Consider the following 533,257-nt stretch of genomic DNA (forward strand, 5'->3'; position numbering starts at 1 on the left):
AATTAGTCTTTGAGAGTTTTATTTCGGAAAAAGTAATACAGGTAAGCGTTTATCTCATTTCTTTGAAATAAAGCTATGAACATTTGCTAGCATAATTGACCATTCATTATCGATCGTTTGTTACAGTGTGAAAGCTTTTTTGATAAAATCATATCTCATGGCCAGCTAGCCACAGTTTCGCTTGTTTGTTAATAAAATGACTTGACTTGCATTGATGTCAAATTCTAAATCTAGGCCGCAAGTTGAAAAGGGTTTATATTACTTTTGGGGAAATGATGTTTTATTTTTCCACATGCTACTAAGGGCATTGTTGTACATTGTACCTGTAATGTAACTGTATGTTTATTTGGGTCGAGGCCGTAAGGCTGAAAATCATAAGGCCGAAATTACATTAGGCCGAATTCAAAAGGCTGAAAAATCAAAAGGCGGACTTTCAAAAGGCAAACTTTCTGGAAGGCGGAATTTCAAAAGGCAAACTTTTCAGAAGGCAGAATTTTGAAAGGCAAACCTTTTTAAAGGACAAAACAAAACAAACAAAGCAATGATAATAATGTGCTATTATCCATTACCTGATATTGATTATATTTCGAGTGAATACATTTTATAATTGATTTTACCTTCTTTTAAATATGAGCAGTTCCTTTTAGTTTCATTTTTGAAATTTTTATGCTTGTTCACTGTTGCAATTATGAATACTTGGCTACGACTTACGTTTTAGTACAGTATAATGTAGAACTGCGATCCACTAGACGTATGTTTTGTTTTGACCATTATTATTATGATCGCCAGTGGGTTTTGGTTTTCTATACAGCGTTTCAATAATTTAAATTATCCTTATTATCTTTCTTTATATTATGAACTGTTCTTTTGAGTTATATACTTCATCATTTGTGAATTTCGCTAAGTTTTTCAAACGATGTTTTATGGAATGAACTTACATATATTCAACCATCGGTTGTTACACTGATCTAGCACTTGGGACGAAGCCAGTGTAATGCGGTTTTGCCGCATAACCGAGACCAAGGATCCGAATCGGCGCAAAGCCGCTGAGGATCTGCCGGGCGAGGTGGCCGCCGACCCGCCGTCGGAAGCGGCGGCCCCTCGCAAGCAAACCTGTGATCCACTCGTTTGCCCGGATTATTCAAACATAGGGGCTATAAATTAATTTAGGTCCGACGGAGCGACAGCGATGTCGGACAGCACGCGACCATGTGGCGTAGCCACATTAGGCGTAAATGTTTTTTATTAATTGGTAAAGAAGAATAATCTAATTTTGGTTCGAGTACAATATTAGTACTATTAGCAAACAAACTCATTTAAAGTTATTTAAATGTTTAGGTAGTTGCCGTTATGCTCAAACATTTGAGCTACATGCCAGCTGCTTACAACTGCAAAACTGTTCGAATTCCCGGTTTACTCGAACATAGGGATCGATTCCTTCTTTCAAATATGAGCAGTTCTTGGAATCTGTATGCCAAATAACTCTTGCACGCACACTTGTGATCACTTCGGCTACCCAGTTTACTCAAACATAGGGGATGATTCCTTCTTTCGAGCATTCTTTGAATCTCAATTAAAATCGCAATGAATGCACAATTTGACAAAGGGTTTGGGGGATTTTTAGAGCATTAATTCTTCTTTTGTATTGGAAAGGTTTCGTACGTAAACGTGCGATCCTCCCGATTTACTCAAACATGAGGCGATTAATCAATCAGGAACAACGCAATGTGAAATAATCGAATAATAAAAAAAGTTTGCCTTATGAGATTCAGCCTTTTGGGTTTTCGGCTTTTTGAGTTTTCGCCTTTTAAGTTTTCGGCCATTTGATTTTTCGACCTTTTTAGCATTAGGCCTTTCGAATTTTCGCCTTTTGAAATTTCGCCTTATGTTTTTCGGCCTTTTGATTTTCAGCCTTTTGATGCTAAATCGTTTATTTCGGAGATAAATTTGTATCAGTATAATAATTGCAATGTAATAAGCCGACATCTATCATATAGCACGACACATAACATGTGACTTTTGTAAGTATTCTGTATAACAAAAGATAAACTCAAGTTTACCGGGTACCATACAAGCGTATTCAAATTGATGGTTCATTGCATGCATGCTTGGCACAATCAATCGAAACAAACGAGGTGTATTGTCATGGAAAATTCGGCCACGTTTGACGAATAAAATTAATATATTCGTTTGATATAGACCGTTATTTTCAACTACTTACGAGGATTACCATTTTTTTCGTTCACCTTACGGACTGTGTGCAGGAGCATGGTGTACGATTACGCCCCTTTGCCATATGTTGTACGCAAAAAATCGTCAAAATGTGTCAATTTAGGCGTCAATAAAAACAAAGTAAATCCATCGTTCCCAAGATTCGACGCAAAACGGAACAACGGATGCAAATGTACTGAATTCATGAATTCTTTTTGAATGGACCTCGGACATTTCATTACTGTTTTGAAAGACCAGTTCTATATCTCTGTACTGCCAGGTCAGGCACGTTTTCAATATCGGTAAAGGGTTACAGCAGCGTATGATCGAGAGCTGGTGGATGAGTAAACAATGCGAGGTCTTGTTTGTTATATTATAAATAACTGAACAATTGTTTTTGTAGCTAGTAACCCTTCTAAGACAAAATTTTGAAACAAATCCACGTAATGGTGTGGTTTATAACATTCAGTCATGGTACTAGTCAAGTGAATAGCATGTTCGGTAAGAAACGACCAAGTACCATGCGAACCTAAGAAACACGGAGCAGAGACAGAGGCTAGTGATATTGTAGTGCTGCCAAAGGACCAAAGCACCCTCAGTGTTTTCGAGTGGAAGGTATTGTGAAACCTTTATGGTGGGCAGCAGATATAACATAAACCATGAAGACAACGTATGGAACACGAATTGCGAGTTGCGACAACTGCTTGAATAACATCCCCGTCGTTCATATAACAACAGCTGATCCAACAGAAGGACAAGAGATGGTCAGCGGGCGAAAAAAATCGACAAGATTGCAGGTGATATGTAGAGTCTTCCTTTCCTAGAACGACGTACGGTCATCGACTATGATGACTAGATACGCAGCAATAGACATCCAATGAGACTTTCGTCGTATGTTTATGAGCCGATCTGCAAATACTTTCAGTGTCGTGGTGTTCATTTCTTGCAATTATCCTATATACTGAATGTCTGCCTCGAAATCTCTTGAAAGGCGCGGATACAATATAGTTTATAAATGGATTGTGTGGTACGCAGCTCACCTGGGTCCGATTCGAAACCATCGCACGGGTTTTCCTAACCCTGAACAAGGAGTTATGGTTGAAAACTTCTACAATAAAAAATCTGTTGAAGCAAAACTAGTTATACCCAAGGACTTATAAACAGTCTTTTTTTTAAATTAGCTATACGCTCCACACACAGGGGTAAACGCTGTATTGTATTGACGTGAAAGTTTCCAGCTGGTATCAGTAATGCTTGGCAGATGATTAATGGAAGAAAAGGCAACTTAGTATCTGGAAAGCGTCGTCACAGTCAATTACATTGCAACTGATTTACATTGAATTCTTCGATTCTCCTATATAATTTTTCTTTAGAAATCAGTTTGATAACCTACTTCATTTATCCGATCGTTTTTTGAAGAAGCTGAGTGGATTCACACAACACCAGTGGTGATAAAAAGGAATCCATGCTGCAATTCATGTAAGAACCCAATTCGGTTTTTTGTTCAATGCTGAAAAAACTTTAGGCACGCATCTGAGATCAGCTTCATGCAAAATCGACATTATTCGCATGTTATTAATTTGTGTAACAACTAAAGGACCTTTTCAGATGTAACGCTCATTTATTTGTAATGCGTGTCTTGCCATAACCCATCAAAGTAATCAACAGTGTTCCTAAAATACTTTCATCGTCGATATAATATTGGATGAGATTCTTCTTTTTGTATTTATAATTTTCACTTTAATGTGGATGTGTTTAATGGAATGGTTTCACTCAAATCCAAATGATTAACTGTCCCTATAGCAGGTGTGCGGCTTATGCATGTTTGTGTTTGTCATAAGTGACGTTTACAGACAAAACGCAGTTTTGATAATGAACACAGAAAGTAATTGAGGTACGCCTATCTGTCGTAGATACAGGTCGAGTAGTAAAATTTAAAGGAGATCTAAACATCATTTTCAGAGCGAGTAAAGGCGCTTTATCCTAGGTTTAACAGCCAGGGCAAGGTGTAAATACCTCTGTCCCATCCCAAAGGACCAAAGGAGTGACATTAACCTTCTTAGCAAAGTCACTCCCAACGATTTATCATATCCCCTTCAAACGGGAACGGTTGGTACGGTTGTCCTCGTTTCTTCCTCCTTTAAGTTTCAAAACGATTCGTCATTCAAATCATTCATTAATTGAATAATGTGATTGCCGTTTAATTTTGAAACATCTTTAAACCAAACTCTGCACAGTAGGCCTGGTCGGTTTAATATTTGCGACATATGAAAATATGCTTCAAATATTAATATTGACAAGAAAAATACTATAGAATAATTGTAGTGTTTTCCAGGATGCTTTTCAATACTGGCTGTGTAAGGGTTAGAAGAGAATAGAATAGAATAGCTGTCATAAACTGGTGCTTAGTAGTCTATGACTGGAATAACAATTTGTTTGTAAGTAGCGAGCTTGTTGTCTATGTTTAATTTTGAGTTCCTGTTTATGAGAGGGTATAGACATTAGGGTGGGACAAAAAATGGAATCCAGCTCCGAGCAACTTTTCAGGTACCATTTGGGTCTTACAACAACTGTGCAAATTCTTAGCTCGATCGTTGAAACTATATTTTTGCGCCCACTGTTTAAAGTTTACATGGGATTTCGTATGGAAAAACTAACTTTCACAAAATAATTCCTCCGGAAGTCGCCCATTGCTTCCTAAAAATAAATCGTTATGTGGCTTTTATGGGAAATTTAACAAAGAAACAAAGTCTCGAAAACCACGAAACGATCTGACGCTTGAGAAAAAAGTTTTTAAACAGAAACCGATTGATGCTCTGACGATTGATAAAATATTCATTTTTTCTAGCACCACTGCTGTTGGCTGTCCAATTATATGCAATTTTGTTCTGATCTTCTCTTAATGTGTTTAAATCATTTATCTATGCTGTTTGGCCACTTCGCAAGGGTTTTGGGGGATAAATTGAGGTTTCTTTTGTACATAATAAGAGAAAGTTAAAATTTTTGTATATTATTCGACCGTCAGCAGCAGTGATGCTATGAAAAGTGAAATTTTCATCAATCTCAGGGCATCAATCGGTTTTTGCTTAATAACTTTTTCCACAAGCATCACATCGTTTCGTGGTCTTCTAGACTTTGTTTCCTTGACAAATTTCCTATAAAAATCAGTCATCTATTTATTTTTAGGAGATAACGGGCGACTCTTGAAAGAATTATTTTGCAAAAGTAGATTTCCCCATACGAAATCCCATGTAAACTTTAAACCATGGGCGCAAAAATATAGTTTCACCGACCGAACTAAAAATTTGCAGAGTTGTTCTGGGAGCTAAATGGGACCCAAAAAGTAACTCGGAGCGAAATTTTATTTTTTTCATATAACCATGTCCCACTCTAATAGACATTTGAGGAGTAGATTGTAGATCTCTCGTTCTATCTACATGATTGCTGAATAAAAGTTTTGAGTCCATCATTAGTCCTAGGTATATGGTTTCAGTTGACCAGTTTATAATATTGCCTTCTATTTTGATACTATCATTGTTGGATGGGGTCAGTTTTGGGGATTTGCTGTGCGGGAACAGTATAACTTGGGTTTTCGCAAAGTTTATTTTAATTTTCCAGTTCGTCAAGTATACACAGAAGGCATCGAGATTTGTTTGTAGTTTAGTTACTAGTGATTTAATAATTCGGCCACGGCACAGGATGGCCGTGTCGCCCGCAAACAACGACAGTCCGCCTTCTTTTGGTAGGGGAGGAATGTCAGATGTGAAAAGATTATATAGGATTGGTCCTAGTATACTGCCCTGAGGGACACCAGCGTTAATCCTAAGGGGATCTGATTTGGCACCATGTACTATGACCTGGAATTGTCGACCGGACAGGTAGTTTTGGATAATTTTACAGATGTAAGTAGGGAAGTTGTATCTAACGAGCTTGTGGGTTAGGCCATCGTGCCACACATTTTTTTTATTCATTTCGTTTATTTGATAGGCACAAATGCGTTAGCTTGGCGGTGCCAAATACTTTTGTTTTTACATTTTGGATATCTTAAAACTAGGAGGTTACAATGTTGAAATATTTTTTTTTTTACAAAGGAAAAGAAAATTTACAGCTATCTTAAGACTAGAAAAAGATTCAATATACAAGAGAGGGCCAAAAGATTTTTTTTATGAAAAAAATTAAAATAAGGGATTCACTTTGATATACAAGAGGGGGAGTAATAGTATTTTACGAAATATTTTACGGTTATCTTAAAACTAACAATATAGTTTAGTACACAAAAGGGGGAACAAATATTTATGAGAAATTTCACAGAAATCTTAAAACTAGGGATTCAATTCTATTTACAAGATGGAGGACAAGAGTTTCAATAAAGAGTAAAAATTATAGCTATCTTAAAACTAGGAATACAGAATACTAATTTGAATTTTTTAACTAAAACTTATGCTTGGTCAAGATATTCAGAGGGTGGCTTATTTCCGCATCAATGTAGCAGCAGTTGTATCAAGGACAGGGGAGAGACAGGGAAAGAAGAGCAAAACTTGCAACTTTCGCTCGAACCGGGGGGGTATCAGCGAAACAAATTTGCGCCTCAGTCTAGTAAGTCGTCGAGTACCGGATTGGCGAATGGTATTCTTCGGACCCGCGGGGAATCCTTCAAAAGTCATCGGACCTCGAGTCGCTCTCGCTTCAGTTTCCTTCTATGCAGGCGTAGTGGTAAGGGCATACGGGGCGGTTACATAGTGGCACTCTGGAGCTGATCGGTTCCACAAGGCAGGAGGAAACTCTAAAAACGAGAAATAAAAGAGAGGGGCTAAATTGGGATATTTATCGTTTTTATGAAGGTATAAATAAGGGACATATAGGGGAAATCACGATTTGCCAGCATATCTCGGACTGGTACATTGGGTGGTCTACCTCGGGCCCGAAGGGATTCCTTTAACTGAGACCTGGCGTCACAATACCCGGCGCATACCCAGACAACGTGTTCGATGTCGTGATAACCCTCGTCACAAGCGCACAGACTACTCTCCGCAAGCCCAATACGCCGCAAATGCGCATCCATGGTGTAGTGATTGGACATAAGTCGGGACATTACGCGAATAAAATCCCGACCCACATCCATCCCCCCGAACCAAGGCTTCGTTGATACCTTTGGGATAATCGAATGTAGCCAGCGTCCAAGTTCCCCGTTGCTCCACGAGGTTTGCCAACTGTTGAGCGTCCTCTGACGACAAATACTAAAAAATTCGTTGAAGCAGATTGGTCTTTCGTATATGTCACCATTTAATGCGCCCACCTTTGCTAATGAGTCGGCCTTTTCATTGCCCGGGATAGAACAATGAGAGGGGACCCAAACAAAGGTAATCTGATAAGATTTTTCAGATAACGTACACAAGGACTCCTGTATCTTCCCCAGAAAATACGGGAATTGCTTTTTAGGCTTCACCGCACGAAGAGCCTCGATAGAGCTGAGGCTGTCCGAAACGATGAAGTAGTGATCTGTGGACAGAGTGTCGATGATCCCAAGGGTGTACTGAATTGCAGCTAACTCTGCGACGTAAACTGAAGCGGGATCATTGAGCTTGAATGAAGCGGTGATAGTATTGTTGAAGATACCGAAGCCAGTGGACCCATCGAGATTTGATCCGTCAGTGTAGAACATTTTGTCACAGTCGACTTCTCGGAATTTATTATAAAATATATTGGGGATCACCTGCGGGCGTATATGGTCCGGGATTCCACGAATCTCTTCCTTCATGGATGTGTCGAAGAATACAGTAGAATCAGAAGTATCTAGGAAACGAACACGGCTGGGAGTATATGAAGAAGGATTAATGCTCTGTGCCATGTAGTCGAAGTACAAGGACATAAATCGGGTTTGAGAATTAAGCTCGACGAGCCTCTCGAAGTTTTCAATCACCAACAGGTTCAGAATGTCGCATCGTATGAGCAATCGATATGAGAGTTCCCAAAATCGATTTTTTTTAGAGGAAGAACGCCCGCCAGCACTTCGAGACTCATCGTATGGGTCGAGCGCATGCAACCCAAGGCAATGCGCAAGCAACGATACTGGATTCGCTCCAGTTTGATGAAGTGTATGTTCGCAGCGGAGCGGAAACAGAAACACCCGTACTCCATCACCGACAATATCGTTGTTTGGTACAACCTGATCAGGTCTCCTGGGTGAGCACCCCACCATGTTCCAGTTATTGTTCGGAGAAAATTGATCCTTTGTTGGCATTTCTGTTTCAGATACCTAATGTGACATCCCCAGGTACCTTTAGAGTCGAACCAGACCCCGAGATATTTAAATGTGAAAACCTGGTTGATCGTTGCACCCATTAATAAAAGCTGGAGTTGCGCCGGCTCACGCTTCCTAGAAAAAACAACCAACTCAGTTTTCTCCGTGGAGAACTCAATACCCAGCTGAAGAGCCCAAGCAGACAAATTGTCCAAGGTATTTTGTAATGGTCCTTGCAAGTCGGCAGCTTTGGGCCCTGTAACAGAGACCACCCCGTCGTCTGCAAGTTGCCTTAGCGTGCATGAATTGGCAAGACAATCGTCAATGTCATTCACGTATAAATTGTAGAGCAGGGGACTTAGACATGAGCCCTGGGGAAGACCCATGTAGCTAAATCGCGATGTTGTTAAATCGCCATGCGAAAAGTGCATGTGCTTTTCAGACAACAGGTTTAGCAAAAAGTTATTTAAAATTGGCGAAAGACCATGCTGGTGCAGCTTCTCTGACAGAATGTTGATAGAAACTGAGTCAAAAGCCCCCTTAATATCCAAGAAGACTGATGCCATCTGCTCTTTGTTAGCATAGGCCATTTGGATTTCTGTAGAAAGCAACGCAAGGCAATCGTTCGTCCCTTTGCCTTTGCGGAAGCCAAATTGTGTATCTGACAGTAAGCCATTTGCTTCAACCCAATTGTCGAGGCGAAACAAGATCATTTTCTCGAATAACTTCCGAATACAGGACAGCATTGCAATCGGTCGATACGAGTTGTGGTCGGAGGCTGGTTTTCCTGGTTTTTGGATGGCGATGACCTTCACTTGCCTCCATTCATAAGGGACAATGTTACCCTCAAGAAACTTGTTAAATAAATTCAACAAGCGCCTTTTTGCAGTGTCAGGCAGATTCTTCAGCAAGTTGAATTTGATTCTGTCTAACCCTGGGGCGTTATTGCTGCACGATAAGAGAGCAAGTGAGAACTTCACCATTGAAAACGGTGTTTCGTTGGCGGTATCGTGAGGAGACGCGGTGCGGCACGTTTTCTGTACCGGGACAGAGTCCTGACAGATCTTCTTGGCGAAAGCGAATATCCAACGGTTTGAATATTCCACGTTCTCGTTGGTACTATTACGGTTACGCATACGTCGAGCCGTACCCCAAAGAGTGCTCATCGCTGTTTCTCTCGTTAACCCGTCGACGAACCGGCGCCAATAACTGCGTTTTTTGGCTTTCATTAAACTCTTCATTCGCCTTTCTAGCGACGCGTACTGTTGATAGCTAGCGGGTAACCCGTCTTCCCGGAAGGCCTTATATGCAGTGGACTTTTCCGCGTACAGCTCTGAGCACTCTTTATCCCACCACAGGGTGGGAGACCGTCCATGGGTATTCGCGCTGGGTACTGGTTTAGTCTGAGTTTGATTCGCACTGTCGAGAATCAAGCCAGCCAAAAACCTGTACTCTTCCTCCGGAGGAAGTTCTTGAGTGGATTCGATTTTAACGGATATCGCGGTCGCGTAACTCTTCCAATCAATGTTCCGTGTGAGGTCATATGAGACATTGATTGTTTCCGATGGTCTTGAACCGTTAGCAATTGAAATCACGATAGGCAAATGATCGCTACCGTGGGGATCAGGGATCACCTTCCACATGCAATCTAACTGTAGCGATGTCGAGCAAAGCGACAAATCCAACGCGCTTGCGCGTGCTGGTGGTGTAGGAATCCGCGTCATTTCTCCCGTGTTTAAGATGGTCATGTTGAAATTATCGCAAAGATCTTGGATTAATGTTGATCTATTATCATCATGAAGACAGCCCCATACCGTACCGTGCGAGTTGAAGTCTCCCAGAACTAGCCGCGGTGCCGGTAAGGATTCCGTGATATTACAAAGCGTTCGGTGCCCTACTGAGGCTCTAGGAGGAATGTTGATGGAAGCAATGCAAAGGTCTTTACCTTTGATTAAAACTTGACAAGCGACAATTTCAATGCCTGGTGTCGAAGGGAGGTTAATTCGGTTGAAAGAATAGCACTTTTTGATCCCCAAAAGTACTCCTCCATAGGGGTTTTCTCGATCCAGACGAATTATATTAAAGTCGTGGAAGTTGAGATTTATATCGGAAGTTAACCAAGTTTCACATAATGCGAAAGCATCACATTTTAAACTATTTAGTAAAAATTTAAAGGAATCGATTTTCGGGAGGATACTTCTGCTGTTCCACTGTAGAACAGTGATCGAATCGGTGACCTCGTTCGATGACTTAGCCATCGAAGGATACGATCGCTGCAAGGAGGGGCCATTTAGTAGTCAACTGCTTCAAAAATGTTTGCACTATAGGGAGAAAACGTATCAGAAGGCTTTTAAGAGGATCAGTAACATTGAAAGCTGTGAAAATTAAGTCCACTATGTCAGAAAATTTCATTAGTCCGCTACTGGACTGAGTATCTGTTTGAAAAAAGGGGACACTTGGGGTTTTTGGTGTCCCTGGAAGTGGTGGGTACTCCTTGTTAGAATTAATATTTCCAAGTCCTGGAGCAAATTGCTTCGGCTTTTGTGCATCACTTCCGTTGGATTTATTGGTTGTAGATGGCGCACTCTGAGTGGACGACACCTTGGCACCCTTACGAGGCAATGTAGGGGAGGCTGGATTTCTCCTCTTCCTGGATTCCCCTGGGTTACCCAAAGATGTTCCCTCTCGTGGGTCGTCAGATTCTTGCTCAACGTTAGCCAAACCAGCATAGGGATTTTCGGACAGGACAGATGGCGAAGCATTCTTTAGCATTTCTGCATAAGAACGCCTTGAGCGTTCCTTAAGGGAGCGCTTAATTTTATCCCCGCGCTGCTTGTACGCAGGACATGATTTAAGAGCATGTGAAGGGCCCCCGCAGCAAATACACTTTTCAGTTTCTTTGTCGCAAGAGTCATCCTCATGCTCTCCTTCGCATTTGCCGCATCGTTTCTTATTTCCACAATATGTGGCTGTGTGGCCCAACTGCTTGCAATTGCTGCAGTTCATGACCCGCGGTACGAACAGCCGAACTGGTAGGCGAACCTTGTCAAGGAGGATGTAGTTGGGAAGAGAGGACCCGGCGAATGTCACCCGAATCGAGCCTGATAGAGAGTAGGTAGTCTTACTTCCCTCGGTGTTTGCGGTATACAATTGTTTGCATTCCAAGATCTTAATCTGTTCAAGAGAGGGGTCCTTAAAGCAGCCAACCCCGTGCTCCAACAGTTCTTCGCATTTCAGGCCCGGTTCGGACACTACCCCATCGATTTCGCAGGCCACACAAGGAACGTACGCTTTAAATTCCCGCGTAAAGCGCTCACAGCAAGCAATCGCGTTTGCCTGGCCGAGATCACTCACTAGAACACGTATCTTGTTTGCCCGAACACGTGTTATCTGAGTTACGGCCGGGTAATTAGCAGTCAGATCTCGAGAAAGTTTTAATATATTAACCGGTTTCTCTCCGGTCCGAAAATATACCACCCATGGCCCAGAGGAACCTTCTGGGTACTGCTTTATACGGGGAGCAATGCGAGTATTAGGGGGATCAGGGACTTCCATGATTACATCAGATGGTATTTCGCCCTCGGCCATTTAAGCACGAGGACAGACCGTTATATAAACGGGAATGTGTCTTATTATTTGATTACAAGGTAGAGTAAAAGTAGGGAAAAGGAAAGAAAGCAAACGAGGAAAAAAAATAAAGCAAAACTTATCTGCAAATAACGTCGATTGTTCCGCACCAGCGAAAACAATGTACTGGATTTACTGCCGGCACCAGCAGAATGGCAGCTAACGAACGAACAAAGGATGACCTTGAATCACTGAAATTTACACACACCGAACACCACTGTGAAATATAACGATCCGTTCCGTTCAAAGGTTGGGAGACGTATGATCGTGCCACACATTGTCGAAGGCCAAGTACCATTACTGTGGAGTATGACAATTCTTTGTTTCGCTTGATCATGTTAACAACCCTAGCTTGCTGATGAACAGTCGAGTGTCCCTTACGAAAGCCGAATTGTTCCTTCATAAGGATATCATTGTTAGTAACATGATCCATCAATCGTTTCAGGATTAGTCTTTCGAACAGCTTGCTGATACTGGATAATAGGGTGATTGGTCTATAGCTTTTACCACTAGTAGGGTCTTTTCCAGGTTTTAGGATTGGAATTACTTTACCTAGTTTCCAACAGCTTGGGAAGTAACTGAGATCGAGACATTTGTTGAAGGTTGTTGCAAGTATGGAGAACAATTTTGTAATGCCATTTTTAAAGATGATGTTAAAAATGCCATCAAATACTGGAGCTTTCATATTTTTGGCGAATTTGATTTCGTTTGCTATTTCATTTGTGGTTATTTTATGGTTTTCAGGGAGATAGCTTCTAGTTTGAGACAATGTATTGATTGTTTCAGATACTATTGGGTCCATTGGGCTATTGATTGATTGTCCAATGTTGTGGGAATTCGAGATGTGTTGAGCAATTTCATTGGCCTTTTCTAGCGGTGTTATTAGGAAACTATTGTCGGTTTTTAGTGAAGGAACCTTTTGAGGTTTGTTTTTCAGTAATTTGGCTATTTTCCAAAAGGGTCTAGAGTGTTTATCTAATTTACCTATTGCATTGCTAAATTTTTCATTTTTGATGTCAGTTAGTCGTTTGGTTATTATTTTTTTCAGTCTATTGATAATTGGTTTGATTCTGTAATTTCTGTAACTCTGAAACTGCCTTTGATACATATTGCGCTTACCAATCAGTATTTTCGTGAAGCGGTCGATTTCAGTGAAGCTGCTCTTCACCGGAACTTCGCGGACGTCGACGTTGACTGCCTCTTGTAGAACACGTTCTACGTTGAATAATACGTTGTCTATATCAGCAAAGTTGTTAATCACTACGTTTTCATTCAGTCGTGCATCCACAAACTGTTGAAACCTTCTCCAGTTGACTCGATGGAAGTCTCTTCTCGTTTGTCTTCTTGTTGCAGTTTCGATTCCAAGTTTCACCAATACCGGATAGTTGTCAGAGCCCAGGTCTATAATGGACTCGGGGTCGCTTAGCCCAGCAGGTAGATTCGAGAGAAATATGTCGAGAGTCGAAGTATGTCCTTTAGGAGATACATAGGTAGGAGTGGGAGAGTGGAACACTGTATAATAACCACACTGAAGCTCATCTTGCAGTAGCTTGCCGTTAGAGTTTACACGCGTGCTACCCCAGTTGGCATGTCTCGCATTTAGATCCGCACCGATCAGGAATTTATCACTACCCTTGGTTAGTTTTTTCAGATCACTTTTAAATTGTTGCGCAGTTCCATCGCTCACTTGCATTTGTTTATTACAGTACGCACTTATCACTCGAATTTTTCCTAGGTTGGTAGTTATTTCTATTCCGATCGCTTCAATTACACTGGTTTGAAAATGTGGGAGAGTTTTGAATGGTATTTCTTTTGCGATAATTCTGGCGACACCACCCCCTCTGCTAATTCGGTCACATCTGATAACACTGTAGTTTGGTATCGAGAATTTCACTTTTGGCTTTAGATGTGTTTCGGTTACGAGAGCTATACTAATGTTGTTATCTCTGAGGAATTGAGATAATTCAAGCACTTTCGGTCCAACTGATCGAGCATTCCAGGTCACAATACGACACCGATTATCGACCATATTTGATGACGAAGAGTCCGAGTCTCGTGTTTGGTTTTACAGCTTCGCAGCTTGTTCGACATTTCCAAGAAAATACGCACTAGCTCCTCTGGGGAGTACAATGTTGAGTCGTCTGAGGTGTTAGGTAAGCCTGAGCCGCTGGCAACACCACAGTAGCTCTGGAATCCTGGTGGAGCTGGTCGCTTCGAGCTGCTTAGAGCAGCATCGTCGGGTGGGACGATTGGTGGGAAGTTCACGCTTCCCAAGTTCACCGGAGGTTTTTGCTTGCGTCCTGGTTGATTGTTAATCGTCGATGCTCGACGAATGTTAATATATTCTGCCCGTTTGGCACACGATTTGTCATTTGCTTGGTGATTTTCTCCACATTTTGCACACTTTGCTGCTTCCTTGACACATCCCTCAAGTCGATGATTTCCACCACATTTAAGGCAGCGGGGCTTCATGCTGCAGTTTCGTGATCCATGTCCAAAATTTTGGCAATTTAGACACTGGGTTACATCTTTTTGCACCCCGCGGTACGGTTCCCACTTGATAATCACTTGGAATAATGATGGTATCACTCGCAATGCTCCCATCGATATGGAGCCTTTCTTAAACTGCACTAGGTAGACTGTCTTTAAACACTCTAGTTTCATCTTCGCGTCGAGACATCTTGAAAACTTTTATTGGAGACAGTTCATACGATCGAAGCTCTTCTTCGATCTCCTCTACTTTCATTGTTGGAAGGCCACGAATGACAGCCTTAAAAGGTTTTTCCGAGGGCATGTCATGCGAAAAATGCTCAGCCTTTGTTGTTTGGAGATATTTTTTCAATCGTTTGTATTGGTTTGGATCTTCAACCAAGATTTTGGTGCCAATTCGCGTGATTTTAAACGACGCCAATACGTCGTTATTGATGAGGTCCGACTTCAAGGTTGCCAACGGAACATCTTTGACTACAATGGGCGGCAACTTGATGCGTTTGTCTACATTACTCTCAGGCGCATCTGCGAGTGAGCTGTAACTGTTCGATTTGAGTAGGTTCGCTTCAGCACCATCCTCGCCTTCCGGTGCAGGGTTTGGCTTCGGCTTTGCGGGTCCTCGTCATCGCAGCTAGAATGGTACGTCCGCACTGTACTGCTTCCAAACGACGAATGGTGGTAAAAGTACAGAATTAATAAGCGCAAACTTAGTACTAGTTAATAAAAGAAACTTTCTAATTAAATTCTTTTTCCATTTTGCCTTCGTCCTAATAAGGACGGTATGTTGATACAAGACGGGAATCTTTTGAAACAATTCAAACCTTGCCGACGATTGTTTTTACTGCGTACATACATACGATCTTTCCCCTTTCGCAGCTCACACCGAATGAGTACGCTTTGCAGCCTTCGATGTTTTGGTGGCATTTTTAGTGGCAGTTACTACCGCCTTTTCAGTGACTGCGTTTCTTAGCCTTTGGCCTTTTGGCCTTCTCACCGCCACCACCGTTTTTCTTCTCTCCGGTGGTAGCCAATTTGATTGGTCGTCCGATGCAGCTTCTCACGACCACGCACATCTGTTATGCACTGCGTCTTACACACGTCTGGCTTTGAGAAAAGCTGCGACACCCCTATTTATAGGTTTTATCATTAATGTTGATTCTCATTTAAAGTAGTTTTTGAACTATTTAAACAAATTTGATATAGCAAACAACGTATCGGTAGCAAGCGTTGAACGTTTTCCTTTCGATTTATGAAACAAGATTGGCAATCCGTTTAGTAGAAGAAAAGTTATTAAGGTTCAAAATGTACGTAACGCTTTCGCTAATATGCACTACTATCGCTTTCTCGCTCGTTCTCATGGCGTGCATGAGCCTTTCCTTTCCGTCCGGCTTCTAATGGCATAACCAAAACTAATATGCCGGCTTTCCCCCACCAACTGCTCTCGTCAAGCAACCCAATACGAATAATCATAGGAACAAACATGTAGTGGACCTATATATAAACTTTTCATTATTTTATTGTTCGGTTGCTGCACCATATTGACGGCTCTGTGCGAGATGGGCTGAAAATTTTCACTTTTCCGAGTCGTTTTCGAAAGATTTTTCAACACACTATTTTTCCGTTGATAATGAATGTCCTACATGTTCCAAAATTTAATACAACATTGGTACAAATATTTTCGACAAAATGCCGAAGAAATTGATTAAATCCATTCAGTACAACAAAAGATATAAGCGTTCAAAATCTTACATCATTATTCTTCCGAAATTTTGAAAAGGGGCCCCTATATTGAAAGGTAAGTCGTTAGTCACGACAAAAAATCCGTTCGAAAATCCATACGAAATTTCGTGTGAAATTCCGTGCGAAATTCCATGCGAAATTCCTCGCTAAATTCCGTGCGAAATTTTGAGCGAAATTTCGAGCGAAATTCCGTATCAAATTTCGAGCGAAATTCCGTGCGAAATTCCGTGCAAAATTTCGTGCGAAATTCCGCGGGAAATTCCGTTAGAAATTCTGTTCGAAATTCCGTGCGAAATTCCGTGTGAAATTTCAAGCGAAATTTTGTGCCAAATTTCGTGCAAAAATCCGCGCGAAAGTCTGTGCGAAATTCCGTGATTTGATTTGATGCAAACTCGAATTTTTTTAACGAAAGTTAACTTTTTTCCACTTTTTTTGTTCAAAGAGGGGAAAATTCAAAATCGAGCTGGTATTTTTGATGCCAAATGACTTCAAAATGCATATAGCGTCAAAATTTGATGTAAACTCGAAAAAAATTTTTTTTAGCGGAAATTGACTTTTTTGACGATTTTTGTAAAGGAAAATTTCAAAATCGAATTTGCATTTTTGATGCCAAATGACTTTAAAATGCATAAAACGTCGAGATTTTATGCAAACTCCAAAAATTTTTTTTAACGAAAGTTAACTTTTTTCGACTTATTTTGTTCAAAGGGGGGGAAAATTCAAAATCGAGCTGGTATTTTCGATGCCAAGTGACTTCAAAATGCATAAAGCGTCAAAATTTGATGTAAACTCGAAAAAATTTTTTAACGAAGATTGACTTTTTTTGACGATTTTTGTTCAAAGGGGGGAGTAAAGGAAAATTTCAAAATCGAATTTGCATTTTTGATGCCAAATGATGCAATCTCGAAAAAAAATTTAACGAAAGTTAACTTTTTTCGACTTTTTTTGTTCAAAGGGGGGAAAATTCAAAATCGAGCTGGTATTTTTGATGTCAAATGACTTCAAAATGCACAAAGCGTCAAAATTTGATGTAAACTCGAAAAAAATTTTTTAACGAAAATTGACTTTTTTGACGATTTTTATTCAAAGGGGGGAGTAAAGGAAATTTTCAAAATCGAATTTGCATTTTTGATGCCAAATGACTTCAAAATGCATAAAACGTCGAGATTTTATGCAAACTCCAAAAAAATTTTTTAACGAAAGTTAACTTTTTTCGACTTTTTTTGTTCAAAGAGGGGAAAAATTCAAAATCGAGCTGGTATTTTCGATGCCAAGTGACTTCAAAATGCACAAAGCGTCAAAATTTTATGTAAACTCGAAAAAAATTTTTTAACGAAGATTGACTTTTTTGACGATTTTTATTCAAAGGGGGGAGTAAAGGAAAATTTCAAAATCGAATTTGCATTTTTGATGCCAAATGACTTTAAAATGCATAAAACGTCGAGATTTTATGCAAACTCCAAAAATTTTTTTTAACGAAAGTTAACTTTTTTCGACTTTTTTTGTTCAAAGAGGGGAAAAATTCAAAATCGAGCTGGTATTTTCGATGCCAAGTGACTTCAAAATGCACAAAGCGTCAAAATTTGATGTAAACTCGAAAAAAATTTTTTAACGAAGATTGACTTTTGACGATTTTTATTCAAAGGGGGGAGTAAAGGAAAATTTCAAAATCGAATTTGCATTTTTGATGCCAAATGACTTCAAAATGCATAAAACGTCGAGATTTGATGCAAACTCAAAAAAAATTAACGAAGGTTGACTTTTTTCGACTTTTCTTGTTCAAAGGGGGGAAAATTTCAAAATCGAGCTGGTATTTTTGATGCCAAATGACTTCAAAATGCATAAAGCGTCAAAATTTGATGTAAACTCGAAAAAAATTTTTTAACGAAAATTGACTTTTTTGACGATTTTTGTTCAAAGGGGGGAGTAAAGGAAAATTTCAAAATCGACTTTGCATTTTTTATGCCAAATGACAGAAAATAGTAAGAAGATCGAAAAAGAAAGAACAAATAGTTGGGCACACTTACACCGACATATAAAAAGAGAAATAGATAGAAAACACAGGAAATTTCGAAGAAACTAACAACAGTAGGAAAATTATTCAAAATATCTTCTTTAAACTTCTATAGTCTACCGAACCCATCTCGGATCGATCGATCGATTTATCATTACATTATTATTGCTTAAATACAAAGGCTAGGAATAGAGTCTGATTCTGCCTACAAAACTAGTTATGCTTTTTTTCTTTCTCTCTATATTCATAGTACTTACAGTCAACTTTACAAACTGGTTTGCAACCTCGATTGCAACCACAATATAAACTAAACATTAGCGACTAAATTAAACATATAACACAGAAAAGAGAAGAAAGTTCAGTATTTTTACAAACCTTCGAAACATTAAACTTAAACAAGAGACTGTGCCAGTTGCTAGGCAACCGCGTTTTTTTTCGCTTGCTGCTGGAAGAAAAATCCTTTTGAGTATTGCTTCTCAAACATTCGATTGTTCATTTCGGTTTTGGAAGCAAAAAATATCACCTAACAATGTATGCGCTTACCAGAAGAGAAAAAAAAGAAACGTTAAACTAAAACAGACTAGTTATTTGATAACTAGTGGTGGCGCGACGAAAAACAACGTGTTATCTCTAACTGCTTTCATAGGGCGAAAATATTCCTCTTGTACTAAAATCACGACTACGGGTTCTACTATGCACAACTTAAACGCGGAACAGAAACAACAGGTGTGTTTAAAATGTACAGGTCTTAACGGGTAAGGAATCTTAGCTTGGATTGGAATGACACACAGTTGAAAATTGTTGCCGATGAACAATAGGAAAAAAACACGTGCACGTACACGCGCTCGCGCACTAATTGGATTAACACAAAGCCGGCGGCGGTGGAACTATTTACCGCCGGAAACGAAAATGGCGCTGTCTTAACCGACAAGAAGACCAGTCGTTTTTTTTTTCGAAGTGGTTAAACTACTTCAATTCCGATACTCTAACCCCTCTGGTAGTTTTTTATACCGTATATATATGTGTGTGTAGGAAAAAATGGCGCTATACTTAAGTGTGAACCTCTATCATTTATGGCAGTTTCGCGTTTACTCCAACTTTAGAACATGGTTTTTTTTATACTTACTTCGTACAGGGCAGGAGAAGATGGAGGAGGAGGAGGTGACGGAGCGGGAGTCCAAAGGCTCCGTCTCCGACGAGACAAGGGGAATTCCGTTGCTTTGTACTGTTAAATTTCGTCTAAATATTTAAATATTCACATTCGTCACAACGTAGCGGAAGCACTTTCTTTCACAAACTGTCAAAAACAATAAAATCAGGCAGCGCCTACTGAGTTTCCACGTCGTCGCTCGCATCAGTCGCTATTGCGGTATGGAAGCGGCAGCTTTCCCCCCTTTGTTCGTCGCTGCTGCTGCTGCTGTTCGGCTTGAGCGTTGTTGTACTGCTTCCGTAGCCGCCTGCTGTGCTGCTGTTCGCCGCCAGCAGGCTGCTGCCGTGGCCGCTGTTAGGAAAAGGGCGGTGTGTCACTCTCCGAGCGAATCTGCCGGATGCGTACGTCATCGTACGCGATGGTAAAAATGCTCTTCTTGTCCGTGATCGGATGCCGTTTGCTTCGGTTGTGCAGCAGCGAGTTCATCGCAATACCGGAGTCGTGATCGTCCTCCAGCGTGGAAGCGTTCAGGGTTTTGGTGTTGGTCGTTGTTGTTCCGGGTGCAGTCGCCGCCGCCGCCGCCGTCGTGGCGGCTAGGTCCGACGGACGAGTGCGAGATTCTTTAACTTCGTGTTCTTTGATCGGAGAAGGTTTACTCGCGGCGGACGAGTCGACAATCTTGATCTGGACTTTGTTGTCGCGGTTCACGATCGGTGGTGTCTCCGGGTACAGGTAGTGCGGTAGTTTGTCGGGCGGGGCATGCACCTGCGAGTGGGGATCGTATTCTGCCTCGAACCGATGTTCGGAGTGCTGCAGCAGAGGATGACTGGTCGGTTCGCCGGAGGACTGCGATTGAACGCGTTTGGCCAGTTGAATGTCTTCCTTCAGGAGACGTGCGTCTTTCGGGGGAGACGTTCGTGGCATCGGTTCCGGTTTGAACTTTGGGTCGTCCTCCCTTGACGAGGACGAGGCTAGTTTCTTTTTAACCAATTTCTTTTCCGGATCGGTTCGTTTACCTTTCTTTTCCAGCGAATCGTCTTTTCCCAGGTTGTAGTACCAATCCATGTACTTGGCTGGGATGTCCCGTCCGTCCTGCGCTTCCAGACCTTCTTTCGAAAGGGATTTAGTTAATCGCGGTGGCTTCGGTGCTGGTCCCTTGTGGGGTCTGGAGGGCGACTCGGAAGTAGCCAACCGTATTCGGGTCGTTGTCGTCGTTTCCGTAGTCTTATTATCCCTCCTGGATATTCTCTGCTGTACCCCGGTTCGAGGTGAAACCGTCACCGATTTTGAACTCTTCGTCACCGAGTAGCTGTAGTCTTCCACGTCCGAATTTATCTCGTCCAAACTATCCGCTGAAAAGTACTTTTGCACCATCACCTCCTTGTCCGATCCGTCGGAATCTTCATAGTATTTCACGTTCTTCTTGTACACTTTCTTGCGCTTCTCCTTCTTTTTGGTGTCCTTATCTTCCAACGAGTCGGAAATCTCCATCAGAACATCCTTCTTCAGCCGCTCCTCGTTTCGCTTCCGCCTCAGTATGCTCGCTCGGGTTTCCGCATGCTTCGGTGGTGACCGTTTCGGTTCCTCTTCCTCCTGAATCGGGGTTCGAATCTTTCGCTTCACCGACTCCACGGTGACGAACCGTCGACCCGTTCGTCCCTCGCCCGAATCCCCGTCCGTTTTGTACTTGGTCTTCTTGCGAGTCCGCTTACGCTTGATCAAGTAAACACCCTCCGGACTGTCCGGCGGGCTGTACTTGATGTATTCGTACTCGTCCTCCGACAGCGAATCGTCGTCGTTTTCGCTCTTGGTTCTCCTTCTCTCGATCTTCACCGGTTCGGTTTGCGTTGCAGTTTCGCAGTCGGTTTGTGTCGTCGCAGCAACCGCCGCCATCGACGGACAGGGTAAACTTTGTGTCTCGAGCGCCTGATCCTGTTGGTTGTACTTCTCCTCTAGTTTCTCCTTCTCCAGCAGGATCTGCCGCAGCAAGGCGTTCTGCTGTTTCAGCGAATGCTCCAACTCTTGCTGTATCAGCGAGTGATTCGAAACGGCATGCGTTATCTGAATGTCATCCTCGTCGATGCCCCGAACAGATCCTTTGTCCGTCTTTTGATCGAGCCCTACTTTTACCTCCGTAACGTGCTCTCCTCTGTAGCCTCCTCCGGGAACCTCGTTCGGGATCGTCTGTATGAAAGTGGTTCCCGGCAGTAGCTGATAGTGTTCTCTAATGATTTGTTTCCCATTCGCTTGCTCCTCAATGTATCGTCTCATCAGGATCTCCTTCCCCCCGTTATCCACCATTATGTACTGCGGTTGAGCCTGTCCTGGACCACCTCCAACTCCACCTCCTCGCTGTGGAACATTAACGTAGATATTCTCCTCATCGTTCCTACCCCTGGTAATCAAGCGGAGAATCTCCGCATTCCCATCCTTAATGTAATACTGATCCCTCGGTTCGATCCCATCCTCCAGTCCACCCCCCATATTGTTTCCCCCTAGTCCTCCCTGTCGCTTAAAGCTACCCCGTCGCTCGTAGTTCAAATCACTCCCCCGGTCCATCTCGTGCCGTCGCATCGAATCGTCATCGATCTGGGTCTGGTGGTGATGATGCAGGTGACTGTGATGATGATGCTGCTGATGAACCCGCCGCAACGATTGATACTCCGGATCATCCTGATCGTCCACATCCTCGAGGTACATGTCCGTTCGCTGTTCGTTGTTCAACAGGTTGCTCCGGGAACGGTGCAGACCATCGCCGATGCTTCCACCTCCACCGCCGCCACCACCACCACCAGCTGCGTGATGTTGTTGATGCTGTTCCTTTGCCGATTTGGATTTGTATTCGTTTCTGTAAGGGGAAAATACGGAGGTTAGTTCGCGTAGAATAAGTTGGCCTAAATTGAATGGGTCTTGTTGGCCGAGCCACGCCTACACGTGAAATGCAAATGCTCGTGCTGGAGTCAGGTCAATTTGTCTTCCGCAGGAAGCTTCTTTATGCTAATGAAAGTTAGTTAGTTATTTTCAATGGCAGCGCCAAACTAGGTCAAGGACATCCGGTAAGTCTGTTCCGGATATGCCATATTTATTAGTCAGTGACCGGACTCTACTGTAGGTTGAAAAGTGCCGTGAAAATTCTTGATTCGACAAATTTAGTGAAGTCACTCCAATAAAATGCGCTTCTATCTCACATTCTTGATATATTTTATTCATTTTGAGGGTCTAACATATTACAAGAATCTTTGATTACATGTCCAGATCAACATAGAATTTTGTGTAGTGCGGAGCATTTGCAAATCACGTGTTCAACTGAGATTGTTAGTAAACAACTACTCGCTACCCTAGGAAACCCAGTCACCATCGCAGCAACTCTCGCCTCAACCAAAAAAAAAACTAGTACCGTACCACCACAACCCGCACCGGCAACGGTCTCACCGGCTGCTCTACTAACCTAATCTTAACAGTCTGCTCTTTCGTTTTACCACCGCCATCGCTTCTCGTCTTCTTGTCGCTGATGGGCATCATTCGGGCTACGCCACCACCGCCACCGATGCCACCACTGCTATCTCCTCCTACGCCACCGCCACCGCCACCATCTTCGTCATCGTCAATTGTGTGCCCCCGGTTGTCGCGACCTGTTGCTACGGTTGTTGTAACTGCAGCCGCCGATGGTGACGACGTCACCGTCGTCGCCGCCGCCGCCGCTGCTGCTGCTAGTGAGGCTTTGTTAGCGTGTCGTCTTCCTCTAAATTCCCAGCGCGTCGGCTTGGTGCGGGAATCGGTCGATCTATCCGCCGACCAGGCTTCTCTTCGTCCCATCCATTCCGCGACCTGTTAGCGTGGAACACGGCATTGTTTAAAACCGATGAACCGACCGATCGGACGAAGGAACAAACGGAAAATCGAAACGGAACGGAAAGAAAAAAAAAAAGAGAAAGAGATAAAAGGGAACTCGTTTAGTACTGGCAAATTTGCCTGAAAAGAGTAAACGGCTGGAAGCGACGCGAATACAAGGTGTTTCACAGAGTACAAGGTGTTAGAAGCAAATGAAACTCAAGCAAAGGTTGCTGTGTTGGGTTAACGGGGGTTTAGTAACAGTGAGAAAAAAAATTGTTAGCTGCTAGATTGTTTCAAGCAAAACCGATAAAAGAAGGATGCATTTTTCATTTCAGAAAAAAGAGGAAAAGGGGCGGGGCATAAAATCTCCAAAAAAACAAAAGAGATAAAGAGAGAAAAAGCAGGAAGAAACATAGAGAAAGTAAACAGTACGGAATCACACATCACTACCTGAACAGATTTTGACTGTTTTCCAATGACTTGCTCTCTATGAACAAGATGAACATCATCTTCGATACTATTGACTCTAATTACTCTTTTTCTACGAGTGTTTTATATATTTTTTTGTTTCGGAGGGAGAAGATTACGTCATAAAAAGAGAAGAAAAAAACAAGAGAACAACAAACGATTATTGTTTTAGTTCCGGGTGCAGGTCACGCTGAATAATGGCGATGGGCAGTGTTGGTAAATTGACTGGTCAATGATGGTTGAATGGGAAGACGATGATGAATGGTGACTGGTGGTGGTGATTGGTTGTGGTGGTGGTGGTAATAGCAATTGCAGTGGCGTTGAAAGTGATGGCATATTTTTATGTGTGTTTGCGTGCGAAGATATAAAGCCGAAGGAAGGTGAATTTTAGTGCAGAATGGATAAAGGCAGCTTTTTATGTTAGTAGAAAAATAGGCTACTGAGCTTTCAGTTTTTTTTCTTATCTTTAAAAGGTCTGGAATCTGTAGGTTGGTATGAACCAATCCTGATTTTGACAATGGCTAAGCATGAGTATCGACAAAAATCGGCGTTTCAGTCTGTTTTTAACAAAGAACTCCTCTATGTTCTCTTCTTCCGACGAATCGGTCCTTATTGGATCTTTCCCAAGGAATCGAAATTTGATTCCTTGATAAAGGTTCAATAAGGACCGAAACGTCGGAAGAACGCCGATTCCTAACCTAAAGAAATAAATCATAAACAGTCGAAAACACAGCAAAATATCGACAAAAAGATATTCTGTGTAAATAAACCAACATAAAATTTGATTTGATTGGTCGATTTAAACTGGTTGCCATGTACCAGATTTTTAAACTAATAGACGTGTCTAATAATATCATATATTGCATGAAATTAATCAGCCTTGGCAGATTGATCCATAGAACTGCGTTTACTAGTCGGCATTCGTTCCCAATTTCTATAGATTATTAGATATATTTTCTATGTTGAAACCACTCCGCTTTGGCATTCTCACATTTATTTCAAATGCTTCCGCTTTTAGAAGCTTAATCGTTGCTCCAGCAGCTCCCAAAAAAGCTTGGAAGAACGTCCGACTACGTTCCACTTTCCCTGTCCACGGATGATTATTGTGATGTCGGCGGCATGGACAATCATAGATTCCGCTTGATCGTTGCGTATTTCGACCAGTTGATCCAATAACGGTTGCAGATACAGAACGAAAAGTAACGTACTCACACGGATCACCTTGACGTACCGATCTTTCTATATGAAATTGTTCAGGATGGCCCAGGAACTCCAATCTCCCCGCGGAGCCGGCTGGGATACGAGTAGCCATAGGAAAGTTCGGGTAGCCAACTCGTTGGGACTATGGTCGTATGCTGACAGGGAAGGAGGGCCGTGTAGTGGCCGGCATACAATAGCGCTACGGATCTCCCGTTCCGGTGATATGGGCCCACCAAACGGGATAACCCCAATTCCAAGGCGTGAAGCGACCCTTGCCGAGGGATGAATGATTGGGGGGGGGGGGGGGGGTGCGAAGGATCCCGCAGGGCGGCGACCCGAGAAAACGACTTCTCAGCCTAAAAAGGCGAAAGTCGCCAATCGGGCGCAAAATGTAGAGCAACCTGGCACCAGTCAGCCGGCGCCATCGGCAGAAGATGGTGAATGACAGGTGGTCAGTAGGAAGCGGAAGTCGAACGCACCTCGACCCGCGAAGAAAAAGAAGGCGAGAGACAGAGGGGAGGCCCTGCTGGTGAAAACCACCGAGGGTAGCTACGCTGAGATCCTAAAATCGATGTGGGCGGCCGAAAGCCTCTCGAATTTAGGACAGGATATGCGAAGCGTCAGACGCGCCAAAGATGGCGAAATGATCTTGGTACTGAAGCGTGGTGCACAATCCAGCGGAGTGACGTATCGGAGGTTGGCCCAAGAGGTCTTGGGAAATGGCGCTCAGATGAGGTCGTTGGAAGCGGAAGTGACTGAACGCAACTGAACGAGATCACAAACGCAGAGGACGTCGTCTCGGCCGTTAAGGAGCAGTGCGGCGTTGAGATCGATCAGACCTCTGTACGTATCAGGGAGCGGATTTCAAGCTACCGGTCGCGGAAGCCAAAAAAGTAACCGATAAAGGGAAGTTGAAGATCGGATGGTCAGTATGCCCAGCTAGCATACCCCAGCCGCCTTCAGTGGACTGGTGTTTTAAATGTCTGGAGCGAGGCCACAAGTCATACGACTGTAAGGGCCCAGACAGGAGCAAGTTGTGTCGTCGCTGCGGTGAGGAGGGACACAAGGCGCTGAAATGTGAGAGGGCACCCAAGTGTCTTATCTGCGCTAGTAAGAAGCAGGGCCGCAGCCATGTTATGGGCGGACCTGCGTGTCCCTTCGGGGAGGCCGCAAAGAGGAAGCAATGGAATACGTCACACAGCTGAATCTTAACCATTGTGCAGCAGCCCAACAGCTACTGTGGCAGTCGGTATCGGAGTCGAGGACAGATGTCGCCCTCCTATCCGACCCGTACAACGTCCCTGCCGATAACGGCAACTGGGTGGCGGACGGGTCTAGGACGGGACGGTTCCCGGTTCAGGAGGTAGTACAGTCCTCTGCGGAGGGTGTCGCGATTGCCAAGATCAAAGGTGTGTTCTATTGTAGCTGCTATGCCCCACCTATGTGGCCAATAGAACAGTTCAACCAGATGATCGACAGGCTTTCGTCTGACATGGTGGGTCGGAAGCCGTTTGTCATAGCGGGTGACTTCAACGCTTGGGCAGTGGAGTGGGGCAGCCGCTGTACAAATAGTAGGCACCAAGCGCTCCTGGAGGCGCTTGCGAAACTCGACGCAGTGCTAGTCAATGATGGTTCCGCTAGCACATTTCGCAGGAATGGGGTCGAGTCGTGGATTGACGAAACGTTTGCCAGTCCGAGTCTCGTTCCATACATGGACTGCAGGGTAGACGAGGGCTACACCCATAGTGATCACTTAGCAATACGCTTCAGGATCAACTATGGTGTGCAGCATCCGAGGGCGGGTAATCCCTGTCAAGTACGCGGATGTTTTCACCGCGGCCCTGGGACTGGAGGCCCTGGCCAACACCGACAGTCTAAGCGGGGATGCGCTGGTAGCTGTTCTATCACGCGCGTACGACGCCACTATGCCGAAGAAAACCCTGCCAAGAAATGGCAGACGTTCGGTATATTGGTGGAGTGCAGAGATCGCAGCCCTACGATCAGCTTGCCTACAAGCTAGACGTAGGATGCAGCGAGCCCGCACTGAGGAAGTTAGAGTGGATCGACGTGAAGTGTTTCGTGCTGCGAAATCGGCCCTCAACAAGGCCATCAAGAGCAGCAAGAGAGCGTGTTTTGACAATTTGTGCGAGGAGGCCAACGTGAATCCGTGGGGCGATGCCTACAGGATCGTGATGGCCAAGACCAAAGGGGGCTCTTCACCCCCAGAACGGTCTCCGGACCGGTTGGCGAAGATTATCGAAGTACTCTTTCCGTCTCGATCCACAAGCCCCTGGCCACCTGCACTACGAGACAGCGCGGGTACGGCCGAAATGACGAATGAAGAACTACTCGCAGTGGCTAATTCCCTAGCAATAAACAAAGCTCCAGGGCCGGATGGAGTTCCAAACTGCGCTCTTAAGGTTGGTTTTCGAAAGGGTAAGTCCACGTTGAACGTGATAAAGACTGCCGAGATAGCGATCCAAGGCGGAAAGGCGAAGCATTCGATACTGTGCGTTAGTGACATTTGACGTGAAGAACGCATTCAATAAAGGACTTCGACAACGATCTTTTTGTGGAAGCACTTCGTGCGGATTGCGTCATTCCAACTCCGAGTGCCGATGAGCTGTCGGAAACAGTAGCGAGGGTATGTGATGTATCAATGCCGAGGAATGTGGACCAGAGGAACTACCGGCGTCCGGCGTACTGGTGGAGCGATAGGCTCAGCATCCTCCGGGCTGTCTGCCTAAAAGCCAGAAGACGCCAGAGAGCAAGATCTGAGGCAGTCAGAGAGGAGTGCAAGATAACATTCCAGGGGCCAGGGTCGCTGTTAAACACGAGATAATGCTAAGCAAGTCCATCTGCTACAAGGAGCTGTGCAGAGAAGTAGACGCCAACCCCTGGGGCAATGCTTACCGCGTCGTTATGGCCAGAATCAAGGGTCCAAAGACGCCAGTCGAAGTGTGCGCCGACAAACTGAAAATTATCGTGGAGGGTCTTTTCCCGAAGCACGATCCAACCGCATGGCCGCCTACACCGTACGTTGATGCAGATGGTGGAAATGCTGGTGACAATCGAGTTTCCAACGACGAGCTCCTTATTGTGGCTAAAGGGCTGAAAGGGAAGAAAGCTCCTGGACTGGATGGTATCCCCAACTTGGCACTGAACACTGCGATCCTGGCGTTTCCGGACATGTTCAGGATAGTCCTACAGAAATGCCAGGACGATGGCTATTTCCCGGATAGATGGAAGATACAGAAACTGGTGTTGCTGCCAAAACCACCAAGAGATCCAGCATCGTATTGGCCTATATGCTAGCCTGATACTCTTGGTAAGATCCCGGAAAGGATCACCTTCAATAGGCTGACGACCTACGCTGAAAGTGAGAACGGACTATCGCAGAGGCAGTTCGGGTTCCGGAAAGGGATACCGACGGTGGACGTCATCCGCACAGTCAACGCGAGCGCGAAGAAAGCATCGAAGAAAATGAGAAGGAGTAATCGCTACTGCGACGTAGTAACGATTGACGTGAAGAACGTGTTAAACAGCGCTAGCTGAGAGGCTGTCGCCGTAGCGCTACACAGAATGTGGGTTCCGGACCATCTGTGCAAGATTCTGAAAAGTTACTTCCAGAACCAAGTACTGGTCTACGAGACGAACCTGGGGCCGAGGTCGATTAGGGTCACGGCGGGAGTACATCCATACTCGGCCCAACGCTCTGGAATATAATATACAACGGAGTTTTAACACTGGAACTGCCCAGGGGAGTTGAGATCGTCGACTTTGCAGATGATGTTGTCCTGACGATAACCGGCGAGACCCTTAAGGAGGTGGAGATGTTGACGGAAGAGACAATAGGCATCGTGGAAACCTGGATGGCTGACGTCAAGTCACCACAAGACCGAGGAAGTGCTGGTCAGCAACTGTAAAAAAATCCAGCGTGTCGAGATCAGCGTCAGGGGACAATCCATCCCATCGATGCGGGCGCTGAAGCAGCTGGGTGTGATGGTCGACGATCGGTTAAATTACAACAACCATGTCGACTATGTATGTGAGAAGGCTGCGAGGACAACTAACGCATTGGTAAGGATCATGCCGAATCACGGAGGAGCAAGAGGCAGCACGAGACGTCTCCTGGTGGGTGTCTCAGACTCAATACTGAGATATGGCGTATTGGCCTGGCCTGCTGCACTGAACTCAAAGCAGAACAGAACGAAGTTGGCAAGCACTTTTCGCCTAATGGCTGTTCGTGTCGCGAGTGCCTACAGAACGATATCGTCGGAGGCGGTATGCGGTATTGCCGGGATGATTCCCATCTGCATCACTCTAGCTGAGGACGTGAAATGCTACCAGCGGAGAAATGCACGTAATGCACCGAGACTGCTCCGAGCGGACTCGTTGGCCAAATGGCAGCAAGAGTGGGATAACGCTGATAAAGGAAGGTGAACCCACCGACTCATTCCAAATGTATCTGATTGGTTACATAGGAAACATGGAGAGGAGAACTTCCATTTGACGCTGTTTTTGTCCGGGCACGGATGATTCCGGAAATACCTGCATCGGTTTGGACATGCTTCGTTACCCCTTTGGCCGGAGTGTGTGGACGTGCAAGAGACACCGGAACACGTGGTATTTGAATGCTTTAGCATATCTGGGACGCTGTCAACAAAATGGTTGCGAGTATACTCCCCGACCTGCAGAGGAAGTGGCGAAGGGACCAACAAAGTTGCACCATTGGCTAGAAACCACAAATTGGGTTTCGGGAGAAATTCCGCTGCCGAGGAACTCTCCGACGGTGTAGACTATGCCAATTGCCGGGGACCAGTTGAGTAGTACGCGACATAGCACCGGGTTTGAGTCGTCGGGGCGCCAGTGAACCGGACGCCGGCCTTCACCGGAATTGCCGGACCAACCTCGACACCCCCTGACGGGTAGCTCGTGAGTAGGCTAGATCCACCGCCGGGGATTAGACCGAGTAGACGGAGCGGGAAGCTAAATGGTTCACAAAAAGGTACATCGGGAGCAATCTACCGCCTGGTAATTCACGGTAGGGTAGATTCCCCGCCGTGGATTACCCGACAGAATCGTGACGAAATAGGGGAGCTAATTGGCTCACGAAACAAACACCGGTACCGAGAGAAATTCCGTTGCCGGGGAACTTTCAGTCAGAGTAGGATAATATCCGAGTTGATCTCGATAATGCTGGTAGCTAAATGGCTCAAGGAAGCGGGTATCGGTGTCGGGGGAAATTTTCACGGGGACGAGAGCTAAACGGCGACGTAATAGATGGAGACAGAAAGTGAGAGAAGAGTCAAGGGTCAAATCAAAGCTCATAGGTCGAGCCACTCTATGAACCACATGAGGCTCCGAGATAGAGCAGAAGAAAGAGGAGCGACGAAAGCACAACGATCCCCCCACGAAGTAATAGCTTGTTGTAGTTCAGAGGGGAAGAAGGGCGTAAAAAGTAAAGATTGTTTGTAGTGGCGAACGTGAGTCGTGAGTCCCACACAGTGCCAATACACTACAGGTCAAAAAAACACCACCATAGCACGTGACAAGTTCTATCGCACTTATAATGTGCTGAGTCCAATGAGAAGCCCATGACTTTCGTACCTTGACGGCGGATGTGGGTTATTGCACGGCAGTCGGTGGAGGGCAAATCGAATAAAACTATGCTGAACTGAGTGAATTCGATGAACATTGCACCTTCCAGAGCAAAATTGACATTGTTGAAGTACAGCAGAAAAATCAGTGGACCGAGATGGCTGCCTTGTGGAACTCTGCATGGGGTTTAGAACTCTTCGGAAACAGTACACATATCTTAACGGAAAGAAGTCGGTTGCTGAGATCTGATTGGGTCCAGTGAATCACATCGGAATCGAAGCCAAGTCTATCCATCTTTGCAGCAGTAATGACGTGGTTATTCTTGTCTAAAGCCGCAGATAACCAAGTGCAGCTAGCGTCGGTCTGAAGACCGCTGAATAATGTGTTTGGTACGTAAGACACAGGCGTCCTGTTTACCTTCATCTTAGTACTTGTGTAGCGGTTTAATAACTTCCAAAAGTTTGTTTCAAAATGTGTGGACTTCCTGTAGACCAACGTCGAACTGGTGTACGCAATATGGTCGTTTTTCATAGCTGCACAGCTGTCGCCAAACGGTTTAGATTTTCGGTTTGAATCCTACCTCGTTGAACGTAGTCTCAACATTGGAACCATTGACATTTCCTCGCGTTTTTCAGTTATTCCTAGAATTGCGCAGGGTACTCACTTGCGCTACTAATGTTCCTACTTCATTTCAACGACAGCTTCCCGAAACTGCAGATAATGTGAAGGGTCTTTTGAAAAATCGAACGGCAGCATTGACGTCTGCTTCAAATGCATCGCAATGGTGTGAGTGGATTCGCATGATGCGCAGTCTTAACAAATGTTCGCCAGAAAGTATAGACCATCACATTTAAGGTATAGCCTTGAGGAAATTCGGACCTCGACTTTGGAGTATTTCTCGACTGCAAGTTCATCTTTCAGCAGCGTTTCCATCGAAACGAAATAATACACAAGATTTCACAGACAGTCGATGCTGGTTCAGAGACTGTTTCAGTGGTGGTTTCAGTCGTAGAACAATCAAAGAAACTGGAGGATTGCGACACCAGGAGAGCAACCCTCTTGACCGGAACACGAATATCTGAAAAAAAAAAGAAAACAAAGGAACACTTTGGTTGCTGGAAAAACGCTACAAATACTGTAATTCTTCAAAACTAGATCATTTTAGATATTTTGATTTATTACTGACTCACCTAAGAAGTGACGCCTACTGCGAAATAATCCATCAACCGAGTCGGAAATGATACCGGATTCATCAGTTCGGCGAGACCCACTGCCCTTTAGACTAGTGGGGATTATATGCTCCATGACGAAATTGTATTGAAAAAGGGGGGAAAACTCGTGCACACCAAAAAAAGTTAAAGGGCTTAGACCATGGAGGCTGAAAAACATTGCCTCAAATTATTTTTAAATAAAAACATTTAAACGATGGATACTTCTAAATACTCTAATCATGCCTATTCAAACCCTATATTATGATTACCATACGTTGAACAATTTTGTTTTTCGATCCCCACACACCTTAACGAACGTATAGTAATCATATATAGCAATTCAATCTACGGCAGGGCGCGGCGTGTGGATACGTGCAATGCTTCTTGGTTAGTGCAGTGGAAGGTGGAAAATTAATAGGAGAATGTTTCAACAGTACTGAAATTAGTGAGGAAGAGATCAAAAATTTCATCCGCACGCGCCTGTTCGGAAACAGGTGACGTTCAGAGCGGAAAAGATTAAAACTTTTACTACTGCCAGTCGGACTTACCTCGTGGCGGCATACAGCGGACACCAGGGACAGATGCAGCACAGCAACAGCGTCAGTATGCCCAGCGCTAGTAGTATGGCTAGGAAGATTAACAACCAGAATAGCACTCGGTTTTCCGCTTTGTAGAGGATCTAAAATGAAAAAAAAATCAATAACTCAGCTTTCACACTAAACTCCATTCAAAACACTCACCGCACTCCGCTCGTCCTGGCTGAGACTACTGGTCACGGTACCGTTCGCGGACAGTCTCTGCTGAATCCGGCCGATATCGACCACGGAATCACCATCGTATAGAATGGTGGCCAAAACCACACTACGATCCTTACTATTCCCACCGATATCGGTGGCACCGGGAACCGTCCCACTGTACGGTCGAATCTCCTGTATGATGACCCGACCACCGGTTACATCGGCCAGCGTTTCCTGAACCCGTGCCCGGTCCGGGTCGTGTCCCGGTACGATGAAAGTCATCGTTCGCGTTCGACTCTCCGGTGGGTACACCCGGATAGTGGTGGTGGAAAATCGAACCGGAACACCCAGATCAAAGGCCCTGGCCGTCAAGACAAACATGTCCGATTCGGTTCCGGATCCGGTTCCAGTTCCGGTGTTGGTGGCCGTGGCAGTGGCGATAGAATGCTGACTAGCTTGACGTTTCTGGCGAGTGTTTTTACTTCTCCGGATCAGAGCTGAGGTGAGCTTGAGCTCACCCGTGATCGGGTGGAGTTCAAATTTGTTTTCGTAGTTACCGTAGATCAGTTCGTAGCGGACTTCGTTGTTGGGTGCCTCGGCATCCCCGTCGATCGCTTTGATATACGCTGGCACGGTAAAGTTTCGCAGACTCGGCGAGAGAATGAACTCGTACAAACTTTTCTCGAAGATCGGCGTTTCATCGTTGACGTCTATCAGACGAATGATGAGCAGAACCTGCGCTCGGTTACCGATCCCATCGTCATCGCGAGCTTCCACGTAGAGGTGGTACTCGGGCATAGCTTCCCGATCGAAACCGTGGTTGTTGGTGGCTACGGTAATGACTCCCGAAATTGGATCCAGATTGAGTGAGGTGTTTTGCGGTCCCAGAATGTGAGTATAGCGGATTTTACCACCCAAACCGGTATCGACGTCGGTGGCATGTACCTGCACCACCCGGGTCCCAGCGGTCATGTTCTCCGGGAGGTCCACGATGTAATCGCTCTGCTCGAACACCGGTGGATTATCGTTGGTGTCCGAGAGATAGACAGTTACGTTCACCGAGGTGGACAGGTTCGTCGCTGGACCTAGCTCCTGGGCGAGGATCTACGGATTCAGACGGGATTAATCAACTGGCTCCTTAGAGATATTTGTGTTTTAAGGGTACTTTACCTGGAAGTGAACATACTCAACGGCTTCATAGTCCAGCAGCGAGTTATCCCGGACGCGTATCACAAAATTGGCGTGTCCTTCGGCCACGTTCGGTGATATTTCGAAGGTTCCGTTGTTGCCAATCAGGGTTAGTGAGAAAACTCCGTTCTTCCCCGCGTCGTCGTCCATCACGCGTGGTGTATAGGGATCGGTGAAGGACAGTGTCATTCCGGGGGCGGCATTCTCCTCCAACCGGGTGACGTAGCTATAGATAAGATAGTCTCATTAGTTAAATGTGAACGCGTTGGGAACTTTTCAAGTTCATCATTACTGTCATTGCGTGTCAAGTATTGCCACAGGCTATTGTACTTACTGGTCATTTTCAAAGTATGGCGGTGAATTGCTTCTTTCGGGCAGGAAAAACGCCAGCTGTACGGTCGTTGCCATGGCCGGAGGTTCATCGCGGGCGACCTTGACCTCTTCGGCAATTACGGTCAGCAGGACCGGGTCGCCGACGTGCGTGAGTGCCAGAATGTCGTCCAGCGGGCGAAGGAGGGAGACTTCGCCTGTTGAGGAAGCGAAAGGTAATTACTGTCACTCTTTGTGTGCGTTGAGGGGGAGGCGATTATTCATTGTCACGCTATCCTACCGTCTATGGGAGAATCTATAATAGAACAAACCACTCACCACTAGTTTCATTGATTTCGAAGAACGACGTGAATGGGTTTCCCTCGGAAACTAGTCCGTAGCGGATCTCCCTCGGTACGCCCTTGTCGCCATCCTCGGCGTGAACTTGGAGGACCTAAAATTGAACGCAGGAAAATAAATTAGAAATAGTTTAACCTCAAGTTTGTCATAATACGAACCTTATCGCCGGGGATTAATCCCGGCGGCAGTCGGGTGACGGGTGGCGCCACCGTGAACACTGGCGGAACATCCTGCACATCCTCCACGATGATGACCACCTCCAGTCCGGCGATGTTGCGCGAGTCCTGACCTGGTTCCGCGTAGGCGTCCTATCGATATACACATGCAGATGGAGATAGACAACAATCAAGAACTCAGTTAATCGATCGATAAATCTTAATTAAAACGCATTAGCGAAACAAGTCCATATGTTAAAACGTGGAACGACTGTCGACGCCGCGAACGTGACCTCGTACCGTAGTAACGAGAATTGGCGCGCGACTGACAGATCATTAATTAAGGTTTCATAACTCTTTTTTTTTCCCTGCTACAGTAATACTATTGTGTTGTGATCTAGAACCAGACCGCGAACGATTATAGCCATAAACGATTCGATCACAGATCGATCACGATTGGCGCGGTCGGCGATTATTCAAAGTGAACGCGATGCAAATTTATGCTGATCGTCGTACTTTATTGATTTTATGGTCTCTCGTATCGGATCGTATCGGTGTTTATAGGAATTGACGACGGTTCCAGATTTTGTTGATTTGCGTAATTGGTGCCGGCTTCGCACCTCCGGGAGGATCAACGACCTGTTGGCGCCAGCCAGTTCAGGTTTGCGAGTTGAGGTGGCACATTTCAAGTTTCTTATATAAATTGCCATACTTACTACTTCGTCATTTAATTAAGAAGAAAATTATTCTTTTATTGTTCTCGTACTTTCTAAATGTGACAGTATACATTTCCAACCTTAAAAACTGCAGACTTGTTTGAATTTATCGGTCTTCCTTGACAATGGTTTCCGCCACATGGGTTAGAAACTTTAACAACTAATTTTCAAAACACTGGAACCTCGGATCACTTTAGAGACGCCTCCAACTGCGTTACTATTGAACCGTTTTTATGGTTTAGTCATTTAAATTTGAAGAAATACCATTCCTTTGTTCATCGATTTTGTCGGCAAAAAAATTGATTTGTAGGTCTGAGTAAATCACCGCAAAAACACGAGGTCTCAGTATGCCTGAAAAAAACGTCATAAATCTCAAAAAGGAACAAAGTAGAACTGCAACAACAGCTTAATTTCGATTGGACCCAAAGTTGACCGTAAGCAGAACGGAACACATTTGGCCCAGTGAAAAAAAAAACAGACAACCAACCCTGTTTCGCGATCGGCCGGGACGACAACCAATCAAATCAACCATGCGCCCATAAGTCATACGCGGCAAAAGGTAAACAAAGTGCCATACATATACCAATTGCAAATTTCAAACGTTTGGCAAATATGCGACTGCGGCGGGTAGGTAATAAAGCACAAATCGGACCCCGAACCGTATGGACCACACAAGGCGCGTGTGCGCTGGGTGGTTAATCCGGTCCCATTCGGCCGTCCTTGCGACCGTCGTCGGTCGCGTCGGGTCAGGCTGATTATTTGGCGTTTGGTCAATCCGCTGATTGCAAGCGGGGATCAGTTCTGACACGGCGCAATAAAATTTAAACGAAAACAACTTTTCTGGCCAGCTTTCGCGAGGCGCTTGCTTTGATCCGCGGCGGGTTGCAGTTTGTGATTGTGATTAATGTAGGGTTGGTCCGAGCGCATATAAACGATAGTTTCTTCTGAGAGCCATAAAATCAAAATGCTTACATTTACATCCGTTTCATAATTGAGCAATTGAGCAATTATTATTTTATTAAAGAATCTATTTTATTCTTTTCAAAGTATCGATTTCTTTGACAAACCGACTTTTTAAGAATCGATATTGTGAAGAATCAATTTCTTTTTAAAAGAATCAATTTATTCATAGAATCGATTTTTTTAAGTATCGACTACTTCTAAAAACGACTTTATTTTATAGATTTTTTGAAGAATCGTTTCCTAAAGAATCGATTCTTTTTAGGGATCCATTTTTTCGAAGTCGATTTCTTCGAGAAGTAATTTTTTTAAGAAGCGATTTTTTTAAAGAATCAAAAAATCGATTTTTTTTAAATCGATGAATCGATATTTTTAAGAATAGATTTTTTTGAAGAATTCGTTTTTTTAAGAATTTATTTTCTTGGAAATCGTTTATTTTGAAGCATAGACTTTCTTTGAAGAATCGACGATTATTTTGGGGAATCGATTTTTTAAAGAAACAATTGCTCTTTGAAGAAACGGTTCCTTGTGGAGAATCGATTTTGTTTAAAAGAAGCGATTTTTTTCAATTGTTTTTTCGATTAATCAATTTCTTTTGAAGAATCGATCTTTTTAGAAGAATTATATCCGTTGAGAATAGATTTATTAAAGAATCGATTTTTTTGGAGAAGCGATTTTTTTTTTGAAGAATCAATCTTATTGGATTTAGTATTTTATTATAAAATCTATTTTTTGGAAAAACCGGCTTTTTTACGAATAGATATTTTGAAGAATCGATTTTTTAAGCATCAATTTTTGAATAATTTTCTTATGAATCAATTATTTTTTGGAATCGAATTCTTCGAAGTCAATTTTTTTCGAGAATTGATTAATTTAAGGAACCGATTTTTGAGGAATAAAAGAATCGATTTGTTTTGAAGAATCGAAAATTCGATATTTTTGAAGAATCAATTTTATTAAAAAAATTAACTATCGTTTTTTATAGATTTCTAGAATAATCTATTTTTTTAAGAATCAATTTTTATACAAATGGATATTTTGAAAAGTCGTTTTCTTTTTCAAGTAACAATTTTTTCATAGAATCGACTTTTTTAAGGATCGATTACTTCCTAAAACGACTTTTTCAAAGATTTTTTGAGTCATTTTTTATGAATCGCTTCTTTTCAGGAATTGATTTTTTCGAGAATTGATTTTTTTTAAGAAATCGATTCTTTTTAAGAATCAAGAAATCCATTTGTTTTGAAGAATCAAAGAATCGATATTTTTGAAGAATCAATTTCATTAAAAAAATTTAACAACCGTTTTAATAGAATCGAAAGATATTTGAAGAAACGTTTTTTATGATTTTTTGAAAAATTGATTTTTTAAGCTAGTCCATTTTCTTGGAGAATCGATTTTTTAAAAGTATTGCTCTGTGATATCGTTTTCCAGAAAAAAAGATCCCATTGAGTTGGAATATAACTTGTCTGGGGCTCTTGTTTCCCGGGTGCGGCCTGTTGATGTGCGCGATAAATAAATAAATAAATTGCTTTTTTCAGAAATCGGCGGCTTGATTTTTGGAGAATCCATTTTTTGAAGCAGATTTTTAAAGAATCGATTACTTTAAAGAATTGATTTTAGTTTCAGACTAGATTTTCTTAAGAATAGAATGTTTGGAAAAGGGGTGGGCATAGCGTAGTTGGTAAATCGAATGCCTTGTACGCAGCGCGCCTGGGTTCGAGTCCCGATCCCGCACATGGGATCAGAAATTTTTCATAAGAGATTTTTCTAATCCGAAGAGGCGAATGACTTTAAGGTTAAAACCTCTTTAATCGAAAAACAAAAATGTTTGGAAAATCGATTTCTTCCAAGAATCGATTTTTTACTTTTTTTTGAAAATCGATTCCTTCGAAGTAGATTTTTTTAAAGAATCGATTACTTTAAAGAATCGATTTTAGTTTCAAAATCGATTTTTTTAAGTTTCAATCTTTTCATAGAATTGACTTTTTTTTAAGAATCGATTACTTCTAAAAACGACTTTTTAACAGATTTTTTTAGCATCATTTTCTTAGGAATCGATTTTTTTCGAGAATTGATTAATTTAATCGATTTTTTGAAGAATCAAGCAATCGGTTTGTTTTTGAAGAACCGATATTTTTGAAGAATCAATTTTATTAAAAAAATTTAGCTATCGTTTTTTATAAATTTTTTTGAAGAATGTATTTTTTTGAAGAATCAATTTTTTTTACGAATAGATATTTTGAAGAATCAATTTTTTTTCAAGCATCAATTTTTTGATAGAATCGACTATTTTAAGGATCGATTGCTTCTAAAAACGAGATTTTTTCTAAATCATTTTCTTAGGAATCGATTCTTTTCAGGAATTGATTTTTTTGAGAATCGATTTTTTTGAAGAATCAAAGAATCAATTTGTTTTGAAGAATCGAAGAATTTTAACAATAATTTTTTTTAGATTTTTGAGAATCGATATTTTTGACGATTCGATTTTTTTCGAGGAATCATTTCTTTAAGGATCGATTTTTTTAAGAATCGATTTTGGCGAGGATTCGATATTTAGATATTTGAAGAAACGTTTTTTATGGATCTACGCTTTAAGATTTTTTGAAAAATTGATTTTTTAGACTAGTCCATTTTTTTGGAGAATCGATTTTTCAAATGTATTGCTTTTTTTTCAGAAATCGGCGGCTTGATTTTTGGAGAATCGATTTTTGAAGCAGATTTTTTAAAGAATCGATTACTTTACGGAATCGATTTTAGTTTCAGACTAGATTTTTTTAAGAATAGAACGTTTGAAAAGGGGTGGGCGTAGTTGGTAAATCGATTGCCTTGTACGCAGCGAACCAGGGTTCGAGTCCCGACCCCGCACATAGGGTTAAAAAATTTTCATAAGATTTTTCTAATCCGAAAAGGCGAATGACTTTAAGGTTTAAACCCTCTATAATCGAAAAACAAAAATGTTTGGAGAATCGATTTTTTTAAAGAATCGATTCTTTTAAGACACAATTTTTTTGAAAATCGATTTCTTAGAAGATTTTTTAAAAGAATCGATTACTTTAAAGAATCGATTTTAGTTCCAGAATCGATCTTTTTAAGAATGGAATGTTCGGAAAATCGATTTTTTCGAAGAATCGATTTGTTTCCTAGGATCAATATTTTGAACAATCGAGTTTTTGAAATATCGAATTTGAAGAATCTATTTTTTTTAAGATTTGATTTTGTTGGTTAATCGATTTTTTTTTTAAATCGGTTATTTTTAAATTCGATTATTTTAATAAAAAAAGATTTTTCTGGAGAATCGATTTTTTTGAAAAGTTGGTTTTTCTGGAAACGATTTTTATAAGAATCGATTATTTCGAAGAATCGATTGCTTGAAAAAAAATGATTTCTTTCAAGAATCGATGGTTTGAAGATTCAATTATTGCGAAGAATCCCTCTTTTTAAGAAATCGATTTTACACAAAAATCCATTTCTTCCGAAGAAACATTCACTTCAAAGAATTGATTTTAGTTAAAGAATCGATTTTTGGAAGAATCGGTTTTTCGATTAATCGATTTTTTAAGGATTTTTTAGGAATCGCTTATATTGTAGAATTGATCCTTTTAATGAAACGATTGTTTAAGAATCGATTTTTTTTATGAATTGAATTTTTGAAGCATCAATTATTTTGAGAAATCGATTTCATGAAGAATCGATTTTTTTTAGAAATCTTTTAAGAATTTATTTTTATTGAAAAATAGATTTTTTTAAATCGACTTCTTTGAAGAATCGGTATTTTTGATGAAACCGTTTTTTTAAGAATCGATCTTTTCGAAGAATTGTTTTTTTTAAGCATCGATATTTTGAAGAATTGATTTTATTTCAGAATCTATTTTTTCGAAGAATCGATTTTGTTGAAGAATCGATTTCATTGCAGAACAGATTTTTTTTAAATAACCGCTTTCTTCTAAGAATCGATTTTTTAAGGAATATTTTTTTAACTATTTTGCAAGATCGATTTTTTAAAGAGTCGATTTTTTTGAAGTTTCAATTCATTAAAAGGATCGACTTTTTTTTCGAAAAATCACTGTTACTTGCGAGAACTGACAATTTTTGTCATTTTCATGATTTTTTTGAAATTTTTTTTTAAAGAATTAATTTTTATTTAAAAATAGATTTTTTTTTAAAAGTCGAGTTCTTTGAAAATCGGTATTTTTGAAGAATCCGTTTTTAAGAATCGATTTTTTCGAAGAATTGTTTTTTAAGCATCGATATTTCGAAAAATCGATTTTGTTGAAGAATCGATTTTATTGCGGAATCGATTTTTTTAAATAACTGCTTGCTTCTAGGAATTAATTTTTTAAGGAATAATTTTTTTTAATTCTTTGCAAGATCGATTTTTTAAAGAGCCGAATTCGATTTCTTTCGAAAAAATCACTGTCACTTGCGGGAAGTGACAATTTTTGTCATTTTCATAACTTTTTCCCATTAAAACATTATTTATTTGTCTGACAAACGAGTTTTTCAGTCGTTTATTAGACCAAAACTCGAACGCATCGAGGTGGATTCACCACCAGGTGGCAGCAAAACCGCTTTAAATAGCGATGAAAATTGCTTTTTTGTGCACAAGTTATTGTGTGCTTGTGATCCGATTATTCCATAGCCGCTTCAAGCGAAATCACGGTGCATATCACCCAACAGGAGTGTCTGAGTCTACAAAGGGCTTCTGATATTGATGAGTGAAAATCGGTTCTTGCTTCCGTGAAAATCTCCAATCTTAAATTGAACGGATCAGATAAAAAAAACTTTGAGATCATACGTGAATGACACTCCTGGAATCTTCAGCATTAAATGCACATCATTGAAGTACAGCAGGATTATCATCGGACTCAAGTGGCTTCCTGGTGTACCAATATATGTGGGCGCCTGGCAATATCCAATGATAACCACTATCTCTGTTTGTAAGGTAGGGTCGTAATCATTGCAGAACACTACCATTGAATACAAATCTACTCGTTTTGCGAGTGGTAAATCGAGACGAAAAGACGCAGACAAGATGTAAATGAATTGGTCCGGGCCTGACGTTTTATACAGTAACAATTTTTTTTCGGAACACTGCTAGTTGAAATGGTAATTGGATGCACAAATCATATACAAAAGGCAAGCTTTGTCCGATAGCTCTAGTTCACCCACAAGAGGTTTCAAGTTTCTATAGTAATGTATATGAAAACTCAGAAATATAAACTTAAAATCCAATAAATTCCACCATAACTCTGCATACCTCAAAACTTATGGTCACGTACCCTATTTTATAACGAACAGCTTAGTTGAAAATTGCATATTGATTGAAGGTTCCCCAACAAAGTTATTTAACTTTGAAGCACAACCTTTTCTTTTGAAATTTCCTATTCTAAGCGTGTGCGAGAAAGAAGGTAACACATAACTTTATGTTACAATATCATTTCGCTGCAAAATCGGATCAATTTGCAGTCTTTGGCAATGTTGATCCTTACACCTTTAGCTATATGTCTGCAGCTTTTGAGATGCACAAGATGATACTGGCATTCTGTACTGAATTTACTGTTTCTATTGCGTATTTTTCATATATTTTCACTTACAAACTTGAAAACTCTTGTGAGTGAACTGGAGTTTTCCGAAAAAGTTCATATTTGACAAATGGTATGTGAAGCCAGGTACCGTTTGATTTACCAGTGTTCCAAAAAAAAAAGTCAAAATTGTTGCCGGTCTATTGTACAGTCTCTATGAAAGACTGCAGAGATTAGACACTATCAGACAGTTGAGAAGCCATGTTGACAGTCACTTTAGATGGGCTTGAGTAGATTCCATAATTACCAGTTTGAGCAGCTTGAAGACAGAGCTTTAATCTAAAGCGAGGGAGATTCTTTATTTAATTGAACTTCTAGGGAATCTGGAAAAGACTTATTACAGCAGCATATTACTCCAAAGCGCTTATTACGGAATCTCAATCCATTGTAATGGGATGTGTCCGAGAGCTTGTGAAAATGTCAAATAACGTTCATGAATGTAAATGTACAGAGCGTGTTTCGACTATTAAGAATATCTTCGTCAGTCACCGGCCATCCTCATCCGAAAAAATCTTCTGAGACTCCCTGAAAGCACAAGCACTTTCCGACTGTTTGCCTTCAGTTTTTTGCGTGGAAGTAGTCGAATGCATCACTTCGATCTAACTAAAAGAAAAAAATTTTGTCGCACAGGTCATTGTCCTTGCCTGTTGACGTGTCTTTTAGGGAATTCATCAATTTCGGTTCAAAAACGCTACCAATGCTGTGAGACTGGTGAGAAGTGCTCTCACCGAATCTCCTGTGGCTCACTCAGTGACGTGAGCGCGTCCAGCTGCTTAATTTCCGATGTATACGAATCTCCAACCGCACCATATTTGCCTTCTTCGCCTGTTTTATGTTCGATTCCCACCACCGGGACACTAACTTTTTGCCCTGCATACATCAATGTTCAATCAGCATGTAGCGTTACTCCGTCAGGTAACATTAGCAGCAGTATATGTCCTGCGGAAGCTTCGACTGGAACTGCTTGTCTCTCAAATAATGACAACTCTCAGGAGTATGGGTTATCTGGCGATCATCTTTGGAATGATGTGCAGGAATTTCAGGAATTGACTCTTGACGCAGACTTGAATGGTGTACTGACGATTTATTACCAGAACGTCCGAGGCCTACGCACAAAAATCGATGAAGTTTTCCTAGCAATCTCTTCTTCTCATTACGACGTAATTGTTCTTACCGAGACTTGACTAGATGATAGGATTTATTCTCGTCAGCTTTTTGGCGATACAGAACAGCCGTACAGTTTTCAGAACAGCCGTAAATCACGTAATTTTGGAAATTCGTGAACTCCAAGCAGAAAGAGAACGGATTACCTACTGATATGTTTTTGAAGGAGCAGAGTGCTAGTCTGGCTTCGGAGAAGTGTGACCTATCCGCCACCCACTTTAAAAGCGCATTCAATGAAACTATTTCATCTGCTGATCAAATTGCGCGTGCTTGTAGACACTCCATTAAATATTTGTCCCTTGAGAAGCTTCACTGTTACAGATCGTCAGGTTACAGCTGCAATCAGCAAACTAAAATATTCAGTCACTCCTGGTCTTGATGGCATACCTTCATGTGTTCTCAAGAAATGCACGGATGCATTAATTTTGCCGTCTATTCAACAATTCCTTTAGGCAGTGTTGTTATCCTTTCAGCTGGAAAAGGTCAGTTATGTTTCAAAAAAGGGAGATCGACGAAATGTTGAAAATTACAGAGAAATTACATCGTTGTGTGCCCGCTCCAGTGTTTGAGATCATAATGAACGATGTGCTCTCTGCATCCAGTCAAAGCTACATTTCTCCTGATCAACATGGATTCATCCCAAAAAGATCAACCTCCACGAATCTCGCTCAGTTTGCTTCATTCTGCTTGCGTAACATGGACGCTGGTGCTCAGATCGACACTGTATACACCGACTTGAAATCAGCATTTGACAGAGTTGATCACGCAATACTTCTGGAGCGGTTGAAATTAATAGGAGTGTCTTTTGATCTGATTCGTTGGCTCGAATCATATCTGAGAGATAGAACACTTGTAGTAAAAATTGGATGTGTGTTCTCTGCCCCATTTTCGAACAACTCGGGTGTTCCTCAAGGAAGTAATTTGGGCCCACTCTTTTTCACACTCTTTATCAATGATCTAGCTACAGTATTACCATCGCGGTTGTCGTATATTCTACGCTGATGATGCTAAATTATACATGATCGTCAAGTGCATCAGGGATTGCTTAGCTTTACAACAGCGCTTGGAGACTTTCAATGACTGGTGCTCCTTAAACTTGCTTACAATTAGCATTCATAAGTGCAGTGTAATATCGTATCATCGCAAGCACAAACCAATTTCATACGACTACTGTATTGGAGAACAGCATCTTGAGCGTGTACTACAAGTGTGTGACCTTGGAGTCACTTTGGATTCTGCACTCACTTTTCGACCTCATTTCGACTATATTATTAAAAAGGCAAACCGTCAGATGGAATTCATGTTTAAAATTTCTAATGAATTTAATGACCCTCTCTGTCTCCGTTCACTTTACTGCACATTGGTACGGTCAATATTGGAATCTAACTCCGTAATATGGTGTCCGTATCAAGCAACATGGATAGCAAAAATTGAAGCAATTCAAAGAAAATTCGTTCGTTATGCACTAAGACGCCTTCCGTGGCAGGACCCTATTAATCTTCCGCCATACGAAGACCGCTGTAGATTATCAAGTCTACACACGCTTGAAGCGAGAAGGAGAGTAGCCCAAGCTGTTTTTGTCGCTAAGATTCTTCTAGGAGAGTTAGATACGCCAGGATTGTTAGGCCAACTCCACATCTATGCACCGGAACGTGTACTCCGTCAACGAAGCTTTTTGCTGTTGGAAAACAGGAACTCCCTGTATGGTAGCCATGATCCAGTTCGCTTCATGTCTGCCACATTCAACGAAGTGTTTGCGGATTTCGATTTCAACGTGTCATCTACTACCTTCAAAAATCGGCTATTAAGTAGTTTCTGACTTACCAGATAATGTCTGCGCCATTAGGTACCCTATTCACGCTTATCACTTTATCATCCTCAGTGTCCGCCCGCCATTATATCTTATTTTAATTTTTCTATAAATTTAATAATGCAATGAAACCTTTTCAGGACTGAAGAATTATCCCAGTTGTTAAACTTTCTTGTCTAAAATTCGTTCGGCGGATGGATATTTATTCGACTGCAACAGTGGATTGCTTAGCATCGTCTTATTCTCATTAAAAGCTACAAAGAAATGTTGAAATACGTTTTCTAAAGCGATGATATGTAATTCACATAGTACATACCTTGAATTAGTTTTACATCTTCTCTTCCAGGATTACTCTATCAAACTCCGTTCTATTCTTTAAATATATTTCGATGAATCATCTCTCATTGCTAAGCATAGCTAGGCGAGAACAGAGATGGTTGTGTTCCATTTCTGTTCCAAAACGCGAACTCGCTAATTCGTTGTCATTGTGATACTATCAATACGGAAATATTTTTTTGGTGAACTCGGACCCTATCCGAATCCATGAGTTGTAAATTTGAAGAACCTGAACCCGTTGTAAGCAAACAGTCCACCAAAACCACAAACATCTCATGTCTTCGTTTCATTGCGTATGGTAATCAGTTACAAATCACGCACGAGATCTTAATCAGTGTAGCACACATTTTCACACCTTCAGGTACTGATTTGTCCGATGTGGGAAGAGGGGTGAAATTCCTCAAAGTTATGCCTACTACACTCGGCTCTAGTCTGCCTAATTCCATGCAAATATTTACTTTTTTTTGTCCCACTGGGGTGTTCAGTTTGTCGGCTAAACTTCCAAGGCGCTAATTGACCAACATTAACACCCGCAGCTAACAAACTAAACATCTAAAGACACACACACAAACAATCGTCATCACCGCAAACACGAACCAACGTGAGTCGCGCATACCTTCGGCGAACGGCTGCCCGCCTGGTGCGACCAAAACAAAAACTTGGTCGAAACTGAAAGTGAGAGTTCGTTGTTGTTGTTGTTGTTTTTTTTTGGTCTTTGGTTCGTTTCGTCTCCCAGTAGTGTAGTAGGTACATACACAGTTCGATTCGGGGTAAAGATTGTTTTTGTGCGCATTTCGCTTTCCGCCGGTCATTCGGCCATTTAAAAGTACGTTCGTTGACCCACATTCGACGCGCGTAGACGACGTTACCGGCGTCCATTCAATCGATGGTGATTATGATGATGATGACGATGATGGTGGTTTGTTTTCGTGTTTCCTTGCGTTTTTTTGTTCTTCTTATTCATCTTCCGATTCGGTAATCGGTTCGGTTCGAGTGTCGAATTAAATAATAAGGTGAACGAACCCAATGCCGGGGTGGCTGTCACGACGGTTAACACGATTTTTTTTGGAAGTAATGCGGCACAAACTTACATTGGCCAGTACGGTGAGGTGATACATCGCCTGACGTTCAAAGTCCAGTGGCCCCAGCAGGAAGATGGTTCCCTCGGTCATCTCCGGGGAGACGATTTTCTGTCGAATGGCGAACAGTGGTGAACCCTGGAAATTAAATGTAGAGTTAATTAAACGTTATCAGCAATAAGAGTAACGGATACTACCCAAAGCTCCAGATAAACTGGCTTCTGCTGCAGAGGATTCCTGTTGGCCAGCACGTAATCCAGTTCCGTTCCCTTTTTGGCATCCTAGCGAAAAGAAAAAAAATGAAAAAAGCGACATTAATATTAGCAATTATTCAGCGTCCGGGGAACGGGGTTTAATTAAGTTACTAATTGCTCTGCTCGGTGTGGTCGGAACTCGTTTCGCGTGATCCGACAAGACCGGGAGAACTTAATAAATTACTAAAAGCTTTGATGCCGCGTCTGGACCCGCTCGAAGTGGACTCGAAGTGTATCGGTGTAACTCATCACCGTCGGATGCAAATTCGAGTCCAACCCAGAGTAAACATGACAGTACCATTAGCATCAAACTGAAAGCCGAGGAGTAGAGTAGGCCATGACGGTGCGGGGCGCTGGCTGTGCTGTGCGGTTTGACAGACGCATAACCGCATGGATGAAAAGCTCATACAAAATATGTCCGTGACTATATATATTCTACAAGCATCACCATTACATTAGCTGTCACCGGCGGAGCGGCTAAACATGGCCGTACTCGTAGAGCCTTGTAAGGAAGTCCAGGAAATTGCCGGTGGTAAATTTATTACGTAAACGACCGCATCATCAATTTGCTGCCACTCTACTACTACTGGCTTTCGCCCCGGGACCGCGACACGATCAAGGTGACACACTTTGTGTTTGGTTACATAGTCGCAGGCCTGCGCCCGTTGATCGCCGCCGCCAGGAGCGGCGGCTTGGTTGATTTTAGGTTAAATGGGGCGAGACAGGAATGTTGTAGCTGTCCAGTCCGGTCCGGTCCGGGGGGTGTTTGGCGGGTCCGCCGCGACTGTATCTCCAAATTGGGGTTCGCATACCGATAGGTGACGTATTTGTCCCGAGAGAATCCGGATCCGTTTCTTTTCGGCGGTGACTCGCAGTTTGACCTACTTAAACCTAGGATGCTGGGCGCGGGTTGACGGCTGAGAACTGCGGAAGGAACATGCACACTTTATGACTATAATTGGAGGACGTCGGTGCAGTTATGGGAGGTGGATGGAACTCACGTTCCAATGGTACCTGACCCGCTTTAAACATATGTTCGACCGAGGTCGCAATAAATTTCTGTCCCTTTTATGTTCTTGAGCAATATTTTAACACAGTTTAACCATCCAAAACCGTGAAACCTTCGACGGTTCTCCCGGCTGAACCCTGTGAGAAGAGCGAACAGGGGGAAAAAAACTCGACAGCACACATCCGACTGGGTAAGCTTCGTCGTGGCACAGTTTTGCTTTCCCGTCTTGCCCCCCAAGCTGGGATCCATTTTTGTCCCCTTGGTTTCGCGAGGCTCATGAATTGTGTGCACCGTCATTTCCGCGTTCTCGCGGATGGTCAGCTCAGGTCGAGTAAATTATCCCCGATAACCCATTTATCATAGACCACTACACACAGCTGTTGCTGCTGCTGCTGCCGTTGGTTGCTTCAGCGCCTACTACTATACACAAATAGGGCAGGGAGGTATCGAGGCCACGCGAGGAAAACATCACCCCGAACCGTAGCTAGATCGCAGCAAGGTTTATGGCGAAGAAACGCCCCAAGGCGATGATGGGCTTTGTTCTATTCATTATGATTATTATTTATTTGCAATTGTCCGTGAGATATGCATGCGGTGAAGGGGGGGGGGCACCCTTTCGGGCCCGCTGGCGGAAAGACGCCAGAGTGCTGTTGCAGAGAATGGCAATTGCATATTGGGAATGACGCGCGCAAACACTCGATCACCCTCGGGGCTCAAGGAGGGGAACCCTAGCTGGACCGCAGAGGGCTATCGGCTATATAGGATCGTGTCGTCGGGTACCGTTAGCTTTGTGGATCGTGATGGCGTGGAAGCTTGGAACTGCAGCACATTAGACGTACAATCGCGATCATGGGATCTTGCGCGCGGGCCGTTTGCGATCTTGTCTCTCTCTCTCTCTCTCTCTCTCTCTCTCTCTCTCTCTCTCTCTCTCTCTCTCTCTCTCTCTCTCTCTCTCTTGTGTAGCTCTAAAGTGCGCATTCGGACTCGCTGGTTGGCGTCGATGACGCTGATGTATGAGTTGGTGGCGGGCTTTGAGTCAGGCGGAAATGGTCGCATAATCGATCATGGTTAATAGGGTCAGGTTGACAAAAATTTTCACTGTCCCGTTAATGAGCGAACCGCGCTATTGACGATCATCTTTGCCGTGTGATCATTTCCATGTACAACAAAGTGTTAACAATCTCTTTTTACTTCGCCTGAATGTCTACCGCACCTTAACGAACTACCCATCTATTGGTAGAAGGAACAATCCTCGTCGGAATGGTAGAATGTAGTACTACTAAATTGTACTACATGCGAGTAATGTGCAAACTACGTCTAAACCGCCGAAGGGTACGCGACGGAAAGGGGCGAAGACCGAAGCGGGGGAGTGTTTAGTTGAGTGGAGATCGGTGCGAAAACTGTGGGCTAACAAATAAGATCACACAGTACTACCGTGCGTGGGAAGGCGTTTGAAATAGCTGTTGGTGAGCGAATCATTTAAATTCAAATCTGGTGCTGGGTTACTTTTACAAAAGAAAGTAACGGAAATTCCTCATATTTATTTTATTACTCAGAAGTCGAGATATTTGTAATAAATCTGAAACGGCTCAAGATGTAATTCATTAAACAAAGATCACCGAAAAACAGAATTAGCCCCATCGAACAGTAACGATTCTGAACAACGCGATACGCCGGTACGAATTGCCCATTGAATTCTTGTTTGTTCCATCGCCACAACAACCGATCGGTCGGGTTTCCTTCGGAGCCAGCAGTGGCAGCAACAGCCACAGCATCTGATCCCAGATAAATAAATTTATGTTTGCTTTAATCTAATTATGGTAGCGATGGGGAAAGGCTGAACCGCAAAGCACAACCGGGTATATGGCGACCGTGCCGATTGGCACGTGATTGTTTGTTGGAAACCGAAGTTCGGCTATCTGTACCTTTTTATCAACGTGCGTTAGCCTACTTCGATCAGGGCAAATTTGGGACCACTTTTTAAAAATTTCTTATATTTGACGCGGCTCAATGCGTGATCTTGACAGAGCCAACGTATAAATAATAAAAAGCGATTGATATGTTACCAATGAGTTCTGCGCACGCGATTTACCATTCCGTGCGAAGATTCTCTCTCTCGTGTTGCCATCTTGAGTTTTGAAATGACGTCAAACATCAGCTTTTGTCTCCTACTCGTCTGGTTGCCGGGGGAAAGGCAGGACAGCAAAGCACAACCAGGTATATGACGACCGTGACGATTGGCTCGTAACTATTCGTTGCAACCCGAAATTTTGTGCCAAATTCCGTGCGAGCTTCCGCCCGAAATTTCGTGCGCAATTCCTTGCGAAGTTCCGTGCGAAATTTCATGCGAAATTTCTCGCGAACTTCCGGACAAAATTCCGTTTGAAATTCCGTGCGAAATTCTGTGCGAAGTTCCGAGCAAAATTTCATGCGAAATTTCGCGCGAAATTCCGTGCGAAATTGTGTGCGAAAATCCGTACGAAATTCCGCGCGAAATACCGCGTGAAATTCCGTGCGAAATATCGCGCGAAATTTCGTGCAAAATTCCGGGCGAAATACTGTACGAAATTCCGCACGAAATTATGCGTGAAATTTCATACGAAATTCCGCACGAAATCCCGCGCGAAGTTTCGTGCGAAATTCCGTGCACAGTTCCGTCCGAAATTCCGCGCGAAATCCCGGGCGCAATTCCGTGCGAAGTTCCGTGCGAAATTCCGTCCGGAATTCCGTGCGAAATTCTGCGGGAAATTTCGTATGAAATTCCGTGTGAAATTCAAGCGTGAAATTTCGGGCGAAATTCCGCGCCAAATTCCGTGAGAAACTATGTTCTAAATGCCGTGCGAAGTTCCGAGCGAAATTCCGCGCGAAATTCCGTGCGAAATCCCGAGCGAAATTTCGCGCAAAATTCCGTGCGAAATTTCACGCGAAATTCCGTGCGAAATTCCTTGAGAAATTTCGTTCGAAATTTCGCGTGAAAGGTCGTGCGAAATATCGCTCATAATTCCATGCGAAATTTCGCCTGCAATTACGAGCGAAATTCCGTGCGATATTACGTTCTAAATTCCGTGCGAAATCCGGGCGAAATTCCAAGCGAAATTCCGTGTGAAATTCCGCTCGAAATTCCGCGAAAGTTTCTGTGCGAAATTCCGTGCGAAATACCGCCCGAAATTCCGCGCAAATTCTCGTTCGAAATTCCGTGTGAAACATTGCGCGAAATTTTGCCTGTAATACCGAGCGAAATCCCTTGCAAAATTATGCGTGAAATTTCGCGCAAAATTTCGCGCGTAATTCTGTACAAAATTCCACGCAAAATTCCGTGCGAAATTCCGCTCTGAATTCCGTGCAAAATTCTGCGCAAAATTCCGCTCTAAATTCCGTGCAAAATTCTGCGCAAAATTCAGGGCGAAATCTCGTTGTGAAATTCCGCGCGCTATTTCGTGTGAAATTCCGTGTGAAATTCCGTGCGAAATTCCGTGCGAAACTCCTTGCGAAATTCCTCGCGCAATTCAGGGCGAAATTCCGCGCGACATTACGTTATAAATTTCGGGAGAAATTCCGTGCGACATTTCACGCTAAATTCCGTGCGAAATTCCTTGAAAAATTTCGTGCGAAATTACGTTCTAAATTCCGTGCGAAATTCCTTGAGAAATTTCGTGCGAAATTACGTTCTAAATTCCGAGCGAAATTCTGTTCTGAATTCAGTTCAGAATTTTGTTCTAAGTTCCGTGAGGAATCCCGCGAGAGATTCCGTGCGAAATTCCGTTCTGAATTCCGTGCAAAATTCCGCGCAAAATTTCGTACGGAATTCCGAGCGAAATTCCGGGCGAAATTCCGCACGATATATCGTGTGAAATTCCGTGCAACATTTGGTGCGAAATTCCGCCCGAAATTCCATGTGAAATTCCGTCCAAATTTTAGCGCGAAATTCTGGGTGAAATTCTGGGCGAAATTCCGTGAGAAATTTTACGCGAAATTCCATGCGCAATTCTTTGAGAAATTTCGTACGAAATTCCGCTCGAAAGTTCGTGCGAAATATCGCGCGAAATTCCGTGCAAAATTTCACCTTCAATTCCGAGCGAAATTCCGCGCGAAATTCTGTGTTAAATTCTGTGCGAAATTTCGAGCGAAATTACGCTCTTAATTCCATGCGAAGTTCCGAGCGAAATTCCGGGCGAAATTCCGTGAAAAATTCCGTACGAATTTGCGGGCGACATCCATGCGAAAATTCGGGCGCAATTCCGTGCGAAGTTCCGTGTGAAATTCCGGCTGAAACTCCGTACGAAATTCGCGCGAAATTCCGTGCGAATTCCATGCGAAATTCTGTGTGAAATTTTATGCGAAATTCCGCGTGAAATTACGCTCTAAATTCCGTGCAAAGTTCCGAACGCAATTCCGTGCAAAATCCCGCGCGAAATTCCGTGCGAATTTCCAGGCGAAATTCCGTGCGAAACTCCGGGCGAAACTACGTACGAAATTCGCGCGAAATTCCGTGCGAAATTTCGTGCAAAATTTGGTGCGAAAATCCGCCCGAAATTCCATGTGAAATTCCGGGTGAAATTTCGTGTGTAACTTCACGCGAAATTCCTTCAGAGATTTCGTACGAAATTCCGTGCGAAAGTTAGTGCGAAATATCGCGCGAAATTCCGTGCAACATTTCGCCTGTAATTCTGAGTGAAATTCCGTACGAAGTTCCGAGCGAAATTTCGGACGAAATTCCGTGCGAAATTCCATGTGAAATTCCGTGCGAAATTCCTCGAGAAATTTCGTTCCAAATATCGAGCGAAATTCCGGACAAGATTTCGTGCAAAATCCCGCACAAAATTCCGTGAAAGATTCCGTGCGAATTTCCGGGCGAAACTCCGTGCGAAATTCGCGCGAAGTTCCGTACGAAATTCTATACGAAATTCCGCTCAAAATTCGTGCGAAATTCCGTGCGAAAATTCGTGCAAAATTTAGCTGGAAATTCCGCCCGAAATTCCATATGAAATTCCGGGCAAAATTCCATGTGTAATTTCACGCGAAATTCCGTGCGAAATTCCTTGAGAAATTTCGTGCGAAATTACGTTCTAAATTCCGTGCGAAATTCCGGGCGAAATTCTGTTCTGAATTCCGCTCTGTGCGAAATTTCGAGCGAAATTCCGTGCGAAATTACGCTCTCAATTCCGTGCGAAGTTCCGAGCGAAATTCCGTGCGAAGTTCCGAGCGAAATTCCGGGCGGAATTCCGTGAAAAATTCCGTGCGAATTTCCAGGCGAAATTCCATGCGAAAATTCGGGCGAAATTCCGTGAAAAATTCCATGCGAAATTCCGTGCGAAATTCTGTGTGAAATTTTGTGCGAAATTACGCTCTAAATTCCGTGAAAACTTCCGAGTGAAATTCCGGACGTAATTCCGTGCAAAATCCCGCGCGAAATTCCGTGAAAATTCCGTGCGACTTGCCGGGCGAAATTCCGTGCGAAATTCCGGGCGAAACTACGTACGAAATTCGCGCGAAATTCCGTGCGAAATTTCGTGCAAAATTTGGCGCGAAATTCCGCCCGAAATTCCATGTGAAATTCCGGGCGAAATTTCGTGCGTAATTTCGCGCCAAATTCCTTGAGAGATTTCGTGCGAAATTCCGTGCGAAAGTTTGTGCGAAATATCGCGCGAAATTCCGTGCAAAATTTTGCCTGCAATTCTGAGTGAAATTCCGTACGAAGTTCCGAGCGAAATTCCGGGCGAAATTTCGTGCGAAATTTCACGTGAAATTCCTTGCGAAATTCCTTGAGAAATTTTGTTCGAAATATCGAGCGAAATTCCGGACGAGATTTCGTGCAAAATCCCGCGCGAAATTCCGGGCGAAACTCCGTACGAAATTCGTGCGAAGTTCCGTACGAAATTCCATGCGAAATTCCGCTCGAAATGCTTGCGAAATTCCATGCGAAATTTAGTTGGAAATTCCGCCCGAAATTCCATGTGGAATTCCGTGCAAAATTCCGTGCGTAATTTCACGCGAAATTTCGTGCGAAATTCCTTGAGAAATTCCGTGCGAAAGTTCGTGGGAAATTCCGTGCAAAATTTGCCTGCTATTCCGAGCGAAATTCCGTGCGAAGTTCTGCGCGAAATTCCGCGCCAAGTTTCCATGCAAAATTATGCTCTAAATCCAGTGCGAAGTTCCGAGCCAAATTCCGGACGAAATTCCGTGCGAAATTTCACGCGAAATTCCTTGCAAAATTCCTTGAGATATTTCGTGCGAAATACCGTGCGAAATTCTGCGCAAAATTCCGTGTAAAATTTCGCCTGCAATTCCGATCGAAATTTGGTGCGATATTCCGTGCGAAATCCTGGGCGAAATTCCGTACGAAATTCCGCGCGAAATTCCGTACGAAATAACATGTGAAACTACGCGTGAAATTCCGTGCGAAATTCCACGCGAAATTTCGTGCAAAATCCCGTGCAAAATTCCGTGCGAAATTCAGTGCGAAATTCCGCGTGAAATTTCGTGCAAAGTCCCATGCGAAATTCGATGATAAATTCTGTGCGAAATTCCGTGCCAAATTCAATGCGAAAATCCGGTCAAAACTCCGTACGAAATTCCGGCCCGAAATTCCGCGCGAAATTCCATGTCAAATTTCATTCAAATTTTAGCGCGAAGTTCCGGGCGAAATTCCGTGCGAAATTTCGAAATTGCGTGAGAAATGTCTCCTGCAATTCAGAGCGAAATTTCGTGCGAAATGCTGTGTGAAATTCTGTGCGAAATTTCATGCGAAATTACGCTCTAAATTCCGTGCGAAGCTCCGAGCGAAAATCCCGCGCGAAATTCTGGGCGAAATTCCGTGCGAATTTCCGGGCGAAACTCACGAAATTCGCGCGAAATGCCGTACGAAATACCATGCGAAATTCCGCTCGAGATTCATGAAAAATTCCGTGCAAAATTCTGCCCGAAATTCCTTGAGAAATTTCGTGCAAAATTCCGCGCGAAAGTTCATGCGAAATTCCGTGCAAAATTTCGCCTGCAATCCCGAGCGAAATTTCGTGCGAAGCTTTGCGCGAAATTCTGCGTGAAATTCCGTGCGAAATTATGCTCTAAATCCCGTGCGAAGTTCCGAGCGAAATTCCGGACGAAATTCCGTTCGAAATTTCACGCGAAATTCCTTGAGAAATTTCGTGCGAAATTCCGTGCAAAATATCGCACAAACTTCCGGATGAAATTTCGCCTGCAATTCCGAGCGAAATTTGGTGCGAAATGACGTTTTGAATTCTGTGCGAAATTTCGCGCGAAATACCGTGCGAAATTTTGCGAGAGATTCCGTGCGAAATTTCGCATAAAATTCCGAGTGAAATACCGTGCGAAACTGCGTGAAAATTTGTGCGAAATTCAGTGGAAAGATTCGTGCGAAATTCCACGTGAAGTTCCATGCAAAATCCCGTGTGAAATGGCGCGCGAAATTCCGTGCCAAATTACGTTCTAAATTGCATGCGAAATTCCAAGCGAAATGTCGTGCGAAATTCCGCGCGATATTCCCAGTGAAATTCCGTAAAAAAATCAGTGTAAAATTCCGCGCGAAATTTCGTGTAAAATTCAATACGAAATTTCGGGCGAAATTCCGTGATGAATTCCGGGCGGAATTCCGTGAGAAATTCAGTGCGAAATTCCGCGATAAATTCCGGGCGAATTCAGTGCGAAAGTTCCGAGCGAAACTCCGTACGAAAATCGTGTGAAATTACGGGCAAAATTCCCCTCGAGATTCGAGCGAAATTCCGCCCGAAATTCCGCGCGAAATTCCATGTAAAATTTCGTCTAAATTTTAGCACGAAATTCCGTGCGAAATTTCACGCGAATTTCCGCGCAAAATTCCGCGAGATTCCGTGCGAAATTTCACCTAAAATTCCGAGCGAAATTGTGTGAAATTTCGTGCAGAATTCCACGTGAAGTTCTATACAAAATTTCGTGTGAAATGGCGCGCGGAATTCCACGTGAAAATCCGGGCGAAATTTCGCGAGACTCCGTGCGAAATCTCGCGCGAAATTCCGTGCGAAATTCCACTTTGAATACCGTGCGAAATTCCGTGTGAAATTTAGTGCGAAATTGGGTTCTAAATTCTACGCGAAATTTCGCAAAACTCCGTGCGAAATACCGCGCGAAATTCCGTGCGAAATTCCAATCTGAATACCGTGCGAAATTTGGTGCGAAATTGCGTTTTAAATTCCACGCGAAACTCCGAGCGAAATTCCGCGCGAAATTCTGTGCGAAATTTCTCATGAAATTTCGCACGGATTTTCGTACGGAATTTCGCACGTAATTTCGTACGGAATTTAGAGCGGAATTTCGCACGGAATGTTGAACGGAATTTCGCACTCGGCGTGAAATTCCGTGCGAAATTTCGCGCGGCATAATTTTATAAAATGCCAGTTTGTATTCCTAATATTTGAAGGTTCCATTTAAGCAATAATTGCCATCGGCTTGAAAATTGCCATTTTTCAAACATAAATCCCACTCTGACCAAACCATGCGTATGGTTCCTGCATATTCAACTCCCTAAATTTCGGTCGCTAACTGGTTATATCATCCCTGAACAAACGTAGCAGGAATATAAATTATTTAGCAGTTTATCAGTACAGTACCGTTAAGGAGAACTTAGTCATGTGCCCATTAGTGTGCTTTTTTTGCCCTAGATGTATATCTATTATGTGATATGATGGCCAGAAGGATAGACAAGTAACTAGACCAAAAATTCAAAAAATGTGAACGCACGTATATTAAAGATATTTAAAAAAATCTGTTTTATAAATTAACATTTTTCTCATATCATAATATTTTCACATACTCTTTTTTTTTCAAAATTTTCAAATTAATTTAAAAACAATTGTCTTACTTACTTAAATTTAACAAATATTTCAAACTCAACAAACTTTCCAACCTTTTTAAAATTTAATATTGTGATCAAAATTTAATTTCTCTTTGAGGTACACTCTCGTGTTCTGTTTAGCAGACTGGGCCTGCTGATTGGGCCCATTGTCGGCGAATTCTAAAGCGAGTTTCGAGCAAAACAATCAACGCCGGATTGCGGACTCATAAGCCGCTTGTGGATTTCAAGTCAGCGTTCGATTCAGTGAATCGAAACGAACTGTGACAGATATTGCTGGAACATGGCGTTACCATAAAATTGATTAAGCTGATTCGTATAATGCTGGATGGGTCAAAATCGAGCGTTAGAATAGCCGGAGAGACATCCCGTTCGTTTTTTGACGTTAGATGAATTGAAGTAGGGTACTTTCCAATTTGTTGCTCAACATGGTGTTGGAATGTTCGATACGAAGATCTAGTGTACAAAGGAACGAAACTATCATCACGAGATCTCACGTGATTCGTGACTCCTCGGACGACATCGACATCATTGGAGTCGATCGCAGAGCAGTGGAAGAGAATCGAACTGACATAAACTCCGACAAGACTAAGTATATGATAGCAAGTAGAAATCGTAACCTCACTCACCTCCGGTACCATGATGATGCCAGTTTTGTGCGGAAATATCACATCATGCGGCGTGCTGAAATTGGTGGCCGTAATGGAACAGCTCTGCACCGACATGCCACCCTTGGTGTCCTTGACGGAAACCTGAAAGTCGTAGTACCGACCCGGTTCCAACCGCCTCGTCAGAATCACGTTAGCCTGACAGATCGAGTTGAACTTTGTGCACGGTAGCGTCTCGATTTGGACCGTTGACGAGGATGCGTCACCTGAAATTACCGCGATTAGAATGGATTTTTTTGTCCATTATCAGGGACCTCCCAACTTACCGACCAACTCGAACTGCAACGGGTACTCGAACTCTTCATCGGTGGCCCGCAACCGGTAGATGATGGATCCGACAGTGGCATCCGCTGGGACCAGAACCAGCCGCATCCGGGTCGACGGATCAAACTTCGGGTCCAGCCCGACCGTCCGATGTACCAGGATACCGAGCAGCACCCAGCAACAGGTCCAGGTCCAGGTCCACCAGATGGCGGCGGCTGCTCCGTTGTGAAACATTCTGAAAAAAAAGAACCGAACGGAACGGAAAAATAATGCTCTGCATTAGAATAAAGTAGCTTTGTTTACGATCTCGCTAATGGGGCGGGTGGGGTCAGCCGCTAATGAAGACATTAGTAGCGTGCGTTGGCAGCCAGGCTGCAACTGCAAGCCTGTCCGCGGCAGTGTCATTCGATTACGTGTACATATTCAAGGGGGTAAAAGTTATCTCCCGAATGTCTCTCTCTCTAATGGGCGATTGTGTATGCGCGGCAGCGGCGGCGGCGGCGTCGTCGTTGTCGGTGACCGTAAACGGTAGGCGCCCTGCACAACGCGTTATGGAAATCGCGCACAAACAAGATGTATAAATATTTATTATTAAAGCTGTAATTTATCGTCAATTAGATGGGATTTATGGTTACGCGGATATCCACGGTGCCTAATGCAGTAAAGCGCAGGAATCGGCTGCTGCTGAGCAGGCCGTTAGGGGCGAAATATTTGATGCTACCAGGCATAATTTCAGGCTAATAGGCGATTATCGGGCGACAGAGATCGAAGGCGGCTGCGTTTGTTTGACACCTTTTTCTGTGCTGTCAGTTTGCTTCAGCAAATCAACAAACTTGCAACTATTTTGGGTTAAGGATACTGAAGCCAGCTGTCAAAATGCACTTTGATGGGAATTTCAGACTAATGTTGCTTTCAAACAAAGTTCGAATACAATTAATCTATGATACTTTTTCGAAAGGTTCTACGTGTAACAGAGAGCCTCTCGTTGTTTACTGTACTTCATTTGCATATAGGACGTTTTGATTAAATATAGTAGAAAGATAAATCCAAAATTAATTTCGATCAGAAATAGGAATAGAGTCACATATTCATTGTTTTAACGACGTACTTTACCAATCCTCTTAGAGAGAAATGTGCAAAGACACCAGCCAGCGACCACTTTGTGTTTTTCCTACGCATATAACACGCGTTCTGTCACTAAGTTAGTGTCGGATTCTGATGAGACGAAGTCGAAACGAAAATTCCAGAACTAATTTATCTTTTTCTATTATTTTATTAACTCGAGTTGATCTTTGACAGTTCGCCAGTACGATTTACAACGAATTAGAATAACTCTCTAACCAAACCAATTGGTCGAACAAGTCCGTATAAATAGTATTAGTGATCTGTCAAAAAGTGAGCCTAACAGTGTCCGCGAAGAACTCTATAATACAGATAGTTTCCAGTATATCTTCATCCAGGGAGAGAATATACGGAGACGCCATATTGAACCAGCGAAACTGTCAAATTTTTGAACCACCCGAGCCAATTTATCGTTTTTGGGAGCACTGCTAGATATTAACAATGGAATTGAGTGTTGCCATTTTGTCCGCATTTCTCTCCGTATATCTCTCCCCAGCGGATAACTAGTTTCCGGTATTTTTCAATCCCTCACAATGATTTTCTAACAACCAACTGCAGCTTGTTAGTTAGGTCCGAACGATCGATCAATCGATTAACTACTGTCAGGTTTGCTAGTGTTGCTGCTGCTGCAGCAGCTCATCAGAGGCGTGTTGGATCAAAGGAAATGTGGCTCTTGGATCGAACCGGTGGGAAGTTCCCGTCCTGTCATTCGAATGATTGGTTAATTACTGTACAGTTCAGGCTATGCGCAAGGTTCGAGTTGCTTATTCTCTTGATCGATCTGACGGCTTTTGAAAACAGCTTTCATTGAACGTAATATTGAAATTGAATTGAGGAAAAAATAACCACACTCAATGGTTACTATTCCATTCCACTATTGCTACTATTCCATTGAAATTTACAAATAGCATCCCATCTGAATTTCCCGGGAACCAGATGAATTCATCCGATTAATTTTCACAGAGTAAATCAAATGCTGAATCCAAAACATCCTAAAACATTTTCGCCTTCTGGTTTTCGAATGAAATGATAAAATTTCTGGTTAGTTTTCCGCGATCGGTTTTTGTCAAATTTGAGTATTTCGGTTGCGGGTCGAATCTTAATTCAAGATACATTTTTTTTTTTCATTTAAAAATATTAAGCTCGAGTCGGAATAGAGCCCTCTAATTTTAAAATAGTCATGCTCAGAGATTCCAATTTTAAAATTCTCTGGGTTGTGTTTAACATTTTCAAGATCATTTTTTTTTTTTGCTTTCTCATTTTATGTTATTTCGAATTCATTTGATTTCCTTTTTTCTGTTTTTGCTTCTTCCTCGTATTTCTTTTTCTTACTTCTATTTCCCTTTAACTTCAAGCTTTTTCAATATTTTTTGGTTCCTTGTTGTTTCATTTTTCTTTCTTCCTTTTACCTTTTTTTGTCCATTTTTTCGAATTTTGTTTTTTTTTTTCTTTTTTCTCAGTTTTGTTTTTTCTCTTTATTTCATTCTGTTTGTCTTTTCCATCATTTTTTCATTTTTTCTTGTTTCTTTTAATACATTCTACGGATTTTCATCTTTCCCTTATTTACCATTTTTTCTTATTTTACGATGTTCATTTCTATATTTTCCTCAATTATTTTTAGTCATTTGAACATTTTTGCCCGTCTTCTGTTTGTTCCTTCGCCTTTCTCGCTTATTTCATGCAACTTATTCTTTTTCTCTTTTATTATTTTATGCTTCTTCCTCATTTCTTTTCTTTTTTTCCTTCTATTTTTTTTTCTTGTTTACATTTTCTCTTGATCCAGTACCTTCTAATTACTTCTTTTCTTTTTTTCTAGTTTACTAGAAAAAAAATTGAATGTTTAAATATTTTCTCGTTTCCGTTTATACTTTTTTATATACTTATCTCTATGATTTTTTATCGTTTAAGAATTTTTCAGGCCTATTTTCCTTACTTTTTTTGGACCGCATACTTTTAACCGCTTCTTTTCTTCTAGTTATCCTTTTTCAGATATATTTTTTTATGATGTTTCATTTTTTCCAATCTGCCATTTTCTCTTTACATTCAACCCTTTTGTTTTTGACTTCTTTTTTCCCTCGTAGTTTGTTCCATGAATTCTTTTCTTGATTTTTCAGTGATTTCATTGATAAATGAAAAAATGCATTGATATGCATTTTTTTCATTTATGCTGTTTTGCTTTCTTTTAATTTCGCTTTTTGCTCTTTTTCTGATTCTTGCTTACCATATTCCACTTTTTTTATTTCTATTTCCACTTTTCTATTTTTTTTTTCTATCGTCATTATTTATTTAGTTGTTTTACATTTTTTTATTCATTGTATCTCTTTTTGCGTGTTTCCTACACTCCATTTGAACCACTTGTGTATCCTTACTTTTTATTTTTGGTTTCATATATTTCTCTTGCTTTTATCCATCCTTTCTGTCAGTGTTTCTTGTTTTTTTATGGCCCCCTTTCTTCATTTTTTCTCTTTTCCTTTCAACCGTCTCTGTTACTTTCCCACCTTTTTCCAAATTTTCTTTTTCTATATGTATGTTTTTTTAACGCTTCAAATTATCATTTTATGGATACATCTCTAAATTTATTCGTTATTCAAAATGTTTAATTTTTTGGTTTGTTCATCAATTCATTTTTGGGCGCATGACCATCTGGTTAAAGCGCCTAATAAACAAAATTACTGAAATATTTCATTTGGCAACTTTCTAATCATTTTTCGCTTTTTCTAAGTTTTATCGTTTTTCATCTCAGTTGTTAAGTATTCGTTTCTATATAAATCAACCAATTAATTCTGAAATCATTATCTGCTTCTCTTTATTTTCCTTTTTCCCGTAATTCAATTTCTTTATTTTTTCGCCGTTTTCTTTGCTATGTTTTGTCCAATTTTACTTATTTTTAACTTTCTAATTACTGTAATTGTTGTTATTGGTAAAATGTTCCTATTTTTATTTATTTTGCTAGTTTTTCCGATTCTGCTTCCTTTTGTACTTTGTATCATTATTTTTTTCATTTTTTGCTTTTTTTATATGTCTATTTTCCATTTCCTTTTTCTTGCTTCATGCAAATTTAACTTTTTACTTTTTTCCTCTTCTACTCGTTATTTTTCTATTCTTTCACATTTTCCTTTGGCTTCGTTTTTTTCCTTGCTCCTCTTTTCTGTTTTACTTCATTTCTTTTTTCTTATTGCTTTTGTTTCCCCAATCCATTTTATGCTTCTTTGTTTCAGTTTTTCTTGCTTGTTTCACTCCCATTTCTCCTTTTTGCTTGTCATTCTTTCAGCTGTATAGGGAATTTCTGTTTTACTACTTTTACACTTTTTCTCTGCATATTATTTTCTAATTTTCCAACGTTTTTCACTATTTTGTTGTTATGTTCGTTTCATATTTTTTTCTGTTCTTCCTTTTTTATTACTGTTTACTTCATTACGTCCATCTCCTTTTTCACTTATTTCATAGCACTTAATTTTTTAATTTTTCTCCCTTTTATTCTCTTAGAGGCTTCCTCACTATTTCTTATCTTGTTTTGTTCCCTTTATTTTATTCCCCTAGACTTGAACCTAAGGGAGGATCATTTGTTTCTCTGTTCCAATTTCCTTCGTTATTTTCATTCTTTTTCTTCCTTTTTTAGTTTTTTTGTTTTGTCTTCTTCGGTTTTTGGAACTACCCTCCCCCATCCTTTCAATTTTGCTATTTCTGTTTGCTGCATTCTTTGCATGTTTTCCATTCTTCTTTTTAATTAATTTACCCTTTTTCCATAGTTATAGTTCCGTTGTAACACTTAGTTTTTTACTTATTTTCCGCATTTTTCGCACTCTTTCAATTTTTTCTTAACGCTTAAACTGTTTTATGAGTATTTCTAGTTCGCTTTTTCATTCGTTTCCTTTTGTTTACTGCTGTTGTCGTCCTTTCTTTGTTGTTTCGAGCATTCCACCTTTTTATTCTTTTTTTGTTTTTCTCTCATTTTTTCCTTTTTTAATTTTTTTAATTCCTTCTCTTTTCTTTTCAACCTTCTTTCTACAGTTTCATTTTTCTTTTGATTCTCAGTCAATTTTTCGTTCTTTCTTTATTCTTTTTTATCATTCCAAGTTTATATTTTATATTTCATTCTGTTGTTTTTTTTCCTCTTCTTTTATTTTGATTAATGAACTATTTTTAAAAAAAGTCTTCTATACTTTATTTTATTTTCACTCTCTTATTTCCTCTCTTTTTATCCTTTTATCTTCATCATTGTTTTTTTTTGCTTTCTTATCATATATACTTTTTTTATATCATTTTGTTTAGTACTATTTAATCATTATTTCTTTTTCTAACGTTTGTTCCTTTCAGTTTTTCGCTTTATACAAGTTTTTGCTAAAACAGGAACATTGACAAAATCGAGACATATATTTTATATATTTTTTTTAAGAAACCGGAGCCCTTAAAATATTTTTTTAGTCCCTAAATATAGCCTTATAACCCTTTCTGATTATTTAGCAAAAATTTCCCTTAAGCGGGTCTGACAGGACAAAGTTGAAAAAAATGGAAAATTTTTATTTTTGCATATTTCGGATCTCTAAGATAAGAAAAATATGCTCAAGAATGAATTTACTCGAATTCAACATGGTTCGTTGGCTAGAGCCCATCAAACTACCAACTATCAATTTTCATATGAAGCTGACAAAATCGGGTCAAAAATTGGGAGTACACAACATCGAGGGCTGATGAATCGGGTCTTCGCTGTATTTGTTTTATATTATTTAATATTTGACTTTGGTAATATTAATCAAAATTTTGGATCTGAATTTTTTAATAATGATTTTCATTTAAATAATTTCTGTTTTAATTTTTCTGGAATAATTCTTTGCTCTGCTTTTTTTTCACCTTTTTCATTTTTCTTTGATTTATTCTATTCTTCCTTTTTCTTGGGGCATATTTTCATCCGTTTTTTCTTATTTTCCCCTATCCCCTTACTTACTCATTATTTACACCATTTTCCTATTTTTATTATTCTTTTGCCTTATCACTTCCTTATTTTTCTTGTCTTGTTTTTTCTTTTGGTTATTTTTCTAACATTTTCATATTTTTTGCTATTTTCGTTACATCATATCTGTTTTTAATTGTCGATCTTCATTTCTTCTGGGCTAAGACAATTTTGCAATAAAATTAAACATAAACAAAGCCGCGAAATAATATTTTTTTTAAATTGGAAACTGAAGAGAAAACAAAATTACCCGAGGTTTGGGGTCTCTGAAAACACATAGAGAAGAAACTTCTGAACAAAAATTGGAACGTGGTTTAACAGCTTAAAACCAAAGCTTGTATGAGCTGTTCAACAGAGAATGAAAAGGGCCGTCTCCTATTATCCCATCGAACTACGTAGAAAATGTTAATTGTTAGAATATTGATTTTTCGATATCTGAAAAATAAATCCAAGAAAAAAAATTTAATGAAAAATGTTTAAAAATAGCGTGATAGTAAAATTTCTTTTTAATGGTACGTACATGTAAAGAAATTTTTGATGACATTTTTGTTAAACAGATTTTTCTTAAGACCTCAAAAAAAATTTGACCATCGATTTTTCTTAAAGAACTGGGCTGGGGAACAGTACCCATCTAAACATTACTAAAGGTTTGGAGTTCCTACTATACCTTTGCGAAAAAATATTAAAGTAATTGAACGGAATTTCACAGTTTGAATCCTATGTCCGTAAGAAGTCGTGATGTGGTGTATGGTGTCGCGCGTCGGTGCTCGTGGGTTGCCTTCCACGGTAGAGATGGGCAATTCGTTCGCGAACGGTTGAAGTGAACTGGTTCTTTGAAGAGAATGAGCGAACGGAAGTTCTTTTTAAAAGAACGGTAGTTCTCAATTCTCTTCAAAGCGAATGAACTGAATATGACCCAAAGCCGTTTAGCGAATTTCTCGGACCGATTTTTAGGCAAACGAATGAAAATGAACTGACTTGCCGTCCCACAAACCGCTCTCTGTGCTCTCCCAGAATAAAACCGGCGAAGAACGACTCATAAGCGAACGACTCATCTCATTCTCTATTTCTCTAGTTTTACATAATGAAGAAATCGCCACCATTGATGAACTTGTTAAGCATACAGATAATAGTTTGGGCAGCATCTGTTTGGTTCCTCTCCAAGAATCGAATGTTTTGAGAGACATTCGCTAGATACAAGTAAAATATCAGCTGAACGGAAGAACGGTTCATCTGAACTAGTTCTTTTTATAGAACTGTTCAGTCGGGAATGGTTCTTCGAAGTGAACTGTTTCGCCCATCTCTATTCCACGGTAGAAACGTACCCAATGTGCCAGGAACCCAACTGGACTGGCATTGTACGAGTACGGGGCAGATGCCGAACGGTGACTTTACCGTAGTATCACCTATATTTTGGAAATGGATCAATCAACAGATTCAGTCTCGTTACACGGACTACGAGGTTTACGTATTACATTTTGCTAGAACTTTTCCAGTTTGGGGAAAACCATAATTCAATCTGTGCAATGCTATTACCAACAGCATCCCTTTCCCTATTCTGATGTAAACAAGCAAAGCGTACACGATCAGGGGAAAATTCTTCCGACAAGGTAACTTGTCTGCGGAGTTGGTAACACATAGATAAATATTAGCATTTAGATTTGTAATTTTGTTTATTGAGAGCTTTTATGCGGGTGGTCATTCACCCGTCATTTAGTTTTGTGTGACTTCCTGAATCGACTTGGTGATGGCGGTCCGCTTCATTCCGCATGTCGCTCGCTATTGCCGCAGAGACGTGGTGTATGGTGTTGCCCGTCGGTGCTTGTTAGTCGCCTCGAGACGAACCAAACATTTGTTAACAAAGGTTTAGTAGGAACTCCGAAACCTCTCCTAATGTTTTGATTTGTTTTACTCCTGATCCCAGTGCGTTAGGAAAATTCGATAATCAAAAAATGTTTATTGCCCATTCCCCAAAAAAGATTTATTTGAAATTTCATGCAAACTTTGGTTTCAAACTGTTAAGCTCCGTTCCAATTTTTTCCTTCCCGATCCAGTGTTGCACAAGGTAATTTAATCACATTTCCATGCCGTTTTATGTTCAAACATAATTAGCATTGCCGACGAATCACCATAAAAATGTAGGATAAGGAATGTGGGGGAAGCAAGTCGTTTTCACAAACCAGTAAAGTGAATTTAAAGTTAATACATAAGTTCAAATAATTGGTCGCTGGTTTAAATTGTCGGTAAGTAGGTAGAACAGCTCATGATAAAAACAAGGAAAAAATAATTTTGTTATCTATCAGCTAGTATACACCAACCCTTTCGGAATCAAAACGTTTAGACGTATCAAAACGCAATTAGCCGAATATATCTCCCTGAAACAACGGCAGTCTTTTCAATACCCAACGCCTAATGAAAAACATTCACACAAGCTTTGAGTACATGTCTCCGTCAGAACAGCTTACCAATCTATATATCTTAAAAGTATAAAACACCACTCAACGGAACGTCCATGTGTTTCAGAACTCGAAAAATGCACTTCGCTCGGCCAAACCTTTCGACTCACGGCTTAGTCTTTCAGCACTTGCATAACTCCTCCCCGTCGCTGCCTCCCTTCTACTGCAAGCGCGAAGCGAGATTCCTGACAAGGCCGTTCGCCACTTTGGGGCAGTTGTCTTCGTCGTTCGGGTATACATGAATAGTTCTTTTTTTCCATTTGAAATAAGTGCGTACAAATTGCAAATTCTAGTTCGCACAGCTCCTTGAGCTTGGGCTTCGGATACGTGTGACCATATGGAAGCGTTGCCTGATCTACCGACATAAATTACGGATCAACGCGTTTTTTGTTTCTTCGATCTGCACTGTTCTTCTAATATTGAACAGTCAAGACAAAAAAGGTGACACTGACACGTCAGTCTCAATCACCGCCCCAACCCCTTTGCGTTGCTGGCGCTGCCGTCGTTGCTTGGTAGTAAGAGATAGATGACTTGAAAAATTCACGCGTAACCAGTTCTATTCGACCAAGTAACCGCCACGAAACCAAAGACACACACACACGCACACTTTTAATTTATAGGCTATTGCTTTTAGTTACTTTGTTACGCGTGCCCGTCCTATGCCAGCCACCCTTCCTCCGCGAAGCGGCATCGGATCGCGTTAAGTGCCACAACGCTCGAGAACAAGATTAGATAAAGAACTGACCATATTCAAGTAAACCAACCGACGGGTTAGTTGGTCGGTTGGTAAACAAAACACCCAGGGTTCGGCACTCGAGCCGGTCGCAAATACGCCACTACATAGGTTTTATTAAAATTGGCGCGTGAAAAGCGATGTTTGCGTTGTCATTCCACGCGAGATTAGCTAGCCTAGCGCTCGAGGAATTTGAAGGCACGGTGTGCCGATGGAAGCTGGCGGTTCGCAAGTAACCTTCAACCGATCCACCCACGTTCCAACATTTGATCCAACGGCGGTCGGTAATTAATTCGATGGATTTATCTCGTCTAATAGTCCCGGTTATTGAATGGCAGTTAAAGTGGTTGATTAAAACTAAACCGATTAAGCGATCGATAATAGTGTTGATAGCGACGGTGATCGCGGGGAATTCCATGGGAGAAAATCTTACGTTGTCGTTCCGGAAGAATTGATTCTGTGATTAGCCCGTGTACCCCGGAAGTAATAAGCCCTCCTGCTGAGAGGATCCCGAACGATAAATCGTCCAACCTGCGGAAACACGGAACGATCACAGCGAGGGCGCCATTTCGCAGGCTAGCCCATCAGCACTAATCGCTATGGCTATCAATCACCTCCGAAGGGGGGCATGTTCAGTACCACACCTTTGAACCGTTCTAAGTATATATGCAGGTGGTTAATATGTTGCACCTGGGTCCAGGTCGTTCCTTGCGCGTGATCTGCGGCGGTGTGCATTGCCAATAGTGCAACCACCAGTCGGTCATTGTTCTTTCGTTGACCTGACCCCTGGGTAAATGCCACAGACAAACGAGCATTGCGCGTTCGCTTTTCTTCTGCGTTGAAACTGGCCTCCTGGAACCCTTGAGATTAATTACCCCCTGAATTCGAATCTCCGGTGACAACGGTTTGTAACCCTTCGAAAAAGGTTCCATTATTTATCACCTATTTGGTGCCGATGAGAGGACAGTAATGACCCAATAAGTTCCCGCCCCAAAGGGCCATTTGTGACTGACGAAAGTGCCGCCACCACAGCTGCTTCGGCGCGCAGTCTCGCCGTCTAAATGAACTACGAGTCCGGTTCGATTTCCCCCGGGACATTACACAGCCGAGCAATCGAAACAAAAAACACTGCAACTTTGTCTAGTTGGCAGCTGCAAGCTGCAAACAAAAAATGGCGATGGCAATTGGAATTAGAGAGGAGAGAAAAAAAATCTATCCTCTTTCTCAATTATCGTAAATCAGAATCGGCAGTTGGTTTGAGGCATGGCGAAACGAAGCTGATAGCTATTATGAATTGCCACTGAAATATGGCGCAATATTTGTCTCATCGAATGGTTTCGTCGTGTGTGGGAGATGGGGACCTCCATAGGGGGCAACAAAGTTGCAAAAAAAACGCACCACGATCATGAATTGCCTTGAAGGCACCGAGAGGAAAAATTATTCTTTTAACGTACACTTCGCTTAATAATTCAATATTGGTTGACCATAATCAACGCCTGCAATTTGTATCGTAGAATTCTCGATTTATTACAACGAGACTGCATAAAAGCCCTGATACGGAGGACTTACTGAACGACGCACTTTTTTCGATCGGTACCGCGCTATGATACTTGATACGGCTAGGTAGGTCATTAATGAATAAGATGAAAATAAGTAGGCCTAGGGAACTTCCTTGCTGGACGCCATGTATCGGAGGGAGAAATTGAGCTAAGATGATTTGACGATAAAACATTTGGCCTTTGTCGGGTAACAGAAACAGACCTAGCCAATGTTTTAGAAAATTGTAAGACAATTTAAAGTAACTTTACTGAAGAAGTAAAATAATATTCATTGCACAGTGGACCAGAATGCGAACGTAGCAGTAATTTTGACTTTTTGCTAAAACTAAATAACTTAGCCGTACAATATGTTTAGGAAATTTGTTGTCCTTTGCAAGGTCCTTCTTTTTGTTTAACTCTTTGCGACGTATACGTCCCACCTACTTTTCCTAAGTTTCTATTGGATTTCTAGTTAGCGTTGACATGTAAATACGATTTTTTTTCTTTTAATCAACTCTTAGGGATGTAAGAAGTACAACTAGCAAAAAATATGAATTTGTTAATTACTTATTAGTTACAAACAATTAAAACTCGAAAAACTCGTTTTACATTTCTTATAAAAGAAATGTATAGAATTCGCTCAAACTTTCAAAAAATTTTCCGAGGCCCGGAGGGCCGAGTCTTATATACCAATCGACTTAGCTCGACGATTTGAAACAATGTCTGTGTGTGTGTGTCTGTGTGTGTGTGTGTGTAACGGACAAATTCTCATTCGTGTTTCTCAGCAATGGCTGAAGCGATCTTATCCAAACCAATTTTAAATGAAAGAACTAAAAAACAGTATGAACGCTATTAATTTGTTTTTGATTCTGATGTTTAGTTTCCAAGGTATGAATGTTTGAATGCGTAAAAATGGCGTTTTTTGCAGTTTTTTTTAAATTATCTGCCGAAATTGACAATATAGATTAACAATTTATATGTTTTTAGACAGCTTTAACGAATACCTTTCGAACAAGCTATAGATTATTGAAATCGGACTATTATCAAAAGAGATATTTAACATTAAATGCGGACGAAAGATTTTTATCATTTCCCATTGCCAGAAATATGACCAAAAACATGTAATCTATTATTAACGCCAAAACGGCTTATTTTAGGTCACTAGTATCTTCGGAGAATTTAATGGAGGAAATATGCCCTTTCTTTTGGTATTGCGCTTTTGCTGATTAATCCCCCTATGAGTGAGATATTTTCACAAATTTTCTTGGAAGTGATTATATCGAAATGATGCCTTCTACAAATTTGTAGCTCTTACTTTTGCGAATAACTTTACTGAAGACTTCAAATAACTATTTTGAATACTTAAAAAGTTATGGCTTGTTGTTTGTTGATTACTCTTTGTCGCCTATTTATTGTTCAATATAGAAATAATCCATTGAAATAAGCCAAACATTATTTCGACAAATCGAATTTTGTATTTCATTTTTCTATCTACAACCGCTAGGAATAATCACCGAACACTTCCAAGTTGTCTGGAAGGAACTTGATAACTTATCAGTGCAAAAATGTTCATTTGTGCGAACCTTCTGACTGCAATTTTTCTAATGAGCATCGGATCCATCTGAAACATATCGGAAAATGAAAAGCGAAATAAATAACTCCAAGCAACGGCGTAGCCCAGAGAAGTTTTTGGGGTTTAACACCATACAGCCCCCCCCCCCCCCCCCACCACACCAAAAAAAAATATTGGATTGGAGTTGAAAATTTATTGATGCTAACTGATTCAATTCAATATTACAATAACAATTATCTGATCCGTAGATTGATAACCTGTTGTTGTAAACATCATGAGGACTTTTGATAAATTGTCGGAATGGGGTCCTGATACGTAACTGATCTATTGGTCTTGATTTCACAGTTGTCTAATAGCATCAATATCAAATTCCTGCCTGACAACATTCCAATAGAAAATTCCAGAGATCTGTAATCAATCATAATCCTCAGATTTCTTTTCAAATTTTCAGCTTTTTTCCTACACAATATTACGAAAGCTTATTAAACAATTTTTCCTAATAGGTTTGTGAAAATTATAAACTATTTGAAATTTTTTAATAGTTTTATTTTTTATTCAACCGTGATTTTTTAATAAATAGTGACCATCGCTTCACAACGTAGTCTATTTTTCATGGCTTGCGGTGAGCACGATCTCTCGAATTGCTGAACTGAAAATTATGGAATAGAAATTAATTTTTAGTATTCTTTACAGACCCGCTGGTGCCCTAAGACGATTTCGCTAGATTTTTAGAGCGCTGTGCACTAGACTGCCCAGAAAAATGATGAATTTTTGAAAACTCAATCGACCCACCCCTGAGTCGATTCCTAGTCCCACCAGGAGTACTTGTACCAAATTTGAAGCAAATCGGACAAGTCTAACTACCGGACCAACGCACAGTGGCTGGAGGCTGGCCAAAACCTCAAAAATTTATATTTGAAATGTTGATATTTCATTTTCCTTAATTTCTCATGTATTGAATGACGTATATTCAAAATTTTATGATCCCTGGATAAGAACACGATTTTTAACATGAGTTTAAAGGTAGCAAAGTCCGGATTTTTTAATGATTTTCATTTCCGAAACCACCATTGATCTGTTCACTTCAAATGCATGTTGCTCTTTTGATTTTGGTCCGATTTTAGCAAAACTTGTTTCATTGTGTAGAGGAACGAAAGAACTTGGATAGTGAATAAAATACATTTGGTAAGTTTGCTTGGAACTATGACTTTTTCGTTTAAATATTTTTGAGGTGGCCAGATCAAAAATACTTTCTTCACTAATATATTCTGTACAAATTTCGGAATCATTTCGGAACGGTCACATAGTATACATTCTATGGGAAATAACCTCTTCTTTTCGAATATCATGGTCTCGTTCTGCGCCTAGGTGCGCAAAAAGGTTTAAGGAGATTTTGAAGCTTTGTTGCTGATATGGAGGCGCATGGTGCTTTGTCTAAAATATTTAGACAATCTACAGTAAACCAACGCGTTATACAATGGATCTAAAGTAATGATCTTCTTTTTTTATGGTATTGCTGACATTGGTGAACAGTAACGGAAAATCTATCATGAAAACGGGATCATAGTTATAAGAAAGGTTCAATGACACTGTATGGAAAAATGCATTTAATATTTTACGACTTTTGACATCAAAAATGAGCTCAGCGCCTCAAAATTAGCTTAAATTGAGATTTTCAGCCAAATTAGGTAACATTCGAGGTTTTGTCCGACTTTTGTTTGAAGACCCGCCACTGTGCAACGTGCCTGAAGTTTATTTTGGATTTTTCAACAATTTACATGAAGAAAACTCACTAGCTCGTATTTTCACCGCTAGGGGGCACTGTATACATCGTATTATCACTGTAAGTGAAAATAAGAAAGATATTTTAATTATCTACAACTTCTTCGAAGACTGCTAGTAAATCCGGCTATGTTAAAAGAAGTTATTAAACTTTTAACGAAGGTTGTGTATCAGTACTCGACTCCCGCGAACTATATATTTTTGTGAAATAATGGTTAGATTTAGCCGAATAGTATGTTTACAAGAATTATAGTAAATAATACGAGTTATGTTTTGGTTAGAAAATTTTAGTTCCACCTTTGACCGCATAGAGGGCGCCACTACTAACTTTTCATAGAAGAGAGATAGAGTATCAAGATGTTCAGAAGAAATACTGAAAAATGCCTGTTCTATAACTTTGTAGAAGACACCAAATTTCTATCTCTCTCCGTTGAAAAGTTAGTGTTGGCGCCCTCTATGCGGTAACAGGTGGAACTAAAATTTTCTAATCAAAGCATGACTCATATTATTTACTATAATTCTTGTAAACATACCATTAAGCTAAACCTAACGATTATTTCACAAAAATTTGTAGTTCGTGTGAATCGAGTACTGATACACAACCCTGCACTATTAGGCCCCATGCAAAACTGACTCAGACATCACTTCGTTAAAAGTTTAATAACATCTTTTCACAAAGTCGGATTTACTTGCAGTCTTCGAAGAAGTTGTAGACAATTCAATTATCCTTCTTATTTTCACTTACAGTGATAATACGATGCATACAGTGCCACCTAGCGGCGAAAATGCGTGCTTGTGGTTTTTCTCCATGTAAATTATTGAAAATTCCCATACAAACTTCAGGCCCGTTGGTCCGGTAGTTAGACTTGTCCGATTTGCTTCAAATTTGGTGCAAGTACTCCTGGTGGGACTAGGAATCGACGCAGAGGTGGGCCGATAGGGGTCATTTTTTTCCTACATTTTTTTACTGTGCACCCAGTGCATTAACGCAAGAGACGGAAGGTTATCGAAAAGTTTCGTGAAAATGAAAATTCCAGTAATGATGATGATTTTCCCACACGGTTCGTTTTCGTGAGGTTTTTATTTGTTCTTTTGCATTAGGATTAGCGATAATAATACAAATCAAGAATACTACTGGGAAGTCACCTTTAGAAAAAGTCGACGTCGAAGTAAAATTTGAAACTATGCACGCATGTACTTCAGAGATAGCGTGATATCAGGAGCTGCGATTTCATTTCAACGCTTTTTTGTGAAAATGCGTTACTTACAAATGGCTTTTTTCATACATGCGAATGAGGGCTTTGAAACGCAACAAATTAACCTTAAAAGTTTTGATTCTACGATATTGCTTTCTTAAACTACAGCAAACAATACAACGGGTGAAACTGTATTTTTGTTTGTTTATTAAAAGTTTCGCCCTCCATGCTCCATGCAAACAAACAGGGCGATACTTTTTTGCTAGCAGTTTAGAGGCGAAACTGTTATTTTCGTATTTTTTTTTAGGATTATCAAGCTGATACCAGCTGTAAATAGTAACAATGATCTCTATTCAAAAAACACGGACGAAATCGGTTGTGTAGAACGGTAGTTATTGTAAAATATTGTGGGACCGAAAAAGTAAACAATCGCCAAAGCGGCGATACTATCATTTTGTCAATTTCAATAGCAAAAACAAATTTTAATTTAATAATTTCATAATTTCAAATACTTTATGAAGTTTCGTTCACTGAATCATGCAATCTAGGATGTAAAAAAACACAATAGTTCTTAAATAAGAAATAAAACCAAGTCTGGAAATATTCACTGTTGATTTTCTTTGAGTGGTATCACTGCTAGTATCGCCCTTTTCAAGAAAAAGCGTTGATTTCTTAGTTCTCAGTCGCGTTGGAAATTTGAGTAAAGTATAAACTTCAAATCGATTCAAAAAAATTTCGATTTTTTTGGCTCAGTACAATATATAACCCCTTTAGGAAAATTCAGTTTTCCCACCACAATTTAGATATTTTATTAACACAGCATTAACAATCATTCAATATTTTATGGGCCATTTTTTCGCTTTCCCATTGATTTGGTTTGAGATTTCTAGCACTGATGTTGTCCTATGCTGATTTGAGCGATTCTCTGAGTCCTGCCACTATCCCATGTAGTATGTGTTATCAAAAACATCGCGTAGCATCAAGTTCTAAATGTTCTCAAACGATATAATATCCGAAGAGAGTGATAAGAGTTATAAGAAATGTCTCATCACACTGTTAGGTGGATTAAAAACGTTTTGCCTTTCTCATATAGAAAGGTTATGCAATCACTCTGAAAAACGTCAACCTAATCCCGGCCCGGAGGGCCGAGTGTCATATCCCATTCGACTCAGTTCGTCGAGATCGGAAAAAGTCTGTATGTGTGTGTATGTGTGTATGTGTGTGTGTATGTGTGTGTATGTATGTGCGTATGTGTCAAATAATGTCACTCATTTTTCTCAGAGATGGCTGGACCGATTTGCCCAAACTTAGTCTCAAATGAAAGGTGTAACCTTCCCATCGGCTGCTATTGAATTTTGAATCGATCGGAATTCTGGTTCCGGAATTACGGGTTTCAGAGTGCGGCCACACAGAAATTTCTCATAAAAACTATAGGAAAAATTAAAAATAGAATTTTTATTTTTGATGTTAAATGTATTCAAGGTGCATAAAACGTCGAGAGAGATTTGATGCAAACACGAAAAAAATTTGACGAAGATTCACTTTTTTGGATTTTGCACATTTTTGCCTTTCTCATATAGAAAGGTTATGCAATCACTCTGAAAAACGTCAACCTAATCCCGGCCAAATTTTTTTTTCGACTCGCATAAGGTTTCTGGATTTTAACAGGGGCGTAGTTGATGGTTTACGGAGAGGGGTTACACCCCCCCTCTACTGTTCACTCCCCTCCTTTAAAAATCTCCTTAAATCACCCCTCAGACCACCACCTCATACCCCTCCCTTTCAACCCTATCATCTTTAAACCACCACTATATTACAAAGCATACCAATTTATGCTGGGGAGTCGTTCGTTCATGGGACTTTCGCCCTTCTCACATACCCATCCCCGCATGACAAAATGAGTTAGCAAGCAGATAACATTGATCTAATGCTGATTAGGCTAATGGAGTATGATATTTTATTGTTTCAAGTGTTTCACCGTCGACACCGTAGGACATTTCCACAATTATGTTGAACATAAAAAGCCTCCGTGCCATAGTTTAGAGAAATGAGAAAGGCACAATTGCACCGCTAGGTAGATTAAAACAGGTTTTTTACAATAAATTCGGTCGTGTCTGAACTAAAAGTCCTAGAGGTCTAAAAATGTTTTTGCTGGTATCTCAAACATTGAACTAGGGGAACATGGGGAGACTTGACCAAGCGCAAAATTCTTTTTTGGTTATGGTGTCTTCTATTCGATTCTTAATTTTTTTTTTAAATATATTTTTATACTTGTTTCGATCCCTTAAGGTAATTTTAAAAGTTTGGAATGAAAAATCCTTTCCTTACAGCAAATATTACGTGATTAATAAATTTGCATTAAATGATGTAATTTTTTATCAAACTTTGTATGGACATATCTACTCGACTACTAATCACTATTAATGTACTAATATACCATCTTAATCCTTGTGAAGCAGTGAAATGATTTTACATAAATTGGAACATTGGAAGAGTTATTACTAGAATTTGCATGACATTGAACGCAATAACTAATGTTGGGGAGACTTGACCAAGATTTTATGGGGAGACTTGACCAAGTGGCAATTAGCTTAAGAAAGATACAAAATTCCTGATATTTATTATACTTTGGTATCTACTGTTAATGTTAATCACGCCATAAAAAAATCCCACCTCAAACATAAGTCTTTATATTTTAGTATTGGTTAACAAAGTTAGCAATAGTAGGACTGATTTCGTGATGTGTGAACATGCAATGCAAGCAGTACAGTTAATCCTTAAAAAGAAATGCATTAAAAAAAATCGAAATTTATCAAATGCAACCCTTTTATATTTTTACTGCTACCTAAAAATCTCGACAATATGGAAAAAAATAATTACAGTATGTTTAATGTCATTATTATTTGTTATGATTTTTCAAAATTCTCTTGGTCAAGTCTCCCCACGCCTTGGTCAAGTCGATCTCAGAAAAACTTTTGTAACTTTTCAAAAATTACATTAAAAATGCCACAAAAAATCATGAAGACGCTCTATAACTATACACATTATATCTCAATGACTTTTGAGGGATTGAAGGCGTTTTTAGAGATTTATGCAGTTTTAACTGAAAACCTGGTCAAGTCTCCCCATGTTCCCCTAAATAATAGATTTTTTGCAGAATTTTCGTAGGTAAGTTTTTTTGAGAAAAATTATCAAAATATGTGAAAATGGAGTTTATTATTGTGTTGGTCTATAAAATATTCTGAGAGACAGGGATAACTTCTCAACTTGCATAAAAATAGATTATGTGGTTTTTAAGGTCGCTGATTACGATTCTGATTCAAAATGGCGCCTACACAATAGCCAAGCAGTCGCCATATTGGAGCCGTCATTTTGAACTCTATATTTTCGACGTCAGAATTAGAATCAGCGACCCCGAAAACCCCCTTGTAAGACGTTTTAGGCCAATATAAAAAACAAGAATTTGAGCCAAGTACAGTCGCAATATTGGATCCGCCATTTTGAATTTTACATTTCCTACGTCAGAGTCAGAATCAGCGACCACAAAAACCAGTATTAACAATGGAAAAAGTAATTCGCGTCATAAAGAGCTAAGCAGAAGCTAGGGTGGTTCTAATTTTGGCAAAATTTAAATTGAACTATTTAACGGTTCGAGATAGAGCTTTACTGTCTGCAAAGAAGTTGTAGAGCAACACGTTTTAGAAAAATTTGCTGAAGACACAACTTTACTTTTGTCCTTTGTATTGAACGGCAAATCCAAAGGTATGCTTTTGGGTGTTCCTTCTAAATGGTTTTATTTCTGTAACTTTTGCAGCTTTTATTTTACACTAATGTACCGTTTGGACAACTTGAAGATTATTTTAGGGCACATAATTTATTTTTATATACTAACTAATAATCTTTTTTCGTTTTAAAGTTATGAGAACTTTGACAAAAAAATCAACTTTTTCAAATTGCATTATCTTTGGTTAGGAAACTTAACATTAAATACCGTTTCTGTCATATAAAATAGCATATTTTGTATTATAGGTCCCCAAAAAGAGCAAATTAATTTTTTTTTGTGTATCTTGCATTATTTTCTCAAAAAATAGTTAATTTTTAGTGAAAAGTATATATAACTTTATAACGAAAGAACCTAGAGGTTCAATATATTAAGACAAACTATTCTCCTTCAAATTATCTGAAAGTATTTCCAAAGTCATCCTATGAAAAATCAAAACTGCAAAGGTTATGTAAATAAAACCATTTGGTAAGAAACATCATTTTTCAGCACATTTCTTGTAAAATGAATAGCACTAGACATATTCTATTCTATTCTAACTCTTACACAGCCAGTATTGAAAAGCATCCTGGAAAACACTGCAGTTATTCTGAAGTGTTTTTCTTGTCAACGTTAATATTTGAAGCATATTTTCATATGTCGCAAATATTAAAACGGCCAGGCCTACTGTGCAGAGTTGGGTTTGAAAATGTTTCCAAATTAGACGGCGATTAAATTATTCATTAATTGAATAATTTATTTAACGACTTGTTTTGAATCTTAAATGCGGAAGAAACGAGGACAACCGCACCGACCGTTTCAGTTTAAAGGGCATATAATAAATCGTTGGAAGTGACTTGGCTAAGAAGGTTAATGTCACTCCTTTGGTCCTTTGTGATGGGACAGAGGTATCTACACCTTGCCCTGGTTAATAAGCCTAGGTTATAGCGCCTCTACTCGCTCATAAAATGAAAAGTACTAGACAGAGTTCTAAAGTCTTCGACAAAGTTTCTTAAAATTAAGTTTTCTTCAATTTTCTAGAAGACTGCAAAACGTTAACTCGAACCATGAAAAAGTTTTTTTTTTGATTTTAATAAATTTAGAACAATCCCACCCATTATTTAAAATAATAGAAAAGTCTTGTAAAGTGCAAAATTTTATCACGAAAGCGAAGCAAAATCTTTTTTATATTCTCCACCTAATTTAAACATACTACCAAGAGTCAATTCATGAGAATCCAAATATTTAATATAACTTCTGGAGTCTTTAGGTGTTTTTCATAGTTTTTGAAGAGGCACATTTTCTTCTGATTCATCAAAACTCTAGATAAGATATAAGAACTTATATATCAAAGCTTGATTTTCTAAAATCAATGTTGTGAAATTTTATTGTTATTGTGTTTATTACTTTTATTTATTTATTTTTTAGAAGTAGGGAAAAGCCCCTTGTAGTGAAATTTCATAAAATCTCTTCTCATAAGACTTCTCAAAAGACATAAAAAACCTACTTATCTTTTCGAAAAAAGTATATATAATAAATTCTTAACCTATTTTATTTTTTTTGATATTTGATTTTAAAAGAAATTCAAATATGATTTTGAGGATAGCTAAAGTCTACATTACTCAATACATCTCTTATAAAGAGAAAAATAGGTCTCCCAGTAGAAGAAGAGAAGAAAGAAAATGGTGTCTTGTTTCAGAATATCGAGGACAATGTAAAATTATGTCATCAATATCTTCATAAGATTCTGAACATTCGCATAGATTTTTTTTCGAGAGTTGTCCTACTGGAGCTCTAGAGCTATGTTCTCGGAAGGGCTCCCCGTCGGAATCAGATACTACAATTTGCAGACGAGACATGCGAATGGCGCCCACGAAAACACTGCTTTAGGCCAATTGTAGCGGGCCGTGATTCGAAATGTGATATTCATTGTACGGTTCAGGTATGTGCGGGCGTAGGGACTCGCGATCGCGTGTATCATCGCGAAGGGTTCGAGCATTTGTACGTTAACATGTTCGATCGCGTGTGCGTTTGTATGTCGTGTGTGCTAACGTGTATGTAACTTCGCGTGAATAAATTCTACTTTATTACCGTGTGCCTTTCGCATATTCGCGTGTGTTCTTGGATAATCGCGCGCGGACTGTGAATCTAATACTTTATTTTTGCTGTACGGCTCAGATGCTAAAAAAAGAGAGTGAGATCTTCCATATCACTAGAGTTCCCGGTGATGTCGCCATGGAACGTGTTGTCCAGTGGATATGAGCTTTATTTTCTTTATTGGTCCTACTGAATGTATGCACCAAAGTTATTAGGACAGAAAATAATGGTTTCCGGACGTGATCGATTCATGAGCGCGCGAAAACAGACATTTGTAGGTTCGCGTTTGAGACAGCGTTTGAAACTTCGTAAGTGCTAAAACCGTTCTCCCTATTACCGGGGTGTTATTAAGTTTGCGTGATCGCGAACGTAGGTGTGCGTTGTTAATCGTGAAGGGCTAAAGCGTTCGTATGTTAACGTGTTTGTCACGCGTTCATGTGACTTCGCGTGTACAAAACTGTATTTCGTAACCGTGTGGCCATTCCTATATTCGCGTGCGTTCTTGGATGGTCACGCGGACCTTCATTCTGATAGTTAGTTTTCGGTGTACAATTCACATTCTGACAGGGAGTAAGTAATCCGATATCGCTAAAGTCCCCGGTCATGTGTCACGTGTATGTGACTTCGCGTGTATAATTTCGATTTTATAATGATGTAACGTGTATTCTTGTTTGATCGCGCGCGAACCGTGAATCTGATGCTTAATTTTTAGTGTACGGTACAGATGGTAGAGGAGAGTCCATTTTCCTAGGTCCAGGTCATGTCACCATGGAACGTGTTGTTTAGTGAATATGAGCGTTTTTTGATTGATTCAACTGAAGGCATTAGTTCAGACTGCTAGAACCGAGGTAAGACTTCCGGACGTGACCGTTTCATGATCGCGCGAATGGTGGGTTAATGTTTGAGATCGCGTTTGGAAGTTTAAAGATGCTATGTTTATTTAACTACCGGGATTTTTTTCATGTAGGCGAAATCGCGGGCGTAAGTATGTGTGGATTATTGCAATTGCATGGTCGCGTTTGTGTTATCGCGAAGGCCACGAGCGTTTGTACCTATATGAGTATAGATAGCGTATAGTATATATACTTATACTTAATTTTCATACAGTTTTGTATCTTAAATTTTTCTAATTTCATTTATTTCTAAAATTCATTGAATTTTTTCAATCATTTTTTCTTAGTTTTTTCTTCTGACTAGTATTTTTAAGGAACGTGTCCAATGGAAACTAGACGGAAAGAGAATAACCGAAACGGTGACAATTAACCTTATATTGGACACACTGCGAAAAGGTATGTCCCCAAGCAGGAATCGAACCTGCGTTCTCCCGGTCTCTCATTGGTCTGCGTTAAATACTTCGCCATCGAGGAACTGTGATGATGTCATCACACAATACTGATCACCGCCACAGCCCCAATACCTACCAATGGACCCATCTACCCCCAATGCGTCTTATAAGCAATTTGTCACCGCCCCTTCTCAGGCAGAACTCACTCGTTATCTATTTTTAGCTCCGGTGGATCGCATTCAGGCTTGAGATATTCGTATCATTGTTTGCTTCCCATTAGCTAGCTCAGACATCGCCAGACCTTGGTGGTGAATAAAGCTATGGGGAAGCACATATTGAAGTCCGCTCTCAAAGCAATTGGCTTTTCACAGCAGATGCTAACGGCAAATCCAGCCGTCCTCTGTCCAACGGAAAATAGACAGAGAGAAAGAATGACGGAAACGGTGACAATTCTCAAGCCTGAACGTGATCCACTGGAGCTAAAAATAGATAACGAGTGAATTCTGTCTGAGAAGGGACGGTGACGATTTGATTATAAGAGGCAATGGGGGATAGCTGGGTCCATTGGTAGGAATTGGGTGATCACGATACTGTTAAGAATCTGTGATGATATCATCACAGTTCCTCGATCGCGGAGTGGTTAACGCACCCAACTAGAGACTGGGAGATCGCAGGTTCGATTCCTGCTTGAGGACATCTTATCTCAGTGTCTCCAATAAGAGGAGAGTTGGACACGTTCCTAAAAACCCTGAAAAATTAAAAAAAAACATTGCTCACGTCAAAATAAGAAATATATGCAAATTTTTTTATTGTTCTAATTTATTTTAATGTTCTCACTTTCATTTTCTTCAAACATTTTTACTTAATTAATAAATTACTTATTATTTATTATTATTATTATTTATTTATCATTTATTGTTTATTATTTATTATTTATTATTTATTATTTATTATTTATTATTTATTATTTATTATTTATTATTTATTATTTATTATTTAATATTTATTATTTATTATTTATTATTCATTACTTATCTTTTAGTGTTAATTCTATTAACTCATCTTTGTAATAATTTCATATTTTCGCATTATCTAGATTTCTTTAATTTTTAATTTATGTTAAATTCTTTTTTACTTTTTCCAATATTACGAACCTCTAAATGCAGTAACAGGAAATCTATCGTTTTTTTTCTTTTAAATTTTGTTAACATATTTTTTTATAATTTTCTTTTTATTTTAAATATTTATTTTTTTAACCTTTTGATTATTCTGATTTTACAGCTTTTCCCCAAAGTTTTCGTTTAACCACCTTTTTTGTTAATTTCGGTGTAGTTTTGCTATTATTAAATTACAAAAAATATTTCAATTTATTTATACTTTTTTCACTATTTTCATTTTTTTATCTACTTCAGTTTCAATTATTCCAGTTTTTTAATTCTCTTCATTTATTCAAATTTTTGTTGCCTATTTTTATTTGTCATTTTCAATTATTTTGTTTGTTTTCACTTAATTCAATTTTTCCAATATTACAATTATGTTTCAATTATTGCATTTTTAAAATTTCCCTCTATTTCTTCAAATATTTCCATCGATAGTTTTAAATGGTGTCGGTTATTTGAAGCTTTGCTTTTACTTCTTGAATTTTGAAATTATTTTTTATTGGGAGTTATCCTACTGGAGCTGTAGAGCTAGGCACCCCGTCAGATTCACTCACTACAACTGCAGACGAGAAGGGACGGGACATGACACCCACTAAAATACTGTCTAAGGACAATTGCAGCGGGCCGTTATTTTGAATGTGATATTCATCGTACGGTTCTGAAATGTGCGGGCGTAGGGAATTAACGATCACGTGTATCATCGCGAAGAGCTCGAGCGTTTGAACATTAACGTGTTCGATCGAGTGGGTGTTTGTATGTCGCGTGTACTAGCGTGAATAAATTCGATTTTATATCCGCGTGCGTCCTTTTGCATATTCGCGTGTGATCTTGGATGATCGAGTGCGGACCGTGAATATGATACTTAATTTTCGGTGTACGGTTCAGATGCTAGAAGAGAGTGAGTTCTATCATATCACTAGAATTCTCACTCATATCGCCATGGAACGTATTGTCTGGTGGATATGAGCGTCATTTTTTGTATTGGTCCAACCGAAGGGATGGACCTAGGCTTCTAGGGACTTCCGGACGTGACCGTTTCATGATCGCGCTAGCACGAGCGTTTGTAGGTTCACTCTTGAGACCACGTTTGTAAGTCCTAAAACGTTCACTTAATCGCCGGGGTGTTATCCTGTTTGTGAGATCTCGAGCGTTCGTGTGCGTGGATGATCGCGAACGGCTCGAGCGCCTGTATGTTAATGTGTTTGTCGCTTGCACTAGCGTGTATGTAACTTCGTGTGAATACATTCGATTTCATAACCGTGTGGCCATTGATTAGCAAATTCGTGTGTGTTCTTGAATTATCGCGTGGACCTAGAATCTCAAGTTTTAATTTTCAGTATACAGTTCAGATACTAGAAGAGTTCAGCTTCATTTTGTTATTGGTCCAAAACGAAAGGTCATAACGTAGGCGGCCATATCAAAAGTAAACAATTTTCACTATTTGTTCCTTCTCTTGGTACAATAAAAGATAATTCTGTACATCAAAAACGATTTCGAAACAAGAAAACATCTCTCCGCACTGCCGTAATCTGTTTCCCTTATAACTTTTTCCGCACAGCCAACAACGGCAAGCATGCGAGATGACGAATCAATGTACCCATTATCTATGCTTTACTGGCTATAAAGTCCCAGATAATCAGAATCCGTTACGGTGTGGTCATCAAAACGGCCGAACGAAAAGATTCTTCAGCGAAGAAACATTTCATTTCCCGCTTACCCCCTCCCAACACAAAAGTCACCGTCGCGTCGTGATGCGCGAACAGATTACTCTCTGCCGTAGGATCCCCAGGATGCCTGTGGAAAGATCAATCACATAGTTTGACTGAGTACGGCCGTGGGGCCGCCGCAGCCGCCAGAGCGAACCGATGGCGAAAAGTGCACCGGAGTGAATTACTTGCCGTTAATTCTGCTCAGAACGGTCATTTCCCCTAGCGCAGCGCGGGCCCCGATGCCGGCCATTGGATCACTGTGGAAGAGATGATAGATAATTACAGAGGAGTCGGCGCTTCAAATTGTGAGGCTCTTCTTCCCGGCAGTGCGCTGTGGCAGTGGAGGAGGACAGGAAAACGATTAAAAGAAAACAAAAAAGGACGCCAAAGGTCAACCGGCCGCGGATCCGCCGGAGCGGGTAGAAGAAGATTGCCAGGGTTCTCAATCGAGGTCCGCCGCCGTTCGTCGTAATTCAATCAGCGCAGGAAGACTGAAAACAATCCTCATCAAAATTCCGCGACTGGCGTGACCCCGGCGTAGCTCTTCGGCACAGCAAAACCGGGTCTGGTGGCCTGATCCGAGAAGGTGATAATTATGCAGCTAGAGTAACCTACCACCACCGCCAGGAGGCATCTCCGCGGTGTGTTGTCGTTCTTAACATTGTAACCGGGACTCTCTCGGTAGTACCGAGAGCACATTGGCTTCGTTGACCCCGAGCACAGTTGGGAAAAGGTCGTTCGTTTGCATCCTCCCGGCTGTAGGTTCTAGAGTGTTGGTCGGTCGTGTTCTTCGGATGAAGATAAGTGACTAAATTCCGACTCCGATCCATTGGCATTGGTTGGGTGGTTACACGTAGGAGGTATACAGAAATAGATGCCACCATCCAGGGGCCGACCCGGGGGCCAACTGCAAAAGACATTAATCTTGCATTGTTCTTAAAAGGGGTCCCGGTCTGTGTTTCACTATCTTGACGGGGCCAGGAGCTTCTGCTTGTTGCCAGCAGCGTATTTATGACTCTCTAATGGTCGCGCCTTTCGAATGGAATCGGGACCGTTCCAGAAGAGTGCGAAAGCTTGTAACCAATGACACATAGGAAAGGTGCAGAAACGGGGAAGAAGAATATGTGCCGTTGACATCTGCTGACACCGAAGTATCGAATAGAAAAAAAAACTGAGTTTTATTTGGACGGCCGTCTGAGATTAGGTGCGATGTTTTGGTATTGATTTTTTGTTTTTGTTTTAAATATAAGAAAGCCAGTTAATTAGATTATGATATACAGGGAACTGGAAAAACTGAACATTAGTTGTCTCTCGTGCGAAAATGTTGGCAGAGAAAGTGAAATGAAATTTTCAGTCGGATTAAATCAGTTTACCACAGTAATCGAGGTTTAGGCAAGGTGGAAACTGGAACCACTTTTCGACACACTGTTCTTCAATGTCATTTAATCATGTTGGACCATTGTGAAGCAGGCATTCCGGAAGCGTTCTGAGGACGTGATTCGCAACCAGAAATGCAACAAAATTTCCACATAAAACAAGTTGAACCTTAAGACCTTGTGAGCAGCGTTAAGTCCTCTTAACGCTGCTCACAAGGTCTATGGCCATGGAATTAAATAAAACGAAGAAATTTCCTCGATCTACCGTTCATCTGCAAATAATTTACCCTGCTATCAACAAGTACAGCAAATGACAAATACAAGTGTTACTTTGATTCTAGTGGTGATATAAAACAGTGCGAATACGCTTCGGTCCAACGCAGTGGCTTTTGATTTTCAATATTGCCGTACCCGTCCCTCTGTTCGCAATACAGAACATCTTTATACAGTTCCATCATGTTCAAAATGATGTATTGGTAATATTCAATAACTATTGTATAGGTATACAATATAGACGCGTAGTTTCGTTAAATTTATTGCAAGACTAATTTCGAACATTGAAGAGAATTATTCCGAAGCTTTTTCCTAGGTTTGCTCGTTCGAAAATCAATTTTTTTGATTTGAAAGAGCCACACAAAATTTAAAAACATCGAAGTAAAAACTTGTTAGTTACCTGGAAAAAGATTTTGGTAGCTGCAGTTAACTTCGAAAAATCAGGCTTCCTATGCGATTTTGCGTTCCAATTCTACTTTATCGACAGAAACGTCTACTCTTTGAAAAATTCAAGAGGTCAGAATAAAATAAAATTTTGGCAAAAAAATATAATAACCCCAAAAAATTAAACACAGAACAAAAAATAAATCACATATTGTATTACTTCAATAAACAGTCTCAAAGAATTGTTATATTTTTTTTTCTTTATTCTAATTTTTTGTTTATATCGAAACTGAAGTAAGAAAAATAAATTGCGCTGAATTGGAATTGAATTCTAACGCGATTTTCCATCCCCGTCTAGCCAAACTGGCGCCGAGATGGTGCTAAATTCGGTGTTGTACCTTCATACACGACTCATTTTTGGTCTGCTTTAGGAAGTAATTTTTTTAATTTAATCTCATTTCTGCAATACCGACAGCATCTATCAATTGGGTATAAAAATACGAAATTAAAGTAACGAAAAATAATTACAGAAACACACAATGAAAAAAACCCATACAAATATATAGTTTGTATTTGGAAATCACTATGCTGAATACATTCAACGTTAAAAGTTGAAAATTTGAGGAAAACGAGAAAAAAAAATTTGTGTGTGGCAGTATAATTTAGTTAAAAAATGTTGATGTTTTTTTTAAATTTTTTAGAGAAAATAAAAACCTTTTTTTTTCGTTGCTAGCTTATAGTATTTCTCTGTAGCTGTGAAATTATGTTGTGAACGATGCGGACATAAAAGTTTTTAGCAATAAAATCTTGACTCGTAAAATGGCCATGTTGGACATTTTTGAGGGTTAAATAAAAAAATTCGTAGCTTTCGTGAGCTGGCAAAATATTTTTCGACTTTCTCATTACAAAAATAATCTACAATAGCTTTTTTAAGCGAAACAAAAATTTGAGCAGAAGAGGGTCGTATTAGGTTGCGACGAGCTACGTACGGAATCGCCACTCCCCGTCCCTCCCTAAACCCGTTACATAATCTATGGGCGATCCCTGTTGGAACACACGGAAAATGTTCGTACCAAAGCAACACTTTTTAAATTCACAGGAACTTTTTTGCATCGCAAAAAATATCTTCAGTGATGTTGCAATGAGGTATCTAATATGTCGACAATATTTTTCTTTTCGTCGATAAAGAAGTCAGAATTGAATTAAAGAGGGGGGGGGGTGTAAGAGTTTCAGCGTGAAAAAACACCTTTTTTGCGAATTTTTTTAGAACTTTGCGTGAAGCGAATTGATTAAAACTTTTGTACATTATAGTATATTATTTCATACTGTCATGCAAAAACTACTTAACCGATTTCTTTCAAATTTTGCATACACAATCTATGTTAAAAATACCTAACCCCTACGTTGAAGTTTTTGGGGATAAATTTTCACACAAAAATCCGCGTTTTTATGAGTAAACACCCCCTTAAATAAAAAACTCAACGTAGGGGTTAGGTATTTTTAACATAGATTGTGTATGCAAAATTTGAAAGAAATCGGTTAAGTAGTTTTTGAATGACAGTGAACACCGCAAATCATGTTTTTTCCACAGACGTCCTACAAAAAGCTTCGTCACCGAGGCGCTTGTCGATATCTTTGCAAAGAAAAATTACAGCGTATTTTTTAATGTACAAAAGTTGTGATAAATTTGTTTCACACAAAGTTTTAAAAAAAATTCGCAAAAGAAGTGTTTTTTTTCACGCTGAAACCTTTACATGCTGAACTGTATCAAATGATGATTGCTGTAACAACCGCTCTTCGCAAAAAATATTGTGTACACCATTTCTACTATACCGACAGCACTATATAGCTTAACACACAAAATAAAAATGAGGAATAATATTTAAAACTTCACAGACTCGAATGAAAAATAGTCTTTCAATACTAATTTAAGTCTTTAATAAACGATGAAAACATACAAATAAAATAGTATTTAAAAAAATACGAGAAACGTGTGAAACAAAAATAACACAATAAAATGTTCAGAATACAATCAATGCAAAATAAAATTTATAATTTTATTTTACATTCAATACTATTTAAGCTCTTCTGAGTATTAGTTCGGCCTATTCTTGATCATTCATTTAAGAACAAAATTTCCTGCATCGACAGCTTTGTTTTTGCTATGTCGATAATTCCAGAAATATAAATACGACAAAACAAATCTCACACCATTAGTCAGAGTCCTATTAATTACTACTAGCAAACCTCAACGAGCTAAATGGACATACTAACGATAAGTTTTACCAGCAAGAGAAATAATTCTAGTCGCGTAAAATTGGTGCTCTTACGCCTTATGCGACCGCCCAGTTCTACGTTACCGACAGTAGATTTTATTTTTATTCATTTAAATAAATGCGAAAAACATTTTCAAAATTAAACAGCGAATGAAATAAACCCGAAAAGACGAATAAAAATTAACGAAAAAAATAATTAAAAATCATCCAAAATCGGTCAACATTAAATCAAACTAATATTTTTATTTCCTGTTCAATTCTATACTACCTACCTGAAGGGCAACATTGATTCTACAGATTCTAGAATCGAAATTTTAAAAGTGAGTTTGTCGACGGGTTTTTTTGATTGTGCTAGAACTTCATTGGTGATCAGAAAACCTATAACTGTTAACCATTCGTAGGGGGAAGCAGTAAAGGCAATTAAAAAAGTAATCAAAACGCTTTTTTAAGCGAAACAAAAATTTGAGCAGAAGAGGGTCGTATTAGGTTGCGACGAGCTACGTACGGAATCGCCACTCCCCGTCCCTCCCTAAACCCGTTACATAATCTATGGGCGATCCCTGTTGGAACACACGGAAAATGTTCGTACCAAAGCAACACTTTTTAAATTCACAGGAACTTTTTTGCATCGCAAAAAATATCTTCAGTGATGTTGCAATGAGGTATCTAATATGTCGACAATATTTTTCTTTTCGTCGATAAAGAAGTCAGAATTGAATTAAAGAGGGGGGGGGGTGTAAGAGTTTCAGCGTGAAAAAACACCTTTTTTGCGAATTTTTTTAGAACTTTGCGTGAAGCGAATTGATTAAAACTTTTGTACATTATAGTATATTATTTCATACTGTCATGCAAAAACTACTTAACCGATTTCTTTCAAATTTTGCATACACAATCTATGTTAAAAATACCTAACCCCTACGTTGAAGTTTTTGGGGATAAATTTTCACACAAAAATCCGCGTTTTTATGAGTAAACACCCCCTTAAATAAAAAACTCAACGTAGGGGTTAGGTATTTTTAACATAGATTGTGTATGCAAAATTTGAAAGAAATCGGTTAAGTAGTTTTTGAATGACAGTGAACACCGCAAATCATGTTTTTTCCACAGACGTCCTACAAAAAGCTTCGTCACCGAGGCGCTTGTCGATATCTTTGCAAAGAAAAATTACAGCGTATTTTTTAATGTACAAAAGTTGTGATAAATTTGTTTCACACAAAGTTTTAAAAAAAATTCGCAAAAGAAGTGTTTTTTTCACGCTGAAACCTTTACATGCTGAACTGTATCAAATGATGATTGCTGTAACAACCGCTCTTCGCAAAAAATATTGTGTACACCATTTCTACTATACCGACAGCACTATATAGCTTAACACACAAAATAAAAATGAGGAATAATATTTAAAACTTCACAGACTCGAATGAAAAATAGTCTTTCAATACTAATTTAAGTCTTTAATAAACGATGAAAACATACAAATAAAATAGTATTTAAAAAAATACGAGAAACGTGTGAAACAAAAATAACACAATAAAATGTTCAGAATACAATCAATGCAAAATAAAATTTATAATTTTATTTTACATTCAATACTATTTAAGCTCTTCTGAGTATTAGTTCGGCCTATTCTTGATCATTCATTTAAGAACAAAATTTCCTGCATCGACAGCTTTGTTTTTGCTATGTCGATAATTCCAGAAATATAAATACGACAAAACAAATCTCACACCATTAGTCAGAGTCCTATTAATTACTACTAGCAAACCTCAACGAGCTAAATGGACATACTAACGATAAGTTTTACCAGCAAGAGAAATAATTCTAGTCGCGTAAAATTGGTGCTCTTACGCCTTATGCGACCGCCCAGTTCTACGTTACCGACAGTAGATTTTATTTTTATTCATTTAAATAAATGCGAAAAACATTTTCAAAATTAAACAGCGAATGAAATAAACCCGAAAAGACGAATAAAAATTAACGAAAAAAATAATTAAAAATCATCCAAAATCGGTCAACATTAAATCAAACTAATATTTTTATTTCCTGTTCAATTCTATACTACCTACCTGAAGGGCAACATTGATTCTACAGATTCTAGAATCGAAATTTTAAAAGTGAGTTTGTCGACGGGTTTTTTTGATTGTGCTAGAACTTCATTGGTGATCAGAAAACCTATAACTGTTAACCATTCGTAGGGGGAAGCAGTAAAGGCAATTAAAAAAGTAATCAAAACGATTCTTTTGAATTTTTAGCAAAATTTTAGCTGAGTTACATCATGTTTGACAAATGAGGCACAGAAAAGTGACCCTATGCGAAACTGTGCTATTGGAGCGAGGGTCTTCTATTTGACGTTATCAAATATCTGCTCGGGGTGCTTTATTTGATTTTGCTTTATGCGAGTTGCATGAGAAAATATCAAGCCGGCGCAAGAGTTCTGTATCAGGACAGTTTCAAATTGATTCAATGATCTATGTTGAGACAAGCTCATTATCTACTATATCGACATCATATGTCTTTTTGTCGATAAACATGTCAAAATTGAATTAAAAAGTATATGCTGAATTGCATCGAATGGTGATTGGACTAACTACAGCGCATTGCAGAAAATATTATGTACCCCACTTCTTCTATACCGACATCAATATATAGTAAAAAAATTAAAATGAGGAAAATTATTTCAAGCTTCACCGACTCCAATGAGAATTATTATTAAAAGGTCTTCAATAAACGATGAAAATATCCATATAGAAAAATAATTGAAATGAAAAAGGAATGAAAACATGTGAAACAAAAATACCGCAATAAAAATCTTCGGAATAGGATGAAAACCAAATCAAATTTATTATTTTACTTTGTATTAAATTCTATTTAGGTTCTTTTGAATATTAGTACTGTTTATTCTTGTTGCTTTATGGAGGAAGAGAATTTCCTCCGTCGACCACTTTTTTTTTCTCCATCACTCGTTCTTGGATTCTGAATGTGTGAAAAGAACCTGAAACTATTGGTCTGAGGTTTAATAATTACTACCGTTGAATCTCGACAAGCTGAATCGACATACGAACGGCATTTTTCAGCCAGAAAGAGAAATGAATCGAGTCGCGGAAAATTGAGGCTAATGTGCGGTTTGCGGCCCCAGTTCTTCGTTACCGACAGTAAATTGTAGTATCAAAGATTTTAAAAAAATGCAACATACATTTTCAAAGTAAAAAGCAAATAAAATAAACCCGAGAAGAAGAATAAATTAGCAAAAAAATACAAAAATAACGAAATAAATCATCGAAATACAATCAACGTTAAATTAAACTTCTGATTTAATCGACATTTGGAAAGTAGATTTCTCCTATTGGCGTTTTTTATTGTGCAAGAAAGTCGTTAGTCCACTGATGTTAACTGTTAGTCTGAGGTCTAACAATTAGTTCAATTAAGTTCTCTTCAGGGACCGTACTAAGCCCATCAGAGTCTTTAATCCAGCAAAAATTTGATTGGACTGTACGGAAAACGATTCGATTTACATCCATTTTTCCCTTAAAGCAGTTTTAATTCAATTAGCTTTTTAGTTGCGACAAGTTTCAGTTCTACTATATCGACATCTCGAATTTTTTTTCTGCTATCATAAAAACATTTTTTACAGTATGGAGAATGTTTAACCATGTGTACTTTAGCTATATTTTATGTTGCAACGAGTTCAAATCTGCCCATAATCTGCGAATCGTGATTTCGTCTGCCCAGAATCAGTGATACTGAAATTTATAAACAAAACACCCCATTTTTGGCAAAAAAGTCAACGATAATAGTTAGAAATGTGTGCCATGAAACAAATTATCCGCCGTAAAAAAATATTAAATTTGTCTGAAATATACTCCAATATTAAAAAAATGCGCTCATCCAAAATTTTCAAAAATTTGATTTGTTCTTTGCATTTTTGAAAGGTTTAAATATCTACTAGTTTTTCGATCCGCGAATCAAAAAATTTTCTACGGGCCATTGCTCGAAGCGGCGTCTTACCGAGCAAAAGGAAAGCCCATAATAACCCCATTATCATGGTCCAATTTCACCCCACTACATGGTGCTTTGATAGTGTTTTAAAAGGGGTCAACCCATGCCGGCACCATCGCCATGGTCCGGTAGATCCCATATAAAAACCATATTTCGGTGTATGTATGGGTTATCGAAACCTTTTGATGGTTGTGAAGATTGGCACGGACCTTATTTATGGTCTTTTTAAGGGGTTGTATGGTGTCTGAACCCATGAGAATTTGCTCGGGTTGGCTGCCATGGGACGCTCTCGGCTCGAGACGCCCGCCTCAGGTAGAAACCTATTCATAGCATTATGCACGTTCCCAGAATGCTTCGCGTTGCACTGTACACGCTCCCGGAGCAGTTCGAGGTGAACAAAGGATTATATTATACGGACCTGGACCATCGCCGACAATCAAAGAAAACGGTGAAAATCGAAAAATTTTGGTAAAAATTGTTAAAGTCACATTCTAGTCCGCCATATTGGAATCACCATTTTGTTATTTTAATACATATTAAGTCAAATTTGTCTCAAAATATTTTTCTATCAATTTTGGCTAAAATACAACTCCGCCATATTGAATCGATCATATTGAATTTCGAAAAACTGACTTCAGATTCGTAATCAGCGATGTCCCAAACCCATAATTTCATGTAATTGTTACAAAATATTGCCATCAGACTACGAATAATTCATCAAAAATGTTCTCGCAACTTTAAACACTTTTATCTCAAAATATTATTTTTCAAAACTGCGTATAATTTAATCTGAAAACGGCTCAGTTTAAAGACCTCTCGAAAGAAAAAAATATTTTTCATTGGAGGCTGGAATAACCTATAAAATCTACGTATTCTTTGTATTCCTGTTGTTAATGAAGCCTGAAAGTGGAAAAAAGGGCTAAAAATCGATCTCAAAGGTTGAGATCGCATCATTGCGTCAAATTTGAAACTTTTACCCGTTCTTAGGTCATTACTCCCATCAATCTTAGTTTACTTTAGAGCCTTATTATTAGATTTGTGTTTCAGATCGATCCTGAGGCAGCAGGCTGTACGCAGTTTTGGAATTTCTACGCGCAACTAGCCTTAGACGGAATGTCACTACGAGCGCTATTTTATTTTTTCGTCTTGCAAAAAAACTTGTAAATGAAGACGAAAACATAAGCCTTTTGCATTATTGAAATTGTTTCCTTTTATGTTTTTTCATTGACCCACAAAAATATTCCAAATTTTTCTTCCTAAAAACCACAAAGAAACACCCTATACCTTGATTTTAAGTTTCTTGTAAAATGAAAAGTATGAGAGATGGAGCTTATATGTCTTCAGCAAACTCGTCTAAAATTTGTCATTTTACAACTTCATTGAAAGTTGTATGACTCCATCTAGAATGATTAAAAAGTTTTTTTTCTTTATTCTTGGTAAAATAAGAACCACCCTAACTGTTGTTTTAATAAAAAGAAGTGGCTCAAAAGCTACAGGAACACTTGCAAAAACATAATAATGCTAAGTTATTTCGTTTTTAGTAAAAACCCAAAATTCTTGCTTGATTCAATATACTTGCATTCCGGACCAAAGTGCGTCCCTAGCACGGACATCAGAAATTACATACCTAGGGCTTGACAGTAAAATTTTCCAATAATTTACAGTGAAGTGTAATGGTGAATGTGTAAATGCAGTAATAAAAAGTGCTCCGATAGTGAACTGGATCAGGCCCAGTGAAGCAACGCCAAAGAAGTATTCAGGTAAGTAATCTGTCAAACTCTGTCAATGTCAATCTGGATCTGCCAAACAAAACAATCCCTAGTGAGTGATGTGTTTTGTTTCAAATCTGATCCATCCAAACGTTTTTTTTTCTGCTGAAAACGTTCAGTTGGACACCCCGATCCGGATCCAATTATCCGCTGAAGCTATTTCCCGAAGAGGTTCCACTCCATGTAAGGGTAAAGCTTGCAGCAAAAACAACAGACGACCTTGCCAATAATTTCGTCCCACATCACCTTATTCGGCCAATTCAAGCGCCACCGCTGCAACCGCACAGCGCTCGTACTTGTACAGAAAGTGTGCTTCAAAGCCTGCTCCTAATTAAAGTGAGCGAGCAAATTCTGCACACGCAGCGTCCACCCGACGTCCCATCCGACACGCACGCCCCGCCCCGGTAATTGCGTCGCTTCGATTGCGCACCTGACGACGACGGTCTACCTCTCGATTGAAATTGATGAAGGACCCGCGCGAGCACCAATGGTTACACGCTCGTGAAGTCGAGATGATGCGATGATGGGACGGCCGACAGGAGTGCCGCTTCTCGACGTCTCGGAAGAACTGTTCAAGGGCATCGGCGGTGGCGTCGGTCGGCGTGCTTGACGCGTTGATTGGCTCTTAAAACCCCGCGATTAGAGGCGATCCATTCGATCGGGTTTTTGCGCAGAAACAGTAGATGTTATCGCGGTAGAAGAATCGACTGCCCAAGTTTTTCACCATCCCCATGAACCTTGACACGTCGTGGAAGGCAGTGACCGACGGATCGGGCGGATTGTGGGAAAAGTCGAGGTGTTCAATGTTTATGCTCGAAAGTGTCTGGTGTGTTCCAAGTAATTACTACGTTGAAACTGATTTACGTTTAATTGTCTCGTTAATCCACTCGAATCCTCTAGAGCGAGTGCCGGTGGGATCTTCCCGAGTAAAAATAGGTTCATTTTAACTACGGTGGAATGTCCTGAGATAATTGTTGCCCGGTTTGAAATTTATCGTCAAAGTAATGAGAACAGCCAAGCGAGACTAACAATTACTAGTGCACTGTCGAAGTATAGACAACTTTTGAAAAAGAGTGCACCATTTTGTATCGGGGTTCCGTCGCACATACCAATCTCCAAGCGCCATGTTTCATTGGATTGATATAATTTACCGGCGATTTGCAGCCGATTATTGCTCGGAGTCAATGGCGGTGTACTGGGTACTGCGCGCTCTGCTGGTACTAACTAATCAACATTCGGACATACTCTCTGCCCCTGGAAGATCTACAGACACGATCGTTCGCGCGTGTATGTGTGTGTGTTTGTTCATAAGCTTTGCGTTATTGTTATTTAAATGGGTCGTAGTTAATAAATTCTAAAGACTCGAATGTGCTGAGCAATAAGTTAATCTGAAATATTATCTTAATTATTCCACGAATGAGGCCGTCGTTGCATTTATTTCACACACGATCAGAATCTGACAGCTGAGCAGCAGTCCGGATTTTAAACCGGCGACGAGAACGGTCATATAGTGTGGTCAAACATTGCATGTTGTCTAGAACTAGAACAATCCGAGCGTACTTTCACTGCTAAATGAACAGAGGAATCCGGAAAGCAAATTTCGCACTACTGCTAGGCTGAAAGTGTGCACTTCGTTAATTACACACATTAGGAGAGGGACGACGGAACCGAACACGCAGCAGCACCGGAGGCCATTAGTGAACGACCGTGAGTGGCACGGTCGGCGCTACCGCTACTGCTGCAGCCGCCGCTGCCGAACCTGTCCCGGCACGCGGCACCACTGGACGGATACTGAAAGGGAAGTTTGTGTGCGGTCATTAAGTGGAAAATTATGTTACCGTTTCACTTTCAATGTTAGCTGAAACGGTAGCTGGCAGGTTGGTTGGCCGTTGGCCGCCATATCTCGAGAGCCCCGCTGGACAATAAAACTAAATCCACTTGCCATACGGGAGAGCTGATTGGTTTGTTTTATGGGTGCCAGTTAGCATACGTGCAGGCTAATAAGCTTGTTAATGGAAAAAATATTAGTTGTTTCTTCCGGGACATCAGAATCGATGAGCTCGTGAAGGATGTTTGCATAAAAAGTGAAAAACAGTGGGCTGTTATCGGTAAGTATTCTTTCAATCTGTCAAACTGTCAATCTGTCAAACACGAACAAATCAATTCAAGGTTGAGTTGACTTATTTGCCACTGGGTAAATTGACCGGTACACCGGACTTGGTCCAGACAAGTAAATTAAAAGTCGCACTCGAATCGCACATGTGCGGAAAAAATAACCGCATCCGACCCATCAAGCCGGTCATCGGACTCCACAAGTAAAAAAAAACCATTTCAGTTCCGGAACGGACAGAAATTACCCATTTGCGGTGACAATCCCCCGCATAGGCGCTTCTATACAAGCAAAACCGCATCTAATGTGGTCGGTCCTCTTGGGCCTACGCCGCCGCCGCCGAACGAGGTTGCCACGTGCCAGCGAATGGACCAGCCGGGAGAATCTGCGCCTATTTCGATGAGGACGGAACGAATTGCGAGTGTCTAACCGCCAATACAGGCAGCAGCAGACCGCGTAGGTTGCGGTTGGTTCCATCGACGGCGGCGACAACGACGACGGGTGCAGGTGATAAATCATAATAACAATACCTCCATTAATAGCCGCGACGAGGGACAGGAGGGTATTACGTCCATCGGAGGATTTTGAAGAAGAAATTGTGGTTGGAAATTTCACAGATATTTTTTTCCGGTAGCAGGTTATTATCACATGAAAGGAACAATCTTTTATAGCTGCTCCACTCGCCACCGGCAGTTGTTCTGCTGTTCAGGATGAACTTCGAGTATCAATTTTTAGAGCTTCGGACACAATATGCTTGTTAAAATATGCCGATATGGGAACTAAAAGGGAACAATAGATTGGCTTAGCCTTTTTAGTGATGTCGATAAAATTAAAAAATCATTCGACGCTGTAGTAGTTTATTTGTAATAAGCCATATTTGCAAATGGAACATACTGTAAATCTAGATCTGCAACTTGCAACTTAAAACTTTTAGTCGAAAACTTCATTTAACTCAAAGAAAATCAATTATCGGTAAAGTAGAATAATTAAACTACTCTATATTAATTAATTTTTTTTTGGGTTTTGACGTAAGTGCAAACACCTTATTTAAGATTCTTCCTGAGACGTCATCACAGCCGAGGAATAGCATAAGGGCTGTGCATTGAGCCCGAATCCCAAGGGTTGTAGGTTCGAATCCTGCCTCTGGGGGATTTTTTCACATAATTGCTTTCATTTAACTCACCATTTCGATCTGTTTTCCCCGTTGGATACCACCAAACAGTTTTACTATAAATCGTCGAAACGATTGGTCGATACAATAAATATTACCTATTTTGACAACAGTTTCATTGCACACCCCTAGGCCGCTCGAAAATCGCTCGAAAATAATTGTTTTAAAAATGTCGATATAGTAGGTAAGTTTACTCCATGTATAGAAACATCTATTTTATGTAAACCGCTGCCGGCCAGTGGGCGTTCGGGTAGTAAATAGTTAGTCTCAACGTCCAATCTTTCTCGAAACGTTTAAGATGCATTGAATAAAAAAAATAAAAATTTGTGCAGGCTTGTCAGTTTCAGAAAAACAAAGTGAAAGAGCCTTGCTCTAAGAGCTGCACAGCCTCGCAAAAAGAGTCACTTTTATGAGTCCTTAGTTTGCGCTGCCACTTCTCATTAAACGGCGCCGGCGGTTGAGTGATAAGCGTGACCGCTGCTCATTCCAGTTGGCCTGGGTTTAATTCCAGCCGAGATCGTTGAGATTTTTCTGACGTGAGAAAATTAGTGGTCACGTCTTCCTTCGGAAGGGAAGTAAAGCGGTTGGTACCCGGTCCATGAGTTGATGGATTGATATCTAGTACAGATAGGGGAGTTACCTCTCTGGCGTCGGTAAAGAAGAAGTAGAATCCAACTTTTATACTTACAAATATCCTCCTCCCGTGATACTTGTGGAGTGCGCAGTAGTATATACGGCCTTTATCAAATGTAAGTATCGTACTAACCATACCATCCCTTTCCTTCGGCGATCTACGATCGGGCCTGGCCGGCACCGTTATTGATCGATAAACACTTTAGGATTACCAGGAGTTTCACATTGAAAGGTATTTCGCTACACCCAAGCATAACTATCTACTTATTCCCTGTGCAACTTCAGCTAGTCCAGATCCAGATAACGGAGTAGCAGCCAGGGGTGGTCGCACAAGCTAAGCTAAAGCTACCACTCCTCATTGGGAAACACTCCTCAATGGGAAAGATGCGCGAAACAAGCTAAAATTCAGATTGAAATTGGAGCAGAAAAACCAAATCAATAACTTTTATAATTTCCTTCAGTGTTTCCCTACTAGTACAACCGGCATTCACAAAAAAGTCCTGCTTACAGAAAATTGAACAAAAAATATCAATTGGAAATACCGTTTATTGGGATTATACGATATATGATTCAGGCTGATATTTCGGGTTATTTATGTTAAAACTTGATTTTGGTTGCATTTTTCAAATTTTAAAGAAGTTTCTGTCGATAAAGCAGAAGTGAAATGCAGAATAGCGTAAGAAACCTGATTTTTGTTGACTAGCACAGTTACAAACATAGTCATTCAAAGAAATTCAGCACAATTAATTTCGCTTGCTTCAGTTTTGATAAAATCGGAAATATCGATATAGTAGATCCTTGGCCTGTCGCAACATAAAACATGCAATAAAGTAATTCAGTTAAAATGTTTTGTTCCAGAAAAAATAGAAACTGACATTCATTTCTGTCTCATTTTTGTGTGATTACTTCATTTATTTTTTAAATTCATTTAATTTTCTTCCCGTATATTATATCAAATTATTTTCTATCTTTTATGTAGTGAAATTCGCACGTGAAAACGAACGCATAACGGATTAAGGAAGCGTAACGTAAAAGAGAAAGAGCGATGGTTTGTATGGGAAGTGCTAAGAGCATTTTCATTCTTCTCTTGATTCGCTATGACGGGCATGCCATCCCTGTTATTGTGAAAGTGTCGGTACAATAGATATAGAATTTAATGCAACATATGAACTGAAGTAAATAGAATTTGCCTCTCTGGCTACAGAAAAATACTTTTTTGAAAAACTTTAAATGTCGGTATAGTAGATATTCATCTAGTCGCATCATAAATCAATAATCGAACTGAAAATGGTTTAGAAGAAAAAAAAATAATGCTGAGCGAAATATTTTGCCGATATTTCGATACGATTCTTTCTGGAAACATTTTTTTATTTTATTTTATAAAACCTTCGACTCTGATAGACGTATTTCGCACGCAGAGAAAGACCAAATCGAACTAATTGTCGGACCGCCGACTAATAGTTGTAGGACATTTTGTATTGATTGCTTACCAGCGGAACTAATGCCTAAAACAACCAGTGTAGAATTGAGTAGAAAATAAAATTTTAAGTTTGCTTTGACGTTGCTCGCATTTATACGATTTTTTTTATTAATGAAAATTAAATTTACTATCGGTAATGTAGAACTGAAGCGAAAAACCACACAAGAGCTCCCATTTTGCGTGACCAGATTCAATTCACTTTCTGCTGAAAAATACCTGCTCGAATGTCAATCGAGATTCAAGAGCAGTACTTATTATACCTCTGAGTAATAAGTTAAGTTTCTTTTCTCACATTTCTTGCTCCAGGATCAGCGATATGGCATATAGAAACTGTCGACGAAGAAGATCCTTTTCCCGAATGAAGGATCACGAATAAACTGAACTAATACTCGAGTGAACTTAAGTAGAATTGAGCGCAAAATAAAAAAAAATAAACTTGATTTGCGTTCATCGTACTTCGACAATTTTTTTTGCGTTTTTTTTCGTTTTATACATTTTTTTATTCCTTCGTTTTTTTATTTTTTTCCATTTGAATCTTTCCATGGTTTATTAAATACTTTTTGAAATTAATTTTGATTAGGGTCTGTGAAGTTTGAAATTATTTTCCTCATTTTTAATTTTTATGTTAATCTATATATTGCTGTCGGTATAGTAGATATGTATTTTGTCGCATCATTAGTCAATAACCGAAGTAAAAATGTTTTAGAAGAAAAATGCATGATGGCCGAGACATTTTCCTAGCATTCCAATGCGATTCCTCCTGGAATAAAACACAAGACGTTTTTTTTATATTGTAAGTAATCTTCTTCCCTGGTCGCTGAAAAACACGAAATTGAACTAATCTGAGTAACAGTTATAAGTTTTTGGATACCATTTAAATGCTAGCATAATAGAAAAAATTGATTGTTATTTCGGTGATTATTTACTTGGTTGTTTTGGTTTTTATTAAACGCAATTTTCTCATGTCATGGGTTTATTTAATTTAATTTTTTAAGTCGAAAATGTGTTACGATTTTTTTTTAATAATTAAAGCAAAATTTACTGTCGGTAAGGTAGAACTGCGACCACAAACCATACCGTGACCAGATCCATTTCTTTCGCTGCTGAAAAATGCCATTCGTATGTCGATTAAGCTAGCGACGGAGAATATCTTCTTCGTGAACTGAATGAAGCTTCAAGCATACGCTAAACTAATAGAAGAACTTAAAAAGAATTCAACAATTGAATTGAATAAAATAACAGATTGATTTGACGTTCATCGTACTCCGACGATTTTTTATTGCGTTGTTTTTGTTTTATACGCTTTTATTTCTTTACTCGTTTCTTTTTTAATTTTTTGCTTCAAATGTTTTCATTGTTTATTAAAGATCTTTTAATATAAATTTACATTCGGGTTTGTAAAGTTTAAAATTATATTCCTCATTTTTATTTGCTGTCGGTATAGTAGAAGTGGGGTACACAATATTTGCTGCAATGAGCTACAGTCAAACCAATCACCATTTGCTACACTCCAGCATGTACTTTTTGCTTCACTTCTAACAGCCTTATCAAGACAAAAAGACAATGTCGACATTGTTCCACGTGACTGCAGAAAAGAAACAGGAATTGCTATGCATGAACCAGAAAACCCGGCCTCCTGCCACAATTTGTATCGGCCGATACTTCATCGTTTACTCCCAATCGTGTCAACCTTCAAGAAACTTTGTCCCCTTTGTTCTTCGATACGTCTGTGCAAGAGAAGACTTATGGAATTTCGGATTACCTTCATTTAAAGAAGATTGTAAAAATATTTACAAATAAATAAATACAAATGCGTAGCAAGCGAGAAAGTCTTGTTCACTGACACATCACGTATCGAAATGTCCAGATCTACAGACTATAATCAATTACTTCTTAAAAGTGCAAGTTTCTTGCATATACCAGCTAACGCGTTTGTTCAGCACAGTCAACAGTGACCGCAGGTCTATTTTTCCTAAGATTAAACTAAACTTCTGAGAGTAATCTCTAATAAAGAATTTGTTTGTTTAATTTGTTAAACAAATATCGAAGTTATTGGCATGATCTCATTGTGCAACGGATTCTCAACCAGTGCACATTGAGCTGCACCTAGTATCCCCACTAGGCTGCACCTAGTATCTCCAAATCAACAGCCAACATCATCAATGGTAAAGCATACGACTAAAAATCGAATCCACAATAATAATACGTAAGCATTACAAGCAAACAAGAACACCCGGTTGTGCTAACGCGATCTTAATATGGACTTACACGTTGAAGAAGAGAATTGAAGACTAAATATTAATAACAAACGCGTTCACTGGATCTAACGAATACATAAACAAATATTCATTTCTTTTTTTTCGTTTTTACAAATAGTTAATATTTTTGCGTTGTTGGAATTTTGTCCAATGCCGGTCAAAAATGAATGAAGATTTAAAAAAAAATTGGCGAAATTTGAGTGAACTTGGACCATATTAAAACTTACCCCAAAGCATCTTTTTCACCCCCTCGATCACTCATCCCTCGGCACGGGTCGCTTCACGCCTTGGATACGGGGTGTTATGACCTTTTTTGCTTTACGTGGTGACCGCGGCCCAGATCATCACAACCATCCTCCTTTAGCAGGGCTTTGGACCTGTCCCGATCAGAAACACATAACAAAAATATTTCAAGACTATATCTCGCGCTGTTACTTGTTATAATTTTCTGTTATTTTAACTACTAACGAGACCAGATTTATAACACAGCTTATTACGAAAATTGCATTCTGTTATAATCTTGTTATTGCATTGTGATCGGGGTAGCTCTGGTTCTCAATAGTTCCAAGTACGTAGGTTATTACAGACATGCTACTATTGAGATCCGTCATTCGCTAGCGGAGTCTCATTTCTTGCTCTAGGATCAGCGATATAGCATACAAACTATCAATGGAGAAGATCCTCTTTCTGAATGAAGGATCAAGAATAAGCTGAACTAATACTCGGAAGAACTTAAATAGAATTGAACGCAAAAAAAAAATTATTTGACGTTCACTGTACTTCGACAATTATTATTTTTATTGCATTTTTTAGTTTTATACCTTTTTGTTTCTTCTCTTGTTTTTAAAATTATTTTTTCCTTTTGAATGTTTCCGTGGTTCACTTTTTAAAATTAATTCTCATTTGGATCTGTGATGTTTGAAATGATATTTCCTCATTTTGATGTTAAACTAAATATTGCTGTCGGTATAGTAGATATGCAGTTCGTCGCATCATAAGTCAATAACTGAAGTAAAAGTGCTTTAGAAGAAAAATGCATGATGACCGCAGACATTTCCCTAGTATTCCAATGCGATTCTTCCTGGAATAAGACATAAGGCGTTTTTAAATATTTTATTTCAGGAAAGTTTCTTCCCTGATAGACCTGTTTCGGTCTTTGAAAAAAACCGTTAGATCTGACTAACAGTTATAGGAATTTTTGTAACCATTGAAATCCTAGCATAATGAAAAAAAAAACAGTCGACAGTGGAAACCCCTTTCTCAAATGTAGATTAAAGTACCAGTAGAACTAACGCCTAGGGGAACTAGTGTAGCAATGAACAGAAAATGACTCGATTTGACGTTGATCGTATTTCGGCAATTTTTCACTTCGTTATTTTGCTTTTAAATTCTCGCATTTTTTCATCTTTTCTTCATTTTATTTTATTCTTTAATTTCAAAATGTTTTTTGCATTTTATTTAAATTTTTAAAAAGAAAATCTACCGTCGGTAACGTAGAACTGCGGGGCACAAACCATACAAGAACCCCAATTCACCGTGACCAGATTCATTTCTCTTGCTGCTGCAAAATGCCATGCCGTATGTCGATTAAACGCTCCGGAAGTCGCGCTTATGGCCCACTGAACGAGCAGCCGCTGGTACACTAAGACGATTTCGCTGTATTTTCAGAGCAGCGTGCACTCAGTGCACTCGCGCGACTGCCTGAAGGCTAAGTTGTCGACGGAGAAAATCCTCTTCCTGAAAGAAGGTTCAAGCAATAGCTGAACTAATACTCGAAAGAACTTAAATAGAATTGAGCGCGAAATAGAATAACAAATTTGATTTGACGTTCATCGTACTCCATTTAATGTGCTATTTTTGTTTTGAACGTTTTCATTTCTTTCTGGAAATTTTTAAATATTTTTTTTCATTTGAATTTTTTCATCGTTAAGTAAAGATCTTTTAACATTAATTTTCATTCGGGTCTGTGAAGCTTGCAATTATTTTTCGCATTGTAATTTTTTTTGTTGAACTATACATTGCTGTCGGTATAGTAGTGGAGGGTTATGCAATATTTTCTGCGATAAGCTGTAGTTAAGCCAATCACCATTTACTAGATTACAGCATGAACAGATTAATTAAATTTTGACTTCTTTATCGACAAAAATATAGCTAATGTCGATATAGTAGATACCGAGCTCGTCGCAAAATCATTGATTTTTTTTTTCGCTATGCGGAAAAATCCCTGTTAAATAAAAATGTTTATTTTTATTTCGGTCCCCGAAGAAGGTCTTACAAAATTGTCAAACTTCTAACAAAGATTCCGTTGGTGAAAATGCAATGAAAGCGCAGTCAGTCGAATAGGACAAATTGTTGATAGAGTGGTTTAGCGCGAGTATATGCGACCGACGACGAAGTCGAAAGTGTAGTAGAGCGAAACGTTGTGGCTATGAAAGGAGAGAAAAATCAACAAACCGAAAATTTGCGGTGCCCACTACATTCTAAAGTTTTAGGGTTTTATTGAAGCTATTAAAATTATAGAACTGTTCTAGTCGAATACTGGATACCTATATGCATCATTCGTTGATTAAAGAACCAACAGAAAGTAGTTAGACCAGAAGGACTTAAAAAAATTGATTGCTCTTTTAAAAATTTTAAGAATTGTTTTTTTGTCGATAAATACAGCTTATCGCAGAAAATATTTTTAATCAACCAATTGATGTCGGTATAGTAGATTTGAGTGCAAAGCAACGCAACGACTTCTACTTTCTGTGAATAACTATTGTTACGAAAAATTATAATTTGAAGTTCATTGGCTTGCACTTAATTCACTTTTTACTTATAGATAAAATGTAGGCATTTAGCTAGTCGAAATATAAAACGATCAATGAGCTAATAAATCGTTAAACAGAAAAAAAACTTCTGAATGAAAAATGTACGTCGGTAATAACATTTTGTGTGCATTACGGTACGGTTTGTTTTTGGGATACACAATTAGGAAACCAACTTTTCTCTATAACGAACGTGAAAACGAACAAGATGTGTAGCTGAAAAAATCTAACGGCAGTAATGGTTGATTAAGAAAGTCGATAAAGAAGAATACGCTTTTTTGTACGATGAATGACTGCAATTTTGTCCACACCCGATTGAGTATAAAAAGTTAATCCGCTTTTGAACCATAAATTATGTAATGCAAAATTTTCTCATGTTACTGTCATAAATTTCTTCAATTCATTTTTATTTTATTTTTTTTTTTTTTGATAGACAGCTCTCTCCAAACCTGTCAATATAATTTTTGAATAGTCCTTAATTCATTCTGGGCTGAAAATGAAAATGGAAAGGATCGCTCTTCACAAACTGTTCTCCATCCCTGTAGTTATTAAAGTCAATATATTGTTTCTTCTTAAGGATTCAAATTGTATACGCCGGTTAAGCATACTTATTTTATTATTAATTCTTGTGTTTGTTTTCCCACGTTATCACATTGATAGATTCTTTTACTTCTACCATTTCCGTATGATCGAGTACAGATTAAATATCGAATAGTTTTCGTCAATCAAATAAGCTTGCAGTCGATACAGTAGAATTCTTTAGTGTGAAAAATGGCCGGTTCTTGGGTAATTTATGCGGAAATGTCGCAGGAATCGAAATCGTAAACGCATTGAACGAAAAAAGTCTACGAAAAAGATTAACTTTCTCAAACAAAATTAATGGTTGTAAAATGTTCTACCGATTCGATGGAGTATAGTAATTTGGTCAAGTTCTTCCAATGACCAAGAAATCGGTTAAGCGGAATAATAATAAAAACACAGGATTTTTGGGTATTTTACCCTGAATAGTTGCTGGAATTGATTTGATTTGGTAGGGAAAAAAATCATTGGCATTAGTCGATAAAGAAGATGTATTTTTGAAATACTACCAACAGATTTTTTAAACTATTCTATTGTTCACTCTCATGTCGTTCTAGTTTAAAAAAATAATTGAATGACTGTACTGCACCGGATGAATTGGTGATGAAGTAAAAAACCAAAATATGTCCCTGAACGCGGCATTGCACGAAGTGAAAAACATTCCATTTCTCAAGGCCAGCCGTGCACTCCGTAGCCTAAAGTTCATCAGAATATTTCAAATTTTTTTTTTGAGGGACGAATTAATGTAATACTTTGCCTAAGGTAGATTATTTTTGTTAGGGACAATGAAACTAAGTTCACGAAATTTCATTGATACAAGTCGGCAAAGAAGATTATCCTTTTAAAACAAACTGTTTCAAACTGGCCGGCTGCATTAATGTTATCCGATCAGCCCTACTTACTTTCGCTGCGCTAACAAGCCCGCGTTCGATAAAGTAGAATTGATTTGAATAACTACGGAATCGATCATTTTGAATTTTTTTATTTCGGTGATTTGTGGGCGTTAAATCTTTTGATAGGATAAAACAACACGAAGTTTATGACAAAAGTCGATTGAAATGATTTTTATTCCATATATGAGTTTTATTATGATGGTTATAAAATTCTTACATTTCGATTCATATTTAGGATGAAATAATCAATATCTTCCGTTGAACAAATATCGGTAAAGTAGAACCGGCTGTTAGAATAATAAAATCTTTGTTGGTGTTTTCAGGGTGTTTCGTCTGAAACAGTCGCTGGAACATGTATCAGAATAAACTTTTTTAATAGGGATGGCACATATCCTGTTTTTCCAAAGCACGTAGTGTAACCCCAAAACAGCCAATGAAAAATTCTCATTTGATTGACCGCGGCGTCGATCGTAGCGAAAAATAGCTCTAATACACGACGGCCTGCAAAATCAACCTCAGCTCTCAATCAATTTCGGCTCGATTCTGTACGTATTTCTCCACAGCTCCGGGCAACTACCAGCAATTCATTAGGATCAACCCCTAATAACCCAACAGCTGGTGGTGGCGTGCGGGATGTTTCGACGCCGCGCTGCCGCACTATCAGATTCAATTTATTTTGTTAGGAGGAAAAACGGCATTCTACCGGTTTCCATCGATCGCCGCCGGGCTGCTGGGACCCGTGTAGCAGGGGAGTGCGAGTTATGATTGGCGAAGCTGTCGGGCTGTTATTCCTTCTATTTGCATACGGGGGGCTGGGTTGGGCGGTACTCTGTGGCCTGCAATTCGGATCGGAACCCAACCTCGGGACTGACAGACGGACAGACAGACACACAGTGAGATTAGGGGCTCTTTGCGCGCTTAGGTTTTTGCGTGGCGTAATCTGCCTCGGGTTCTGAAGACCAATGCTCGTCATTTTTTTTCCTCTTTTCTGACTTCACTGGCGTTTCTGGCAAGTCATGGCATGCTGTTCGCGCGATGATGGATGTAGGTCGCTCTTGTCGATTGACCTACTATCGCAGATGTACACAGGGACGCCTCTGTCAGTGGAAGGATTAGTTTGAACTTTTGCGCCGCAGGCGACATGGAATGCCATTTCCCGGTGTGCGTGACGATAAAATCCTGTCGGCCAATTATTAGAAGTTCGTGAGCCGCAGAGGGCGGAACAAAAAGCGAAAAAAACAAGTAACAAACAAACCACTCACAAAGAACAAATTGCCTCGCGAATGCAAAGTACGTGATCCTAGTAAGAGCTCCTCTTCTCAATCAGATATTTCACTGTCACAGCCTGTAGAAGAGTCGCGAGAAATGGGAAGCGATGACGGGCTTCCGATTAGAACTTATTGGTCCATCGTTGGGGTGCACGCTGCTACAGCAGCAGCGTATAGAACCAGGTTGTGGTGTTGCTTCCTTCCTAACGATGGAACTGCTGCCAACGCTAATGCCACGGCACGGCACAGCAATTTGCTTCGAGACTCGAATCGAATGTTCCCCCGCCGAGCGACGCTGGCAATCCGGTTGCGACGAAAAGCAATCCGCAAATTATTGTACCAGGCTCGGCGCTGAGATATTGTGTTCTGATTGCTTCCTCTCCACACAATCGGTTTCAGCATACCGTCATATGGGTGTGTGTGTGTATGTGCACAAGTAAACAGAGCACCATCGGTGGCAGTTAAAGTCGAAGATTGGGGGGTAGGAATGAAAGAAATATGTTTGATTAATTGAGTTGTATTGCCAATTATGCTGGGCTTTGCAGGGTTGGTGAGACGATTTGCCAGGAACGGAAATTAACTTAGATTGAAGAAATAGCGAAAATAATTGGTTTTTCTGTACGAAAGGACAAGAAGTGGTAATTATTCTAGGTCGTGAAAATAAGATCTGTTACTATTTTAACAGGTTTTTTGCTTAATTTAGTTAAAAATGAAATTATATTTCTGAGCATATCAAAATATATGTTCTACTTTATCGACAGCGATAATTTTACTTGATTGATAAAAAATAAGAAGTTTAGTATACCTTTAATAAATAAAAGAGCATTAAGCTTAACGTTTCGTAACATGCATTTTTGGCTTCTAACAAAAGTTCTACTATATCGACAGGCCAATCATTACTGAATGTAGTTTGGTCAATTCAAACTAAAGAAAATATCGTGCATTTTCAGGCTCCTTTTTATCAACAAAACTTTTACGAAATAGATCATGTATAATATTTCACAGCAACAAATTTCTTTTGGCGGTAAAACAATTGTGAGACATATGGCTAAATTTCAATTTGTTTCGCATTCCGAAAAGGACAGAACAGGCGTACATATTCAAATAAAGAAGAGCCAAGCATAGAACCATTAAACTCAGTCTTGAAAAAGGTCTGGCTGAATGTTGCCCATCCGAAACGCTAGTTTAACTATACTTCAACAATGTCAAATCACCAAATGTATCGGTCACTTTTAGAACAATTTTGATGTTTGTTATGGCACCATTTTTCATATCATCTAATCCGGAACAAAATGGCGAACTTTTGTGAATTAAATATACAAAAAAGCATTAATCTTAATATTAAACTGACACAACGAATAGGCTAGAAATTAGGATCATAGAATTTCGGCACATTAAGCGTGAAGTTGACGGTCCAACATATTTATATCTAACAATTTAACAATATCTTTGAAAAACGATTCCAAAGTTTTTTAAGTAAAATTATGCTTGCCTTTTTTTATTTTATTGTTGATTATAGAGGTTTTAACTCATTCGCCTCTTTTTAAGGCTAGAAAAATCTAACCCTCTCTGCGGGGTTGGAAATCGAACCCTGAAGAGCTGCGTACAAGGCAACCCATTTACCTACTATGCTATGCCCGCTCCTCAGGACGCGTTGTAATTCTTTATTATTTATGATGTAGGTCATCATAAAAGCTAAATTAATGGAAAGTGTTCAAAAATATTTCGCAGATAATAATCTACTATACCGACTGGATTCCAGATCTGCTTTGGCTGAATCAGAACGAAATTAATCTAACCTAACAGTTGATAGGTGTTTAAATCTATCGATTCACAGTTATCGACTTAGATTCTACCTTATTGGCAATTGCCATCGGCCCTACGTAAGAATTCAATATGGATACAATTTTAAATATAACAGGATAATCGTACTGCAATCGTGTCACGTTTATTGGCGCATTAACGTCGATAACGAACCTGTCAAAAATTCCACAGATGTAAATTTCACTGAACATTTCACAGTTATAGTTTTTGTAATGATAAGCGAAACGTAGCTTAGTTCTGAGCAAAGGGCACACCTGAATTGCCGACGTCAGATCGCCAATATCTGGGTGCTTTTTCTGATTAGTGCTCTACCTTACCGACAACTGATATTGTTTCAATGATCTGCTTTGAGTCAAACACAATGACACGAATCCAATCTAAGCCGATTAAAAACACATAACAGAAATATTTCAAAACTATACCTCGCCTTGTTATTTGTTATAAATTTCTGTTATTTTAAATACTAACGAGTCCTAATTTATAACGCAATATGTTACAAAAATTGTGTTCTGTTATAATCTTGTTATTTCATTCTGATCGGAAACAGTTGCTGAATGTTTAAATCTGTCGATTCACAATTATCGACCTGGAATCTGCCTTACCGACAATTTACACCACCCAAATGTAACAACTCAATGCAGACACAATTTCGGATGCAATCGGATAGTTGTAAATTCATTAGCTTTAATGTCGATAACAAACGTGTCAAATATTCTGTCAGTTTTTGTGACGATTAGGCCGACGATTAACAAATATAGCTTCATTCGGAGTAAAGGGCACACCTTCGTTACCGACAGTAGATCGCCAATAGCTGGGTCCTTTTTCTGGATATTTCTCTACTTTACCGACAACTGATATTGTTCCCAAGTTCCACATTGGATTTAGTTCTTGACTCTTGCCAATTTGGTGCTGGTTTCTGATGAGATGAATTCGAAGTACCAAATCTACCTTACCTACCAAATTCTCATGGGTTCTAATATCACACAACCCCACAAAAAACCATATGGTCCACGCCAAATTTCACGACCATTAAAACACCATAAATTGCCCCGGAATATGGTTTTTATATTGTATCTTCCGGACCATTGCGATGGTGTTTTCGTGGGTTAACCCCCTTCATACACTATCAAAACACCATGCGTGAATTTGGACCATAAACATAATAATTTGTGTCTCGCTTATTGACGATTTTACGTGGATAACAAATGTGTCAAAATTCCCAAAGACTCAAATTTCGCCCAACATTTTTCATATGTCCAGCTAGTTTTCGATGCTCAGTTGATGCTTGACAAACATAGCTTCATTCTGAGTAAAGGATTTTTGAATTTTGACCGATGATTGCCGACGTTAGATCGCAGAAAGCTGGGTCTTTTTTCTGGTTATTGCTCTACTTTACCGACAACTGATATTGTTGCAACGGGAAACGTTCCCAAGTTGCAAATTGAATTTACTTTTTGATTGGTGCCAATTAGGTGCTAGTTTCTGATGAGCTGTATTCAAAACGCCAGAATTAACTTATCAAAGTTGGATATTGTGCCATAACGTACAATTTGGTATAATGCATTTTTCCCTGTTTGGGAGTAAATTTTGCATAGTGGCAGGCGTTTGGTTGTCAAGCCACAAACATGAGTACGTTTTCGCTTACTCGTCAACAAACCAGAGCCTCTGTGCTTACGTCCCGAGACATCACTCCGGAATCCGCCAGTGGCTTTGGGCGTTCGCACAAGTTGTGACTGTTTGGATTTAGTGTGTATGTTTAGTGTTAATTAACTTTTTCTTTTATTCATTGGCAAGTTTTACCATTTCCTTGTATTGTCTTTTCACATCGTTTTTATTAAAGCCCTAACACTTCCAGTATCCACAATTATTGTCGCAATTCTTGACATTCCGCAGCTAATTTTTCCCATATGCATTCCGTTATTTCACTTGTTGTCTTGTTCCGCTTTGTCTCTTTCCTTTACTTGAATTTTGTTTTGCGTATTTTCCCAAACATGTAAAGATGCCTTTTCCTAATTTTACCCTTTTTGCCTTCATTACTCTTCTTTCCAATTTCGCTTCATGTTACTTTTGTCTTTCATCAACATTTTTTGTGCACTTCTAAATTTTTAGAAACTCCAGGAAAATCACATTTTTTTTTTTTTTTTTTTTTCGAGAGTTGTCCTACTGGAGCTGTAGAGCTAGGTTCTCGGAAGGGCTCCCCGTCAGAATCACATACTACAATTTGCAGACGAGACAGGCAATGTCGCCCAATAAAACACTGCAATAGGCCAATTGTAGCGGGCCGTGATTCTGAATGTGATATTCATTGTACGGTTCAGGCATGTGCGGGCGTAGGGAATCGCGTGTATCATCGCGAAGGGCTCGAACATTTGTACGTTAATGTGCTCGATCGCGTGTGCGTTTGTATGTCGCGTGTGCTAACGTGTAACTTCGCGTGCATAAATTCTATTTCATAACCGTGTGCCTTTCGCATATTCGCGTGTGTTCTAGAATAATCGCGCGCGGACCGTGAATCTGATACTTAATTTTTTGTGTACGGTTCAGATTCCAGAAGGAAGTGGGTTCTTCCATATCATTAGAGTTCCCAATCATGTCGTCGTAGAACGCGTGGTCTAGTGGATATGAGCTTTATTTTTTTTTTTTTGATTGGTCCAACTGAATGTATAGACCTAAATTGCTAGAATGAAGGTTAAAGATTTCCGGACGTGACCGATTCATGATCGCGCATTTGCGGGTTGGCGTTTGAGATCGCGTTTGTAACTTCGTAAGTACTAAAACGTTCACACAATTGCCGCAGTGTTATCAAGTTTACGCGATCGCGGGCATAGGTGTGCGTAGATGATCGCGAAGGGCTTAAGCGTTCGTATGTTGACGTGTTTGTCGCGTGTATGTGACTTCGCATGTATAAATTCGATTTTGAAACCCTGCGGCGATTCATATTCATATATATATTCGCGGACCGTCATTCTGATCTTTAGTTTTCGGTGTACGGATCACATTCTGACAGGGAGAGAGTTACCCCATATCACTAGAGTTTCCGGTCATGTCGCCATGGAACGTTTTGTCTAGTGGATATGGTAGTTATTTTTCAATTTTATTATTTTTTTAATAATTAACAAGGACCTAGATTGTTTGTACCGAGGATAGATACTTCCGGACGATCCCGATTCATGATGGCGCGAGCGCGGGAGTTTGTAGTTTGACACTTGAGATCGTGTTGGTAAGTTTATGAGTGCTGAGATTTTCACCTTATCACCGGGGTGTAATCATGTTTGCGAGTTCGTATGTTGCTTGGAAAATCGCGAGGGGCTCTAACGTTTGTGCGCTGACGTGATTTTGTAACGTATGTTCTTGAATGGTTGCGCGAACCGTGAGTCTGATATTAAATTTTCAGTGCGCGGTTTGAATTCTGGCAGAGAGTGGGATCGTTTATATCGATAGGGTTCCCGGTCATGTCGCCATGAGACGTGTTGTCTAATAGGTATGGGCGTATTTTCTTAAATGGTCCAGCTGAAGGCATGGACCTAGGCTTCTAGGATCAAGGATAGACTTTCGGACATGACCGATTCGTAATCGCGTGCACGATGGCATTTTTGTAGGTTCCCGCTGAGACCGCGTTTGAGAATGTGTGAGTGTTAAGACGTTCACTATCACCATCTTTGTTGACCCAGCTGAAGGCGGGTGTAGAATGGCAGTATAGGACTCGAAAAGAAGAAATAAAAGACAATATATGAGATACGTAATAGATTAGATAGGTACAAGATACAGCTGAAGTTATGATCATCACATGAGACATACATTAGTACTTCAAACACTACTAATACTTGAATAGCCAATCACCACACATAGCACATCCTTTCTCAATTATCTATTTGTTACTGGTTGATTGTTCGTTATGAGCTGGTGAATAGAGGAAAGGTATAGAACAGACAAAAGGCTCATATCAGCCCTCCCGGCCTCCCCGACACACCACTATCGAGGCGTATTGTAATCAGCATCTTGAAGCGGGCTTCTTATATAAATCAAATCCTCAGTAGTCATAATGTTTGGTGGAATATTAACATGAGAACTAATTAACCTCTAGTAGTAGAACTTGGTGCAAATAAAAACTAAAAAGAGCGAAGGTCCTTATATTTAGATAACTCTATTGAATATATTGTGGCTTGATGATGTTTACAATACCGTCAATCCCATCAACCTGCGAGAGGGTACTCCAGGAAAATCACATTTGGGAACTTTAATATGCAAATATTCGCTTGTGACTTCTTAACGTATGGATTTCCAATGGAACTTTTGCCAGGTCTCCTGATATTAAATTTGTAATTCATTTCGTAGTGTTTTTAGAGAATTGTCAGCGGTTTTTAAATTTCGAAAATTAACTGACTGTCACAATAAAACTTTTGATCGGTTTTGGAAATATCCTTTTGTGTTTCCATTTCACAATAATCCGGTCAAGAAGAGTGTCTAAAATTATCGAAAAATTCTGTACTCTGTGCTGTCTTTAAAAGTTTTGAGTTATTTGTGATGGAGCCGGTGTTCTTTTACTGCTTGCAATAAATTTCAGAAGAGCAACATAAATTCATGCAGTGACCAAATGTTGCAACCAGTAGCATCATTTTAGTCGCTTTACATGATTTGGATTAAATAACCCTAAAAAACCAAGTAGCACTATTGTACATCGGATGAACCAGATTTATTAGGAATTTTCCAGGAAAATTTCAAAATCGAATTTGTATTTTTTATGCCAAATGACTTTAAAATGCATAAAACGTCTAGATTTGATGTAACCTCGAAAACAATTTTTTGACGAGTATTGACATTTTTGGACTTTTTCTGTTCAAAAATCACATTATTTTGTTCAATTTCATCCGTAAGCGTGAGAATTCAATACATTTTTCCATTGTTTGCCTCACTGTGGTGTTGTCTAACAGAACGTTGAAACGGGGTGCTAGTTTTGAAAGATGTTAATGAGCTATTCTGAGAAGTAGAGGGGCTTTCCGTAGAGTACAGTCTGTTCACAACACTGACATGTGGTGATTTGATTTTGATACATACAACGTGTAGTCTGAGCAATGAGAGTATCTTGTACTTGTGTTCGTTGAGTTAGGCTGAAATGCACAATACCAACTCGACTCTGGCACAGTATGAAATTATGAGTTAACATTAGAAACTATTTTTTAGTGAAAAGTACTGATACTCAAGAATAAATTCAATTCTAGATCATTCAATCACGAAGAGATTATGTTCAATCTGCACATATGTTTTAGATCAAAATAAACAAATCATCTTATATTTTTTAATCACAGAAATATCCAGAAACGATTTCATGAACAGTGATCGTTGATGAAGAAACCAAAGATAGGTTGTCTAACGTAACTTCCTTGGGTATATGTTGAATTTCAGGTACCATTCTTAGTGTGGTTGTGAATAATAATATGGATTTATCGAATGATATAAAAATAACCGCATGACATTCTCGTGAATACCCGAAACTATTTTATTTATTCTATTAATTTAATTTTTTTTTAATTTTATCCATATTGTTCCATCAATTTCGTTTATTTTTTCAATTTTTGTTTATATTGATAATAGTATCCATTTTATTCATTTCGTTCATCTAATTTCTTTTATTTACTTTTTATTTGATTCCTTTCATTCCTTTTATTCATTTCAATTATTTTATGTACTTCATTCATGTTGTGCATTTTATTCATTTTATACATTTTATTAATTATGTTAATTTAATTAATTTAATTAACATAAGTAATTAAATTTATTTAATTCGTTTGATTCAATTGATTTATTTTGTTCAAAATGAATCAATATAATTTATTTAATTCATTTTATTCAATTGATTTATTTGTTAAATTTAATTAATCTGATTTATTCAATTAATTTTTAATTTTAATTATTGTAAAAATTACTAATTAATTTGTTAAACAGTTCATGGCATTTTATTCAGCCTATTCATTCTATTCGTTTCATTTATTTTATTCATTAAGTTCATCCAGTTCATCCAACTTCATCTAAGTTTATCCAGTTCATCCAAGCTCATCCAAGTTCATCCAGCTCATTTTTAGAATTTTGAGAACTTCATTAAGTTTGATTTTTGTATTTCGGATTCATCTCGTCAGTAACTAGCACCAACTAGGGGCCAAGTTAGACGGTTTATATAAACTAGTCTCTAGCCTTTGCTGCCCGGGACATCACTCGGGACTAGCCGGTTGCTTTAGGCGTTGAAATATGTCGTGCGACTGTTTGGATTATTGTGACTAACTAGTACTAACTAGTGGGGACTAGTTGAGATACATCGCATCTAACTTGGCCCCAAGTTGGCGCTAACTACTGACGAGATGGACTCGAAGCAATTTTTTGCAAGGATGGCGTGACTAGTCGTCACTTTCCACATGTGAAACGGTGCTGGGAAAGGAGGTAAACGAAATATAGTTTCTAAATCGTGAATAAGGCATCTTTTGTCAGGAAGGCGTAAAAATCAAGTTGTCTTTTTTAAAGAACCAAGGAAACTTCTATCCAATAAAAATTCCATTTGCCGAAAATTAAAAATAACGAATGGAATTTCGTACGAGAACGGTTGATAAAAAATTTCATATTCACACCAACTTATTGCTATAGTCGTGACGCTTGAGATACAGAATCGTGATTTTAATTAAATGTATAAGAAAAAAGTTGAAGAATTGACTCGGTTTGAGAAATATTTGGTTTAAAACCAAAAACCTTTACTAAAACAAAGCGATTTCCAACAACATTCCCCCACCGAAGCCTCAAGTTCAATGCCATCTGACATTTTTCCCCCTTCATTTTGTCCCCAGGCCGCAGACTTGATAAAGTGATAAAAATAATGCAGCTAAAAAGGAGTTGTCCTTCGAGCGCCTAAAGCATCCCACCACCATCGCCGTGGGATTGAAGCGATAAAAAAAACCTCTAGCTTCGCGCTTAGGAACTGGTGCAAAAAAAAATATTTTTGCTGTCCTGGTGGTGGTAATTACCGTCAGGTCCAGATCGTCCCCACATAACCTAGGCCGTCGTCCTTCCTCTCGATTTCGATAGCAGATCGATCATTTAAAAACCCGCAGAAGGCCCCCTCTGGGAAGGCTTGCTCTATAAATTGCTATAATTATGCTGTAATCAATTATCAATAAACTAGTTCAGAGTGCTCGGGGCGCAATTGTCGCCGTGCTGATGCGGCGCGAGAGCTAATAAGGTCAAGGAACGTGAGATGGAATCGTTTTTCGAACAGTTGCGTACACGGGAGGAAAAAATCTGAAAAGTACTGAGTCGTTTAGCAACAATAAGATATTGAAATCGTGGACAATATTCACGGAAAAATATCAAGATCATTTCGATTTTGTGATCTAGTTCATAACCATGACGACCAGATCATGAACCATCTGAAATGAATCAGGAAGCAATTATGTGAAAAAAATTCCCCCAGAGACAGGATTCGAACCTGCAACCCTTGGGACTTTTTCGTGAATTCAGAAACACATTTTTTCCGTGCTGTTTGTTTTCAGAGATTCTCGAGTGTTTAGGACTAATTAATGGCTGGAAATGGAATAATTGTAATTTTTAGTACGACCAAATAGGGATTTAAATTACATGGAAGCGTCCATCTTCCAATTAAAGTCATAAATTGTTTGATTATTAAAAGCTAAAACTAGTTCAGAGCTAAATAAAATAATCATCCCATTTCACTGACTAATTCGACGAATCAGAACGAATGTAATCACCTCCGCCGGCGATGAAGGACCTCCCCGGACAAATCAAATAAAAACTTACTTATCGCTACCAATCATTGAATCATCGACAATGACGACGACGAGAGACCATCGAGAGTTACCACCGGGAGTTTACCTGTAAATAAACAAAAGAAGAGAAAGAAAAAATCCAATTAACACAAATGGCATTGCGAAATCAGCTTCTTAAGATTCTTAACGGATCGATCATACAGCCGACGGTTTAATCGATTCATTACATCTGAATAACTGCAATTGGTAATATCGCTCAGTCACTCACTGACTCACTCAACGGTTATAAATGGCGGTCGGCAGCGATGCAGCAGCGCGTAGTTGAAACCCGAGGAAATGAACGGCGCGATTAAAACAATTGAATTGAATTATTATCGGCGGGTCTCTCGCTCGATTACCATTTTATGGCCCGGTGGTGGTTCAGCAGCACTGGTGAGGTGATATTGAGTGGAAATTCCTCACACCGCGGGTGATCTTGCTTAATTAATGGAATTGGACCCTGGCGATTCGATCGCAATAAGGGACTCCGTTCAATTCAAGTAGAGCTTGAGAAGAAATTCGAATTTCATTCCTTTTCACATATGTTATTTAACGAAATCGTCTGGTACAGCTAATGAAAATCGTTTTAATGGTAAACAGCTTCTAACATTTGAAGATTGAGTCGACGAGCATCTTAAGCGCCACTTTTCAAGGTTACGACGACATGTTTAAGCGCCACGCACAGAAGCTGCATAGCTTGCTGTCAACTTCTGCTATTGTACTGCGGTGCATTCCGAATCTGCAGCGAAATCCTTTTATTACGACTTGCTAAGGGTTAAAAATGTCGTACGAGTCAAGTTTTAAATTGGATTTTGCTTAGCAAACTGCTATTAATTTTCTCCCGAGCGGAATTCTTTCAATTCCAAACACTCCTCAAGGAAGTCACTTGGGACCACTTCCTAACTACATTCTTTTACCACCGTAGTTCTCGAATTAGTTTCATTAGTTTCCACTGAAAAACTATTCTCGAAAAATACTAAGGTTTTGTATGTATTGTAGACAATTCAATTTTTTGACCGTTTGACCCGATTTGGAATCCTGAATGGCTCCAGAAGGGATTTCAGCTCTAATGATACAGCCGATTCCGGCTCAATTAGTTATTGCAAGTGAGCTGGAATCCATTCAGGATTCCGAACCAGCTCCCGAATGGATTTGACAGGGTGATTGGGATAGCCTGGTATGGCGGCGCTAGCGTTTTAATGCTTACACAAATTTTATTAACAAATTAGTTTCGATCATGAGCTTATGTATGATCCCTGGGATCCAGCCGTCCACCGATTGAAATGCCATCATCTTTGCTATTACCTGGTTTTTCAAATATTTTCTTATATCCCTCTTAATTTTTGTCCCTCCGATCGTTTTCTGTACGTTCTTATTTTGTGCCGCGTTTTGGGGGGTGGGGTATTCTCTCGAGACTACCCCATCGGATGGGGAATTGGAACTAGGTTCTTCAACAAAGACTCCGATCCCTTGTTTAAAGCCGTATCCGTTGAATTTACTGAATATTTCGAAAAGCCTGACGAAGCGATAATTTCGATAAGCTCGGGGTTATGGTTTCTGATTTAGAGCAAGCAAATGGCTTTTCTGGGGAAAAAAATCTTACGAAGGAGTACGGTATCTACCTACCCGCCCACAGGGTAGAGATAGATGGTGTCGTTATCGTTTGGAGCTTGACATGCGTGGATCTACTGCAGCATGAGGTTGGATCGAGCCATAACCGATTTTGGATTCAGGATCAGATACACAATACGGGCAAAAACCAATGTCAACGCAGTTTCATGTCGGATGACCTTCGCCGGATCTGGTTGGCCATATTACGCCCTTTTTGGACAATGTTCGTCTGTCTGTTCGCCTATTTGCTCCGCGGATCTTGCATTTTACTAAATGCTATCCACACGTGCAGAATTGAAAAGTGACCCTATTGTGAGGAGATTTTACATAAGCTCTCGGTATGTCCCGCGCATAAACAGCGCGAGGAGAAACTGAAGTGATCTCTTAGAAGGCGCGATAGAAAATGGTATAGAGGACTACGCAACCGATCATGATAAACTGTTTCCCCTCGCTTGGGTCAGGTTCAGGAAGAGTGCAACGTTACGACCCCCAGCAGGGGACAAATTCTATAATTAATGTTTCGATTGGAAGAGCTACGCGACCGTCATATCCAACAAAATCGAGTCCACACAAGAAGGAGGAGTAGTATGGGTTTTTGACTGGCTTGGTTCACAATAGAGCGCGATTCACGCTTAGACGAAACGCGAAAATCCGCAGACGGTCTCGCACCCCGTGGTGGGACTAAAATCGCTCAGGCATGTATGTGGAGGCTTTCGCGTGCGAAAAAATCCCCAAGGTCGAAACGCCCGACAACTTGAGAAAGTACGCGACTTTGGACGCTAAAGCAAGCAAAATGGCATTGCTGGGGAAAAAACTCTTACGAAGGAATACGGTATCTACCTACCCGACCACAGGGTAGAGATAGATGGTGTCGCCATCGATTGGAGTTTGACGTGCGTGGATCTACTGCAGCACGAGGTTGGTTCCAGTCATTAAAGATTTTGGACTCAGGATCAGACACACAAGACGGGAAAAAAACAATGTCAATTCAGACTCATGTCGGATGACCTTCGCCGGATCTGCTTTGTCAAATTACACCCTTTTCGACAATGTTCGTATCACGTACCGGAAGTTTGCGCAATCGAAGGAAAACCAACAAAAGCGTGGCGTAGAATCTTCGATTTCACCAAGAAAGTTCAACCGGATTCCGCTCCGACACAAAAGGCTCACAGTACCGCGGCCTCTCAAGGATACCGCGAACAAGTCGGTCGTTTTCGGTGGTGGAGTTCTCACTGCCTGAATCTGCCTTGACTCTGCCAGAAAAGCGTTCGTTGATTTCATTTAACAAGTTTCCGTGTGTGAATAACTTTGTCTCTCAAGAGTGATCGCCATGCGCAAAACCCGAAAAAAATCTCCCTCCGATCACAATTCGTATCGACCAATTGCAATGCTGTCCTGTCCTGTATTCGGAAGATGTTCGAGAAAATGATCCTGTTACGTCTCGATAATTGGGTCGAAGCAAAGGGCTTTGGATGCCGCTGTCAATTCAGTCGAATTCAGCCATTAAAAGATAGGTCTGATGGGGATATCTCAACTACCTCCGAAAATATCTTCGAATTTTACACAATTTTAACCAAGTGTTTCGATTTCATTAATTCTCGTCAGCTTAAATTGAGCTTCTTTTCTTGCGGGACATCACGCTTGACTAGGGGTTATGGGCTCAGGAACACCAATTATGGCTCCGTTTTTTTGTAGCTAGCGTCAATCCGGCGCTAGCTCAGTCCTGTCACTAAGTTAGCATCGTGTTCTGATGAGACGAAGTCGAAACGTAAATTTCAAAATCATGCATTTTATAATTATGTTCAATTTCCCTTCAGTAACGCCCGCACTACACTAACGCATTACACTGGAACCTCCATTTACAAACCAAACCGGGGGTTCGTAAATTGAATTAGTTCGTAGAACAAAAGTTCGTTATTTGGGATTTAGTTCGTAAAAAAAAGTTAGCTTCACATTCCTATTAAAATTCGTTGGTTGAGCAATATTCTCAGTAACCCAAAAAATATGGATATTTTTAGAACGAACTCGACAAGTAGATGATGAAAATGGACAATTGGAATCTTTTCTAATTCCAAGATGGCGTCTTCCGGTTCAGCAATATTCTCGAAAATTACAACCATAAGAGAATTTATCTAAATCGGAAGCTTAGCTTCATACATCGATTTTCGTCATGTACCTGTCAACCACATTTCGAAAATACCCATATTGCTGCGGTTATAGACAATTTCTCTAAACCGAAAGTCGCCATCTTGGATTCCAAAATGGCTTCAGACATCGATTTCTGTCCTGCACTCGTCGCCCTAATCCCGAAAATACCCAACTTTATTAATAACAGTTAGCTAAGAATATGTTAAATTGTACACAACTTCTTACTGTACCGTACGTACAGTGGCACACCTTAGAACAAAAGGTGGACTAAAGTCCAAACTTTACCGTATCGGTTCAAATAAGACGTTTTTATGTAATTTAGGTACGCTGAATTAGTTTTTGATATTAAAACATTTTAAAAATAAACATTTACCATTCATTAGGGTGTCTCAAAAATATTATTTTTCCAAATCGTTCTTAAAATTTGTGTATATTAATTTTCGTGTGCTAAATCATTTTTTATATTAAAACTTGTAAAAAAATTCATTATAAATTAGGGTGGCTCAAAAATTGTAATTTTGTTGTGATGGTTCAAAATTTTTTTAAATAAATTTTTGTGCGCTATTTTGGCTATAAAAATAAAAATTAACTTTACTACTTATTAAAGTGGCTCAAAAATAAGTATTTTGTCTTTTATAATGTTTTTCAATACTAATTTTGGAATTTATTTTCCATATTGAAATGAATTGATTGAATATTCATTATGGGGTTTCAGAAATGACTATTTTGTTTTTAAGAATCAAATAAGATGTGTTAGAATAAATTTGGAACGTGTAATTCATAATTGGGTTACTTGACATGAAAACTACATTTTCTTTCATTTTTGAAACAAACAGCGTCTTAGTGGAATGTTGATTAAATTCACTAATCAACAAGATTTTTTTTGCACGTGTGTTTTACTTAGATTGCTTATTTCATATCTTAAATAAAAATAAATCCAAAACCCTTTTTTCGCGTATATGGTTCATTTAAAAATGGTCTTATTTTATATGGATAATATCGCATACGTTTAAGCTATATCAGTGCTATGCAAACTCGGATCAAAATAGTCTCACCAAATGATTAGAACTCAACTGTGTTCACTCAATTTCACAGTTATTGCACAAGTTAGCAAAAATAGTTCCAGAAACATTTTATGACATATTTCAGATGGTTGAAAATATTTACTGATTTTTAATCATTCTTTACCACCTACAAAACCATACTTCCCACTCGGGTTCTTATTCTTGATCACTAGTAAAACCCTTGTAGATCATGCTCTCAATGCTATTTGAAAGTTGTGCATATATTAATGTCATTATTCTAACTATAAAGTGATCATTCAAATGCAATACCACGAATAAACATGCGTCTCCATTGACAGTTTTTTAAATTTTGATTGCTTATCGCAAGTTTTCGCAAAACTTGCATAGACTCATTTTAAAGAGAAAATTAAAAGCTTTCGAATGAGTATAGTGTGATCGCGGGCATTCACGGGCGTCGTTGTTGTTATCGCATTAGAAGTTCGAATTCAATAAAAATTAATGACAAACAGTTATCTAAACACTAACTATACCAACTAGTGACTTATTTTTGGCGATTTTACGACGTAATTTTGTCACACGGATAATTTTAGTGAAGTAATGCAATGCATAAAATCAACCGTTTCTTTGAAAAACGAAAATAATCGTATGTAGTTTTTATGGTCAAATAATGCAAAAAACACTTGAGTTATGACATTCAAAAAGCTGTCAAAAATTCATTTTGCGTTCGAATCACCTAAAATCTCGTGAAAATGTCTCTGATGGCTCAGCTGATGCGAGAAAAATACTAGTGAGAATATCGCATAACCTTCACATATGGACTCAAGTCCGGGTTCGTCCCACTGTGGTACGGACTTAAATTTTTTTTTTAACAAACTTGGTTCGTAAAAAAAACTTGGTTCGTAAAAAAAATGTAAAAAAAGTGTTCATAAATGGAGGTTTCAGTATAGTGGAAATATTTGTTTTTGTTTTGTGAACTTCAATCATGGTTTTCGCTATGTCACTAGTAATTCGATTTTCGATACGTGAACTAGTTCACAACTTTATGAACATTATTCATGGATTTAGAAACACTAGTTCACAAAATCAAAACATTCTGGATATTTTCTCGCGAACTATTTTACAAAACTCGGATTTTTTTACATGAATCCATTCAATCCTCTTGAACTAATTCATGATTGTTAATATATTAGTAACGATCCAATATTCGCGCTCGTGAATTAGTTACCTGATTTACGATGTTTTTTGCGCCATAATCAGTTTGAATTTCATGACACATGGTAATGAAATTTTTACGTGAATCATTTCAAAAAAAAATTGGAGTATTATTCATGGAATCATTTTTGCTCTATACACATTTTCATGAAAAGTCCAGCTTCTAACGACCAGTATAGGTACGAGCAGCAGATAAAAGAACGCGACAGAAATCGAAAACCGGACTGAGAAACATAACTCGTGATATAGTTTACCGGACAAGATACCGCGAAACAGTTACACTTTTATGATCCAGTTCATGGTGTTACGATACTCCGAATAGAAAACCTATAGTAACCAAAAAATAACAGATCGCAATAAGGCGAAGAGAATATAGAAATACCATGATAGAACAGCTGATATCATGAACATGAGTAACATTACTCGACGTGTAAAAATCCAAAGTAAGCTCTAGAATAAAATATCACGATAACGTGAGCAGAAATTACGAAAATTGCGACTAAGTTTCAGAAATCATGACCTAAAATATCACGATAACGTGAATAGAAATTACGAAAATCGCGAATGAGATCCGGAAATCATGAACATAAATCCCGATAATCTAACAGAAAAATCCGATGCAAAACTCATGAATAAAATGGCACGGTAACGTGATAAAAAAAATCACAAAATTCGCGAATAAGCTCCTAAAATCACGAACAAGAATCATAACCATTCAGCATTCGGATGTAACACCATGTTTATATTCGGGGCTAACTAGTTTTTTGAAAGCATAAATAGTTTCATGAATGTTTTATTATTCATAATTTCAGGAGCATGTTCACGGTTTTCGTAAATGGCTCAGTTCACGAAATCGTGATCTTTTGTTCATGCATTTATGAACGTATTTCTTCCGTTTGGTCAGATTCAGATTTTGTTCAAATTTGGAGCAGAAAATCGTGCTGAAATTACGAATCAACTCAGTGGTTTATCAATGGGAGCTATTTTTTTGCTTTCACTGCAATCAGGCAATGATTTATCTATCCCCGGTCCATCAATTCGGACTACCACGACGGCGACGTTCGAAATTGATATTCTTATTAAGGAATTCCAGCCGGTCAGGGGCTCTTGACCCCTAACTCACAGCAGCAGCTGCTGATGAAAACCCATAAATCAGCATCACACGTATGAGTTTGGAGGTAGGTAGGTAGGTATGCGTACCACACCGATCTCACATGAATGCCGGGGAATAAAGAACATAATGCCAATGCCCCGTACCAGAGCGATAGAGGGAGAGAGAGTCTGACTGATCGCGGCGGGGTCAATTTCTGCATGCTGTTCCTAGCTGCGGTAAATACCAGATGTCACAGATATTGGTTATAAAAGGTTCTTGTACTAAAAAGTCTGTTTTCTGCGTCGATCATTTCACCAAAGTGGTACGTTTTAAGCCATTTCCCTCAACTCGCCGAACATGGATCCCAACAATCCTAGGAAGGTTGGGGAATAAAAGCGGAAGCCATTGGCTATCCGAACCAATCACCATATTGCATATGTTAAAAAGGAGTACACTTCTATACCATTCTTAGCTCAACGATGACTCAAACAAGAAAATGCGCATTTTATTTGCGTTTACCCTCGCGAGGGGACCCCCCATGACTTAGCTCTTCACGTGTTCTCCACTCGGTAGCAGTAGCAGCAGTAGCAAGAGGAAGGAAATTGTACGATCTTACGACTTGTATGCGCAGAAGGAGACGATCATTAGAATCGAAGAAAGAATGCTATGTGATCTCAAGATCCCTTGAAACAACCCCCCCCCCTCCCTCCTTCTCACAGTTCAGTTCATTAAACCTAACAATAACAAATTTATGAAAATGTATGCGAAAATACTTGAGCACTGAGTTGTAATAAAAGTTCCCTACCCCCATTCGGATCCAGGATTCGATTCGGTTCAGTTCGGTTCGCGGGGAAGGTCGCGTCGGGGGCACTTATTGGTTTGCGTCGCGCGGTGTGTTCCGTGTGTCCCTCACCTCCTACTGGCCCCGTGGGGTTTGCTAAACCAACAATAGAACCATACTCCGCTCGAATCTCCCTCCGTCCCTCACAATGTCTGAATCGACATCTCATTCCGCAGCGCATCTGTATCCCCGCGAGCAAACGTGAATGTGATTGGGAATATAGGTATACAACATTTCAACGACAGCGACGGACCGTGGGGTCAATATTGACCCGATCTGGCTCTGGCTCGTTGTGGCCGTTGCGATCGATGGTGATCGCGGATAGTTCGGATTGCAGCGATTATCGTCCGGGAATCTGCATCTTTCTTTCTCGCTGTGTACTGCCATTTGTGCTGATTATTGACTGTGGCCACTAGAACGATGAGTGAAGGAGCGGACGGGGTCAGGGAACGGATATGTGCGCAGTCTGATATTATGCAAACAACAGAACCGCTGACGGGGGTTATCTATGTGAGTTGCTTCGGAGAATGCTGTTCATTCGTGAAGATGACATTCACATTAGGCATAGACATATAGCGCACGAATGACGTTGTCATTCGAGTTGGGAAGCGTGTTTTTTCTTCTATTATTCTTTCCTCCAATAATGATGATGATGATGATGATGGGTACCACCGCAAGGGAAGGGCCACGAGAGACATCTTTCTTTTGTGCCAAGTCACGACAGAAACTTCGGTTCAGGTCGATGATCTTCAGCTTGTTGACGCGAATTCCATGTATTTATTTCCAATATAAATACTACATTCCGTCCCGATTTCGGATCCTAAAAGCACTTAACCACCATGGATAAGTGCATTTAATATATCATTTTGTCTGTTTTAAAAAAATGCTTGAAGCATGGAAGATTTTTACTAAATGCATTTTGATTTTATATGGTGCTTAGAATTATATTCTGTAATAAAATTACAATTTTATATGTCAATTAGTATAAAATTTAAAAACATGTACGAAGTTATTGTTAGAAAATTTATTTTACCGATTTTTTCTCCATCATGCAATCACATTCAAAATGTTTCTTTTCTCTTTAGGTTTTTGGTAACAAAATATAAAAATTTTAAAAAATGGGTTTTTTCGTAATTTAAATTTTTATCATAACATTTTTTTCAGTGTATATTTTTTTCAGACAGAAGTATTCATTCCCTGTAACTCGTTCTTAGATAGTTTTGCTGTATAAAATATAGTAATCGAACAATTTTTTTTTTTGAAATTCATGCATGTAGAAACGTTTACGCCCTTTTGAAAAGTTGCTCTTGAGTCAAAATAATCTTATTACCTGTGGAAAATATTTAGTCTTCCATGACGGTGAAATGTGCAAAGTTTCATCGGAATCTAAGATGGTCGGTCACGATTTTAATGATTTTCGGACGGATCTTCGTGGAATTCCTCACGTGTCCTCTTTTCCATAATGGCAGTATTATAATCCGCTCAAAATAGCGTGGAATAATCGTATAGCTTCATGAAAGGTAGCAGACGTTTTTTTATGCACTCTCACATAAATTTCCTTATTGACGGGCTCAGTTGCAATGAAAATGTCGCATTTCAAACCACAGGTACAGGAAGCCTGCCGAACCAGATATTTCTGTGTGAACTTCGACAGCTTCATATGATTGAAAACATCGACCACTGCTCCTTCCGGTTGCCATTACATTGGTGACAGTTGATTTGGTCACTTTTAACGGCTTCGCTAACTTGGCGTGCAAGTAATTTGGATTCAGGCTATGCGCGAGCAAAATTTCTCTGTGTTGCTCTTTCTGTTTGGTTGACATTTTTATAACTGAAGAGCAAATGTCAAATAGAAAAAGCATCTTTCTGCACGCAGGCAAATGAGGAATTTTAAATATCTACGAAATTTTTATTGGCGAAGTTCCAACTACTTGACAGACACTTAGAGGTCCCCAGGTTGAGAATCGGTACTCGTTAATCGAAAAAAAACGATTTTTTTTTCGAAAATTTGGTCTTACCCCTTAAAAATATTAAAAAAATTATTGTAATGCAGTGTATTGAAACCTGCTTTAAAGCTTTTTCGCTATTCTTTTCTTCTACCGTTTCGCTCTATTGCTCTTCAGCCCTTTGGCTTTTTAGCTTTTCTACAATAGCTCTTTATACCTTTGACTCATTTGCTCTGTTCTATTATTTTTTTTATTTTTCGATTCTTTTGTTCTTTTGTTCTTCTACCCTTTTAATTTTTCTTGCTTTATTAATCTCTTGTTCTATGACCTTCGCTCTCTTGCTGTTTTGCTCTTTAGTTCTTCTGCTCCTTGGCTTTTCACTCTTTTCCACTTTTGTTCTTTGGTTCGTTTGCTCTGTAGCTCTTTTGCACTCCAGTTGCTTTACTCTCTTGCTCATTTAATCTTTTGCTTATTTGCTCTTTCGGTCTCATTCTCTTTTACATTTTTGTTCTCTTGCCTTTTCATTGTCTGGCTCTTTCGTTGTTTTGTTTTCCAGCTACTTTGTTCCTTTGTTCGTCTATGGTTTCGCTTTTTAGCTCCTTTGCTCTTTAGTTCTTCTGCATTCTTAACCCTTTAGAGCTTTTAACTCTTTAGATTTCGTATTCTTTTGCGCTTTTATTCTGAGTTTTTCGCACTCTAGTTTTTTAGCCCTTTTACTTCCTATCCCTTCGACTCTTGATTTTTAACTACACCCAGGTTTTTTTTTACGCGGGGGATACGTACCCCGTAAAAAAACCGCGTTAATTCGAAAATCCGCGCAAAAAAAAACTCTCAGATTCCTTATGGCCCGCACCCCAACAATATGGGTATTTTCGGAATGGTCTTGAAGAGTAGGTGCCAGAAATTGATTTTTGACGCCATTTTGAAATCAAAAATGGCGACTTCCGGTTTAGCGAAATTCGCTGTAACCCAATCAATATGGGTATTTTCGGAATGGTTTTGACGAGTAGCAGACAAACGTCGATGTTGGCCGGCATTTTAAAATTCTAGATGGCGACTTCCGGTTTACCGAAATTCTCGCATGAAAAATTTGGGCAATCGTCTTAATCACCCTCAAATATAAGATCTAATCATAAACCAGCAAAATGCAAAATATTTTGATGTGTTCATCCAGGAAAGAGCGGTGAGAATGGAAGAGAGAGAGAAGAAAGAGACGTATGTGGTGTGAGTTGGGGGTTTTAATTTATTCAAATTAAACATATTGCTTAAATTTAAGTAAATTCAACTGTTTAATTAAAACTATTTGTACTACAACTTCAACTTCCAAAAATACCAATATTGATTGGGTTATAGCGAATTTCGCGAAATCGGAAATCGCCATCTTGGATTTAAAAATGGCGTCAAAAATCAATTTTTGGGACCTACTCGTTAAGATCATTCCAAAAACACTCATATTGACTGGGTTATAATGAATGTGGCTAAACCGAAAGTCACCATCTTGGAATTCAAAATGGCGTCAAACATCTATCTTTGTGTACTACTCGTCAAGACCATTCTGAAAATACCCATATTGATTGGGTTACAGCGAATTTCGCTAAACCGGAAGTCGCCATTTTTTATTTCAGAATGACGCCAAAAATCAATTTCTAGTACCTACTCTTCAAGACCATTCCGAAAATACCCATATTGATTGGGTTATAGCGAATTTCGCTAAACCGGAAGTCGCCATCTTTGATTTCAAAATGGCGTCAAAAATCAATTTCTAGTACCTACTCTTCAAGATCATTCCAAAAATACCCATATTGATTGGGTTATAGCGAATTTCGCTAAACCGGAAGTCGCCATCTTTGATTCCAAAATGGTGTCAAAAATCAATTTCTGGAACCTACTCTTCAAGACCATTCCAAAAATACCCATATTGTTGGGTTGCGGGCCTTAAGGAATCTTCCAGACCCGTCTCTTTCATCTTTCCGAAAATCTTCTAAGTTTTTTGCATTTAAAAGGACTTAGAATATTTTTGCAAAAACCGCGTTAATTGGAAAATCCGCGTAAAAAAACCCCGTAAAAAAACTGCGCAAAAAAAACCGCGTAAAAAAACCTGGGTGTATTTTGCTTCTTTGCTCTTTTGCTATTTGACCCCTTTGACTTTGAGAACATTCCGTCAAAATCGTCAAATTCTGTAAACTTTGTTAGACTTGTAAAAAAATGGAAATTTTGCAAAGATCCTTTGAAATTTGTGAAAAATTCTGTGGAAATGTTTTCCTTTTAATTCTTAATTTTTTAAATTAGTTTTTTTAGGTTGTACTATTTGTAAATTTGCGCCAAATTTTGAAAATTTGTGAAATTCTGTGAAATCTGCAAAAATTCCTAAAATTTGTAAAAATTTATAAAAATTGGTAAAATTTCGCAAAATACTGTTAAAATTTGTAAGACAATAAAATTTTGTAAAAGTTGAAAATTTTGTAAAATTTGAATAATTCTTTAAAATTGTAGGTGAAAATTTCTAATATATTGTAAAATGCTGACAAATTTTGCAAATTGGTGAAAGGTGCAATATCTGTGAAATTTTGTAATCTTTTGAAATTTGTTTATTAAAATTGCAGATATCTTTTTTTTAATTCGCGGAACTTGTAAAATTCTGTAAATTGTAAATGTAAATTTTAGTAAATTCTCTAAAATTTGCAGAAGTTGTGAAAATTTCAAAAATTTGTAACCTATCTAAAAATCCTGTAAAATTTTCAAAATTCTGAAGAACCTCGTAGGTTTCGGTCCAACTTGTAAAATTCTGTTAGATTTATACAACTTCATTCGTTCAAATTTCTAGTGTTTTCGAAAATTTGTAAAATGTCTAGAATTCAGTACAATTTCTAAACGCACGTAAAATTAAAAATTCTCCGAAATTCGGTAAAATTTTATATTTGTGATTCTGTGAGAAAATTCAGTCAAAATCGGTCGATTCTGTCAAACTCGGGAGACTTGTAAAAACATTGCAAAATTTTGTTCTTTTTTTGAAATTTGAAACCATTTTTTAAATTGTTAAATTCTGTAAATTTTGCAATAGTTTGGAAAGCTCCATAAAATTCGCAACTGTATATATTATGGAATTTTGTAGAATATGCAATTTTTTTTATTGGGTAGAAATTTTTAAAATCTGAGGAATTTTTACCTTGTTTCAAATTTTTGGAATCTTCAAAAATTGTAAAAATCTTTCAAATTTTGAGGATTTTGCAAAATTCGATGAAATTGTTTAAATACTGTAGAATTTAGCATATTCGTTAAATTTTGTAGAATTTTTTTTTTATAATTTTAGTAAAATTTGTCAAATTTATAAGCTTTTGGGAAACTTGCAAAAAATCATAGAATCTGTAAAAAACAAATTATAAGTGTTTAAGGATTTTAAAATTGCTGGAGTACTGAAAAGTTCTTAGAATTCCTCGAGCATGTAACATTTACAGAATTCGTACCATTTGCCGAAATTTTCGTAGCGGGTATTATTTCCGAAAACTTTCTAAAATTGTCTGTATTCTTTTTAATATGTAGAATTATTCAAAATTCGTAAAATTTTGTAAAATTGGTACAATTTTACAGAAATTTTAAAATTGCAGAATTTGTTAATTTTTTTAAAATCTGTAGAATTCTTTCGAATTTTTCATGTTTGTGAAATTTCTAAATTCTGCGGAAATTTCTAGAATTCTGAAAATTTCCTGTAAAAAAGCAGTAAAATTCGTATTTTTAATATTTGTAAAATTTCATAAAATTTGAAAAAATATGAAATTTGAACAATTAGTAACATTTATAAAATGTGTAAAATGTTGCAGCCTGTAAATGTAAATTTAGTAAAATTTGTAACATTTGAAAACGAAAAATTTTGTAAAATTTGCTGAATTCTGCTAATTTGTAATTTTGTATTTTGTATTTGTTTTTGAAAAATTTGAAAAAATATGCTAAGTTCTTTGGAATTTGCAGTTCTTTAAATTTTTATAAAATTCTGCACAAGTGCAATAGAATTCTCTAAAGTTACGTACAAATTCAGCAAAATTTTTGAAATATTTTGAATTCATGTAAATCTGAATGTTTTAAAACTCCGACAAATTCTGTAAATTTTGCAGTTTTCCAGAATTTTTCAAAAGCAAAAATTACATATTTTTTAAAGGTTAGTATTTTTTTTAATATTTGTAAAATTCTGTTAAATTTGTTAAATTCAGGAAAATTTGCTAAATTTCTTTTGAAAACTTTAAAAAATTTCAAAAATTTTGCAGAATGTAGAATTTTGTAAAATTTGTAAAATCCTTGAATAATTACGCGTAATACGAAAGAACTGTAAAATGTGTACCACATGTAGTTAAAATAGTTATGCGCTTTTGCTTTATTGCTTTTTTGATCTCTTACTCTTTTAGACTTGTGTTCATTTGTTCTTTTCTTGTATTACTTTATTTGCCTGTTTCATTCTTTTTATCTATCGCAGTTGTGTTAGTTTGTTTCTGCTCCTTTTCTTTTTTGATCATTTGCTCCACAAGTTTCCATACGCTTGCAATTTTGCTTTTATCTCTTTGGCTCTTTTGCTCTATAGTTCTTTGCTTATATTCTTGCGCTCTTAGGCTCTCTTGTTCTTTCACCCTTTGGTCTTTTGCTCGTTAACTGTTTTGCTCTTTTGCTTTCCGGCTCGGCTGCATTTTTGATTCTATTATATTGCTCCATTTTTCTTTTCTTTTATTACTCTTTCGCTCTGTTGATGTTTTGTTCTTTATCAATTTGACATTTTGCTCTTCTGCTCATTTTATCTTGTGCTCTTGCTGGCTTTCTTTTTGGCTCTTGCTCTTTGTCTCTTTTAGCCTTTTGCTCTTAATCCCTTTGACCATTTGCTGTTTAGTTATTATGCTCTTCAGCTCATTCGCCCTATTGTTCTTTCAGTTATTTTCCGAGTAAATGAAAACACCATAATTCCCCTATGCTCATCGTTCAAATTCACTCCCACTGCTTGGTGTTTTGATGTTTTCAATGGACTCAACTCATCAAAACAACATAACCATGGCCCGCAAGATCCCATATAACGAGCATTCTCAGGTGTATTTATGGATTTTTGAGACCATTTTAGGGCGTTTTGGTGGTTGTGGTTGCGAGGACCATATTCATGGTATTTTTATAAGATCTAATGGTTTTTCAACCCATGAGAATTTGCTCGGGTTACTTTTTTTTCTCATCTCTCAATCGCGCTTCTGTTCTATGTCCTCTTACTCTTTTGTTCTTTTAGTCTTCTGTTTGACTCTTTAGCTCTTCATTTCTTTGGCTTTATTGCTCTCCAGCTCTTTGGCCCTTCTACTTTTCACTTTTTTTACTCGTTTTGCTATTTTACCTCTTTACTCTTTTGTTGGTTTGTTCATTTGCTTCCTTTTTTGTTTCCTATTATGTTATCCTGCTATTTTGCTCTTTTGTTCATTTGCTTTTTTGCTCGATTGCTCATTTGCTTGTTTGTTATTTTGTTCTTAAGCTCTTAAGTCCTTAACCTTTCTTGCTCTTGTACATATTTGCTCATTTTACTTTTGGCTAGATTGTTCTTTTGTTCATTTGTTCTTTCGCTCGTTTGCTCTTTTGCTAATTGGTTGATTGCTCATTTGCTTTTTTGTTCTCTTGATGCGTTGGTCGTTTGCTCCCCTTGTTTTTATGCTCGTTTACTTTTTTGTACTTTTGTTCATTTGCTTTCCTACTCTTTGACACTTTAGCTCTTAAGCTCATTCGCTCTATTGCTTTTTTACATTGCTCGTTTGCTCCCTCGCTCGTTTACTCTCTCGCACGTTTACTCTTTTGATCGATAACTCATTTGAGTGTATGCTTGTTTGCTCTTTTGTTATTTTGCTTTTTGATCTTTAACTGTTTTGCTGTTTTATTACTTAACTCTTTTGCTCCTTTAGCGGTTCTGCTTTTTTCCTTTTTTGGTCTTTCGCTTTTATGCTTTTTTGAGATTTTACTCGTTTGCTGATTTCATTATGACTCTTATGCTCTGTTATTTCGCTCATATGCTTTTTTCTCTTTAACTCTTGCTTTTCTGTTATCTTATTTTTTGTTGTTTTGCTATTTTGCTCTTCTACTCATTTGCTCTTTTGACGTGTTGGTCGTTTGCTGCCCTTGTTTCTTACACCGGTTTGCTTTTTTACCCCTTTTGCTCGTATGCTTTTTGCGCTTTGGCACTGTAGCTCTTATGATTTTCTGCTACTTTACTCGTTGACTTTTTTGCTCGATTGCTCTTTGATTATTTGGCTTTTTTGATCGGTAACTCTTTAGCTTTATTACTTTTACATTACTTTTCTCTTTTCCCAATTTTGTTCTTTGCCTCTTTTGATGTTTTGCTCGTTTGCGCTCTTTGGTCTTTGTCACCCTTATGTTCATTTGCTTTTTTATCTGCTTGTTTTATGCTATTCTGCTCCTGCTCCTAGTTTGCTCACTCACTCGTTTGCTCTTTTGTTCTTTTCCTCTTTTGATTAAAAGAGTAATTCTTTTAATCGATTCCATTTCGTAGTTTGCCCAGTTGCTTTTTTACGCTTTTGTTCTTTTGCTCTTCAACTGTTTTACCTTTTTGTTACTTAGCTAATTTGTTTCGTTGCCAGTTTGCTCCTTTTACTCTTCTGCTGCTTTGCTTTTTTGTTCTTTTAATCTTCTTTTTGCATCTTTAGCTCTTATGCTTCTTTGTTCCTTTACTCGTTTGTTTTATACCGGATTGCTCATTCGGTCGGTTACTCGTTTGGAGGATTGGTCATTTGCTTTTTTGTATGCTCTCCAACTCTTTTGTTTTATTGCTACTTAGCTCTTTTGTTCTTTTACTCGTTTTGCTTATTGGCTCTATTGTTCTATTAATTCGTTGGTCGCTTGCTCCACTTGTTGCCTTTCTCATTTTACTGCTCGTTTGCTTTATGTTGACCTATTGCTCATTTGATTTTTGATATTTGGCACTTTAGATCTTTTGCTCATTCGCTCGTTTGTTCATTTGCTTTAATTTGACGCACGTTTGCTCTTTCGTTATTTTGCTATTTTGATCTTGAACTCTCTTGCTGTTTTGTTATTTAGCTCTTTTGTTCTTTTGCTATTTTTACTATTTTGCTCCTTTTGCTGTTCTGCTCGTTTGCTGGATTGCACTTTTGCTCTTCGGCTCTTTAGCTCTTAAACATTTTTGCACTTTTACTCGTTTGCTCATTTCCCTTTTAGATGGAATGCTCTGTAATTTTTCTCGTTTACTCTTTTAGTCGATTGCTCATTTGATTTTTGCTGTTCAAATCTTGCTTTTCTGTTACCTTCCTCTTTTGTTTTTTGCTATTTCAATCGTTTTGCTCTTCTGCCCATTTGGTTTTTTGCTTTTCGGCACTTTAGCTTTTATGCTTTTTTGCTCTTTTTCTTGTTTGTTCATTTGTTTTTTTTTGCTAGATTGCTGTGTTTGTTATTTTGCTTTTTTGATCTTTAACTATTTTGCTTTTTCGTTACTTTGCTCTTTGGTTGCTTGCGTTTTTCGATATTTTGCTCTTTTGATCGCTTGTGCTCCTTTCTTCTTATGCTCGTTTGCTCTTTTGTTCATTTGCTTTTTTGGTCGATTTCTAATTGGCTTTTTCGCTCTTTTGATGCGTTGGTCGTTTGCTTCCCTTGTTTCTTATACTCGTTTGCTTTTTTGTAGTTTGACTCATTTGCTTTTTTTTCCTTTTTATTCTTTGGTACTTTAGCTCATATGCTTTTCTATTTTACTCCTATGATCTTTTGGTCAATTGCTCATTCGATTTTACGCTAGTTTGCTCATTTGTTATTTTACTATTTTGATTTTGGACTCTCTTGCTGTTTTTGTTACTTAACCTTCCAGTGTTATGCTTTTCTGCTCCTATTGCTCGTTTGCTCATTCATTCTTCTGTTCGTTTGCTCTTCTGTTTTCTTTCCTCTTTTAGCCGGTTGCTTATTTCTTTGTTTGCTTTGCTACTTTTTTACGCTTTTGTTCTTTTGCTCTTTAACTCATTTGTCCTTTCGTTACTTAGTTTTTTTTTTTTATTTTTCACCTTTGTTCTTTTACTATTTTACTCCTTCTGCTCTTTAGCTTATTTGCTTTTTTGCTATTTTGATCTTTTTTGTCTCTTTAGCCCGTATGCTCCTTAACTCGTTTGTTTCTTCGCCGGATTGCTCTTTAGTTGCTTTGCTATTTCGCTCGTTTACTTTTTTGCTCGAATGCTCACTTGCTTTTTTGTTCGTTTGGTGTTTAACTTTTTTGCTGCTTAGCTTTTTTGCTCGTTTTGCTTATTTGCTCTTTTGATCTTTTAGTTCATTGCTCCCCATGATTTTTATGATCGTTTGCTCTTTTCAGCCCTATTACTCATTTGCTTTTTTGCTATTTGACACTTAAGCCTTTTGCTTATTTGCTCTTTTACTCGTTTTTTTTGCTTGATTGCTCTTTTGTTATTTGGCTCTTTCGATCTCTAACTCTGTTTTCTTTCTTTGCTCTTTCGTTCTCTTGCTCTTTTGTTCGGTTGTTTATTTGCTTGTTTGTTCAGCTGTTTTTTATCCTTTTATTTTGCTGTTTAGCTCTTTTGCTTTTTATTACTTAGCTCTTTTATTATTTTGTTCCTTTTTCTCTACAGCTCATTTGCTTTTTTGCTCTTTGGATCATTAGCTCTTATACTTTTTTGCGCTTTTGATCATTTGCTCTTTTGATTGATTGCTCATTTGTTTTTTTGCTCGTTTGCTCCTTTAAATCTTGCTTTGTTCTCCTCTCTTGCTCCTTTGCTTATTTGCCAATTTTATTTTTTAATTCGTTGGTTGTTTGCACCCTTGTTTTTTATTCTCGATTGCTACTTCTTGACTCATTTATTTTTTGCTCTTTGGCACTTTTGCTCCTATAATCGTTTTCTCATTTGTTTTATGCTTCGTTGCTCTTTTGTTATTTGGCTCTTTAACTCTTTGTTTTCTTTCTTTGCTCTTTCGTTCTTTTGCTCGGTTGTTCATTTGCTTGTTTGTTCAGCTGTTTTTTTATCCTTTTGTTCTTTTGCTCTTTAACTCTTTTGCTTTTTGTTACTTAGCTATTTTATTATTTTGTTCCTTTTTCTCTACTGCTCTGCTTTTTTGCTCTTTGGATCATTAGCTCTTATACTTTTTTGCGCTTTTGATCATTTGCTTTTTTGATTGATTGCTCATTTGTTTTTTTTGCTCGTTTGCTCCTTTAAATCTTGCTTTGTTCTCCTCTCTTGCTCCTTTGCTTATTTGCCAATTTTATTTTTTAATTCGTTGGTTGTTTGCACCCTAGTTTTTTATGCTCGATTGCTACTTCTTGACTCATTTATTTTTTGCTCTTTGGCACTTTTGCTCCTATACTCGTTTTCTCATTTGTTTTATGCTTCGTTGCTCTTTTGTTATTTGGCTCTTTAACTCTTTGTTTTCTTTCTTTGCTCTTTCGTTCTCTTGCTCTTTTGCTCGGTTGTTTATTTGCTTGTTTGTTCAGCTGTTTTTTTTAATCCTTTTGTTCTTTTGCTCTTTAACTCTTTTGCTTTTTGTTACTTAGCTCTTTTATTATTTTGCTCCTTTTTCTCTACTGCTCTGCTTTTTCGCTCTTTGGGTTATTAGCTCTTATGCTTTTTTGTGCTTTTCATCATTTGCTCTTTTGATTGACTGCTCATTTGTTTTGGTGCTCGTTTGCTCCTTTGTATCTTGCTTTTTTGTTACTTTGCTATTTTGTTCTCTTGCTCCTTTGCTTATTTGCACTTTTGATGTTTTAATTCGTCGGTCGTTTCCTCCCCTTGTTTTTTATGCTCGATTGCTACTTTTGCCATTTGGCTCAATTATTTTTTGCTCTTTAGCACTTTTGCTCATATACTCGTTTTCTCATTTGTTTTTTGCCCCATTGCTCTTTTGTTATTTTGCCCTTTCGATCTTTGCATTCTCCTTTGCTCTTTTGTTCTTTGGCTCTCTTGATATTTGCTCTTTTGTTTCATTCGTCGTTTCCTCTACTTTTTTACCCTTTTGCTCACTGTGTTTTTTTGCTTCTTTTGCCGTTTTTGCTCCTTTTGGTCGTTTGCTCCTGTTCTTTTGCTCCTGTTCTTTTCCTTTCTTGGTTTATTGCTCTTATGCTTTTTTGCGCTTTTGATTGATTGCTCATTTGTTTTGGTGCTCGTTTGCTCCTTTAAATCTTGCTTTTTTGTTATTTTGCTCTTTTGTTCTCTTGCTCCTTTGATTTTTTAATTCGTCGGTCGTTTCCTCCCCTTGTTTTTTATGCTCGATTGCTACTTTTTACCATTTGGCTCATTTATTTTGTGCGCTTTGGCACTTTTCTCAATAGTTTTTTGCTCCATTGATCTTTTGTTATTTGCTCTTTTGATCTCTTTAACTCTTTAGTATTTTCCTTTGCTCTTTTGTTCTTTATCTCTCTTGATATTTTCTCTTTTGCTCCGTTTATCGTTTCCTCTACTTTTTTTCGTTTTATCCTTTTTCTCACATTGTTTTTTTCGCTTCTTTTGCTACTTTTGGTTGTTTGCTCCTATTCTTTTCCTTTTCTTGCATATTGCTCTTTAGCCTATTTGCTCATTTGCTTTTTCGCTTGTTCTTTTGCTCAATCATTTTTTTTTTCTCATTTGATCATTTCCTCTTTCGGTCCGTTGGTCATTTGCTCTACTTGTATGTTGTGCTCATTTGCTTTTTTTTTGCCATTTTGCACATTCACTGTTCTGCTCTTTTGCTTTGTTTTGCAATTTTACTCTCTCTCTCTCTCTCTTCAGCCTTTATGCTTGATTTCTTTTGCTCGTTTATTTTTGTTTTTGTTATTTAACTCTTTTGCTTGTTTGATCTTTTGGTCGATTACTCATATGCTTGTTTGCTTTTTTGCTCGCTTGATGTTTTGTTACTATGCTTATTTAGGCATTAACTCCTTTACTTATTTGCTTTTTAACTAGTTTGCTCAGATGCATTCTTGCTCATTTGATTTTTTGCTCTTCTTTCACTATTGCTATTTTGCTTTTTGGAGCATTTGTTCTTTTTCTCGTTTGCTATTTAGCACATTGCTTCATTTTTCTCTTCACTATTTTACTCATTGGCTCGTTTGTTCTTTTGTTCTTTTGTGTCGTTTGCTTTCTTGTTATTTGGTTTTCCCTTCTGCCCATTTGCTTTTTGGCTCTATGGCTCTTTTGTTTACTTGCTATTTTACTCTTTAGCTCCATAACCTTTTGGCTCTTTTACTTTGTTGTTTTTTGCTCATTCGCTCTATTTCTGTTAGGCTCTTTGATTTATTTGCTTTATTACGTTTTATCTATTTCGCTCCTTCGTTTTTTTACTCCTTTGTTTTTTACTCCTTTTTTCATAGCTACTTTTGTTCTGTGACTCTTATGTTCTCTTGCTTTTTGACTTTTTTACGATTTTGCTTTTTTGTACTTCAACTGATCATCCCAACTTGACTAGTAACAACTTAGTACTTCATCTTTTGTCGTCTTTGAAGCATATTCAAATTGGGAAATACTCCAAAAATTATTCGTGAAACTAGGAATAGCCAACAGAAATATTTTTTTTTTATTCTAGACAAGAATTTCTCTTTAAAAAATCCTATAAGTTTCTGATTTTTTTCAAGAAATTCAGAAATTTTTTAACAATTTCTACAAAACTCACAAATTTAAGGGAAGCTCTACGAACTTCAAAAAATTCTTAAGAAATTCAGAGAATTACTAACATCGATGGTTGAGTCTGGGGATATCAGTTACAATGTGTGTCGAAACACAGATCAGAACTCTACAAAGATTTTATTTACACACACGAACAAATTGCTTGCCAAACCAAACATTTTTGTCAAATTTAAGCACATGTCCGGTTTCAAGGTTCACGATCTGTCTAACGTCATGTCTTAAATTCTACAGAACTGAAACACTAAAACTCTCACCAAGCTGAAATCAACGCCTTGAAACACATTTCTTTCAAACATCAACAAACTTTAAAAAATGGTAACATGTCAGCACAAAAAAAGCTTTTTACATTGAACAGGCCAGTACTTCTGTTGCCACTAGTCAGCTTCCAATAAAAACCTGTCCATTGCCATAAACGGCAATGCCGTTTGGGTCCAGTTTCGGTGCACTCGAAAAACAAAAAAAACAAAATCACCACAAAGTTTGACGTAAGACCATGTTCTCTGTCATTATTATTATCATCTTCATCACCATGTTCATCAGAGCGACAACTGTTTTTTTTTCAATCAATTCAAATATTGACGATTTAATCTTCCCCGCCAACTTTGTGGTGATGCTCTTGTTGGGCTCGAAAAATTGCTTCACTTTCAATCCTGTTATTGGCCGATCGACCGATATAGGTGTGTGTGATTTTTGCAACTTGGGACTCGATTAAGTCCGGTGAAGGTTATCCGACAACAACGAGGACGACGGATACGATGGAAGTTAAAAATCATCACTTGCACAGTCTCCCGTCATCGCGACACCAGATGGTCAAGGGTCAACCGGATGAGCGTTTCGAGCTTTGAAACTCTCAACTTTTGCTGGGGCCCCCTTCCTTACATGCAAATTCGTCCAGCAAAAGAAGAAGGTGTTGTGATGGGTCCAAGTTCGCAAATCAACGCGCACCATATGGTCAAAGACGACTACGACGCTGTCGAAGAATGACCGACCATCGTGAAGAAGAGAACAAACCCGTTTGGAACCAGAGTGCCCGCCTGGTGAGCGGGACCGCCGAGTGAGTGAGTGAGTGGGAGGGATCCGGCGGGGGGGCGTATCGATTGCGAAAAAGGCAAAAAAGCGAACAACTTTAGGACGGTGGTTTCAATTTCGGTTTCGGTTTGGGATTTGGATGCGAAATATGACCGACCGGAGTGAACTGACTGACGACGTCGACGCTGCGCTGGTGATGAAAAAAGATGAGTTGTGCAATTCGGCAACGCGACGCGACGCATGATGCTCGTTAAGGCGCACCAAATCTCGACGATCTAGAGTACCAGTTCGGTTGCTCGAACGGGTGAAATCGGTCATTCGTTATTGAGTACGAAAAAGGAGGTATCTACTACGCAAAACGAATGGAGCAATATTTGCGGGTCACTTTCCGATGGGCGGTTGTTGACTGACGGTCGGGGGTCAGCCTGCCTGCCTGTCTGGTCTGGTTTGGCTGGCTGATGAACCGCTGACAGCTGCAGGGTTGTCGTGGGAGACGCAACCGGTTCTGCTTAGTAGGCTGGTAAAGATTGGCAAACAATTGAATTGGATGATGCGTGTACTGCGTCTTGGTAGATGAATCAATGCAAAAATGTTACTTCCAATGTAGATTGAAAATTCTCACGAATTTTCTAGTTCACTGAATGATGATTGGTCACTTATTCACTTATAGCCTCAAGGTAGCCAACTAGCACCTGTGCAGTTTCCGCTTTACAATAACGCCATTCCTTTTTTTGTTTAAAGTGCTTAACGCTAGTCCTGTTTGCGTTCCTCGAGACTCCTTCCAAGGTAGAGTACATATTTAATGGAATGTTGCACGACCAAATCGATTATCATATTCCAAGTTGTTGTTGAAAGCGTGATCTTAGGCCAGTAGTTACTTTAATGGTCGTTATAATCATGCAGTGCACGAGGAGAGCAAGATGACATGTTTTATAGCCACGACCAAAATGATCCAGTCTTTTGCGACTGCTCGAGTATAACACAACAACAAAAGTTTCATCATCATCATCAATAAAAGTTCCAGATCTTGCATCTCATCGTGCGTCTCTTAAACGAATGAAAAAAAAATCAAACACTTCAACAACGTCACGCCATCGCGCTCCAGCGTGTGGAGGAGGATGAGGAACCGTACCGACATAAATACTTTCCCTTTCGCGTGAACGACAGAATCGTAGCCCCCAGCGTAGTCAGCTGCAAACCGCGTCCCAATCCGTTCTGGGCAAGGTTGCCGGATCTGCTGCCGCTACGGCACACGAAGTTCATGTCGCCCCTGCGAACTGCGCGTGACTGAGGACATTTGTCTGTGCGAGTTGCATGGAAAAATTTCAACCTCGAGGAATATGATATGATAAATAGGTTTCGATTTCTCCGCTACTGTTTGGGGTGGTAGCTCTGATTCCAGCTCCGAAGCTGGGTTCTCTCTCTCTCTGTAATGCGGGGGCTATTAAGCGGCTGATTGCACTTCATTACGTCAACGGGCGTCATTGCTGCTTACCAAGCCTTACTTTTATGTAACGGATTGTTCAATATGATTTAAATCTACGTTTCAAGTTCGTTGTTCACACTGGATAGAAAATCTTAGTAAAAATCGCAATAAAAACTTCTAATCTGGCAAGCAATTTGTGCACGTAGTTAAATTAATAAACGAATAATATGAGCATAATTTGGACTAATTTTTTTCGTACTTTCCTATTCTTGGATTACTAATTTAACCACAACAACAAATTGCTTGCCGAGATATAAATCTTTAACGCATAACAATTTTTGGCTGTTCCGTTTTTAATTCGAACACTGCCACAGACGATTTCGAGATCGTTCCCATCAGAGTCTGTCTCAAAATTTCCAAAATCTCAGATAGGATCAAAAAAAATGTTTCCTAGTGTAACACACATTAAGAACCAGATCGAGAGTCATTTTTTCCTAATATTATCCACAAATAAAGAAAGTTCAATTTACGATCTGTTTCCAACTGGGCTCAATTTTTTCTCTCATTAGCCCCACCCTCTTCCAAGGCTGTTTTTTTTGTTGTTCCGCCAGAACGAACACCTCGCGATGAACGAGTGGCCTGTTTCAAATATCACCGCCGTATCCGGGGGGTTTTGAGCAGGGTTAAATTTGTGTCTCTTTTGTTCGATACACGGCGATCATGGCGGCGGCTGTGAATATGATTCCTAATTACGCCGACCGAGCAAAAACCTAGACCGACACAAATGACTGGGCGCTTCTGTTAACAAAAAAAAGTGAGCTACTTGCTCTACCCAGCAACTTTGAGTGGTTCGTCATGGTCGGTGGTGGCCTCTATGTAGAGTGGAAGTTGGAAGGATCGATTGTTCAATTAGACGAGGGTCGGAAGAAACAATTGAGATGTAAATAAATTTTTTGTTGGAGTTCCGTAATCGAGAATATTTTGTGTAATTTTAGTTTGCAATTCTTCTTAGTACTATTAGCGCAATTTATGGTATGAAATCATAATTATTTTTGCATCACAGGAATCATTAAAAAGAAAATTGAATTATATATTTTCCTTCTTTAACACATGAGCTGTTCTTTCGCATTTCCAACAAACCTGTCATTGGTTCAACTGATCATCTTACTCGCAAAGTTTTGCAGCGTTCAACGTAAAGTTAAGGAAAATTCGTTCGCGACAGTACCTTGTTTGTTCTGAAATTAGGTACAGTTCACGAAAAAATTATCTCTCTCTTCCTCGCATCAGAAGATGATTCCGCTAGTTACCAATTGGATGGCCACCCAAAATACAATGGTTTTACCGAAAATTGTAAGAAATTATTACAGCAACTGGTATGTATATTTGTAGAACTAAACAATCAATCAAATTCTCATTCTTTATTTCATGAGCTGTTCTTGAAGATAAGTAATATTTGCTTCACAATAGCAATACCTAAGAGCGTTTTTAGACAAGTTAGCCATTTCCGTTATTCTCAAATGCAATTGATCTAGATTGGATTGGGTTTGGTAGAAAAGGATGATATATGTGGTTAGTTAGAACAAGGAGTTGCTCGATTAAAATTAAAAAAAATAGAATAAAATTCCTTCTTTGAAACATGAGGTGATCTTTCCGATTTCCTGTGATTGGTGCAACTGTTCATCCTACTGGCGACGTTATGTAGTTTTGGCTAGCTGTTTTTCTTTTTAGCTAGGACTTGTTCACGATTACACAGCAGCATCAAATGTTTGAGCAGCCTCAAGCGATCCATGAAGTATAGGCACTTACTTACAACACGTCGCATATGAGTAATCCTGTCAATATAGAATTTAAATTTGACATTTAGCCCATTTGTTTATATTATCCTTTTTTCCTCAATTGCTCTAATTTGTCCCCATTGTCGGTATTCGTCCACATCAACACCATTTCTCCCCGCATTTGATCCTATTTGTCCAACTTGTTTCCTTTGGTGTTTGGTTCTCTTGTCTCCTTACCCCTTATTCCTTTTACTCTTATCTGTTTTTACCTGTTTGTGGTCTTCCGGTGTCTCTTTTCTGTTTCCTGTTTTATATTTCATTTTTATTTCATTTTTTTCACTTTTTACTTATCGCTTTTAGTTTTGCGTTTTACGTTCTTCGCTTTTCGTTGTCCGTATTTTGTTTGTCGTTTTTCATTTCTCTTTTATCGTTTAAAATTCATCTTTTTCTTTTTATTCTTTTTTCTCATTCTTTAAAGTTCTTTGGCTTCTATTTACATTTTTTCTTTTATTCCTTTTTCCTTCTTTTCCTATTTCCCTTATCCTCTTACCTTATTTTTTATTTATTCGTTTTATTTCTTCATTAATCCTCTTTTATCTTAATTTACTTTTTTCTTGTCTTCCAGTATTCTTTTTTCCTGTTCTCATCATTTTTCATCATTTCATTATTTCTTTCTACTTTTTTTAGCATTTTTCATTGTTTTCTTTACCTCTTTGCCTTTTTCTTTTGTTCTTTCTTCCTTTTTCTCTTTGCATTTTCTAGGTGTATCCTTTTTTGTCCTTCTCCACTTTTTCCCTGCTTTCTTCCTTTCCTTTTTTTCTTTTTTCGTTTACACCTTTTTCATTTTTTCTTTTATCATTTCCTTTTATCCTCCTTTCCTTAATTCACAATTTTCCTAGTTTCATTTTTTATTTTTTCTCTTTTCTCTTGTCTCCTTTCTTTCTGGTTTCTTTTTCTTTGTTTCCTTGTTTCTTTTCTTATTTCTCTTTCATCCATTTTTTTCCTTTTTCATTTTTTTTCTCTTTTTCCCTTGCTTCCCCTTTTTTCTTTTCTTTTACTAGTTTTTTTCTTTTATCGTTCTTTTCATTTTTTCTCTCTTTTCAATATTTTTTATTTTTTTCCTCTTTTACTTAATTTTAATTTTTTTCATTCTTTGTTTTTTTCTCCTTTTTTTATTTTCTCTGCTTTCCTTTTTTGCTTTCATCATGTACTTCCTCCTCTGATTTTTTGTATTCGCTTTTTCTGCTTTGTACTATTATCCTTTCTTTATTTTTTACATTTCTCCCCTTCCTTGTATCATTTTGCTTTGTTTTTTCCAGCTCGTTTTTTTCTTTTTTCCTGCTTTTTTCCTTTTTTCCTTTCTTCGTTTTTCTTTATTCTTTCTTTCATCCTTTCTCCCTTATTGCCTTTGTCCTTGCTTTCCTTTTAGCCCCTTTTTATATATTCCCTTTTCCTTATACTCTCTATGTCCTTTTTCTCTCTCTCTTTTTTTATTTTTTATTGTTCTCTTCTGAAGTTATCGCTCTTTTTCCGGTCTTTTTTCTTTTTTATTTTTTCTCTCTTTATCTTATTTTCTACTTTTTTTATTTCACCTTTTTTTCTTTTTTCTCTTTTCCTTTTTTCTTCAATTTTCCTTTCATACTTTTCTCTTTTTTCCCATTTCCTCTTTTCTCGTTTCACCTTTTTATGTACTTCCTTTTCTATGTTTACGTTTTCTAATTATTTCGCTGCCTTTCTTTTTACCTTTTATTGTTTCTTTTTTTCCTTTTTCCTGTTTTCGGTTTTTCGCTTTTCTTTCTTTCCCTTCATTTTTTTAAATTTTGTTTCGTTTTTTACTTTTTTTTTCTTTTCTTGCTCCTTCTTTTCTTTTACTCGTCTCTCTTTTTCCTTTTTTCCCTTACTACATTTTTTCCTTTTTTACCTCTTTTTTCGCTCACTTTTTGCCTTTTTCCACTTTCATCGCATTTCTTTTTTTGGGATCTTCCTTTTTTTCTCACTCTCTTTGTCTTTCTTTTTTTTTCATTTCCTTTTTTAGTATTTTCTTTTTCTTCTTTTTTTTGTTCGTACCTTATCCCCTTTACCCTTTTTTTCGCGCTCTTTTTTATTTCAATTTACCTTTTTCTGTTTTTTGTTTCCGTATTTCCTTCTTTCCCCTCTTTCTATGTTTTATTTTTCTTTTTAGCTTTTCTCGTTACTGGCATTTCTTCTTTCGGACTTTTTTTTTCTTTTTTATTCATTTTCTCTATTAACTTTTTTCGTTTTATTTCTTTCTTTCTTCCATATTGCTTTATATTATATTTACTTTTTCTTTCTTTTTCCTTTTATCTTTTTTCCTCCTTCCTTTTATGACCTTGTTCTTTTCGTCCTTTTTTCCTTTTTTTTCTTCTCTTGTCGCTTTTTTATATTTTTCTTCTCATTACCTTTTATCGTTTTTTTCCGTTCCCTCCTTCCTTTTTAGCCTTTTTCGCTTTTCTTTTTCTCTCTTATTGCCTTTTATATTTTCCTTTCCTTTTTCGCATTTTTCTACTTTTCTCGTATTACCTGTTCTCGTTTTTTCCTTTTTCCTATTTTCATTTTTCTTCTTTTTTCCTTCGTTTCTGTTCTTGTCCTTTTTCGTTTTTACTTTTTTATTTTTATTCCTTTCTACCTTATTGTTTTTTCCGTTTTGTTTTTTCCGCATTACCTTTTACTATTTTTGCCATCCTTCATTTTCATCCTCTTCTTTTTTCCTATTTAATTTCATTTTATTCGTTTTTCTTTTTCCTGTTTTTTTTTTCTTTTCTCGTTTTTTCATTCTTCCTTTGGCTTTCCTTCTTACCTGTATCATTCCTTTTTCTTTTTCTCCTTTTCTTCGTTTTTCCTTTTTCTCTCTTTTCTGTTTTTTGTCTCTTAATGCCTTTTTTCGTCTGTTCCTGCAACTCGATTTCCTTTTATTCCTTGCCCTTGTGCTTTTTCTCTTTTCATGTTTTCCATATCCGTGTTGTTTTTTTCTGTTTTTCACTTTTCATTTTTTCTATTCTGGCTATATTTTCCTCTTTTTACTCTTATAGTCCTTTGTTTCTTCCATTTTCATATATTTTATCTTTTAGTTATGACTTCTCATTTCTCCTTTTACAGTTTTTCATTTTACTTTTCTCGTTTTGGTTTTTTCTCTCCTCTTTTTTGCTGTGCTCTTTCTTAAATCCATTTTCTATTTCCTTTTCTGCCTTTTTCGCTTTCCTTTTTTCCTCTTTTCCCTTTCTCTCTTATTGTCTTTTATCTTTTCTTTTCCTTTCTTTGTTGTATTTTCCACTTTTCTCGTATTTCCCGTTATCGTTTTTTCCTTTTTCCTATTTTCATTTTTCTTCTTTTTTCTTTCATTTTTGTTCTTTTTCTTTTTTCATTGTTCCTTTCCATTATTTTCTACCTTATTGCTTTTTTCGGGTTTGCTTATTTCTTTTTTTGCCTTTTTTCTTTCAATTCTTTTTGCCTTCATTTCTTTTTTTTCATTTTTTGTTTCCGCATTTCCTTTTGCTCTCTTTGCCATCATTTATCTTTATCCTCTCCCTTTTCTCCTATTTACCTTTTACTCTATTTCTTATTTTTTCCTGTTTTCCTTTATTTTTTCGTTTTTTCCATTCTTCCTTTGGCTTTCTTTCTTTCCTGTTTCATTCCTTTTTTTCTTTTTCTCCTTTTCTTCGTTTTTTTCTGTTTTTTTTTTTGTCTTTTAATGCCTTTCTCGTCTTTTCTTGCAACTCCATTTGCTTTTATTCCTTTTCCTTGTGCTTTTTCACTTTTCATGTTTTCCATATCCTTATTGTTTTTCTGTTTTTCTCTTTTTTCTTTTTTTCTTTTCTGGCTATATTTTCCCTCTTTTTACTTCTATAGTCCTTTGTTTCTTCCATTTTCATATATTTTATCTTTTCGTTATCTCGTCTCATTTCTCCTTTCCACCTTTTCTTTTTTATTTTATTTGTATCATTTTGCTTTGTTTTTTTCCAGCTCGTTTTTCCGTTTTTCTTGCTTTTTTCCTTTCTTCGTTTTTCTTTATTCTTTCTTTCATCCTTTCTCCCTTATTGCCTTTGTTCTTGCTTTCCTTTTAACTCCTTTTTTCCTTTCTTTCCTTTTCTTCTTTTCGTTTTACCCATTTTTATATTTTCACTTTTCCTTATACTCTCTATTTCCCTTTTCTCTCTCTTTTTTTATTTTTCTCTTCTGTAGTTATCGCTATTTTTCCGGTCTTATCCTTATCTTATTTTCTACTTTTTTCATTTTACCAGTTCTCCTTTCTCCCACATTGCTTTTTCATCATTTCCCTTTTTCTTCTATTTTCCTTTCATACTTTTCTCTTTTTTCCCATTTCCTCTTTTCTCGTTTCACCTTTTTATGTACTTCTTTTCTATGATTACGTTTTCTAATTCTCTTTTTTTCTTTTTTGTTTTTTACTTTTAATTTTTTTCTTTTTTTCCTTTTTCCTATTTTTGTTGTTTCGCTTTTCCTTCTTTCCCTTCATTTCTATTTATTCTATCTCGTTTTTTACTTTTTTTCTTTTTTCTTGTTCATTCTTTTCTTTTTCATCTTTTCTCTTTTTCCTTTTCTCCCTTATTACATTATTTCCTTTTATACCTTTTTTCTTTCACTTTCTGCCTTTTTTTCCACTTTTCTTTTCTTTTCGCTTTTTTAATATTTTTTTTCTCTTTACTTTATCGTTTTTTCCGTTTCCTCCTTCCTTTTTGCCCTTTTCGCTTTTCTTTTTCCTCTTTCCCCTTTCTCTCTTATTGCCTTTTATCTTTTCTTTTACTTTCCTTTATTGCATTTTTCCACTTTTCTTTACCGTTTTATCCTTCTATTTTCTTATGTTATCGTTTTTTACTTTTTCCTATTTTCATTTTTGTTGTTTTGCCTTTTTTCTTTTAATTGCTTTTGTCCGCATTTCTTTTTTTCCTTTTTGTTTTGCATTTCCTTTTGCTCTCTTTGCCATCATTCATTTTTATTCTCCTCCGTTTTCCTATTTACCTTTTAATCTATTTCTTCTTTTTGTCTTTTCTCGTTTTTTCCATTCTAACTTTGGCTTTCATTCTTTCCTGTTTCATACCATTTTTTTCTTTTTATCCTTTTCTTTTTTTTTTCTTTTTCTCTCTTTTCTGCTTTTCTTTGTCTCTTAATGCCTTTTCTCGTCTTTTCCTGCAACTCGATTTCCTTTTATTCCTTTTTATACTTTTTCTCTTTTCATGTTTTCTATATCCGTTTTGTTTTTTCGCTTTTCTCTTTCAATTTTAGCTTTCCGATTTTTTCTATTCTCGCTAAATTTTCCCACTTTTTGCTTCTATGGTCCTTTTTTATTTCATTTGTTTCTTCCATTTTCATACATTTTGTCTTTTTGTTACATCTCATTTCTTCTTCTCGCCCTTTTCCTTTTTTTCCTTTCCTTTTTTTCTTTTTGGGTCTTTTTTCTCTCCTCTTTTTTTAATGCGTTCCCTATTAAATCCATTTTCTATTTTTTTTTTCTTTCCTTTTCAAACGTTTTTTTTCTTTTTGCACATTTTTTGTTTTTTTCTGATCTCATTTTCCTCCGTTTCTCTTTTCCTTTTTTTTTCTATTTTATAGTTGCATTTTTCTTCTCCTTTTTAATGTTTCTTTTTTTCTTTTTTATGCTCTTTTTTCTTTTCTCCTTTCTTTTACCTCTCTTCTTTTTTCTACGTTCTCCATTCTGTTTTCTCTTCTTTTCCGCATTTCTCTTGTGGTTCCTCTTCCTTCTCTTTTCTTTTATTTTTCTAATATCCATCTTCCTCTTAGTTCCAATTTTCTTCTCTTTTCTACATTCTTTTCTCTTGCTTCGTCTGCCTTCTGTTTTCCGTCTTCGTTCTTCTTCTTCCATCTTTTTGCCCTTTAATCTTCTTTCTTCTATCTTTTGTATTGTGTCTTCCGTCATGCGTTTTCTGACTTTTGTATTCTTTCTTCTGTCTTCTATATACTGTCTTGCCTGCTGTGTTCTACCTTCTGTATTCTGTCTTCAGCCAGGCGTCTTTTGACATTTGTCTCCTGGCTTTCTTTTTGTGTCTTCCATCTTTTGTCTTCTATCTTCCGTATTGTCTTCTAGCTTCAGTATTGTATGTTATACTGAAATCGTCTGCTGACTTTTGTCTTCTGATGTCTGTCTTCTTTTCCCATTCTTGTCTTTTGTCTTTATCTTCCGTCTTTCTCTGGCTTATATCTTTTCTGTCGATTTCTGTCTCCTGTCTTCTGTCCTCTGGCTACAGTCTTCTGATTTTTGTCTTGTTTGCTCTCTTCTGTCTTCTTGCTTTCGACTTTCGTGCTTTTCTTTTTTCTTTTTTTATTTGATTTTGTCTTCTATCCATTGTCCTTTGTCTCTGCTGTCTACCTTCTTCTGCCCACTGTCCTCAATGATGTCTGTAATCTAGCTGCAGACTTATGACTTGCCAACGCTACTTATCTACTATTAACCCTGCTTGTTGTCTCCTATGTTCTGATTCGATTTATGATTTTATAAATATCTCTACATTGACAAAAATTTAAAATCTAATCAATTCACTAGTACTATCATAATTTAGCATTTTGTTCTGGATTTTGCTCCTACTTTTTTTTAAATTCACTGAGAATAGAAAGCTACTGAGACGCTAAACTCTATACACTATTCCGCGTCAGAGTCTCACACATTTCTGGCGTTTCAATTCATTCTTTTTCATAACTACGTTTCAAATTACAAGAAATTGACATAATCATTTAAGCAAGTCCTCTTGAAAATTTAACAGAAATGGCACCCTTTTTAAAGAAAAGAAATACCTTTTTCCTCTTCTCCCGCCATCCGACGGTCATCAAACGAGTGCGAGCGACTTTCAGCAAGTTTCGCACCGTCATTTCCCCGTAAGATCACAATCTTGGCCAAACGTTCACACGCTTATGAATTCACGCGCTTTTCCGCGTCTACCGACTAACCGAGTAGCAGCACCAGCATCAGGACCAGCAGGATGGAAAGGCAGCAGCAGCACGGGAGGTGAATTTCGATTTCGTTTAGAAATGCATTTGCTCGGCCTACTACTACTGCTGGCTCTCGGATCACGCCAGATCAAGTTACCCGGGAAGGAGACTTATCGCCTTGAGTCGCGATGTGAACGTGATGCTGTTATGCCATCGCATACTTTTGCAGAAGGGAAAAACCATTTTTAAACCGAACCAGGTGAAAACGTGCGCTCGGAATGTGTCACACTGGACTAGATCGGTTTGCGGCGCAGCTCTTGGCGACATGAAACCCTTAGAAGGAGGTTACCCGCGTATGTATGACCACAACAATTAATCCGATCCCCCCAAGAAGACAGCGTAAAGACACACCCCGAAGGCACTGGTCATTAGTATTTTGCCCAAGCAGCAGCGAGCACGATGCGTAATCCTTCGAAGGAAAATTGCTGCGAGAAAAATGACAGCCATCTTTTAACAACCTCGAGTCGTTGTCGTCGTCACGGAATTGCTCTGCGTCGAGAGAGTGCCGTTTAAGCGTCCGACTTAATATCTTGATGGCTAAGATGGCTGTGCGCTGCCGGCTGACTGACCACTGAAACCAAACCAGCCGCGCTGCGGTTGATTAGTGACCGGGGAATTCGTGGAATCCGTTGACCACCGCGAGTCGACCTAGTTTTGGAGCAGTCGAGAGCATTCGAACGGAATCGTTTTTCCAAGAATGCTGAAATGCTAAATGGCAATGAGATGGTTTAGAAGTGTTTGTTCGTTGTGTAAAGGGGCACTCTGTTGGGTCGTGAAGGTTTTTTTTTCCCATGCGAGTTCTTAATTTGCAAGAAACAACATTGTCGCAGATAGAAATCACTAAGTTCGATAGTGAGAGTGGCGCTTAAGGAGCTGATTTTTTAACGAAACCGAAAATCTTTCAATAGAACTATCGTATACTAGTTTATTTTAGACAATTAATACAGTAAACAAGTTCTATCGCCTCATTTGTCAGCTGTCAAATAACAAATATTAGAAAACCCCTTTCATTGACCTACGCTCGTGTCAGAAATACCTCGCTTTAATTACCCTCGTTAAGTAATTAAGCCGAGTGACGCATTTTTTTCTCTGCTGTCTTCAAATCTCGAACACAGCATTAGCACAGCCCGGTTCGGATGCAAATTTGCGCGCCTAGTTGACGCCAGTCGCATAGCGGAGCTCTGGCACACACAAAAAAAACACCTCCAGGAACAATGGAACTTGTTGACGCAGAAAACCTTCGCCAAAGGTGATGGCGTCGGAATTGATTACCCGTCCAGGGCAACCGATCAACAAAAGCCAGACAGCAATAATAGCATTCTGTCACGTGTGGGCGGACGACAACCAGTTCCGCGAGTGATCCTCGTCGACGAGTGTTGGCTTGGGGGTCTCAGCGAGCGAGCACAAAAAAAAAACAACCAACTCGATGGCTAATAAGAGTGGATTTTAGGTTGTGGTGGCACGAGACTCTCGTCGAATGTTGTGTGTTCTGAAACGACAACAGCAACTAAGCACGACAGAGAAAAACCCACAGACCTTGAAGCTTGGTTGTTGGTTGCGCCTCTTGCGACTCCCATCCATCCATGGCAGATTCGATGATTAGCCCGATCTGATTAGTCTGACCTTCGTCGGTGCCATGTTCCAACCGACCAACCGAACGACCGCCGTTGATCGTCGATCGCGCATTCCAAATGCAATCAAGCCAACCAATTGCAATATTCATGAGGGCATGCCGCGCCGCTAAGCTCCCTGATGGTGCATTACATCCGAATAATTACCCGGATTGAACCGTTCGGCATACCCTGGCTTCTTTATGCTCGGGCTCGATCCGATCGTGGAAGATCTGCTGTGGCAAATTAAAATTTCTACCGCTTCTCCCGGCACAAGACGGGAAGATCATTCCATCGTTGGAAATTCTTGCAAACGGGCTTAGCAATACACTTTGTTTTTATTTTATTTTCATTATTATGCAACTGTTGACCATTAAACGGATAAAAACCGCGCTGCTTACTTTGCTCGTTGGGGGAGCGCGGGACTTGAATTAACATACAACAGCACAGCATATCACCGGGACCGGGTTGGGAACTATCGGATGCAATCAACCTGAACCAGCTATCCAATGATAATAAATCGATTTCCATAACCGGCGCAGAACAAATTTTCCGCACACAAACCAACCAAGCTACAATTCCTTTCGCTCTGGGGATATTTTCATGTTTTGACGTTCCGCTGTCACTAGGCGACCGGAGGAGGCGAAGGGAAACACAAACAATCACTCAATAGTCTCCTAGTACACCCAGCGATTCGAGTACTATTAATAATTCATAATTTTTGCATATTCCCTCGGCGAGAATCGCACGCTTGAGGCCAAGTCTGTTGCAGGCAGATTTTGCAGATTCGATAAGACTGCCGCCTCCGAGGGATATCTGCTCTGGGACTGGAACCGCGCAACAGTCCATTGTTGTTTCTGTTGTAAAAATGTTGTTCTGTTGAGGTTAAGACTCACGACGACCATGAGATTCTATCGGGGCAAGGCCTGCCAGCCGAAGCGAAGGTAACCACCACCACCACTTGGGATCGTGGATCTGAAATGAAACTGGTCCAAGATCAGCTCGGGCCGATAGGGCCCCCGTGATGATCGATCGCGGGTCGGTTCGAGTTCGGAAAACGTTCCATGATCGGGGGGTTTTGTTCGAAGGCAATCGGTGGGTTTTTAGTTTGCGAGGACAACGATCACGACTGCATCGCGGCAGAATCGATTATCAACTTGTTCTGTGTAACTAAAATACACACGAAAAAAAAACTGTTCTTGGCATAGTGCAGGTACGATCTTGTTGCGGTCTCAGAACAAACATTCGAAAAAAATCGTAAATAATCAATTTTTATGTTTGCAAACTGAAAATCTCAAATCAAGTCAGACGACAGAATATGAAAAGCCGGGGACCGTAGATAGAAGATCACAGGCAGGTCATGAGTCAGAAGGCAGAAGATTCACGATAGACATCAGAAGACTGAAAACAGAAGACAGCAGTAAGGCAGGATCCCGTGGACAGAAAACAAAAACAAAAGTCAGAAGACACAACGTGTAAGACAGATGACAGAAAGACAAAAAACCAAATGCAGAATATAGAAGGCCGTGGACAGGGGTAGCGGGTGGAATGCAGGAGATCGAAATCGGAAGGCAGAAAAGAGAAGACGCAAGACAGTGTACAACAGGCAGAAGAAAGAATACACAAGACTAACACCAGAAGACAAAAGTCAGCAAACGCATTCTGTGAAACAAATCGTACAGAAGCTGAAAGACAAGTCGGAAAACAGAAGATATAAAAAAAGATAGAAGATATAGAAAGAACATAGAGGACATAAAAAAGAAAACAGAAGGTAGCAGATAGCAGACAGGAGACAAGACACAAAAGACAAACGTCAAAAGACATGCTAGACTGCCAGACGGAAAACAAAATACAGAAGATACGACAAACAAGATTGAAAATCGAAGACAAAAGTGAGGTCACGTCAGACGGAAGACACCATACAAAAAGAAGGCGGAAAGCGAAAAATAGAAAACACAGACAGCACACAAAAATCGGATTACAGAACACAGAAGTCGAAAGATGAAAAACAGAAGAAAGCAGACATAAGGCAAAAGAAAGAATAGACGAAACGAAAAGGTGAGAATAGAGAGCAGAAAAAACCATCGATTAAAGAAAAGAGAAAAAAGAAGAAAAATAAGGAGGAATGAAGAGAAAATAAAATAGAATACAAAGAAAAAATAGAAATAGAAAAGGAAAAAAAGAAGAAAAACAAAAGGAGAACAAACGAGAAAGGAATAGAAAAACGAAAAAATTGAAGAAATAAAGAAAAGAAAAAAAACAGAGACAGCAAAAAAGATAAAATAAAAAGAAAAAAGAAAAACAAATTGGTGAAAAAGAAAGAAAAAAAAGGAAATCAAAAAGAAAAGCAAGAACAAAAAAAAATAAAACAAGTGAAAAGGGAAAAAAAGCAAAAAAAAAGAAAACAAAGCGAAGTACAAAAGGTTAAGCGAAAAAAGTTAAGTGAAAAGAGCATAAAGTAGAGAAAGAAAATGAAAAAAGATAGGAGATAAGAAAAAAAGAATAAACAGAATAGAAGAAAATAACGAAGAGAGAAAAGATAAGGAACAGAAGTGAGAGAGGAGAAAATAGAAAAAAGAAGGAAAAAAACAAAAAATTTAGAAAAGGGAGTAACATAGAATAAATAAAAAATGGAAAGGGAGAGTACAGAGAAAAGAAAAGGACAAGAAAACAAAGAGAAAAAAGGAAACAAGAGAAAAAGTATAGACATAAAAGAGAAAAAGAATAGAGAAAAGAAAAAAGAAAAACCAGAACGAGAATAAAGGAAAAACAAAATAAGGAAAAGGAAAAGAGAAAAAATGAAACAGGAAAATAGGTCAAAGGATTCCTGGAAAATGGATCTCAAGAAGAAGGAACAAAGAAAAAGTTATCAAAGGAAAAAGAAAGAAAAGGAAAGGATAAATTACCAAAGAAGGAAAAAGGTTCACAGAAGAAAAAAACAGGAAAAAGGAGAAACGAGGGAAAGAAGAACCGGGAAAAGTTATTAGGAAAACTCGAAAAAGGTAAATGGAAATGGAAAAGGGGCAAAGGGAAAAGGTAGAAGCGAAAGGGATATAAAGAAACGGGAACAGATAAAATGAAAAAAGAAATGGTAAGAAACAAAAAAACAGACGACGGACTACAATATAGAAAACTGGAAGTTAACAAAAACACAATACAAAAAGGGGAAAAGCAATGTGGTGAAAAGGGAAAATGTGGACAAAAGAAAAACGGAATGGGGAAAAAAGGGATTGGGGAAAAGGGAAATGTGGAAAAGAGGAAAAGATGAAAGGAGGAAAGGGGAAAAACGAAAAAGGGAAAAAAAGAAAAACAACAAAGGAAGAAATAAGGGAAGAAAGAGAAACGGAAATCGAAAGCGAAATAAGAAAAGAAAGAATGTAAGCAAAAAAAAACAAAGAAAAAAGAGGAAGAAGCGAAAACAAGGCAAAATTAAAAAGGGGAAATGAGAAGTCAAGAATTAAAAAAGAAAAATGTTAAAAAAGTAAAGAACAAAGAGTGAAGAGAAAATAGCACAAAGGCGAGAATTTTTCATAAACGATAAAAGGACAAAAAAGAGTATAGATGAAAAAGAAGAGAAGAGAAAGGAAAAAGAAAACAGAATAAAGGGAAAATTGAGAAGAATGGAGAAGAGAAGGAAAAGAGGAAACAGTAGACAGAAAACACAAAATAAAAAAAGGTATAGAAACCAAAGAAAAAAGAGAAAAGAAGAAAGAATAACAGAAAAAGTAAAAATAGGCATAAAAAGAATAAGAAATTTTAAAAAAGAAACAAAAATGGAAAGTGAAGAAAAAATACCAGAAGACAAAAGTCAGCAAACGCCTTCTGCGCAATAAATAGTGCAGAAGCTCAAAGACAAGATGGAAAATAGAAGATATAAAAAGAAGACATACAAAGAAAATAGAGAAAATAAAAGAAGATGGAAGATAGCAGATAGCAGACAGGAAAGAAGAAACAATACAAAAAAGAAGGTTGAAGGCAAAAATACAGAAAACACACAGAAGACAGAAAAATGAAGGAAAGAAAACATAAGGCAGGTGGAAGAAGAGACGAGAAGAAGACAATATGAAAGTAGAAAAAACAGAGATTAAAGAAATTTGAAAAAGGGACACAAAGAAAGAAGAAAAGAGAAACAAAGAGAAGAGGAAAGAAGAGAAAATAGAATAGAATATAAAGAAAACAGATTAATAGGAAGGAGAAAAGGAAACAAAAGAAGAGAAACAAAAGAGAACAAACAAGAAAAGAAACACTAAAAACTGAAGTAAAAAAGAAAGGAAAGAAAATAAACAAAAACAAAGTGAAAACGAAGAGAACAAGGAAAAGAGAAAGGTGAAGAGAAAATAGTGAAGAGAAAAATTGCGCAAAATAGAGAAACAATATGAAAAGGGCAAGATATAAGAGAAAATAAAAAAAGAAAAAAAGAAAAGAAAAAAATAGCGAAAAGAGAAAAAATGATATGGGAAAACAAGAGAAAAAAATTAAATACAAAAATAAAGGAAATAAAACAAAAAAATTGGAAAAGCGAGGAATAAAGAATAAATAAGAAATGGAAAGAAGGAGAAAGTACAGAGAAAAGCAAAAAGCGAAAAACCAAAAGAGAAAAAATAAAAGAAGAAAAGAGAAAAAAGTGTATAAAGGAATTAAAAATAATAAAAAAAGAGAAATAAAAAATAAAAAGCGGAAAAAGGAAAGAAAAAATAAAATATGAAAAATGATCAAAGGAAACAGGGTTTCTGGAAAACGGATCGAAGGAAAATGAAAAGGAATCTGGAAACGGATCGAAGGAAAAATGAGCAAAGAAAAAAAAAGAAAGGATAACGATCAAAAGAAAAAGTGTCGAAGAAAGAAAAAGGTTCATATGAAAAAGAACCAAAGGAAAAAGTATTACAGGAAAAAAGAAACAGGGAAAGGGGGAAATAAGGAAAAGAGGGAACAGAGAAAAGTGAATGGGAAAAGAGAAAAACTCGAAAAAGAAAAAATGGAAATGCGAAAAGTACAATGGGAAAGAGCAAAAGGATATAAGGGAAACAAAAACAGGGAAAAGCAAAAAAATGGTAAAAAAAGAAGACAGACCACATGAAAGAAAACTGAAAGTAAACAAATGACAATAAGACACAAAGAAGAAAAAGGAAAATGTAGATAAATGGTAATGGGGAAAAAGGGAAATGTGGATAAGGAGAAAAGACGAAAGGGAGAAAAGGAAAAATGGGAACAGGGAAAATCGAGAAAATAGGAAAAAAGAAAAAGAGGAAATAAGAGAAAAAAGAAAAACGGAAGTTAATAAAGAAAAAGAAAGGAAAAAACAAAAGAAAGGAAAAAAATAGAGAACATTCAAAAATAAAATGCGAATATTAAGCGAAAAAAGTAAAAAATATTAAAAAAGGTAAAATAATAAATTAAGACAGAAAAACTCTTTAAAAAAAGTAAAATAAATAGAATGAACAGAAGATAGCAAAAAATAAGGCAAGAAAAAGAAAGAAAGATAAGAGACAAATCAAAGGAAAAAAGACAAGATGAAAGGAGAAAGGCAAGAGAAAATAGAACAAAGGAAAAAATGAAACAAAGCAAAGAAAAATAAAAGAGGAGTGAGTTGACAGAAAACACAAAAGAAAAAAAAAGATAGAGAAAACAAAAAAAAGAGGTAGGAAAAGGGAAAAAAAGTTTAGTGGCATATAAAAGAATAAGAAACAAAACACTTTAAACGAAAAAAGAAAATGCAAAAGGAAAAGGAAAAAAATAAAATAAATTATAATAAAAATGATAAAAAGAAAAAAGGAAAAATAAAAAAAGTAGAAATGATGCCAGGAAAAAAGTTCTCCGGAAAAGGATCGAATCAAAAATGAATAAAGATACAATGATCCAAGCAAAATGGATCAAAAGAAAAAGGATAACAAGAGAAATGATCAAAGGAAAAGTTAACAAATGAAAAAAGGAGAAAAGAAAAGGGATCAAAGGAAACAGGATAAAGGGAAAAAATCGAAGGAAAAAAGATCAAAGGAAAAGAGAGATCAAAAGAAAAAGGATGAAAGGAAGAAGGACAAAGGAAAAAAGATCGAAGAAAAACAGGTTCAAAGCAAAACGATGCAAAATGAAAAAGTATGAAAGGAAAGATTATCAAAGGAAATCCATCGAAAAAAATAATCAAAGAAAAAATGAAACAGGGAAAAGAAAAAATGTAACAGAGAAAAGGGAAAAAAGAAGGGGGAAACGCGAAAACGACAGCGGGAAAATAGATAAAGGAAAAAAAATAGGAAAAAATTAAAAAAGGAAAAAAGGGAGCAAGGAAAAAAGAAGAAAGGAGAAAGCCAAGAGGAAAGAGTAAAATGAAAAATGGAATAATGGAAAAAAGAAAGAAAAAGAAAAAAGAGAACATAAAAAAGGAAAATAGAAAAAAGTAAAAGGAAAAAGTGGAAAAGGAAAAATGAAAAGGGAAATGAAAAAACGGCAAGCCACAAAAGATAAAAGACAAAATGGAAAAATAAAAAAATAAAGGAAGGAAGCATAAAAAAGGAACAAAATAAGAAAGAAAATAACAAAAAAGGAAAAAAGGAAAATGAAAAAATAAAATGCAGGAAAAAAGCAATAAAAAAGAAAAAATGGGAAAAGGACAAAAGGAAAATAGGAAAAAAAAAAAAAAGAAAGAAGGAAAAAAATACAAAAAGAAGAAACGAAGAATGTTAAAATGTAAAAACGAAAATAGAAAAGCAAAAAAGAAAAAAGGAAAACGGAAAGTTTAAAAAAAAAAGAAAAACGAAAAATCGTAAAAAAGGAAGATGAAAAAAGGAATAGCAAATAGACAGGAAAAAAATAAAAGGAAAATAAAAAAAATTAAAGGAAAATGGCAAATGGTCAGATATGAAAACGAAAAAGGAAAGAGAATAAACAAAAACGAATAATGAAAAGGGCAGACAAAAGCGGAAAATGGAGAAATGGCAAAAGAAAAGGAAAAAAGTAACAGTAAAAGGAGATACGAAAATAAAAAAACAGTGAAAGGAGAAAAAGGAAAAGGTGGAATCAAGAAAATGAATAAAAAAACATGAGAAGAAAACAGACAGCAAACAGAGGAGAGAAAACAGAAACAGCAAATAGCTAACAGCAAAAAGAAAACAGCAAATAGCGAACAGAAAACAAAACTAGAAAGGAAAACAGAACACAGAACCAGAAAGCAGAAAACAGAGAACAGAAAACGGTAAACAGAAAAGAGAGAAGAGAAAACAGAAAACAAAACGGAAAACAGAAAATTGAAAACAGGATCAGAAAATCGAAGATTAAACAAAATACAAAGAAAACGAAAAGATAAAAAGACAAAATAACAAAAAGACAAAGTCTAAAAGGACGAAAGGACAAAAACACCAACAAAGCAAAATAGCAAAAAAGTAAAAAGACACTAAACAAAAAGACAAGAGACAAAAATACAAAAAAAACAGAAGCGCAACCAGACAAAAAGGTAAAATAAGCATAGATAAATTTGTAATGAATGAAATAAAACATCAAACGCATAGCTTCCACTGCTGAACAAATTGTTAGTTCGCTTAGCGGCTTAAGCGCCACTGTTGCGAATGCAGCACTTTGAAGGTAGGCTCTCAAAAGATTGCCAGAATCGCATGCGCTATCTTCACTCCACCTTATCTGGATTAGACTGTTTATTTAGCAAAGTGAGTCATACATATTTTTTGCGAATTTAAAGCTAGAGCAATAGAGCTACCTATTTTATTGCGACGGTTAAACAAGATTTATGACGACCACTGAAATTTGACTGAAAGTAGGTTAAGAAGAAGGGGCAAAGTGTTGGGAAATGCTTTTTCTTTCGAACGAATCCAGCAGACTTGTCGATGGGGACATGTAGGAAATTTATAACTCGAAACCACAATTTTACTGAATATCAGGGCTGATAGCTGGCATCGGTATCGGTAGCTTTAGTACGTCGAGAGTTTTGCGTTCTAATTTCGTTCCTCATCAGTATTACGATAGACCAACTTGGGTGCTAGACAGCTAGTCAGTGCTTACGGGATGTCACTTGTTGGACTGGTTCATTGATTGTCGGTCAGGTTGGTGCACCAGTGGTGACCTCGTGACCTCGACGTAAAAAAATATACATTGTTTGGCAAGCGATTTAAAGATACGGATCAAAGCGCAGTATTTTTTTAAATCCCAGTATTTTCCTTAAATTCTATTTTAAAATCATGTAAATTTCACAGATCTCTTTTGCCAAAAAAATCCACTGTTTTTTTCCGTAGAGCTTTAACTACACATCAACTTCTCAGTCAATTTTTTCTGAAAAATTTACGTAAATTTTATGGTAAATTTCATGAGAATTTTTTGGTAAAATTAAATAATGATATATTAAAAAAATATATTTCTATTTTGTTCAACTTTAAGACAAGCTCCCCTATTCCGTCGCCGTGCCATAATTCATGCCAAAAATTTACGATCCCTGGAGCCAAGATTATTTATACCGACCGGGAGCCTGGTCGAAAGATAGCTCGCGTATAGTCATGACACACAAATAATAATACCAAATATAGCCTGGGGACCGTCTTGGCGTAGCAGTTATTTCGTGAAAGAATTTCAAGAGATCCACACAAGTGAGCCATGAAGTGTTTTGGTAGGACTGGATAACTTTTTATTCCGATGGTTATAATAATATTTTCCATGACCTACAGTATTAGCTGTGACCCTGCAAGCCATCGGCTGGAGCACCACCATCAGCACAGCACAATCCGTCGAAGATTGCATCGACATATCCTGCCGAACGTACAACGAAATCAACACGCTGTGGTGTCATGCCCTACCGACCCACTTCTGCCAGTGTCGACCGAGTCCGGTCGGGCTCTGGGTTCCCCAGGTAATGCCATGTGCCGAGGGAACCGTCTACAGTTTCCGGCATCAGGTGTGCGTTCATCCGGACATGCGAAATGACAATGATTGCTCGAACCGATTTCCGGATGAGTTGGATTTGGAGCTGTGCGCGGAACCACCGGTGCCGTCCTGTGAAACATACGAGGAAATTAACGAGCTGTCGTGTCACCAGGAACCGAAACGATTCTGCCAGTGCCGCCCGTTGAAGATCAATCCGACCGAGTATGCCCCGTTGGCTATGCCCTGCGCCGGGGTGACCACGTTCAGCTTCCAGCGACAAACCTGCGTCCACGATGGGATGTGGGAGGACAGTTGCCCCAAGGATTGACCCCAAACAGTTATGTTTGCTATTAATTTATGAGACTGGAATGTACTTTTTTTCTACTTCCATTTTGGGGCGAACGGCAGCGACAGCGGCGGCGAAGAAGCGCTGTTTGTGGAATAAAATTTGATCACGACTTGTCCCTTCCTCGTGTTTAGTTAAATACGGCGACTAATAAGGGGGCTATTCTCTGCCATTATTGGCTCTTCACGATGACTGCCCCTTTTAATTGCACTCGGCACCGTTTGATGATGGGTTCAATAAGAACCCATCCAAGTTTGAATCCGAACTGCTAAATTATGCACTCTGCATCCCATATAGGGGCAATGATTTGTCGCTAATTATTATCAACGACACGACAGTCGACCAGATGTCAGGATTTCAGTAGCAGAAAATCCTCTCTCGCAGTTCCTCAAGAAAAGACGCACATCATCGCCTGCTGCGACCGATGGTGGCCAAAGGAAGTTAGTAGTGTATCAGTCAGTCAGCAACAACAGCACCTTTCTCACATACCACACTAACTCGAGAGAGAATTCGGTCCCGACGCTACCAGGAGTTCATGTTGCTGCCAGCGACTAGGAAGGAACACGGCACCGACGGGGTACACAGACAGCAGACACGGACACGACGGGGTCTCCTCACCAAGATCGCGCGCGAGTTCAAAAATTTCGAAACTCAAATTTCGAGAGTCTATTCCCCACCGCGTGTAATAATCCGTATGAAACTCTCCCCGCTCGAGACTCACCGAGAGGAAGTTGGTCCGACCGCACCGGAGGGATTCGAGAATTTCTCGCAGATCTTCGAGTTTCGGTGTGGCGGCGGGCGGCAAGCAAAAAAACCCGTCGCTCCCGGAGAGACACACAAACACAAGCGGTCGGTGCGGGTCACACTCTCGAGAGGGATGAGTTTTCTCCCTTTTACGGGCTGTCGGTTGGTCGGTAGACTGATCCGCACAGCAGCAGAGTATCCGTTTTTGTGTCCGCACAGCACCGGTGATAAGTTCTTAAATCTCTTTCAATCTCAGTCAGTAGTTAACTGGCAACATCAGCAGCAGAACATATTATCTCCTCCCCGCACGTGTGTGCCATGTGAAGAGCGGGTATCTGTTGAAATTCGAACCGCTCAAATCTAACGAGAGCTTCGTGCCGATTTATTTTGTTTGTTTTTTTTCTGTGCTCTACTCTGAGCTTCCTTCCCCTGTGCCGACTCGGCGGCTGGCCGGCCGGCCAGAGCAGAAAGTTTTGTTGCACCTAATTCAAGAGTACACCACAGAGGGATGGTCGCGGCGGCGGCAGTGGCGTCGGCGATGATGCCGATATCGTCCTCTTTTCGCGAGCGAGATGTTGATTCTATTGAAACGCGATTGAATTAAAACGCGGTGAGAAGGGTAAAGAGGGCTGTGGAATCGACAACTCGCGAACCTAATTAGAGAAGAATTACCTTCCGGGTTCGATTGGGAACAAAGGCGTGAGAAAATGTTTCCTTTGGATCGAAACGAAACACGGGCAGAAGCTCACACTGAGATGGGCGGAGATTAATGGTTGAGGTTTTGCAGATTAGAGATGCAAGCCGATACTTTGCTCAAGCTAAAATCAGTTGAAATAATTTCTATTTCGGAAAACTATTAAATTCTGATGCTGTAGACGTGCATGATTATCGAAAGCAGTTTTTTTTACAATTATTCAGAATACTTAGGTATGAATCGAAATGCGTTCTACTTTCTCTTTCATTTTCCTTATATTTCAATACATTTCATCTAAATAAAAATTCTCATCGGATCATCAAATTTATCCTTGAGTCTACTCTTTAACTCGAATAGCCATTAGGTGACGCTTATACATTAGGACAGTTCATGTTTCACCTAACAAGAAAAGAACTGCAAAACATAAGAGAAAGCAAAATAAAAAATTGATGGAAAAATGCAAAAAAGGAGAAGCGATAGCAGAAAACAGCAGTAAAAACGAGCAAACAAAAGAAAAAAAGGGAAAATAATTAATAAGAGAAAAGGACAAAGGAAAAAAATTAAAAATACATGAGAGAAAAACAAAAAAGGGGACAGGGAAAATAAAACTCTATAAAGAAAAGAGTGAAAGATAAAAGAAAACAAAAGAACTAGAGGAAAGAGAATATAAAATGAAAATATGGTTTATAAGAAAACAAACAAGTGGGAGCATAAGATGCAGACGCGCAAAAACAAATAAATTTTAAATAAAAAAGTGAAAAAAGGATGGGAACGAAAGAAGAAAAGAGATAAAAAATTATAGGAGAAAATGAAGAGAAAATGAAACGAGAACATAGTGAACAAAGAAACTAGGTGTAAGCAGAGAAATAAAATAAAGAAAGGAAAACCGAAAAGGGAGAACAGGGAAGAGAATGGATAAAATATGAATAAGAAAAGAAAAAAGAAAAGTCAAAAATGAAGATAAAGGAAAAAAAGGAAAGAGTTAATTGTAAAGTAAATCGAGGAAAGTTAAACAAAAAGAATAAGAACAAAACAGAAAACAATACACAGAAAATAAAAGAAAGAGAAGAAAATAAAACGAAAATGCGTTTATGCAAAAAAAGGGCATTGAGAGGATAAAACACAGATGAATAAAGAAAGATAATTTAAAATAATGATAAAAAATATACCTTGTACACAGCGCACCTGGGTTCGAGTCCCGACCCTGCACATAGGGTTAGAAATTTTTCATAAGATTTTTCTAATCCGAAGAGGCGAATGACCTTAAGGTTAAAACCTCTATAATCGAAATAAAAAAAATTAAAATAAAAAAGGGACAGAGAAGAGAAACGGATAAAAAGACAACAAAAAAACGAGAAAAGAGAAGAGAATTAAATTAAATGAGAAATTGAAGAGAAAAGTAAGAGCACAAAGGAAAAAAGTGAATGGAATAGATAAAAGAGAATCAGGAAAAAGTAAAAAATAGGAAAGTCAAAGATGAAAAGAAAAGAGAACAAGGGAAAAAGTAAAATGTAAAGAATATCACGGAAATAGAATAGAAATAAAATAAATGAGAAATTGAAGAGTAAGAGCGAAAAGGAAAAAAGTTGACGGAATAGATAAAAGATAAACAAGAAAAGTAAAAGAGAAAAGGAAAGTCAAAAACGAAAAGAAAAGAGAACAAGGGAAAAAAAGGTATAGAAAGTCAAGGAAACAGAAGCGAATTTTAAAAAAATAGAACGCAACAGAAAACAGTATACAAATGAGAACGCAAAATAGAATATTAAATAGGACAATAGGACTAAACACAAAAAAGACACGAAAACTAGAAGACAAAATAACAAAAAAGCAAAAAGATAATAGGAAAAGGAAAAACAAAAGACAATAAGACAAAAAAACAAGACGAAAAAAGAAAAAGATAAGTAACAAAAACAATACAAATTGACAAGTAGACAAACAGACCCAAAAACATAAACACAAAAATAAACTACAACAAAAAGGTAAGACAAAAAGTGAAAAGACACAATTAAAAAAAAAAAACAAAAAAGCGAAAAGACAAAACAAACAAAAATGAAAAGACAGTAAAACAAAAAAAGCAAAAAGACAATAAAGTCAAAAAACAGAAGACACAATAACAAAAAGGAAAGAGACCCGATGACGGGCATATCGTAGTTGGTAAATCGATTGCTTTGTACGCAGCTCATCTGGGTTCGATTCCCAAGGGTAAGAAATTTTTCTAAATAGATTTTTGTATCGTGGAAAGAGGCCTATAATAAAAAAGCAATAAGACAAAAAAAAACGAAGACACAATAGCAAATAGGTAAAAGAACAAAAAGACAAAATAGCAGAATAGCAAAAAAACACGGACCAAATGACAAAAATACGAGGAAACAAAATTACAAAAAAACAAAGCAACGAAAAGGCAAAGAAAATAATATAAAGATAAAATAACAAAGACAAAAAGACTCAATAACGAAAAGATAACAAAATGGCAAAAAGAGAAACAGACAAAAATATATGACTAAAAGATTAAACGACAATTAGACAAAAAACCAAGACAAAAAGACACCATTTCAATAATACTAAAATACAAAAAAGATGAAATAGACGCCTACCTTCTTAAGACAAAAGTGAAACAAAATATTAATGAAAAAAATGTAATATAAAGTCAAAAAAGAAAAACTGGTAGTAAAAACGGTAAAAATACAAACAATGCAGAGAAAAAAGAAGACAAATCTAAAGCTGTAGCCAAAGATATTTATTACTAACAAAGAAAACAACAGGAAATAAAGAAGTTTTTTTTTACAGAAAATAAAGAAGTTAAAATAAGCAGGTTGAACCAAATGTAAAAAAAGAGTTATGAGAAGAAAAAAAGGAATAGGACGAAAAAAAATGGAAAAGAATAAAAACAAATAGAAAAGGGAAAGGTATGAAAATGACAAAAAAGCAAAAATTATAGAACAAATAAGTCAAATTAAAAAGAAAACACAGTACAGTATAAGAAAATAGAAATTATAGGCAAAGAGAAAAATATAAAAAATGAAAATTGGAGCTAAACTAATGGTATAAAAACAGAACAAAGAACTAAAAGAAGGAAGCAAAGTTAACAAAGGAAAGGGAAAAAGAAAAGATTTGGTAGAAAGTAGAACAATAACAGAAAACAATAAAACTGAAAAAGAAAATGAAAATATGCTGGAAAATAAAAAGAAAGGATTAAAAAAACAAGAAAATAAAAAAAATAAAAAAGCAGAAAAAATACGAAATAAGTAAACGAAAAAAAAATAAAATGGATTAATGAACAGGAACAACAAAAAGAAAAAAAGCAAGAAAAAAATTAAAAGTAAAGGATAACAGTACAAGCAACGCTAAAGATAAACAAAAACCGGAGGAAAAGCTAAAAGATAGAGATGGAAAAAAAGATAAATTAAAAGCTGCAGCTATTGATAAAAGTTGTACAAGAAAAATAAAGAATGACCTGAAAATGAACAGGAAAAAAGGAAGAAAATGAAAAATATAAAAAAAAATAAAACAATGTGGAAAAATATATAGGGAAAGAACATAAAAAAGCAAAAAAAAGTTTATATCCCAAGAGCGATAAAAGAAAACAGGAATAAGCGAAAAGAGAAATAGAAAAAAGGAAAAAGAAGAAAGGAGAAAAGAATGAGGAGAAGTACTAAAAGAATAAGCGGAGAAAGAAAAAAATGTCGAAGAGAAAAAGAAATAAAACAACAGAAAAGACAACACCAAAATAAACGAAAAGTGGAAGTATGGGAGAAAAAGTAAGGACCTTTGTCCTAATAAAGATAAAAGCATAAAAATAAAATCTCTAGTCAATGCTAACTTTGAGAATTGAAAGAGAATAAGAAAAATGGCATGAAAAAGAAGAAAAAAGAAAATCAAATGGAAAAAAAAGAAAGTTTGCAGAAAAGTCAAAAATGTAATAAAAGAAAAAAGATAGGCATTAGAAAAACAAGAAAAAGAAAAAAGATAGAAAAAAATGAACATTATAGATAGACAATAAGATAGCAGAGAAAAGATAGAATAGAAAAGATGAAAGATAAAAGGTATTAAATAAATCTAACGCCACAGCTAAAGACATTGATAGAAATCAGGTAATTAAACGGAACAGGAACAAAAAAAGGAAATTAAAAAAATAGAAAAGAAGAAAAATAACAATAGTAAAAGCCAAAAATATTTCTCAGGGGGAACGAAATAAAAACAGGATACATGAAAGGAATAAAACAAAAAAAATAAAAGAGGGGAGAAACCGAAAGAGAAAATAAGGAAATGAAAAGAAGACAAAAGAAAAAGAAAAAAACGCACAAAGATAAGGAAAAATTAAGAAAGAGAACAGAAGACGGAAAAATACAAGAAAACTAAACGGAAAGCGGAAACGGTAAAAGCAAACAATCGAAAAAAGAGAAAAATATATAGTGAACTAACGAAAGAGAACAGTTTGGAAGAAAATATAACTACAAGGGAAGAGAAAACATATTTAAAGAAAAAACCATAAACATGACAATAAAGACAACTCTTTTTGTAGCTGAAAATAGAAAATAAAAAAGAGAAAAGGTAATAAAAGAACGAAAAAGAGGAAAGAAAAAAGAAGGGAAAATTAAATAGCAAAGAAGGAAAAGTAAAAGAACAGATAAAAAGCGTCGGAAAAATAGAATAGACAAGCGTATAGGAGAAGAAAGAGAAAATTCAAAGAAACTACACAACTTAGATCGATCTAAAATGGATGTAAAAGAATAATTATAAAAAGATAAAAAAGGCGTAAGAGAAAAGCATTATAAGTGCAAAATAATAGTTAAAAAATAGAAGGGGGAAAATAAAACAATGCCATAACAGAAAAAATAAAAGAAAAAGATAAATTAAAGAAATGAGAATCTAAAAAAATGCCAAAGTGAAAATTGTAAACTAGAATATACAAGAGAACAAGTGAAAAGTAAGAATTGAAAGCAAGTAAAGAAAAAGAATAATAAATGTCACAAGCAACCAATTTTTTCTATTTGCATTTTGGTTTTCATTTTTCAGTTTTTACTTTTGAAAACCGGTCACTATAAGCAATCAGCTCTCAGTGGTGATCTGCCAAGATGACATGGCCAGATATGGAGCAACGACTAGCGATGAAAATGGAGGATACAGTTTACGGAAGTCGCGTCTATATTCATTCCTATCATATCGGTAATATAGTTCTGCTCTAAGTGGTAACCACATCGTCGATATCCACTGCTAAACCCTGGCTATCTGGAAATCCCAAATACATTCGGTCATAATTCAAAGTACCCGAATTTCTGGGCCACGATAAGTATTAGTAAACTACTCCCTAAAAGAAAATTGGGTAAGAATACTTTTGTGCGCGATGGGCCTGTATGCCATCAGTAAATTACGGATAAGCGCTTCGAATTCGCCTCATCAGTATCAGGCATACCGATTTGGCCACCAACAAAAAGAATTAATTTTAAAATGGAACACTACTTATTGTTCACAAACAAGCAACTGGTCAGATATGATGATGTCCCGCAAGCACAGTACTTCTGATTGTACTTTCTAGACAAAGCATGTTTCGATGTGAACAGTAAGTAGTGCTCCGTTTTAAAATAGGGTTTGTTTTGGTGTTCAAGTGGGATAAATTGAATTATCATTTTAAATTATTTTGAAAACAGATGGGCAAACTTAAAATTTATTTTGATTAAGGTTCAACTAAGAAAGCTTCAAAAAGCGGAAATCTTTGAAAACGCGAAAGCAGTTTTTTTTCTCGACGTTGGAAAAATTGTCATGAAAGTTAATCAGTAGTTAACTAACAATGCCCCGAATACTTTGATTGATTTTCAGAGCGATTTAGTGAAGGATGACGAGAGAACCTTTTTTATTCATACGGACCATTATATTAATTAATGGAAGTTTGGAATTGTATGGTTGTATGCTGACACGAAAGGGGCAAAAGGAAGAGCGTCCATGACAGAAGCGGCTCTAAACAGCGTCTGTCCCGAAACGGGCGGCTGAAACACAAATGCGGTGCCTCGTCAACTATATCAACAAACTATTCTCGATTTTTTGAAAAGTTTTAGTACTACGTTTGACTAATTACTCCTAGTTATTATGATTTAACAGTTTATGTAAAGGAAACTTCGTAACTTTAAACTTTTTCTGGTTCATTTTTCAGTTAAAAATCCTGTCTCAATTTCAAACACCAAGCACAACAAGAACTCTACCCAAGCTGAAGAATCCGCTAATTGGCCCGAATAAACCTTCCCCGGCCCAGCCCGGGGGGTCTGAGCCAAATTGATTAGCGCGCATCCCAAAGCGGAATTCGCGCCACTGACCGGCACCGCACGGTGACCCCGGTATATCAAAGGCTACACAGTTCTACAGTCGATCTAACGGTATCTCACTCGTAGTTTGTGCGGAGCTACAGTCGAAACCGGGCTGATCCTGCGGACGTTGGATGAGGCAGAGGGGGGGGGGGTGCTTGGTAGGTACATTGGAAGAGAATGGGAAGATAAGATAAATCACAACATTCGACTCGACATCGGCGCTTGGATGGGTTCGTTTTAGCCCGCAGCTAGCTACAACAACAACGACCACAGCTTGTACAAATAATAATCAACAATCTGCTGTTGTGTGCCGTGCCGTTCCGTGTTCGCAACTCGCGGCGAGGAACGGTACGGTACGGAAAGGGCTCGCGCGCAATTAGACGAGAGTAGAGCCCTTTCCGATCGAAGGGGATGCGCGCGGGCAAGCGAAAAAAAACCTGGCGCGGCAAACGGTAGCTCCAGGTACGGCGGCGAACGATACAACAACACGACACACGTGAAGATGCATCTGACTTTTGTGCACATACGACTCTTCGAGAACAACACGCGGAAACGGGCCCAACGTTGTGTGATTGAGATGAATTTGCTAAAACATGGGAAAGATTTATTCGATGGGGCTGATACGCACCCCTTCCCGCGTCGGTCTTGTTTTTGCTACGCTCGGTGAAGCTAATCCTAGGGCCATATGAGCGTTCGAGGAGTATCTTCAGTGTGGAGAGAGAGAAAGAAAACGACCGGGATCCTTCGGACTTCACTCTGTTGTACTTCTGATTGTGTGGACTATGTGCGAATTGCCAATAACTGGGTGTGATGTGGCGGGGGAGATAGAGAAGAAAATAACATTATTTTCTTCATTGAGGAATGGCGGTCTTAACATTACTAGTTGTCGATAGATGTATCCTGTCAAATGTTTATTTATTTCGTGCATAAAAGGAGAAATGGTATGGTTTAGATAAAGTTGTAAAATCTGCGTAAAGATTCAAATGGTTCGAAGAAATTCATTTACTTACCCAGTTTCAAGATTCGCTTTGCCTTTACTGTAAATCACAAGTGCACTGCAGCTGGACATATAACCTGAAAAATCGCATTATAAAATTGTTCGAAGAAATTCTATGGTTTATCCAGTTTCACTTCACTGTCACTATGAATATGCACTCTAAAAAATAACACTCACCATTTTTTTGGGATAAACACTCATCACTTTCTGAGGTACATACGTATTGATATCCCGGAAGAAAACAGGCACTGCAGCTTGAGAAAGGACCTGTAAAAGAATCACATTATTAAACAGTTACTTCCGTTGGGTTATAAACTCGTGCATATTGATGTCCCGTAAGAAAAGCAGATCGTTTTGCTTCGTAAGCGACCGATCCGAAAGTATTGATCATCTGTCGTTGCTAACATGTCACACTAGTTATGCAAATTGAATGCTAATTAACACCAGTCGTTACCCGTGTGTTCATAAATCAAAACAAATGCGTTTATTTTTTTTTAGTTTTGCTCATTGGAACAACCTCGTCGACGGCGAATGCCACTTTGCATCCGCAGGCGATGAAACTATTACACATTGACCGAGCACGGGAGTGTAATCTGGTACCGCTTCTTTCGCGGTGTTCTCCGAGAAGCTGGCTGATTTATCGTACCCCTTTTTCGCGCTATCGCTACAATTTAATCGCGCCGGGATCGATCCCGCTCGTCCGATTACCACCGCCGGCGATATTCTGCCGGTTTGCTGGTGGATGGCGTGAGGTTGTTCTAGCTGCGAAAAGGGTAAGTATAGCCTCGAACCGCGAAACGATAAGTGCCAATGAGTTCCGGCTTTGATCTTGCGATGTTCGAAGGTCGTGGCAGCAGTATGGCTGGCTCGTTTTCAGTTGAGTATCGCTTGAAGCGGGGGCCGTTGAAGCCACCCACGCCAAACAAAAGCCGATCGTGTCCTTCGAGTAGCGCTTAAATGAATGCCGAATAGCTTCTTAAAACTTACGAAAAAAAATCATCGCTGCATGATAAATGATCTTATAACTGTCCAAATGTTGCATGGCGTCAACTTTAAGTGACGACGCGTGAAGGGAGGTAGATTACATAACCTCTTTGAGATTGTTCGGCGGACATCGGAGAGCTTAAGCCGAAAATTCGTGCTGAGCTGAGAGAGAGAGCCATCGTAATCTTATTAACTCTCCTACTAAACCGGGCTCCCCTTGTCCCTTCGAATGGTTCGAAGACATAAGCACAATAAAGTAATCGATTTATTTCAAGCTTCGATGATCGAGGGTTGTGGTGTGGGGAACCCTCAAAAAGGCGTTAAGATTATCAATGTTTCCAAACACTCGACTCGGACGCTGACGCCGCCCGCTGGCAGCTCCCTAACGAGGCCATTAATCATGCCTTGGGCAATTTTCACGTTTCACGGGGCCGGTTGAAACGGAATCACGTTCGTTCGACGCTTTGAGTAGGTATCTTCTTTGAATGTCAAAATAGTTGAATGGAGTAATTTCAATCGTTCGAAAAACAAATGAAGCAACTTCGCGGGATCAAAATCGCTCCTGATTGCGGTTGAAACGAATTGACCTAAATTAGACAGCCCCAACCGCTGCAAGTCGGTTCTTTATGCCCAAGTCAAGCCGTCCTCGTAAATCAGTCGGCTCGTGTATGCGACGCTGACACGCACCGTTACCCCTGTGAGGTAGGCCATCGCATTGCTTGCGTGCGTGCTGTGGTGTGACGACGCGTGTGCCACGCTCTTGCCTATCTCGCAGGCGTTTTGAAAAGTGCGGTTGTTGTGTGCAATAGTGGTTAATTAGGTTATTTAGGGTTAACGAATGTCACAGCAGGTTGGTCTGCAGTTGGCTTAGGTTTAAAAAGGTTAATCTCTTTTATTGAAAGGATAAAGGAAAATCAGGTAGAATGCAATATAGAGATTTAGGCAGTTAGGTAGTACCTAACTTTATTAAGTCAGACTTCGTGTATCGAATACGTCTCATCAATAGCTAACCTACCGACTGAATTGAAAAATGACACATAACTTGTGTGATCATTTTTTTTGCTTTTCAAATCATACAGTTAGTATTTTGTTGTCGTACCGGTTGGATCATCCCGTTGTCAGTACAGCAGCTCGAAATAACTTCTGCTGTGTATCGACCCATAAACTGATATCAGCCCTTTTAGGGGCACACATACCATACATAAAGAATTTTATTGGCATTTTTTTATTCCGATTATAGAGGTTTCGAGATAGAAAAATCTCTCATGAAAAATTTCTAACCCTATGTGCGGGGTCGGGACTCGAACCCAGGTGCGCTGCGTACAAGGCCATCGATTTACCAACCACGCTACGCCTACCCCATCTTATTAGCATTTTTTTCGAATTCCTTTCGAAATGAAGCCTACAACGATTCTCTACCAATCATTTTTTTCCATAACACTTGGTAAATGTAAGTGAGCATTTCCTTCTTTATCGTATACATATGTCATTGTCCATGTCATCATAGTTGTACCGCGACAGAATGTACTTATTTGCTTATAGTACTACGGATTATGTATGCGATTACTTAATCGGATGCTTTACTGCGGGCGCGTGGGTGCTGGCTGTAATCTTGGAGATACTAGGTGCAATCTTCGGTGGAACAGGCTTCTAGGACCAAACCTAAAGGCTTCCGGACGAGACCGATTCGTGTTCGCGTGGGAACGTGGCGTTTCTACGTACGCGAAAAGGGCTCCGTAGTTCTGCGCAGATTATCGCGATTACATGATCGCATGCGTGGTGAACAAATCGAAACTCTACAGCACAAATTCTATGAATGTCGTAGAGTGGGGAATGCGTACACTCTGTTTCAACAATAACTATTGGCAGTGACTGGAGGACATGCTCGTTCATTGAAAACGTGCACAGACGAATTTTACAACTTCTTGAGGGTACATAATGTGCATATAGCCATTGTGACCGAAACGTTTTCAAAACCAAATATTAAATTGAAGAGTAACTCTAATTTTGCTATTCATCGATTTGATCGAATTGTTGGATGCGACAGAGCACTCGCAATAGCGGTTAATCGCAGAATCAAACATCGCGGCTTGCTATCTCTTGATACCAAGGTGATCGAGAGTTTGGGTATCGAAGCTGAAACCGATCTTGGTATCATTTTTATTGGTGCAGCTTATGTGCTTTTTCAATGCACTGGTGAGAAAACTGATTCCTTGAAAGGAGACTTACAAAAACTTACAAGAAATCGGTCGAAATTCTTTATGATTTTAAAGCCAAACACCGATCGTGGAATAATGCTCAAAACAATTCCAACGGTAAAATACTTTTTATTGATTGCTTTGCTGGTTATTATTCAATTTCGTTCCCGAATGGACCTACGTGCTATTCGTCTGCATGGAATTCATCAACAATTTATTTGGTTTTGACAGATAAAATTTAATACTCCTATTATTGACGGTATTGCAAACATCATCAAGTATATTTCGTGCACCAGTACCAAAGAACCTCTGACAAACAATTAAGATGGTTATTGCATTACGCCTCGATAGTGGTGCATCGAGGAGACGGAGGCGGCTTATGAGCCGCCTTTTTATGTTTTCTGTTTGTTCATACTCTGCACCAGCTCAAACTAACGATCAATGGCAGTGTTGGTGGACATGGCTCGCAGTGGGCGCCATGGTGTGTCGATTTATCGGTCGAGTTCGTCATCCTCTACAGGCTAATTAGATTAAAAAAAAATGTAAAAGTAGAAGCCTATTAATGTTAGTGTACTAATAATTGTAGTTTTGGATCCAGAACTGGAATATATGATAGAATAGTGGGAAATCCTTCCTAGGATTCGTTGGTTACTTTTTCCGGTTTTCAATTCGTGCACTCGATTCGATTCATTCGGGACGATCGGAGTGGATAAATTAAGATAGGATCAATTTACCCTCGCACGTGAATCATCCCAATGCCTGGTCAGCATAGCATGAAAAATTTCTAACAGAAAGCAGATATCGTTAATGGCACATCAATATCATTTGTTGACATTTAGACGAGTCCAAGTAGTTGGATTGCATGTTACATGTGTGCTTTTCTCTACTTCATTAGTCTGTTTTGATGTATTTCTAGTAGTTCGTTTTTCCACTACTCGTGTACACTAAAATAGTATCGGCCAATTTATACGCTTTTACTTAATCTCCTTGCATCTTTTTTTCTTCTTTATTCTTTGATTATTAAGGCTCACTAACACAATCAATTGCATATTCTCTCATGTACACTCACAATCTCTCTCATTCAAAACGTACACGCGCTCGTGACCTTCGCGATAATACAAACCTGGTCAAAAACGCGAACATGCAATTGCAATCATCTACACATACCTACGCCCGCGATCTCGCCAACATTATAACACGCCGGTAATGAAAATAACGTTGTAATACTTATAAACTTACAAATACGGTCTCAAGCATTAACCCACCTACCCGCGATCCTAGCAGCCTATACTCATGCTTTCAGTTGGAGCAATAAAAAAAGAAGCTCATATTCACTAGAAAACATGTTCCATGGCGACATGACCGGGAACTCTAGTGATATGGGAGAACTAACTCTCTTCTAGTGTCTAAACCGTACACTGAAAATTAAGGATCAGATTCACGGTCCGCGCGATTATTCAAGAACACACACGAATATGCCAATGGCCACACGGTTATAAAATCGAAATTATCCACGCGAAGTTATATACACGCTAGCACACGCGACAAACAAACGTCCAGGCTATCAAACACGTTAACGTACAAATGCTCGAACTCTTTGCGATGGTACAGGCGATCGTGAATTCCATATGCCCCCCCACATATCTCAACCGTACAATGAATATCACATTCATAATCACTGCCCACTACAATTGGCCTTAAGCAGTGTTTTAGTGGGTGACATTTCCCGTCTCGTCTGCAATTGTAGTGAGTGATTCTGACGGGGAGCCCTTCCGAGACCCTAGCTCTACAGGTCCAGAAGGACAATGGTCGAAAAAATTCTAATTTTTTGCAAAAGATTACTTCGGTTACCTTTGCAGTTTTGCCGTAATCAGAATGTCATAATCCTTCCAAATTGAGATGATATTTCAAAAAAAAAAATGCTGTCAAATTCATTCCATTTTTTTGGTATAACATATTGAACATTACTCGAGTTTTGTATTTGATGGCTTTCTCCTGGGACAGCTTAATTCTGGTTGCGCAAAATGCAAATTACACAGCGACACTCAGCCAACCGTTGTCAGATTCCGATAACTGTGTACTTCACGAACCCATCCTCGCCCCACCTCTAAAGCGTCGTAACCAACGAACGTCCACCGCCAAATATCTCAATTTTCTGCCAGCATTACAACCTCGTCGATAAACCGTACAAATCAATCAAATCAACAGCGCTTTTCTGATTTATGACCGGTCGTGTACTTTCCCTCCCGCTCCTTTCCCCGTTCCCGTGTCCTCTCTCTCTCAGGATCGGATAACGCAAAACGCGACTTTCACCACAATCTCTTTCTTCTTCGGGCGACTCCTCCTCCAAGCGCGGCCGCCGAAAAACCACGCAACTCTACAAACAAACACTCACCTAATGAGGGGCACCAGGCGTCGTCCCCCGCCTTCTGTGATCTGTGCGACTTTGCTGTGGATGCAGTACCGCTGCATAAAAAATAGAAAAAAAAATCGCGGTCGCCATAGTCTATAATTTAACAGTAGCAGTAGCCTGTGCCGAGAGCCTGTCTGTTGTCAGCCTTGCTCGGCTGTATGATTATGCTTCCTACTTGTTTGCTCGGGCCCGGGCCACATTGTCGAACGTTTCAATAATGACTCTTAAGGCCGAACTGGCAGACCAGAGAAGTGCTGCCCCTGCCGCACCACCCGGTCGCCAATTTCGAATGGTACGGCGGCGGCGGCGGCGGAACTGTGATGACGTAAGTCTCGAGACGGTGCACCGGAGATGGTGTACTCCCAAATGGTTTCCTCTAACTAACGGGGCTGAGGCCCGGTTCTGGCCTGATCCCCAAAGTTGCTGCTGGTAGTGGGTGTAGCTTACGGGGGCCCTGACAGTAATTTGACGTTTGCGCGGTTGTGGGGTGAAAATTTGATTAATGGTGGTGGCGGGTAACATTTTTGCGCGTAACTAGGTTTGTGGGACTCTCGTTTGCTGGTGATGACTGGATTGACCGTTTGGCTGGTCGATGTTGTTTTTGTTTTTTTCTTCTATCGTTTGTGTCGGGGCTAGGACGGGTCATTTAGCTAGTTAATTGGGCTGCTGGGGTCTTCCTTCCGGGGACCTAGATTGATTGTTGAAAGTGATTGGTTTGTGTGATAGGTGATGAAATTTGCGTATTGACTTTTACGCGGTAGTTACTAGATAGTCAAGAGTTAAAAATACAATAAAAAAATTAAGTTTGGCAGGCTATTTGTACCTGTGGATAAAATTAATTTTTTAAATCGAAAGCTTTGACTCTTCTTTCAGTCGAATCTTCACTGAGAATTTAACCGAACATAGCGCGGATTTGTTCGATGTCATCGCTGGGTCTAGTGGCAGTTCAGGCGTTTTCTTACAGAACATCAACTTTGAAGTACCGAACCTAAGAAACGCTGGAGGTCTTCTAGTGAAAGTTAATTAAATCGAGTACTGTCAATCTGTCAACAACACCCCACCCCAGTCTCTACGCATCGCTCGATCGAAATAGAAGTGTTTTGTTTTCGGTCTGTTGGAAAAAGAACAGTGCAGTAATCCGCGTTCAAGGTTATTTTGCCATTCTCTGCCTCTTCGAGGTTTGGACTTTTATTCTTTTGTGCGTGTGTTAACCGTTAGGCCACATTCCTCAACCTTTTGTTCGTAAAGCGAGGATTGAACAATAACCAGCTATTTAAGCTGGACTGGTGCGTCGTGGGAAACGAGTATACAGATAAGTGAAATCTACCTTTTTGATACATTTACGGCTTTTTCCCGTCTGCGCGGGTGCTGACCCCGTGCATTGACGGTGTCGATGGCTTCCTCCCCGGATGGCCAAATGGAGATCGAGTCGACTCCTAAGGCTCTCCCCCGACCCAAACAATATCCAGAGCTCTCGACCGGTCCCTTTGTGGTCTTCTTTCGGCCCAAAACAAAATCGCTGAATCTATTACAGATTTCAAAAGACCTGACGGAACGGTTCTCGGCTGTGATCGAAATAAAAAAGGTCCGCTCAGACAGGCTGAGGGTCGTGCTGACTAACTCAAAGCAGGCAAACGATATTGCTTGCTGCGAGCACTTTACGAAGGACTATCACGTGTATATTCCAGCTGTGAAAGTACAGTCTGAAGGCGTTGTCACCGATGACAGTTTGACATGCGAGGATCTGCTGCAGTACGGGGTTGGCCGTTTCAGAGACCGCTTACTTCAGCCAGTGAAAATACTCGAGTGCAAGCGTTTGCACTCAGTAGTAGTTGCGGGGGATGGTTCAAAAACGTACCCCCAATCAAACTCTTATCGGTTGACCTTCGCTGGTACCGCTTTGCCAAATTACGTCCTCTTGCACAAGGTTCGTCTGCCTGTGCGTCTGTTTGTGCCGCGGGTCATGAATTGCACAAAGTGTAAACAATTGGGTCACACAGCCACCCATTGTAGCAATAAGGCCCGCTGTGGAAAATGCGGGGAGAATCATCTAGATGATTCGTGCAGTAAGAATGCTGAGAAGTGTCCTTACTGTGCAGAGAATCTGCATGATATCTCGGCATGTCCCGCGTACAAACTACGCGGGGATAAACTAAAACGTTCCCTTGCTGGACGATCCGAACGTTCTTTTGCAGAAATGCTAAAGAAAGCTACACCACCAACCTCAACAAACATCTATGCTCACTTGCCTCCTAACGAGGGCGAGGCTGATGACCCACAAGAGGGAACATCTACTAGGGCGCCTAGAAGTTATAGGAAGAGGAGGAACATTTCCTCTCCTAAAGTTCGTTGTAAAGGCCAGAAGGTATCCCTTGACGGGACTCAGAAAGTCACATCTATTGGAAGTGTTGCAACCGAAGCAATTAGCTCCTGGTCTCGGAGGATTAAACTCAGAGAAGGAGTTCCCAGCACTTCCCGGAACATCAAAAATCCCAAGTGTTCCTCTGTTTCAGTTCGAGAATAATCGCGGCACTGGAATTATCAAACTCTCGGACATTGTGGACTGGATAATAAAAACTTTCAATATAACTGATCCTATTAAAAGTCTATTGTTAGCTTTTCTCCCTACAGTAAGAACATTTTTGAAGCAGTTGACTGCTAAATGGCCCCTCCTCTCAGCGATTGTATCCTTCGATGGCTAACTCATCGAACGAGGTCACGGATTTGATCACTGTTCTACAGTGGAATTGCAGAAGTATCATCCCGAAAATCGATTCCTTCAAAATTTTAATAAATAATTTGAGTTGCGATGCATTTGCATTATGTGAAACTTGGTTAACTTCCGACATAGATCTCAACTTCCACGACTTTAATATTATTCGCCTGGATCGAGACACCCCCTATGGAGGAGTGCTTTTGGGGATCAAAAAGCGCTATTCCTTCTACAGAATTAACCTTCCCTCGATAACAGGTATTGAAGTTGTCGCTTGTCAAGTAACAACCAAAGGCAAAGATCTTTGCATAGCTTCCATATATATTCCCCCCAACACCGCGATTGGGCATCGCCGGCTACATGACATCATAGAATCCCTGCCTGCACCGCGACTAGTTTTAGGCGACTTTAACTCTCACGGTACGGAATGGGGTTGCCTTTATGATGATAACCGTTCCTCTTTAATTCACAATATTTGCGACAACTTCAACATGACAATTCTAAACACGGGTGAAATGACACGGATTCCTCCCCCACCAGCGCGCCCAAGCGCATTAGATTTATCCCTTTGCTCGACCTCGCTAAAGTTAGAATGCGCGTGGAAGGTAATCCCTGATCCCCACGGTAGCGACCATCTGCCGATCATAGTCTCAATCAATAACGGCTCAAGGCCATTGGAAACAATCAATATTTCGTATGACCTCACACGAAATATCGATTGGAAGAGCTATGCTGCCGCGATATCCGACAACATCGAATCTACTCAAGAACTTCCTCCGGAGGAAGAGTACAGCTTTTTGGCTGGCTTGATTCTCGACAGCGCGAATCAAGCTCAGACTAAGCCAGTACCCGGCGCGAACATACAAAAACGTTCTCCCAATCCCTGGTGGGATAAAGAGTGCTCAGACGTGTACGCAGAGAAGGCCGCCGCGTTTAAGACCTTCCGGAACGACGGGTTACCCGCTAGTTTTCGACAGTACGCGACGTTAGACAAGCGAATGAAGAGTTTGATGAAAGCCAAAAAACGCGGTTATTGGCGCCGGTTCGTCGACGGATTAACGAGAGAAACATCGATGAGCACTCTTTGGGGAACAGCCCGACGTATGCGAAATCGAAACAGTACTAATGAGAGCGTGGAATATTCAAACCGTTGGATATTCGATTTCGCCAAGAAGGTTTGTCCGGATTCCGCCCCGGCACAGAAGATCTACCGCGCCGCGTCCCGTCACGATAACGCGAACGAAACACCTTTTTCGATGGTGGAGTTCTCACTTGCTCTCTTGTCGTGTAACAATAAAGCTCCAGGGCCAGACAGAATCAAATTCAACTTGTTGAAGAATCTGCCAGACTCTGCCAAGAGACGCTTGTTGAACTTATTTAATAAGTTTCTTGAGGCTAACATTATCCCACACGATTGGAGGCAAGTGAAGGTCATCGCCATCCAAAAACCAGGAAAACCAGCCTCCGACCACAATTCGTATCGACCGATCGCAATGCTATCTTGTATCCGGAAGTTGTTCGAGAAAATGATCCTATCCCGCCTCGACAATTGGGTCGAAGCAAATGGCTTACTGTCAGATACACAATTTGGCTTTCGCAAAGGCAAAGGGACGAATGATTGTCTTGCGTTGCTCTCAACCGAAATTCAAATGGCCTATGCTAGTAAAGAGCAGATGGCATCAGTGTTCCTAGATATAAAGGGGGCTTTTGATTCAGTTTCTATCAACATTCTTTCAGAGAAGCTGCACCAGCATGGTCTTTCAGCGACTTTAAACAACTTTTTACTAAACTTGTTGTCGGAAAAGCACATGCATTTTTCGCATGGTGACTTATCGACATCACGATTTAGCTACATGGGCCTTCCCCAGGGCTCATGTCTAAGCCCCCTGTTATACAATTTCTACGTCAACGACATTGATGAATGTCTTGACAATTCCTGCACGTTAAGACAACTTGCAGACGATGGCGTGGTGTCTGTTACGGGACCCAAAGCTGTCGATCTACAAGGACCATTACAGAATACCTTGGACAATTTGTCTGCATGGGCTATTAAGCTGGGTATCGAATTCTCCACGGAGAAAACTGAGCTAGTTGTATTTTCTAGGAAGCGTGAACCAGCACAACTACAGCTTCTATTAATGGGTCAAACTATAGCTCAGGTCTTCACAGTAAAATATCTAGGGGTCTGGTTCGACTCGAAAGGTACTTGGGGATGCCATATTCGGTATCTGAAACAGAAATGCCAGCAAAGGATCAACTTTCTTCGTACAATAACCGGAACGTGGTGGGGTGCCCACCCAGGAGACCTAATTAGGTTGTATCAAACAACGATACTGTCGGTACTGGAATACGGATGCTTCTGCTTTCGATCCGCCGCGAACATACATTTCATCAAACTCGAAAGAATTCAGTATCGTTGTTTGCGTATCGCCTTAGGGTGCATGCAGTCGACCCATACGATGAGTCTCGAAGTCTTGTCGGGCGTTCTCCCGCTGAAAAATCGATTTTGGGAACTCTCATATCGATTGCTCATACGATGCGATATCTTGAACCCGTTGGTGATTGAAAATTTCGAAAGGCTTGTTGAGCTCAATTCTCAGACCCGTTTTATGTTCCTGTACTTTGACTACATGGCGCAAAATATTAATCCTTCTTCTTACAATCCCAACCGTGTGCATTTCATAAATACTTCTGAATCTACTGTTTTCTTCGACACATCCATGAAAGATGAGATTATTGGAATTCCGGACCATATACGCCCACAAGTGGTTCCAAATATTTTTTATAATAAATTCCGAGAAGTCGACTGTTCTAAGATGTTTTATACTGACGGATCAAACCTCGAAGGGTCCACTGGCTTCGGTATTTTCAATCAAAAGTTCACCGCCTCCTACAAACTCAGTGACCCTGCTTCAGTTTACGCCGCAGAACTAGCTGCTATTCAGTATACCCTTGGAGTCATTGACACATTACCCGCAGACCATTACTTCATCGTCTCGGATAGTCTGAGTTCTATTGACGCTATTCGCTCGATGAAACATGGAAAGCATTCCTCGTATTTTTTGGGGAAAATACGGGAGCTACTGAGTGCTTTATCTGACAAATCTTTCCAGATTACCTTGGTGTGGGTCCCTTCTCATTGCTCCATTCCGGGCAATGAGAAGGCGGACTCCTTAGCTAAGGTGGGTGCCATTGAAGGTGACGTTTTTGAAAGACCAATTTGCTTCCACGAATTTTTCAGTATTACTCATCAGAGAACCCTCGAAAGTTGGCAAACTTCGTGGAGCAATGGGGAGCTAGGAAGGTGGCTACATTCGATAGTCCCTAAGGTATCGACGAAACCTTGGTTCAAGGGGATGGATGTGGGTCGTGACTTCATTCGTGTGATGTCCCGACTCATGGCGAACCATTACACGCTGGATGCACATCTCCGACGTATTGGGCTCGTGGAGAGTGGTATCTGCGCTTGTGGCGACGGTTATCACGATATAGAGCACATAGTCTGGGCGTGCACCGAGTACAGTTCCGCCAGGTCTCGGCTTATGGACACCCTCCGGGCCCGAGGAAGACCACCCAACGTCCCGGTTCGAGATGTGTTGGCAAGCCGCGATGTCCTCTATATGTCCCTTATATACACCTTCATAAAAACCATCAACATCCAACTTTAACTGCCCCTTTTTCCTTATCATTCTCAGAAGCGCTCTCTTCCACCTGTACCATACACCCACGATGGTTTGATGCGACTCCAAGGCGACACAAAACATCCCTGTCGAATGAGCCAACAAACACGGGACCTAAAGCACGAACATCACACGCACAACTCGAAATGTAGCCGATCAACATCTGAGCCGCACTACGAAATCGTCTGGAGAAACCCCTGCCATCTCGAGAACGACCACCCGGCGTCCCAGTACATGATTCTTCCTGATGAAGACCACCCTGATTCTGTAATCCATCCGTTGATCTCCCGAAGTCTGAAACTGAAATAATGTTCTCCCCCTGCCATGTTTGTCCACCCTACTTCCCCTGACTCTTATACACAGAAGTAACACCCCTTCCCCCCCCCCCCCCAAATATCTCCATGAAGCATTTAGCTCTTCTTGCCTTTTCTAGTTTGAACTATTATATTATATGATCTCGTTGAAAATGCCCAACTCTACTACCACATAAAATAACTCTAATTAATGTCTCCGAATCTTTACAAAATTTAATCACGCCCTCTAATTATTTCTACTTTTAAGAAAGTCGTAAAAATTTTCCCCCTTAGTTAAACATTATTTGCTCCAATAATCTCATTGCTAAAAATGTCAAACCGTATTGCCATAAAAACTAAATGACCCCTCTAATCTTCCGAAAATTATACTACCCCCTTGTGTATATGTATAGCTATAAATTAGCCTTAGTTTAATTTCAAAAATCAATATGTAAGCCCCTAGTTTTAAGTAATTTAAAATGTAAAACAAAACAAAATTGGCACCTTTAAGCTAACGCAAACCTGCCTTATCAAATAAACGAATTGAAAAAAAAAAAAAAAAAACACCCCACCCCCTGCCCCGTAAAGACCAACATACTCCCGACATGAGCTCGTATGTCCCTCTTTACATAATTCCGCCACACATGCACAATCTGTCCAGAAAGCTGTAAATTGTCCAATCTCCTGTCGAAAAGTTAATTAACACTAAATTACAACCTTTCTAATGCGGCTCCCGACTCTCGCTTTGGTCCGGCAGCGAGCGACATCGATATCGGGCGGCATTAGTAAATTGCAGGTTCCAGGCTGCTGCCGCCCAGAGTGTGAGAGAGAGACCCCACAGACGAAGCCAGAGCCCAGTCGAAACGACAACGTCGACGACGGCGGTGGAGAGATATGATGAAATGTAAATAAATTACCGCGGGCTTTTTTGTCACCACCGCAAAAGGTTCGATTGGGCCTGCGGTCACTCTAAAACCCGCTAATAATCAGATGCAAGCTTGCTGCTGCTAGGAAGTCAGCGGGTGGACCCCCGCCCAACTAAACTGAATATGGTTGGCGGAGAGTGCAGCGAACCGCGTGTGGACAGTGTGTCATTAAATGCACTATTTTACGACTTCGGGTGACCATAGTTTGAGCTTTTATTATCAATTCAAATTCAACACCCCCGTCGCTGTTGCTATCCTTCGGACCCAGGAGGGGAGGGAAGAACCGAAAACAAAAAAAAGACCAAATCGGACCTCCAACTGGTTGGTCGGGGGTATCACCGAGACAAGTCGTGGCCGGAGTTCTATGCAACATTAGAAAGGAGTTATGTCGCCCTGCTGGGAAGTATTATCTCCCTTCGAGTTTGTGTGCCGTGCCGGCGGTCGGTGTAGTACCGAACCTAAATAGTTGGGCGTTTGCCTTTCCCTCCCTCCCATCGACATCGGATCTCTACACCGCAGACCAAAACTGCTCACAGCTGGAATCGTCTGAGGGCTTTCCACACGGATCACCATTTCTAAGCGCGGCGGCGGGAGTGGTGCGAGACTGTGAACTGGATTTCTGCACAACATTGCATAACCTTAAATGTGCGCTGTTCGGTTTGGATTGCTTTTTGGAATGGCTAAGACCCCAAACACGGGGAATGGGTTTTTACTTTCATTACGATTGAACGCCACGTAAAAGTGATAAAACCGTTCCAACTGAGAGTAGTGGGTTGCAGGGGGAACGGGTACAACACGCAGCCGCTGAGAGCCGCGCCGACCTTGGTCCATTAGGTGTCTGGGGTTGCTCATTAGTCCTTCGCCTGCCGTCGCTACCAGCACCCGATCGACGAGATAATCTGTCGACCCAAATTAGAATCTTAGATAGGCGGCGAAGTGCCTCGACGTCTAATTTAATCACTCTCGCATTCAGGTAAAAATTACCACAGTTATGTCATCCCTAGCGTTCATAAGTGTGATTTGGCAAATGAGCGGATTGAAATCGAGTCGGCTTAATTGGCTAGAGAGTCTTTACTTGAGGTGAAAAATAGGTTCACCGATCAGTATACGATTTGTTTACGTTCGGGAATATTCGGTCACCTCTGAAACCCTCACTACAATTGCAGACGAGACGGGAAAGGTGGTCACCCATTAAAACACTGCTTAAGACCAATTGCAGCGGGCCATGATTCTGAATGTGATATTCACTGTACGGTTCAGATGTACGGTCGGATCGCGTAGGAATGAGCGTTTATATGTTCACGCTTGAGACTGCGTTGACCATATTATAAATGCAATTGCGTTCACTAATACATCGGGGTATTTTTTTCATGGGCGTAGTTGTGTGTGGATGATCGCGATTTTATATTCTTCTTTATGTAACATCGCGAAAGATTCGAGCATTTGTATGTTACTGTGTGTGAACGTGTGTGTAAAATCTCAGACGTAAGTGTGCGTGGGTGACATTCTAAAGAATTAACCTGATTTTACACGACTTTACATCTCAAAATATTCTACAAATTTGCAATTTCTACAAATGCTTCAAATTCTATAAGTTTTACAAACCCAATAGTATTTTACGAATTATGCAATATTTGGTAAGAATATTACAAATTTAACCATTAAAGTTTTTACAAACTTTATATAACTTGGCAATTTAACATTTTTTTTAAATTTTACCAATTTTAATTTTTTTTTTTGATTTTACCAATTTTTCAGATTTTTGCAGAAATTTACGGGTTTTCAAACATTCTGCACACATTAAGAATTATTCGAATTTCACAAAATTTTACAAACTTTTAGAATTTTACAAACTTTTAGAAGTTTTACAAATCATAAAAATCACAGCAAATTTCACAAAATTTTATAAATTTCACGAATTTTAAATTTTTTTGCATTTTTTTCGAATTTCACAATATTTACAGAATCTTACAAATTTTACAAGATTTAAAAAATTCAAAGAATTTTGCAAATTTAGCAAAATTTTGGCAAATTTTGGCAAAATTGACAAATTTTACCAATTTAAAAAATAATTTAGAAATGTTCTACAAATTTTACAGAATTTTGTAAAATTTACAATATATTTCAAATTTTACAAATTTAAAAAAAAGTCGCTATCTTTACAGAAATTTACAAATTGAAGAATTTTTCCTTTTGCTAAGTTTGAAAAATTTTGCATTTTCATAATCTTTTTTGATTTTTTTTAGTTTAACAAGTTTTACGAATTTGTACATAACTTTACAGAATTGTTCAAATTCTACAGAATTTTGGATATTGCACAAATTTCTCAAATCCTGGAAATTCTACAAATTTTGAAGAATTTTGCAAATTTCACAAATTCTGCGTGATTATACAATTTTTACAAAATTACGCAGACTTTATAGAATTTCTTATATTTAATTTTTTTTTCAGATTTTAAGATTGCAATTTTAAAGAGTTATGCAAATCTTGCAAAATTTAAAAGTATCTTGCAAATTATACAGAACCTTTACGGATTTTTGTAATTTTTTTAAGAAATTTACCACACAATTTTTGCGAATTTCACAGTATTTGACATACTTCAAAAAATTAAAAAATATTGCAAATTTTGCGAAATTTCACAAAATTTTATAAATTCTACAAATTTTACAAAAACTTCGCAAATTTGAGATCATTTTACATCATTTCACAAATGTTATGAGTTATACAATTTTTTCGAATTGTACAGAAGCTTTCGAGTTTAACGGAATTGAAAAAAAAAATTACGAAACTTAAAAGATTTGAAGTTTTAAAAAATTCTGCAAATTTCAAACAATTTTGCATAGTTTAGGAAATTTTCACGAATTCTGCAAAACTTTACAATGTTAACCAAATTTACGGAATCTCCGCAAATTTTACGGAACGTCAGAAAAAAAAATTCCGTAATTGTAAAAAATTCTACATATTTTTAAATAGTTCTTGAGCGTTTTTTCAAAACGTCTTATCTGCAATGAGTTACTCTCTTTGTTTACATTCTCTTTCGATTTTTACGGCGTCACTATAACACTTTTCACTTATTTTACAGTACAGATCGAAAGACGGTGGTTTCAACTAGCATATTATGCAAAGAGCTGTGGGATAAATGTTAAAGTGACCGAATTATTTAACAGAAGAGAAAGTAAACAAAGAGAGTAACTCATTGCAGATATGACGTTTTGAAAAAACGCTCAAGATTTAGCCAATTTTACAAAATTTTACAGAAATCACACAATTTTTTTTTTGCAACTCTTACGAATGTTTCAAATTCCATAAACTTTACAGCATTTCTCGAATTTTACAGAATTAAAATTTTAAGATTTGTAGTATCTAACAAATATAAAAACCTCTACAGAACTTCAAAATTTTCCAAAATTTTACGAATATTACAGAATGGGTTGTCGATTGACGCATCATGTATTTGCCGCAAGCCGCTGACCGGTGGTTGATGGAATAGGGGGTCCGAATAGCCCCGTACGCTCATTTCGCACTAAAGTGGGGAGCGTTTTTAAAATATCTGTGTTTTCACCTAAACAAAAAAACATTTCATAAAATATGAGCCTTTAGCTTTCCCAAACCAAAAGTAAGTACCTGGTATTTTTAAACTTAATAAAATTCCACAAATTTCGAACAATTTTGCATAATTTGAGATCTTTTTAAAAATTTGGCGAATTTTACAGATTTTTCAAATTTTCTGTATTTTACTGAATTTTACAGATTTTTTTTCATAATCTTAAAAAAAATTACGAGTTTTACAAATTTAACAAATTTTAGAATTTTTTCCACCAAATTTAAAGAATTTGGAAATGTATTTGAAGTATTGCACAAATTTTAAAAATTTCTTCATATTATGGATGATGGTATCCATCGGGGGAAAACGATCGGAAATGGTGAGTGAAGCTAAGCAATCATGTGAAAAAATTCCCCCCAGAGGCGAGACTCGAACTCGCAACCTTTGAGACTCCGGCCCAATGCACTAACTATGGTTATCTCACTGGCGACAGTGATCGTACCCTACCTGCAAAGCGAGAATCACACACAACGGCAGCTGACACCACAACACATTTGATCTATTTAATCTCCCCGCTAGATACCCATCAGTCCTAAATAAGGTATTGGCACTTAAGTCAAAAGACCAAAAAATTGAATTATTAGTTCAATTCGAACGGGCGGGTTCGCTCCCGTCATACCTGTGTTCACTGGGCAAGGGACCAGAAATCGACAGTCTTCATTAGCTCTGTCACCCACCGAAGTACGATGGGTAATGAACTAAAAATTAAACATCACACGATAATAAAAACCCGGGCCTTGGTATCTAGCGGGGAATATGTTATTTCTGGGATGTCACCATACCCAGGGATAGCATAAGGGTTAGTGCATTGGGCCGGAGTCTCAAAGGTTGCGAGTTCGAGTCTCGCCTCTGGGGGGATTTTTTTTTCACATTATTGCTTAGCTTCACTCACCATTTCCGATCGTTTTTCCCCGTTGGATACCATCAGTCCTAAATAAGGTATTGGCACTTAAGTCAAAAGACCAAAAAATTGAATTATTAGTTCAAATTATGAATAATTTTGCAAATTTTACACAATTTTTCAAATTTTACACAATTTTAGAAATGCCTCAGAATTTTACAATTTTTACATAATTTAACAAAATTTTAGATATTTTGCAGATCTTATGCATTTTTAACAAAAACTCTACAAATTTAAAGAATTTTTCAAATTTTACAAAATCTAGCAGTATTTTGCAAAATTAGTATTCTACCAATTATGCAAAATTCTACTTTATTTTATGAATTTTACAATTTAAAAAAGATACTAACTTTAAAACTTCTGAGAAATCTTACATTTAACAAAGTTTATAAATTTTGCAGAATTTTCGAAATCATAAAAAAATTTGAAGAATTTTAAATATTACGAATATTAAAAAAATAACAAATTAAAAAAAACATAACTTCTACAAAATTCACATATACAGTAAAACCCCGATATTGTTAAATTAATAAGCCATTTGACCCAATTTTGATAGCTTTTCGAAAATTTTATATTCGTAATGTATTGAATGTAGAGGTGTGGTGCCGTTACCGAAAATCCCATCCCATTATTGGTACCGAAATACGGGTACTGAATAAATATAAGTACCGGTATTTTCGAAATTGTGCAAATCATTCGATGGGGAATTATAGCTAGCCTTTCTAGCATTTAGTCGAAAATATATAAAACTATCTTGTATTAAATTTGTGTATTTACAAGTAGCACGAATAAAAAAAATTGTTTTTGAAATATCGCAGGATTCGCTGTGTGCCGACATAATAAGTTTATGTACTAAGCCACGACTGTATTCATTTTCCTGTTAAACATGAACAAAAGGAACAAATGCCGACTTAGTAGCTAACCCTGATCCGACTAGGGCATGTAGAGATCTGATCAGAGTTTGTGATTGGCGTTGTTTGGTTATACGTGATTTGCATTCAGAGTCAGGTAAGAAGGAATGTGTTTGGTCACAACACGCATGTTGAGGGAAATACGTGGGATTTTTTTTGTGATTTATAATGCATTCCAATTTTCCCTATTTGACATGATTCCTTTCAGGAATTCCGAGTTAGTGTGCTGTGCTAAATCGTGTGAGATGTACCTCAATTTCATCATCATCATCATCATATACAGGAATCTAGGTTCAAACTTTATAGTATTCGTTGTTTTGTTGCATGGTTTTCTTCATAATGCTTAGGTGAAACTTCCAAACGTCAACATTATCAACTTCCGTGAGGATACGCTCCGTTTTCATCTTTAGTAACTGTGCCATTTAGGGCACTCTACGTCAAATACGAGCTAGTTTAAAATCAATCTCAATAATAATTCTCTTAGTAGAGCCACTTTTCACCCCTGTGGTTCTCTCATTTCATTCCGTAGCCGGGGAAACGATACGGTACTGTTTGTGCAGTGGATAAGCAACAAAGCAGTAGTTTTAGATTGTTTGCTTTATTTATAGCTATAAGAGTGCAGTTTTTACCAATGCTGTGGGAGAAATGAGCAGATGCCTTGAACCGCCAACGATCGAGAATAGCATCGCTGTATGAAAGCTTGGTAAAAGCATATTTATAAACGTTTTATTTCACTCGTAAGAGTTTTGTAGTTTTTTAGACAAAAATGTTCCAATGCCCGAAATAAGCGCTTCAGTACCGCAGAACCGGTTCTCGCCCTAAAGAATCGGTTTTAGAAACCCTAATTAAAAGCTTTCGATTCATGACCGATGATAGGTGATTTTAGGCTGTTGCTTGGATTCCGGATGATCGTTTTTGAGGTTTTATGTGGTCCGTCCATAAATTACGACAGATTTAAATTAGATGAGCGATTAGGACTCTTTGTCAAGTTCTGTGGTAGCACATCTTCAGAAACTCTAGGCAAAATCTTCTTTGAGTTTCAGCGGGACGTTATTTTGTTGTGAACGAAAGTTGTGTTTCCATTTCGTTTTTGGGTTAGTGTCCATCTGGCCGTCAAATCGGCTTGCCATGATACTGATGAGATGAAGTCGAAATGTAAATTCCTCGACTTAATTTATAAATTATCTTTAGTAAAGTTAATTAAATCAATTATAATGAAGATGTGAAGAAAAATTTGGTTATTGAAGCTTAACATTGATTCTAACATTAACATTGAGTGTAGGAATTGTTAAAAAAAGAGTACAAAAATCATTTAGATGAGAAATTCAGTCCTTTAAAAAATTCTGAAGACACCAAAGTATGTAAACGTCGCAGAAAACCATATTTTTGACCATCGCTTTTGCATCTGAAACCACCGTTCGCCATCCGCCTCGGTTTGCCCTTGATCGTGCCATTTCGTGATTGATGACTCTGCTGCTGCTGCTGCTACACTGTACTTGAGAACAATTAAAAACACATTTGTACATTGTCCGCGATTCTCGGATCCACAAATTCGAGGAACTCGTACAAAGTACTTACAAAGGGCCGACCGAAACTAGCACTGACAGCGGGGTGTGGCACAGGCAGAGAAGCCGCGAACTGTGCGCTGCGGTTTCGTGTGAGGTCATTTGACAACCTGACGGCATAGCGCTGTTGACGGGGGAAGCGCCGCTTGTTTAGATGAAGCAGTCGTTAAAGAGTGTTGTTGATTTCGTGGCAGCCGCCGAGCGGCCATGAGACAAAAATAGACACTGGCGTCAATATAAATGGAAATTAAATTGTAAACCCATTAAGTTCAGAATTGCTTTACTACCGCCCACGACGTCAATCCGACCTGGTTCCTATTGTGGCCTTTGTCCAACCAGTAGATGATTCTAGCACAAGGATACATACTACTCGCTGCTAGCCGAAATTTGGATTAGTTACGGAATTTGCGTTTCGACTTCGTCTCATCAGTATCCGGCACTAACTTAGCGACTGGACTAAGCTAGCGCCGGATTGACGCTAGGTCTAAAAAATGGAGTGTTTCTGTGCAAACTCCTAGTCAAGCGTGATGTCCCGCGAGAAACGGATCTTGTGCCAATCCAGTGCTAGCTTAGTCCTGTCACTAAGTTAGTGTCGGATACTGATGAGACGAAGTCGAAACGTAAATTCCGTAACAGGTTTTGTGCTCTTCACGCGCAAGGATGGATTTAAAAAAATTCTTCTAAAATGAAAGAAAATAGTTTTACCAATAATTTTCTCCACTAAGGAGAAATATAATTTGAACCCCTCCGGGATTGACCCCGAACCGAAAACAACTGTATTTGAATTAACCTCTCCGGAGCTCGAGAGAAGCGCGCCATTGGCCAAATTGGAACGAATCCCTTAGTCACGGAAATCGGACCTACAGGAACGAATAAGGCTGGCCCCATAGTTCAAACTTTGTAATCGCATGCAAATCAAGCGACGGAGCTGTTCTTTTTCCTAGAGACGTGAACACACACAAGTATTCCCGATTGCAATCAGCCAACCGCAACAACTGCCCGGGCTCTGTTTGGTGCTTTATGGCGATCAGGACAGACCGGGCTGAAAAAGTGCATTGAATTTGCCCTGTAATCGAACGGTACACTAGGGTGAATGTTCCCTTTTCCGTATTGAACAAATACAGTCAATTCAGTCCGTGAAGGAATTGGTAGCGATGGAAGCCCGAAAAAGGGGAACCGTCCCGTCCCCTCCCCGTGTATGCGACAAAGGAGTGCGGAGAGTTGAAAAACGAGTTTCAATTGGTTCACATCGAACGGCCACACCGTTGTCGAACGAAGTGTGAATTGCATTCACATATATGTGAGCGGCAGGAGGGGAGCGTGGGCGATGAATCGATTCTCGTCGATGCAGCTTACGACGACGACGACGACGATCTAGGTCAACGGAAGGTGGCTCGCTTTGTTTGATTGTTGGGGCTGGTGGGGAACAGAAAGGGAAACAGGAGGGAGGAACGTACAACAACTACGAGTTCGAGAGCGGTGGAAGGTCAGATTCTGTGTTGAATTGTGCGAAACGATCTCCATCTGACAAGAGCTGGCGCCTTCTCGTGATTCCCAACCCGGAACTTGGCTGGACTTTTTTTATATATACAGGGAAGCACTCTAAGATCGTTGTTTTACATAACATCTATCAATGATATGTCGATCCCAAGAAAGTCACATTTTTCGTTGCACTAATCTACCCAGCAAATCGAATCTTTAAGCGTGAAGAACAAAAATAAAGACCAATCAATTTTCCAGCCATGTCATCGTTTAACATAACCCCAAAACAGCGTCGCAAATTCAGCCAATTTTCTAAACAGTCACTCCATAAATGTGCACCGTTTCCATCAAACTCCAGCAGAGGAAAAAACGACATAACGGTACCTTCCAAAACAAATCCAATTAGACTGACCCCGTGGTCCCTTCGGACGGTCGGGCAACGGACGTGTAGTTAGTTAGTGCCAAAACAGCCAATCTCTCCCGACCAGGATGGACTCGACCGAAATTCCGAAAATTGTTGATTTGTCTAATTTGTCTCTGAACTAACGGAATCCGTACTTACACACTCGAGATACGCTAATATATCAGGGGTTACGTGAGTATGCCATCGCTGCCGCCCGTCCCGCGGCAACCGGGGTCATAACGGATTCCGCAATTCGTTGATTGGTTTACCTGCGAGAAAAGAGAGAAAGAGAAAAGAAATCAAATGATTAGGTTGGTAATTTGAATGAATTAAGAATGGAAACGCGCGGGAGCGCGGATGACAAAACTGTGGCCATCGGATCTAGCCTACAAGCCGACCCGATAACTCACCACCATCGAATTTACTGATTTCACGGACCCGAAAATCGATTACGATTCGATCCCACAATATTTCACGCCTCGTTTTTTTTTCGTTTGTTGTTGTTTGGTGCCCTTTTGCTAAAATCGATGGTGACAGCTGTTGGGCAAACACGGACTGTAATTAAGCCTCGAATCGAACGAAGCCTGGCGTGGAGAAGGCCTGGGGGTAAAAGGGTCCAAACTTTGCGTATCACAATCGGAAAATGGTAAAATATAACTCACAATCGAATCGAATCTGAGCATCGATGATGGTTATAATTAATGAGAAGATGCAAATGGCAGAGAGAGACCTCTTCCATCGCGTGTCCACATGGGGTAAATTGGTTTCTAATCGTTCGCCTGTTCGCAGCAGGTTATGTGATATTTGACACTTATATGGTGGTTCGATCGTCAGGGTTGCGTTTGACGCCTCGGGCGCGGATGGGTGATTTATCGGATCGCTTAGTTCGATATTTTGTCAAACAGATGTAGGTCGGTAATGATAAACGGCGTTTAAGAAAGATCCCGAGAGCTTTGATGCAACCTCAAGATTGAGTAACATGTAAAATATTAAACTTTAACTTCGAAATTTCGAATCTTTAATTTGAAATTTGATTAAAAATCGAAAATAGAAAAAAGTAAATTGAAAACAGAATATAGAAAATTTAAAATAGAGAATGGAAAATAGAAAATTAGGAAATAGAAAATAGAAAATAAAAAAAATAGAAATTCCAATTTTTCAAATTCCAAATTTCAAGCCTCAAATTTCAATTTTCAGATCTCAAACTTCAAATTTTAAATTTCATATTTCAAATTTCAAATTACGAATTTCGAATTTCGAATTTCGAATTTCGAATTTCGAATTTCGAATTTCGAATTTCGAATTTCGAATTTCGAATTTCGAATTTCGAATTTCGAATTTCGAATTTCGAATTTCGAATTTCGAATTTCGAATTTCGAATTTCGAATTTCGAATTTCGAATTTCGAATTTCGAATTTCGAATTTCAAATTTCAAATTTCAAATTTCAAATTTCAAATTTCGAATTTCAAATTTCAAATTTCAAATTTCAAATTTCAAATTTCAAATTTCAAATTTCAAATTTCAAATTTCAAATTTCAAATTTCAAATTTCAAATTTCAAATTTCAAATTTCAAATTTCAAATTTCAAATTTCAAATTTCAAATTTCAAATTTCAAATTTCAAATTTCAAATTTCAAATTTCAAATTTCAAATTTCAAATTTCAAATTTCAAATTTCAAATTTCAAATTTCAAATTTCAAATTTCAAATTTCAAATTTCAAATTTCAAATTTCAAATTTCAAATTTCAAATTTCAAATTTCAAATTTCAAATTTCAAATTTCAAATTTCAAATTTCAAATTTCAAATTTCAAATTTCAAATTTCAAATTTCAAATTTCAAATTTCAAATTTCAAATTTCAAATTTCAAATTTCAAATTTCAAATTTCAAATTTCAAATTTCAAATTTCAAATTTCAAATTTCAAATTTCAAATTTCAAATTTCAAATTTCAAATTTCAAATTTCAAATTTCAAATTTCAAGTTTCAAATAAAAAATTTCAAATTTCGCATCTCAAATTTCAATTTCAAATTAAAAATTTCAAATTTCACATCTCAAATTTCAATTTTCTAGAAATTTTGAGAATTTTGCATTTTAAATTTCAAATTTCGAACAAAAACACATATTTTAAGCAATTTACCAAATTTTGCAAAATTTTACAGAATGCTACAAATTTTAAAATATTTTATAAGTTTGGAATTTTATGAAATTCCGTTGCAGTATTTTACAAATTTTACAAAAAAATTATTAAATATTAAAAATTTGAAAATTTTGGAAATTTTAAAATATTTTATTAGTTAAAAAAAGCAAATATTAGCTAATTTTTCCAAGTTCCATCATTTTACATATTTTCAAAAATAGTGCAAACTGAAAAAACTGCGAATTTCACATAAATTTGCCGAACTTAACAGAGCTTAACAATTTTAAAATATGACAGATTCCACAAAATTAAGATTTTCATGGAATTAAAAAATTACAGATTAAAAAAGACGAATTTTACTGACTTTTTACAAAATTTTCAAAGAAACGTAACAATTTTTTCAACTTTTTTTAAATTCAAGAAAAAAAATGTAAGAAGTATGCCGAATATTTCAGATTTTACAAAATTTTACACTTGAGCAAATTCTGAAAATTTTAATGTATCTCACAAATTTTACATTTTTAAATTCTCGTACCTTACAAATTTTATTAGTATTTACAAATGTCAGAGAATCTAGAAAATTTTAAAACAATTTCAACAATTTTTTTTTCGAATTTATCACATTTTAGAGAATTCTAGAAATTTTGAGAATTTATCAAATTTCGTAGTAACTATTTCAAGTTTTTGGCAAAATTTCACAAATTTTGCAGAATCCTTCAAATTTTAAAGCTCAAATTCTAAATATCATGTTCTAAATTTTAATTTTGAGGCCTCAAGTTTCAGATCTCAAATTTCAAATTTTAAATTTCTAATTGCAAATTTACAATTTTAGATTTCTCAGATTTCAGATTTTTAGAAATTTCAGATTTCAAAATGCAAATTTGAATTTTTAATTTTTAGTTTCATATTTCGAACAAAAAAACATCTTTCAAAGAATTTACCAAATTTCGCAAAATTTTACAAAATTCTACAGATTATAAAATATTTTACAATTTTTTGTAAGTTTGGAATTTTATGAATTTTTTTAACGTTACAGTATTTTACAAAAATTTTACAAAAAATTATCAAAATTTTAAGAATTTCAAATCGTGGAAATTTTAAAATATTTAAAAAAAACATATTAACAAATTTCTCCAAGTTTCAGCATTTTACTTATATTCCAAAATACTGCAAACTGAAAAAATTTAATTTCACAAAAAATTTCTGAACTTAAAAAAATTTAACAATTTGTTTTAAAATTTGACAGATTTCACAAAATTTTTACATTTTCATGGAATTAAAAAAATATAGATTTAAAAAGAATAATTTTAAAAAAGTTAAAAAAGTTGATATTTCTTTGAAAATTTTGTAAAAATTCATTACAAAATTTTCAAAGAAATATTAATTTTTCAACATTTTTTAAAATTCAAGAAAAAACATGTCAGAAATATGCCGAATTTTTCAGATTTTTACAAAATTTTACACTTAAGCAAATTTTGAAAATTTTAAAGAATCTCACAAATTTTACATTTTTTTAAATTCTCATACTTTACAAATTTAAAAAGTATTTACAAATGTCAGAGAATCTAAAAAAATTAAAAAAAATTGAGCAATTTTTTTTCGAATTTACAAATTTTAAACAACACAGCAAATTTTTAAAAATCCTGTAAATTTTAAAAAGTGCTGCATAATTTTATCAAATTTTACGAATAAAAATTCTACAAATTCAAAAGATTTGGCAAATTTTGGAGTCTCTTATAATTTCTACAAATTTTGCTGAACTTTTATCAAATTTTACAGAAATTTGCAAATTTTACAAATTTTGAGAAAATCTACATATCACATAATTTGACGAACTTTATAACATTTCATAAATTTTTCCCAATTTTAGAAATTTTAGAATTTTTACAGATATTAAATTATTTTTTTTGCGCAAATTTTAAAGAGTTTTGTAAATTTTGCAATTTTTTTCCAGAATTTTAGATATTTTAAAAACTAAAAACATTAATGAAAATTCTTCAAATTTTAAAGAACTTTCCCCAAATTTTATTTTCGCTTTGTTGGAATTTAGTCCACTGCACTTTTTTTAAATCTAAGAATTTGACCATTTTGAAACGTATCCCGAAGCGATTGAAATTTTATGTAGGAATTACATGTACATTTTATATGAAAAATCCTAACTTTTCACAGTGATCGAGTTCATTCGAATTGTGCTCGAACATTACCAATTAACAAAAAAAATGCTATTGCTTTAACAAATGCATGTGTTTTACATATCAAAGTTCAACCGCTTTGGGGCACGTGTTAAAAAGGTCCAATTTTGAGAATTCGCCAAAATTTCGCTCAAATATGGTCCAAAAAAATTTTTTTACGTCTTGATTTATTTTTTTAATGGCAATGGGACTAATTTTACATGTTATAAATTTTACGGTTCGTACGCATAATTTTTTAAGCATTTTTTAATTTTTTATAAATTTTTACAAAATTCAGCTGAATTTTAGAAATTCTAAAAATTCATCAAAAAAAATTAAGAATTCATTAACATTTCAAAAAAATATTTAAAAATTTTGCTTTTGAAAAAATTGCAATTTTGCAAAATAATACAGAATTTTAAAAACTCCTGTAAAATTTACAGAATTTCTAAAGATTTTACAAATTTTACTAAATCTGTTGTACAGAATTTTATGGTATATGCACAGAATTGTGAAAATTTTACAGATTTTGAAAACTTCTAGCAAGCAAATTTTACAAAATTTTACGAATTTTACGTAAATTAGAAAAAATTAATAAACTTCATAGAATTTTACAGCAATTCACAATTTTTACATATTTTTACAACTTGACGAATTCACGATTACATATATTTCAAAAAAATCTTGTAAATTCTGCAAAATTTTACACAATTTATGAGTTTTTTTTAAATTCCATAAAATTTTTGAAATTTCACGAAATTTTAGAAATTTTACAATATTTTGCAAATATTAAAAATTTAAATGACTACAAATTAAACTGAATATTTTTACATCAAATTTATAGAATTTTGCATATTTTTTACAGACTTTTATAGACTTTCAGAAATTTTACCAGAATTTTACAAATATAACAAATTCTACAAAATTTCCTCGGAACTCTTAAATAATGCAAAATTTTACAAACTTTCACAAAACTCCACGAATTTTAAATTTTAAATTATATGTATCTAAAAATTGAGACCATTTTAGAAAATTTGACAAAGTTTGAAAGTGTCAACATATTTTACTAAATCTACAATTGTTACATATTCTAGAAATTGTAAGGACTTTACAGTACTTTAGAAAATGTAATTTTTTTTTAAATTTCAGGAACTTCAAAAAATTTAGAATTTTGTTTACAAAATTAAAGAACTTTGCAAGTTTTTATAAATTATACGAATTTCACTGAAGGTTTACAGAACTGAAAAATTCTACAAATTCAATGAATTTGCCTATTTCACAAAATTTAACAGAATTTTACAAATTTCATAGGATTTTATAAATTTTGCAAAGTCATACAAATTTAACCGTTCTTTTTACAACTTTTTTGAAAATTCTAAAAATTTGAATATTTACAAAACTTTATAAATTCTTCGAGCTTTAAAAAATTCTATCAAATTAAAAAAATTGCAAATTTTGTTAAAAATTTCACAATTTTTACAAATGATATGAATTGTATGGAATTTTCAAATTTTCCAAAATACTACAAATTGACAGAATTTTTCAAATTTCCCAGATTTTAAAAATATTTACAAATTTTAAAGAATTTTGCAAAATTTGCAATTTTTTTACAAGTCTAACGAAGCTTACAGAATTTGACGATTTTGACCGAATGTTCTCACAGAACTACAGATACAAAATTTCACAGAAATTTAATTTCTACTTAAGTTTAGAAATATGATTAAATTTTACCTTCTACAAAATTTAGAAAACACAGAGAATTCAGTTATTCAAATTTAACAAAATTTTAAAATTTGTACAGAACCTTACGAATTTCTTCAGAATTTTGCAAAAATAATACAGAATTTTAGATAGGTTACCAATATTGCAAATCGTCCTAATTTCTGCAAATTTTAGAGCATTTAGCAAATATTGCAATATTTTACAGAATTTTAATAAATTCCGCGAATTTTAATAAATATCTGCAATTTTAATAAACAAATTTTCAAAAATTACGAAATCCACAGATATCACAACTTTCACCAATTTGCAAAATTTGTCAGCATTTTAAAAAACATTAGAAATTTTTGGTTTTTCTCCTACAAGTTTAAAGAATTATGCAAATTTCACAAAATTTTAACAAAATCTATGGAATTTGAAATATTTGTCAACTCTTACAAAATTTTACTGTATTTTACGAATTTTGACAGCATTTTGCGTAATTTTACAGATGCTTTTACAAATTTTATATTAACAAATTTTCGAAAATTTCGCGGATTTCACAGAATTTCACGAATTGTCAGAAATTAACGCAAATTTGCAACCTTCAAAAATTAAAAAAAAAACAATAAAAAAAACTTATTTCTGCAAAATTTACAAATACAGTGAAGACCCGCTTTTTTATCAGCCCCTTGGTGAATTTTAGGCTGACATAATATTGACAAAAGAGGGACATACGTTTGTCTTTCTTTTTGATGAACCAAAGCTCTTAAAATGTTCTATTTTAGTCCCTGGAACACAGCGTCAAATTTCTTTCTGACTATTTAGTATAAATTTCCCTTATCCTTCAAAAAGGCCGGGGGTCTCAGAGGCCCGACTAGTTACAGTTCTCTACATTCAATGAATTTGTAATTTCGAATGCAAATGTTGCGATGCTTCTTGAAGTCACAATTTTAGCTTGCCTTTTTTAGGGTTAATGGGGTCTACAGCGCAAACGAATTTTCATAGGAAACTAAAAAAAATTGGAGGCTGATAAAATCGGATCTTCACTGTACAGTGAAGTCCTGATTTTATCTGTCTCCGATATTATCACTTTTTCAACCCGAGCTTGTCAGCCTATTCAACCAGATAAATTTTATAGTCATAAAGTATGAAATTAAACATTATTGGTTGGCCGTCTGATTATTTCTTAGCCGTATAAGTGCTGGTTGTTGTTTTCGAAGCACTAGATGCAACAGTTATTAATTGAGAGGTTGTCTCTGGTTTAGCAGTGGATGTTATTGGCTGATTGTAATAGAAAAGTTTTCATTACCTGTTTCGGAGCTTGTTTTTTTTCAAAAGTTAGTATTCTGGTTACAGAACGGGGTTTGTGGTTTTTTTGGGCAACAGAATTGGGTTTGCGTTCTACAGCCAAATGAGGAGAAATAACGTCACACGCGCACTTAGAACACGAACACCGTTGGAAATGGTGGAGAAAATTGGTTTTTTACAATGTTATTCGTAGCAGATTTTACTTCTCCGTATTTCGACACAAGTTTTTGACATTAGGTTTCATTTTCACTTTTAGAAGTGGTTCTAACGTAGATCTTCGTCTAAATAAAAACAACTTTTTACGTACTATTCACAGAAAAGACATTATATTATATTATATTATATTATATTATATTATATTATATTATATTATATTATATTATATTATATTATATTATATTATATTATATTATATTATATTATATTATATTATATTATATTATATTATATTATATTATATTATATTATATTATATTATATTATATTATATTATATTATATTATATTATATTATATTATATTATATTATATTATATTATATTATATTATATTATATTATATTATTTTAAATTACATTATATATTAAATTATTATATCTTTTGTTTTTTTTCGTCCTAAATATTTCGATCTCCCGTAATTCTTATCGCTCCATTCATATTATTTACTTTCTTACTTTGGGTCGACCTCTGAACCGGTGCCCCAAATGACCTTTTTGGAAAAAACCCACCTGAGGGTGATAAGGATGTCAAACACGATTCGCCATCAAGGAGTTCAGATCCCCGTTCTAAGTCCTCCCCACCGAACTCGCTCGCATCGTTTGTGATCTTGACGGAATGATATTGGGCTGTGATCAAAGCTTCAAAAGTCCGCCTAGATACGCTTAGATGGTTGTAGTTTCCTTTTTAAGGCGAGTAAAAGAAACATGGCTGTGGAGACAGGATCCGTGCGAAAGAGTGCCGTATCTACGTACCCGCCCATAACGTTAAGATAAACGGCGTAGTCACCGGTACGAAGTTAATATGCTGTTGCAAAACCCCTTTGTTCCAGTCAGTGAAGCTGAGTGGATTTTAAGACGGATCAAATCCTGTACACATTCCGACTCTTACCAACAAATTACGCTCTCTTCGACAGAGTTCGTCTGCTTGTTTGTCTTTTTGTACCGTGGGTCATGAATAAGATAAAATGCAAGCTAAACACAGCCATCCATTGTAGCAAAAAAAAAGTGCTACGTCACCTAGTATGACAACGTCTTACTCTCTCCTGCGTCAGTGTACAAACTTAACAAAAATCGAAAACTGGAATGATTTTCCCGTGAAAATCGACTATTGTCTATGGACCGTATCTTGCTTTTCCTTCGAGGAGGCTCCTTGCATTTAATGCGAAGAATCTTCCTCCACTGTATGTAATAAGTGAATCTTATTTGCAGAAACCGGATTTAGATAGTATCAAAGCTTCTCTTTCACACTTGCGGCGTCCACATTACTAATTACTTTTAACACCGTAAAGTCCGTTAAATCCTCACAGGAGCTAATCGAATTAAGGAAGTGATTTTACGCCCTCATTCTACTCTGATTGACAGCCACTTGCGACACCGCCGGGCTGACTGACGTTGACAAATCCGACGACTGTTTTTTCTTAGTCCATCAGGAAGTAGTAATCCGCGCCCGCAGTCCACGTACCTGCGATACCCGCCTAACCTCCTGTGGACAATGTAAACAAACAAGTGCCTAGCCTAGCGAAATGTCAACATACAAAGTAGGTCGTCACGTTGTCGTCGGCGACGACGATTGCCGGAAGCTTTTACTGAGAGCTGTCCAAACCAAATCCACAGCCGCCATCACCGGTGACAGTAATCTGGTTATATGCTTTTGAAAATGTTCTTTTTATTGTGTTATAAAAACAACAAGGAAATCAGCGTGCAAATATAGGTGCCAATGATGACTCGGCGTTGTACGTTCAATTTTGGCAAGAAATTTGCCGTTCATTTTTGCTCAATTTTGTGTTGTTTTGCCAATTAGCCTCAGTTCCGAAAAAAACATCGTTACTGCTCCAAAACGATTGAGGTTACAAAAAAAATAAAAACACTTTTATGGCAGCTTAAGCTCCACTACCAAAAACGTCAGAAGGTTCGGTAAACATCCTAACTACCCTGAAGTTATAAGATAAAAAAAATGCCAACCTTTTTTTTTGGGCAGCTTAAGCTCCACTCCCGAAAACGTATCAGTTTATGCACATCTACCTATCGCGCACCCAATTTTCGCTATCTGGCGGCAATGAATGGCCGTGATGATTTCGGTGGTGCAGACATTTTTTAAATTAAAGTCCGTTGCGGTCGGTCGGTCAGTCTGCTCGATTGACTGACTGCAAGCACGCAGCAAAAAAAAACAGCGCATTTAATTTAGGTGGTTCGCGTGAAAAGGAAACGGATCGGAGGAGGCGATCCCTCGCGTGACAGATTGCTGTGTTGGACTTTTAAGGAAACTGACTTGTTTTTATCGTTGAAGTTTTATTGTTTTTTTTGTTTTGGTCAGCCGTAGTTTCGAGCCGTTAATAGGATAATCTGTTTTATGTGTGTGTTTTTGTCGAGTTTCAGACAAGAAACATCTGTCTAGTGATATTTGAGTCGAACGAAAACATGCCCCCAGTTAATTAGAATTATGTAGGAGTTTTTTTTCCTCCGCTAGGATCAGAACGCAGCCTTCCGACGTGTTGCTTTCAGAACTCGGTCAAACTCGCTTGACCGCCTCCTTAACGCTAGCACATTGCCATTCGTTGACATTTCGATTTGCCACGCTACTGCACAAATGTCACCCCCCTATCGGCCATTGCATAATGTTCCTGCTTCGCCTAATTCGCTCAGTAGGACAATTGCTTTCTTTGGTCCCCGTTCGGTTCGAAAAGGGGGGCACATTTGCGCGAGCACACATACACATGCCCGTAGCACAATTGTATTCAATTTCAAAGGTCTCATACAATAAATTTGTACCCATATGGAGTTGGGCTCGCTCTGCCTTTCCTATCAGCCGCTGCGGGCTGGAGCCCTCGAGCGAAAAAAAAACAACAGAAAAAAATAAATCACCCGCATTGAGCAAATATATCGAAATCAATAATCAAACCCCCGTCGAATAGTTTGTCCCCTTATTGAGTGCGCGCACACACGAGAGGAACGCTAAAATCGATATATGGAAAACCAATAAATAAAATGCCAATACCATAAGTTTTAGAGGCCGCTCTCCACCTGTCCCCAACCCCGGAAAATTACCAATTTGGAACCGAGACAGAGAGAGACTTATCTAACGGTTATACATTTCTAGGACGAAAGGCTGTGCACTGGGGTTTGGTCATTTTGCTAGGTTACACAAACAGATCGAAGCAAGCCTTCGCGCGGTTGCGGTAGTAATTTTCGCCACCGATGGTGGCGCCATTTTGACAGCTCTCAACCGTTCCCGATCTCTCTGTGGAACAAGAGGAGGAAAACTACAATATATAGGTACCATGGAATGGATGACATCCTGCCCTCGATTTGTGGTGCGCTGTCGGTATTGTTCCCCCCCCCTCCATGTCCCATTCACTCCTTCCAATTGGCACTTTATTCAACCCCGGCCGGATTTCATGGCTGGCAGTCAGTCTCTGACCAGGTTGAATTATGAGTCTTAATGTCTCATTAAATTCGACGATAAGCTGGGGTCTTTGTTGATCGCTGTGCGCGGCGCAGTACTGCTCGGTTGCGCATATGCCGAGGGGAAATCGGATCAGCGGCCGTCGCTGCCGCTTTCCCGCGACAGCAAGGAACGGCCGCCGACGCCGTTGGTTGGACCATTTCCTCCTACTGCCAAGGAACCCCGGCAACCAACTACGGCTATCGATCGATCGATCTGCTGGTTCGCGCTGCTTGGTATGCAATCATATTTTATATTATCTCTAGTTGTTGTTTTTGTTTTACTGCCGATTATTGTTGTTCTTATTATTCTGTTGTGCCCTTACGACCATTGCCGCTGCCGCAGTCCCAATACTGCCGGGGAGTTCTTTACTGACCGAAGAGAAAACTCTCCGGGCCTCGGAAAGGGTTGCCAAAGGTGATGGGTTTGAAGCCGGCAGCAGCAGCAGCAGCAGCAGCGTGGTCGTGCCTGTTTATCTCCGAGAGGGAGATTAATGTCTTCCGATAAGGTGGTGCCGTGTGCGAGGATCCGGTGGTTGGTCACCGCGAAGAGAACTTTTCCAACCAACCTTCGTCTAGCTCTAAACACACACATACACCACTTACACATTGGATCAGTTTTCACCGAGCAACTGCACTGCGATAAGATACGACGCTGCTGTCATGCAGTCTGAAAGGAGCTGTCAACACAATTAAGGCCCGAACGCAATGACAGCGGCATAGTGGCAAAGCGGAACAAAAACGCAAAATTTTGGAGCGGCAATGTGACAAAACGAAAAATTGGTATTATTTATAGGTTTGTTAATGTATTTTTTTAATTTTTGCACTGTTTCCCTTTCAGATTTACAAAATGGCTTCAATCATGAATTTCCGTCATCTCCTGAATACCACATTTCAAACCATACCCATATTGATGGTGATTTTCACTGATTTGTGGTAACCAACATTCGCCATCTTGGAAATTAGGCTTATTTTGATAATCTAAGGTAAATGAATAAAATTTAAATTTTAATTGGTATTTAAAACTTATTTTTTCATAATCTTTAAGGGGGTCCTCTTATGTAATTGTGCAAAAAGTACCTGATGTTTGATATTTTTTTGAAGAAGTTAAATGACTTAGACATGTGCGCTATTCTGCAAAATGTTTATGTCTATAAAACAAAAATTTTCGAGTGTAAGGTGTCAACAATTGCGTCCAAAATGGCGGCTCTAGCAAAAGGTATTTTGAAAAGCAGCCGCACCAGCGGGCACGATACCGCTCGCAATTCGTCGTCTACAAGCAGCAAGCCAAAAGCCGATCTTGAAGATTACATTCCGTAGAAGCGCTTCAATCCAAAAACGTGAAAAAATTCGATAAAAAACACAAAATGGCGGCCACTTCAAAATTAAGTATCGTTTTTTCGCATGATTTTTCCACTTTGGCCGGCTGTAAAAAATCGTTAATGATCATAATATTGCGATTTTGTAGGTTACAGCGCCCGAGAAAGTTGTCTTCTTTTAGGTGAGCATTACCCGAAGTTGATTGGTTGAATGGTTCAGAAACGAGAATGTCCGCAGATTCGAAAAATCTTATTCCGAGAAAGCCGCCATTTAGACATCTTACACTCGAAAATTTTTATTTTATGGATGACTCCTTAATAACTATTTTGCAGAATAGCGTACATCTCTAAATCATTTTACTGCTTCAAAAAAAAATTAAATATTAGGTACTTTTTGCCATAAGAGGACCCCCTTAACGACATTCAATTAGCTAGAGGTTACTGAGTAGGGAAAGTTATGAAAATTACGAACCATAGTACCCAAGTAAGAGCAAGGACGTGGCACTGGTCATTAGAAACAGGGTTAAAATCTTACGGACTAATCTTTTGTCTTCTGCTGGCAGGAGTCCGTGTTTCCATTCGCACATTCGCGAGTGTTCTTGGATGATCGCGCGTGGATCGTGAATATGATACTCAGACCCAAGCATGGGAAAAATCGCATCGTGAATCGATCGTTCGCGCTTCGCAAGCAAGCTTTCTTCAGTTGTGATGCATTCTGTTAGCTTCGAAAATGATACCTAGCAACCTGTCGTTACGGACACATGCGATTCAAAGCTATAACAACCAACGAAGAAGCACATCAGTTGTGTTTTAATTCTTTCCTTCCCCACCGCGGATGGCTTCGTTCGCGAAGCTCTTCTCGAGCGGTTCGCGGTTTGCATAGGATTTTTATTATACAGTTTTATTTCATTTTCATATTCGCACAATATAATTAATGCTTGGAAAACCATATACCATTTTAAAACTAGCTAATAATCAATGGTTTTAAAAATTTGCAACAATGCACTGCTAACAAATAGGCCGCAAGGAACTTCAGTAGATCAAATTGCTAGTATTGTATCACAAAACTACCCATAACGCGGTCTGAGAGCAAAAAATCCAGTGCAAAAATAGGTACTATGTTTTAATCATGCATGAAGAAACCTTTGTGAGCTTCGCGAAGCTACGTGAAAAACATTCACGAGCGAAGAATTGACGCTGCTCTTAAATTTTTTAAGCTTCACTTTTGATTCGCAGTTTGCCCATCTAGTGACCTGCTCTGAAGTTATTAGGCTTCTCACTTCGTGCGTTGATTATGGTTAATTAGTGAGCACAAAATTTTGACTACTTTGTGATCCACAGTTAGCAACAGTCGCGCGAGTGAACGAATTTTCCCATGCCTGCTCAGACCCGTGTGCAGAAAATTCTTAAGCGGAGAGTTTTGACTTTTTTACGTGTCTTAGATAAAAAAAACTGTAGAAACTCACAAACTTAGAAAAAAATTTCCGAGGCCTGGATGGTCGAATCTTATATACCAGTCGACTCAGCTCAATGAATTGAGAAAAGGTCTGTTATCGAGAAGGAATGGAATTGGTTCGTGGTAGTGTCTAATTGGTTCGTAATAGTCAGTCTACCGACAAAACTTAACGTCACCGTTACGTAAACAGTAACATTTCATTAGGGATTGCACTTATACTCTTTTAATTTTGTGTTAATCGCTCATATTTGTTCCGCATTACTAATTTTTTTACTTGCTGTCCAACCTCCTCCGTATATCTGACCTGCTCAGACCTGCTGCAAATATCGTCAGCTGTTCGTGATCGGTTCGTGGATCCGGAGGCGTCAACCATAATGATTTACATCTTTTCGCAACCACCTTCGCAGGGTTTCTTATCCTTCTTGGAGCGGAAGAGGAAGGAGTCTTTATCTGCAAGCTGGTGCTGAGAATTTTTCGGCGGCGGTATTTCTCCCCATACCCATTTTCGTGAGCTATTTAGCTGTCAGCCACTCCGACGGTGAGAATCATAAGCGGCAAAATTTCGGCAGTCAACGATATCCTGATTTTCTCCGACTTAGCTTCCGTTGCTAGTCCACTGAACGAACCTTGCTGTGTAACAAGTCTCCTCCCAACTGTTTCTGATATCCAAACGTAAACCGATCCAGAGATACTTGGCTTACATCCCTTTCCAGCCACCTTCGCGAGGTTTTTTTTTTTTGAAGTAGAATACTTCTAAAGTTACAATACAGACGAATTTCGCGCTAAATCGTATTCAAAGTTGGCAGCACCCTCTCAGATTTTAATGAAACTTTCTGTACATGAATACTTTGTTACGAAAAGCCTCTTTGCATACTTAGTTTCTCCAAAAATGATTTAGACTGTCTTGAAAAAGGTGAAAAAATTCTTCGACTCCTACACTGAAAAAAATCGGTTTTAAAAATTTAGTCGATTTACAAAAAAACATCTATGATTTGAATGAAATTTTGTTTCAAGATAGGTAATTATGTTCCCTACCTACCGTCAAAAGTTGGGGACTTTCAAGGGAAAAAATTTATTTGAAAAAAACTTTTTGAATTTTTCCAGTGTATTTTTATTCAGGGTCAATAGCCCAGAGACCAGAGCCCAGAATCCCGAGGAGAGAATCCAGACTCCAGATTCCATAGCCGAGAGGCCAGAGTCCCAAGGAGAGAGAGACCAGAATCCAGAGTCACGAGTTCTTAACCCAAAATACTGAGGCGATTCTAGAGTCCAGAATCCAGAGTTCAGTGTCGGGAATGCAGAGTCCAGAGTCCATAGCGCAGCGATCAGAACCCATAATTCCGAAGACAGAGCTCAGAGTCCAGAGTTCCGAGTTCAGAGTACAGAGTGCGGAGTTCAGAGCTGATATTTCAGATTTCAGATGCCAGAGCCCAGAGTTCACAACCTTGAGTCCTGTGCTCCGAGACCATAAACCAGAGTCTAGAGTTCTTATCCCAAAATACTGAGCCCAGAATCATCAGCACATAATCCAGAGCCCAAAGTCCAGAACCCTTAACCCAAAATAGTGAGACCAGAGTCCAAAGTCCAGAGCTAAGAGTCCAGAATCCAGAGTTCAGATTCGATAATCCACAGTTTAGAATCCATAGCCCAGCGACCAGAACCCTGAGTGCCGAGGAGAGAGCTCAGAGTCCGGAATCCAGAATCCAGAGTCCCGACTGTAGAGTGCGTAGTCCACAGTCCAAAGTTCAGAATCAAGACCCAGAGCCCATAGCTCAGACATCACAATCTACAGTCCAGAGTCCATAGCACAGAATCTCGAGGCGGGAGCTCAGAGTCCAGAGTTAAGTATGCAGAGTTCAGAGTGCAGAGATCAGGGTCGAGAATAATGGGTCCAGACTCCAGAGCCTAGAGTACTCAACACAAATTACTATGGCCAAAGTCCAGAGCTCTGAGACCAGAATCCAGAGCCTGAAATACTTAACCCAAAATACTAAAGCAAAAGTTCAGATTCCAGAGCGCAGAGCCCAGAATCTAGAGTCCATAATACAGAATCTCGAGGTGAGAGTACACAGTCCAGTACCCAGCGTGAAGAGAGCAGCATCCAGAGTTCAAAGTTCAGAATCTAGAGCTCAGAGTCCAGAGACGAGAATCCAGAGACCAGAGCTCAGAGTCTAGAGACCAGTCCTCAACCCTGAGCCCAGTGTCCCGAGTTCAGAGCCCAAAGTACAGAGCCCAGACACCAGAATACAGAGTCCCGAGGAGAAAACCCACAATCAAGAATCCAGAGACCCGAGTGCAGAGCCTAAAGTTCAGAGTCCAGAGTGAAGGATCAAGACCCCAGATACCAGAGTCCATGGTTCAGAGTGCAGAGTGCATAATACAGAAATTCGAGGCCAGCGCCAAGAGTCCATCATCCAGCGATGAGAGTGAAGAGACTAGAATCTAAAGCTCGGTGTCAATAGTCCAGAGACCAGAATCCAGAGTCCCGAGGGGATAGCCAAGAGCCCAGATGTCCAGTCCCGAGTGCAGATTGTAGAACTTAGAGTCCAGACTTTAAAGTCTCGAGTTCGGATTCCAGAGTCCAGAAACAAAGACCCCACACACCACAGTTCAGAGTCCATAGCACAGAATATCGAGAGCAGAACCCGGTGTCCGGAATCTGGCGTGAAGAGTGCAGAGTCCAGATTTCACAGTCTGGAATCTAGACTGACTGGGTATTTTCGGAATGGCCTTGACGAGTAGGTGCCAGAAATTTGTCTGACGCCAAAAATCCAATATGGCGACTTCCTTACGTAAATTATTACGATTGACCTTGGGATCGCTTATCTTTTCACAGCACTTGATACTGTTTAACTTTCCTTTATACAATTGATCCATAATGATAATTTTACTAGAAATGCTGTTCACAACTGTTGTTACTAGACTGCGTTAAGCCCTTAGTTTTATAGGGTAATATGCCAAATGGATATTAGGGTAATATGCCAAACAAATACCAAATTCGTTACTAAAACTTTTTGCATGTATCAGGCAACTTACAGTTGGGAAATTGGATTCTGAGATGACTATGACTGTCACAAAGACACTGAAAAAAATTCAATTTGGGAAAGTTTTTTTCAAATAACTTTTTCCCTTGAATGTGCCCCAACAATTTTTGGCGGTAGGTAGGGAACATAATTACGTACCTGGGAACAAAAATTCATCCAGGTAAAAGATAGTTTTTTTTTTGTAAATCGACTTTAAATTTTTAAAATCAATTTTTTCAGTGTACGAGTGGATAAAGAATTATTTCAATATTTTTATTCAAAAATTTGAATCATTTTGCGCAAATCTCTCCTACAATATTTTTTATAAGATTTGTCATTTTTAGACTATAACCAGATCCAGACTAGTTTTCGTTCGAAGCTCCATCTTATTGACAATGAAAGTAAACTATTTTTGTTCGATGGCCGGCCCCCTTTGACGACGAACTAAAACTGAACGTAGTACAAAACTGGGGATCGCATGCGAGTGCGTTCGGAATTCGTGTGTTACACTCGTGCTGGCTACACCAGTACGTCCTGTCGATCGAATCCATCGTTTGCTGAGAAAGGGGTCACTATGCCGAACGTGTCGGTGCCGCAGCATCCTTTTACCTGTCAGCCCCAGCCATAGTGGAATATCTTACCGTCAAGGTACTGGAGCTGCCAGTACACATTGCTCGTGATACCAAAAATTATCTCCAGTAATCTGCAGCTGGCCATTCGAAATGGCAAGGAGCTGAGCAAATTTCTCTACGGTGTGATCATTGACCAGGGTAAAGTGTTGCCTAACGTTCAGGCCGTTCAGCTGCCGATGAAGACCGAAAAGAAGACCTCCGGTACCTAAATCGCAACCTGTCTGGCCGAAGCAACGCAAAAAAAAGACTATTCTCTTCCCATAGGGTTTTATTTTTCGTTTTAATGTTTATGGCGAGGGTCTACCTTCAGTATGGATGTCGGAGGCTCAATTGATTCGAACACGTCCGTGTCGTTAACGGCAGCTAGATCGAGGGTCCGTTCATTCACTTTGCGAAAAATTTGAATTTTGATACAAGTCACCAGCAACGATAGTTGCATTTTCAAGAAGGTAGCACTTATACTCGACATCGAAAATTCACCAGAGACGAGTGAGATTGAAATCACCTACAACAAGTACATTGTCGCGTCCATTAGCTTTGTCCAGATTGCTTTGGACTGCAGAAGAGTGAACGTTTTACGAGTCAGGATCACTGTTCGGCCTCAGATAAATGCAGCAAATATATAACGATCTACTTGGCAGTGGAACGCATGCAACTTGCTTCAGTCACTTCCAAGCATTTTTAGCAGTCCCAGATATATGTATCTTTATCGCTATAAGAACACCACCACCGCGACGTAGATGACTGGTCGAAGAGTTGCGGTCGCTGTTGGTAGATTGCTTAGTTCGTCGTTAGCTCGCCGTTCAATATATCATCACGTAGCCAGGTTTCGGTGAGAACAATAATGTCGTAGTCGCAGGAAGTGAAGGCAAACAAGAAGGTGTGCGTTTATGTTCTCATTGTCCGAACGTTTGCTATGGACCAAGAAGTTTTCAGAGAGCCGGATTATCATTTAAAGCAAAATATTCGTCTGAGAAGGGAGTTCGGAAAACCCCCTCAGGACATTGGAACGTAGGGCCGGGACGATTAAGCTGGTCGCTGGATGGTAGCGTGATTGTGTCGGGACGGGACCCTCGAGGGTTTGCGTAGCACTGTGTAACGGGCGTCCCGGTGAGTTTGTAGCGCAGCGTGAGTTTGTAGATGTGGTTTTGGCGATGGCATATTACGCTTCGTTCAAGTAACAGCTGATTGCACAAACGTATTGTACCCGATGACACGCTTGAAACCGAGTGGTTTTCAGAACGCGAACTGTCACGTAAAGCAAAATATTCGTCTGAGAAAGGAGTTCGGAAGACGTTAACGTTTTTCCATTTTTCGACCACTGTATGATGTCGTCCAAGAAATTTTTTTCGGCCTACAATGAATAAAGCTATCACGTTAATTTTTTTTTATAGAAAACAATACTTACCCGAAAAATTATTGGTAAAGGAGTTGAGCTAGAAATTTGTTTCGAAGAAATTCTAAAGTTTATCCTATAGTCATTCTGTCGCCAAAGAAAAAAACTTTTCTTTGCAATCAGCTAGCACCAAACTTCCGCTGTAAGGCACAGTTTTTGTTCCTTTTTAAATGTTTGTGATCCATTTGATGGTGAGCCGGCTGCAAATATGGTACACCGAGGAACGTTTTACTCGCTGCTTATAGTGACTGATAGCCGACAATGGACGATACTGGCCGCTTTGCCGTATTCTGGGTGGAATTTTCGCTGGTGAACTCATTCTGCAAAGAATTAAGAAGCAAACATTATTAAAGGTACATTACAATACACTTATATATGTAGTTTTACTCGGCCCATCTATCAGCTCGCGTTATCGTTTCTTGTATTGACGTGTAGCCGCTGCAAGCATTCAGTTGTTAGCTTGTTTTTCGCTCCTATTTTTCGATCCCGTATTTTTAGTGATTTGTTTCGAAGAAATTCTAAAGTTTATCCTATAGTCATTCTGTCGCCAAAGAAAAAAACTTTTTTCTTTGCAATCAGATATCACCAAACTTCCGCTGTAAGGCGCAGTGTTTGGTCCTTTTCAAATGTTTGTGATCCATTTGACGGTGAGCCGGCTGCAAATATGGTACACCGAGGAACGTTTTACTCGCTGCTTATAGTGACTGATAGCCGACAATGGACGATACTGGCCGCTTTGCCGTATTCTGGGTGGAATTTTCGCTGGTGAACTCATTCTGCAAAGAATTAAGAAGCAAACATTATTAAAGGTACATAACAATACACTTATATATGTAGTTTTACTCGGCCCATCTATCAGCTCGCATTATCGTTTCTTACACTGACGTGTAGCCGCTGCAAGCATTCAGCTGTTAGCTTGTTTTTCGCTCCTATTTTTCGATCCCGCCTTTTTAGTGACATTTTTAGTGGTTGTTGGTTAAAGATTCGACATGCCACCTTATCGTGTCTGAAATACCTAACCTCGTGACGGGGTTACCATTTTATATGTATAGCTGACGAAGCACCGCAGTTTTTTTTTTGAACCACCCGTTTCGAGACAGGCAGTCAAAATTTAACAAAAAAAAGCATTTTTTGAAATGATAAACATTTGTCTATGGTTGACTTGGAAAGCGCGAGATGGCCATTTTTGTCGCACACAAGGAAGCAATCTAAGACCGATACTTTCTGCACCTTTCCAAAAAGATATTTTGATTCTTCTGAATTCAACAAAATAGCAATGAATTTTACCAACATCAAAAACAATGTTTGATGAACAGATTGCTGCCAAAATAATGTTAAATTGAGGGGAGCGGCTCGAAGCAGAGTCATATCTAGAGCGGAAGACTGAAAAAGAAGCATGAACAAACCACTTTCTGCTACATGGCGTCACATTAGCCTCGTTCCAAACCATGTTAATCAAAAGAATTAACTATCTCCTGCGGATTCCTCAGCAAGAAACTTACTCGGTAATTCTTTTATATATTTTTAATCAGTCGACGCTTTCGTCGTAAATTTATTTATAAAATCAAGATCGATACCGATTCCGATTCCAATGTCACCACCGCGCGGCCGGTGATGAAATGATGGCTAAGCGCACTGCCGGTGGTCCACCTTGAGACCCTTTAGCATAATAATGGGTGACATATATGGAGGAGATGTGGCGCCTCCGCCCTCAGTAAGCGGAACGTGAACAGAGCACATTAATTACCACCACTACCGCCCCCCTAACAGTCAGCCGTGCGAAGTGATGAATAAAGGGTCTGTCGACGCCCTTTCGTTTATTTTCCGCCATAGCAGTCGGCGTCGTAGCCTACTGCGCGTGAGAAAACGATCTTTGACATTTTACTGGCAAATTTGCAATCCACACTAAAGCGGAAAGCACTCTCAAATGCATATGAATTATTTTTATGACGTATTGCGCACAGCGGTACCATTTGTTGAAAGCGATCGGTCGTCGTCGTCGTGTGAAAGCGATCTAGCCTCTAGTTGGTTGACGTGAATGGATTCTAAGCGGATAAAAAATTAGCGAAAGAAAGCCAGGAATCTCAAGTGCTACCTTGAGCTAGGATCAATCAAGCGGAAGTGTTTCTCGAGCTAGCAGCTCGTTAAGATCTGTCAATCTATCGAATTTGTCACCATCTGTCATATTTGCCGTCAAAAAACAACTCTCGCCTAGCGCGGGCCTAGGGTTTTATATTTTAGCTGCCATTTGCGCCTCGAAGCTGTTTTTTTTGGTCCAGTCCGATTCAAATTCTCATACCGAAAATACCGTCGATTTAATCTAATTATTTATAGCCCAAGCACCTTCGGTCGCCATTATAGAATAGGATCTCTATCTCTCTCTTGCGCAAGCAGTGACAACACCGCGCAGGATCAGTTTGATTAATGAACACACGCACACGCCTTCCACCAACAAATCACGCCTAATTTATGCAAAGTCGAAACCGGCTAACGTCCGTAGATCGTAATAGATAATCAAGGTCACACGGTTGGCAATAAAATGAACTCGCGAACCACTCAGGCGCGGATAAGCAAAAGAAAGAAAAAAACTCGAAAACAAACGACGAACCCGCTTCCAGACCCTTCACCTCGTTCTTCTCCGTATCTATTTCCCAAAAAAAAACTGGTTTCCACACTCTTAAATAAAATAAAACCAGAACTCCGGCACGGCGTGTGCCAATGACCATCAACGAATTCCCCACGCAGGCGACACACTAGACCTGCGAGTACGAAGTTGGTGTGAATTTAATAGTCTTCCCCGTTGCCCCTCCTTACGAATTTCCTCTTGTACCTGCAGCTAAGGAAGGAATGTGTTTCTAGTCCCACCCAATAGAATCCAGATGGAAATTCGATAGAAGAAAAAAAAAATGGAACCTTCTTTCTCTCGATTAGCAAATCGGTGCTGAACATGCTATCATGCAAGATTTGCATATATGCTAAAAACGGCCAATGGCTGTGTGTGTGTGTGTGGGAGGGGGAACAATTGGTACGAATTGGCCAACATCGTGTTTTGCTCGCGATCGAAATTCTTCACCGCCGCCTGAGGCGGGTGAGTGACCTTTGGTGCGAAAAAGAAGAGAACGAGAATGTTCGGTGACAGTTGACTCATGATTTAGCGGCTTGTAGAAAAAAAATCGATATTCGGATATGGCGTTCCTAGAAGCTGACAGCAAACGTTCTTGTTTACCGGTACATTTCGGTAAGCTTCGGAAAAAAAATAAAGGTACCGATTGGCCTCCCAAGTAGCATTTCAAGTTTTATAACATGCTACAAGTGCAATTTAAGTTTTAAGAGGCTCTTCAAGAATGCTTTAAAACCGTAATTGTTACTTGGGCTACTACGATTTCCGGTTACATTAAAAAAAAAAAATTGGTCGTGACTAAGATTAACCATTCAATATGGTGGGCACTTTTCAAAATTTCGGTACAATTGGAGTGATAGATTTTAAACGTTAATAACTGTCATTGTACTGAACGAAATTGCTGAATTTTCACACCAATTTGTCAAAAATGAATGACTTCAATAAATAATGTAACTCCGAGATTTGTTCTCTCTCTCTCTCTCTCTCTCTCTCTTTCAGGCAGATACATCGATAGCACCAATCGAATACTACAATTTAGTGAACTTATAAATATAAATCAATTATCTGAAAAAAAAATCCCCCAGAGGCAGAATTCGAACCCGCAACCCTTGGGATTCTGGTCTAATGCACAAACTTTTATTCTTAAATCAAATGTGTTGGGTGCGACAGCTGCGGTTGTGTCCGACCTCGCTTTAATAGCAGGGAACGATCACTGTCGTCAATGCGATATTCATGTGTTCTTTCTGGGCTGGAGTCCCAAGGGTTTCAGGTTGCAATCCTGCCTGTAGGGGATTTTTTTCACGTGATTGCTTTCGCTTAACTCACCATTTCGATCTGCTTTCCCTCTGTTGAATATCACCAGAAAAGTCCCGTCCCATATCTTGAATTGAATATTTTTAAAAATTATTTCCCGAATTTTACAAAATGGAGAAAAGTCACTATTTTACAGAATTCTACACTTTTTTCAAAATTTTACAAATGTTAGAGAGTTTTACATATGTATCGACAGAATTTTACATATTTTACAGAACTTTTTCAGGCTTTTACAAATCTTTTGGAATTCATTCGTTTCCGAGCTTTACATCGAAGCAGTTCGTTTTCTCGCTCGCTGTGAGTGGTGTTATAACAAGTGCAAGTATAGTGAAGGTCAGCCTTTGTCCGAGACAGCTTTTGTTTGTCGGTGGGCCGGCCCGGTGTAGTGAATTGATCTGGCGCAGTCGAACGGACGCTGTTGGAGAAGCTGAGTATTCTGTTTTATATTCTTTATTTTCACGTTAACACTTTGTTACTGCGACTAAGTAGTTCCCATTCCCTATATAACCTCGTGCCTAAATGGCCGAGGGTGAGAATAATTCAAATCTTATCGCTGAACCCCCTGATGTACCAATGAATGTTCCTAGAACTACTCCCTCGACTGATTCTTCCAATCCTCCTCGTATTAAAACATACCCAGCCAGTTCAAATGGACCCTGGGTGGTGTATTTCCGGCCCAACACGAAATCGCCTAATATTCTAGAGATCTCACGGGAGCTGACTGCTAACTACCCGTCCGTGGCTCAGATAACACGTGTTCGAGCTAATAAGATACGCGTTATAGTAGATGACCTCGACCAGGCAAACAAGATTGCTCGCAGGCGAGCGTTTTACGAAGCAATTCAGGGTGTATGTGCCTTGTAGGGCAGTGGAGATCGATGGGGTCGTCGCCGAACCGGGTCTGAAGTGCGAAGACCTGTTGAAGTACGGGGTTGGCTGCTTTAAGGACCCTTCACTTCAACAGGTGAAGATTCTGGAATGCAAGCAATTGTATTCCGCAAAAACTGAAAAAATGATAAGACAACTTATTCTACGTCAGACCCGATTCGGGTGACTTTCTCCGGGTCTTCTCTTCCCATCTATGTCCTCCTGGATAAGGTTCGCCTGTTTGTACTGCGGGTAATGAACTGCAGCAATTGCAAGCAACTGGGCCACACAGCCACTTATTGGGACAATAAAAAACGGTGCGGCAAATGCGAGGGAGAGCATGAGGATGACGCTTGCGGTGGAGAAACTGAAAAGTGTATTTACTGCGGGGGCCCTCCGCATGCTCTTAAGTCATGCCCGGCGTACAAGCAGCGCGGCTCCCTTAAGGATCGCTCGAGGCACTCTTGTGCAGAAATGCTAAAGAATGCTTCGCCATCTGTCCCTTCCGAAAATTCCTTTGCTCTTTTGGCTCGTGGTGAGCAAGAATCTGACGATCCACAGGAGGGAACACCTTTTGTCACCCCGGGGGAATCCAGGAAGAGGAGAAAACTAGCCTCCCCTAGACTGCCTCGTATGGGTGCCAAGGTGTTCTCCTCAGAAAGTGCCCAAAAGCCGAAGCAAGTTGCTCCAGGTCTTGGAAATTTTAATTCTAACAAGCAGTATCCACCACTTCCAGGGACACCAAAAACCTCAAGTGTCCCCTTTTTTCAAACAGACACTCAATCCAGTAATGGACTAGTGAAATTTTCTGACATAGGCGACCTAATATTCACAGCTTTAACTTCCTCCGGAGAAAGAGTACAGGTTTTTGGCTGGTTTGATTCCCGACAGTGCAAATCAAGCTCATACTAAACCAGTACCCAGCGCGAATACCCATGGACGGTCTACCACCCTGTGGTGGGATAAAGAGCTGTACGCGGAGAAGTCCACTGCATATAAGGCCTTCCGGGAAGACGGTTTACCCGCTAGCTATCAACAGTACGCGTCGTTAGAAAGGCGAATGAAGAGTCTAATGAAAACCAAAAAACGCAGTTATTGGCGCCGGTTCATCGACGGGTTAACGAGAGAAACAGCGATGAGCACTCTTTGGGGTGCGGCTCGACGTATGCGTAACCGAAACAGTACCAACGAAAACGTGGAATATTCAAATCGCTGGAAATTCGCTTTCGCCAAGAGGATCTGTCCGGACTCTGTCCCGGTACAGAAAATATACTGCGGCGCGTCCTCACGATATCGCGAACGAAACACCTTTTTCGATGGTGGAGATTTCACTTGCAATCTTGGCATGCAGCAATAACGCCCCAGGGTTAGACAGAATCAAATTCAATTTGCTGAAGAATCTGCCTGACACTGCAAAAAGGCGCTTGTTGAATTTATTTAACAAGTTTATTGAGGGTAACATTGTGATGGTCATCGCCATCCAAAAACCAGGAAAACCAACCTCCGACCACAACTCGTATCGACCGATTGCAATGCTGTCCTGTATTCGGAAGTTGTTCGAGAAAATGATCTTGTTTCGCCTCGACAATTGGGTTGAAGCAAATGGCTTACTGTCAGATATACAATTTGGCTTCCGCAAAGGCAAAAGGACGAACGATTGCCTTGCGTTGCTTTCTACAGAAATCCAAATGGCCTATGCTAACAAAGAGGAGATGGCATTAGTCTTCTTGGATATTAAGGGGGCTTTTGACTCAGTTTCTATCAACGTTCTGTCAGAGAAGCTGCACCAGCAAGTTTAAATAACTTTTAGCTAAGCCTGTTGTCTGTAAAGCACATGCACTTTTCGTATGGCGATTTAACAACATCTGTGAAATTTCTTATAAATATTTGTTCTCTTTTTTGTACCAAACTATATTGTTAGTTAGCAACTAGCGTTGGCTGCCCTTTACTGCCCCGCTCAAAGGTTATTACTTTTGAAACTTTCATAAATTTTACCAAAAACTACCCAGCAACTTCTAAGTCGCAACATCAGATAGACCCGTCAGAATCACTCACTACAACTGCAGACAAGACGGAAAATGTCATCCACTAAAACACTGCTTAAGGCCAACTGCAGCGAGCCGTGATTCTGAATGTGATATTTATTGTACGGTTCAAATATGTGCGTGCGTAGAGACTTTCTCGATCACGTGTATTGTCGCGAATGGCTCAGGTGTTCGTACGTTAAGTTATGATAAAAAATGGTTTTAACGGGGTCCTTCACAAATAACGGTATATATGAGATTTAAATAAAGAAATTCGCAGAAAAAAGTTCTTTAACATTGCCGAAGACTTCATCTTGTTTTTCATGCTATATATTGCTTTAGTGATCCAGTAAAAGCTTTTTCAGAATTTTACAAATTTTGAGGAATTGGCATTTTTTTAATTTCTAACGAATTTATCAAGTTATAAACAATTCAACAAATTTTAAGTAATTTCACAAATTCAGACTTTTAGTAAGATTACCAATATTCACTAGTTGCAATTATTTTACAAATCTTTACAAATTTTACAAAATTTTGCTAATTTCAAAAAATTTAAAAGACTTTCAAAATTGACTGTTTGCGAAATTGTACAAATTTTAAAGAAGTGATGTAACAGAATTTAAACATATTACTAGTTTATTGAATTTTACAATTTTTACAAAATACTGCAACAGAACTGCACAAATGTTACAGAATTTTCACAAATTTATAGATTTTTACAAATCGTACAGAATTTTACTATTTTTCACAAATTCTTTTTCGCAAATTTGTGAATTTGACATAATTGACAATTTGTAAAGTATTACCGAATTTTACAAATCATAAAGAATTCAGAAAATTTTACAAAATATTAGAGTGTTGAAAAATTGACAAATTTTTGGAGAATATTTAAAATTTAAAAAAAACTGCAAATTTTAAGTAATTTTCGCATCTTTCTCAAATTTTACAATTCCATAAGCTTTTTAAGATAGAATTTATGCATTTAAATGTCAGATTCCTGATTTTAGTTTTCAGTTGGTTAGCTTTAAGCTTCGTGGTTGACGATATTCGATTTAAAAATGTACGATTTTCAAATTGAAATCTCGTTTTACAAATGTAACATTTTTCGTAATTCTCCTTTTTAAATTTCAGCAATTTGAATTTTACGCAATTTTATAAATCTCACAAATTTTACGCAAAAAAATACAGATTTCACCAGAAATTACAAATCATCCGCCAAGAAACAAAGCAATACACAAAATTACAAATTTAAAAAAAAATACAGTGCGGGTCCGATTTTATCATGTATTTGTGTCTCCCTTCTAGGCACGGTTCGATTTCGGCAACGTTCGTTTGTTATTGGTTCCAGGTCAATTGACCGAAAGCCAGTTTGCCGAGTACCGTTTGGTGCGAATATTACCGTGCCGAACACGTCATTTAGCCGAAATGATCCTTTTGGTCGAAAGAGCGCATCTTTCGCCGATAGGTCCATTTGACCAAAAAAGCAATTTGGCCGAATAGGGCAATTTGATCGAAAATGCTATTTGGCTGAAAGGGAAATTTGGCCGAATAGGGTAATTTGCTCGACAGAGCTATTTGGTCCAAAAGGCTATTTAGCCGTAAGCGCCTTTTGGCCGAAAAAGCGATTTGTTCGACAGGGTCATTTGATTAAAATGGTCATTTGACCGAAAGAGCCATTTGGCCAAAAGGGCTATTTGACCGAAAGGGCCACTTAAGCGAAAAGGTTTTTTGGTCAAACGAGCCTATTTCGAACGAAAGGGCCATTCGGACGAAAGGGACATTCGGATGAAAGGGCCATTCGGACGAAAGTGAAATTTGCTCGAAAGAGCAGCTCTTGGTCGAAAGAGTAATTTAGCTGATTGCGCCTTTTAGTCGAAAACGAAATTTAGTCGTTATATAGCCGACAGAGGTCAGATGGTCGACAGGAGCCGTTTGGCCGACAGGGGGTTTTTGATCGAAAGAGCCCTTTCGCTGAATAGTCTTCGGCTGAATGTAGTTTAGCCAGCGGGCCGAAAGGGTGATTTTGCCGTTAAAGCTATTTGGCCGTAAAGGCCATTTGAATAAAAGAGCCATTTGGCTGAAAGGAACATTTCGTCGCAAAGGCCATTTGATTGAAATGGTTATTTGGATGAAAGGACTGTTTAGCCCAATGCGGAATATCATTTAGTCGAGTGGAACATTCGGTCGAAAGAGCCATTTGGCCAAATAGGGCCATTTGGCCGAATGGGGCCACTTGGTCGAATGGTGCCATTTAGTCGGATGGGACCCTTTGATCGAATGGGGCCATTTGACCGAAGGTGGCTATCTGACCGAAAGGGGCAATTTGATCGAAATTCGGATAAAAGTGCAAGTTACGCGAAAGGGGGCTATTGAGACTAAAGTGTCTTTTGGCTAAAAGAGCCATTGGGCCGGTAATTTGATCGACCGGGTTATTTAACCCTTCTGGAAGACAGGGTCGTTTGGTTAAAATAATCAGTTGGTCGAAAGACCCATTCGATCAAAAGAGGCCATTTGACCAAAGGTTTTTTTGACCGAGAAGGTCACTTGTTCCAACGCACCTTTCGGACGAAAAGACCTTTTCACCAAAAGGGATCTTTTGACCGAAAATGCAATTTATTCGAAATGGCAATTTAGCCGAAATGGTTATTTGGCCGAAATGGAAATTTGGACGAAAGTGAACTTTGCTCTAGAGCTATGTGGTCGAAAGGGCAATTTAGTCGACAGTGCCTTTTGGCCGAAAGGACTATTTGGTCGACGGGGGTGATTTGACCAACAGGGGCCATTTGGCCGACGGGTCCATTTGGTCGACAGGGACGAGTTGGCCGACGGAGTTCATTTGACTATCAGGACCATTGGGCCGAAAAGGCCATATGGCCGGAAGGATTATTTCGCCGTAAGAGCCGTTTCGCCGCAAAGGCCATTTGATCGAAAGAGTAATATGACTGAAATGGACATTCAATCGAAAGGGCCTTTTTAGCCGGATGCTGTTTTGCTGAATATTATTTATCCGAGTGGGTTGTTTGGCCGAAAAGGCCATTCGATCGTAAAGGCCATCTGTCTGAAAATCATGTTGGCCGTAAGAGCCATTGCGCTTAAATGGCAATTTGACTGAAAAGGCCATTTGGTCGCAATGGCCATTTGGCTGCAAGGGTCATTCCACCAAAAGGGTCATTTCACCGAAAGGGCGCCATTCAGCCGAATGCCGTTTGGACATTCAGCCAAACGGCATTCGGGTACCCGAGCAAACGTAAAGTCCATAATACCCCCATAACTCATGGGATTGGGCATGGCTGTTTGAAATGGGTTCAACCCACGAAAACACCATCGTCATGGTCCGGTATATCCCATAGAAATACCATACGTTAGTATATTTATGGGTTATTGAAACCATTTTATGGTGTTTTAATGGTTGTGAAAGTAGGCACGGACCATGTTCATGGTCTTTTCAAGGGGCTGTGTGGTGTTTGAACCCATGAGTATTTGCTCGGGTAGATGTCCCTTAACCCAGTGGGTCGTTTGAGCGAAAGGGTCGTCCGATCGAAAAGGCCATGGGGCCGTAAAAGCCAATTGCCCGTAAAGGACCATTTGATCGAAACAATTGGTCGAAACGGTTAATACAGCCAAAAGGACCATTTGACCGAAAGTACCATTTGACCCAAAGGACCATTTGGCCGAAAGGGGGACATATGTCTAGGCCAAAGCCAATTGAATCGAATTTCCAAAATTTATTATTTTTTTCGGTTATTTTGAAAAGGTTGAGCGTTGTCAACAATTTAGACTTTTGGTAAATAGTCAACGGCATAGCAGATGGAAATGTGAACGAGGTAAGTCTATTATTCCGTTGGACATCGCCAAAATTCCGATTAAAGGCTGTCATAGGTGACGTAACCGTTAAAAACTATTATTGCACTATGAAAAGAAACAACAGAGGGAATTCCTCAAACTTCTATAAGCTTCTTAGAACCTTGTGGGGAACATTAGTATCATTTTGTTGAGTCAAGAAATTCAGCAGACCAAACAAATTTTAAAGCCAGATTCGATTCTTCGTAGTGCTAAACCAAATTTAACTCCGGATAATCGATTTAAAAAAAAAGTATCTCAAGAAATACATATTCGAAAATACTACTTAATATGACTAATGGACTATTTTTTGTCATACCGTCTTACAGTGGTTTTTTTGTCGAAAAACCTGTAATTTTGTAAATACTAGAAATAAGAAAAAAAAATATGCGTAGATGAATGTTGACGATTGGAACAACTTCGTCGAACATTTCAAAGTCATAGGAATCATATTAGAAGATATTTTTAAAAAACAATTTTACGAGTCTTCCAAATATAACTAGCTTCAACTTCAAAACTAGTTGAAGAATTGCGAATTTAATCTCTATAGCTTCGCTCACATGTCGTCTTTCAATACTTCTCTTCTTCTCGCTCTAAACATTAATGTAGTAAGACCTTATCGAACTCTATACAAAACAAAAAAGGAGGCAAATTGTGCACAATTTTCTTGACATGGTATATATTAAAAATAAGTATAGAAGAACAGCTCATGTTAAAAAGAAGGAAAATCTTCAAATAACATTTAATAACTAAAAATATTTTAAATACTCGAATAAACAGTGCTCAATTTAAAAGCAAAATTCCCGCTCGTTATTAATTCGTTCGAATTTGTGCATTTCTCTATCATCTCTTTATCTACTCAGAATTTCAAATCCTGAATTTCAGATTCCGAATTTCAAATTTCAAATATTGAAATCACGATAACCGATCTCCGGTTCCTCCAGATTTCCATCTATCATAACATATACATTTCACCCCATTCACCCCGCTCCAAATTCTCAAAGACGAAATCTGCTAATGAATGAGGCCATCAATCTTCCATTCGACTGGTCCTGCGCTCGCTGCATTCCCATTCTATCGAAAGTTGATTTTGGATTCCACGAAAAGCAAAAACCAATTTTAAATGCAGTTTTCGGAAGGCGTGAAATTTTGATTTATGCTTCAGCCAACGACTCCCCAGAAGAGCCCAACTATGTAGCAGCGCTCGTACTCGCAGCCGCTGCCTTGAGAATAGTGACCTGCTTTCGATCGAGGATCGTGCTGTTTCAAACCTTCCTGTTTTCGAGGAAACCTAAATTCAGATCAGACTGGCAGAGGACCGGTCGCCCCGGTGGTGTAGGAAGGACCAGGCATCTCTAATCCATTCAAAAGAACAGATTCACCAGAAAACATGACTTCCCCGTGCGGATTTTTACCATAAATTAATATTCATATCAACGTTTCCATCCCCTCGGTAGTTCCTCGTTGATCCGCACGCCAACCAGCCAGCTAGTCAACCCTACCGACTGACCCAGAGCTCACCGAGCAAAACATGGACCGGAGTTCCGTTGCATGCTCGTGACTCAGGTGGTGGTGGTGATGCTTCACTTACATAGTATGCGGTCAACCCTTAAAGGGCTGCTGCTGCTGCTGCTCTCTGTAATGGAAAGGAAAATCACGTTCTTTCGAGGACCCATTCCTTTATTGGATTGGAAATGACAATTTATTGGCGTTTTCAAATGGATTCAAACAAGGTTCCTGGCCAGGCTAAGGATAAAATATTTCAGCTACACGACACCGGTAGTGTAATTTGTTTTGACCCGAATCGGAATAATTTCAGCGCTACTTTCTCGGATACGTGAGTGAAAATAGTAAAGCGAATGGAAATCGGAAAAAAAATAACCGGGGAAGTGAGACCGAACTGACGGATATGGACGACTTGTTTACTAGAGCGGATGTCCATTTCAAGTCACCCCGGTAAACCACTACACTGCTTGCTATGGTCGTTATGAGTTATGTTGAGCCATCATCAAAGTTGTTGGAATTTGTTCTCGATTCCCAAAAACAAATGCTTGTTCTTGTAATAAGATTTTTTTTTCAAACTTTCCATCTCTCGGCAACTGGCTGCCGAAAATGGTAAATTTCCTTTTTTATGTATCTTTTCTGGAAATATTACACATAGTTGACTTTTGTCACAGCAAACTCCAACTAAATTATGACCGCAATCTCTCGATTGCCGCCTGTCCGATGCGAGGCAACTATGGATTTTGCAACTTTCGGAGCCGCTTTCATTCCAACCCTTCTCACCGGGAAGTCGACAGCGTGCAGTGCTAGATTCCAAGTCACGATTTTGTGTAAAGTCGCGCACAGATACGTAACGTCGCGATTTACTTTACCGCGGCAGAACCAGAAGAAGAAGAAAAAAACAGATGTATAATAATCATAATGTCTTACTTATTGCCGCACTTATTCAAACTCGGCTCGGTCCGCTTTGGATGGACCGTCCCCGGGGTCCCACTCGGTTGGTCGGTCTGTCTTTGCTAAGCAGTAGCCCTTCTATCGGTGATTTCCACAGTTCGCTGGAATCGGGCCATCAGCTGGAATTCAGTTGTAATTTAACCAACTACACTATATCGGTCAACAGTGGTCGACTTTCGTTTCGGTGGCAAAGCAAAAGTTCACCCATGCTCCGATGCCGATTCGCAGCAGGTTTCGGAACGAACGGTTGCTCGCGCGCCGGTAAGTGAAAAAGTTCCACATTGTAGTCTCCCCGCCGCATTCAGTGGCATTTGAAATCGTGAAAAGTTTGCGTCCGATCGTGGATCGGAAAACGATACTGCGCACTGGTCCGCGATCATGGGCATGGCTGATGGGTGGGGGGTTCAAACGATCTCTAATCTAATTTGTTTCGCTGCCGCTCGGATCTAGGTTGAGAGAGAGGGTTGAATTTACTTGGCCGACTGTTGGTTTGGCCTATTTCAAACATCGGTTATCAGTCGTAGTAGAAAATTAAAAATACGACCGATACGGTCTAGTAATAAGAACGGCTTAATAATGAATTCGAATAAAATGGGAAAAAGCCGAAATAAAAAAAAATTAGAAAAGATGGTAAAAAGGCAAAAAAATTAAAAAACAACAAAAGAAACAAAAGAAAAAAAATCTGTTTTAATCCACCTCGTGATGCAATTGTGCCTTTCTCATTTATCCAAACTTTGATTCAATAGCTGGTTATGTTCAATATAATTGTGAAAATGTCTATTAAATTCTCATTATACATAGCACGTATCTAACGACTACCATGAAAGTCGACGCTGACTCACCGTTCGGTCAAATTTCCCGTTCGGTCAAATTGCCCGTTTGGTCAAATTGCCCATACGGTCAAATTGTCCCTTCGGTCCAATTGTCCTTTCGGTCGAATTTCCTCTTTCGGTCAAATTTCCCTTTCGGTCAAATTTCCCTTTTCGGTCAAATTACCCCTTTCGGTCAAATTTCCTTTCGGTCGAACTTACCCTGTCGGTCAAATTGCCTTTTCGGTCAAATTGCCCCTTTCGGTCAAAATTCCCCTCTCGGTCAAATTTCCCCTTTCGGCCAAATTATCCCTTTCGGTCAAATTGCCCCTTTCGGTCAACTTGTCCCTTTCGGTCAAATTGACCCTTTCGGTCAAATTTCCTCTTTCGGTTAAATTTCCCTTTTCGGTCAAATTGCCCGTTCTGTCAAATTTCCCGTTCGGTCAAATTGCCCGTTCAGTACAATTGGCCGTTCGGTCAAATTGCCCCTTTTGGTCAAATTGCCCCTCTCGGAAAAATTGCCTTTTCGGTCAAATTGCCCCTTTTGGTCAAATTGCCCCTTTCGGTCAAATTTCCCCTTTCGGTCAAATTTCCCCTTTCGGCCAAATTGTCCCTTTCGACCAAATTGTCCCTTTCGGCCAAATTGTCCCTTTCGGTAAAATTGCCCCTTTCGGCCAAATTTTCCGTTTCGGTCAAAACGTCCCTTTCGGTCAAATTGCCTCTTTCGGCCAAATTGTCGCTTTCGGTCAAATTGTCCCTTTCGGTCAAATTGCCCCTTTCGGTCAAATTGCTCCTTTCGGTCAAATTGCCCGTTCAGTCAAATTGCCCGCTCGATCAAATTGCCCGTTCGTTCAAATTGCCGTTTCGGTCAAATTGCCTGTTCGGTCAAATTGCCCCTTTCGGTCAAATTGCCCCTTTCGGTCAAATTGCCCCTTTCGGTCAAATGGCCCCTTTCGGTCAAATTGCCCCTTTCGGTCAAATTGCCCCTTTCGGTCAAATTGCCCGTTTCGGTCACATTGCCCGTATCGGTCAAATTGCCCGTTTCGGTCAAATTGCCAGTTTCGGTCAAATTGCCCATTCGGTCAAATTGGCCCGTCGGTCAAATTGCCCGTACGATCAAATTGCCCGTTCGGTCAAATTGCCCGTTCGGTCATGTTGCCCTTTCGGTCAAATTTCCCTTGTCATTCAGCGCTTAATTCATACATAAGCTTGCGAAGTTTTTTATATTTTTGTATTGCGCTGCTGCTCCTTCCGACATAAAATAGGTTTTAGGAAAGTTTATCAATTGTTTCATAAAATATATAATTTTTTGGATGACTAACTGAACTGCAGTCTTCCAGCCGTCCAGTCTTCCAGTCTTCCGATCTTTCAATCTTCTTGGATTCTGAAATGATTATGACTTTCATTGGTTCAGTTTTCGATAAAAATATACTGAAAAAAAGTTCAAAAAAAAATTCAAATAACTTTTTTTCCTTGAAAGTGCCTAACTTGAATTTTTGACGGTAAGTAGTGAACATAATTACCTATCTTGGAACAAAATTTAATTCAAATGAGATGTTTTTTTTGTAAATCGACTTCAAATTTTTAAGATCGAGTTTTTTCAGTGTAGGAATCGATGAAGAATTTTTTTCAATATTTTTATTAAAAAATGACTAATTTTATGAAAATCATTCCTACAACAATTTGTTTTGCAGGATTTGTCATTTTTAGACCATAGCCATTTGTAAAAAAATGTTAAAAAAGTTTGACCCTTTTCAAAAGATCATTTTCGATAAAAAGTATGCAAAGTGACTTTTTGTGACAAAGTTCTCATGTACAGAAAGTTTCATTAAAATCCGAGAGGATGCTGCCAACATTTGTTCGAGTTGGCGCGAAATTCGTCACTTGCTTCGAGAAAGAAATAGTGCGTCTCCATTTTGTCAGTCTAAAATTGTGGTGATGATAAAAACGGACCTTCACAGTATTTGAAGCTGCGCTGCTACTATGTATGTATACTATTTCCAAAATAGTTTTACGACACCCACGGTACCCACCTAGGCAGCCAAGTTACGGTACTAACAATAATTGAAATTTCCATAAATAATTCAACATTGCTATCTCTCTCACCCCTTTCTGTCTGTCCAACCCGATCCTGATCGACGAGAACCGATTGTGGAAAGGTCAATCTTTTCTCCATCCCCACACACAAACACACATCTATGGTAGCCCAGGTCGGTCGTGTTGTAATGGCTTGTGGTCATACACACGGTCGGCAACAGTTTCGGTTTGTAGCTTTGGAGATACATACATATTTTTTTGTTTTCAATGTTTCCCCCATCATCGATCATGAGGGGATAGGAGTGGTGTGGTGTGCACTGAAATTGTGGCTGTACCGAATTACCTTAGTAGCCGGAAAAAAGGCTGCATTTAGCACGCCTGGCAAAGTAGTTTAGTCTCGCTCGATTATGTAACGGCCGCCCGTCGCCGCCGCCGCCGCCACCCTCGTCGTCGTTCGTGTCCATCCAGGGGAGGCCCTAAATCGTCGTCGTCGTAACATGAGTGCGCGAGAATCCGCTTAAGGTAGGGCTTGGTTGCGGCCGGCCAGCATCAGCAGTACAATCGTAGAGTAGCGATTTTCAATTTGTTCACGCGAGCCGCCACCTTTTTTGAGCGTGGAAATTTTGTATTGTGGCGAGTGTTCGAAATTTCGCGCGGTGAGCGATTTTGAAGCTGAGTTGAACTCCCTCCGCCCATTGCAGCGAGCGCAATATTTTATCGATCCTAACAATACCGCCAAGAATCAACCAGCTGGGAGCAACTCACGACTACCGCGCGGTTCGGCGCGGCGGCGGTGGCTTGTTTTCAAACTTTTTTTTCTCAAGCGATCCGCTGAGCGAAACTAGTTTTCTGCCGTCGTCCATTTGCCGCTTTACCAGGAGCTCCCAGGACTTCGCGCGGACCGAGCTCATAATCGATGACATTTGACAGCTACAATACCCCCAGCTAAAGGAAGGGAACATCGGGGATTCTGCCCACACCGGGCGGTAGGGCAATGTGGTATTTAGCCTTGTTAGTGGTGTAATTAATATGAGAACTACTGATATTGGTACGGGATGCGACAGAAGGGAAATTGATTCCTTACCCAAGGGTTCTGGTTCTCGGGTAGTTTGTGGAACAAACTGGTGTTAAAAACAGTTACAAAAAGACATTTTGCAACGTTCCAAACGTGTATGTTAGAGAGCAAAAGTACAGTAAGAGGCTGCGGACCCATACATCGCCCGACTCTTGGCAGCTACTGAACAACAGAAATAAAAAAAAAACAGCGCCTCAGCTGCAACCCGCGTGGGACGCCTTGAGCGAGAGTAAAGGCGCCGTTGAAAGACTGAGCTTTGCTAAATGGTTGCATAATGCGTCACAAACAGTGTAATTTTTCAAATAAAGGGTCTTAATATACTGGTTTCGTCATTAAAGTTCAATATGGGAAATACGTTCAATCGTGGATCGCTTTGCGACTGTAATCTTTTCCTAGTAGTGAGGGAATAGTTATCTCATATAGTGAAAATTTTATTTAAAATGTCAAATTTCTGGTTTTACTGGTCATGGAGTAAAAATCCGATGAACCAGCACACCCAGTTTGATCGAACACTATACTTAAATTAGGTTCAAACCCTGAAGATAAACAGATGAAATCGTTTTCGAAACGTTGGTCGCTTGACTCGAAAATGATTTATGGAATTTTATCAGAACTTACTTAGTGACAGGACTAAGCTAGCGCCGGACTTTCGCTAGTTCCAAAAACGGAGAAACGATTTGTGTTTCTAAGTCCTATCACTAAGTTGGCGCCGGATTCTGATGATACGATACGATACTTATTTTTTTGTTGAAAGGAAAATTTAGCCGAGAGTGCATTTTGCTCGACAGAACTATAGAACGGGCCAATTGGCCGAAAGGGGCCGTTTAGCCAAAAGGGGAAATTAGGCCGAACGGGCCATTTGACGGAAATAGCAAACCAAAAAGGGCAATTTGACCCCAAAAAGGGAATTTTGACCCAAAAGGGCAATTTGAGCCAAAAAGGGCAATTCGACCCAAAAAGGGCAATTTGACCCAAAAAGGGCAATTTGACCGAAAGGGCTATGTGACCGAAAACGAAATTTGACCGAACGGGAAATTTGACCGAAAAGGACATTTAACCAAAAAGGAAATTTGACCGAAAAGGAAATTGGACCGAAATGGCAATTTGACCGAAAGAACAATTTAACCGAAAGGGCAGTTTGACCGAAAGGGAAATTTGACCGAAAGGGTTTTTTGACCAATTGGGAAATTTGACGGAAAAGGAAATTTGACCGAAAGAGCAATTTGACCGAAAGGACAATTTGACCCAAAAAGGGCAATTTGACTCAAAAAGGGCAATTTGACCCAATAAGGGCAATTTGACCCAAAAAGGGCAATTTGGCAAAAAAGGGCAATTTGACCGAACGGGCAATTTGACCGAACGGGAAATTTAACCGAAATGGAGATTTAACCGAAAAGGAAATTTGACCGAAGAGGAAATTGGACCGAAAGGGCAATTTGACCGAAAGAACAATTTAACCGAAAGGGCAGTTTGACCGAAAGGGAAATATGACCGAAAGAGCAATTTGACCGAAAAGGAAATTTGACCGAAAGGGCAATTTGACCGAACCGGCAATTTGACCGAAAAGGAAATTTGACCGAAAAGGAAATTTGACTGAAAAGGAAATTTGACCGAAAAAGAAATTGTACCGAAAGGGAAATTTGACCAAAAAGAGCAATTCAACCGGAAATGTGATTTAGAAGGAAATTTTACCGAAAAGGAAATTTGACCGAAAAAGAAATTTGACCGAAAGAGAAATTTGACCAAAAAGAGCAATTTAACCGCAAAGGAAATTTGATCGGAAAGGAAATTTGACCGAAAAGAAAATTTGACCGAAAAGGAAATTTGACCGAAAAGCAAATTCGACCGAAAAGATTATTTGGCCTAAAAGGAAATTTTACCGAAAGTAAAATTTGAGGGCAATTTCACTGAACGGGAAATTTGACCGAAAGGGCAATTTTGCCGGAAAAGCAATTTTGCTTAAATGGCAATTTGGCCGAAAGGGCATTTTTGCGGAAAGGACAATTTTACCGAAAGGGCAATTTTGCCGAAAGGGCAATTTTGCCGAGAAGGGCCATTTTGCCGAAAGGACAATTTGGCCAAATGGGCAATTTTGCCGAAAGGGCAATTTTGCCGAAAGGTCAATTTTGTCGAAAGGTCAATTTTGTCGAAAAGGCAATTTTGCCGAAAGGGAAATTTTGCCGAAAGGGCATTTTTGCCGAAAAAGCAATTTTGCCAAAAAGAAATTTTGCCGAAAAGGAAATTTTGCCGAAAAAGCAATTTTGCCCAAAAAGCAATTTTGCCGAAAAGAAAATTTTGCCGAAAAGGCATTTTTGCGGAAAGGACAATTTTACCGAAAGGGCAATTTTGCCGAAAAGGGCCATTTTGCCGAAAGGACAATTTGGCCAAGCGGGCAATTTGGCCGAGCGGGCAACTTGGCCGAACGGGCAATTTGGCCGAGCGGGCAATTTGACCGAAGGGGCAATTAACCGAGCGGGTAATTTGACCGAACGGGCAATATGGCCGAAAGGGCAATTTGACCGAAAGGGCAATTTGACCGAAAGGGCAATTTGACCGAAAGGGCAATTTGACCGAAAGGGCAATTTGATCGAAAAGGCAATTTGATCGAAAGGGCAATTTGACCGAAAGGGCAATTTGACCGAAAGGGCAATTTGACCGAAAGGGCAATTTGACCGAAAGGGCAATTTGACCGAAAGGGCAATTTGACCGAAAGGGCAATTTGACCGAAAGGGCAATTTGACCGAAAGGGCAATTTGACCGAAAGGGCAATTTGACCGAAAGGGCAATTTGACCGAAAGGGCAATTTGACCGAAAGGGCAATTTGACCGAAAGGGCAATTTGACCGAAAGGGCAATTTGACCGAAAGGGCAAATTGACCGAAAGGGCAATTTGACCGAAAGGGCAATTTGACCGAAAGGGGAATTTGACCGAAAGGGCAATTTGACCGAAAGGGCAATTTGACCGAAAGGGCAATTTGACCGAAAGGGCAATTTGACCGAAAGGGCAATTTGACTGAAAGGGCAATTTGACCGAAAGGGCAATTTGACTGAAAGGGCAATTTGACCGAAAGGGCAATTTGACTGAAAGGGCAATTCGACCGAAAAGGTTATTTTATCGAAAGGGTAATTTGACCGAAAGGGCAAATTGACCTAAAGGACAATTTGACCGAAAGGGCAATTTGATCGAAAGGCCAATTTGACAGAAAGAGCAATTTAGTCGAAAAGGGAAATTTGACCCAAAAAGAGGAAATTGACCCAAAAAGGGCAATTTGACTCAAAAATGGCATTTTGACCCAAAAAGGGCAATTTGATCGAAAGGGTATTTTTGTCAAAAAGGCAATTTTACCGCAAGGGAAATTTTGCCAAAAGTGCAATTTTTCCAAAAGGGCAATTTTGCCGAAAGAGCAATTTTGCCGAAAGAGCAATTTTGCCGAAAGGGCAATTTTGCCGAAAGGACAATTTTGCCGAAAGGGTTATTTTGCCGAAAGGACTATTTTGCCGAGAATGCAATTTTGCCGAAAGGGTAATTTTGCCGAAAGGCTACTTTTTCCGAAAGAGAAATTTTGCCGAAAGGGCAAATTTGCCTAAGGGGTAATATTGCCGAAAAGGCAATTTTGCCGAAAAGGCAATTTGGACAAATGGGCCAAACTGACGAAAGAACAATTTTGCCGAAAGGGCAATTTTACCGAAAAAGTAATTTTGCCGAAAAAGCAATTTTGCCGAAAAAGCAATTTTGCCGAAAAAGCAATTTTGCCGAAAAAGCAATTTTCCCGAAAGGGCAATTTTTCCGAAAGGGAAATTTTGCCGAGAGCAATTTTGCCGAAAGGGCAATTTTGCCGAGAGGATGATTTTGGTTCATTTGACCGAAAGGGCAATTTTACCGAAACGGCAATTTGTCCGGAAGGGCGGTTTGGTCGAAAGGGCAATTTTTCAGAGAGGGAAATTTGGCCGAAAGGGGCAATTGTGCCGAAAGAACAATTTTGCCGAAAGGGCAATTTTGCCGAAAAAGCAATTTTGCCGAAAGGGCAATTTTTCCGAAAGGGAAATTTTGCCGAGAGCAATTTTGCCGAAAGGGCAATTTTGCCGAGAGGGTGATTTAGGTTCATTTGACCGAAAGGGCAATTTGACCGAAACGGCAATTTGTCCGGAAGGGCGGTTTGGTCGAAAGGGCAATTTTTCCGAGAGGGAAATTTGGCCGAAAGGGGCAATTGTGCCGAAAGAACAATTTTGCCGAAAAAGCAATTTTGCCGAAAAAGCAATTTTCCCGAAAGGGAAATTTTGCCGAGAGCAATTTTGCCGAAAGGGCAATTTTGCCGAGAGGGTGATTTAGGTTCATTTGACCGAAAGGGCAATTTGACCGAAAGGGCAATTTGACCGAAAGGGCAATTTGACCGAAAGGGCAATTTGACCGAAAGGGCAATTTGACCGAAAGGGCAATTTGACCGAAAGGGCAATTTGATCGAAAGGGCAATTTGATCGAAAGGGCAATTTGACCGAAAGGGCAATTTGACCGAAAGGGCAATTTGACCGAAAGGGCAATTTGACCGAAAGGGCAATTTGACCGAAAGGGCAATTTGACCGAAAGGGCAATTTGACCGAAAGGGCAATTTGACCGAAAGGGCAATTTGACTGAAAGGGCAATTTGACCGAAAGGGCAATTTGACCGAAAGGGCAATTTGACCGAAAGGGCAATTTGACCGAAAGGGCAATTTGACTGAAAGGGCAATTTGACCGAAAGGGCAATTTGACTGAAAGGGCAATTCGACCGAAAGGGCAATTTGACTGAAAGGGCAATTCGACCAAAAAGGTTATTTTATCGAAAGGGTAATTTGACCGAAAGGGCAAATTGACCTAAAGGACAATTTGACCGAAAGGGCAATTTGATCGAAAGGCCAATTTGACAGAAAGAGCAATTTAGTCGAAAAGGGAAATTTGACCCAAAAAGAGGAAATTGACCCAAAAAGGGCAATTTGGCTCAAAAATGGCATTTTGACCCAAAAAGGGCAATTTGATCGAAAGGGTATTTTTGTCAAAAGGGCAATTTTACCGCAAGGGAAATTTCGCCAAAAGTGCAATTTTTCCAAAAGGGCAATTTTGCCGAAAGAGCAATTTTGCCGAAAGAGCAATTTTGCCGAAAGGGCAATTTTGCCGAAAGGACAATTTTGCCGAAAGGGTTATTTTGCCGAAAGGACTATTTTGCCGAAAATGCAATTTTGCCGAAAGGGTAATTTTGCCGAAAGGCTACTTTTTCCGAAAGAGAAATTTTGCCGAAAGGGCAAATTTGCCTAAGGGGTAATATTGCCGAAAAGGCAATTTTGCCGAAAAGGCAATTTGGACAAATGGGCCAAATTGACGAAAGGGCAATTTGGCCGAAAGGGCAATTTTTCCGAGGGAAATTTGGCCGAAAGGGGCAATTGTGCCGAAAGAACAATTTTGCCGAAAGGGCAATTTTGCCGAAAAAGTAATTTTGCCGAAAAAGCAATTTTGCCGAAAAAGCTATTTTGCCGAAAAAGCAATTTTGCCGAAAAAGCAATTTTCCCGAAAGGGCAATTTTTCCGAAAGGGAAATTTTGCCGAGAGCAATTTTGCCGAAAGGGCAATTTTGCCGAGAGGATGATTTAGGTTCATTTGACCGAAAGGGCAATTTGACCGAAACGGCAATTTGTCCGGAAGGGCGGTTTGGTCGAAAGGGCAATTTTTCAGAGAGGGAAATTTGGCCGAAAGGGGCAATTGTGCCGAAAGAACAATTTTGCCGAAAGGGCAATTTTGCCGAAAAAGCAATTTTGCCGAAAAAGCAATTTTGCCGAAAAAGCAATTTTCCCGAAAGGGCAATTTTTCCGAAAGGGAAATTTTGCCGAGAGCAATTTTGCCGAAAGGGCAATTTTGCCGAGAGGGTGATTTAGGTTCATTTGACCGATAGGGCAATTTGACCGAAACGGCAATTTGTCCGGAAGGGCGGTTTGGTCGAAAGGGCAATTTTTCCGAGAGGGAAATTTGGCCGAAAGGGGCAATTGTGCCGAAAGAACAATTTTGCCGAAAGGGCAATTTTGCCGAAAAAGCAATTTTGCCGAAAAAGCAATTTTGCCGAAAAAGCAATTTTCCCGAAAGGGCAATTTTTCCGAAAGGGAAATTTTGCCGAGAGCAATTTTGCCGAAAGGGCAATTTTGCCGAGAGGGTGATTTAGGTTCATTTGACCGAAAGGGCAATTTGACCGAAAGACCAATTTGGCCGGAAGGGCGGTTTGGTCGAAAGGACATAGGAACCATTTGGACGAAAGGAACAATTTGGCTGTGTATGCAAAGTTTAAAAGAAATCGATTTAGTAGTTTTTGAATGGCAGGTAACACCGCAAATCATGTTTTTTTAGAATCGTTCTACAAAAAGCTTCTTCACCGAGTTGTTTGTCGATATTTTGCATAGAAAAATTACATAATATTCAAATGATAAATTATAATGTACAAAAGCTTTGATAAATGTGACCGATGTCTTCGCTAGATGGAAGCAGAATGAGCTGCCATATTATTGCTGTTACCGAAGAATAAAAATAGGGTTATTTAGGGCGGACCCGTAAATAGAGGCATTCACGCGCATTCCTAGCAATACAATTTTTTTCTCTTCTGGCTAAATAGAAAGGGGAAACTACGATCGAAATACCCATTAGGAAATGTTTTTAACTTGCATATAAACTATATAAATTCCTCACTACCATGCTTGTTTCCACATTCACAGGGTGTTCGAGAATGGAATGAGCATTTTAACTTGCATGTAAATTTGTTTGAGTTCATTACATCTTTTAGGTAGCTGTTATGGAGAACTGACGAGAAAAAAATCCAATTGTAAGCAATAAAACTGCAACTGCCAATTTTCGACTTTTTTTTCACTTGCTGAGGGAAGAGACGAACGAAATCCTACCGAAGAAGTGACACGGTCGATAAAAATCAAACTCTAACGAGAACTAATTGCAGCTTTCCGATCGTCTTTCAATCGTTTCTCTAACTAACGATGCAACAATTCAACAGCAAGCAGTGTGCGAGGTTGGCGGCAGAAGAGTCATGAATATGTTAATGGGGTGGTCGAGATTCGTCGAGCAGTTTTCCCATCAAAAGCGCACATCTTCTCCTGACCGGACCGGACCAACCCAACCGACGACAGCTGCACGGCAGCAGAAGAACCTTAATTTGAATTTCCAACTCACCCCTCAAGTACCGAATTTATGTCTTTCCTGGCCGGATCGATTTATTGCACGGTTGAAATGAAGGTGGTCCTGAGGGCAGTTAGCATCGAGAAGTGGTCCGGGGAAGTGGGAAAAAACCAACAACAGCAACCCCGAATTTCGACAGGCCACTTCAACAGTCAGATTGCGAAGGTTGTGTCGGTTGTCCGGTTGAAACCGTTGAAATGGCTTGGAGCTGTCAACTTTTTTTCCCGCGAGAGGTGCCATACGGGCCACTAGCTGTCGTCACTCGAATAGAAGTCCTAGACATAAAACAGCTAAACAATTAATCAAAGACCGTATGGTCCACGGCGACAGTTTTCGGAGGAGACGACGACCGTCGTCGCGACGTGTCATTCGAGACGCGTGCGAAATATGTGGATTGTGGCCGATTGGTGGTCGCCCCGCTGTGGCGAGCGCGCGACAGTTGATCTACTTTGTCAGGCGAGCGCGTCGAGCGGGCTAGCCTCCATTCAGTTTTGGGGTCCTCGTCGAAGCGATTCTCGATCCATCCCATATAAGGAAGGTTGCCAAAGAGCTGGTTTCATTTCGTTGGGTTTTTTTTATTATTGACAATTAGTTGCCCGTTTTTGGATCGAATTCGAAAGGTTGACCTTCGACGGTATGCAAAACATCTGCAGCTTCACCGATTCGAATGAAAGGGGGCAGGAAGCCCCCGGGGCCACATGCGAAACTACGCGATTTCGATGGGTGCCCACCATCGAACACACAACGCCGTTCCGTTTCATTATTGTCATTATGGCGCACGCAGAACTCGCCTTGTGGAACGGATCAACAACCGTTATGGCCCCACTCAGCATGCCATCTCCCCTACTCCTGTTCGACAGAAATTCATTCTTCCTATCTAACGTGTTTCCAATCATTCCCCGAACCGATGGCAACGATTGTATAATTTTTATGCAGACCCCCCTTCGGGAGTTCTTACTGGCCATCGCGTCATTATCATCGCATGTATGCACGCTACCCGGGGACTTGTTGGCGGCGGCGGTGGTAGCAACAGGTCTGATTGCGCCCTCCGAATGATTCGACTAATAAGCCCGCTCTTTCTTTTTCTCTATCTCTGTCGATCGCTGGCTGATCGATCTTTCACGGTTCTGGCCGCAATCAAAATCGGTTATCCGGGATGTGCATGTGTGTGTGTGTAATTGCGTGCCAAGGGATGGGGATTCGGGAATGCTCGGTCGGACATGTAATTGCGCAATTGCTGGCCGGCTCCCTGAGGGGGGTGCGTACCCAAATTTTACCGTTAGGTTAATATTTGGACCTTCTTTGCCTAATTTGTGGGGCGAAGTTTGTTGTTTGGCTTTGCTAGTTATTTCAGATTTAAGGGTTCAATGAGGAAATTATCAGACGCTGAGCTCGAGTCAGACTCTTGGTCAATTTGAAGACATCGGAAACTAGACAATTAGGTTAACTGGGTCATTTGAGCAATTGGAATACTTGGTAGACTTGGAAGAGTTGGTTTGGTTAAAGTAATGGTATATTTGGATACCAGGCGTACTTGGGCACTTGGTTTACTTCGATATTTTGCCAACTGGGCACCTGATCAACAAGACATTTTGTTAACTTGGACACCTAACCAACTTAAACATATAGTCAACACTTGGTCAACTTGGACACTTACCCATCTTGAAGATTACTTTGACACTCGGTCGTCCGAAACACTTGATCAACAGGAGGACGCTTTGTGGTTTTGAACGCTTGGTCAACTTGGGCACCTGGGCTTTTCGAGTACTAGGTTAACTTCAGCGCTTGAACTTCTTAGATACATGGCCAACTTTGATTTTCTGTCAATTGGAACACTTGATCGTAGCCATCTTAAACCCTTGACCAATTTCGATACTTTGTAAACTGGGACACCTGGACTCGACCAATTTGGACACTTAATCGTACGGTGAACTATTCCACAGAAAACACAATCTAATTACAAGTCAAGCAACATTCATCTTTCGGCGAACGAAACTCCTCCCGCAAACCCGTGTACCCGCTGCGTGCTACCCAGAAAGACAAAACGGCAATTATCTAGTAACGGCCCCTTCCCTGTTCAAAAACTCCATTATTAGGAAATATGTATAATTTCAAAGTCGTCGTTTTTCGCGTTTCATCTTCGTGCTGAGACTCGGCTCGCTGTCCAGAAACAGATTTCCCAATGACTGACCTTGCATTTTTCGATCGTTGATGTCTGGCTCCATTCATTCTTCTCTTCGTTTTGGCTCTACATCGTCATCCTGCCGGGATAGGAGGGCGTGTTCGTGAAACCATCACGAATCAATCCTTAGCAGGCAAAAACACACTTTCGTTTTTCGCAGTAGAGTTTCTGGGGATTACAGGGTAAAACGTTTCGGTTTCGGATTTATTTATTTTTTTCGAGAGTTGTCCTTCTGGAGCTATAAAGCTGGGTTCTCGTAAGGGCTCCCCGTCAAAATTGCACACTACAATTGCAGACGAGACGGGAAATGTCACCCACTAAAACACTGCTTTGGGCCAATGGTAGCGGGCCGTGATTCTGAATGTGATATTCATTGTATGGTTCAGATACGTGCGGACGTAGAGACTTTGCGGTCGAGTGTATCATCGCGAAGGGCTCGAGCATTTGTACGTTAACTTGTTGTTTGCGTTTGTATGTCGAGTGTCGTAACGTGTATGTAACTTGGCGTGTATCAATTCTATTTTATAACCGTTCGCCGTTCGCATATTCGCGTGTGATCTTGGATGATCGCGCGTTGACCGTAAATCTAATACACGAAGGTTTTTTTTACAAGGGGGACACGTACCTTGTAAAAAAACCGTGCAAAAAACCGCGTTAATTGCGAAATCCGTGTAAAAAATCGTGTTAATTCAGAAAACCGTGTAAAAACAGCGTTACATACAATTTCATCAAAAATGTTGTAGGTTCTTTTGAAAGCAAAGGGCTTAGACGATTTTCGACGTAGCTTTTTTTACACGAATTACGCAAGTAGCACGGTTGCTGCTTTTATTCTAATTCCTTAGAAGATTTTTGGAAAAAAAAGTGGAAACGTAGGATCTCGAGGTTTCCTTTTGGCCCGCACTTCAACAATCTGGTTGTTTTCGTAATAGTATTAACGAGTAGATGCCAAATATCGATGTCTGAGGCCAGTTTAAAAATTAAGATGGCGGCTTAGCGGAATTCTCTAAAACCCCATCAAAATGGATATTTTTGGAACGGACTTGACGAGAGGATCCAAATATCGATGTCTGAGGCCATTTTGAAAACCAAGATGGCGACTTCTGGTTCACTGGGATTCTCTAAAACCCAATTATTATGGGTATTTTTGAAACGGGCTTGGCGAGTAGATGCTAAATATCAATGTCTGAAGCCATTTTGAAAACGAGGATGGCGACTTCCGGCCAGGTGGAACTCTCCAAAACCCCATCAATATGGATATTTTTGGAACCGGCTTGATGGGTAGATGCCAAATATCGATGTCTGAGGCCATTTTAAAAACCAAAATGGCGACTTCCGGCCAGGTGGAACTCTCTAAAACCCCATCAATATGGATATTTTTGGAACCGGCTTGATGGGTAGATGCCAAATATCGATGTCTAATGCCATTTTGAATACCAAGCTAGCGGCTACCGGTCTAACGGAATTTTCTATAACCCAATGCATATTTTCAGAGCGGGACAAAATACCGAAAATGAACATTCTTTGCAAGAAAGTGTGGCGGGACTCCAGCGTTGGCAAATCTAGCAACATGTATCTATTATTATACGGCGGAAGACGGATAGGGTCGTTCCAAGCAACTTTCTGAGAGAACATCGTACAAAACTTCTCTGAACGCGTTCTAGTCGGCTACTTTGAACGTAATTGTATGGCGCCCACACTGAGGGTGATCTTGCAAAGAGGGCATTTTTTCCGAAAGGACAATTTTGCCTAAAAAGCAATTTGCCGAAAAGGCAATTTTGCTTAAAGGGCAATTTGGCAGAAAGGACAATTTGGCCGAAAGGGCAATTTGGCCGAAAGGACAATTTGGCCGAAAGGGCAATTTCGCCAAAAGGGCAATTTTGCCAAAGCGGCAATTTTGCCGAAAGGGCAATTTTGCCGAAAGAGCAATTTTGCCGAAAGGGCAATGTTGCCGAAAGAGCAATTTTGCCGAAAGGGTAATTTTGCCGAAAGGGCTATTTTGCCGAAAGGACTATTTTGCCGAAAATGCAATTTTGCCAAAAGGGCAATTTTGCCAAAAGGGCAAATTTACCGAAAGGGCAAATTTGCCGAAAGGGTAATTTTGCCGAAAGGGTCATTTTGCCGAAAGGGTAATTTTGCCGAAAGGACATTTTGCCGAAAGGGTAACTTTTCCGAAAGAGCAATTTTGCCGAAGGGGCAATTTTGCCTAAGAGGCAATTTTGCCGAAAGGGCAATTTTGCCGAAAGGGCAATTTGGCCAAATGGGCCATTTTGACGAAAGGGCAATTTGGCCGAAAGGGCAACTTTGCCGAAAGGGGCAATTGTGCCGAAAGAACAATTTTGCCGAAAGGGCAATTAGGCCGAAAGGGCAATTTTGCCGAAAAAGCAATTTTTCCGAAAGGGCAATTTTGCCGAAAGGGAAATTTTGCCGAGAGCAATTTTGCCGAAAGGGTGTTTTTGCCGAAAGAGCAATTTTGCCGAGAGGGTGATTTAGAGGAATTTCACGAAGATCCGTCCGAAAATCTTTAAAGTCGTGATTCCAATGAAACTTTACACGTTTCACCGTCATGCAAGACTTAATATTTTCCACAGGTAAAAAGGTTATTTTGACTCAAGAGCAAATTTTAAAAAGGGCGTAAACGTTTCTACGTGTATGAGTTTCAAATTTTTTTTGTTCGATTACTGTATTTTATACAGCAAAACCGTCTGAGAACGAGTTACAGGGAATGAATACTTCTGTCTGAAAAAAATATACACTGAGAAAAATGTTGCGTCATTTTTCAAAAAAAACAAAAATTTATGTTAAAAATTTAAATTGCGAAAAAACCCATTTTTTTAACTTTTTTATATTTTGTTACCAAAAACCTAAAGAGAAAAGAAACATTTTGAATGTGATTGCATGATGGAGAAAAAAATCGGTAAAAGTTTTCCTAACAATAACTTCGTACATGTTTTTAAATTTCATAGTAATAGACATACAAAATTGTAATTCTATTACAGAATATAATTCTAAGCACCATTTAAAATCAAAATGCATTTAACAAAAATCTTCCAAAATGCGACAGTTTTCGAGATATTTGAAATTTTGCTCCTTCAAAAACAATTAATTCGTGTAATTATGCTCTTTTTAAAAGTTATTCGCGTTATCCCATCAAAAAATGTCAAAAATTTATTGTTTATCGTTTTAAAGACGTAAAAGCAACTTTTTAGTGTATTTGGATCCTGGGGAAGCTTTCAATAAAAAAGTTTTCCTAACAACAACTTTTGACAAGTTTCTTTTTGAATATGATTCTAAACGCCATTTTAAATCGAAATGCTCTTAACAACATTTTTCTATGATGTAGTAGTTCTCGAGATATTTTAACTTTTGTTTTAACAACACAATTATTTTGTTTTATTACGACCTTTTCATAAGTTAGTCGCGTTTCCCCATCAACAATAATAGGTTTTTCAAAAGGCCCGTAAACTTTCCTGCAACTTTCTCTTTGACATCAAGGCGATATTGTGAAACATTTTAAAGTTACATGAAATACACTAAAAAGGTTTTTGACATTTTTTGATGGGGTAACGCGAATAACTTTTAAAAAGAGCATAATTACACGAATTAATTGTTTTTGAAGTAGCAAAATTTCAAATATCTCGAAAACTATCGCATTTTGGAAGATTTTTGTAAAATGCATTTTGATTTTAAATGATGCTTAGAATTATATTCTGTAATAAAATTACAATTTTGTATGTCAATTAGCACGAAATTTAAAAACATGTACGAAGTTATTGTTAGAAAAACTTTTTTACCGATTTTCCGATTCATGGAAACACAATCAAAATGTTTCTTTTCTCTTTAGGTTTTTGGTAACAAAATATAAAAAATTTAAAAAAATGGGTTTTTTCGCAATTTAAATTTTTATCATAATTTTTTTTTTTTTGAAAAATGACGCAACATTTTTTTCAGTGTATATTTTTTTCGGACAGAAGTATTCATTCCCTATAACTTGTTCTCAGATAGTTTTGCTGTATAAAATACAGTAATCGAACAAAAAAATTTTGAAATTCATACACGTAGAAACGTTTCCGCCCCTTTGAAAAATTACTCTTGTATCAAAATATTCCAATTGTCAGAGAATATCATGGAGAATCATACAGCGAACACACCTGCAAAGTTTCGTTCGAATCGACGATGGTCATATTTTGCGGTCGCCGGTTTCTCATGGAATCCCTCTTTAGCAAAGAGGGCAATTTTGTTGAAAGGGCAATTGGGCCGAAAGGGCAATTTTGACGAAAGGGCCATTTTGACGAAAGGGTAATTTTGCCGCAAGGACTGTTTTGCCGAAAATGCAATTTTGCCAAAATGGCAATTTTGCCGAAAGGGTAATTTTGCCGAAAGGGAAATTTTGCTGAAAGGGCAATTTTGCCGAAAGGGCAATTTTGCCGAAGGGGCAATTTTGCCGAAAGGAACTTTGAACGGAATTGCATGGCGCCCACACTTGTAGAGCATACTCCAAAGTGCTCCGAACCAGTGCGCAATATAAAGATTTCAGTGCGTAGAAATCCATAAAACCGACAGTGTTCCGCTTCAAAAACCCCAAATGTTGCAAAAGCCTTCGCCGTTGTTGCAGTGACGCGGTCCGCGAAACGAAGTTTTTGTGTCGAACAACACTCCCAAGTCACAGATAGAATCCACCCTCTCGATGCCACAGGCTTGAAGAGTATATTCGCAACGCCTTATGTTTGCCGAGTGTCCGAAACTTATCACCTTACATTTATCGACGTTGATTTGCATACCGTTCAGCAAGAACCATTCCTCTATATTGTCTATATCGTCTTGGAGCACAGCAGAGTCGAAAAGCTGAGGCTATTGAACGAAAGATTTTCAGATCATCAGATCATAGAGAATAGTTTTCCAGACTTGATGCGGGTGCAGAGATCGTTGATGAATAAGAGAAATATCAGCGGCCCTAGATGACTTCCTTGAGGCACACCGGTTGACGTTACGAACGCGCTTGAACGTGTGGTGTCAATTCTGACGAAGGCGGACCGTTGTGAGAGCTAAGAATGTAGCCATCTGGTTTTAGCCAGTCAGGAAAACCTAGTCGCTCCAGCTTCAAAACAGCAATGTTGTGGGGCACCTTGCGAAGTCAAAATATACAGCTTCTCGACAGCTGGAGCTAGAAAGCTTATATATGTCATCAAGTTCGCAGTGGTGGAACGTTTTTTTTTTAATTTTTTTAATCCGTGTTGTTCGCTGATGTTAAAAGAAGCAGCGTACATCGCATTGTAGACAAGCTTTTCCAGAATTTTAGCCAATCAATCAGCTAGATAAGTACATTGTCGCACCTATTACATTTGTCCATGATGCTTTGGACTGCTGCGGAGTGAATGTTGTACAAGTCAGGATCACTGTTCGGCCTTAGATAAATGCAGCAAATATATAACGATCGGCCTGACAGTGAAACGTGAACGACAACTTGTTCCAAATGTTCACATCCAGTTACTTTGGTACAGTTCCAGTTAACATTTTTCTTTATCGCAATAAGAAAACCACCTCCGCGGCTTAGATGACCGGTAGAAGAGTTGCGATCGCATCGGTAGACTGCGTAGTTCGTCGATAGCTCAGCGTTTAAAATATCATCACGTAGCCAGGTTTCGGTGAGAAAGATAATATCGTAGTCGCAGGGAGTGAAGGGGCAAGCAAGAAGGCCTGCATTTTAGTACTCATTCCGCGAACGTTCTGGTAGTAGACGGACAGGAAATCATGTGCTGTATGCGACGATGGGCTGTGAACCAAAAGGTTTTCAGGAAGCGGATTATCATATAAAGCAACATACTCGGGGAACGTTGACGTGTTTGTCGCGTGAACGTGACTACGCGTGTACAAAACTCGATTTGGTAACCGTGTTGCCATTCACATATTCGCGTGCGTTCCTGGATGGTCACGCGGACCGTTATTCTAATATTTAGTTTTCAAAATATAATTCACAGTCTCACAGGGTCTGAGTTATCCCATATCACTAGAGTTCCCGTTCATGTCGCCAGTGTCGCCGTGTTGTCCAGTGGATATGAGAACAATTTTTTCTTTAATTGGTCCAATTGAAGGCATGGACCTAGTCTGCTGATACTAATGATAGAAACTTCCGCAAGTGACCGATTCATGATCGTGCGAGTGAGGCAGTCTTTAGTTTTACACTTGAGACCGCGTTTGAAAATTTATATGCGCTGAGACGTTCACCTTATCACTGGGATGTTATGTTTGCGAGATCGCGGGTGGAGGTGCCGTGGATTGTCGCGAAGGGCTCAAGCATTGGTATGTTAACGTGTTTGTTGCGTGTATGTGACTTCGCGTATATAAATTCGATTTTATAATAATGTGTCGGGTATTCTTGAATGATCGCGCGCGGATCGTGAATTTGAAGGTTACTTTTTAGTGTAGGGTACAGATGGTAGAAGAGAATCGGTTTCTCATATCACTAGAGTTCCCGATCAGATCGCCATGTGTTGTCTAGTGAATATGTGTCGTGACTTTTGAATTATGTACTCAGACAAGACAATGCGTAGTCCTCACGCGCACTAAAGACCCAGTGGATTCGTTTCCTAGTTGGTCAAATAAACACTAAACAAACAAATAAATTGATTTGTTCAGTCAAAAGAAATATCGGCTCGATTGGCATCAATCGGCGGATAAAAATAGGTAATAAGGGACGCTGACAAAAATAGCTGACCACAGCCGTTCGTTTGTGACGAAAAACTACACAACTTATCATAAACGTAAGCGAGTACCAAAATATACAGCGAAACATTAGGAGAAAATACTAATTTGTTACTGTACACGGCACCGTAAACACCGTCTAACCTTGCTTTTGTCCTAGAAATTTTGCCTTTCTGTTTCCAATTACCTTTTGTTTTGAACACATATTTGTCCACATTTTGAAATGATTTCGAAAGGTCAGAAATTGTGATATTCTCATGAGTTCGACATCATTGGACATCATCCACTCTGTATGCACAATGCAGTAGGTAGATTTTTTTTCCGAAAATGTCTCAAATTTGTTTCGCATTTTCAGTTTGAATTAGCTGATCGATAGTTTTTTCACGGTAGACCCTTGTAAATTTCTCCTATTTCCTAAATTATTACTCCTGTTTCAATTTCAAGCGTCGGAACGGCCCAAATACGTTAAATATCTCCTACAGTTGAGAGAATAAATTTCACACAGAACTCCGGCGAAATTTTCTGCTCACGTTTTGCATAAAATCGAGCGTTGGCTGGCTGACCTGGCCTAGCTGTCAGGGCCCCCGCTGGAAGAGGCACGACGAAACGCTTTGATAGCAGCCCAGCCTATATGTATGTACTGTACACTATAGTTAACGATGCAATAACAACAACAACAACAACAGTAAAAGAAGATCGTCGTTGTTCGGTTTATTTTATTTTTGTTTCGTATGTTCGAACCGAGCACACGTTGGGACCCCTTTTAGCAGCTATGGGGGGGGGGAGTGGATATGGAAGGAAGGGACGACGTTTAAAACCTTCTTCGCCTATGCAAACCGTGACCGAAAAGGCTGGAATTAGACCAGGTCCCCGGGGGCGTGCAGGGGGTCTTTCTGCCGGAACCGTTATGTTATGATGAAATTATTGAACGGCATAAAAATATTATTGCCTTCGAATCGTGCGCGCAAGCTGCAGGAAAATGTTCTCCTGACCGAACGGACTCTGCTTGCTTCGTTCCGGCGGGGCCCCTACCGTGTCCATCCGTTTGTCCGTCCAGCTTACATGTGACCTCCGGCGGGAGAAATTCTTGTCCCTCCTAACCCCCCTGCCACGACGAAAACGACGACGAGCAGTTGTTGCCTTTATTCATTTTTTTTTTTCGCGCAAAGTTATGCTCGCTCCTAGAGGACCACGACTCGATTGTGAATATTTTATTTTCTTTTCTGAGGCCAGCGTAGCAGCACCGCGAACCTTATGCTGTAATAGGCACCCGGCTCTCGACGACCGGAGTAGTGTGTTCGGATGAATCTATTTAAGGTCCCTGCTTATTTATGACCGGGCGAGGCAGTATTGAACTAAAGCGAAAAAGCGGCCGTAAATTTTGTGGTATGCGGAAATGGCTGATTCTGAGCTGCACATCACACACCGGTCGATTCCGTCCGATGGAAACACATTTGACACCTTGCGGTCCTACAAACAGGCGGAAATGTTGCTTGATCCAGTCGGTTTTGAGACATGTTTGAAGCTCTTGTGATTTGTTTAATGATTTATCACAGAAAATTTAAAGAACCATTTCTAAATTGATAAATTAGTTAGTAATTTGCGTTTCAACTTCGTCTCATCAGTATCCGACACTAACTTAGTGCCAGCACTAAGCTAGCGCCGGATTGACGCTAGCACCCAGCACCTAGTTCTGCATGATGTCCCGCAAGGAAAGGACTTCTGATTAAGCTAATGAGCTATGCTATATTTTTCCTTACTGGATAAAAATTTAAGAAAAAAAAACAATATTTTCTCCACTTTCTTCACTTGTTTTAAATCACATTTCTCATCAGCTTAATCACAACTCCCTCCGGGTTTTGCAATTTTAAAATGTTCGGGCTCAGTTCAGGTTCGGGCTTTCCAAATTTTGAAATTTCGAGCTCGGGTCGGGTTAAGGTCTTTAAATTTTTAAGCTCTCGGGTTCGGGTCGGGTTCGGGTTTTACAAAATTTTCATTGTCTGGTTCGGGTTTTTCAAACTTTTTGAAATTTCGGGTTTTTCAATTTTCAAGCTCTCCGGTTCGTGTCGGACTCGGATTTTACAAAATTTTCTTTCTCGGGTTCGGGTTTTGCAATTTTAAAATGTTCGGGCACTAATCGGGTTCGAGTTTTGCAATTTTAAAATATTCGGGCTAGGGTCGGGTTCGAGTTTTGCAATTTTAAAATGTTCGGGCTCTGGTCGGGTTCGGGTTTTGCAATTTTAAAATGTTCGGGCTCGAGTCGGGTGCGGATTTTTCAAATTTTGAAATTTCGGGTTCGGGTCGGGTTCGGGTCGGGTTCGGGTTTTTCAATTTTCAAGCTCTCCGGTTCGTGTCGGACTCGGATTTTACAAAATTTTCTTTCTCGGGTTCGTATTTTGCAAATTTAAAATGTTCGGGCACTAATCGGGTTCGAGTTTTGCAATTTTAAAATGTTCGGGCTGGGGTCGGGTTCGACTTTTGCAATTTTAAAATGTTCGGGCTCTGGTCGGGTTCGGGTTTTGCAATTTTAAAATGTTCGGGTTCGAGTCGGGTTCGGATTTTTCAAATTTTGAAATTTCGGCCTCCGGCCGGGTTCGGGGTTTTCAATTTTCAAGCTCTTAGGTTCGTGTCGGACTCGGATTTTACAAAATTTTCTTTCTCGGGTTCGGGTTTTGTAATTTTAAAATGTTCGGGCTCGGGTCGGATTTGAGTTTTTCAAATTTAGAAATTTCGGGCTCGGATTTGTAAAATTTTGAAATTTCGGGCTCAGGTCGGGCTCGGGATTTTCAATTTTCGAGCTCTCCGATTCGTGTCGGACTCGGATTTTACAAAATTTTCTTTCTCGGGTTCGGGTTTTGCAATTTTAAAATGTTCGGGCTCAGTTCAGGTTCGGGTTTTCCATATTTTGAAATTTTGAGCTCGGGTCGGGTTAAGGTCTCTCAATTTTTAAGCTCTCGGGTTCGTGTCGGGCTCGGGTTTTACAAAATTTTCATTGTCTGGTTCGGGTTTTTCAAATTTTGAAATTTCGGGTTCGGGTTTTTCAATTTTCAAGCTATCCGGTTCGTGTCGGACTCGGATTTTACAAAATTTTCTTTCTCGGGTTCGGGTTTTGCAATTTTAAAATGTTCAGGCTCGGGTCGGGATCGGGTTTATTAAATTTTGAAATTTCGGGCTCGGGTCGGGTTCAAGTTTTTCTATCGTGTCTTTCTCTTTTATTTTTTCTCAATTTTTTCTTCAATTTCTTGTTTCTACATTTTCCTGCTCTTCTTTTCAATTTTTGCTTCAATTTTCTTATTCATACTTCATTTTTCCTTTTACTATTTTCGTGATTTCTTTTTTTCCAGTTCTCATTTTGCATTTTTATTTTTGGTTTCTTTTCTTTTTTTTTGTTTTTTTTCTGTGCTTTTTTCTGTCTTTTTTATCACTTTTTACTTTTGTCCTTTTTGTTTCATTTTTTTTCTTTTATTTTGTCATTTTTCTTCCTCTTTTTTCTTTTTGTGTTTGCTTCTGTCTTTTTGCCTTTTTTCGTTCCGTTTTTCTGTGTCGGTTTTTACTTTCCTGTTTTTTTGCTCCTTTTACTTCTTTTCTTTCGTCAATTTTGTTTTCAATTTCGTGTTCCTATTTTTTCCCTTTTTCTTTCTCGTTTTTTCATTCTTCATTCCTCCGCTTTGTATTTTCCTGTTTCATTTTTTGGTATCTTCATTTTTCTGTTCTCATTTTGCATTTTTCATTTTTGCTCTAATATATTTTTTGTTTTTATGTTCTTCTGTATTTTTTGTTTTATTTTTCTTTAGTGTTTTACCTTTTTCTTTTCATTTTTTCCTATCGTTTCTTTTTTTTATGCACAAAATATGGCCTAATCCAATTTTTTCTCGTTTGGGAATTTTGCATAGTATCAGGTGTTTGGGATGCCAAAAGACGGTTTCGGTTCACATACCTCGTAGGTAAACAGAACCTCTGTGCTTTCTATCGAAACACCACTCGGTACCAGCCAGTTGTTAAACGCTATTACGCAAAATTGTGACTTTTTTATTTTAGTGTCTACCTAGCGTCAATTTGGTATTGGTTTGGACTTATCCAACTAGCATTAAGTTGGTGTTAGTTACTGACGAGGAGAATCCGAGACACTGAAAAACCATACATCATTGTGAAGAAAAGCCAATATTTCCGTATGAATGAACGATGATGATGATGCTATTGATGTACGTCTACACAATTTTGCACAACACATTAACTTGCAGTTCCTTAAAGGAATCACGTAGAAATACGAAGAGACGTGGATTTCATTGCAATTAGCATTGGTCACAAACTAATTATGTCGGCGCACAGCAAATAAGTTGAACCAATCAGAACGTCGCTTGTGGGAGATTTTAAAAACAAATTAATTATTATTTTACTGTTCTAAATAAACAAAGTTGATACAAGTTGAGTTTTCTCTATTCTGTAGTTTTCCCAGTTTATTTGTTTCTTCTTTTTTGCCGGTTTACAACTTATCGAATAGCTTCAAAGTGCGACTGTATCGTTCAAAAACAAGCCTATGACATCCATACTGTTATTTTTGAACTAGAGACTAATTTTAAGAATAGCGAAAGCACCCCCTCGATAATAAATGAAACCTTAAAATATGTTTTGATTCCCACAACGCTCGGCCAATCTACCTTCCAGTGCTTATTTTGAAATTTGTAATTTTGCACCTAGCAAAAACAAATCGCGATAGTAACTGTCTACAACCGCAAATGTCTCCCGCGGCATTTCATCCTTTCACATTCGACAGCGAAATCATACATTGTTGCAACCACCCGAGTAAGTTATGCAATTCCATTTTTGTCTACAATCTACCCAGTGTTTCTATTATGGGATGCAGCGTGTTTCGTAACAGGTCACGACGACTAGTCCGACGGTTGGTAGTCCAAAAACGGCGCAAATCCGATCGATGCGGGAGGTGGGGCGGGGGTGGGGGTCTGCAATCGTTTCCAATCCACGAAAGGTTAACTGTGGCGGGCGACCTTGCTGAAAACGGGTCCGCCGTCATCGAAGCGAACGCCGTTTACAAACCGTGATTCACGTCTTCCGATCATCAAATTATGTTCGAAGCATAGATCATCAAACAAATTAGCCCCGGGCTGCCCAGCAGGGAAATGTTTTCTTCTAACGCTCCTCCCCCCTCCCGCAACCTAATTCCGCCGCGTATCCATCACGAGCCCCATTCGTCGTAATTTCAGCTAAATTTACACTTTGTTAATCCCGTTATTGGCCCGTGGCTGGTTTTAACGAACCTCGTCACCGTCACCGGGTCTCTCACCCTCGCTGATGTGATCTTTTCGTCGTGCTATTGAACTTCAACTAAGCCCCTGAGGACGACACGATCGTCGTCGCCGTCGTCGCCCCACTGTCGATCTGAAGTTCACTGCTGCTTTATTCGAAGGTACCAATTTCCTTCTCATCAATGTTGATTAGGAAATTCCCACAGCGGATGCGATCGATGTTCGATTACATTTGTTCTGGTCAGGAGCGAAAGCCCTGAAAGAATCTCTTTGAGCGTTGATTTGATGCTGGTGTGCTGATTGAATGAGCACTGATATTAGTAGTGTTCAGGTGTCTTCCATAGGGAAGAATGAGGGACCATTTCTCTTACTATTGTATATGAATGACATAGTCAATTTAATTTGTTGTTTTTTTACCGGAAATTTTTTTGAAAACCGCTTGTGTAGCTTTTAAAACATATTGGAAAATAGCCATTACTCCATTTAATTCGAATTTCATTGATTAAGCGAGCATTTTATCAAGTCTATGACCTCTTCTTTATCTCCATCATCATATCTTAGCCGTGACAGGCACTGTTGACATTATGACACGAGCAATCTAGCACAAATAAACACACGATTCTTGTTGCATGACAGCAGACTAAACGTATGAAAACGAACTGAATCACTCAAAGGTCATCGAAAATCGATTTCCACCCACCTACTAGCTCACTGACTCACATGCAGGTTAACTAAGCGGCCCATGATGGAGTGTATCCCTTTCCCAGTAGAGAGTTCCGTGTCATCCCCGTACCTAACCCCATTTCCAACCCGGGTTCGAGAAATGGGGGAATATATGTCCCACTGCGTTGACTGACCCAGTTCCCCGAGGATATGTGACCGGAAGAAGTAATGCAACAGCTCACCTCTCCCTTACCTCCCATGGAGAAGGAAAAAGGAGCTATTTATTGTCGGTTCCTGTTTTCAGTTTCGCGAAAGGGGACGGAAACTGGAGTGGAACTATTTACGGACACATTGGTTTTCGTTTTCAGTTTCGGTTCGTTGGGGAACGTGAGGAGCTGTGGTTGAAAAAGGGGGTGAGGGAGGGTGGAATGAAAATCGATTCACGTCAACAACAGTGCACCGACTATGCATTCGAACACGCGATGATGTGTTGGTCAACGGAAGGATCGTGCACTGGTGGAAAATATTGTTACTCTGGTTTAATAAACGTATCAGTTCCGCTGTTTCAACTATAGCTTTTATCTACTCTGTGGAGATTTCTAGCTGTTTGTTCCTTTAAACATTTGGAACCGAACTCAAAAATATTAAATGGGCTGGAAGCCACCCCAATAAGATATAATTGAACCGGATACAAACTCAAATTTCGAATTTAAAAATTTAGACCATTTTTGAGATAGAAATGTGATAGTTTTTTGACAAAACAGGGACAATTTTCCTAGAAAAATAATGAATTATTTTGGCAAATATGACATTTCCTAGATTACCATTTTTAAAGTGCTTTGAAACTGAAATATATTACAAAGGAGCCTTGGAGGATTTTGCTTTAGCGTAATTGTAGCGGAGTGTGTGAAATAATAGCGTGCTATCTCTCCTTCTCTGACTTTGATTTATGGGTTTCTTTATACTCAGACAACGCTGCATACAAATGAAAATCAAATTTCCGCCTGCTAATTGTGTGAGCAGGCTGCATCAAGAACAAACAGGGCCTACACCGAAACTTTAATATCGTATGCTAAAATGCAAACCACTACTCAACCAAAGTAGTTATGGATGCTTAGTTCGAACCCAGCTCCAGTAGTGTCAAAATTTGTTTTACAGGCTTTTCATCCCGTTTTTCTACTGGTTCGTCTTTCGATCTGTTTCCCGTTAGACACTTCGTCTAAATCAGAATTTACTATTCGTACATATAAAATTCGCACAATTAAAAATAGCAAAATAGGTATGACTATAGACATCGATATCGATAGATATCATTCAATCAAAAAATGCTTGAGAATAAATCGGGTGAATAAAAATCACAAGATAACAATAGCATCGGACGATACAAAATAAAAAATCGGGCAAAAAAATCGCTCGATTACAAATCTCGCGTTTAAAAACCACCTGATAAATATCCCAAGATTAATATCAAGTGGATAAAGGTGTCTCCCACAGGGAAGAATGAAGGACCATTTCTCTTACTAATGTCTGTGAACGACGTAGTCAATTTATTTTTTTGTTTCTTTTTACCGGAAAAAATTGTATGACTATCGCTTATGCAGCTTTGAAAACTGGCAAGTAGACATCTAATTGCTGATTAAAAATTGCCCGGATAAAACCAATGTTATTCGATTAAAAAACGAACGTATAAAAACCGAAAGCTTAAAAATCGCATGATTACGGATCGTTCGATTGAAAATCGCTTGGTTAAAAATCGCGCAAATGAAAATCGCAAGCTGATTAATCGCGCGCTTTCAAAATCTCATGGTAAATATCGCAAATTAATAAAAATTACTAGATCAATATCGCTGGATTTAAAATAAAAATTCGCCCGATCCAAAATCGATCACTTGATCAAAAACTGCACGAAAAAAACTGGAAAATAAAAATCGCACGATAAACGGCGACGGTTGTCGCATAAGATGCTTAAATATGTGATTGAAACTCGTACGATAAAAAATCACGCGATTATAAAACTGTTAATCGGACAATTTTCAATCGCGTGATTGAATAATAAAAACAAGAATAAAAAATTAGAACGAAATTAGTTCGGTGCACTACGCTGTCTAGTGTAGCATCTATAAGACCATAAGCACTCAAGAAGTTAAGAAAAATACAAAAAAAGTTCTGCAGGATCCGAAAAGTAAAAACAATTCAAAACTGTGTGCCTAAATCGATTTCAAAAAATCTGTATGTCCAAAATGTTCAAGAGTCTAAAATCTAAATGTGGAAAATGAACAAAAATATCCCCATTTGCAAAGTCCATGGGTCCAAAAGTTTTCAACAAACCCCAGCACTGTCGACCGAAAGTATTTGGCGTCCGAAAGCTTGCTTGGGAGTAGCGAACCATCTTTCAATGTGCAACTCCTGAAAATCCTAAAGTTTTTATTGATCAATAACAGTACGGGCCAGGCCCGAACGTAGATCGCGAAAGGAAAGGGAAGGAATGTTAATCCGATACGTGCTTTTACTAGAGGCCGTATGCACTACTGCGCACTCCAAAAAGTATCATGGGAGGAGGATATTTGTTAGTCAGTATAGAAGTTCGATTCTACTTCTTCTTTACCGACGCCAGACAGGGCGACTTCACTATCTGGACTAGATAACTATCCATCAACTCATGGACGGGGGGACCAACGATTTTACTTCCCTTCCGAAGGAAGACGTGACCACACAGATTTTTTCATCTCAGAAAAATCTCAACGGCCTCGCGGCTGAGATTGAACCCAGCCCAACTTTATGAGTTGTGGTCACGCTTACCACTCAACCACCGGTGCCGTCAATTCCAAAATTACAACTGTCTAGTGCTTAAACAGTTCAATGGTATCCTAGGAGAGAGAGAGAGAATAGAGGAGTGAGAAGAGAGATGTGAGAATAGAGGACATAGTAGACTAAAGAGAAGAGAAAAAGGAAAAGTGAGAGGAGATCCAAGAACAGAAAAGAAAGAAAAAAATGAAAGAATAGTAGAAAAAACTCAAAAGTGAAAAAACGAAAGTGAAGACAAAAGGAAAAGTAAAAAAAACAAAATAATAGTAAAAGCAAGACGAGGGATTCGAAGTGACAAGAGAAAGAAAAAAAGAGGAAAATAAAAATGGATAAAACAAAACTGGAAGAAGTATAAAAAATAACAGAAGATAAGAGTGAAAAAGGAATATGAAAAGAGAAGAAAGGAAAATAAACTAAAAAGAAAGACCCTAAATGATGAGAGCCAAAAAACAGCAGAATAAAATAAGAAAAAAGCGAAATAAGAAAAAACAGGATACAAAGAGAAAAAAGGCAGAAAAGAAGAGATACATGAAACCTGGAAAAAAGGAAACAGAAAAAATAGAAGAAAACATCTAAGCAGAAGGCAGAAAAAAGAAAATAAAAAAATAATAGAAAGGAAGGAAAATGACAAGAAAACGAAACGAAAGTAAAAAAAAAGAATAGGAAAAAATGAAAAAAGGTAAAACACCGTAAAGAAAAATAAAAACAGAAAGAAAGAACAAAAAAACAAAAAAATAAAGCGGAAATAAAAATGCACAATGAGCAACAGAAAAATGAAGATACCAAAAAACGAAGCAGGAAAATACAAAACGTAAGAATGAAGAATGAAAAAACGAGAAAGAAAAAAAGGAAAAAAATAGAAAAAAGAAATTGAAAACAAAATTGACAAAAGAAAAAAAGTAAAAAGAGCAAAAAAACAGGAAAGTAAAAACCGATAGAGAAAAACGAAACTAAAAAAAAGTAAAAAGACAGAAGCAAATAAAAAAGGCAAATAGAGGAAGAAAAATGACAAAATAAAAGAAAAAAAATGAAAAAAAGAAACAAAAAGGACAAAAGTAAAAAGTGATAAAAAAGAAAGAAAAAAAAGTACAGAAAAAAACAAAAACAAAGAGAAGAAAACAAAAATAAAAATGCAAAATGAGAATTGGAAAAAAAAGAAATCACGAAAATAGTAAAAGGAAAAATGAAGTATGAATAAGAAAATTGAAGCAAGAATTGAAAAGAGCAGGAAAATGTAAAAACAAGAAATTGAAGAAAAAATGGAGAAAAAAATAAAAGACACGATAGAAAAAAGAAACAAATCAAAAAATTAGAAAAGATAAAAAACAAACGGAAACGAATGAAAAATTAAGAGACAAGAGAAAACTAAAAAAGATTAGAGCAAGCGAAAAACGCAAAAAATGTGCAAGAAAAGAAAAAGATAAAACAAGATAAAAGTACACACAAAATAGAAACATAAAACCAGTAAAAAAAGAAATTTCAAAAAGAAAAATATAGAGAAAAAAAGGTAAAATAGGAAAAAAAGAAACAAGGAGCAAGAGAACGCGCGGAAAAATAAAAAAACTAAGAGTAAAGGAAAAAAGAAGAGTTAGGGGGAAAAATAAAAGAAAACAAAGTGATGAGAGATGAAAAATAGAAAATAGGTGACATAAAAGAAAAACGGAAATAGAGCCGAGATAAAAGAATAAATAGGAAATATGTATAAAAATGATAGGAAAAAAATTAAAAAAATAAAATTAGTGATTGCACAACTGTTAGGTTAAGCTGTTTAATAAATAAATGAATAAATAAATAAGATGAAATAAGTAAATAGAGGAGTGAGAAGAGGAAAGTGAGAATATAGAAAATAGTAGACTAGAGAAAAGAGAGCAAAGAGAAGTAAGGAGAGATCCAAGAAAAGAAAAAATGAAAGAATCGAGGCAAAAAAACCCGAAGGTGAAAAAACGAAAGTGAAGACAAAAGGCACAAGGAAAAGTAAAAAAACAGTTATAGCGAGACGAGGGATACAAAAAGAGACAAAAGAATCAAGAAAAGGTAGAAATTAAAATGGAAAAAAACAAATACAAATGGATGGATACAAAAAGAAACAAAACGCCTAAAAGAAAAGAGATACATAAAAACAATAAAAAAAGGAAACAGAAAACATCTAAGCAACAGGCAGAAAAAAGAAAACAAAAGAATAATGGAGAGGAAGGAAAATGACAAAAACTAAACGAAAAGAGACCAAAACATAAAATTAAAAAAAACGAAAATAAAAAAAGAAATGAAAACAAAAAGAAAAAGTAAACAAAAGGAAAATAGAAAATAAAGGACATCAGAACAAAAAAATGAAAAATGCAAGATGAAAATACAAAAAAATGAAACAGGAATATAGAAAAAGGAAAAATTAAGCATGAAAAAATAGGAAAAAAATAGAAACAAGAAAAAAAGTAAAAGGGGAAAAACAGTAAAGTAAAAAGCTATAGAGAAAAAAGAAACGAAAATAAAAACAAAAAAGCAGAAGAAAATACAAAAGGAAAATGACAAAAAAGAAAAGAAAAAAAGAGAATCAAAAAATGAGACAAAAGGGACAAAAGTAGAACATGATAAAAAAGAAAGTAAAAGTACAGAAAAAAAAGAAAAAAATAGGAGCAAAAATTTAATATAAATAAAAATGCAAAATGAGAACTGATGAAAAGAAAGCAGTAAAATAGAAAAATAGAAAAATTCGACATGAAAAAACAAAAAAGAAAATCAGGAAAAAGAAATTGAAAATAAAATTGTTGAAAAAAAAGAATGAAAAGCGAAAGTAAAAAGCTGTTGAGAAAAAAAAATGCAAGAGAAAAACAAAATAGATAGAAAAAACAAATCAAAAGTTAGAACAAAGTGAAAAACCAGGAGGAAAATAAAAAAAATTGAGGGACAAGAAGAGAACTAAAAAAAAATAAAGGAAGCGTAAAACGAAAGAAATATGCGAAAAAGGAAAAAGATAAAACAAGATAAACGTAGACATAAAATAGATATATCAGACAAGTAAATAAACAGAAATTTTGAAATTAGGGAAAATATAGAAAAAAAGGTAAAAGAATAGGAAAAAGAGAAACGAGGGAAGGAGAAAGAAAAAGTTTGTAAAAATAAGGAAATTAAAATAAAAGAAAAAAAGAAAATTCAGGGAAAATAAGATAAAAGAAAAAGTGTAAATGAAGGCAGGAAAAATAGAAAAAGAAGAACGAAAACAGAGCCGAGGTAAAATAATAAACGGGAAAAGGTATAAAAATGAATGAAAAAAAATTTAGTTCATGATGGAAAAAAATACAAAAGCAAAAAGAGCAGAAAAAAGGTGAAAAATTCATATCCCTTTTTCTAAACTAAAAAGAAAGGCAAAAAATGATGAAAGCCAAAAAGACAACAGAATAAGATTAGAAAAAAAAACAAAGAGCAAAACGGGATACGAAAAAGGCCGAAAAAAATAAAGAACCATAAAAACAGGAAAAAGATATAAAAATAGAAAACATCTAAGCAGAAGGCAGAAAAAAGAATACAATAATATAATAGAGAGGATGGACAATGACAAAAAAACAAAATGAAAAGGACCAAAAAGACAAAAGAAAAAAACGAAACTAAAAAAAGGAATTAAAGGAAAAAATAAACGAAAAGAGAAAAAACACTGCTGAGAAAAAAATAGAAAAAAAGAAGATAAAAACGAAAAAAAGGAGAGAAAAAATAATAATGCGAGAATGAAAAATGTAAAATGAAAACGGAAATATGACATTACAAAAAAAAACGAAGCAGCAAAATAGAAAAAGGAAAATTGTAGCATGACAAAATGAGAAAGAAAAAGATAAAAACAAGAAATTGAAAACAAAATTTTTGAAAGAAAACAAGTAAAATTAGCAAAAACAGGAAAGTAAAAACCTACAGAGAAAAAAGAAACGAAGAAAAAACCAAAAAGGCAGAAAAAATAGAGGAAACATAACCACAAAAAAAGAAAAGAAAAAAAAAAGAAAATGAAAACGAGAAAAAAACGATAAAAAGTACAGAAAAAACAGAAAGAAGAGCAAAAATTAAAAATGTGAACTGAAAAAAAGAAAGCAGGAAAATAGGAAAATGTAAAATGAAGAATAAAAAAAACAAGAAAGAAAAGCAGGAAAAAGTAAAAACAATAAATTGGAAATAAAATTATTGAAAAAAAAATATTAAAAATGAAAGAGACAAGTAAAAAGCTGTCTAGAGAAAAATGAAAGAGAAAAACAATATAGAAAAAAGAAGCAAATCAAAAAGCTAGAAAAAAGTGAAAAACCAGGCGAAAAATAAACAAAAATTAAAGAGGCAAGAAGGAAACTAAAATAGAAAAAGAACATAGGAAGCGAAAAACTAAAAAAAAGTGAAAGTTAAAAGATAAAACAAGATAAAAGTAGATATAACAAAGAAATATAAAACAAGTAATAAAAATGAAATTAAAAAATTGAGAAAAATATAGGAAAAAAATAAAATAGGAAAAAAGAGAAACAGGGGAAGGAAGAAGAGGAAAAAGAAGACACAGTATAAAAGAAAACAAAAAGAAAGCTCATAGATTAAAAATCAAAGAGAAGAGTATATAAAGATAAAAGAAAAGAGGGAAAACAAAAAGAACACAAAAAATAAAAGAAAACAAAGTGTAAATGAGAGAGGAAAAACGAAAAACAGAGGACATACAAGAAAAAAACAGAACCGAATAAAAGAATAAATGGGAAAAAAGTATAAAAATTATGATAGAAAAAAATTAAAAAAATTAAGTTCATGAAAGAAAAAAAGGACAGCAGCAGAAAAAAGAAGAAATAATTGAAAGGCAAAATGTGAAAAAGGACAAGAAAACATAAAAGATGAAGGAAAAGAAACTAGGAAAAATATTATAAAAAAGAAAAAAATTTAAAAATTTCCTGCTATCTCATTTTAAATCTGTCGATATTTTTGATAGTTTCTAAAATTGTCCAAAAATCGTTTTTATAATCTCCAAAATTATTTATTATTCTGAAAAATTAAAAAAAGATACAATTTGAGCTATTCTAAAATTTTGAAATTCATATAATAACCAAAATTTACAGCTAAATATTTCAAGTATTTGCAAAACAATTCCAAAACTTTTAATAAACTTAAAAAAAAAATAAAGAAAATGCACGCTCGAATTTTTTTTATTTTCTCCAAACATTCAAATTTTGTCGACTCTTCCAAAACTATAAATTAAGTAACACAAAAATTGCCCAAAATTAACTCCCCCTCCCCCCATGTAACAAATTTCTCTATCCTTCATCCCCTATTACGTAACAAATTATCAAAAAAAAATTCTTTAGTAAAACCATGTTACGTAACGTTTCAGCTTACTCCCCCTCCCCCATATGTCACAAGAAGTCACAATTTTTCGAACCCCCTAAAAGTGTTATTTAATTTATGAATTTATTAGTTCTGTCACTAAGCTAGTGTCGTATTCTGATGAGATGAAGTCGAAACGCAAATTCCACAACTAATTGGATTATTTTCTAAAATTGTTAAAAGAGTTTTAAACTTCTCTAACATTTATCAAAAAATCAAAAAAATAAAATTAAATGTTGGTTTTTATAAAATTTTCTAACATTTTTAAAACATTCAGCTAATCAACATTTGACAGATGATTTGAAAGCATATATACTCTACAACCTTTATAGATGGCACTGGTATACCATTTGACGTAGACTACTTCTCAAATGAAATTTGACAATATTTTCATGCAAACAAATTATGTAAAATTTTCCAGTCTCCTGAAATATTTTAGATTTTTATGAAGTTTTTCAACATTTTGTAAATTTTCCATAGCTAAAATTTTTTAATCTTCTTAAGTTTCTAATACTGTTAAAAGCTCTTTTCTTAAATTGTCCACTGTTTTTCTAAATTTTTGAAGTTGTGGAAAATTGTATAAAAATTAAATGAATTTAAATTTTGAGGGGTAAGAAAAAATCAATTTTTCCTGGAACCAAAAATTAGATTAAGCAAAATCAAGAAAAGTTTCTAGAGAGTAAAATTTTCCAAAATTTAAAATATATTCTGAAATTTGCAAAATTCATAACATTTAAAAATAGCAACTAACCTTTTTTCTCCGCAGATCCCCTGCCTTCCGCTATCTCGGACTGCTGCTCCTCTAGCACTTTCTTCAGTCGCTACTCGCTCTCACTTGCAAACTGTTCGCATCGGCATTCCGAACAATTGACGCCACAGCAGCCAGAAATACCGAAAATGAAACGGGAACTACACTAATTACCAACCGTCACGTGATGATCCTTTCACTAGTTTCTCGTCACCGTCAGCACATTCCGAGAACAACAAACGAACACAATAACAACAACAACAACAAAGATGGCGGTCCCTTTTTTCGCCAACCCGCCGCCAGCCACTATAACCTAAAATTTCACTCTCGTTCTAATCAAGTGTGTTTACCTGTCTCTTTCTAAATAGGCCCAATTGGGTTGTTTCGTAATCGGCACCATAACCATACACACACACACTTGGTTAACCCATTTTACAGCCGAACTGGTCGTAGCGCTATGTTTACATTTGGCGCTTTCGTAATCGACCGCTAGTGGCGCTTAAGCTGCTCACTACTGCTGACACAGCATCTGGAAAGAAAAAAAAATCAAAACAAACAATTAACATTTGATTGCTCGTGTGGTACGAGGAACGTATCGATCTACGGGGGAAAAGATCTTATCGTCGTCGGCGGGTTGTTAGTTTTGTGTTTGAAAGCGACCGTCACAGCCAGTTTGCAATTGACAGATGAAGCCGTGAACCCGCCCCTCGCTCGCGAGGTTATGTTTATGCTAATCAGACGCCATCTAGCGGACAGATCTACGCTCAACAGATCGTCGTCGTCGAGCAGTGATTTGATCAGGGTTCGAATTCAACGTAGAATTGAAAAAAAAATCTTGTTTACTCCACAGGACAGGCCAGTGACTCATTGCCAGCTTGAAGTTGGTGAAACATGAGGAGGAGGAGGAAATAGGGTTAGGATATTTTCCATGCAGTTGTAAAATGACGCCGTCAATCGGTGCGATTCGGAACAAGTTTTACCGTACAAAAGCAGTTGACAGCTGCGCTAACCTAACTGACAGGGCCCGGCCGCCCCTGCTGTGGTGGTAGGTACAAATTTTGCATTCTGCCAAGTTCGCCAAAATCAATTACCACCGGGTTGATGTTGTTGTGTGTCTGTGTGTGTGTGTGTGTGTGTGTGTGTGTGTGTGTGTTGGAAACATGGGGCTCTTAATTAATTGCGACATTTCTCGGAGTCCCGAGAACGAGTTTTCTATAGGTTAGAATCAAGTCCGGGCTGTGAGTTTGAACAGATTTAATTCCGGTCACAAATCGAAGAAGTCGTTGAAGGTGACTTTCGTTCGTCGAATCAAAAAAAAAAATGGGGGGTCATTCCGCGAGTCGGTTTTCTGTCCACGAGCATCTGTCTGTCAGTTGTTTCGAGGCGTAGAATTCCTGTACGTACTCGCGATGTGATGGCTCAATCTTGCTCACCGTTTGATCGTAATGGCCCTCTCCGTTTAGCCATATATTTCGCGATTCCGCGCAGCGGTAGCTGCGCTAAAGGGGACAAAAAAAGATGGCGGAAAAAACACGGGAAAATGCATAATCGCAGCATGCTCTGCACAGACACGGATCGGGTCCATCAGTCGCGCGGGGTTCCATATTTGATCGGCCTGAGCGAAACGTGAGCTACGTTTTTCTTCCTTGTCGGTTGACTCGCCTGGTTACATTTCGCACCGCAGCAGTGATAAAACGTCAAAACGGAATGTGATGCCATCGGTTGATGTAAGCTAGCGTCGGCATTGGTCTAAGATAGACGAAGAAGCAAAAAAGCGACGCCGCCTGCTCTACCCGTGTCTCGCTAGGTACATATATGTACCTAATGGTTGTCACTGGTAACCGACTGAAAGGTGTCAACTGGCCGCGCGAGATGCCGTCTCCTTTTTCGTACGCTAGCTGGTGTGTACTATATTCGGGGACCGATCGAGCGAGAGGGAAGACGAATGTTGGCAGGGGAGCAACGTTCTTCGATGGTAAAACCAGTGTGAACTAACGCCAAATTTGGTGTAGAACCTGAAGCTTTTCTTTTTGGGTTAGTAGATGGCAGCATTTTTTCATTCGATAATCGTTCCACTTACTGGAACGAAGGACGAACCTTGCCGCATCTAAAATCAATCGCTACCGTATCGAGTCACAGCGGAACAAAACAACATCGATTGAATTCATCAAAAGCTTGTAGATTCAGAAAAAAAATGTTTAGAAACAAGACTACTTATCGAAGGCATACTGTAGCAGCGTCAATTCCGTGCGATTCTCGGAAGGTCAACGCTCAAATCCAGCTCGAGCATCGGATGGATAAAAAAAAGGGGGCAAAACATAAACGGAGAGGAGGTATCAAAACTAAAAGGTTTTCGCTTTTCTTTTCTGCACTTTATGATTGTGATGATGATGACGATGATGATGCTAACGAAGGGGGGTAATATTTTGGCAAAAAACAGTTCAGTCTGGGGTCTGTTTTCGGCTTTCGGTTCCTACCCAAGATTCGAGTCTACCTGAGAAAAATGTGATGCAATTTTAAAGTCGTGTAGGTTGCAACTCCCGACCCAGACTCCATCAGGATCGGTTTGATCCGGAAACAGGAAAACATCGTTTTCTAACCATTCCGCAGTCACCATTTTCTGGCGGGACATCAAAATAATAACACCAAATTTTAAACTGAGCCACGAACTAAAACAGTAAAAAAACAGTGTACGAATTTAGCCTTTCGCTAGTCGGACCCCAGATTTGAATGACATAATTCACAACAATTTAAACCCTTTTTTTTCGTTTCACGGAGATAATCCGTGATTTCCTGCCGCGATGTTTCCTTTCTGATGGACCAACCAATAAAAAAAAACACCGTTTTAGGACTGACATCGATTGGCGCGTAAACTAGGCAAGAAGTGACCTCCTCCAATTATGCTGCTGCCTGTCCAAAAGTGGAGTTCGCAAATTACATAATCGACGGTTCGGTAGTGTACACTGTCGAGTCGAGTATAGATCAGAAGGTGAGCTTGTTTCGGCAAACTGTCGATTCGCTGATTTACGACTTTAAGTGACCTTTGCGTTTGAGTTGGAAAAATGAACGACGAAAATAACTCGATTTCATTAGTTCTTATCAGCTTGAAATGAGAGCCTTTTCTGTACGGAATCACGCTTGACTAGGGGTTTCTTAGCTTAGTTCTGTCACTAAGTTAGTGCCGGATTCTGATGAGACGAAGTCGAAAAGCGAATTCCATATCTAATATATGTCGAATCACTGATATACGACTTTAAATGACCTTTGCGTTCGGGTCGGAAAAATAGACTACGAAAACATCGTTTGCCATCAAAACTGTGCAATAGAACTCCGTTTTCGGTGATGGACCCCTATCAGTCAGATTTATGTCCCCATACTGAGTTTTCGCTTCACCCCGCAACAAGTGGGTTGTTGCTAATATCCTCCTCCTCCTTCGTTGAAGAGAATCTTCATTATTACCGTCAAATTTACGATATCGTTCAAGCCAGGGATTCGTGAGTATGTTCAACTTCTCTCTCCCACGCAAGAAAATTTAAGTTCCGATTGCTCACGGCGCGAGAGGTCATAAATTGCCTCCTGCGCGCGCAGTTGGGTCGTCTGGTTCGGGAATTTACTACTCTGCGTCGGGAATGCAGCGGGTTGACCAGTTCGGTGAATGGCCGTAAAAAATCCTCCAAAGCACGAATTTAGAGGCGATTAAAGGGGACCCTAGAGTCATGTTACTAGGGAAATTGAAAATTCCATATTTTATTCACTTTTAGTACATTCGAATTATGACAAGAATTTTAAGTGATATTTATTTAGTTTATTTGAAATGTTCCACTGGAACTGTAGTGCTTAGTTTTCGGAAGGATCCCCGGTCAGAATCACTCACTACAATTGCAAACAAGACGAAAAATGTCACCCACTATAACACTGCTGACGGCCAAGTGCAGCGGGCCATGATTGTGATACTGGGTGTACTATTCAAAGGGAGAGAACGTGAAGATTTCGTGATCGTGTGAGAACGAGCGTTTATATGTTCACGTTTGAGACAGCGTTTAATTTTTTTAAAAACATTCCTATAATCACTGGGGTAATTCGGACCCCTCGATTTCTCAGGAAATCGTAAGACTTTCTGACTGTCGTACATATTCGTGAAACCGCCATTCTAAAACATTTATTTTGACGGCTGAATCTAATTCTTTGATTTTTTTTAGAAAGGAGATACATGTTTCATGTTTTGCCATCCTCAAAACAAAAATCCTTTCAATGGTAAAACCGTGATTAAAGCAACAAATAAAAGTAAAAAAAATACAGGAAAGTGTTTTGGAAGGCTCCTATTTTATGGAATGATTTTTGTTTGGGTGAAAACACCGATATTTTCCAGACGCTCACCACTTTTGTGCCAAACGAGCGTACGGGGCTATTTGGACCCCCTATTCCATCAACCACCGTTCAGCGGCTTGCGGCTACGCACACGATTGCATGCGCCAATGGACAGCTATGACTAACCAGATTAAGTTTTTGTAACGCAATTCATTTTTTTGCTTCGATTTTCTTCAATAAATATTTCATAGGTAAACAGAATTCCATTGTAATTTTTTTTTTTAAATTGATGGTCTGAATTGCCCCGTATGAAGGTTCGAATAACCACTACATTGTAAAAAATATGGAAAAACGTAGTTTTGCAAATCGTCGCCTAGCGCTGCCATAGGGTGGTGAAAATGAACTTGTATGGTACCAAAATGTAGCTGAGGTTTCAAACTAATAATTAGGACCTTTGACCAATCAATTATCTCGCATCTATCCTCCTAAAAAGGCGATTTGCGCTAGAGTACCACGTATATGTACCATCACAAGACGTGGAGATTGACGACGTCGTCACTTATCCTCCATCAGACTGCGCCCAAGTCGCTTTCGCCGCCGGAGCCACTCTATCTAGCCTCGTATTTATTGACAAGGTCGTCTGCCTGGCCGCGTTTTTGTACCACGAATCGTAAACTGCCTTAAATGTAAAAATTGCGGTGACTAATTCGGACAATATTTATTTATTTATTTTATTTTTCATCTGACCTACATGGTCTACATGAAATATAGAATGAGGAAAAGCCCATTTGGAGTCCATCATGGCTAATATGGTGAAGTCCCACTAAGAAGATACTGAAAAGTGTCTGTATTGCGGCCAAAAACCACGAGATTTTTTCAGCAAGTAACCAAAATTACGCGGGAATGAAAGCAGGCGTTCGATGTCTGGGGCCATTTTGAAAACTAAAATTGTGACTTGAGGTCCAGGAAAATTCTAAATAACCCAAACAGTAAGGATAGGTTTGGAATGGGCTTATGGATCAGATGTCCCAAAAAAATATTCGTATTTGCAAAGCCGACATCTTGGATGTTAAAATGGCTTCAGTTATTGACCTCTGCCAACCCGGATGTCATCTTGTATTTCAAAATGGCGTCAGACATTGATCTCTATTATGTACTCATCAAACCCATTCCGAAAGCATACTTTGATGTTAGAAAATTTGGCTAAACAGGTCGCCATCTTACTTTTTAAAATGGCGTTAATCATCGATATTTGGCGTCTACTCAAGCCGATCCCGAAAACACGCACATTGTTGAAGTGCAGGCCAACACGGAATCTCTTTAAGATCCGTAATTTTCACTTTTCCAAAATTAATCTAAGCCTTTTCCATAGAAAATAGCGCGGATTTTTTACACGGTGCGAATCCCTTAAGTAAAAGAACTTTCATTTTGCAGTCCTAAACAGTATTTTCCTTCTTTTGTTCATCATGCCAAAACGGAAAAAAAATCATTGCAAGAACATTGCGTAAAATGACAGTAAATTCAAGCTTTCTAATAGCATTAGTACTGCCAATACAAGTTTTACAGTATGACTGTTTTTACATTGATGCTATATTATAGCATTGGTAATGCAGAAAACTGATTACCAGAAAGAAGCACCATACAAACTGCATTCAACCGAAAATGAATCTATAAAAGATGAGTCAAACACGGTTTTGTTTGATCTGAAGCAAACCAACGTAGTTGCGCATACGACCAACCCTTCACGTTGGAGTATTATGTATATGTACCTGTACGAGACGTGAAGGTTGACGGTGTGGTCACCGAATCCAGTGTGTCCACAGAAGATTTGCTGAAGAACAGAGTTGGTTACTCATATGCCACAAATCACTATTTGAGGGTGAAAGCCAGTCTCCCTTCCCATCAAGTCACACGAACCCCGTTGAGAACGACGCCGGGGAAAGTTTTCTCCACCTGTCATTCGAAACAGATTCCACTTCTCAGTATTTCGTATTTAATGTACTCGGAACTGGTGCGCGGGTCCAAATCATGTAGACGAATTTCAGTTATATCATTGTCCATATATACGCGGATCTTGGTTTTAATGTTATCGTATTCGACGTCGTGTTGCATGTAGTGCATCACTGTCAAAGTGTTCTGTCTCGAATAGTATGTTGAACGTTATATGGTCCAATTTCACCCCCACCGCATGGTGTTTTTATGGTGTTTTAAATAGGATCAACCCACGAAAACACCATCACCATGGTCCGGTAGATCCCATAAAAAACCATATTTTAAATTATTTATGGGTTAATGAGACCATGTTATGGTATTTTCATTGGTTGTAAAACTTGACACGGACCATATTTATGGTCTTTTGAAGGGTTCTATGGTGTCGAACCCATGAGCATTTGCTCGGGATCACATTCCTAGTATGATGCAGTTGGATATGGGATGCCGTAAGATCAAGTTCCACTTTCACCTTTATCAACTGTCTCAGCTCGGAGCAGGTAGGGTCTTGTTCGAGTTTGAGAAAAGTCGATCGCGACTGTATTGTACCTTAATGGGCGCACTTTGTTTTTCGAGTCACTCATCTAGCACACCATAGGGGACCGACTTTGCTGTATCTAGAGTGTACAAGTACCGAAGCGACGCGGGTAAAATTCATTAGTTTGCTTTGCTGCGAACAAGCGGTGTGCTTTTAGTTTCTGGTCTGTGCAAGATCAGGGGATAGACTGAGCGACGAACATCCCGAATAAAGGTTTTGGACGGTTATGATGCCGTCGATCTTACATTTGATTGATGTTACTCCATCCAAAGTCCCATCGAAATCTATCCTGTGTCACCCGCATTTATCTCTCGTTCTGTGTCAGAAAATATCGATCCTTCTTTCCTAATGCAATCCCGCGTCTCAATTCCACTCAACCAGTATCGTGTCAAGGCTAACCAAAAAGCGCTCCTTGGTGCTCTTATTCTCACAAAACCGTACTTAGCGGTAACCGAAATTACAAAACCCGAGCGAATACTCATGGGTTCAAACATCACATAGCCCCTGAAAAGACCTTTAACATGGTCCGTGCCAAAATTCACAACCATCAAGACACCTTAAAATGGTCTCAATAACCAATAAATACACCAACATATGGTAATTTATATGGGATCTACTGGACCATGTTTCCGTTTGCTCGGGAAGTTAGACCAAACAAGATACGCATTGTTGAATTGGACCTTAGGCAAGCAAACTGGGTTGCTTGCGATCAGATCTTCACGATAGAGTACCATGCCTATGTACCATCACGAGACGTGGAGATTGACAGTACGGTCATCGACTCGAGCAGGATCATCGATTTAAATCGGTAAACAAGACACGTTTTTTTTTTAAATTTCTCGTGACGATGAGTGTTAGATTCATTCAATTTCCATGGAATTGAATATTTTCTTTAAAATTTCGAACGCAAAAGTCCGATCTTTGCTAAAAAAAATATGTTATTGTAAAATTTCATATTTTTTTAAATATAAATGTTTGTGTGTTGACTTTGTCTTTGATATTAGGGAGACTCAAAAACAGTTAAGGTTCATATATTGGTCGCCGCATTTATTTTTCATATTGAAAATAAATAATTTTCATCTCAGGGTGCTTCAAAAATGATTGTTGTTATGTAAAATTTTTTGAATCGCTCTAAAAGGTTGAATTTTTGGCATAAATTTGGAAGTAAAAATATATTATCAGTAGTTTGGTTACGAATTTTTTTAACTAAAATTGCACAGAGAATCAAAGGATGATGGAGCGTAATAAATAATTCTTTAGTGTACAACTCCTGGAAATCCCAAGTTGTTTATTGATCAATCCCGGCATGTCGTCAGAAGGAGGGAGATCGCATAGGGATTCGAAATTTTGTTGAAGTTCAATATTTTAGGAGTCTCTGGGCACCCGGCTACCAGACGACTCATTAGGTGCCTATAATGTCGTAACGGAGAATAGCGAAAAAATTACAGGAACATACCTAATTAAAAGATTATTTTGACAGAAAACAAACTAGCAGGAAGAATAGCATAAATAAAAATATTAACATTAGTAAAGTAGGTCTCAACGGAAAAAACTATCGATTGTTTTCGAGACGAGAGCATGAAATAATTTTGAGCGGCCCAAAATAAGCATTAACTGCACAGAGAACCTTGCTCTGTATGACGGACGTACTAGCAATTTGACGATGGCGTACTTTATTATTACTCTTACCACTAGCGAGAGAAGTAAGCAGGTTTGTCACGGATAAATTTTTTCCTCTTGTCCGTGATATTAATTTATTTAAAATATTCGCTGGAATGCAGGACTTTCTTTCGATGGTATAGGCATTTAGAAAAAAAAAAGTGTGGATTTTTCGTATTGCCGAAAAGTATATTTTAGTCCGAAGTCTGTTGAAGTGTTAACGATATAGTAATAATTTCTGCATTCTTATTAGGATCAAGTGTATTCTACTTCACTAGGGTTATATCTCTGACATTACCCAATGAATGGTTACGAAATTCGAATCGAGCCTGCTTGAACTTTTCGAGCTTCTGCGACCGCTCCACAGTGGCTCGACTTGGAACAAAAGGAGGACTAAGGTCAAAATGTTATCGTATCGGTTAAAATAAGATGGTTTCATGTAAGTTTGGAACACCAAAAATCGTTTTTAAAATAATAAATAATCATTTACTATTCATTAGGTTGCCTCAAAAATATTTTTGCATCGAAACGGATTTTTAAATAATTTTAAATGTAATGTTTGTGTACTAAATTCGGTTTTGATATTAGGACATATCTGAGAAAAAAATTTATTCATTAGGGTGGCTCAGAAATGATTATTTTGATGTAACCGTCCATACAATTGTTCAATTGTAATGTTTGTGTGCTGAATTTATTTTTACTGTTAAAATCTATTAGAAAATAAATCTCATTAGGATGACTCAAAAATAATTATTTTGACGTTTTAAATAATATGGTTGTGCGCTGTATTCGTTTTTAATATAAACATATTGACATAATTTAAAACAATTTAAATTTTCGGAATTATCCCGACCTTATTATTTTTTTAGTTTAACACAATTGCAAACAATGTCAATTTTTTTTTTAAAATTTACAAAATTTTATTAAATAATAATTTTGAATCAGTTTTAAATAATTTTCAATTACTTTAATGAATTTAAAAAAAAATCTTTGGTGGAAGGGAATTAGATCAAACCATTTTTGGTTCTTCATGTTTTATCAAGTTAACGAGTATCGTGCACGGATCGACTACGGCCGCCAGAAAGACGTCAAATCCGAAACTTGAAACGCAAATACCTACACTTACTGATTTTTTTTAAAATTTTGATGAAAAGTTAATAAAAACGGTTATACAACTTAAACCGATTTAAAACGATTTTAAACAATTTTTAATAATTTAGAGCAATTTTGAACTTTTTAAGGCGATTTTTTTTAATTTTTTCGCATATTTTATATTTTTTCTCGGTACTGACAAATATCAATTGAATTTTCAACTACCCCAACTGCATAACAACAAACGCCGAACTCTTTCAAACGTAAACAATTACCATTCGGTCAACATATTTGCGGTTACTATTAAACAGACACCATTCCTCCCATCGGACCAGGGTTCGAATTACCACATCTATCGATCCATCGATCTAAGAAAAAACGAAAATGACAACCACGGGACGGACCCCAATCGGCAAGCTGCGAGCGATCCGAATGCCGTGAGATTGATTTGATATTAATTTGTTTTGCAACCACCACTCGACATCGGACAGGGGGTAGGACTAATTGCTGTCACATTTTATTATTACGACCGACCCATCGGAGCGCGTAAAGACGCGATGACGCGCTTTCGATCGGAGTCAAAATTATGATCCCTGTTGCTATTGTTATTGACATCAGCTGGAACCGTAGCGCAGCAGTAGCAGCAGTCGTATGCTTCGAAAGCAACAGGCCGCCCTCCCTTGCGTGGAATCAGTGTGATTTAGTTGAACGGTTTTTTTCTTTTTTCTTCTGTGGGAGTGTTTGGTCATCTGCGCAATGGCGAGGGCTATTTGGAAAAGTGACGCAACCTGTCAATTTGGTGGCTGCTTTTGTGGCTTCCAGCTGGCGGAGAGGATTATACTATTATTATCGGGACACATCCAACTGTCGGTACGGTATGAATTTTTGGTCACCCGTCACGCAGTCTCACGATCGAAATCAGCAAGCATCAGTCAGTCATGTGACAGCACAAAAAGACAGAATTTAACAGCTTGTGACAAAAGTAGTTCATACTTGGGTTTGACTGAAGAGTGTGAGATAAAGTGATGCAACCGATTTAATGAAAAAAATTCAACTAATGGTTTCTATGTACATAAGGAAAAACAACGACCCTAGGTGACTTCCTTATACTGTACCAAAACTAACTTGAGGATTGATTGTCATTTCGACAATCACAAACTAGCCGAACACTGGTTGAAATTTACTGATCACTCAAACTAAAAATAAATAGCCAATAATCATCCATCGACACGAGAAACTGATCAGTTCCCCATTACGTGCGGCACTCAATAGTACTCGAGTTCGGCTTTAGATCTCCCACACTCGTCGCATCGATCAATATTTTTATATTCTCTTGATCGAACATTCAATGAATGAAATTGACGACTGTCAGCCAGTGTCGTAGGTCGAACGAAGCGTAGGGAACTCCCCCGGGTGACGCAATAACAGAACCACATCGCCCAACCGCGGAACATTCCCCAAATGGCTACCCAATTCTACGCCTGACCTAACCCGTCGAATTCTGCTCCGAAATGTCAAATCGCATTGCGTCACACCAGGGACTGCGCGGCGACCAAAAAACCGGAAACATCGCGCGCTGCCTTTCACGTAAAACTCCACACCACACAAATGTCGACACGCCATTAAAGGTCCCTTGAATATCATTCATTTTCGTCTCCTTCGCGCGCTGCCATCGACGACGATCACACATCTCATATGCAAAGAAAGTGGAACTTACCGACGCTATTTTTCCCTGTGCCAGAGTCTAAGTTAACTGCCAAGATACAAGTAAACTGTGAAGAAAAAAAATGAAGAAAAAAAAACAGTCGTCGTCGTCGTTGTAGGCGTGAGGAAAGTAAGCGAATGTGGAGGACGAAGACGAAGAAGAAAAAGGGACTATTGAAACGAGTGAGTGCAGAAATTGCACAACATAAAGCACTGTCTGTACTTTTCTGCCGCGCCCCGGAGTCCGCGAGTGTGCAGCTGATCTGGGTCTGTGGGCACCGTGGGAAAAGTATGAATTTTTTTCGACTCAGCAGGTCACGTTTGCTGGTTGCTATTTTTATCGGCAAAATACTAGTCATTACACTTTGAACTCATCATCATTGACAAACAGATCAAATATCTGCGACGCTAGGTGACTTCCTTGTGTAACATTTTGTAACGAAAGCGTCAAACTCTACCGCTCGATGATTTTTTTCCTACCGTGTCCCCCGCGAGCAAAACTGTTGCAACATGGATGGTCATTTTTGTCGCCATTGCTTTTATTGCCACACGTGTGACACAACCTCACCGCCACCACCATCGGAGAGGGCTTGCCAGATTTAAAGTTGGGCGGCCCGCTTATGCATAATGCCAGCGAACCATTTATTGCTGTTTCTTGAGTTTGCTTGAGTGAGCGCATGCATGTTACACTGACGCCCCTGACCGACCCTTCGTCCCCCGCTTCATCTATGGAGGATAGTATTTTTCTGTCCCGATTTATATTCAATTCGTTTGACCTACGACGAAGTCGTGGAACCAGTTTGGATATTTGCCTGCTGAGTGTAGCAACGGAACGACGGTTGTAAAATAGCAAAGAATTCCTGAAAAAAAATGCTTTTAGCATCTCATCGCAACCCAATTCGTCACACGGCCCTATCTCAGTCAAAAAATCACCGCAATATATTCGCACCGAGACGACCATCCGTGGTTGCTGATATGACCGACCGATGGTCGTTAGACGAGCCCTCCTCTCTGCCGTGGACGGCCGAGAACAAAACCGATTTGTTGCCGTCTGCCTCCATATGCCGAAAAATTCCAACGAAACGAAATAAAATAACAATTCAAGGCAAAACTGCAACATTAAAAAGGACAGAGCGGAGAGACGGTCGGTGTGCGGCAAACACACCGATGATGGCGGGCGGAAGGAAAAATGGTGCAAACTTTTTATTCGAGTCGCTTAGCCAACGAAGAAGATAAAGCACGAAACAGTGCGCCCTCGGTAAAGTGATCGTTCTGTGAGGAAAGGCATTGCTAAAATTTGTAAAATTGAAAAAAATATTAGGATGTACAAATTGGAGAAGGCAATGTTAAAGTCGCAAAATTGAAATGACGTTCCCTTCAGGGCAGGCAGAAAATGTTGTTTCCGAAAAAAATACTTGGATTGGCAAGCGATTTGTTCTTATAGGCTGCACATTTTTTGTGACCAACGACAGGACCAGGATATTCATGTCCAGGATTTTTTGCGAAATTAGTGAAATTAGTTATAACAATCAGCGTGCACTTAATTTATCATATTTGCACAGCCGCAGTGATCCTCTGGCGGCAAGCAGAGTCTCAATTTTGCGCCACTTTGGTGTTTACTTTGCCCTTTCTTTTCCAGTGACACTCAAACAATAACTTAGTATGTACATGGAAAGGGTACTTAATTTATAAAGTAGATCAAGATTTCAGCGCTCTCCTATGACGGACCCGCTTCGAGGGGCAACCCGGCCGACATCACGCTACGAGCCTACGCCGGGAAAAATGCAATTTTTGAAGTTTGTTATGTAACGGCTACTAATTAAAACTAATTGAAGTGTCACATAAAATTTTTGGTGATCCTGGAAGCGATGGAAACTCTTCGTTTGATCTAAACTATCTAAAATTGGGAACTGTTTCTTCTGTTCGTGGTAAGTGGCGCCCCTTTTTAGTGTTTCTACAAAAGAGTGATTAGAGCATTACAGATTCGAACAATAATTTTCTACAGAAAACATCAAGCAAAATCACCAGAAGTTAAAATAAGATAGACAATTTTATTAAATTAGTTAGGAAATTTAAGTTTCGATAAGGTCTCATCAGAATCCTACACTAACTTACTGACAGGAAAACAAGCTAGCCCCGGCTTGACTCTAGGCTCCAAAAACGAAAACGCTATTTTTGTCTCTGAGCAAATTTTATTGCCTACAACTTTGTCGAGGACGGCAAATCAATCCAGCTTTATTGGAAGAATTTATTAATTTTTCAATGAAATGATGTCAGAGTTAGTTTTGCATGGTGCATGGTAGTTGAATGTTTACGAACTCACTATTATTGCGCAACAATGGCTGGGATTTCCGGAATAGTGCGTTTGGAATAATTTTTATATAGAATGAGTCGTTTTGGTTTAAACATTTTAGTTCATTTTACCGCGTAGATGGAGCCAATGAAGCGAGATAGAAAATAGGTCTTCTAAAAGGTTTTACAGCAGACTTTTTGCAGTAGTTCTTCTGAACATACCAATATTCTATCTCTCTTCATTGAAAAGTTAGTATTGGCTCCATCTTTACGATGAAATGTGGAACTAATTTTTTTTGTGAGCTGTCCTACTGGAGCTATAGAGCTGGGTTCTGGGAAGGGCTCCCTGTCAGAATTACTCACTACAATTGCAGACGAAACGAGAAAAGTCACCCACTAAAACGCTGCTTAAGGCCAATTGCAGCGGGCCGTGACTCTGAATGTGATATTAAATGTACGGTTCAGATGTGTGGGCGTAGGGACTTCACGATCGCATGTATCATTGCAAAGTGCTCGAGCGTTGGTATGGTAACGTGTTAGTCGCGGGTGCTAGGTTGTATGTAATTTCGCTAGTATGCGCGGGCCGTGAATCGGATACCTAATTTTCAATGTACGGTTCAGATAGTAGAAGAGTGAGTTCCTCCATATCACTGGTTCATGGTTGCTAGTCCATTATTCACCAACTATCTTGTGTGCTTGGGGTGCTTAAAAGATATCCCTCATTATTTTCAATTTCATGCAAGTCTGCAAATGATCATGATATTTTCACGTAAACAATTTCACAAAATTTGGAACATCATTTATGGAATCATTCTTTACGTGAACACATAAAATATATCAACCAGTAATCAGTCGCGAATCAGTCACACTTTGAAGATATAGTTCATATTGTCATGGTGCTCAAAGTAAAAAATACTAACTAAAAAAAATAACATCACGATTAGACGAGGACAAATTGCGAATATCATGGTAAAACTTCTGATATCATGAACCAGAGTTATTTTCCTCGTCGTGTCAAATTCGATAGTAAGCTCACGACTAAAGCATCACGATAACATAAATATAAATTACGAAAACCGTAACTAAGATCCTGAAATCATGGACATAAACCACACTACGCTGCCACCAAAATTCGGTAGCAAACTAATGAATAAAATATATTAACGTGAAAAGAAACTACGAAAATCGATACTTAGCTCCTGAACTCATGAACATCGTTTAACTGTAGGCTGTTTTAGTTGATGTGTATCTCCAAACTAAAACCATATCGAAAATTAAACATGTCTCCAAACCCAAAAGCTAAATCCACCCCCAAAAAAGGAAATCTCAACGCCCCATGCACATTCGACATCCAGCTAGACTATTTCCGCCACGAAACCCCTACATGGTGCTTACTTCCCTACGGGTGAAACCCCTCGAACCACAATCGCGTTATGACTCAGCCCGACGAAGTCCAAACTCCCACAGCACACCCCTTAAACCTACAAAATGCTTGCCACAAACCCTCAGCCGTTACACTTAAAGCCTTTAAAATACCGATTGAGCATATTGAAAACACAGAAGGTAATCTCGATTCGATGCTCACCTTCAAGTAGCACATCATATTTCCAAAAGCCGAATCGATCGCTCAGATGCCACGCGATGATCTGAAAAAAAATTATGAAGGAACTGTTGTGCTACCGCCAAACGCCTCAAATCCAACTTGTAGATTCTTCAAAACTAGATCATTTTAGAATATTTGATTCACTGTAGACTCACCCGACGTCCGCAAGATCCACTATGATTCATCGGTGTGCCACACCACTTGTCGGTAAAGTAGGTCCGGTTGTGCTATCGGAAAACACCTCAACACAAACTTGTATATTCTTCAAAACTGGATCGTTTTAGAAAATTTGATTCTTTACAGACTTACCAAAAACGTTCGCAAGGTTTGATTCGTCGGAATGCCGGACCACCTGCCGGTAAATTCATTTGCATTTCTCCGGTTGTGCTACCGAAAAACGCCTCAATCCAAACTTGTATATTCTTCAAAACTGGACCGTTTTAGAAAATTTGATACATTGTCGACTCACCTATGATTCGTCGGTATGCCGCACCGCCTATCGGTAAAGTTGTTTGCATTTCTTCTACCCCTTTTGACTAGTTGGGTGTTTCATTAGAGTTGTTCGTCATATACCTTTTCCCAGCACTGTACTTTTCAAACGCCTTCGGAGGACTCAAATGAATGTGCACATTTTGGGGACGATTGGTTGTTCCTTGGCATTGTGCACAGCGGCAATATTTGTATGGAAATTAGAACGAAGCACATCAACCGAAATCTGTAAACAAAATTAGCGTGAGAAAAACTATTCTTTTGCATCTACATTTTGGCTATTTAACGTAAATTAAATAAAGAATCCAAAAAAAGGTTACCAGAACGTGATTTGCTGAAAACAGTAACTTGCTAGAATTTCCTGTAAAAATGTTATTACGATCTACGTACCCGTAGGTAACTACTAGTCTTATAAGCGTCTTGTACATAGAGGCCTACGTTTCATGGATCTCAGTGTCTTATGGTGCTCATAATAACCACAAATTCCAGCACACCTTCTGGTCTCGTGATAATGGTGTTATTGTCTACTGTTGCCAGTGAGTCCAACTAATCGATTACCGCTGACTTAACGTAACGAATCGTTTCACTTATGATTCTCAAGCTAGTCCTGCCGCAGTCGGTTTCGCCTGGCAATATGTATTTTGTTTCAGACACATGATTCTACTGATGTTCCTGTTTTGATTAAGATAGGAGCTTCTCGTGCAGTGTTTGAAGCTGCTAAAATATGCCTTTCAGATGCCTAATATAATTATCCTAGAATATTTACAACCATTCAATTGCATGGAAAAGGTAGTTTAAAAAATATTTCAAGATAACAAAGACACATAAAATTATCTTTTTTGGCGCTGAATAAAACTTTTCCTGGCAGCGCTGCCTTTGCAGAATTCAATCAAACTATTTGCAATAACTTCAGTTCTTCTGATAATACCTTTAACTGTTAGTGCTCAATTGAAAGGTAATGGTCCCAGTTATTAACCTCACTTATTCTCGTGAGTATATTTTGCTTAAATCAGAAGTTATAGCTGTTCAAAAATGTTGTTTATAATCAACATAGGCCTAATCACAAAAATGTTATAGCCTCTACACCAGCCATCCTGTGCGCAATGAAAATTTTGTTCGATTCGCTCCTTTTAAAGAGCCAAATTGCTGTCCAAAGATATCGACCGACATGTACATGCCTGGGTAGACAATGTTTCCCTTTTTTCTGCTGCGACTGCGACTGTGACAACAAAGCCATGAGTCAAAAAGTAGATTAAAAAAATCGGAAACACCCCGAGACGGGTAAACATTTAACGGAATGTCGGTGATCGCCGCCCTCATCGTGCTTCGGTAGGCAAATTTCAATAAATAAACAAACCGAAGTGAAATACTTCACAAGTCCTGCATTAGATCCGAACTCATTCGTCATACAGAAGGGATCAAGTTTAGTGCGTCGTAAAAGTGTAGTGTCCGGGTAGATTTTAACTTGACTTCTTTGTTGGGGTTATCGAATCTGTGCTTTTGAACCAGTTCAAAGAAAAAGTGGACGGAAGAGTTTTTTTTTTCCAAACTACTCGAATCAGCAGCGGTAGTGTCTGTTGCGATAAAGGTGTTGCAGTTTATTAATAATTTTGGGGCCTCCAATTAGAGAATACAATCAAAGTTAGCTTTCTGCTAACAAACAACGTTTTACTAGAGGTTAGTATGATTAGATCTACTCGATGAAGATATCGTTGATTGAAGGATCGATGTGATATTTAAACTTTAGAACTTTGGTCACTACTGCTCGACATTTGTGCACTCAACTGTTTCCGTGATAATCAACGTACATCTCCCTTAGAATGTCATGCGTTTTCTCTACATCAACTGACATGTACGTTTTTCCAGCTTCGGTAACAAAGTTCTTTTCATTTATTTCCAGCCGACTACTGTCTCAAAATGGAATCGGTTCAGTGCAACGGACCGAATAAGTCTAGCGCGACATTTGCTGGCGAAATTCCGGATGGAAACAAGACCGAGGACGGGCAGATTTTAACCGGATACGAAAATCTTCCAGCGAAATTCAATGAACTAAACTTGGCTCAAACTTCAGCTGGGTATGATGCTGAAATCGACCAAAATTCTTGCGTTTTACGCTCTCCCGGACATACTTTGGATCAAGTGCGAAAGTTTCGTGCTCCGTTCGGCAACGAATATATCAAGAAGAAGAGACCATCGAAGGGGAAAATCAATGAGTTGAACTTTTCCGCTCGTTTCACCCTTGAATCCATGGACATAAAACTACACAGCGAAGGTTGTCTGATTCTGGTGAACAATAGCTTTGTGGCAAAAGTGACAATCGAACAGCCGGAATTGGTGGAAGATACTGGCGACTTCGAACAGGCGAAGCGAGTTCTGCTGGAACAGATTCGGATTGAGGAAGTGTATTTCAATGATCTTTTGACGGAGCAAAACCAACTCAGGAAGCAGTTTGTGGAAATCTTGAAGAACATCGGATCGAAAACGGCAACGAATCGCGAGTTCCAAATGGATTGCATTGAACTGAGAAGAATTGTTGGTCTTGTCGAAGAAGACTGCAACCTGAACAGTTATCGCCTTGTATCTGAAGAAATTGTGAAAAGACAATTGTTTTCTGGACAGGTTACAAAAATCGCAACCGAGCTGTACGACGTCGAGTGTGCACTGTCAACGCTGTCGGAACATTTTTCTTGCATTGGAGATCTGATCGAATCGAATCCATCGGAGTTGATGGAAACTCTACAACAGATTCAATCAACTGCAGCTCACGTTCACAGAGAGTATTTACTTGACAGGGCTCCAGAATATTTACGGAAGCAGCTGGAGAAAGTTTGTTCAGAACGAATCATGTTCATCAGTGACAGCGATGTGCAGCTCTTCGCGGATATGGATCTGAAGTATATTTTCAGGGAACAACTGGAGAACTTGGTTGACCGATTCATCGAAAAGGTGAATTTCTTGGAAACCAGTCAATTTAAGCGGGGAGATTCACTGACCAATCCGATTTTAATTGTTTTGTGCAAATGCTTGCATGAACTGATGGCTGAAATTTGCGAAAAATCCAACCAGGAATCATTGGAAAGTGACGTGACTGGCTGGAAACCGTCTCATAAAATAATGTGGAACCTGGAAGATAACTCAACGAAATGTTTGGAACGGGAGTACCATTTTGTTTTCAAGCTGTTGAAGCACTTTGCACCTGATTCAAGTGTCAACAACGAACAATTTGAGTACAAACCGAGACTGTTGGTGAACGAATTAACTGAAAAGTGTGACCCAAGTGAGACCATTGAAGAATCATACGTTTGGTACTGTTTGCTAGACGATGCCCTTTCATCAATCACAACCAGAAGCAAACTTACGGACTATGAAGATATTCTTCAAGCATACGTATCCATGATTCGAGAAGCAAACCGAGATCAGCTGGAAATTGTTCGAGTTGTGAGTCACAGTTTGGTGCAGTTAATCGCTTGTAGCATTGGAGTCTTCGAACATGCAGAAGTAACCAAGCTGAAGTTTAGCCGACAGATGCTACAGAAACAACTTCGTCTTCTCATTTCGGAGGTTACTGTGAACTCTCCATCAACGAATCGATTTCGTGGTCTGACCAACATTTTCATCGACTTTTGGAGTTGCAAAAGGGATATAATGTCAAGGCTTCCTTCCAAGATAAATCTCCCAGGTATGAGTCAAATAGTGGATGCATTGAAGGACGTAGCACTGTCAGCATTGGATAAAAATGTGAACGCAGAATTGTTTCTGGAGTTCTTTCAAGTTTACCACAATTTTCTTGGCGATCTTAATTACGTGTCATTTGATTGGTTCATCAGAGCTATTCCCGGTGTTGATATGCTTAATGATATTCCAAGGAATTTGATCAAGCAAGTTGAGGATGACTTCAATCACGAGATGTTCCAGGTAACAGATCCAGTGAAGTTCATTCCGATCTTGCAAATTGTCCGTAGTGAGGTTCCAACTCCAAAGCACTACGTGATTGTTCTCGTGCAGGAGCTACTTTCGCTTGTGATGCAACAGTTGAACAAGAAACAGTGGTCATCTGGGGATGCGCTCTCAGAAACCGATCAGATCACAACCACAGCTGCAATGATTTCATCTCTAACTGATCGGTTGACGTATCTGACGTATCAAGTGGATTATGATTCATTCGAACATTTCCTCGCTACCAAAGTGAAACCCGTGAGCAATGCAGTGAACAACAGTAAGTCTGCCCGATATTTCAAATATCGAATTGAGTACAAAACGTATCGGCTCAACATTATTTGGATGATGAATGAATTGGATTTAGAAGCGACGCTTGCTACCTATAAGAAGTTGAATGCCTCGTGCAAAGAGGAATTGCTGCGAAAAGCATTCCAGCAGTATTCAGATCAGTATCAGCAGTATATGTCACTAGCAGAGCACAATAGAATCGATCGAATAACAGATACATTGAAGGCAATCCCTAGAACACTTCATCTCAAATCCTGGAATGCGCAGTTCAAGCAGGTTCAGCTTCCAAAAATCCTCGCAGGAATCGCTGCTCTGTGGTTCACCTTGGCTTATGAAAACGAACCCGAAGAAGGGAGTTACCCAAAGTTGCACAATTTTCAGATTTTGTGTATTCTTAGACTGCTGAGTGTGGATAAACCTGAACCAGGAGTGGTCAAACATTTCGCGGAGATATCACCGGGACAAGGAAAAACGTTGGCCATTCGACTGATTGCTGTTCTGATGGCTTTGACTGGCCATTCGGTGTGTATTATTTGCAGTTCTGAATATGCAACGAAACGGGATCGAGTAGATATGAAACGAGTTTTTGCTCTTTTGGACGTTCAAGAAAGCATTAGTTACAGCATGATTTGGGATTATTCCGAAGAAGCACAAATAAATGGTCATCCCGTACTTCTCACGGGGTTCGCATCCGATTCAAAAGAGTATACAACATCTGCTAAGAGGCTGATGACAGGAAAATTGAATAACTCTGTGATGCTGATCGATGATACGAACTTTATGAGTGATTATTGTTGGCCTTTAGTTCATGTAATATTGCCAGGATTGGATAAAATTCAGGTTCAGATATGGAAATTGACCTTTGACACGACAGATGGTACCCGAATCAAACACCTTATTGATGAATTCATTCAATCGACCGAATTCACAGTAAAAGATAGATGGAAGATATTCTTGGAAAGACCGAATCAATATAAATTGAAAGTACAAGGAGACCCTTGGGAAGACAGCTACAAATTGTATACAAATCAAGACTTGTTCGACGAGCATTTACAGCTGATGATAGAAATTGCTTGCCAAGTGCAAAGACAAGGCTATCATTACGATAAACTTTATGTCGATCTATTTGACTACCTCAAAAATAACATGTCAAATGCTACAACTATAACAGAAGATAAAATCAACTATGGGTATATGAAAGTAGTATTAGGAACCCATTCGCGCTTTGACGCTACAGTTAGCCACTTCCCAGTCGTACTTGGCGTATTTGGAACTACTCTCACTGATGCCGACAAAAAATCTCATGAACATCTCTGTGGTATTAAGGAATGGACGAAAATGCCCTCCGTCTTCGGTAGCTCGAAGCTTCAATTCGATAAGAAAGCCAATATTCGTTCACTGCAGAGCTACGCTGATTGGATGAACCATATTTTCGATAAAGCTCATGCAGTTCTCGCGTCGCGTCGTTCGGCAATAATAGTTTTCGAAACTTCATTCTACCTAAACGTGTTCCAAACCGACTACGGTAAACAATTCGATCAGCTTAACACTCTGACCGAAGATACTCCGGATGTCGAGCAGCAGCGAATTATCCAGCAGTTGGGTGTTTCAGGAACCGTTACCCTGGTATCACAAGAATTGGTCCCGGTAGTGGAATACAAGTCTAGCCAAGCCGTGGAAAAGGCTGGAGGGATTCACGTGATTCAAACATTTGTGTCTTGGGACGATCACATAGCGGAAGGTCAGATTATGGGACTAACTGCCAGGAATGGAAACAGTGGCAGCTACGAGATGATTGTTCAGGAAATGGAAAAACATTCATACAGTGATATTGAAGAAGAAAGGAAAAGATATGCAGAACAAAGTAAATATTTAGCTGGAGTAGATGAATACAAGACTATTTTGCAATCGTTTTTAAATAGTTTCAAATTTTAATAATGAATGTATTTAATAAAGAATATACCTCACTCCCAATGCAGCATAATTGCAGGCTATTTCTGGGTTCTCGGAAGAGCTCCCCCATCAGAATCACTCACTGCAATTCCAGACGAGACGGAAAATGTCACCCACTAAAGCACTGCTGAAGGCCAATTGCAGCGGGCCGTGATTCTGACTGACATTGAGTTTACGATGTAGACTTTACAATCGTGTGGGAACGAGCGTTTATTTGTTCGCACTTGTCGTGAAATAATGGACATAAAGCACAATACGCTGTCACCAAAGTCCGATAGTAAACACATGAATATCACAATAACGTGAAGAAAAACTAGGAAAATAGCGACTTAGCTCCTGATCTCATGAACATCGCTTAATTTACGGCTCTTTTTAGTTGATGTGTATCTCCAAATTATGAACGAAAATATCAAAAACTAAACATGTCGAGCATCCCTGGTATCACAACTCCCAAAATTGCACACCTTCCGAGGCAAATAATCAACATCTGCACCAATAAACTCAAGTCCCATTATGACCCAGTAGCCATCCAAGCCCCGAAAATTCGCCTCCAAAAAGGACGACGCCCCTTGCACATTCAGCAATGGAAGACCATTTCGGTCACGAAACCCTTACATGCTGCTTATTCTCCTACGGGTGAAACTCCTCGAACAACGATCGCATTACGGCTCCCCCCGATTGAGTCTAAACTCCGCACAGCCCTCCCCCTTAAACCTAGAAAATGTTTGCCAGAAGCCATCAACCACTTATACACTTATAGCCATTAAAATACCGATTGAGCATGTTGAATACATTGAAGGTAATCTCGATTCCAAGCTCACCTTCAAATAGCACACCTCTATCGTTCCATCGGTTAGATGACGAGTGATGATCTGAAAAAAATCAAAAAGGAACTGTTGTGCTACCGCCAAACGCCTCAAATCAAATTGTATATTCTTCAAAACTGGACCGTTTTAGAAAATTTGATACATTGTCGACTCACCTATGATTCGCCGGTATGCCGCACCGCCTATCGGTACAGTAGTTTGCATTTCTTCTACCCCTTTCGACTAGTTGGGTGTTTCATTAGAGTTGTTCGTCATATACTTTTTTCCAGCACTGTACTTTTCAAACGCGTTCGGAGGTCTCAAATGAATGTGCACATTTTGGGGACGATTGGTTGTTCCTTGGCATTGTGCACATCGGCAATATTTGTATGGAAATTAGAACGAAGCACATCAACCGAAATCTGTAAACAAAATTAGCGTGAGAAAAACTATTTCTTTGCATTTACATTGTGGCTATTTGACGTAAATTAAATAAAGAATCCAAAAAAAAAGTTGCCAGAACGTGATTTGCTGAAAACTGTAACTTGCTAAAATTTCCTGTAGAAATGTTAGTACGATCTACGTACCCGAAGGCTACTACTAGTCTTATAAGCGTCTTGTACATAGAGTACTTCGTAGGAGGACTAAGTTTCATGGATCTCGGTGTCTTATGGCGCTCATAATAACCACAACTTCCAGCATACCTTCTGGTCCCGTGATAATGGCGTTATTGTCTACTGTTGCCAGTGAGTCCAACTAATCGATTACCTCTGACTCAACGTAACGAATCGTTGCACTGATGATTCTCAAGCTAGTCCTGCCGCAGTCGGTTTCGCCTGGCAATATGTATTTTGTTTCAGACACATGATTCTTCTGATGTTCCTGTTTTGATTGAAGCGGCTAAAATATGACTTTCAGATATATAATATAATTATCCTAGAATATTTACAATATTTATCATGGAATATTTAGGCCACGAGCGTTTGTACTTATATGAGTATAGATAGCGTATACTAGAGATATACTAATAAAATTAATCATAACATGCCGAATAAAGAAAAAAAAAGACGCAGAGAGCCTAATTAGAAGTGTATAAATTGACCGATAGTATTTTGGTATACATCAATAATGGAAAAGCAAACTAATAGATGTACAAATGAAACAGACTAACGAAGTAGAATAAAAAACATGCAATGCAAAAAGGTATATATACTTATATATACTTACCAAATGTAATAAGAATGAAAGACATTTCCATAATGTTACATTGTACGAACCAGCTATTAAATCATAGTTTGGAGAAATGAGAAAGGCACAATTGCACAGCTAGGGGGATTAAACAGGTTTTTTTCCTTCTTTTTGCTTCGTTTTTGTTCACTTTTTCTATTTTTCATTCGTTTTCTTCTCTCTTTATTAATATTTTGCTTTTTCTTCCTTTACCTGCGTTAGTTCTACTCTTACATTTTTTTTCATTTTCAACTTCTGTTTTTAATCTGTTCTATTCTTGCTTCTACTTCCGTCATCCTTCTTTCTCAATTTTTGCTTCTGTCACAATGTCCTTTCTTTGTATTTTTCTTTTTTCTATGCATTTTTCTATCTTCTTTTTACCTTTTCTTTCTTCGTTCATCTTTCATTTTTGTTCCTTCTTATTTTTCTTCTTTTTCTTGGAAGAACTAATTTCTTTTTCCCCTTTCGGTTTTCTTCCTATTTCATTCCATTTCTCTTTTTCCCTTTCTTAACTTTTTTTCTTTTTCTATTTTTTCCTGTTTATTTGTTGTTTTTTACTTTCTTTTTTTTAATTTTGATTAGATGTTTTAACCTTGCCTTTTTGTCGGGATAGAGAAATCTCTTCAGAAAAATCTCTAACCCTATATGCGGGGGTGAGAATTGAACCCAGGTGTGCTACGTACAAGGCAATTGCTTTACCGACTACGCTATGCTCGCCCCGTTTTCTACTTTTTCATTTTTAGTATCCATCTTTAGCACATCTGCAACGGTGTATCACCAGTCCACAACTACACACTCAATTCAGTTCGATATGTTCCGCACAGCCGAACAGACAGTAGGACTTTCCAACCAATATCTCAGTAAAGTGACAATAAGTTACTGATTTTCGGCGATATATTTTCCGAGTTTCAACAGAACGAACGTCACCAGCATTGAGCTCACGTCGAAAACTTTGCTTGGCTGTAAAACTAGGTCAAAGTAAAATAAGCTGAGATTCGGTAGTAGACCTGCCAATGAGCGGATAGTCAAATTTGATGTCCCGTCCCGGAAAGCGCACCAGAGAAAGAAACATCATAAAACACCAAATATTTTCTGCCAAAGGCAGCACCATTAATATAACAAAGAAACAGTAAACAAAAAACCGGCAAATCCATTAAATTCCGCACAAAACTTCCGCGAAATCGTAAAACGAACGAACGACCCCGAGAGTCCGAGACAAAACCGCCCCACAAAGCAAGAGAAGGAAACTATTTCGAGTCCGTACCGTGCCGAGCCCCGCAATCCGATTCCGAATCGGAGCTACCCCTCTTCGGGTCTCACTCCAACTGGTGCGATTGGAAATTTCCAATCCAATCCAGACGTATTTCAGCGGTTGTTGTTGTGACTCTTGTGTGTCGTGAGTCTGATTCTTTCCAGATGCATTCTCCCGTTCAGGGTCACGGGATGCTGCCTTTTGTTGTTGTTGTCGTTTTGATTGGGTGGGCAGAGCAGAGACATCCGCGCGCGCGCGTGTGTGTGTGTGTGTATGAGTGGGACTGTTATGGTTACCACGGAAAGAGAATTAATTTATGAGATTTCAATTAAACGATGCGCTAGTGAGCAGCAGCCCCGGGGATAATGAAAACTTTGATTCCCGCTTGTGAAGGCGCACACACGATTTTCTTCGAGGAGTCGAGGTGTGATTCGTTGTTTGCGCTGTTGTGCCCGCCGGTCCCGGCGGGAGGATTGGAACATAGGAATTGTGTCTGTCGCACAACCCGATTCCCAATCGCAGAAAAGAACGGGGGGAACCGCCGAAGGCGGTCAAAGAATTGATTCGAATTTTGTTGCAGTTTTCCAGTCGTGACTTACAAAATCCACCGAACGGAATTCCCGATTGATGAGCTTTTGTTTCTGTCACCCTGGCTGCGCCGGTGAGAACTAATTGTTGCGGCACAGAATCCGACCGTTAATTGAAAAAAAAAAAATTAAACTCATTCGGTGTGGGGATCTCGAGAATGAGGAAGGGAATCGCTTGGAAGGAGTCGTGACTGGCGTTGTTTTTGCTTTTTTCTCCGTTCCCTATAACTCGAAGGGCTTCGTCGGTTTAGTAGAAATGACCTAACTTTTCTCTGTGCGCATTGTTGGTCCACCGACACCCAAAAGAGACGGTCAAGTGTTTATTGGTTTTTGATTCTTCTGTAAAATCGCATATAAATCGGTGCTAAATAAATTGTTTTTAAATTTTTAAATTAGTTATGGAATTTGCGTTTCGATTTCGTCTCATCAGAATCCGGCACTACCTTACTGACAGGTCGTATGTTACTTAAAGAGTTTCAAAATGGAGCATTTTGCAATGGTACTTGAAACGATAAGAAAACCGTTGATGGCTCGAAACAGACTTCCCATGAACATCGACGAGCTTGTACTTGTGTACAAAATTTTGTGCACGCGTTCACCCTCAAACATGCTTCGGTCTCGATTTGGCATAAGTTCGCCTCGAACATCGAACCCAAAGCGAACGATGTGCAAAATCTAGCTCAAACATCCGTGTACGACTTACACCCAGGTGCGTACACGAGAACGATTCGCACAAGGCAAAAAGAGTCAACGCTAGCGATGGTGAGAGTGAGAAAGAGAAAACTGGTGCCACGAACCTATGTGTACGCACACCGTGTACGTACATGGGGTTCGGTTGTGCAGGCGAACATGTGCACGTGTTTTGGTACGAAATAGCGTGTTTGAGTTCGTACACGAAATGTGGGTTTAATATGAGCACAGAACCGGAGCTAATATTGTGTACGATGTTCATTTGAGAAGACTGGCTTGAAATATACGTTGCGCTTCTCTTAAAAGCATCCGTTTGATTGAATGCGCAGTTAGCAGTATTTTGACAGAATTAACGAATATAATTTGATCTTTTTAGCTACATTGCGTTGTTTGAGGATGAAGAGTTTGTCGGCTAAAAAAGAGGAATAATGGAGTTTTGCCGTAAATACACCACTCGAACTCCCTTGTCCACAGGCCAGCAAAGAATTATTCGTACTTCATAATGAGTTTAAGATTGTTTTCGTAAAAAGTATGCTATGTACTACAACTGCGCATCTATTGTACATGCTTTTAAATGCCAATAGATGCCAATCTTCATTGATAGATGGGCAAACATTACTAGTTTAAAAGTCTATCGCTGTCGTATAACACTTTTTGGTATATTAAATGCGTATAGTTTTCTCATATAATCATCTGATTGGACTTTCTCAAGCTTAAAACAATCCATGGAAAAAATGCACTACAAGTCTTCCGAATGAAGCAGACTAATTAAATTTTGTTAAAATGAAATTTATTGCTTTGTTTCATCATCGCTAGCAAATTTGATATGGACGGTTCCCGATTTTTTTCGGTGAAAATTAAAATCGTGCAGGCGTTGTAAGCATAAAGCCGCTGAGGATGACTGAACATATTAGTAGGTCGAAACGTCCGGTAGAATGCAGTTTGTTTTAATTTTCACCGAAAAAGATCGATGACCGTCCACACCTAAAATGAAACTTACCAAGTAGTTTTCATATTCTTTAAATTTGGTAAAATTTCCTTGATTAGTAAATTTGGTGAGATCTTGCATAAATTACCATAATTAGAAAATTCAGCCAAACAAACGTACGAAAATTCAGCTCGCACATCTCATTCACAATTATCCTATCGCAAACTTAGAAACGAGGCAATGCAGGACACGGTTTCGAGAGTGTCTGATATTTATCTCCAGAGATAAATTTGATATCGCTGAAAATTAAAAACGAACAATAGTTCGAAATTGACCAGGATTTTCTGGTATGGCAAGCAATCTGTAGTTGCAATAGTGAACCAGGGTAAGAAATTTATTGAAACTATTTCATTGGAGCTGTTTACATATTTCCCAAAAATCGACTTCCTGGCAACATTACGCAGCTCCCTCTAGACTCTACAGAATGCACTTCTTCTCAAACAGATGCGCTATTCTCACAGTCACGTCACCTAGTGACTAGAAGAACATTTCCTACTAGTGACTAGAAGAACATTTCCTTCTAGTCGCTAGGTTAAGTGACTGAGAATAGGACCTAATGGTAGTCTTTGGTGACCCGGACTTATGTGGGTAGCTTCTGTGTGTGGATACACTTACCCCAACCAGGGTTACCATATTCACAGATTTTTTTTCACAATTTTTGATCGCAGATTTTTTTCACAGATGACAGATTTTTGGCATTTTGATAAAAATTTCGCAGATTTTTGGAAATATTGTGATTTTCACAGATTTTTTGGAAACTTATCACAGATTTTCAAAAAAAATTTTTTCCTGTATTAGTCATCACAGATGGTAAAAAGATTTTTTTTGGCCGAAACACAGATTTCAATGTGGCATCCCTGGCCCCAACCCGTCGTCTTCGACTCTTTGACGCGAAGACTCCGATTGTCGGAGGTGATCTCCGGACCTTCGGGTTATATTACAATTTCTCCAGGGCGGATGAAATGGCGAATAATTGTCATTTTTAGGATTGGATTTTTGTTTTGGCGATATATTTAAAAACGTGTGACTTTGACCAGTATCGAATTTATTTTGACCGTTTCAAGGTAGCCAAGTTCAGTCTACAAAATATTACGGATTTCGATGTCGTTGATTGAAACATTTGGACGATAGGTTCGTTAGGACCATTTGGATCATTTGGGCCATTTGGACGATTTAGAGTTTGGAAGATACGGCCATTTGGACGATTAGGCCGTTTGAAGGATTGGACCATTTATATTTTTTGAACCATTTTGATGATTGTGCAATTTGGACAATTTTGATGATTTAATGATTGTACCATTTAGAACATTTGGCTTATTGAACCATTTGAACGATTGGGTCATTCAAATGATTAGGCCGTTTGGGCCATTTTGATGATGCAGCCATTTGGACGATTGGGTGATATATTCATTTGAACTATTAAATCATTTCGCGAATTGAGCCATTTGGACGATTAAATCGTTAGGAAGATTGGTCCGTTTGGGCGATCAAGCCATTTGGACAATTTGCTCATTCGTAAGTAAAACAAGGGAAATGAAAAACAAATCAACTTTTATTAGAAAGTATTGTTGGAAGCTCCCAAGAATGCTGGAAGATACCGTAGAGTACTTCCTAGGCGATACTACTATCCTGCCTGTTCCCACGCTTCTTACTTGTTAGACTCGTTCGGTTTATATTTAAATAAACGCCAAAAAAACTGGTGAGTAATGCAAATTTCTATGTAAATAGTATCTTTTTTTTGGAAAAATTTATTTTGGGAATGAAAAATATGAGAAAAAATATTGGCGCGTTTGACTTATCTCAGACCATTTAGCCGACAACAATTTCTTATTGCCTTCTTCTCACCGCATCGTCATGCTTCTCGTTCGACTAGCGAACGATGAATGAAGCACAAAAATATATGTGGGCTTCCCAATATTCACTTGGATCTCCTTGAAATAGTCTGAGAAATTTCCGTTTCCCGCGTTGCTCTAAAAGCTTTTTGGAAAAACAGTTTTTGCCTTATTTATAGAAGTCACACGCACACCGTTCGAAAATCAATACAAAATTGATGCAGACTTTTCCGACTGATTTGTGCAAGTATTGTAACAGACTTGCCAAAGTTACTAACGTTGGCATGTTTCTAGCGAAATTTTGAGAAGGGGCCATCGAAAAGTATCGAAGGGAATATGCTATTGCATTCCTAACGATTCCGGAATGCTTTCCGACTCAAATGCAATAACCGATTCCAACTCAACTACAACTACGATTATATCGAAAGTGGGCCCTATTCTCACAGTCACGTCACTTGGTGACTAGAAGGAAATTTTCTTCTAGTCACTAAGTGACGTGACTGTGAGAATAGGGCCCAGTATCTGTACTTTCAATCCTAGAATCGGTTCTAAGTATCGATGTATTTTAATATTGCAGCGTCTCTAATTACAGGTGTACGCCGATATCGGCGTGTTTCTTTATTAGCGGTGCTGGTTGTTGGTTTGGAGGCACTAGACGCAATCGTTGTTACTTCGCCGTTGATACTGCCCATTAGTTTCGAGAATCAGTACACGTCAGTTATTGGTTTAGCAGCGTGTGCCACAGGATGCTTATTTGTGTTGATTGTAGTGAGTTTATTGTTCTTAGCGACTACGACGTGTGACTTTTCGTAATTTGCCGTTTGATTGCACAACTGGTACGTAGGGATCTGAGCAATGTAGGTGCCTGCGCGTCACTTGCTTATAGCTAATGTCTTCCGCTGCTTTGGCTTCAAAAGTCAGATAAGAAGAGATAGATTCGGCCAGTTACATTTTCATCACCTGAACGCCGTTTGGAATGCCAGGGGAAAAGTTTTAATATTGCAGCGTCTCTAATTACAGGTGTACGCCGATATCGGCGTATGTTTCTTTATTGGCGGTGCTGGTTGTTAGTTTGGAGGCACTAGACGCAATCGTTACTTCGCCGTTGATACTGCCCATTAGTTTCGAGAATCAGTACACATCAGTGGTTGATTGGTCGTTCTATTCAATGTTTTAGCAGCGTGTGCCACAGGATGCTTATTTGTGTAGATTGTAGTGAGTTTATTTTTCTTAGCGACTTGGGTGCATGACTTTCAGTAATTTGCCGTCTGATTGCACAACTGGTACGTAGGGATCTGGGCAATGAAGGTGCCTGTGCGTCACTTGCTTAGTGACTGTCCCACCTCGTGCACTGGAGATCTAGTATAAGTTGGCTTATAGTCCGGCGAAACTGGGTTTTCCCTTAGTTCTAGCAACTGACCAAACGGGTCACTAGTTTGTACACTGGATACGTAACAACGCGGTAGCTGCATTTTTCAATCAGTCTGTTTATTTGATAAGGCACGGTGTCGTGAAGCTAGAAGGTACCAATTCTTTGTTTTGCATTTTAATTTCTTAAAACTAGATGGTTACAATATTAAAATAATCCGATACTTCTTGAGTAACCATTTTTGTACTACCTTAAACTAGAAATACAGTTCAATATAAATGGATGATTAATAAAATTTGTACTATGAAAGGTAGGGCAGGATTTTATATAAATACGAAAATACACTTAAACCTTTTGTGATTTAAAAGAATGCAATTAGTAGAATGAAAAGAAAGGAAACAAATTCAAGGGGTATCAGGTACGGGGAGAGGCATCAATAGGGTGGGTAGCGATGACCGAAAAAAGAAGAGTATTAAACTGGCACAGTTTGTGACCAACGGAGAATCGACGTCATTAATGAGAGCCTTGCACTGCTGAAAGAGAAGCAATGAGACGTCTGGTAGTCCTCCTGAGACCCTTAGGAAGTACTTGAAAAGGGACCTGACCTTCAGGTCGTCTTCGACTTCCATTTCGGTTAAGAAAAAAAACGAAAGACGGAAGCTAAATTTGGATATTGATGGTTTTAGGAAGAAGTTCATAAGGGACATACAGGTTTGATCGTGCGTTGCCAATACGTTTCGAACCGGAACGTTCCAAGTAATAACTGAGACCTGGTACCACACTATTTGGTGCACGTCCAGACAACATGCTCGATGTCGTGATAACCATCCCCATAAGCGCAGAGACCGCTTTCTACAAGTCTAATACGCCTAGCTATACTGATAGCAGCGGCCAGTCACTTTCGCTGCCATACCGATGAAAAAGCCATCGCTACGGCGACCGGTAACACCTGCATGGCCGCTGACCGCCGACATCACCCTTTTTCCACTATACTATATTTCTCCTTAAGGAGACAAGTATTTTGGGTAAAAATCAATTTTTTTAATTAAGAAAGAATTTGGCACAACATAAAACCTTTAACTGAATAATTTATGGAAATTAAAATTTAACATTGTCTCATCAGAATCCGACGCTAGCTTACGACCAGGGCTAAACTAGCACCAGATTGACGCCAGCTGCAAAAACGAAAATTTGTGTTCCTTCAGCAAACTGCTAGTCAAGCAATATTTTCCACAAGAAAATAACTTCTATAAGGCTGATCAGAACTAGTGAAATCGCAACATGGTTCGGTACTAAGTTTGTGTCAGATTCTGATGAGATGATACCGAAACGCAAATTCCATAACTAATCCCCTTATTTGTTGTGACACGACGAATTGAGAAATTCCACCAGATATTTGTCGAAAACATTCAGTGAAGCCAACTCCGCTCACTTTGTACTGACCCGTAACGTGTTGAACATAAAACATGCCGGGATATCAATTTTGTAAGACATGCGGTTATACAATCAGTTACATTCCTCTTCTACGTCCGTCGACTTGAATATTTTAAATGTGTTTAAATTTGGTTTGAGCTGCTAGATCGAGCAGACGTATTTTGATTTTGTCGTCATCCAAATAAACAGGGATCTTGCTTCTAACTCGACGCCGTGTTGCATATTGGTTTTCGAAATGAACTTTTCTTTCTTCGTCCGAACGTTCAGTTGAATGATATTAGGCTATACAATTGTGTGCCACCACCAGCTTACCGCTCTCGATATATAATCATGTAGCTGTACCACTTTCGCATTCACATTCGTCAAATTTTCAACTCATGAATGTTTAAGATAACCAAACAAAATTATACTGTTCGGCTGGTACTTCATATTGATGGCTCTGTTTGAGATATGTTGAGAAATTCCATGCATAGAAATTTAATACAAAATTGGTGCACATGTTTCCGACTGAGTACTGCAAATGTTGTCTAATTTTGGGCCAGTACAATGAAAGTTACTAACCTTTGGAACTCTTCGAATTTTCAGAAAGAGGTCATAGTCCATATTAATGCTTTATTTGTGAAACACCATAGAACACATGTTTGAATTGGCTCGAGAAGGTTTTTGTACGAACGAGATTTAACGATATTGGGTGTGTTTTAATGGTCGATGAACCTATGCAAAAAAAAACTTTTAGATACAAATTACGTGGTGATGACCCAACCAAGTACAAGTTCATGTCTACTGAACAATTTGTGACAATGAATATGTAATTGCGGACTCAAGACGGAACCGTTCATCGCATAACAATGACGACAGATGCTCGACGAAGCCAAATTTGACGATTATGTTTTGAAATGATTTGACCAGTTGTCAAAGCTCTAAATTGACGGTAGAGTAGTGTGTAGGCCAATTATCAACTAGTGACTTCGGCGATATAGCAGAATATAAAAATTCCTACCAGGAAGAAGAACAAACATGGTAATTTAGTGTCATCTGGAACAGTGCACAGTATGGTGAAATCGTGACTCTATTCGAAAATGAAAAATGCAATCATCGCAGAATTCAAATTTTAATCAAAATACCGCAATTCAGCCATTATTTCAATCAGGATTGCAGATGATTTAATCAGGTTTTAGCTTAGACAGTGATGTACATGTTCATCCCCAAATTTATTGGTCGATTTTTACTCGGAACTGACTAATTTTTACCCCTGGTAATAAGTGCTGCTACAAGTCGTGAGCTTTTACAATAATATAAATAAAATTAAATGTGCCGTAAGAATCTCTTACATCAATGCAATGCAAGGAAAAATGGTTAATAAAATAAAATATTGTATCGAATCGAATTGGTCAGAATAACAACTTCTATTTAACAACGGTTTCACGACGCCACCCGCGTTACGATTTGGCAGGGTCAAACTTAGGTTAAAAGGGGTTATTTAGGAAATTTGCTGATGCGTTCTTGATGTTAACATCACCAGTGTGTTACGGCAAAGGATCGACAGATAGACATCTCTTCAGTATTGACCACAAACATTGTCCTGGATATCACCATCGTATTCGTATCGTATCTGGCGATCGTTTTAGGGAAATTTCATCGTATTGTGATTAATCGAATGGATTCGATTTAAAACCTGCTCGACAATCTAGAGCAATCTCCTGGCACAACCGGACTCAATTTGTTCACCTTAATTGACGAGTAGTGGCGTGTTGACGGATACAGAGAGAGAGAGAGAGAGAGAGAGAGAGAGAGAGAGAGAGAGAGAGAGAGAGAGAGAGAGAGAGAGAGAGAGAGAGAAGCAGCCTTACATCCGGATGTAGCTGGACCGTCCGCATTCGTTGAACGGCATCATCGTTCATCTTCTTCACCGGGAACCTGGGATAATACCGGGAAGGGGGAAGACGACGCCGACAGGCTGTTATCGGTGCTGTTGTTCACTTTAGTCACTTCTCCGCCGATGGAAGGGTGCTAGTCTGGCCGAAGGCCAGTACACAAGAGGGATACACGAAGGCTAATTTGTTACGCTCACGCTTTTTTCCTCCGTTCTGGTTCCGTTGGATTCGCCGGTGAGGTAGGTCTCTTGGAGGAGGGATCGGGCATCGACGACACCGGGACACGGACAACGACGGAGAGGGATATATTTTGCTCGCTGCTGGTGGGACTCTGATGCTGCTGGGTTGATAGCAGCCCGTGAACCAGCCAGCAAATGGCAAGGACAGAGAATATACAGAGGATGACTTTCTTGTTCTTGTTTCGTCGTCGTCGTCATCGTCGTTTGGAAAAACAAATGGTCTCTTGACAAAGTAAGACGGCAGTTCGTTTCTTTTGTGAGATGTAAGGGATCCGATTTCGGAATCCAGGGTATCCGACACCCCCAGGATGCCGCTGGCAAAATGTGAACGTTTGATGCAATCAGTTGACCCGGGGATTTAAGTATGGCATTGACAGATTGGATACTTTCCAAGTACTAATTATGAAAAAAAAAACAAAATTGGGAAACACAAAAAATTACAACAATTAAAAATAGAAATGACCAGATGACATGGTTGGTCAAAACAACAGATGAACAGAAAAATACAAAACACATTGGCGAAAAAACAGATAAACAAACAAACAAATAAATGAACAAATAAACAAGGGAAAGAAAAACTGAGTGGAACAATTGGTAAACTAAATATATAAATAGAAGAACAGATAAAGAAATTAACGAATACAGAGTTGTAAAATAAGGTAAATAAACAACAACTAATAAATAGATGAACAGATAAACAAAAAAAACAGGAAAAGACAAAAATCAATAAATGAAAAAAAGATAAACAGATAAATAATCGAAGCTGATAAACTACTGAAAACCCGGTTTAATAGATGAGTAGATAAAAAGACAAAGAGAAAAATAGATAAATAGATTTTCGTCTCATCAGTTTCGCGGTAGACTGACTTGGTCGTTAGATGAACGAAAAATCGAGAAATGGAAACGTTCTCTAGCATCAACAAATGAAACTTCTGTACTTGCGAGACATCACCCGTGGCCAGTTGCTTGTTTTGTGGACACACAAGTAGTGTTTCCTTTTTTCGAGCTTTTTTTTACATTTTTAACCTTTATTTACCTTTATCATCTTTTTTGTCTTTTACATTTTTACCTTCTTTAAATTTTTTACATCTTCAACTGCTACCTTTTCGCCCTTTTGTACATTTGTTACCTTTCTTACATTTTCTATCTTTTTCACATTTTTAGCCTTTTTTTACATTTTCTACCTTTTTTATGTTTTTTACATATTCAAGCTTTTTTACCTTTTTATATTTTTATTTTTTTTCCATTTATAACCATTTTTACATTTTCCTTTTTTGCATTTTTAATATTTTTACCTATTCTACATTTTTTTACTTTTTTACCATTTTCACATTCTTTACATTCTTAACTCTTTTATATTTTTAACATTTTTACTTTTACCTTTTCCCATTTTTTTACTTTTTTTACATTTTCAACTTTTTTGCATTTTTACTTTCTTTACATTTTTACGTATTTAATCGTTAGCTTCTTCACCGTTTTACATTTGTTACTTTTCTTACATTTTCAATCTTTTTACGCTTTTTTACATTTTTAACCTTATGTACCTTTATTACCTTTTTTGGATTTTCTACCTTTTTTTACCTTTTATATTCTTAAATTCAGTCTTCCCATGAACAACGACAAAGCTTGCACCCGTGTACAAGATTTCGTGCACGCGTTCAACCTCAAACATGCTTTGCCTTTGTGTACATGTTCACATCGAACACCGAACCCAGGCGATGTGCAAACTTAGGTTTAAATACCGTGTACGTACACCATGTGCGTACATAAGAAAAGCACACAAAACAGAATGTGTCAATGCTAGTGATGATGGATGAGAGAACGAGAAAACTAGTATCAAGAACCTGTGTGTACGAACACCGGGTACGTATATGAGGTTCCGTTGTGCAGACGAACATGTGCTCGTGTTTTAGTACGCATTAGCGCGTTCGAGTTTGCACACGAAATGATGGTTGTAGGATGAGCATAGAACTAGAGCGAACATGGTGTTCGATGTTCATTTGGGAAGACTGACTTTCACCCTTTTTACACGTGTTGCCTTTCTTACATTTTTTTACCTTTTCACATTTTTACCTTTTTTAAATTTTTGAACCTTTTTATATTTTTAACATTTTTCAAAACATAACCTTTTGTACACTTTGGACCTATAGTACCCTTTTTACCATTTTCACAATTTTCCTTTTAGCTTTTTTACATTTTTAACCTTGCTTACCATTTTTACATTTTCTACCTTTTTATTCTTTTTATATTTTTAACCATTTTTAACTTTTTACATTTATCCTTTTAACACTTTCTTAGCTATTTAACACCTTTTTTCGTATTTTAAATTTTTTCACGTTTTTTCAACTTTTTTACTATTTTATTTTTTTTACTCATTTTACATTTTTTGGGGTTTTTTTTACATTTTTTACGTTTTGTACATTTTTCCTATTTTACATTTTTCATTTTTAACCTGTTTTACCTTTTTTACATTTTTTACCTTCTTTACATATTTTACATCTTTAACCGTTACCTTTTTCATTTTTTTACATTTGTTACCTGTCTTACATCTTTTTTCCTTTTTTTTACAATTTTTATCTTTATTACTTTTAACCTTTTTACATTTTTTACCTATTTTACATTTCTACGTTTTTACATTTTTTAATTATTTTACATTTTTATCTCTTTTACATTTTTTACAATTGTACCTTTTTGTATTTTTAACATTTTTTACATTTTTTGTACATATTTTACATTTTCAACTGTTTTTACTTTTTTAACCTTTTCACCTTTTTTACATTTTTAACCTTTTTTGCACTTTTTTCATTTTTAACTTTTTCTACCTTTATTATCTTTTTTACCTTTTCAATCTTTTTTACCTTCTTTACATTTTTATCTTTTTTACGTTTGTTGCCTTTCTTACATTTTTTGCCTTTTTAGCATTTTTCGCCTTTTGTACCTATATTACCCTTTTCATTCTTTTTCACATTTTTCCTTTATACCTATTCTACTTTTTTACCTTGTTTATCTTTTTTATATTTTTAACATTTTTTATGTCTTTAATCTTGTTTACCATTTTTACATTTTCTACGTTTTTTACCTTTTATATTTTTATTCTTTGTACATTTTTACTTTCTTTACATTTTTTATATCTTTAACCGTTGCCCATTCACCTTTTTTACATTAGTTGCGTTCCTTATACTTTTTTTTACTTTTTTAACATTTTTTATCTAATTAACATTTTTGCCTCTTTTACATTTTTGTCACATTTTTTGAGTTATTTGACATTTTTTTGATTTTTTTACATTTTTTAAAGTTTTGCATATTCTGTACCATTTTTTACATATTTTTCATTTTTTCATTCTTAATTTTTTACATTTTTACCTTATTTACATTTTTTACATCTTTAACCGTTACCTTTTTACCTTACAACCATTTCACTCTTTTTACATTTTGAACCTTTTTTACACTTGTTACCTTTCTTACATTTTTTACCTTTAGTACCTTTTAACCTTTTTTATCTTTCTTACACTTTTTTTACTTTTATAACTTTTAATATTTTCAACATTTTTAACCATTTTAACATTTCTTTGTACCTATTTTACATTTTCAACTTTTTTTTTACTTTTTTAACCTTTTCACCTGTTTTACATTTTAACTTGTTGTACCTTTATTACCTTTTTTGCCATTTCAATCTTTTTTACTTTTACATTTTTACTTTCTTTACATTTTTTACATCTTTAACCGTTACCTTGTTATATTTGTTGCCTTACATTTTTTACCTTTTTAACATTTTTTTTATCTATTTTACATTTTTTACCTCTTTTACATTTTGTAACCTTTTTACATTGTTTTTATTTTACATTTTTGTCTTTTTTACGTTTTGCAAATTTTGTAGCATTTTTTACCTATTTTACATTTTTTCATTTTTAATCTGTTTTACATTTTTACACCATTACCTTCTTTACATTTTTTAAATCTTTAATCGTTACCTTTTCACTTTTTTACGTGTTGCCTTTCTTACATTTTTTGAATTTTTAACCTTTTTACATTTTTAACATTTTCACCTTTTTAACCTTTTGTACATATATTACCCTTTTCATTGTTTTTCACATTTTTCCTTTTTACCTATTCTACTTTTTTTACCTTGTTTATCTTTTTTATATTTTTAACATTTTTTATATTTTTAATCTTGTTTACATTTTACATTGTTTTTACATTTTCTACCTTTTTATATTTTTATTCTTTATACATTTTTACTTTCTTTACATTTTTTACATCTTTAACCGTTGCCTTTTCACCTTTTTGCATTTGCACCGTTCCCTACATTTTTTACCTTTTTAACATTTTTTATCTAATTAATATCTTTGCCTCTTTTACATTTTTTTCACCTTTTTGACATTTTTTGAGTTATTTGATTTTTTTTGTTTTTTTTTTTAATTTTTTTAAAATTTTGCATATGCTGTACTATTTTTTGTACCAATTTTACATTTTTTTCATTTTTAACTTTTTACATTTTTACCTTATTTACATTTTTTACCTTTAGTACCTTTTAACCTGTTTTACATTTTTTATCTTTCTTACACTTTTTTTACAATTTTACCTTTTTATATTTTCCACATTTTTAACCTTTTTAATTTATTTGTACCTATTTTACATTTTCAACTTTTTTACTTTTGTAACCTTTTCCCCTTTTTTACATTTTAACTTTTTGTACCTTTGTTACCTTTGAATCAATTTTGGGGATAATACTTCTGCAGTTCCACTGTAAAACACTGATCAGATCCCTGATTTCGTCTAATAAGTTAGCCATCGAAGGATACGATCGCTGTAAGGAGGGGCCATTGTTCAGTCAAATGTTTTAAAAATGTTCTTACTGTTGGTAGAATAGCAACCAGCAAGCTTTTCAGACCATCGGTAATGTTGAAAGCTGTGAATATCCAGTCCACAATGTCGGAAAATTTAAGGAATCCCGTTTTAGGTTGAGTTTCTGACTGTAAAATTGGAGCACTTGAGATTTTTGGTGCCCCGGGGAGTGCTAGGAACTCCTGGTTGTATCTCAATTTCTCAAAACCAGGAGGTATTATCTTCGGATTTGTACAAGCACTTCCAGTTGACGAATTATTTTTATTTTGTACCCTTGTTTGGGACAACCTAGGACCCTTACGAGGAAGTTCAGGTGATTTTTGATTAGGTCTTTTCCTAGAGTTTCCATGCGGAGCCAAAGAATGCCCCTCGCAAGGGTCGTTAGAGGCGTTATCGTCAGTTGGCAAGAGAGCGAATGGGTTTTCGGAGATAAGTGGAACAGCTCTTTTAAGCATTTCTGCGTAAGAGCGTCTGGAGCGATCTTTGGCGGATCGCTTCAGTTTATCCGCGCGAAGTTTGTACGTTGGGCATGTCAAAAGTGCATGTGGATTCTCCCCACAGTAAACACACTTCTCAGCGGGCCTACTGCAAGTATCATCCGCATGGCGTTCCCCACATTTACCGCACCGTTGCTTGTTGCTACAGTAGGTGGCCGTGTGACCTAGCTGCTTGCAATTGGAACAATTCATGACCCGCGGTACATACAGGCGTACAGGTAGACGAACTCCTCCCACTTCAACGTAGCTCGGAAGTGCAGATCCGGCGAAGGTTACGCGCAACGAGTCTGATGGATAGTAATTCCCATCTTCGATGGACTTTGAGTGCAATTGCTTGCACTCCAAAATCTTAACTGATTGAAGGTTAGGGTCCTTAAAGCGGCCAGCCCCATCATTCATCTGATCATCGACAATTAGACCCGCATCACTTACCACACCGTCGATCTCCACATCACGAAAAGGGATGTAGACGTGATACTCCAGCGTAAAGAGGCTATTGCTAACGATATCATTGGCCTGTTTCAAGTCAGTAACGACTACGCGCAGTTTATCTGACTGAACCTTTTTAATCTCGGTTACGGCCGAGTAACGTTATGTCAGCTCCCGTGCAACAGTTATGCTGTTTAACGGTTTATTTATGGGCCGAAAGTATACCACCCAAGGACCAGCGGATCCATCCTGGTAAACCTTGACTCGGGGGGGCTGTGAGACATTGGGGGGAAATGGGAGAAGTGGATCGACCATAACATTATCTGTCTCCGAATCAGATATACGTTCCTCTTCCCCATAAGATTCGTATTCGGAGGGTGATCCTTCTGTTTGTTCCATTTTGTTGCGGGAGCAACACGCTCGACCGCACTGTTTAACTTAAATCAAAATAAACAATCAAAAGCAATAAAAAGAAAAAAATCGATAAGAAAAGTAAAAAACAAAACACTTCACCAGTTGGTTCCTGACGAGCTGGTAGGTGAATTGATCCTTCGTTTGTTTTATCCGTCACCCGCGTGACCTTCACACAGTAGAGAGCTGATATAGCTCGTCTAAACAAAGCCGTCTTTCAGGCAAGAAAATTGTTTAGTAACGCACTTCACTGCACTACCTTCACCGATATCGCAGGTAATAATTATCACTCGCGGCACTGTTTATTTGTAGTACTTTACTGTAGTCTCTGCCACAGCAAGCACCTTCGTACTACCGAAAAAACTAAACCAGACCGGAGAGAACAAAAAGCACTTGTATCTCGGTACAACGTTCGGTTACGAATGAATTCAAGAATTGACAAAAGTCAAGCAATATTTTTCAGGTGACCATCCTTATTTCTGTAACAGTGGCTGTTACAAACTGTGTAATAAACTTTATATGGTTGGTATATTTTAGAAATTCGTTTCCAAACCTAAAATTTACCCTATTTCTGGAACAGAGGTGATCCGCAAGCAATCCCAACTGTTGCAAACGTGAGCAAAGTATTTCCCTTTCTGAATAACAAACCAGTCCATACATTCCCCCCCCCCCCCCCCCCCATCGTGCCTCCGTGCCACTGGACAGCAAGTAACAAGAATCCCATTGGAAATCGCCGCACGACACAATCGAGAGACAGACAAGCAGGAATAATGGAACGAGCCCCAGGGGGGGGGGGGGGCAGGGGACCCTTTTGTTTCGTCACCCTGTTTCTCTTCGACCCTTTTTCGCACACATGAATCCGAATTGATGCAAAGATGTCGGATGCAATTATTTCGCTGTCGTGCAGAACTAACTTTTTTTTTTGTTTTTGGGTCTCTCACTCGTTGTGGTTTGGTGTTCACTTGGATTTTGCACACAGCGACGAAATCCGATCCCGAAGGAATCTTGTTGTTCGGGGTCTCCGAAGGCTTCACGGATCACGGATCGAACCCGACGGTGGTGACGCGCAATATTTCCTGATTCGGCAGACCTACCTGTGGTTAGTGGGTGTCAGGTCGTTCATGTCGGATGCTTACCTGCAATAAAAACATGAAAAAAATTTAAATTAGTTCATCAATCAAAAATCAAATTCACTTCTAGAATTCTTGGAAACGTTAAGGCTAAGCTTTGATCATCCGCCATAGTCAAGTTGCATCAACATCATCAGCTTGACCGACTCGATCGTAAATTAGTATGCATCACAGCAGCCAGTTGGTCCAGTTTACCATTAATAAATGCAACCAGCCCCGTTTCCCCTCCCCCAGCGACCGCGTTAATTTAATTGGATTCTAAACGGTCCACACGCGGATGGTCCCCCGCGTCTCGAACGGCCAACGTGACGACGCATGATTGGCCATCGCGCTCTGTGCGCAACAGCGAGACGGTGGCGGCTATCAAGCTGCTCAAGATCTTCATACTCGAGGGAACTGTGCGAACTACTCGAAAGACGCGCTTAAGCGACGCTAGGTAGGTACCGCACTACCATTGCGAAGCCAGACGGGCGGGAGGTTGCGTCACACATAAGCGGAGGGACTCGTGTGTACAGAGTTAAGTAACTCCCAACTCTGGGCAGCGAGTCCCAACCTACTAACTAGCATCAGCATAGGACCTGGTCTGGTGATTCACATTCCGTCACGTATTCGACGGCCGACGACGAGTCCCGCTTTGACGACATTTGAAAGGCCTAACTGCGCCGTCAGATCAGTGTAATAAAGTGTGGGGGACGGTTTTGGAGGTCGATTTTATGGAACTGAAAAGCATCCTAAAAGACCTAATAAATGAAGATACGATGGTTGGCTTGCTACGAGATGTAACAGGTTAGTGCATGCAATTGTATCGACTACGGACAGAGAAAATAATAATATTGGCGTACATGACAATTGTAGGTCTAGTGCAATGCTACGATTCTGACACAGCGAATCTTTCCTGCTTGGAGTTCGAACAGGTTACGGACAGTGCTAATTTTAGTATTAACGACCATCGAAATTATTCATTCGAAAAATTTCTCACGACTTTCGCGAGATTCAAAATGTTTACAAAAGGTTTCAATGGTAAAACTGCAATACAAACAAATGCGTGAGCTCGATTTCGTATAGCGTTAAGAAATAGTGTGAAGAATTAAAGTTCCAGATGCCTTCCCTCACTTCGATTCGAATGGTATTCAGAGTTAGAATGTAGTTCCGAAAAATTATTTTTCCCACCCTTTGCCATCAAAAAAAATGTCTTTCAAACTTTCCATACTGTGGATTCTTTGGAAAAAATTTGATGCGAACATTTTTCTATAGATTTACGAAGTAATGCACATTTTTCCGCAACTGAATAGTTTCGCGAGAGGGGTTAACCGCAGCCCCTTTCGGCTTGGATCGGCGCGTTCGGCATAGCCCCAAGGCGCGTGGAGTCGGAGAAAGGAGGAAGCATAAAAGCGGAAAATAAACACATAATCTGAGACCGATCGGGGAGCTTGAGTTAGTGGGTGAGCAGGAACCTTAGACCAGTTGAATGTTGATCTGTTGCGCGCCCGGCGCGGTGCGGCGCGTTGGCTAATAAATTGAGAACAAAAGTTTTCTTTCTATCCCAAGCGAATAGTTGGTAGGTTGTGGCCCGAACGTGACGGTCGGTTAGAAACAGAGAAATGGGAAAGAAGGTGGAGAGGTGTGTCGATTACGGAACAAACATCTCTCCACCGCATCGGTAAATTGAATTGAACTTTTACTTTTAGCGTGGCGGCTGCGGCATCGTTGTCGAGAGCTGGGAAATGTTGATTCGATTCGACGATTAAAACTGTATCTCCTCCGAGCGGGGCCATTTCCGATCCCAAGAGCCACGGCGATGATGACGAGAAGGTGGTGTTGTTAATTGAGAGGTACTTTAATTACAATAATTTAGAGGCGTTTGAAATGGATCGTTTGCTTAAGCTAACAAAATATGTGCGAATCAATGGGTAGGGGAGAAACGGAAAGAGGAAGAGAGATAGAGAACTCCGTGGGCACTTCCAATCCAATTAAGCGGTTAATTGTGTTGCACGGCGATTGTTGTGTGGGTGGGAAATTGAAAAATTGGCGTTTGTTTAACGAAAGAAAATTGAAAGATGTTTTGGAACGAGTCCGCATAATTGGCAGGTCCGCCGTTTCGTTGGTGCCGTTTGACAGCTATTGACAGGGCAAGCGAATTGCTTAATGTGTAGAGATTTGCTCCGCGGGATGAACTTTCACCGCGATTGTTTGGAATGGTATATTGACGGATACTAGGCGTGTTTTGGAATTCAACATTGCTCAACAATTGGTCATCGATGACCAAATTGTTGAGTTTAACATGGCCGCCGCGATTTTTTTCGGTGAGCAAAAGAGAAAGTTTTGCTCTGTTGAGATACAAAACTTCGGATGCAACATTGCACGTTGGAGAGCTGCGACACCCATTCCCCTCTCGCTGCTGAGCAGCAAAGAGAAACTAAAATAAGCTGGTACCAGTGATGCCACATTTTATATTATTTACCGGGAATAAAAAAATCGCACTACTTTTTCAGAAAATTTGTACCGAAATTTACAGCAATAAGTTAATGCAAACGTTTTGCTAGTTGAATAATATTTGGTTAATTTGGGTGTTTTATACATCAACCTTTCCAATCTCGCTTTATTTTTCCGTCAATAATAAATAAAAAACACTGAGTTCTTAGTGCAAAAATCATTTGTTCTATTGTTAAGGTTTCAATAATAAGTTCATTCGCCAGCAAATCATTTGTTTGGAGTAGTCAAATTACAAAATATATTTGTATTACACACCAAAGAAAAACAGTTTCCGTAAATTTATATATCCTATATACACTTTCTCAATATTACTAGGTATTAGAAATGTCAAATAAACTATTGTTTTACCATTTTATCTCCAAAAATATGTACCATGCTGTAGTTTCCTTAGACATCATTTTAATCTGTACCTATACAATTCAAATAATCTGCAGCTTTATAGAAACATCTGTACTTTTGGTAGCACTGCGCGGTACGCATACAGATCTGTCAATCGCGCTTCTCATTCGTTCTTGAAATGATGGTGGGGGCATGCAGTCGGCTGAAATAAATTCCCATTCTCACAACATGTGGTCGGCACCCAGCATGCTATCTCTTTCGCTTCTTTTACCTGTTGTATAAGCTTCTTTCAAGAATCGTGTACCACCGTCAACGAAGTTTTGGCGTCAGTGTGCTCTTTAGCTCGCATCTGGTAGGATGGTTGCTAATTGATGCGCGCAGTTGTATGATAAATAGGGCATTCAAGTTTTCATTGCGCTCAAATACAGTTTTTCACTATTCTCGGGTTATTTTTGCTATTATCAGTTTCTCGGTGATGGTTTGGCCGATTATCACAAATGCCTCAAATTAAAGGTATGTTTTCCTGCTACAAAATTTCGTAAGGATCCGTTGTATGGTTCCGGAAATATAAACTGTTAATCGTCCGGTCACATGATATTCCCATAGAAGAAGAAACTAAAAAATTCTAAGAAATCGAATTTGAATTTGGGATGACAAATATCTTTAAAATGCATGAAACATCGAGATTTTAACAAACCATTTTTGGTGTTTAGATCATATGGGCATCCTTCCTATACATTATGCGATCATTATCCTGTTTCTCCTACCAGCTGATCAAGACGACCAAACTCAAACCGCTGATTACTGGTTCAAGTTATCGATTTGATCGGTCTTTTCTTTTACAAAATTTTAGAACTCGAATATTGATTTCTTGTATATAGTTGTCATGTATAATGAAAATGTATTACACTCAGGTTTTTTTACGCGGGAGATACGTACCACGATAATTGGAAAATCCGCGTAAAAAGCCGCGTTAATTCGAAAATCCTCGTAAAAAATCGCGTTAATTCGAAAGTTCGCCTAAAAAAACTCAACACAAGACTTGGAATATTTTTAAAAGTTTTTTTTGAACGGATTTCGCAATTAATACGGTTTTTGCAAAAATAAGTCCTTTTGAATGCAAAATACTTAGACTTTTTCCTACAAAAATGCTGAGTTCTTTTAAATCCAAAGAACTTAGAAGAATTTTGGCAGTTTTTTTGCGCGGATTTCGCAATTATCTCGTTTTTGCAAAAAAAATATGCCTAGTCCTTTTGAATGCAACAGACTTAGAAGATTTTCGGAAAGATGGAAGAGACGGGTCTGGACTCCTTATGTCCCGCACCTCAACAATATGGGTATTTTTTGAATGGTCTTGACGAGTAAGTGCCAGAAATTGATTTTTGGTGTCATTTTGAAATCCAAGATGGCGACTTTCGGTTTAGCGAAATTCTCTACAACCCATGCAATATGGGTATTGTCGGAATAGTGTTGACGAGTAGGTGTCAGAAATGTATGTTTGATGGCATTTCCAAAATGGCGACTTCCGGTTTGGCGAAATTTGTTATAACCCAATAAATATGTGTATTTTCGGAATGGTCTTGAAGAGTAGGTGCCAGAAATTGATATTTGACGCTATTTTGAAATCCAAGATGGCAACTTCCGGTTTAGCGAAATTCGCTGTAACCCAATCAATATAGGTATTTTCGGAATGGTGTTAACGAGCAGGTGCCAGGAATAAATAAATAAATAAATCAGCATCTTCAGCCCAAGGTTGTCCATGAAAAATTGATTTTGGAAGCCATTTTGAAATCCAACATGGTGATTTCCGGCTTAGCGAGATTCTCTGCAACTTAACCAATATGAATATTTTCGGAATGGTTTTTGACGAGCAGGAGACAAATGTCGATGTTCGATGTCATTTTGAAATTCTAGATGGCGACTTCCGGTTAACCGAAATTCCTGAATGGAAAATCTGGGCGATCATCCAAAACATCCTCGAATATACACTGCTGGTCAATAAAATAGGTGTGAGATAAAAATACATGAAATTTTGAGTTTTCTCTAAAAACATTTTTATATTCAACTATTTTAAAGTTAGGCACAGTCGTAAATATGAAAAAGAACACTTTCATTTGTAAATTAAATGTTATGCTTTATCGTATCTCTCTCTTATCCATGAAATCAAAAAAAGTACCTGGTCAATGAAATAGGTGTATTGTAATCCATTGCATAAAAAATTTTCAAATCCAATAATTTTAAGACTTTAATATTTTCAACAACTAGTAACCTGCGTAGGCTCCCTTATTCAACCAAGTTTTATCCATTCGACTTGGCATTTAGTCATTCAAACGCTGATAAGTTTCGGTTGGTATAGCGCACCATTCCTTTTAAGCTGCTTCCCACAAACGATCTTTATTTGTGAAATTTTGACCGAATAACATTTTTTTAAGTACATTCCGTAGATTTTCGACGGGATTGCTGACAGGAGAATGGCAGGGTCCAAAATTATAGTCACTTTATTATCCCGAAATCATTCCTTTACATACTTCGATGTGTGTTTTCGATCAATATTTTGCTGAAAGTGCCATGCAAAAGCACGTTATCTTAGGCATAGGACTGCATGACATCCTTTAGGATGTCCATCCTTTAGCCTTGCATTCGAATCTTGCCATTATAGTGATGTTGCCGAAAAAAGGACCTGCGCCATTCCACGAAAATCAAGCCCCAAACCTCATTGTTCTCGCCTCCGTGCTTTACCATATTTTGCGTGCGTCGCAGATCAAACTTTTTGCACTTTGGACGTTTAACGTTTCGTTGTGCATCGGAGGAAAACAGGTTTATCTTCGATTCGTCCCTCCGAAGGATATGTCTCCATTTTTTGATTCCTTCTGAACCAGGCCCATTAACGCTGTTGAAAAGCAAATCGCATATTTCTTCGAAGGCTTTTGATCCGCAATAGTGGAACCTTCTTAGCAGTTCTTTCTGGAAGATTGGAATTTTACGGCCCACAGCGAACTGTTCTCGGACCTATTACTTTTCCAATTTATGCTGTCTTGGAGTCTTGGATGACGCGAATGTATCAGATTTCGCTAATAATGCAATACGATGGTCAGCAGCTATAGATGTTTTCTTGTGTTTTTTGCGTGTTTCCTTTTTCAAAGGTTTTAAGGCATTTGTAACGAAGTTTTCGGAACGCCGAAGTGTATTCGTGATTTATTTGTACGCCGTACCTTCTTGAACAAAATTTCTCAGAAAACTTGTTCCACTTGAGTACAGTAAGATGCTCGACCCATTCTATAACAAATCTTTGTCTTATTCAACATTTAAATACATTTATTTGCAAGCAGAATGCAAACTTCACCAAATAAAACGTATAATAGAATTATATAAAACAATAACCCGTTAATATATTTTACACACCTATTATATTGACCACACGAAAAAGCCTGCGGCAGTCTTGTTTTGCATCTTGACAAAGATTATAAATATAATCAGCTCCAACAACCCACTAGTAACTTGACAGATACCAAGGCTTGTGTGTGCGGTAGGTATGATTGAGACTGCTGTAACTTAGTATGTGTAATTGAGATAAAAACAAAATAATCTATCACACACCTATTTTATTGGCCAGCAGTGTAAGATCTAATCATAAACCAGCGAAATGTAAAATATTTTTATGTGTGCATCCTGAAGAGTGCGGTGAGAATGGAAATGAGAGAAGAAAGAGATGTATGTAATGTGAGTTGGGGGTTTTAATTGATTCAAATTAAACACATTGCCAAAATTCAAGTAAATTCAACTGCTTAATTAAAGCTATTTGTACATCCCATACTGATTGGGTTATAGCGAATTTCGCTAAACCGGAAGTCGCTTTCTTAGATTTAAAAATGGCGTCAAAATAAATTTCTGACCATTCCGAAAATATCCATATTGTGGAGGTGCGGGCCATAAGGAATCTTCCAGACCCGCGTCTTCCAGCTTTCTGAAAATCTTCTAAGTCTTTTGCATTCAAAAGGACTTGAAAAAACCGTGTTAATTTCGAAATTCATGCAAAAAATAAACTGCCAAAATTCTTCTAAGTTCTTTGCATTTCAAAGGACTTAGAATTTTTTTTTCAGAAAAACATCTAAGTCTTTTGTATTAAAAAAAGGAAATTTATTCATTTCAACTACCATCAAAGGCATTTTGAACATCATTCTTTATTAGATGCACAATATATGTACCTATGTGAAAAACTGGTACGAGTATTACGTAGTACTATTTCACTGGCGGATCGCATTCATTGCAATTGAGTGAGTTTCAGGCAACCTATATTTTAACTAAAGATTAGGACAAATCAGACTTAAGTCCACGCTGGCACGTAGTCAGAGGGAAGGGGGGGGGAGTCTAAAGGGTAACTCCGCTCCCCCACCACATTTTCGGGAATAATGATAAATGATCACAAATAAAAAAAATAATAATTCCAAACAAGCGTGTTTTCAAATTGATGTGAAAATGATATAGAATAAATTTAATAGTAGAATGAGCATTGGCAAAATCAAATTCTTACATTGGCGATCCTGCCGGTTATTGTAAGAATCCCCCACGCGGTTAAATCAAGTAAGGAAAGAGTGAAAGCGTGTAAACTGAAAGGCTTCCCAAAACAATATGGCGACTCGAAAGAAAAAAGAATTGTGAAAGCGTGTAAACCACGTGCTTTTTCATACTAGCAAAATTGCTGGTTGGTCGCCTGTCATGAAAAATGCCTGCTTTGTACCCTGCAAAGAAAAAACTCAGCAGCCGCATGCATTTATTATATTTCGCAAAAATCGCCTTAAGGGCCATCCATATACCACGTGGATAATTTATGAAAGGGTAGAGGTCACGAGAAAGTCCATGCTTGTCCATTGGGATGGGGGTGGGGGTATGGGTAATGTCCACGTCGTCATATTTTTGTCTTTTATATAAAAATGAAACAAATTTGTATTGTCATTGGTGTGAGCGGTTATATTCAAATTTGTTCAAGATTTTTAAATAGTCTAAGTGCTTATAACAGCATAGTATATGCGTGTGCATCACGTGTGAAAATTGAAAACATCTATGAAGACTATCATCGAAAAAATCATAAGAACTCGCACGAAAAAGAATCAGAATTTTTTATCTAGGGTAACTACTCCCTAATTCATCTTAGCACCTCTATTCATCTCACCCATTTGAACACATTAGATAGAGCAGTATCTGCTATCTCTATTCAACGCATTAGCTCAAATGGTAGGATGAATAAGGGTACGTTGTGCTCGACTTTTCGCTTCGCTCAAACGCGAGTATTTTACATTTCCCAGGAAAATTTTTTAAACTGTGTTGCTTCTTAGGAACGAAGCAAATATGATGATACCTATTTAAGCGCAATCCACTAACTCTAAGTCGAGTTACCAACGAAATAGTGTGATATCCTGACTAATGAGATGAATAAGGGCTCGTCTACCCTAAATCACTTGATGCAATCATCTGTAACATGGTCTAATCACATTAATTTTGGATTTCATAGCTAGAGGTTGAAATTACGAACCAATTCAAGAATTTAAAGGTTATTTGTGATGAATCTTTGAAATGTAAATATAAAATATCATAAGTCTTTGAAATGTAAATATAAAATATCATAAGTCGTTGAGATTTGAACGATTTTCATAAGGTTTGCTTCATATTAGTCTTCCACATGGGAAAATTTTCTAAATCCCATTTTTATGAAACTACCCATTTTTTTGAAAGTCCACATGGACACCGTAGGGAGGGGTAGGGGTTTATGAATCGTCCACACTTGTCCACGAGGGGGTCAGAAAAGAGGGGTTTTTTGTCCACGTGGTAAATAAACGGCCCCTTACAGTACGCCACATCGCAATTGAATAAAAAAAACTCGCGCATAAATATCAGCAAAAATACCTTGCCGCAATGAAAACTAGGCATAACGGTTCGGGACAACCACATTATATTCAAATCACAAAACAAATAGTTTTCCTTTTGTTCTAACATAATAACATCGCATAATTGCATATAATCAATCATAAGACTAAAACAAAATGGCCGCCAGCATAAAATATTACCGCTACAAAGCTTGGCATGGCAGATCGGGACGATCGCATTGTATTCAGCTAAATGCCTTGAGCAACATGATTTTTTTGAGCCATTAATGCATTGTTCGTATACGCACACAAGCGTTAGCAACGACGAGCCAAAGGGCTCATTGATCGCAGCAACCTCGACCGGCCATCTTTTTGCTTACGATCGCCTCATAGGCAAGACGTGCTTCTGTTGCTCTCATTTAAGTGTAATACCGTGATGGGATATTTTCAAGCGATGCAATCAAATTCTCAAATTTTGGTCTACGTGGTTTATGAATGGTTCCTTGTCTCTCTGGTCGTGACAATTTGGTGTATACCGTGCTACCCAGTGGTTAAAACACGACCCATGGGCTTTTCCCATGTAAATTATCAAAAACGGTTCACCAGAAGTTGCCATCTTGGTTTTCAGAATTGCGTCCAAAATCGATCTCTGGTATCTACTCGTAAAGCCTGTTCCGAAAATACCCATATTGATTAGGTTAGAGAGAATTAAGCATTTGCCACAAAAATGGGGTAAAATAAATAAAATCAATTGTGGCGAACGTTTCAGTGGCATTCAATTTTTGAACCACAATATAAAATTAATTTACTTCGTAAATATTCTATGGGCATACTTTTTCGATCGATCTGCTTCTTTCTATAACACTCAGCAAATGATCAACAAACTTTTAAGCAGGTTTTCACTTGTTCAACAAATATTTTGGTTGTAGTACAGAACCTACGAATCAATTGTCGACAACCGACCATTGACGGCAACCGACCAGTTTCCCCTACCTACTACGAAACTATATGAAGTGAAACAACGAGAAAAATGTTAGCCATTCGTTAGGTGTAACATTTTTGTAACAAATAATTCAAGCCATATTTAAATGTTTTTATTTAAAGCCATATTTAAATGTTTTTGAAACCAAATTGTTTGTTAGAAATTCAGAGTTTTGTAAATAATGTCTTTTAAGCGGTTGGCCAACACGAATCGGTGCCGAAGTGGATCATGTGTGGCCTCAATAATACTGTACAAAGATAATGTGGTCAATCGATAAAACTGATTCAAAACCTTTGTAATAATTTTTAAAGCATGTAGAAAATCACAACTAAAATAAGATTGAAACTTCATGAATCCAGTACTAGAACTCAGAGTTTTTTTTTCGGAAGCATTTTTAGTCGATTTACTGATATTAATATATACTGGTGACTGGATTAAGGTCCATATAAGTTCTAGAATATGAATTGACCGAAGAGGGGCAGTAAAGCAGTTTTTGCATGTCGCTAAATATTGTATTTAAACACTAAAGTGTGTTTTTAACTACGCAAGAGACCTCAATATATTTTACATTCTCGTGTTCGATGATTTTTTTAAGACGGGTCAGAAAACGTAGAAAAACATCTATGGTCCCTTAAGTGATTGGTATACATCAGCAACATTGAACGTATTATTGTTTGAATTATTTTCCAACAGTAAATATGCTGTTTGTTTAGGCTTTGGTGCTTTTCTGATCTAACAGGTAGGGTGATAATAGAAACAAGGAGAAAATCTGCTCATTACCTTATATTTTCATAATTTTCCAACGTCAAAGAAATAAGCAGATTGAAAGCTACACCATTAATTTTGTTCTACCGATTCTCACTTTTTCCGCAACTTTTTACCAAGTTTTATGCAGCCGAGCTAACCAAGATCTCAGTACAAGTGACGTTTGTTTTGCTGAAACTCGGAAAATATATTACTGAAAATCAGTAAATTGAAGCCACGTTGCTGAACTATCAATTGAAAAAATTAACTGACCGTTCAGCTGTGCGGAAAACACCGAACTGAAGATGAGATATTCAAATTTTGAATCTTCAAAAGCGCGAACAATTTTGAAGAAACTACTTACCACCGAATCAAACTTAAATTATAAATGCTAATAACAGTTTTGGTTTCATCTCAATTAATGCCTGAAGCATTGAGACGAGTACATATAGACCTTTTTATAGGGTTCGTCGCGGTGCGGATGTGGGCGGTAAAAGGATTGTCCGCACCGCAACCGCAAAAAAATAAGAAAACCGCGCCGCTTACCGCAACCGCACTTTATTTACCGCACCGCACCGCGCGGTAATGCGGTAAATGCGGTAAAAATTTTATATTTTTAAAAATAGCGTTGACAAATTGTTCATTTGTGTAACCATATATAATAAAATGTTATTCTTTTTCACACGAAATTTAACTTTAAGAGATTCCTCATAATGTAATGTTTATGAAAAAATCAACTTTTGCATTTTCTATTAATAAAATGCCGTTCATTTTAAGGCAAACATTATACATTCAAAAACGTTCTACTGCAGTAATAGGAAAACTTTTATTTTAGAAACCCTTCAGTTAATTGAAAAAAGTGAAATAAAAATGTAATCAATAAAGTTGCATATTTTTTTCTTTAAATTTTCATATTTTCAATGTTTTTGACATATGAAAATGAAATGGATTATTTTCGCATTTACGTTGTAAAAACCACTTTTCATTCTTAACGGAATTTCACCAAAAAAAATTTAAGTCGAAGTACCAGTACTTCTATATAGTAGCGCATATATTCTAATACAGTGAAATAAAAACATATTGTATTTCATCAATAAGAACGACGCAATATTTGACAAAAAAATTGCTCTATACATTACATCTAATCAGGAGCCCGGTCTTAATCGGTACAGAATTATTGAACATTAGAAAAACTGCAAAAAATGTATGATTTGTAGCGTACAACAGAAATGATTTTTAAAAATAGAGGATTTTATGGACAAAATATCCCAAAACTCCAACTTCCGCATTCTTCAAGAAATAGATGTATTCTCATTCAAAAACTAAGATTGCTCCCTTCAAAAACGTATGAAGTGTAATAAAACCATTTTCAACTATTCTTGATGATGAAAGCTATCATTTTTTTAAAAACAAGTGCTGTATTAGGGCAGCTTACCACTAACAATCATAATACATTCCATATTAAACATAAAAAGTGATTGAAATTTATTTTTATTATTCTGTAGTACGTACGCTACACAAAGCAATGTTAAAGGCATTTTTTCTTATTTTTAATGGGCCTATAGACATTAAATTTTAAGACAATTCTAAACTAAATATGAGTTAGAAATGTGATCTGATTCGCAATGGATAGGTGACCATTGATTCACGCTAAACCTCCTGAATTCGCGGTTGCGGCACGGGAGATTAAAATTGTGGTATAATCCTGTTTTTAGGATAAAATTGCTAATAATAAAATGAGGTCATGACAGTAGAAATATTTCACAGTAGTTACCACATTTTAATTATTTAAACTTAAGTTAAACTATGTGGTATTTGGAAAAAAAAGCTGCAAAATAGTTTTAACTGAAAAATATTAGGACTTAATTTGGTAGAAAATTATAGTAAATTTGAATGGAAGTACGCGAACAAAATCTATGTAGCATACTTTTTGAGAAAGAGTCCAATAAAATTGACTGCAGAAAAATTTACTGCCAATTACTCAAAATTCGTTTGGTTTGATGAAGATAATTATATTCTTTCGGTTGTGTTTAAGTCCCAGCATAATTAGTTCATCGCTAATTCCTTTAAATTAGTCAGAATTCACAGTTGAAAAATTAATATCGAAAACGATTCATAATTCCACGATTTCCAACAGAAATCAAGAGAAGTGGCGCACTTTTAAATTGGAATTCAGAGTACAAATTTATTGTTTTTAAATGATCTAATAATTTTGTCTCTATTTGGATCTTGCATTTAATGTATTTCAAATGGTTAGTTTGTGAAGTTTTTCTTAGAAGTATAAAATACCTAGTCCAAAATATTTCGTAAAAAAATAGCGTCAAAATATTTCGGACACAGCTAGATTTTCTTTCGTAATAGCAGTCTGTTTATCAATTTAGAATAATCAAAATTATCACTTTATCAATTTTTTTTTGCGGTGCGGTTGCGGTAAAACCGCGCGGTAAAAGCTCTTTCCCGCACCGCATCCGCGGGAAAAAGTGTCTCACCGCACCGCAGATTTTGCGGTGCGGGTTCGGTAAATACCGCGCGGTTGCGGTAATTACCGCAACCGCGACGAACCCTACCTTTTTAGTAGACCCAACACGAAAAACACTCAAATAGCTATATAATTAGCTGTAGGAAGCTAAAAAAATGCATTTAAAGAGTAGTCCATAAAGAAAGAGTATTCTGATTGCAATTGAAAAGCGAGATAGTGAACTTGTTCTTTGTTTATTGTCTTATTTTCAGAGCTCGCTACTAGTGTTTAGGATAAGCAATTTATTAATTAAAATGTACATAAGATGCGAATAAGTTGCCCAGGCCGAAAATAGCAAAAAACGACAGGCGCAAGTCCAATCAGTTTCTAAACTGCTCACTCGACTGACACGCGGAAAGGAAACTTATTCACCAGCAATTCAATACTAGCGCATGCCAAATAACTGGTGTATTGGTATGTGTACTTTAAAAGTCTCTTTCCTCTCGATGCCGTTTGTTGACCAAATCATCGGCCCTCACCGTACGATGGATTGTTGAGCTGTCTGATGTGATGATCTCTCTCTCGCGCAACATAATCAAGCTTTGTTTACGTTGCACACTGGTGTCACAGCGCGTCGCTTTACTCTCCCGCAACAAAAAGTCATCAAAATACCGATGAGTTGCTGGTGGATTTAAGGACGCGGCTACTGTGTTGTGGGAGAGAAAATTTGTCAATTATGGAAAGAGATTAGTATATTTACCTGAAGTTGGTTGTCAAGCACGTTTTATCTATTTTCAGATTACATTCCATCGTCACTGGTTCACGTGTCACTGGTGTCTGCACTTTTCGATACGAATTTCAATTTCTTTTCAAGTTCTATTTCTATCATTCTTACACTGAATACTACTGCCAGGCCAGCCCGGACGCAAAACGTCAGCACAAACATCACCAACTTTGAATCACCATGGTAACAGCTTTGGTTCGATATCCTGAAAGAAAAAAGATTAACCGCTAATGTATTAACTTATCTCTCTTTCTCAGTTTAACGTTCCGGAGGCGTTGAATGTTTTTATTTTCAAAACGTTTAACCTGCCACAATGGAGACTCAGTTACGGCACAAAAAAAAATCACTTATCCGCCACAATTAGCTTTCGCAGAAGCAACCGGATCAAATTGCAGCAGTCCAGCGGTAGGGAAGGAGGCATCGGTGGGTTTTTTTCGTTGTTGTCCTTTACTTTTAAGAAGACATTCTCCGACACAAAGCACCACACTCGGTACAGGAAATTGTCAATCATCGTTTGTTCGGTGTAAAAGAACCCTTGCAATCAGATTCTGTCCACTGAAGTCCAAATATTTATCCTGTGAAATGGTGCATTAATTTTCGCCACCACAGCACACACACACATACACCAACAATGAACTGGGGATTCACAGCTTCAAACAACTTTCATTTAAAATTACCCGCCTACCTCGCCGTGAGTTTGGTTCTTCGCGCCGATCGTGACGTGAGGGTGTCTTGTCCGGTTTCGTAACGCAAATAAAATTATTTATTGAGGAAAAAACGAACTGAAACATCATTTTTTTTTCTAACGGCATAAATAAAAGCTGTCCCATTATTGTTGCGATCCGGCCGTGAGACCACCGCGAGAGGAAAAAGAGCGTGCATATCAATCGATTCCGATCTCGTAAATTACACGACCTCTGCCGAATCTTTCCCCCAATGTTAGGTTAGGTGGTTGGGTTAGGCCGGCGGCGGCGGCGACGGAGAATCTCGAAACGAAAGGAGAGGACAGGCGAACCCAAGTGTACCCTTTCTAATTTCGGTTTATGTTATTGTTGTTGTTGTTGCTGCTTCTGCTGGAGTGGTTGCTGCCGTTTGATTTTTTTTGTTTCTGTTGTTGTTTCTCCCGCAACTTGTTTGCTTTGTCTGCTCTGCTGGGAGTGAGTTCAAACGGTCAGATTACGATCGCGATTCGTTTACTTGAACGAGAGAGACAGAGAGAGAGAGAGAGAGAGAGAGAGAGAGATCGATCTCGAACGAAAAAAAGGTTCCACTTGGAGTGCAAAGTGAAAGAGTGCCTATTTGCACGATTGGGCGCTAAACTGCCCTGCAGGGTATGGCTTCGCTTGTTGAATGGTCGATTTGTGCGCCATCAAGTGCGCTCTCCAAGTGAGTGGGCTCTGGGATTTGAAGGAGTCAATCGGCGATTGTGCAATACGTGGTTCGATGCTCCTTCGTTTGACAAATTCGCTGACGGAGACTCCCAGTTCCATGGATTAGACGCAGATGGTAGCCATGTTTGCTTCGCATGATTAAAACCGCAAGAGAATCGGCGGGAACCATTCAAAACAATGTTTCGTAATGCGTCTGTTTATTCTACGTTCAGGGGACCTATCCTCACAATTTCGTCACTTAGTGACTAGAAGCACATTCCCTTCTAGTCACTAGGTGACGTGAATATGATAATAAGGCCCCATATATTTTTCAACCCAACTCGTTTGAGCGAGCTCAAACTGTAACATAAAGGGTTTAATTAAAATCCTCTTGTTTTTTTTTTTCTAATTCTATTGCAATATTTTAAAAAAATCGCAGTTTTTCACCGTTTCACAATTATTTCTTTTGATGTTCTATATCTATATTTTCCACGGGACACTTCAAACTTTACTACTTCACAATGCATTAAAATCTTACACTTTTGGAAACAAACTGCCATGCCTTCTACAGATTGATGTCCCGAAAGAAACGATTTTTTCACCGAACACAACAAAATAAAATTGGACATGGACAGAGGAGGTGATTCTTTCGCGGAGGAGCAAATGGAAATGTATTTTGTGAGAGCAGTAACTCGACCTACTATTGACTATCTAACGTCGGTAATACAGGCGTGCATTTTGCTCCGAAAAAGACTAAGTTCGTCAACAGTTGCATTTAACTGTGGAAAAATTTTGAGCCATTTTTCATCGACGTTAAATCGTTAAAGTTTGCTATATTCAAAAAATCTTCTATTTTAATAAATTTTTCAGAATTTTAAAAATTATTTTTTGCCATTGTCCGTGAGCGGATGACGAATAAAGCTTCAGATACCCTTCCACGTACCATAGTATAGATTGCATTGAAACATTGAGGAAAAATTTGAACGCCTGCCAGTAACGAACCCCACGAATGCGTGTGTGTACGAAAGATGCAAAACAAACATGACTAAACATTTTCCGTGGCGTTCTCGTTTCAGCAGAATCATTCCGAACCAAAACAAAACCAACCACGTAAAAATTCCAAGATGCGCGGGATTCGAAATAAGTGGAAAAAATGACGCCCGAGTCTCGCACTGACAGCAACCTCCCCTTACTGCCTCATAAATTATTCAAATTCACGACTCTGACAGTCGGTTACCCGATCCGTCGGTCGATCGGTCAACATTTGATTATTCAAAATAGCATTTATCCAATAAGCAGTTATTATAATCCTACCCATTTGTGGGGATTCACGTCTAGCCTCTGGCTGGTTGGCAGCCGTTTATAACGCGGATGCGCGGCGTTTGGGATCCCGTTTAAATGTAGATTTTAAAAATTCGGATCGCGTTTGCCGCACACAAACTGGGCTGCTGTCCGCTTGCCCCGGCCGGCGGTCACCTGTTTCACCAGCTTTCTCGCGCCATCCATTTTCCCACAGCTCAGCAGTCCAGCCGCGGGATCTGGAACGGAATTGAGACGAGCCTCCTAGAGAGACGCGCTTTCGTTGGGGTGCTTTGTTCATCGAAGGTGACAGTTGTTTTTGCGGACGATTCAGCCGCAGTAGGAGCAGTATCGCGGTAATTATTGCACCATCGCGATCGGTTAGAGCTCGATGATTGGCTCTGTCGTCTATTGCGGTTGTATGGTGAGAGTGGTTAGGCGTAAGGTTTGACGTCAGTGAATCGGATAGCTGTAGACTGGTTGGGAATCGTACATTGATGGTGTCCGAGGGATCCTGACCACAGACTTGTGAAAAATCACACACCTGATTAGTGTTTCTTTTCCTGGTTTATTTCTATTACTTGTTGAAGCACTGGTCGTCACCTTTTACATACGGCGCTTTGCACTTTCACTTATTAACTTTCACTCTAATCTCTGAAAACACTACACAATTTACTTCCGTCTAAAACTTTTATTTTTCAGTTTTATTTTGATTATAGAGCTTCCACTATATTCTCTTCTCAACATAAAAATTTCTTTCCACCCTGATTGAACTCTCATCATTTTCTATTTTCTTTTCAAGTTCTACTTCTATACTTTCGCACTTTTCCACGTTCGGAAGCCCAGTGGTGGACAGCATGGTACTGACTGCTACAGATTGATGTCCCGATGGAAATGGCGGTTTTTTGTTGACGTTCCTTTACTGAAAAGACTAAACTTTGTAAAATTTTGGCATGTTTTATAAATTCTGTAATTTTTCCAAAAAAATTTCAATAAATTTGAGGTGAATTGATATATAAAGAAAAGTTTAGATAAATCGTAATTTTTTTTGGCTGCAGGAAATGTACCTGTTTCTTTCCGAATAATTCATCATTATCTGCCGCACACTGGACTTGTCAATCTAAGCGGTCATTGTTTCCCACATCAGTCATCTGTGCGGTGTCTTGAGTGTTCTATTCCTTTTCTTCCGCCTGACAATTACAAAATACTTTTTGCTTGGGCGAAGCGGCGGCCAGTTGGGTGGTTTGATATTCTTGTCGACGAATTTATCCAACTGTCATGGTACGTCTATAGGCTGTAGCTACTAGCAGTACGCCAAATGTGACCAGAACTAGCTTTTCGCTATACTTAATGGTGTATATTGCTAAAGATTAAGTTTCAAGTCCATCACTTTGCAGGCTGTTTTTGAGTCCGCAGCTACAAATTTCTTGCCGGATCGTCACACTTTTGTCCGGGAACCCGCCTAAAATTCGTCTTCTCGAAGGTTTCGTAGTCTATCAGAAGGCATCTTTTGTACTACGCCAGGACAGGTTTGTACCCTTCCGGTCACTGGATTGTGCTTCATCTCCCTGTTCGGGTACCCATAGTTCCGGAATAAACCTGTAGCACCTGGTTTAATAGGTGTTGGTCACAGTTTGTGAACTAATTAATGATGATGTCAGTATTTATTTTTGTTATGGTAATTTTTCTGAGATAATCTCTTGCTGGATTTTCCATGGTGGGCCGAATGTGTGCAGTACTTGATTGTGGAAGACTGATCATAAGTACACAGCGTGGTCTAGGCATAAGTAGAGTTAGATTGCAGACTCAGGAAGGAGGGAAAAGGGAGTTAAAAGGCCAAATAATTACTCGGAAACCGTTGCTATTTTGCTCGACGATTTTCATTTATTCACTCTAACGAAGAACACATTTCCGTATTGCGACATGATTTCGCGAAGGTGACCCGATTTCACTTTTGTCTGGAGTATTTGGAGACAGATCGTGTAATCGAACTTCAATTGTTTTCTTCATAATAAACGGGGAACCCTTAACGGTAATATTGTGTAAGTGTTTCATGACACCGAATAGAATAGACATCAGTTTGATCGAAGCGTATTTTATCTCACTTTACTTCCGGCATAGTCGGTCTTATTTTGCAAACCTTGAAGTCCACAGTGGTCGTACTGCAACGCCGCAAATAAAGCTCTTCAGAACCATTGTAGGTTATCTCGATCGATACAATACTCCCTGCCGGAACGAGAATAATGGTGCCTTGAATTTGATTTCTATAGCACAACTGTATTTATTTCGTTTGCTTTGCGAGCTTTTCGTGTCTAAGGTGTTCGAGGGATTCAAGCAGGTTGGATTCTAGTACGATTCTTAGTAGGATTCTGAAGAAAAGCTTCTCAACGTTTCAGTGGAATCGTTTTCAAGCTGGTGTTCGTCAGCAAATTATGGTTTCCACAGGATTCTGATGCAATCCTGCCAAACTTTTTGATGGAAATCGAACTCTGGCGAACTCCGTCTAGTACTTTGAAATAATCATGCTCGCAATTATAAAACTACCCGCTTCAACATTGTGATGGAATCTTGCTCAGAATTTGTCGTTATCTAGCTCATGGAATCCTGCTCCGAATTCTGATGCCATATTTGTCAGGGTTCTGTTCTGATGGAGAAGGCTAACTTATAAATAGCACGATTACATCGAAATTCTGAATATAATTCCATCAGAATCCTGAATACATTTTTATCAGCTTTCTTCACAGGATTTCATCGTCCACGTAAGACCTTGACAAACATGAGTTGCAGATTTTGCGAAGACCACTCGTACAGTGATCATCTGGACATTCGGTAGAGCATTGGCTAATTAAACCATGTGGTAACACTGGGGGTGAGAACCTACGATCAGCAGAATCTCTAGGTTGAAACACTACACGTAGAGCACGACTGCTCTGATTTGAATGGGAGAGCCAACAGAAACGTTAGCGAGAGAAGATACGGTGTCCAACTTACCGGCTGAACTAGGAACTTGACGACCTTCTCGAAAGTTGTCTTAGAGCCAGAAGACACGCTCAGAGAGCAAGTGCCCAAGTAGAGAGAGAGAGAGAGAGAGAGAGAGGACCATAATGTAATGTTTCGAACAATAAGGACCACAATGAAACGTAGGACAAAGTTGAGCTTCAAGAGACTATGTCAAAAGACAGACTTCAACCCGTAGAGCGATACATGTCGTGTGGCGAAAGCAAAGTTCAGAGGTCCCACTGGAAATATGCAAACAGGGGGCAGAAATCCCCCAAGATAACAACAAAAGTTCCAGAAGGCCTTATCTTGAGTCTAACCTAGCCAGAATGGTACAATGGTGTACTGGCACTTAAGCTGCCAGTTGCTTAGGACCATCTGATCAGAGGCAATCTACGTTATCGACGAAGAAGTAACACAAAGACGAAGAAAACGGGAGCTCGGAGTGTATGGAGAAAATGCCACGAGAGTGGAATAAGCTGGATGGCATGTCTGGATCAGTTGACGATTCGGCAGGCCAATTATATCGGGAAAATTGAACAGCAAGCAAGAAACAGCTACCGGATGAGAAAACCACGAACAATTAATTCAAAAGAAGAAATTTAGAAGCACAATCCCTTCCATCACGACAGGATAATGATGCGAGAAACAACATCCACCAAGAGCTATCAGGCAGTGAAGATTCCCTCTTTCTAAAAAGAACTACAGACATTGTTTCCAATTTAACTAACTCTGTCGTTTGGTCTTGGAAGATGTCTTGAAAACTAAAAAATCACCGCCAACAACGGTCTTGTCCACAAACACTTTTAATCTTTTTCACTAGTGGATGGAGAAAAAGAACAAATAGATGCATACCTTTTGGATCCCCCTGTCTCACAGAGCTTTTCATTGGAAATGCCGGCGAGAGACTAGTAGACGAGAAGACGAAAGTTCACAGACTCAGAAAACTAAGAGTAGTACTCCCTGATCAGCCACCCGAACAAACGAAAAGCCCGTAATACCCCCATGGTCATGGGGTTTGGCATTGGTGTTTGAAATGGGTTAAAACCATGAAAACACCATCACCATGGTCCGGTAGATCCCATATAAAATACCATATGTTGGTGTATTTATGGGTTATTGAGACCATGATGGTTGTGATTTTTGTCACGGACCATATTTAAGGTCTTTTCAAGGGGCTATCTGGTGTTTGAACCCATGAGTATTTGCTCGGGCAGTCGGCAGTTCTCTCATTTGTTATAGTCTGAAAGATCGTGTAACCTTACTTCAATCGCTTTATCCTCCATGAAGAATCTTAGTTTTTACACCTTTCCTTCTAGCTCAGTTTAGTGCCGATTGTCTTTTTCATCCACAATTCTCTATGTGCGGTTTCAAGATCGTTTGTTTTCCAATTCGATATTACTACGCGGAATACTTACGATGTGCTCTTTCTCTGACGTCTGACAGTTTTCAGCTGCTTACGAAAAGAATAACACACAGTTGCAGTGGCAAAGTTGAATAGATTTGTCCTTGATACCAATGGTCTCCGTTGTATGCAATCGTATTTCAGTAATCGTCGTCTCGCTTTGCAAAATAAGTGATAACGTATCCGAAGAGTCCTTCACTTCATCTAGTATTCCGCAAGGCAGTCATATCGGTACTTTGATTTTGCTCCTGTATTTCAACGACGTTACTCTTGCTTAGAAGGTACCCGGTTGTCATTCGCTAATGACCTTAAACTATACCACAGAATCCGGAGTACTGACCACGCAGCCTTCCTTCAACGTCAACTGGTAACCTTTGCGGAATGGTGCCAAATCAACCGAGTGGCCCCAAATCCAGAAAAATGCTCGATCATTACGTTCTCGAGGAAAAACACCAATTGGATTAGCAGAATCCACGATTGACAGCGAATTGTGTCAAAGATCTCGGAGTACGTTCTCGACGAACAATTGACATTTAAGCATCTGTTTGGGGTTCATAATGAGAATATCCAAGTACTTTTTAGATATTTCCTGGTTGAAGTCTCTACTGCTCACTCGTTCGGTCAACACTGGAATATTGCTCAGTTATGAGGAACCCTCATTATCTCAACGAAGTCTATCGAATTTTTGAAAGAATCTCCAACAGTTTCCGAGCCATAGCACCATTCTGTGTGATCTCGCTTTAGAGTCAGGGAACGATCACTGTCGCCAATGCGATAATCATGTGTTCAATCTGGGACGTCATCATATCCCAGGGATAGTATAAAGGTTAGTGTGTTTTGCCTGAGTCCCAAGGGTCGCAGGTTCGAATGCTGCTTCTGGGGGGATTTTTATTTCACATATTTGCTTTCACTTAATTCACCATTTAGATCTGTTTTCTTCGTTGGATACCACCAATCTGCTCCAAGCGTACAGTTTTTCCCATCACATTTGATACACCCATCCGGCGCTAAGTCAAAACCGATCGCTCATCTTTCCACGCCGAATTCCCCACAAGAGAAAGACCACTGGTCCATAAAGTATCGATCCACGAAGTAGTACAAAACCAAACGGTGACCCACAACTAAATGCCAACACCGAAGAAAATCGCGAGCCCCGATACTAATCAGCGTATCGGATTGTAATTCGATCGTTCCCCATCTGGGATGCCCGGCAGGATCGTGACGCCGTCATTCCCGTTTATAATTATCGATCACGTTCTTGCTGCGGCAGCAGCTACAGCATCAGCCACAGCAATTTAGCCAAAGGAGGAAAAATCGAACCTGTTGCTAACCTCAACCTGTGTCCGAAGGCTTCAAATGACATAAGAAATAAAACTCTGTGGCCAAGTGGAGGTTCCCGCAGGGAAAACGAAAGTCTAATCGATTGTGGGCCCCTTGATTGGTAAGACGGACGAAACAATCGAGCAAAATTCCATTTCCAGCAGCGGCAATAAATCGCCTCCCCGACTCGCAGGGGAAGCGAGTAGCGGAGGAAGATGCAGGCGAAAGGAACGTTCGATCAGCCTCTCTTTGTGTGTGATATCAACGTCGAGAGCGCGTTGATTGAAATGCTCTGGGCGCTGGAAGGACAACACGGCGCAAGAATTATCTCACACGATTCTTGGGGTTGTGATACTGCCGGGACCGATCTCACACAGTTACGGTGGCGGCGGCGGAGTTAATTTGCAACCAGTCAGTCCCCTGCTTGGGACGGTGCGTTGTTTCGCATCATTTGACGGGCGCACACGGTCCGGTACCGTCGACGATCGTCGTCGTTCCGAAACCGCGAGAACCTTCAGTTTGACGGACAATTGGACAGCCGCCACCGTCGCTCGTCACCATCTCTCTCTCGCAGCGCAAACGACGGATGGAATGTGTTTATTCTCGCCATGTCCCGCGAACCTGCCGCAAAATAGACACAAATCTTCGTCCGTCAGGCTGTCCGGTGTGGTATTCGTTGTTGACGATTAAGTTGTTTTGATGGGTGGCTTCGCGTTTTCCTAGCAAGTTGTCTGGTGGGGCTGGGTTCTGGAGTTTCTGGGCGAAGAAAAGAACGAACCGTCGTTGGTTGGTTCAAAATACTGGTTAAATGTGTTCCGTTAGGTGTTTAAGAACGAGTAGTTTTACGTTTTGGTCAAATGCTTCGAAAAGTGGAGACTTAACCTCGTTGAACCCTTGTTTATTGACAGCTGACTGATTGAAACTTCTCTCTACTGCTACACTCACCAACCACGTTAATTTGAAGTAATAGCCAAAACATCGTTTGACCGCTCATCAAAAAGATTGTTGATTAAAGAAAAAACGTACCTGCCGGACGTGACAACCTCGCCCGATAAAGCTCAATTAGCGCCGCCGCAATTTGTAGACATTTTAAATTAATTAAATTTCACAATCGTAACGCGAGACTGCCGAGCGCCGCACAAAAAGTGGTCTAATAAACAACCCCTGCGTCCCCCTCATTCCGTCTACCAATCGTCGGTTGCGAATCTCAATACTCGACAGAAGCAAAAAAACCAGCGCCTACTTCTAGACTTTAAGAGGTCTGCCCCTCTAATAGACTTTCTCTCTCTATCTCAATCCGAGCTTGGCATTTTTTTGCGAGCCCCGCCGCTCTTACGCAGCAGCAGGAAATTGACTTCTCAAATCGTGAACCAATCGTCACTCAAGCGTCACACACAGAGGGAAACCGCTGTGCGGTTTTAAGCGCGATGTTTTCCCTGATTTTACGGCCGTTTTTAGATTTATTGAAATAAGCGGACCCAATCGCTGATTGCTCGCGCGGTACCGGAGGAGAGCTAAAGTTAATTGATCTTGCATTAATCGGCATCAGAGAGCGCGATTGCCCTGCATGTAATTGGTTGCGGCGGCAGTAACCATTTTGGGTTGTATAATCTCTCACTTTGTTGTTAGTTCGGTTAGTCGGTTCACTTTCGATTTTTTCCCCTCTCGGTGTGATTTGAGCGGAGTCAGTCAGATGCGCTCGTCGCGTCACGTTTGGGACCGAAAAAAATCCACACAATCCCCCCGGCACGTTTTCCTGGAGTACTGGACTGAATACTTTGGTGAGTGTGTCGGTTGAGGAGCAGAAGGAGGAGGTGTCAAAAGGCAACCATTTACTACACGGAAATCGTGCCCGCACTTAATCTTACTTTGCCGACCTGGCCCAGTCGGAGGAAGGATAGGGCACCGTCTTGCTCTGAACCTGTCAATCTGGGCGACTCTCTGGGCATTTAATCAAGACCTGTAGAGAGGGGGTGGGTTATTATGTAAAAGGTCATTGTAGTTACGACGACGTTGGAAAGCTAACTGGGACAGCCTCCAGCTGGATATTTTGGACTGATTTGCATTCAGGGAGTGTCACAGTTTTGGAAAGTTGTGACGACGAAGACGAGGGTGACTAACACGACAATGAGTCGGATTGTAGGAAAGAGTTTGTCACTTTCGAATCTTTGACAGTTTAACATTTAATAATCATACTTTCAAACAGACCTACCTGAGGATTCCGCTATTCGGTGATATTTTCTGCGTTACCCGATTTGGCCAATTGATTGAAAGAAATCAGCTTTCTCTGCACAATAGTTTAAGGATCTCATTTCCTCTTACGTTTCACGGATCCTGTTCAGCCATTGAATACTCTTTCCACAGGACAACTCGCTTACTAGTAGTTTTTCTTTTTGAATTCAATTTCTTACCACTTTACAACTTTCATTTGTTTTCTTTTTGAGTTCTATTTCTAGCCACTTTACGCAGGATGGTGTTGGTACGTTCGGCATAGCCTTCCTGGATATGGCATCTATAAGCTGATGTTCCTGAAAAAAAATGAAACATTACTTCATTTGTTCGAAGAAATTATCCCCAGCTGGTACTTGTGTGGAGTATGACAAGTTCATTTTAATATAATTGCGAATGTTTTCAATTTCAGATCGTTATAGTCTGTTTCTAGTTTTCATATACCAGTTTCATGTTCCAATTTTCAGCATTCAGTTTTGAATTATAAGTTTTTCAAGAAAAAGCGCCTTTTCGGATAAGTTAAAAAAATTCACGAAAATTGTTTCAAACATATTTTATTTTAAATTATAAAGTTAATCTGTTTTAGTTCTATGAAAATTCACCTTTTCAGCTATTGCTAGGTGACAATTAATTTATGATTCATAACCATAACAGCTGCAATCGCTATGATTAAATGTTGCAACTTCCGAAGAAATCGATCCGAAAAGTATTATTGCGCTTGAAATACCTGATCCGATCCGTTGAGAAGACCACGCGCGCGCGCCGAGAACACCGGCAATCATTCCATCATAAATTAGTTCGATACCTTCGAAAGAGAGCTCATCCCGCGGACAATGAATTCCCAGCTCGGGCACCGTATACCGAACATAGTTCAAGAACGCTCATTACTTTCCAGCACCATCACCGCCGCCGTCCGTCCGTCTCTCACAATCACCAGAGCGAGCGATCGGCCGTTCACTTGCGCCTTAAAACAGTGCAGTTCATAATTTTCCCCGCTAGAGTTGAGATTTATTAGACAATCTACACCTTCGGATGGCCCTTTAATAGCACGCCATCATCGGAGCAAAAAAAAAAGCCCGCTTCCCCTTTTTTCGTCCCCCCAAGTCCGCTTGTAATTCGCAATGGATCTCACCTCGCCTCGAGGAGGTACGTGACCTCTTTTCTTTTGTGTTTTGCTCCGCGTCTTGCTGGAAGAAGATGGACTTTTTGTTTTTAAAGTTCTAGATTACGGTCGGGAAGGGTAATCTCGGAAGAAAGGGGGCTGTGCGGCGGTCGAAGTGAAATGATTTATAGAAGATAAGTGCAGCGATTTCCTTGGCCCAGCCAGTTTTAAGCGGACAAGCAGGGAGGAGGACCAGGCGGAAATTTATGTTCCGTAGGAAATCGAATCTTTAAGCGGAGCTTGATTTATTCCGTCGCGGGTTTGTAGTTGATTGCTGCAGATTCTTGCAGCAGATGTCAAAATCTGCTGCCGATGAGCGGATCCAATCCGATGGTGAAATCCTTCAACCGAATAGGCTTCTTCTGTTGTGAGGCGAACCAGAAAAAAACCCTAATGTGGAACAAGTGACAATCGTGAGAACTGCCGCAAAGGGAACAAAAAAAAATCCAGTAAATACCGCGAGGTTCGTAAAATTGACAGCTTCCTACTTGAGCGGAAAGTAGTTCAAATAAATGTCATCGTTGTTTTTTCCCAGTTCCTGACAACGATCCACAGCACCGTCCCGATGACGGAGCAACATTTCTGTCACGTAAACTAGGTTAGCAGTTCCAGATCTTCAGAGCTATGCCACCGTGCGTCCCGCTTCTTCCACTCAAGCAGATCTTTATCTCGCCATCGTCTATCTCATCTGGTGAAGAAGACACTCAATTCGCCAGGAAAAAAAAATCAGAACATACCCATAACGAAACCGGGAAGGATAGATAACGGAATGGATGTTCCATTCTGCGCGTTAGTCGTGCGCCATCTAACCACCAGCATCCGAACTGGTTTGACATGTAAGGTAAAAAGGGAAAAAAACATTGCGCTCGCGCTAACACGATGATTGATCACATCTGTCCACTTCAACTTGTCAACGCGCGGTCGCACACGCAGGAATAGGGGGGACAGGAAATAGGGAAATTCCTAATTCATCCGCGCAATGACGGCGATACCGCCTTCATCGTCGGGGCCGGAACAATTGGAACTCTGGGGTCCGAATCCAAATCGACATTAATCAAAAACCGCAATCGCATAACCGCGCGGCGGTCGGTCGCTCATTTTTTTTCGTTGCCCTGATGTGCGGTCACTCGGTCCCAGTCATGTCCGCGTACATTAATACCCTATTTGATTGGGTTCTCCCTTCGGTGGCCGCAGCAGCGGTGGCAGCGGCGGCGGCAATCAGTTGGTCCACGAGTTTCTGTTGCGGTTGTTTGCTTTGCCCACCGCGATTTGAGATGCAGCTGCTCGTTGAACCAGTTTCAAATGGACAACAGCAGCAGTGGCGGGGCGGTGACTGGCGTGTTATAGTAAGCTTACCTCACGCTGAACAACACACATTTGCGCAGAGAGAGAGAGACGGGTTCGGCAAAGGCCGCGCGGATTGATTAAGCGAACGTGAAATATCGAAACTAACCAGCACTGATAGAATAGCAAGGGGGGAAATAAAACGTGGCGTTGGCTTATAATTTTTTAAAGCGAATTAATGTCGATTTGGAACGACGGCGGCGCCACCGCCGCCGCAGAGCTCAGGAATGGGTCTGCAAACTATGAAGCTTGTGGCTCTGGGGCTTACAAACATTTGTCTGGTCACTATGGCAACTGCGAAAGCAAGGTCTATAATAATGTTCTGCAGCGTAAAATGTCTAAGCAGAACTTTTATCAGAAGAAAATTGCAACGGAAACTTAGAGAATAGTTTTTTTGACAGATCTTATTCAACCAGTAATTACTTTTTCATCAGTACAGCTCACTTAAATGCAATTTTTCTTTTTGAGTTCTATTTCTTCCACTTAATTTTTGTAAATTTTCTTTTTTAATACTATTTCTTACCACTTTAGTATTTACACTTTGCACTGCCTGGATTCGGTTCACTCGGCACATGCTGCCTTGATTTGGCACCTGAAAGTTGATGTCCCGGATGAAAAATGTGCCATTTCTCCATTCGTTCGACGAAATTTCTTTCAGCCGGTGTCTACAAAAATTGAAAGAAAATGGATATAGCATCTGGAACAAACGTTTATTAAATTGTCAATTGTAAAATTTCTGCAAATCCCCGGAAAAACTCGGTGAATACCTCATGAGATAACTAAGTTCCCACCAAAGTTGAATATAGCAGTAGGCTTGGTGGGTGACATTTGAGAGAAAGGTCGATATTTATGTACTTTTTCTTACTTTGGATCGTTAAAGCAGCTCAGCTTTTACCGTATTACCTTTCCATCTCATGATTTTACTTAAATTCCACCAAGAGATTTTTAAACTTTCTTGCATTTTTAAGTTTCTACCTTCAGCTTTTCTACGTATTTTTACATACAACTGCGATTGATTAAATAAATTATTCGAATCCGATTCAAACTACCGAAGACAACGATGATAATACTTACTCTATTCACTATTGATCAGGCGAACCGTAGAGACGCAGCACAGGTGGTTGGATAATAAGCATGGTCGCATTTCACCCGAGAGTACCTGCGTTCAATCCGCAAAAGAAGTCGTTGAGATTTTTTGAGGTGAAAAATCTGATCCTTCGGAATGGAAGGAAAAATCGTTGCTCCCGGTGAGCCAATATCCAGGGCCTGTATGGTAAAGTCGCCTAAATGAATGTATCTCAGAAGTAAAAAATAAAGCCTCGATCAAATACAGCATCCTGCGAATTTAGATCACAGTATTAGACCAAACATGCACGATTTGGAACATTTACTGACGGTTTAGGGAAGTTGCCTTTATCCAGTTCCATCATATAAACCACACGGTATTGATAACCTTCACCACATTGGCACAGGCAAAAAGATTCATTTTGCATAACAGCTTGAAATGTGTGGTTAAATTCGTTATAATCAACAATTCCGTTTTTTATGGACGATGGAAAAGTTGAGGTACGATTCCATGATCTTGCACCCAAGCAACACTTGCAACATGTAATGGCCGCGGTTTGTTGCATAACCATAAACTTTTTCTGGTGCGCTTTTTTAGTTGCTAAATCAGTTGAATAATGGTTTATGTACGCTTCTTTTCAACGAATTTTGTTGAAGAAACTGCTAGTCAACAAGCGGCGCTGCTTGGACATCGCGCATTTGTGATATCACCATCGTTAATCCAACTCATGATAGGGAGTATAGGAATCCGTTTCAAAAGATATATTGACAAATTGCTTCCCCGGCATATTTACTATTGTTTTGTAGTGACAATAAGATTGGACCAACTTATAACTTATCTACGGCAATCCATTGTACTACACAATCAGCAACTCCATCATCTAAACAACAACCGACCGGATGTGATGATTGTTGAAATTTGTCGATCACGTCACAAAAACTTGACGAGAATGAAAATGTCACAGACTCCAAAAAAATTATTATTTATAAACTCAGGAGCATTCTATGGAATATAGCGTGGTAGCACAAATTTGAAACAATGACACACTCACATACGACAAATTTAATGATTGCTTCGACTCAGGAAACACAATGAGAATTTGAACTGCGAGGAACTTGTATGTTCAGTTATGTATGCGGTCAGACAAGCTACACACTATTCTTTGTAGCTTGTAGACTCAAGCTCGCCAGACACGACCTGGAATCAGCAAACAGTATAACGCCTTCGTACAGTGCATACCGTTAAAAATTTTCGTCGAAGCTAACGTTCGTACCGTCTCACTGAGTCTATGATAGGGGGACATATTTCAACCAACAATTTGTGGTTACTTTTAAGACAATAACTACTGCAAAACGACGAACCAGTATCTCAGAATCGACAGCCAGCACAAGTAGCGAAGAAACTATTACAAATTACTGCTGGTTTACACCTGTGGCCCAGAATTTAATGACGTTTGTAGGATAATTTCCTTGACTTTTTCAGAATTTGTATGAAATCTCCCACACTAGAAAAAAAAGCAGTTAGACTTCCCAGAATATTGTAGGATATCAGCAAGCTTCGGATAAATTCTCTGAATTCAGTAGCATTTCACTCAATTTATTAGGACCTTTGTAGGACTTGGTTGCACTTCGTAGGATTCCTTAGAAGTTCTAGCACTGTCCTGAACTTCTGAAATTCATAGGAATTGTTTATAGTTCGCAGAAATTCTCTGAACATTTTATTGAATTATGGATTTTGATTCTCTAAAGTTGGCCTACTTCGTTGAAATAGAAATAGCTTCTCTGAAACTCGTGGAACCTTCCGCACCTAAAGCTTGCAGAGATTTTTTGACATTCGTTAGGCGTTCCGAATTTTCCAAGCGTTTTTTTGAAACACTCCATTGAAATGCTTAGACTTACAAAACTTGCAGACACCCCCTGATACAATTTTTTTAGTACGAGCATGATAACCGCACAATTCGTAACTCTGCGATTGACCAGAACTAGCAAAATTGCACAGAGAATCAATGAATCGAGCTTGGAAGTAGCTACCCATCCTCAATGTGCACGTTTCGAGAGTTCTATACTTTGGTACGTCAATGACGGCGCTGACCACGTCCTTACAATCATCGGGGAAGGAAAGGAATGTTAGTGTGACAAATGTTGTTTTGGAAACCGAGTATACCTCTGCATCTCCACGTTTGCACGGAAAGGAGTTTTTGTTAGCGGGATGGTGTACAGAGTTACACAAATCTGGATTCATATTGATAAGTGATATGATATATGCAAATCTCAGACGTATTACCATGTGTTTTTTACTCTGGGCAACCGGCTTCCGAGAATTTATTATATTATTATAATTATGTTTGTTGAATTAATTTTGAATATCTCAGTTTGTAAAAATGCAACTTCAACTCCAGACAGCCGACCGTCGGAAGTGTTACTATCATACGGTATGTGAACGATTTTATTATTCATTGTTTCTGTATTCCGGTCAAACACAGTGAAGACAGACACCCCCTCATGCTCTATTTTTTTCACCCGGGAAATTCTAAGTTTTTTTTACAACAAATAAAATATGAAGAGATGGTTTTTTGGTCACGGTTTTCATACCACAATATCTATATTTCGTCTAATACCAACGTTTCGAAGGTCTACGCCTTCATCTTCAGGGCAAAAAACGGTAACAGTATTATCTTAGTAATACTGTTACCGTTTTTCGCCTTGAAGATGAAGGCGTAGACCTTCGAAACGTTGATATTAGACGAAATATAGTCATTGACGTATGAAAACCGTGACCAAAAAGCCATTTCTTCATATTAAAAACAAAGTGGTCGTCCTTCCTACCATCGAACAAATAAAATTCATAAATACATCTGTGTGTCACTCGAATTTTTCGCGCGAAATTCGCCGGTGAAATCGGAGATTCTTTTCTCGTTGGCTGATGCCCTTAGAGGCAACCGGTCCGTTTCCTTGGTGGTTGAAACTGATATCATAGCTGCTGCTGTCTTGAAGATTCTTGATTTCTCCGGTAGCCGAATTACGGTCGTAAAGCCGTTTTTTCCCGTTACCTATCTCATTGTTCGCGTTGAGCCAACTGTACGGAAAATAATTGCGGATTATTTAGCATTCGCCGATGGTTTTACATGGTTGTAGATGTTTTCTTTTTCTTCGGTAATCCTGCGTTGAGATTTCCATAGAGTGCAGATTGTTTACAATACTGACAAGTGATAGTGATAGTACTGATCGTCATAAGTACACAGCGTGGTCTGAGTACAGCCATAACCAAGTCGCAGATTAACGAAGTAAGGAATATGGTGCTTCGATCGCATTCTCATCACTCGAATATCTTTGCTAATGTCGGGGAAGAAGTGCCCCGTAGTTTAGAAATGAGCGAATGGATCAATTTTCTTTAATTTTCTCAAATCAATCACTGAATCGATCCTTTTTGTAGGTGAATCGGAAACTATTCGCTCTCGAAACTAAATCAGTTTGCCCATCGGCTACTCCATTTACCATCTCTAAGCACTTCTCCGTATTGCAATATGAGTTGGCGAATAGTGTTCTCGTGTCTATACAGAGACAGACATCGATTCTGTCATTTTCATAATTCACGATAATTTTAACCCAAACATTACAATTCTAACCGATGTGTTCCACTTGGTTTAATCTTTCATTTTTTATTTTTTCATCGGTCTCTGTCCGCACTGAATGCCCGTCACCGGCGCCAGAGAGCAGAACCCATTATCTGGACCATAGGTATAAATCAATATTAAACATAACCAGATTTTTCGCATCAACGACATCAACTGGGAATGAACCCAGACCCACTGGAGTGAGAAGCGGTTACGTTTACCACCGGGTCAACCATCGGGGCCGTAAACGTGTTTCATTTTGTCATAGGGAAGAAATATTCCTTTACACCGCAATTATTGAATCCTATAAGTGCGATATTACGTACATGGTGGAACTGAATAGTACGAACTTCTCGAATTGGCGGTCTTGCACTGATGGTCATTTCGAACGATACAATCAGCTATGGAATGCAGCTCAGAGCAACTAAGGAGAAGATTGAAAACGCTCTTTGCATTGTTCATGCGAATCACCGTTTTTCTCTTTTATAATATTCCTCTTCACTCCCAATCAATGTGTGTTGCTCCCATGTATGCATTCTACTCCATGGCTGCACACATAAGAGTAGAAATAAAGAGGCTCTTTAGTGTGCATCTTGGGCTCACGCGAACGGAAGCAGGAAAAGGCAACCAAAAACGTATTAAAAACGTTCTCCCGATCAAATTTTATCTGAATTGTAGTTTGATTCGCCTTCCTCCCTGTTTGCCAGTAAAGGGGAGGCACAAAAAAGTGGCTCTTTAAGGTGATTCGTTGTGCGAAATTGGGCATGTCTTGGTGGACAGATCTTTCTCTTTTTTGTTTTCAAGTTTCTCTTTGTGCGCGGGTGATCTGTACATCACAGTGCTTTTGGGCTGCTCTTTTTTCCGTCGGTGTATTTTGCTCTTTGTGCATATTGTTTGAGCAAATAACAAGTCTGGATACAATCCGCACTGTCGGATCGAGATTAATGCTTGAATGATGCTATATCACAGAAACGTGAATAACGGCAGTTGGATTTTTATAGCACAGTGCACCTTGTGAGTCCAATTCTCATCGTCACGTCACCTAGTGACTAAGAGAAAATTTCCCTCTAGTCACCAGGTGACGAGACTGAGTGTATCTAACGTGGACAATTAACTGTATATTTTTTCCGTTTGCTTTGTGAGATTTTGGAAACCATTACCTTTGGTAGCTGAAAGCAGACTAAATTAATAATCTCCTTATTAGGTATTTTCTAATTATCAATTTATTAGGCTGTTCTTTTTTCGAGAGTTGGACAGGACAGGAACTGTAGAGCTAGGGTCTCGGAAGGGCCCCCCGTCAGAATCACTCACTACAATTTCAGACGCAACGGGAAATCTCACCCACTAAAACACTGCTTAAGGCCACTTGCAGCGGCCATGATTCGGAATGTGATATTCATTGTACGGTTCAGATATGTGCGAGCGTAAGAATCTCACGATCGCGTGTATCATGGCGAATGGCTTGAGCGTTTGTATGTTAACGGGTTAGATTGCGAGTATAAATTTGATTTTATAATCGGCTTTCCATTCGCATATTCGCCTGTTTTTTGGTTTGGATGATCGCGCGCGGACCGAAAATCTGATGCTTAATTTTTGGTATACCGTTCAGATGCTAGAAGAGAGTGAATTGCTCCATATCACTAGAGTCCCCGGTCAAGTCGCCATGGAACGTGTTGTCTAGCAAATATGAGCGTAGTTTTTTTATTTTGAAGTAGAATACTTCTAACGTTTCAATATGGGGTCCCGTTTCAAAAATTTCAGTTGAGAAATTTTCCCAGGTTTGAAATGCGAGTATCTTCCGTTCTACTGGACGAAATCGCAATATTTTTGCACTATCTGATCGGAAATTTGTGCACGTATATCGTATTAAATTTCGGAATTACTGCGACTACTATAAATAAACCAAAACAAGGATTTTCAGAAAATCCTTCGGAAACAGCGAGGAAAATGCGCAATTTGTCAGCATATCCCACGCAGAGCCGTCAAAAAGGAGCATGTAAGCGTTTCATTACATACGGGAATGTTATATATACAGGTCACGCGAGCTTGTTTTGTATCAGTGGGTGCTCGCTTACCACACGAGCAACATGCTCGTCCGGACGGTACAATGAGCGGTATCATGTTTGCGTTCCCGTACCAAGCGTCATCGCCAGGTTCTTCGTGATAAAATCCAGGGAATCACCAAATCTGCCAGTCGGCGTCTGGCTCGTCGTGGTGATGTAAAATGCATCTCCAATTTAATCTACGAATGCTGATGGTGTGCAGAAAAATGTCATCCGAGATGCCGTGACCTACGCTGAACACGCCAAGCGCAAAACCGCAATGAATGTCGTCTATACTCTGAAGCGGCAGGGACGCACTTTGTATGGATTTGGAAGTTGAAAAGGTAGAACTCACTTGTATCATTATAAAAAGGCCCTTTTCAGGCCACCAAAATCATTTCAAAGAATGAGTTTGCATTTTCTGTTTCATGGACTGTTTCTCCCTGGAGAGCTATTTGGGTTAAACCCTAAATTATGATTTATTTCAGTACGCAAATTGCAAATATGGTCAGAAACAAACTGGAGTGAAGTGAATTTTTACTAGGCGCATTCAAAAAAGGTTTCAATTCTCAAACATTTTACAAAGGTGCCGTATTACATTACTCTCTTTACCCTTAGTGTTCGATAATCTCCGTAGTGGAAACACAATTTCAATTTTGTTCTTTATCAAAAATATGTGGTCGACCAACCAAGGGGTGGAGCTACGACGAACACATATTGAGGACAACACAAAAAAGGACGAGCTTACGTTGTGCTGTAGTCAGGTATAAAAACTCAGCATGCTGTTGCTTACGCTCAGTTCGTTTCCAGCATCAGCATGCAGCAGTTCGTTTGCAGCATGTTCCGCGAAATTCAAACCGCCGTCCATTTGCTGCTGTCACAGAAGAGTTGGCCAAGCACGCCATCTTCGATGGCACCAAAACTGTTACCATATACACCAGCACCAAGTAAATTTCGAAAACTGCCCAAAGAAAAGGCCCTTTTCAGGGCCATCAATTTATCGACAAAGAATGAAATTGAAGTTTTGTTATTACAAGCATCAGCTTGTCAAGAGCGTTGGATGGTAAGTGAGCCACTTGTGAACAATACCGTCGCTTTCACGAGAATGGCACAAAATGAAAAGTTATTTGTGACAGTTTAGTGTAATGATTCAATTTACAAAAATCGAACGTTTCGATATAGGGGCTCCGTTTCAAAATTTTCGGCCAGAATGCTGCCTGTTTTTTCAAACGTGAAAATCTGCTGTTGTATTGAATGAAAACCTTCGATTTTTGCGCTGATTGGAAATAGTTGTGACTAATTCTGTAGAATGTACAATTACTGAAAATAACGGATTTTGTGAAAGCAGTGGTTGGTCAATACAATTCGATTCCAAGCCAGACTAGTTTTCGTTGGAAGGTCCACCTCTGACAATAGAAGTAAACTTTTTTACTATGAATTCAACTACAACTTCCTTGAAAACAGCACAGCTAAAAAACTTTTGGGAAAAACGCGCAAACCTAAATTTTTCACTATAATGGAAACTGCCTGTGCCCAGCCGCACAGCATCATCAAGATTGATAGTAATTCAAGCCGGGAGGAAAGAGGTTGTAAGGCAATGGAAAACGAAAATTTCATTTATATCTTACTGGAATATAATTGGCTGGTCCTGAAAAGAACTTGTTGGTTTGTGGTTTATTTTGGGTCACAATTTAGGCCTGCTCGATTGCTGATAGCTGTGAATTTCTCGCAGGGCGACAGTTTCTGTTCAGTAGTGATGAGGCTTCCTAACGCCAACCGTGACTGGGGTACTTTTACACGACCTTCGTTGCTTACTGCTTGCGGGGAGGCTTTCCTCTGGGGGACTTACGAGCGGTATGTTTGGTACGGGCCATATATCAACAAAGAATCGAATTAAAGTATTGTTATTACAAGCATCCGAAAGTATCTTGCCAAGAGCGTTCGATGGCAAGTGAGCTACTTGTGAACAATATCGTCGATTTCACGTAGAATGACACAAAAGAAAAAGTTATCTTTTGTTTGTTTGTTTACAGTTTCGTGTTTACTAGGCGCATTCAAAAAAGGTTTCAATTCTCAAACATTTTACCAAGGTGCCGTATTACATTACTCTTTTTACCCTGAGTGTTCGATAACCTCCGTATTGGAAACACAATTTCAATTTTGTTCATTATCAAAAATATGCGGTCGACCAACGAAGGGGTGGAGCTACGACGAACACATATTGAGGACAACACAAAAAAGGACGAGCTTACATTATTGTGCTGTAGTCAGGTATAAAAACTCAGCATGCTGTTGTTCACGATCAGTTCGTTTGCAGCATCAGCATGCAGCAGTTCGTTTGCAGCATTTCCCGCAAAATTCGAACCACCGTCCATTTGCTGCTGTCAGAAGAGTTGGCCAAGCACGCCGTCTTCGATGGCACCAAAACTGTTACCATATACACCAGCACCAAGTAAATTTCGAAAACTGCCCAAAGAAAAGGCCCTTTTCAGGGCCATCAATTTATCGACAAAGAATCGAATTGAAATTTTATTACAAGCATCAGAAAGTGGCTTGCCAAGAGCGTTGGATGGTAAGTGAGCCACTTGTGAACAATATCGTCGCTTTCACGAGAATGGCACAAAATAAAAAAGTTATTTGTGTGATTTGTAGACAGGTTAGTGTAATGATTCAATTTACAAAAATCGAACGTTTTCTAACATTTCGATATAGGTGCTCCGTTTCAAAATTTTCGGCCAGAATGTTGCCTGTTTTTCTAAAAGTGAAAATCTGCTATTGTACTGAATGAATATCTTCGATTTTTGCGCTGATTGAAAATAGTTGTGACTAGTTGTGTAGAATGTTCAATTACTGAAAATAACAGATTTTGTGAAAGCAGTGGTTGGTCCATACAATTCGATTCCAAGCGAGCCAGACTAGTTTTCGTTGGAAGGTCCATCTCTGACAACAGAAATAAACTATTTTATTTTGAATTCAACTACAACTTCCTTGAAAACAGCACAGCTAAAAAACTTTAGGGAAAAACGCGTAAACCTAAATTTTCCACTATAATAAAAACTAGTGCCCCCGCCGCACAGCATCATCAAGATTGATAGTTATTCAAGCCGGGTGGAAAGGGGGTGGGAGGTTTTAAGGCAATGGAAAATTTCATTTATAATAATAATACTTTATAATTGGCTGGTCCTGAAAACAACTTGTTGGTTTGTGGTTTATTTTGGGTCACAATTTAGGCCCGCTCGATTTCTGATAGCTGTGAATTTTTCGCAGGGCGACTGTTTCTGTTCGGTAGCGATGAGGCTTCTTAACGCTAACCGTGACTGGGGCACTTTTACATGGCCTTCGTTGCCAACCAGCCCCTGTCAAGGACGACGTCTCTGTACAGCCAGCATCACTGCCATGAAAGGCAAAACATTGATTTTGAGCCGAATGATTAGAAGCTGTATTTAGTTACAAAATGTCGATTAAATTAAATTATTAAATCATCCCACAAGATGCAAAACGTCGTGTGAAATGCTTGAATATCGAGCATAGTGCCGAACATAATTCTTTGTTTGGGGCTTTATAGCTATAACGCCCCATATATGTCGGTCGCTGTCAAACTCCATATGATGGTATAGGGTTGCCAGGGAGTTGTTGCCAACTGCTTGCGGGGAGCCTTTCCTCCGGTGGACTTACGAGCGGTTTGTTTGGTACAGGCCATGTAGCGAAAAATGCGAAAAATGCTGATCTGCTACTTCTCTAATGCTGGTAGTAGGACGACGGTCAAACGCTCGTTTGCGTGCCTTCATTCATAAAAGTTCAACAATATTTTCAAAGAATGTTGCAAATTGTCAACTTGATGATTCCAAAAATACTCCAAATAAACTATGAATGTGCTAAAGTCGACAAAATCGCATAGAAATTGCTTATTCCAGAGCAGAATTTACCGGTCTAAAGTGTATTCTACTTCACTCCGGTTATGTCTCTGACATTACCCACCCATCTTTTTCCAACCGAAGATATTGACGTAGGCTAGGATCGCGCCAACACGGGAGTTTGTAGATTCACTCTTGAGATCGCGTTTGTGAATAAGTGCTGAAGCGTTCAATTAGTCGCCGAGGTATTATCACGTCTGCGAGTTCGCACGCGTAGGTGTGCGTGGACAATCGCGAAGGGCTCGAGCGTTTGTATGAAAACGTGTTTGTCGCGTGTGCAAGCGTGTATGTAACTCTCCCTTGCGTGCATAAATTCAATCCATTTATGAACTCGTCATTTTATGAATTTATGAATGTATTATTTTTTATATTTATTAATATATTAATTAAGGGGACCTACTCCTGGATTCGGCGGAAAATTAAGCAACATTTGAGATTTTTTTGAGGAAAAACGAAAAGACATACAAACTTCTGTTTTTCATCTTTTATTCGTTATTTATCAATAATTTGATAACACTTGACTAGGGGTTTGCTCAGGAATACAAATTGTGTCTCCGTTTTTGGGGCTGGCGTCAATCCAGCGCCAGCTTAGTTCTGTCACTAAGTTAGTGTCGGATTCTGATGAGACTAAGTCGAAACGCAAATTCCATAACTAATTGAGTTAATTGGGCCTTTCAGATCAAGCCAAATTTATGCTTTTAGTAGTAATTGGTTGAGCCCATGGATAGTATAAGGGTTTGTGCATTGGGCCGGAGTCCCAAGGGTTGCAGGTTCGAATCCTGCCTCTGGGGGCAATCTTTTTTTTCACCCAATTGCTTTCATTTAACTCACCATTTCGATCTGTTTTCTTCGTTGGATACCACCAAAAAAGTCTTAAATTGGCACTTTCGTCAAAAAACCAAAAAAAAATCGAATTGATTAATTTGTTGAAAAACTACTCTCCAATAATCCATCTAGTCCGAAATGCGAACCTTAGCCACCTGTTGAAGTTAAACAGACATGCTTCGACAGCCAGAGGAAGGATTCAATTTTAGCGCGGCTAAATTCACTTTCGTAGGATCGCTCCCGCTCACCCATTTGTGTATGTTGGATAAAAGTGAATTTCGCAATAAATCAATTAAACGCAGCGCGAAACGTGTGTTTTCGTCCACCCGCTTCCCCTCCAGGGTCTAGGTCTAGCCTGTACCGCGCCAGTGGAAATTAGCGCCGCGTTATTATGTTCTATTGCTTTTAATGCTGAATCGGTTTTAATTTCCGTGATTTAGAAATTTGTCCGATTCGATCAGCATCCCCTGAACGACCACGGTTGGTCGACGTCGAAGCAATGGCTGCAATCAAAGCAAGAGAGCGCGGCGTTTGTTTGTGGAATGGATTTTTTATGGTTTTTTATTCTTCCAGCAGCAGTATTTTATGTCCTATGATAATTCGTGGAGCAAAGTTGAGAGGTAACGAGTTCAGCTCCTCGAGTCGTGTAAGTCCAGGTTGAGCCTTGTCAAAGAAAATTTGTCTTCTGGTTATTTGCTTCTTAATTTTTAATTACAACTCGTCATAACAGTTCAAAAATAAATTTTTAATTTCAGTTTCAAGGGTTAGAAATAGACGTTCTTCTGTGCGCAGAGATTACCGACCGGTTAACGGACGCCCGAAAGTAGGCCAAATCGAAATGCGACACCGGCGGTGGAACGCTTGACAGAAATTTGAATATTTATATCCACAGGGCTAACAAATCAGTGATTGCACGTCATCGTACGAATGGGCCGGAATCGGTGAAATTTGGTGTAATGAAAGAAATGCGAAGAGCAACGAAAGTTCAAGAACCTCCCCTTGGATTCGGTAACCGGCAACTGGTTAGCGTTCGTTTGTTGCTTGTGTGACGATGGAAGAGGGTGGTATAGTTAGCAACGACACACTAGCTGGAAGGAATTCCGTTGATTCTGTTTTCTTATATGTGAGTTATGCTCAGAGTTTAATTATTGTTGGAGGAACAAAACGAAAAAAAGGAAATTTTGATTCGCTCGCGACAAAAACTCAACCAAAGTGCTGTCCAAGTTGTTCTGTCTTGATACACTAGCAAACGTACACTGGAAAAAATTCACATCAATCACAAGTCCTCCTTTGGACTACAGAAATGGTGTTCATGTTATAATGGAAAAAAAAACAAGTAAAATGAGTTGATTAATTAACGAAAATCGTCAAGGCGGCCACTTGAAACCACTTTTTTAATATTGTTCCCCAACGATATGGGACAGCACTTTTCGGCATACTATGCATCGCTAGGCTTCGTTTCGGTACAGTATGGATTGCAAAAAAAAATCAGCTGCTCGAATCTCGACTAGACTTAAGGTTCAACTGAGAATGTTTCAATGCAGTTTTTTTGCTACTCTTAACTTAATCTTCGTGAACATCAATCAATTTATTTGGAGCATTGTTAGAATACTGCTGAATAATTTTAAAGAGGTTTGTCGGTTGTTACGGTAAAGATAGACACGTCTACCTTTATCAGGACACATTTTAGTGAACTTGGGTGATTCGTAGTTATTCTGCCTAAGCTCGACCCTCATTAACAGAAGACAAAGATTAAGCCCGTACGATATTAGGCCTGTTCTAATGACCCTGCCACTTCTAGTTTTCCGATCTGTTTACTTCATATCCTTGCTCTCACTTGAGTACTATGGGTCTAATTTTCATAACTTTCCCTACCCAGTAATCTCTAGCTAAATGTTAAAATGTGATTTTAAAGAGGATTTTTACAGAGATGTGGAGAAATTGATCAAAGATGGTCGCCATGCCAGACTTTCTCAGTTGAACCGTCAAAATTTGCGTTCAGATTAGGTCCATATAAATTTGATGAAAATTATGAATAACCGGTGATTTTGAATAGGGCAAATATTCAATGAAACGCTAGTTAAATGCACAGTAAAAAAAACTAACTTCGTCGAAGAAATTTAAATAACATCGAGGTTGGGATTGAGGATGTCGAAAGAACCTTAAATAAAAGTACTAAAATTATAGAGGAATTTTTTTTAAACGAATCTTAAAACTGGAACTTTTTCCTACAGTGTCACACCGACTGTCGCGAAAACAACTTAACCAATCACTTACGACGACTATTTTTTTTTCACTCGCCAATCGAAGAACAGCCGCGCAAAAAAAAACCTCAACCTCATGCGTAATTCAGGTAAATTGAGTTGTCATGAATATAATTAGAGTTTCGCTGGTGTCCCAGCGAAAGTACCAGTGGAATGTTCACAGCAAACGTAATTGCATACTCCGGTTACAACGAGAGGAAAAGTTGACCCTAAATTTCGTTCGCAGTTCGCAAAATTGTCTTTAGTTTCAGGTGCGCCGGTGTCGCGATCATAAACGAACCGGAGGACCGTAGAATGAATCATAATCATTCGACACACCCTCCTTCTTCAAAACCAGCTGTGGAGGTTTGGTGTGTGAGTGTGCGTGTGTGATGATTTGTTCGACGGCGACAGTTTTGCGTGGGAAAAGTATGAGTTGTCATCGAGACGCGTGTTGTTGCGTCACCCCGCTTTGTCATTTCGTTCGTCTGGTTTCATTTATCAGTTTTAACTTGACCTGTGGCTGGTGACCGATCAGTTGAAGGTCGTATGTTGATGAAATTACATTTTCCTATCACAGCTGAGGATTTTTTTTAATATGGAAAATTCAAATGAGTTGCTTCGTTAACTGCACGCCATCAGTAATTGCTTTTTTGGGCTGGAAAATAAAGATCCAGTAGTGAAAATATATCAAGATCATCGTTCATCACTCTTTACGAAGACACTATTAATTCTGAGACAACGCTACGTACATATAAAAATCAAATTATTACAAGTCAACAGAAAATTTATTATAACAATGTTGCAACATTAAAAATTAATACGATATTTCTTAACAATATTTTCGTAGAAATTTCGATATTTTTAGTGACTTGCAGTAATTCGTTTTCGGCTTCGTTAGAAAATTCTGCGAATTTGAACGAATTTTTTTTTGTGGAAAGTTTTAGTCTATTTTTGAAAATGTATGGGTATTTTTGGAATGGTCTTGAAGAGTAGGTGCCAGAAATTGATCTTTGACGTCATTTTGCAATCCAAGATGGCGACTTCCGGTTTAGCGAAACTGCAACCCTTGGGAATTCGGCGCGTTTACTCCCGTCATACCTCTGTTAACTGAGTTAAAGCCTAGAAATCAACAGTCTTCATTGACTCACTCACCGAAGTACGATGGGTAATGAGTCCCAAGGGTTGCAGGTTCGATTCCCGTCTCTGGTGGGATTTTTCGCAATTGCTTCCGCTTAACTCACCATTTCGATCTATTTTCTCTGTTGGAAGTCTTAAATAAGTTTTTTTTAAATATATTTCGTTTGCTTGATACGGCTCGAAAATAAGGTATTGGCTCTTACGTTAAAAACTAACAAAAATGATTTACTTGTTTGGAAATGGTTTCATTTATCGATTTATTGGAATAACTGACTACACCAAAAAAGAATCCTCTTGAATTAAATCTAACGATATTTTCGCAAATGTCTTCTATATAGTCCAGAATTACTGTCTTTTTGCAGTTATGATCTTTAGCTGACCAACAAAATATAGGGTAATGTGGGGCAAATCCAACCGTTGGGTAAACCCGACCCCCCTCTGTTACCGAAAATCAGAAGCACTACGCGAACTAATATCAATGGTGTCGTGTAGAGCATCGAAAATAATCATAATGGTGGCATAACAGCATATTATTAATCTACATTGAGATGCTCAAACGACAAAAAGTGTGTTTTTACAACTTTTGATTTGACTTTTGTGCATTATTGCCTACAGAATATTTCTGATTGTTAAAGTGATTACATAAAAAATGTAAGTGGATTTAAATTCTTTGAATAAAGTCCTGCAAAGTGCGTAGATGAATTTGGTTCAACCTTTTTCATAACTTTTTTTAATTGCATCGTAATGAAAAATAACGCGGTGGGGCAAATCCGACCTCTAAATAGTGGGGTAAATCCGACCGCTTTTTGCTAAGAAAATGTTTATTTATGAAATTGAAATATATTTTTATTGTTATTTTATATTATTTATATGAAAAATAGTTCATAATTACAAACAAAAGACACAAAAACGTGATGATTATAGTATTCGTCAAGCAATTGCTCCGATGCAAATGGGAATATCATTACGTGCTGCTGCTCGTGATTTTAGCATTCCAAGATTGACATTGAATTCCATTTTCTTCATGTTATAATTCAATAACATAACATTCATTGATTTATCAATGAAAACCCATAAAATTTGGGTAATATCCGCACTGAATCAACCAAAAACATAGTGGGTCGGGTTTACCCCACCATTTTTGAAAACAGCAAAGATGAACATTTTCGCTAAAAGCTTGTATCTCAAAATATTCCCAAGATCCGAATGAAATGCTATATATAGAAATATAGTTGCCCTGGAGTCTTACCTTCAATTTGGTATATAAAACGACTTGATCCGATGTAAAATGAGCATTTTACAGCCAAAACCATTTACTAGGTCGGATTTACCCCACCTTACCCTACGTAATGCTTAGGGCTAATTCTAATCAGTTCGTTTATTTGTCACGGCACGATGCGTTAGTAGGTGCCTAATTCTTTTTTTACATATTTAAAGTCCTAAAGTAATCAAATTGCAACTAGAACGTTAGGTTATCTTCTTCGGATCCGAAAAGAATCCGTTAACACAAACCAGGGACCAAAATATTCAGTGCCGGTCCAAACAACATGCTCGATGTCGTGATTACCATCGCAATCGCTGTAGGCACAGATCTCAAAGGAGTTCGGCATGCCAAACATGTGTCTCTAATGCGATCGAGACATTACTCGAATGAAGTAAATGAGGTTCGCCAACTTTCGTACGTTTTCTGGCAAGAACAAAAATCAATAACCTTTGAGGCGTAAATGTCACTGTCCATCCCAGCTAAAAGTCCATCATCTTGTTGTCTGAAATTGAGCAACGTGATAGGCCTCAAACTAAAATTGGCATTTTTCGAATAAAACATCCAAGAACTTCCGTATTTTTGTCAGGAATTTTTCAAGCATACTTCGCGCATAAATTTTAATCAATTTTATGGAGAAAATGTTTAAAAAGTATTTATTCTACGCTCAATTTATAAAAATGTCTCAAATCGATTTCAAGTTTTTTTTCTGGCGTCCCACGTTGTGCCTTAGGGAAACTCGACATTTCTCGTTTGTTTTCCGAGTTTTTAAGAAAATGTAGACTATTAATTGGCTATCTAGAAGTCTTTGACTGTAGCTCATATATCGGCGAATTCGATATAAAACCGATTTTAGTTGGAATGCAATGTACGTTGACGTTTCGGCCTGAACAGTCGTTCCTAAAGATGAGTGCCGCTGAAATACTTGCTAGGTATGGCTATTTTCTATCTAATATATGTTTCTCACGAAAGTATATTGTTAAGAATATTTTTTCAAAAATTCCAGTGAGAGTGTCATGTTTCTTCATGTTTCTGCATTGAAAATGGCACCTACTCGTTAAGATCATTCCAAAAACACTCATATTGACTGGGTTATAGTGAATGTGGCTGACCCGGAAGTCACCTTGGATTTCAAAATGGCGTCAAACATAAATTTCTGGTATCTACTCTTCAAGACCATTCCGAAAATACCCATATTGTTGGGGTGCGGGCCATAAGGAATCTTCCAGACCCGTCTCTTCCATCTTTCCGAAAATCTTCTAAGTCTTTTGCATTCAAAAGGACTTATTTTTTGCAAAAACTGTGTTAATGGCGAAATCCGCGCAAAATAAAAACTACCAAAATTCTTCTAAGTTCTTTGCATTTAAAAGGACTTAGAAATTTTTTTCAGAAAAAAGTCTAAGTCTTTTGCATTCAAAAGGACTTAGAATATTTTTGCAAAAACCGCGTTAATTGGAAAATCTGCGTAAAAAAAACCTCGTAAAAAAACCGCGTAAAAACCTGGGTGTACTGTATATCTCGTGACCGTTGCCTTCGGTAGTTGGAAGCAAATAAAGTAAATAAAACATGACCGAAAAAAAGAACGAAAAGGAATGCTAGGAAAATCCTCCGAAGCGCAAACGTGGTCGTCCCACAGCTAAGCACCCACATGAGCCGGAATGCACAACTTCCATTCCACACTCTGGCGACGACGAGGGGACATCGAACAAGTCAGTCGCAAGTACAAAACCAGACGTAGCGGCTGAAAAAACACGTTTTTTCAACATTTCCTTCCACGGTTTCATGATTTTCCACATCATTTTCCACTTCATTTTCTCACCTGAAAGACGTCGATAGATTTTTTGTGTTTTTAATTTTTAAGTAATCTGCAGTACTAATTCTCTTAAAATAAAAGTTGAACAGCTGATTTTTTGGCGTGTACATTGTTTTATTTAACCTCGAATATAGTGACATATTTAAAAACATCGAGGAAAAGTATCTTAGCCACATTGGATTTAGCATAAAAAATATTTTGCCGGGCAAAAAATTACTACTGCCAAAATGTTGCCAGATGTATAACCTTTCCAACGAGTGCTTGTTTGCCAAAATTAGTGCAAAAAACGCCATCGAGTCGTCAAAAAACTAACCTACATGACCCTACTCTACTCTATATATGCGAAAAAAATAAAAATATGCTGTTAGGCCATATACAAAACTACTTCGTCAAAAGTTCAATAACTTCTCCGGATGCTTCTAAATCGATCAACGAAACGGAGTGCTAGAAATATCCTCCGAATCACAAACGTGGTCGTCCCACAGCTAAGTACCCACATGAGCCGGAATGCACAACTTCCATTCCACACTCTGGCGACGACGAGGATACCGAAGAAGTCAGTGGCAAGTACAAAACCAGACGTAGCGGCTGAAAAAAAACACGTTTTTTCAACATTTCCTTCCACGGTTTCATGATTTTTCACATCATTTCCCACTTCATTTTCTCACCTGAAAGACGTCGATGGATTATTTGTGTTTTTAATTTTTAAGTAATCTGCAATATGCATGCTCTTAAAATAAAAGTTGAACAGCTGATTTTTTTGGCGTTAACCTCGAATATAGTTTTATTTAACCTCGAATATAGTGACCTATTTAAAAACATCGAGGAAAAGTACCTTAGCCTTATTGGATTTATTGCCGAAATGTTTCAAAAAATGCCATCGCGTCGTCAAAAAACTGACCTACATGACCCTACTCTAATCTATATATGCAAAAATAAAAAAATTAATGTAAGCTGTTAGGCCCAACTGCAAAACTACTTCGTCAAAAGTTCAATAAATTCTCCGGATGCTTTGGAGTCGATCAACACTTAGACAAAACTTGTATACAGTAAAATTATCTTTCAAAAATTCAATACAATACTTAAACCAAGAATACTTTATTGACGGTAAACCGATCACTATACTTGATAGATTTTGCTTAAAAATGGACCTTATACTGCAGATGGGAATAGAAAGTGACTCAGGGGTGATACGGTGGGGATTGATTTTGTGATGGTCACTCCAGCACACTGGGTATAGTAACCGTTGTCTTGAGTAGTTGGAAGCAGACTCAATTATGAACTTTTGTAATTTAACAATTATATAAATTTGAAACAGTCCAAGGTTTTTAACAGTCGATAAAAACATAGTTATTATTCGGACCTGTGGGAGTTGAAATTCCACAAATTTAACACAATCCGGTCGACGGTCCTAGAAATCGCGAGTACTGCCACAGATATTGATGATTAACGTTATTTTGAAATGCTACAAGGCGGCCTTCGGTTGCCACAAAATACTGAAAAAGCATCATCAATATGGGTGTGGTTTGAAAGGGGATGGTCGGTAGATAACAGAAATTGATGATTGACACCATTTTGATAACCAAGATTCTGATTATCATAAAACAATGAAATCATTAGTTTTTACCATATTCCTTAGAGAAAACTGCACTTGCATTGGCTTGCTAAGCTAAATCAAAGCTTCAATTCTATTATAGGCTCTCAAAATTAGAACTACTGCTCTAACGAGATGACAATTTTATCATCAGTCTGGGTGTCGTTTGAAAGTTGTAATCAAGCTTGACAAATTGACTCTATTTAGGAGACCGAGATGGCGGATTCCGGTTCACAAAATACTAAAAAGCATCATCAACATGGGTGTCATTTGAAAGGGGAATGGTCAGTAGATAACGAAAATTGATGTTTGACGCCATTTTAAAAACCAACCGTTTCAAGGAGCAAAATTTGATTGCACGTATTTTTAAGCCAGGGAGTATATTTTGAAGGAATGTTAGGCTTCTTTCTTTCTTAGTATGAAACAATAAATTGAAATATATTAAAATTTTTGAACTATGGGCAATATTTTTAAATTTAATATAAAAACTAAAATTTAAGAAGTTTGTATAAATTGGCTTCTGAATGATCACCATGCGCTGTTAGGCCCTTTGCAAACTGAGACCACATGGTTTGAAGTTCATGAACTTCTCCGATTGATTTTCGATCGGTTAGTAGTCTCCGACGAAGTTGTGGGCCGTAAAATTGTCTTGAAGATCCTCATTACTAGTGATGTTCATGGCAACAGAGCACCAACTAGTGGATAAATGTAAACAAATGGCTTTTCTCCACATCGATGGTCGTAAAATTTTATACAAAGTTGTAGACTGTTGCTAGACTTGATCGATTTGGCTCTGAATTGGCGAAAATGCGTATAAAATTTGCGAGCTAAAATTTTTCTTGTTGATTAGAAAGAAGAATGATTGCTTCCGCAGTTTTAGAGCACCTTAAATCACGATATTTTGCTCAAAGAGCCATAATTTTTTTCATTTAGGAATTTAGGAAATGTTTCCCACAGCATCCCATTTAATTGACCATTTTAAAATCCAAGATGGCGGCTTCCGAATACCACTGAAAACCCTAACCAATATTGGTGTCGTATGACAGTAGATGGTCAGTAGATAACGGCGGCTGTCGATTGCCACAAAATACTGAAAACCAACATCAAAATTGGTGTTGTTTGAAAGCGAAGGGTCAGTAGATAACGAAAATTAATGATTGACGCCGTCTTTTTGGGAGAAAACTAATTTTTATTTCTTGAAATGAATTTTCAAAAAATTGAAACATGCTGAACTTTGAAAAATACCCTAGTAACAATTGAGGTTTTATAGTAGTTTCATAGCCTCTGATAAAACTTAGATTGTACTTGTAGCGTTCTATAAAACTTCAATTGTTACTTGGGTAGTTGATATTCTCAAGAGTTCTAAACAGAACAGTAAACACCGGAAAATATTAGAAATTAAATTAAATTCGAAAAATAGTTGATATTCTCAAGAGTTGTGAACAGAAAAGTAAAAACCTGAAAATATTAAAAATAAGGTTTAAAAAAAAAATTAAATTTTAAAAAACTAACTTGCAAATTAAAAAAAGTAAGAAATATATCCAGACTTGAACATTCTAGAAGAAAATCTATAGACTTCTTTCAGCAGCCCTGGGATCCAATCATTTAAATTTGTACAAATCGCTTGCCGAACCTGATATCTTTTTTTGGCGTTAACCTCGAATATAGATTTATTTAACCTCGAATATAGTGACCTATTTAAAAACATCGAGGAAAAGTACCTTAGCCTTATTGGATTTATTGCCGAAATGTTTGAAAAAATGCCATCGCGTCGTCAAAAAAAACTGACCTGCATGACCCTACTCTAATCTATATATGCAAAAATAAAAAAATTAATGTAAGCTGTTAGGCCCAACTGCAAAACTACTTCGTCAAAAGTTCAATAATGCCATTAAAAATAAGGTTTTAAAAAAAAATTAAATTTTAAAAAACTAACTTGCAAATTAAAAAAAGTAAGAAATATATCCAGACTTGAACATTCTAGAAGAAAATCTATAGACTTCTTTCAGCAGCACTGGGATCCAATCATTTAAATTTGTACAAATCGCTTGCCGAACCTGATATCTTTTAAAATCTTTTCTGTGTTATACTTGTAACGAAATCAGTCGTTTGGTGTATGTAAGTGTTTACCAGGGGTTTATTTAATGCGAATCTTAACAAACATTGCACTATCTCTTACTACACTATCGAGCTTGGACAGCGTTCTAGACATTGCCGTCGGTTGATTTGGTGCGAATGTCACCTTTTTGCGCATAGATTTAGGGTGATATTTTTAAGCTCTTTCAAAATATGGTTCCCTATTCGACCGCCGTTTGTCAGACCCCGTTGTCTGTACAGAAAAACATGGATTGATAATGTCTGGGACATAACCGGAGTATCCGGGCTTGGGCCAATTATGGCAGCCTATTGAAATGTCCTGATATTTCACACTATCCACCTGTTACATATCAACTCCTGCTAGGTGGATTGACAAGTCCAAAACCTGACCAATATATACATGACATACAAATATTAACCCTATGTTCTATAAATCTATTGAGTATTTTGCATTTTATAGCAATTGGAGTAGCAAGGCCTCAGAGTTTCTTAATATCATGGACCGTGATAAATTCTGTGCCTTCATTTAACGTTTATAAAATTTAACTGTCAAAAAAGCAAGCTAGAATCGTGACTTCAGGAAACAACGTCCCAAAAGCCTAGTGAAATTAAAAGCCTCTTTTTTATCGTTTTATAAGTAGAAGAACTAAAATCCCGAAAACGCTGAATCATTTCTATTTCTAATAAAAAGTTCATTAAAACACAAGAATTGTAATCTACCGGGCCTCTGAAACTCCTTGCCTTTTTAGAGTTCACGTTTAGACATAAAATTAAGAAGAAGCTCGCAAGAACTAATTAGAATTTATACATCCATCAAAAAACAGATGTGAGCATTAGAATGTATTGTTACGAGGACTAATACCGATAGGGTGTCAGTAGAACAATCGCCCGAAATAATCGATGGAATCGCGTTCACCTCATGACCACTGGCCAGTGATGAATTCCGTGATCTAGCTGACACCGCAATTACATCACCATTTGAACGTTCAGCTGTGTGCGGCACTTGGGTACTACATGTGCTTTGACGGTTACTCGAACCAAACATTATGCTCCGACCGAATTAGTTTACAAAATCTTTTCACACGCCCATGCTTTTTCCGGATTTAATCCCATGTGACTATTATCTGTCTCCTAATTTGCTGAAATGGCTCACTGACAAGCACTTTTACTGAAATTCCGTAAAAAAATAGTTTATGTATCTAAGCGATTGAAAAAAAAAATTAAGCGATAATAGAATTGAAATATTTTCAGTTTTCAACAATTTGAATCAAATTGTTAGAAGATTTCCAAATGGAAAAAAATAGAAAATAGTCTAGTGTTCAAATTATTTTGTAGTAATCCGCATGTGTAGATCACTTGCCAAATCGTATATTTTTTTTCATAAAAATTCCTTTTTTAGGTTTATACTAGTAATGAAATTTCTTGCGTTCGGTGTCAGTTTTTTGAGTATTAATCTGGGAACAATTTAAAATGAGTTGTCAGAGGTATACTATGTCGTATCACACCATTGATTTTTGACATCGATGTCCATAACGCTGTTGATCCTTTTGATGAGGTTTCCTTTTTAATAATAATTTAATTCGATAATAATTTCCTAATAAAACTGGTCCCTTATTGGACCGTAGTTTGTAGGACCCTAACTTCATTGAGAAACAAAATCATACGCTGGTAATGCCTAGGACGGAATCGAAGTAACGGGGCTGTACTAAGAACTGTAAATTGAAATTTATTGGTATTCAAAGCAATCAGCAATCCACCACCAGCCATGTAGTGTATCCTACTGGGTGGATTGAGACAAGTCCTAGGTCTGACGACAAATATCAACTTCATATTATTTGACAATTTTCATCCATCTGTAGTTTGCGTTTCACAGCTGTTGAAGAGGCATTGCCTCAGTGCTTTTTAAAACCATGGTTTGTAATGAATTCTGTGGTTAACGTTTATATGATTTAAAACGAAATTAGACTAAGTATAAAAAAGAAGCTTGTTGAGTATTACGGCAACACTGCTCCATCAATTCTTAAGAGCACAAACAACGAAACACATTCCGATAGGGTCTCAGTGGTGACTACTGTCCGAATTAATTGATAAAATCTCGATCTTCTCGTGACCACTGGCAATGATAAATTCCGTGGTCCAACTTGCACCACAAACATCTTCTCAAAACGCGTTTTAATGTGTAAAATTATCAACTGAACATGTGAAGTAAGCGTGTGATCGATGTTTCGATGCGGTCTTGACTGTGTTCCAGACCAACTTTATGCTCCGACCGAATTGGGTTTCAAAATCCTTTCCCACCCTCCTGTTTTCTGTCATATTTTTCATTTGGAGATTTCGGAGATATGGAATTTTTTCCATGACATCCCATTCAATGCACTGCTTAGGAATCTATGAGTAACGGCATTTTGAAATCCAGGATGGCGGCTTCCGGATACCACAAAACACTGAAAACCAACATCAACATTGGTGTCGGTTGACAAGGGATGGGCTGTAGATAACGAAAATTGATGATCGACACCATTTTGGAATCCCAGTCGGCGCATACAATTGCGAGAAAACACTGAATCAATATCAATATGGTAGCCATTTGAAAGGTGATGATTCGTAAACAACAAAAAATGATTGACACAATTTTGCAATCTAAGATGGTGGCTTCCGGTTGCCACGAAACACAGAAAAAAGCAGTCAGGTCAGTAGATAAGAGAAATTGATGGTTGGCACCCTTTACGAATCCAGTTGTTTCAGGGAGCACAATTAGATTTCGCGTATTTTTTTTGCATCTGGGAGAATATTTCGGAAGAATGCTAATCTATCATATTTCTCTTAAAATGAATTCAACCATCCGGTAGTCACGTAAATGGCTCACTAACAACCGCTAGTTCTAAAGGACAATGTTGCTGGATTTTCAGAGCGAGCTGAACTAGTGCGAGTGCCGGAAAGTTAAAAAAACTAGTAACTTTAAAATTTTTGAAAAATGGCTAATATTTTCCAGGGCTCTGAACAGAATCTTAAAAACTGTGGGATTTACAAAAATTGAAGAATTCGATTTTAATTTTTAAATGATGTAGAAATTGAAAAATTAAATTATTCATTCCGAATTGATCATTCTAGAAGAAGATCTATAGGGTTCTTTCAGTTGTTCCGAGCTCCAATCATTTCAATTTTAATCTGCATGCACAGATCGCTTGCCAAACCGGATACCTTTTATTTTTTTTTGTTTATGATTATAATGTAATTTCTCGTTCGGTAACTGTATTTAAGTATTCATCTGGAATTAATTTAAGACCAGTATTGGAAAAATTATCGCGATCCTCTACTACAATATCGAATTTGGACAGTGTTGCAAATATTACCGGTTTCTGACAGCAAGTCGTCAAACCTAGTTTGCTTTGAAGATAAACAGGGGCTGATGTCTTGGGAACAAAACATGGAGTGTCAGTACTAAGGCCATTTAAAACTGTCAATTGAAATTTCATGATTTCATTCAACACTACCAATGATCCACAAGCTTGGTAGGATCTCCTACTAGGTGGATTGAAAAGTCCCGGACCTAACGAATATATATATGACACACAAATTAATATCAACTCCGAGTTCAAACCATTTATCGAGTAGTTTGTTTAACAGCATGGCAACAGCGTTTCTTAATATCATGAATCGTAATATCTTCTGTCCCTCCATTTAACGTTTGTTATGTTGAACCCTCTTATGAGCTCAAATAACGAACCACATTCCGATAGGGTGTCAATGGGACTACAGTCCAAAATAATTGATTAAATCTCGATTTTCTCATGACACTAGCCAGTGAAGAACTCCGTGATCACGTCTGCACCAATATTTAACATTCTACACCATCATTTGGACATGAGAAAACTGTATGTCCCTTAGGTGCTGCGTGGGCTCTATTACTATTACTCGAAAGAAACATTATGCTCCGACAGAATTAGTTTAAAAAATCCTTTCACATGCCCCTGTTTTCCTCGGATATACCCCCGTGCGACTGTTATCTGTCTCCGAAGCTGAAGATATGACCAATTGCTAACAAGCGCATATACTCACATGAAGAGTCACGATCGGAAAAGAGGCGCATTTTAACGAGTTCGAAGCCAGGTACTGTGCAAAATTAGCGAACTGATCGAAGACCACTATAATCGCTGTATAGCACGTAAAAATGTTGTTGAAAAGCTTAGGCGAATTTAAACCAAACAAAAGAAAATGGTGTTAGACTTGTGGCTTTTTAATTAGCTTAATAATAATTGACTCTTGATCGATTCAGTGATTCATTTTAGAAGATTTAAGAAATATCTGTTTGATTTTGATCTGGAGTAGATATTCTAATTCCATGTATACACATAAGTGTGCGTGTATTAATTGCGCTTATTTATTTGTGTGTGATTCATGTCCGCAGCTATCTCACTCCAGTTGCTAGCATCTTTTTGGGATCATCGCATCGGTGCAGCGCATTCATTCAGTTATTTTCGGTTCAAATTCAATTTCAGTGGGATTATCGAGCAAAAATGCATCGGACAAGGATTACGCAGCTCATTTATGCTCTAAAATTTAAAAGATTCCGCACTGTGCCTGCACAGATAACAAATAAATGCTTTTGTTTGAGAATTAATACATATTGCTTCTGAACTGAAGGCATTCGATTCTGTGTGAAACTTCAGTAATCTTGAAAGTGAATGAATACTGTTCTTGCCGGGACTGCGATATCTAGCCTCCCAATGGGGCTGCCATTTTTGATATAGCTAACGAGGCACCCTATTTCTCCATCGGCATCGGCGTGTTCCGAAACAGACGCTGTTTCGAGCCGCTCCTAGTACTCCGAGCAAACGACCCATACAACCCCATAAAAATACCACATGGTCCGCGCCAAATTTCACAACCATAAAATACCATAAAATGGTCTCAAAAACCCATAAATACACCAGAATATGGTCTTTATATGGCATTTTCTGGTGATGATGTTTACACGGCTTGAATCCATTTCAAACACTATCAAAATACTATACAGTGAAGGGTGAATTTGGACCATGAGCATGGGGGAATTATGGGCTTTCGCACGGGTAGAACTTTATTTATGGTCTTTTCAAGGGGCTGTGTAGTGTTTTAACGTATGAGAGGTTGCTCGAATCGGTCTCTGCATTTCAGTAGTATTTCGGTTCTAAAATACAGTTTCCTGACTAGATGATACGTCCGTCGCCTACAAACACCAGGCTACAAATGAAATCACAAATAAATCTGCAGCGGACCCTGTACTCAACACTTATAAGATAAAATTTTGTTTTACGGTTGATGATCAATATTGACTGCTCTGCACGAGGTAGAGTGGGTATTTTTACTTTCTACGCGCCGGTTTTCAAAATATTTTCCAAAAATCAATTTTTGCGCTATTTTAGGCTGTGCATACTTTGCAATTTACTACAAAATTGGTGATAAATTTTGCGACTGATTATTGCACATTACATAATTTGATTCGGGTCACTAACGTTTCAAAACTACCACTCCTTTTTTTCTCCAAAATTTCACACGACAAAATGGCAGCTACCCAGAGCTTCTGTGCTTGGCTAACCGAGACATGACTCGGTATCAGTTAGTTGCTGCTTTAGGCGTTCACACATGTTGTGTGAACTGTTTGGATTTAATGGCTAACTGATGCCAATTTGGAGTTATTCTGGATATACCGTCTGACAGCAAGTTGGTGCCAGTTACTGACGAGTGGAATACGAAACATTCAATTTAAACTTCTTTAAGCTAACATTCTTTTCAATCGAAAATTAATACAAATATTTTGCTTTGCTTTCAATAGCTTTGTCAGTTTGATAGAAAAAAAGAACGTGTTGCGACATTTAACCGACGTTTCGGTTCATTTTGGCACCATCTTCAAGGGATCTTTTCAATAAAAAATTAATACAAATATTTTGCTTTGCTTTTAATAGCTTTGTCAGTTTGTTGGAAAAAAGTAGAACGTATTTTGACGTTTAACCGACGTTTCGGTTCATTTTGGCACCATCTTCAAGAGATTTAGCGCCAAAAAGCTCCAAAACGTCGGATAAATATTAAAAGTTACAATTTTTAAGATAAGACTGTAAAATTAAAACAAAGCATAATCTACAGTATACCCTCACAATCAAACTATACACTTTCAAACCAACGTTTAAAAAAATCAAAATTACGCTTGCATGTGTTTGATTTTCACATACCTGTATTATCTAGCCAAAAACCTTGATTTCCCCCATCTCGGCACGGTCGCTCTCCGTCTGTTACGGCACCGCTTAGCTGCAGAAAGACCGCAATTTTATTACACGAATCAAAGCCGATTTCTCCGAAAAAAACCCCAAACTGTGCCTGGTACCAGGTACCAGATATCACCAGGAAAATTAGCCGCAATTTCGTAAAATTACCACCTTAGGCAGTACACACATTCCACAAATCACACTTCAGTCCACCGGACGGCGGCGGCGGCGTCCGAAGACGACGAAGATTATTCGGCGTCACTTTTCCAGGGTCAAACTCTCGCGAGCACAAATTTAACGAATCTAGAACAACGGGAAATAAACCATTTCTGGTGCATTCATCAACTGACAGCTAGTAAATCACGTTCCGTATTTAGTAGCCGTCTGTCAGACTAGGAATCCGCCTCTGACGGCATCGATTGTTTGACGAACTCTCAGCGCTGCTGAACCACCCCTGGCGCCCTAAAGATTTCATTCAACTTTGACCCGATTATTTTCTTTCTTTTCACTTTTTATACGCTTCACTCGGCGGCACCCTCGCGTCCCACGGACCCCGCCGACACAAGGCAGTATTTTAAGAACCAACGCGGGACCAGTTCTTTTACATATAAAACACACGCGTGCCGTACTGGACTCGGCGACGGGAACGAGGAAGTGGTCCTGATTTCTTGACCGACCAAACCAACCAACCGTAAGGCACACGGTTTGATTTTCCACAGCACCCCCGGTTTTTCCTAGCAGAAACGAGTTTCTGCAGTTTGTGTACAACCGGTCCAAGTTGGCCGGTGGTTGTTGGTTTGCATGTCGTTAGCTGTCTGTAACAGCAGTCAGGGGAGGCGGATGAAATGTCGTGCAGTGATTGAGCCCCCGTTCTGACACTTTGGCGGCTGATGGGGGGTAGGAAAAGGCGGCCGTGTCCTGCAGCACCTTTTAAGCTTCTTTGCACATTTAGGTTCAAGTGGTTATTTTAAACGGTGAGTAATAGAAAATCCCGATTGTTCAGTGGTTCTTTTACTTTGTAAGCGTTGGCGGTGGTTCCCTCAGTCTTTGATTTTCTGGTCGGGAAACTTCCGGATCGAATAAACTAATTTGATTGTCGCTTGTCACAAAACCAATCAGCTACTGGAACACCGATCACCGTGCTATCACTCGCGACGAACCTGCTCTGAGTCCGGGACGATACCAGCGCTAATCTAATTAACCTCCTTTTAGGCGTGTACACACCGGTTACACAGCTAATTTCCCCTGTTGGTCGAACCGCAATTTTCCCGCGCGACACACCGAAACCGATAATCCGAAAACCTAAGCCACTGTAAAACCGAACCGAACCGAGCCGTACGGAAGGCAAACCGCTTCTGACCGACGGTCAGCGTTAGCCGTCGGGTTTTGAGTCGAGCCGCCCGCCCTTCCCTCTTCCGGTTGATTCGGAAATGGAATGGATTATCAGAGCTCTTCGTACTTGATCCACTTTGGATCGGTGATAATTACAATTGTGAGATACTTTTCTAATTATAGATCTGTCAGATTTCAAGCATCAACGAACATCCTGAAAGAGACAAAAGGCCGTCGATCGACTTGCTAATTTCTAAACGGCAACATCATTCCAAAGGGACCAAAACTGTGTCAACGAGAAACACCCTCACCACTCTCTAGCCGTTGCGCCGTCCCCACCCGCCACGACGTTCAACCGACGGGATACGAAGAGCCCAGTCCAGTTCAGGACTCACCATGGCAACCTCGTTGACCAACACAAAGCTTCGGGTGTCGTCGACGGGCACTCGTGGACGACGAAGAACAGCAGGAGACACGTTCGAACTGTACGGACGGACGTGCATCGGAATTCTCTACTCCGTACCGTGGAAAGGGGGGGGGGGGGTTCCCACATATGCGAGGATGAGTCCAATCCTCCCCGTTGAGTCGCCGCCCGTTCGGCGGAGCCGCCGACTGATCATCTTTCACGACCATCCACGATGTCCAGTGAACTTTTGTACCTTTTTAGAAAGACAGAATTAAAACTTTCCTCAAGTGTGAGGATCAGAAAGCAAACGCCGTTCCGCGCGTGGAGTGCGAAAATCTGCGTGTCGTATCTTCTTGACTGGACAAAGAAGGGACTCAAAAATAGGCGTAAAAGAATAAACATGCCCGCACCTTTCCGCCACCGTTCGTGTTCTTGTTGTTGTAACAACAACAACAACAACAACAAATCCGTTCTTTTGTTAGTGTACATACATACACCGTGAGCCACCGCCTGCTTTGACCGGGGCAAGCGTAGCGGCTCAAGAAATAACAAAAGAAAACACACAAAATCAACCGGACGATTTATGACCATTTCAATGTTCGCACGCAACTTCAACCCGGCCGCCTTGCCGATGATGATGATGAGAAGGAGGAGGAGGAGCAGGTGGCGATGGGGAGGACAACGGGTCTAAGCGTGCTTTGATTGTGCAGGGATGCGTTCATTCCTGCGAGGCTTTATTTTGCTAATGACAAAACGAAACAAAAAACCAGTAGCTACAAACAATCCGTGCAAATTCGAGGACACCTCGTGGCTTCACTTCGCATTATGTTCCCACCTATCAATTGCGGTACATATATTTTATCCGTTATCTGGACAATTGAATGTGTTGTTTGTGCGTGCTAGGGAAGGTACGCCTATCTATGCGTTTCACATCATTTCCATGTCCAGTCCCCTCGCGTAGTTTGAAATCAAATAACCCTTATCGGTTTACCACCGTGTACTTTCCGATGTGTACCCGAAGTATCAATTTGTTGACGGAAAGGTGCGTAATTGTCGGTTTGCTTTGTTTTGTGTACACTGGTGGGAGGGAACGAGAACCAACGCTAAAATCGAAGATACGATAAGAGGGGTGTTTTTGACCTTGGAAAGGCTGAAAAACGATGGCGAAACAACAGCAGTGATTCACCTGTTTCGTTATTCTAAGCAGACCATTTAGCAGCTGCTTTGGAACCTGTCTTTCCATCGTCTCCAAGGATAGAAAAAAGCCATATTTTCTTTCTTTCTTTTTTTGAGAGTTATCCCATTGGAGCTGTAGGCTGCTTTCTTGGAAAAGGTCCTTGTCAGACTCACTACAATTGTAGATGAGACGGAAAATGTTCCCCTCTAAACTACTGGACTGGAAGTGCGGACGTAGAAACCCTACGATCGCGTGTATTATCGCGCAGGCCCCGAGCGTTTGTATGTCAACGTTCTCGATCGCATGGGCGCTTGTATGCTGCGTGTGATAGCGTGTATGTAATTTCGCGAGTATGAATTCGATTTTATAACCGTTTGGCCAGTCGTATATTTGCGTGTTTTTTTTTTGAGTAATTGTGCGGACCGCGGATTTAATATTCAATTTTCGAATAGATTAAATTCTTCAATATCATTACATTTCTCGGTCATGTCACCATGGACTGCTGTCTAGTGGTATGAGTAGAATGAACCTAGGAAGATTGAGTGTAGGGACTTTTGGATGTGACCGATTCATGATCGCTCGCTTAGGCATCTGGCGCCTCGCGCTTTGGACCGCGATTGTCAATTTATACGTGCTAAAACGTTTTCTCAATCACCACGGTTTTTTAATGTTTGCGAAATCGCGGACCTATTATAATTGTTGACGTACGTGTGCTTGAAGAATAGCGAAGGTTCGAACGTTTGTATGTCAATGTGTTCCATCGCGTGGACGTTTGTAGGTCGCGTGTGATAGCGTACATGTAACTTCGCGTGTTCTAATTATATTTTATAACCGTGTGGTCATTTGCATATTCTCGTGCGTCCTTGAATCATCGCGCGGACCGTGAATCTGAAATTTAATTTTCAATATGCTGTTCAGATTTTAGAAGAAAGTGAGTCCTTTCATATCACTAGGTTTACCCGGTCATGCCTGCAGAAATGTCGAATGTGTGTGAGCATCGTTTTTATGGATGCAACTGACGGTATGTAGCTAGAATGGTATGATCGATGGTAGGGACTTCCGAACGTGACCAATCCATGATCAAGCAAAAAACGGCTCACACTTGATATCGCGATTGAGTTTTAAAAGTGCCAAAACGTTCACTTAATCACCGCGGTTTTTTTTTTCATATTTGCGAGTTTGCCGGCTTTGGTGGTCGTGGATGATCGCGAAGGGCTCGAGCGTTTCTATGTTACCGTGTTCGATCGCGATGGCGTCTGTATGTCGCGAGTATTGGCGTATATGTAACTTCGCGAGTATGAACTGGATTTTATAACCGTGTGGCCTTTCGCATATTCGCGTGTATTCTTAGATGATTACGCGGACCGTTAATCTAATACTTAATTTTCAGGTTACTGTTCAGATACTAGACGATAGTGGGAACTAACTATCTATGTCACTAGATTTTCCGTCATTGAACGTGTTGTCTAGTGGATATGAGCGACATTTTTTTATTGATCCATCTGAAGGCATGAATCTAGTAGAACCGGGGGTAGGGACTTCTGGACGTGACCGAATGATGATCGTGCGAGCGGTAGGTTAATGCTTGAGACCACGTTGGTTAATTTATAAGTGCTAAAAGGATCACTTGATTGCCGGGGTGTTTCAATGTTGGCGAGATCGCGGACGTATGTGTAGATGTTCGCAATTTCATGTTCACGTTTGTGAACAGCTTTGTATTATCGCGAAGACCGGGAGCGTTTATACGTTTGGAACAAGAGAGATTGTGCGTGTATATGAGAAAAGAAAAATGATGCCGAATAATGATAAAAAAGATGCAAAGAGATGAAGTAGGAGCGTATAAATTAATCAAGATTAATTTTACTATGCATGAGTAATAGAAAAGCGAACTAATGTAGGATGATGAGCCTATTTTCGCCATGTTGCTATTATCACCCTTTCCATTTCAAGCCATTGGTTAAAGCAACGTCTTCAATCTTTGCCCAATTGTGTTAAATGATAGGGCAGCAATTCGTTGCTTTCAAACACGAGCATTTAACCGTTTTCAGAGTATTTGTCTTACCATGTTCATGTCAATTTGTACGCATTTCATCGATTGTAAGCCGATTAATCAATGAATTAGTGAGGCATCCTCCCTAATAAAGTGATACAACACACGTGACATGCAATCAAACTACTTGAGCTCGCCTAGAACATTTGAGAAACACATAAGATTGCCAGCAAATGAATTTTGTCGGACTATGATGACCAAGAATGGATATTCGTGTACGGCGATAAATGGAAACATCCCGAATGAATTGAATCGAATATTAGATTTAACACCAAAACATTTAAGACAAAAAAAAACAGATCAGCAAATCCTAGGAGGGATAAAAGTGAACGCGTGACAATAAATTACCCACTATTCCATCATATATGCCAATTCTACATCCATTCCCTGACTCAGCTGCTTATATGCATCAAACTTAACATTTTTAATTGATTAATCGTTAGTATAGGATGGCGAAAAGTATGAAAAAAACATAAAAAAGCCCCATAAGCAGCCTCGGTCTCCTCGATGCACCACTATCAAAGCGTAATGCAATAACCATTTTAGAGCAATTGTCAGAGGTTCTTTAGCACTGATGTACGAAATATGCTCGATGATGTTTGCAATACCGTCAAACCCGTCAACCTAGGGGAGGGCGTTTAATTTAGTTTTGATTGAATGGTATTAAGAGAACCAAAGCAGGAATCTAAAATGATAAAATATAGAATCACCATCAGAAAATGCAGAGTACTGTTAAAAAGATGGAAACATTCCATAGAAGCGCCGCGAATGATCGTGATTGCATGTTCGCATGCGTGACCAAATTTATATTGCCGCGAAGGGCACAAGCGTTTATATGTTAACTTATTTGATCATATGACCGTTTTTATATCGCGTGTGTATAACTTTGCGTATTTAAATTCTTGTATAAAACCGAAAAGCCGTTTGCATACTCGCGCGTAGGCTTCTGAATGTTCGCACGGGTCGTCACTCTGGTTTTTAGTTTTGAGTGCACGGTAACGAAGAAGGAAGAAAATGAGCTCCCTCATTTCACTGGAATCTCCTACTGTAGCTGTTCCTGAGACCTGTTGTCTAGAGTATATAATGTATGTATGTTTGCACATGAGAGCGCGTTTATAAATTCCTAAGTGCTTCCAAGTTTACTTAATCGCCGGGACGTTTATCTGACTGAACGATCGCGAGGTATGTGTGAATGCTAGCGTTTGTAGTATCGTGAAAGACTTGAGCGTTTGTATGCTATTTTGGTTTGTATATTTTCAAAGTCACCAAGAAAAAATAATAGAAGAAGAAGCAACACCTCAATTAGACATGCATCCAGTAAAGGCGTTAGATGAACGTACCATTCGTATACCGCAACATAAAAGAGGAAGACATTAGATATTGTGACAATCATGTACAGAACGTATTGCGTATTGCAGCCAACTGTCTGTTAGAGGTCAATATGAAAAGCTTCAATTATGTGCAATAGAATATGATTGTCTATTTTCCTAGTATAACGTTAAATGAAGATTCAGGAATAAACTGGTATTAATTGTAAATAACTGATGCACTAAGGTTCTTTAAAACTGATGCACGAAATAAGCTTGATGAGCACCATCATAATACCTAATTAAGAGTAGAAACCGTTTGTCGAGACATTTCCTTTTGTATACTTAGTCCTATTCGTCACAAAAATCCTAGTTTCCTTACCACAGGAACAGATCCCTTGCCAAATCGCGATTTTTTTGTGGTTTTGTCCGCGAAAACAAACTTCAATCTGCCTGAAAGCCTGCCACGATCAGATGCTTTGTACAGTTTGAGCCCCGTGTGAATCAAAACACAGGCTTCGAGTTTCGTCGGCATCTGGTCACACAGTTTAAGGGCCCGGGCTCTGACCACCGTTCGTTGTTTGAGGTTTCGCTTGTTTACTTGCTCGATAACATTTGTAGCCATTTCGGAGATCAGCATTTAATTTTCTCGCCAAAACATAAATCGAGATATTAGGAGATGCTGATGACCACTAGGAGGATGATATCACGATTACATTATGGACATTCTATTTTTTTTAGGTTGAACAGAGAATGGGTAAAAATCGAAAACGAAAAAAGCATTTTTTTCCACAGCGTGTGTTAGATCTTCATAAATCAGCAGTACTGTAACAACATTCTACATAAGCTGATTGATTTTTATGAAAACCTAACACACGGTGTGGAAAAAAACTGCTTTTTTCGTGTTCGATTTTTGCCCACTCTCTGTCCAACCTTAAACTAGTATTTCTAATCATTCTCCCTACCTATCCGTGATAAACTTCGTGATAAATAATAATAAAACACGTGTATGAAATTATTAGTATGTCCGGCATACACAGTAAGTACAGTCAATGGTTATTTTGAGCCGCTCAAAATTGTTTCCAATTCCCATCATGAAAACAGTCGATAGTTTTTGTAATAGTAGTAGGTGCCTTTCCTTTTTGCTGTTTTGTTTTCTACAAAAATAATATTTGAGTTAAGCATGTTTTCAGACATTTTCATACTATTCATCGTAACGATATTCCTAAAACATATTTTTAGGCGCTTAGAAGGTATATTTATAGAATGTTATGGTTCTGCTGGTAGCCGGTAGTATTTTTGAATTCATTTTTCATTATTTTGAGAAGATTGTGTAAAAATTTCAGGTTTAATTTGAGATTTTTACTTTATGAAACATTTAAATTATGATAAGTCAAAAATTGTAACAAAATACCTAAGATATTCAACAAAAAAATCGTTGATTTTTCCGATAGCTTCCTGCAAATACGCAACTTTTTTTGATTTAATATTTTTTCCATACATCTAATAGTTTCCGAGTTATCAGTGATTTATAACTGTTCAATTTTATAAACGTCAAAAGTTCAAAACTTATAATTTGAAAAAAAAAATATGATTTTCAAACAAAACAAAAAATACGCGTCAATTATTTTTAGCTAAAGAATACAAGAAAAAAAAATTGGAAGGAATTAAAATTTTGGTTGTAAATCTGACCTATAGCAACTTTTTCCGAGGTCCTAAAACTTGTAAGGTGTATCCGGCTTGATATTGCTATTAAAGAATTTAAGGAGAGTTCACAGATGCACATTTACAGATTTTTCTGCAATGTCAGATTTTTTTCAAAATTTTTAGTCACAGATTCTTTTTTACAGATGACAGATTTTTGGCATTTTCATGAAAGTTTCTCGGACTTCCACAGAAATTGGACGTACTACACTTTGGCACAGATTTATTTCTAGTTTAGTCATCACAGATGGTAAAAGATTTCTTTGATCTGAACACAGATTTCGATGTGACATCCCTGGTTTGAGCGCATGCGCGTCCTCCTCAGTCGGATAATCAATTGTAGAAAAATATGTTTAAAAATTAGTCATAAAACCAAGGTAAACGTTCTAGTTTATAAATTAGAAATTGGAGTAAATAAATAAAAATAAAATTAAAGAAAAGCAATAAAAACCACACGGAATCGTAAAGCCTATACAGACGGGTGGGGAATATCAGAGCCATAACCACAAAGAAGTAGGATCATTTTTCGAATTTGATTCGCGACTACAGACTACAGATTGTAGTGAAAAATAACAGATTGGTACAAACTTTTAGCAAGCCTAAATTTCGATAAGACATCACTCTTTATGTACTGTATTAGTGCCCCGTAAAAGAGCCAATTCGTTGATGGTTCGATAGACAGTAGAAGTTAATTCGGTTCTCGCTGTCGATGTCCGCACGCCAACAGTACAAGAATTAAATAATTTTCAAAAAAGCCAATTTCATTTACTCCAAACCACCGCTCATAGTTAGCGAATGGGGCGGGACAAACAACGCAATAATATGCTCGCTCGCCGGTCGAATAGTGCGAACCAATAATGGCGCAGATAATAACTGCTTTATCCATTTTTGGCCATTTACGGTAATCGAATACTAAACACATTGAGAAACAAAGTAGTCGTGCATGGTTACTTTTAGATAGTGCAAAAATCTAGTTATTTCCACAGATATTCGTGTTCAAAAACTAGCAAACAATACAGGCAGAGAATTTTGAAACGGGACCCCTGCGTTGAAATGTCAAAAATATTCTACTTAAAAAAGGATTTTTTTAAATGTTCAGAGAATGCTACAAATGACTGAAGAGGGTAAAAAGATTGCAAATATCAAGTTATTCCGAAAAACGGACAGTGAGTCACACTACCTTTAAAACTTATCAAAAATACCAACTTATCAAAAGGTCATACAACACCAAAAATAAAAATATTTTCAACCAAAAATCGAAAACCATTTTTATGCATTTAGAGCAAGTATTGCGTTTGGTTTGTCATTTTTTGTCTTCCATATATATATATATATATATATATATATATATATATATATATATATATATATATATATATATATATATATATATATATATATATATATATATATATATATATATATATATATATATATATATATATATATATATATATATATATATATATATATATATATATATATATATATATATATATATATATATATATATATATATATATATATATATATATATATATATATATATATATATATATATATATATATATATATATATATATATATATATATATATATATATATATATATATATATATATATATATATATATATATATATATATATATATATATATATATATATATATATATATATATATATATATATATATATATATATATATATATATATATATATATATATATATATATATATATATATATATATATATATATATATATATATATATATATATATATATATATATATATATATATATATATATATATATATATATATATATATATATATATATATATATATATATATATATATATATATATATATATATATATATATATATATATATATATATATATATATATATATATATATATATATATATATATATATATATATATATATATATATATATATATATATATATATATATATATATATATATATATATATATATATATATATATATATATATATATATATATATATATATATATATATATATATATCCTTTCCGACTAATTTGTGCAAGTTCCAGTATCTCTTGCTTCATCTCTCCTTTTTTCTCTTTTTCTATTTTTCAACGAAGTAAATTTTTAACTTATTCCTGTTTTTCCTTTTCTTTAGCTTTCAAATCTTTTAATTTACAACTCATATTTTAGTCTTTTTCAAAATCATGTTTAGCTTTTTTTAAATTTTATTTATTTTTTTCATTTGATTGTTTTTCGTCGATCTCTTCGTTCTTTTTGTAACTTTTCCCATATTTTCTATTTCGTTTGATTTTTATTCCCAGGTTTCTATTTTTCCCTTTTATATTTTTGACTGCCGTACTTGCCTTTCACATATACTGTTAATTTTTCTAGTTACGTCCGTTTGTCATGTTTTTTTTTTCATTTTTTCCGTTTAGTAACTTCTACGTTTTTCCTATTTCTCCCACATGTTCCATTTGATTTTTTTTTTAAAAACTGCCTAAATTTTTTCACTTCTACATTACTTGAAAATATTCTTCCTTTTTCCGCTCTTTTCATCTTTGGACTTTTCCTCTCGTAGAAGCGAATTCTGTTGTTTTTCTTTTACTATATGAAAGATTTGCGTTTTTTCTAGGAGTTTAATGTATATTTTAGTCATTAATAACTTCCTCCGTGCTCGACTATTTCGTAATATTTTTGCACCATGTGCGAAAAATGGGTCAACGCACATTACTGATATCTTTCTTGAAATGTTCAAAATTGTTTATATAGATTAAAAGTTGATTTTAACTTGAAACATCGTAAGGCCTATGTATATAACCTTTGAAATTGTGGGCATGTTTCATAATGATATTTGCGTTTGTTTTTCTGAACCCTTAAAGACCCAATCTTTTTTTTTGCAACATTTGTGAACCTTGTCTCACAACAAAGATTATTTTAAGATATTATTCGCGCGGTTGGTTTTCAACAACACTGCAGATTTGAAGGTTAAGTCGAGTTTTAATATTCAAAGGAATTATTTAAAAATAACAAAAAATTGGTGGACCTGAAAGACACAACCTGAAAGGGTCATTTGCTCAACAGAAGTCGGAAATTGATGATTGATGCCATTTTGAAAACCAAGATGGCGGGTTCCAGTTCCAAAAATGTGTAAAATATGAGTGTGATTTGTAAGGGGGTGGGTTAGTAGAAGACAGAAATTTATTTATGACGCCATTTTGAAAACCAAGATGACATTTTCCGATTACTACGAAACGGTGAAAACCATCGTCAATAATGGTGTCATTGTAAAACGGATGGTCAACAGAAAATCGATTATTGATACCATTTAAAAAAACAAGGCATCATCCGGTCACCACAAAACAGAATCAATATGATTATCATACGAAAGGGAGTGGTTAATAGAAGACAGAAAGTGATTTTTGACACCATTTCGAGGACCAAGATGGCAGCAATGTTATGAACAAAACTAAAATAATGATTACAATAACATACTACCGTTACTTTTAAGTGGCGAATAACAGCTGGGATCTGCATTTAACATGTTGACAACGATATGATTTCAATCGATTATTCTCGCATGGCGGGGATCATGTTTTTAATGTTTCGCTCAATCATAACAACATTGAAATTCAGTCCAAAACTGCACTTTTTGAGTCACGAAGAAAGTTAGATGTCAGTCACAACATCGCATATTTATTGTTGCCTATTGGATATGAAATAATTACTGAAATTAGAATTGCTACTTGCATGATCATTTCATTTCTAAATAAAACCCATATCGATGATGATTTTGACTGTTTTATGAAACCGCGTCAGTCATCAATATCCGTTTCCGCATCTCGTTTCAGATGACACTCTCATATTGATAAAAGTTGTTACTTTTTTCTGGTAACCAGCAGTTGCCATCTTGGTCTTCGAAATGGCGTCAAACATCAATTTCCGTCTTCTGCTGACCACCCTTTTTACAACAACATAATAATTAATTATAGTTTTCACTGCTTCGGGGTAACCAGAAGCCGCCATCTTAGTTTCCGAAATGGCATCAAATGTCCCCATTTAATTCCACCCGGAACCGCTTCCGCAATTACCTTAGATAGAGGGAGCTGTAGGATTTAAGAAACCCAAGAAGCTGGAATGATAGAAAAGTATATACATTTTCTTAGGGTTCTCCCAGAACAATTTTCCGGATCGATGGAAAATAGTCATGCGAAGCGCATTTCAAAATATAATTACTTAAATGTTTCTTCAAAACACGTCCGTCACCCTACTGGGATGCCGGATATACCCCACGGGAATTCGAATTAATTCAGAAGCCGGTCTACGGATTTGAACATTACTATGTACACAGAAACGGGATCTGGTTTATTTGGTAAACATGGTCACCTAGACTGCTCGCGTCTTCAGCCAAGTTGTGTAGAAGTCCTACATCGTATTGACTATATGACGCAAGTGTCTATGTGAAGCTGTACTTTTTTACTTTGTTTAGTATGATATTCGCGATACCCTGCATGTCCATGTCTTCAACAAAGTTGTTCAGGAGATAATTCTGTTAAAAATTGGTGTTGGTTCGGAACTCTGTCACCACGTGGTGCTACTTTATATGTGTACTAACGAATTTTTGAACATGAATTATCTAGCGATCCGAATACCTTGAAAACTCGCGTTTTCAAGGTATACCGCGACCTGGCTTGAGGAAGGTTGTGCCATTAAAACTCTTTACCAAATGTTATGCTAATAAAAACCTTGACACCAATGAACGGAAGAGACTCTCATCTAAATTGATACTGTAGTGTATTTTTGCATAAAATCCACCCATTTCCGCTGTTTTATCGAGGACCGCCATCGACCGTTAAATAAGGAACACAAAAAACGGGTCAATAACAGAGCGTATCATATCGGGAAACCATAATGTCAAGGGGGAGGAGCAATCGGTAAGTGGTTCAAGATCTTCGCCTTCCTGACCACACCGTCGAACGATTTAAATCAGTAGTAAAATTCGACACCCGACCGACACGCGTGAAAAGTATTTCACAACCTTGGACACCCCAAACGGAGGCGTGCGCACGCCTTTCTAATTTGTGTGGATAGTACCCCCTAAAATTAAATCTTTTCTTCGCCCAAAACACACATCGCAGCAGGCTACCTTATTATTTTCTCCACTTCCGCCTATTGGATCTATCGAATTGCTCACGAAAACTTTCGACGGTTTTATGGTGGAATTTTGCCAGTTGAGTTTGAGTTGACCCACCACAACGCGGAACGGTGGCAGGATGTTCTACTCGCCATTGGAGGTTCCATATAACGGAACGTGTTCGACTGTCACAAAACGAATGGACAAAAAAAAAAAGAAACAGGAACGTCATCAGTAAGGTTAGCGCTACTTATGTGTGTGCGTGTGTTCTGATTGATGATTGGTGCTTCCGAAAGACCTAAAACGTTGCCGTCCAGTAGTAGACGGTGGAGGGGTTCTGTACCTGATCCTAGTCCGAGAAGTGAGTAGTGAATTTTTAATCAGAAACTATCAACGGTTCTTCTTTCACGCCTTACCCCAACAGGTTAGAATGTTCGAAGGTCGCAGCTGTGCTAATAGGAAAAACCTACTCTGCTGGAACGACGGCTGAGTTTGGGGAAAGGTAGTGTAGTAAGAGTTGATTTTTATCATCCCGAAAGACTCTGTTATTAAAAGCTGCTACTGCTTGCTGCCGTTCACCGGGGCGGGACTAATTCCACAAGCCCAAGGTCGGCGCGGTATCGGCGGACAGCACGGCGTAACCTAAATTTTTCGGTGGGTTTGATGATACAATAAAAGATAATGGTGGGGGGTCATTCTTTCCAAGCTTGCTCATTTCCGGTCCCGGTTCGGTTTGATTCGGAGAAGGCGGAGGAATTTGTGTTATTCGGAGCTACGGTATAGCTGTAAAGATTGCACAAAAATGAGGACACGCGGTTTCACTATGGGCTGGTCCTTTCGCGGGGATTTCCGTTGAATTTAGGTTTCAACTTCTAATCAAATAAAGAAGGACAACAGGATGTCGGTCTGAGTGGCGGCCCAACACAGGTTGGGAATCGCTACTCAAGGACATCAGTTTGACGGTCTAATTCTGTGCTAATGGATTTTACCAACAAACTTACCCAACATTTACCATAAAGCTAGCTAACGATCAAGACGTTCGGTTAGTTACTGATGCGACGAAGTCGAAACACGAAATCCGACTTAATTTATGTTGGGTATTGAGACATCTGTGCACAAGTTTGTTCAATCCAAACCGAGTATAGCACCATCAATAGTTTGTGGATATGGCTTACCTGAAATAAGAAAGAAAAAAAATTATTATTTTTTTTTGTAATTTTGGTGATGTTCTCTCTCAGAATTAATTTTTCTCCCTAATAAAAATAATAAAATTTATAACAAACCCCCTAATACCTATTAATATAATAAAAGTCAAGGATTAATTATCGCTTCACACCTGTCCGGGTTGTAAAAATATGTATTGAGATGCAGTCAGTCATCTAAAAATTTAAGCGGTCAAATTTCGAAGCCCACAACGGTGTGCATCAGCAGCTTATATTTGAATAAATTATCACTCGCGCGTCAAAGGTAAACATCAACACTGTCGGCCGGGGGGGGGAGGGGGGCAGGCTGGACTAGCGCAGTCACCCGGAGACAAACCACGAAAGCGACGAGTGTAGGAGGCTGCACCTTTTTGGAACCAGTGACGAACAGATGCGTTAATAAAAATAAATATTTTCGATGAAGATGTTGTTGTTTAAAAATAGATAATAAATACACTCCTCAGTCCGTGAAAGGAGATGCTGTCTGAGTTTACCTATCGCTGAATAGGTGTGAGGTACGGTGATGGAACGAAATGAAACCTTATATGAAGAATAGGGTAAAACATTGATTCCGGATACCCTTGAAAGCAACCTCTACAGAATGTTTTACTGAATTGTGAAGTTATCAGTTTGCAAGAGGAAAATCGTTCAAAATCGCACCATTCTATGGAACCGCAGTACTCAGGGTGGCCACCTGGGTTCGCTTCTATTCTCGATATACATCAATGACGAACGAAAATACATTCGCACTTACTAGATCACAAAACAAGTTCGATTGTTTTTGAAAACTTCTTGATTTGGAAATTTGATTTGGACGTAAAAGACGTAACTCGTGTCTACGGTAGTTTCTTGGTATAATATTTTCTAAAACTTTAACGAAGGCATAGATCTTTTGAGCTTGAAAAGAACGTATATTTCATATCTCCTTTTAACCCTTTGCGACGCGAATTTTTTTCTTCATTGTTAATACTGTTAATTTTAGCTTTATAAAGGTTTTCGTGGTCGTTGATTCTGATTCTGACATCTAAAATTTAAAATTCAAAATTGCGGCTGTGCTTAGCTAAATTTCATTTTTTCATATTGGCCTAAAACGTCTTACAAGGGAGTTTTCAGGGTCTCTGATTCTGATGTCAAAAATGTACAATTCAAAATTGCGGATCCAATATGGTGACCGTGCTTGGCTAAATTACATTTTTTTATTTTCCCAAAACATCTTAAAGGGGGTTTTCGGGATCGCTGATTCTAATTCTGACTTCAAAAATGTCAACCTCAAAATGGCGGATCCAATATGGCGACTATGCTTGGATAAATTTCATGTTTTATTATATTGGCCGAAAACGACTTACAAGAGGGTTTTCGGAGTCGCTGATTCTGATTGACTTCAAAAATTTAAACCTCAAAATGGCGGATCCAATATGGCGACTATGCTTGGATAAATTTCATGTTTTTTTTTATATTGGCCAAAAACGTCTTACAAGCGGGTTTTCGGGGTCGCTGATTCTACTTCTGACATCTAAAATGTAAAATTAAAAATGGCGGATCCAATATGGCGACCGCGCTTAGTAAGATTTCATGTTTTTTATATTGGCCTAAAACGTCATACAAGAGGGTTTTCGGAGTCGTTGATTCTGACGTCGAAAATGTACAATTCAACATGGCGGATCCAATATGGTGACCGTGCTTGGCTAAATTTCATTTTTTTTTTGATATTTTCCTAAAACGTCCTACAGGGGGATTTTCGGAGTTCCTGATTCTGATTCTGACATCGAAAATGTAAAATTTAAGATGCCGGATCCAATATGGCAACTGTGCTTGACTAAATTTCATACTTTTTAATATTGGCCTAAGACGTCTTACAGCGGGGTTTTCGAGGTCGCTGATTCTGATTCTCACGTCGAAAATGTAAAATTAAAAAAGACGAATCTAATATGGCGACTGTGCTTGGCTAAATTTCATGCATTTTTTCGTATAGGCCTAAAGCATCTTACAAGGGGGTTTTCGGGGTCGCTGATTCTGATTCTGATGTCAAAAATGCAAAATTTAAAATAGCGGATCCAATATCCAAATTTCATGTTTTTTATATTGGCCTAAAACGTCTTACAACGGGATTTTCGGGGTCGCTGATTCTGATTCTGACATCAGAATCGAATCAAATTTTATACCCATTGTAACAAAATTCGCAAATTTCGTAAAAAATGGCTGCCGCCATTTTGAATTTTCAAATTGAAACTCAGATTCGTAATCAGCGACCTCAAAACCAAATAATCTATTTTTATGCTAGTTGAGAAGTTATCCCTGTTTCTCAGAATAATAATAAACTCCATTTTTGCATATCCTGATTTTTTTCGGAAAAGCTGACTTGTGAAAAATTTTGCAAAAAATCTATTACGTAGTTCAACGTTTGAGATACTTGCAAAAAAAATTAGATCTCCAGGACTTTTAGTTCAGAGACAGCCGAATTTATTGTAAAAAGGACGGGATGTCCGACAAACCTCCCAAAATTAGTAGAAATTTTAGACTCTCAAGTTTAGGGACTTTGAGCTATGGAGACATTAGATTTGTTGATTGCTGTAATTTCCAGATCCTTTAATTTAGGAACTGAGGACTTTTGAGCCGCCGCAATTTTGAGTGTTTGCAGCAATTACGGGATTTCGACAGTAAAGGATTCTGGAGTTTTGTAACTTTGTAATTTTAGGACTTTGAATTATTGTGAATTCGGAATTTTGGGTCCTTAGAATTTCGGGACCTTTTCATTTCAGGAACTTTAGAAACATTGGCACATCTTGGGTTTGTAGAATTTTGGGGGGGGGAAGGGTTCCGGAATCTTGGAAATTTAGAATACTGGGACCCCAAAATTTTAGGTCGCTGTAGTTTTGGAACTTAGAATGGGGTCCCCCCTCCCATTGAATTTAGAAACATATGGTTATATTGAGATTTTGGATGTAAGGAATTCTGGGTGCTCAGTTTTGGGACCCTTCAATTTAAGGTCATTTTCTAGAATTTGAGAAAATTGAAATTTTGGGACGATTGAATTAAAAATGTTTGGAATTTTTATCTGTTGAGCCCCCAGAATTTTTGGTTGCTAGAATTTAGAAAACCCTTCAATTTAGGAACTTTGGATCGCTAGAATTTTGCGGCCTAGCAATTGCAAGATTTTGGCAATAAGGGACTCTGGAATTTTGAGAGCTTGAAATTTTAGCACTTTGGGTCATTGGGACCCCGGTATTCTGCGTCTTTAAAATTTCAGAAACTTTAGGAAAATTGGTAACCTGCAATTTTGGGCTCGTGTGTTTTTGGGACACTTGAATTCAGAAACTGAAGCACTGGAACCCTGTAATTTTGGTCCCTGGAACTTTGGAGTTTTGTAAGTTTTTAATTTCGGGACCTTTTTATTTCAGGAACTTTAGAAACACTGTTACATCTTGGGTTTGTAGAATTTTGGGACGCTTGAATTTAGGCACTTAGGAACGCTGGGACCATGGTCTCTGTGATTTTGAGTACCTATAAATTATTGACTTTGGCTATGAAGGGTTCTGAAATCTTGGAAATTTAGGATGCAGGGACCCTAGAATTTTCAGTCGCTGTAGTTTTGGGACTTAGAATGGGGTCCCTCCCCTCCCATGAATTTAGAAGCTTGATAAATATTGAGATTTTGAGGATGTTTGGAATTTTGTGTGTTCAGTTTTCGGACCCTTCAATTTAAAGTCATTGGGAACAGTGGAATTTGAGAAAATTGAAATTTTGAGGCAATTGAATTATTAATGTTTGAAACTTTTAAATTTGGTTGGATTTTAGGAACTTTAGGACGCTAGAATTTTGCGGCCCAGCAATTGCAAGATTTTGGCAATAAGTGACTCTGGAATTTTGAGAGCTTGAAATTTTAGTACTTTGGGTCATTGGGACCCCGAAATTTTGTGTCTTAAAAATTTCAGGCGCTTTAGAAATATTGGTAACCTGCAATTTTGGGTTCGTGTGTTTTTGGGACACTTGAATTCCGGAACTTTGGAGCACTGGAACCCTGTAATTTTTGGTCCCTGGAACTTTGGAGTTTTGTAACTTTTTAATTTCAGGACTGTGGATTATTGGGACTCAGGAATTTGCGGTCCTTAGGATTTCGGGACCTTTAAATTCAGGAACTTTAGGCATAGTGGCACCCTGTAATTTGTGTTTGTGGAATTTTGAGACACCTGAATTGAAGAACATTGAGACCTAGTAATTTTAGGGTCCTTGGAAAATAGGGATTATGGCAGAGAACGATTTTGAAAATTTAGAATGGACCCGAGTTGCTACAATTACGAGTTTGAAATTTTGGTACCCCGTATTTCTGGGTCCGTGGAATATTGAGACCCCGTGCATTTAAGAACTTCAGAAATATTGTGATCCTGAATGTCTGGAATTTCGGGTGCTTAAAGTCTTAGGACCCTTACATATAAGTTCATTGGAAATAAGGGACACTAGAATTTTGGATTCTCGAATTACGAAATTTTTCGAGCCTTGGGACTCTTCAATTTAGGCACCATTAATCCAGCATTTTTGGTTTGGAGTTTTGTAACTTTTTAATTTCAGGAGATTATTGAGACTCCGGAATTTGGGGTCCTTAGAATTTCGGGACCTTTAAATTCAGGACCTTTAGACATAGAGGCATCCTGCAATTTGGGTTTGTGGAATTTTGAGACACCTGAATTGAAGAACATTGGGACCTAGTAATTTTAGGGTCCCTGGAAAATAGAGCGACTTTGGCAGAGAAGGAATTTCGGAAATTTAGAATGGAGCCGAGTTGCTGCAATTTTGCTAGTTTGAAATATTGGGACCCCGTATTTCTGGGTCCATGGAATAATATTGAGACCCCGTTCATTTAAGAACTTGAGAAATATTGTGATCCTGAAGGTCTGGAATTTTGGGTGCTTAGTCTTGGGACCCTTAAATATAAGATCATTGGAAATAAGGGACACTAGAATTTTGGATCCTTGTATTACGAAATTTTTCGAGCCTTGGGACTCTTCGATTTCAATCCAGCATTTTTGGTTGTTAGAATTTTGAAACCCTTGAATTTGGGGACTGAATTTCCGTGGAATGTTGAGCCCTTGCCATTATCGAATGTTCGCAATAAAAGACTCTGGAGTTTTGTAATTTCATAATTTTGAGACTTTGGATTGTTGGAACTCCGGAATTTCGAGTCCTTAGGATTTCGGAATTTTTGAATTCAGAAATTTTGGAAATATTGGCCCCCCTTCAATTTTGTGTTTTGTGGCGTTAAGAACTTAAGGTCACTGAGGCCCTGTAATTTCGAGTCCCTGGAAATTAGAGCCTTTGGTGGCGAAGGATTCTGGAATTTTGTAATTCAAAATACTGGGACCCGAGAATTTTTGGTTGTTATAATTTTGGAAGCTCGAAATATTGGGTTTTTTGGGGTCTATGAATGTAGGACGTTGAAAACGAGAACGTTGAGAAATTTCGTTATCTGTAATTTTGCGTGTCCAGAGTTCTCGATACTCTAGACACGCAACCCTTTAAGGTTATTGGAAATAAAGAAAATTGGAAATAAACATTGAGACCCTTTACTGTTTGGTTTCCTGAAAAATTTGTGTCACTGGAAATTAGAGGCTTTGGCAGTGAAGGATTCTGCAATTTTGGAAATTTAGAATAGTGGGACCCTAGAGGTTTTTGGCTGCTGTAGTTTTGGGACCTCCTAAATTTTGAAACTAAAGAATTATTGGGATGTCTAAAATTTTGGGTGTTTTAGATTTTGGGACCCTTTAATTTAAGGTCATTTGAATTAATGGACATTATAATTTTGGGTCCTTCAATTAACAAAATTTTGGAGCCTAGAGTTTTGGCACTTTTAAATTTAGGAACTTTGAACTATTGAGACCCCAGCATTTTTAGTTACCGGAATTTAGAAACCCTTGAATCTGTGGGTAGGAATCTCCAGAAATGTTCAGTCCTTCCATTTGGGGGTTTTGGCAACTCTGGAGTTTTGTAACTTAGTTCTTCTAGGACTTTGGATTATTGGGACTCCTGAATTTTGGCTCCTTAGGATTTCAGGACCTTTAATTTCAATAACATTAGCAATATTGGCACGAGATTTTCTAGTTTTAATTGTTTATAACTAATAAGTAATTAACAAATTTACATAATTTTTTGTGTTAGTTGTACTCCTCACATTCTTAAGAGTTGATTAAAAGAAAAAAATCGTATTTGTATGTCAACGCTAACTATAAATAAAAAAAAAACGTCCCACTGCGTCGCAAAGGGTTAATTTCTGTGGTGTTTAAATGTTGGTAAGATCATGAGCGTATGTGTGAATGAGTGCAATGGCATGTTCGCGTTTGTCACCTGGTTTGTGTTATCGCGAAGGACACGAGCGTTTATACGATTGGAATGGGAGAGATTGTGAGTGTATATGAGAGAATATGCGATTAATTGGGTTAGTGAGACTAATTTAAGATATAGTAATAAGAGTAGTAATTTAAGACACAGTAATAAAAGGAAACATAACAGGCCGAATAAAGGAAAAAAGATGCGAAAAGATTATTTAGAAGTGTATAAATGTATGATGCATAACATGCAATCGTACTACCTGAGCTCGCCCAATACCAGCAAATGATATTTGTTATTCATTAGCGCCAATTGCATTCTGTTGAAATTTTAACAGAACCGAAAATTGACGATTTATGTGCGTCAGTAAATTAATCGTACCTTAATTTATCCAATCTGGTCTTCCCAAATAAATTGCTCGAATTGAACGCCAGAGAAAAGCGACCAACGAATCCCAATTGCACTCGAGACAAAAAATTACCCACTATTCTATCACATATGCCAGTTCTGCATCCATTCCCTGACCCAGCTGTCAACAATACTCAGTCAAACAAATACACAGATAGACATACGACTAGCACATTTTTTTTTAATTTTAATTATAAAGGTTTTAACCTAAAGGTCATTCGTCTCTTCGGGTTAGAAAAATCTCTTATGAAAAATTTCTAACCCTATGTGCGGGGTCGGGACTCGAACCCAGGTGCGCTGCGTACAAGGCAATCAATTTACCAACTACGCTACACCCACCCCCGACTAGCACATAACAATTGTACACTAGTACTAAAAACTACAATTATTACTATCCTAACGCTAATAGGCCAGAACTTTTACATTTCTTCGATTACCCTATACATGAGGGCGAGGCCGACCGATAATTTGACACACAAAGACCCCCGTTGAGAGCCGTGTCCACCAACACCGCGATTATGCTGTGGAACAATGTTTGCAAACACGGCCCACAGCAAGGGCCAATTCACATAGACCTGCCAGCCGGCCAAACTAGCACATACAGACTAGTGGTTGATCATTAGTTTGGGCCGGTGCAAAGTATGAAAAAAAACACAAAACAAAAAAAGGCCCATAAGCTATTTCTCGGTTTTCTCGATGCACCACTATCGAGGCGTAATGCAATAACCATCTTAAAGCAACTGTCTGTCAGGGGTTTTTTTAGCACTGATACACGCAATATGCTTGATGATGTTTGCAACACCGTCAAACCCATCATAGGTTAGGGGAGTGAAAAAAGGCAAAAATTGTTTTTGAAACAATTCAGCTCGTATGTGCAAATCGCCTGCGAAATCAAGTATTTTTTTTCTCCGGTAACTAACGGTTGCTAGACATTGATAGCTCGATTAATTTCTTGGCCGTTTGCAATAGAAAGGTTAATATTGCGTTTGATCCAGATTACTGCGTAATTTTGATTTTGATAGTAGTCGCCAGACGTTCTCCGAACACTTTGGTAACATTTGTCTCGGTCGATTTAATAGCTTTCAGCAATTTTGCCACATTCATCTGGTAGAATTAAGGATTTTTCTTACGCGTCTACCAAATTTTAAGATTCTTTTGCTTCAACGCCATTTGATAAACTGAATGAAAAATGGCATTAACTTGATAGGGGCACTCCCACAAAATGCGCGAAGTTCAAATTTTTCGAAGAAATTTTCGTACTTGCCTAGAACGCTAAATTTTTAGTACAATTAAATATAACTTCATATAATTTTAAAACTCTGAACTTCTAGATGGTGAGCATACCTAGGACCGACATATTTATAAACTTTTTCAATTTTTATGTTCATTGCTAAAATAACATTTCCAATTAAAACCTCGATCTGCCCCTTTACGTTAAATTTTCGGTTATGGTCAGAAAGTTCGAAAATCACTTTTTAAGATCCCATAAACCCAACGAATTTAACTTGGGTAAATTATTGAATTACAGAGAAAATGTACCAATTAACGATCTTCTTATTAATTATCTTCGTTAGTGTAATGATACTCAGGGTCGTCACCTATGCCCACTTATCTTCGTCCTGTACATCAAAGACTTTTTTCATAGTTGTTTTTTCTATTCTAATTAGGCTTTGAAAAACCAATCATTATGTTCATTAAAAAGGCATTAAAATGATTATAAACGTGAAACTTCTTCAAGCCTAGGAGGACGGCTAATTCACCTGGAGATTCTACTTCTTAGATAGAATGATGAACATTCAAAGTTTCCTGCAGTGGACAATGCGAATCAGATCTGCTCGCGGAAATCCAACTTTATGGTTAATCTCTATAGACGACCTTACGCGTGAGAGCACCTCGAAAGGCTCGGGAACCTTCGAACGGCCCGTAATGAGTTCTGTACAGCCTACTGCATCACGGACGCCCGACGGATCTTTACGGTTGATCTAAAGCTCCAGCCGAACCGAGGATCACACGCATGGTGTAATTAAGATATTTACGTTCGTGGGTATTAGTTCCAGCCAAAAGGTCAGCATTGTTAGGTGAATCAGCAACAACAACGACGAAACAAAACCTCATTCATCACGTGAATCTAACGGTTGTTTTAATCGCCCACCTAAATCTCCCAAACTTCCGATGCGATGACCTGTGGGGGTACTTGAAAATCAAATTACTGGAAAAAAAACGGACAGTTCATTAAACCTCATTTATGCTGCTTCTCTCCCGACTTCATCCGTGATGGATGCTTCAGCCTAACGAACCCAAAACGTTCCTTTTATTATCTATTACCTCAAAACTGTAGGGTCATGTTCCACGGGACCGCAAGCCGCAAGCATCTCGCGCAGACATTATTTGATGAGTTGAACAAATTATAACGCTCATAAATAACCGGCAATCAAAGAAGTCCAACAGTCTCCCGAGACTTCTCTACATCATTCTTCTGCATGCTTTCCCCTTCTTCCCGGGCGCTCATTCAGAAAAAAAAGATAATTCTTCACCAGAAATCGCATCCCAATTGTTTTCCTAATCTTTAACTCCAACCGATCCCCCTCCCCCCGGGTTCCCTGGAGACCCTTGACTCTCCCCAGTCGGATCCACCGACAGCGAAGATGCTAATGAAAGAAAACGGCAAGAATGAAACATTCTCCCTCTTCCTCAATCCCGACCGAGTTCCCCGCACACACGAACCGCGGCTAGTGTATAAATTTCAATTTCATCGATCTTCAGCGGGATCGCAAAGCCTGATCCCGGGTGCTGCTGCGTATACGCGCGATCCCCCTTCACCCTTCTCCGGACTAGGTCCCTGCCGTTACCATTGTCCATCGTCGTTCGGCTTTTGTTGTAAATTCCACGTCCAATTAATCTTCTCCCAATCTTATTCTTTCGTTGTTCCATTCTGTTTGGATCTGTTTTTTTTTTGCTTCTTCTAAAGCAAGCAAAAAGAATTATAATCGAAGAGCCTATCGAAATCTGGTTGCCGCGCCGCTCACTGTGGAATCGATTTTCTGTCGGGACGTTAACCAGTTGGATCGGTTCCTCCAGAAGGTAAACACGCAAACGAATCAATGTTTCCTGTCAACTATCACGTCAAAATGAGTCAAAACTGTGCACTGCCGGAAGCTGGGGCGGAGTTGCGTGTTTTCGAAGCCTACTGAGCAGAAGAAAAAAACTGTTCAGGATTACATCAGACGGGAGAGCTCGTAAAGAAATGTAGATTTAATTGTTTTTCATTCCCTTTTGCGGTCATGGTTCTTGGCTGGACCGGACTGACTGCCAACGCGGACAGTTTTATTGACAAATGTGTTTGCATTGGTTTTTATATCGCTTCCAAATCGGAAAACTGTACGGCGGTGGTAACCTTCAGAAGGACAAATTATCACCTACGTACGGACCATGTTCCGTGGCAAGCGGGGGGAATTCGAAATATAATTCTCATTAAGAAAAAAAAACCGAACATCAACTCCGAAATTGTCGATCGACAATGGACGAAAGTGCGCCCCAAAAGAGAGTTCCCCGATGGAAACCTGTTTCGAATGTTTTTTTTTATTCGAAACCAGAAACCTGATCACCTTCGAAAGGTAGGCGCGTCTGAGGACGACTCCCCGCTTATTTTTCTGGTTTTTTGTCCCGATCGATTTTGAAAACAGTTACGCAATCCCACGATTCTTGCTGGCTCATGTAACCGTGCGCACTGGTCCCGTGGATGCAGACGGAACATTTTGATCGCTAGTTTTTGGGGAATTTGGTTTGCTTGGTTTGGATTCTTCCGAGAAGTATTTAACCGTTTCGGTCCTTATTGTTCCAAGGATTTGTTTTATCGAAGCTGTTGCAGCAATATACAATCTTTGATTGGGCGGATCCGACGAAATATCTTGAAATCGTTCGCAAAGAACAGACAGAATCTACAGCATTTAATGCACGTCATTGAAGTAAAGCAGAAATATCCACGGTCCCAGGTGGCTTCCTTGGGGTATTTCTAACTTAGGAGAAAATGTGAGTACATGGCAATCTTCAATGACAACCACTGCAAGAAGCTTTCTAGTTTGGGGAATTTGCTTGGATTTTTTTTGACAATTCTTCCGAGTAAAATTTAAGCGTTTTGGTCCTCATTGTTTCTAGGACTTGTTTAATTGAAGCTGTTGTTGGAGCAATATAAATCTTTGTTTGAGCAGATCAGGCGAAATGTTTTGAGATCGGTCGCGAAGGACAGTCGTAGAGTGTACAGCATTTGATGCACGACATCGTTGAAGTAAAGTAGCAATATCAACGGTCCCAGGTGGCTTCCTTGGGGCATTGCTAACTTAGGAGTAAATAGTGGTACATGGCAATCCCCAATGACGTCTACTATCAAACGATCTGTGAGGTAGGATCGAAACCACTGCAAGAAAAGATCATTGGCACCAAATGCAGGTTTCTTCCACTACTCTGCGATCAACTCCAATGATATCGATGTCGTCCGTGAATCCAAGAAGCATGTGAGATCTCATGATGATGGTTTCCTCTGCACATTGGATTTTTGTACTGTACTGCCGATTTTTAATGTTATAATGTTTAAAAACAAACCAAAATTTAAGGGGAGTTTTATACATATATTTACTTCAAAAATCAAAAGAAAAGTTAATCGATGGAGCCTTGAGTGTAAAATTGAACGCATTTTCGCTTGATGCCCTCCATCAAAGTCTTTACAGTGTCATCCGGTACCAGTTTCTGTTTTTTTCCATTTTCTTAACATGTCCATCTCGTCTTTGACTGTCTTCTTGCTCTTCCGAAGTCCCCGCTTCATCATTGGCCAGAACTGCTCCACCGGGCGCAGCTCCGGACAGTTTGGCGGATTCATGTCCTTTGGAACAAAATGGACAGAATTGGCCTCATACCACTCCAGGACGCTTTTAGAATAGTGGCATGATGCCAAATCTGGCCAAAATAGCGGAGCTTCGTCGTGCTGCTGCGAGAACGGCAAGAGGCGCTTCTCGAGGCACTCAGATTTGTAGATCTCGCCATTTACTGTGCCCTCAGTCCGCAAGAGCAGATGGCCTGCCAAATGCGATATTTGGAGGCGAACTTCGACATTTTCTCCTTCTTAAATTTGTCGTCCACATAGAACTTGATTTTGCCGGTGAAAAACCTTAGAATTTGCTTAAAATCGGCTTTTATATACGTTTCGTCGTCTATCACACAGCAGCCATATTTTGTCAGCATCTTCTCGTAAAGCTTCCGTGCCCGAGTTTAGCCGTCGATTGTTGCCGCTCATCGCGGTTTGGGAAGTTCTGCACCTTGTATGTATGTAGTCCAGCTCTCTTCTTTGCATTCTGGACGTAGCTCTGCGACATGCCGATCTTTTTGGCCAAATCATGGCTTGAGACGTTGGGATTTGCTTTAATCATCCGCTTCGCCTTTCGCTCCGTCTTTTTGTTCTCCGGTCCCGGTTTTCTTCCAGCTCCTTTGCCGTGGTCCAACGTCAACCGCTTCAACACTCTGGAGACGGTTGAATGGTGAATGTTCAACACTTTTCCCAACTGCCGGTGCGACATGTCAGAAAATTCCAGGTGTTTGGAAAGAATTTGTTCTCTCGACTCGCGTTGGTTCACCTCCATTTTCGTTGAATCGAAAAACACGACTTCGAGTTTGACAGCATGTAAACAATACACATCAATGAGAAAGTGTGCAAAATTTGGTTGATTTTTACCCAATGGTAAAAAAGTTATGCCCTGTTGAATGTGTCGCAATAATTTCGTGTTCGCCCTTTATTATTATTATTATTATTATTTATCTATTTATTTACATTTATCGGACAGCTAGGTCCACATGAAAAACTTAAGGCTATACACTATCCCAAATAAACTTTCGTTAACTTATATATCGTTACAGTCGGTTCTTGAAAACATCAATTGTTTCGGAAAAGTCAAAATGGACATAGTAACTACTAAAAAATCACACATTACCCTAATTGGTTCGTTTTCACCGTATTCAGTACATTGAAAATCAAGTCGCAGAAACTCTCTCGATCTGTACGTTCTACATGACATGTTGAAGTTGATATGCGCCTGAATGTAGCTTGAATCAATAGACCAGGTTAGAACATTTTGACCTTCTTTTGACCAATGTATTCATGTTGAGCAAACGACAACGATTCTCTTAGGGCGCCAATTCTGTTGGATTCTGCCACAGTAGAAATCGAATCGAGTACTGTATAAATTGTCTTTGTACTGCTTCTATTCTACTGCTCCAGATTTCGGTGTAGGGACTCCCAAACTACAGCTGATGCTTCAAGAATAGACCGTACGAGTGAAAAATAAAGCAATACGGATCACGAAATTTGTTGGCAACTCTAAAAATGAACCCGAGATTCCTGTTAGCTTTTGTCACGATACTGGAGTAATGGTCTCCAACAGCATTCCCAGGTCCTTCACGACCCAAGTAGCAATTCGCACGTTGTAGTACCATACAATTGGATTCTTCCTACGAGTGAAAGTGATCACGGAACATTTTGACAAACTGAGTATTAACAAATTTTTTGCGCACCATTCTTCGAAAAGATCTATGTATCTCTGTACCTTCAAACAGTCTTGAACTGATGTTACTATAAGAAAAATGTTCAAATCATTGGCGTAAATTAACCTGCAACCTGGAGGAATCACGTAGCAGACATGATTGAAAAATATGGAAAAAAGCAGCGGGCCGAGGTTGCCGCCTTGTGGTACGCCGAACGTATTTACGAAGTAGTATGATTCATTGAAGTTGGTTCGTCTGCTAGAGCCCATCAAATGGATTTTTATGAGGCTCACAAAATCGGGTCTCCACTGTATTATTTTATCACCATTTAAATAGCTTTAGGGATACAACCCTCCGATTACAACTAATGTTAGCGAACTTTAAATTTAATTCAAATGAATCAATAATTATGAGAGCCGTGAGCAAAAAAAAATGGAACATCACATCAATTAGAGGAGGCATCCTTTTAACAGAATTTGATAAACTAAACAACCGATAAGCTCCACAATACATTCTGGCGTCAATTCCATGCACACTTATTCGTGCCAAATAATCGTTAGTTTTATCATAATAGTGGTATAGATTTGATAATCGTATTATAACTGAGCGGGGCTTGCCGATAAGAAAATAACCTCGAAGTGTAACACTAAGTCACTATCATTCCTCAATGGGACATTGGAAAATCGTTAGAGCTAACACCTACTAAGTTCCGAGACAAAAGCAGTTTTTATGGAATGAGCAGATTATAAGCAGAAAAAAAAACCTTTTCGTAATATTACCACTGTCGGGTAATAGGATTTGGAAGGTTAACAAACTAGGCCTTGGACTGCCCAGAAAAATAATAAAATTTTGAAAACTCAATCGGCCAATACCTGAGTCGATTCTTAGTCCCATCAGAAGTGCTAGCCCCATATTTGAAGCTAATCGGACATATCTAGCTACTGGACCGACGTGCCTGGAATTTGTATGGAATTTTTGGACAATTTACGCGAAGAAAACCCACTAGTTCACATTTTCACCGCTACCCGAAAAAATTCTCATAGGTTCATACACCATACAACTCTATGAAAAGACCATAAATATGGTCCATGCCATGTTTCACAACCATCAAAACACCATAAAACAGTCTCAATGACCCATAAATACACCAAAATATGGTTTTTATATTCGATCTACCGGACCATTCTGCTGCTGGTGTTTTCATGGGTTGATCCCATTTAAAACACCATGCTGTAGGGGTGAAATTGGACCATGACCATAGGGGTATTATGGGCTTTTCGTTTGCTAGGTGGCACTGGAAGACAACTCAATTGTCTACAACTTTGTCGATGACTGCAAATCAATCCTGCTTTGTTAGAAGACCTTATTACACTTTTAACAAAGAAATATCTGAGTCAGTTTTGAATGGGGCCTAACAGCGCACGGCTGTGCATCAGTACTCGATTCCAACGAACTATACCTTTTTGTGAAATAATGGTCAGGTTTGGATGAATAGTGTGTTCAGAAGAGTTTTCGGACATAAGTCATATTTTAGTTCCACCTGTAACTGGATAGAGGGGGCTAACACTAGCTTTTAAACGAAAAAAGGGGTTGAATTCACCATCAGTTGAAAACCTCTGTTTTACATAATGGCGTGGCATGCGCGTAAGTGTATCTATGAATGAGTCCGCAAATTTTTCTTTCGACTCTTGAAACAGGCACAGTCGGAATGTGTAGCTTTATCTATCTGGCTTCAGCTTTACTACCGGGCGTTTCCTTGCTGAGATCACATCACCATAACCCTTCGATTAAACTAAATCCGGCGAAGATCCATTCGACAAAACGATATTCAGCGAAATGACTTTCGTCGAAAAAAGTCAGTTCACAGAATTTTGTTAGCGTGTACCAGAGAAACATGAAAATTCCAGCCAGAAAAGCGCTTAGCAGCATCTCTTTAAAAAAAAATCGAGAAAAACCTGTCTGAAAACAAAAATCGCAAATATTGGCTCCGGTTCGTCGATAGGTTACCTAGAGGATTCGTCGATAATTTAGTATGACCAAGGTACTGTTTGGTAAAAAAAATCGAGAACCCACATTTTTATCCTACCATTTGAGCTAAAGTGCTACCTAAAGATGGCAGAAACTGTTCCAACCAACGCACACTGGGCCTGGATGGGAAATTTAGTAAGAGAAAGCACCAAGTGCTTTGAGTATGCTATTTTTAGTGCCACGTTAAGCCAAGTGTCTTGGTTTTAAATGCGCTTTACTTTGGTGGTGTTACTTAAATTCAACTAGCAGTGCAATAGATGGCGCTGCGATGCTAGCTTTCGTTTTACGCATTCTAGAGGTTTGGCGTCTTCGGTAGTTTTGGAGCGTTTAAAGCTATGACAAATTGTCGAAGACAGCTCAGCTCTACATCTATAATCAACCACATTATAGGGAGTTTCATAAAATGTTATGCCAAAATTGTAGCACAATATTTTTATAAGTATCGTGGCAAACCGATAGGGCAACCAGGTAGACGCTGAATTTAAAAATTGACACTCTACTTGTGTACACAAGCAAGGAACTGGTCGCGAGCGACGTCCTGAAAATACAAAAGTTCTGCACAAAGAGACCAACAAAACGTGCTGATTTGTAATAGACCTTCACAGATTTTAACCGATTTGGGGCAAGTTATAAATCTAGGACCAGCTTATAATTCTCGTCTACCTTCTCATCTCGCACAGATTAGAAGCTAAAAATCGCTCCGCTATGGGTAAATGTGCAATTATGTCTATCAACCGCTTTGTTAGTTATCCACTGCACAAAAACAGTATAATATCGTTGCCTCCGACTGCGCAGTGTAATTTGACAGCCCCACTAAATTAGACTGCCCATACTATGGCAAAACACAATTTCGATTGTCTTCAAGCAAACTCATATTGGACCACCAGTGCATAGAGTAGAACAGTTACTAAAAGTGAAAATGAAGCTTCATTTCGAGAAAGTGATCTACATACAGCTACACCACGTCCGTAACTCTGTATGTACTGACAACTTTGCGACCAGGCAGAAAATTTCAACATGCGACGAACAACGTGCAACAGGGCGTCGAATTGATAACGTTAAAACCAAGATTACTGAATATAGGGATGACGATTGAATTAAAGTGAGCTCACACGACATATACCTGACCACATTACAAGATTCATGTCGAAATACGGGAATGGGAAATTTTTCACGAACGTGATAATTATTCAATGACATTTCCAACGGCAGTCGTGTGGTGAAAATGCAGCTACTGAACCTATACCTTCATGTCTGACTTTTGAAGGTACAAGAGGGGAAGACATTAGCTATAAACAAATAAGGCTATGCACCTATCATGACCAGACTCCTAGCAGTAATCAAAAGACCCATTATGAAGACTCACGCGCCGAAACCACTAACAATTATTAACCTACTATAAACTACATTCTTCAACATACGCTGCTAAAACGCGCTGTTTCTCGTAACCAACTGGCAGAATCAACAACGAAATACGAACGATTGCGCCTAGTACCTCCAGATCAACAACCAGCACAACCATTAAAGGGACAAATACCAATGACAACGGATCTTCAGCAGTAATCCGTCAGAACAAGAAATATATAGAAACATCCGAACGTGAACAACAAGAATAACAATCAGTATCGATGAAGACATGGGCTTTAACGACAACGTTAGAGAAGTTAGACCAATTGAACCTTAATTTGCAGTGAATAACACTGAAAATATTTCACCGCCTGGGAAAAGGGTCTCACCGCCTAGCAGCAAACAATGAACAGAAATAAATTTTGATTAAAATTTCCAGTTTATATTTTACATATAGTAAAAGAGAAAAAATCGGCCTCGTTAAGCTACTGCATTTTGCCCTAAATAAATATATTTATTTTAAAAAAATCCATTTATTTGTAAAACAATACAACACGAAACATTAAAATCCATTTTATTAAAGTTTGGTCAAATTGTGTAACCAATTTTCTACCTTTAGGGAAAAAATACGGATTGCGTACCTGCGGGCGTTTGGTTCTCATACCACAAGACAGTTCGTTTCCCTATACTCGTCAGCGACCCAGAGCTTCCAGTGCTTGGCTAACCGAGACATCACTCGGTACCAGGCAAACGCTTTAAGCGTTCATAATTTTGTGTTAGTTTGGTTATATCGTCTGACTGACAACACAAGTTGGTGTCAGTTACTGACGAGTGGAACACGAAACATTAAAATCCATCTTTTTAAAGTTAGGTCTTGTGCTCTTATGCGCAAATTCGGTGATCCATTTTATCGCTTGGGAAAAAAAGGATTGTGAACTCATTTTTTGCGCCACTCTCCTTTCGATGACACTTTTATATTCTATTGCTTGTATCTCCAGTATTATTGAGTCTTGAGACAATCCATGAGACGCTCTTTTTGCGAAAATACTATTTTTTGTAGCAGTGTTGCCAAATATGTAATTTTTCTAGTTCAAATCTAGGTGTTTTTTTTCTCACGGTATATGAATTTTAGTTTGGAAGGTTCTACTTCCATTTTTAATTTCCAAGGTATAATATTCAATAAGGGCCCACTCCGAGATACAAGCGCTTCCAAAAATATCAAAATTTTTCATATAACACTGCAAGCGCATTGCTAAAAATAAACCATGATAGTGCTGAGTTCGCACACAATTTATTGTAAAGTAGAAGGAAAAGGATTAGAAATTCCTTTTTCATTTGTCTCTAGAAGATCGGGTTCGGTTTTTATGACCATGCTTCAATATTGGAATTGACCGATGGTAATCTGATTTTCATACGTATACAAAGTGGTTTGAAAATGGGGTGTACCATAATCCTTTGTTACGGAGAATAATACAGGACAACCTAACGACATTCTCATTACTTGAACACACTTGTTACTGCCCGTGAAATGCCTTCAAGTTTCACCGTTACTAGACATGAATTTTGTAATATCTTTTGCAGTAGTACTCTGTGATCGTACAGTCGTGGGTCGGTTGTACACTAATTGCTAACTCTTTCAACTGTCGAGTTTTGCACATAAACTCAATGTTAATAAATTTGTCCCCAGTACTTAAATCTCAGGTCACACATTTCAAAGCAAAAGAACGGCTACACTTGGAACGAATTTTAACCCGGCTCTAAATTTCAAACGAGCCTCCAATGCCATCTCGAACACCTCGAATGAATGGTTGTTTCCAAACAAAACCACAGATTGCCTTTTTTCCATCAGAACCTCATTCGATTGCACAAAAGAGTCAATCTACTATCCCATTACCGCATCCGGACGAACGAGGGTGACGGATCTACAAATAGCCCCCCTCATTTATATGGAATCCCGTTAGAAGTCGTTAGCGATCCGCTGAACACTCGTCGCTTTTAATTTAATCGAACCCACAGCATCCCAACAACACACAAACACCCCCAGCACGACGACGACGACGGAGACCGTGACGGAGTGACGACACGGACGACGAGCCAGAAACGAGTCCGTCCCCATCGACGCTTTGACCCAAATCACGAAGGAACGACGGCCCAGGCCGGCCCCCTTCCCCGTCATCAAGCGCACACTGCTTTGTCTGCTTTCGATTTTTCGACGTTCTCCTGTCATCACGGACTATTAATTAGGGAGGCTGCTGTTGCTGCTGCTGCAGCAAGGTCCATCAAGAAGACGATCGTAAGCTTTCGTCGAAAATTTGCGTTGCACTTGGGGCTCGGGGTTCCGACGACGACGACGACAAGCGACGAGACAGCTTCTAATAATGTTGGCGTATGTAATCAACATCAGCATCATGTCTCCTCTGTCCCCGTCCCGTTCCCGTTACCGTTCAGCCGCTGATGATGCGGACTTTGGAAATGATAGGGCCACGCAATCGATCGATAGCTCGCTCACTCGCTCCCGCGGCCAAAGTCATTGATTTAGATTGCCGAATGAGATCATGATCATGGGGTTCCGGGGTTCGATAGGGGCCGCCAATGAAACGCCAACCAATCACGCAACTCCGGCGGTGCTCAAAAAGCAGCGGGAGAATTGGTGGAAGCGCGTTCCGGTAGCAAATAGCAGGGCGGGTGGCAGTAAGGGATCTGGGTGAAAGAGAGAGAGAGAGGAGCAAAAGTATTAAGAATTTTAATTATGTTGGTCCCCTGGTGCGTGCCCCGGTTGGAGAATTGCATTTCCCTTAAGTTTTGCAATGGTTGGGTAGTTGAGAATTGATTGCCTTACGGCTTCTGTATTAGATGAATTTTTAATCAAGTCTTTGAACTGATTCAACTCTAACACGAACCTTTGAATCGATATCGAATTTGCGTTTCGTCTTCGTCTCATCAGTATCCGACACTAACTTAGTGACAAGACCAAGCTAGCGCCGAATTGACGCTAGCTCGAAAAACTGGGACGCAATTTGTGTTCCTGAGCAAACCCATAGTCAAGCGTGATGTCCCACAAGAATCCGGCGCTAGCTTAGTCCTGACACTAAGTTAGTGTTGGATACTGATGAGACGAGATCGAAGCGAAAATTCCATTACTAATTTAATTATAGGTTCTGTGCTCTTCACACGCAAAGATGGTTTTAAACAATTTTCTCCTTTAATGAAGAAAAAATAGTTTTTACCCTAATTGTTCTCCTCTAAGGAGAAATAAAGCATAGTGAATCGATATCTTTGGAAACTTAGCGGTTTAGGATACCAAATTCTGGGAAGCCATCGAGACACCCTCACAAGTACTAGGTTGGTAGCAGCAGCATTACTTGAACGACTAATTACAGCTCAGGATTATCCCCCCGCCGTTCGTACACCTTTCGGGTTTATATTTACGCGTACGCGCGCAAGTTTCCTCGCATCTTAGCGAGCACCCTTCAACAGTGGCTGTGCACCAGCAACCACCAACTAACTTGGGTGTGTCACTCAAAGGCCGTTCGCCGTTGTCTCGGCGCGCCCCATTTGCTTCACGAAAGGGTAATCCAATTAGTAGTCCGGCGGTGGTGGTACCCGTTGTAGCAGCAGCAGTATTTGCAACCACGTCGTACTTCACCAGCTGGATGGAAGGTGAGGGATTACTTTTGGGGATTACCTCGGCTCGAACTTGTCAATTTACGCGTTTCGGCTGTACGAGAGCGACGGATTGTCTCCCGAACTGTGTATGGCGGTATAATCGGATTGTCCCTAGGTCTCTGGGCAAACCGACAGACATTTGACAGACTAACCGCCGAGCGGTGTTACACACACACGTACGCACGCTTCAAAACAGTGGCACTCAAATTTGAATGGTGTGGTTTATGAAATTTGGTGTAGGTGACGGATTACGTCGGGCGATTGTGATCGACGTTATTAGTTGTTTTAGGTCAATGACAATCAATGTAATGGAGTTTGGATTAACCCTGTTAGGTCCGATTATTTTTGAAGAATAGCGTTCTAAGAAATACTAATGCTTGCAAACCTGTGATAACAAAAAAAATCAGTACTTTATCTTGGTCAGATGGCAATACTTTTGGGTTGACAATCAAGAATCGCTATAAATTAGCTTCGCAACTTTTTGAGACAAACTGAAACTGCTCTAACATAGTTCAAACTTAACCCCCTCTTACTGCTCGGTTGGCATTCGAGCAACGAATGATTGGAACGGACAGGCAGCACCTCTATTTGTAAATTATCATTATTTTATTAGGTCAGTTAGGTGCGAGTGTGTGAAAATGCCAACATTACCAAAAATCTATAGCGTCTACCACTTATCGTACCATCCGGACAACACAATCAACATGTTGTTCGTTTGGCATGCGAGCAACGACTGATATAAAACGAACACGCGGAATCTATCTTAATAACCTTCTCGTACGTGATGAAACGCTTTGAAGCTCGCTTTTGATTGTATCAAATGTATCAAGGCATAAGCAATATTTTTTTTTTTTTTTTTGAGAGTTGTCCTACTGGAGATAGGGTTCCGGGAGGGGTCCTCCTCAGAATCACACACTACAATTGCACAAGAGACAGGCAATGGTGCCCGCTAATAAAACACTGCTTTTGGCCAATTGCAGCGGCCCGCGATTCTGATTGTGGTATTCACTGGACGGTTCAGGTATGTGCAGTCGTAGGGACTTCGCGATCGTGTGTATTATCGCGAACGGCTCGAGCATTTGTACGTTGACGTGTTCGATCGCTTGTGCGTATGAATTCTATTTTATAACCGTGTGCCTTTCGCATATTCTCGCGTGTTCTTGGATAATTGCGCGCGGACCGTGAATCTAATACTTTGTATTTGGTGTACGGCCCAGATGCTAGAAGAAAGTGAAATCTACCATATCACTAGAGTTCCCGGTCATGTCGCCATGGAACGGGTTGTCTAGTAGATGTGAGCTTTATTTTTGGATTGGTCCAACTGAATGTATGGACCTAAGTTGCTAAGACGTGACCGATTCATGATCGCACGCGTTTACGGGTTCGCGTTTGAGACCGAGTACTAAAACGTTCACATTGTTATCGGAGTGTTATAAAGCTTGCGCGATCGCAAACGTAGGTGTGCGTGGTTGATCGTGAAGGACTAAAGCGTTCGTATGTGTTTGTCGCGTGTGCACGCGTGCATGTGACTTCGCATGTATAAATTCGATTTTGTAACCATGTGACCATTCATATATTCGCGTGCGTTCTTGGATGGTCACACGGACCATCATTCTGATTTTTAGTTTCCGGTGTACGGTTCACATTCTGACAGGGTGTGAGTTACCCCATATCACAAGAGCTCCCAGTCATGTCACCATGGAACGTGTTGTCCAGCGGATATGAGTTTTCTTTTTTTTTTTAATTAGTCCAATTGAAGGCATGGACCTGGACTGCTGATACCAAGGATAGAAACTTCCGGAAGTGACCGATTCATGATCGCGCGAGCACGAGAGTTTTTTAGGTTCATACTTGAGACCGCTTTTGAAGATTTATAATCGCTGAGACCTTATGTTATCATGTTTGCGAGATCGTGGGTGTAGGTGCCGTGGATGGTCGCGAAGGGCTCAAGCATTTGTATGTTAACGTGTTTGTCGCGTGTGACTTCGCGTGTATGAATTCAATGTTATAATCATGTGGCGTGTATTCTTGAATGATCGCGCGCGGACCGTAAATCTAATGCTTAATTTTTAATGTACGGTAGAAGGTAGAAGAGTCAGTTTCCTCATATATCGGCTATGTCGCCATGGAACGAGTGGTCTAGTGAATATGAGCGTCATTTTTTGATTAGTTCAGCTGAAGGTATGAGTCTAGGTTGCTAGGACCGAGGTTAGACTTCCGTACGTGACCGTTTCATTAATGCTTGAGACCGCGTTTTTAACCCTTTGCGACGCGATTTTTTGTCATAGTTGATACTGTTATTTTTAGCTTTATGCAGGTTTTTGGGGTCGCTGATTCTGATTCAGACGTCGAAAATGTAAAGTTCAAAATGGCGGATCCAATATGGCGACTGTACTAAATTTCATGTTTTTTAAATATTGGTATAAAACGTCTCACAAGAGGGTTTCTGGGGGTCGCTGATTCTGATTTTGACTTCGAAACTGTAAAATTCAAAATGACGGATTCAACATGGCGACTGTGCTTGACTGAATTTCATGTTTTTTTATATTGGGCTAAAACGTCTTACAAGGGGTTTTCGGGGTGGCTGATTCTGATTCAGACGTCGAATATGTAAAATTCAAAATGGCGGATCCAATATGGCGACTGTGCTTGGCTAAATGTCATGTTTTTCACATTGGCCTAAAACGTCTTACAAGGGGTTTTGTCAGGTCGCTGATTCTGATTTTGACGTCGAAAATTCAAAACGGCGGATGAGTTTTATACTCTTTGTAACAAAATTCTCAAATTTCGTAAAAATTGCTGCCATTGTGTAGCCGCCATTTTTAATTTTCAAATTCTGTTATCAGAATCATAATCAGAGACCTCAAAAACCACATAATCTATTTTTATACTAGTTGAGAAGTTATCCCTGTCTCTTAGAATCTTTTATAGACCAACATAATAATAAAATCCATTTTTGCATATTTTTTTTATGAAAAAACTGACCTACGAAAAATTCTGTAAAAAATCTATTATTTAGTTGAATGTTTGAGATTCTTGCAAAAAAATTTTTAGATTCTAGGGCTTCTAGTTGAGACACAGCCGTATTGTAAAAAACGAGATTTTCGAATTTTAATTGTTTATAACTAATAAGTAATTAACGAATTCACATAATTTTTTGTGCTAGTTCTACTCCTACCTAAGAGTTGATTAAAAGAAAGAATTCGTATTTATATGTCAACGCCAACTAGGTGTATACGTCGTATACGTATACGTCCCAATACGTCGCAAAGGGTTACTTAATTTATGTCTCCATCTGTTATTCCGTTGGACAGTATCCACAATCATCGTATGTAGATTACACATAATTTTACAAATGGACTTTAAATAGGTGTGGTGGCGCCGAGATATGTAGCAGATTTGATCAAGGATTCGACCTTAGAAATAAGGCGATTCATTCAAATAGACTCGTTTGTTCAATAGCCCAAAGGTGTCCGATCGTTTGACAGAATGTCATTTGGCCGATAGTGTCCTCTAGCCGAAAGTCATTTGGTCGAAAGCTACCTAACCAAATTTGTAGTTAATAACCTAAATTTTCTTTAAATATTTCCTTCTTTCCAACATGAGCTGTTCTTTTTACATATAGCCATATACGCAACATATGTTTACATGTTTGTTATTCCGTTGCACAGCACCCAGAATCCGCGTATGTACTTTACACACATTTTTTAGAATTCAAATTCAGTTTAAATAGGTCTGGTGGAGCCGAGATTTGACCTTAGAAATAAGGCGTTTCATTCAAACAAAGACTCGTTTGTTCAATAGCCCAGAGGTGTCCAGTCGCTTGACAGAATGCCATTTGACTGATAGTGTCGTTTAGCCGAATGAATCATTTGGTCCAAAGCTGTTAAATCCAATATATAGTTAATCTAAATGTTCTTTGATTATTTCCTTGAAAGAAGGCTGTTATTTCTATACCTTTCTACAAAATATATTTTCACGTAACTTGTGCATTATTTTTCTTACACTATATAGGGTAGGGTCTGATTTCAGTTTTGAAATATCGGTTTGGTGGGCGATAATGTACGTCTCGGGTATACGTATTGAGCCCAATATTTTAAGTTGTGCTCATTTGCATTTATTAACGAGATATTCCTCACCTGTGCACCTGTTGTTATACGAAATTGTGAGCTTATCACAAATAATCCGTTTTTATGCATGAAAATAACACGACTGTCTACTCAAAAACCGAAATATCTTTGCAATTTATTTTTACAGAACTTCTAGAATCAAATGTTTCTAAAGTTACCCGCAAAATTTCAAATAAAGTCCGAGCTATTCCATATCTTTTTTTTCAGAATGTAACAGTTTACAGATAATTTGCATTGTGCGAAATATATCAATCGGGTACGATGGTACCGAGCAATAACTAGCACCATCTCTAAATCAAAATACCTAGTCGCCCAACCTGTGTGAACGCCTATAGAATGCGGCTGATCCCGGGTGATGATGTCCCGGAAAGCAATCACACAAGCTCTTATTTGCAGATGAGGAAACAGAAACGAACTCTTGGTTTGGGCTTGGGAAGCAAACGCCTGGCACTATGCAAACTTGACACTAGTCTGTTTGATTTGAACGTACACACAAGTTCTGTGACTGTTAGCATTTAGTTTCCATCTGGTGCTATTTTGGATTTGTGGTGTATTAGCTGGTCCCCAGTTAGTGTTAGTTACTGACAAGATGAATTCCAAACATAAAATTCAATTTGATCTAAATTAGATGGTAAGTTTTGCAAAGCACAGTTCCCTTCACAGGACATCAAAATTGAGGCTATGAAATGAAGAGTTAGACTAGGTTAGGTTGTTACATCTGATAGTTATCGATTACTTTGATCTATGACTAGCAGTTAACAATTTTTATAAATGATATTAACAGCTATCGCCTAAATTAATCCAGTATAGTGGATATTATTCAATATCGTATCTGCTTTAGAATTATTCGCTTCGCATCTAGTCTCATAGTCTCATCATATTGAGTTGGAGTCCCACCTCAGAAGGAGTCAGTAGTACCATTGCGCTGGCCTCTAATTGTCACATGTTCTACGAATCGGTTGCTAAGTCTATCTTAATAGAAAGTCAAGTTTACAAACAAACGATTCCAGGATACTCATTTTAATATGTTTTTTTTCATTCATTCTTGTCAATTGATACAATTTAATAATTTGAATGGGAATCTATAACTGACTGAATAATACAACAATTTGGTTCTAATTATATCTTTCCTTCTTTGCAACATGAGCTGTTTTTCGTAGATCACAGAACTTATAAAATGCCTTATCCGAGAATGGTTTGCGCTAGGTTATACGGTTTTAGACTATTGCGCAACAAGCGTCTGTACCTTTGTTTTGAGAAAAAAATTATCGATTGTGCCCACATCAGTTATTCGAAGTACATCGTACATTGTCAATGTCATAACGGTTGTCCTGTACCCAACTTTATATTTTTACTTTTAATAATTTCCAATTCCATCGCTACCATACAGTGAAAAACTTTTTATTTTCGAGATTCTAGCCATCTACAAGCAAATCCTCCTCGATGGAAGGCTTTCGCAACGGACCCTGACGGTCCGGCAGAAAATCAATTCCTGCGCGCAATTCACAATTCACATCACGTGCCCCCCTCCAGCATTGGCGTTCCAGAAATCAACGCCACCTATTTAATGGTTCTGTGTGTGTGCGCACTTATGCGAAACACATTGCTTTGCCCTTAAGGCACCCCCACACACGGATGCGGACACAAACCAACCAGCAAACCTCCCGTCCCATCCCAGCAGTGGTGACGACGGTGGCCCGGTACCCCTCGTGCGTGTGACGACCCTGCGCGAACCAGCAGACAGTAATCGAAATGTAATTGATTTTTCCATAACCGCACTTTCAAAAGTCACCGTGTGCAAGAGGCCATATCCCACCACCTCCGAAGAACGGTCGAGTCAAGTCAAGAAACTAACCGGGGGCCGCCCTGCAGGATGTTGTCGTCTGGGACCGCAGCATTCTCGAACTTCCAGAACATCGCCGTCGTCGTCGTCGACGATGACGACGACCACAACGGCGACAGTGCTATAAATTTAACGAGTTGGACTTCCAGCTAGCACCTCAGCCAGCCAGCAGCAACAGCCACAGCGCGCGGGGGTCGTCATGATGTCGCGACCATAGAATCTGCGACTATGATTAATTGATGTTTTATACCCGGGGGATTAATTGGACACGTTATTTAAAATATCTCCCGACGTTTTGGAAAGGCTTTTAGGCAAGATTCAAAAATTCGTCCCGGTAAAAGGTTTGGCCATGCAGCACACACCCATCAACGGCAGTGGAGGTCGTTGCTCCCCACGGCCTTCAACTACCGCCGAACGGGACAGGACAGATCGACTATAGAAAAACAACATGGCTGCAATTAAATTCTAAGGATAATTTATGAGCGATGTAAAAATTTCTGCCCGTGGGGTTTCCAACCGGTGTTGACCGACTCGTTGACCGCTAATTATCCTGTGACAGTTGACAGATGCAGTGGTGGCGCAGGCAGACAGCGGTACTAACACTTTCATTCACAATAACCCTAACCTCAATCGGCACCGTAGCGTACAAGAACGTACCGCTTACATCTGCAATCCTGAAGTCCCGTAGGGGCTTCCAAGGAGAAAAAAAACGCATCCCTCCCGTTAGGCAACAACGTGCGAACCAGCATTAATAACCGTTTCCCGTCGCAGTCAATGCACTCGTTCTTTGCGATTATTCCTGCTCATTGACCACTCCGCTAATCAGTTACGATTGGCGGTTCAGAGTACCCCCTGCCATGCGAGCGAGCAAAGCCAAGTGCATCAAAATCCCCTCGCTCCGCCGCGCATCAATCCGATTGTATGTAAATTCCATAGTTTCCCATCCGTACTCTTCTCAACCGGCCGGCCACGTTTACCTTATAAAACTCCAATTCATTACTATTGCTAATCGCGTTACTCATAATTTTATGCTTGTACTGCTCTCGTCTCTTCGCCTCCTCGTCGCGCGGTCCAAGAAATTGCAATCGCGCGCAGCGCAATTCCAATTTATTTGTTTTCATGCGCTCATCTTCAAACCTGAACGATGGACGGACGGACAGGCGGACGAACGAACGAACGACCTTCCGCACCCCCGACTCTCGCTCGGAGCTGCTACCGTTCGGGAATAGTGGTGGACGAAAACTGTTGATGAGATGTGATCATGTGCGTTGAGTTCCATCGATGAAACCAATGGTCGGTGTGTGTGTGCCTAGAAGGCGGTACACACCGGTGAAGCGGACGACAACGGGATGGTTGTGAGTCACAAATCGGTACAACAATCGAATAAATAAGCAGTTTGCCCCCGCCGGGCATGGGGTTCACGGAGCGGTGAAGATCTTCTTCTTTTCCCACCTAGCATGGACGGAACTGAACAAGTTTCGACTTTGGAGCTGTGTTGCATTGTATTGACGCTGCGATGATGACTGTTGATTGGAGATACTATTTTAAAAACTACGTCTTTTGTACAAATTCGATCGTTTCGAGTTGTGGTGGGTACCCCCAGGGTAGCACTCTGGGATCGCTGCTAGTTCAATTGTTTGTCAATGACGTAAGTTTTTTTTACCCCGGATGGCAAAATCGTAATCGTTTTAACGTGTTTTAGATACTATTGACGTTGATGATCCTGGTCTTACCCCTCAAAAAGGTATGTGGTCTCAGAGGCAGTGAAGAACATGAAATGGGTAGGGTAAAGTGTGCTGTTATGGACGCAGTAGGAGAAAAATGAACATTGCGTCTCTCAAAAGTTGCAAAAATCAATAAAACATTTTGATACTCTATCTTCTTTAGATTATTATAAAGAAATTCTTTTGAGAGATGCTATCATTATTTTTTTTTTTCGAGAGTTATCCTACTGGAGCTGTAGAGCTAGGTTCTCGAAAGGGCTCCCCGTCAGAATCACATACTACAATTTGCAGACGAGACAGGCAATGTCGCTCAATAAAACACTGCAATAGGCCAATTGTAGTGGGCCGTGATTCTGAATGTGATATTCATTGTACGGTTCAGGCATGTGCGGGCGTAGGGAATCGCGTGTATCATCGCGAAGGGCTCGAACATTTGTACGTTAATGTGCTCGATCGCGTGTGCGTTTGTATGTCGCGTGTGCTAACGTGTAACTTCGCGTGCATAAATTCTATTTCATAACCGTGTGCCTTTCGCATATTCGCGTGTGTTCTAGAATAATCGCGCGCGGACCGTGAATCTGATACTTAATTTTTTGTGTACGGTTCAGATTCCAGAAGGAAGTGGGTTCTTCCATATCATTAGAGTTCCCAATCATGTCGTCGTAGAACGCGTGGTCTAGTGGATATGAGCTTTATTTTTTTTTTTTGATTGGTCCAACTGAATGTATAGACCTAAATTGCTAGAATGAAGGTTAAAGATTTCCGGACGTGACCGATTCATGATCGCGCATTTGCGGGTTGGCGTTTGAGATCGCGTTTGTAACTTCGTAAGTACTAAAACGTTCACACAATTGCCGCAGTGTTATCAAGTTTACGCGATCGCAGGCATAGGTGTGCGTAGATGATCGCGAAGGGCTTAAGCGTTCGTATGTTGACGTGTTTGTCGCGTGTATGTGACTTCGCATGTATAAATTCGATTTTGAAACCCTGCGGCGATTCATATATTCGCGGACCGTCATTCTGATCTTTAGTTTCCGATGTACGGATCACATTCTGACAGGGAGAGAGTTACCCCATATCACTAGAGTTTCCGGTCATGTCGCCATGGAACGTTTTGTCTAGTGGATATGGTAGTTATTTTTCAATTTTATTATTTTTTAATAATTAACAAGGACCTAGATTGTTTGTACCGAGGATAGATACTTCCGGACGATCCCGATTCATGATGGCGCGAGCGCGGGAGTTTGTAGGTTGACACTTGAGATCGTGTTGGTAAGTTTATGAGTGCTGAGATTTTCACCTTATCACCGGGGTGTAATCATGTTTGCGAGTTCGTATGTTGCTTGGAAAATCGCGAGGGGCTCTAACGTTTGTGCGCTGACGTGATTTTGTAACGTATGTGCTTGAATGGTTGCGCGAACCATGAGTCTGATATTAAATTTTCAGTGCGCGGTTTGAATTCTGGCAGAGAGTGGGATCGTTTATATCGATAAGGTTCCCGGTCATGTCGCCATGAGACGTGTTGTCTAATAGGTATGGGCGTATTTTCTTAAATGGTCCAGCTGAAGGCATGGACCTAGGCTTCTAGGATCAAGGATAGACTTTCGGACATGACCGATTCGTAATCGCGTGCACGATGGCATTTTTGTAGGTTCCCGCTGAGACCGCGTTTGAGAATGTGTGAGTGTTAAGACGTTCACTATCACCATCTTTGTTGACCCAGCTGAAGGCGGGTGTAGAATGGCAGTATAGGACTCGAAAAGAAGAAATAAAAGACAATATATGAGAGACGTAATAGATTAGATAGGTACAAGATACAGCTGAAGTTATGATCATCACATGAGACATACATTAGTACTTCAAACACTACTAATACTTGAATAGCCAATCACCACACATAGCACATCCTTTCTCAATTATCTATTTGTTACTGGTTGATTGTTCGTTATGAGCTGGTGAATAGAGGAAAGGTATAGAACAGACAAAAGGCTCATATCAGCCCTCCCGGCCTCCCCGACACACCACTATCGAGGCGTATTGTAATCAGCATCTTGAAGCGGGCTTCTTATATAAATCAAATCCTCAGTAGTCATAATGTTTGGTGGAATATTAACATGAGAACTAATTAACCTCTAGTAGTAGAACTTGGTGCAAATAAAAACTAAAAAGAGCGAAGGTCCTTATATTTAGATAACTCTATTGAATATATTGTGGCTTGATGATGTTTACAATACCGTCAATCCCATCAACCTGCGAGAGGGCTTTCAAATGGGATTGAAATATTGTAACAATATCGTCAATAAGCATATTGACAAAAATATTGAACGTGTAAGGGCCGCTAAACACAGTGAGCACTCCATAGTCTGCTGGTTTCAACGCCCATTCATCATGGCCGTACAGAGCAACAGGGAGTATCAGCGAATCGTATTAATCAAGTATTGTTCGCGTATCTAGGTTACGGGAGTTTAGCTGATAACGAAGTCCCATTCGCCGCAGCGCGCCTTTTACCTAGCGGCTAACATCGTTAATACACGTCCCTAGGGGTCCAAAATATAAAAATTCCCGGACCCTAGGGGTCCAAAATATAAGATTTCCACCTCGGAACCAATACCGTTCGAACGGCCTCGTTTTCCATCAGCTATCATGTATTTGATTTTGTCAAAGTTTATAGTCAGTCCAATTCTCGCAGGCTCACTTTTGAAAGGCACAAATGCCTCTTCCACTACTCTACGATCAATGATGTCGATGTTATTAGTGAAACCCAGAAGCTTGGTTATGATGATGATTCCGTTTAATTTGAACATCATGTTTTTGAATCGCCCCATTCGGGTGCTATTTTCAACAATTGATTAGAACAACGGTTCTCAAACTTTTTCGTCCAACGAACCCCTTCGTAATTACTCAGGGTTGCTGCGGACCTCCGCAGGTTAACATCCATTTTGTGTTCGATCCAAATATTATTTTCAGTCTGTTACCAAATATGTCTTTCCGAGATAAATATTTTTCTTCGCGGCCCAATGTGGGTCCGCGGACTCTAGGTTGAAAATCGCTTGATTAGAGGGTGCACCGTCATGCTTTAATCCATCTAACGTCATAAAAAGAGTCGGATGTCTCTCCCGGTACTTTGACACATGATTTTGGGCCCATCCAATCTCATACGAATCGGGCTAACCAGTTTTTGTGAGAAAAGCCAGATTTTTGTATTATCTAGCAGAGTTCCCTTCAATGCACTGAATCTTACGCCGCCTTGAAATCTACAAACAGTTGACGAGTCCGCAAATTGTATTCTCGGAATTTAGCCAGAATTTGTCGCTGGTCAGTTATAGAGTGGCAGCAACAACAATACATCTAGTCTATCCGTGATTGGAATTCGCCGACAAAGGATTTAGTCAACGGGCGCAGTTTGCTAAACAGAACACGGAAGCGTATATCATAGGCGCAATTAAGGACCGTCATACCTTGATAGGTAGGTCACTCGAGTTGGTGACCATTCTTGAAGATAGAGCATACGAGGCCAACCAACCAAACCGAAGGCATTTCTGCTTCGACCCAGATCATCCCGATCACGCAGTGGATTATTTCGTACAGCCGATCACTCCACACCTAAGTTCGGCAGGAATTCCGTCTTTCCCAATGGCAATGCCGTTTCTCAGCTCTTGCTTTAACATTTCGTACTTTGTCTAGCTTGTGTAGATTTGTGCAGTTTGTCGGTCAACCCCAATTCTGGTTGTGCCTGCTCTACTCGTTAATCCGTTCAATAGTAACTCAAAGTACTCCTTCCGCCTGACGTTCACATCTGTATAATCCGTCAAAATATTCCCGTCCTGGTCGTTAATCATGACCAATGTTCGTTTCCTTTTCATGTTGTGAATCATTTAGTTAAACTTTTGTACGTCGTTTCTGGCATATTTACATCTTCAGCGAATATCTTTTTGGTCGTGCCCAGTTTTCTGACGTCGATGTGAATTTTTTCTTGGCTGCCCTCAGCTCACCGGTCCCTGTTTGGGCATGTAGCCGCTGCATGCATTCGATTTCGGTGACTATTTTTTCTCTCTGAAAAATTGTCAGTAACTGATCTCAACTTGATACCAGTTAGACAATATATACAAAGTAACACCAAAATGGGCACCAGTTAGACACTAAATCCAAACAGGTCATACGACATGTGTGAACGACTAAAGCAACAGGCAGGTACTGAGTGATATCTCGGTTAGCCAAGCACTGCAAGCTTTGGGTCGCTGACGAGTATAGGGAAACGTCCTTTGGCGCATGCAACAATGGATTAACCACTTTGCGCATAAGGGCTCCAGACTTAACGTTGGAAAGCAACGTTTTAGATTTCTTGATGGGTTCATTGGAGCCTAAAACGGCCTCACGTTTACGTTCAATTTGTTTCTGCCACCATATGAAAAGCTATAGAGTTCCTTCCAATACTTTCAATGTGCACTAATAGCAGTGCGCACCCCAGAAAACCCACAACATCTGCCCAACCAAATCGTTCATTTTAAATTCTATCATAAGGTGGAGCATTTATTAAAGATGCAAATGGAGCATAAGCTTACGAAAGTGTCCATTATACCCAACCAGTCGCATGGTGTGTTAATCCAAAGAACTGATGTGAACAAATCCCCCCAGAGACAGAAATCGAACCTACAACCCTTGGGACTCCGGCTCAATGAAAAATATCCTAATGCTATCTCTGGGCTACGATGACGTCACAGAAAGAACACATGATTACCGCATTGGCGACAGTGATCGTATTACCGCCTATAAAGCACACACACAGCAGCCGCTGCCATTTAATCTATTTATTTTTCCGCTAGATACCAAGACCGGGATGTTTATTATCATCTTGTGTCTGATTTTAGTTCATTTTCTGTCGAACTTCGGTGGGGAAATTAAGTACATCAAATGTTTTATCTAGCGATGGCAGCGGCGAAAATGTTCTCGCCTTAAAGGCAATGGTACGATCACTGTCGTCAATACGACAACCGTGTGTTCATCCTGGGACGTCATCTTAGTCCAGGAGATAGCATAAGGATTTGAGTAATGGGTCGGAGTCCCAAGGGTTGCAGGTTCAAATACTGCCTCTGTGGTGATTTTTTCAGGTAGTTACTTTCGTTTAACTTATCATTTCGATCTGTTTTCCGCGTTGAATATCACCAAAAAAGTCTTCAATATGGTGTTGGCACTTACGTCAAAACCCAAAAAAAAACGTAATGCATAATATGGGTATTTTCGGAATGGTAATAGAAGTTTATGTTTGACGCTATTCTGAAATTCAAGATTGCGACTTCCGGTTTAGCGACATTCTCTATAACACAATCAATATGGGTTTTTCCGGAATGGACGAGTAGGTACCAAAAATTTATGCTTGACACCATTATGAAATCCAAAATGACAACTTCCGGGTTAGCCTCTTTCGCTATAACCCAATCAATATGGGTATTTTTAGAAGTTGAAATAGTAGTACAAATAGTTTTAATAAAACAATTGAATTTACTTGAGTTGAGTTGAGCAAGGTCTCAAACTTGAATCAATTCAAACCCGCTGCTCACACAACATTCTTCTCTTTCTCCTCTCACTTCCATTCTCACCGTACTCTTCTGGATGAACTCATAAAAATATTTTGCATTTCGCTGGTTCCGGATTAGATCTTACATTCGGGGAAGTTTCGAATGATCGCCCAGATTTTTTCATGCGGGAATTTCGGTGAACCGATAGTCGCCATCTAGAATTTAAAAATTACGTCAAACATCGACATATGTTTCCTACTAGTCAAGACTATTCCGAAAATACCCATATTGATTGGGTGGAAGAGAATTTCTTTAAGCTGAAAGTCGCCATCTTGAATTTCAAAATGACGTCAAAAATCAATTTCTGGCATCTACTCGTCAAAATCATTCCGAAAATACCCATATTGATTGGGTTATAGCGAATTTCATTAATCCGGAAGTCGCCATCATGGATATCGGCGAATGGTGTCAAGCATAACTTTCTGGCATCTACTCGTCAATATAGTTGAGATGCGGGCCATAAGGAGTCTCTTCCATCTTTCCGAAAATCTTCTAATTCTTCTTTTGCATTCAAAATGACTTCCTGAGGGTTTTTTTACGAGGATTTTCGAATTAACGCATTTTTTTATGTATCCCCCGCGTAAAAAAACCTGGGTGTATCTGCTGCTCGCACCGAATACTAGTCGCTAGCAGCTGAATATAACTATTGGATATTTCATGAAAACCCAAATATTGTGAAATAATTCACGTGAAAATTTCGTGACCATGTGCAGGGTTGCATGAAATTGCAAATGATTAGGGATATCTTCTAAATAACACAAGCACTTAACGTGAACCAGTTCACGAATCGAGGAACAATCTTTTACGATTTTGTGAACTATTTCACGGGCAAGCATGTTTATTATACTAGGAATTATGAACCAGTTCACGTTTCCATGAGTTACATTTCATGATGTCGTGAAATATTTCACAAGAGCGAACGGTGAGTTATGAATAATATACTAGGAATCGTGAACCAGCTCAGGAATACATGAGTTACATTTTGAGGTTGTGAACTATTTCATGAGCACGAATGGTTCCAATTTTCCGATTTATTGAACTTATTTACGAATGGTCAGCCGTAACTATTATACTAGAAATCATGAACCAGTTCAATTTTACATAAATAATCTTTAATGATTTTTTGAACTATATATTGATCCGTGACCAATATATTAAAAATCACAAATTAGTTCATGATGATTGAAAGAGTTCACGAATAATATTACGAGTTTCGTAAAATAGTTCAGGAGAAAATGTATTTTGATTTTATGAACTATTTCACAACCACGTAAACCAGATCATGTTTAAGATGTAATAAATCGTGAATCAGTTCACGTCGCATAGTCGGATTCTGAATAATGTTTCCAAATCTATGAATAAAATCACGAGTCTACCTTTGGTTTTATGGATAATGTTCATAATGTCGTGAACTAATTCACGTACAGAAAATCAATTTGGTAATGTCATGGCGGAAACCGTGACTGAATTTCAACAAATACAGATATCTCCATTAATAAAAGCGTTATGTAGGCATTACTGAAGGGAAATTGATTATAATTATAAAACACAGAATTTTTGTTCATAGTTCTGTTTTCCTAACGTAAAAACTTTTTTTTTTCATGTTCAAAATTGAGTTTTAAAATCGAAAGAGACTTCGTAAAGTCCCTTGAGGTCTTGGAACACCATACACGACAAATAACTTCAAGTGTAAAACTTTTTACTTACAATAAAGAGAAATATCTGAGAATCAATGTCCATAAATGTATGAACTATTATAAAAGCAGCACATACCAGAAAGACGCGGCAAAGGAACACTGAAGACGATTTATGCGACTATTAAAATGAATCAATCAATCATGCGCTTTATCTCCATTTTATTGCTCCTATCTGCAATGTATGTAGGTTCAAGAAAAACAAGTGGTGATGAGTCCTGCGTAAATAAATAAATAAATACAAATAGATAAAAGTAATAAACTTCCAAAGATAAACGAGTTTATGAAAAAAAGTGAATTGGACTTAACATGACGAATCAGAATATATATTCTGGAATTCCTCAGCCTACTTTGCTTCTTAGTTACTGACGCTTCGTCAAAAACCATTTTCCAATTCGTCTCGGGCTACAACAACCCCCCCCCCCCCCCCTACATCACACCGTCAATCGTTAACGTCCTTCTGCCTGTCTGCCCAGGCTAGTGTCTCAAGGAGAATTCCCTTACGGATAAATCCTTCCCTACCCCCCGCCCCCAGTGTTCCCGCCTCCAGCCCCAATTTGCAATCAACGGTGGATCAGCAGAACACAAACCCGCTCCAAGCGTCAATAAAATGGCATAGGAATCTAATTAAAACCTACCTTCGTTCAATCTCGTGGGGGCCTTCTCGCAATTTCTCGCCCGCCCGTTCTAATCAGTTCACCTCGAACGAATTCTTCGAATCACCATCCAAAGCACGATCGTTTAAAACAAAATCCACGAGTGTGTGTGTATGGGTATAAGGACCGTTTCGCCAAAATCACGTTTTTTTCTGCAGCTTCGGTACAAACTCCGTTGTTATTTTCTGTCGTTCACTTCACCTCTTTTAACACCTTGTACCTCCCCCTCTCTCACTGATTCACTCTCTTTCTCGTTCTACATTTCAACTAGAATGGAGCGAGCAGCAGCAGCAACAACAAAAATCATCACAACCACAACACATCCAATTTAGCTCCTCGCGGAGCTGACACCTCTAATCTCTTCGTTTTAATCAGCTTCTTCGATTCGATTTTTCACGCCATCCACATCCTCGCCGGTCCGGCCACTCTCGTCGCTCGTGCGCGACAAAGTAAATTCTAACCTATCTCTCTAACCGCCGAACACGACGCCCCCGCCTGAGCCGCCCCAGTTCCGCACCGAACACACAAACGACGAGCTCATCTAATTGTCTTTTGGCACACTACGACACGACCTCCGACGACGAATGATGGTGTTGTTCCCAGGAACCACAAACCACCCCACAAACAGACAGACACATGCTAGTACTAGCTGCTCCAGATGCAATTACCTTTCGACACCCCCGTTAAAATATGGGCAATCCAACGCAACGGTCGATCGGTCGGTCACGCACAGTGAAATCGAATCGCGAAAATGACACACTCTTTTACACAAACCAGCAGCAGCAGTCAGTCGTCTGTTCCGCGGTTGGGCTTCTTCACGACGACGAACGACGACGCGCTTGGGGGTGCGTGGGTGATCCGCGACTAAAAATATAGCTCACCACGCATCATCCACCAGTACCCATCAGGTCGCGAACATTCAGAACTATCGAATTATAAAACGAAACTTGTTTTCATTTCGCGGCTCAGCCAGCCCAGCTTGGTCGGTCGACCAGCCTCCTATAGACTTAAGAACTGGGCACAGTAAAATATCAACACTTTTTAAAACAGACTGTTGTTTTCGCTGGTTCCTTGCGGGATAAAATTGAAATGATTTGTCACTTTTTCGAAGTTTCCTTTTCACTAGTTTTGAGCTCACTTCACGCACGAAAAAAACGCTTCAAACACTGCACTGACAAGTGACGTAACGCAACACGGCGGTTGCTAGCGGAGGGCCGCCAATGTGGTGTCCAGTCTATATCCCGATCGCAAAAAAAAAACCACACGTGAAGAAAACACACAAACGCACACGACAGAGACAGACAGGGCAGATCGACAAAAAAACGCGTCCGACCAGTTTGCCGGCGAATTAGCGAATGGAACGCGCGCGGGCACACGAACCTTTTCGTCGTCGTCAATGCGCTGCTGCGCTGTTAGCTAAGCTCTACCTACCTAGCTCTTAAGGTACCTACAGCAATGGAAAGAACAACAACAACTCGATCGGTGATCGTCGTCGCAGCAGCCAAGCCACAAGCAGCAAACGCCTACTGAGAAAGCCTAGCGACTCTCTTACACAATCTTATTCTCACTGTCTCTCTCTCTCATTCCCCGCAGCCACCACCACATTGCGGTGGGCAATGAGTGAAAGAATCGCGTCGTGGTTGCTGGATCGGGATCTGGTTGCTTGCGCGCAGCAGTACTTAAGAAGAGAGTAGAATAGCTGAAGGCTGCTGCTGCTGTGGGTGCAGTGATGCCGATCTGATGGGCTTTTCAGTAGATCGACGGGTGGGTTTTTCATTGAAATCGATTGTATTTTATAGGTTTTACGTAATCGTAATAAAATAAATAAGGTAAAAAATACTAATACACTCAGGTCTTTTTTGCGCGGTATTTTTTACGCGGATTTTTGAATTTACGCGGATTTTGAAATTTACGCGGTTTTCATTTACACGGATTTTGAAATTTACGCGATTTTCATTTACGCGGTTTTTGAAATTTAACCTGTGTATAAAAAATTCAAATAAAAATAGTTAAAAAACAATACTTTACTAGAACAAAGATTTCAGGTTAGCTTCACTAAACCGTGGGTCTGCTACTTACTTTGCTTTAGAGATATTAAGGGGACCTTCTCCTGGATTCGGCGGAAAATCAAGCAACATTTGTAGAAAAATGAAGACATACGAACTTCTGCTTTTGATCTTGTATTCGTTATTTATCGGTAATTAGAAAATGTTTTTTTTTTCGAAAAGTCAAAACGGCGGCTTTAAAAAGGCGGATCTCGTCTGCGCGCGAAACATCATGCTACTTTGTCAAGTGCAGAGCCTCTCGTAGTTAACTGAAATGAGAAACGGATTTACTAAAATAGATAAAATTTCCTAGGACTTATACCTAATTTCAATAAATTTTGATGAAAAAGAACAATTTAATAGACGTTAAAGAAAAAAGTGAAATTTGTCTTCTTTTACTGTAATCTAATTTGAAAATAATAAATAATTTTTTTATGCCAAGGTTAGGCATAAGTCAGATAAAAAAGTATACCTCAAAAAAAAAAAATTTGAATGAAGGAATAGAACAAGACCTATTGTTAACGTTAGAAGCAAAAACGCGGTTTCGAAAAAACGCCATTTCGAACTTTCGAAAATAAAAATCATTTTCTGATTATCGATGAATAACGAACAAAACATCAAATGCAAAAGTTCGTATGTCTTTTCATATTTCCACTAAAAATTCTCAAATATTGCTTTTATTTTTCGCCGAATCCAGAAGACGGTCCCCTTAACCGAAGTCTTTAAAGGGCGAACACGAAATTATTGCGACACCGAAAATGTCATGCCAATTTTCTTATGTTTAAAATTAAACCAAAATTTTAGGGTAGTTTTATACATATATTTACTTCAAAAATCAAAAGAAAAGTTAATCGATGGAGCCTTGAGTGTAAAATTGAACGCATTTTCGCTTGATGCCCTCCATCAAAGTCTTTACAGTGTCATCCGGTACCAGTTTCTCAGTTTTTTCCATTTTCTTAACATGTCCTTCTCTTCTTTGATTGTCTTCTTGCTCTCTTCCGAAGTTCCCGCTTCATCATTGCCCAGTACTGCTCCACCGGGCGCAGCTCCGGACAGTTTGGCGGATTCATGTCCTTTGGAACAAAATGGACAGAATTGGCCTCATACCACTCCAGGACACTTTTAGAATAGTGGCATGATGCCAAATCTGGCCAAAATAGCGGAGCTTCTTCGTGCTGCTGAAAGAACGGCAAAAGGCGCTTCTCGAGGCACTCAGATTTGTAGATCTCGCCATTTACTGTGTCCTTTGTCACGAAAGGCTCACTCCTCAGTCCACAAGAGCAGATGGCCTGCCAAATGAGATATTTGGAGGCGAACTTCGACATTTTCTTCTTCTTAAATTTGTCGTCCACATAGAACTTGCTCTTGCCGGTGAAAAACTCCAACCCCGGAATTTGCTTAAAATCGGCTTTTATATACGTCACACAGCAGCCATATTTTGTCAGCATCTTCTCGTAGAGCTTCCGTGCCCGAGTTTTAGCCGTCGATTGTTGCCGCTCATCGCGGTTTGGGAAGTTCTGTACCTTGTATGTGGGTCATTTCACGCGAAGTGATCAAAAAAAGATGCAAACTTGAAATCGACCTTCACGAATTTGAACCAAATTTGGAGGAATTATTCATCTAGGGCCAATATATAAAAACCCAATTTTTTGTGACAATTGAATCACCCTTCGGGTCATGGGAGCACCCCCCGTTTTGGCAAATTGCCAAAACCCTTGATTTTCTTTTGATCTTATCTCCGGTTCTATTTACTCTAGAATCAAACCACAAGATGGCTTTTGAATAAAATTGTTCAAGGAATCTAGAAAAGATATTATTTTTTGCCGGCAGTGATGCCAACTATGCGATTTTTTAGTTAAATATTAAAAGTTAATTTTTTTCTCAATGCATATATTTTAACTTTGAAAATTTTAATGCCGTCGTGTTCTTCAGACATTTTTACATAAAAAACACTTATCATCCCAATATAATATGAGCGCATCCTGAGATACACCGTTTTGAAGGGAAAAACTCCGATTTTCTCATATAAAAATCCATTTTTATTGGCCAAAATTGAGAAAATCTTCAAACGGTCATAAAAATCGACCCTGATCTGCTAGAAGCAAACCAAAAACGTAGTTTTTCATCATTTCTCTTCACAAAAAATTATGTTTGAACTCAGAATACTCAAGTTGGTTTTTTAGTGTTGTACGCTTGCGATTTTATACGGGAAATTGCGGTTTTTTCTCTTCAAAACGGTGTATCTCAAGATGCGCTCATATTATATTGGGATGATGTGTTTTTTATGTAAAAATGTCTGAGGAACGCGATAGCATTAAAATTTTCAAAATTAAAATATATATATTGAGAGAAAAATTTACTTTTAATATTTAACTGAAAAAATCGCATAGTTGGCATCACTGCCGGCAAAAAATATTTTTTTCTAGATTCATTGAACAATTTTATTCAAAAGCTATCTTGTGGTTTGATTCTAGAGTAAATAGAACCGGAGATAAGATCAAAAGAAAATCAAGGGTTTTGGCAATTTGTCAAAACGGGGGGTGCTCCCATGACCGTAGGGGTGGTTCAATTGTCAAAAAATTTGGGTTTTTATATATTGGCCCTAGTTGAACAATTCCTCCAAATTTGGTTCAAATCCGTGAAGGTCGATTACACGTGCCTTGATCACTTCGCATAGAATGACCCATGTATGCAGTCCAGCTCTCTTCTTTGCATTCTGGACGTAGCTCTGCGACATGCCGATCTTTTTAGCCAAATCACGGCTTGAGACGTTGGGATTTGCTTTAATCATCCGCTTCACCTTTCCCTCCGTCTTTTTGTTCTCCGGTCCCGGTTTTCTTCCAGCTCCTTTGCCGTGGTCCAACGTCAACCGCTCCTGGAACCGCTTCAACATTCTGGAGACGGTTGAATGGTGAATGTTCAACATTTTTCCCAACTGCCGATGCGAGAGGGCGGGAAATTCAAGGTGTTTGGAAAGAATTTGTTCTCTCGACTCGCGTTGGTTCACCTCCACTTTCGTTGAATCGAAAAAACACGACTTTGAGTTTGACAGCATGTAAACAATACACATCAATGAGAAAGTGTGCAAAATTTGGTAAAAAAGTTATGCCCTGTTGAATGTGTCGCAATAATTTCGTGTTCGCCCTTTACTTTGCTTTAGAGATATTAAGGGGACCTTCTCCTGGATTCGGCGGAAAATCAAGCAGTATTTGAGTTTTTTTTTGTGGAAAAACGAAGACATACGAACGTCTGCTTTTGATTTTGTTTTCGTTATTTATCGGTAATTAGAAAAAATTTTTTGTTTTGAGGTCAAAATGGTGGCTTCATAATGGCGGATCTCGCCAGCCTCTGCGTTGGAAACATCGTCCTACTTTGTCAAGTGCAGGGCCTCTCGTAGTTAACTGAAATGAGAAATGGATATAATTTACTAAAATAGATAAAAAATTCTTGGACTTATACCCAATTTCAATTAATTTTGATGAAAAAGAACAATTTAATAAACGTTAACGAAAAAAGTGAAATTTGTCTTTTTGTTACTGTAATCTCATTTAAAAAAAAATAATTTTTTATGCCAAGGTTAGGCATAAGTGAGACAAAAATACCTCAACAATTTTTAATGAAGGAATAGAACAAGACCTATTGTTAACGCTAGAAGAAAACACGGGGTTTCGAAAAAAAAACGCCATTTTGAATTTTCGAAAAAAAAAATCATTTTCTGATTATCGATAAATAACGAACAAAACGTCAAATGCAAAATTCGTATGTCTTTTCATATTTTCACAAGAAATTCTCAAATATTGCTTTGATTTTTCGCCGAATCCTGGAAAAAGGTCCTCTTAAGCGAAGTCTTTACTGCTTTGTCCTCTTGTTGATCCCATGCTATATTTTTTTCCTAGGAAAAAAGGAACAATTTTCTTCCACTAAGATTTTTTTATTTCGATTATAGAGGTAGGTTTTAACCTTAGAGCCAGTCGACTCTTTTGTGGGTTAGAAGAATCGCTTTAGAAAAACATCTAACCCTCTGTGCGGGGTTGGGAATCGAATACAGGTGAGCTGCGTACAGGGCAAGCGATTTACCAACTAGGCTATACCCGCCGCCCCCTGCAGAGAGAACAGTGTTTACAATTACATTTGCGCGTGAAGAACAAAAAAATATAACTGAATTAGTAATGGAATTTGTGTTTCAACTTCTCATCAGAGTCCGTCACAAACTTAGTCTTGTTTTTGATGATGGCTACCAGAGTAAGCAGAAATATGGGATAATCTGTATTTAAACAGACTTGTTCTCCATTTTTGACCTAGATGTGTAAAAAATAAAAATACTGTAAATACTTGTTTGAAAAAATATATACTAAAATAAATCCCAAATTTCCCTAAGAACCCGACCTTCTTGCCACAATACGTTGTGAGTAGGGATTTGTCCGCTACTTGGGTTCTAATTTATACCTGTCCGACAGACCCTTAGTGACAGGGCGGCCACAAATAATACAATAAATTTTGACTTCTACACGGAAAAGATTCCCAAAATCGTGAATAAAGTGCCATGAGTTCTGGAACAACTACGTTTTTACGTTACGAAAACAGGACCATGAACAAAAATCATGCTTTATAATTATGTTCAGTTACCCTTCAGTGGCACCCGCATAACACTTTTATTAGTGCAAATATCTGTTTTTGTTTCGTGAATTTCAGTCACGGTTTCCATCATGTTATTACCAAATCTATTTTATGTATGTGAACTAGTTCACAACTTCATAAACATTATTCATAAAAACAAAGGTTGACTCATGATGTTATTCGTAGATTTTGGAACACATTTCTTTGACACCAGTTGTAAAATGTATCAATGAGACATTGCAACTCACGGCAATAGGCTTCATTCCTTATGACAAGAAATATTTTCAAGTCATCAGCGAAAAACAGTTTCCCTGCACGTATTAGAACGAAACTCGCATCATTTACGAATAATGAAAATATGTACAGGTCTAGTGTATTACCTTGAGGAACTCTGGAATTATTAGAAAAGGATTCAGACACGTTGTCACTAATTTGCACGACGACCTCGCGGTGTACAAGATAGGATCGCAGCCAGTGGAAGAATCTCCTAGTACATCCTAGTTTATCAAGCTTTGCTAGCAGAACTTCATGGTTAACTGTATCGAAAGCGGCCTTAAGATCAGTGTAGAACGTGTCCACCTGGAGTTTCTTGGATATTTCTTCCATGCAAAACGATGTGAAGCTAACTTGATTCGTTTCAACCGATCGACCAGGGAAGAATCCGTACTGACAAGTGCTTCTGTAATGTTTACTAGCAGAAAACAGCACCTCGTTGATAAGCGATTAAGTGTGTCAATACGGTGTAAGTGGGGATTTATCCACTACTTGGCTTCTAATGTATATCTACCCAATAGGCCCTTAGTGACAGGGCGGCCACAAATAAAACGATAAATCTTGACTTCTACGAAACCTTTGTAAAACTAGGAAAATATTTAGAGCATAAGAACTGAGGAAAAAACAGTATTCTTGTCAATGTATGTCCCGACATTGTCCCGACGTCCAATCTTAGCAGGATATGCAGATGTTCGATTGGTTCCGTTTTTTGACAGCGAATGCAAACGATCCATAACGGAGTCTCCGTAGTTCTTTTTCTATGATTTTTTCTACAACCAATTACATTTTATATGCTACGTTCCTTGTCTAAGTCTATTATTAAAAACATTACAGTCGATCAGACAATTTTGTTCCCTTAACTGTTTCGCATATTGTGGAGTGTGGCCGCTTTGGATTTTTATTATAACGGTATATTGTTACGAATACAATATTTATTTTATGCTAAATTGTGATTGACAAGTTTCTTGAAATTTTACTAACTGCTAACGAGTCCGATTTTTATCTACATCGGATATGCAATAGATGTGAGATCCCAAAAACGATACAAATTTCTTTCTAGTTTTATGAAATGTACGTTCGTAGTGCAGCGATGGTAGAAACACCCATACTCCATCACCGACAATATCATTGTTTGGTAGACCGCCTGCAAATTGGCCTAGCGTGCATTCCTCTATATCACTCACGTCAAAATTGGGGAAAAGGAGGCTTAGACATGAGCCCTGGGGAGCCCCTAGAGAAAACTCGTATAGCTGCTCAATTGCCATATGAAAAACGCATGTGCTTTTCAGCATAAAGTGGTTTAAAATAGATGAAATGGACCATACTGATGCAGTTTCACTTAGAGAACATTGATAGAAACAGAATCAAAATTCCCCTAAAAATCCAAGAGCACTGATGCCAACTGCTCTTTGCGAGCAAAGGAATTTTAATTCCGGTTGAGAGCAACGTCGTTCGTTTCTTTACCTTTGAGGAAGCCGAATTTTGTATCTGACAGAAAACCAATCGAGACAAAACAGGATCATCTTCTCGAGCAACTTCTGGATGAAGGACAGCATTGAAATCGGCCGATACGAGTTATGGTCGGACTATGGTTTTGAAATGGCGATGGCCTTCACTTGTCTCCAATCATGAGGGACAATAGATCAATTCAACAAACGCCATTTCGCAGAATTAGGCATATTCTTTAACAAGTTGAATTTGTTTCTGCCAAGTTAGAACTCCACCATCGAAAACGGTATCGTGAGTAGACCCGCCGCGATAGGTATGCTGTGCCAGCACATAGTCCGGACCACGTTTTCGTTAAGACTGTTTCAATTACACATACATCAAGTGCCAGAGAATGCTCATCGATAATTCTCTCGTTAATCTAGCGACGAACCGGTACCAGTAACTGCGTTTTTTGTTGCTTTAATCAACCTTTTTCATTTGCATCTCAAACGTCGAAATTTTTGGGCGATCATTCGTTTGAAAAGTCCATTTCTATTTAATTCGTTTGTTTGGCACGGGTCAGCTTCGCGGAGCCGCGGGTCCTTTATATATTTCCAAGATGTGAAAATAAAAATAAACGACTAATAATAAGTCTGTCCGACTTATCATTGTGCGCGGAGGTCTTTTTTCGTGTCGGGGTAACATTTGCATCCACGCCAAGTGTATCTTGAGGGTCATTCATATCTCTGTCGTCATCGCACATGTCCGTGTCATCATCGAGATTACTGTATTGATGTTCACGATTAGGTGTTCTTCTTCTTTCCCTTTTGGATCACGAACGTGAACCCTCCGCCATTCTAGTAGCTTCCTCACTGATGGTATTAGCTGTTGTAATTATTGCTTGAGCAGTTTGAGCGACTTGTCCTCCGTAATGGATTCCACTTCTCCGAAATACATCAACCTTTTAATGGCCACTTTACAAGTACGAGTTTCTACCAAAATTGTTCGCCTCTAAAGAGAAATATAGCATAGTGCATCTTGCATTTGCTTGCTAAGCCAAACCAAATGTTTCGATTTCATTAGTTCTCATCAGCTTAAAATCAACTTCTTTTTCTGTGGGACATCACGCTTGACTAGAGGTTTGCTCAGGAACAAAAATTGTCTCCGTTTTTTTGGAGCTAGCATCAATCCGACGTAGCTTAGTCCTGTCACTAAATTAGTCGCGGATACTGATGAGACGAAAATTCGATAACTAATTTAAGTACGTGGTACCAAATTATTTAATTTGAAGTCGATGTTTCCGTTATCCATGTTGTTTTTATTGTTGTCACAATCAAGTACGTGTTTCAAGCAGTTTTACCACGCGGTTGTGGTGCAAAAATTGTTCTGATGGAATAATATAGTTTGAAAGAGACTATAGGCATAAGCAAGTAACAGTAGTTAGTTCAATACAATCTCCTCCAAAATATCGGCAGAACGTTGACGTTCATAACCTGAAGTGCACAAGCCAATTTGTAAGACCACTGCACCTTCAGAATTCTAAAGCGCGACGTTGGGTCCGTGTTGCGATACTCACCCATATTGAGGACCACATCGTGAGTTAGTTGTACACCAACTACTTAAAGCATCCAATATCGTTGTAGCTCAAGAGGCCATGATAGAACGTATAATAAGAAACAGTTTAGGTTCTACGCTGATAGAAAAGTTTGCATAGAACAGGAATGACAAATCAAATGTCGTTAAAAATGTGGTAAACAGCAAAGGTGGTAGAATGCCCCCTTGAGGCACACCCGATGTGTTGGGAATCTGTAAGATTCAATGCTAATTCCAATTTCATAGAGAAGGAACGATTTGAAATTGGGCAATCCATCCAGTCGCTTAATCTTTGTCAGCTGCAGCGAACGATCAACACTAGCAAATGCTGATTTTAGATAGGTGTATACAACGTCTACCTATGCTCAATTTTCCATGTTCTTAATGCCAACAGATGTCGAAGAAATCTGCCAATTTTGACATCGATGCGGCAGAAATCAGTAAGCCTTTGTTGAAGCTAAAGCGGACTGTAAATTAGTAGAAGTGTTCCAATATAAATCTGACTGATTCGCGTTTTTGTACTGCCACCTAAAGGATTGTTGGAGAAACGTACTCGAAACTGTACACGGGCAGAAGAATATACTGTGGACCAGATCAGCGACAAGTTATCGAAAGCTAATTCGGCTGGACTGTGCCTGGTTCAGCAATGCAGCATTCACCCATCGCCAATATGCTTTTTGTCTGGTGCACTCAACTACGATGTGCGGATCGGTACACTTTGCCAAAGAAATAATACGATCATAATTCATAACCAGCTTCTGTTAGTCGAAAACGGGAAAACAGATCGTAATACGAACAAAAAATGTAAATTAAAACTTGCGAACACTTTTCAACTTCAAACTATCACCGAGAACCTCTTCTCGCTGAGTTTACACGAATCTGACATCACTGTCGACCCCGCTCGGAGAACATACCGCAAAGCTGCGAGTAAAACCAAACGTTGTTGATCTTTTGCGATCGTTCAAAAAAGGAAAACTGGTTTTGAGAGGCGTCGGTCGACCGTCCCGATCGCTGCGCTGGTTGCGGGCTGAGAGAAGCATACCACGAAGCTTTCGCTCCAATTCAATCCTCCTGGGCTTCGACGTGTAGTTGTTGGAAGAAGAGGGATATCGAACAAGCCGAAAGGTTGGGGGAGCTTTCAGAGCTTTTCCAATATTATTGCTGGTTTTGCTTTGCTCAGGCCAGTGGTAGTGGGTGTTAATCACGCTTGTGGACTGGAGTAACGACCTCGGACCGTCGAATAATATGGTAATGCGTGCGCTCTCTTAGAACAGAAGCAACCGAAGCAAACAAATGGTTCGGGGAGGAAAGTTTCGGAAGTATCTGCATAAATGGGGTGTTAAATTAATGCTAGACTGATCAATCATAAATAATTATTTAGGAATGAAACCATTTATATTTTGATTAGCAAGTTTCGATAAAATACGCATGAACGGAAGTTTTGACTTACCTTTAAATATTGTTTTCCAACACGGGTTTATTATGAACGAGAAATTTTCAGAAATATAATTCTTACCGAGGTAGCAATATTTTATGATACAATAAATTATTAATTACGTTCGGAAAACGATTTCAGATGAAGTTTCTCAAATTTCTCTGAATAACCTGTCAGTACGCAACACATTTAAACAAACAAAAATGAAATCGGTGGATCCGCAAGACGTGAAAACATTTTAAAATTTGAATTAAAAATCGCCTGTACCAACCTCAAAACAGAAGAACCGGAACGTAACCCAGCGACTTCCTCTGGAACCACATACAAATTTCTCGCACCACTCTTTCACCTTATTTGCATATATATTTTTTGCCGATTTTTTTTCGAATTAAAACATATTTTTCACTTCCCGTAAAGCGCATTTCGTGAATTACATGAGCCACTTTTCTTTTTGCTTTATTCATTTCGACTAAATTTAACCTTTCAATAAAAAAAACAAAGCACCCGAGCTCTTAAACATGCTAGAACTATTAAACAATTTTACACCAACAAAAATCGCACTTTACCCCATTGCGCTTCACAAGCGACCACGCCGATCGACGAAAAAGCGAACCGACCCAAAAACGGTACCGAATAGAACCGAATTCACTAGACTATTACACTATTCACTGCCTTTATCGCTACTAAATGAATTTTCACACACAACAGAAAAGAAATCAAAAGAAAACGATGCAAAATTCGATTTTTTCTTAGCCGACAACACGAGCAAACCGAAGCGAAGTGCGAACGCTGTTAAAATGGCGCCGGTTCTTGCTTTGGAAAATGGTGGTGATGGAAGTAAAAGTTGCGTTGCAAAAATCAGCGGAGTTGCGCGAGAGCGTCCTCCCAGTTAAGTCATGGAGGTATTTTATTTGGAATTGTGGCTGAGTTCTGACGGAGCTCCAACGCGAATACTACAACCGATTCAGACTCGGAATCGGTTGCCGTGTTCTACCAGGAATCGTGACGGAAACTGGTCAAATTCCGCAGCGATTTTAACGGGCGGCAGTGTTCATCTAAAAAGCAGGTATGCCAACCCAGTAAAGTTTTGTTGGAAAATCGGAACCGGAATGCTGCCTGGTTTTAGTTCGTATTGCGGCTTCCCACTGAGAAGTCCAAAAAAATGTTTCAAAATTGTTCAACACGGGTCCAACGATGGACGTCCGTTGAACGGTTATTTGGACATCGTCCAACGTTGGTCTAACGAACGTCCTTCATTACACGATTTTGAAACCAACCGTTCTTAGGGGATAGTTCGTATTCCGGCTGAAGTAACACAACCGATTCCAGTTACACGCCATCAAAAAAGTGCTCAACGGCAATGTTTAAACTATCTAATTTTAAGTAAAGTGCCATGTTTACATTTATTAGGAGAATTTTACCTATAGACACAGAGAACAGACGTCCATCTTCAGCATTGAACTTGTGTAAAATCCCTAACGGGTTCGAAGGTAGTTGGGATATCCAAACCAGGTGCGCTACTGTCGTCATGTTTTTTTGTGGCTGAGTTGAATTGACAGCGGTTATTCCTCTACCCAGTCAAACTAGTCCGGAACCGGTTCGGAATGGATTTGACGGATAGTTTGGATAGGTTGGTGTGGCGGCGCTAGTGTTTATCGTATATTAATTCATATGTTTACACACGTTTTTTAAATATTTTGTTCGATCATGGATGTCTGTTCTCTGTGCTATAGAGGTAGTTTTTTCTGGAGAATTCTACCTCTATAATTAGGTTCTGCTGACATAAAATGGAGCGAAAATATTCAGTTCAGATTGCAATAATTTCAAAAGAATGTTTTATCCGGCTGACAAGAAAGTGGAACATAAAGTCTTAAATTATGGAATGACGACCAAGTGAATTTAAATTTGTTTTTAAAATCACAAATAAAAGACAGAAGTTGCCAAAATTTTCCTTCGAATTCGAATAAATAACGACATATATTTAACCTATGCGGTCCATTCGAAGACTCACGTCAATGCAACGGAACTTTCGGTTATTCAAAGGGTCCAGAGTTTATTGCGGAAACCAATATCAATCAGATCGTCAGCAAACGTCAACTTCCTGCTATTTTTTCGTCGCTGCTTTGTGGCTGCAATCTGTATATATCTCGTCGAACATATCCCCCAACGAGCTATTATCCATCGTGTACCAAAGACGACCCAAAAGCGGACAAAATTGTGATCGATCGTAATAAACGAGGCAAAGCGAATCGCAACTTCGACAGGTGATCGCCGATCAGCGTTCGAGCAGAACTTTCGCTCCCACGAGAATAAATTACTACCCCGCAAGTTCAATCGCGATCGATCGACCGACCATCCACCTGGAAGCCAAATCCGAAGCAGTGGAAAAGGGATTTTAATCAAACATTTAACGATTCTTAATTTACAATTTCTGCCGATCTTAATGAGCCTCGACTGTCAGGGCACGATAAAACTTTGACAGTTATTTTCGCTTATCTTACTACTGCCAAAGCTGGAAGAGCGCTCTCGGGAGAGGTCAATCCACCTCCGACATTGGCAGACCTGCACGTCTCAAAACTGTTTAATCTTCCCGGTACTCGCTCGCTCCCCCGCCTTGTGTAGTAATTCGATACACGCGCGCGCGCGGCTCGGCAGTTTTATGCGACCGGGAGAACTACACGATAAGAGACATGAACATTTCTTCCTGGCTTTCGCCCGGATTCCCACCAGCCAAGCAAGTGGCCAAGAACAACGAAATGCAGCCAGCGTTCTTCGTGTTTTATGACCGGGGATCAAAATCTTCATCGCCGCGGCAAGGCGAGCGGTTTCATAGGCCACGTTCTACTCATCATCATTCCGCGAACCGCCGTCGGGAAGAAAGCGGGAAACCGCGGAGAAAATGTTTCCCTGGAAGTCTGCGAGATCATCTCTCTAATAGAATAATTTAAATATTAGTTACAGTTGATTTGTTTCTGTACGGTTGATTTGAGGTGAACGTTTCTTTTTGTGCGGGCAGTTAGAGTAAAGGATTCTACAAATGTTGGGATTTTATCACGATGGTTCGAAAAGGCCAGGCATAGAACTGTCAAAATCAGTGTTGCCGTTTTTCGTGAGTGTGGGTCTAGTTTCAAGAAGCTTAAAATAAAAAAAAAATCTGTTATCGAAGTCCTTATTCTTTAGAAAGATAATAACAAATATTGTCTAAGGTTTGTCAGTCTAGAACGGCGGGTCACCCAAACTGACGGTACTATTTCTAACCTAACGTTGGTCTTACCCGATCCAACCCCGCACAGTCCCAGATAGACCGACAGAGTAAGAGTTGTGGGATGCAGCGAAAAAAGAAATAATATCTAGAATCAGCCGCCCGGGCAAGTCCCAACAGCGACCCATAATGTTCTCGAACCTCCGCAGACCAGAACTCTCGTCGTAACGAATCGGTTTTCTGACGCTTGAACACCGCGGACCAGCCAATGGGAACCTTATTGCGGTCTAATGACGCGCCTAATGGAGGCTGCTGCGCTGGGCTTATCAATTTCCTTCACTATGATGGGTGCGCTTTCCACCTCAGCTCCGTGTAGCTCTTCGGCGAGGATGATTTATGATTGCTCCCTTGTTGCGGGTATAGCAGCAGCAATAGCAGCAGGCTGTGGCCGTGAAATGGCAATAGAAGAGGACACACTGGCAAAACAAAACAAAAATAAACGGGGTCTGACATGTCAATGCAATCGCCTGCTAGGATCGAGCTGTCCTATTGGCCATGGCCGCCCGGAGGCAGCGGATGCGATGGCTGTGAAATCTTGACGCGGTTTTAGAGGAAAGTACAATGAATCTCACGCCATTACATCGCGTTGCGCTTTGCCCATTTGTTGCGGAAGATGGAAAAGTGCTAATGGAGATTTTCCACGAAATGGGTAGGCGGCAGAGAGTTAGTTTCCTTGTTATGTAAAGGTTTTTGAGCGGGGTTTTGTGCTGGGGAAAGCAGCAGTTGATATACAGTTGGTTTGTTCGATCTTCGGTAAATAATCGTCGAGTTATTTTCAGTGGAGTAATAATGATTCCGGCAAAATATTTGTGGTAGAGTTATGGTTTGGGATTTATAGTGGAATAAATACGCCTTGGTTCAGTATTCCGTTGCGGAAATTGACCGTCTATTTTGATCAACAATCTCAGGGCTACCCCCTAAGAATTGTTGGTTTCAAAATCGTGCAATGAAGGACGTTCGTTGGACCAACGTTGGACGACGTCCAAATAACCGTTCAACAGACGTCCATCGTTGGACCCGTGTTGAACGATTTTGAAACAATTTTTAGGCTTCCATTTCGGCGACGATTCGATCATACCACTGATGGCTTACAAGGTAGCCGCCTTACCCACCCGATCCTATTTCAACCATTCTATTTTAAATTGACCATCTGTCAATCTCACACATTACTTAAAAACGGGTCTAATATACTCAAGTGCCTTGTCTGAAGAGGCCGCCTACTCTGATGGTGACAGAGGGAAAAAAAAGTGAACTGCACCATAACTAATTTGATTGCCGTCATTAGGTCGCAAATCAGACCTCTCGAAGTTGCGGTTTTGCATCAATGACAGAAATATCGGCAAAAATATGCGCATATGTGAGTGATTGCTCCAACTGTGGACCTCGGACTGGTACGGGGGTCGCACCACCCGGCTCCTGTTCCCCGCGTCAAGGCCGTGCTCTCGCATTTCGGCTTTTTATGCGCGGTGATCGCGGTAAGAACCACACATCGGCCACTGATATGGCGTGGTCGTTAAGCTCCATGACTTCTTCCACCAGCCGGTCGTATGATATCATTACAAACGAGACGGTCTCGCGTAAAACGTCACTTTTGCCCGTGTGCTGCGAGCTGCTTCAGCATACAATCACCACCAGCCAACCGGTTGGCCGCGCCGGATTGCACCGATGCCAGTCAATTGTTTCAAATTGTTCAAATACTGTCACATTGCAACGCGACTCAACCGTGGCGTTGTTAACGCCGCGACAAAAAATAAGCTGCTCTGATCCGTTCGTTTTCGGTCGCATTTTCTGCTAAATAATTCATTTCCAAGGAGAGAGGAAAAAAAACTTGCCCTCTTTATATCTCTGTCAGACACGCGGGACCATGGACCATGGGCCTGTCGGTTGAAGTGTCTTGCGTTGGTAAAGTGGAAGGACGGAAAAAGGGTATTGAGCGGTAGATGTGGCTATCATAATTATGAAATATGTGATACATGTCCATATGTAACAACCACCCCCGGTGGACCACTGCCGCTCGTGGTTCGCGGATCGGCCAACGCAAAATTGGTTCAGTAACATTAGGTCTGTCCGTTCCGTACAAATGACAATGGGTTCACATTTTGTAGTAAATTAACAAAGTTTAACGACACTCTTCCCAAGTGGTGAGGAAATTTTAAAATATAAAAAAAAACATTTCTGCTCTCATTTTCCTATTGCTTTTTCTACTACTTTGCACTTCTTACGTAATTACCTCTGTCACATCTCCTCACATTTTTTCAGTATTGCCTATGCCATTCGTACCACATCGGTAAGCGCATTAAAGTGGTGCCAATTTACAAACAGCCGCACCAATCAAGAGTCCTTTCCATGCAGTCCTGTTACGTGACTGATAGTCGTAATTAAAAAAATAGATTGAGACCGGTGTGTGGTTTATGACATCCATACAACGAACGACAGCTTTGTGTTCGCACCAGGCAGCCAACCTGGCCAAACCTATAACCTCACCCTCAGTATCGAAAAGGCGGCGGCGGCGGTGGTGGGGGCACGCAAATTGCGAGCCTTGCAATCGGCAGTAAGCCACGAATGATTCGATTATTGAGTGTTGTGTTGCTTTTTATTCTCGGTAAATACGGACCAATGGGATAATCACGTACAATAAGTTGCGTTTTAGCACGCAAATTGCACGAATCGGTCTTTATTTAATTGGAGCTTGAACAAGCCGGTTATCCGGCTTCGGTCGTGTCTCGCCGGATGCGATGTAGATGCTATAGAGAATCAGTAATAGTAGAGAGAGGATTGACAGGAGTCCTTGTGCGATTCGTTATTTCTACCACCTTCATTTTTTTTGCGCCGCTATCTATGTTGAGCTTTGCTTTCACTCTGTTATTTTAGATTAATACCACACGCTTATAAAATCGATGATTCTGATACCACAGAGAACAGACATCCATGATCTAACAAAAATATTTAAAAAACGTGTGTAAACATTTGAATTAATACACGATAAACACTAGCGCCGCCACACCAACGTATCCTAACTATCCGTTAAATCCATTCCGGAACCGGTTCGAAATTCTGAATGGATTCAGTATGGAATCTTGATCAAATAAAACAACCGATTCTGACTCTATCGGTTGATGCATTTGAGCTGGAATTCATGCTGGAAGCCCGAACCGGTTCCGGACTAGTTTGACTGGGTAGATGAATAACCGCTGTCAATTCTGTCGAAGCCAAAAAAACATGACGACAGTAGCGCACCTGGGGCGACATTATGGAACCGTTTCGAATCGACTTTTCCATACAAGCTTGCATATAATAAACCTCTCGTTTCGAGATGCGCAATGCCACCCCTGGTTTGGACATCCCAATTACCTCGAAAATGTTAGAGATTTTACACAAGTGGAACGCTGAAGTTGGACGTCTGTTCTCTGTGGATTCAGTGTGGAATCTTGCTCAAAGAAAACAACCGATTCCGACTCAATCGGTTGATGCATTTGAGCTGGACTTCATACTGAATCCACTCAGATGTGCGAACCGGTTCCGGACTGGTTTGACTGGGGTAGAGTAGAAAAACTCTAGTAAGAGAACTGCGGAGAGAAAAACAGCATTTTTGGCAACGTATGCCCCGACATTGTATGGCAACACGTCCAATGTTATAAGGATAGGCAATGTTCGATTGGATTCGTTTTTTGACAGCTAAACGCGAATCCAATCGATCCAAAATGGAGTCTCCGCAGTTCTCTTTCCAGAGTTTTTCTAGGTTAGAGGTATAACCGCTGTCAATTCAGTCGAACTCAGCCACTAAAAACATGACGACACCCTCTAAGAACGGTTGGTTTCAAAATCGTCCAATGAAGGACGTTCGTTGGATCAATTTGGACAACGTCCAAATAACCGTTCAACGAACGTCCATTGCTGGACCTGTGTTGAACGATTTTGAAACAATTTTTGGACGTCTCAGTGGGAATCCATACTGAATCCACTCAGAAGTGCGAACCGGTTCCGGAATGGTTTGTCTGGGTCCCAGTTAAATTCATTCCGGAACCGGTTCGGATTTCCGAATGGAGTCAGTATGGATTCCAACTCAAATGCATCAACCGATTCCGAAACCGATTGAGTCGGAATCGGTTGTTGCATTTGAGTTGGAATCCATACTGACTCCATTCAGAAATCCGAACCGGTTCCGGAATCAGTTTAACTGAGACTTCCAAAAAATTGTTTCAATTTCGTTCAACACGGGTCCAACGATGGACGTTCGTTGAACGGTTATTTGGACGTTGTCCAAATTGGTCCAACGAACGTCCTTCATTGGACGATTTTGAAACCAACCGTTCTTAGAGGGTGGGTTGTTGCCTGTACGAAAGTAAAGTTCCCCACACTATAAGGGCGGGCTGTTGGCGAGTTTTGAAGGGTTGCCAAGAACAATCCCTATCAAAAAAAATGCGGACGAACATGGTCAGGCGAATTAAAGAGTTTGACGTTTAACTCAACTCGCCTGTGCTAATAGCCCCTAGGAACAAATGCAATTTGCGAATGCGATTTAAAGGCAATTTCAACACTTAGACAAATTTTCTGGCGGCTGAAAAGGACTTGGTTGTTTTTGCGTTTTTCAAACATGGCGGTTCATGTCTGGCTTCAGCTTAACATAGTTTTTTAAAAACTTGGCGTGTTCTCGCTTGTATTTTGTTTGTCTAGTGCACTTCATTTAGCCAACGAATGTGGGAAATTGTGGAATCGTGTGTAAATATAGTGGAACAAGATATCTGACCTAGACTTTTAATAAAAGTCAGATTGTGGTAAGTTTTGGTGTGCAATGCCAGTTTCACCATTGATTTTTCCTATAGTTTGGTGGTGATTACCTAGTGTAGTGATAAGTTTATGTGAGTAGATAACGAATCCGAAAATAAGTAATATTTGTAATTTTCATATTAGGCAATTAAGGGCGATTAAATGGCGCGTTCCCTGGGCGATTTAAGGGCGGGTAGAGCGGCTAAAAAATGACGGCGGCAAATCGCCCAAATGTTGCATTTGAAATAGCCCCCTAATTGCCAGCAATTTGCTGGCAAATTGAAGGGCAATTAGCGCATCCGAGTTGGCAAATAGCCCCCCGTTAGCCAGCAACTTGCCCTTTTTGACTGGGATGTTACAATAGCCTTCCGCTCGCCCCCAGTCAGCGTGGCAAGCAGAAAGTTAGCAAAAGTTGAGCAAAGCGAAATTGATGCTGGCAGAGTTTCTGCGAGCATTTTGCGCGATTTGTGCGAGAATTCTGGCAACGATTTCGCTCAAATGCAACAACCGTTTCTGACAGAAGCGGTTAAACCAACCGATGCTGCTCACTTTTATCCAGAATCCAGTCAGAAATGTACGGCCAAGATCTCTGCACGCTTCCTGTCACATCTTTGTCAGATGTTTTGCTCGATTCGTGCTAAATTCTACAAGGTAGGAATTGCCAAGATCTTTGCACAGTTTATGTCCGAGTTATGCCAGGGTTTTGCTCGGTTCCTGTCAAAATTTGCCAGAAAACGCGAGCGAAACCGAGTTCGCCCTAGCTCAACTAACCCGACAGGGATGCTAAACCAAGACTGATAGAAATCTAGCAGAGCGGTCTCTGCCAGAAAATTTGCTCACTGGGTTGGACCCGTATGGAACGATTTTGCAACAATTTTTTGCACTTCTCAGTGGGCTGTTCCGGAACCCCGGTTTGGAATTCTGAACGGATTTATTATGGATTCTAGGTCAAATGCAACAACTGATTCCGACACAATCGGATCCAGAATTTCGGATGGGTTTGACTGGAGAAAGCGGTTCAGAATTCAGGTTTGTTTCCGTTGGAAACCCGATTCTACTTGGGACAACCGATTCCGAAGCGGCTAAAATTCCGGCTTGTTTAACTGGGGTGACTTCGAAAGCAAATATCAAACAGAAAAATAGATAGAAAAAGAAATTGAGCAGGAATTCGAATCGGTTGTGCCACTGGAGCCGTAGGAATCGGTTGTGTCACTGGAGCCGGAATACTAACTAGAACCAGCCAGAATTTCGGTTCATTCTCGGCTAAACTTTACTGGGAAATTGATGTTCCGGAAAGAACTGATGAAAAGCTGCTCACTGAGACGTCCATAAAATTGTTTCAAAATCGTTCAACACGGCTTGAACGATGAACGTTTGTTGAACGGTTATTTGGACATTGTCCAAATTGGTCCAACGAACGTCCTTCATTGGACGATTTTGAAACCAACCGTTCTTAGAGGGTGGTAGAACGGGTTCTGCCAGAGGATCCCACTGAGAAGCCCAAAAAATTGAACGGTTATTTGGATGTAGTCCAACGTTTCTCCAGCGAATGTCCTTCATTGGAAGATTTTGAAATCAATCGTTCTTAGAGGGATGTGTTGGCTGTTTCCCAGATAAGTTCAACCGAAAAATGAACCGGAATTCTGGCTGATCTAGTTAGTATTCCTAGAACCAGCCAGAGTTCCGGCTGAACTGTTAAGCCATTCGCAAATCGATCCGGAATGAATTCCAGCTCAAGTCGGAATGTTTTGTGGCATTTGGCAAACTGGTTCCGGAGTGGGTTTGATCGAATGTTGATTGAACATTGTTAAACAATGACAATCAACATTCAATGATTCAATTCAATGATAATAACAGTGTTTAACAATTCAACATGAGTTGTGCGGAAAATGGTGTTTTTATTAGGCTCAAAATTTGGTGCTATTTTGAAACTGTTGGTATTTTTTAAAAGTAGCCAAATTTTTTATTTAACAGTTTGGAGAAAGTTTGGGGGAAAATTATCCCTGATCAAATTCCGTGACGCATTTCTGAAATTGTAAACTATCCGTTTAGACTACGGCACATCACGGAAATTCGATCACTGAATTTTGTTCCCTATGCATTTCAAACAGATTGACGAAAAAAAATGTTTCACGACAAAATCAAGATTCCCGAAGTCTAATCCCAACCATGGAAAGCGTCACGGATTTTTAAAATTCCTCAAACCAAAAATACGAACCTGAATTGTTTCCAACGATAAAATTGTTGTTTTTATTATGCGTTGCGTTGCGTTGCGTTGCGTTGTGACGATGATTTTGGCGGATTGCACACTGACTTCATCATGTTTGACTGCTGATTATCTAATAAGAGTTGCTTAGGAAGTGGTAAGTAGGAATTCATACCAATCCGACCCATATTAAAACCTCAACAGCATGATAGCCATCATTGCCGGCCGCCCCCATCTCCATCGTTCACGGGGAAGGATAAAGGATAAGGTAGACGGGAAGTGTTGATGCTCAACCTACTTAACGGAAGGACGACGATTCATCAGACTCTTCCATAGGTGTCGCGGAGTTGGTGTTTTGGAAGGGTATCAGGTCTAGGATTCGCTCCAAGCAAACGATGCGACCTGTAAAGCATGTTTTATTAGGTAGTTGTTTAGTTAGTCTTCGAGTGCACGATCACTCGAAAAAGAGATGATCTTGTTTAGTTTTTGGTTATTTTTAAACTCTGGGCAGCCGGCTACCGAGAGTATACTATGTTCCCTAAACAAAAGCAATTTGAACTCCACACGGCCGACCGTGGGAGTATTGCCTAGAAAAGCTAATCTTATCCGCGTAATGGGCCGGATCACTATTTATTGCAACAGTATTTGGACAGAATTCGCTACTTCTTCTCTACGACATATTTATTAGCTTGAAAACTACCGAGTGATAACACATTATACAGGCAAAAATAGCGAGAGATGTTATAAATCAAGGAAAGTATTTCTTATTTTCCATATCGGATTGTTTGTGGAATACAAGTATACGAGCGATAATACCGAACACTGAAGGGAAATATAAAGGATTGTTAACCTGATGCACGGGCTTGTTAGCAATAACGGAGCTTTAAATTAGGTTCATAAAAACAGACGCGGCGAATTTTCAATACGTATTGACCCGTGTTCATAGATACTAGTCAGATTAGTCGTATTGGGGCTAATTTCCGATCAACTATTCATTTTTACGGCAATGTTTTCTCGACTAGATCTGTTCGCACCCTCTCATTCTGTTCGCACCCTCTCATTCTGCGGTCTAAGGACCAAATGTCATCAATAGACTTAGACTCGCGTGGAGGCATGAGATAGGAAACTTGTAAGAATTTTGCTATCCCACCGTTTGACTACCAGAATGGATGGGAGAACAGTAATACTAGCAAATACCGACTACCATAAGAGCGGTGCAAATTTGAACGAGTGACGTAGAGTACTGCACTGAAAAAAGGACCAGGAGTGCGATTTTACGAAGTTTTAGCTTCCGATGGCCCTACATTTTCTGACAAAGTGAAGTTCTTGAATGTTGAGATTTTTATTACTGTTTAGAAAAGCAAAAGTATCATAAAGCTAGTGTCAGGCCTTCATGAGACCTCAAGAAGTCACTTTTGGAGGTATTCGTAAATGTAGATTTGTCAGTAGACGGTTCCAAATATAATAGAAAAATACCTAATTTAACACAACTACAGATCACTTGCAACATAAAAAGCTTTTTGTGAAATTCGACAGCTCCATCTTAGGCCAATTCAATAAATTTCCTACATGAAAGTTTCCATTTTTTAAAAACGGTTTTTAAACCAAAGCTTTGGAAGTTAAACCTTGGCGTGGAAGTGCCGGTATATTAATATATTCTGTTACTTAGTGTAGAATTAGATTTCGTCATTTACGGCTAATATACAACCGCCAGAAGAAACTTAAAACGTTGGTACACAATCAAGAAAGGCGAATCAGAAAAGGTGAGTATATGTCAGTGATTCACTAAATACAGACTGGAAAGAGGGTAATATGGAAAACCTTAAGGTCCGTCCAGATTAAGTCTTCGGTACGGAGCAAAACCTCGGCCTAGGAACTCCTAGCATGTTGTTAGTCGCCTCTTACGACATGGGAGCAGTTCCCAGAGGTTCTATTCTTGGTTGAAATAGTGCAAAAAGATTTCAGCCCGCCGGACACCACACGGCTTGATAAAATTGTTGTTTTTATTATGTTTTAAAATCTCCGCCTTTCTGAAACAGCTGGTATTTTACAGAAGTATCCGAAATTTAATTTCGACAGTTTGAAGAGATATCGTCGGAAAATTTTCCGTGATCAAATTCTAACACAAAATCCTAGTCCAAATTCTGTGATTAAATTCCCGAGGTGATCGATAGCGTCAAAAGAGGACGTGTTTACATTTTATTAGAAAATCAAGTAAAAATAATACTGAAGTTTTAAAGGTTGAACGTATATATTGTTATATTCAGAAAGAAGCTATCGTTTTATGAAATAATTTTACTCTTCATTCAATGACCTAATTAAGTCATCTTCGCTCTCAATTGGGTCATTAAGCTATATATAGTTTTCCGTTCGATTCCATAAATTTTAGGCCCAATATGCATAATATAACATTATTCCAAAAAAAAATCGTTGTAATACATAAAAACGATTTTGTGTTTTTTTTTAAATAAATCTTATGTAAACTTGGCAACCATACATAGGACAACTGCGGTTGTTTACATCTGGCCTATCAGGACAGCACCCAAAATGAAAAAAAAAACTATATGCAATGGATGGTGTTTATGGCAAATAAAAATAACCCTCCGGGAAAACCGAGAAAACATGCTCTAATTTTTTCTGACAGGGCATCATTTGTCGTGAAATTCGATATGTCAAATCCTTCCTATAGTGTCAAATCCAGACTGTCAACATATTTCTAGAGAAAATTTACAATAGGACGTAAGTAACAATGAGAGATTCTCTTTGTGGTCTTTCTCTTCTGTTCATTACTCGGCCATTTCAACATTTACTACTCTACTCTGCATAATATTCTAGTAAAAACTGTCGGCTTTCGATATGTACTGGAAAATTAGTGCAAAGTGTTGTAGTGACGTCGTAATAAACGAAAGAGAAAATAAACAAAGAGAGGCTCTCAATGTTACTTACGTCCTATTGAAAATTTTCTCTAGATTTCTTTATTTTAAATTTTAATATTATTTTCACGTTTTCTGAGTTGGAAAAAACATTGTTGCAATCACGAAAATCAACTTTGTCGATGTAAGTAATAAAAAACTACTTTATTTCTCATTTAATGACCCAATTCAATCATTATTTTCCATTTGCTCGAATAATTACACCCAATTTTTGAAGACAGAAACGAAAACTTGGAACATTATTCCCAGCAACGACCAACTGGTTCTCTTCGGACCTGGTGAAGCTTCACCACTGGGAAAGTATACGGTGTGTGTTTCAAATTATGGAATCGAATAGATTATGGACCGAGAAATAATGATATCGTTGGGATATGTTTGCTGCCCGCGCCTGGATAAATCTTTACCAAGCCTACGTTTGTTCGAATGAATGCGACACGCAACTCCACGTGAGGCTCCGCTTTGCTACCAATGCGCGGGATATTTGCACTGTGATGAAGGAGGTGTAATTTTTACTCGTTTCAAAATGTAAAAACTAAGCTAAAGGATTTTTTCTATTTTTTTCCTTTTTTATTTCGACTATGTTAGTCACATTTTCTTTTTTACATTTTAACCACATTCAATTAGCTAGAGATTACTGGGTAGGGAAAGTTATGGTTGTCACGGTAAAGATGGACACGTCTATCTATACCAGGACACATGCTGGTGAACTCGGGCGATTCGTAGTTATGCTGCCTAAGCTCGACCCTCATTAGCAGAAGACAAAGATTACGCCCGTATGCTATTAAGCATGTTCTAATGACCCTGCCACTTCTAGTTTTCCGATCTGTTTACTTCACATCCTTGCTCTCACTTGAGTACTATGGCTCTAATTTTCATAACTTTCCCTACCCAGTAATCTCTAGCTAATTGAATGTCGTTAAAATGTAAAAAGGAATTTTTTTATAAACCGTTATTAGTCAATCATATTTACATCAATAAATGACCTTCTAAAACAAATTTGGAACAAGTTTTAACTAACCACCATTATCGCAGCTTTTATAAATGTGTAATCCATTGGAAGACAACTTTTCTCGCAGTGTCTTGTTCCAGCGGCTGATATCTTCATTTTCTAGCCCCAAAGGTGCGTGCGCATCTTTATTGCGCTTACAGGGATCGCTCACGTGTGACTTGATTCTTCCAGTTATAAAGGTATGAAAGCCGCCGACTCCAGCTGCCAGTTCTTGCATTCTAGCTTCCCCTATGAGAGCCGGATGGCAATCGGAAGGGTTCGGTTGGAAACAAGGATCGTCGACATCATCATCATCAGCATCAACATCACACCGTTACGGGAGAACAATAATAACTTACGCGATGCACGCGGACCACGGAGAGAATGGATGATCTGAAAAAAATATGTTGCGGAAAGTGGGGATCAAATCGGTCAGGCAAGGTTATAGTGATGGTTTCTAACTATGCGTCCAGGTTGGTTCTCATGTTGAACATGGAACAGATTTATTGAAACGGATCGCGCGTAGAACCGGAATGGATCGGTACTTTGATACATTGTATGAGGCAAATATGTTCATCTGCACGCGACGAATCTTGTTTAGCAATTAGCTTTGGCCTGTTGACGGGGTTCAGCTGTTCGCGTGTGTTGCTGTATGTTATGTTCAGGACAAACTGGAGAGGGCTGAGAAAAAAAATCGTGTGTATTAAATTATATCCAGCTCGAGTAATTTCATATATTTTGTTACGGCCGATAATAGGTCATGGAATGAAGAATTGAAGTAGAAAAAAAAATTTAAATGGGAAAGAAAATACCTAATTTAGAAAAAAAAATCACTAATTATATCAAATAAATTTTTTACTGATTTGCATACTAAGGAATACAAAATAAAATTCGGTTTGCAAACTTCCACGTGCTTCACCAAATATTCTACCTGACAGCATGTTCATTTGCCCTGAAAATAACCGGGAAGTATGATCCCACCCACTGAGACGTCCAAAAAATTGTTTCAAAATCGTTCAACACGGGTCCAACGATGGACGTTTGTTGAACGGTTATTTGGACGTTGTCCAAATTGGTCCAACGAACGTCCTTCATTGGACGATTTTGAAACCAACCGTTGTTAGAGGGTACCCTCTAAGAACGGTTGGTTTCAAAACCGTCCAATGAAACCCAGTAAAGTTCAGCCGGAAATGAACTGGAATTCCGGCTGGTTCCAGTTCGCATTCCGGCTCCAGTGACACAACCGATTCTAACTAGAATCGGTTGTGTCACTGGAGCCGGAATGCGAACTGGATCCAGCCGGAATTCCGGTTCATTTCCGGCTGAGCTTAACTGGGAAGACGTTCGTTGGACCAACGTTGGACGACGTCCAAATAACCGTTCAACAGACGTCCTTTGTTGGAGCCGTGTCGAACGATTTTGAAACAATTTTTGGACGTCTCAGTCCCAGTAAAGTTCAGCAGGAAATTATCCGGAATCCGGCTGGTTCCAATTAGTATTCCGGCTCCAGTGACACAACCGATTCTAACTTTACTGGGGTGGGCTGTGTCACTCCCACCCCGGTCAAACCATTTGGAATTTGATTCGGAATCCTGAATGGAGTCAGTATGGATTCCAAATCAAATGCAACAACCGATTCTGAGTCGGAATCGGTTGTTGCATTTGATTTGGAATCCATAATGACTCCATTCAGAAATCCGAACCACCCACTGAGAAGTCCAAAAAATTGTTTCAAAATCGTTCAACACGGGTCCAACGATGGACGTTCGTTGAACGGTTATTTGGACGTTGTCCAAATTGGTCCAACGAACGTCCTTCGTTGGACAATTTTGAAACCAACCGTTCTTAGAGGGCAGTTCCGGAATGAATTTAACTGCCCTGTAAGAACGGTTGGTTTCAAAATCGTCCAATGAAGGACGTTCGTTGGGCCAATTTGGACAACGTCCAAATAACCGTTCAACGAACGTCCATCGTTGGACCCGTGTTGAACGATTTTGAAACAATTTTTTGGACGTCTCAGTGGGTGGGCCCCAGTTAAACTATAAAGAGACTAGAATAACAAAGAGACGCCACCCAGTTAAACTCATTCCGGAACCGGTTCGGATTTCTGAATTGTCATTATGGATTCCAACCTAGGGGCAGATCACTCTAAGAATGTAAAACAAATTTGCATCAAATTGAAAAAAATGCATTTAATATTCAGCTTTGCACTGTCCCGCAGAAAAGTTTGTTTAACAAACGTCCTACGCTGATCCACTTTGGTCGACGTTTTGTTAAATGTAGGCCTAGTTTTTCTGTAGGGTTTTGACGTCTTACACGCAACGCAAAAACATTGCACGCAACGCAAAATACATTATGAATTTCTATTTTGATGGAAATAAATGCATTTAATTTCGCTGATTTTTAAAAATGCATCACAAGTGATCTGCCCCTAGATTCCAACTCAAATGCAACAACCGATTCTGAAACCGATTGAGTCGGAATCGGTTTTTTTTATTTCGTTTATTTGACACGGCTCATTGTGGTAACTTAACGGAGCCGTGGGTCTATTAAATTATTACAATATGTATAAAAATGAATAAAAAAATATTATTAAGCATCCTTCGGGTCTCGTCCACGCAACTTTCTATTGCGCGGGGAGATCTTCTTTCGTGGTAAGGTACGATTTGTCTGCTCACCTAATGCATCTTGTGGACAGGGATGCCATTATGCCAGATTTATCTGGCACAGCCAGAGTTTTTTGCAGTTTCCAGACAAAAAGACAAACCTCTCATTCTGCCAGACTTTTAAATTATAAAAGTGTTTGCACACACATTTTGAAAATTTGGGGCAAATGTTCCCAAATTTATCAAAAATCAATTGATAAATTTCGATGACTTTGAGGTCGCTCTTAAGTGACAGATTTTGCCAGACATTTTTAGTTGATCTGCCAGATATTCTTTGAAAAATAGTGGCAACCCTGCTTGTGGATCGATTTTTTTTTGTTTCCGTCGATGTCATTATCGTCTATGGTGTCTACAGATGTTCCTCCTTTCTTATTGCCTTTACGGGTTACGAGAGTAAAGCTGCTGTCATTTGTTTTGGCTTCCTCGTCGATGGTGCTAACAGTTGATTCTGAAGCATTAGATGCTGCTTTTATAGTTGTTATTATGGCTTGAACAGCTGCCACAAAATTGGTAACCGTTTGTTGTTCTAGTGATAGTATTGAAGTCTGTGTTTCGGGTTGGTTTTCCGAAGGTGTGTGGGGAATTGGCTGTGATACATTCTCCTCAGCATCTTCCGTACAAGGTGTTCCATGATGCGCCGTCTGGTTGCAGTATCTGCATGTAGGTGTCTGCCTTTCGCTATGCACCCACGTGGTCTGTTTAATGTTAGTTCCATTATAATTGAATTGTATAGTCAAGTGGGAGGGAATAGGCCTTTCCACTCGCATCCTCACCACAAGAACACCGTTAGGAGTACCCGGGAAGAAGTTTCTCCAAGTATCAGTTGTAACGGATTCCACTTCTCCGAATTGCGACATGTATTTTGTAATTGATTCACGGGGAGTACGCGGTGATAAATCATGTAGTCTCACATCTATAAAATCATTTTCTATGTACACTTGGATCTTCATTTCAACACTGTCACTTTTAATCACGTGTTTCAGGTTGTTCTGTAAAGCGAATTTCTTTGCTTGTTCTAATGTGATGAATGATATCAATACTGCACTGCGCAGATGATGATATTGAAGATAGGTGACGTCCTTAAGCCTAAGCTTCATGTTCACCTTCAGAAAATGTTTCAGCTCACGGAGACTCGGTCGTGTAGAACAAAATCTCGAGTCAACAACCGCTGTGTTGGGTTGAAGCAGCGCTTTTTCATCAAATTCTCTCATGATGGCAGGAGTACATACAATGGTTCTTTTGTTCTAGACGCACTAACTGTCGTTCACTTTGCTACTTTGTTACTCTTGTTTAGAGGGACTTTGGCAGATGTAAAAGTAGATTGAACGGTTTCCTTTGTTCTTAGGACAATGCACACAAGATAGCAGTACTGTGGTGTGGTTCGTTTTACGCTGGCTCAGACAGCGGCAGAATTTCGTGACTGGTGTCTTTGGTGGTTGTAAATCGACTGAGTCGGAATCGGTTGTTGCATTTGAGTTGGAATCCATAATGACTCCATTCAGAAATCTGAACCGGTTACGCAATGAGTTTGGTTTGGCCGGGATGGAGTCCCTTTGTTATTCAAGTCTCCCCAGTCACCGTGGCGAACAGAAAGTTAGCAAAAGTTGAGCAAAGCGAAATTGATTCTGGCAGCGTTTCTGCCAGTATTTTGCGCGAGAATTCTGGCAAATAATTCGCTCAAATGCAACAACCGTTTCTGACAGAAGCGGTTAAACTAACCGATGCTGCTCACTTTTAACCAGAATCCAGCCAGGAATGCACGGTCAGGATTTCTGTACGCTTCCTGCCACATCTTTGTCAGATGTTTTGCTGGATTCGTGCTAAATTCTACCAGGTAGGAATTGCCAGGATCTTTGCACGATTTATTTCCGAGTTATGCCAGGGTTTTGATTCCGAATCAAATTCCGGATAGATTCCCACTGAGACGTCCAAAAAATTGTTTCAAAATCGTTCAACACGGGTCCAACGATGGACGTTTGTTGAACGGTTATTTGGACGTTGTCCAAATTGGCCCAACGAACGTCCTTCATTGGACGATTTTGAAACCAACCGTTCTTAGAGGGTTGACCGGGCAGTTAAACCCCTTCCGGAACCGGTTCGGAATTCTGAATGAAGCCACTCACTGAGTCTGTTGAACCCCTCTAAGAACGGTTGGTTTCAAAATCGTCCAATGAAGGACGTTCGTTGGACCAATTTGGACATCGTCCAAATAACCGTTCAACGAATGTCCATCGTTGGACCCGTGTTGAACGATTTTGAAACAATTTTTTGGACGTCTCAGTGGGACGGTTAATTGGACTTCGTCCAACGTTAATCCAACAAACGTTCTTCATTGGACGATTTTGAAACCACCTGTTTTTGGGGCGGGTGAAAGAAGTTATCCTGTCAATATTGCGCATTTTGCACCTAACAAGACTTCTGCGTTGGAAATATTTGCACAGTGCATTTCCCTCACTACACATATACATATGCGTTCTGTATACTCGTCAATGTCGTATATACAGGTCTGGCGAAGATGGCACTTTGGTATTCGTAAGATGAATCTTACATGAGTGGTGTGAGTGATCACAATATAAATCGACTTGCTTTCGTCATAGCGGTCGTTTCGCTCCCATTGAATCGTGTGACCGCTATGACGTCGACCCGTTGTGCTTCTGGATTGTTTACATATTTTTGGTTGCCAACACTAGCAAACCGTGCACACCTATATATACCTCATTGTATACTCGTACCCTATCTGACATTCTTTTTGTTTTGTGTTTGCAATTTGCTGCTGCTAGATTAGGTAGATATTTTTCAAAATTTTATAACAAAAGGCTAAATAAAATATGTGATATTGTTATTGCGGAACCGTTTTCAGCCTCGGTAAACACGGATTGAACCAACATATGATTACGGACGATTTACAACCCGCGGATTCGGATCCGGAAGCTGAAGAGTGTTTAAATATAATCAACTATTCTCGGGACGATCTTTTGCGTTACGATGACTCTTCTGTTGCTTCATTGTCATCTGAAATGATTGTATACAGCTTAAGCTTTTCCGGTACCGGGATGGATATCAGCAAAGCAGAAGTTGATGATCACCAACAAAGTGAAAGCAGCTTTTCTCAGAAAATTGCCGGAAGGATTGCTTGGTTGCTGGCTGCTTATTGCGGTACAGGATTTTAAGGGCCATAGTTCCGGCAAGGGGGTGGGTCTCCAGAAATACTGCCGAACAATTTACTCAGTTGTTGCCTGCTGGCGAAAATTTTTTAGAAGCGAGAAGTGATTTTTACATGCGACGAAAGTGGAGTGGCAATGCCTGTTTGAAGCTCCAAGCCGATTCCGCAAGAGGACGATTTTATCCGTTTTGCGTTGTTCAGTGATAAAACCAACCATAGATATTACTTATCTTTAACTAATCTACTAATCTTAAATGAAATTTCCGATGCTAATCGATAAAAAAATGACACGACATATTTTGTTGTCAAAATTCTGCATGAGTATTAGTGAGTGAGGAAAACTAGCTGTCAAAAATCTCACGCGCTAGTCTTAAAATTCATAGGATGGGCAATAATCATGGTAGGATGTGTTTCACTACATTTTAAGTTCAACTACGTATCGAAAAATTCCAAAAGCAATTCAATCTAGTTAACTTCAACTGACTGAAATGCAATAACTAGTTCGAAATCGAAAGCTCTTGTTCTATCAAGAACCATCCCGGCAACCCGGAAACTGTTCGACCATCTTCATCAAAATTGTCACCTTTTCGAAAAATACGGCGTACAGTCTATCTGACGACATCCCGCGCAATAAAATGAATACGAGAATAACATCAGTAAACACACTTTTGCAAAAAAAAAAGCTGCATTCGGTGCATTCACCACCGCGCCGATCCGGGCTGGAGTGGTAAAGGGCAACGCACCAGGCCAACCACAACGCGACCGTACATGAAATATTGTGTCTGCTTGAAGATCAAACAAATTATGCTATATGTCTCGCTTTTTTATTTTTTTTTTCTTCTCATATTTGCACTCTTGGTCCAACTCTATCGGCTTTAGACGCGGAGTGTTCTGCTCAGTCGCAGCTGCGACTGAGGTTGGGTGTGTGTGAGAAGCGCATTGCCTTATTATTGTTACTATTATTAAATCATTATATTTGCAAATAATACACATAACTCATATTTGCTGTCTCCTTTTCCCATTTTCACTGTATATTATTCTACGTGACAAGGCGCCCCGAACTAATGTGTGAAGGGTTCGCGCGATTTGAACGGTTATAAAGCACACTCTCGCATCCAGTGTCCATGTTTTATAGTATATTGCATACATTTCGGTGCCGTAATGTTTCAAATTGTTATATCATCTGACTGCATACATCACTGCCAGCAAACATATTTCATCGAGTTATTGAATAGTTCTGAGCAAAATTAAGGCTTGGTCAAGAAACAAAAATTAAACTACTGCAACCAGGAAACCCCATAGAATAACAACAATCCTCAATCAATTCAACCCTCCCCGACAACGATGATGATGCATATGAATGCAGCAATCAACTTGTAATCTTTATAGAACTCGGAGCTCAACGCAGTTATGAATGCCGAACAAATTGTCGAACAAATTGACGGTCGTCATATTCAAATTTGTCCCGATGCGAAATATTGCGGGGACACATGGCCGATTGTGCGGAAACGGGACAGTGTTTGTCACCTTTGGCGCACCGGGTGGCCTTTCGAATGAGAGGAAAGAGTGGCCGTAGATCGCGTTCGGCAGTAATTTGTACAATTAATTTGCACACCAGGTCGGCGATTGAACTGCACCATGCCGGAGAGGTCGCAAATTCTCGCTCTATTGGACTATTGATTGGATCTGATGGGATTTTTTTTCTCTGGCCGATATTCAGTACATTCGTACGAGCCCGATATGTGGTGTAGAGTGTGAAACAGAGTTGAAGGTATATTATTCAGCGAATTGTATACCGGCTCTGTACCTCACCAAACTGACAGCCAATTTCAAAATCACAATATATGTAGAATGTAACTTGACACCGTCCAACTCGGCATGCGATCGATTGTGAAACAAAATTGACGCCAGCAATGCGAGGTGACAGTCCAAATAATGGTTAACACGACGCCTGCTTGCTTTGAACCAAGGCAAGAGCCGTGATAACAAAAGATTTAAACGAGAAAACGTAGAGCAAGCGACGAACTATTAATACACCGAGAAACAAAAATATGCATTGTTAGCATACTTTCTATTCCCGTCTCTTTTATTTTGCAGTAATTTTTATGATTTTTCATACATAAACTTCTAGTAAGCAATCAATTAGTGATTAGATAGACCGAATATGTCCAATGCGTAAAATCTACAGCAGAAGAAACGAGAGGCAGATAGAAAAGTATGCTATCGATGCATAAATAAATTTCTGGGTGTCGACGTTTGAACCGTTTTCGGTTCAAACACAGAGAACAGACGTCCATCTTCAGCATTCAACTTGTGTAAAATCTCTAACGGTTTCGAAGGTAGTTGGGATATCCAAACCAGGTGCGCTACTGTCGTCATGTTTTTTGTGGCTCAGTTCAACAGAATTGTCAGCGGTTATACATCTATCCAGTCAAACTAGTCCGGTTCGGACTTCCAGTATGAATTCCAGCTCAAATGCATCAACCGATAGAGTCGGAATCGGTTGTTTTCTTTGAACATGATTCCATACTGAATCCATTCAGGATTTCGAACCGGTTCCGGAATGGATTTGACAGATAGTTGAGATAGGTTGGTGTGGCGGCGCTAGTGGTTATCGTATATTAATTCAAATGTTCACACACGTTTTTTAAATATTTTTGTTCGATCATGGATGACTGTTCTCTGTGGTACTACCATTTCGTTTAGTTTTAAAATGGCGAACATGATGAAACCTCTAGTTGGGGTAGCCTGGTATGGTGGGAGTAGTGTTTCAACGGATATTCGTTCAAATGTTTGCACAAGTATAATAAAGTTATTTGTTCGAACATGTTCTTACTCTAAAATACGTAGGTTTAATACCTACGTATTTTAGAAAAAGTATAAGCATACAGGATATACCAGATTTCAGTATAGAATACAACTCATTAACTCTTGTCCACAACATGGCATTATGTCAGTACAGTTCTATCTTCTACGACGGCATATTTATAATTCAAGCATGCAAATTGACTTGATTAAGTCATAACCGCGGATAAAATTATACACGTCCTGTCTAGAGAGCAGGTGCTAGGCACAAAAAGCAAGAAAAAGAACCCATTCTAGATCGCATGATTGAGCAATGAATTTCGCTCTGGTTCATCAAACTGACTAAACGAGGGATGGTACAGATCGATTGAGGAATGAAGAAAGAGTTTGTAATGGCTAGTCTAGAAGATGTGGTTCCACACTGCCACAATAATATCAAACTGAATAGGATTCTTTAGGAGTACGTGCAAATTCTCGTTGTGAGCTAATATCTTCATTTATAATAGACGAACTATTAAAAAATGTGCTCGTAAGAATACTGGCTAGCGGTACAGATAAGTAGCAGTTGCAGTCCATCTACAATTTGTTCTGCCTCGATGTTATTACGGTATTGCTCTGACTGGAAAGCTAAACACCAAACAAAAGTTGCCCCAAAGCCGTAAAACAGAACAAGAAAACAACCATCGAAAAGGGATCGCAAACTTCCCCAGAATCGCTGTTAACCGTGCGGTTCCGAAATCCGAAAACAGTGTGAAGCTCTTCTATAATCGCGACGATAAACAAGATAACGTACGAGCTCTGCTGGACGCGGAAGCTGGCTGGGAGAAGGCTACAGATGAAGCCGAACACACACACATTAGGCTACCGGATTCCGCCATGTCGTCGGTTTTTGCTTACTCTGCTGTGCATATCTTCACCACAGTAGCACAGTAGAAGGTTATAAAATCGAAAAAAGAGCAAATAAGAATCACGCAAGACGACATAACGATGATGGTAAACCGAGCAGATTCGACTAATTTTATCAACGCCAGCTACATGGTTTTAGCCATCAGTCGACAAGCGTCCGAACATCGCAGTAAGCGAAGTAACGAGCGGTGAATGTGAAGCTGCACCTTTCTCCGTACCAGACGAAACCCACACGGAGGTCACATATAGCAAACGACTGGAGTGAGAGAAAAAAAAACGAACAACAAATGTCTACTAATTAGCAGAAACATGGTGCCACCGTGGGGGAACAGTTGCTCTTCGATCCGTCGAGCGGCACTATGCATTGTGTCGCGCGCCCTGACGCCAGCCGAAGTGAGTTCAAATATTTACTGGTCCACGGTAAACATGTTAAACAGCACGCAAATATGGCAAAAACAATCAAAATTCCGAAACGATAATGGAAAATTTCATCGCAAAACAAAAAGAAGTAGTGCGAACGGAAAGCCGCTGCTTTCGCTACGCGCGGGAACCTTCCTAAATGGGTGATTTTTTTACGGATGCTGTTTAAAACCGGGTTCGTTTCGATTGGTTCTCGCATCGCAGCTGACTGCAGGTCGGCGTGGAGGCCGCCGTCGTCCAAGGTCACCGCACTTCACGGCTTAAGGCAATTCTAAATGGTTCCTCGCTTGACGCCATGAAATCATTCGTTCGTCGCTCGCGAAAGAGCTGAATGATTTCGAGCGGCGAACGTTTTCGGATCTGGCTGAAAAACGGATAAATGTTTTGTCGGATAATTATTTTAGTTCACTTGAAGAAAGGCTGCTGCTATGAACATTGCCGCTGGTTGATACGTTATTTATTTGTCACCAATTGTCATAACTCCTGATGTGTGTTACAAAAACCTTCTAGATTTACATTTCTTTTCTGTTACTACTCTCTTCACATTTCACGCAATTTCCTGGCTGCATTTCGGTTACTATATAAATCAGTACTAATTAGCGGTTTGCTTTCTGCCTGCACCGACCGGTGCGGTCATATGAAACGATCCATCATTTTCCTCTTCATTTGACCGAACGTCGGTCCTCGTTTTATTGTTCATCTTTGTTCGCGTACTTTTTTTTTGTTTTTCGTCTTTATTCGAGATTGATTTAAATATACCACCGCTTGTTACTTGAGTTAATACCTTCTCAGTCAGTTGTGTGTTTAACATTGTTTGTAGCACTTTTTCCTACCTTTCGTCTGTTTCCTAACCGGAGACGCGAACATCTTCGTTAAGATTTAATTAGCAAACTTGAGAAGGAAAAGATTAAACAGCGACGATTTCTTGTTTTAGCTTCCTGCCCTTTTTTTATTCGTGACGAGAAGGAGCAACTGAGTTTGTTTGGTCGATGTTAACCGACAGCACTAGCTACCAAAAGCAGGAAAAATGATATGACTCGAAATGATTCCCTAAAACAGCTACTTACTTAGACCTAGACACCGTTTGATATCAATTTGACCGTGTGGTAAGGCAACTTCTTCCAGCAGAGAGAGAGTCTCAAACTATATAACAAACAAACAGAAATGCTTCGGAAAAAATGGCTATCTGTGTCGACGAAATGAATCGCTTACTGAGTTACTGAGTTGATGGCCTAACACAAAACTGGTAAATAGATATATAATAGGTCTATATATTAGTATCATTGTTGATTGTGGTTAAATAATTGATTAATTTTCGGTTAACACTACGCACTAAAAGAGTACCTTAAGAAATTACATGATTAGATTTCGAGCCCGATGCTCTGTTATTTTGTTGTTTTTTTTTTGCCCGAATGATGGCTCACAAACTCGATGATTGTGCGCGGAAGAATACAAATTTAAACCCGTTCGAGGCTCACAGCCTCACCTTCAACGATTCCATCCGTTGGACGATTCTTCGACGTAGTTCGGCATATCTGAAATCAGAGGCAGAAAAAAAGCGTTTAGAACATAACCAAACTAAACCAGCAAGCGATAACCTACTTCGTTCTTATCCGGAACAGTTCCCGCTGTTCTTCCTCGTGGTAGCGCTCCAGTATCGCTCGACACTCCGGGATGGATAGGTTGAGGAACTGGGCCACTTCGCTACTGCTCGGGATGAATGGCGTTTGGAGTAGAAAAGAAGGGAAAGGTTTTAGTATATTTTCGATGAAATGGTACCAAAATGGGTGTTTAATAAGGCGGCAGTTACTATTGGTTGAAATCTTAATCTGAATTTTTTTCACATTATATTGTTATAGTCTCATACAAAGAAGCTAGGGTAATGAGAATTACAAAGCTTCGGTCATAACTTCAAAACAGCTCGTGATGTTAAAAACGACAGTGATCTTCAGCTGGTGACAATTTGTTCGGATCAATCCATGCTAAGGACCACAGCCTATATCTGACAAACCATCTCTGAACGCTTTCGATCCTTTTGATCCAAAAAGTTTGGAAAAGATTGCAAAAGACAATGCCGAATTCTAGCATCCCACGCACCAACAAATAGTGTAGAGCTTTAAAACACAAAGAGTCACGAGATTCGCTGGAGATCTTGAACATGAGTCTCAGTTGTCGAGTGTAGCAGAGAAATAACGCTAGCTTGTAATCCAGTATCCTCCAAGCACTTCAATGCAGTCAACATGTTGCAGTCAAAATCGATGGCGTTTATAGTGTGTAAACATTTCAATTAATATACGATAAAACACTAGCGGCGCCAAACCAACTTATCCCAATTATCCGTCAAATCCATTCCGGAACTGGTTCGAAATCCTAAATGGATTCAATATGGAATCTTGCTCAAAGAAAACAACCGATTCCGACTCAATCGGATGATGCATTTGAGCTAAAATTCATACTGAATCCACTCAGAAGTCCGAACCGGTTCCGGACTGGTTTGACTGCCCACTGAGACGTGGGTAGAGGTATAGCCGCTGTCAATTCAGTGGAACTCAGCCACTAAAAAAAAACATGACAGTAGCGCACCTGGTGGATATCCCAACTACCTTCGAAACCGTTGAGGATTTTTACACAAATTAAATGCTGAAAATGGACGTCTGTTCTCTGTGGTCTGACCAATGTTAGACCAATTTCTGACGAATTTTGGACCAATATTGAACCGATGTTGGACCAATTTCGGACCACTATTGGGACGGATGTCTGACCGCAGTTTTGAGCCAATGTCGGACCAATATTTGACCGACGTCTGACGAATTTTTTGACCAATGCTGGGCCGATTTTGGATCAATGCTGGGGACCCATTTTGGATTAATGTCGAACCAATATTGAACCAATGTCGACCCGTTGTCTGACCATTTTAGGACCAATATTTGACAAATGGATCAATGTGGGATTACCCGCTGGGACGTGCCTGGCAGAATTCTCCCCAGAAAACAGGGAACGAAATACAATATCTGGGAGAATTTCTGAGAGTCTGACTGGCAGAACTCTGGCAGCATGCCGGCTAAAATGCAACAACCGTTTCTGGCAGAATGTTTCGCTCTACGATGATTAGCAGTTTTTTCTGTCGGATTTCTGCCAGGTACGCATCGGCAGGACCGGTTTTGTACCGCTTCGGGTTTTGCTTGTATTGAAATAGAATTTTTTCTCACGAGTATAGCTGAATTCTGGCAGCACCATTTTGATAATTTTGACAGCTGCAGGAATCTTAACAGATTTCCGCACTAAAATGTCTGCCAGCCTGCGTTGAGCGGGAATGTGTACGGTCAACTGTCACCCAGTCACCAAATTTTCTGATAGAGACCGTTCTGCTAGATTCTTGTCAGTCTTGGTTTAGCAGCCCTGTCGGGTTAGTTGAACTAGGGCGAAGTCGGCTTCGCTCGCGTTTTCTTGCAAATTCTGACAGGAACCGAGTAAAACCCTGGCATAACTCGGACATAAGCTGTGCAAAGATCCTGGAAATTCCTACCTGGGAGAATTTGAGCACAAATCGAGCAGAACATCTGACAAAGTTGTGGCAGGAAGCGTACAGAAATCCTGGCCGTACATTCCTGGCTAAAAGCGAGCAGCATCCCAGTTAAGCTCAGAAATGCACTGGAATTCTGACTGGTTCCAGTTCGTATTCCGGCTTCAGTGACACAACCGATTCTAACTAGAATCGGTTGTGTCACTGGAGCCGGTGCACGAACTGGAACCAGCCAGAATTCCAGTTCGTTTCCGGCTGAACTTTACTGGGATAGGTTAGTTAAACCGCTTCTATCAGAAACGGTTGTTGCATTTGAGCGAATTCTTTGCCAAAATTCTCGCACAAATCGCGCAAAATGCTTGCAGAAACTTTGCGAGAATCAATTTCGCTTTTCTCAACTTTTGCCAACTTTCTGCTTGCCACGGTGACTGGGAGGTTGGTTCAGCCGCTTTCGTCCCACCCAGTTAAGCTCAGCCGGAAATGAACCGGAATTCCGGCTGGCTCCAGTTCGTATTCCGGCTCCAGCGACACAACCGATTCTAGTTAGAATCGGTTGTGTCACTGGAGCCGGAAGACGAACTGGAGCCAGCCGGAATTCCGGTTCATTTCCGGCTGAGCTTAACTGGGCACCTGAACAGGGATACCAGGCATATTTTTCAAATGTCTTCACATTTCATAAAAAATGTCTTCATTCGTCTTCACCGACCAGGATTCTGAATCGATTTTAGATTTTGAGCCAGAATTCTGCCATAAATCGGTCAGACAACCGAAACAAATGTCTTCAAAATGAAAACCCCTTTTTCACAGCCTTTCAAATAACTTCAAAATGAAGACATGTCTTCACATCTGGCATCGCTGCACCTGAACACCGTTGACCAGGGAAAAAGTCTCTAATTCCCAGTTAAGCTCAACCGGAAATGAACCGGAATTCTGGCTGGTTCCAGTTCGTGTACCGGCTCCAGCTCCAGTCATTGGAGCCGGAATACGAACTGGAACCAGCCAGAAATCCAGTTCATTTCCGGCTGCACTTTACTGGGAAGCGTCATTTGTGACGGATTTCCCCAGTGAGCAAATTTTCTGGCAGAGACCGCTCTGCTAAATTTCTGTAAGGCTTGGTTTGGCAGCCCTGTCAGATTTCTGCGCGTATCTTGTCGGATTAGTTGAGCTAGGGCGAACTCGGTTTCGCTCGCGTTTTCTGGCAAATTTTGACAGGAACCGAGCAAAACTCTGGCATAACTCGAACATAAACTGTGCAAAGATCATGGCAATTCCTACCTGGTAGAATTATATTCGGAATCCTGAATGGATTCCAAATCAAATGCAACAACCGATTCTGAGTCGGAATCGGTTATTGCATTTGATTTGGAATCCATAGTGACTCCATTCAAAATCCAAAGTTTATCTGGGTTTGACCGGGAAACACGCTAAACGTCAAATATATTTCATTACACGTTCATTCAAAACTACTCAAAATTTGAGTTCAATGCCTTCACTTTTAAAAAATAGAGCAATATATCAAAAAATGGCTTGAAAAAAAAATTGAGTAGGATTAACTCATCTGCGAGTAATCATTACATTTTCAAAGTTTTGAGTAAAAAATTCCTTTTATCGAAAAAAAGCGTGTGGAGTCGTAAGCTTTATTGTGTTTTGCTTCTCTTTAAATCTAATTTCCTCTCGCGCATTTTGTAGTAATTTTATTAAAAATGCGGAATGGTTAGTTTTCGTATTTGTTCATCGAGTAAATGTACTCAAATTTGACATTTTTGTCCCAAACTCAAAACTGAGCAAACGAGAAAGCGTACTTTTTCTGAATTTGAGTGGCTGGTAACTCAAGCCAGTTGTCTCGTCTTGTCTTAGGTATTGAGCATTTCAGCCTGTGCAAATCATTCGAGGGCGGTGCCATTTAATAAACATATATCGGGCCAATGTCTGCCCAACGTTCAGGAATCAGGAATCAGAAGATATTGGCTCAAATGGCACGTTCCCCGTACATAGTCGGGGATTTGTGCCTCTGCCCAACGTTGAACAAATGTCTGACCAGTATTGAACCAATGTCTGACCAATATAAGACCAATGTTGGACCAATGATGCCAGACCTATGTTGGGGTGATTTCTGACCAATACTTGATCAATATCTGACTAATATTTGACCAATATTGGACGTCTGACCAATGTTGCATCAAATTCGGGTCAATATTGAAGCAAAATCGAATCAACATCAACCCGCAATTTCAACTGTTGGGAATTAGGCAATCCATGTTGGATCAAATCAACGATCTTATCGGAGGTCGCACCCACCGGCGTAACGTCACAAGAAATAAACAAGAAATAGTCAGCTGATCCGAAATATCTCATGGATTCACAAATATACTTAGGGTTGCCACACCCCCGGGTTTGACCCGGAGACTCCGGTTTTTGAGGGCAATCTCCGGACCTCTGTGTTTTACATCAATTTCTCCGGGTCCGCCCTTGAGTTAAGAGTTATTTGCTCGACTAACCCTTTGTTTCAAGGCGGCCAAGATGCCAAGAATTATTTCGGAATTCATCTGGAAAAAAAACAATTTTTCCATCATTTTAGAATAAAAATATCTCACCGTTTGCCAAAATTTATTATTTTACATCCCACAAAACTCCTCAAAAAGGTTTAGAAAAGTTAAATTATTTTAATTTCACCAAATCACCTCACTGTTGCTGATGCTTATAAGTAGCTGCTGCTTATAAGTTCAACTTGTGTAAAACCTCTAACGGTTTCGAAGGTAGTTGGGATATCCAAACCAGGTGCGCTACTGTCATGTTTTTTTTTGTGGCTGAGTTCGGCAGAATTGACAGCGGTTATTCCTCTACCCGGTCAAACTAGTCCGGAACCGGTTCGGACTTCCAACATGAATTCCAGCTCAAATGCATCAACCGATAGAGTAAGAATCGGCTGTTTTCTTTGAGCAAGATTCCATACTGAATCCATTCAGGATTTCGAACCGGTTCCGGAATGGATTTGACGGATAGTTGGGATAGGGTGGTGTGGCGGCGCTAGTGTTTATGGTATATTAATTCAAATGTTTACAAACGTTTGTTAAATATTTTCGTTCGATCATGGATGTCTGTGCTCTGTAATAATATTATAAATAGCCGTGAAGTGCTTTCTCACGATGAATCCGGGCAAATGTTTCCTTATAGTACATTTTTGGTGTAGAGCGGGCCTGATTAGCTTTGTCCTACCCAGAAATGAGTGCCCCTTCAACCCAAGTTTAAACTAGGATGGATAACGCGCATAGAAACATGTTTTTCAATATGAATAAATTCATTTTGTATCATTGTTATTATTATTGATTGTTATGCATTCTTACCTTATCATTTCCATTATTTACCTTGTCGCTGAAATTTACCACCTATTTGTCAGTATTCCTTTATGTGTTCCTTTTTTCCTTGCGCCGCCAATAATTACTTTCCTGAAGTTTTCCAAGCATCTAAAGAGCTGCTTGATATCCTGATCGTATTCTATTGTTGAAATTGTTGGACTAATGTATTGTTGCGGGTTCCCTGCAGCGGGTAGAGCAGAACTACCAAAAACGAATCCAAACGCAAACACTAAGAACAAAATGCACCAACTCAAATCAAATAAACGTGCGTCACTTAAATCAATAAACATGTATTATCCCCATTATCACCTATCTTCATCCTCCTCTTACTCCTTTCTCTTTTATACTATGTCTCTACCATGGCTTCTTTCTTCTCACTTCCTCTATGCTTCCATTCTAATCTCTTCTCATGCCTTTTCTCTTCTTCCTACTGCACTTTTCTTACACTCCTACTACTTACTGCACCGTCATTCATCTGCTTCCCCTTTGACACTATTCGCTCTCCGCACCGTCCGCCATCACTCGCAATCAGTGGCCGTCAGCTCCCAGTGCCTGCTGTCGGACATGCTCGATCCTTGAGTGTAGGACTGGTGCACTCAGTAATGTGGCTAGCTACCACTGTTTCACTGCAGGCATCCACCTTCGGTATGTTTCCGCCGTGCTGCAGATTCGGTGATCCTCCCCGACAGATGAGCTGCAAATAAGCCAAAACGAAGACCCTATTGGGCACCGGCAATTAGTCCTCCGGCTTGCGCTTCCTTTCCGCAAACTCACCCTTGAATGAGGGGTCTTCGCTCTCGCTCCGGTAAATGCAAAATTCCAGTCGCTCTACCTATGGGCACTTCCCCAGCCTGGTGTCTTTTGAATGCCCTTCAAATGGCGGAGAGGCAATTTCGACGGCGTCTTTTCGATCTGACGTTATTTGAAGGCTGCAAATTGAACTGCTTTAGGTGGGTTTGTTTTCAATTGCGCACATTCTTACCTCTTCCGTCGCTCGGTAGACTAAATCCCAGCTTGATGAGACCAGACGGTTCAAAGCTGCTTAATCTGGATCACAGTGCACCCGAAATTTACTATCCGTGCTTCTGCGGGCACAAAAACGAAGCGGAGTGAAAAATGGTTCGGACGGCTTTAGCGGCGTTCTTTTTTCATTTGGCGGTAGTGAACAAAGCTGAGGCGGTTTCTAGCAGCATAGATGTGCTCGCTTGTGTGAGTGTGTTTCGATCGCTCTGTTTCCTGCTGTTTTTTCGGCGGCGCTTTTCGAAAGGCCCTTTTTTCCCCTCGCTGTCAAGGGTTTTGATTTGACGGTTATTGGTCGAGTATAACAGTTTCAGTTTTTCACCTAGGGTGTACATTACAGGCAATCTTATCTTAACGTAGCAGTATATAGATGCGAGAACTAAGTCAAACTGTATAACGTGTATAATAACTACTTGTGTATGTCGTGAAACTGTTGGAGTTGGAATTTTTCGGTAGTTCATACTGCTGCTTAGGTATATTCCTGATCCTCCGTAGTTATCTTCCCTGGAATGTGGGATGAGGTGAACATTTGCAATTTTATGTTGTCCAGTATCCTCTAATAAAACATTTGTTCATGTCTCAGCTAGAAAAGCTGCTGTGTAGTTGTTTCCTGTTAACACCCGATGAATCTCTGCTTTATTTTTGTAAAAAACTCTATTTTGAAATTTGCGCGCGGCATTTCTATTTTTCAAGTTTTAAAATGCGATATTGTGTGGGTTGTTCAGCACGACAGTATTGGCCAATTTGAAATGCTTTTCCGTACATTGTTTAAACATATTTTTGGTATCTCCTTGTGGACCTAGCATGCCAATGAAATCTGAGTAAAAGCTTATCATGGATTCCTGTAACATCTTCTTGCTTTGCACCTGTGCCTCCTTTAGCATTCCTTCCCAGCGTTCTTTTTCCGTAACACTATGCGGATTATACATATCTGTTCCATTCAAAGATAAACTCTGTGTGTTAGTAATCAATGCATTTCGTTGTGCTGTTGTTGATTTTAATTTTCCCTTTTCTTCCACCCGAGGTCGCTTATTACCAATAGATTTTTGTTCTTTGTTTATTTTCACCGCTGCTTGGATCGCTTTTCTCTCTTCATTTGTATTGATCAACTGTTCCTTCATAGGATCCTTCCAATTGTATCTCCCTTTTGTCATATTCGCGAAACTTTCTGTCAGTTGTGGAAATTCTTCGGAATCAACGTTTACCAACGTTACCTGCTGATTTGCCTCCGTATATGTGAGGTTTTGTCTCGACATTAGACTTAATATCCATCTGCCTTTTCTTTCGGGACATGCCTCATCCGCAGAATTGTGATCGCTGCTTCTACAATGGGCGGATTTCTGAATATTTTTGCAGTTCTTATAATCTGCCTCGTCATCATGGCGTAATGTACAACTTTCGCATCTCTTAACGCCTTTGCAGTTCCCCCGACGGTGTCCAAAACGCAGACATTTCAGGCATAGCACAACCCGCGGAACAAATGGACTAACCCGACTTATGCAACAAAATAGACACACTTTGTCTGGAAGCTGCCTAGCTCTAAACGTGATAATAATACGATTAATTGGAATCCTGTCACCATTTTCCTCTCGTTTCGTCATGCGTTGTACATCCATGATCGGCACGTCGCAGTCCAGGTCTTTCCTTATCTCGTCGACTTCAAGCTCTGCTGGAATATCTGCTACAACACCAGTTATACATACTAAATGCTGTGGTACGTAAGCTCGCAAGGGTCCGTTACCATTATTAATCTTTTCGACCATTAGATTTGCACTTAAGTAGCTGCTCAAAAACACTAGAATCTTGTGTCGACCGACGTACTTCATATCTGTTATAAACTGCTTGAATCCTTCCTTCTTCTACAATCTTGCAGCTAGGGAAAATTTGTTGATTTTCATCGTTCCGCCTTTGTTGTCTCGCAACTCGACAAAAATGCGATACGGAGCTGAGTCATTGTTGGTATAGGTTATGTTAATGTGTTTTTTCTCTCCTAATGCAGCAGGTTCGGAATTAGAGTTAAAAAATTCTTCTCCTTCCATCTCGTGTTGATTCTGTCCTCCGCCTGGATCTACCGAGTGCTTCGCTTCATCCATTTTAACCTAAATCTATCACTGCTGCGCACTTTCACGTTTTAATGGCGTCTTTTCGCTCGAACGCAATTTATGTGGTTTTCGTTTGAGGCGAAACTGAGTCAGTTCCTAACCCCAACTGCTGTCAAAATGTATGAACTGACAGCAGTTGGGGTTAGAACCTGACTCAGTTTCAGGTTCAAGCGAAATCGCCATTAGTAATCTTTTGCGTGATCGCTAATTTTTTCCTTCGAAGCCACCTCTGATCGAACAGTTTCCTTGAGCTCCAATGAGCACGTAACGTACAAAATATGTAGCGAAAACTTCTACAGCGTACTTAAAAACCACTTCTATAGAACACCGGTTTTAGTTCACGACCGAAACGATGTGAAGTTCAAACTCGAATGAGCTGTGACTCAAAAAATATATCGCCGAAACTCAGTAAATAAATGTAATTTTTCTGAGATATCGGTTTCAAAATTTGATGACTATTGGACTGTGCGGAAATTTTCAAACTTAGTTGAGAGTGCATATCTGCTCTTTCAAAATCAGACAATGAAATGAGACTACACGAAGCCCTACCTTATCTCCGGCGTCTGCTGACCATCCATCAGAAACAGTTTAGCAATATCTTCGTGCGGTCCGAGAATTACGCGCGATATCAGCGGAAAGTCATCCTCTTTCAGCTTTTTCTGCTCGCCATTATCTTTGATCACAAAGAGGGCAAAATTTTCCGCCCGACTTTCCACCTTGTACTTTTCCAGCAGCAGATTGATCACCTGTTCAAACGAAGAAAAAAAATCCTTAGTCACTGTATTTAATGCCGTTCTGGGAGCGAAAGAAACCTACCTCCTGAGTATTGACCAGCGACGTCACCCACACATTCATCTGCGACCCGTGCGGTGGCGTAAAAAACGACGTTTCCCGATTGTAGAAGTGACCATTGATCGAACAGCGACGCTTCAGCTTCGTCCGCGATCGCCGATTACCGGAGCGTCTCTTGATCGCCGTCGAACCCGTTTTCGGTGCCTTCCTCAACACTACACCATCATCCGTCGTCGTCGTCGTTGTTGCTGTTGCCGTGGTCGTACCCGTCGCCGACGACATACTAACCGAAGTCAGACTATCGTCCGTCGTTGGGCTAACAACAACCAGCACTTCCCCGTTTTCTCTCTTTTTTGCATCGGCGGCGGCAGCCAAATCATCATCATAACAGTCCATCTTGATGTGTATGGAAGTAGGTGGTCGGTCCGAGGCTTTCAACGTTTCCGTTCCTTCGTCGTCACTGTCCATGAAACTGTTACCGGAGTAATGGTTACCGTGTGATCGGGAGCGGAGCAAACCTCGGTCACCGGTCCAGCTGTCGGTGTCGGTGCCGGGCGATGTTACTGAACCGGAATCGGACTGGTGCCGCTGGTAGACTACCTTCGTACGTCCGTTGCTGTTGGTGGTGCCATTCAGAAGGTCGCGAACTTTTCTTGCGACTGGAGATGCTAGCGGTTTCAGCGTGTCATCGTCGACCACGTGGAATGAGTCTGAAAAATAAATTCGATAAAATTAAATTAAATCGAAGCAAGCGGTTAGTTTGGGTCGATTATTCGGTCAATTTTTTTCAACTCAGTTGGACGTCAAAATTTTCGGTTTTTGAAAAGTAACCAAAAAAAAGGTTGAAGGAAAAAAAAGATGTACTGCATCAGCTTCCCATTTAACTCGTGCTGCCTGCCGACCAGTTTCTGCTGTGATCCATGTTGTGGGAGTGGCCCATGCGGAGGAAGTTGTATAGCACCGTGCGGAGCGTGCTGTACTCCCTGTGGTTGGCCGCAGAAGGTGCGCTGTGAACCTTTCAGTCAACCGATTCCGGCGGTTAGCTGTGCGTTTGTTTGGAGGAACGCCCATTACGATTTTGCACTGCGGCTGAAGAATGCCGGATTCTATGATTGAAGGTGGAACGGGGTGAGGAAGGTCAATTCGGGGACGATTGTAATGAGAGGAATTATTTTGTTCTAATCACAATCTGGTATGATGCTGAATAAATCTTTTTTTCGAAAGTGGTTTGTTTTGATTGTTGGACTTGTTGTCAGTGACATTTTTCTAAAAGAAGCGTCCAAAGCAAGAGTCGAAAGACAGACTATTTTAGATCGTTTGACTTCGTACGTCCTGACCGCCCCAATATTTCGCTGCCCCGGTAATAATTTCTTGTTTTTACGGCATCATTTGGATGGTTATGACCGCTGACACCACCGGAGACAGTTTAAGAAAGTGGAGTTTTCCGTCGCAGTCATTAGTGTTCCGGATCTCGCCTTTAATCAGGCTCCAATGCCTCCAAAACAAATCGTGAGTTTCCCGAGGTACTGGTACAAATGGCATTTTCGCTTTTGACATTGCACCACTTTTGTGTTGTGCCAAAAAATTTCCTCCAAAAAGGATCGCAGTAGGCGACATTCTTTAAAGCAAAAATTTGACAGATAAAATCCAACATTCTTCCAAATTTCCTGTCGAAAAAATTCCATCAGTGATCAACCAAACATCAGAAACCTGAGCCAAAAAGATGAACAACCAACCAATGCTCTTCGAAACAACGTACACCGCGGATTACGACCGTCCGGTGGCAAATCGCGAGATCGCGCTACGACGGGAAAGCAACACCAGCCTTCCAGCGAGCTGTTTCTCACCACCGGTAAACTGTACTACCCAGGTTTCGAACTCAAAACCGGACCCAGTCCCGATACCACCACCCCCATCCCCAGTCACCATAGAGTGCGGCACCAACCAATTCCTGCCGAACCTCTGCAACAGCTACCCCATAGTGTACGAAGACCTACAAGCAAATTCCGCCTGGACCCGTCGTTCCGGCCAATCCCCGCTGAAATCCTCCTATCAAATCGATTATGACCATCTAGCCGACTACCAACTACTCCCCTATCCGGATGACACCAAGTACTACATTCGCGAGTGCAACGGAACCGCCTGCACCGGACGCTGCTTCGAGGGACTGTGCAGCTGCCAACTCTGCCCGAGCGGTAGCGAAAGCACCGACAACTGCCAGTGCAACTACCCGGATCGTAGCGTTACAAAATTGGCCAAAATCCCCAAAAGCTACATCCTCTCCAGCCACTGGCCCGAACGACCATACCAGGAAGGTGACAAATTGACGGAATACCAGGACCGGCTGAGCCGAATAGGTGGCAAAACTCACCGCGAGCAAATTCACTACCACAAGCGTTGTAAGCAGCCCAGCAATTGTCAGCACGAATTCTTTTTAAAGAAGTCAACTGAGTCAAATTAAAACGAAATAAACTTACCCGTGATATTCCCTTGCGGCAGCGAGAACACATTCCGACACTGCTCATCCGACAGACTCCTATTCATGACGGATTCATTGTACAGCTTCAGCGAGTCATTGATCCTGGCCGGATCGATAGGTTGATTAAGTTTCAACGTACCCTCGGTGGTACCGAGATCCGCCGCACCATTAATAAATTCCTGACTCATTTGCATTTTAAACGCTTCAAAATCATGCGACCGAATTGTCCCCTGCGGCGTCCGAAATATCTCCTCTCCGTTCGTTGTCTTGCTGCTATCCGTCGACGAGGACGAATTGGTCACCGTTTGAGGAGTGAGTGTTTTGTAGTCGGTGTCGGTGACACTTTCGGAGATTTCGCTTTCATCCGTCTGCTGCTGCTGCTGCTGCAAATCTCCCCCGGTCGACGACGGCAACGGTGAAGGCATCGTCCGGTACATCCGCTCGGATTCGTCCATCTTTCGTTCTACCTGCAGCAAGTCATCGATTTCGTCCCATTCCAGCTGCTTCACCTCCAACTTCGGTGGCAGTGTTACGTACTTGTTCCCATTCAACCCATGGCTAGGAGAAACCTCCTTCGAATTTTCCCCCGAGTTCGGTTTCGACGAACCGATCGAGTTCAAATCCGACGAAATACTCAACGTGTCGTAGGACAAACTTTCCGATATTGTCGTCGTATCGTTACCATCCGGTCCCTCGGTCAAACTCGAACTCATCGGATCACTGCGAAAGTCCGGATTAAGATTCTCCTTGTCCTCCAGATCTCGCATAGCCGAAACCATCGAACTGGGATGGCTATAGCGGTAGGAATTACGCTTTCTCACCGTAACTACCGTCCGCTGATCGTCATCCTCCTTCAGATGAATCAGTCCCTGAACGCCCCAGTAGATTCGCAGTGCCCCTTCCAGCACCAAACGGCCGTTAACTTCGCGGCTGCGAATCTCCTGACTCTTGTTGTTCGGAAACTCATTGAACAGTTTCAGTTTCGCCTCCAGATGGGCTCGTGGAATCACAGGACCTCCTCCGCCAGCACCAACACCGGCACCACCAGCACCAGCCGGTGATCGAATTGCCCCTAGTTTCCGCAGCTCCGGTTGGCCGAAGCTTTTGTGTGATTCCACGCGCGTTCCGTGGCCAAATAGCTGCGGCCCGAACAGGGCTCCGTAGCAAGGCACGTGACAGTACGGGACGCCTTTGTGCTGTAGGTGGGAGTAGAGAAAAAATTTGGGATTAGATCGGTGCTTTTGTGCTGACTAGTTGCAGTCGAAGATTAGGTATAGAGTTGTTCACGACCAGGGGGTATAGTGGGTAAAACTGTTAGGTCGGTTAAAAATACTAGAATGAAACTTTTTTTCGAGTGACAATCGTCCGTTTTTAAGTAGGAAATGAAAAAAAAATCTCATGATATTAAATTGTTAATTTAAAAAAAATGGTCGTCTTTATTTTAGTGAAAAATAAATGACTACTGGTCCAAAAATAAATGGTGTTGATTAGTTTTATTTGAAGCAGTTTTATTTTGTCAAAGAAAAATGAATATTACCAAAAATCGAGTATTCATTAAAATAACCAAAATCGTAAAAAACAACGCCAAAAGCTCCACAAACACGATCCGTGGTTGGCACGAACTAGCGTTAAATATTCGACGAATTTATCTTTCCTTCTTTTCGTATCAACATCCAAATTTGTCCAAAAATCCAATTGATTAGCCCCTCTTCAGATTCGGAGGTAACCAATTCGATACCTATCCCTATCACGAAGAACTCCGAAGTGACAAATTTTATCTAAGCAGGCAGGTAAAGCGTAGCCTGCGCGTAAAACGACCGAATGCTGTCACACAACAGAAACGAGCTGCGCCGAAATCGTAGTTTGTTTGCATACGCACGCACAAGAGTGTTTGTTATCGGAGCAAATAAATCTCACTGCGTATGATGGGGATACTTGAACTCTGCCTGCGCTTCAAAAGCACGACCGCCCCCCTTTTCGTTCTGATTGTCGTCCCGTCAAACTGCTTAACCAATCTCAAATCCACTGTGCATAGTCGAACGGGGTACATTGAACATGGTCGGAATACTAATTACAATTTGAGCTTACTTCAGCATGCTGTCCCGGGTTGAGCCTTTTTCCACATTCCTCGCAGCGCAGACACTCCGGGTGCCAGTCGTAGCCCAGTGATTGTTTTCGCTCAGCTGAGGAAAAATATAAAAAGCGAAAAAAAAGAATAATCATCTTCGTCTGCTCCAACTAGACTCGACTCAACTAGGTTGATGGGATCCGTAGAACTTACCGAAAAACACCGGTTTTCCGCACTTGTGACACTTCCACATAGCCAGGCCAGGCCCGAAAAAAAAATTTCAACCAGTAAAATTTAACTTAAAATGTTTTTTTTTTCTTCTCCGCCACCGACAAGATCCTCGACGATTAAAAAACGCACAGAAACACAAAGGAAGTACCAGCACCAGCAGCAGCACCACCACCGAGAACTGAGATCATTTTTTGAGTTTTTCAAATCACACACGCAATCCGCACCACGAGATTTAAACAGGAATGAAAATTTCGAGGAAAATAACCGGATAAAAAAGGAAAATACAGAAAAACCTGGCGGAGCAAAAATTTGCTATAATGCACTTTGCACGAACGAGGAACGACCTGAAGGCTGGCACGACACGACGATGATGATGATGACTGATTTTGACACTATACTTGATGACAGCTTGATGTGACGGAAAGTGCTTCGAACAGGGGTCTACGTTCTGCTGATGCGCGGTTTGAAAAGATTGAAACGGTTTTGCACGAAAGGAGAAAGTTATTTAAAAATTCAGAACGGAGAAAAGCTTCCCGGTCAAACCATTCGGAATTTGATTCGAAATCCTGAATGGAGTCAGTATGGATTCCAAATCAAATGCAACATCCGATTCTAAGTCGGAATCGGTTGTTGCATTTGATTTGGAATCCATAATGACTCCATTCAGAAATCCGAACCGGTTCCGGAATGAGTTTAACTGGGTTTGAGCTTCCCGAAAAGAAATGCACAGTAACAAAACCATGACTTTCACTGTGACAGTACAGTAATTTTACAATAATTTACAGTAAATTCTAGTGTTATGCTACAATACAAAAACAATAAACTTTACCGTTTCTACAGTAAATTTCACTGTAAAATCGACTTTTATAGTAAAAAAGTGTGGGAGGAGGATACGTATCTTAACATTAAAAAAATCAATTTTTTCCATACATTTTTTGCTCGAAAACATTAAAATTTAATTTGAATTTACTGTTTCAGTTTTTTGCTGAACAGTACAATTGATTGTTCCATAAAATTTTATTGTAAACCTACTGCGAGAACTCTGCATCGGACAATGTTGAAACAGTAATAACTATTATATTTATTGTTTATTGATTGTTTGTAGGGCAAATGCTTCTGTAAAATCATCGTTGGTAAAATTCTATTCGAATTGTGATCGGCCTTCGCATTGTATGTGAGTGAATGGAGAACACTGAGTCTAATTATCTACGCTAAGCAAACTCGACTGTATGGTGGATCCAAGATATGTTGTCTTAGATAGTTCGTTCATATTCATTTGGAGCAACATCAAATGTTGCTTCAAATTGTTTTCACAACGCCGTTACTGCGTTGTTAGGGCCAAACTGCACACTATGTTGAGCTCAGTGAATATTTGTGCTGATATCTCGAAAAAGTGTCATTTGTTTGCTGATTTTCAACAAAATTATTGCCGAGTCCCAACAAACAATTGTAGCTTTTACTGAGACCCCAGCGAAAACTGAATTTTCCGAGTGCTCGGCTGTTCAAATCTCGTCAAGAACTGCTGAGATTCGGCAGAACAATATAAGTGTGGTATCGAAGGGGATTAATTTGGGGTTGTCTGACATAATCTTGATGGTCACATCGTTAGCATTCAGGTTAAAAATCGGCAAACAGCCTCGACTGTTTATTAGAATAGATTGTTCATCTGTGATGGGGTAATTAATTTCATCTTCATTTCAACTACTAGATCACTGCAAAATACGCGATCTAATTATCCTATTTTTTGCACAGAACACCATTAATCTAGCTCTAAATCAAAGTCATGATTGTCGCTGGTCAGATTTGTAGACTGTAGATACTTTCGGTGGACACACTTGTAGACACCGTAGCCGATTAATGACTAATCGCATAGCACGCGGTCTCGTAAATTACACCAATGAGCTTAACAGCAGTGTTGGTGAGTCGTTGGTACGGGTATCCATTTCTCCATGACACATCCCTCCTCAATATAGCTGGTAGAATCAACGTCTTCTAGCGCGAGAAAAGCGACGAGGTTCCAGGACAGCTGCAGAGTTTTCATGCGCTGATAGGAACTCTTACGACGACGACGATACAGAGCAAGAACTGGAGGAAGATGTAGACCTGAGAAATGCTATGCTTCTAAAGTCGCACCTACACTTGCACTAGCGCCACAGACTAACAGACATAACACTCAAAAACAAAGCCCGCTTTAACGGTCATTTTAAATAAATTTGTGGTTGGGACTGTGACCACATTTGAAATTATGGCGCCACTGGCATATGAACTAGCATATGGGGGATATACCACTAGTGAAAAATTCCCAACAAACATTAGGAGCTGAACTATAAGACTACGTGTTGATTTAAAGCAGATTAAAGGTTATGTAAGCTGAATAAAACTTTCGCTGAACTATTTAAAAATTAACAGTTTATTCAGCTTATTTAAAATCCAGTATTCGCCAGTTCCAACTAGGCTGAACTATACTGCTAATAAAGGTAATAGCGACAATATTAAAGCTTTTATTCAACCATCTTAATTAGACTGAATTGCGAGTTGAATAAACGATACTGTTACCAATAGTACTACCTTTAATCATTAAGCTGCACTACATGTCTTCAAAAGGTTCTTTCTACCTTTACATTTGCTGTTATACCACCTTTGACTTTTAGCTGAATTATGTGTTTAACAAAGGTAATTGTAACTACTACAAAAATTGGCGCGATTAGCAAATCATGAGGAATGGCAACCGACCTGGGTTCGAGTCCCAATATACACACAATATTTTTTTACTATTAAGTGAAGGATTTTTTTTATTATTTCGGTATATTCCAATTGAGATGTTTTGCATTTATTACAGTTAAGGAGCAATAGATCAATAAATGAATAAAGAAATAGAGAAAGTTTATTTAGTTTTTTTATATCTACTGAGTTTTTACCACGGGAAATACACGATTTACAGTTTTTCAATGTACAAGCTTGCCAAATCACACGCGCCCTCGTTTATGTAAATTTACCTTTTAATTCGAAACGGTCTGTTTACTTGTGAAAAATGAATATTCTCATATTGAACAAAAGAGAAACTTTTTTTCCAATGTTGCTATAAATTTTTGACACCAGCATTGTTACCATGATTTTTTTCTATCCACCGACTTGCAAACAAAGGTACAATGAAATGATTATTCACGCTGGCGAACTTAATGGATATAAATAAATAAACTATTGAATTCGAACAGCGACTTCCGCTTACCAAAAAAATGACAATGGAAAGAAAATCATTTGGCAGGGAGTGGTAAAGAAATTGAGGAGATGGCCACCTTAGAATTATAAACGACTTCAATCCATCATTCCGTTACCACCACTTTCATATAACACCCATTTTTACTTATCTAAATGTTTTGTGACAACCATAAATCCTCACCTTGGAAACAAAAATGACTATAATCATCATTTTTGAAATAAATTATCTAATTTAAAATTCCCGAATGTTCTAAAAATTAATAATTAAAAAAATTGAAATAAAAAAATTATCGTAGGTTGGGATTCGAACCCAAGCCAACTAGGTTCACTCAAATCTATAGTAGGCTACTGTAGCCTTTGTACAGACTCTATTCAGCAGCCTAGACTTGTCGGTACATCGGTGAAATCTTTAGCATTCTATGTATGCAAGATTGGTGCAGACAGTAAGGTAAGTGCTTAGTATTCAACAGGTTGCTGGTTCGGATCCAGGTACGTGATATGATATCCAACAAGGTAATACAATTTTTCTCTAACTGAAACGTAGCACTAATAAAAGAATATGGCTTCCAAAGAGATTGATGGCGTGTGTAATTTGAAATAAATGTCTTTTTAACAATTTTCCTATGATAATTTTCTCAGCTGAATAGCGGTAACGAAAAGGTTTATTGATAAAGCTGAACTGTGGTTTTCTTCAGGCTGTATACGTGCTGAAGAATTGTTCTTTCATGTGTCTTAATCAGACAAGCTGAATAAATTCTCCAAATCCCGGATGTTTAAGGGTGGAATAAACGATATATGATTACACGTATACTTCCAATGTTCAGCTAGAGCTGAATAAAGCAACTGTTAAAACGTTTATAAAACCACGAAATGTTTGTTGGGTTGTTCCCAAACCTGAGAGGTAATCCATCAGCAAATGAGTGTTTGGGACTGTGAATAAAAGGTGGAGCTAGTGTTCTGGGGAAATTGTTTTTTGAGGGAATTCCCTCAAGTGAATCTATTAGTCTGTGCTAGCGCTTCGAATGGTTCTGCAGGTTGCAACGGTGTGAAGTACTCGGATGGTAAATTAAGCTATATTTTTACGACGCAAAAACGGGCCTGATCTTGTTGATGGAAATCTTGCACCTACAGTCGTGATTCGCTGGTTGGGTCACAGCCTTGTCCAACTAACAAATTTGATTCGCTAGTTGGAACTACTGACAAATGTCAAAAACTCTCCAAAGGAGATGTTGGCAGTGTAAATGCATCTGCTCACATCTCCAAATATTGTCAAATTGATTGTCAAAGTAAATTTGATACGAGATTTTGACGTTGAGATGCTTTTTAGTTTGACAATGGTCCAACTAGCGGAGGTCCAACTAACAAGCAGTCCAGTTAAAAAGTGTCCAACCAGCGAATCACGACTGTATACCCGAACTCCAAGCTGGTTCTCCTGAAAGGTACCCAGTCATCAAATTGTCCGGCAGAGACTGCTCTGCTAGATTTCTGTAAGTCTTGGTTTGGCAGCCCTGTCAGATTTCTGCGCGCATCCTGTCGGCTTAGTTGAACTAGGGCGAACTCGGTTTCACTCTCGTTTTCTCGCAAATTTTGACAGGAACCGAGCAAAACCCTGGCATAACTCGGACATAAACTGTGCAAAGATCCTGGCAATTCCTACCTGGTAGAATTTAGCACAAATCGAGCAAAACATCTGACAAAGATGTGGCAGGAAGCGTACAGAAATCTTGGCCGTACATTCCTGGCTGGATTCTAGTTAGAATCGGTTGTGTCACTGGAGCCGGAATGCGAACTGGAACCAGTCAGAATTTCTGTTCATTTCCGGTTGAACTTTACTGGGTTGGTGTAGCCTCCCAGTGAAGTTCAGCCGGAATACCTGGCTGGTTCTAGTTCGTATTGCGGCTTCATTCGATTCTAATTAGAATCGGTTGTGTCCCTGGAGCCGGAATGCGAATTAGAACCAGCCCGAATTTGGGCTCACCCTCTAAGAACGGTTGGTTTCAAAATCGTCCAATGAAGGACGTTCGTTGGACCAATTTGGACAACGTCCAAATAACCGTTCAACGAACGTCCATCGTTGGACCCGTGTTGAACGATTTTGAAACAATTTTTTGGACGTCTCAGTGGGCATTTCCGGTTGAACTTTACTGGTCTAATTTTCATTTCTTCTTTCCGCGAGTCTTTATATTTAAAACATCGTCTTTGGACTGGGCCTTTTTTGACAGTTTGCTCCAGTTGAAATTGAGTAGTTGGAACTCAAATTTTGAATAATTTTGAGTGAACGTGAGTATCATCAAGCATTGCCTTGGAGACCGGATATTTTTTTTATTAAAAATAATAGTTCAAACTGTGTCGAGTTCAGATAAAATTCGGTAGTTTTGTGACATAATTTCAAGAATTTATCTGCACTTGATTATAATTGCCAATCAATATGAAGATCGAAGAAGTTAAAAGCACGGTAAAAACGCAGCGAATTGCAGCCCATAGCCATGTGAAAGGACTTGGGTTAGACGAGAACGGATTGCCACTCCAAATGGCTGCAGGATTGGTCGGACAAAAGAACGCGCGTGAGGTAAAAAAAACACCGTTCTTTGGGCCAATTTCAGGGAGCTTTCCTGAGTTTTAATTTATTCTAATCAATTTCAGGCGGCTGGCGTTGTAGTGGATCTAATAAAAACGAAAAAAATGTCCGGTCGAGCGCTGCTCCTAGCAGGTCCGCCCGGGACTGGAAAAACGGCTATTGCTTTGGCTATAGCTCAAGAGTTGGGTAATAAGGTACCCTTCTGTCCTATGGTCGGTTCGGAGGTTTTCAGCAGCGAAATAAAAAAGACGGAAGTGTTGATGGAAAATTTTCGTCGATCGATCGGTTTGCGTATTCGAGAAACGAAGGAAGTGTACGAGGGAGAGGTGACAGAGCTGACGCCGGTTGAAACGGAAAATCCTTTGGGTGGTTATGGAAAGACCATTAGTAACGTGGTTATTGGTTTGAAAACGGCAAAGGGAACAAAGCAGCTTAAGCTGGATCCCAGCATTTATGAATCCCTGCAAAGGGAAAAGGTTGACGTTGGAGACGTTATTTACATAGAAGCTAATAGCGGAGCGGTGAAAAGACAAGGACGAAGTGATACTTTTGCTACAGAGTTTGATTTGGAGACGGAGGAATATGTTCCACTTCCTAAAGGGGACGTGCACAAGAAGAAAGAAGTAATCCAAGACGTTACTCTTCATGACTTGGATGTCGCCAATGCGCGTCCCCAAGGAGGTCAGGATGTTTTGTCTATGGTTGGTCAAATTATGAAACCGAAAAAAACTGAAATCACCGACAAGCTGCGCATGGAAATTAACAAGGTGGTTAATAAGTACATAGATCAAGGGATTGCAGAACTTGTTCCGGGAGTTTTGTTTATAGACGAAGTTCATATGCTTGATCTCGAGTGTTTCACATATTTACACAAATCGTTGGAGTCGGCCATTGCACCTATCGTAATTTTTGCTACCAATCGCGGGCGATGTGTTATTCGTGGTACTGATGATATTGTATCTCCGCACGGGATCCCGTTGGACTTGCTGGACCGTTTGCTTATTGTACGAACCGCACCATACAATCTGTCGGAAATTGAACAAATTATCCGGCTGCGAGCACAAACTGAAGGCCTCAACATTGAAGATGCTGCGATTCAAACTCTTAGCGAGATTGGCGCAAACACTACATTGCGGTACGCTGTTCAGCTTATGACGCCGGGGAATCAGACCTGTAAGGTCAACGGGCGAACGCAGATTACAAAAGATGATATAATGGATGTCCATTCACTGTTTCTGGATGCGAAACGATCAGCTAAATACCTACAGGAGGAAAATACAAAATATATGATGTAGATCGTTTGTGTTGCTAATAAATTAGTTTGAGAAGAAATATTTTCCCCTCTGCATTGAGCACTTCTTTTGGTGTATGACTCTTCTTGACATTTGTGAGCACATGCTGATGGCAGAGGTATTTGTCTTAAGTGGCATTACTGAATAAATATTCCAAACAATGTTATCATTTTTCCTTTTTATTTCAGCTGACATGACTTAGAATCAACTCACTATCCTATTTGGTATTAAGCTTCACAACTGCTTCTCCCTTGGCTACGTCAGTCTTATCATCACCACCGTCTACGACTTGCTCGTTCTTTTTGGTCTTTCTCCTCCCGAACCAACCCCGTATCTTCTCCGTCAGTTTCGGTTTGTCCGCGTCCTTACTCTTGGCAACGATTTTTTTCGTTGAAATGTTATGAATCGGACCGAAGGCCAACGCGACCACGGTACACGCCAAACAGATCACATTGTACGGCATGCTGAAATCCGGAATGGGTAACGTCAGCAGCAGAGCTTCCGTTCGAAGCTGTAGGAAATATCCGTGCGGCTGGGTCGCATTAAAGGCATCTCGCACGAGAGCCGCTTCCCGGGGCAGTGAGGTGTAATTTCGACCCACCGGTAATAGTACGGATATAATGGACGGCTGCAGATAGTGACCGTGGCTGGCATCCGGTGGGTACTCTTGCCACTTGAGAAATATGTAATCGAAATCGATGGACATTTCGATGGTCGAACGAGCTGGGATTGTGACGGCTAACTCTAGCAGGGTGGGCCGCTCCCGCAGACGGCCGGGCATATATTTGATCAACTTGGGAACTATTTTATGCTCTCCTTTCTGGATTTTCAGAGTATGTAAATAAACAGGTACAAACCATGGAATGTTTTCAAAAATTAGCAGATTCAAATCGGTCCAATGAGTGTTTGTGATACGGGTCACGATACGTCCCCGCTCCTGTCCCACGCCAGAAATGAACCGCTTGGAATAGATTGGCGGAGCTTGCGGTAAGGTTATAAATAACGGATCCTTTTTATCGATAGCAGCCACATTGAACATACGCTGCGTTTTTTCGAACTCTTTGATGTCGTACTCGTAAAAAATGGAACTCGCTCCTCCACGGGTAGATTGAATTATATTCGTCGGTGGTTGGGTCATATCATATTCCTTATCCGTGACATCGACGTAGAGTTTGCTGGTACTGGACAAAACACAAGCACCCTCCATTCCCTGTCCGAACAGTTTCCGAATGGACCAATCCTTTCCGCCGAACAACCGCTGATCTTGGACCAAACTCAAACTTTGCCGTATCTCAAGCTGAAACTCGTTGCACTCCCTGTCCGCACACAATTTCCTTATATGTAGCGCTAACGAATGGTAATTTCCCGAATAGACATGATCCGGTGTCAACAATGAAGCGAATCCCTCACCCGACTTGCACGGAAGCAACTTTTTCCAAGGCGTCAAATTCTCCGTACAAACTATCTCTCGCGGCAGCGCCGCATAACGAATTTTCGGTTCCGCTTGACCGGCAAACCGGTGGGTAAGCGGTCGCAAGGAATATTCCGGCCGAAAGGTATTACTTCGGTCGACGAAACTCAGCGAAGCGCAAAACAGTCCGGACAGGGTACCACACAGTAGCTTCCATTTGTGATCCACCTCGGCATCGTTGGCCGGTGGATCAAACCAGGCCCATACCTCCGCACCCGGTCCGGCATTTAGGACCGGAAAACCCCAATTTTCATACCGCCAAACGCCGTTGGTGAAACTGAGATGCAGCTCGCTGATGTCGTAGTGGAAGAATAGTTCCGCCAGCGAGCGGGACACCAGGTGGGTGTGCAGAACTGTGGGATTTAAGGTATTTGAAGTTTTGGGTGTCGATGGATAGTGAAGGGTACCTACGGCTGTCGTTCCGAGTGAGCTCCCATCGGGTGGTGAACTGAAAGTAGCTGTACACGAATCCATCCGGGAGAGGCTTTATTACCAGTTCTTCGTCAAAAACGTCGCTGAATTGAAGCGAAGGCTTTATGAGGACTAGCAGCAGTAGCGCTGACCAATACAGCATTGTCATTTCTGGAGGATGTCTTGAAAAAAAAAATTAGAAATAGGGGAACCGCCTTGCACTAGAAATTAAACAAACAGCTGCCGATTAATAAGGTGCTCGGCGAAGACAATGACATCGAGAAACGTCAATGACAGTGCTGCCAGTACGGGAAATGTGCAAATAGCTTTTGAATAAGCACCCCGAGCAAAAATATTATTCCTAATAATAAGAACATCACATTTTCGTGAAAAACTGAATTTTGTGTATTAAATTGGAATTTTAACTAAAAAATTTTCAGCCGAAAAAGAACAAATTAATAAACGCCCAACGGAATAAGCAGAAATATCCGATAATATTATTAGAGGTGCTTTTCGCACTGTTCTGTTAGCATCAGAAGGAAAGCATGAAAATGGCAGAACGAAATTATCAGAAGGAAAAATAGCAAATTGTGAATAGAAAAAGGCTTGGAGCACATTTCCTAGGTCTACGAGTTGATCGAGATTCTACAGATCAACCTTAATCTGCATTAAAACTTTCAACAGATACGAGAAAACTACACACTTTATCTTGTTCTACCGAATTCCAGCTTTTTTCGCTACTTTTACCGAGTTTTGCACAGCCGAGCACTCAGCTAACAAAGCTTTTACCGAGATCTCAGTAGAAGTGACGTTTGTTTTGAATAAACTCGGTAAATATATCGCTGAAAATCAGTAAATTAACGACAATTTGCTGAGCTATCAGTTCGAAAATTTTACCGACTGTTCAGCTGTGCGGAAATTACCGAACTGAATTGAGTGTGTAAAACAATAAAAATCGATTGCTCTGCCACACAAAATTGTACTGGCAAGCCACAACTCTTGTATTACAGTCGTGATTCGCTGGTTGTCCAACTGATGTCCAAGATGTCAAAAACTCTCCAAAGGAGACGTTAGCAGTGTAATTGCATCTATTCACATCTCTAATAATTGTCAGATTGTCAAAGTAAATTTGACATAAGATTTTGACATTCAGATGCTTTTTAGTTGGACAATGGTCCAACTAGCGGAGGTCCAACTAAAAAGCGGTCCAGTTAAAAAATGTCCAACCAGCGAATCACGACTGTACCAGTAAGGCATATTCTCTGTAGATACTGTTTGATATATCATTCAGTAACAGTCTAATCATAATTAAAATCGATCTAAACTTTATTTTCGCAAGTGGGCATACATTTCAATTCTTCTAGTCCGCTTCTTTTTTCAACATGACCATTAGCGATGAACTGCGCCGAGCAGGATTCCGCCAGAAAACCATCACCCGAAGCCGTTTCTACCACCCCCTCACTCACCGCTCCCAACCCATGCAATCGCTTAACATGTTTGACCAAATGATGGCTCATGTTGAAAGCTCGACCACAAAAACCACACACATGCGGCCGTACTCCCGTATGCAGCCGCATATGATTGATATAGCTCGATCGGGTTGCCAACACCTTTCCGCATACCTGACAGGGTAACCGCTGCCCACCGGTATGCGTTGCGAGGTGTTCCTGCAGTCGACTCCGGATGCGAAAATCTTTCCCGCAAACATCGCACACGTGCGGTCGCTGTCCCAGATGTAGTCGCATGTGGGCCGCTAGGGCACGCTTACCAACAATTCCAAAGCCGCAGATCTCACAGCTAAGCTCGTCGGCGTGCCCGTTACGGTGATGTATGAAACTGCTTTTCCGGGAAAAACTTTCCCCGCATATATCACAGTGGTGCGGTCTTTCCGCCGTATGAGTGCGAATGTGCTCTTGCAGCAGATTCATCCGGTTGTATTTTTTGTCGCAGAATTCACATTTATAAGGTTTCTCGAATGCTTCAAGCTGATTGTGCTGAGTTCGTTTGTGGATGCCTAGGGAACCGCTTTGAGAGAAACTTTTCCCACACATGTCGCATCGGTAAGGTTTTTCTCCCGTGTGGTGACGCATGTGGGACACCAAATCGCCATTATTTCGAAAACCTAGGCTGCAAAGTTTGCACTTCACTGGCCGGTCCTTCGTGTGTAACCGAACGTGACCTTTCAGGTGAGCCTTGATGGCGAATTCTTTACCACAAACACCGCAAATGTGAATCTTGCCGCCGGTGTGCATTTGCCGATGTTCGCTGAGATAGTGTTTGCTTTTGAAACTTTTGCCGCAGATGTCGCATTCGTGACAGGAAGTCGTATGAACCTTCAACTCGTCCGCAATGGGAAAGGATTTCGCGAGGAACGCGAACGTGTGCATGTTTTCTGTGCTTGCAATTTCCGGGTCAGCTGTTAGTTGGTCTTTGTTTTCTTTCGTTAAATTGTCGCAAGTGCTGTTCGCTGCATTGCTAGTGATTCCTAATTCGGAAATTACGGAACAAGAGGTAGGAGACAACTCTTTCGTCGGTTTGATTTCGGTACATTTACCAAGTTCTGGTACAGGATCTTCGTGCCATACTTGTAAGCAATCCATGTTTATTCTGCTAAATAACTGAAATCAAAGTATTCAATTTAGTTACCATTATATCCGAGAACATAAAGACTGAACATTTTTTTTATGTAATTAAATAATACTTGAGAATTAAAATAAACCTAATCAGGATCTAGATAGCAAACGAGATTGCTTTCATTTTCGATTTTGAGACTCCTCAAACAAAACTTTCAACATAACCAAAACAAATAAAAAGACTATAGCCTTTATTTTCTTGTGCTGAAATCAGGGCTGTGCAAGTACTATTGCAGTCATTCGAAGACTATAACCGGTTCGATAGAAATAGGATAAAATCGGAAAATATTCTTTTAAAAATAAAATCTCGTACACGTTTGGCTTCATAAATATGTTAATATGATTGCTAACTTAGCAAAAGTTGAGCAAAGCGAAATTGATGCTGGCAGAGTTTCTGCGAGCATTTTGCGCGATTTGTGCGAGAATTCTGGCAACGAATTCGCTCAAATGCAACAACCGTTTCTGACAGAAGCAGTTAAACCAACCGATGCTGCTCACTTTTACCCAGAGTCGAGCCAGAAATGTACGGATAAGATCTCTGCACGCTTCCTGCCACATCTTTGTCAGATGTTTTGCTCGATTCGTGCTAAATTCTACCAGGTAGGAATTGCCAGGATCTTTGCACAGTTTATGTCCGAATTATGCCAGGGTTTAGCTCGGTTCCTGTCAAAATTTGCCAGAAAACGCGAGCGAAACCAAGTTCGCCCTAGCTCAGCTAAAGCACTTTTTAGACCCTCCGTGAAAATGAACGTGAACACACAGAGAACAGACGTCCATCTTCAACATTCAACATGTGTAGAAATCTCTAACGGTTTCGAAGGTAGTTGGGATATCCAAACCAGGTGCGCTACTGTCGTCATGTTTTTTTGTGGCTGAGTTCGACAGAATTGACAGCGGTTATTCCTCTATCCAGTCAAACTAGTCCGGAACCGGTTAGTGACTTCCAGCATGAATTCCAGCTCAAATGCATCAACCGATAGAGACGGCATCGGTTGTTTTCTTTGAGCAAGATTCCATACTGAATCCATTCAGGATTTCGAACCGGTTCCGGAATGGATTTGACGGATAGCTTGGGTAGGTTGGTGTGGCGGCGCTAGTGTTTATCGTATCGTTTATCGTAAATTCAAATGTTTACACACTGTTGGATTTCGAACTAAGAATTGGTCGATCTAAGTGTCAGGAACAACTATTAATTTATTTGCTCTGCTTCCTATCAGAATGATACAGAGGTTTGATGCGAAGATATAGGTAGGTTTATTGCAACTGAACTGGACTGGCTATGATACACTGGTTTTATCGTATGTACAGACAGCAAGAAAACGTAATAAAAAAGCCTATTCTAATCTCTCTTTCACACTATCAGATGGATAGGTGATAAGGAGAGCTACTGATTGTGCGGCTGATCGAGCGAGATCAGATGTGTTTGGCATTGTACTAATTGGGGATGTTCAATTAATTTATGTAATTCATTTCACTTAACATAGCCGGCCACCGTTGAAAAGTTCGCTTTTCAACCTATTTCTAACTCTACATGAACTTATCGAAAAAAATAGCTAACTAGTTCTATTTTGTTACATATTTTTAATTCACGCCACATTCGGCTTATTTGGGTTTGGTAGGATGCAATACGAATACGTCGCACGTGCTTTTTCGGATTGTTGGCATGCTGATATCAACCGTCGGTCAATCTGCTGACTGCTGTTGTTCATCACGGCGTTCGATTGAAGGGTACGTCGCATACTCGCTTTGCGGTTTGGGTCTGGATCTTTTCGATGATTAGCTGAGTTTCTGCCTTCTGCTGATGGGCTTCTGACGTCGTGGACGAATTTTTGTATGGTTGTACCTCGAAGCGAAGAATTGATGTAGTATCCAATGGTAGAAAAGTGTAAACCGGAACAACTCACCTGACAGAAAAATTGCTGCGCCTGACGAAATCCATTGAACGATGTAATCTGCAGGGAGTGTTCGCTCGAACAGTTGATGGGTGGATACACATCAAGCCCAGTGGGTGGTAGCATCATCGAACTTCCAGATAGAGTTGCTCACAATGCCAGTGAACGAAGGAATTTATGGTTGAGTATAAACAAAAGCGTTAGTTTAAGATACTAAATTTTAACATGCAGATGCGGTGCCGGAATGGCAATACTTATGATACATAGAGCTAGGTATTGGAGAGAACATCATCACCCCCAGTAGTTGCTGGGCGTTCAATAGGTAGCACGCAAATATTAGATATTGCGCGCCGGAATTCGCCATCCTTGGTCTTCACCGTGACCACTCGTACGTTTCCATCATCGCTACGGTAGATTTGAGTGATGCGACCGTAACGCCATTTGAGGGGTGGAAGGTTGTCCTCCTTCACAAGCACCATCGTTCCGATGGTAATGTTGTCACGCTGAAACGTCCATTTTGTACGTGGGAGCAGGCCAGAGAGGTAGTCGGTGCTCCAACGCTTCCAGATGCGTCGTACAAACTCCTGGTTTTGCTGGTAGCGATCCAGACGGTTTGTTGGAATTGCTTCATACGATGGTTCCGCCGTGGCCACAAGGGGACGATGAACAAGGAAATGACCCGGCGTAAGAATTTCCAAATCTTCGGGTTCCGATGACAGTTGGGTTAGCGGCCTCGAGTTTAGACAGCTTTCGATCTGTGTGATGAGCGTCTCAAGGTCATCTTTGAGTAGGACGGATGTACCAATCGAAGCCTTCATGTGTTTCTTGAACGACTTTACGGCAGCTTCCCAGAGTCCCCCGAAGTTTGGGGATCGCGGAGGGATAAATTTGAACTGGATGCCTTCTTCGCTACAATGGGAGCTGATAGTGTGCTGATGTTGTTGAGAGTTGAACTGCTTACAGAGATCTCCTAGCACGCGAGATGCTCCAACGAAATTTTTTGCATTATCGCATTCGATTACTGCTGGTTTGCCACGGCGTGCGACAAACCGCTTCAAGGCTGATATGAATGCGTTGGTAGAAAGGTCAGCCACCAAATCTATATGTACAGCCTTTGTTACGAGACACACAAAGATAACAACGTAGCTTTTGATTGGTGGTGATTTTCGGTTGTTGTGGCGATAGAAGAAGGGCCCACAAAGGTCAACTCCGGTATTCAAAAACGGATAGGTTGGAGTCACACGTTCAGCAGGCAAATCTCCCATCAGTTGTTCTAGGATAGTAGGTTTGCAGCGAAAGCATTTCACACATCGATGTACAGCTTTCCGGGCCGCGTTGCGTGCTCGTAAGGGCCAGAACCTTTCTCGCATTGCTGCAATTAGCAATTGCGGGCCAGCATGAAGTAGTTTCTCGTGGTAATGGACCACGACCAACTCTGTAAACGGATGGTTCGACGAAAGAATCATGGGATGTTTTCGGTCTTCAGCAACGGGTGCGTGTCTGAGCCGGCCACCAACCCGTAAGATGTTGTCTCGGAGGATCGGTGCTAGCATCTTCAGCCTGGAGCTAGGTTTCAGTTGTCCAGTAGCGGTTATGGCTTTTATATCTTCTGCGAAAGTTTCCTGCTGAGCTATTCGAACTAGTACCTTTATCGCTTCATTGATTTCGATCGTTTGCAGAAAACCAGACCTCCGATTTGTGCGATTTTGCGGGATGCAGTTGTGGTAAAATCGAAGCAAATTTGCCACGAGACGAATAAGAGCGTTAAATGACGAGCGTAGACTAAAAATGAAGCTGGGTTCCTTTACTTGGACCGCCAGAGACAACGATTTTTCTTCTAAATATTCTGACGGAAAGTTTTCGTTGATTGTACGAACGAAAGGTGGTCTGAAGCGTTCGGTCTGGCTGAGCCACGGAGGGCCTTCCCACCAAACAGTAGTTTCTTTTAGTTGACTTGGCAACATGCCACGAGAGATGACGTCTGCGGGGTTTTCAATGCCGGGGACGTGGGCCCAGATTCCGTTGTTTGTAATATGTTGGATCTCAGAGACCCGGTTAGCAACGAAGGTTTTCCACCGGGACGGGTTTGCTGATAACCAATGCAGCACGATCATCGAATCGGTCCAGAAAAAACTCTTCACTTCCATTTTTAAGCTCTCCTTAACTTTCTGGTAGAGGTGGCTGAGTAGCAGTGCAGATGAGAGCTCTAAGCGAGGTAAGCAAATCTTTTTCTGCTTCTTACTATCACCAAGAGGTGCTATCTTTGACTTCGATGTGAAAAGTCGAACGGAGATATCGCCAGTAGCGGACACGGTACGTAAGTAGATGCAAGCACCGTAAGCCTTTTCTGAGGCATCGCAAAACCCATGCATTTCGATGACTGTCGGAAACGGCACAGAAACAATCCATCGGGGAACAGTGAGGTCTTCTAATGCTGCTAGTTCCGTCCTGAACTGCAGCCAGCGTCGTTGGAGTTCATCTTCTAGAGGTTCGTCCCACGATTTTTGGTTCCTCCACAATTCCTGCATGAAGACCTTGGCTAGAACGATTACGGGTCCAACGAGTCCTAAAGGATCGTAGAGCCGAGCAGCATCGGACAGGGCGACTCGTTTCGTGATAATGGTCCCTTCATTCCACGTTGGGACTTGAAATCCGAACATGTCGGAAGCAGGCTCCCACTTCAGCCCTAAGGTTTTTACAGTAGGAGATGTATCCAAGTCGAGTACGGTGCGTTCATCATGACGATCGGCTGGAATGTGTGCCAAGATTTCTTGGCTATTGGACGACCATTTTCGTAGACTAAACCCAGCAGATTGAAGCAATTCTAGGAGTTCCGTGCATAAAATCTTTCCTTCTTCGATTGTGTCGGTGCCACTGATCAGGTCGTCCATATAGAAATCATTTGCAATTACTTGTGCAGCAGTAGGATGCGATGATTGGCCTAGTTTAGAAAGCTGTTGCAGACATTTCGTCGCCAGGTATGGTGCAGCTGAGGTGCCGTAGGTCACTGTCATCAACTCGTAGATCTGTATTGGTTCGGACGGTTCGTTTCTCCATAGAATTCGCTGGAGTGGCTGATCGGACGAATGGACTAACACTTGCCGGTACATTTTTTCCACGTCCGAAATAATGGCATACCGGGGCATCCGAAAACGCAATATTATTGAGACAAGATCTTCCTGCACCACCGGACCCACCATCAATGCATCGTTCAGTGAAATGCCAGTGTCGGTCGTACACGATGCATCAAATACAACACGTAGCTTGGTGGTGAGACTATCAGGACGCACGACGCAATGATGTGGGAGATAGTAGGACGTGGACGTGAGGATTTGTGACTCGGTTACTTCTTGCATATGTTTTAGGTTGCGGTACTCGTCGATGAATGCCGCATACGCTGACCGAAGTAGTGAATTGGCTTGTAGACGACGTTCCAGGGAAAGAAAACGGCGTTTGGCAATTTCATATGAGTTTCCTAGTAGTGGCATAACGGATGGCTTCTTTGGGAGAACTACAACGAACCGACCGGTAGCGTCTCTGGTCGTAGTTGCAGCGAAGTGTGCCTCACAGAGTGTTTCTTCGACGGACATGATGCCCGAAGACTTGCAAGATTCTAGCTCCCAAAACTTTGCTAGTTGGTCGTCCAACGGTTCTGTACTACATACATTGACGAGGCTTGGAGTCGATTGATAAGATTGCTGGATTCCTACTCTTCCGGACACTACCCAACCCAGGGTAGTTTGCTGCAACACCGGCTTTCCTGGGCCTAACCGGATTAGTCCTTCGAGGAGAAGATCGTAGTAAATCTCCATTCCTATGATCATATCAACATATGCCGGTTCATGGAATTTAGGATCAGCAAGAACAATGTCAGTAGGCCAAACCCACTCAGAGGTATCAACGGCGTTGTTGGGAAGTTCGCGAGTGATTTCCTCCAGAATTTGGAACTTAAGATCTGCACTGAACTCAGTATAGTGTGACTGAATACGAGCTACGATTGAGTGTGTAGATAGGATAGTGGCCTTGCCAATACCCCCAATAACGTGATGGTCCTTGACCTTTCGAACAGTTAAACGCTGCACGAAGCGTTCAGAAACAACGTTGAGCTGCGATGCGGGATCAAGTAGAACTCTAGCCCATAAGAAGTATCCAGTGGGATCGAAAACTTTCACTAACGCTGTCTGCAGTAGGACAGTCGATGGAATCTGACGAACATTGGCAACCAAGGAGGTGGAGCAATGGCTGAGCGATGACGATGTTGATGGGACTTGAACGTCGGTAGGAACAGTTGGCGAGGAAGTCTGATTCGAAACATTAGTCGTGTTTCGATTGTTCTGAGTATGGGACTGAGTTTGATCAGAGACGAGCGAGCTAGAAGCCGATTTGGATGCTTGGCTTAGATTGGGACTACGATTGTTAGTTTGTTGGTGTAACATAGTGTGGTGTTTTTGTCCACAAACACGACACGCACTGGATGAACAGTTCTTGATTTGGTGATCTGGTGAGAGGCAATTAATACATAGTGCCTTTCTCTTCACTAACTCGTACCTTTGTTGGATTGGCGAATTTCTAAAAGCTTCACATTTGAATGGCGAATGAGCCGACTGCTTACAGAATGGACAGGGCCTTGGTGCTGAACTGGTAACGGAATGTATGGTACTGAACCTTGACTTCTGTGGCCGGATGGGCTCCGACCGTGAAGGATCGGTGGTACGAGATTTTCCTGGCGCGATCGATTGCAAAACTGTGCTATGACGTCGTAGAAACTCGATTAGATTATTGTACTCGGGTGCCTCCGTGGACTGGTTGCAATTTTCCCACTGCTTCAACGTGGACGAGTCGAGACGCGAACAAACCATGTGAGCCAGTAGGATGCTCCAACCCTCAATGTCTATCCCCATCTTCTCGATCATCTTCAGATTACGTTCGAAATCGTCTATCAGCTTAACGAGGGAATCGTAGCATTCTCGTCTGACTGGTTCTACAGAGAAAAGCGAATCGAGATATGTTTTGATCACCAGCTTTTTATTGTCGAAACGGCGTTTCAGCAAGTCCCAGGCCACGGAATAATTTGCTGAAGTAATTTCAATTGATTCGACAACTCGTTTCGCTTCCTTCGAAAGTGATGCGACCAGGTAAGGAAACTTATCGATATCCGACAGCTGTGGATTGGAATCGATCAAGCTTTTAAAAGTGTCCCGAAACGTGAGCCACTCTGTAAGGGATCCATCAAACGAAGGTAGTTTGACTTCAGGGAGTTTGATTCTTGAACTAAACTGGTCAGTATTACGAGTGTTCGTAGGAGCAAGTACTATTGGATTCTGTAATGGAGGATTGGCAGTGCGTTCGGCAGCAAGAAGAAAACTTTTCACCCTCACATAATTCATCTCAAACTCATCGCGTGCTTTACGGCTGGCATCTGCCTTGATCCCAGTTTCGAGCATACTTGCACCTTCCTCGGCACCAGCTAACGAAGTATCATCAAGGTCTTGCCCATCTTCCTCTAAAAGATCCATCTGCAAACGATTGCTTTGGAATTTTTCAAACGTCTTTTCTAACCTTTCTCGCCACACCGCAAGTTGATCCTTGTCCCGCATCATGTTATAATTTTGAACAAATTCTAATAAATTTCGCATAGTATCTAAGCAAAAGCGCTCCTGCTTGCATAGCGATCTCAATGTAGGCGCCATGCTGCTATTTGGTCACTACACGAACCGGAATTCAAAATTGAGATTTTACTCGCCAGAAAGAGCGAAAATTTGACCGAGTATGATAGCAAGGAATAATGCCAGCAATAATTTATATCCTTCACCACGTGTTAGTTACTATCCTCAATCATCCAATCGCATGCTCAAGTCTCAAAACTCATCGAACCGCAAATCTCAAAATTACTGCTAATCCGTCTATCAATTGGGTTAGTGCTTCAACTCGCTTTCTACTTACAATTGATCAGAGCGCGTGGGTACGCTGTCCACCTCGCAGGCACTCCTATTGTCCCACTGTCCTTTGTACACGACTTCTTTGTCCAGTCGACCCAAGCCAAGCCAACTCGTCACCACGCGGTCGATGCAACTCAAGCCACGCCGATGCACACTCACTTGTGCCTTGCAATAACGCGCACTTTTATTTTTCCGAACTAAGCGGGTAGCACTTTTTAATTTCTTTGAACTGTTTGCTTTAGGATTTTAGATCACTGAATTGTCCACTTCTTTGCCATTAAGACGGTACCGCACAGCCGCCTATTGTCTTCGGTAGTTCGCTTTCGACACGTGCGAAACTGAATTTATTCGACCCGCGATATCGTTTCGAACGATTTGAAACTTGTACGTAATTTCGCACTTTGGCGAACTGATTTCAACTTTATCACTAGACCGCCAATAAGACCTTCGCATCCGGCTCGAAGGACCACTTTGTGTTGGATTTCGAACTAAGAATTGGTCGATCTAAGTGTCAGGAACAACTATTAATTTATTTGCTCTGCTTCCTATCAGAATGATACAGAGGTTTGATGCGAAGATATAGGTAGGTTTATTGCAACTGAACTGGACTGGCTATGATACACTGGTTTTATCGTATGTACAGACAGCAAGAAAACGTAATAAAAAAGCCTATTCTAATCTCTCTTTCACACTATCAGATGGATAGGTGATAAGGAGAGCTACTGATTGTGCGGCTGATCGAGCGAGATCAGATGTGTTTGGCATTGTACTAATTGGGGATGTTCAATTAATTTATGTAATTCATTTCACTTAACACACACCTTTTTTAAACATTTTTGTTCGATCATGGATGTCTGTTCTCTGTGATCATAATCTCCGAAACTATAGCAGTACCTCAGCATCTCAGGTGCAACACAGATTAGGAAAGGAAATTTACTCAGGTCGTGGATTTTAGTACACAGTTCCTGTCAGAATTAGCCAGAAAACGCGAGCGAAGTCGACCCAGTTACCAAATTTTCTGGCAGAGACCGTTCTGCTAGATTTCTACCAGTCTTGGTTTGGCAGCCCTGTCAGATTTCTGCGCGCATCCTGTCGGGTTAGCTGAACTAGGACGAACTCGGCTTCACTTGCGTTTTCTGGCAAATTCTGACAGGAACCGAGCACAACTCGGAAATAAACCGTGCAAAGATCCTGGCCTATCTGGTAGAATTTTAGCACGAATCGAGCAAAACATCTGACAAATTTGTGGCAGGAAGCGTAAAGAAATCCTGGTCGTACATTCCTGGCTAAAAGCGAGAAGCATCGGTTAGTTTAACCACTTCAGTCAGAAACGCCCAGTGAGTAAATTTTGTGGCAGACACGCTCATTCATAACAACTCAAATTTGAGTGGCATGCCACTCTATTTCATAAAAAGTCAAAAAATGAGTTTGTCTAATTCACTCAGTTTTGAGTTTGGGATGCAAATGTCAAATTTGAGTACGTTTTACTCAAAAAGGAAATGGGAAAAATAATCATTCAGTATTTTTAATTTTATTATAAATAATGTCAACGGTACTTCAACTATCATTTACCTGTACCTCCAAGCGCTGGCGATGTCTGGAAATATAATCCGACGACGTTTTTGGACATCTCTTTAAGGGCCAATCGGCACTTCGTAGTAATGGCAGAAACTATAAAAACAAAATAGAAAGTTAGATTTGAATAGAACTAATACTCAGAGAAACCTACCTTTTAATTTTCTGAATGTTCCGCGTTGACTTTACAGCTAATAGGTACGAGGCATAATCTTTTATCATGGTTTCAATCGACGTCAAATTCTACGCACTTTTTATTGAGAATAACTATTTTTTTCACCCGAAAGTTTAAAAAATTAATGGTTACTCGTCAGTTGAGTTAATTCTACTCAAATTAAAACTCATTTTTTGACATATTGCCTATATTTTTGAAATTGAGTGCTCTGTACTCAAATTTTGAGTAATTTTGAATGAGCGTGGAGACCGCTCTGCTAGATTTCTGTAAGTCTTGGTTTGGCAGCCCTGTTAGATTTCTGCGCGTATCCTGTCGGGTTAGTTGAGCTAGGGCGAACTCGGTTTCGCTCGCGTTTTCTGGCAAATTTTGACAGGAACCGAGCTAAACCCTGGCATAACTCGGACATAAACTGTGCAAAGATCCTGGCAATTCCTACCTGGTAGAATTTAGCACGAATCGAGCAAAACAATCTGACAAAGATGTGGCAGGAAGCGTGCAGAGATCTTGGTCGTACATTTCTGGCTCGATTCTGGATGAAAGTGAGCAGCATCGGTTGGTGTAACCGCTTCTGTCAGAAACAGTTGTTGCATTTGAGCGAATTCGTTGCCAGAATTCTCGCACAAATCGCGCCAAATGCTCGCAGAAACTCTGCCAGCATCAATTTCGCTTTGCTAAACTTTTGCTAACTGCTGACCGGGCGGTTGTTGTATTTAAGCGAATTCTCGCACAAATCGTTCAAAATGCCGGCAGAAACTCTGCCAGAATCAATTTCGCTTTGCTCAACTTCTGTTATCTTTTTGCGAGGGCACGGCGACCTGAAGAGTTCACCCTAGTTCAGCTAACCCGACGGGTCGCGAGCAGAAATCTGACAGGGCTGCTAAACAAAGACTGGTAGAAATCTAACAGAACGGTCTCTGCCAGAAAATTTGGTGAATGGGTAGTCGCCTTTCCGTTTATGGGCGTCGTCTCCATTAGAAAAACTCATGGTAAGAGAACTGCGGAGAGAAAAACAGCATTTTTGGCAACACGTCCTATGTTGTAAGGATAGGCAATGTTCGATTGGATTCGTTTTTTGACAGCTAAACGCGAATCCAATTGATCCAAAATGGAGTCTCCGCAGTTCTCTTTCTAGAGTTTTTCTAGTCTCTGGTTTTACTTAGAAGTACAAAATAAATTGTGTCTATAAAATTGGCAGAATTTTTTTTTTGACATATATCTAGATTTTCTTTCTTAATGGCAGTTTATTTATCAATTTCAGTTTAGCACTATGCATCAGATCAAGTAATAATATCTTAAATAGATGATATGGAAAGATAGTATTCTTTATGATTTGTTGAAATTCAACTTGGAGTTTTTGTTTCAAGCTGGCCTTTATTTTTTAGAGTGTAAGCCGATATGTCAAATCAATTTTCTTCCACTCCCGACCAGAGATGCCAGATTTGCAGACAAGTCTGCAAATTGGCAGACTTTTAATTTAAGCTGCAGATTTTTTCGATGACGCAGATATTTGCAGATTTTTTAGTTTGGTTGCAGATATTTACAGATTTCTTAGTTTGGTTGCAGATATTTGCAGATTTTTGAATATAAAGGCTTTTGGTTACACTAGCTTTCCTGACATTTTTTGTTCTTCCCAGACTTTTAAAATTATTATCGCAGACATTTGAAAAAAGTACCTGGCATCTCTGCTCCCGACTATTTCTCGAGCGACTATATGGTTAATCGTGTTTGAAAACATTGCGAAATTTGTTGAAAGGATTGTCGTGCTAAATTAATTGTAAATAATCGAAAAAGTGTTTGCATAATGAGTCTAATGCTAGCACAAATTTCGCGTAAAGTGCTCAGAGCAACTTCCGTACGTTGTGCGGCATCCCAATGGCGATTGGTCCGTAATGCGTCGACCGAGCCGTCACCCGCTGAACAGCCAGCTGAATTCTACGACATAATCATTGCCGGTGGAGGCATGGTGGGAACTACCCTAGCATGCTCATTAGGTAAGTCTGAATAATATGAAAAGGTTCGATGTGATTGAAAATTACGCTCACCAACATTTCAGGTAAAAATCCTCGTCTCGCCGACCGGCGCATTCTGCTGCTGGAAGCAGCTGCTGGCTTTAAACCTCCCACCGGTCAGTCGTACAGCAACCGAGTGTCGGCGATTAGCAAGGGAACGCACCGGCTGATGAAAACGATCGGCGCCTGGTCTCACATCGAAGCCACCAACCGGGTCAAACCGGTACTGAAAATGCAAGTTTGGGATGCTTGCTCGGATGCGCTGATCACGTTCAACTACGACGATATGGCGGAAAATATTTCCTGGATTGTGGAAAACGACGTGCTGCTGGCTAGTGTCTATCGGCAGCTGGAAGGACTGGATAAGGTGCAAATCCGGTACTCGTCTAAGGTGGAAGAGTGCAGTTTGATACGGGATGGCGCGGCAATGAGCACGGTTCGGTTGGCCAATGGCGAAAGGCTTAGCTGTGAGTTGCTGGTGAGTAGCATTTTAAATTGAATTAGGGGATGTTTTTTTACTAGTTTATTTGACACGTTTCTTTGCTGTGGTCCCACACAGACTACCCTTAATGGATACTGAAAAGTAGGCTAAGTAAACTAAGTAGGCCGTTTCCAAGATCGACTTCCTCAAGCGTTGGTATTGAGCCATTTTGACGCTTGAATTTGGAGGGAAAAAAATAATTTTCGCGGCGGTTTGGCGGTCTAACAACCCGCATCTGGGCTTAAAGAGAGTGCCGTGCGAGATCTCAGTGTGCGTATTTTAAATGTCAGTTATCCGGGGAACGGTAAATGTAGAAATTTTGCAGCTATTTACACCAATATCTTGGATCTTTTCTTTGCCAACTCAAAATTCTTTCTAGCAAACACAAGAAAACATCTATTTTATTCTTCAACCTACATCACAACTTTTTCACCCGCACCTTGAGCATCTCAACCTCTTTGGTCAGTTCATCCAGCTTCTTCAGCATCTGTTTCTGGCCTTCCTCGAGGCCCTTCAGTTGTACACTACCGGCTATGATGTGCCTGGGTAGCAGTCCGTCATCGGTTCGAGGCGGTTGTAGATACGGATTCTCGGACATGGTTCTGTTTTTGCTCGGTTTCCGGAAACGCTGCCTCCGTAGTGTTACCGTGCCATCGTCGGCGTCCAGAAAGTTCTGAAACGTTTGCATATTGCGGAAGGTTTGTTTCCGCTTTATCGATTGGTTTCGCTCCCGGCGTTCCGCCACCAGTTTGTAGATTGAAGTGATCAATTCTTTTGGAATCTGAGAATGGAATGTCCCCTTAGTAACGACAATTTTTATCCAGTTTTTGACTAGTTAAACACTTACCCTTTTCTCCCTGGGATCGTTCGGTTTGACCCGGAAGTGTAGTTTCAAGCGAGATGTTTTCAGAAGGGCAATCTTCTGGAAAATTGCCCATAATCGGATTGGTACCTTCCGAAGAATCCTGGAAAACATCAACCCTTCCAGGCGGGAAATCAACTCGGCCTGACGAGATAGTCGATCCAAACCGGCCGATTGTTGCAGCCCTTGAATATCGCTGACGGCCAGACCAACCAGAAGGTTTGTAAGTATAACGGTTACCAGTAGCACGAAGGCCAAAAACATTCCGTGGGCCGTACCAGGATATTCGATCTTCAGGTTCTCTCCGTAGAAAATGTCTTCAAACTCCAGCTCCCCAGCCATCATAACGATCGTTTTCAACAAACCTCTCAGAATCTTCTTAAACGCGATATAATTTGGGAAGAGAACACAGAAACTCAAACCGAACGCGACCAGAAGACAACAGTAGGCCATAAGGAATTTGGAGAAATTGATTGCCACGGTTTGGAACATCTGTACATACAGTCCGAAGATCGGGAATCGACCTACCAACATCATCAGTTCCAACCAGGCCAAGAAGATCACGATCGCCGCCACGTGGTGCTGCCAGGTTGGAACCGAGCTGATCTCTGCTGTTGGATCCAACTGAAATGGAAGCTGACATCAGATAAACTTCAACTAAGGCTAACGCGTCTCACCGTGCACAGAAATATCCCTATCCCAATACTTAGCTGCAGCCAGTTCTCCCAATAGCGCACATACCCCAGAAACCCATGCATCATCTGGAAGATCTCCTTCGTCATCAGAACCAAATTGAGAAAAATGACTATGTAACCAATAACCGGCACGTACGCGGACGTTTTACAGCTCTGCACTCGACAGTCCTTCACGTAAACTCCCAGCACGAAGGTCGTAAACAGCAGCACAAACAGTCCATGGTAGAACAAACTAAACAGGAAGAACTTCCGTATTCGTCGCCACTTGAGCAACAGAAACGTTTCGCACAGCGGATGCTTTAGGATACGCCTCTGGCCGACCTCGATGAAAGCTAGCAACAGCTCCGTCTCTCCTCGATCATTGTTCGGCACCAGCGGTCGAAAATCCAGCCGAATCTCACAGTCTACGTCGCCGATTTCGTGGATACTGTTCACACTGATCGCCGTATCCAGCTTATCGATGAACTTCGGGATGATTTCCGGTGTACGTCGGATAATGAACGACAGAGCGGAGACGCCTCCGTTCGTTCGTGCCGTAATGTCCGCCCCGTACTGGATCAGCATAAACACGCAGCTGCTGAATTCGTTCAGAGCGGCGATATGTAGCGGGGTGTAACCGAAATTGTCTGCCCGGTTGACGTCCACTTTTGCTCTTAGTAAGCTGAGGGTACAGTCCCAGAAGCGCGATTCCTTCACAATGGAGGCGTGCAGGGCCGTTCGGCCGTCGCGGTAGATTGCGTGGACATCGGCGTTCTGACTGATCAGGTAGGTTACCGATTCGTGGCACTGGGAAAGGCAAGCCAGATGAAGGGGAGTCTGTTGGTCCCGATTGCGGGCGTCGATGTCTGCTCCGGCGGCGATGAGAAGCTTCACACATTCCAGATAGTTTTCGGAAGCCGCCAGATGCAAGGCGGTGATCTTTTTCTGTCCGTACTGGGAGCGAGCGTCGGCTCCGTGTTCTAGCAGTAAGTCCATACATTCGACAAACCCGTTGGCTGCCGCTACGTGAAGCGGTGTTTGAGTGTACACTTGCGGAGTGTTCGGGTTGGCACCGTTTTTCAGCAGGAATTCAACACACTTTCGACTGTTTCGCTGGACGGCGTAGTGCAGGGGGGAATGTTTCTCGATGCCGACATTGATGTCAACGCCCTGCGCGAGTAACTGAGCGATGCATTCGATGCTACCGCAGCTGGAATACAGTGAGAAGGTTGGATAGATGTTCGGTTATCGAATCGTTAATACTGACCTGGCCGCACAGTGTAAAGGGGTCGCTTTCCGTTCCCTATCCCAAGTTTGCGGTTTGGCTCCATGTTGTAGCAGAACCTCAACCGCCCCGTAATCGCCTATGTAGCAGGCTAAATGCAGAGCCGTTCGACCCCAGCCATCGGTTGCATTCACGTTAGCTCCGTCCCGTAGCAGCAGCTGCTTCAGCATGTCATGTTTACTAGTCCAAACCGCTAGCAGTAGACTGCTGTCTAGATTGTAGCAGTACTCCACCAGGATATCCTGCGCCGGCACCAAACTGTTCAACAATTCCCCGATCCTCTCCGCATCCGGTAGCTCCTTGAGGGCGCTTTCGATATCGGAAAAGACCCAGATTTCCTCCTGACCTTCTCGGCTGCTGTTGTAGCACAGATCATGCGGTTGATTGGGTGAGGAAATTTCCACCCCGGCCACATCACTTTCGCTCGAAATGCTCAACCGGTAGCGCTCCGTTCCGCAGGTTGCGTACGTCGCTTCGTCTTGGCCGTCGTCGATCGCGCCGTCCTGGTAGTACATGCGATATTCGTCCTCCCATTTCATTTCGTTTTCCTGTTGGTTTTAAAGAAGAAAAAATGTTTGGTTTAGATTTCAAAACTGGCCAATGATCAGATCAGATTACACAAAGAAAAACTGGGACGATTTTGAGAAACTTTGTTGGACGATTCATCTTCACACATACGTATACCCACACTTACACAAATAATCACACGCTCACGCACATCAGTGTTGCCAAACGCAAACCGAACTTACTATAATTGAGAATCTGACTGCCTCCATTCTCAAGTCCCCTGCTCGCTGATAAGGCTCGTCAAAGTGATCGGTTTCCGATTGACATCATTTCCGTTGATTTCCTGTATCTGAGGAACCACCCACCAACCTCTGAAATGTGGAAAAGAAAAATGATTCAGAAACGTTTCACGTTGTTGGATTACGCTCTGCGAGTCGATAATCGTCTCCTCTACACACTGAGAGCTCGAATGGCACTGCCCCCGGGTTTTCGTATAAACAAGCAGAAGAGGTATAAATGTAAACAAACTTTGTGAGATCGTGTTTTTCCTCTCAACATCTACCGAACCGCCCTGCGACCATGCCCATCTCGTCAGTACCGAAAGCGTTCCGGTGTTCTCAAGTGGAAAATGCACGGGGCGACTGGTTCGGCTGTTTGACATTGGCTGCCGATAAAACATACAATCAACATTTTAACGAGCTTGGTTTTCGCTGCGGATTGTTAACGATGTCGGTCGCGTTCGAAATGGGTGAAAAAAAACCGGGAAAAGTCGAAGTCGTGCGTGATTCGATCGGTTCCGTGGAAGATCACGCCTGGAACGTGAGGGTAATAAAAGAAAGGGTTATGTAAATATTTTTCGAAGTACTACCTGGTGCACATGCTAGAATGTCTAAATGATTGACCCTTCGCCAGAGACAAACGGACGGGGTTTTGCTTAACGTTACGTATGTTAGTCTGTGATTGGAGCATAGCATGTGAGTTAAACATTCGGTTCATTTGGGCAATAATTGGAACTGATCGGTGTATTAACCATTTAGACAACCTTCGGCGTCTTGAGCACTATACCTTGATCGTCTATTCTAATTATCTTCTAAAATGATCAAAGCAACCACGTTGGTTGTTGTGGTTGGTTGACGTGTCCACAAACGATTGAAATTCTAACGGAAAAAAGTCTGTAATAACTAGTTGAGATTGAAGCGAACTGAGATTTTATTTATTTTCGTATGTCACATGATTCTGCTCTTCCTAAAAAATGACGAAAAAATGCGTTGATTTTTTTTAAATAGTGTCATGATGATTTGGGTCTGTAATATTTCGTACCTATAATCCACTGAAGCAGTTTTTTTTCAGTGAATGGTACATAGAATGGTGTTAAGAAGTAATTTCCAAGATATTTTTCTGTTTGGCATTTCGAGGGATCGTCTAGCACTATATTACATCTAGTACTACATTAACCTGTTGAGCCATGGAAAACTCAGCAATACGTCGTCTTAATTAGTCTCTGAATACAACGATCCTAGCCACGATCAATAAAAAAAACTGCTACCAACGGTACTAGTCTGAAAGAAAGGGAGATCACTAGATTCGTTCGTCAAGATTGGCAGAACCGAAGGGATCGTGGTCCTTCTAGTACTCGAAAAGAGCAAGTACATAGTAAACCGTAGAATTTTGAGTGTTTCTTTGTTAGTTGGTAGTCTCAAATATTCTCTATCTACCCCAGTGCCTCTTATAAGCAGAATACACTCGTTATCTATGTTTAGCTCCAGCGGATCGCGTTCAGGCTTGAGATATTATTATCAATGTTTGCTTCCCATTAGCTAGATCAGACACCGCTAGACTTTGGTGGTGAATAAAGCTAGGGGGAAGCATATTGAAGTCTGCCCTCAAAGCGCATCGGTAGATACTAACGGCAAAACCAGTCGGACACTTTTCTAAAAAAACTTTGAAAGGAAAAAAACTCGCGTCAAAACATTTCTATAGACGATTCTTTGTAGCGGTTGCCAAAGCTTGTCAGTTACGAAATGGATCTTTGTCGCACAGTTTTGCTCTTTAATTGGTACATTTTTCACCTCTGGCACTTGATTTGCCGGGTAATATGAATACTATGCCAAAGTGGGTTTACACGCAACCATAAAATAACTTACAGAATAAGTACTTTTAACTTAAATTTAGTTACTTTTGAGCTGTGCGTCGCTTTCGCACTTATTAGTGTTGTCAAAAACAAAACGAGAGATTCGACTCAATCGAGGTCTTCCGTGCAGTAAGGTACTTTTAAGTTTTTTGGGGTATACTCAAAATTAGGTAAATTCAACTTAAATTTAAGTAAATTAAACTCAAGGTTGAGTTATTATTTTTGCCGTAGTTAAATGGAAACTACCTTCAACACGGTTTACCTAATTTTACCTTCCTGCACTATACCACGAGATTGAGTCAAAAGTACTGAATTTTAGGTAGTTTTTCGGTGGCGTGTACGTGATTTCTCGACTAACATATCGACGTCAACATTTCATAAGGCATTATCTACAATATGCTCATGTTGAGAAAATGGCGTCTGAAAAATTACATCGTACTTTATATTCCCATTTATGAACTGGAGCTTGATTTAAGGACCAAACAACTCAATGCCGTGTTAAATTAACCATTTTTACCGAATAATATAACAGATTTATTAAAAAAATTGTATTTTGAACGTTTTTTGTAGATACATGTTTTGGTCCCTTTTGAGACATCGCACTGGTTTTGTGCCCTCTCCCATAATCCCTTTTCGGCGAGACGTTAGCTTATAGTGCGTGCGGGTGAGCCCTTTTGTTTACAGCAAATGATTATGTGACGTTTATTTTGATCCCTTTCTTGGTGTTGCGATGTTTTTGTTCCCTTTTCAAATATAGTCTTTTTCATTAAGAAAAGGGCCCATAAACAAATTTTTCCGTTTTGTTGTTTGGTGTTTATGAGCCGTTAATTTTTGAGGGGAAGTGAAAGGGAACAAAGCAAAACAAGTTATTTTGCTTATGTGCCTTTTCAATAATCCATTATTTCCCCAACAGCCAGGTTTCAGAATCGGCTTATTTAAGGTATGTATAAAGCTTTGTTAGTGTCCATTTGAAGTAAGTATTAACCGGAATTGTTTACGTTTTGTTTATCGGCCCATTTGAAATGTTCTCGTCGATATGATTACGGCGTATTAGCCAACTGTCAAAATTCACCTTCAGTGGAAATTTCACACAAACCGTTACTTGTCAATCACAGATGTTGGCAGTAAACAAAAGAGAAAAACGTTCTCTTTGGCGGGCCCTATACGAGCAGAAATATTAACAATAAATCATATATTGATCAATATATTGATGGTGTAAGGTCATCTTGAAAATATTGATTCTGTGAAGTTTAAATGGGATTGATGGATTGAAGCAGTCTTATCAATATATTTATTGACCATATTTCTGTCTCGTATAGGGTCCGCTTTTCATAAGCTGCTGTGAACTCTTGTTCGGAATTTGCATTCAAATAAAGCCAACTGTCAAAATATTCTTCACGCTCATTCATAAAAACTCAAATTTCAGTAGTTTTGAATGAGCGTGTACGCTGTAATCATATGTTTGTCGAGTTTTGAATTGACAACTCGGTTTTCAACAAAGTTATTACTCTTGAAAATTAGCTTAAGGTTTGCTGAGGCTCTCAGAATTTTGAAAATAACTTTTCGTAAATTAGAGCGATATTTACCAATATTTCTTCAATGTTGACCAAATATTGGTCCGACATCAACGTAATATTGTTTCGACATTAGTTCAATAGTGGTCCAACATTGTCACAATATTGGTCCGATTTTGTTTCAATATTGTTCCGACCTTTATCAACGATTGGTCCGACCTCCATTCAATATTCGCTCGATATTTGTCCAATCTTGGTTCGACATTTGTCTCATATTGTTCCGTCGTTATCCAGCATTAGTCCGACATTGGTCCAATATTGATCCAGTATTTTTCCGACATTGGAAAAAAATCAAATTGGTCCCATATTGAAACGACATTGATCCAATTCGATATTGGACCGACAATCAACCAATATTTGCCCGACATTGGTTAAATATTGCATAACATTGAAATTGGTTCTACATTGGTTCAAGATGGTTCCGACATTCATCCAATATTGATTCGACCTTCACTCAATATTGGTCCACCATTGGCCCGACATTCGTCTAATTTAAGTTCGACATAGGTCCAATATTAGTCCGACATTCAACGTATACTGGTACGACTCTGGTCCAATATTAAACCAACATTGATTCAATATTGGTCCGACATTTGTCCAAAATTGTTCCGGCATTGGTCCAATATTGGTCAGACATTCATTCCATATTGATTCGACATTGGTGCAATTTGGTTCAACATTGGTCCGACATTTATCCAACAGTGTTCCTGTCTTCATTCAATATTGGTCCGACACTGATACAATAATGGTTCGACATTCGTTTAATATTAGTCTGATATTCGTTCAATTTTGGTTCTACATAGGTCCAATATTGGTCCAGCATTCATCCAATATTAGTTTGATATTGGTTCAATACTGGATCAAAATTGATCCAATATTGGTGCGATATTGGTTCAATATTGTTTCGATATATGTACAATGTCGATCCGACGTTTACAAAATATTGGTCCAACATTGGTCCGAAATGGGTTCAATATTGATCAAACATTCATCCAGTATTAGTCAGACATTGGCCTAATATTGTGTGCCTAATCCAGTATTTTTCCGACATTAGTCCATACTTGGAAAAAATCAAATTGATCCCATACAGATCGATATTATTGTTCCGACAGGCATCGAATATTGATTCGACCTTCATTCAATATTGGTACAACATTGGCCCGAAATTCGACTAATTTAAATTCGACATTGGTCCAATATCAGTCCGACATTCATTTAATATTAATTCGACATTGGTGCAATTTTGGTACAACATTGGTCCGAGATTGGTCCAATATTGATCCAGTATTTTTCCGACATTGGTCCAATATTGGAAAAAATCAAATTGATCCCGTATTGATCCAATATCACTTCGAAATTGGACCGATATTTTTCCAATATTTTCCCGATATTAGTCCAATATTGAATAAAATTGATCCAATATTGGTGCGACATTGGTCCAATATTGTTCCGACATATATTGACTCGACCTTCATTCAATATTGGCCCAACCTTGGCCCGACATTCGTCCAATATTAATCAGACATTGATTCAATATTGGTCCGACATTGGTCCTAAATTGTTCCGGCATTGGTGCAATTTTGATTCAACATTGGTCCGACATTTATCCAATATTGTTCCTACGTTCACCAAATATTGACCCGACATTGTTCCAATATTAATCCGAAATGGGTTCAATATTGGTCCGACATTCATCCAATATGTGCACAACATTGGTCCGACATTTGTCCAAAATTGGTCCGACATGGGTCAAATATCAGCCCGACATGCATTCAATATTAGTTCGACGTTAGTTGGTCTAATATTGGCTTAATATTGATTCAATATTGATCCGATATTATTCCAATTTCGATCCGACATTGGTACATTTATCCAAAAAAATTCAAAAAAAACTTTTCATCCAACATTGGTCCGACATTGGTCCAATATTAATCGGACATTGGTTCAATACTGGTCGGACGTTTTTCCAATATTGTTCCGACGTTCATCCAATATTGTTCCGAAATTCATCCATTAATCAGAAATTGGTTTAAAATTGATCCTATATTTGCTCGACCTTGGTCCAATATTGTTCTGACATTGGTCCAAGATTGGAACACTTACCTAATATTATTTCAACGTTCTTCTAATATTGGCTGAAGTTGATTCAATATTGGTCCGACATTGGTACAATATTTTTCCGGCATTGCACAGTGGTTTTTTTCGCCCAAAACCAGCGTACAGCAATGACGTCCCAGCAAACCACTAAGCACTAAAGTAAGCAGCATATTGACTATATAAGAGCTGTCCAATGTTTATAGGCTTTACATGGGCTTCACAAATGTTTATAAGCTGTATATCAGCTTTGCAAATGTTTATAAGTTTCATACAAGCTTTGCGAATGTTTATAAGCACTACGAACATTAAGCATTAAAATAGACCGTATATGGGTATATGAAGCTATACTTTAGAGCCTAAAAACCCGTGAGCCGTAAGCGGTAGTCAGCGATGCCGTTATAATGCTGTTAATGGTTGACATTTCTATTAATCTAAAACAATGATGTCCAAATCAAAACAAATATGATATGGAGCACTTTGTAATCACAAGAAAAAGCTTATCGGCTTCGGAGATTTGTTACAAACAAATTAAAGGGAATCAAACCTTTAATAAATTTTAGTTTAGTGTAGAAAGGGAGATAATTTGAAAAATAAAATATTCCCAAAACCATGCTTCAGCTCGTCAGTAAGTGAAATGAACTTCCAATCAAAACAAAAAAACGTTCGATTTAAGAACGACAAATATCATTCATACAGCCAAATGCCCAAATGGATCAAACAGCAAGCGCACTGGAACAACTTAATCCCCATATCTGCTAGAAGTTCGAACCTGGCTCAAACGCTGTATTGAAAAAAGTCAAACACATGTGGCAGATAGATCATGAAAGATAGAAAGAATGAAAAACAACTTTTCCACCATTTTCGTTTTGTTTTTTTTTAACTAGTGGGTTCCACCCATTACACAAATTGTTTTGACATTTCTCCATAGGCGCGATGGAAAAGTGGGAGTAAGCTGTATATCAGCCGAATAATTCGCCAAAAGTGGCTTTTGAACAGCACTCATGTAAAATATGATGCCTATAAGCTCAATTACTCTTGCTCTATACGCGGCTATAGAACCGAATTGATGCGATTTTTACGGCTTAGTTGTTACTTGGGGTCTTTTGATATGTTTTATGATGATTCAAGACCTTTATTTTATTGATATAGTTACAGTGATTAATCCACCTTGAAGTGAAATTTGCTGCAATTTTTTAAGGCAAAGAAATCAAGACAAAATCTTTAGAAATATTGAAGAACCTATTTTTACGAGCATCTCTATTGACGGCTAAAAATCTTTATTTATAGCACAATCGAAGTAATGTACCGTTGCTTGTGAATAATGTCTATCTTTTAAACATGACTTCTTAAATATTGTAGATAAAGTATATTCCAGAAAGTTGTTCGAATTGTCAATATATCTATCTTCCCAGAGATATCTTTGGTCTATTATCTATTCGGCCTCGGTCCAAATTATTGCAAAATTCAATAAATTTCACTTGTCTCTTGTTGTCTCCAGTAGTGTTACAGATTTTTTAAAAGAAAAACTATTGGTTTTCAAAAAATGCCCCATATTTCAAAAAACCTTCAGATAAAAATGTGTTAATGAAAAATGTGTAGTTTGACTATTGGAATAATTTATGAAACTCGTATGAATGAAAACATTTGAAAAAATTATGTGCCATCCAAATTTAACGAGCTATAACTTCTAAATCATTTAAAGAACAAACTTAGTTTGTTCAGCAAAGATATTCGCGAAAGCAATCTCCACAATTTTGCCACGGAGAAGTCAGCTCATTTCTTCGACAAAAAAAAGAAAAAAATGATGTAATTTTTTATCAAACTTTGTATGGACATATCTACTCGACTAATAATTACTTTTAAAGTACTTATATCACATCTTATTCCTTATGAATTACTTTTCATTAATCGGAACATTGAAATAGTTATTACTAGAATTTGCTCGACATTGAACGTAAGAACTAATGTTGGGGAGACTTGACCAAGATTTTATGGGGAGACTTGACCTAGTGGTAATAAACTGTAGAAAGATACAAAATTTCTGATATTTATTATACCTATTGTTAATGTTAATCAGATCACACAAAAATCCCACCTAAAACATTAGTCTATATCTTTTTGTACTAGTAATCAAAGTTAGCAGTAATCTTCCTAACATGTGAGCATGCAATGTAAGCAGTACAGATAATCCGTAAAAGGAAATAAATTTTAAAAATCGAAATTAAAGAAATGCAACCCTTTTATATTTTTACTGCTACCTAAGGATCTCGACAATACGGAAAAAAGGATTACAGTATGTTTCATGTCATTATTTTTTGTCCTGATTTCTATTTTTTTGTCAAGTCAACCGTAGTGGGGAGACTTGACCAAAAAAAAAAACGTTCACAGAAAAACTTTTATAACTCTTGCAAAAGAAAATTAAAAATTCTGCAAAAAAATCATGAACACGCACAATACCTTTGCAAATCATATCTCAACGAGTTTTGAAGAATTGAAAACTGTTTTAGAGATTTATGCAGGTTTTGCTGAAAATCTGTTAAAGTCTCCCCATGTTCCCCTATAATAAAAATCATCAAAATACGAAAAAGTATTGTCCATTATGAATAACACTTGAAGAAACTTTATCTCAAGCATTCCAAACGGCGTTTGCGTGTCAAGAATCTGGCTCACCCGATCCTATTTCTTGTAACAAAATGACCTACGACATCTAATCCGGACACTGGTTGGACATTGGTCCAATATCGCTTCGACAACGGTACGAAATTGTTCCGATACTCGTCCAACATTGGTCCGTCATTGTTCCGACGTTGGTCCAATATTGGTTCGACAGGGGTCCAATATTTGTCCGACATTGGTCGAAGATTTGTCCGACATTGGTACGAAATTTTTTCAACATTCATCCAATATTGGTTCGACACTGATCCAATATTTTTGCGACATTCGTTCGACATTCATCCAATGTTAGCTCGATATTAGTTCTATATTATTCCGACATTGGTACAATATTGTTCCGATATTGGGGTTGAATGTTGTTTGCTCGAATCAAAACTTGTCGAAAGTAAACAAACTTCATTTCATATCGTCAACCTAGCACCCAGGTGGTGAAATCGTTAGAATTCAACGGGATGCTGGAGCGTTGCCAGAAAATTTTAATTTCCAGATTAAATTTTACTAAACTTCCCAGTTAAGCTCAGCCGGAATACTGGTTGGTTCTAATACGTATTCCGGCTCCCGTGACACAATCGATTCTAGTTAGAATGTTTAAGGGGTACCATTTCGATGCGGCTTAGCCGCATAACCGAGGCCTAGGAACCGAAGCAGCGCAAAGCCTCTGAGGATCCGCCGGTCGAGGTGGCCACCGACCCGCCGTCGGAAGCAAGCGAACCTGTGATCCACTCGTTTGCCCGGCTTACTCAAACATAGGGGCTATCTCTAGCTTAAGTCCTACTGAGCGGTAGCGAAGTCGGACAGCACGCGCAAAAGCGATGTGGCGTAGCCACATTGGGTGGTGGACACAAAATAAAATTGGCAACGCTAATGTAAACACAAATGAACACTCCGGATGAACCTATCGTCAATTGACATTTCGACGAGTTTTGATTCCAGCCAATAATATGGGCCCGATATTGGTTCCATATTGGTCCGACATTTGTACAATTTTGGTCGTACATTACTCCAAATATAGCTCCGACATTTTTGCAATATTAATCCAACATTCACATACAATATTCGTCCGACATTAGTCTACTATCGGTTTGACATGGGTCCAATATTAATCCGACATTCATCCAATATTCGTCCGACATTCATATAATATTACTCCGACTTTGGTCCTATATTAGTTCAACATTGATCCAATATTGGTGCGACATTCATCTAACATTGGTGCGACATTCATTGAACATTGGTACGACATTTATCCAATATTGGCCCGACATTCCAATATTCATTAGACATTGATTCAATATTGGTCCGATATTGGTACAATATGAATGGCGGAACAATTCATCCACCATTGGTTCTCGATATTAATCCAATATTTGTTCGACATTATTCCAACATTGGCTCGACATTTAATATCGGTCCGACATTGGTCCAGTATTGGTCCAATATTGGCATGACACTGGTCCAATATCCGTACAACTCTGTTTCGAAATTCATCCAATATTGGTACGACATTGGTTCAATATTGTTCCGACATTGGTTCAATATTAGTCCCACATTCATTCAGTATTTTTTGCGACTTTCATCCAATATAGTTCCGACATTCACCCAATATTGGTCCAAAATTTGTCCAACATTATTCCAACCGACATTGATCAAATATTGACCCAACATTTGGCCAATATTGGTCCGACATTGGTAGAATTAGGTTCCATTATTCATTCAATATTGCTCCGACGTTCGGACGTTCTCCGATATCGGTCCGGCATTTGTCAATATTGTTCCGACATTCGTCAAATATTATTCCGACATTCATCCAATATTGTTCCAGCCTTGGTCCAATATTTGGCATTAGTTCAATATTGGTCCATCATTGGTTCAATATTCTTCCAATATTTTTTCCCATATTTGCGTAATATTGTTCCAACATTCACCGAATATTGGTTTCACCACAGATAACAGACGTTTAGGCTCGATTTGAATCGTGTGTAAATACCCGCTGCTGAAATTCCGAATAAATAAGACGCATGAAACACGTTTGGCAAACGTACATGTGTAGCAAACAGTTGCGCAGTGGCAATAGTGAAACACGGATTTCCAACGTTTATCAATTTGAAAGTTTACACAGGTTTTTGCAGAAATTTTGTTCTAGCCTAAACGTCTGTTATCTGTGGTTTCACATTGACCCAATATTGGTTCGACAGTGCACAGTGGTCCAGAATGTGAATTTAGCCGGAATTTGAACTTTTTGCTAAAATTAAATGACCTAGCCTTACAATATGTTTTGCAAAGTTGTTGTACTTTGCAAAGCCCTTCTTTGTGTTTAAACAGATGCTAGGGTGGTTCTAATTTCAGCAATTTTTAAAATGGAGCTTTTTAACAATTCGAGATAGAGCTTTACTGTCTTCGATGAAGTCGTAGAGTAACACAGTTTAGACAAATTTGCTGAAAACATGCAATCTGTAGCTTTTATATTTTCCATTGCACAAGAAATCCAAATGTAAGCTCAAGGGTGTTCCTTAAAAAACGGTTTTATTTCTATAACTTTTGCAGTTTTTATTTTACACTTTTTAGTACCCTTTGAACAACTTGAAGGTTATTTTAAATTAATTTTCTTTAAAACACAAACTACTAAACTTTTTTCGTTTCAAAGTTTTGAGAATTTTTATATAAAAAAACATAACTTTTTCGAAAAGCATTGTCTTCGATATGGACACCTACATTAAATACCGTTGCTGTCATATTTTTTTATTTCGATTATAGAGGTTTTAACCTTAAGGTCATTCGCCTCTTTCGGGTTAGAAAGATCTCTTATGAAAAATTTCTAGCCCTATGTGCGGGGTCGGGACTCGAACCCAGGTGCGCTGCGTACAAGGCAATCGATTTACCAACTACGCTACGCCCACCCCTTCAATTTGCTGTCATATGAAATAGCACGCTTTGTAGTATAGATCACCAAAAAAATGGCAAATACGATATTTTTTATGTCTTGCAATATTTACTCAAAAATAGTTCATTTTTAGTAAAAAGTATATATAGCTTTCTAACGAGTGATGCTAGAGGTTCGGTATATTAGTACAAATTGTTCTCCTTCAAATATCTAAAAGTATTTCTAAAGTGATTTTAATGAAAAATCAAAACTGCAAAAGTTCTACAAAGAAAACCATTTGTTAGAAACATCCTAACTTTTTTTCGGTAAATTTCTTGTAAAATGAAAAGTACACGACATAGAGCTTCAGTGTCTTCGACAAAGTTTTTCAAAATTTTAGTTTCCTCAATTTTCTGCAAGGCAGCGAAACCCTATCTCGAACCATTAGGAAGTTAATTTTCTGATTTTAATAAATTTAGAACCACCCTACCCACTACTTATAATAATAGAAAAGTATTGTAAAGTGCAGTATTTTATTATGAAAACGAAACTGTCTTGTTTATATTGTCTACCGTGAAAATAATTTAAACATTATAAAAAGTGTCAATTAATGAAGAACCAAATTTTTTATAACTTTTTTCAGTTTTCATTTTTCCCTACCTTCGGATGTTTTTTAGAGTTTTTGAAGATGAACATTTTCTTTTAACGCATTAAAATTCGAGCTTCTATTAATACATCAAAAATAGATTTTTTTAAATCAATTTCATAAAATTTAAAAAAATATCGCGTTTGCCATTTTTTGCTCATTTATTACTCCAATTATGACCTTATTTATAGTTAAAAAAGAATTATCATTTGTTTGCCCAAATGAGTGATATTGTTGTTCTAAAAACCCCATTTTTTGTGCTAATAACTTTTCAACTAAATAGTTAGATATGTGGTGCCATGGAACAAATTATTCGCTTTAGATCAATCTTAAAGTTGTCTGAAACCCACTTTGGTTTTAAATCAATACCGCAAAAGTAATTTGAATAAAACAGTTTTTCTGAAAAACACTAAGAAACACCCTAACCTTCGATTTTAAATTTGTTGTATAATAAAAAGTATGACAGATAGAGCTTACATGTCTTCAACAAACTTTTCCAACATTGTCGTTCTGTAACTTCACTGAAGGTCGTTTGGCTCTAGCTAAAATGATTAAAGAGTTGATTTTTTGATTTTGGTAAAATTATAACCACCCTAACTGTTGTTTAAAAAAAAGAAGGGACTCACAAACTACGAAATCTTCTCCAAAGACTTAATAAGGCTAAGTTATTTAGTTTTAGTATAATCTCAAAAGTCCTGCTAAATTTGCATTCTGGACCACTGTGCAGTTGTAGCAAAATTGTTCCAACATTCATTCAATAATGGTTCGACATTGGTCCAATATTGGCCCGACATTCGTTATTAATCCAATATGGGTTAGACATTGGGTGGACGTTGGTCCAATATCGATCCGACATTGATACACTATTGGGCCGAAATGTATCCAATATTGATCCTGCTCCGGTATCCCAATACTGGTCCGACATTAGTCTGACATTTATCCAGTGTTTTTCCGACATTAGTCAGTTTTGATGATCAAAATGTCATTGGACGCGAGTTTTCATTAGAAAAAGAACGTGCCTTTGGAAAACTGTCAAATCATTTGCATATTTTGCATGAAAAATATCAAAAAGGTGGCAATTTTTATATTGTTATTCCAAAATTGCTTAAAGTTAGTTACAAAACAGTATAATATAGCATACCGTGGGAATTTTGGCAACGTTGCTATTTTTTGTGTCGAAGGTCCCAAATAATGGTTTATTTTGCTATAAATCTAGACCTTGAGGGTGTATAACAATCGTTTCGTGTTGCATTTGACGAGACCTATACAACCTGTAATAGATCACTTGAAAAGTTCAAAATTACTGTAGCACAGTGTAATGATAAATTTAAAGGATTCTTGAACCCGACAATCTCTAAAATATCTACCAATTGTCAACCATCAGAGTGACGATCTTCTCTGTGCACTAACTGTCGGTTGTCGATCCTTTTTGGGTCACTTCACCCCCAACGCACAAGCCATTACTGCAAGTGCCCGCCGACCGACTTATGTGCGGTACGGAATTTGTTTATTTAGCTCAAAAACAAGCGTCATTGCTCTGGCTGGGCGATGATCACCCAGGGTGTGTGCACAGTGGACCAACCACAATCGTTTCGGTGTATAGAACTGTCAACATTCGTTACGGTTGCGATTGGTCCACGAAAGAAACCTCATGATCGTTCGTCCGTCCGGGTCTGAATAGTTTTTTCATCGTCGGTTTCCGAACGATCGATCGCGGTTTAAATTAAGTTTGACGTATGGTATGCGGAATCTGGCAACCGTGATCGTGCTGTTGGCATGGAAATACGTTTGTTTACATGATTTTGCACTGTATGCTATTTATCAAAAGTTGTCGCCGTTCAAAGCAAGAATCATTAATCAATACTGAATTTTATGATTGTCCTTTCACAAAAGAGGTTGCTGGTTCTCATCATTAGTTACGTCCTAATTTCAGGTAACTGACTGCCTGAATGAGCCGCATTCAACCGTGAACCGTGTAACGAATCGAACCGTACCGCAATGAATTTCAGAAAAGTTTTCACACATAATCGAAGTGTGTGTGGTAATGGGAGATGAAGACGAGGAAACTAAGTGGACTAATTTCCACGAGCGTTGATAATCAACGCCTGTATGAGAAGTGGAGAGCTCAATGCAAGAACGCCTTCCAAGTGGATTAAGTATTCGTTCCGGCTCGACTCCGAGGGTATGATCTCACGGGATGACGTAGGTGCTACATGTTCAGAGGAATTTTCAAAACATGGCAAAGTGAATAAGCAAAAACAAGGAAAAATGTAGGGGAGATTGCACACAACAGTCCCAGTCAAAGCTGGGATTTTTTTTTTGCTTTAGTAATAAGGCAGAGGCAGTGTATCACCGGACGGTTTTGGACTAAAGCGATTCCAATTCACAAGAATGCCGGAGACAGCGTACAACAATTACTTGGAAAAAACCCTCCACAAAACTAGTTCAAATTGCAACACACGCCACTCACGCAGCTCCCATTCCGACAGAAAGTACCTCCGCCTACTTAGTTCATCATCTTCCGTGACCAAATACCACGCAGAATTCATAAACAAACACGAATCGGTTTCTCCATAAGTGGCAGATCTGCCTTTAATTAGATACTAAATTCGTCCAAACGCGAATAAAAAACATCGCCCCCGCAGCTTCCGTTCCACTGACACACCCCTCTTCTTCTCGACATCATCGGCTGCGGTGGTTTCAAATTTCAGCACCCGCCATCCGGCGTTAGCATCGCACGCATCACACATCTGCGTGATGATGGATGGCCTCTGTTTTAGCCGGAATATTCCGGCGATGCAACTCATATTCCTCCTTTTCTTGACATCTATCTCTCAGAACACTTAATTACGGCCCTCAACCGCGTACTTTAACGGCACGAAGTCGCACCCGAAAAGTGTAAACTGGATCCAGTGCCACTTGATTTTTTAAACGTGTCTGGAATTGCAGCACCAAAATTAGAACACGATCCGCAATAATTCAAACAGATGCTAAAACAACAAACGGAACGACGAGCTAAACGAGGGATCACACACCCCGCCCAACAAGTACGATCCACAACGGTGACTAACCGGTGGATTATTTTATCCACTTAATTATATGACACTTGACTGTTACGAATCCGTGGTACATCTACTTGATCAAAAACGAAAAAGGATCACTAACCACGTGCCCAAGTCTGCTGGATTATTTCACCTATCTCAATCGGTACGGATTTAAATCTCGCGGAGCACACCGTTATCCGAGATGTTGCTCGATGGAAATTCGCACGAAAACTGATCTTGCTAGCGCTCATTCTGTTCGGCGATGGGAAGAGGAAAATTAACACTCCGTTTGCTGATCTGCTCCACTAATCGATGGTTGGCGAGAGGAAAATCAGCCAAAGAAAAGTCGGAGTCGGAGAGTGAGAAGCTGGAGGATAACAATCGGTATTCAGTAAGTTTAGAATGAACCAGCCGCCTCCATCGATCAATTCAGTCAACGTGACTCGTTGTCAATCGAAGCGGGCGGATGGTAGTTTGTTTAAAGGCAGTAAAGAAATTCCGGAGGACAGTTGCTAAAAGCAGCTAAAGTTTGTAGATGATTTGGTAGCCGAAAAGATCATTTTAACTAGAGCTATTGATCCAGTACGAGAAGAGCCGCGAGCCTAGAATTCAGGAGAAAAGGCGTCACCACAAGTATTTAAATTTAATTTTTTTTAAAGGTTGACATGTTCTAAAGAGTTATTAGTGTCGTACTCTGCCTAACCAACACCGGACGGCATTCAAAAAAAAAAAAAAAAAAAAAAAAAAATATTTGTTCAAAGAAAACCCTGGACTTTGTTCTCGAAACGTGTTCTCTTTCTATTTTGGTACCGTCGCTTGTAATCACATCACTGTGACGTATGTGACCTGGAAATAATAATCATGCTCATTTACAGATCGGAGCCGACGGTTACAACTCGCTGGTACGTAAGGCAATGGCGGTTGATAATTTCACCCTTGCCTATAATCAAATGGGAGTGGTGGCCACATTGAAACTCGGACCAGGAGCAGCGAACAACGTGACCGCTTGGCAGCGATTCTTACCGTCCGGTCCCATAGCGTTGCTGCCGCTTAGCGACGACATGAGTTCTCTGGTTTGGTCCACCAGTGTGACGGAAGCGAAGCAGTTACTTCAACTGAACGAACCATCCTTTGTCGCGGCTGTCAACGAGGCTTTCGTAAGTATCGGATTAAAAAATAACTGTTTGTAATGTAGGCTAATAAAACCATTTTCTTTCGTAGAACAAAACATACCCTCGCAATAACATAATCGACGATGTAACGAAGAACATCACTTCTCTAATTTCGTCCACGACCGGCCAAAAACTAGAACCGGCTCCGGCCATCGAAGCTGTAATAGAAAATTCACGGGCTGCTTTCCCACTTGGACTTGGCCATACCAGTACCTACGTCGGTCAGGGAGTCTGCTTGATCGGGTAAGGATCCTATTACTCACCCGAGCTCAAAATTCCTTCAACATCACCCCCTTTTCAGAGACGCCGCCCACCGGGTGCACCCGCTCGCCGGTCAGGGTGTAAATCTAGGCTTCGGTGACGTCCAATGTCTAACGGACACGCTGGCCGATGCAAACTACAGCGGTTTAGGGCTGAACAATCTATCCCAGCTGGTCCGGTACGAGCAGGAACGGTTAAAGCATAACGTTCCCGTTCTGTTGACCACTCACGGACTGCAGCAGCTTTACACGACCGATTTTGCGCCGATCGTAGGATTGCGAAGTGTCGGACTGACGATCACGAATGCGCTTCCACCGCTCAAGGTAGGTTTTGTTTATTTTCTTTAACCCAAAATTTGTACGGGTCCGGAAAAGAAGCTTGAAAGTGCGTGACGAGTTTCACGTTTTCGACGAGTTCAGCAATTAGCACGTTTTTACTGTTAAAATCGTCGAAACATCATCAATCTGAACTTTTTCTTTTTATTTGCTTTCGTTTCGTGACATCAGCCCGCATAAATCATCTCTTGCACTCGGGACCTTTCAGCATCTGTTTTCTTTCTTATTTTTTCGCCAGAAATTTCTAATGAATTATGCCATGTCTTAACTCCGAGCGGCAGGCAACTTCATCCCGCTTCCGATGGGTGGGGTTTTTGAAGCAAGCCTAGGGAATAAGGAGCATGCCAGGGAATGGTTTTTGAGTGTCAGCAGAAACGTGTTTAATTTACATCGTACGTTTACTGGCTCGTGGTTTATTTGGCCAATTAGAACCGTTGGCGCCAGGTGAGTATGTCCGGAGCGAATGAGAAACGATGTGCATTACATTAATTTATATGTTTATTATTATATCGGAGGGGAAGGAAAATTATTTTTGTTCCCATTTTCGCGGTCTAATTGATCTAGTGTAACGAATAGATCCTTGAATGTTAAGTGACAGTTGAAGGAAATTGATCGAGACTTAGGTTTGTTGAATCCACGCGATTTTTTCTGTTTTAAAGTAGAATGAAATTTAATGAGAAATCCAGATTTTCAGGTAATATGAACTTGGAAATCCATTCAAATATCGACAGCACTTTGCTGCTACCTCATATTATCAGTTATCAAACAATAGGTTCATAACTGGACGGAGTTGTTGGGATATAGGTGACTTATGATTATTCCGTTCAGAGATAATAACGTACCCATTTTCAACCAGTGAAGATCAATGAGTATCTCTCCCTAGTATCCGTCGGAATCTGCTTATATCTTTTCTATCTCCTAGACCTAAAAAATGGTTGAATCCTGAAGAATAAACCAAAAAAGTATTGCATATGTTTATAAAAATTCAACCGTTTTTAATTAGTTAATTTTTCGAAAGCCTTTCCAGCTTTTTGGCTTCAATGTTTTATCATTTAGGCCAGGGACTTATTAAAGCAGCTCTCGTAGAAGATCAACACAGTCTCAGCCTTGTAGAAGAAAATTTTCTATTGGACAAAAACACCTGAATAATCCATTACTATAGCACAGAAAATCGGATATTAGCTTTTTACCTTGGAACATAGCCAGAGACACTGCAAATTACCACGCACGTCAGTCTTCCACAAGGAAGTCACTGGGGGCCTCAATTTTCACACATTTCATACAGGTATCGGATCGATTATAGAAGGTAGATCGGGGAATTTTTTACAGTTTTTCTTTCCGCCATTCGTAAGAGCTTGTACAATCGTATCCGGTACTGTTTTTCTCCTTTGGTATCCACTTCCTAAGAGCATCATCCTCCTTGGTGATTCTTTCTGCCACTATACCCGGAGTAAGGAAAATGTGAGTCACCGAACACGGCGTCTGAGCCGATGACAATCACTGTCAAGGATTAAGGTTGGACAGAGAATGCGCGAAATTCGCAAACGAAAAAAGCAGTTTTTTTCCACACCGTATGTCAGATCTTCATAAAAATCAATCAGCGTATGTAGAATGTTGTTACAGTACTGCTGATTGATTTTTATGAAGATCTGACATACGGTGTGAAAAAAAAACTGCTTTTTTCGTTTGCGAATTTTACCCTTTCTCTGTACAACCTTAAAGATTTTGAAAAGGACTTTTTTTGAAACAGTTTTTTTTTCATATTTTAAAAATGCATTAACTATTTCGATTCATTAAACTATAATAAGTTAATATTCGCATTAGTAATATCACAAAAGTAACTATAACCATGGTGCCTTCTGAAGTCCGTTGAACCATGCTGAGCGATTGATATTTATTTAATTATTCATTTATTAGATTCATATTTATTATTTCTGTTTCATGTAGGAGTGGAACAAAACACGAAATATGTGGAGCTGGAACGAGCTGTGTACGTCAATACAATTAAAGGGATAGGACGCGCACAGGACACAATCATTATTTAAATTCACACGTATGCTCGGAAGAAGACAAAAATTGAAATGAAATTTGAAAGAAAAATACCAATTGATTCGTGATTGACAGAGTTTCGGCGATGTAACTGGTAATTGAGGTGATATCAAAAATCTTAATTATATTGTACTTTATGGAGTAAATTAACCATTTCAGATGAAGTAGTAATGAGGGGCCGAACAAAGCAAAAAGCAACACAAGCAAATGAAATAATTCAAACGCTTGCAATGTATGATAAGCATCGATAGTACTCATGGAAAAAATGGAGGACAAACTGACATACCAATCATACCATCAGCATAAAGGTAATTTATGGATATATCATATGTATTAGTAGAAAGTTACTAGATCATTTTATCTTTCGTCTCGCGTGTTTAAAATGAACTGACAGTTCCTTCTGGTCGCATTTGACGCTCGATTTTTCGCTATTCGCGTGTCTCGCCTCGGGCAAGTTATAATCATTTGGCACTGTACTGTAACATAAATGTTGTCGAATTGAGTTCCACATAACCCCTACCTGAAACTTCCCTTCCTGAAACATCAAAGAAGGTAGTATGGGTTCACTGCATCTTCGCTAGTAGATGTTCAACTATGACTCTTTCTCTTTCTCGACGATTGTAAGGGCATGGACTGGCGTAAACTGTGATATTTGTTTCACTATGACCTCTTGTACTTCCCCAGAAGGATGCTATTCTGCTCGCAATGGACCCAAGTTTATACGGGGATAATGGTTCTCAGGATCTTGCATAGACTTGATAGATAAGAAATTAGCTGGTGCTTTGATGAGTTGGACGCTAGGGACAGATCACTTGTGATGCGTTTTCGAAAATCAGCGAAATTAAATGCATTTCTTTCCATCAAAATAGAAATATAACGTATTTTGCGTTGAGTGCAATGTATTTTGCGTTACGTGTAAGACGTCAAAACCCTACAAAAAACTAGTACCACGGATGATGAAATCTAACTATATGTGAGGTTCGCGTAATACCCTGTTGAAACGTACAGCCATCGTGTGGTCTACAAAGGTGAGCTTCTTGTACGGAAGGATTCGGACATTGTCTGGTCCAGGTTTGTCACAGTTTCTAGGGTACCGTATAGCCTCGCGTACATTATTGGTTTCGATGATGATAGGTGGCATCTTGCCAATTTTTTCGCGTCTTAGTCACGGTAGCCTTTCGCGATGTCGACGCGGGCCTCCCAAAAGCTAGCTTCAGTCAAAACAATCCTTTTACCACCTGTGATGCTTAAAACAAACAAAATCTGTGTTGAATTCGCAAATAAAACCTAAAAAAATCAGTATATATTCAAAAAACCTAAATTTACATGAAAAGGTTAAAAATATGTCATCTATGAAAAAGAATCTGTGGTCAAAAATTACTAAATCTGTGACATTACAGAAAAATCTGTGAATGTAGGTAACATCGTCGATATCGGGTATACCTTCGCCAAAATTGTGCTACTTGTCTGATTTGGTCATTAAATGCTCGTTTGTTTGTCGTCCGATTTTGTTGCCGTTATTTCGCAATCAGTGTAACGCCTTAGGCTTTTTGATAAGACACGCAATTGCTGTATTAGGTTGTTGAGCTTAGCTGATGAGCTTCCAGCATGCGAAGCTTGGTAGGTGCAATGATCGCAGCCACTCGATTAGCGGAATGTTTGTTCGACATTCAACTCTCGAACCTCTACTGCCTGCGAGGTATACGCCTTTCCCAATTCTGTAGAGGCGGGTCGTCTATAGGCATATGCCGGAATCCCAAAGTTTTAACCGTCGCCACTGTTGCACCAGAACACTATCCGCTGCAGATCTTCCAGGGTTTGCACAAGCAAAACGTTGCCGTTCATTACCTGAAGTGCACAAGCCAACTTATAAAGATCCTGGAGCGCAACACTGGGTCCGTGTCGTGAAGACCATTTCACAGTAGCAGCAGATCAAGGATTGGGTCTTCTGGAAATTATGGGACCTCAGCTGCAGGTGCCTTCACTCGCGAATGATACACTCAACCCTATGGAGCTTCGTTTCGACACTTCACTTGCTCTACTGTTCCTTCTATTCGGCTCTCTCAGCGCTTCCCGCTAATTCAGATCGTTTCCCCGCTTGGGTGACCATACTGTTGCAAATAATTGTTCTGTGCCTTGCATTTCTCACGACTGGCCTCCCCTAGCCTCAGCATGTCTTCCAGGTGTAGCGTTACCCTCTTAGGTGTTCTCTACGGCTGCTATCTCCGTCCATTCTGAATGATCACTTTTGGGAATCATCCCTCCTGGAAGACCGCTCTTCCACTTCCAGTCTGGTCGCTCGCTTTGTGCCCCATACTAGGACCCGAAGTGGTTGAGAAGTGCCCTCTTTGGGCTTCATTCTGAGATTGTGGCGATAAGCCGCTCTCGCGACGTGGACAATATTTTGTTTTGGTTTCAAGTGTTGCAGTGTTAACTCGTGAGTCACCATGTTCGTGGTTATCGTGCACTTGTATATAGGTGCCAAGTGTAATTAGATTATAATAGACATTTCCACAATTATATTCAGCATGACAAGTTATAGAATCATGGTTTGGATAAATGAGAAACGTCTAATTGTACCACGAATAGAACTAACTATTTTAGTTTAATCCTTTCTATTTTGTTTATTTACTTATTTTCTTTGGTTATGTGTATTCTTTTTTTGTTTATTATTTTCATTCCGTTTATTCTAGTTATCTTTTTTATTTGGTTATTTTGAGTCTTCTCGCTATTGAATTTGTTATTATAAATTTCTTATGGTATGTTTATTTCTTTTCATTATATGTCTTTTTCTAGTCTATTCTAGCTAGTTTAGGTTGACATCTCTGCATGATCGTATCACATGATGCTCCATTATGTAGTCATTCACTTCTAATACAGAGCTTCTATCGCTTACCTCCTCGTGCTGCCAGTTAGGATACGAGCAACCTTAATGAAAATCGGGAAACAACCTCGGTTAGACTTGTTGACAGGAAACGGGTAAATCGAAGAGCGTGTGCTCCTGATGTTAGGAGGACTCAATTCCTTGTCTCCTCTATGCAAGCTGCCAGCCCCATCACAATACTTTGTATCGCAGCTAATAACCCCGAATCGTGTAACTGCAGATACAGAATGAAACAAAAGTCCAAGTTTAACGGATGTTGATTGGAAACATGGTTCTTGGATCGTAGGAAATCTGTTGAAATCTGCGAAAGCTGTCCTGCTTGCTCGAAAGTTGTAAAAATTAAGGTGAAAAGTGCAGCCATTTAGGAAGTTCGACGGTGTGGCGCAGATATACGAGAACTCTGCACAGTAAATCCAACTATTGGGTATCTGTTCAGGTACTATATCTACTATTACATCTACAACTGTAGCTTGATCAACGCCTACGCGCCGATAAATAACAAGCCCGATTATGTAAAAGAAAAATTCCTTTGTGCGTCTAGAGAAGACGTATGGAGAGTATCTAAAACATTGATAGAGATACAAATACCTAGTCAGGAAGGGAAGAATTGTTTCGTCCAGTTATTGGAAAGGAGAGCTTCCATCCACCCACCAAGGACTACGGTGTAAGGTTGATCAAACTCGCCACAGCCAGAGCCTTGGATATCTGTAGCACTCATTTCACACGAGACAGTATTTGGATACGCACCTGGAGACACCAACATTGCCTTCTATGCACCGAATGTTGGTGTTGTGTAAGGTTCGAGCAATTTTACATGGCCCCAAACACCATACTTTCCCTCCAAAAGACCATATATCATTCAATCTCTCAACCATGAAAACGCGATATTGTGGTTTCCACGAAGATGTTAATTTTTATATGGGATTCACCGGATGGTATTTTTGTGGGACCCTCTTGTTGAACGCTGTTGGCCCAAGGACAACGGGGTATTATGGGCTTTTCGTTTGCTAGAGATAACCGGTCCCAGGCGTGCGAAGTCATGCGACTGAACATACAGCGACATTCGGCTGAAGGTATTAACGTTAAATATATCGAGAAGAACGACGAGTGATCAACTAGGGATAACCTGAACGCATCGTTGCAACAGGTCCATGACGCAGTTAATACAACAGCCATAGGCTAGAATTCTTGCTTGCAGCGGCTATCCGTCAATGGCATATTGAGCTGAATACAAGCGACAAAAACGTTATCTGTGTAAGAAACGTGGGTACGACAAACAAGTACCGCGGAGACAGATGGAAGCTTTGCCTGGAACGACACACAAAAGGAAGGAGAAGAAAACGCTCCCCGGCGCTGTTCATAATCAATAAACGGGACGGGAATCTGGTGACATTGCACAGGAGTAATGCCAGAAAACGGACAAATACAAATAGAATATGAATTGAGGAGGATGGATAAACTTGATCCACCCACTTACGTCAGGCTACTCAAGCGCTAAACACGGTCGTCGGGAAGGCCGGAATTCCGGTCGAAGTTCTAAAAGTCGGAAACAATCGGCTGTACGAATCAATCCACTGTGAGTGAAAAAAGAAATGCTTTCGAATTTATTGCTTTGTCTCACTTGAAAGAAGGTGATAAGCAACAAAAGGCGAGTTATAATCTAAGATATGCAACTCTCAGTATTGTTTATTATGATTGCTTGATTCGTACGAAAGTGGTTTGTACTTTTGTCCACCCGTTCTACGACTCTTTCATAACCGTAGAAAATATTCAATGTTTATAGAAAAACTCCAATTTACAAAAACCAAACGGCGTCAGTTATAAAATAAGGATCCCCATTATTTTTCCGTGCAAAAATCTCCTGTCCACGTGAGGTATTCTGACATTTTTCGTTTGTTAGTGTTCGTCATATCGACGCCAAAAAAAAAACAAAGAAAACAACCAACGTATTCCCAGACTGTAAATGTGTTCCGCTTACATGTGACCCCCATACATAGCATACCTATTCGTCCGTATGTGTGTGCGAAAGCCTCTGCGTATAACCGTCTATTTACCCCTATCTGTACCTCTGGTGTGAGTGTGTTACAGCACCATCGCTCGGTAAATAGAGGGGTAACAGTGTATACAAGACAAAAAAAGTGCGGCACTTCGCGAGTGTGATTGTGAATGTTGCAGCTGCACGTCGTCATCTGACTCCGATTCCGGAGCACCACAACAAACTGAATGCTTGTTTTCGTTTTCTGGTCGCGAAACGCAGAAAAAAAATCACGTTGAATGATGGCTAATGGTGGCTTCATCACGGGTTTTAGAAACGTCTGTCAGCCATTGTTGGACTTTTTTTTTTGATTCGCTATCAGACAGTTTTTTAGCGACTTAGATATTAAATTTATGCTTTTGAAATGCAATAAATATGGACACTTTACTGCCACAAGTCCCGTAATAAAAACCAGCAAGCCGAGAAACAAGCTGGTAAAGATTCACTTATTCATTGATGCTTGATGGATGGGATAAACCTACTTTGGTATTTTTCGTGATATTTGTTAAACGAAGCTATTAGTTTCAATTGCGCAGTTTAATTTTCAGGTGATCCACAAAATAATACACCGGAAAACTCATTTTCTGTCATAAATGCATATGTAACTCTTGTGCTTTATTGAGCTGTTCAATGCTTGGTAATGTGAAAATATTATCAGCATTGTTTTCCATTACGACGGATTGAATTTTCGAACCGATACGTCTCGAACATTCGAGTTTCATATCGACATTGAGAGGGCGAATCACATTAGTTCGAAAATTTTAAATAAACATTAATGATCTGACTTTTGTATAAAACGCAATCTTCTTTTTTTAGCTTGTCTAGTACATATGTACATGAAGTACGATTGGGTTTGTTTGTTTGAAGTGAAACTTTCTGACAGATAGTCTCATCATTCGAGCATTTTAATGGACCCATTCCTACTTTTTCTGATTGATTCAAACACGACAGGGTTTTCCATAATGTTTTTATTCCAATGTTAAAGAAAAAGAAAATATTGTATTTTTATAGTTTGGTTTCAATACTGGTTAGGTCATGGCATGTTCAGTTTTCAATGTCAAATAACCAATCGGAGATAGTCTAAAATGACAGTAAAGTGAAACTTTTCGCTAAAAAGCATCCATCAATTGTTGAAAATAGTTAACAGAACAACGTGTAACTCTTTTTTCACCATTTTCCAAGCATCGACGTTGTCCAATCGTCGTACAACGTTATGTTTTGTTGTTATTGAAGCTGCGGCAATGTGCACATGTGTAGTGTATTATCATCGGCTCACGCACACCATCAGGGTACAGTACAGTTCGGGTAATTTATATAGCTGATTTCGGTACGCTCCGGATCTCGTCGCGCGCGTCGTGTGCAGACGAAGAGTAGGTTTGTGTAGGAAAACAAAGAAGTAGAAGCAACTTGAAGAAATCGTTTCGACACGTACGTTACCTATTATAATACAAACTGGTCGCAGCGGTAAGCAAGTTTGTGCTTACGTGCTGAATTTCTATCGGAACAAATTTTTGTAATGCAGTTTTTTTTGGGGGGATTGAAAGAAATATTTTTCTAACGTGTTTAGGTGTTACAAAGACGGCAAATCAGGAAGGAATAACGTCTAAATAGAATGGTTGGCTAGGTAATCCAGGTGGCTTATTAGCTGAATACTATAAGGTTACTTTTATACTTTTTCATCGTAGACAATGTTACGTAAATGGGATAACCTGGTTGTTAGGTTTTATTCGTTGATCTAAACCGGGAATTTGGTGTGCGTACAGTAGAATCAAGGTGATCTACAATCTATCTATAACCAAAAATACGCATCAGTCTGTTATACTTTATTGGGTCATCCATACGGATACTGGTCAGTTCTCAAACGCACACTGCGATCTTGCCTGTTTACACTTCTCTACTCCCCTATATAGCTCAGAAGTCGAACAAAACTGTTTGTTTGCACATGGAACATGTGGGCAACTGTAAGCAATTCTGATACCCGGAACAGATCGAAGTATGCGCGTTTTTATAATCAAATTAAAACATTGTTTCACTCGAACATAACTATTGACCTCTTTTTCTCGTTTTGGATGTAGGATTAGAATCTCATTCCAGCATTTTTGTTATTATTGCACAATATTGATACATACTTCAAATGTAACAAATGCAATTTCATCATCTTATTCGGAAATGGGACAGTTAAAGGATGCGGGTTTATTGAATTTCAAGGATTTTGTCAAATTGTAGAAAGATTTCGTGTCACTTCAATTTCGAGGAGGTAATTGTGTAAGACAAAACATAGCAGACTAAAATAGATTAACACATATTAGGCAATTTTTATTTCGTGAAATTGCAGGTATAGAGTGGTAGTCCTTTAGTTAGCCAAGCCAGATAAAAATGGTTAAAAGATTTGGAAAAATCAAACGTGAGTTTTTTTTTTCCTGAAATACCATTTTGCTATAGTGATAGCAGGGATACCACGCAATCTGAAATCTGTGTTTCAGTCAAAAATCTTTCGACCATCTTTGATGCCTAAGACGGTACAAAAATTTATGTGAAATGTCCAAAAATCTATGAAAAATCGAAATATTTCCAAATCCTTGTAGAAATCTGCATAAGTTTTATCAAAATGCCAAAATTCTTTCGGTCTACCTGAGAAAGTTAGACGAAATTCTTTAGATTTATGATATTTTTTACGAGCATGGAGAAAATTATTGATGTTCAAGAAGATAAAATTGATGCGAACTTTTTTTCTTTGATTATATGACTTGGACTTTTAAATGGGATGAACGCTATCTCTGACGCATTAATAGCTCTGAGTAGCCGGCTGCCGAGAATGGTTTATATATTTCCCAACTTTTTTGTGGTGTTTATTTAATGAAATTTAGGACTGGTGATATCCAACGGGGAAAAACGATCGCAAATGGTGAGTGAAGCTAAGCAATCATGTGAAAAAAATTCCCCCCCGAGGCGAGATTCGAACTCGCAACCTTTGAGACTCCGGCCCAATGCACTAACCCTTATGCTATCCCTGGGTATGGTGACATCCAAGAGAGAACATATGATTATCCCACTGGCGACGGTGATCGTACCCTGCCGGTAGAGCGAGAATCACACACAACGACAGCTGATCACCCCAACACATTTGAACAATTTAATTTCCCCGCTAGATACCAAGGCCCGGGTTTTTATCATCGTCTGATGTCTAATTTTTAGTTCATTACCCATCGTACCTCGGTGGGTGACAGAGCTAAGGAAGACTGTCGATTTCTGGTCCCTTGCCCAGTGAACAGAGGTATGACACCATACCCAGGGATAGCATAAGGGTTAGTGCATTGGGTCGGAGTCTCAAAGGTTGCGAGTTCGAATCTCGCCTCGGGGAGGGGGAATTTTTTCACATGATTGCTTAGCTTCACTCACCATTTCCGATCGTTTTCCCCGTTGGATACCACCAGTCCTAAATAAGGTATTGGCACTTAAGTCAAAAGACCAAAAATTGAATTATTAGTCTAATGAAATTGCTAACCATAAAGTATATACTAGAGAGGACGTGCTAATACCTCACCTACTTAACGGAAGGACGATGATACATCAAACGATTCTATGGATTTCGCGTATTGAAAGATTTGGAAAGTATTAGATTTAGGATTAGCTTCGAGCTAGTGATGCTACCAAAAAAGCGTCTAGTAGAGTTTATTGATTAGTGATTGAGATACATTGCCACGCGGAAATCCAAAATTTACCAGCCTATTTCGGACAACACTATCAATATGGAGTACCAACAAAACACTATAGTTTAGTAAAATTTTAAATACAAGTTCACTGTAGATTTATCTGTAATAAATCAGCATGTCCTCCTCAGTCAGACGTTTAAAATGACGGAGCGAGAATTGTTTCCTGAAATACCTGTGTAAAAATTTAAAAGAAAATACGTTGAAAATCACCATCGCATACAGGTTAGCATGCATGAATCGCCATTGTATCTAAGTTTGCACGCAACGCTCGTATAGCGTTTGCTGGCCGATCGTAGCGCCGACTAGTGGCAAATTGCTACTTGCTGATAGCATATCAAAACCACAAGTTTATACCTTACATTGAAAACTTTACTTGTTTGTCAGTTCTCAGTGATATGCACTAGAAAAAAGTTGGACACGAAAGGGTTAAAAGACGCTATAAGCACTCTTTTGCAGAAATACTAAAAAGAGCAGCACCAGTCACCACGACGTTATGCTCTCGATCCCTATGTGGGAACACTTTTTACTGCTCCAAAAACTATAGGTAGATAAGATTCCTTGTAAAAGCTTTAATTTTTCTCTTAAGAGACCACCAAATACAACAGCTCGAAGCACTAACACAAACTATGCTATGTTTTCCTCTAAGGAGAAAAATTTGGGTGAAAATCAATTTTATCGTGACTAACGACTGACCTTTCAATGTACGGGCCCCTTTTCAAAATTTAAGAAGATAAGTTGTGTAAGTTTTGGAACGTTTTTTTCTTTTCTTGTACTGCATGGAATTAGTCAATGTCTCGAGTTTTTTCGAGAATATGTTCAGCGGTATTGTACTAATTTTTGGAGAATGTAGGACATGCATCAATAACGAAAAAAACTGTGTTTTGAAAAACCTTCCGAAAACTACTCAAAAAAGTAAAAAAATTCAGCCAATCTCGGTCAGAGCCGTCAATATGGGGCACCACCCGAACATTAAAGGGATAAATGTTTTAAATATAATAAATGTTTTTATTCGTATAAAGCTGTTTACAACTCCTCGAAGGCCTGTACAATAGCGATAAGGCAATATTTGTGAGGTGAGCACTACAGGTGGATTGCGATTGAATTAGTTTGTGTCATTACGTGCTACTAGCAAAGGCCATTTTTCTATTTATGAATAGAATTTTACAACATTCGAAAAAGGTAAATCGTGATTGATTTCCGCTAATTTCATGCAGCTAGCCGCAAATCTTAAACAGAAAGATGTGGGGTTTTAGTCGAGCTCTGCTATTCAACCTTGTCGGATGCCCTTTTTTGGAGAGGTTGCATAATACTACACACACACACACGCACACACCCACACACACACACACACACACACACACACACACACACACACACACACACACACAGAGAAGACGATTGTTAGGACAAGGCCACCTCCGTGGACTGACTGCATTATTTAGTTAGTTCAGCTCCATGCTAATGATCGGGACCGATTGGAACAAATATCTCATAACATTTTCTTTAGCTAACAACATCAACATCAGCGCTATCAAATCAGTCAAAAGAAATAAAATTTGAAAATGTTTTCCTTCCACAACTATCATTTCTATTTCCGTTGGGTGGAAAGCAGCATACACACGGAAACCCCGATATTAAAAAAATCCTGTCGAAGCTCGTTCGTGATTGGTTCTCGTTGATTTCATGCATCGAGTCGCAAATCTTGAACAGAAAGATTAGTGATTTTAGTCGTAAGCTGCTATCCCAACTCATACAATTGGACGTAGTTTTTTAGTGACTACATATCAATAAGAAGAGGGGATAGACGATTAATAGGAAACGGCCCCACTTCCACGGCACGTCGATCGATCCCGATAATGTCGATATCGTCCGCAAAGCCCAGGAGCGTATGCGATCGTGTGATGATGGTACCGCTCCTCTGCACACCAGCACTCCTAATCGCTCCCTCTAGTGCTATGTTGAACAATAGATTCGACAGTGCATCACAGACCATTCATTCCCTTTTTTTGCGCTCGGCCTTTTTCGCTCCAACTAACCAATCACTAGTTAGCCGTGCCCGTCGTCTCTTGCTCGGTTCGCCAGATTACCTGCAGCCTACAGGCAATCTGGGTGGTAGCAGCCGAGACTGCGTTCCACTTCTCCACCGATTGACACATCCGCTGAATAAGGGTATCAGGGGTTGTGTCCCAGCCACAGACGTCAAGCATTGCTCTTCTTTCGACGTCGAACCGAGGACATACGAACAGTATGTGTTTGGCAGTTTCGTCTACACCTGGGCAGTCCGGGCAGGCTGGGACCTCCGCGTGCCCGAACCTGTGGAGGTACTGTCGGAAACAGCCATGGCCTGACAGGAATTGTGTCAGGTGGAAGTGAACTTCCCCATGGGGTCTTCCCACCCAGCTCGATATGCTGGGTATCAGCCGGTGGGTCCACCTACCTTTCGAGGAGTTGTCCCACTCACGCTGCCATCTGGCGACCGAGGTCACCCTGGTGCGCTCGCGGGCTCCACTATTTCCACATAGCTCGAAACACTCCTCATCTTCCCGAATGACCAGCCCGACTGGCATCATGCTCGCTATCACGCAGGATGCATCGTGTGATACCGTGCGGTAGGCAGATATCACTGAGGCACATCACGCGGTAGGTGCTCTCCAGTTTCTGTAGGTAACTGGTTACCCTCAGTGCTCTTGACATGACGGGCCGCCGTACCTGAGGATAGATACGGCAACGCCTGCCAGTAACCTACGTCTACTGGCGCACACCTTTGAGCTGTTGGACATCATCCTCGATAGAGCCGCAACAGCAGTCGACGCTCTCTTGCATGTATAGTCGACATGGCTGCCGAAGGTCAACTTGTCATCTATAATGACTCCGAGAGACTTCAGACTTCGCTGTGAAGTGATCGCGACTTCTCCCACATGGATAACTGCATGTTGTGCCGACTTGCGGTTGTTGACGATAACTACCTGCGTCTTATGATGAGCGAGCTCCAGGCCTCTCGCGCTCATCCATTCCTCCATCGTGTTGTACCTCAGGGATTGACTCCCCGTAGACCTCCAAGGTTACGTCGTCAGCAAAGCCGACGATCTTGACCCCAGGAGGGAACTTCAGTCTCAGAACCCCGTCATACATGAGGTTCCATAGCACCGGGCCTAGGATCGAGCCCTGTGGGACTCCGGCGGTAATCGGAACCCCTTTCTGACCGGCATCGATCTCGTATAGCAGTACGCGGTTCTGGAAGTAACTTTCCAGGATCCGGTACAGACCCACCGGCTGGCTAAGACGGTGTAACGAGAGCGCGATGGCATCCCAGCTTGCGCTGTTGAATGCGTTCTTCACGTCAAGTGTCACTAACGCACAGTATCGAATGTCTCGCCTTTTTCGTTGGATCGCTATCTCGGCAGTATTTATCACTGAGTTGAGAGCATCCACTGTGGACTTACCCTTCCGAAAGCCAAATTGGTTGCTTGACAGGCCGTCCGTACCTTTCGCGTACGGGTTAGCCTGTTGAGGATAATCCTCTCAAGCAGTTTGCCAGTCGTGTCGATCAGGCAGATTGGTCTGTACGCCGATGGGTCGCCTGGCCGCTTCCCGGGCTTCGGCAACATCACCAATTTCGACCTTTTCCATCTATCGGGGAAACGGCATTCGTCAAGGCATCTCTGCATAGCTAGCCTGAACATGTTCGGGTTCGCTATGATCGCAGCCTTGAGAGCGTTGTTTGGAACTCCATCCGGCCCTGGAGCTTTGTTCATTGCTAGGGATTTAGCCACTGCGAGTAGTTATTCATTCGTCACTGGAGCCACCATTTCGGCCGTACCCGCACTGTCTCGTAGTGCAGGTGGCCAGGGGCTTGTGGCTCGAGACGGGAAGAGTACTTCGATAATCGTCGCCAACCGGTCCGGAGACCGTTCTGGGGGTGAAGAGCCCCCTTTGGTCTTGGCCATCACGATCCTGTAGGCGTCACCCCACGGATTCGCGTTGGCACTCTCACACAGGTTGTCGAAACACGCTCTCTTGCTGCTTTTAATGGCTTTGTTAAGGGCCAATTTCGCAGCTCGAAATACTTCACGGCGGTTCTCTCTTGCATCCTCGGTGCGAGCTCCTTGCGTCCTCGGTGCGAGCTCTTTGCATCCTACGTCTAGCTCGGAGACACGCTGATCGTAGAGCTGCAATCTCGGCACTCCACCAGTATACCGGGCATCGGCCGTTTCTTGGCAGGGGTTTTCTCGGCATAGTGGCGTCGCACGCGCGTGATAGAACAGCTACCAGCGCATCCCCGCTTAGACTGTCGGTGTTGGCCTCCAGTCCCAGGGCCGCGGTGAAAGCTTCGCTGTCGAAGTGATTGGACTTCCATCCGCGTACCTGACAGGGATCTCCCGCTCTCGGATGCTGCGCACCATAGTTGATCCTAAAGCGGATTGCTAAGCGATCGCTATGGGTGTAGCCTTCGTCTACCCTCCATTCCATGCCTGGAACCAGACTCGGGCTGGCAAATGTTACGTCAATCCACGCCTCTATCCCGTTTCAGATACCTAATGTGACATCCCCAGGTACCTTTAGAGTCGAACCAGACCCCGAGATATTTAAATGTGAAGACCTGAAGTTCTGGTACCTTTGGTGGAGTCGTAGTTTTGCGTTGCTTTGGTGCTTACAATAATAAATCAGTGCGTACCTGGAAATAGCACTCACCCTGACTTATTTTATAACTTATCCTCACTTATTTTATAAATCAGATAAGTTTAGTCTTGGCACTAAGTTAGTGTCGGATTCTGATGAGATAAAGCTGAAACACAAATTCAATAACTAATTCTGGCACAAAACCGAAGCAAACATCTCCTAGTTTTAGGAATTTCAGACCAAATAAGGGCTTCCGGGAATACCGAGAATCTTATGTGATATTTCAACTTAAATTGATACAGGATTGGTTGGGCCTAGAAAAACTCATAGTAAGAGAACTGCGGGGAGAAAAACAGCATTTTTGGTAACGTATGCCCCGGCATTGTATGGCAACACGTCCAATGTTATAAGGATAGGCAATGTTCGATTGGATTCGTTTTTTGACAGCTAAACGCGAATCCAATTGATCCAAAATGGAGTCTCCGCAGTTCTCTTTCTAGAGTTTTTCTAGGCCCAACCAATCCTGTATTGTGAGCTGAGAAAAAATTGTGATGAAATCATCGAGTTAAAGATGTATATATTTTTGTAAACTGATTTGTACAAAGCTATTTTTTCCTCCGTGGTCAGGTTTAGGCGAGTTTTTCTAGTTGGGCCTAGATTTAAGACCGGCAAGTTTGTTGTATAGCGAAGTTCCTCCCGGCGTCGGGGAGACTTCAATTCTTACAAATGCCTTTGATGTAAATTGTGATTGAAGGAGGCTTCAGAATGCTACCATACGGCACTTTTAGCAGTTCGATTCGCATTCCCTTATCTTCATTGTACCCGTTTACATTTTAAGTACTGGTGTAACAGCAATAATTTAATTTATCACTTGAGCGAGAAAAATCAGCAACATTCGATTCAACAGTTGAAAATTTTATTTTTAAAGAAAGGTTTTCGATATCCATTTCAACAAAGTAACTATATCTGACTTCACCACATGGGAAAGCAGATTCGCTTTCAAACTCCCCTACTCGCCGCTGTCCTTGAGTTGTGCCAAAGCAAAAAAAAAGGAAAATCATGCGAAGAAGAAACCAACGACCAACGCGACCAGACCAATTGCGCATTAGATAGGTAGGTTGTAGGCAAGTTTGTGAAATTTATGCGCTAACTTGTTGGGAGTTGCTTTTTCCCATGAATTTCCAAGCAGATGTGCGCCACACGATAAGTTTCCCCCTCTGCACTGAGTAAAGTAAGTAATGCAACAAGAAACGGCTTTTCGAAGATGATAATTATCCCCTTTTCTCTATCAAGAAAACGGTAACGGCGACGGACGGAGTGTTGTTTGCTGCAGTTTCTCGAACATATCGGAGTTTGCGCATGTACACAACTGTTGGATCGTTTTCTCGTTCTTCTTCTTTGTTGTGCAGCACCCATCACCCTTCGTCAGCTGATTGCAGCAAATCTAGCTGGGGCTGTGAAAGTACACACTTTTGACTGGTAAAATGTGTACAATAGGGATACATTTTCAAATGGTCCATTTTGATTCTGAACCGAAATTTCTAATTTCGACTGCGATTCCTAATTTGATAGTTTCAAATAAAACGGGAACATTCTTTTTACGATTGTCGCTTATTTTGATACTGATGACTATCACCGCAAGCCGCGCCGTGTGTTTGTATTAGTGCCACGAGGAATCGAGCTCACGTACACATGCTCAGCTTCGCTACCCTTCTAATGCGACTGTGTCCGTCCAGGTGGGGTAGTCACGTACGTGTGTGTGTGTGTGTGTTCGTGATGGATTTGTTCCGATTTGAAAGTATTTTTTTTTGTTCAAGGCATGCTTTTGTTCGAACCCCCCAAATGAGTAGGCCTTGATATGGTTCAAAGACGACTGAATTCCAAATGTTTCCATGTTATTTTCATTATTCATGTCTGTTGGCATTTGGATGATTGCAATCGTTTAACCGGAGAGAACTTGAATAAAAGCGACGATCTGTACGGCTTTCAAGTGTAACGTACTTGCTCAATGCTAAACGTTTTCGATGGGGAACATGACTTGTCATGAGGATTTCTGTACTCATGTAAGGGGTTTCCCGTACGATATGAAATCTAATTAGTTGCGGCTTATAATTGCCTTTAACTAGGAAATTTTCCATTCGATCGTCATCGGTTTTATTTTGCATAACAAGCGTATATTGGACTAACGAAAACGTCTGTCTGTTGTGTTGGTATCTGATATCGAAAAATCGGCTCGATCTATCCACATGAAAAACTGTTATGATGTAATTTGAATCGACTTCTTAATTTGCAAGAAACTATTCATTATCTTTGGCAAAACTGCGTTTCAAGATTGAAGCATCGAAACTGGAACTTCAAGCGCCAACTGTACAAATTACGCCATCGGAAAATAAGTGTCTTCTTCGGATTGTTTTATCAGAGTCCATTGACTTATTTGACGTCTAGGACACCAACACAGTTGCAATGTGTATAGACAACATACATATAACGCTATGTTTTCAATTCGCCATCTGATTTAACCTCATTTTGCAAAAAAACTACCCGATTTAACCTCAATCTCGCACTAACACAACTCAACATAGATTAGTCAATATACCAGGAAAAAAAACTAGGTGGTACGTGAATTTTTCCCTTGACGACGTAGCAGCTGTAGTGGTGACACATTCCCCCCCCCCCCCCCCCGTTTGCACCGAATTGCGTATTTCGGACCGACCTGATGCGTTCGAACAATCTAGAACTGGATTTCGTGGGAACATTTCGGTACGAAATTTGGGGTTCGAATTTTTTGCAAACATTTGGAAAACTATTATGCATCTTACATTATGAAACGTTTTCAAACGACGACAACTAGGAACCGTTTTTTTTTGCGGAAATCAGCACGAGAAAAAGATGAAGTTCCCTTGTTTTATCAGAGGGGAATCAGAAACACTCACACACATCACGGCGGTGACGAATATCGCATGTGCTCGGCAAAGCGCAGGTAACTATGATGGGGTAGGTATATAGGCCGCGCTGTGTGTGAGTGTGTGTGCTCGCGCTGACTCTCGACTGCAGTCGAAGGCTAGCTGCGTAGCTCGGTCACCTCGGTTTGATCAGAAAGGTTTTCGCAGTCGTTGAGAGTGGTACTGTTTTTTAGAGTCTCTGGCAAAGTAAAGTGTAGTAAAAAAAAAAGATTTTTATAAGTTCCATATAAGGAGTGCACAGTTGTTTTTTTATGATTTAAGTGGAAGCTAGTTTTTCGTTCCTGACAACGTTTCTATTTCGGTTCGAACACTGCAGTGCACGAGTTCTAAAGCAGGTGTGTAGTGTTGCGGTTACGTCAGCCCCACAGCTAGCTGGACAATCCTAGATCCTCGAATGCCAAGACTATTTGATGCGAAAAAAGCGAGAAGTAGAGCGTAGCTTTCTGTTCTGGAGGTATTTTGAGAGATAACCAAAAAAAAGTAATATAAAAAAGTTAGTCAGAAAAAAAAAATGGTTGCTACCAAGCACCGAATTGCGTCTCGATTCGAAAAGTCAAACAATCTAGACGATTGGATCCGTAAGATCAAGAACAAGAAATTCATGGTTAAGCGTGAAACTCGCGGACAGGACTTGCGAGTGCTGGCCATGCTCACGGAAGCACTTTCTCACGCCGAAGAATGCCAACGGCGTGAGAAAATTCGCAAGCAGGAAGATAGAGCCATTAAGTGGGCCCGGATCCGTTCCCGACTCGCGGAACCGCCGCGTATGTACTGTGACCTGGAGGAGGAGGAAGAGGACGAAAAATCGTGTAAAGCGTCCGACGCCATCTGGAGTGAAGATTTTAACGGAATCAATACTTTCATAACGGAACTGAGCAGTATCAAGACCCCCATTAGTCGATAGATATAGTTGTTGAACGGGGGTTTTTTTCCACGTAATTTTCCATCAAACAAAATGTACTTGATAGGGAACATTCTCCTGATCTCATCAATGAGAATGCAATCACTAGAACTCGCTGGGCGTCACTTCGCTGCGACGTAGTTTGATACGTTCGAACCACCGATAATAAGAGTTGTGGAAACATTTCTTATAATCGGTCGCCATTTTGAAAACTGAAAATTTTCATCATGTTCGATCATGCTCTCTTACACACGCGCTCTCACGAATACACCGATGCAGCCGCCGTGAGTGGTGTGGGCCCAGGAAGAATGCGCGCTTGGCATCAATGCCAACCGCGGCTATATTTGAACTGGGCAACCTGTCGTGGCTATCGCTTCGCTGTATGTGTGCGTGTTAGCGTGCGTCGCTTTCAGCGGGGAATCTTGCTCGCTCATTTGTGCACTTTCCCTTCTCGACATAGACGAATGTCGATGACGGCGACGACGAACGGGGTTTCGAGTGCAATGTTTCCCAATCGCCTTGGGTTCTCCCCACCCGTCGTCAGCCATATTTACCTTAAGCGGTCGAAAATCGAGTACGCGCGTAGCGACGCGACGCCACAGTGAGAGAGAGGGGGCAAACAAAAGCCTTTGTTTGAAAGTAGTTTTTTTCCTTCTTTTGGAGGAAAATTCCACCAATGCAATCGAAGACACGAGAGTTGCGAAGGCTGAGAAAAAATTGTGATGAAATCATCGAGTTAAAGATGTATATATTTTTGTAAACTGATTTGTACAAAGCTTTTTATTCCTCCGTGGTCAGGTTTAGGCGATGATTAGTCCGCCTCCGTTTTTTTCAAGAACACGACAGAAAAAGAAACAGTAGGCCTCGACACACGAGAGCGGTTAGGGTGTGTATCACGCGATTCCAAATCATTGTAAGACAATTTCGGTAGAGGATCTCTAGGCTTAGGACAGCTTTATTTATCTACACTGAAATTATGTACTATAAGAACAGATATATTAAAAAAATGCGAAGAAAATCCAAAAAAACTCAACCATTACAAAACAAACAAACCTACTGTAAGCAGTGTCATTTAATCAAGTTTTTCATTTCCAGTACCAAATGAGACAGTGATGCACCTTTCCGACCATCCGACCAAACGGAGCTAGCTCTCAATCGGCTTGGATGTCGTCTGGAAACAAACCTAATTTCAATTTTGGTTCGTAGTGTGTCACTTTTTTATTATTATTTTTATCTCTAACTCCTTAGTATTTTGTTTTAATAATTAGGCTTGGAATGCGTACTGTTTTAGATGCCTATATATACATTTCTGATTCATATTGAATCGCGAGTAGTTTATTTTTTTTCCAAGATCTAAAGAGTCTAGTATTCCTATACACATACGTATATTTTTTGTGTTTCGTCCATTTTATCTGTATTTTAGTTTTTTTGTTGTTGGAATCCGAAACAAGAGACGAGAAAATTTTGTGTAAATAAAAAATTAACTTGTTGCGTAAAACTTTAAACACTTCCTGTTTTATCATTTACTTAGCACGTAAGAGCGAGAGAGTGACTAATTGGTGATGTGTATCTATTTACAGCTTTCAGATAGAACGATTCGTTCTGAAGGGGGCGCGTAGCTAGAGAAAATGTCACCAAATCGTGTATCACATTCCTTTGCTGTGAGAAATCAGGCCGATCGATTGGTGCGGCGATCAGTCGCGGGTCGTCCGAGCGAAAGAGGGAGAGATAGAAAGAAAGCGAAATACTGAGGAAACCCGCCACGCCACAGGGGCCACAAGGCGCTGGTGGTGGTAGAATGATCGCGGTAGCGATTCGTCAGTGCGTTCCGAGGTTCCCCCCAGCCGGCCGAGTATACGAAAGCGGGGTTGAAAACGAGGGGCCTTCCACTGCTGCTGCTCGCGTTGAGCTAGTGTTTTCCGATGCCGAGTTGTGACTTAGTGCTACTGACTGCCCAGCAAGGAGGACTCCACCTTCCGACTTCTCTGGAAGCAGAGCAGAGGTTAACGTCACACCAACACGGATCCACAAGCGAACCTAGTTACAGGACGAACATACCCGTCGATGAAACTGGCAGCAAGCGGCGACAGCGTCAAGGCAACGAGTGAGAACTTCGGGTAACCTGCTAGCGAGCACCAGGGGGTTCATAGAGAGAGAGAGAAAAAGGCAGTGATTTAAAAAGAATCCATTTGTGTAGTGAGTACGTAACAGCATACGTGCTGTACTTTGTTTTTTTTCTTTCTGTGGTATCCAAGGCGGCATCGGTTCGAAACCGGCCGCCGGACCATTTTACTTAACCTGATCTTGTATTTTCCATGAATTCACGATAAAAAAAATGGCCAAGCTAGAAGGCCTCGTAAATAGGAGAGTGAAACATAGCAAAGCATCAGCCAAGTGCAGTTTATTTTTTTCCAACCAGAAGCTTATGTAAGCACTGCAGCACCTCGCAGACGGCATACATCTTCGGTGGTTTCGGTGTTAACTCAATTGCAGTTGTTTCCAACACAAAAAAAAAACTTTTGTTAGTGGAGAAAATAGTGGCACAGAGAGAAAAGAGAAATGAGGTCACTTTCGGAGAGGGAAAGGAAAACCCCTAGAAGCAAACCAGCCAGCAATGGTCAAGAAATTACGTGTAGCGGTAAATAGCGCTGATTTTTTCATTTTCCAACCAGAGCTTTTACAAATTTGCAGCAGCGAGCGAATAGGCCGAAAAGAGAATGAGGGAATAACTTTCAATGGCTTCCTCTAGTCCCCCTCCCCACCTTCTAACCAAGTCAGTGTAGTGAAGCTAGTGAAGCTGAACGTGTCTAGACGTGTGCGCTGTGCTCAGCTAAGCCTACGACACAGGAAGAGAAATTTACTTTCATTTCGCAGCAAAAAGATTTATAAAAAGGCATCGCCCTGGGAAAGCAACCGTTCGAGGTAAAGTGATATCGTTTATCAGTTCAACGCACGTTTGTGTTTCTATTGCAGAGAAAAAGTGAAAAAAAAATTGACAGGAGTAGCAATCTGACAGAGGCAGGCAGCTAGAGCTAGAGTCATTGTTTACAATAGTTTTACAACAGAAGGCTATGATCAAATTGCAGTAGACATCCGGGTGGTATGCTAAATCCATCGTAGTTTTTTTTTCAGTCTAGGGACGCGTAATCGTCCAAACTTCCAAAGAAACAGTCCGTTCTGATTATTTGCAGCTCGTACGACGTGAGATTTCGTCGGGACCGACTGCCCTAGAGTCGAGTTTTTCTACTTTCCAATTTCAACCGGTTAGGCAAAACGCATCACGACCCATTTCCCGGATTGTGCAACTATACTAAACGACGGTAAACAAAACCCAAACAAATCCCGAAACCACGAATTTTCGTCTTTACAGAATGACCTTGACGCACGGTCCGGCTTTGGCAAGTAAGCCGAGTTTCTATGTTGATTATTTGTTTTTATTTTCATCCGCTACCGCTGGGAAGACTCCCCCCAACCGACGGATGCACTAGCCAGCTAGAAGGATTCCTAGACCCTAGAACTAGCAACTGGTAAAATCAACTGTGGCCATAGCCTGCAAAAACAGTCTGTCTCGTCTTTACAGCAGGATGCCGCCCGACTTCTTCTGGACCGGCACGCGGCCTTCTCCGGGGAGCGTGCCGAGTTTCTATGTTTATTTTTTGCTTATTTCTTCAATTGGGAACCGATACCGCCCCGATGACCGGTGAGACGCGCGAGAATCCGACAACGGCACCTCCGAATTAGTACCGGATCGGTAAACTTTGACAGATATCTACCCCCCACAACCCGAGTTTTCGTCTTTACAGCATTCCCCGAACGGTCCGGCTTCGCGAAACACGGAACGGAAGCCGAGTTTCTTTGTCTCTTGTTTTGTATTGTTTTTCCAACTTTCCGCGCACACACACATACTGGGCAACCGGAAGTGAATGTTTGGGAATCCATACCAGCCAAGAAGCAATAATGACCGAGAGATTTAGGTACCCCTGCCCGCGTCCATTCGGAGCTAGAGATCCGCAGTGATCATCAGCCTGTTAATCCGGTCCGGCTCTCATAACTAGCCGAGTTTCTGTGTTTTTTCTTTTGTTTTCATTCCTGACTATCGAATCCAAACCTTTAACTCATCAGATACGGAGAAGGAAAAATACTGACCCGACGAATAAGAAAAAAAAAACAAAATAAACGTTCTAGTAGACACAGTGAAAAAGTATTCAGCGAGACAACAAGAACAACAGTAGCAGTAGGCGGTAAACTCGATCATCATTTCCATGCAACCAGAACCCGTTCTTTTTTGCAGTTGACAGATAACATTTTGACCCACTTTAAAGAGGTTTTTTTCGCACTCTATGGGATCATCTATCATACGAGACCTGGCCTGGGGAAGAGAGGCTCAATTTTTCGTCGAAAAGCGACCGTAAGCGATTTGAATTTTTTCCCGAAACAACTAGAATTTTATTTGCAGAGAGCTTAGAAGGCTACCGATTTGATTGATCGTAAACATTATGCGGAGAAACATCGAAACAACGACTTGAAATTGAATATTTTGCCAATCATCAACAGTCCCAAAATTGAACGTAAGCCAAATGCATTTTTCCAAAGCAAATAGAATTTTCGTATTTACAGCCAAGCCAGTATACTAAAGTAAATGAAAAGCAAAGTGAATATTTCGAATTGAAGTTTGAGTGTCAAGTTGCCGACGGATTTTTGACATCCGACATCAGTACCCATTACCCTATCAGATATATCGCTACATTGCAAGCAAAACAGGAACCCGCTGCGGTAAACCACTGTTCAAATTCAACCCCCTCGACAACCAGAGTTTTAGTCTTTTGCAGCTATAAATTGAATGCATAAATATGCGTGTCCGAGCGGAAGCGAGCGAATGATAATAATAATGTGACGTCCAGCAATCAACCAATTTGTCGCCGTCGAAAATTAACTGACCGACACACACACAGAAGTAGTAGGCTCTGCCCGGTGGATTATTTATTAATTTTTTGGTATTAACAGTGAGGTTATGCGATTGGTGCGTGTGCGTTAGGCCTTTTCGCGGTGTGCATCCCCCCATCCCCCTTTGCATCAGGGTTTTTGAGAGCGTGTGCTAGATACATCGCCGCAAGCAGTGCCAAACAGGGAAAGTGAGACAGAAAGCATGTGGTGGTAGCTATGCTAATTTTTCTACTTTATTTACCAACCGGAAAAAGATCTAGTTTTTTTTTTTGGCTCCAAATCTAATCAGTAGTTGCGTTTCTATTTATATACATATATACTATTATTGTTAGTAGTTTTTTTTGTGTTTGAGCCCGGTCGCTTCTGCGGGCGGCCGGGCCTGTTTACAATAACCTCTTGTCTCTCTTTTCACAGAGTTGTTTACCTTCCAATGCATTAGAATTTACTGGTTTTGCTTAGGATTTCGATGGCTGTGATTTTACTTTTTACATAAGAAACAGAAAATGGAATACACGTCTAATCTAAAGCAGTGTTTTGGGCTTCAAATGTAACTTACACATTTATCATTCCTGACCTGTTGTTGTATTATTTGAGTTCATCATCAATAGTTGCTTTGTGTTTAAGCACTTAATGTGGAAGAATTGTAATCGCCTCGAATGGAGGGGTGTAGAAGTTTTCTAACGTGTACACAATTAGCACCTAAGAGTGACTTTGTTATGATATTATACCTTTGCACCAACTAACCAACTGGCAGTTGTATTCTAATATGCTTAAGCAGAAGTGCGAAATCTTTTAACGGCACGAGAGAAGAATGCTTTTCAAGCGAAAATCGAAAGCAAGTAGCGTTGTTTGTTTATTTATCTGTTCGAGAGCAAAGTTTTGTGAAAGTTTTATGTTTTAATTTGAGGCCAAAAAGCTCGGTCTTCGATGAGGATCGTAGCGCGAAAAAAGCAGTGGGCCATTGTTAGAAGAAAAAGAAGAAAAAGAAATCGAAAGTAAGAAAGTGCGACGGAATACGAGCAAATTTCGCTCGGTGCTACGCTTAGCACCCAGCATTGATGTATGTGTTTGATGGAATTTGCAACCCGTCGCGTGACTGCTCGCTCGATGCTCCAGTGGACATCCAGCGTGAAGAGTATGTCACTGCCTACTGTGAGATGAAAATGTTATACGCAGCCACTCACGTAATGAGTTTACTAATGTGCCAGAAGAAAAAAAAATCGGCTTTTGTAATGTTTTGATGCATTTTAAGTATGAAGTTGTTTCTTTATTCTTACACTAGTGTTTGTGGTAACACTTAGCTGGAAGTTTTTAGTTATATTGGATTAATTAATTTTGTGAAATATGGTGTATATGTTGGTTCGTGAGAGCCGGAAAAAGTGAATGTTTTTTTCCTCTTAGTAAGAAGTTCTATGATGCATTGTGATGTGATTTTAAATTAATTCCCATATCATGCTATGATAATTTTTGTAATGCTTTCATGTTGATTATGAAATTGTTATGTGATTAAGTCGAATTGTATAGTGAAAGGCGAAATTATGCCGAGGTGTTATACCATGCCAGAGTTATTGTATTTCACTTATATACCCAATTGTTAAACAATTCATTTCCTGTGAAGCTTGAAATTGTAACAAAACCATAACATCTATCTAATGTATTGTATTGGCAATGTACATCCTATCTATACTCAGTGTAAATTCCTACTATGAATAATGTAATAGTGGCCGCCAGTTTGAGCATGTGTTTAATGACGCAAGTAGAGCGCACCCAACGTAGAACCCCGCATCAGCAAAACTACGGGAAAGGGAAGTCGATGACGTAGTATTCGCCCGTGCGTGTGTTTATATTCAACTCACCAGCACACCTGCACACCACCGCATCCATCGCTTTCTACTGATCTGGCTGCGCCAGTTATTCGCCAAATTTCTATCGCCACTCGCAAGTGGGCACTCATCACGCCGTTATCATCACCGCAACCACCACTCTCTTTCATCCCAACCCCCCCGTCCCCGTCACTGAACGATTTCCGCTTTGACACGGCGGCGGAGGATCCGATCATCATCGCAGGAAGCCCTAATGCACGTACCTTCGCTGTTTCCACGCTGAAGTGAACCATTTTGAAGTCACCACCGCCACCAATGCACCGATAAATCCGGTAAACCCCTCTACCCGCCCCCTCGTTCAGCTAACCGTGTGGAAGCGCGCGTTTTTTATTTTTCTTTCAGATTCAGATTCAGTGTGGTGTTTGGCACCCAGGGTTTCTATTCTAGCCGCTTGGGTTTTTGCCATTTCCGCAATTTTCAGGCAAACGTCGGGCACTTAGTAGGCTTTGCTTCTTGGGCGTGTGTTCGTGTGCTATAGCGTTATCGATCCGGCCTTGCTGTGACGAACCGGCATCGGCTCGTCGAAGTGTGTTTGGATGTGTTTCTGACATCAGCGTTGCCCGTGTCTACCCGCTGGCATGGCGTACTACGAGTTGAGTGATTTCGAGAGCTTATCCCCCGGGAGATTTTGGACGCTTGGTCTTTTGTGGAGTCTTTGAAGAGTGGTAGCAGTCTTACTTGGAGTTTGGTAGCAGTACAGTGATTCAAGAGAAATTAAGAAAAAGAAAGAGAGGAAGATATCCCCCCTTAAATTTTGGAGTGAAGCAGTTTTACACAGTGAAAAGTTAGTTATTCTGAGAGTAGTTTTCTAATCTACGAAATGTTATAAGTTGCTGTTCGATTGGATCGATGCCGTTTGGAGGCCGATCTGAAAGTTACACCGAATGCAGCTGAGAAATGAAATTGAAAATTCATCAAAATAGTGAAAGTTTAAAATTAACGGCCAAAGGCCTTCAACATCAAGATATCGAGAGGAATCATCTACACCATCAATCTACAATGAAGTAATATCGAAAATATAGCCGCCTAGAGGGCACAGTTACCTACCTATTTGATGCTGAATTGTATCCAGTTTCGTTCAAAAGGAAAATATTTCAAATCCATTAAGTTACGTCAAACGACCTACGAATTTAAGCAGAATCGTATCGTATTACCACAGTATATCTGCAAGACCTGTCAAGTCAAAGGTTCAGCTATCTATCAATTGCTCGAACGTTTAAATTAACCAATTGCCAACGTCACCATAGTCAAGTGCAGTTTCAATTTTATTGGATGAATTCTGTCGCCATTAGATTCATACCAATTTTTGCCAAGAATGCAGATAGTTATCATCGATTGAGACACCGGTCTACAATATAAGTGAAGCAAGTCTGAATTACCCTCGAGGAATGAATTCCCGTTAACAGTGAAAAACTCATTACATCTTTATACCATAATACAAGGAAGTCATCGTTCAAATGTTACAAATCCGAAGAAGTTCGGTTCTCTACTCCATCCGCAAGAGTCAGTATTAAGGCAGTACCCTTCCCGGTGAGCCTAAAGTATGAGTTCTAAGTCATCGTTCATAGACTCATCAAATCGTTGGCAAAGTTTCAACATTCTGTTCCCGTTTTGTAATGTGAAGCCCGTGGGCTGTAATCTTCAAGTTTGTCGTCTAATATCCGACCCTATATTGGTCCTCGTATGCCGCAAAATCAAAATCGTTAGCTGGAAAATCAATGGAAAATTTAACCCCGAGAAGAGCAGAAATATGTTTTTTCAACAAGCATCGTGAAAGTCCTTACTACAATAAATTTGCTAGTGTCCAAAGAGAATCATCGTTATGCGAAGAATTTGTTTCAAATCACTGCAGCAGCCTCACTCGATCCGAGTCATGTTAACGTCATTTCTACAACCAGTGTGAAAAGGCTTCCGAAAAAAATGGCTACACTGCCAAGTAAAGTTTTGTCCGAGTCAATATGTTGGGAGCCAAGCTAAAAAAGGCCCCGAAAAAAGGCTTAAGCGAATGGAAAGTTTTGTGTGAACGGCTCAGCCGATTCCATGCCAAGTGTGTCTACGTCTGTAAGAGGCTTTTGAATAGCCCTGGACTAAGGAGTTGTTCCTGCAAAAAAAATCGAAAAGTGAAGCTATGGGTTTTGACCCTGCTAAGAAAAAGTGCATAGAAATGAAAAGGCCCCTGAGCCCTAAACAGTTTTGCTAACAAGTGCCATTGGTGAGAGGGGAGCACACGTGTCAAAAGTGAATCGAACATCACACCTCATCCCCGTTAAATTTCAATGTGGGAAAAAGTGTTCAACCCGACCGCCCGAAAAGCGCCTCTTTGAATCGAATCGAAGAAGAGCTGTCAGCAATGGCCACGGAGCTGAGCAGTGAAGCTACTACCTTCCGGGATCAAGTCATCAAGGTTTTTGTATAAAGGCTGTTTAAGCTTTCGTTCCTTTTCCGATTCCAAATCGAAGAGGGACACTGCCCATAAACAGACTTTAGCCCCAGTTGTTCGAGTCCGAAAAAAAAACACGATGGAAATCATTTCTATGGCAAAGGCGACAGCATCATTTCCGAATTGTTCCCGATATTGGTTCGAGTTCTGCAGCGCACGAAAACATCTGTTTGCAATAGGCGGCGAATAGGCCCCTCCCGTTCCCGGCGTCAATGGTGTTATATGACAAGATCCAAGTAGGCGCGTGACAAACAATGACGACAACGACCGAAAATTGCACGCCACCAAAAATCAAAACAATCCAAACCAATCCTGTCACCATGGAAAAGAATTCGGTTTCGCCCGGTCCATTCCTTCGGGGATGGGCTGGGCCCGCAGAGGCACCCTTTCGGGGTTTTTGTTCCAATCTTTGGACGGTGTTTCAAACTCATCCCTCCAAACCATTCTCCGATGAAATTTTTTAGGATTAGGCGACGAAAAAAAAAACAAAACACCTGCGCATAAAACACACCAATTCCTGTTCGAGACTACCGAAATGAGTAATAACGACGGCGGCGGAAGCAGCACAATAATAACAAAAACGCACATCTCAAACTAATATCTTTTACCTATATCTATCGAGCGCTGTACTACTGTATCGACGAATCGTTTTTGTTTCCAATACTGGCCGAGTCGGCTTCTGAGCCGGTCGGCCTTTTATCTCGAGACTGGATGCCTCATCCGAAGATGCCAGGAAGGGTGCCTCGAGAAATTGATCTTTTTCTTCCTAACCCATCAAAAAACAAAACAAAAATCCGTAGTCCGTAACCCCAGAGACACACCACCTACACGTACACGTAGATATATCAAGAACAGGCTGACTGACAGAGTAAAACGGCGTGTCGACTATGGGCCCAGGCAAGCGTGAAGAGGAGTGCAGAAAGTCGCGAGAAGATGGGCCATTTTATAGGATTGCTTTTTCTTAACATGTTTCCGGTTTCCGGTGTAGCGGCTTAGGTTGCTTAGGAGCTGGAGCGGGGAGTTGCTGCGGATGGTCGTGCTTGGCAAGCGAGAAGAGCTTCGAACGTGGACGGCGTTCGAAGTGGCCAGCGAGAAGAGAGCACGATCCAACGGTGGGACTGGATTGGCGGCGGCGGCGGCGTCGGTGGTGATGGAAGGACGATCTGCGATCAGCAAGCGAGAAGAGCTGCGGTACGGACCGTACCGAGAGGCGGCAAGCGAGAAGAGACCGCAGCACCGGAGGGATTTTCAGTTTGATTTTGTATGCGCGTCTTCGTTGCTAGGCTTCGCGAATAGGCCTTTTGATTGTCGGACGTCTTTTGAGTCTTGATCGTACGCAGCGAGGTTCCATTTTTCTTGCTTTCGAGAGTTGATTATTGTTGCGATTCTAATTGTAATTTTTAGTCAAAAGCCAATTTGAACAAAAATAGATGAGCTTAGCATTCATGAACACCGATTAATGTTCCTTGAGATTTAAAATATATAGTTTCTTTTCAAATCACATATCAAAAATGTTCTTATACATGCAACTAAAATATTTCAAAACGCGTACTAATGCTAACGTTAAAATCACAAAAACAAATAAGACTGATTGATAAAGACTGATAAAACCTAAACCAAATTAAAAAAAAAACAATCGTTTACAGAATTTAATTCATATAAACTCAGCAAAAAACCAAAACAATCCATAATATCTCAAAACCTAAAATGCAAATCTCATAATACTGAAATTTAACTAACTTCAAATTTTGCATTCGGATTTTTTTAAATAAAAAGGACTTGTGGGACGAGGGTGGGCCATAAAAAAACAAACGATAAATCAATTGTCATACTGTAAACTCATGCAAATCTATGTATACGAACAATCATGCAATAAAAAGCCACACTAAATGCTGTTCAATTCTTGCTATATTCCATATTTATTTCTGATTACATTTAATATCACATCCAGTTTCTCCGTATTTTCGTTGGCTCCCTGTATATGCGTTCTCTGACGTTTTGGGGTTAGGATTCGTCGTAAGCGATTAACATGTCTTAAGCGACACTGAAGATGAGTATTTATAGCCTTTTTTTTACTGTGATTGTACTTTCCTATCAAACTGCTCTTTCGAACTCAAACATAACCTGCTACATTCGATGACTACCATTGCATAATTTTGTTTTTGCTATACTAAATATGTTCCTAATATGTTGCTCAAAAAGCTTGTCCTCCTTCGCAATTGCCAATCCGCCAACAACAAAAAAAACTACTCAGTCTCACTGCTGTAGTAATCGAACATCTTGTACAGCGAAGGGAAAATGGCTGGCGGTTGCTGGTTCGCCCCGAACTGCTGATGGCTGGCAACCATCGGACCGCGCGGTGGACACAACCGATGATCGCAGATGCCGTTCTTGCAGCCGACGCACTGGCCCCCGCAGCACATCAGCCCGTTGGCGCACTTGCCGTACATGATGATACCGGCGATGCTTTCGCCGCACTGGTCGCCGACGCCCTGTTGATGTAAGGAAATTCGGAGAATTGGATCAGTTAGAATAAGAGGAAAGATTGGTGCTCAAACGTACCTTGAGGCAGGCTAGTCGACCGCAAGGGTTCACTTCCGCTCCATGTACACAGACGCCGGTGTCTTCGACGCTCGGCATAGCGTACAGCTTACAGCGGATTTCCAGGACGTTGGTTCTGGTTGAAGGTGGAAAAATACGATTGTAAGTTCTATTGATTTAATTGCAATACGGCTTGATGTGTGGGTAAGTTGATTCATGCCGCAGTAACAAGCAGTAAGGGTCGTAATCGAAATATGCACAAACACCTGCAGCTGCCATTTCAAATAAAACGAGCGACTAAGGAGAACAATTGTCGCTGGCAACAGTCAAACGCCGTTGGTCAAAATACGCGTAGTAATTTGCACATTCCTTTGTACGAGTCTCTTGAGAGTAAACGGACTCTAGTAGGCTGTTGTGCTGTGAGCCGCTGAGGTTCTCTGCATTTTTGTCCTGACTAACGACTTATCTTTCAATATAGGGACCTCTTTTCAAAATTTCAGAACAAAACAAAAACAAAAATCGTATAACCTTTTCAATTTCTTCGCCATTTTGTCGAAAATTTGTTCAGTAAATTTTATATTAAATTTTTCGAGTATGTATGACATGCATTAATAACGAAAAACTGTGATTCGCAAAATCTGTCGAAAACTTTTCGGAAAACGTGGAAACGGTTAGAGCTGTCAATATGGTGCACCAACCGAACACTAAAATGATGAAAACTTTTAAATATAAGTCCAGATTTATTTCTATTATCATTCGTATTGAGCTGTTTGGAGCGAATGGAGCATCTCCCCGAAGAGCTGTGTAATACCAAGAAGGAAATATTTTCGAGCTGTATACGGCTGATGGATTGCGATTGAATAAGTTTGTGTCATTACATTCCACTAGCACATGTTTGAAAAGTAGCGTATACAACGAAAAAACCCTGTTTCAACCCACCTAGTGGAGCAATTGCGCCTTTCTCATTTATAAAAGCTATGAATTCAATATAACATTGTGGAAATGTCTATCACATTCTTATTACACTTGATAATCAGTGCGACATCAATGTTGTCATATTTTTAATGTGTTGAGGAGGGGAAGGGGAGGGAAAAAATTAGTAGGAGGGGGAGGATGCTTCGGGAAGCACCTAACTCATTTTTGTACGGTGTACGGGGTGGATGAAGGGAATGCAGGTGTGAGGTTGGTTTGAGAGGGTGGTGGGGGGTGTGTGAGATTGGTTGCGATTGAGAGGAAGGAGGGAAAGGGGTAAATGGAGGGTCCAACACCGCACTGCATATTATACCTTCTATTTGAGACTAGCTTGGTAAAAATCGGTTCAGTCATCACCGAAGGAGCTTTAGTTCTGCAATATGCCCACAACCCTGACCTACCAGAATTATCGATAGTGAACAAAATATTCCAAAAATCTTTGATTTCCCATCAGTTATCTAGGCCAGCGAATCGAAATAATTTGATATTCATTTCAATAGATTTTTAACCTATGAGGTATTACGATTGTACCGGTTCATATGAGAAATTCCTACGTAACCGCAATAGCCAACCTGTAACTCCGGAACCAAAGGTCAGAACTGAATGAAATACAATAGCAGTCAATGGGAGTATTATATCTTTAATGTGAAATCAAGTTTGTAAAAATCGGTTAGGAGTTTGCTGGGAAATAGGTGTGACATTCAGGGGCGGATCCAGAAGCAAATTTCGGGAGGGGTCTGAAATTTCGGTTTTAAAATTAACATTGTATAATTGGTAATACGAAATGACCTTATTTATCGAATATCAGTTTTGTTGGACAAATTTGGCTTGGAATAATTTTGAGTTTGAAACTAATATAAAATTAAATTGAAATTTCTCAACAAGTAAAAAAATTCGAAGGGGGTCCGGACCCCCAAGACCCTCCCCCTGGATCCGCCACTGGTGACATTAGCTCGGGAACTTGGCATCAAGATCCGTCATAGGTGACCAATGTGGTCAAAGCTACTTTGATTGATCATTAGTGATCTAGACCCGCAAATCCAAGTACTGTTGAACGTATTTGAATATGTATTACATCATAGGGTTATCAGTTTATATGGGAGTTTGCTGTGTGACCGCACTCTTCAACCCGTAACTCCGGAACCGGAAGTTCGATCAACTAAAAATTAAATAGCGTCTTATGGGAGCGTCATACTGTTCATTTGAAACTAAGTTGGTGCAAATCGGTCAAGCCATTGCTGAGAAAATTGAGTGATATTATTTGACACACACATACATACACATAGACTTTTCGTGATCTCGACGAACTGAATCGAACGGTATATGGCCCACCGGGCTTTTTGGAGTGATTGCATAGGCTTTCTTTATATGAAAAAGGCAAAACGTATTTTAAAACACCCGACTGAAGCTCTTTCGTGATTGGTTCCCGTTAATCTCATGCATCGAACCGCAAATTTTGAACAGAAAGCATTTTTAGTTTTGTTGGATGCCCGTAGACTTCATATCAACACCATGAGAGCAGACGATTATTAGCATGCGTCCGCCTCTGTGGACTGACTGTATTGATTAGTTTGTGCAGCTCCGTGCTAGTAATCGGGACCAATGAGAACGAATATCTCCTCCCATATTTTCCAAACAAATTTACCCTTATCAGCGCTATCAAACCACCCGGGTAACCAATAAGCATGCAACATGCGTCTTAACAGTTTTCTGATAAGCATTTAAATCGTTTTAAAACTCGTTTTTGGCGAAATATACGGCTACTCTACTGCTGTGCCATGAAAATGCTTTTTTACTACTGTTGTGCATTCAGAATGCCGATTTCTGACAAGAAGCTTTCAAACAGTTTTTTGAATGCTGATTGACAACAGATATGCATAAAGAATATACTCCAAGAAGCATCAGGAATGCAAATTATATGCTATTTTAATGAATACACTAACTAATGCTTGTTGATTACCTGGGCAGTCAAAAGAAATAAATTTGCAATTTTTCCCCTCACTAATAGTTACTGCAGTTTATTTCCGATAGGTGGTGAATAGCATATACACGAAAATCCCGAGTTTCAAATATCCGACCGAAGTTGGTTCCTGCATCGAGCCGCAAATTTTGAACAGAATTTTTTTTTTATTCTAGTCGAATGCTGTTGTTCAACCTTTTCAGATGCTCTCTTTTTTAGGAGATTGCTTATCAACACCGGGATGCGGCCGCATCCGTGAACTGTCTGCATTATTTAGTTTATATTGGGTGAATGACCATCTGGTTAAAGCCCACAATAAACAAACTACAATTACAATTATTTAGCTTATTCCGCTGCGTGCTAGTAGTCGGGGGTAATTGGAACAAATATCCCCCTCCCGGCGACTACTTTCTTAAGCTAACAAATAACCCTTATTAGTGCTATCAAAACATTCAGAAAAACTGAAATTTGAAAAGTTACACCAATCGTGTTAGAATCGCATTCATGACCAAAAGATGAGCCTGAACATAGAGGACAAAAGTTAGCAGCATCCAACGATCTTCGAATCCAGTACATCATCCATCAAAGGTTCTTTTCAAAATCACCATAGTTATTATTGAAGAATATTTTGAAAATTTCTCGTTCAGACGTGGTTATGTTGAACATTATTAAATTTGAATAAAGTCTAGACATTCCGTTTTTGTCACGAACGTTACCCACCCATCTTTTTTTAGCTGTCAAATGCAGTCAGCAGATTAAAATTATGAGCCCAGCGAAGCGAGCGAGTGAAGTGTGCGCGACCGATTATTAAACTTAATTTTCGTTGGATTGTCGTTTTCATTTCTTTAAATGTCTACCGTGTGTCTCTATAGTTCTTTACAACACTAGGGAGTTAAGGGCAATAACATATCCTTGAGTTTCAGCTCCCTGTACATAGATTCATCTATATATGGTGAACCAAAAATCCGGACACGCAATTGCATTACTGCAGGGCAGTTACATATCAAAAGATATGAAGTTCTGTAATCGGATTCACAAAGATCACACGAATAATACTCAGCCCGCCGAATAATAGTCATTTGATCATTGAGTTCACAATGTCCAGTCAGTGCCCTGACTAGAATACTGCAATTGGATCATTAAATGAAGAAAAAAAATTCTCCTTTTATTTTTTAAACCGGTAGAGCTCATCTTTCTAAATATAACAATATATATGTTCAACCTTTAAAACTTCAGAATGATTTTCAATATATTTTCTAAAAAAATGTAAACACGTCCTCGTTTGACACTATCGGTCTTACTTGACAGTAAATTTAGCCACATGGGTCAGCATTTTTGACAGTTATCCCAGCAAAAGGATAGGGATCAAGGCAGTTCAATGGATGGTGTGGTCGTGATAATTCATTTTTATAAAATATTTATTTGTTATTTGGTCGGTGTATAGTCAGACCGGACTAAGTCGCAAAATCTTAAAAAGGCAGATAATGATAGCACTGGATAAAGAATTTCTTCAGCTACATTAATCTTTTACTAGAATTGTGATTGATATAATTAGCATGAATTATGGCAAAAATAAATTTCGAATTACAATGT

At 39.6% G+C, this 533,257-nt stretch overlaps 11 protein-coding genes and 2 long non-coding RNA genes across 17 annotated transcripts; 6 read left to right on the forward strand and 7 right to left on the reverse strand.

The window, feature by feature from the left end:
• Positions 1-18,425: 18,425 nt before the first annotated feature.
• Positions 18,426-404,266, reverse strand: LOC131686759 (cadherin-86C-like). 2 transcript variants are annotated; one of them, XM_058970741.1, is made up of 15 exons: positions 402,868-404,266; positions 256,550-257,075; positions 57,226-57,458; positions 56,921-57,165; positions 46,381-46,464; positions 46,196-46,321; positions 34,540-34,689; positions 34,361-34,475; positions 34,047-34,239; positions 33,695-33,938; positions 32,528-33,628; positions 32,336-32,466; positions 23,758-23,848; positions 22,922-23,301; positions 18,426-22,321 (listed from the first exon to the last, which is right to left on the reverse strand). In XM_058970741.1, exons 3-15 carry the CDS (start codon positions 57,455-57,457, stop codon positions 19,828-19,830), a joined length of 5,586 nt encoding a protein of 1,861 aa, XP_058826724.1. In that variant the 5' UTR covers position 57,458; positions 256,550-257,075; positions 402,868-404,266; the 3' UTR covers positions 18,426-19,827. The 2 variants fall into 2 exon arrangements, with proteins under 2 accessions (XP_058826724.1, XP_058826714.1); XM_058970731.1 differs by lacking the exons at positions 256,550-257,075; positions 402,868-404,266 and adding an exon at positions 115,480-115,550.
• LOC131686768 (uncharacterized) lies at positions 158,280-159,146 on the forward strand. The gene is made up of 2 exons (XM_058970755.1): positions 158,280-158,407; positions 158,466-159,146. The coding sequence occupies exons 1-2, from the start codon at positions 158,395-158,397 to the stop codon at positions 158,987-158,989; spliced, it is 537 nt and encodes a 178-aa protein (XP_058826738.1). The 5' UTR covers positions 158,280-158,394; the 3' UTR covers positions 158,990-159,146.
• A 34,553-nt stretch (positions 404,267-438,819) lies between the features above and the next one.
• Positions 438,820-454,341, reverse strand: LOC131686775 (uncharacterized). Its single transcript, XM_058970768.1, has 7 exons — positions 453,946-454,341; positions 453,753-453,847; positions 451,663-452,860; positions 449,210-449,895; positions 448,943-449,139; positions 439,995-440,099; positions 438,820-439,927 (listed from the first exon to the last, which is right to left on the reverse strand). The coding sequence occupies exons 1-7, from the start codon at positions 453,983-453,985 to the stop codon at positions 439,867-439,869; spliced, it is 2,382 nt and encodes a 793-aa protein (XP_058826751.1). The 5' UTR covers positions 453,986-454,341; the 3' UTR covers positions 438,820-439,866.
• Positions 442,940-448,920, reverse strand: LOC131686781 (uncharacterized). Of its 3 annotated transcripts, none has more exons than XM_058970778.1 (2): positions 446,254-448,920; positions 442,940-446,200 (listed from the first exon to the last, which is right to left on the reverse strand). In XM_058970778.1, the coding sequence occupies exon 1, from the start codon at positions 448,115-448,117 to the stop codon at positions 446,987-446,989; it is 1,131 nt and encodes a 376-aa protein (XP_058826761.1). In that variant the 5' UTR covers positions 448,118-448,920; the 3' UTR covers positions 442,940-446,200; positions 446,254-446,986. The 3 variants fall into 3 exon arrangements, with proteins under 3 accessions (XP_058826761.1, XP_058826774.1, XP_058826768.1); XM_058970791.1 differs by having other exon boundaries at positions 442,940-445,965; positions 446,046-448,920; XM_058970785.1 differs by having other exon boundaries at positions 442,940-445,990; positions 446,046-448,920.
• Positions 454,342-459,456: 5,115 nt separating the features above from the next.
• On the forward strand, positions 459,457-461,218 carry LOC131686802 (ruvB-like helicase 1). Its single transcript, XM_058970800.1, has 2 exons — positions 459,457-459,751; positions 459,826-461,218. The coding sequence occupies exons 1-2, from the start codon at positions 459,611-459,613 to the stop codon at positions 461,053-461,055; spliced, it is 1,371 nt and encodes a 456-aa protein (XP_058826783.1). The 5' UTR covers positions 459,457-459,610; the 3' UTR covers positions 461,056-461,218.
• Positions 461,219-461,226: 8 nt separating this feature from the next.
• LOC131686811 (GPI transamidase component PIG-T) lies at positions 461,227-463,198 on the reverse strand. Its single transcript, XM_058970807.1, has 2 exons — positions 462,935-463,198; positions 461,227-462,876 (listed from the first exon to the last, which is right to left on the reverse strand). Exons 1-2 carry the CDS (start codon positions 463,101-463,103, stop codon positions 461,270-461,272), a joined length of 1,776 nt encoding a protein of 591 aa, XP_058826790.1. The 5' UTR covers positions 463,104-463,198; the 3' UTR covers positions 461,227-461,269.
• Positions 463,199-464,253: 1,055 nt separating this feature from the next.
• On the reverse strand, positions 464,254-465,766 carry LOC131676145 (zinc finger protein 23-like). Its single transcript, XM_058955267.1, has 2 exons — positions 465,636-465,766; positions 464,254-465,552 (listed from the first exon to the last, which is right to left on the reverse strand). The coding sequence occupies exon 2, from the start codon at positions 465,532-465,534 to the stop codon at positions 464,254-464,256; it is 1,281 nt and encodes a 426-aa protein (XP_058811250.1). The 5' UTR covers positions 465,535-465,552; positions 465,636-465,766.
• A 1,962-nt stretch (positions 465,767-467,728) lies between these two features.
• On the reverse strand, positions 467,729-472,846 carry LOC131676146 (uncharacterized). Its single transcript, XM_058955268.1, has one exon. It carries the CDS (start codon positions 472,844-472,846, stop codon positions 467,729-467,731), a length of 5,118 nt encoding a protein of 1,705 aa, XP_058811251.1.
• A 3,997-nt stretch (positions 472,847-476,843) lies between these two features.
• LOC131686832 (ubiquinone biosynthesis monooxygenase COQ6, mitochondrial) lies at positions 476,844-498,727 on the forward strand. Its single transcript, XM_058970829.1, has 6 exons — positions 476,844-477,139; positions 477,202-477,635; positions 496,867-497,148; positions 497,213-497,406; positions 497,465-497,747; positions 497,998-498,727. The coding sequence occupies exons 1-6, from the start codon at positions 476,950-476,952 to the stop codon at positions 498,025-498,027; spliced, it is 1,413 nt and encodes a 470-aa protein (XP_058826812.1). The 5' UTR covers positions 476,844-476,949; the 3' UTR covers positions 498,028-498,727.
• LOC131686819 (transient receptor potential channel pyrexia) lies at positions 478,024-496,258 on the reverse strand. Of its 2 annotated transcripts, none has more exons than XM_058970821.1 (6): positions 496,143-496,258; positions 481,209-481,337; positions 480,442-481,007; positions 479,178-480,384; positions 478,486-479,124; positions 478,024-478,419 (listed from the first exon to the last, which is right to left on the reverse strand). In XM_058970821.1, the coding sequence occupies exons 2-6, from the start codon at positions 481,233-481,235 to the stop codon at positions 478,057-478,059; spliced, it is 2,802 nt and encodes a 933-aa protein (XP_058826804.1). In that variant the 5' UTR covers positions 481,236-481,337; positions 496,143-496,258; the 3' UTR covers positions 478,024-478,056. The 2 variants fall into 2 exon arrangements, with proteins under 2 accessions (XP_058826804.1, XP_058826798.1); XM_058970815.1 differs by having other exon boundaries at positions 496,113-496,258.
• A 7,465-nt stretch (positions 498,728-506,192) lies between the features above and the next one.
• LOC131676467 (uncharacterized) lies at positions 506,193-508,848 on the forward strand. Its single transcript, XR_009303192.1, has 3 exons — positions 506,193-506,351; positions 506,413-506,576; positions 506,638-508,848. It is a non-coding gene; the product is annotated as an uncharacterized LOC131676467 (long non-coding RNA).
• A 2,964-nt stretch (positions 508,849-511,812) lies between these two features.
• On the forward strand, positions 511,813-515,490 carry LOC131686849 (uncharacterized). Its single transcript, XR_009305186.1, has 3 exons — positions 511,813-514,291; positions 514,354-515,324; positions 515,392-515,490. It is a non-coding gene; the product is annotated as an uncharacterized LOC131686849 (long non-coding RNA).
• An 874-nt stretch (positions 515,491-516,364) lies between these two features.
• LOC131686840 (uncharacterized) lies at positions 516,365-517,802 on the forward strand. The gene has a single exon (XM_058970837.1). It carries the CDS (start codon positions 516,535-516,537, stop codon positions 516,925-516,927), a length of 393 nt encoding a protein of 130 aa, XP_058826820.1. The 5' UTR covers positions 516,365-516,534; the 3' UTR covers positions 516,928-517,802.
• The last annotated feature ends 15,455 nt before the right edge of the window (positions 517,803-533,257 follow it).

The sequence above is a fragment of the Topomyia yanbarensis genome, chromosome 1 (assembly GCF_030247195.1).
Source record: "Topomyia yanbarensis strain Yona2022 chromosome 1, ASM3024719v1, whole genome shotgun sequence".
NCBI lineage: Eukaryota > Metazoa > Arthropoda > Insecta > Diptera > Culicidae > Topomyia > Topomyia yanbarensis.

Coding starts and splice junctions, on each gene's coding strand:
- LOC131686759 (XM_058970731.1), bottom strand. Junction 34,240..34,360: donor CGAAATCAATGAAACTAGTG/GTGAGTGGTTTG, acceptor CTTCCTCAACAG/GCGAAGTCTCCCTCCTTCGC. Junction 33,629..33,694: donor TTGAGTATGTTCACTTCCAG/GTAAAGTACCCT, acceptor CTGAATCCGTAG/ATCCTCGCCCAGGAGCTAGG.
- LOC131686781 (XM_058970778.1), bottom strand. CDS start 448,117: ATGAAGTACGTCGGTCGACACAAGATTCTAGTGTTTTTGAGCAGCTAC.
- LOC131686775 (XM_058970768.1), bottom strand. CDS start 453,985: ATGTGGAAGTGTCACAAGTGCGGAAAACCGGTGTTTTTCG. Junction 449,896..451,662: donor GCCGCAAGGGAATATCACGG/GTAAGTTTATTT, acceptor TTTATTTTTCAG/ACTCATTCCACGTGGTCGAC. Junction 440,100..448,942: donor CAGCAGACGCCGGAGATAAG/GTAGGGCTTCGT, acceptor CATCCCGAGCAG/TAGCGAAGTGGCCCAGTTCC.
- LOC131686802 (XM_058970800.1), top strand. CDS start 459,611: ATGAAGATCGAAGAAGTTAAAAGCACGGTAAAAACGCAGCGAATTGCA. Junction 459,752..459,825: donor GACAAAAGAACGCGCGTGAG/GTAAAAAAAACA, acceptor AATCAATTTCAG/GCGGCTGGCGTTGTAGTGGA.
- LOC131686811 (XM_058970807.1), bottom strand. CDS start 463,103: ATGACAATGCTGTATTGGTCAGCGCTACTGCTGCTAGTCCTCATAAAG. Junction 462,877..462,934: donor GCTCACTCGGAACGACAGCC/GTAGGTACCCTT, acceptor TAAATCCCACAG/TTCTGCACACCCACCTGGTG.
- LOC131676145 (XM_058955267.1), bottom strand. CDS start 465,534: ATGGATTGCTTACAAGTATGGCACGAAGATCCTGTACCAGAACTTGGT.
- LOC131676146 (XM_058955268.1), bottom strand. CDS start 472,846: ATGAATTATGTGAGGGTGAAAAGTTTTCTTCTTGCTGCCGAACGCACT.
- LOC131686832 (XM_058970829.1), top strand. CDS start 476,950: ATGAGTCTAATGCTAGCACAAATTTCGCGTAAAGTGCTCAGAGCAACT. Junction 477,140..477,201: donor TACCCTAGCATGCTCATTAG/GTAAGTCTGAAT, acceptor CCAACATTTCAG/GTAAAAATCCTCGTCTCGCC. Junction 497,748..497,997: donor ATGCGCTTCCACCGCTCAAG/GTAGGTTTTGTT, acceptor TTTTTTCGCCAG/AAATTTCTAATGAATTATGC.
- LOC131686819 (XM_058970821.1), bottom strand. CDS start 481,235: ATGGAGGCAGTCAGATTCTCAATTATA. Junction 479,125..479,177: donor TAGGGATATTTCTGTGCACG/GTGAGACGCGTT, acceptor CTTCCATTTCAG/TTGGATCCAACAGCAGAGAT. Junction 478,420..478,485: donor ACGATCCCAGGGAGAAAAGG/GTAAGTGTTTAA, acceptor TTCCATTCTCAG/ATTCCAAAAGAATTGATCAC.
- LOC131686840 (XM_058970837.1), top strand. CDS start 516,535: ATGGTTGCTACCAAGCACCGAATTGCGTCTCGATTCGAAAAGTCAAAC.